General features: G+C 39.9%; 1 protein-coding gene and 2 long non-coding RNA genes across 8 annotated transcripts; 1 reads left to right on the top strand and 2 right to left on the bottom strand.

Annotated features, from left to right (window-relative positions):
- Window positions 1–101,782: 101,782 nt before the first annotated feature.
- LOC123937480 lies at window positions 101,783–104,528 on the bottom strand. The gene is made up of 4 exons (XR_006817485.1): window positions 104,454–104,528; window positions 104,232–104,360; window positions 103,660–103,819; window positions 101,783–102,062 (listed from the first exon to the last, which is right to left on the bottom strand). It is a non-coding gene; the product is annotated as an uncharacterized LOC123937480 (long non-coding RNA).
- A 190,530-nt stretch (window positions 104,529–295,058) lies between these two features.
- On the bottom strand, window positions 295,059–525,071 carry FBXW7 (F-box and WD repeat domain containing 7). 6 transcript variants are annotated; one of them, XM_045995240.1, is made up of 13 exons: window positions 524,944–525,071; window positions 456,640–456,683; window positions 390,740–391,309; window positions 325,453–325,535; window positions 322,293–322,434; window positions 312,417–312,551; window positions 307,487–307,610; window positions 304,953–305,089; window positions 303,714–303,827; window positions 302,317–302,498; window positions 300,089–300,314; window positions 298,086–298,296; window positions 295,059–297,009 (listed from the first exon to the last, which is right to left on the bottom strand). In XM_045995240.1, exons 3-13 carry the CDS (start codon window positions 391,238–391,240, stop codon window positions 296,741–296,743), a joined length of 2,124 nt encoding a protein of 707 aa, XP_045851196.1. In that variant the 5' UTR covers window positions 391,241–391,309; window positions 456,640–456,683; window positions 524,944–525,071; the 3' UTR covers window positions 295,059–296,740. The 6 variants fall into 6 exon arrangements, with proteins under 6 accessions (XP_045851196.1, XP_045851188.1, XP_045851212.1 ...); XM_045995232.1 differs by having other exon boundaries at window positions 456,640–456,687; window positions 524,944–525,070; XM_045995256.1 differs by lacking the exon at window positions 456,640–456,683 and having other exon boundaries at window positions 524,944–525,048.
- Window positions 525,072–526,271: 1,200 nt separating this feature from the next.
- Window positions 526,272–538,143, top strand: LOC123934964. Its single transcript, XR_006816857.1, has 3 exons — window positions 526,272–526,512; window positions 537,527–537,624; window positions 538,095–538,143. It is a non-coding gene; the product is annotated as an uncharacterized LOC123934964 (long non-coding RNA).
- The last annotated feature ends 38,573 nt before the right edge of the window (window positions 538,144–576,716 follow it).

Raw genomic sequence — 576,716 nt, 5'->3', positions numbered from 1 at the left:
GACATATGTTTTATGCCAGAACCATGATATACTTATGAAACTGACAAATATGAATGTATTAAAACTTATAGTCCTTCTTTCAAAGAGCTAGTAGTATGGTAGGTGTGTAGCAGAAATGAGTAGCTGTTCAGTACACTTCATGCAACCATCCACAGTATCGGATGTCACTGGGAGGTAACTGCACAACCAGGAACTTCCTTGCACCAGCTAGGGCCGTGTGACAATTTCTAGTTCCAAATGTGAGCAGAACTGTTGGATGTTTTCCAACCCTGTCCCATGACTCCCCCATTCCCCCACACATGCATATAGATACTTCTTCTTGCTATCTTCCTCTACTCTCTGGGCAGAATAAAGGTGAATCCCAGGGAAACCTTTGAAACCATGTTTTGAAAATGGCAAAACTTCCATCACTCTGGGTCCCTGAATGATTCTGTGGAGCTGTATGGTGGAAGGATAACTACTGACTTATTCACCTGCCCTATATAGTTATTATATCAAATAGAACTCTATTTCTATGATATGTGAGCCAACATCCATTTTCTATGTCTATTAATTATAGCAGCTCACCTACACTAGTACAAGGGAAGAAATAAATGTATTCACACAACAATAACTCAGCATTATGAACAGAGGAGTGGAAAAAGGCATAGAAGTAGCCAAAGTTCAAAATTAGAACAATCTGGCAGTGAAAGTCCTAGGTCAGGAACAGCATCTCAGTGTTAAACAGGCACAATGGGCAAGTACATCAAAATTGGGCAAAAACAATTCTCTTAAGTTCAAAATTGTGTTCTTCAATGTTTTAGTAAGTACTATGAGTCATATAAACTGTAATAATAGGGTAAAAGAAAGCTTTACAGCTTTCTTCCTCTCAGAAGTTCCCAGAGACTTTAATATTCCATGATGTACTGGATAAAAGCTGATTAAAACCTGTCAGTGACTACCTGTTCTAATCATAACAGCCAAAGTCCTTAGTATGGTTTATAAGACTTTCTATGATATATCTCTACCTTTCTACTGAACTTACCTCATTCCATGATTCAAGAGAGTTCAGGCATTGAATGACTTGTTCATCACCACATCCCTAGACCTTAGGACATACATTTTGGAAACATTTCCCAAACTTACTTGATGAAAGAATTCTAACTTGAAAAGTATCTTGGAAACTAGTCTAGTATTCTATGGAACACATTTTAGAAATAAGAGCTTAGAGAAAGCTCTAAATCTTGTTCTGCAACTTTGTATGGATTCAGATACACACGTAAACCCAAGAGAGAATTATAGTTCATCTGGGGGTAAAGAAGTACCCTTTGCTGTTATGCAGAAGACTTTGGGAGGAACCCGACAAACAGATTCATAAAGTGAATGGAAAATGGAAGGCTAGGCTCTCTGTGACTTCATTGCCTCTCTCCTCAACTGCCAAGAGACTGATGATGAGTGTTTTCCCAGGTCAAAGAATCCCCATTGGGTTTAGTAGCCAAGTGTCAACAGCACTTAGCTGATTTAATCTCTAGTAATTCATCAAAGATCTGACCTGCCATTTGGTTCTGAACCAATTTAGTTATTATCAGTGACTCTGTTATGGTTGAGTAGGGTATGTTCAGCTTTGGTGAGGCCCCACTTTCATTTTCTGCTTTACACAGCTTCCTCCAGCCCTCCAAAGTAGATAGGGCTTAGCTTCCATGTGTGTTATCCTGCAGGGAGTTTGGCATTTGCTGAGAAGTCAAGTGAGTTTCATCATCATCATTATCATCATCAAACATTTGCTGCTCACCTCCTCTGAGGCTCTGCATGCTACACAACGCTGCATAGCAACCCTTTGCACGAGGCTGGTTTCTTAAGGTCAAAGAAATGAAGGAACAGAGCAGTTAATCATGTGCAACTCCCATCTGTTAATAAACAGTGTAAATGGGGCAAAATTTATCATTTGCTTTTGGAGACACAAAGGTTAAGTGCTTTGTCCCACCCTACAAATCAAGAGATTGTCGGAGCTCAGAATGGAATAGGGAGCATTGACAGGGCTCTTCCCAATCCACCAACACCTTCTCTCTCCACCAAAGTGTTAGTTAGCTAAAATATCTTCATGGTGGAAATCAGCAAATGTCAGTGAAAGGAAGACTTAAAGCACCCAGAGCAACTGATGGATGTTTGGGGTAAAACTATGAGAGTCCAAGTAGAAATGTTCAGTCAACAGATTCCAATCTTCTCCACAATGAAAGGCAAGTACGATTTGCTAAATTTCATCCCATCCAGACTATAAAACAAATGAGTGCCATTTAAAGAAAGGGTTTCAAAATTCTCTAATCATATCGACTCATTTACTCCTCATTTCCAGGCTTGTTAAATAAAGCAGAATGCCATCTCATCACATCTGAAAGTAGTTTGGGCAAGATCTAAAGAAAAATATTTCCTGGACATTATTCTTTATATGATTTTTTTGGAAGTGCCAAGGGGCAGAGAGAAATAGAAAAACCAGAGAAAGAACTGACAGAGCTGGCTGTCAGTCCTCTCCCTCTTACCTACTTTAGTCTCTCCCTAAGAGATATGGTCTAGGCCAATGGGCCTCAGATGTAGAAACCTCAGGTCTCTGAGGTCAGAAAGATATTGATCTGCTCTTCCCAGACTTTGGATTTCAAGCTTCTCATTTGGGACCACTATCCTTTTCCATGTTAGGGTCCCTTCTTTCCTAGATCACTACACTAGTTTCCCAAGTCAAAGCACCAAAGGCATGTATCCATAAAGCCAAGGACAGGGGTTGATCCTTAGATGGATACATTAACTTCCCTCTTTGTTATGGGCACAGAGTGCACCATCTTGGAAATCCCATTATTTCAGAAATGATGGAGTGAGCATTTGCTGGGGAGTCAGAAAAAGTACCCTTCCTGCAAAGGCTATTTATTTTTAAAATCAAGTCCAAATCCCCGAATAGAGTTGAAAGATATACTATGATCTGGCGTTGGTCAGTATTTCCAGCTTCATCTTTACCACTCTCTCATGGACCCTGGGCTCTATCGTTGCTGATGCACTTGCAGTTGCCAGAATGTTCCATGCTCTTTCTTTCTCCTCTGACTTTTACATATGCTATTTTCAGTTTCTGGGAATTCCTCAAGGAAGCACAAATGCCCTTTCCTCTGGGAAGCACGTACCAAGCAGAGTCAAGGGCTTCTACCTTTGTGCATCTGTGGTACCTTGAAATACAGTTCTTTATACCATATCCTGTTTTATGGAATTTTGTGTTCACAACTTTCTCCTCCACTAAATTGAGGGAACTGGGTTTGGCACCATACAGGTGCTCACAAATGTTTATAAACAGAGGATTCTATTATTAGAGGTAGAAAGTTAAATGCACTTCCTAAGGATAGTGAGCTGGAAATCTTATCTTTCCTGCATAATTTTATCCATGAGCCTTAGATGTTCATGCTGTAGATCCTTCAGCTGATAATTCTGAGAGTTTTCCAATGACTCTTTGGAATGATATGGACATAGTCTTATAAATTTAATAGAGAAAAACACTGCTAAAATTTCCTACAGAAAAGTATTTCAAATTACTTTACATTTCTATATAGTAAATCATACTAGTAAATACACAATATTGATGAGATTCCATTTTGTTTCTGTCCAACAATGAGAGGTTCTGGGGGAGGGTAAAGTAAATTGATGTTACTACACATGATTTTTTTAAGCTGAATATATGGAGGAAAGAATGTTCCTAGATGTGTTATTGCATGATTTATAATCTTTTCAGTCCTAAGAAGCAAATTAAATTCTAGCAGATGGTTCTCTGAAACTCTGTAATGCAGTTTGTAGCTATATTTACATGTTTTAAGAGTTAGAAACATCTTAGTGAATTATTATTGAATTGGAGAGCTTCTCCAAGATGTGGAAAGTCTTCTCCACCCAGAAGCATTGGCCAGAGCGGATGTGTGATTCGGAGGAAGCAACCTGGCAAGTATTTTCCCAACTGCCTGAGGCTGTCCTTCCCAAGCAACTCTTGTCTTAAGGAACAAACCAGTAAGTAGTCTTTATCCCATTTGGTAAATGAGGCTTGATGTGACATAACGGACTCCCCTAGAATATGAATTCCATGAGAAGACAGGTTTTGGCCTGTTTTGTTCATAGAAATACCCAGGCCCTGGAATATAGTTTTGGTACATAGTAGGCACACAGTAACTATTTGTTGAATGAATGAATGAATAAAAGATTCTGATAGTCTGACCTCTTGGGGATGACTCTGTGTGACCATTGTGCTCCGGTAGGTTCCTCAAGCCCTGAGAAATTCCTGTCAGGAGGAATGGAATCATCAAACTCGCAGGCCTGAGTTCTAACACGTGTCCATCTGTTTTTCTTTCCTCACCCAGTGCTCAATCTGGTTCTTGCCTAGATGGTCATTCAAGTTTCATTCACCTGATGGACATCCATACATACTTTTTAGCCGCCCAAGAAAGCTATCTGCTTCACTATGACTGGAGATGGCTGCTGTTTTCTTTGTCTACTCATTGAACTTCTATATTACATACCTCCTCTGTGGGGTATAATGACAGGTCCTTGTCCTCCCTCAAAGCTCTGCCTCTGTGAATAAACAGCCATCCCTATCCAGTAAGCCCTGAGACATGATATGTTTTAAGAGAAATTATGAGCCCACTGATGCCCTGGCACTGAAGCAAATGAGGTCATGTGAGAGAATTATGGATGTGTCTATAATTGGACACTTGAGCTATAACTTCACATCCATTGGTATATTTTTTTCTGATTCAGGCTCCTTGCTTGAGACATAAAATCCCAAGCCCCAGAAGACTCCAACTTCTCTTTTTCAATGATGCTTTTCAGACAAGACCCTTTAGAGATTACCAAGGGTCATTTTAATCAAAATGAAAGACATCTCTTATTATGATGGCTTTGCTGACAAATAATTAAGATGAATTACTAGCATATACTTGTCCCAACTGCCTCATTGGTGTCCATTTTGAGTAAGCATATGAAGCTCATAGTCCATGCCTCAGCTCTTTCAAAGCAATTTATAACCTAACTCACCATCCTAACTACCTGAGAAGATTTTAATCCTAAACCTGTCACCACCCATTATTTTTGCAGGGTCTTGACAGTTCTACATTAAAACAGTTTATAAGTAAAAGTTAACAAGGCCTAGAGAGAGTGATTTATGTTTCAGTATGTGAAACAGTCAACATTCTTTCCTTGGCCAAAGATAGCCCAGAGCTCTCTGTGAACTGAAAGAAGAAAATTATCTCAGAAAGATGAATGACCCATGCCTTTGGGCAGGTGGCTGATGTGTGGTCCTGGGCCTGAGGCCCAGCCATCAAGCAAAGCTTATGAATGTTAGGAATAAAGTACAGCACTCCTCTAGCCTCCTCCCTCCTTGCACACACATTCCTTTCAGGCCTTACCGCCCTCCTGGGGCCATGTCACTTCTCAGATATTTGGCAATATGAAAGAAGTGTAAGCTTTTGTTTTTACAAAATGTTGATGACTCAGAAAGTATCCTTGGTTCATTAAAGCCAATTTTGAGGTGTCACAAAATCTTCTTGTTTGCCACTGACAAATATGAATGGTTGAGTCAGAGGAGGTAGACGTGTTTATGAAGTCGACATCCCTGTTCCCCAGAAATCTCCCCCACTTCAGGAAAGGTAGAACAACTGAGGCATTCTTCATCCTGACCTCCTTCCCCAATATATTGACTAGCACACCTTTTGAAAAGCTGTTCTTCCCGTGAAAGAATGCCTCACTCCCACCCCAGATGCGTTGGTTGGCTAGGGCTGCCATAACAAATTGCCACAGATTGGATGGCTCACATGGAAAAAATTGATTTTTTCGCAGTTCCAGAGGCTAGAAGTCCAAGATGAAGGTGTGGGCAGGTTGGGTTTCCTCTGAGGTCTCTTTCTTTGGCTTGCAGATTGTCCCCCCCCTGTCGCTATGGCCTCACATCATCTTCCCTCAGCACATACATCCCTCAGGATCTCTCTTTCCTTATAAGGATACCAGTCAGATTGGATTAGGACCCATACTAGCAGGCCCATTGTAACTTAATCACTTATTTAAAGGCACAATCTCCAAATAAAGTCACATTCTGAGCTACTGGGGGTGAGGGCTTCCAACTATGGTTTTGCGGGGAGACAATTCAGCCCAGAGTACCAGTCAATTGCAAGAGCACTCCAGCTGAAAATACCTCCAGAGGAAGTGTATCGGGGTTTCTCTAATTCTCAATATGGCCAAGATAATCCCATTTTGAGGAATAAAGGACAACTAATCTTGAGAAGAAGAAGAAGAAGAAGAAGAAGAAGAAGAAGAAGAAGAAGAAGAAGAAGAAGAAGAAAGACAGACAGAAAGAAAGAAAGAAAGAAAGAGAGAAATGCCATCTTAAGGGAGCTATCAAAGCACTTAGAAATGGTTCGGCCAAACAAACTCTTCACAAAGACATTAATTATGTTTCCTTCCTTTGATGCATCATTGATCGAATCTCTCTCTTTTCTTTTTAAAGAAGAAGGGGGCATGTCCTTTCTCATTTTATTCAAGTATATCATTAAGGCGACATCCTCTCTTTGCCACAACTGCATTCCATTTTTGGTATCCAACTTTCTAAATGTGAACAGAAACTAATTTAGAGTCGCTCTGTCTGAAGCTGGTATGGTAGGTATTTCTCCATCCATTATTTCAAGTTATAATAAGCGGGCGTGATTGGAGCTACTCCCAGGATAAGCAGGGCCATAATATTTTCACTGTCACCATGATCACAGACTGAGATAAGAGGCAAACGTGCTATTTTTACTCCCTATTTTTTACTCCTGGTGTTAAATACAAGGAGAACGAGTAAAAAATAAATAAAAAAAAAATAAAACAAACGGCTTCACAACCCTTGCAGCAGAATACCAAATACCCCACCTCTTTCTTTTCCTCAGGCTGGCCACAATATTCCTCAAGGATGACATAGATACTATTGAGGTGATCCCGTGCTGAGGAGATGCCTCTTAATTGTGTTTGCAGCTCAGAGCAGAAAGCATGCCCATGCGAGGTACTTGTTGTATCATTTTTAAATCAAGGCCATCTTTTTCTCAGTGGTAAACGTGAAATGTTTTTAAAGGCCAGACTTAGCATAAAATCTATTGGTTGCCATGGATACCACTTACCACACAGGACTGCGCTCTGTGTTCGACTGTGTGATTTTCTCTATTCAAAGGTTCAGCATTGTCAAAAAACAAATTACTTTTTCTGTTGTTTATCTCAAAGTTCATTATGGAGAAGGCAATAAATAAGAAGATATTCGCGAATGGAGGGAAGCGATGTGGGGAGTTACTTGGGTGCTATGCCTTCAAATTCAGTATTCCACAATAATTATAGCCAAATTGGCTATTGTTAGGAAATAAAATGCATTTTGATCTTTTTTTCTTTTTTTTTTTTTTTTCTGTATGTGAATATAAAGTAAAGCAGGTACTTGGAAGTCTGCTCCCAACAAAATTACATGGTAATGAGGCTTTTCACACCTACACAGCACTTAGTAACCAAGCTCTGAAAGAGCGAGATTTAGCTCTGATAGGTTTGAAACTCAGTACCTGAGGCTCGTGGCTTTCCTCTTTATGAGAGAAAATGTGGGTTCAGGACCTCGTGCTCGCTGAATTATTCATGCCATCTTTCCACCACATATCTTTAGGGTGGAAACCTGTTAGAGGTCTATTACTGAGCACGCGGGTCCAGCCCAGTACTCCCCGCACCCCCTCCGCCGGCCAAACCCCAGCGCTCTGCTAATTAGCTTGAATATTTGCAACTGGCAACTCCATCCAAGCCCCGCCCCTTCTCCCATCCTACCTCCGGTCCTCAAGGAAAAGTTGGGATGGGGGGGGGGGCGCGGAAATTAGCCCCACGAAGTATTGACAGGAGGAGCGAGAGGGAATTCCTCACATTACTGGAGGGTATTCAAAGATAATTTGGTGTCAGCAAGCTCCTATTGGCTAAAGCCTATAGAATCTCTGCTCTAACTCCCGATTAATCAAGGAATGCCCTGAACACTGACTTGTTACTTATTTAAAATGCTTTCCTGTCACCTCTCCTGCACTTTTTAGACTCCTTGATTTGGGCTATTTGCATGACAATGAAGTAAAGGGGAGACCTTAATGAAGGCATCTGTTTGTGAATGTGCTTGTTGGTATTGGATGTGTGTAATCATAGCCTGAGGGAAGATGGAATTCTCATCTGGGCTCCCCCGGAAAGCAGTACACTGATGCCCGCTAAATATGCAAATTCCAACTTGTCACCAAAAGGATGCCTTGAGCTGGTGGCGTTGTGGCGGTTGCAGAGCAACAGACAAATCACTGCCCGGGGCATCACCTACTTGCAAGATGCACTAGCAGTGAATTTATATATTGCAACCACAAAACCCAGGCAAAACAAAAGCAAGGATGCCCGTGGAGAACACAAGCCGCATTGATGATCTCCTCACCCCCAACTCGCCCTTGTGAGAAACTCTGCTGAGCTTGACTCAGAGTTCCAGGTGGCCAAGGAGCAACTGAGGGGAGAGTCCTGAAAACCAGGTTTGCTCATAGGAAATCAGAGGAGGTGGCAGTGAAGTAGAGCTCAGTGAGAGCTTGATGTATCCCAGCGCCTAGACCACTGGCTGGCATCCAGTTGGTGTGCAAGAGATCTTTGCTATTAGGTCAAACATTAGGTGGTTGATAAGAAGTAGCTGTAGCAGGTGCGTTTTTTGCAAGCAGTGACCACCAACTTTGGTTAGCCGAAGCAGACTGGGTACTTACAGCAATGGCAAGGGGAGAGGTGGAAAAGCCAGATAAGAATTAGGGCAATTCCGTAGTCCACGTGGCAGAAATCAGCCGAGGATCTCTTCAAGATGCTGCCACTGCCACTGTTGACTGGCGCCAACAGTTTCTAATCTTTTTGCCACTCTGCTCAAGATTCAAATTTCTAGGGAGAGTGTTCATGGGACCGAGGGTTCCTTACCTTAGCTTGGGTTATGTGCTCACCTTTTGCTTAGAGTATGGCTGGAACACATGGGTCCTAGCTAGAAACTCTAAATTCCAGTCACGCTTGCAGCCAAGTATAGCTAAGCGCCCAAGTTGATGCCAATGGAATATGACTTGAAGTGATATGTAGCCACTTACAGGACTGGCACTCTGTCTTTCCTTTCTGTCTCACTGGGTGGAACTGGCAAAGATTGGGGCAATGTTGGAAACCAAGCATTGAAGATGCTGGATCCTCCCTGCAAGGCTAAGTCCTTGGATGACGGTGTGGAGCAGAACCTGTTTCCTGGCTCTGGTTGTTATATGAGAGAGAAATAGCCTTGTGTTTTGTTCGAGACATTATGTTTTGGAGTCTTCGCTTTAATGCTAAGGGTGAGAAGAGCATCACTCGCTCCAAAGCACTCTGTAGGGTGACTTTCATCAGAAGAAGGAGAAATGGACACTTGGAAGCAAAGACAACAAATGCCTATTAGAATAGTAGCTATTATTGGCAATATGATGGTCATGTACCAGTTACATGCAGTACAAGTATTCACAGCTCCTGCTTATAGACCAGACTGTCTGGTTTGAAATTCCTAACCAGCAAGTGCCTCTCTCTTTGCCCCTCAAGCGCAAGACACATCCCAAGTGTACAGCTCCCCGTCACTTACTGAAATGCCAATCACAGAATTCCTTGTTTCCAGGACTGACGAGTTAAGTTCAAACCCACTACAAAGTGAAAAGAAATGAAGTTTTGTGCCTGCCATCTTGTCTCTGTAACTGCTTTTAGTTGAGGTACAGACCAATCTCTCACCCTGATTAGCACATGCCCAGCCTCAGTAAACACAATTTTGTACTAACAACCCCAAAGGAGAAGCTGTCGCCGGTGGAATAAACAATTCATTAGTCTAGGGAAAGAGTGGTCAGCAGAGGCACGGACTCCTAATTTATATTTTTATTTTGTGGTTTATTTTCAATCAATCAACAAGTACTCATTGATTACTTACTACGTGCCCACCACTGCTTTCATTTTGAGTAGAACAATGCATTGTTTTCAGCATGAGGATCGTTACAGGTGTTTAACAACAAAAAAAAGCTCCTGACTTTTATTCCTAGTTAAAATACACACACGTACACTCACACACTCACATCTGTTCATAGATTTTAACTCTTGCTACATTGTTAAGGGTAACTTTCCCATTTTACGCTACACTGAGGGTCAAAAGAAAAATGGGATTTATTTTAAATAATTCCATTCTAGAGTAAACTTTTTCTGAAGTGTGCTTGTTTCATTGGCGAGGTCTCCCTCCCACCCTCTTCCACCCTCCACCCCCACCTTCTTTCATGTCCTCGTATCTCATTCCTGGGTCAATCTGTTTGCCACATTCTGGACTGACATTCAAGATTTGAGACCTCTCATCATTAACTGTACTGGTTGTTTAACTAGTTCAGGCGTCTCCTCTTCAGATGAGAGAATTGAACTCACTGACCTCACTTGTTCACTTCCATCTCTCTCAGTGTGCACATCCTTAGATTTGGTCTTTCACGCTTTGCCCAAGAGCTTGGTTCTGATTAGCTCAGCTCTGATCATGAGTGTCTGTACGCAGAGTCTTCTAGATTGCCCACCTAGGTCCAACACTCAGATTCCTCCTTGGAGGAGGAATTCCTCCTTGGTCTGCTGGCCCCTGTGGGAGCTGGCTTGCTTCCTTGTCCCTGAAAGTCAAAGAGAATTCACTCCAGTGCTTCAGCATTCCAGCAGAGACGTGTAATTCTGATCAGAGGTGGAGAGGCGGCCCTTTGTCGTAGGGAAAACCTTTGAACAAACTTCCCTTACATAGAAATGTGTGGAGCTTCGACTAGGGAGGGACTTTAGACAAAAATAAATTGTGTTTTCTTGTGAGTATTATAAAGGAATGAGAACATGAGGAAAGGGGAATCGGGAGCTAGGAGTCAGAGACAAGTCTGGACCGGAACTTTCTGTAAGGATGGAACTGTTGGATTTCTCTGTTGTTCAGTTCAGTGGGCACTAACCATAAGTAGCTCTTGACTACTTCTAATTTTATTTAATTTTAAATTTAAATAGCCACACATATGGCTAGTGACAGTCCTACTGGACAGTGTAGGTCAAGATGGAGAAGCTCCAGCAAATTCAAGTTAATGTCTTGGAAGAAAATAGCCAGTGAGAATTTGCTCTTGTTGAGGATGACTGAAGGCTTTTGCTTTTCTGTCCTGGGTCATGACAGTCCACTATGCAGAGCTGAGGAAGGAAGCTAGGAAGACATTAGATTTGTAGGACAATGGAAGAGGAAGGCAGAAGGGTGGTGCAGCTGATGAGAGGGTAAGCAGGGAGATCTGGGCCAGACATGTCTCCCCACATCCAGTCTTCTGGGCTTGCCTCCTTTCTCCAGGCCCCTGATGCTTGGGAAGTGTCTGTGACCCATCCTGGTCTTTGGCTGGTGTGAGAACAGTTGGGCCTGGGAAAGGAGGCTGGCATCCTTGGCAGCCCACAACACACAGGCAGCAATGACAGGCTTAGGGAGAATGGAGGTTGAGCTTGATCTGCTTTTTACCCACAGCCTGAGGACTTGGCTCCTGGCTAGCCCAGTGCTGTTTGGGCAGGAGAAACAGTGGAAGAATGCAAAATTGCAGAGAACACCATCTTCACTCTGTTGTCTCTTTCTCTCCTTAGCACATGTCCCAAATAGCCACCCAAGGTGAGACTCTGTGGGTTCTACTTCCACTCATCAAATACCATCCCAATGTGAACCTTCACATTCATAAACTCCCACTGGTTCTGAAGACACAGTGAATGAAAGAAGTGACACCAGGAGGTAGGGAGGAGTTGTAAGAAACAAGATTTATTTGCAAGTAGAGAGAAAGCAGTGTCTCCAACTTTTCCCAACTTTTTGTGTCAAAACCTTTACCCTAGGCTGGGGGCAACAGATGTAGCTAAAAGTTTGTGAATCCAGATGAGGAAATAAGCATATTATTTATAGTGATGGTGGTGACCACAACAAGAATGAAAATCTCTGCTCTAGGTTGCAATGGGAAGATGGAGGAGAGAGAATGTTTCCTTTTCATTTTATATGTCTTTGTAGAGTCTGAGCCTGAATCATTTTCTCGAGAAGAGTTGAACATGTTTCCCCTAATGTTGATACTGAGGAGAGGCAACAGGCCACAAGACAATTCACTTTGGAAGGCTCTTTGGGTAAGAATAGATCATTGGAAGTCTAAGATGGCATTTCTCAGGGTATATGTCTAATAATGGGTGAGGTATAATGTGCCAATATTTTGATGAAACTGTGGATCCGAGTGTGAGGGGGGATTGGGTAACAGAGGGCTGAGCTCTGTGCTGAGAATGTTGGGGTCTTATTTAGGGACATTCTGTGTATAAGACCCCACAGAGCCACCAAATAGGGTATCAGAAGAGGTATAAGAAGAGGATCTGAGTTTTTGACAGAAAGGTCCTTTGAACCTTAGTGCCCAAAAGTGTATGACTTAGATGAAGTCAGTTCAAACAAAGGATGGGGAAAATTAGATGTGGGCCCAGTAGGGACTCTGTCCATCTGATCTACAGGTTGATGTGCACTGTTAGGCACAAGAAGTGAGACTGGGCTTGTATCCTAATGAAGTTTGTAGGACAACAGCCCCACACGCTGCAGTTCCTCTCCAAGGTTTGGAGGTTTGGAGAGAATGTGGTAGGCAGAGAGGAACTGCTGGACACCCACAGGACAAAAGGGAGCATCCCTCTCCTCGTAGCCTACTTTGGGGGCATAAATATTAACCCCTAGGTGGCAAAAGCCAGAAGTGACCCTAGAAGAGGTCAGGAGGCCTTCCCTTCAGAAGCTGCCATGCTCTGCCCTCACCCAGAAGGTTCTCCTCTCAAGCACTTTACTTTGCTTCATGTGTCCTCCTCCTCTTCCTTCCCTCCATTACATCATGAATTATTACAGAGAGGAAATGAGCAGAATCCCATAACACCTGCAGGAGGACGTTGCAGCTACCGTGGTTGCCTGATAAATGTGGAGGCCGAGCAGCGTGAGTGTCCAGTGATAAGGGACCTGAGGTCTGAATGCAGCAGAGAGCAACAAAGCCTCCCAAGGTGCCCCCGACCACTGGGCAAGCATGACTTAGTCCCTCTTCGCAGAAGGCCAAGGGCTCTCTTGAGGAGGAAGGCCTCGGCTCCTCCTCCTGTCTTGTCTGGCTCTCCACTCACTGGAGGCTGGTCCCAAAGCACCTAACAGCTTCAGTTCCTCCTGGCCCCTGCTGCCGACCACAGAGGTTTCCGTTTTCCCAGGCTGCCAGTTCCGGCCCTCTCCCAAACATTACATTGGCTTAATTATTTTAATTTAAAAAATAGGCAACTAATGATTGTAGCTCTCTCAGCCAATGCATAATGGAGCCCCAAAGCTAAAGGAGCTGAGGTCTGCTGTGAGATTTTAAAAGCTTCCTGCCTCAGAATGGCTCTCCCACTTGGCTTGGAGCAGGGGCTCCCACTCCCCTTGGGAGGGCTGGTTAACGTAGCCTGTGTCAATTCATTCCTTCTGCCTTTTGTGGAAAACCTACCCCATAGCTCTGCCCGAGTCAAAAGGGCTCTGGAGTGCCTACGATTTTGGCTCAAGAAAAAGAATAGCTTTTTTTGCATAATTCTGAGAGCAAGCACCATGACTCTTCACAACATCCCAGAAAATTCCGAGGTACACAATGCATCAAATGAATAGAGGTCCCAGCACGCAAGCCGTGATAAGGAGGTGTGTGGCATTCCACAGCCAGTTTCCGGCGTGTGAAGCGACATAAAAGCCCAGTTTGTGCTGCGTAACAGCTGTATTTTTCTTGTCTACAAACTCCAGTTGTATGAAAATGGAACGCAACAAGGAAACACCGTGTCTGCCAATAATGTAAATTGCTTGAGATTTCCGAGGAATCGGTAAACGAGAGGGGGTGGCAGAGGTAGCTTTGGGAGTTCGTGTCTTGGCTTGAGATTTTGGACACAGGTGTGTGGCTCTGAACTTTAGCAGCAGACTCAGAGAAGGGGGAGAGGAAATTTGATAGGTATGTTGGGGGGGGCTGGGGGAAGGGCATGGGACTTGAAAGTCTGTGGAGGCTAGGCTTGCAACAGGACGAGAGATGAACTGGATGGAATTTATGCCCCACCAAGTATCGGGACCCCTCGTCTCAGGTTCTCATCATGTCCGCAGTTGCCACCGCCGCGTCCTCATGAGGAGCCTCTCAATTGTTTTTCCACCTGCAGCTCTTAAACCTTCTAGATCTCTGGTCTCTAGTGAGGAGAGACACAGAGTGTGGAGTTCATAACTACCTATGAGGTGGGTGTGGGTGGGCGTTGTTACATCCAGTTTAACAGATGCAGAAATTAGGGCTTGAATGGTTTAAGTACCCATATCCTTGCAGCTGGCGCAGAATCAGCAGAACCATGTTTCAAACCTGAACCTTTTTAAATCCCTCTCATGGCACTTGATCACCTCTGTGGCTTCCTCTATAGGTGTGCTGGTTTCTGACCAACACACTCATTTAGCCCTTCACTTGCTTTGCTCTTCATTGTGTCCATCTGGCTCCTAAAATCCTGTTTGCCCCAGGCCCCGGGTCCACATGTGCTCCTCCCCTTTCTACTTACAGGAAAGGCTTCAGAGAGCTTTCTGGGATTGCTGGTTTCCAAACTCTTGACAATCACTCTGCCTGCTTTTAGACCCCAGCTTCAGTCTGCACCAGGTCTAACAGTCTCAGAGTTTTGCTCTGTCTCTGGGCTTCATTGGTCATTTTGCTAGAGGACTGTCTATGAAGCTGGGTCATGTTTGCTGGGAGCTGGGCCAGACAGCAGGTCATTAGCCAATAACCGCTCCATTGAGATGTTGGACCAGATGGGAGAGGCGAAGTCAGGGCCAGGAATTGGAGCCAAAGGTACATCAGGTGCAAGATCTGGAGAGAAGAGGTACCAGAACCCATGCAAAGGTCAGTAGGGGGGAAGCCAAAGGGAGATGCCAGGCAAAGGCAGATAGAATAAAGGTAGTTCTGGAGTTAACTCTATGACCACTTGGCATCTACTCATGGGATGTTCCTTGAAAACCCAGCCAAGCATGTTTTGCTAGTTTTTTTTTTTTTTTAAATTTAAGATTTACTTATTTATTTCAGAGACAGAGAGAGAAGTGCATGAGTGGGAGGGCCAGAGGAAGCAGACTCCCCGCTGAACTCAGAACCCAATGCGGGTCTCGATCTCACGACCCTAAGATCACCACCTGAGCTGAAACCAAGATTTGGTCACTTAACTCATGGAGCCACCCAGGCGCCCACACTAGTGTTTTAACCATATTATCTCAGGCGAGATAGAGTAAGGCCAGATGCAGACCAAGAGAGAGAAGCCAGAGCGTGTTTTCTAGTTATCCTCACAGTTTCACGGGAAGAACACAGTGCCCTATGCGGGACCGTCTGCGGAAACACCAGTGTCAGTCACAAGGCAGAGAGAGGAAGTAGAACTGTGGGAAAGAGACTTTCTTGTGACTTCTGGGGGATGGAACATGGGAAACAAGTAAAACCAACTTAGGGTTGACTAGTTGAGTAATGGGGCTCTGGGGCTTAGCACTATCCCTGATCGTGTGGTATCTGGCCTTGGGGTGATTAGCACAATTGTATAGGAGTCCGGAGTGGAGAGCCCCATAACGGAGATGGTTGGAGTTGTGGAATTAATTGTCTACTCAAGAAAGGGACCTGACCGACCTCTCCCAAGGGCCTCTGTACAAACCATTTTCCAACTATGTTGGGATGAACTTCTAAGGGGAGTCTTTGTGTATTTCTTTTGTAATTACAAAAGTCGTACATGGAGGTTGAAAATTCAACAATACACTGGAAATGGATTAAAAAGTGGGTCCCAAATATCAGAGGGAGATACATTTCATATATAAATTATGTAGCTAAGTCTAACAGATAAATATGTATTTTTCTAGAACTTTGGCTATGCCCATAGGAAATGTATGTTCATGGACATACACTTTACTCACCTATATTCACATTGTTTGCGGTTTGTACTGAAGACAAAATAGGATCATACTATAGTATAAATTTATTTTTTAAGCACAATAATATAACACGGTCCTTCTTCTATGTCAGTACATAAGAACAACACCATTCTTTTCTAACTACTGCATATTCTACAGTATAGATCAAACATAATGTATTCTAAGTCATTCTATTAATTTTCATGTTGCCTTCAGATATTTCCTAATATATTGATAAACATAATACATATTTGCATGAGTTTTCTGAGGAATAAATTCCTATAAGTGAAATTTGTGGAACAAATATTATATGAATTTTAAATTTAACTAGAAACTATTGAATTTCTCTCTGAAAATATTTCACCAGTTTATTTTTCCACAACAGTTTATGACCAGACATTCGACATTATTGGTCTTCATTTTTCCAGTCCAGTTGGTGAGAAATGTGTCTCTGTTTTGTTTTGTTTGTATCTAATCACTAGGGAGGTTTGTGGGCCTTCTTAAATATTTATTGCTGTTTGAATATCCTCATCTATAAATGAAACTTTCAGGTTTTTTTCAGATTTTAAACTTTTTTTGTATTTTAAGAATACTAACTTCTCATTATGTAGATTACATTTTTATTGGCCTATCATTTGCTTTTAATTTTGTTTATATTATTCTTTTCTATATCAAACTTTTCTGTTTTCTATAATAAATCTGCCCATATTTCTTTTCTGGTGCCTGGGTTTCTTGCCTTGCTTAAGAGGTCTTTTCCATTAAGGGTAGACCTTAAAGGGGTCTAGTCAGGGCTAGGCAATCTTTCTAGCACTAGTACACTGAGAAGGAGCTGTTTCTGCTTTCCCAGAAGCCTCCTACTAGCTAGGGAACTGGTTAGGAATGTTTAAAGCATGAGTCACTGATTAAGTGACTCTTAACTGTTCATGTGCCATATACCTCTTTGGGATTCTGACAAAAATCTACGGACCCCCACAATTTTGGCTATGATTTCAGAGGTCTTATAGACTATCTAAAGTCTATCATGGAGCCCTATTGATTATTCCTTAGATTGAGAACCATCCTCTACTGCATTTATAAATATCTGATTGAGGTAAATTTTCCAAATGATTTCTGCCATCAAATTACAGTCCTGCAAAATTTTGCCTGGGAGTCTCTCTCTATTTTTTTTTTTCCCTTCAAATTTTTATTTAAATTCTAGTTTGTTAACATATAGTATAGTATTGGTTTCAGAAGTAGAATTTAGTGATTCATCACTTGCATATAATATCCAGTGTTCATCATAAAACAAATGTCCTCCTTAAAAACAAACAAACAACCAAACAAAAAGTGTCCTCCTTAATATCCATCACCCAGTTACTCCATCCCCCACCTACCTCACTCCATCAACCCTCAGTTTGTTCTCTATCTTTAGGAGTCTCTTATGGTTTGCCTCCCTTTCTCTTTTCTCCCCCTTTTCCATGTACTCATCTGTTTTGTTTCTTAATTCCACATATGAGTGAAACCATATGGTATTTGTCTTTCTCTGACTGACTTATTTCACTTAGCATAATACTCTCTGGCTACATCCACATTGTTGCAAATGGCAAGAGTTCATTCTTTTTGGTGGCTGAGTAATATTCCCCTGTGTATATATACTACATCTTTTTTATCCATTCATCAGTCGATGGAAAATTGGGTTCTTTCCATAGTTTAGCTATTGTTGATAATGCTGCTATAAACATCAGGGTATAGGTACCCCCTTTGAATCTGTATTTTTGTATAATTTGGGCAAACACCTGTGGTGCAATTGCTGGCTCATAGGGTAGCTCTATTTTTAGCTTTCTGAGGAAACACCGCATTGTTTTCCAGGGTGGCAGCCACACTCATTTAGATTCCCACCAACAGTGTAAGAGGGTTCCCCTTTTTCTGCATCCTTGCCAACATCTGTTGTTTTCCATATTGTTGATTTTAGCCATTCGGATAGGTGTGAGGTGATGTACTTTTGATGTTCCTTATGGTGAGAGGTGTTGACAATCTTTTTGTGTGCTGTTAGCCATCTGGATGTCTTCTTTGGAGAAATGTCTATTCATGTCTTCTGCCTATTTCTTAACTGGATTATTTATTTTGGGGGTGTTGAGTTTGATGAGTTCTTTATAGATTTTGGATACTAAGCCTTTATCAGATATATTATTTACAAATATCTTCTCCCATTTTGTAGGCTACCTTTTAGTTTTGTTGACTATTTCCTTCACTGTGCAGAAGGTTTTTATCTTGATGTAGTCCAAATAGTTCATTTTTCTTTTGTTTCCATTGCCTCCGTGCCTGGGAAGCTCTTTATGCAACCCCTCATTGTCTACCCTGGATAGTCATGGCTTCTTCATGGCCCCAAATGTAACGTTGAGTGTCACCTCAGGTCAGAACCAGCAACCCAACCCTTCCTAGCAGTGCTGCCCCCCCCCCCCCACTATACCCATGTCATGTGGTCTCTTGGATAATTCTGACTTCACACCTGAGTTCAGACCCATGGAGTTGATACTGGGGTTTCTACACACTACAGTTTAGCTGAGGAGGGAAGAAGGGTTTGCAGAGAGAGATGCCAAGGGCTGCAAGAGAGTTGTCATGGACATTAGAATCTATCTATCTTCAAAAAGCCTATAGTGAAGGACAATACACTTAACACAGGATATTGCAAAGGCTCTGGAGGGGAGAAGTGAGGAACTTGGAGGTTCAAGGTCTCTTCTGAGAAAACCAATAGACTATCATTGAGGGAAAATGTTCAAGGACTTCTCCAGAGTGTTGGGTCTCCCTAAGTGCCAGAAAGAGAGGCGATCCATTATGGGGACCTCAAGTCTGTGCACACCTAAGGACTTCAAAATAGATGCAACCATCCTCTGCCATTCTCTCTCTCTCTGATAGAAAAGTCCTGGGCAAAGCTACTCAGTACTTACCCAGAAACATGAAGGGGCTCTCTCAGCTTGAGAAATGTCAGATATAAAAGGTCCTGATTGTTTTCCATAGGGCTTTAGTGGCAAAAGCCTCAGCTCAGAGCATGAAGACCAGTACATTCAACACTCGAATTTAGGAACAACCTCTAATCCCCTACCCCACCCTGCCCCCCAAAAAACCCCCAGGAATTGAAATCCCATCTGAAGCAGGCTCTAGCTCTCTAATGATCTGTTTCTCCTGGCTTTCCTTCTCCACCTTGGATTTCCATTGGTTATCTATATGCAACAAATAAAATGTATGTTTTACTATTTGTGCCTCCAAACGTACTCAGTCTTGATCATAATCCTCCAAGAGAAATAACTAGGCAAGATTCAACTCTTTGAGAAATATGGAGAGTAAGCCACCAAACCCAAAGGAATGCAGATCAATCCAATTTTAGCTATAGGCTTTGTGTCTCCCAATTGGCTATATTTGTTTAATCTTCTATTTCTCATAAAAAATTCAAGTGAAGAAGAGGACGATTACTACCCACAAAAGAGATCTAGCTGAAGTGAAGGAGTCCCAGGCATAAACAGCTGGCTGTGGGTGAGAAGAGAGAACATTTTTCTAAACCCGATTAACATCCATCCGATGCATGGTACCAGAGAAAAGCCTGAGGTGAGCATATTTCCTGTCCTCAAAGAACTTTCAGTTTAAGAAGTTCCCACTGTTAGAAATACTTGGGCAGGGCGCCTGGGTGGCTCAGTGGTTTAAGCCGCTGCCTTCGGCTCAGGTCATGATCTCAGGGTCCTGGGATCGAGTTCCACGTCGGGCTCTCTGCACTGAAGGGAGCCTGCTTCCCTCTCACTCTCTCTGCCTGCCTCTCTGCCTACTTGTGATCTCTCTCTGTCAAAATTAATAAATAAAATCTTTAAAAAAAAAAAAAGAAAAAAAGAAATACTTGGGCAATGCAATGGGAAAGTGCTATCCAACGTGCTTCTAGATAAAGCATTTGCTTTTTGCACCAATCTAACATGGAGCAGGCCCATATGCAAATAAGCCCTTTTGGGAATGTGTTCTGAAGGACTGCTGTTTTCCTATTCTCCTGCATACTAAATCTTGACGGTAATAATGAAGTAATATCTTAATCTACATACCAATAGTCAGTGCTTGAGGTGGTGGTGGTGGTTGTTTTAACTTGAGGTTTTACCCAAAGACAAAAAGACAACCCCTGAGCCCACATTCTAGAATAAGAACATTCTAGAAATATATGTTACTCCAGTGTTTATTCACATACAGCTATGTATAGCTAATGTATAGCTAATGTAAAGCTAATGTATAGCTTGAAGTATACATACCTATGTATATCTTGAAGATCTGATATCAGTCTCTGGTTATTCTTCCTCAGGGAACATATGCAGACCCGTAGCTGGTGAGTGAGAGAAAAATCTCCTCTCTGCCTACAGCCCTCTTCATGAAGATTTTGCCAGTCCCCCTTCCACACATCCTATGACAAGGTTATCTTGTAGAGATTGCAGTTGGAATATTTCTTTTGTTTGCAAGATATCTTTAGTTTCACCTTACACTCACTATCAACTAATTTTTTTAAAGGTTAATCTTTCTGAAACCTCTACAGAATGCAGTTTGTCCACAGCTCACCTCTCTTTCTCTCCCTTGCTCTGTGTCTGGATTCTCTTTTCATCCTCTGCTGTAATCAGCATTCTCCACACTGTGAAGAGGGAAGGGACATTTCACTTTTTTGTGTGTGTGTGTGGAAAAAGTAACTTCCTCTTTAGGGTATAAAATCAAAATTAATTTCCCCAAACTTCTCCCCCTCCTGGGGAAGAAACATAGATTCCTATGTAACACAATTAAACACTGTCCCCCAAAAAATAAAAAAATAAACACTGCCCCCCCAACATACACACGCAGTGCTCCGAGAATGGTTCCTCCTTAGCATTTTATATGTATTAAAAAAGCCAAAGGACAAAGTTGCCTAATGTGGACAGGATTTTTGTTAATATAGATTCCTGAGCCCAGCCTGGACCTGGATTTTGAGGGTAAGTCCCAAGAGCCCTTATATCTAGATAATTTTGGTGCTTCGCTTGGCCCAGGTGTAAAAACTAGGATAGGTTACAACAGTAAAAAGTGCACTGAGGACATTGTGTTTAGGAGAAATGCAAAGTAAGAGAAGTAGAGAAAGCCTCCTTTTCTTGAAATTGGTGAACACTTCATGGAAGAATGGATATTTCAGACCAGCCTGAACGAAGAGGGCTCATGGAGGAGTGGGGCATTTGAGGAAGAAAGGAAGCCAGGGAGGGATTCAGAGGAGAGCACCCTTTTTTCTCCTGGGACAAAGGAAGAGGTGAGACTGAATGGCTCGAGGATTTGTGATCCTTTGCTCTCCTGGGATTCTCAGCCTATGATAAGGAAGTGCTTTCCTCCCCAAAGCCGTGAACCTGGGCAGAGGGAAGGCTTTGTGATAGTGATGAAATTCCCAAGCAAACCAGGAGGGGGGACCTCCACCCTCTACCCTGGGAGATCCTCGGCTGGAGCTGCACCTCTTGCCTGGGCAGCCCACCCACCCTGTTGCACATTAAAATCACCTGGGAGCACTTACAAATACCAGGACCTGGCCCTTTCCCCAATATTCTGATTTAACTGGTCTGGAGTGGAGCCCCAGCACAGGTATTGTGAGTTCCCAGGTTACTCTAATATGTAGCCAGAGCTGAGAACCATTCAACTGACTGCTGGAACCCACAGTTGGGAAGTCCCTATTTGGCACTGTGCCCCAATTTCCTCATCCACGCTGAAGGGTGTTGCAGAGGTGATGTGGGTCTTCAGTGTGGTTACACTTCTGTGGTCCCTCACCTCTTCAGAAGCATCTGGTTCCCTCTGCAATGTGCTGTGTTGTTCCCTGGGTCGTCTCCCTCCCATCTTTTCCCTTCATAGCTTATGTTATGCTTCGGTTGCTCTGGGCCCCTGATCTCTGCTAAGTGACAAAGATTGCTAATTACTTAATCAGATGAACTAATTGCTGTTAACACTACCTGGCTTGAGCTTTCTCCAAGCCAGTTAGAATTTGTTCCCCAAGGAGCAGTCTCTACAAAGGGAATTTCAGCTGGGGCCAGTAGTAAACAATGGGGCTTCTGAGTCCCTCCAGTTCTGCCCTAGCGGGAGCAAATCTACAGGGAGAGGAAAGCACAGAACTCTGTCCTTCCTAGTTGTGGGAAACTGGGCCATTCTGTGGTCTCTCTGTGATTCAGGGGATGGCAACACTCACCTTCTAGAATCATTGTAAGGGGCCATCAAAGGGTGTGGCATTTGTAGGTGTTCTATAAATATTAGCTTCATTTTCCTTTCTGCCAAAGGCCAGATCCAATTATATCTTTTGATAGCCACATCTCACTTTCAACACTCGGAGACTAAATCTGCAGCTAAGCCAGGTCTCTTTCATCCTTCACTTGTGCAGTTCGTTTTTAGATCTAAATATTGAATTTTATGTCTTTACCTCTTAAATTGTCTCTTGTTATTTCCTGCCCAGCACTCCAGTCTTCCCAGAGCTCTGGATCCTGATTCTATCTGTTATCCTACATGGGAGCTAACTGTGCTGGTGCGTGCCATCAGGGGAGAGAGACAGAAGGCTCTCAAAGTCTTCACCTGACTCCTGGATAATATTGCTGAACAGAACAGGGCAAAGGAGAAAGCCCTTTTACACCCCACGCTCCTAGCATGATGCCAACACATTAACCAGATCTCTTTAGTTTTAATATTAGTTGCAAACCAACAAAACCATACCTTCGTTCAGTGTACATGTCCACATTTCCCCACTGCTACTATTGTGGCAGAAACTAGTTTCCTGCCCTAATACCCATCCTTCTCCTCCTCCTTAGTGACAGAACCCTATGTTTAGCTGCATTGATCCCAGCCTCTCTTGCAACTAGATAAGGCCATATGCCTCTGTTCTTTTTTTTTTTTTTTAAGATTTATTTATTTGTTTGAGAGAGAGAGAGGGAGGGAGAGAGAGCATGAGCATGGGTGGGGGTAGGGTAGAGGGAGAGAGAGAATCTCAAGCAGACTCCCTGATGAGCAGAGAGCCAGCCCAGGGCCCAATCCCATGACCCTGAGCTCATGAGCTGAGCTGAAATCAAGAGTTGGAGGCTTAACCAATTTAGTGCCTGCCTCTGTTCTGGCCAACGAATTGGAAGTCAAATTTTTTTTGTGGGACATCAGACAAACCTTCCTAAAATTGACAGCTGGGAGGAGCTAGCTCTCTCTCCTTCCTGGTGTTTGAACGTGGATGTCCAGATTGAATCACCAGCTTTCTTACTGTGATCTTCGACCATGAAGTGAACTGGAGGGTGAAAGATCCTTCAGGAGCCTGGTCTTTGCTGAATATGAAACATCATGGCAGTCCATGACTGCCTAAATATTTTCTTACAGGAGAGAGAAATTAGCTATTATTTTGTTTAAACTTTTGACTCTAATCCTGATAAATACACCTTGTTTAAATCTAAATACCCTCTTTCCCAGGAAGAAGAAAGGCGGGGAGACAGAAAGAAAGGAGAAAGAGATTCTGTGTTTTCTGATGGGAATCTGGGATTTCTCCCATGTCTGGAAGAGTTCTAGACACCCACAACCTTTTCAACCTTTGAAAAATAGCTTGGGAGGTCATTATACAAAGGAGAAAAGCAAAAAGGGAAACTTGTCAGCATGTTTTTGAGTAGATCTCCTAATGTTAGGAGCTAGAAAAGCCTTTCTTTGGAGACCTAGGCCATTTCTAACAGTTTCTTTTGAAATCACTAATTATGCTCTAAAAGAGAAGGCATCATTGGAGCCAGAACCAGCAGCCAATTACCCACAAGAAATCGCTCACTGTGTGGGCTGCCTTCTCTCTCTGTTCGCATAATTTCAAAATGTAATTTCTAGAATCATGCTAAATACTTGTAAACAGAGATTGGTTTAATTGCAAGGAGGAACAATTTCAGGGGATAAAAATGAGAGTTGTTTCTCATTTTGTCGATAACAGATCAGTCGTCTTTGGGTCAGACTTGCAGTTCCTATCTGTCTTCCCATCCGAGTCAGGTTCCTCTGTAACTCCAATGGTAGGTACTGACCTCTATGGGAGGTGGAGGTTGCTGTGGAGTAGTGGAAAGAGTCAAGCACTGAGAGTCAGAAGACATGAGTTCAAATCCCAGCTCTGGCATTTACTAGGTTGTTGTCACTAGGAAGTTATTTAGCCTTCTTGGGCCTCAGTTTCCCCATCTCAAAAATGGGACTGCCTGCCACACAGGGTAAAAAGGACAAAGTGGGCGATATGTGTGTAAACTATAAAGTGCCCTACTGGAAGGTGAGTCCTATGAGAGTTGGGGCTGTTTTATTCCACACTGTCTTCTCCAGGGTTCTCAACAGTTCCTGGAAGACTGCAGGGGTATGGATCCGTGACTGTTGCCACCAAATTGTGGCATAACAAAAATTGGAAAATTATTACCACCAACATTTATTTTTCACAGGTCTGCAGGGTCTAGCTGACCTGGGCTGGGCCTGGTTGATTTAGCCTGGGCTAAATGGCTCATGCCTCTTCACTCAGCTGGGGCAACTTAGCTGGGACACTGCCACTCCATGGGTTACTCATCTGCCTCTGGGGACTAAAGGCTAGGATATGCCCAGCTGGGCTCATCCTTCTCATGGTGATAATAGAAGCACAAGAGGGAACGAGACCTCTTTTCCTACCAACATCCCATGGGTCAATGGAAAAAGATGCATGGCTAAACACAGAATGGAAATTTCACTCATCCACAGAACAGGAGGATGCTGCAAAGTTACATGGCAAAGGACATGGACAGAGGGAGGGGAAAAAATTGGGCCATTAACGCAGTCTACCACAGGATGCAATGAACTACTTATTGCTGGCATGAATATACCCGTTTTGTGAATGAATGAAGACAGATATGAGGGAGCTAGGTTTCTTAAAGCAAGCCCCGACATTGCCCATCAAGAATCTCCCTCTCATACCTGCAGTCCTTTAACTAATGGGGAAAACGTAGTTACATGACCTGAGAAGGCCATGTAGTTAACCTGAGAAGGCCTGGAGTTCCCTTTCCCTATAGACTTTCCTGGGATCCCCTCCCAGTACCTAGCCTACTTGTTTTTAGCTCACTCTTAACTAATTGTTGCTAAGATTGTGATTGATTTCTAAGTGTTGCCTGAGATGTTGAGCCAATTTAAGAAGTACAGGGACAACCAAGGTGAAGAGGTACATCTCTGTCTCGTTTTCTCATAAGAAATGATTAGAGAGCTTCTTGAATTGAAATAAACAATATATATAATTTAACATTGTAATGACTAACAACAACAAAAAAACCCACCCCAAACTGTTAATGGTGGCTCCCTTTCAGGAGTTAGTCTAGGGGTAAATCAATGAAGAAGATATTTCCCTTATATTTTATACCTTCCTGTGTCATTGTGGAAAAACGTTTAACCACATGCATGCTATTTGTATAACCTATTTTTAAGGGATTAAATGTGCACTCTGTGAAACTCCATGTGTGTGCACTTTCAGCCCCAGGGAGACGAAGATACAAAGGTGGCAGGATAGGCATCGGCTGCAGGAAGCTAATCCTACCCCGTGGACGGTGGCTTGCCTACCCTATTCACAAGGCCTCCATTTAAAAAGAGAAAAAGAAAGCAATTCACCCTTCCTCATAATAATACATAGATGAGAGCATGAATGAAATTAACATTCTCATCTGCTCACCTAGAATAAAATGTCACTGAGTGAGTAAGAAAGCGATTACTTCCAAGGCTGAATGAGCAAACCATTTAGGCAGATGGGGGAAGTCTTGTTGTACTACAGATTTGGGGGTTATTTCCCTTGTCTTTCCATTTCTTCCTGCCTCCTCCAGGCTTCCTGTGGGCCTGCGTTTGCATAAAGAGTGTGTTTGGAGGAGCAAATCTTGGGAAGGCAATGGCCTCTTTTTGGAATTTGCAATTTGGTTTTTAAATGTTGCTGTACAGCAGGAAGGCACAGTAGGAAAAGGCTTATGAGATAAGATTGATTTTTTGGAAAATGCTGTTCACAGCTCTCATCTGGTAAGGCTTGGATGGCTCTGGTCTTAAAGTTTATTTCTGCTGCAGAAGAATACAGGTGAAGAGCAACCTGCCTAGACTTTCACTTTGCATAATGGCTAGATGGGGTCCTCGAGCTACTGAGTCCATCCCTGACATTAGGGATGATGAGAAATCTGCTCGTTTTCTCCCGAGGGTAGACTCGGTCCAGCCTCCACTGAAATGATGAGGGGGAGCAGACTTGAATTCCCAACTTCTTTATTTATGGCTGAAACACGTCGGTGTGGGTGCCCATACTTGTGAGTGAGCGCTAGGGAGGAGGGGAGTGCTTGGGAGAAGAAAATCCTGGAGCAAAATGGCCTTTCCAAAAAAGAACATCATCCACACCATACTTCTGTCATTTTGGCCACGGAGAACAGAACAAACCATAAAAATGAAAGCTCCAGCCCGCAATAAGACAAATGACCACATGCCTCAAAGTCGCTCCAACCTTGAGACCAGTAAGAACGGGCTTGGAGCGCCCAATGACCGTGAAACTCCCAGCTTGGCCAGCTTTCCGTGCAGGGAGCCCCAAGTCATCCGGTCCTGGGTTGGTTGCAAGTGGGTAAGGGTTGCCCTCCCAGACTTAGGTCCTGGAATAAGAAGAGGGTTTGGGTCAGCCCAGGTCACAGCCCCTGGGTCCTCCCTCTCTGTCCTCCCCATTTGCTCTTTGCAGAGATTTTCAGAGTCTAGCAGCATCTCCCCATTAAAGGAAAGAGTGCTTTCCCGAGAGCACATCTTCGATATTTCTGCAATTGTGCCATAGCCAGCTAATGTGTAATGCTGGAGTTTAATAGTCTATTAAAACACAGCACTGCACATTAAAATCTCTACTGTATCACTGCAGATCTACTTAACAAAGAGACGAGGTCCCCAGAAAGCACTACTCACTTGCTGAGACTTGCTGCAACCAAACAGGGGAAGTCTCTTCTGGCAGAAAAATTTAAAGGGGAAAAAGGGTGGTGAAGGGGTCAATCAACACCTCCCCTTAGGGCCCCATCCCCAGTCGAGCAGACCCTTTGCCCGTCTGGTCTGGAAGGAGGAAATCTGCTGGTGCTGTGGATTACATCTGGAAATTCTTCGAGTTTAAGAACAAATCCCTTCAGATCAAATCTCATTACTCAGATCTTTATTTGGAAGCACTTCAGTTTCCCTTCTCTCCTTCTCTGAGAGAAACAGGGTTCAGGAAAGCTGCCCCCGCTGGGAAAATGCTCAACGGGCTCCGCCCTCCAGAACAATTGCTGGGGTGGAGGAATTCTTCAAACAGCTGTAAATCCTCCCACCAACTTCTCGCTCCTTTAGAAACTACAACACAGCCCCGCATCAAAGCCGCCTGTCAGCTGCCAAGAGAAAGAATCAATAGTTGAACAGAAACAAGCAGTGTGAATGCTGGGGATGCACGCGGTGTAAACACCTGAACTGCAAATAATCCAGGTGTCACCTGAGAAACAGGGAGAAACTGGCCTCTGAGGGCCCCCTCGGCAGCGCGCCCACGAGGGAATGGTCAAAACACCAGCAGGGGCTTTGCGGCAGAGCGGGGTCAGGGGGGAAAGAAAGGGAAGATGGAAAGCCAAGGATCATAATTTGACAGTGGGATGGGCAGAGCCAAACGCCTGAGTCAAGAAACGAGGTAGAGAAAGTGAGGGAGAGACACAGACGGGAATGGGTGTCAAGAGCTCTGCCTGTCTTCACCCTCCCAGGCCTTGTGACAGCTCAAGCCAACAACCCGGGGATCTTCATCCAAATGACGAGAACAGGGAGGGAAACCAGCATATGTCATCCCCAAAGACGCCTCTTTGACGCAGAAATTATTTTGAGCTGAAGGCAATTTAAAAGCAGTAAAGGCAGAAAAAGCTCCCCCTCTTCTTCCCAAAGGCAGGAAATAAATTCTCCTTTTACTGGAGACAGACTCTTATCCGCCCTGAGAAGACACCAGATGAATCTGCAAACAAATCTTGTTAAACTCACCCTTATCTTCCTAGTTAAGAAAGGTGAAGAGGACCCAGCGGCAGTTGGACTACACCCTTCACCCTCTGCCCAGCCCAAAGCCCGCGGTCCTCCCAGTTCTTCACACGTATTGTTTTTTAGTCTTAAAGATGTAGCAGCCTCCTGCTCTGGCCATTTCTTCGGGTCTTCATTCTCTGGTGAAGGCTCCCACTGAAGTGGACAAATTCCATAAAATATGATGCTTTTCTCCTATTAGTGTCTTTTTCAGTTTAATTTTAAGACCCAGCCAGGGACCCTAAGAGGACCAAAGAAAACTTTGTCCTCCCAACAGATATTTCTGGATTTTTCCCCCCGGTTCTTCAAGTCCTTAGACTCCAAATGAGCCTTCACAGGCCCTGAAAGTGTGGGTAGGGGTGCCTGGCTTTTGTCATCTTCATTTTTGAATTCCAAGGACAATTGGGTAATCATGGTTTAATTTATCGGGATACCATGATGTCTACAGTGGTTTGACGCCACAAAGTCAGAGCTTGCTTGAATTTGTGGGAGAACTGCATTTTCCAAGCAAAGCCCCAGGTTATCTTGACTTGGTGATTTACACCACAAGTATTGGCTCCCTAGATGCCTAACTCGTGAGCCACCTCGGACAGAAGATGATCCAGAAGGCAGCCATGGTTTCATCACCTCCTAACCCTGCATGGAGACCTCTTATGGTCCCAACACACTTTTCTCCCCATGGAAGGAAGAGGATGTTGCCAAGATCGTCATTGTCAGTGGTTTTCTTTTTCAGTCCTTTCCCTGAAAGTGCCAGTTTGGACAGGGAGTAGAGGTCTGTGGGTTGTTGTCAACTCTCCAGCTCTTCCCAGAGCTGCTGACCTACCCGAGCTGCTTTTGTGTGCTGATTTCACTCCCGGCTTCCTCCTGTCCCTCTAGCTCCTCCTCTTCCTCCTGTCCTGTGTCCTCACTCCCTTACTTCAGCTCGATCCAAATGTGTATCTTACTATAGGGGCATGTGTTGATCTGCTTGAAATCTTATTGGAGGTAGAGTGGTTACAAATGCATGAATGAATAAACTGGTAACTCCCTGACCTCTTTCTGTCCCAACTGTGTGTGTGTGTGTGTGTGTGTGTGTGTGTGTAGAGGCGGGCTATGGGAAAAACGGGAAAACAGAATCACCTCGGGGACTTGGGGTGGAGAAGAGGTGAACTTTTTTACTCGGAGTTGAAGTGAAATGAAAGGAGTAACAGTAAAAAGAGGAAGTGCAGAGTCTTCAGTGTGTGTGCCTGTATGTTTTTAAGAGGAGAAACAAAGAACCACAAGGACAAAATGACTTCCAAAGTGAAGGGTGATGTCTTTGGTTTTCAATTCAGTATGAATGCACAGAGAACACACTAAAGAACCCCGTCAGGGAAGGGACCTAAGCTTCACTGGGTCCTTCAGGGGCCCAGTGACTTCCCCACGCACTATCTCATTGAGTCCTTACCATGACTCTTCCAGATTGTAATTATCCACATTTTATAGATGGAGAAACTGAGGCAGAAAGCGGTTAAGCAATGATCTCTAAAGACACACCAGCAAGGGAAAGAAACAGTATTTCAACATAGTCCCTCTGATCATCTCCTTGTATTACATCACGTTGGTCACTTAGCCCATGGAAAATCTTGGACTATAAAATAGTGAATAACCCAGTGTCTTCTCCCTCAGGCCATGTAAAATCTGGGAGATGGAGAAAGTCCAGGAATGTCTATCGTATAAAGAACGGGCGAGAAAGGACCAAACAAATGTTGTCAGGAAGATGGCAACACCCCTGCTTGTTTGAGGGACATCCATGGGAAGAAGAAGGTCAGGAAGCAGGCCCTGTTCTCTGCTCTGGGTCCACCACAGCCTCAAGTACAGGAATGACCCAGATCCTCAAAGAAGGCTTCCCTGCACCCCAGGAATCGCCCCCACCGCAGATTACCCTCTGGCCTCAGATCCTCCAGGACAGGACCTGGAAGCAGCCTGGAGGAAATGGAGGGATCCCTGTGCGAAAGAGATAAACAGGCAGGCGGGAGCTGGGCTGATTTCTCCTCCCCTCTCTCCACGCTGGAGACTGGTAATTGTACATGTTTGTCTTTGTGTGAAGGGCTCCCAAATTGAAGAAGTGAGAGTTACACTCACAAATCCAGGGGAAGGGCTTTAAGGGAGGAACCACTGCACCCTTATCTCTGCCCCCAGCTGTGAGGCTGATTGATGCTATTAAAATTCCCAGGGAGCCTTTGCCTGCAGCACTTGGTGGGGGGGTACGTTAGGAGGGAAGTATGTGGGGGTGTATGTGTGTGTGAGAGAGAGAGAGAGAGAGAGAGAGCACACGAAACAGGGAGAAGCAGCAGCCTAGGAAATGCTTGTTGATTTCCTTCTCGAAATAGTTCAGGTGGAAGGGGTGGTAAGTGAGGGCTGAAAACACCTGATAGGGAAGATTTCATGGCTGTTGCCCACGACCGTGTGGGGTAGGTGCCTTCTAAAGACCATGACCTAAAAGACTTTCCGATGCCACCTTAGATGCAGGAATTTAGAACCATGTTTTTAAATCAGAATAATCAAAATGCACAAGTCTCCTCTCTCAGGCTCCTCTTTTAGGTTTCCAACACAGGATTGAAGGAGGATTTAGGAATAAGAGATCTGGGTTCAAGTCTTTATCAGCTGTGTGACCTTGGGAACACAGAGCAGCCTCTTGGGTCTAGATAGTTCATCATCAGCTTCACGGTTTTGTTATTATAAAAAGACAAGGGAAAGTGAAGGTGAAGACACTTTGCACTCTGTGGAATGCTATACAAATCATATTACAACCAAGGTTTAGCTTTGGGAGGTCTAAAACATCACAGGCCAGGTCCAATGGATACCCCGATCCTGCCCAAGCTACCTGTCTCCCTCATAACTGACTTCACAGGGGACCAGGACATGGTCCTGGAAGCTTGCATGCCTCCAGCAGCCTTCCTGGGTCTCTGCCAGGAAAGAGCCAATGAACTAACTCCAAGAGAGCAACATGTGGCCAAAAACCTTAGGGACCCCCAAAACCTTGCCCCCAAACGAATGCTTTGACAACAAGTTCTGCTCAGGCTGGAGGCCTAGAAAAGGGGTTTCAGGGTATGCTATTGTTCCTCTGGCCAGGTAAGTGTAATGGGCCATGGGACATCTTTACAGGGGGCCCTGATTCCCTCTCTGTCGTGGAGAGGGGCCAGGTCCTGCCCTTGTCCAGGAAATAAGGACGCTCAGTTTGACATAGTCCATCCCCCCCCCCCCCCAACAGATGCATGCACAATCTATCCTTAGGATCAGCTGGAGAGACATTGAGTCAGTCCACACCATCTCTAGATCTCCTTGGGCCTTTTTGGAGGCAGGTAGAGTGGGGCATAGAGAAGCATTTCTCAACACCAGTCATTGTGATTGGTTTTATAAGCACTCTTCTCTGTGAGCAGGTGTCTGTGCGTCTCTCTGAGTACTTAGTCCTCTATGATGCTCATCCTGGCTCTATGGTTCCCTCCATCAGCCCCCTACCCCAGCTTTCTGCCCCTAGGTTATGGAGATACAAAATGCACAGGCATAACTAGCCTCACTCCTTCCATCCTTTCCCTTCTAGGGACACTAAGTATCTATATCCTTCAGACCTTTTGCTGTGAACACCCCCTCCCAGACCCTCCATTGTATTTCCCCTTCCACTTCTACTAAAACCTATTCCATGCAAAGAAAGGCATCTCACCCTTTGTACCCATCGTACTGGGACAGAGATGCAATGTTCCTTCTCTGACTTGCTAAAGCTGCTACCACTTCCTCCTTTCTTTTATATCTCCTCCTCCCCCTCCTCCTCCCTCTCTCCCTCTCAGTGCCCCACATATTCCACTTTGCCCCCCAACATTTGCAGTTGACTGAAACACCACTGTGGAAGGTGTGGCGTTTGGTTCCAAAGAGGGGGCCTGAATGGTATCATCTGGAAGTCTCGGGGAGTAGCTTCTTCTGAGGTGAGACTTGACAAATGGGAGGGGGGAGCTAGTTGGGGAGCCCTAGAGATTAATCTCTCCTTTCTGTCTCCCGGGCACCATTCTGAGGGCCCAGTTGTGTATCTTCTTATACTCTTTCCCAAGAAGTCCCTCAGGTCAAGTAAAGATCATTGTTAAGCCCATGGCTGTTTTTCTCAGCTGACATCAGCCAGAGTAGAAGCCCATCCTATGGAATCATTTCTCACGTGACCTCCCTTGACCTTCAAGAACCAGCTTGTACCCCTCACTTGTTTTGCCCCAGTCTCTGCTTTTCTAGAGGACCAGGACCAAGACAACCATTTTATTTTATTGTGAGATCAAGGCATACCTGCTTACTTCTCCTCATATGTACTTCAGACATCCCTAACTGGGGCCTTTATGTTTGTTATTCACTTAAGAAGGGATGTGAGGGAGGAGGGGAAACTCGGAGGCAGGGGAAGACAGGCAGAGGTTCCCTCGCTAGTTCCTAAAGGCCCATTCACAGACCCTCTTTTGTCCTGAAGGGGGATTCTGCTATTTGTCTATATACAAAGTCCCAAGCTTTTTCGAAACAGGGAGGCCTGGAACACAGAAACCTTAATGGGGGTGGGATTTAGAGAGAACAGTTTGACAAGCTTTTTCCAGAGTGGGAGGAGTTTGGAAAAGGCTCTTTTCTGTCCACTGACGAAAAAAAACTTGCTCAGAAAGAAGACAGACCCAGTTCAGCCACTGTGAAGGACTTCTGTTCTCTCTCTCAAGACAATATAATCAATGAAAGGATTTAGGAAAAAATGAGCTGCAGAGTGCATAAGGAGTCTTGAGATGGACTTTTTATCTGCGTTGCTTCTCTCACGATGGTTTAATTTTATTTGCCTTTTGAAAAATGGGACTGTGTCAATAGCAGCCCATCATTCCATTAGCCCGGCTGACGGGCAGAGCTCACAAAGGTGGATGGGGATGGAGCGAGGCAGTCCTTCCCCTCCTGCTCTTGGCTCTCTGGAATTCTCCATCTGGCACACATGCCTGCGGTGGGCGCCTGCGGTAGGCTCCTGAGAGGCAGTGATCGCTCTGCAGCGGGGATCTGGTAAAGAAGAACATCTCCAACGTGCAAACTGCAGAAATCGGCTTGTCCGCCTGCTCTTCTGTCAGGACGTGAGGACCGCACAGAGAGGAACACGGAATGCCTGAGGAATGTTTGTTTCTGTTTCACTGTCTCTAGGAGTTGTGTTTTGTGGATTCAGAAAAGACAGGAGGAGGGACCAGACTACAATGTCTGGCTGTTGATGCGGTCTGGCCATAAGGGACAGGGAAGGCAATTTCGGGTACTAAAAGGCAAAAATGTCACCTGCAGGCCATGTCTCTCTCTGTTGTGGGGACTTAAACCCCATCAGGCCACAGACTGAGTTCATCCTCTTCCCTCCGAGGCCTGTTCCTTCTGCGGAGGCCCTTCTGTCAGCCTGTCTAGGGCACTGTCACCTACCCGTCTCAAGCTCGCCTCAGGAATGCGAGTCATCCTTCGCACTTCTCTTCTTTATCCCCACATCCCATCACCAAATCTCTTCGGTTTCTTTCTCTAAGACTCCAAAATTATAACGTCTCTGGATCACGGCCCCCTACCCCCCATCTCCACTTTTCCATCATAGCCTCCCCTGAATGACTGCAATGGCATTGTTCTTAATACTCCTACCCATTCTCGATGCTGCAGCAAATTAAATTTTTTAGAAATACAAATCCTTTTCTCTCTCCTGCTGTACAGGCCGTAAATGTCCTCCCATCACCCTTCAAGATCTTCAGTGCCCCATAAGTTTGAGTTCGAGTCCCAAGGCCCCTCACCAAAGGCTTGCTGCCCTTCCTTGCCCATCCGGGCTCTCCTCCTCTCTCCCCGCTCCTGGGTCCTTTCATGTGCTCCACACTGGCCCCAGAGCCTTGGAACATGTTCCCTCTGCCTAGGAAGGCCTCTAGTCCCCCTTCACAGCACCCCACAAGCTCGCTCTAATTTATTCATGCAATTTTTGTATTTCTTTCTCCATACAGTGCTGTGGAAGAAGGTACCGAGGTACTGTGTCTGTTTGGGTTACCATCGAATTTTTAGCACCCAACACAGTGCCTGGCACCTAGTAGATGTTCAGAAACATTATTTATATAATTTTTACATAAAACAATACTGCAAAGCCCAGGGAATACTGGTGATTTTTATTTCTGCTTTCTAGCTCAGAACAAGCAGGATAGAATATTCTATTATCATCTGGACTTGAGTGGAACTTATTTATATCTGTGTGTTAAGGCTTCAAGGCATTTGCATCTTAAGCTTTTTTATTTATACCTGCAGAATGAAGGGATTTGTGCTTCTTTGAAGGAATTTCTGGCAATAGCCGGCAGGTGGGTTCATTAAGGAAGCAACAGAACACTCTTATCCCTATTTTTATTTCTTTTTCATAGCTTGAAAACTGAAAAACAGACAAGCAGCTGAGGCCAAGAAAGAAAGTGGGGGCTACACTCTGGCTTTGGAGTTCTTATCTCATCCTCTTGCAAAGGACTGACCAGGTTCTCCACTGAAGGAAGGTTCCCCTGCTAGGAAGGCGGGTTGGTGGAGGAGGAAAAGCAAGGGCTGTCCTCAGGCATCCTGAGTTCAAAACCTCTTTAGTTCTGAGACTGAACAGCCACTTTGTTTGTGCCTCAGTTTCTTCCTTTGTAAACCAGATTAAATTCCTGGTCTCAGAATTCTTGTGAGGATTAAAGGAGGCCAAGTATCAGAAAACACTGTCTAAGCTGCAAATATAAGGTCAAGGAATTAGGATGATACCACTACCCGAATTCCCCAAATACAAAAATAAGGTCTGGTGTTTCTCTACCATGAGCTGCCCAACCAGGGTAGCCCTGTATGTGATCTTGTGTCATCAACTCGAAGATGAATGCAACGTATTTGCCTCTCTCCCTCTTCCAGAGGTCTGTAAATTCAGAGATCTTACTTCCCTAGTGATCATCTTACCTCCCTAGTAACCAACAATGTCCAACACCCAGGGTGCTTTGAATAGACGTGTGCCCACTGAATATAAAGGTGGGAAGCAAGGAGGAGAAAGGTATGAAAGTTAGTAGGAAAGGAGTGGGCCAGATCCCTAGAGAAGTTTGCATTTTCCTAGAAGTCAGGGAGAAAAACTAGAGGAGCCAAATTAACTAGGGTATGCCCTCCTACCTCCTGTGGCTCATACCCCAAGTTCTAGAACTCTTCAGGACCTGGGCCAGCTTCAAGGATGGGGATGGGGAGGGAAGGAGGTGCTCTTTGTCTAGCTCGATTTACCTGCAGTGGCCTCTCCTCGGGGGGCCCTGCTGAGCTGCTAAGACCAGGTGAATGCCCAGATATCTAGATTCGGGAGCTTTCCAAGAGACATGTGCCCTGGCCTCATCTCTGAACAAAGCTGATAGAGCTAACATGCAAGGAAACGTGTCTTCCTGGGCCCCCCAACACGTTTCTATCCATTAAATATCTGCTAAGTCCCTGCTGTGGGCTGCACTAGGCATTGGAGCAACATAAAATGAGTCATACCCCGTGCTCGTCTCAAACAGGGGAAACACCACTTCTCTTTCAGGAAGAAAGCCCGTGGCGGAGGAATCAACGTCAGGGACCCTGGCAAGGGAAGAAGCCAGCCCTGCCACCTGGCAGACTTGGTGCTGCCACCTTCCTCCCCCTGCTCTTGTGTCTGTGGGTGCCAAAGGTGCCCGGTGCCAGGGACTCAGGGGACTCCCGGGGGCCTTCCACCTTGTACATTACCAAATAGGGTGGGAAATTGTATGTCACCAAATAGGGTGTTTGCCCTGCAGAAAGTTTTGTGCAGCAGTCTTTCCTGGAGCCAGTAAATAAGGCCATCATTCCTTTAGGCTCACAAAGTTGTGGGTTTTTTGGTTGTTTTTGTTTGTTCGTTTGTTTTTAAGGGAAGTGGTTTTCCACTGTGAACTGAAACTAAGTCTCCTCTCTGCGGGGATGAACCCATTTGTCAGTACTCCCGAGGCCTGAGAGCTGATGATCTAGGTATGTTTCTAGGGTCAGAGAAAAGTGGTCTAAGAACCCATCTTCCCCACTGGCTGCCACCCCATCCACAAGTCAGGTGGTGTGGGTGGAGACCAAGAGAGAGATAATGGCTCTTCTCGGATCACCAAGTGTCCTTTAGTCGGTAGATCACTTCCGGGGAGAAGCAGCAGCCACAGAAGGAGAAAATGGTGATTATGTAACTGGTCCTGCTCTTCAGCTTTTTCCACACACGAAGCAAGAGGCTCTTTGTCATTTGAAAAGTTTGTACCAGAACGTTGGTGTTGACGGAGGCTTCTCTGCTAGAGACATCTTCTCAACACATTTAACAAGCTGGGGCTGCCCAAGGGCCCTCGGCCAGGCTCATACAAGTCTGGGGACACCTGAGTGAGGTTTTGCCACAATTCTGGCTGAGGTCCTTAAGCTCCCATTTTTGGATGTGCTACAACTGACTAGCTTTCAGCAAGGACCGCCCCCCCTGCCCCCCACCAAAGCTGGTGCATTGGGCAGCTGGACTGAGAGGCCTTTCTTCCCAGGCCTTGAGGAAAGAACCAAAGGAAGCTGCCTCCATTCATGCCTATAGTGCTGCTGAACAAAGGGGCCTGTGTGCGCAGCAACAACAGTGTCTCTGGACCCAGAGCATGGGCACTGCTTGGAGCGTCGGCCTAGAGCACGGGCAGTGCAGCTGATGGTGTGTGTTGGAATACAGATGGCCGCCAAGCCTTTGGGGCAGTGCCCATCATGTGGCAGGGCCCAGCTTTGGCAGCCTGACATTCGGCTGTCAACAGCTTGCAGGCCTGTTTGCTGCATGGCCAACATCCTGTTTGGTGATTTGACAAGAGTCCCGGGCTCTCTTTGCATATCAGAACTCGGGTCTCGATGCACCCGGCATGGGACGACCGCATCTGGTCATTGCAGTGCTCTCTGCCATTGATCCGTCATTCACTGAGCTCAGAAAATGCACCTGGAACCTCCGTTAGAGCCTCTCCTACTGCCCCTCACCCACAGACTCTCTCTGTAATGCGGGGAATCGTTGTTCATGGAAAGACACTGGTATCTGTTACGAGACACTGTCTTGAAAAGTGGCTGAAATACTTCACCAGATTCTGATAAAGATAAAAAAGATTTATTTATTTTCTAAATAATCCCTACCCCAAGAATAATAATTTGTGACCTCACTCAGGGACCCCATCTAAAGAACCCTGACCAGGGTAAGCGAGATGCATCTTACAGTTTCCCATTTAGTCCAGCTTCGGTGCTTTCGCATGAGTAATTGGCATAAGGGAGCATGGATTCGTACCTCTGAGGGTTTGCTGTTCACTCGTATGTCACACTCAGTAAAACTGTAGGCAGGGCAAGTGTGTGCAGTCTGATCACATCTTTGAGTCCTCCCAGTGCTCTTGCATCCGTTCTCCCACTGATGCCTCCACCTTCTCCCCACTCGTCAGGCTTCTCCTGCCCTTTTTTCCTTCATCTACCAGGATCTAGTGGCTCACAGGTCTCACCAGATCTCTCAGCCCCCCTCAGCTCTGACTAAGCAAAATCTGGACTTGGAAGCCCTCACCGCCGTGGTCTTTGCTCTTTCTTTGAGACTGAACACTCCCGGGACAATGGACACTCCTGTTGAAACTGGACCACACCACGAGTTCATGGCCCCCAGCCTCCCTGGGCCCTCATGCTGCCCATGTCACCTTTTCCTCTGAAACCTCCCTTCTCTATGCCCCCAGGTGACTGCTCCAAGTCTTCCAACACTCTTACCAAGGCTCCCACCCAACCTTTATTCTCTCACACTCAGCAGATGAGCTTGCCTCTCAACTTCAAGGTCAGCAGGCTCATTCTCCTGCTACTTCCACCGACTCCCATAAACACCTCCATGTGCATGCCCATCTTCATATTCAGTCTCAGAGGTGTGCCGCTCTTCCTGGGCCTTTTACTCTCTCTCGATGCCTGTTAACACACTTGGAGAGTTATCCCCCATTTCATTCTGATAAAATCTCTTCCATCTCACTTTAAGCCTCTGAGTATACTCAAGTTTCACGCCCTTTGTCTTCCTCCAGTCACTTCTCAACTTCCCCTTCTTCCACCCTCTTCAGACTTCTTGCTGTCTACACATCCCTTCATCTTCAGCTCTTTGTCCTCTGGTTTCTGTTCCCTCCACCACAATACTGTCGCTGAGGTGGCCAACAACTTCCCTGACAGCGAACTGAAAAGACTAGTTGCAGTCCTTTTCCTTACTAGAACTTTCTGAGGCATTTAATAATATGGATGACCTTTCTTTGAAGTGTCCTGATTCCTTAACCTCCACATGTTACATTCTCTGTTCTCCACCATTCCTTGGAAAGGCCTCCTCTTTGTCCTATGCTTGTCACATTTGTATGGGTGTTCTCCAAGATTCTGTTCTGACTCATGGCTGGTCTTGCTCTGCCACACATACTCCCTGGTGAAGCTCATTCTCTCTCATGGGATATGCAGAGAACTCCCAAATCCCTCTTTCTAACCAAGATTTTACCCCTAGCATCTCTCACAGGCACCACTAGTCCAGTATTTCCAGAGTGACAATCGGAGCAATTTTTCCATTAAACCACCTCTTCCTCACCTTGCTGAAGGCACTGTGGCCTCCCTTGCAAGGGGGTTGGGGGGGTGTTGCTATTCTACTCCTCTATGTGCAGACACAGCAATCACCAAGTCCTCCCCCAGTATCCCCCAACATTATCCCCTCTTTCCCTGCTACCCCTACTAACACTCTCTCACCTGGCCCAACACCACAGCCTCCCAGATATTTGGCCCATTTGCAATCCTTACCATCTTCTACCTAGCTGCTGGAGTGACCTCTTTGAAAGGCAGAACTAGACTTGTCAAGTTCCTACTTAAAACCCTTCCATCATTTCTCTATGGTTTGGAATCTGCAGGTCATAAAGGCTCTCTGTTAGCAGAGGGGCTGGTCCTTCTCTTCAGCCTTGAGCACTCTCCTCCAGCACCATATTGCGGGCGCTGTCTCTGGTTTCCTCATGTGTCCTGTCCACATCCTCTGCCCACTCGTCTCTTCACTTGGCTGACTCTCACTCATCCTTTAAGACCGACTAAATTGCCTTCTCTTCATTCCTCCTCCACAGCTGTGTTGTATGTGTTCGCATAATGCCCAGAGCCTATTCCCACTCTTATGGGTTGAATTCTGTGCCCCAAATTGATAGCTGAAATCCTAAGCCCCCAGTTCCTCAGAATGGGATCTTATTTGTAAATAAGGTCTTTACAAAGGTATTTAGTTAAGATGAGGTTATACTAGAGTGGGGAGGGCCCTAATCCAATATCACTAGTGTACCTATAAAAAAGAAATTTGGACAAAGACACACACAGGGAGAATACTATGTGACAATGAATGCAGAGATTGGGATGATGCTTCTCAAGCCAAAGATTGGCAGCAAACCATCAGAAGCTAAGAGCGAGGCCTGGAACAGATTGTCCCTCGCAAGCCTCAGAAGGAACCACCCCCTGCTGACACCCTGATCTCACACTTAAGTTCCCAGAACAGTGAGACAATAAATTTCTGTTGTTTAAGCCACCCACTCTGTGGTACGTTGTTACAGCAAGTTACAGCAGCCCCAGGAAACAAATACACCTACCGTTGCACTATCATATTGTATTGTCATTACTTGCCTGTGTCCCTCACTCCCCACTGTAAACTTCTTAAGGGAACGAAATGTGTCTTATTCATCCTTATATCCTCAATGCCCCAAAACAGTGTCTTACAACATAAAAAGACTCCAGTATTTGATAAATGAGCTAATGAAGGTACAACGTTCCCAAAAGGTCAGATGAGCTGCAGACTAAGAAGCTTAACTGATTTGTCTCATTTCAGTTCCTTTATATATCTTTTATTCCCAGAGGATTCTTGTTGAATGTCCATGTCTTCCTGTTCTTCATGGGTGAATATGCTGGTGATTCTCTGGTCTGCCTTCCGAGGAATGTTGTGCCATTTACTGCCCATTTCATGCTGATGGCTGCAGGTCCTGCTGGGCAGCCCTCTGTCCAAAGTCCAGCTCTCAGGGGTTCTGGCCATTCTGCTCTGTTCCCTCATTCCTAAAGCCTAGAGATAGTTAGGACATATCACTCTTGCTAGTCCCAGGAACTTCATTTCTTGCTGTCCCCTTAATGCTAACCACTCCCCTGGAAAGAGTTTCTCCATTCAGCTCTGGTGAGCCTTCTGCTTCTAGCTGGGACCCTGAGGAATACCATCAGTAGACAGGCACATGAGGACTAAGGTGATAAACATGATGCAAAAATAATTGCTTGGTTTTTTAAAAAAGTAATTCTTTTTAATCTCATTGCTTAATTCCCTTCCAGTTCTGTTTTCAAAGCACCACATACCTAGCATTTTTACATAAAGCCTGCTATTTGACCTTATCTATACATTTGACTAAATATAGAAACTGTGTTTAGTTTAATTTGACATTTTATTGAATACCTGCAATTTTCTAGGCACAGTGATGGGTGTTAGAAATCCAAAGTGGAAAAAGTCCTGTTTCTACTCAAGAAGACCCAGAGATTAGTGGGGAAGACAGACGTGTCACTGACAGAGCATGGGGCTATGGGACCACCAAGGAGGACACTGTGCCTGGCATTGGGGCAAGTTCCCACATCTGCATTAATACTGAAATATGGATTATCTCCTTCCAACCGAGGCATCTTAGAGTAAACAGGTCCTTTGACCTCAGTCACTTTTCATAAAATCATATTCAATTATTTTTCATCAGAGAGATGCCTTCACATGGCCAAGTACACACAAGATGGTCATTTAACATGTTTTGGGACGAAACTTCTACCTTAAATTTTCTCTTTTCCTAACATTATAGGTCCCATGTATTGGAAAGAACTTTAAATGATCACCTGGACCAGCAATTCCCAATTCTGGATGACCATGAGAATGGCTCTTTAAAAACAGAAGTTCCTGAGCGTCATAGACATGTGCTGAAACAAGACCTCAAGGGAGGGGAGGGAGACAGGGGGAGAGGGACACCTGGAGACCAGGATTTTTTTCTCTTTGAAACGCTTGTAATGATTCTGATGTTCAGTCTCATTGGGAACCATTGTTTTGGATTAGCTCTTATTTATAGCAACTGTAAATTAGACCAAGGTTTTTCCAAATGTGATTTCTTGCCATCTGAGTGTGTGGCACAGGTATACAAATAGACATAGATATCAAAGAGATATAATTGAGAGCCCAAAAATAAGCTTTTACATTTATCATTGGTTGCTTTTCTGCAAGGATGTCAAGATCATCTAATGAGGAAAAGAACAGCTTTTTTAACAAATGATGCTGGAACAACTGGATGTCCACCTATGAAAGAATGAGGTTGGACCCTTACCTCATACCACATATGAAAGTTAAGTCAAACTGATTAATGATTTAAATATAAGAGCTAATAAAACCCTAAGAAGAAAACATAGGCACAAATCTTACTGACTTGGACAGGCATTGTGTTCTTGGATTAGATATGACATTGAATGTTTAAGAAATACAATAAAAATAGATAAATTGGACTTCATCAAAAAGTCTTACACATGGGGCGCCTGGGTGGCTCAGTGGATTAAGCCGCTGCCTTCGGCTCAGGTCATGGTCTCAGGGTCCTGGGATCGAGCCCCGCATCGGGCTCTCTGCTCCGCAGGGAGCCTGCTTCCTCCTCTCTCTCTGCCTGCCTCTCTGCCTACTTGTGATTTCTGTCTGTCAAATAAATAAATAAAATCTTTAAAAAAAAAAAAAAGTCTTACACATCAAAAGACTACCAAGAAAATGAAAAGATGACACAGAATGAGAGAAAATATTTGCAAATCATGTATCTGATAGGGATTAATATCCAGAATATATAAAGAACTACCACTTGACAACAACAAAAATATCCGAACAACCAATGAAAAAAATGAGCAAAACACTCCAATAAACTTTTTTCCAAAGAAGATATTTAAATGTTCAATAAACACATGAAAATATGTTGAACATCCGTAGTCATTAGGGAAATGAAAATCAAATCCACAAAGAGCTGTCACTTCACACTCACTAGGATAGCTATAACAAAAAAATGGAAAATAACAAGTGTTGCTGCAGTTATGGGGAAATTGGAACCCTCATACATTGCTGATGGGGAATATAAAATGGTTAAGCAGCTATGAAGAACAGTTTTGGTATTTACTCATGACCCATGAGAATTAGGAACATGTGTCCATACAACAAATTGTACACAACTGTTCATATCAACATTATTCACAATAGCCAAAGAGTGCAAACAATCCAAATGACCATCAACTGATGAATGGATAAACAAAATGTATATCATACAATGAAATATTATTCAGCCATGAAAAGGAATGATGTACAGATACATGCTACAATATAGATGAAACTTGAAAACATTATGCTAAGTGAAAGAAGCCAGTAATGAAAGATCATAGATTGTCTGATCCTTTTTATATATGAAATATTCAGAGTAGGCAAATCTATCAGATTTGTAGGCAAAAGTACCAGAAAGTAGTTTAGTGATTGCCAAGGGCTGGAGGGAGAGGTAAATGGGGGGTGATAGCTAATAAATACGGTTTTCTTTCTATGGTGATAAAAATGTTTTGGAATTGGGGCGCCTGGGTGGCTCAGTGGGTTAAGCCTCTGCCTTTGGCTCAGGTCACAATCTCAGGGTCTTAGGATCGAGTCTCGCATCGGGCTCTCTGCTTGGCAGGGAGCCTGCTTCCTCCTCTCTCTCTCTGCCTGCCTCTCTGCCTACTTGTGATCTCGCTCTGTCAAATAAATAAATAAAATCTTTAAAAAAAATGTTTGGGAATTAGATAGTGGTGATGGTTGCACAACTTTGTGAATATACTACAGAATAGCTAAACTATATAGTTTTCAAGGATGAACTTATACATATACATAGATAAATATATGTTATTAAAGTCAATTAATTAATTTAAAAAACTACCTGGGCATTTGGGGCCAGGAAATTTGCATTTGAAACAAGTCTTCAAGATGATTTTTAGGCACACTGAGATTTGAAAATCATAGTATCTCATTTGTATCATTTGTCCTCTGAAAATTTGAAGGATTTAAAATTGTTAAAAAGCAAAATAAACAAAAAGCAAAAACCAGACAACTCAGGGCATAGAAAGTGATCGTTTGTTGAACAAATATTTGTTTATTTTTTCAAAAGATTTATTTATTCATTTGTTTGACAGGCAGAGATCACAAGTAGGCAGAGAGGCAGGCAGAGAGGCAGGGAAGCAGGCTCCCTGCTGAGCAGAGAGCCCGATGTGGGGCTCCATCCCAGGACCTCTGGATCATGACCTGAGCCGAAGGCAGAGGCTTTAACCCACTGAGCCACCCAGGCGCCCCTTGTTGAACAAATATTTAGTTGCTGCTTACTGTGCATGTAACATGCTGGGCCCAACAAGTTAGTCATATAGGCGTTTAGAGTCCAGGAGGGCAGCAGATATGCAAACAGTTACAGTACAACAGGACAACTGGGATACCTGCTTTAATAGAGATTTGTGCAGAGTAGAGCAAGGTCAATAAGTAGTCCCAGAGGTGGCTTGGAGTTGTCAAAAGATGAGACAGAATTTTAGTTTGGGCTTAAGCTCTCGGTGCCCAGAAAGGTGGGAGAGATTATGAAAGAGGGACGGAAGGGCTTCCCAGGCAGAGGAATAGCATATACAAAGATATAAAGGTTTGGGGGACTTTGGTATAATAAAGCAACTGTTAACACAAAATGCCCAATAGAAGAGGCAGGAGAGAAAGCAAAGAGTTAGTTTATTGTACAGGGAGGAGCCACTGGATAATTTAGAAAAACAGGATACCAGTCCTAGTTGGAGAAGATCAATCTGATAGCAGGGTAGGAGATAGGACTGAAGGAAACAGGGGAGCTGGGAAGCAGGTGGGAGGAAGGCTTTGTCTGAAATGCTACAAGTCCAAATGAGAGCAGTAAAAGAGAGAGGCAAGAGATTAACTATACTTACTTAGGAAGGGGTACATACAGACCCTTGGGCATTGATGAAATGCCTTGAAGGATGTTTAGCAGTTACTAGATGGTAGGAGTGCCTCCCCAGTTGTGAAAGACAAAAATATCTCCATAAATTGCCTGGAAGGCAAAATCTGAGGGACCAAATCTACTCCAGTTGAAAACCACTGGTCTAGGTTAACTGAATCCTGCAATAGGGTGTAGTTGCATCTGCCTCAAGGTAAACGTTCCATGCAAGTGCCTAGATCGTAGGAAACTATTAGAGTGTCTAGGTGGTAGGAAGCTCTGGTCCTCCATGGAGCTTACACACCTGGTCACATAACCATTTTTGTGCTTGTTTGCTAATGTCTGTGTGGCAGAATCTGGTCTGAGACATACTCTGATTGTGGGATAGTTGGGGGAAAGAGACTTATAGCCCTTATCATCCTCTCTCATTTGAGAGATGCCATTAGCACAGTACAGAGTAATTGTGACCAACCAACCAGACTTCACTCAGTTTGCAACAGAGCTGTCAGAGATGGTTTTCTGTCTTCTGGTTGGTTGAGTGAATGCCATTTCCTGAAATAGAGGATCCCCAAGAGAGTGCTCATGGCTCAGGGCAAGAAAAAGGATGCAGCAGAGCTAGCTCCTGGGCCAGGAACTTTTAGAATACACAGAATGGATTTCTTCTGGGTTTCTCAAGGGATAGGTTTATAAGAATTTTAACCCCAAACTCATGGGCCTGTAATCATCACAGTGTGACCCAAGCCCGACCTTAGAGACGTCTCACCTGTCATTGTTCACAACAGTTCTATGCCTCATATCAGCTAGATCTGCATCTGTCCACATCTGTCTGCCTCTACCACCACCCTGGCACATGTCACTGTCATCTTCTACCTCATACAAGCCTTGCTTCTCCATTGAACTTCAGTAATAGTGGGCTTTTTTTGGTTTCATGGCCTTTTGGCCCTTATAGCTTTCCTATCTGAAGGCTTTAGACTTTGATGATCTTTTTTCCAGGAATGTCTTTCTCCAGGTCTTTCCATGGCTACTTCCTTTTCATCCATCAGGTTCAGCCCAGATGATGCATTCCCAGAGAGGCCTCCTTTGCCTTTTCCATCTAGAGAGGCTCCTGGTATCCCCCCACCTCACTGTGTCACATCACCTTCTTACTCCTTCGCTACCACTTTCACTGTAGTAAATTACCTTGTTAGTTGATTTCTTGCTCCTCCTTCTAAGATGCACGATCCTTGCAAGCAAGGAATTGTCCAGATCTTGGTCAGCATTTTATATCACATGGCCTGATCTGTGCCAGGTGCTCAATGGATATTCAACTGATATTTGGTAAATAGATAAGTGAACTTAATGGTTTGTGCCAGAGTAAATCCATTTGACTTGTTAGTTGCACATTGATGGCCAAAACAAGATCTCTCTGTATCTTTATCTTCACTAGAAATTGAGAACTTTGTCTTTACTGACTGGGTGAATTCCTGCTTGTCAGTGTCTAATCATTTTAGAGCACCCCATCCATTCCCCCACAGCACAAAAGAATGGAGATGTCCTTGTTTAAGGAAGTTCTTGGGACTTTCAGTTAGACTTCTCAAAATTGTTGCTCCTGTTACTGTGGTTCTTCCTTTTCTCTCCCTCTCTTCTCTCTCTCTCTCTCTCTCTCTCTCTGGCTTATTCCTGAAAATTTCTGTGTTAACTGTATAGCTTAACATAGAATCCTTCTTCCTGTTAACTTCTAAAGCAATTTCAGAAGCTTTGTGATTCAGTTCTAAAGGCTCTGATTGGCCGCATTTGAGCTCTTGGCCTCTTTGTAAAGTGATTAATGATCTGTAAACAAACACTTACATAGGCTGGTTAAAGCACTAGCTATTTAGAGGCCCCTTGTGGTGAATCCTTTTTGTAAATGGAAGAACTATCAGCTTTATCTCCTCTGTAAATATGGATTTTCCTATTTTGGAAGCTGTGTTGGCTACACCTGCCCCATTTATATGAATCCCAAACACACTGCTTCTACCTCTCTCTCCTTTTACCTGAACATTCCATCCCTTCAACATACTTTTATTGAGCACCTACTATGTGCCACAGAGATTCACAAAAAGCCTCTGTTCTCCATGATGCACCATCTGTCAGGGGAAATGGACAAGATAATGATTACAATATAGTCTGATATAAGGAAAGAGTCCCAAGTTAAGTCCCAGGAGATCAGGGAGTACTTTCATGATAATCCTTGTTTGGGGGAAGATGAGTGACAGGTAGCTAAGTAGATGGAAGGTTAGGGGCAGGTAGGACAAAGAGACATCATGGTCAAAAGCACAGAGGTGTGAGAGAGGAGTTTTTCAGACTAGCTCAAGCTGACCATGGGTATGGAACATTAAAGGGCTAAGGCTGGAAGAATAAGCAGCGCTGTGTACCCACTTAGAGGAGTTTGCTCTTAAGGTGATAAAGGACCATCAACGGGTGTACAGGGTACACATAAGACTCCATGGACCGCCCACACTGTTAAAAGATTACTTAAGCAGCTCTTGCAGAGAGTAGATCAAAAAAAGGGTAGGATTGGTGACACAGAGACCTGTCAGAGGACATTGTTTCAGTCCAGTTGGGCTACTATAGCAGAATGTCACAAATGGGATGGCTTATAGATAAACATTTATGTCTCGCAGGTCTGGAAGACAGGATGTCCAAGATCAAGGTGCCAGCAGATTCGGTGTCTGATGAAAACTTGCTCCCAAGACCACTGCCTTCTCCATGTAACCTCACATGGAGGAAGAGGTGAGCTAGCTTTCCAGAATCTCCTTCATAAGTCACTAAGCTCATTCATGTAGGCTCCGCTCTTATGACATAATCACCAACCCAAAGCTTACTTTATAATATGGTCACATTGGAAGGCAGGATTTCAACATATGCATTTTCTGTGGAGGGGTGGAGCACAAACATTCAGAGCCTAGCAGACATCACAGTTATTCAGGTAAGAAATAAGGAATCTTTAAGCCAGAGATTTTTGTCTGTGGACATAGTGACACCTGGGGAGGGAGGTCCACACTGGGCTTTGGAAAATCTAGAGACCCTTTTATGAAGAATATGATGTTTTCATGTACATTTTCCTGAGAATATGACCCATAGCTTTTACCAAATTTACAAAGGGATCTATGACATGACATGGCAGTGGGGATGGAGAAATCAAATGCAATAGGAGACTTAGGAAGGTACACTGAGAAGCATGAGTGATGGGTTGTGGGTGGAGAGAAGAGATAGGGGATGAGGCCAAAGACCAAGCTTCTGGCTTGTGCTGTGATTGGGAAAATCACGTACTTTTTACCTAGAATCCTGGAGAAAGCACAGTTTGGGGGCAGGAGGTAAGAGAGGGGGAGGAGATAAATTAGTCATTCATGCATAAATTATATATTGAGGGTTTTTTTTTGTCTCAAGTACTGTTCTAGGTGTGGGGGTTCAGCTAAATAAACTTATATGTTAGTGAATGTGGCAAACACACAATAAACATTTTCGTGTATATGGTGATAACTGCTCTGAAACAAAATAGAGCAGAGTAAGAGGATAGAGAATGATAAGGATGTTATTTTGCCAGGCTGGTAGGAGAGGCTTCTGTGAGCAGCTGGTATTTCAATAGAAACTCAAGTGAGGTGAGGAAGAGAGTTTTGTGGCTATCTGATCTGGGACAATAGCATTTCAGTCAGAGGGAGAAACCAGGACAAATGCTCTGTGATAAGTGTATCCTTGGGTTATTGGAGGAGCTTCAAGTTTGGCTTGAGCAGAATGAGTCATGAGAAAAGTCTAGATGATGGGGTAGACAAAGGAGCTAGAGGTTATGAGAATATTTAGACCTGGAAGGCCATGGTAATAATTATGGATTTTTTTTTCTAAGTAAAATGGGAAACCACTGAAGAACACCAAGTAGGAGAAAGCTCCAACTTTGGTTTGGGACATGTTGAGTTTGAAAGACTCTATAAGACATCCAAGTGAAGGGATGCAGTAGGAATTGGATATGAAGCTGCAAAGGGCTGAGAATTTAAGATATATTCATGAGAATCATCATCATACAGATGATAGTGGAAACCATGGCTGTGAATGACTTTGCCCTGGAATGTTGTAGAATGTGATGAAAGAGGGAGGAACTTGAAGACATTAGCAGTTAAGAAGTAGAGAGAAGAGAAAGAATTTATGAAGAACCTTAAAAAGGAGTGGCAAGAAAGGATGCAAAAAGCTAGGGAAGTGGGAGCCATCAAATTAATGGGGAGAGATTTTGAAGGTTGATAGTCTCAGATGCTGCAGAGAGAGTAAAATAAGTTCCAAAGAGTATGCTTTGCATTTCTCAGTCTTTTTAGCAATGCAGAGGGACTAGAAGTGGGAGGATTACAGTGGGCTGAAGAATAAATAAGCAGTCATGATTCAGTGTAGACATCAACCCCAGTTGATGGGCTTGGCTCAGACACTTTAATGTTTACACTTTCTCGGCCATGTCCACTGGGCTGATGACCGAGCTGCAGGGCTGGTTATCAGGAGGACAGAACCAAAATATCTAATGCCAAATGGTGGACTGGTAGACAGATCAGGAGGTTGTAGTCATGGAGTCTGTGTAGACTGGGGAAGATGCAAGACCAGAAAGATTCTGATAAAGAATAGTCAATGGAAAGTCAGGGTCTACAACTCCTGATTAAGCTTGAAGTGTAGGTAAAGTGGGGATGACAAGATAGGGGGCTAAAAGAACAGGGGGGCTAAGGTCCAAGGAGATACAGGAGTTACAGATTTGAAAGGTGACAAGGGGAAAAGCTGAGGGTGTGGTTTTAGGAGACTATGGAAAAAGTAAAGCAGAGATGAAGTTAATGTTTATGGAAGATGGTCTGTCTAAACAATTTAGTAGTCCCAAGGAGCATTTTTTGAATGGATTGAAAGAGAATTAAATAGAAATTACCATTCTTAATAAAACAAGAATGTTTAAAGAAACTTATGTTTTAAGTGTGTGTGTGTGTTTATTGGATCAAAATATAAAATGTATTTATTATTGTGGGTCATGTTAAAAAAAAAATTGAAGCTGAGATGATATGAGCTCCAAAGCAGAGTTTTTGCAGAAAGGTGTAAGGGTGTGGAAGATGAGATGGGAAGTCTCAGCCTGAGCTCCCTGTGGCCTGAGCCAGAGCCACATGGAGTCCAGGAGAATGGGCAGCGATCCAGAGGTAGATTTACATGAGTAGAGGTACTTGTTTAAGACATGAAAATAAAGGAAACCATCTCTCTAAGGTCTGGACTCTCTAAGAACTGAACTCTCCAGAACTAGGTGTGGTCAATACAGATGGTATTATTTGAGTTACAATATCCAGGAATCATAAGCAATCAATCAAATGCTCTCATTTTGAGAAAGACTCAAGTTCTAGCTTAAATTTAACTCTGTTAAAACACAGCAAAATCTGCTGATGCAGATCTGTGAACACTTCCTTGGTTTCTTAGAAGCTCCCTTTTAGAGTCTTGTATAAGCAGAGAGGGTGAATGTTGATTTTTCCTTCTTAGTGTAAATTTCATTTAACTTTTCCCTTTTAGAGTCTTTATTACCTGCCACTCCTCGTTTTATTCTCCTATTTTGTCCCTGTGCTATGTGAAATTTGCCTGTAGTACTATGAACCTGGGACTAAAGAACTGAATACTTGGGTGGAGTTGCAAGAATGAAAACAAGAAAGAATGAACCTTAGATTTCCCAAACATGGAATACTGGGTTGCAGGCGCCCTGTGTAGCAGGAACTGATTGCTATTCTGAAAACCCATGTCCAGTTCCTGCTGAACAGATTGTTTTCCCAGCCTCCTTTTCCGTTAGGTATGACCACGTGACTAAATTTTAGCCAATGGAGTGTGGAGGCAGAGCTGAGAGGCGTGCCTTCCTGCTTCCGCCTTCTGTAGGCTGGATGTCAGTGCCACGGCAGACTTGGGAGCCTCTTGTTGAAGATGGTAGAGGCTCAGCCAGCCTGAGTCCTGGAAGAACCCCTTTCACATCCCTCCCAACCCCAGTTTGTTGGACTTCACGGGAATAAGAAAGACACATCTTCTTCAGGGGGTTATCTGTTATAGCAGCTTGTATTACCAGAACCTGGCTCTAGAACATACTTAGATGATCAACCCTGGTCAAAAACCAGATATCCATGTTCATTTATAGTTTGCCTTTGGAGCTAAAACAAATTGGTTAGTTCATTTTCTGTCCCCACAGAGGCTTAGCCTAGTGCTTTGAAAATAAGTTTTCTTAGTTCAGTTTTCAGTTTAATTTGAGTTTTAGTTTTCTGTCATGGAAAAAGCAAGCAGTATTCCCTGCTTCCCCATGCCCACTGAAGTCCAGAGCAGATCCCCAGTAAATGTTGCTCAGCTGATGGTTGAATTTTGCTTTAAGACATGATTTTTCCTCACTTCTGGAAATCCTCAACATAATTTACCACTGAGACAAGCCAAGGGTTAGTGGAAATCCTCAGTGACTATAAATAATAATGGCAGTTACCACACATTGGGCAATGCAAGATGGCAGACACCATGCTGGACATTTTGCACCTATTATCATGAATCTCCAAACCCTGCAAGATTGCTATTAGTACATCGTTTAGTGATTTTGAAACAGAACCTGAGAATAGCTACAGGACTTACCAACGTCACACAGCCTGTGATTGTTTGGAGCCAAGATTCTGAATCAGATAGGACTCCAAAGCCCATTCTTGATGCTTTTGCTTTCCAAGTATGTGCTTTTCAGTGGCTCACCTTAAATGTCTGCTCATTCCTTTCTTCACCTTTCTTTGGATACCGATTTTCCCTGCTCTGCTCATTAGCTGGTTAACACAGTGTACCCTGAATTCAGCCAGGGCTACTTAATTTTAACAGAGGAAATAGAACTCAGGCCATTCAGTGCAGGGAGCTTCAGGTCTGCCTTGATGGGTATTAGGATATATAAATGTTTGTGTGATTCCTCTGGCAAACAGAGGAGCATCGCCTCTCGGGCTCCTCCTCTTCTGTCTGGTAAAGCAAGACTGCTGGTGTATTGAAAGTTCTTGAAGTCACATATCACATTGGAGAAGAACTTTGCACCCTCTCCTCACCTCCTGCCTTGCAAATGCCTGAAACCTGCCATGTGTTTGTTGAATGAATATTGAAGGAGTCGCCAAGCTTACATGTGATCACGGTTTCTATTAAAAATGGGGACCATGCTGAGTAAGGGCAGGGCCAAGGTGACCTGGAGACACACTTTGAGGGGAGGAAGGAGGGGCTCATTGGATGCTTCTCTCAGGTGGTCATTTCAAGGCTTACTGGATTGCTACAAAATGGCTTTGGCCATGTTTAAGGACCACGGACATCTGGCTTACAGCCGAATTCCCCTTCTTACCTCAGGCAAGTGTCTTAACTCTCCAGGAATAACATTCTGCCTGTGGTTGAGTTGGTGCTGTGAGTCCCCTCCAGTGCTAAGACTCAGGAGGGGAGAGGACCAGCTCTGAAGTCCTACCATCCAGGCTAACACCCTGGCCCAGCTGCCTTCTGGCATGAGACTCAGTCTTCTAAAGCCTCCTCTTCTTCAGCATAGACATAATTGATGCTACTACCTGTACCACAGGCTTACTTTAGGAAATGAATTGCCCCTGTAAAGCCTTTAGCATGGTGCTTGGCACCTAGGAAACACGCAGGGAATTGAGCTGCTGCTCATGCCTCTGTTTATTAAACTGGGCTTTTCATCCTGTGCCTTCACTGAAGCTTTAACTTGTCCACTGAAGGAAGGGTTCTGCACTGGCTGCTGGGATTGGCACAAAAACAAAAGGGCCATGCTTTGAGGGCTTGGAGTTGATTCAGGATTTAAATAGGAAGACCCACAAGACCTTGAGCAAGTGACTTGACCTCTTCGTTCCCAAGCTTCCACATGTGTAAGGAAAAAGTGGACAGAAAGGAATCTTCTACTCCAGCGTGTCCATGAGCCTTGACATTGGCTGGAGCTCAGTCACAGACTGAGGAAAGAAGGATTAGTCACCACTCTGGTAAACATAGGAAGGTTATCATCTTGTTTTATTAATAGACTTGGCTATGCTAGCCATAAAAATAGGGTAGCGTCAGATCTGAAGCTATTCGAATTTTAGTTTTTGTTGCATCTGGTGAAAAGTGAAAAGAAAACTGTGTTATGTATGGACTTTGTGTAATGGTCCTCTATCTCACGCTGCAAATCAATTACTTACTAGCTTTTATGGTCAAGGAAAGAAAAATATATGACCACTCATTTTAGCCTTTTCCTTATCGATTCTGAGAGCATACTATTAGTTCTTTAAGAAAAATTGTTATATTCATTCTTCTATTACAAAAGACTTCTCCACATTACAGAAAATTAAAATGAGTAAAAAGCAGAAAGAAAAGAAGCTTATCGTGCTATTCAGCCACTGTTAGTATTTAAACATTCTACTGCCATTTTTTTTCTGCATATTTTTACACCGAGTATTACAGTTTTCACGAAACACCATACAATGAGTATTTACCATTTTACTACATAAAGTTCATAATGATTTTTAATCGTGAAATAATATCCCAGGAGCTATGTCTCGGTTTATTTCACTATTTCCTATTCTTGTAAGAAGGCAGTAAAGAAGGAATATGAGATTTGGAGCCAGGGCTGGGTTGAGATGTGGCTCTGAGACTTCCTGGTGATGTGACCGTGGTCAAGACACTTAATCTCTCTGGGCCTCAATGTCCTATGAAAATACAGTCTGGTCTGGTACCAGTCTCAGTGGGTTGCTGCGTGGACGGGATGACGTCACATTTGCAGAAGGTTCACTGGGATCTGGAACGCAGTAGGGCCCACGGATGTCAGTGATTACTGCGACTTTCCCCTGAATTCCAGCCTGGTGAATGGTTTCACTTTGTAAACATCCCACAAGAAAATGCACATCAAATATCAGGCCATGTTACTTCCTCTTTCTGGGCCTGGCTCCTCATTTGCAGAGGGAAGTGGTCAGGTTATAAAGCGTGACCTCGGGGGCCCTTCTACAAGGAACGCCCCGTGGGGCTTCGTCACTACTAGAGACGTTGTAACCACGGCAGAGAAATGACCTGTGGAAATCTTCAGCCTTGCTCAAGAAGAAAGAGGCCTGCAAGGGCCTGAGGGCTTGCACACATCAGTTTCTCTCTTTGTCCAGATAAACATTTGACATTTGTTCCATGGCCTTCCTTTTAAAGGCTCCTTCTAGTTCAGTTTGTGTGCTCCTTAGAGCTCCATTTTTCAAGTGGGTTCAGCAGCCAAAGTGCTCGCCAACATTTTATTTATCCATTTCACATTTCTAATGTCGCTTCGCTGCTGTGATCATTTTCCTATGTGGTCATTTAAGGAAGATAAATTGGACTACAAATCTCGGTAGAAGGGGCATTGCTCTTAGTCCCCAAGAGACAAAGAAGATTCTCCGCGCCCCCCCCCCCCACTCTTCACACCACCTGCTTGTGCTCTCCCCATAAAAATCTCCCAAGAAGAGTTTTTAATTAAAAAAAAAAAAATTCTGACACCAGAGTAGTTGAATGGGCTCCCACCCTAGTATATGTTCTGTGAGCCCTAAAATTCAGATGGCTCTGATTTCCAAAACCAAAGGCCAGAGGGAATGGAACTCACTTCACATGCATATCAGATCTGCCACTGTAAGGAAAGAGATGTCATTAGTGTAGAGCTGCTCCCTGTCACCTCTGACATCTGGGGTCCTGGTTCTTCTGGCCATCCTGCCCACTCCCCTGCCATGCTCCCTGGGCAGGCACACAATTGCATCAGAAAGGAAACATGGGATGGAGAAGAGACCTGTCCCACATGGACACCTACTGGGAGATAGAGCATGGCACAAGGTCAAGAATGCAGGCTCCAGATCCAGACTGCCTGTGTTTGAATTTCTGCACTGTCCTTACTGTGCGACCTGAGGTAGGTTATTTAACCTCTCTGGGCCTCAATTTCCAAAATAAGAATAATAGAAGAGCTTCTCATAAGGCGGGAGGGAATTAAAAATAGTTCATGTAAAAAATGTGGAATATGCCAGCAATTTAAACCATGGGCAACCACAGACTCTGTACCTACATGAACCCGATCATCATTTTAAGATACAGTCAGTAACAGTGGAAAGTGCAAAGAGCAGGGAAAGGGGTTTTAGAGGCAGACTTGAGATTGGATTCCACTTTCAGCTTGTATTTAACTTGCAGCAAATTGCTGGACTTCTGGTATCCTTAGTGTTTCCATTGGTTAAATGGGAACGCTTTATCTTGCAGGCTGACCATATGGACTAAATGGAAGAATGTATGTTAAGTGCTTAACCCAGTGCCTGGCATGTAATCTTGATACTGTGAGCTCCTGATGTGGCCCAGCCAGATGGAAGCTAGACTCCCACCAAGGTTTTTAGAGGCAAGCACATTGTCAATTGTTCGTGGAATTGGTTTTGCTCTTGCCAGCCTAGTCTTGGCATTCCTGGAGCTTGGGTCATCAAAGCTGTTTTGAAAGTCTCTGTTTTCCTGCAGCATCTCCCTCCTGTTGGGGGAATGCCTGTCATACACAAGAGTAGCCTATGAGATTCTAGGTGGCACTGTAGTTGTCTAGTGCTTGGGCTGCTTTGTCCTTTTACAGACCAACCATCATGAGCCCTTCTGGGTAAGCCCTCATACCTTCCTTCCTGTCAGGTGCAACCTGATATCCCTCCACCACTGAGAGACACAATGTGTCTTTTTTTTTAAATTTTTTTTTAATTTTTATATTTTATTTATTTGACAGAGAGAGAGAGAGATCACAACTAGGCAGAGAGGCAGGCAGAGAGAGAGGAGGAAGCAGGCTCCCTGCGGAGCAGAGAGCCCGATGCGGGGCTCGATCCCAGGACCCTGAGATCATGACCTGAGCCGAAGGCAGAGGCTTTAACCCACTGAGCGACACAGGCGCCCCCACAATGTGTCTTGAAAGCCAACAGGGTCCTGGTTTCTAAGTCCCCTGTCTCAACTCTGTAGAAGGCTGGGATCGTGGAACACTCATTCCTTCCTGGGACTGTCTTCCACTAGCTTCTCTGCCTATTGCTATTTTGTTGCCTCCTCTTTTTTCTGTATCTGACCATTGCCCCCACCCTCCGTGCCCTCACTGTAACCTCATAACCCATTCCCACATCCTCAGGTGAGACTTCAGGGCCCAGCTAAACCTATCTTTCTCACAGAGACTTCCAGATCTCTCCAGGTGCCATGGAGTTCTCCTCTGAACTTCCAAAAGAATCACCCTGCATATTGCTCAGTGAGTCCTTGGGAGAATGGATGTTGCATGCTTCCCTATGAGTGGTGCTTCTCTAGTCCTCTGGTTTGCAAGATCCTTAAGGGCAGACCCAGTACATTTCACAAGAGTGGGGCTCTATCAATATTGGTCTTAGTTGATACACTATGAATAACACCTATTTGTTGAGTGTGACCAGGGTACGTATGTAGGTACATGCATATGTATGTATGTATGTATGTATGTATGTATTAACCTATCATTTATCTATCTCTATCTATCGTCTATCTTACTTGGTCATCCAGTATTCCCTGAAGTGGATATGACTATGTTGTTCATTTTACACTTGAAGAAATTGATGTCGAGAGAGGAAAAAAGAACTTGACCAAGGCCAAACAGCCAGAAAGGAAGGGCGCTAAGGATCAGAATTCAAGCACGTTTCCCAGGTATATACATCAAATAAGTAGTCTCTAAACTTTCTATATTGGGTATATGTATTTCTTTGTCATTTATAAATTTTATCTCTCTACCACAGCATTAATATATTATGTAAATTAGAATTTTCATAAAAGGATAATCTAACCCTAAATAAAGATTGTGGTTTTTATTTTTAAAAACTTTTTTTAAAGATTTTTTTATTTGACAGAGATCACAAGTAGGCAGAGAGGCAGCCAGAGAGAGAGGGGGAAGCAGGTGCCCCGCTGATCAGGGAGCCTGATGTGGGACTCAATCCCAGGACCCCGAGATCATGACCTGAGCTGAAGGCAAAGGCTTAACACACTAAGCCACCCAGGTGCCCCAAGATTGTGGTCTTTATATACCATTTCTCACTAAAAGGAACCGGCTCCTTGGAGAAGTCTGGGAAGTACACTTGGAACAACTTATCATACCAGAAAGCAAGGAAGCTATCAATTATTATTGGGGTCATGTCAAAACGGATCAGGAGCCAACTTGAATAGGTTTCCATTGGCCAAAAACAAACTTTGAGCAACCACAATGGGTTAAACCACATTATATATGTGCAAATTCGTGTGTTTATGACTACTTTAAAAATATCTGGTAATGACTTTTGAAGAATACTAGGTGATGAACTTATTATTTTGAAAACTGGCAAAGGAAAAGAATCATTTGTCCTGTCTTATAAGAACTGTGCCTTGAGGTTACCAGAAAGCTAATAAGAAGATCCTCCTTACAGAAATATTCCAGGTAATAAATGAGAACAGATAGAACACCACATTTTGTAATCCCTAGTGAGTTACGGGATTTTGCAATGATTATCACAGCTTGCTGATATCACACACACACAAAAAAGAGACAACCAAATATTATGTTCTCCCTATAGATAACCATAGCACCATCAACAAAGTGTCAAGATGCCAGAAATATTTAATTTGAACCTAAGGGAGCCTCTTGATTTTTCGTTTACAGGAAATACAAGGGATAAAAGCACATGATAAATGATACCATGGGAATATAATCAGTAAAATCCAACCTGTAGAAGATGAATCAGGAAAAATAATCCAAGCTCTTCAACAAAATTTTTCAAAAATATAGTAAGAGGTTGAGAGAGGGGCCAATAGATTAAAAGGGATTTGAGCGACATATTTACACAACAAAATGTATGGACTTTGTCTGGATATCATTCAAGCTATAAAAAGAATAGGACAGTTGAGGAAATGTAAGCACTAATTAGGCTTTCAATTATATAGAAGGATTATTATGGACGCAAAATATAATGGTAGTATAGTAGCTATGTTTTTAAAGAGGAAGGACTTGTTGTTTAGATTGATATGCTGAAATATTTATTTCCATAATGATGGAGTGTAAAGCAAAGCACAGAGCACCAGTTATCAATTCCAGGGAGCAGAATACTGTGTACTGGTTACCAATCCAGGGTTGGACTCCAAAATCTTCTGCCTTTTTTATTGTGGCGTTGGAATCACCAAGGAAAATATAAGGTAGAACATTTTATCATAGAGAAGAAACAAAGTAATACCAGCTTCAATGGTGGGCATTGGTCTCTCATGGCCATTGGGTCTCTCCAAGCAGCCAACACAGGGCAATAACCTATATTCAGGTCCTCTCAGAGTAGAAGGACTCCAACATCTCTCCCATGAGGTCTGAAATACTGAAGACTGGGGGCCTGAGAGCCATTGATATGCATGTTTAGCAGAGCAAAGCAACATCCACTGAACCTAAAATAGAGAAAGATATTCCTACATAAGACAATAAAACCCAGCCTGGGCAGTGTGGGCCCTTTATCTCTTGGTAAGAAAGTGTTCTGGGAGATGGTGAGGGTGTCCAGTGGCTGCATGAATACTGCCTTGCCCAACCTATAGAGAGTCATATGTTTCAAATAATGTGGGAGGAGAAAGGGGCGGAGCAATTACGTGGATGAACAATGGAAGACAGACCTGCCACAAATCCATGATTTTTGAAGTGGGATGACGGTTAGTTACATGGATACATGGGAAGTTCATTATTTTATCCTGTTCGTTATATATATTTAAACTTTTAATAGCAAAAAATGATTTGTGTTGATAACATAAAAATAAAGATAAAAAATTCAATACTTTCTTCGCTTTGAATGGATTTCTTGGGGAAGGTACCCTCTAGGTGTGACACCCCACCTTGGAGACCACTGTTCTAGTCTGCTCTGTAGTATCACTTCTCAATCCAGAGTCAACAGGGGCGTGATCCTCAAAGGATCTCTTCCCCCCAGGAACCAAGTTCTGCATTCCACATAAATGAAAGGCTCACTGACACCCACCTTGCCAAATAAGCAGTATTTAAAACCTTGTCATTAGGAATTCCTTTATTCTGTTCAACCGGAGACACTTTAATAACGATGGAAGGAATCTACTCTTCAAGATCCCTTCAGATGGAAAGATTTGCATTGTTTCAAGGGCGGGGGGGATCTGATGTTTAAGAAAAAAGAAAAGACAAAGCTCTCCTTCAAGAAGTAACAACCCTGCCCACTTACTCTGGGTGTGAAATAATGTCATTGACAATGAGATTGGTGTGTTCTGTCACAGTCTCAATAAACTTTCTCTCCCCTGGGTAGTATTTTAGAGATACTTCTTCTATATCCCATTGGCACAGGCATAATTTATTATTTGTTTATGTGTTTCATATGCTCTGCTAAGGTGGAACCTTAGCAATTCATTTTTACAGAGAGCATCGGTGTGTGCGTTTGTGATTGTGTGGAAAGATTCAAGATCGGACAAGATCTGAAAGTGGGGAACCATCTACTTTTCATAACACAAGTGGCCTCCCGAAGTTTAGAGGAGCCTCCCTGGGCTTTTGGCTTAGATCAGATATATACTATGCCCCCTTGTCCTTTCTTGTTCTCTGAGAAGGAGCAAGAGAATCCCATGAAAATGCAGGCTCACTGTGACTGTCCAAGGTCACTCCTCCCTCTGACTTAACCTTCCTCTATGAAGATTGGATTTCCTCCCATTTCTGGGCGGAGCGTGAGTTTGCATGGCACTTTCCTGGAAACAACTGTGTGAACGGAAGAAACCAGGTGTTAGGATCTGCCCAAGACCCAGCAAGGTCAAGGGTAAGTAGGAGTTCAAAGAGCCAGAGAGGACTCCAGCCCACACAAGCTCTGGTGGGACAGGACTGACCATGCTTGTCACTTACTGGCTCTCTGACCTAGGGCAGGTCGCCAGCACTCGGGTTCTTCCATGTTAAAAGATGGAAATGATAGTACTTCTTGCCACAGGATTGTTCTGAAATGCTAGATTATTTTAAATGTTCAGCAGGATGACTGCTATGCCATAAATGTGCAATAGATGTTATCAACACTTGTGATCTTTGCAAAGTATTGTTGACTGTAAAAACTCTGGGATCTGTAATAGTAACAACAACAATGATAGGTAACTCACGGAATAATAATAATAATAATAATTACAAGAAGAAGAAGAAGGGGAGGAGGAGGTGGAGGTGTTTTAGTATATACCAGGCACCCTTTGAAGTCCTTTAAATGAATTCACCCATTAATTCATCTCCACGGACCTATCTGATGGGTATTATTATTGCTTTCATGTTATGGATGAGGAATACACAGGGCTGTTAGGTTTCAGTAACTGGATAATATATTTGTCTTTCCAAAGAATTAGCCCACATTGGAAGTGCTTCCTTGCTCTGACACCTTTTTCTGTCATCCTTCAATGTGCGTGGACCTTTGCCTGCCATGGCGGTCTCCGAACTCCCCCTGGGCACCTGCTGAGAACTCTCTCCCCTCTGCGGTGTCGACTTCCCAGCTTCCACACTGTAGTGACAGAAACAGTTTCAGAGGCCAGGGTTTCTTTCGGTGAGGAAACCAAAGCTCAGAGGTGAGCGGTGACTTGCCCAAACCCATTCTATGATCTCCGAGGGTCAAAGCAGCATTCTTAGCCTCCGCCTATGTCCCTGCCAGGCCATAAGAGCAGAGGGTCCAGCTGCCAGCAGCCCAGGACTGCGGCACTGAGGGACAAAAACGTTCAGTAGGGGGCACCTGAGAGCACAGATGGCCCCTGAGCCAGGGGGAAAGGGGCCGGCTCCCCTCCTTCGGGGCCCAGCCCTCAGGGAAGGGCTTGGAATTTAATCCGCTGCATTCCATCCAGGGTTCCTGTGACATAATAAAACCCAAGGAGGGATCTCGAGTGACTTGTCAGCAGAACCCCCAGAGGGATTTTCTATAGATAGCCTGGGTGTGTCTTGAGCTCAGTCTCTCTCTGCAGGGAGGAAAGTTCTTTTATGCTTGGGCTGGGTACTGCCCCAGTGTGCAGCAGGTGGGTGGGGCAGGGGACCAGCCAGGCACTGGGCCTGGAGGACTTTGTAAGGCTAAGAGATGCCCGATAGCCAGGGGAGTAGGGGTGGGGGTTGGGGGCAGCCGAGAGGGAGGGAACCCAGGCCAGGAGAGGGAATTCCAACTATGGCGTTCTGGAGAAAACTATTCAGTTATTTGCCCTCGCTGACCTCACCCTACATTGGGACTTGGGCTGCGAAGAGATGTCCCAAATACTGGGCCTCACGCAGCCTTTGATGCTGGCTCTGAAAGATTCCATGGCATGAGCCAGGCTCTCTCTGGGGAGAGAGGCGTGTTTGGAATGTTGGTGTGCCGGTGCTAGGATTGGAGGTTTGGGGTTTCAGAGTTCCTTGATTTGCATGGCTATGCTGCAGTGTTATTACTTTCCACAATAGAGGGCTGGAATCTGAAACTCTGTTTACCTTCCAGATTCCAAACAAGCAACATTCCTATCAATAATGGCACATAAATACCAGCGTGATAGCATAGAATCCTATCATTGCTAATATTTTTTTCATCTTGTCTGCTGGTGGAGAGGAGTTCTCAGAAGCCATGCATATATTTTACATAAAATAATAGCCAAGCTGCCAAGGACTTTAACGATATAATTTCATCATGGGATTCTGGGCTCTTTGGTTTATGCTGCCATCAGAACCCCAAGACAGAATTAATTCATGTAACTGGGACAAACCCAAGCGCTGTTTTTCCATTCCCCTCATAAGTGAACTCAAACTATCTTAATTGTGCAAGCATTTGGTGGGTAGGGTATGAGATGGAGAAGATCTTATCTGATATGTCTCTTAATTTCACCATAAATTCATTGGCAGCAATATGTTGTTGTTAAAGTTATAAACATTCAGGTCAAGCAGCCTGGGTTTGAATCTCAGCTTGGTCTTAAAGCTGTAAAGCTTAAGCAAGTTCTTGGGGGCCCCTGGGTGGCCTCAGCGGTTAAGCGTCTGCCTTCAACTCCGGTCATGATCCCAGGGTCTGGGGATTGAGACCCGCACTGGGCTCCCTGCTTCTCCCTCTCTCATGCCCCCTGCTTGTACTCTTTCTCTCTCTGTCAAATAGATAAATAAAATCTTGAAAAAAAACACAAAACTTGATCAAGTTCTTGATGACCTCCAAGCCTCCGTTTTCCATCTGTTATATATGCTGGCTGATATCTACCTCTCGGGCTCCTTGAGGGGATTAAATGTTGTGGGGATGAATGGAATGGGTGCGTATAATACCTATTAAAAAGTCCTTCGTATGGTGCATGGAACACAGCAATGGTCAAAACATGACTGCTTTATTATTAGTGCCACAGCAAAAGCAAAACATCCCTGAAACTCGTTCCCGACACCACGAAGGTCCAGGAATCTAGCTGCTTCCAGCCAGGAGTTTCTCTTTTTAGCCCCTAAATTCCCCAGATGCTCCACATTTGTGAATTGTATTATTCCCAGCCAGAGAGAGCAGGGGGCAGCCCCCGCCTCGTCTGGAATCCCAGAGCACCTCGGAGACTCTGACCAAGCACAGCTGCCTGTTGCAAGTAATTTAGGAAACATGAAATAGAACATATTGTAGTTTCGCAGAAAGGTCTGAAGAGTGAACTTTCTGTGTCTGTCGCAGACTTGCTTTTTTTCTGCGGAGGAACCAAAGCAGGCCTGCTGCCTTCTTGGCCCACAAGGCAGGAAGCAGAAACTCATCAAGGACAAAAGATGGGGTTCATGATGACCCAGTTTCTCCCTATGTTCTGTTACAATGTGACTGTGCCCACAGTGTCTGGAGGGCTTCTTGGTGGATATAAACACACTTCTGACCTGTAAACAAACTTTAGCTTGGTGTTCAAAACTGATGGCTTCCAACCTTGCCTCTACTATGTAATAGCTGTGTGACCTTGGGCAAGGAATGCAATGTTTCCGAATTTGTTTATTCTTAATGTCTGCAAGAGTAAGAGAACGTTAAGCCCCTCACTGAGTGGTTCGGTAGAGTAAGTAGTTTATTACATGGAAAATGCCCAGCATAGCTCCTGGCACATAGCCGCTCCCCATGAACTTTGTTTCCCTTCCAAATAGCCAAGACCAAAAGGGAGAGGCCCACCGTGTCCTGTTCTTCATCTCAGCTGTGCCAGGCTGTCTTGGCATCTCATATCTTCGTGGGGCAGATGTATGTGTGTATGTAATTATATTTATTTTTCTGGGGCATCTGGGTGGCTAAGTTGGTTGGGTTCTGACTCTTAGTTTCAGCTCATGTCATGATCTCAGGGTCCTGAGATCAAGCCCCAAGTTGGGCTCCACGCTCAGGGCAGAGTCTGCTTGAGATTCTTTTCTCTGCTCTCTCCCTCTGCCCCTACCCTGGCTTGTGCTTTCTCTCTCAAATAAATAAAATCTTTTAAAAAATGAATTCATTTTTCTCCTATTAATCTTTTTATTACAGGGAGTCTCAGCCAAGGATAAAGAATGGTAGAGGAAACATTATTTTTGAAATTATTTTTCCTCCCCTACAATGTCACTTGCCAGCTTCCTTAGGTGGTGGGGACATGAAAGGTAGCTGAGACATGCTATCTTGCACCCTGAACCCGAGCAAGCTACAGAACCCTTGCCATCCCAAGCAGCCTAGTCATCGATACCACTCTGTTCTGAGACCTTCTCTGGTACAGCAACCTAAATGAGCTGAGGAAAAATATTTTAGAAATCTAGATACTGCTATTAATTGTCAAAATGAAAGGAAATTTAATCTGAAAAAAAAAAAAAAAAGTTTTGATCACCCTGTTTCCTAGCTGACCTCCAGAACTGAGAGTCCCAGTTCACTGGGAGTAGAGTTGAGAGTCTTTAAATATTCCCACCTACTCTCCTTGTCAAGCAGTGACAGCAGGTAGCCATAAATGGAGAAGGGGAGTGACGTGCCCCATGGGGGCAGGGTCCCACGTAGTACACATGTTGAGATTTTTCTTCATAACTGGAGGACCCTACCTCCTAAAACCCAAGAGTCTGTGTTGGATTTACACAACCTCAAGTTTTTTCTACTTGTTTTATGTAACTTTTTCTTACGTACCTCTGTTCTCTGAAAATATTTTCTTCTCACCTCTGTGAGTGAACTGGTCACAGTCATTTTTAGGAACTGTGAATGTAGTTGAATTTATTTGCAGGTCAGTTCTGCAGCTGCTGAATACCCAAAATAGATCTTTGGAGGGAAAGAACCCTAGCTACAGAGGAAAATAAATGCAGACTTGCTTATTTTCCCCTCTAAAGCAGGTACCATGCCTGGTAAGTTCTGTGTGTTTCCCCGAAGCACCTAGAATAGTTCTCACTAGCGGCTGGCATTCCATAAATAACACAGTCAAGTTTCAGGTTCAGGAGGGGACTCAGGGGCAAATGGAGTGGGGAGGGGGTGGCAGAAAATGGAGTCCCCTCCTTTTAGTGACCCGTTGTTTGTGACTGACATCACTCTACATGCTGAGGGGCTAAGTATATGGTTTATAGTAAACCTTCTGAGAAAGCATCAACATGAAAGATGCTACATAAAATTTCCACTGGACACTCTTTTAGATTATAATCAGTAAAGAGGCTGAGCCTCTGCTTGGTGTGCTTTGAATCATGCCCAGCATCCCATTACTTACAAATAAGCTCAAAAATAAATGCTATTAGAAATTGGCAGTGATGCTGGACAGCTCACTGGGCTGGGATTGCCTCCCTATTTGCAATGAACCAACATGTCTCTTTGGTAATTCTCTTGGCTCTTCCTCTCTTGCCTAACCAGATCATTTCTTCCTAAACTTTTTAATAATCAAACAAATAATTGTTTTGAACAGCCTCCCCCAGCCCTGCCACCTCATTCATTTGCGCGACGAATATTTACTGAGCACTTACTATATGCTGGACATTCTGCTAAGAGTTAGGAATACAGTTTGTGAGAAAAACAGATGCATTCTTTGCCCTCATGAAGTATATAATCCAGTGGGAGAGACTGACATAAAATCAATGGCCATGGAAAGAAAAAGACAATTAGAAATTGTGTTAAGTGCTTTAAAAGAAAGCATAGAGATCAGAGAGTGGTATGGAAACATAATTAGGAGCTGGGGGAGCGCAGAAAAGGCCTGTGATTGTATTTTAAAGTCCTTTGTGAAACTACATGATGTAAAAAGTTACTGTCCATTGAATCATGCTTTAAAATTATTTGTGTTTAAAAATAAAATAAAACTCTTTGTATTTTACTAATCACAACAGCATGTGGAAAAGGTAGTTTGTATACATGCATGTGGGACAAGGTAGTTTGTATGTCTAAGGTGGTTTGAATCCATGACTACTGTGCATGTGAATGTGTACAGGGACACCTGGCCTCCTACAAACTCTGCAGCCTCCCAGAGGACTGAGGGCCACTTAACCAGAATACCCCTCACACTTCATCCACCATTGGATCTAGTGACCATATGCAAAGCTCCTCAGGAGAGATCCTAAAGAAAAAAAGATGGTTTCCCCGTCAGGATTCACATCAATACTCAATAAAGGCCAGGTCAGTTCCTTCCCACCCAGAACCCCCAACACCCAACCACTGTTGACCCAAAGTGTGACCATGTCCCCACTGGCTGGCAAAGCTTACTTCTCTCCAGCCTGGTCTGATCTACATCAAACTCAACACTCAAAAACCACACCAAGTCCTTTCAACATTCAGGGAAGAGGCTCCCTCCCTCCAAATCCAGTCTATATTTTATTTCTCAGGGCTCAACTAGGTGATTGTATGTTACCTCCTAGGAACTTGCATTTCTTCTCTAACAGACTCATGGCTATGTTAATACATAATTCGATTTATGTTTCTAGATTATAGTCTTTAGGGCTTTCTGTCAAGCTGCCCATTGGAAGTGGAAGTTCTCAATATTCTTTTTTTTTTTTTTTGTAACTCTTTTTTTTTATTTTATTTATTTTTTCAGTGTAACAGTATTCTAATCTTTCTTGCTTAACCAAGAAGCAAGGAATGCAGATGAGAAGCTGGGTCTAATCTTTTCCAGGAGGAGGAGGGAGACAAGAGGTTTGGTGTGTGTAAGACTTAGGACTGAGCTCGGAGGCTTACCTGGAGAGATGTGTAGAAAAGGAAGGTCTTTGTAGGACTGGTAATACCTCACTTAGATCCTAAATCCCTGGATAGCAGACAGGGCACCTTGATCTTGTGGACCCAGTGGCGGCTACCCTAGTGGGCATATGGTCACTTTTGTTCAAATTCCAGCTTTCCTGTTTATCAGCCATGGGCCTGTGTGAAACAGGCTAAATCACTTAACCTGTCCAAGTTTCATTGCCTTCTCCCACTTTACTGTGCTATTTCCTTTAGTTTGCAATCCATTTTTGTATTTTTATTATATGGCAGTGAAATGTGTCTCCAGGACTTAAAGTCAAATTTTATCAGAATGCTTTATGCACATGATTAAAATATCAAATGATCCAAAAGGTTTTTTAATGTGAGGAAACAGTACCATGACCCACATCTCCTCACCCACATTCCACTTCTCAGAGACGACAGCTTTTAACCAGTTTCTGTTTTTAGTTCTGCTTGTGGTTTCTTCTGCGTCTTCAAATAATATGTTTACACTGCTCTGTCTTGATCAACAACCTCAGTAGACATTATCTATCCACTTCCTTTTAGGGCAGATAAGGTTCTAATTTGTGTTTCCCCAATCCCTGTTAAGTTTTAAAAGTTTTAGCTATTTTAGTTGCTCTGTTACTATTGTAACTATAGACGAACCTCTAATTTTTTTCCATCAACAGTCAATGATACCTTTGACTGCTCACTCAGTAAGATGAAGATAAAAGCCAAATGTCTCTTTCTCCACCTCCCTACCCCCTTCTACCTCCCAAATTCTATCTACTCTATAACCACAATTAAGTTTCTCCTGCTTTGTTTATAGGTTTATTCTATAATTGGAAACCAGAAAACTGCTTACAACATGGCTATGTAAATATTGTTTCAGAACTAAGTAGAGCGCCATGACTACATTTCTTTCCTCTGGTTCCAATGTCATGACCCCACTATCACTCAAAGAAAAGTGTTTCAAGAACAAACAGAGTCTTCTTTCTTGCACTCATTCAATTCCTCAAAATAATGCTACGTTTTAGTTTAGTTCCTATTTGTACAGTTTTTTGTATTTTTCTGAGTTTCTGATTGTCCTTTTTTCTTGTTGGTAGAAGAAACAGATACCTTCTTTATCATATTCAGCCTTTACTCACTCACCTTTTTTTCTTTCTTGGGAGGAAAGGGGGAATTCTTTCTGTTCTTCTTGAAAACATTTCTCTTAAGAGTGCATTGATACTCTTTTAATTTGGACTAATTGCTTGTGAGGTCACTGACAATTGGTATCCAGGAAGTTTTTTTTAATTGTTATTAAATTCTATTATTTCTTCTATTTAAAAACTCACCGTTTTGTGGGATTTTTGCTTTAACTTTGCTGGAGTTGTCGCACTCAAGTAACCTCCTCAGCAGGTATGTATGAGAGGAAACTTCTTTCCTTCTTGGCCTTCCCTGACAATTCAGGCCCCGAGCTTCTCCCACATTCTAGGCAGATTGAGTCTATTCTCTACTGTGAACCCCATCAAAGTTTCTTGCATGTACTTTTTGGCTCAAGAAATTTGCTAAAATCCACAGATAGTGCCCCCTCTCCATATTCTTTTCTGTTATGCGTTTGTGGGTTTTTTTCCTTTTGTGTGTGTGTGTGAGAGAGAGAGAGACAGGAAGAGAGAGAGAGAGAGAAAGAGAGAGAGAGAGCTGTCAGGTAGAAGATGCACTCAGTCCAACATCTTGAACAGATAGATAGTTGTATTTTTTAATCCTTTATAATGAGGATAATAATGCCTTTCCCACTTATTTTTTGTCAGATTTCAGATTGAACCCCACAATCCATCCTCCTTTATTTATAATAGAACCCCCATTTTTAACAGGCACATGACAACCTGGCGCAATTCTAGCTTCCCTCGCAACTTGATGTGACTAAGTTCTGGTGAAATGGGGTATAGGGGAAGCGGCCTTATAGCAGCTCTCTGGAACTGCCTTAAGAGATAGGAAGTGTCTCTGGCACTGTTGTAGCTATGAATTGATGCTACATAAAGAGCCTAGTTTCTGGCAACAAGAGCCCAGTAACTAGTCCTGGACTATTCGTCTAGACTTTTATGGACCAGAGAAATTTTGTTTTGGTGAAGGCATTGCTATTTTTAAGTTTTTTTCCTCCAACTAATACAACCTTAAAAATTATCTGTGAAGTAAAAAAAAAAAAAGATGATGATGAATGTGAAAGTGATCTGTAAATTGTAGGGGACTACTGCAATGTCAGATACTATTATTACATCTTACACTAGACTATATTTTAAACTCCTCCTCTGGACCAGTGACTTTTCAAGGGAACGCCTCCCCTTTGTCTTACTCATTTTTCTCATCAATAGCTGGCATCGAGTAGAATTCATTATCTTTATTTATTAAATAAATTATCTCCATGGTTATTAGTTCTTTAAAATAGTTTTAAAACCATAAAAACGCAAAAGTGTTGAAGTGATTTCAGCTCATTAATCTTTCAAATAAATAAAGGGTTTCTAAAAATAGAGAAGACCAAAAAACTCAATAGAAAAATGACACTGAAGACAAAATGGAAATTGTTCTGCAATATATGAAAAGATGCTCAACCTCACAGACAAGATAAATACACATGAAAAACTGAATAAAACTATCATTTCTCACCTATCAGATTAGCAAAAGTCCAAGTAAGACCCCATCCATCCTCTGTTGATGAGGCTGGAGGAAGCAGACATGTCATGCACTATTGGTGGGAAGGCAACATAGAACTACTCTGTAATGGGACATCTGTCTCGAGCTACCACAATGTAGAATTATTTATGCATTCACTCGGCAATCCTACTCCTAGAAATCTCTTCTACAGGCATGACATATATGTAAGGTTATGTATTACAACAATGAAATAATAAAATATTAGAAACAACCTGAATATTCTTTGTTGGGGAGCTGGTCAAATAAATTATGTTCCATTATACAATGGAATATTATGCAGCAATAAAAAATGAATACAGTCTATGTTTTGATATGGGAAGAATCCTGGCATGTTTTCTGAAGTGAGAAAAGCAAACAAGGAACTAATATATATATAATATTACCTTTTATGTAAGAAAAAGGCAATTCAAAATATTAATTGGTAGCATAAAGAAACATTTTAAGGATAGATAAGACACTAATAAAAATAGTTACCTAATTGAATAGAGAGAAATAAGGATAGGAGTGAGACTTTTTAAAAATTCCAGTATAGTTAACATATAGCACTGTATTAGTTACAGGTGTACAATATAGTGATTCAGTAATTCTATATTTACTCAGTGCTCGTCATGATAAGAAGTGAGTCTTCCTGGTTTTGTTTCTTTTTTTTTTTTTAAGGTTTATCTATTTGAGAGGCAGAGAGAGAGCACGTGTTGGGGAGGGCAGAGAGAGAGAGAGAGATAGAGAGACTGAATCTCAAGCAGAACACAGAGCCTGATGTTGGGCTTGATCTCACTACCTACCACGAGACCATGACCTGGGCTGAAATCAAGAGTTGGATGCTTAACCCACTAAGCCATCCAGGTGACCCTTGGTTTTGTTTTTGATTCACATAACTCAAATGTATATTTGAAAAAAAGAAAACATAATTAAAAATAAGTATGAAAGCTTTAAAAAAGTTATAATTTCTCAAAATACAGCCAGTGTCAGAAAGGACTATGGGCCCCACTAGAATTCATAGACATACAAACACATTTATTGTACTAGCTTGATTGTGAGTTTCAGACTTATACAATCAAAGACTATTAAAACTGGTAAAGACTTAGAGGTCTGCTTTTTCCAATCCTCTCATTTTGCAGATGAATAAAATGAGTCCTAGAAAGACCTAGTGACTTGACCAAGGTCACACAATTATTATAGCAGAGCCAGATTTTACTACAATTGACTGACTTCCAGCCAAGTGTCCCTTCCACTACTCTGCACTCTCTAGAATATGTAAAGGATGAGTTAACTGACACATAATTTCATACCATATTGCTTAAACCTGACCCTTATAAAACTAATTGACTTGTTCCAATATTTATCATGACCCTCTTATGCCCTAGAGCTTATGTTAGGGGCTGGAGCTACAGTCAAGTCGACAAGTCAAGGAGGCCCTGCTTCATCTGTTATCCACACTCTATCTTCCACAGAACCTGATCCTCAAATAAGATGAGGCCAGTTAGTTGCTATGTGTTCCTGTCTGAGCTACCTCTTTTAACTCCTAGGAGATGTTAAGACCTGCCTGGTCTCCAGATCCTTCAGCTTGCGGCCCTGGCCATGGTCAGCCATCCAGAGAGCAGATGCCGGAAGTCTCACACTGGGTGTGCTGGGTCAACCAGAACAGCAAGGCCAAATCCCCCAGTTTTCTAAGCCTTGAGGCAGCAGGGTGAAGAGGAACTAAAATGTGGATTCGAAGTGAGAGGCAATCAAGAAAATGGGAAAAGCAAGAGAGTGGAGAATGGAATGGGAGTGGTTTGGAGCCATTGTGGAGACAAGGTTGTATGAACTAGGACAGGTTATGGTAACAAATGATTCCCCAAATTTCCACTGCTGATGACAACAAAAGTTTATTTTTTGCTCATGAAAAATCTCTAAGTTCAAGTGACTGTCCAAATTAGCTCTCCTCTCTACAGTGACTCAGGGATCTAGGCTTTTCCATTATATCTCTAAGATTGAGGTTTTGGGTTTACATGGTTACTGGGATTGGGGGAAAGAGAGTTGGAGAAGGGGGTAACTAGCAGCCATGAAATTCTCCAGCCCAGAGTAACGGATACCACTTCTGCTCCTAGCCCATTGGCTGAACTAGTCATAGACCTCACCGGCCCTACAAGGTGGGCTGATAAGTGTGGGAGAGTTTACAGGATATTTGGTGAGCAACATTGTTGGCCACAGGAATTACCACTGTCACAATTTTGAATTGTCCCCACTGTCAGTGGGTTGCGTTATTTAAAAGTTGAGGAGCAAGACAAAAATAAGCCTGAAAGTGATTCCTCCTTTCTTTTCTAAGTACCCACACATCATTAACATCCATTTTTTAAATTTAGTTTTTATTTAGAGTTAAGCCAGGACAAATTTTGGTCCTTTAAAAATAACAAAGCAGTAGAAATTTCAGGACACTAAGAGATTTAGATCAGTGAGGAATTATTCTCTTGTCCTTTAGTCTCCAGTCCCAAACTATCTATCCATCTATCTATAGATATATATTTCTATAGATATATATCTATATCTATCCACATATACACACACACACATATATATATATGTGTGTGTATATACATATGTATGTATGGTGTGTGAGATCTATCTATCTACCTACCTACCTATAGGTATACCTATAGATATAGGTAGATAGATATATCAGATGTTACCTCCACAGTTTGGGGCTTCTCCTGGTGAGATTTTTTTTTTGGGAGGCAGACACAAAGAGTTTTGCCCCCCAAAAGGAGGATGTGTGGACACCTTTATTATACCTTCTCTGTCTGCAACAATGAGAGGCTGTGGTAAAAAGTCAATTCCATGTTCTTTAGCAGCAACGTTCAATTGTTAGTTCACGTAATTTGGATTCAGACTGTCTCATCTCTCATACTCTCTTATAAGTGCCAAGGAGTCAGAACACACAGATGCGCATGCGCACACGCACACATGTAACGACTGCATTCATCTCTCACGGTACCCACCCATAGTAGGTGCTCAGCCAGCGAGGGTGCACGAATGAGGATCTCCTAAGTGCCCAGTATGCAGGATGCACTTGTGGCCCCGTGGGCAGGAAGCTGCTCTACCTTAGTCTCTCGGCCTTTTCTGATCGCTGAAGGCCCGGGTGGTGCAGCCTGGCCACGGAGAGTAGCTCAGTGGGACCCATCTCTCCTCCAGACTGCCACTGCATTCATTGAAATGGCTTATGACATTCCCACTGTTGTGTTCATTGTGTCATTGATGTGTCACCCTTTTAATTTCTTGTATAATACCTCATTTATTCAAACCTTTTTTGTAAAAATGAGGCATTTTCATTGTTTTGAAAACATATGTACAGTTGGCTCTTGAATAACATGGGAGTTAGGGGGGCTGACCTCCCCAAACAATAGAAAGTCTACGTATAACTTTTGAGTCCCGCAAAACTTAACTACTCATAACCTACTATTGCCTGGAAGACTTACAGATAATATACGATTATAACATCAATAATAGTCAATTAACACATATTTTGTATGTTATATGTACTAAACATTGTATTCTTACAATACAGTAAGCTGGAGAAAAGAAAACATTATTTAGAAAATCTAAGAAAGGGAAAATACATTGATGATACTGTACTATATTTTCTGGAAAATTTTCATAAATAAACAGACCTGCGTAGCTCAACCTTTGTTGACGGGGTCAACTGTATTTAGTTATTTTAAAATGCATATATGAGGTACTTACTATATATACCAGGCCCTATTTTAAGCACTCCACAAATATGAACTAAATTCCCATAACAACCTTATAATGTATTAAAAAAAACAACAACACAATGAGAGCACTATTCCTATCACTGAGGCACAGAGATATTAAGTAATTTATCCAAGGTCACACAGCTAGTGAACAGCAAAGCTAAGATTTGAACCAAAGCAGTTATTCCCTAATCCCAAGTAAAATGCCTACAGCAAAGCGTTTTGATATGTAATTGTCTTTTTTTTTAAATGATCTTTTTACTTGGTTATTTCTAACCAAATAGTGACGTCAAGTCATCGGGCTGAACCACTATCCCAGACATAAACCATGTATAACCAGAAGACATTATGGCAACTGAGATTCCACTGCTATTTGTTTATGAGTTTCCCAGAGGTGAGCTCTCTGCAAAATGCGCAAAAAGTAGGTTCCAATCATGCTCACCCCTGTGCCTGGGTGGTGGGATCCACAACCACTTCAGGTTCCTGTTATCTTCCCAAACCTTTACTCACACCTCCTGCCCCATATTTTTTCAAGTGGACATTTTGCCGAATGGAGAGATTGGACCAGGAAGCTCACGATGGCCTATTGTGGTTTTCAGTGGGGGTGATGTTGTCCCTTCAGGGCATTTGGAAAGCAGAGAGCAGTTTTCTGCGTGGTCACAGGATTGAGTGACTCCCCAGCGTTGAGCGGACCACAGCCCAGGACTGCTGTCATGGTGAAGAATTAAGGTTCTACATAACTTCTTCTGTCCTGCTGGACAATGATGTGGGTGAAAAACCTGTTTTTTATCATGTGAACCTAGAAACTTACCACAAAGTTGCAAAGTTTTGGGGTTTGGGAGGGGGTTGTTTTGTGTACAGTATAATGTAAGTTTCCAAAGAATGTGATTTCTGTGCATATCAAGGAAAGACTGTTCTTTCTTTCATTTGGAACTTTATCAGAGGGCTACTGACTGTTCCAGTAAACACATCCCTGACCGTGATACCAGCCATAGTTTCCAGTAGCAGATGTCCATGTTCCTAGTCTGCATCTGTAAGCATGTGCCTGCGCATCCGTGAAGATTTCACCTGGTGCGGGAGTAGCACCTTCCCTGAGAACTAGTAGTACTCCTTTGAATGTTGAGATACACATCATTTGATTGTGAGTTATCTTCCTTATGTCATCTGGTCTATTTTCTGAGTTTGGGGGGATGCTGATGAAATTCTACACCTCTGAGTTGACTTTCTAACACAGAGATATTCCTGGTCAAACACATCATCATCATCATCATCATTACCATTATCAAACAATTTTCCCGAAGGTTTGGATATTACCACCAGGCAAGATCTTGATTTATTTGAAATTATGTGTGCATATAGGCTGGGTTATCTATGGATTTCACTTCCGGAAGAGAAGCAGGCATCATAAATGGCTTTTAAAAGCATCATCAGGACTGATGGATCCGAGAATGGCCTCTCGAGCACCCGCAGAGAAGGAGGCAGGGCCCGTGCAGCAAGCCCGCAGGACTGTAGTGAATGAGCTAAACGGGGACAAAGCCTGCCCCAATCACAGCCCGGCTTAATTACCACGTTGCAGATAATGATGAGGTTGCTGCCGTACCCTGCGAGCAGCTGCAGGAAATCAGTCTGGCTGAGGGTGCGCTTTACCCTGGGTTGCTGGAGTCAACTTGGCTTTGATTCATAAGAGCTGGCAATTGCACTGAGTATATGACAGATCAACAGAAGTCTTCCCACTTGCAAAGCACCTGGGAAAACCTCTTGATAGGCCCACTACACGATGGGCACTTAATGAATATGTAAGAGAGGCACGATTGGATTGAAGTGGGAGACTCTGGCCTCTTCTTCTGGGTTTTGGAGGAATGTTGATGGAATTCTGCACCTCTGGCTTGATTTTCTAACCATAGAGAGGCTCCTGGTCAAACACATCGTTGTCATCATCATCATCATCAACTGCTGAGTGTCTGATTACTATTCATAGCCGCAGTGCCCGGGACTGCTCATCCGGCTGCTTCTGGGTACGATCATTACGGTTTTTATTATCCAGCACACTCATTCAATGTCCAACAAATGTCTACCAGGCACCTACTCTGTGCCAGGCAGTGCCAGATGTGAACGAAACAACGTAGTTCCTGCTGTCATAGGTTCCCAGATTCGGGAGAGAAAAGGATATTAATAAATAATTATACATTTATAGCTGACTTAATTATGAAAGAAGAGAGAAATTATTTGAATACCCCACAGACACCCGAACTCATCAATCTTGGCCTCTTGCGCCCAAGCTTGCTTCTCCCTGGAAGTCCTCACCTGTTTCTCTCCAGTCAGTTCCCCCATGTCAGAAAATAGTCATCTTAGCAATTGCTTCTTTCTCACTTTGCACCCCTGACACCCAGTTAATCCCCAAGTACTGCTACTTTTACCCCACAAATGTTTTTCTAATGTGTCCCTTCTTTACTGTCCCCATGACCCTGTTTCTCATTTGTCTGGACACTTTCAACAACACTATGACAAGTTTAGGCTCATCCTGACACTAATCAGAATTCAGGTATAGTGAAAAGCATCCACTCCACCCAGTATGGGTGGAAGGTGATTGCTTCGAGGGCTTGAAAAGGCTTACAGAATTGTTGGAAAGCTGAAGAGACAGGTTGAGCATTTTTTAAAAAGATTTTATTCATTTATTTGACACAGAGAGAAAGAGAACACAAGCAGGGGTAGCAGCAGGCAGAGGAAGAGGGAGAAGCAGGATCTCCGCCGACACCGAGCAGGGAGCCCAACTCGGGGCTGGATCCCAGGACCCCAACTCGGGGCTGGATCCCAGGACCCCGGGATCATGACCTGAGCTGAAGGCAGACACTTAACTAACTGAGCCACCCAGGCGCCCCCAGGTTGAGCATTTTAAAAGTGACTCTGAAACCACATTGCAAACCTGGCTACCAAGGGGCCTACTGCCTCTTTCACAGTCAGGAAGCTGTGTGCCAACTACGGAAGCCTGTGCTTCAGCGCCAGCCCCGAGCCACACCTCCACTGCCATAATCAGCATTCCAGCACAATCAGGAAGCCATGGCAATTAGGAAACAGCCACGATTAGAAGCAGCCATGATCGGGAAACCACTTCCGAAAACCCTGGCCCCTCGATGAGTGAGCTGGCCAGTCCAACCAGCAGGGGCCCAGCCTCTGCCTCATTTCCACCTTCCAAATCCTGGGCAAATACTTCTGTGTGATAAAACCTGAGTCAGACCCAGAATCCCAGCTGCAATGGAGTCCTACAAGGGCAGTTGGAGCTTTCTAGCCAATGCAGAGGGGCAACATAGGAAGGCTCTCCAAGAGAAGTTTAGAATAAATGTGCTACGTGCACTACATTGGCCATACCTTCCTGATGGTCACCATAGTGAAGTCTCTGAAATGTAAATCTGACCACATTGCTCTTCTGCGGAAACCCTTTCAATGTTCGCCACTGCCCATAAAATGAAGCCCAAGTTCCTTGGCCTGACGTCTCTCCCATCATACCCCTCCAGCCAGTCACACTCGACTCTCTAATAGCACCAGGGTACACTCTCTGTGCTCTGGTCAGACCCCCTGTCTTTGTTCCTGCGGTCCCCTCTGTCTGGAATGTACTTCCCACTTTGCCTGGCTCACTTTCACTCATCCTTCCAGACTCAGTTCACATATACCAGGAAGCCCTTCTTGAACCTTAGTGGCTATGTACTACCATTGCAGCTTTCCTGGGCATGCCTAGATCTTGAAATTATCTGCTCCTATTTCTGCCTCTGCCATTAGATATGTGTTCTTTTGGAGCAGCAATGAATGCATTTTTGTACTTTCAGTGCCTAGCACCGTACATGGCCCTAAGTACACGCTAAATAAAAGTTGGTTGAACTAAAAGGAATGAGACTGAACTAAGCGTGTCTTCAATTGGATTCTCCAGGAACCAGACTCTGAGGCAGTGTTCACAGGCAGGCAGTTTGTTAAAAGTATGTTGAGGAATCCATCGCTGCAGGGAGCAGGAGGGTGAGTGAGAGCGTGAAGAGAGCAAGGTTGGGTAGAGGGAGGTGTTGAACTGTGGTATAGTGGTGGTAGACCTCAGTCAGCCCCACAGTGAGTGCAAGAGCTGGAAGGACGCTTTAGAGTTGTCCCACCTTGAAGCAAGAGGGCTGAGTCTTTATATCCCCCTGTTAACTAGTCCTTGGATGTGGGAGAGAGGGTATCACCTTGGTCTTAGCAACTCCCTTCACCTGAGGGCAATTCCCAGAAGGTGACTGCATCAATCGGAGTTTGATCAAGAAAGAGAACCACTATGATAAATGAGTGGATGGAAGGATGGAGGGATGGATGATAGATAGCATTTGTAGCTGATTTAATTATGAAAAAAAATAAGATATATGATATGGTATTTGCTCATTTATTGTAGGGATCTGGTTTATGCTATCCTGGGAGCTGGTTACACTGTTTCTGTGCAACTGCTCTTTCTGCATCTGGTGCTAGAGCCTGAAGTCTGTAGGACAGGTGGCCAGAATAGAAGATGGAAGTGAGGTAGGGTAGTAGGAAAAATTGGAACCTATGAGGTTAAGTTGGAACCCAAGAGAATGGGCTGGAATCCATGTCAGTCTCTTTATCCAAGCCACCATCTTTTAGCCAAAGGGTGTGGAGAGAAGCTAGCACCCTTCACAGAGAGCAGAGACCTTTCAGCTGCCAACATGGCCAGCATCAGGAGAAATGAGGACCTCAGCACTGAAACCGGGTCTTGGACAGAGAGCCACAGCAAAGCGCTGTACAAAGAACACCATTCAGCAAGATTTCTTCCCTCTTGGGCCTCGCTAACCAAGGATGACCAAATCTGCCCTGGAAAACTCGTACATCACATCTAGTCAATGTATATCAAATGAAATAAAAATTAAACCAGTCAACAAATACCTACTATCTCCTACTATGAAATTTGAGGTGAAAGAAAAGAAAAGAAGATACTTCCAAGGGCCAGAGGGACTTTTCCAAGGGTTCACAAGATTAAAGGTGAGAGTGGGAGGGAGATCATCAGAGCTGAGGGATAAGGACAAGGAAACAAGTTTATAAACATGGGTGATATGATGTAGTTTTCATGAGGGAAGTGGGGTTTGGAAGATGAAAGTCTGGGAAATATTAACAGAAAAGTAATATATTCTCCAGTTACATTTCTGCCAGGAACTCCTAAGAAATCTATTTATTCATCTCTTCTTCCAGCCCTTCCCACTCCTGGGCCATCATCTTGGTCAAGAATGACGCTGTATCATTCTTTCCCACTTCTTGCCCATGGCAGAAATCACTAATCAGTGAAGGCTTTCTTTCCTGATGTGCCCAGATGAGGTTTCAGAATTCTTCTTAGCACAGCTCTCCAGACAGCCCTACCACCTGACTGGATGGAGCTCAGCAGTCCTCCCTGTCCCTATTCCATTCTATTCATTTATATCCAGTTTACCATCTCCCCTAAGAATGCCCATGTCTCAGAGCGCCTGGGTGGCTCAGTGGGTTAAGCTTCTGCCTTCGGCTCAGGTCATGATCCCAGGACTCTGGGATCAAGCCCCGAATCAGGCTGTCTGCTCAGCGGGGACAGAGAGAGTCTCTGTCTGCCTCTCTGCCTACTTGTGATCTCTGTTTGTCAAATGAATAAATAAAATCTTAAGAAAAAAAAAAAAAGAATGCCCATGCCTCACACCATCTTTACCCGCAATGGCGGAGCTAGAAACTTACAATGCTACTTTCTGCATCCCCAGCCTTAGTGTCAGAAGGCAGAGGGGAAAGACTGGGGACCTTGAATGCAGTTTTTCTAATTTCTCCCCCACAGTGTGGTCCTCCTTCTCAGAGATGTGGATTTAGGATCAGTGGGAACAAAGGCAAATGTTGGGGATAAGCCCATCTGCTATTTTCTGAATAATTGTTCTGGAGAAGCAGAATGGGAAAGGAATTGGGGGAAAGGCAAAATAAGTTAACTATATACACAAACATAACAGGGGAACTTCGGTTTTCATTAGTAACGATTATGAAAAAGATAGATTTAGAGCTCTACCTTGCTTTTAGCAATGGATAGATGTGAATTAAATATTTAAAATCAACCTATTGGCTTGGATGATCATTTCAGAAAACTTAGTTCTGATTTATTAACTTAATATTTTAACAATGCATTCATAGTGCATTCCTCTGGCCTTACTCCCCAATTAATTTTCTGTACGCAAGCATTTAAATGTTAAAGAATGTTAAGGAATCTCTTTGTAAGGCAAATGATTCCTTTGTAGTGTAAATAACTCCCTCAGTTTATCTAATATTGATACTACCTGCTGCTATTATAGAAATTTATAGTTTTCAAAGCACTACCATGCTTGAATGTATTTGATCATCTAAATGACTGTAGGGTTAAGTGTGGGGCTGCTGTTACTCCGTTCTCTGAAGAAGAAACAGGAAGTGTATTTTAGAAGTGTTTTGCTGAACTAAGTTTACATGATTTGACATGTTAGTAGCAGTTAAGACTTGGTTCCATGTCATCTGACTTGTGGCCAAAACTGACTGTGCTTTTCATTGCAGTGTATTATGTCAAGTTACAAGTCTGCTTGTTTGTTTGTTTGTTAAGTAGGCTCCCTGCGGGGTCTGAACTCAGGATCCTGGGATCAAGACCTGAGCTGAGATCAAGAGTTGGATGCTTAACTGAGCTATCCAGATGTCCCATCTGCTTTTCTTTAAATATTTTTAAGTTTTTAAAATTTTACTTATTTATTTGACAGAGGGAGAGAGATCACAAGTAAGCAGAGAGGCAGGCAGAGAGAGAAGGGGAAGCAGACTCCCCGCTGAGCAGAGAACCCGATGCAGGGCTTGACCCAGGACCCTGAGATCATGACCGGAGCAGAAGGCAGAAGCTTAACCCACGGAGCCACCCAGGCGCCCCCGCTTGTTTATTTTTGAAAGTGACATCAGCTATATCAAGTACTCTGGATTCAAGTATATTCCAAAATGATTACCTTACAGAAGAACTGAACTATGTTCTTATTCAGTGGTTGCAATCTTTGGTCTAGAATTCCAAGCTGGATTCCCCAGAATTTTACCTTGCTTTGATTTATCTCAGATGCTCCTTTAAAATGTAGATTCTGGGGCGCCTGGGTGGCTCAGTCAGTTAAGTATCTGCCTTTGGCTCAGGTCATGATCGCAGGGTCTTGGGATCAAGCCAGGCATTAGGCTCCCTGCTCAATGGGGAATCTGTTTCTGTCTCTGCCTCTGCCCACTCCCTTTCCAAATTGTACTCTTGTGTTCCATCTCCTCTCTCTCTCAAGTAAATAAAATCTTTTAAAAGAAATAGAGGTTCTGGGTCCCACCTCAGACCCATAAAATTTGAATCTCTGGGGTGGTGGAGGGAAAATATCTGCATTTTAACAGGGTTTTTTCAGCTGATCCTAAAAGACACTAATGTTTGAGAATCACTGGTTGAATGTACCTATCTTCAGATGAGCACACACGACCATCATAATCTTTGATAACACAGTAGCCAGACTCAGAAAGCTAACGTGCAGTCATCAGCTATAGATCATACTAAATGTACCATTACACTCAGAATGTGCAGATTGATCTGGGTCTTTGTCTATAGGAATATGGTGATCAGATGGACCAAACGGATTTTTATTACAGCATTGTTTGCCACGAGAAAACCATTAAATAGCTTTTCTATCTTTTCTTAGATACATACCAAGGAAAATGATGAAATCCCCTGGGACTGTCTTGAGACCTTCCCTTGGTAGGTTTTATTAGCTTTTCAGGAAGTTCGCGGGGATCAGCTTTTGGGGAACCCAGAAGTTTAATGTGGCAGGAACAACACTTAGGGGCTCAGCAAGCCCGTTTCTCATTTTCCTGGCAGCACCAGTGTGCTGAAGTCTAGTCTCCTTGCAGGTAGGTGGGTCCATGGGACTAGTTCTCACTCTGGAATATGACAGGGCGTGTGGTGTACAGTCAGGTGGTGAGAGCGGGGTATCTTATTCACGAGACCGCTTTTTCTTCATGCTGGAGTGAAGAGCCCCTAGCCTTGGAGGTAATGCCAGAGACACAAGGTGGTGGAGCCGGGTCCCTAATGACCACCGGCAGAGAGCCTGCCACCTTCCCCCGCAAAGCCTCCAACTCACGTTGGACTATGATGTCAGTGATGCTAGAGAAAAATAACATTTGGGGCTAAGCCACCACCAAGCTTTGGGTGTTGGTCATGACAGACCGCTGGCTCTGACCAACATGGATAGCTCCTCCAGCGTTCCATCCTCCTCCCTCTTTTCCGCTTCCCAGGGGGCAGTCCCGAGACCTAAGGAGTACATGCTGACTGTCTTCTGCCCACTCTCTGTGCCTTCCTTCTTAACACTTAGAAACCAATCCCTTCCTCTTCCCCTTGCTGCTCCCTGGAACCTATGCTCATTTTCTGATCTGCAGTGAAATTTTGCCTGGAAAATGTGGACCGCGATGAACCATCAATGCAAAGCCTATTTATTTTCCATCTGTCTGCTGACATTTAAATTCAATATTTAATCAAAAGGGAAGAAAATGGGGACAGATCCCTCCAACACGAGTTTTTAAGATCTGGTTCCCCAAGATGTCTAAATGTAGAAGCCAAATAAAAGGCCACCTATTGAAGGTGACCTGTTTGATAATTGTGTCCCACGGTTGACCTGTCCTTCCCGAACCCAGCTTCAGTTTCTAGGTGGCATGCAAGGGATCTCCACGGGCCAAATATCTATCCCAATATTTATGATGGCAGAAATTGCATTTGGGAAGTTTGTTCCGATGTTAACTCCAGACATTACCTTCCCTGGAGCTCTTGGGTGTGCAGCAGCATCTTTCTGGGGTGGAAGGGAATGAGCTTGGTGAACAGAGGGGGCAGGGAGAAATGTCCCAGACCTCTATGTGACTCTGAGTGAGTTCATTAATCTTTCTGGGCCTTAGTTGTTGCACCTGCAAAACAGGGATGGCATCAGGCCTTACCTGAGAAGTCTGTTGTATGAGACCAGGACTACAAAGGGCTTAGTGTCTGGCACCTAGCAAGTGTTGAGAAGGGCCAGTGGTCGTGGCGGTAAACCTGCTTGTGATGTTCTGATCACATCTGGATTTCTTCTGCTTCTGTTTGTGGTGGCTGTCCAGCTGCTCCACAAGAAGACCTTGTCCCCAGCTACAGGTAAACTACAACTTTCTAGGTTTTTAAAGATGGAAGGGACCTTTGTGAACCCCTCATTGTGCAGGTGAGGGACCTGCGGCCCCGAGAGGTGAAGGGAGACAACTCAGTGACTTGATGACGTCAGCAGTGGAATGTGCTCTCGGCCACGCAATGCCTCCATAGGGCTTCCCCTGCAGCCCTCAGGTTCTGAAAGTGGGCTTCCTCGATTCGAATACTGCTTGGTCTATTATTAACAGTAGAGTCACAGGAAGGACGCTTCGCCTCAACGTGCCCCAACGTGTCCTTGTCTACAAAGTGTGTAGAATAATTGCTGGTATGTCACACAGTTTTGAAGAGAATTGACTGGAACAGTCTCTGGTTCATAGAAAACCCTCCATAAGGTTTAACTTTAACTGTGCTTAGCAGTCCAAGCCCGGGAGGCACAGGCAGAGCCTGCCTTCTCATCTAGAACCAGAGAACGTGAACATCCCCTAGACCATAGCTCCACAAACATCTGAGATTCCACAGGCCGAGGCTGATCTATGACCCTGACAGTCTTTAGCATTTCTAGTGAGTTTCCCCTAGCAGCTCTGCTGAGTGACACGGCCTAATCCTTCCTGCCAGTTTTACAAAATCAATCTAAAATGACTTCATGAGGATGACAGGCCAGGATTAGCAGTCATTTCTGATGGACAGGAAAATGGAGACCCAGAGAGAGTGAACCCTGTGTCTTTCCTTGTGCAAGCTGAGTCAGTGACAAAGACACAGTCAGGGCTGAGCCCTCCTGGGCCCTGCTTGGGAGCCCACGGGCTTCCTATGAGCCCCACTGTCCACATACACACACATACATCTGTCCTCTCACTTTCAACCTTGGACACCCTGACACGTGTGGGTCTAGAATTCCAAGCTGGACTCCCCAATACCTCCCCTTGCTTTGACTTGTCACAGACAAAACATGCTATAGTCAAAAAACGGCAGCAGAGTCCATAGAACTCAGTCAGCAGAGAATCCTCCCTCTGCCAGAAGCGGGGTCAATGGAGGAGAGGGGAAATGCTGCCACAAACACTTTTAAGCCCTGGTTGATAATAAGAAGAGGAAAGGCACGAGAGGTCTTTCCCCGGGACCTGAACTTGATACTTGGCGAAAACAGATTGGGTAGCCTTAGACCACTTGTCCAAATCATAAAAGTGATCATAGTGGCCACAGAGCTGGATTTTTCTAAAGCAGAAACCATAGGCCTCATTTCTCACTGCTCTTGCCTCGGGCCTCTTTCCAGGCTCCTTCTGTCCCAGCAGTGAGCGCTAGGCCAAGTCTCCACTTGTAAGTTGCGTGATCCCTTCAGGGAAGCCAGCAGGGTGGGGACGGCGGCAGCGGTTTCTAACCAGAGCCACCTAATTTCAAGCAATTCTGCTGTTCCGGGTTCTCAACACACCCCACGTCTCTCAGTTTTAGCTTTTGCAACAGGATGGGTCACCTCTTTCTGTAACTACCTGAGAGCGGTCTCTTCCTGGCCCAAGGCCCACAGTCTGCTCTCGGGGAGCAGTCAAGCACTGCCTGAGGGGACAGCCTCATCATTTCACCTTCCTTAGAGGAATTTCAGCCTCACGGAAACAGCCTCGAACTCAGCCCTGGGTTTGCTGCCTCCTGCTCTCCCCCACTCTGAAAGTGGGGCTTATTGTAGGCTGAGATTACAGGTAGCAATTTGGGGGCCCAAGGGTAGCCCTGTAAGGACAACACGGGGTACTAGACCTGACCCTGGGGACCCCCCACATCCTGGCACTCCCTCATCTCCCCTCTTCTTAATCAGTGAGCCAGGATAATGATCCTAGGGTGAAATGATGTAAAGCCACGTGGGCAGCATCTGGAAGCAGTCCCCAGGCTTCAGTGGCAGATAAAAAGCAGGCTCCAAGGAGGCCTTGTGACCTGCAGGACATGCTACTGCCCATCTCGCCCACCGCCCACATTGTGGGCCGTTTGTAAGAGACAAGGGAGAAAAGCCATGACAACGCCAGGATTGTCTCGGTTTTGTTAGCAAAGATGAGATAAGCAAAACATTCCCTCTATAAAATTCAATTAATTTTTTTTTGTTGGCTAATTCATTTAGCCTTGTTTTCACAGAGGCTGAGATGTCAGATCTTGGGGGGCTGCACTCCCTCAATGCCATGTGGAGCACAATGAAGAAACAAGCCTCCCTGACCAAGGTCACCCATCTGTCACATGGCGCCACGGTCTGCCTCAGGAGCCGCTTCTGGGGGCTGTGAGCCGTTTGCTCAGACTCCTTCCAGGCTCCTGCCAGCTCACATTCCAGGGAGCGCCCCTCGCCTGGGCCAGGCTTTCTGCGCCCTGATTCCCCTCTTTCCTCCTGCCCTCCTGCCTAGGGGAAGACCTTCCCCACCCTCTTTTTTATTAAAGGGGTTTTGCAATTGAAAAGTTATATTCTCTGTGCAGAGAATTTTCTGGAAATCTTATAGCCTGGACCCTTTTGCCCAAGGCAGCTGAATGTTAAAGAGATCAGTTAATTAAGTCTCAGAACACTGTAGTCACTGTCTATTTCCTCTCCAGGCCAAAAGACAAAAGAAAAGTTACATCCGATTGAGGCCAAAGGACGAGACAGTGGGGAAAGAAATTCCTCCTGCCCTGGGATTTAACGTCTCAAGTCTTCTAAGGAAAGACTGGATTCCAGATTTTTTAGGCATCTGAGAGCTGGGTTGCCTTGGGTGGAGGGGGCTGTGTGCTGGACTCAATTTAGAAGGCCTGAAAACAAGCCAGATTCTGCCCCTTCCAAGCTGTGTGACTTTGGGCAATATCCTCAGTCCTTTGAGCCTCGACGTCTACATGTGAAGAACAGAGCTTTAATATCTACCTCATAGGGTTACTGGAAGAATGATCTATAAGAAGGTATATGAAAGTGCTGTGGAAGTGTTTGTACCCGTTGGGTCCTGTGGGCCTCAAAGAGGCAGGTGACTTGCTGAGACTTCCCTCAGAGTCCCGGGGTACAGCCGAGAGGTAGCCCTAGAGGTCACGTGAAAACTCCAGAGTGAGCCCAGAGCTGAAATGCTCGCCTTAGAGGATGTGGCCATCTTTCAGTCCTTTCCTTTGGAAAATGACACAACACTTTTTGTGTGTCTTAAAAAAATAACTTTTTAAAGACATACTCAGGTAAATTTGTTCCTCAGATTTTAAAAGCCTAATTTCTGAAGCTGACCTCTCCGTCTGAAGTAAGCTGAACGTGCTCGAATGCCTCCTTCACGCCGCTTTGACACACCTCTGTGGAGATGCCATCCACAGTTTGCATAAACAGTCGCCTTCGAGATTATGAGCCAGGAACAGAGTGGGCTTTCAAGGTATGCTAATTGAGAAAAGTGCAATTTAGGCAAAGCATTCACGTGCTTGAATGAAGGACAGGAACTGTCAAAGCTGCTGCCGCTGACAAGAAATTGATGTCCCCATTGCTATTTACCTAGCAGAAATTAGTCCTCAAAGATCAGCCTTAGCAAAAGGGATGGAGAGGCAGGTGGTTGGGGGAAGAAAATGAATTCCACGGCAGGAGTTTTCCCATTTGTCATTTGCATCCCCCCTGGCGCATCCCTTCTAGTAGTTTGCTTTGTGGGTCTGTGCTGGTTACCTCAGGAAATCGGATTGAGCCTCAATGCAGAGCATAAAATACCAGAAGCATTCCCAAAGAGGGCAAGGGACACCCAGCAGAGACCCAGATCCCTCATGAGAAACTGAAATCTGAGAACAGCATGAATGTACCTTGAGCAGAAGGGCTTAGTGGTGACTGTTGGCAGGGCAGATCCCCTCTGCTTGCTTTAGGGCATCTGTCCCAGCCACTCTTGGCAGAGAAAGAAGCGGAATCACTAGGATTGGAGGAAAGCCCTTGGCGCAGTCCAGCAACCCCCTGCTTCTCAGAGCCCTCATCCTGGGATGTAGGAAGACCCACCAACTCAGCGAGACTGTGGGGTCCCTCTTGAGACTGACTGATGGGTCCAAACACATCTGAGATAAGGCAGGGCTGGAGGGCTCCTCATCGACCCCTCAGTCTCTCCTCAGGGAAACAGGGAAACAGACATGCTTTGCTGTGATCACTGGGCTTAAAAGGCTATTCCTCTCCTCTGTTTCAACAGCAAAAGAATGTTGAGCCATCAGTCCTGGCCTTATGGTTTCACTAGACTCTAGATCCCTCTGCAACTCTGCTCTTTTTTGATAGTGACCATTTTGGCATCAGTCCTTTACATGCCAGAAATTAGCACCCCAGCATAAGCAGATGTTTGTGACAGAAGGTGTCCCCAGTAAATTCCATATGATTGTTCAGTCATTGCAACTCCTGGGTGTGAGTTCATTCAACAGGTCTTGTCTTTTGGTGGCCGGGCCCATATTGGGTGAGGGTGTTGTTCATAAGCCCCTTTGGGAATCCGATGAGAACTAAAGATTCCAGCTACAGAAAAATGAACACACATGCTAAAATTTGTGTATAATTTCATGGGGTTCATGCATTCTTTGGACTTCAGATTAAGAATTCTAACTTCAGGGGCGCCTGGGTGGCTCAGTGGATTAAGCCGCTGCCTTCAGCTCAGGTCATGATCTCAGGGTCCTGGGATCGAGCCCCGCATCGGGCTCTCTGCTCTGCAGGGAGCCTGCTTCCTCCTCTCTCTCTGCCTTCCTCTCTGCCTACTTGTGATCTCTCTCTGTCAAATAAATAAATAAAATCTTTAAAAAAAAAAAAAAAGAATTCTAACTTCAATTGTTTTCAAACTTAGGGCGGCACCTAGATCTCTGTCACCTGTCCTTGGACCAGGAGGCCATCTGCACAGCATTTTGGTAAAGGCAATGATTATCCACACTCTCAAACCCCTCAGCTTGGGTAGGGCGAATGCCCTTGTGGATGCTTTTCTCCTTGCTCTTTAGGGAAACAGTGTTTTTACTGGTAACAGGAGCCTCACTTATAAATAAATGGATCCAGACCATGGAGTGTGCGTATGTAGGGAGGTATCGAAGAAAAAAAAAAAAAAGTCACTCCTCTCACCCACTAGATAACAATGAAATCTGATGGAAGTTGGTTTTTCTTTGGATGTAGGGCTTTAAAAATAAAAATATAAACAGTATTTTCATGAACTACTTCTTAAAATTTCTCCAAATGGTTTTCTGCCATGATTCAGCATCATCCACAACCACCCACACTGTCAAATACTTACTCTAAGACTGTGCCTTTTCCTTGAAGATTAGTTCCCAAGGGAGCCATAGAAAAACATTCATGAAATACCTGAGGGGTTGGGATTTCTAGTCTAGAGAAAGGAGTGTCCAGTGATTTCTGACCTGTCTCATTTATAGGCTTTAGCAACTCCAGTTACTTGGCTATGGAGTCAGAACTCATAGAGGTAAGGGGACTCCTGGGCTGATGGCACCGTTCTAAGGCAAAGTCTTTGGACTGAGTGCTGAGGAAGAGTGAACAGATCTGCAGAGAAAAACAGAGGCAAGTGCCAGGTGGACAGGGAGGAGAAAGAGTAGTCTCAGTGCCTGTGGCCAGCTAGGAAGAGTCCTCCCATCTTGTGTGTATATGCTGCTTTTCCCAGCATGAGGTGGGGTCTGTCTGCTCTCCCCTTGATGTCCAGTGTACCTTCTGACTTGCTTTGACCAGTAAAAGGTGTCAAGAACAATGCTGTATGACTTCCAGAAGAGGTCTTGAGAGGACTTACAGTCTCTGTTTCAAACTCTTGGAACCCCAGCACCATGAAAAGACGTTTGGACTAGGTTACTGCATGATCAAAACCCAGGAACCAGTGAGAGTTTATGTGAAGGGGAGCAGAGAGATCCCAGCCCAAGACCACAGGAAGCCCCAGACCTATGAGTGAGATTGTCCTGAATCCTCCAGCCCTGGTCCAGCCACCTCAGCTGATACCCTGAGAAGGGAGAGAGCCAGCCACCCTAGCTAGCCCACGTCTGAGCCACCCCAGCTGAAGCCCCAGACATTGTTGAACAGAGACAAACCATCCATCCTGAGCGTTGATCCAACAAAGTGGTGCTGTTTTAAAGTCACTGGGTTTGGGGTAGTTTGCTGCTACCCAATATCCCGTCCTCTCTCGTCTTTACCAGCAGGAATCAGATTGTGCTCCAGGTAGCAGTATGTCTACTTAAAAACAAAACAAAACAAAACAAAAAAAGAAAGAAAGAAAAGAAAAGAAAGAAACCCAAAAAACAAAACAAAAAAATACCAAAAATCAAAACCCTCCTTCTTCTTTCTTTCAGCTGACCTTTCTTTCACCTTCCTTTCAGGTGAACACCACTGGGTAGAAACTCTGAGAGAACTTTCCAAAAGGTTTCTTGTTACTAAAAGCCCTTTGCCCCTCTACCCCTCCCTCTTCTTCTGGACTAGGACACAGATCCTGTGCTTGGATGGGCAGCAGGCATCTTGTAGCAATGAGGACAAATGTCCCACCTCTGGATTCCTAAGGACAGGAATGACTGCCTACTATAAAACTGTTCCATGAGAAAAATAAGCCTTTTGATCGTTTAAGCCAACATTATGGTTTTACTTTTAGTTATTGTTTTGTTGGGTTTATTTTTAAGATTTTATTTATTTATTTGACAGAGAGAGATCACAAGTAGGCAGAGAAGCAGGCAAAGAAAGAGGGGGAAGCAGGCTCCCCACCGAGCAGAGCACCTGATGCAAGGCTGGATCCCAGGACTCTGAGATCATGACCTGAGCCGAAGGCAGAGGCTTAACCCACTGAGTCACCTAGGCGCCCCAATTTTGTTTTGTTGGCTTTTTGCTCTTTGTTTGTTTTGGTCACTTACAAGTTACAAATTCCTTGCCCTCATGAGACCCTGCTGCTTTTCTACCATTGGATTCTGTGAGATACCCCTGTATCTTCAAGTTTTTTATTTCCTATCTTCCCATAGCTTGTGCAGGTTTCTGTTGCCAGTAATCAAGCAATCCCTTGACAGGACAAGGATGTTTGAACCAAGGTTAAGAAGGAAGAGTTTTGCAAAGAATGTGTTCTCTTTCACTGATGACAAAGCCAAGAGACCATTTGTCAATAGTGGAAGAGTTGAGGGTTATGGATAGCGTAGGTCATGAACCACGGAAAGGTGGTTGGGGGTCTTTCACCAATCTCCTTTCTCAGAAATCATTTGAGCAAGATAGGCAGCTGCCTTTAGGGGCTGGGTTAGTTAGGTATGGCCGTCCCTGTAGACAATGGCATCAGAGCTCAAACTGTGGATGTATGTATGAGATGTGATGTCTTTGTGAAATCAAACAGTTAGGTCAAGCAAAGAGTTACAGACATCTCCTGGCCCCCTGTCTGCATTCTGGTGAGGTCTCAAAGGAGAAATCATGAAGCTGAAGGCATCCTGGACATGGCCCCTCTATTGGTTTTCTGTCCGTGGGCTCCAGTGTTTTGCTTGATGACATAGGATGGAGTTGGCCCATTAACATTTTTTAGTTCTGGTTTCTTGGAAGTATTTTCTCCACAAAATCCTCCAACTGCAGGTTTCCTCTTTTCTGTCTTATTGAAGAAGTAGGGTAAGATTTTTAGATCTGACGCTTGCCACCTGTAGGGGAGACTGATCCTGGGTAAGGTTTTGTCAACACTGCTGCAGAACATGTAGACTCCGAGGGCTCTGGGTCAGTTTTGATGTGGTTTCTAGGTAATACTAGTTCATCCCTCCTGCTATGGGCAGGAATGGGCTTCCTAAAATCCAGGGCCAAGCCCCATCCTGAGAGGCTGGTAGATCCCAAGTGTGCTGCTTCCTGTGAGGAAAGGACACTGTTCTTTGCTCTCCTCCTTTCCAATTTGGAAAAGGCCTCCAAGCAAAACAAGTATTCATTTCCTTCATGGGACTGCTGAAAGCCCCCCTCCCCTTTTCACACAACCATGAACTTCCTTCCAAAGGATCTATCAGTATTTAAATGTCATCTCAATGGTAGCAGAAATTTTTAACTTCTTCCTTATTTGAGGGGAGGATGGGGAAAGAGCAGTAGAAAATTTGATAGTTCTTTTTTAAAAAATGCCTTACGTTAAAGCATTTTCTGAAAGATGTTGGTTTGTTACTATCCAGCATTTGACCCCAAGAGAAAATTGCATCCTGATGGAAAACTGGAAATTCATTTTCAAGCACTAAATTGTAGACATTTATCTGAAAAGATGCTCAGCGTGTACTTTTAAGTGAAAAAATGTGGGTTACAAAACTGTGCATAGAATGATATTAATTTTGCCTAGAGAGAAGAAAAGGAAGGAAGAGAGAAAGAAAGAAAGAAAGGAGGGAGGGAGGGAAGGAAGGAAGGAAGGAAGACAGGCAGGGAGAAAGATAGAGAAAGAGGGACGGGAGGAAGGAAAAAGGGGAAGAAATAATTTTAAAGATGTATTTATCTATTTCCAAAGAACACTAGACATTTTGAATAGTAAAAATCACTATAGTATTTATTGAGGATGGAACTATTTGTGATTTTTTTTATTTGTTTTACTTACTTTCTCTATTTTTTAAAAGATTTTTTATTTCCTTATTTAACAGAAAGAGAGATCACAAGTAGGCAGAGAGGCAGGCAGAGAGAGAGGGCAAAACAGTCTCCCTGCTGAGCAGAGAGCCCGATGTGGGGCCCGATCCCCGGACTCTGAGATCATGACCTGAGCCGAAGGCAGAGGCTTAACCCACTGAGCCACCCAGGTGCCCCTACTTTATCTATTCTTTAGATTTTCTATAATGAACAAGTTATTTCTTTAATGTTCCTACAAGTGTTACTTTATTGGACATTAACTAATCTGTTATACAATTTCTAAAAGCCTTTTATCATTGGTTTCTTAGAGTAACAGTGTATACATGGATTGTCAGTTTATTTTCTAACTATGGCTAGTTTTGTTTTTGCTGTTATGTGGGACAAAGAATGGAACAGATAAAATCAAGAAAATCAAGAGTTCAAAATATTATCTTAGAATCCTGTCCTCCATCCTCCAAGATTTTTTGCTTCTATCACTAGTCATAGCCCTTCATTGTCCCAACAAATATTTTTGAGCCTAGGGTGAACTAGAGCAAAACTGCGGCTAGGAAATACACAGTCTCTGGAGTTTCCTCAGGGGAGATGAAAAGTTCCATCCTGAAAGCCAGCTTCCTCTTCTGGTCAAAGAACATTTCCACATGGAGGAAATGTTCTGGGATGAAGTGTGAACTCGGGGGAAGAGAGTTATCCTTGATCCACTCGTAGGATCTGCTGCAACTGTAGGTAGGAAAAATGGGATCAGGTGCACTGAAGATTGATCACAGAAACCAAAAAAGCAGTGAAAGAACAAAAGAAAAACAGCAAACAATCCGTTTAACCTATGTAAGAATCCACCTTTGCCCAAGAGAGAGCCAGCCTTTGTCCTGTCCCCACTCCAACCCTAGTGCTGCTGGGCTTCCAGTTTGCTTTTACTGTACGCCAAAAGCTGAGAGCCACGTCTGGCTAAAGTATTTGTGCGCCTCTCCCTTCTCTTCCGTATCCCCATCCAAAGGGAACCCCTTCAAAGGCAACAGTACTACTGGGACCAGAGTCCTTTTCATTCCTCTTAAGATCCGATCTGCACCTCAGATGGCATGCATGCCCACTAAAGTCTGATTTCTTTTCCATACAGAAAGCAAAGATCAAGGTCAAGTACTCCAGTTTGACAAAAATAAAATAAATCTGAAAATGCTGGAGATGTGTGGTTTGTTGGTTCCCTCTTCGACAGCCACAACCATTTACAAATCTTTTTAATGTTTTGTCAAGTTCTGGATCCCCTGCCTTGCGGTCATGCAGAGTGGCCCATAATGGTGATTTATGTGCTTGGTGAGCTTATGTCCCCCATTCCGCTAGGGTCATTTATTTCCATGGAAGGGTGATCCAGACAAGATTGGCTTCCACAAGGTGCCGCACGGACACGTTTGTCCTGCAAGAGTCTTGGGGGTTTGGGGAGGCAGACCGAGTTCAAGGGTACCCAGCTCAGGAACGGATCAGAGTTGAGCAATAGGCACTTTATTCTCCTTCCTTCAGCCACACCCTCTCCTCAAGCTGGTGTGTTGTCATCTTCGTTGTCCTGGTCTTTTTATGGACCCTTCTTAGCATCGCTTTTGTTTTGTGTTTTTAATTGTTCGCACTTTCCAGAGTGGGGTCCCGGGAGTGCCTGATTTAGAGAGGAGTTTGCCTCACCTCTGTGCTTCGTTCCCTAGCCCTCTAACACTAGCATCGGAAGCGAGAGCAAATTCGCACCGGAAGGCCCATGAGGGAATCAGCTCAGGGACCTACAGAATTTCTGGGTAAAAGTGCAAAAGCCACACAGCTCTGAAGAATCCAGACAGGGAAAAGTCTCTCCTGGTGTGGGGCTGCACCCCAGTCAAATGGATTCTACCTCAGGCAGCTTCTTTAAGAGCTGAGGGGCCTGAGGAAAAGGGAGCTACTTCTTCCACAGAGTAAATAAGTAGTGTGGGTTAATGTGTGATGGGTTGTGTGAAATCCCCAGAAGTCTCAGGGCATTCAACAGCACCGTGGATTAAATGACACCAATTACCATTATATTACCGTGAGAGAATGATTAAAGTGTAAGCCATCACAACGAATTGGAATGATCTACATGACTCAATCAGCAAAGCAACCACACCAGGAGAAGCTTTTGATGCTAATGGAGAAGCCCCCTTGCATGTCAAGTAGCAAAATGTCTAAGCTGCAATTCCTCCTGTTCCAGGAGCCACTCCACGTAAGTATATATCAATTCCTAAAAATTAACGCTACGGTATTCTAATAACTTACATTGGAATAGCTCTTTGCAGACACTCAATAGAGTAGTTTTCATTAAAAAGTTGACATATGCGATTGCAGAGCATTTCTCCTCCCATGACAATTCATTATCCAGATGGAAAACCCACAACAGAGAAATATCATGGTTATTAATAGAAATTTATTACATCCCTGCATCCCGACTGGCTGAAGAGGATAGAGATGTAGTGGAAAACTCTACCCCCACCTAAATTAAAGTCTAAATAAAGGAATATAAACAAAAATTACGCCCAAGTCTGGTGGTATGGGGTAAAAGGGGCGAGCGCGGGTTATGAGAAATCCAGCAGGCTTTCTAGCAGGTGGAGGGAGAAGGAACCAGAACGCGTACCTTCCGTTCATAATGATGGTTAACAAGAGGACATTACCCTGTTGTATGTTCTTCCCATCTTTGTCCTGTGGAAATAGAATTAGAAATGCAACAGCATATAGAATTTTCTTCCCATGTAGGCAGTTATTTCTAGGATGGTCTCTGTCGGCCAACCTGTCTTGGTGACATTTCATATGGAACTGTAAATGTCCCTGCCTCCGTAGAGATTCCTGATATTACCCAGGTGAACAGAAACACTGTGGCATCTTCATATTCCTTCCATCTTACTTTAATTCCCTCAGTCAAACACAGCTCTTGATAAAGAACCACCTATCACTCTGTCCAACTCTCTGACCTACTTTGACCAAATGAAATACCATCCATATTTGAAGTGTTTGTTGTTTTTTTTTTTCCTGACCAAGCAAATTCTCTTCACAGACGATGCTTGTCTGCACCATAGTCTTTCCATATTTTTCATGCTATAACCTGTGATCATTCTTATACATTAAGGATGATTTGGTCTAGGTGGACATACCCTCTGGGACATTTTGCCCCTTTCTGCCTGAATTTTTCCCTCCACTGCTTCAGTGCTCCTTACAGGGGAGAAGGGCTTGGTGCAGAGGATGTGAATTTTTGAAAGCCAGTTGCCTTGGGGTATAAGTTATATAAGTCGAGCTCTACCATACACCAGCTATGTGGCCTTGGGCAACTTACTTTACTTCTCTGAGTCTAGTTCTCCTCCGTGTAAAATAAACAAAATAATTCCTCTCTCAAGGGGTGGTAAGGATTACATGGGATAATACATGTCAAGTCTTGGACATGGAATTGATGACTGATTTCAATAATCAATGTGCTGCTTCTGTGGTAATTCTGGGGCTCAGGACCTGGGTGCCTCATGCTCCCTTGGCTTTATGGCAATTAATTGTTGAGGTTGTCTTTTTTGTTTGTTTGTTTTGGGGGGGTGTGGCACTTAAATTAAGAATGCAACAGTTTAAAGAATATAAAGGATATAAATAACACAAAATGTGACCCTATCACTTTCTTTCTCCATTTTAAAATATTGATATACCCTATTTAACTAGATATTAGAAAAAGTGAGTTCTAGAGTGGGCTGAGAATTTACTGACTACAACATTTCTTTTTTAACAGAAACTAATTTGGATACTGAGCCTGGGCTATAAAAATGGTATCATCTAGAAAAAAGAAAAGACTGCTTTTGATGCTGTATATATGCCCAACAGGGGGTATTTGAATGATTTTTCACAGAGATTGTCAAAGTTCAGCATACATGGGCATTACACTAATATTCCCAGTGGGTGCTGAATAGCAACTTCATTTTTGACAAGCTCACCATGTGATTCTGATGTAGGAGAACCACACTTTGATAAACACAAGCTCAAAAGCCCTTGATTAGAAAAAGCAATCAGTAACATAAAACAGGTGCCAAAAAAATATTTCTTGTCTCCTTTTCATTTACCTCCTTCCTCCTCTTCATCTTCCTCCTCATTCTATTTGTCCCTGTCTCTCTCTCAATATGACTCAGCTATGAGGCAGGAGGAGAAATGAATATGTAATTCTTTCCTTCATGTAAACAGCTGAGGTGGGAGTAGAGTGTTAGGAAGAAGTATTAGCAGCACTGCTGAATGAGAAAACCTGTGGTAATCAAAAGATTCCTTTCCTGGAAAAAAATAAAATCTGCAGCAGCAGAAAAGTTACAAAAGTTAACTACTTGCTGAAACTCCTAAAATTCCTTGAGTACCACTCAAGTGTGGCAGGTGAGCATCTAAGAGGAAGAAACCATAAGCCCTAGTCCAACCTAAAACCACAGAAAACAAGACTGGATTAAGTAATGTTTAAAAAGACTTCCATGTTAGGGGCACCTGGGTGGCTCAGTGGGTTAAAGCCTCTGCCTTCGGCTTAGGTCATGATCCCAGGGTCCTGGGATCGGCCCGCATCAGCTCAGCAGGGAGCCTGCTTCCTCCTCTCTCTCTGCCTAGATCTCTGCCTACTTGTGATCTCTGCTGTCAAATAAATAAAATCTTAAAAAAAAAAAAAGGAAAAAAGGACTTCCAAGTTAGTGAAGAGCTGTCTTAATCTGCAGCAGCATTTAGATATCTCCAAAAATAGTGGCTTTCTCACTTTCAAAAACTATGTGTATCAGTCAAGATAGACTGGGTTAGTAACAAATCAACCCTGAAATGTTAGTGGCTTAAGACAAAAAAAATTATTCTTAGCTCATGCTGAATATTTTGAACTGGCTGAAAACTCTTCTCTGTGTTATCCTCCTCATACTCATTCTGGGACCCATGCTGATACAGTAGTAGCCACTGCATTGCCAGTAACCATATGTCTCAGTCTGTGTGGGCTGCTGTAACAAAATACCACAAGCTCAGTGGTTTAAACAACAAATCTTTATTCCTCACAGTTCTGGAAGCCAGAGAGTTCAAGATCACGGTGCTGGAAGATCCAGTGTCTGAGGAGAACTCTCTCTTCCTGGTTTATAGATGGTGTCTTCTTGCCATGCCCTCACGTGGCCCTGAGCGGAGAGACGCTCTTTTCTGTCTCTTCTTATGAAAGCATCAATCCCACCATGAAGGTTCCATGCTCATGATCCAATTATCGCCCATAGGCCCCATCCCAAATAGCATCATCTTGAGGACTGGGGATTCAATATCTGAATTTTGGGAGGTCACAAATATGCAATCCATAATGGCAAAGGGAAAAGACAGAAATGGGGTGGTCTGGAGGGTCTTGCATTGGGAATTAAATGTTATAATACCCTCACTGGCCAAAATTAGTCCCATGGCTCTACCCAATCATCAGAAAGTCAAGAACTACAACTCTACCAAGTGCCTGGGCTGGAGTGGGGAGGAGAAGGGAGAATCAGAATATTTGCTGGACAACAATAATGTCACCACACTATGGAAACTTTTTTATTGAAATAAAATATCATGTAGGACCCCACAACATGAGATTTGCAACTAGAGCTGTTCTGAACAAAACTAGGGGACTAGGGTCAAAGTTCAGTCCTCCCAGACCCTTCCTCAGTGGTCCTGACATGCATCAGAGGACCCAGGATTCCTGGGGACAGTCAGAACCACTGCACAAAAAAATGCCCTACGCTGTATATCTTATTTAAATAGTTCTCTATTTAATAAATAGGTTCTCTATTTATGGACGATTGTTTTAATAAACGATTTTATTTAAATGGAAAAAGTAAAATTAAATGGAAAAGTACCACTCTGTGGCAAGCCTCAACCATTTGAACAGGGTGGTTGTAAACAAAGCATTATTTACGCATCATAAATGCAGAAAAAATGTTTATGAAAAGATAAGCATCTCTAAAAATAGTCCCCAGACTTTACTTCCAGCCTAATCAAAGGAAGCAGGCTCAAAAGTCGGTTTTGAAAACATACCCATGCTACCACACGAGTGAAACTTGAGGGCATTATGTTAAGTGAAATCAACAAGGCACAAAAAGACTCACGCTGTGACTATTCCTCATTCCACTCTATGAGGTATCTAGAGTAGCGGAGTTCACAGAAACTAAGAGTTGAATGGTGGTCACTGGAGCTGGGGGAGGGGAGAACGGAGAGCTGCTTGGATCCACAAGATGAGAAAATTCTGGAGATTGGTTGCACAACAGTGTGTCTATACTTACCATTACTGAACTGTACACTTAAAAATGGCTAAGATGGTGAATTTTATGCTATGTGACTTTCACCACAATTAAAAAAAAAATACCGATAGTTCCAAATCCATTCTTTAAAAAAAAAAAGTTTGTTTTGTTCTATCTGTTCACTAGCTAATATTTAAAACACATTTCCTTCTCCTCTACATAGCTTATCAAAATTAAATTTAATATGTAACCTCTTCATCACAACAATGAGAAATCTGCTAACAGGCCAGGCTTTATTTGCTGAACTCCTTACCCTCTGTTCAGGGTCAAAATCAAAATCCCTCATTATTCCCAGCTCTGTTTAATAGATAGCTTACCTAGGATCAGGCTACCCAAGGGGACAGTCTTTGGAAGTCTTTGGAAGTCCAAGTCTTTGGAGAATCTGCATTTTTTTTGAGCTTTTCTGGACCGAATGGGAAAGAGATGCTGCCATTTCTGGAAGTTCTGCCTGACGATAGCTGGCATCTGTGGAATTTGCTGACACACTGCAGAAGTCCTCTGCTTGAACACATGAGTGGGCAGGGGAGCAGGTGCAAGGTGAGGGCTGGCGGAGTGTTAGTCATTGTCACGGCGGTTGCACGTGTTGGGCTGAAGCACATGAGCTTTAGGGTCTGAAGGACCCTAACCCTGTGATCTCAGGCCAGTCGCTTAACCATACACTTGAGTTTCCCCACCCACAAAATGGGAGTTGTCTACAGATCTCAAAGAGTTCCTTCACTTATTCAAAAATACTTACTGAGTACCTTAAAGTGTGCCAGGTGCTGGGAATATGCCAGTAAATGAAATAGACAAAAGTCTCTATTCTTGTAGAGCTTAGATTCATCATTTGAGATGACTGACAATAAATCAGTTCAATATAGGCTATGGAGATGACATGTGTGTGAATGTGTATGTATGTGATTTTTAAATAGGGTGGCTGGGGAAGTCCTCATGGGAAAGCAGTACTTAAATAAAGAGAGACTTGAAGGAGGCAAAGGAGCAAGCCACATGGACATCTGGCAGGGAGAAAACCAAGTGCAAAGGCCCTGAGGCCAGTGTGGCTAGCTCAGAATAAGGAGGGGTAAGTGGTAGGAGATGCGGTCAGGGCAGTGACAGGGCATACACGGGGCACAGATCGCTTAGGGTATTCTAGGCCATTTGACTTGGGCTCCGAGTCAGAAGAGAGTATGCTGGAGCCGTGGGCAAGGACATGACCTGACTCACGTTTGAATAGGCTCCTTCTGGCTGCTTGGCTGAGCACAGACCAAAGGGGACAAAGACAGAGGAAAGAACATGTGTTAGGGAGCATCTGCAGTGGTCCAAGTGAGAGGTAACGGTGACTTAGAAGGAGGAGGTAGCTGTGCAGGGGGGTGAAATGAAATGCAGGTGACACAGGGAAAGCTCTCACCACTGTTTCTGGCATGTGGGAAGAGCTCTGCGGATGGTCATGTGTTTATTAACAAAGTATGTGAGGAAAAGTGTGAAATTAGGGGCAAAAAAGATACAATGTTCTATGTGCCAGTAGTTATCTGGATAAGGAGAAGGCAGAGCCAGAAACCTGGGATAACGACAGCCGGGGCATCAGGGGTAATCACAGAGGTGCTATTTTGGGACCAGGATAAAAAGATTGTTTTAGGCTTCAAAGGCACCATGCGGGTACTACAGTGAGGAATCTGTCCCCGTGCCAAAGCCTCCAGAGAGGCAGAGAATTCAGAAAAGTCAAGGTCAGCTGGATTCGGGGACAGAGAGAGACAATAGTGATAGCATTTAGTTTGTATATTTTTATGTACTGAAATACATAAAATAGAAACCTCCCCGGGAAGCTGGAGAATACAGAGCATCCCATTCCATATTTGGACACTTCTCTGAACCAATATAGAAGGAGCAAATGTAAAGCCAACCCTTGGCCTTGCAGAAACCAAATGATCCCTCATCCTTTCCATTTGGGGTGGATACTAGGACCTCTTACCAGGGCAATGCTAGAAGTGGGACCCCACTTGGGACAGTAAACGCTTTCAGAACAACATTTCTTGGAGGTATTAGAGATTGCCCCTTGACCACTGATTGGGACACATGCCTGAATTCAGGTATACACACATTTGGAACAAAGGACTATCACCAATTGCCCCCTGGACTCATTGTTGTCTATAGCTTTCTATAGTCACAAGAGAGGCTGGGGTGCCAAACAGGCAAGCCCTCAAAAAAGGAGAACCAGGGAGGGGTCACCACTGACAGCCCCTGTCACCAAGCTCCTCCTCTGAAAAGAACACTGTTTTAGAATTCTGAGAAAAGGCAGACATGCTGCAGTGCCTCTCATTGGCAACAACCCCCCGTAGGTAGAAGGCTCTAGAACAGCACTGTTGAACAACTCTTTCTGTGATGATGGACGTGTCGGACATCTGAGCTGCTTAGTGTGGGTAGTACTAGCCACATGTGGCAACTGAGCTTTTGAAGATGTGGCCAGTGAAACTGAGGAACTGGGGTTTTAACTTGATTTCCTTTGATTAACTGGGATGTAAATTTAAAGGGGAACAGGAGGCAAATGATGACCATATTTGGATTACACAGCTTTGGAAGGTGGAAAGTTCACAAACTTTTTTTTTCTTTTTTTAAAGATTGTATTTATTTATTTGAAGGAGCGAGCGAGAGAGAGCACAAGCAGGGGGAGCAGCAGGCAGAGGGAAACGCAGGCTCCCTGCTGAGCAGAGAGTCCAACGTGGGACTCAATCCCAGGACCCAGGAATCATGATCTGAGCCAAAAGCAGCTTAACAAACTGAACCACCTGGACACCCTAAGGTTCACAAACTTTAACCCCAAATCTCCTCCTTTCAACTCAGTAAGGAATATAAGTGTTTCCGGGCCTGGGGTCTCAGTTTTAGTAGGGAGGGGAAGAATGTGTCCCCTGGCTCCATGGGCATGGCAATAGACTCTCGGACCAGGCCAGGCCCTGAGGTCTCTCTGAGCCTTCGTTCTTCAGTTCCTCACTAGGAGCTGGGAGAATTGAACTACTCTAAAACTTGAAGTTTTTTGTTTTTTCCGAAGAAATTAAACAGTTTAACTTTTTTTCCCCAGGGCCTCTGGGCTTCCAATTAAATGGGAAGCTGTTTAACGATAAAGACATGTAGAGTAGTTGGTATTCTCCATTGGTTTCTAAATTCATCCCATCTTAGGCACGAAGAAAAATAAGTAGCCTTTTTTGGCCATATTCCCTATATTTACAACATGAAACCTCAAGGCCAGCCGTTAAGCCTAAGTGACAGGAGCACAGGCAGCGCCAAGCTCTGAAAATAGCTACCAGAACAGCTAATCAAAGGACCCAAAGTAGAGTGTTGTGCTGTTGTTTACATGACTTACCCTCCCAAAGAAAATCATAGGAACAGAGAATGATAACTTTATATGAGTTACATTAGCTTTAAATGGGGAGATAAATCATAACTATTTGAATCTATGTTGGGGTGCTTGGGTGGCTCAGGAGGTTAACTACCTGACTTGTGACTTTGGCTCAGGTCATGATCTCAGGGTGGTGGGATCGAGCCCTGCCTCAGGCTCTACAATGGGCATTGAGCCTGCTTAAGATTCTCTCTCTCCTCTAACCCTCCCACGCCCCTCTTAAAAGAAGATGAATCTCTGTTAAAGTGAAAATTTTGTTTCTATTACTGAAAAATGGCTGAGGCAGACCCTCAGTGGAGCAAATACAGCACCGTGGACTTCATAAACAAGGCTGGACACTGAAGCAGGAAATATGCACGTGACTCATCTGTTACCGGGCAGACCCAGGAAGGGGCTCTCATCGAGAGCCTGTCCTCTCGCATTTGATGCTTTCACCAGCCCTATGGGGTAGCACTTCTGAGATTGGTTAGGTAATAAGCCCAAGGTGACACCGATGATGTCAAGTGGTAGAGCTGAAATTCCAACCAGGCTGCCTCCACCCCAGCACCCAGTGCTTGGCTCCCAACAACAGAAGATGGCTCCCAATAGCGCCAAAGTAGTTTCTGTTTGTTTCGCTTAAGATTTGTACCCACTCACTGCCAAAGACTTGAGGCAGCCGAAAGATTGAAACACAGCAGAAGAGCAGGTATTTAAGGATAACTCTCCTGCTGAAGAAAGCAAAAGAAATAAAGAGATGCTTTCAGACATCTGAGTGGAGCAGATTCGAACACTTAGACTTTTAATTTGGTGCTAACTTTTCTGACAGCTAAGCCAAAGAGAGAAGCAAATTAGGGTGCCGAGATTTTTGTCTTCTCAACAACATATACGCCTACAAAGACAAAATGTGTTCCTGGAATTAAAGTTAGGTAGGAATTTATCATGTAGGTCCTTGGATAAAGGACGCTGAATAATACAGAGAAACTGACTCTCCTCATTTGTAAAATGAAGGGGCTGCGTTAAAGTCACCTTCAAGTGTGGGGAGTGTACAAAATCGGGCTAACTCAAGTTCCACAGCACGGAAGCACTGTTCAGCAGAGTGCTACTTTTATTGACTCTCCATAAAGACAGAAGACATAATATACTAAAGCTAGCTTGGTGAAGGAATTTCTGTAAGGAGCGGAGTAAATATGAGCTGGGGTTTTTGCTTTATGGGACCCAGCAATGCGGGGAGAGGCTGGGAGAATGCCAATGATGAAGGGGCTACCCTGTGAGCTGTCCTATATATTACATCTGGTGGCTAATGGGCATATTATGTGGGTAATGCAGAGGGCAGATCACGCTTTGGGCAGTAGGCATCTACATACTGGTTCAAGACAGAGTAAGTAAATGTATGTTAAACATATATGGTCATTCATTTAAAATAATTGAACAAAACTATGGTTCAAAACTGTGTACTTTGGAGAATAAAAGGAATAGGAAGTGTGATTTCTGCTTTCAGGATGCTTATAATCTAATGCAGGGTTTCTCAATTTTGACAGTGTTGACGTCTTGCACTGGATGGTTCTTTGCTGTGGCAGATTTTGGGGGGGCCCTGTGCATTGTGGGATGTCTATAGGAGCATCCCTGGCCTCTCCCCACCATGCCAGGGACACCCCCACAGGGTGACAACCAAGCATGTCTCCAGACATTGCCAAATGTGTCCCAGAGTAGAAATGGGGAGTCACCTCCTGGTTGAGAACCACTGATTTATTATGCAAAAGAAGGGGGGGAAATCATACGCAAAACAGAAAATTCTACTGATTCTAGTGCAATGAGTATGAATTGCTAGTGATCCAGATGCAGAGAAACCCTCTCCCAGAGAGAAAAGCAAAGATTGAAGAAAACTGAGGAGGCATTTAAGCGCAGCTTTGGTGGATTTGATTAGATTCTGGTGGGGAAGAAGAAAGTCATCTCTGGAACAAGAGCAGCCCAGAAAAGGCACGGAGGAAAGGGGTCCTGGAGTGGGTTTAGAGAATCATTTCCAATGAGCACACAATGTCCATGAAAGGGAGAGATGAAGATAAGGCTGAAACAGGAGGGCAGAAGAGGAAGGTTCTACAATATCAGGCAACAGATTTGGGACCAGGGTGAGTAGTCCAGGGGGAGCTTTGAAAGTTTTAAGTAGAGACAGAATCATCTACCCTGCCCGAAGCAAGTAACAGATGCTGCGTAAAGGCTAGGTGGGGGGAAGAGAGATGAACAACGGGGGATGAACAGAACAGATAAGAGAGCACGAGGGTAGGAAAAGCAACAAAACACAGCATCAGGGAAAAGCAAGGATAAGCAGGGACTCAAGATGTTGGGGGGGGGGGTGGGAAAAGTGCCTTCCATCAAATACACAAACACCCCCCAAAGGACTTTAGAAAGATCCCTCAGTTGCAGCCCTTAAAAGTGTGAGCTTTCCAGTGAAATCCTCTAAGGGAGGAGAGAAGAGCCATCCCTGGGGACACAGGACCTTCTGCATTTGAGATAAGCTGCTCAAGATGCAGGTTGGAGCTGCAAGGAAAGTGTGGCTATTGCCATGTGTCCGCAGCCCTGGGCTGTCTCTGTCCTCATTCACCAGGTTGCCCCAGCCGCTCTGCTTCCCGAGGGCTCCCAAGCTCTGCTGGGCTGAAGACTATTTTGCAGTGAGAGCACGGAGAAGCCCCTTTCCTCCAGCACGATTTCAAGCTTCAGTACAGAAGACATTTTATAGTCTCTCTGTTCCTTCCAGTCCACTGCTCTGGTGGGGCTGAATAAATATTGACTAGCATATAAAACATAAGGCCTTTTATTTATATGCCCTCTTGCTCTGAAGGTTGTGCCAGAGCCTAGCAGAGGACAACGTGGCATGTGTGGTGTGCTGGGGGCCACCCCTGAAGAGCAGACCGATGGCCACGGCTGTCAGAATGGGGGACTGCCTTTTCTGGGGTGCAGCCTGCAGCAGTCAGTGTGAGGGTTGAGCAGGCACCAGTGGAGGAGACAGGGGTGCTGTGCTGTTGTGGACTGGCTGTTTTCCATCAAATGGGAAGGCTTTTGGTCACAAATGACAGAATGCCCAACTACTACTAGCAGCATCAAGCAATTTATTTATTCCCATAAGAGAAGCATAGAGACCGGAGTCCAGACTGTGACGTGCCATGCAGAATCCTGGCTCTTCTTTGCTTTGCTTCTTCTTCGCTAATTCTTTGCTTGGTTGCTCTTAGCTGTTCACTTCTCATCCCTAATAGTGCCATCTCACGGTCCCAAGTTAGCTGCCGGAAGTCCAGCTAGAAGGAAAGAGTAGGGTAGTACTTGTTGCTGGCCAACGGAACGCCCCTGTGGATTTCTGCTGCATTTCTTTCTGTCGCATTGGTCAAGACCAAGTGACATGCCTGATCATGGGCGGAAGGGAGGGAGAGAAATATGGCTGGTTAGACCAGTTATGACTCATCCCTGGGCTTGGAGAAAGGGTCTACTTTGTCCCAAACCAAGAGAGCTCTGGTCTGACCCAAATCCAGGTCTCACAGGCAGGAAAGAAGCAAGACGATGGCTGTAGGGCAGGCTCGGAATAGAGTGCCACCAGCTGTCCTCAGAAGGGGAGTGGACAGGCAAAGGACTGGTCTCATTTTTTTTTTTAGCCCCAAGTGCCCACTCCCTGGAGAATGACCACCTGAGCACTGTCTTCCTTCTCTATCACAAAAGGTGAGGCAGATCTTCTTGGGGGTGCTCAGTGGTCAGGGCGAACCCTCCTCTCCCAGAGACCTGCAGCCAGACAGACATCATGGGAGAGACACTGGATAGAACAAAGGCCTAGAATCAGCTAGGCCAGTTTCTCAGTGCCCATGGTCATAAAGCAGGGTCCAGTAAGGAGAGAGGAACCACACCAGTTACATTGACTGGGATGATTTTATAAGAATTGTTAACTCTAAGTTAGGGCTGGAATTTGGAACACACAGAAGCTTGGAGGAGGGGCACCTCAGTACTGGTGGTGTGCAAACGTTGGAGGAGGGGCGCTTGTTGCTCGGTGGGTGCTGGGGTCCCAGAAGGATTGTGCCGGGGCTGGTTCCGCAACTGCTGGCAGAATTGCAAACTGAACTCATCTGCCACTGCGAGGATGAAGGGTGGCAACAGCTCGACAGAAGCAGCCAGGAAACCCTCGGGAGCACCCGGGAGGGTGCAGTCCCTCTCACCTCCCAGCCTCCCTTCAGTGCCCCCATGGCGAGAATTTACCAGGCGGCAGGTGGCAACGACGAACTAAATACAGCAGACCTAGTGCCGCTCCAGCATCACGAAGCGTGGACTGGAGGGGTGTGGGGGTGGGTCTTGAAGTCAGAGGCAACGACTTTACAATAGACACATTGTGGCCAGTACTCTGCCTGTCATAACCTAAACTCTTTAACTCTCAGTGACCGCAGCTGCAGATGGGGAAAACGTGACCCTCTGAAGATCCTCAGGGGTGCCCCTCCTCCAAGCTCCAGTGTGTTCTTAATTCCAACTCTTCCTTAGAGTTCACAATTCTTTTCACATAATCATTCCAGTCAACATAACCTGTGTGGTTCCTGTCTCCTTGAAGAGGACAAGTTTTGTCTGCTTGCTTACTTGCCACTATTTTTCTAGCTCCTAGAACACAGCAGAACCCACAGCGGGCACTCCAGAGTAATGGGAGTAATGGTCATATTATTACTAACAAACAGATTTCAAAGCCTAGAAATTAAAAAAAAAATTTTTTTTTAATTAAAAAAAAATGGGAGGACTTGCCCGAGATTACTAAGGTCAGTAAGCGATTGCTGGGGCCAGGAACGGAGCCCAGGCCTGTCCTAAACCCTGATGAGGACACGATGTGCTAGTGATGTTTTTATTCTTTAGAACAGTGATGAGAATTTTATAAAAACAATTTAGCCGTGGCAGGGATGAGGCATTATGTGCTTTTCTGTGAGGATGTTTGCTCATCAATGGCTATTACTGGCATCAGGCACTGTGTGTACTTACGCCAATGACGTGCATCCTTGAGGTCCTCAGAGGCATTTCCCCCGATGCGTGGCCTCGGTGGTCCTAAGGAAAGGATTTGTCTTCTCTGGCAGGCTCCAGGACACTGATGTACTCAGTCCAGCTCAGCTCCTCATGCTCTGTGTCCTTCATGAACTCCTGCCTACGGGCCAGCATCAACCTGCTTAGGGACCCAGGACTGGCTCCTCCCAGTGCGTAATGAGCCCTCCCAGGCTGCGATGGATCTATCCAGACTGTCTAGAAGGCTGTTGGACATTTGCTGCGTTGACGACTTTCCTTTTTGCTTTGTGAAAGGGCTTAAGGGGAGAAAAAAAAAATTGCTAGATAATTCCAGAACCCCTTCCTAGGGACCAAGCAGTGGACTTGGTTCCAGCAGCCTTCTAGAGGAGCTACATTGCAGCCGAGCTGCCACATTGCAGCTACTGAAACAGCTAGTTCTGGCTCGGGCTGCCCTGGGAACTTCGTCTCCCCGATGAGGCAGGGGAGAGCAGATCCGCTAAGCCTCTCTGTGGCTCTGGGGGAATGGCCGGGGTGGGAGTCTGACCCCCGCACACCTGGTCACATTTTCCTCCCAGTTTCAGGGGAAAGATACCCCAGCATTATCTCATTCCAACTCAGCGTGTTTCCATCCAGGCAAGAAGTCAGGACATCTGAAACTGGCAGACAGCCTTGTTTTCCTGTCTCTGTCAAAAATGCAGAGTAGAATGAAAAAAGATCAGTCGGATGCAGGAGCGATTGGGAGAAGAAATGGGGAGAGAACAAATAGGCAATGTCACCTTCTCTGACCCAGAAATGGCCTTCACCTCCTTGTGGTGATGGCGCATTGAACGTTCCAGTGAATTCCAGTCCTGGAAATAGAGAGTTACTATAAGGGCACAGGAGAAAAGGAGCTGTCACCTGGGCCATTGGCTTCCTGCACATTCTACTGGAATAAAGGTCTGGCCCAGGGCGGGACCCAAGTAGTCTCCCTGCCTGGGACTACTCTTGACTTGGGGTTCCAGAGTCTCAAGTCATCCCTCCAACCCCAAATCTCACTGGAGATACTAAATCCCCTAGGATCTTCTCTAGATCCCTAAGATTTATCACTGACTTCAGAGACACAAGCCACTTCATTTCCCACGTCTCCTCTTTTCCCAGAGCAGAGTGTGGGGCTCCTCAACCCTGCTGAGTGGGCTCAATCACATGTAACACCAAGTTTGACTTAAGGAGGCACTGTGAATGCCTTATTTGCAATGGAGCCTGGCCATGAAAGTCAAGTTCCTGATTCCAGAATCAGCTCTGTCCTAAGGTACTGCAAGGTTCCCCAGGGACTTCTCAAGTGGCACAGTGGTGGGAGTGGCCACGGGAGGAGCTCCTCCCATCCCCCTTCTCCCTCCCCACCCCCACAATTTAAAAAAGGCAGTTGCACTTTTTTTTTTCATGGTTGGTCTTCATTCGTTTCCCCAGCACGGATAACATTTTATATATGTGTACATACCCTGGAGGTCATATTCCTCCTCAAACAATTTCCCCGCATAGGCAGTATTGCAGTAGTCCATTAAGTGACCCTTGCCCCAGAGTTACCAAAAATGTGGGTAAAAAGGAGGCGGAGCAGGAGTTCTCAGACCAGTTGAGGGTTGTTCCCTAAGCCCATCTTTATCACAAGACTCTCCCAGAAGGTATCATTCCCTCTCCAGCAGCCGCTTAGACGTGGAGCACATAGATGAGTCTTTTTTCTTTTTTTTTTTTTCATGTTCATGGGCTCCCACAATATGTACTTTTCATTTGGCTGCTTTCACTCAACAAACTGTTCTGTGTATGGGTAGCTCCTTCCTTGTCTTGATGAGCGCTGTTTCAGTGTATCAATAGACTCTAGTTCTGTTTTGCATTTTCCTGACGATGGACATTCAGGGTGTTTTGAGCCTGCAGTAGTATGAATATGCTTGGCAAGAGCATTCTTCTACAAACTTTTTTTGGTAGATAGATGTTTTTATTTATATTGGATAAATGTCTCTCAGAATGAAATTCCCAGGTCATACAGTAAATGTATGTTTAATTTTATAAGAAACTGCCAAACAGCTTCCAAAAGAGTTACATTGTTTTTTTATACTCTCCCCAACAGTGTATTGAATTCCAGTTGCTCCACATCCTGGCCAACATGTGTGTCATTAGCCTTTGGTTTCAGCATTTTAGTGGGTATAAAAGGTTACCTTGCTGTGCTTTTAATTCAAGAAAAAAAATTTTTTAAAGATTTTATTTATTTATTTGACAGAGAGAAAGAGAGATCACAAGTAGGCAGAGAGACAGAGGGGCGAGGGGAAGCAGGCTCCCTGCTGAGCAGAGAGCCCGATGTGGGACTTGATCCCAGGACTCTGGGATCATGACCTGAACTGAAGGCAGAGGCTTAACCCACTGAGCCACCTGGGCGCCCTCAAAAATTTTTTGATAATTAATAATGATGGGCATCTTTTCATGTGCTAATTAACTTCTCATACATCTTTGTTAATTGCATATTCAAGTCTTTTGCCCATTTCTACCCAAGTTATTTTTTACTATTGATTTGTTAGTTTTTTTTATACAGTATGGATACAAGTTCTTTATCACATACATAAATTTTTAATTTTGATGAAGTCAATGTATCAGGTTTTACTTTTTATCAGTCCAATATATTAGTTTTTTTTTTAGTTGAAGTGTAGTTGACCTTTATGTTAGAGTGTCTCAACATTTATATAGATTATGAAGGATCAGCGTGGTATGTCTAGTTACCATCTGTCACAACACAAAGTTATTATGATATTATTGACTACATTCCCCGTGCTACTTTACATCCCCGTGACTTTCTTATTTTATAACTGGAAGTTGTACCTCACCTATTTTGTCTGCCCCGCCCCCCAATTTCGTTTATGGCATATACTGGGGATATACTCACTCATTCATTCAGCAGTTATTTATTGAATTCCTACTGTATGCCAGGCACCACGCGAGGCACCTGGGGTCTGATACAGAGGTGAAAAAGACAGACAATATGACTGCTCTCATTGAACTTTGGCCTTCATTGGGGAGACAGGACATAAGTAAACAATGAATTGTAGGTAGTGGCCCACAGGAAGGAGACCCTGAGACAGAGATTTACAGGAGTGCTCTCAGGAACAACACCTGTGAGACGTGAGGGGTTGTGCCGGGTTCTGCAGGCTGGGCAGAGGGAAAAAGTCGAGCTGTGAAGCACTGGGAGCAGAAGCCTCACCCAGTCCTACCGGAAGGTCTGGAGCTTGGCTAACAGAGTTGTCTCCATTGAGAGCAGGGGACTGAGCATTTGTACCCCTGTGGGACTAGCCATTGGATACAGGTTGCCTCCAGCGGGTGGGTATAAACGTGGGTGAGGCTGCTTCTTAGGGCAAAGACTGATGCCTGGTAAGCATCTCAGGTGTGGACTGATGGCAGCCGGTACTCTCAGCCACTAGAGCCACAAGTGCTGCTCCGTCCTGAAAGGGGCGCTGGGGGGCATACCACAGCATCCCCTAAAAAATGCCCTGGGAGTGGAGGGAGCTAATCAAGGAGCTGGAAGGCAGAAATGAGTCAGGGAGGTTCTTTTAACAAGGCGGTAAGAGAAGGCCTCTCTGAGGTATCCTTTGGGCAAAGACTCGACTGGAGACTGGCGTGAGGAAGTGAGCCATTCAAAGTCAAGGGCACCAGCGGTTCTAAGCAGGCACAACAGGGAATGCAAAGCAGAGAACAAACTTGGCACAGTTGAGGAACAACAATAAGTCCAGTGTGTCTGGAGCCAAGAGAATGAGGGGGAGAGTGGTTTAATCACTGACATACCAGGAAACCAGATGGTGGAGGGCCTTGCCGACCACAGCCAAGAGTTTGATTTTTATTCTAAGTACGATGGGAAACGTTGGAGCACTTTGAACAGGGAGATATGATCTAATCCACATTTTTTAACATAGCCCTTCACTACATAGAGAAGAAATACATAGAAGCGGAAATGGAAGCAGGGAGACCTATTGTAAGGCTATTGCAGTGATCCAGGTGAGAGGGGATAGTGGCTGGCAACATGCGTTCATGACTAGGGGGCCGGCCTGGAAGGGATGGGGTTCTAAATATATAATGTATGGGGAAGCAAGAGTTTGGGAAGAGAAGACCTAAGAATGATTTTAGGTTTTTGGCCTGAAGAGGGGGAGCAGGTGTGGAGAAAGGCAGGTCATCACGAATTCTATTTAGGGGGTACCTGGGTGGCTCAGTCAGTTAAGTGTCTCTTTCAGCTCAAGTCATCATCCCAGGATCCTGAGATCCAGTCCCACGTCTGGGAGTCTGTTCGATGGGGAGTCTGCTTCTCCCTCCCCCTCTGCCGTTCCTCTGCTCATGTGCTCTCCTTCTCTCTGTCTCTTGCTCTGCTCTCGCTCTCTCTCTCTCACATAAGTAAATACAATCTTAAAGAAAAAAAAAGAATGTTATCTGTACATCTCATATCTGATGTGCCTACTACACACCCAAGAAGAGATGTCTGGCATATGGATATGCTTATCCAGAGCTTGAGGTCCTTTGTGAGATTCTGTTTGAAAATAAAATGTGTTAGTAAAAATTTGAGAGAGAGAAATAGAGAGAGAGAGAAAACCACTGTATCATGCTGCCTGTCTATAGTTCCGCCAGAGATCCTGTGGAAAAATACTGAAGAAACCCTTGGACCACTGATTCTAAGTTTGAAAGAGGAGCTGGCTGGCTACTTCTAAGAAGCATTTCCATGCAGCAAGTTTGGGTCTTTTTGTTTGGTTTTGTTTCGTTTTTTAATTGGGGCAGTTGACTTTGTCTGTAAGCCAAGAATGGATTTCTCTCACAGGGGGAAATCACGTGATCTATGTGATCAGGCTCCCAAGAGACTGATAAAACAAAAAGTCTGTTTGTTTATTTTGAAAAAGACAGTCTTCTTACAATCAGGTAAGCCTATCATGCCTGTTCTCTCCCTACAGGTAGAAACATGGGAAACCACATTCAAATCAAAGGATTGCTTGGGGAGCTGGAATCAGAAAAAGAGAATGAATGCTTGAAACGTGTAAGTTATTTAAATATTAAAATAATTCTGGGCTGATGGAGAAACAGCTTCTGCCCTGAGCCTTTTATATGTTCCTACTCACTGCTCTTCCCACACCAAGGACCCCACAGATGTCCCAGCCATTAGAAGATAAATGTGTAAATGTTGGATATGGTAGGACCCTAGGGCCCTGTTCCAGCCATAGCTAAAGACCTTCCTGTTTGGTGGGCACCTCTGCCAAGTGGGTTGTTAGCCATGTGGACTCTCATCCCCAGTCCTGACAGCTTAAAGCTCCTCCCCATCTCTACTACACTGACGCAGGCAACAGAGGGTCCAGAGTCTTCTAATGTGTGGGCACCCTGCCCACTGCCTTGCCCTAGCCTCGTCTTGGCCAAATTTTGAATAAATCCCACTGAGCTCCCAGCCTCCCTTTGCTCCATGTCTGTGGTGCTCCATCCCATTCTGACAGGCCATTCTGCCCCTGGGCACGTTAGCGTTGTCAATCCAGACTTCTCTGGTCTGAGATCCATCCTGTCCATTTAAAGGAGACTTTGAATATATCTCCTTTGATCTGGTGCCAGCTGGTTTTATAATTTTTCCCTTACAGGGAAATTACATTTTCCATTTCCAAGTTCTAGGGGGATGCCTCACAGTCCACCCCCACAGGCTCCCAACCCTGAGGAGTTTAATTTTCGTGGAATCCAACAGAGCTCGAGCTGAAAGAGACCTTAATAATCCTTTAATTCAACCTTCTTGTTTTATGGACAAGGTAACTGAGGACCAGAGAAAGAATGGCAGGTTGAATTATTGTTTATAATGAATATAATATTTATTACCAGAACAAATCACAAAGAAGACATTAATAAACTGATCCATACCAGAAAAGCTCACTCTGCTTTTTTTATAGCAGTACAAGCCTGGTGACCTTCCTGAACAAACAGAGGCCAACGCCTCCACTGGGGGAAACACCGGGGAGCAGTCAAAGGCCAGGGAGGCACTGCGGGCAATAAAGAGTCCAGGAGTGGAAGTCTCAACACCCACTTGACAAAGAAAGGGGAGGAACTCAAGAAAGAAGTGGTAGGGAGCTTTAGTCAATGTTTAATGAAGACAGACCTAGAGGTTGCCCGGCCAACCCCCTTTTCTCAAGCAAGGAAATAAGTCATGGGACAGATGCTTGTCATTGTTTTGGGCTTCCCAACACCATTTCTTCTTTTGACAGTTGCTGATTTTCTCTTGAGGAATCACTCCCTCTGACGAGGGGTGGGTTGCAAAGCCGTGAACCCTGGTGCCCCGCTCCCATCACTGATGCCAAGGCTCTGGGTCCTTCCACCTCCCGCCCCACCCGGCAGGGAGCTGTCCCTCCTCACTCTTGAGCTCACTCTTGTCAGCACCTACACCCTGATCCAAGCATTTCCATCACAGTGCACTTTCCTGAGGCTTCTCCTTCCCATCCCCCACAGTGCCAGCCAGAGTTTCTGTCTGGTTCCCAGCCTTTCCATCATGTCAGTGTGCACTCAGTAGCGTCTTAATTCAATTCCATGTTGCTCAAGTGAGCCTGGAATGTTTCTGCCGCTGACAACCAAAACCTCCAGCTGACACACTCCCCGAAGTCACTTACCCAGAGGCTGAGTGAAACCTGAGATCCAAGTCCCCCAGTGAATTTCATACAAGGGCACTGTGATGGGCTGAATTGTGCCCCACCCCCAAATCCATATGTCGAAGTCTAACCCCCAGTATCTCAGAATGTGACTGTATTTGGAGACTGGGTCTTTACGGAGGTAATTAAGGTTAAAGGAGGTCACTGGGTGGGTTTTAATCCAATATGAGGAGGCAATCAGGACGCAGTCGTGCACAGGGGGGAAGACCACGTGAGGATACAGGGAGAAGGCAGCCACAAATAAAAGAGAGAGTCCTCAGAAGGAGCCTACCCTGCCAACACCTTGATCTTAGACTTCCAGACTCAGGATCCATGAGACAGCAAATGTTTGGTGTTGAATTCACTGAGCCCATGGCTCTTGGTTAGGGCACCTGAACGGACTCACTCCGACCCCTTCTACTGCCCTGGCACTCCCTTCATCACGCTAGTCAGCTCGGCAGAAGCTCAAATGAGCAGGCTGCTTTTAGGACCAAATTTCCTGGACAGGCTTCAAAAACCATTCTCCCTGGTGAAAGAAGACCTCTAGAACCACCCAAAAGCCCACGGCTTACAGTGGATCTCTCCCTTTCTTCGTTTCTGCAGTAATGGATAGTGCCCAGGAAAACAGGATAGATGGGTCCTTGGAGAAAATGGGATCATTTCTTAATAAATAAAGGAGAATTCAGGGCCCAAACTGACAAGGAATTTTATCTTGTTCTCCCAGCATCTGCGTGGAGGAGGGGAAGCAAGACAGACTGTTCTGATATTGGCTGGATTGGAAGGGGGAGGGTGAAGACCTGCAAGAAAGACTCCCTTTCTCCCTCTTATACTCTCCTCCATGAACACATGCTGCCCAAAGCATCGTGAGTCCCCCAGCTTCGGGCCAACAATCACAGAGGTCTCTTGGGGAGAACGGGCCTGATGTTACCTCCCGAAGGGTCAGAAGGATGCGTGGGGCGGAAGGAATGGCAGAAGGTGGAGGCCAAAGGGCTGAATATTCATGGTGGCTATCATCACCAGCTCTTAACATAATGGAAAAGCCCTTTGCAGGGCAACGCTGGGGCTGGCCTCACACAGAAACGCAATCTCCTGGAAAGCAGAGTGGGCAGTGACAAGCAGTTTATCTTCCATTACTCGGAGGCCCTAAATCATTATCAACTGAAGCCAGCAAAGGAACCAAATCACTGACTCCAATTAGGATGGGCCTTTATCTTCCTAGCAAACGTAAATAGGTACATCATTAAGGTGCATTTCTGTGGGTTGCATTGTATCACCTCCCTAAAAAGGATATGTTGAAGTCCTAACTCCCGATATTCCAGAATATAACCTTATTTGGAAAGCAGGTCTTTACAGAGGTAATCAAATTAAAATGAGGTCCTCATGGTGGACCTTAATCTAATATGACTGGGTACCCTTATAAAACAGGAAAATTGGCACATGGAGACACACACAGACAGGAACACCATGGGAACATGAAGGCAAAAATGAGTGTAAAATTTCCATGAACTAAAGAATGCCAAAGATTGCCAGCAAACACCAGAAGCTGGGGAAAGTTCTGGGCAGGTTCTCCCTCTCAGCCCGCAGAAGGAGCCAACCCTGCCGACATTTTGATCTCAGGTTTCCAGCCTCCGGACTGTGAGATAATAAATTTCTGTTGTTTAAGTCTCTCCTCTTGTGGTACCTGTTACACAGCTCTAGCAAACTAATCCCTCCAGGAAAACCCTGGCTTACTGAGGGAAGATAAATTGGTCCCACCATGAAATGCTCCACAGAAACCGGTGGAGGAGAAGGAGTCTAAGTCATTCCTTGTGTCTTGGGCTTGCCTAGATAACATTTACTCCAAGTGGAGATCGCAAATAAATGTCATCTTTCAAAGGAGCACTTCGTCTTTTGCAGAGCGTCCCCCAGCCCCATTCACAGGAGCAGCCACGCCACCTGCATTGGGGTTGTAGGTGATGACAGGAAGTGAGGAGGCTTTTTCCTAAGGTAGCAATGGACTTTCTGATACGGTTGCCAGATTTAGGGTGTGTAATCCAATTTGAATTTCAGGTGAATGATGAATAATTTTTTAGTGTATTTTCCAAATATTCGAGCTAAAAGATGCCTGTATTTTTTCCAGCAACCCTACCCTGGCCCCCTTGTTCCTCCTTCCTGTCCATTCTCTCCCTTATCCTTAGTGGAGTGGGGATGGTCCCTTGGCACAGCAATGCATGAAGGTTAAGGTGTGCGACGTGAAATATCAGCAAGAGACAAGCCCTGTTGTGTCATGCCCCGCCCCTCCCCAGAATGGCCTCCACCTCCAACTGTGGAGAAGGGTAAGACTCTTAACTTGTGAGGATCCACTGGCCAGGCTGACGAGGGCAGTCTTCTCAGCTGTCACGCTATGGGGCTCCTGCCGGGGTGGGGGGCAGTGAGCAAAGCACCAGGAGAGAAGAAAGAGACCAAGGCTGGAAGGAAGGTGGCTCCCGGGCAGCCATCCATAATTGACTCTGTCACATTCAAATAGTTCAAAACCATCTTCTTTACTCAGGAGTTCACATGATTATTTATTATTCTTAAGTTCGTGATCTTTCTGGTAAGAACTGCATTAGTGACGGGATGCCCAGACTTGCCTTTGCTTGCTCCTGGGCAGGAAGTTGGGTGCCCTGTCCGGCATGTGTGGTCCCGTGAATGGTCAGTGAAACTTTGTCCGGCAACGAAGGAACAACGGTCACCGCAAAAGAAAATCTACCCACTCTCTCCAGTTAGGAAACAAAAAGCCAGGAGGTCAACCCCAGGGGCAGGGTCTGTCTTATCCCAGGCTTGTTGGAATTGTCTGCCTGCTGAGTGCCACGAGTCTGGCTGGGAGAAGCAGAGGTTTCACTCCGTATAGGGCCATGAGTCAGAGTGTGAGCGAGGCTCAGCGTGCGAAGCTGGCCTTGTTTGTGTCAAAATCAGGTCTGCAGGGACATATCAGTGTCAGTGTAGCTGGAGGAGAGTCTGGTTGGCAAGCCCAACATCCAAGACTTTTCTCCTAGGCCAGAGAGAGTGAACTGGGGGTCTCCAGTGGAAAACGGAGCTGGGCCAACCAAGCCCCAGAGGTTTGCAATCCAAACAAACTGCCTAGGTGATTATATCTCTTTTAATATTTTAAATGTTGGACTTGGAACGATTGATCTGGCGCCTGCTGTCCATGATAGAGAATGTCATCCTGCTTCAGGTGCAGGCACATGTAGAAGGCAAGAGTTTAGAAGCTAAGGAGGAAGGAAGGAGGGAGAAAGGGAGGGGAGAGGAATGGAGGGATGGAGGGACAGAGGGAAAAAGGGAGGAAAGGGAAGTGAAAGTATTTGAATGGAAATTTAATCTGACCTGTTTCCACGTCTGGTTTCTTCCTTTTGTCATGAAGTACACTGAAGGAATAAGGAAATCAGTGCCAGCCTCTTCACACAGGCCAGTGTCCTTATAGAGGACAAAGTGCATTTGATCAGTTGCCCATTCAGTCATAAGGAGAGGGCTGGGCTGAGGAAGAGAGGAGGACGGTTGGAAGCTGGTGAAATGGGAATAACGTCCCTTCTGAGGCTCACGGTGTGCTTTGAACTCATTGTTCTCCTGTTAACAAATCCCAGCGCATCAGAAGAAGTTTTAAGTACTAAAATCCACACTGACGGGTGGATGAAGAGATTCAACAACCAACATTTCTAGAAGGCCTATTATGTGCGAGCAGGTGCCAGGCTTCTCAAGGGCAAATGTTGCAGAAAAGCTATGCTCGAGGTCCTCCCAGCCCAGCGGGGCACGTTGGCACCTTTCATAAATGGGTGTGTTGGGCTGCACCCAAGGACTGCTCCCTGGGCACGTGAAGGGGCACCAAGTAGCGCTGGGATTGAGGGGGTGGGCTGTGATACAATCTGAAGGCTTTTACTTATCAAAGAATGCACGTACCTTCACCTCTTTGGAGACCTAGTGCAGAGGCCAGTGTCATAGCAGAATGCTGACCTTTCAGGCCACGTCTGCCATTTGTCTTTCTATTCTGGTGATACCAGTGGTAAGAGGCCAGTAGTGACTATTTGATGGGTTTCCCTTTATACACCATGTTTCATACATTATAAAACCCAGTGTCCTATACATACCTGCCTGTGTGAACAAAATCTTTGATGCAGAGTTCCAATATCTCACGGTCCATTTCCTTGTTCCAGTCATTGGCGAGGGAGGTGAGATTGTTCTTCTCGTTTGTTTCTCTAAAAACCTCTAACATGTCTCCTGAAATTTCGTTCATTCATTCAATGACCTTGACCCAATGCCTGCATGGTCCAGAGTGTCAGTGCAAGAGATACAATGATGGGAAAGGTAGGTGTGAGTCTACTTCTTGGAGTTTACTAAGGCTCTTGAACTTGGCCTAGGGAATTTATTTAAAGATACAAATGCTCAGGTTGATCTTAAGGATAATTTGATTAAAATGTCCCAAACGAGGAGACAAACCAGTGCATGGCGTGAGGCTGCTAGGGTCACGCTCCTGTGTCTTCTAGCAAGGGTTGTTCGAAGATCCAGCGGTTGATTCCCAAGAGCCTGGATCTGCCAGCATGTGGGGATGGGGTGTGTGTGTGTGGGGGGGGGGGGGGTCATCGATGTCCATTCCATCGGCATGTTATCCCAGCAGAAAAGCCCAGAAGTGGAAAGAACATGAGAAAAGACGACCCCCTCTGTGAAAACTCCTCAGTACTTTTGCCTGATTATTATTCCATTTTGTCTAATTGCATTTTAAAATGCTCAGTGGGGGGAAAAATGCCAAGTCTTTTAATAAATTAAAAAGCAGGTCTGCTTTTTAACCTGCAGCAGGTTTAAAAAAAAAAAGTCCTTCTGAGGGCACACCGCTCAGAGAGATGCGGTCTTTGCAGATGAAGGTAATTAGTGAACACCTTCACCTCTGGATTTGCAGGGAATGTGAGGGCGCTGGGTTGCTGGAGTAACCTCGCCCTGATCGGAAGGCCACTGGGCATCACAAAGAATGCCTAAAGATTCAGACACTATTTTCTCTTGCAGCGAATCAGGACGCAGAGTATGGGTAGGCACTACAAGCTCATGGGACCGCGGGATGCAGCTTTTCTTGGCTCTGATCTTGAGAGATCATGTCTGATGTTTCCTCCCTGACACGCCATGATCAGGGACACTTGGATGCCCAGCAGAGCCAGATTTAGAGGCAGAAGAACTGGGCAGCTGTCCCAGTTACCAATCTATGAAAGGCGCTAAAAGATCACGGGGGAGAAAAAAAAATCAGGAACACAGAGCCAGCGAACTCAGGTTTCCAGGCATGACTCCTGATATAATGGGCAAAACCTAGATTTCAGCCGAAGTATATACCCCATCCTTGAGTAAGACCTGAAATACACTACCGGCAGTGCCAACCTGCCGGGTTCAAATCCAGGTTCTGCTGCTTGCTCATGTGTGACCCTGGGCAGGATATTTTTCCCTCCCTACGTGCCTGCTTTCTCATCTATAACACGAGGGTTAAAATAGTGCCGGTTTAGGGCATGAAATAGGAACACGGGGGGCATTTAGAACACAGCCCAGCCCTTAGCAGTCACTATTTAAGGGTTGGTTATCTCTTATAATTTCTGTTACCAGCTCAGGCAAGATGCCTCATGCTTTTTGAGTCTGCATGTTTATCTGAGACCCGCCAGTTGAATGTTCCCAAAGATGTAGCCTATCTTCCTTGAAACTCCGAAAGTCCTGTATAGGAAGGACTTATTGTGTACGAGAAATTCATTTTACTCTCTTAGAAATTCAAATCCCTGGTATGTTTTTAAAGAAACCATCTGGTTTAGAAAATACAATAGAAATCTGAGCAAAGTCAAGTATCACAGAAACGTTTGGCCCATATGAAATCCCATTCCGCTCCCCTCACCCAAAAAAGCTAAGTAAATTTTGGAGAGGATGACCAAGTCTTTGTAAGCATATCCTTCTATGTATTACTTCCATCCTAAGGTGGCAAGTAGCTGAGTTCTCCCCAGGTACAAGCGCTGGGGAATCTGTGAAAGAAAGACTGCTTTCAGTAAGCCAAAATGTTATGCTGTGTTTGGTATTTGTTAATACTCTTACCTTGAGCATAGAGGCGTAGGAGTTTTACTAGCAGAATTTCCCTACCCCTACTAAGTGGGTGTGGAACCATATTTAAGGATACACTTGGGCGGGTACCAAGTGTTGACTTGCTCAGGCCTAATCTGTCAGCTGGATCTTCAGACCCCCGACCCCTTCCTAGCTACCCTGAGCCCAGCTCCAGGCAGGACCTTGGCCGGGGCCCAGATCAAGTGCATCTGTGAGAAATTTCAACCCCAGCAAGGAATTTTCTAAAGTGGGACCAAGTCTTAGGAAGATATGTCAGCATGAGATGGGGTTGACCGGGGACAGCCAAGACCTATTACAGTTCACCCTGAGATGCTTATATCGCCTTTCAAATTACATCATTATATATTTACCTACAGTCTACTGTCTGCACTATGCTCATGGGTGGCTGGTCTACCATTATATTTTTATCGAGTAGTTAATTTTTCTGTTTTACCAGTTGCATTTTAAAATGTAGATTAATTTAAATATATTTTCACTGTAAAGGCAATACATGATGACTTTTGAGAATGTGCAAAACACAGAATTGTATAAAGATGACCAGAAAATGCGTTCACAGTCTCCCAACCCAGGGGCAACAGCAGTTAATCCTTCAGTGTATTCCCTCCCAGTCTCTTCCCACTTTCATGTATTGATAAGTTTTCTTTTCCTAAATGTATTTATTGAAGGACAGAGTTGGGATTATACTGTTTTCTAGCCCGATTCAGCCACTTCTCTTTATATTATAAGCATTTTATTTTCAATCAAAGTCCTCCGGGAAACAAGTTTCCCCCCAAACTTCCGAGGACAGGTGAAGGGAACAGGAGAGGAGCGGAACGGCAGATTGAAGAGATTTTTCCGGCTAAGCCCGCAGGGTCAGGGATGGGCTCCGACTGGACAGAGGTGTGAGGGTGGGAGGACAAGGAGAGGTGCTGCCTGTTAGAGAGAAGCGTGCCAGGAAGAGATCAAGCCAGGAATCGAGACCCTAACCTCACCCTCTTCCGGCTGTGTCTCTCACTGCACAGATTCAGAGGGGGGTCAAGGGCAGACAGCCTGGATGGGCAGAGTGGATCTGGAGAGCAACAGGAGAGGATCTGTGGTGCATATCATTTATATGCTTTAAATACACTTTAAAAAAACAAGACTGCCTAGTATTCCCTAGTATTCCTTTAGAGGAAAGTGCCATAAATTATTTAACCAAATCCCTGTGGATTCTTTTGATTTTTTTTAACACTACAACTAGCACTGCAGTAAATATTCTTATGCATACATTTTTTGGCTGCATCTCTGATTATTTTTCCTGGATAAATTCCCAGGGGTGGAATTACCAAGTCAGGAGAATCTACATTTACAAGGCTTTTGATATATATTGCCAAATAGCCCTCCAAAAGGTTATTGTACCAGTTTAAATGCCTACAAGCAATGCATATCAAGATTCTAATCTGAGGAGAACATGTTAATTAATCTGTGATGAAGTTACTAAAAAAAAAAAACACTGCCTTCTTCTAGAGACCTGGTGAGAGCTGCCTGGGTTGGAGAAGATTCTGGAAGGAGGAAGCAGTCTCTCCAGGACTGCCCTGGAGACCCAAGTGCATGAAAGGTCACACCTCCTGAGCCCTGAAAACTGACCTGTTTTCAAGACAGAAGAAAGTTTCAGAGTCGGTTCATTTGAGGGTCAGCAGGAGTGTCTGACAAAGGGAAGTGAGGTGACGGCCACTGGACTGGACTTTTGTTTCATTTGACCTCATTTACCTAAGGCCAAACGTATAGTAAACAACAGTGGATAGTCACATAAGGCTCCTTGTGAGGTTATTTCCTTCGGGAATGGTTCTGCCCAGCCAGAAAGGGTCAAAGCAGGACTGGGGTACAAATGAGAGGCCAGGGCAAGTTAGGACAGTAGGGTTAGATAAGAGGGAGGGAGGGAGGAAGAGGAAGAGGGTGCAGAGGGTGACCCCAGAGCTGTGGTTATGGGCCTGTGAAACTCCTCTCCTGTGATTATCACCCCCAATCTGTGGCCCTAAACTTAATGGACAGGGCCAAGGAGAAAGGACACTGGGGAAGGGAGCAGGGATCCCTCACGGAGGAAGCACCATGTTGGATTCTCTTTCCTTTCCTTGAAGGAAATAAACAAGTGCCCAAGGGGCCAGAGACTGCCATCTCCTTTGTGCATCCAGAAGAGACATGTTCAAAGGTCTAGGGTCCCACCAAATAAACTAAAGGATAAGTGTTATGAGTGAGTCTGCCTGTACTTGTGCTTTGGCAGATAAATTACAGGAATATTTGATTGGTGATTTAAATTCAATACAAAGAAGTAATGGGCCCAACCCAAGGAGGCACAGATCTATAGATTTATAGTGTACTATTGATCGAGGAGAGCATTCATATTAATAATAGCCAACTTTTAGAGTGTTCTCGGTGACCTTGAGGCTAAGAGCTTAACAGATACTAAGCAATTTAATCCTCTGACATCAGGAAACGAGTAAGGTAACCTATCCCACCCCGCCCAGGCCCCACATCCTAAACCTACTCCTGACTAGTCCCTTCCAGCCCTACCTGCCCCCACTGGAGGCACACTGGGAAGGCCTGCAAGGGATGTTGTGAGTGAGTCCTGTTTGCTGCTCGGCCATTCATTCATTCTCCCATTCCTCATAAACATGTATGTGTCCCAGAATGTTCTAGGCATGATGGATACCGCAGTGAACGAAACAGCCAGAATCCCTGCTCTCAGGGAGCTATACCCCGGGAGAGATAGAGAAGGGACACTTTTTTTTTCTTTTTTGCCCCAAACTCTCTGTGCTTGGAGTTCCCTTGACCTGGAAGGCTTTTTCCTCAGTGCCTTCCCCAACTGCTCTGTCTTTATATCCTCTGCTCAATGCTGCCTCCTCCAAGCTGTCTTCCTTGCCCATCTGTCTAACATAGAGCCTATTCAACTCTCTACCCTCTTATAGCACTTTCTGTTTTTCTTATCACCATCTGATGTGTGTGTGTGTGTGTGTAAATATTTGTGTTTTTTTTTTATTCTCTGTGTCTCCCACTAGAAGAGAAACATTCTAGGTTCTTGCTGGAAGGTGACTTTCACACATTGTTTGCCCCTCAGGTCCCGTTAAGCCCATTTCCAGGATCCTGTTCCTGGCTTAGCTGTTCTCTGTTGTGTTGAGGTTCTTGGCTGCAAGCAGCAGAAACCCAGTCAGACTAATTTGGGTGAAAGGCCAATTCATTGGAAGACCAAGAAGTCTGGAGGGCCAGACTGGGCCCAGGAAACATAGAAAGCAAAGGAGGGCAGGGAGCTGGAAACACAGCTCGAGGTCACTATGGGAAGAAGTGGACAGGACACCGCAATAACAGGTCACTACACAAGACACCGCTGCGGACTGTAGACCTTCAATAAATGCCAACAATTTGTAAACCAAGCCTTTCTTTCTGTCTCTAAGTTTCAGAGTCCCGTGTGACTGACTCAGCCCGAGTCACAGGCCCTCCCTCTTTCCCTCACCTCGGTTTTGGCTTCCAGAAGGGGAAGCAGCACATCGGGACCTTCTAGGATAGTACACACTGAAAAGTTGTTCCTGACTGAAAGGACTGGATGCCAGAAGGCAGAAACTCTTTATAAATAGACACAACATATATCTGTGCGAAGTGGCCTTGTTCCCAGAATAGTGGCGGAGACTCACTAACCTCCCTTGGTAACAGGTAAGTTACCCACACACGCAAAGTTTGGACTCTGGAAGTTTCTCTCTCAGCCAGCACCAGGCCAAAGCCAGGGCATATGTTTTGAAACCGTACGTGGCAGATGTAGTCACATCTTGGAGGCGTTGCTGTCATAAGGGACGGAGTGGAGCCATCTGGGATGGTGATGCTGTACTAGCCAGGGTCGCCTATGAGGAAACGGGGGACACATTTCCATCCATGGCAAGCCGTGGAGTCCCAGCTCCTCCTAAGCCAAGATCATTGGCTGCCTCCCTAGGGCACTCTCACATCATGTATGGGATTTTTTTTTCCTCTTTGGTAGCCTCTCCTGAGGAAAGATCAATGAACCTCAAGCCTGTCTTCAAAGGAAAAGACTCTTTTCTCTTCTGAGGAAGAGAAAAGAGACCCTGGAAGCTGACACATTCGTTTGTTGATTCTTCATTCCCCTCTGTCAGGGTCCTAGAGAAGGATGCTTGCTTACAGTCGCGGCAGTGGTGGGGGTGGAAGAGTGGGGGGGGGGGGTTCCCTGAAACCAAGCTCAAGAAGACTCAACACTTCCAGACTTAGAAGCCACCAAGTCAGGTCTCAGGTCCTTGGTGTCACCTGCCCCGGCCCTTGCTGAAGGAGGGGGCCTGGTCTCTGACGAACAAGTGACTCCTGGCGTACAAACTCAACCAACTCTTCTCCTGCTACCGTGAGGGGACATATCAGGTTTCTGGCTTCAGAGGGCAGGAGGCAAACACTCCCAGAGATCTCAGCTTTTGGCTCCCTGAAGCCTCTGTAGTCTGTCTCCTGGATACTAGGCAGGAGGCCCTGAAACCATCCCCAAATGATGGGCCTCAGTCCTATTTTTAAAAGCCCTCAAGGAAATACACTTGCTGCCTACACTTCCTCCCACCCACTCGCTCTTCCCAGGCTTCTGATCTGGCTTCTGCCCCACCTCGCTCCTGATGGGGCATCAGGAAGGACCCCAGGGACCTCCTCCTCAGCCACAGATCGGCAGACTGACCTCACCCTCATCCTCCCTGGCTCGGCATCGGACAGGAGATCCCCTCCACTCTTGGTCTCTGTGACAGGAAACTCCTTGATTCCTTACCTTCTTAACATGCCAGCTCTGAGCTAACCCCCTTCCCTCTCTGTGCCGCCTCCTTTGCCATCTGCCCTGCCCTGGAGCCTCACCTGGAGCCTCCATGCAGATGGTCCCACATGCTGTCTCTCCTGTCAGCACCTGCAGGGTACGGTGGGGCCTCTTGGGGACATCTGAACATCCCACACCAAAGGGGGCATTCACCGTTCCAAATCCGCTCCTCCTTCCATGTCCCCCTCTCTTCCTGGCACCACCACCTTCCCAGGATCCATTCCAAATCCAAGCGTCATCTCTGGCCTGCCCATCCGCCTCACCTCCCAGACTCAACCATTTGCCAGTTCTGTCTTTGCACCACCTACGTCACTGTCTTTCTCCCCGTCATGTTCTTCTTTTCCACTCTTCCCCAGATCTTCACGCTAATCTCCTAATGGATTCATCTTGACCCGCTCCTCCCACAGCCTTCTCCCCACAGTCTATATTCTGTGCTTCCTCAAAAGCACTCTCCTTAAAGGTCAATCGAGAAGGTATTATCTTGTCACTCCCCTGCTCTCAAACTTCCAATGGCTCCCATTGCTGAGAGGATAAATCACCAACTCATAAGCCTGACATTAAATGCTTCATAAGTCAAGGCTCTCCAGATCTACTTCTCGTCTCTTCTTTCTGTACAAATTTCTGCATTTTAGTCCCGATTCCCACTCTTCTCTGAAAACTTTGTGACATCCCATCTTGGGGCTTTTGCTCAAGCTGGATCTTATAATGCCTTTACTTTTTACTCGTTCCTTTAAAAATCCTACCTTCCCTTCAAGGCTCATCCCAGATGCCACTTCCTCCCTGAAGTCTCCTTGGATTTCCCCAGCGAGGAGCACTTTCCCTTTCTTATGCTCCCTGAGTTCACTGTGTTTCTCCCCCCACACTCATCATATATGACCTCAGATCACAGCATTAGGGTATGTGCATTATTGCCTCTGGTTGGACCCCTCGAGGAAGGGTTTCCTCCTACTAGATGAGTAATTCACACAGGGTAGATATTTGTTGAATTAAGTCATTGGGCTAGATGAGTATCTACCCATCTACTTGTTTACTTCGTGCAATTTGAAAATACATGCTCAAAGTAGGACATCATGGGGACGACATCAAAGTCCCGAAGAGGGAAATAGTTTCCTTTTGCTGCCACAAGTGCAAATCAAAAAAGTGGATCACAACCCAGCTCTTGGCTGATTCGGACCATTGCTGCATAGACCTTAATTAATCTTATGGAAGATATTCAAGGGACTTCATGAGCCTGGCAAGGAGGAGGGGGCAAGCAAGAGCCAGAGCCGCTGCTGTCAAGAAATGCTTTCTTCCTGTAACCGGATCCCCCGGGGGCCAGGCCAGCGCCTCTGCCTAATCCTCCTCTCTGTGGTCACTCAGGATATGATTACTGGCATCAGATGCAAGCACATGTTTCTGTTCCATTAATCTGAGAGAGGCTGAGAGCCTGAAAAGGGAGTCACAAGGGCATTGCCGTGTTGGTCTAGTTACCATCTCAAAGAGGAGCAGGAGAGAGGGGGAGAGGAAGGATCTGGCGGGTGGGCCAGGAGAGAGGCCTCCGGAAGCAAAGGAAGATGAGAAAACCACTCAGAGAACAAGTTCCTGTCACGGGGAGGCCGATTCCTCTCAGCTGTTACAAGATGGGGCCTGGAGGAGAGCCCTGCAAGCACACACGTGCATGTACACACACACATGCGCGCGCACGCACACAGGCACCCGCAGTGCACCCGAGAGGCACCGAGCTTCTCCACCTCTGGGTTTTGGCCATCAGCCTGACACCCCTCGGCTCCGGGTCTGCAGGAACCCACGAAACTGAATCCGTCTCACCCACAGCAGCAGCCTAAAGGCAAGGCTGCAGCCCGGTAATGAAGACGTGAACAGCTGAAACGCCATGTCAGATGGCAGTGGTGACATCTGAAAGCCATAATTTGCGGCTTAGCATATTTTTGTTCCAGGTACCAGAGCCTGCACAAATGCTCCACGCCTTGTCTCTCCTGAGCAGCATCTCCGCTCACTTGGCCGGGGGCCAGGTGATCTTGGCCTCGCCAACAGGTTTCTTCTGCGGAAGGCTTGGGAAGCTTTCCGATGTCTGTCATCGGATGGGGTGGAAATGGAAGAACCGGGGCCTTTAGATTTTTATTTATTTATTTATTTATTTGAGAGACAGAGGAGTGAGGAGGAGCCGGAGAGCTGGGTGAGGGTCAGAGGGAGAAGCAGCCTCCCGGCTGAGCAGGGAGCCTGATGTGGAACTCCATCCGGTGTCTCTGGGATCATGACCTGAGCCAAGGCAGACGGTTTTTTTTTTTGTTTTTGTTTTTTTTCCCATTTTATTTATTTTTTCAGCGCAAGGCAGACGTTTAATCTATTGAGCCACCCAGGCGCCCCTCTGGGAGCTTTGAAAGTACACCTCAGTCCTATAGCACAGGGCTCTTAAAAAATGATCTGTTCCCTTCCCTCCGATCAAGATGTCTGGGCCAAACATTGAGAAGGGTGGCTGGGAAAGGCCAAATGATTTTGGCCAAGTCAAGGCCTGGGGGCAGCTGGGAAGCCAAGAATATATACTAGAGAGTAGGGACAGACTGGATTCAGTTCTTTAGCTGTGACTCCCCTCTTATAATCTGGGACTGCTCCATCCTGTCTCTTTCTCCTCCTCGCTCACTGCCTGGAACCTCCGCAGAGCAGAGAGGCAATTGCTTAAAGTATAGGCCTTCAAATGGAAGGTTCCATTTTCAGTTCTAGCTAGTTACCTGGCAGTTACACGGAATGAATGTAAGAGTAGAAGTTCAGAAAATGCAGAGGAAGCAGGGGGAGGCTTCACCCCAAGGAAGCTGGGAAATTCAGAGTTCTGGGCACTGGGGGCCTTTTCCCCCTGCTGGGCCTCTGCTCAGCAGCCAGAGGACATCTGTTGACCCGCTGCTCTGCCTGCCTTCCTGCCAGGTTCCACCGAGGGGGCGGAGAAGATAAAGTGACTGGTAACACCAGGAGTCTTAACTCCTGGCCTGGGTCCCTGAAAGCGCAGGCTGCAGAAACAGTTTAAGCTGTCACCGAAACCTGCCCCTGGCGGCTCCACGACCCTTTCAGAGGCACAAAGCCTCTGCCTTGAGGAACGATGAGGGGAGCAACCTGAACTGGACTCCCCAGTGTGGAGACCAGTGACGGGTTCACCACTGGCACCACTCAGAGTCCCCTGTATCAGGGATACCTGCAGAAACAGGTGCGCAGGGAGCTCTGCCCCCATTGGGCATTGGTCTGAAGGCATTGGTGGGGGAAGCAGAGTCTGAGCCTAAAAAACTACCTGCCCCCCTCCCAAAGGCCTATCCTGCATCTGCTTTGTAGAGAGACTGTCTGATCCTGAGCCCTGGGGATCCCAAATCTTTTCCCACCCAGAAGACAGCCTCTGCCCTTCAGCAGATGAAGAGTCAGATCACCTGAGGCACTGGGGGAAGAGTTTGGCTTTTCACTGTTTATTATGCACATTTTAGCTTTTTTCAAATTTACATTTTAGGGGGTGTCTTGTGTGGCTCAGTGGGTTAAGCCTCTGCCTTCTGCTTAGGTCATGATCTCAGGGTCCTGGAATCAAGCCCCACATCAAGTTCTGCCCAGCAGGGAGCCTGCTCCCCCCCCACCCCCGCCTGCCTCTCTGCCTACTTGTGGTCTCTCTCTTTGTCAAATTAATGGATGAAATCTTTAAAAAAAAAAAGAAAAGAAAGAAAGAAAGAAAGAGATTTACATTTTATTGGGGTATAATTTATAAGCAGTGAAGTTACTCTTTCTAATGTATTGTCCTATCAGTTTTAACGAGCACAAATAGTCCTGTAACTCTCGTCACAATCAAGATATAAAGCATTTTCCTCAGACACCATTGCCGTCAATCCTGATGGCTCAGCCCCAGCTCCTTGGCAACCACTGATCTGGATTCTGTCCTCATGGTTTTGCCTTTTCCAGAATGTTCTAGAGTTGGACTCATATGGTACATAGCCTTATAATTGGACTGCTTTCACTTAACATGATTCAATTCAGAAATATATGTGTCGCTGCCTCTATCTGTAGCCTGTTCTTTTATATGGATGAGAACAATTCCGAGAATGGACGTACCAGCAATTCGTTTATCCATTAACCAGTTGAAGGACATTTGGATTGTTTCCGTTTTTTTGTGATTATTGATAAAGTTGCTATAAGCATTCATATGTAATTTTTTGGGTATCCATGGAGTTTTCATTTCTCTCTGGTAAATACCTAAGAGTGAGATTGTTGGCTCATCTGGTAAGTGGATGTTTAACTTTAGAAGAAACCACCCAACTGTCTTTCCAAAATAGGTGTACCATTTTATTACCATCAACAATATATGCGACTTCCATTTGTTCCATATCCACATCATTTCTTGTTGTTTTCAGGATTTATTTTATTTTATTTTAGTCATTCTAATAGATATATAGTTGTATCTCACTATGGTTTTAATTTGCATTTCCATAATGATTAATGATACTGAATATCTATTTTTTGAAAAAAAATTGTGTAATATTGGTATTTTTTTTTTCCAAATAATCTGGTACAATTTTGCAGTAAAACATTTTAGGCTCAAGTTGGTTGTTCTTTTTGTTTTTATTTTCTCTTTTTGGTTTATGTTTTTGTTTTACTATACATTCAATTTCCTTAATAAGATGTAGGATGATTCAGGTTATCTATAGGTTCTTGAATATGTATTTTAGAAAATTGCCCTTTCATCCCAGTTGTTGAATTTATAGACATAAAGTCTTTCATAATATTCCATTACTAGCCTTTTAATGTCAGTCTGATTTGTAGTGATGTTTCCTTTCTCATTCTTTATGTTGGCATTTGAAAATTTTTTTTTTGGTCAATCTGAGTGGAGGCTTATCAACTTCATTGAGCTTCCCCCACTTTTTGTTCCATTGCTTGTTTTTCTGCTTTCAATATTATTGTTTTCTCCTCCTACCTTTATTATTTCCTCTATTTTTCTGCTAATTTTAGGTTTGGTCTTCTTTTTATACTTTCTTAAGGTTTAGGTAAGGTAATAAATTCTCTCAGCTTTTGTTTTTCTAAATAAGGATCTATTTCATCTTCATTTTGAAAGGTTATCTTACTGGGTATAGAATTCTGAGTTAACCTGGGTTTTTAAGTGTTTAAGTCTATTACTTTAATATTTTTTTTTTTTAGATTTTATTTATTTATTTGATAGACGGGGATCACAAGTAGGCAGAGAGGCAGGCAGAGAGAGAGGAGGAAGCAGGCTCCCCGCTAAGTAGAGAGCCCCATACGGGGCTCAATCCCAGGACTCTGGGATCATGACCTGAGCCGAAGGCAGAGGCTTTAACCCACTGAGCCACCCAGGTGCCCCTATTACTTTAATTTTTAATTAAAAGTTTTAATTCTGGGGCACCTGGATGGATCAGACAGTTAAGCGTCTGTGTTTAGCTCAAGTCCTGATCCCGGGGTCCTGGGATCAAGCCCCGCATCACCATCGGCCTTCTTGCTCAGTGGGGAGCCTGCTTCTCCTCTCCTTCTGCCTGCAGCTCCCCCTGGTTGTGCTTTCCCTCGCTCTCTCCCTGTCAAATAAATGAATAAAATCTTTCAAAAATAAATAAATAAAATTTAAAAAGTAGAAATTTTAATGCTGTTATCTTTTAAATTGTGTAGTTTTGAAATAGAAATCAGTTGTAGTTCTTATCTTTATCTTTGGTTTTCAGGAGTTTGCATATGATATATCAGGTATATTATTTTCTCCACCTCCTTTTCTTCCTACTCCTCTTCCTCTACCCTCTCCTCCTTTTCTTTCTCCTGCTTAGGGTACTCTGACTTGCTTAGATCTGTCAGCTGATGCTGGGTTTTTTGTTTTTTTAGTTTGGTTTGGTTTGGGTTGGGTTGAGATTTTTGGTCATTTTCGTTTTTTTTTGTTTTTGTTTTTGTTTTTGTTTTTGTTTTTTTGAAAAACTCTGCCATTATCTCTTTAGGGTTTTTGTTTGTTTGTTTCTTTCTTTTCTGCCTATTCTCTTTGTTACCCTTTGGAATTTCAATTACAGTTACATCACACCATTTTATATTGCTCCACAATTCTATTCTGTTTCTCTCTCTCTTTTTCTTTTTGGTGTTTCAGTTTGGGAAATTTCTATTGACCTGTTTTCAAGTTCACTGATCCTCAGCCGTGTCAATTCTATTTTTGAGCTCTCAAAGGAATTCTTTATCTCTGTTACCTTGTTTTTTTTACTTTTGGCATTTTCATTTGACTCTTTTATATAGTTTCCATCCACTGCTCAGGTTCTCCATCTGTTCATGCATGTTGTCCATTAGCTCACCAGAGCTTCTATTTTTTATTATTATTTTTTTTAATTATTATTATTATTTTTTTTTTTTTAGGGAGAGAGAGAATGGGTGCAAGCAGGATAGGAGGAACAGAGGGAAAGGGAGAGAGAGAATCTTAAGCAGGTTTCACACTTAAAACATTGGTCTTGATCTCATGACCCTGAGATCATGACCTGAGCTGAAATTGAAAGTCAAACATTTAACTGACTGAGCCACCCAGGCGCACATCACTAGAGCTTTTAAATATTAATCATAGTTATTTTCTGCCTGGTAGTAACAACAGCCAGGTCATCTCTGAGTTTGATTCTGGTGATAATTTCCTCTCTTAAAAATGAAGTTCTTTTCCTTGCTTTTTTGGTCTCACAATTTTTTGTTTAATGCTAGACATCAGGTGTAGAGGAGTAGAGACTGAGGTAAATATTATTTATGTCTGGAAATGGGCAGACCTTTCCTTCTGCTAAGGTTTAGTGTTGAGGTTGAGTTAGTCCAGTGAGAAGGTAAGGTGATTTGAGTTTTATTCTTATGGTCACCTTTAGTGCACTACTAGCTTCAAATTTCTTAATGCAGTGATTTTCAGCCAGAGGTGATTTTGCCCCCAGAGGACATACACCAATGTCTCGAGATGTTTCTGATTGTCACAACTTGACTGAGGGGGATCATACTGGAATTTAGAAGATGGAGGCTGGGGATGTTACTAAACATCCTGCAATGCACGGAACCAACTCCTCACAATGAAGAATTCCATGGCCCCAAATGTCAATAGTGCTAAGGTTGAGAACTTTACCTTATCCTTTAGGTGTTGTGTATCTCATGTTTCAGCCTTCCTTATGTGCCTGGGCCTCAAAGAGGGTCTATTGCGTTGTTCTTCCTTCTTATCCAACAGGAGACAACTGTTGCTTGTAACTTCAGGTTTGCCACTCTGAGGGTGCATAGTGGGAGTGGGGTGGTGTCTTTGTTGTTTTGGTCCCCTCTCAGTTTTAGCCCAGCTCTATGTCCTGAGTCTCAGTTTAGGACTTTCTCAGTGATCCTGGCCCTCCTCCCTATGGCAGCCAAACTCTGCCTTGTACCTTTGGTGGGACTTGCATGGAACAGAGATTCCTGTCCTCCCCCAGCAGTAGGAGACCTCTCATGGTATTGGTGTAGGATCCTAGGCCCAGGATGCCTCCTTCCCCTTCTCCTGAGGTAGAGGTATTTTTTTCCTTACCCTTCCCTCACATCCTGTGGAGGTCAGGGTTGGTTCACCACTTTTAGGAGCTCAAGGCTGCTGTTCCATAGGAAAGAAGGCTTTGAACCTCTCCTGTGGTGACAGTAGCTCCTTCCTCCAGGCCTGCTCTCTCAGGTCTCCCACCCTGCCCACAGCCTTACCTGTGAACACCCAGAAAATTTCAAGGAGAAGAGCTTAAAAGTGGATGCAGTGTCTCATGTTTGTGGATCTCTGGGTTCCATGCTCTCACACCAGTCCACCTCATTTTTGACAATTCACAAAAATTTCAGCTACTCTTCTTACCCATGAGTACAGCATGTAACATCTCTTTCTCTCATGCTGTGCCATAAGTGACCCCCTGTTCATGCTCTTCTTTTTTAGAAAAAGCCCATCTTTCCATAGATGTTAGGCTTCTTGGCTGTTCTGCAACCTCAGCTGTCCATGGTTCAAGAAAATAATTTATCCAGATTTTTCTTCTTGTTTCTCTTTCCAGCTATCTACAGTCTAGATACCCTATTTACTGGACCTAAATTTTTTTTTATACAGTCTGCTCTGTGACATATTTCTGTAATATACATCAGCTCATAAGTGATCAGCAAGTAAGGGATGAGGTCTGTATAATGCAGAAGTCATGCTGGTTCTTATGTAATTTCCACCAGGATATTAACACTTTGAAGCAATCTGAGATAAGCCTTCTCAGCTTTAGAATTAAGGCTTACAGGGGCACCTGGGTGGCTCAGTTGGTTAAGTGTCTGACTCCTGGTTTCAGCTCAGGTCATAATCTCAGGGTTGTGAGATTGACCCCCAAATTGGGCTCCACACTCCGTGTGGAGTCTGCTGGAGATTCCCTCTCTCCCTCTCCCTCTCTGCTCCATCCCCTGCTCATACTCTACCTCACAATTAAATAAATAAATACATAAAATTCCAAAGCAAATTAAAAGTTTGCAAATGTTTGCCAAACTGCAGGAAAAAAACCGTAAAAATGTATATGCTTTGAGAAGTAATCCATATTTATCTCACAATGTATAGTGCATGTATTGCATGGTTTAGTGGCTTCCAGAACCCTATGTTTCCACTACCTTAAGTTGTTCTGGGTAAACTAAGAGTGAAAACAAAGAAGCTGCAAAGATACTATGCTCTATATTAAGACAATGAATTAATGAAGAAGACTATATCCCAAATCCAAGTTTTAATATTGGTGAAATATTCTCTATCAGAAATGAATACCCTCTTGGGGCACCTGGGGGGCTCAGTGGGTTAAAGCCTCTGCCTTCGGCTCAGGTCATGATCTCAGGGTTCTGGGATCGAGCCCTGCATTGGGTTCTCTGCTCAGCAGGGAGCCTTCTTCCTCTTCTCTCTCTCTCTGCCTGCCTCTCTGCCTACTTGTGGTCTCTGTCTGTCAAATAAATAAATAAAAACTTTTAAAAATAAAAAAAAAATTTAAAAAAAAAGAAATGAACACCCTCCAAGACATATATTTCAAAAGAGGAAGTATGAGCTTCAGGTTTCATATGTCTGTATATTTGCTTATGTCACTATTTTTATTGGAATTACTATGATTTTTATTAATATTCTGGCTTCAAACTACCATAGGTTTAAGTGATCTATCACAATCTTATTTTCCCCATAAGCTGTTATTTTTGGTACATGATTTTGCAGAAGGGGAATTTTAAGAATTCAAGTATGGTCTTAATAGAGAAAAAAACAATGCTTGTTATATGGTTGGTTTTTTTTTCTGATCATGAAAGCAATACATGCTCATTATTGAAAAGTTGGAAACTACAGAAAAGGAAAAGGAAAAAAGATTCAATAATAGCTATCTCATTCAGAGTTAATTTTCATTTCACATATACTTATTTTAAGCAAAATTGAGATCATGATGCCTCATTTTTCAAAACTAACAATGCAAACCATTTTTAAAAAAATAATTTCTGCACCAATGAGGGAGAGAATACATATGGAGAAACTTACACACACACACAAACACGCGGACACCAAAAATATCACCTTCCTACCCCAAGAAAGTAATTCTTTATGGCAGAGCATGAGTGCCTTAATACTTTAGTCCAACTGAAGTTAAAACAGATGGAATCTAGTTCATGATGATTTTTTTTAATATTTTATTTATTTGACAGAGAGAAATCACAACTAGGCAGAGAGGCAGGCAGAGAGAGAGGAGGAAACAGGCTCCCTGCAGAGCAGACAGCCCGATGTGGAGCTCGATCCCAGGACCCTGGGATCATGGCCTGAGCTGAAGGCAGAGGCTTTAACCCACTGAGCCACCCAGGTGCCCCTAGTTCATGATGAGTTTTAAGCACTTCTCAATTTTTCAAAAACCCAATGAGATTTTAGACCTTTAAACTTTAGAGGCATTTTTCTGAATCCAGGGCATAAAAACTCGTGACTCATCCAGAATTAATTAAAACTTTTTTTGGCATGTATGCTTTGAGAAGTAATCCATATTTATCTTACAGCACAGCTCCAACACTAATTGCATCATCGTGGGTTACCAGTGACCACCTCCTGGAATATGCTTGAAGAATGATCTTCTACAGTGCTTTCTCCTTTGCAGTCTCATACTTGGGAATTCTGCAAAGGACCAGGGAGAAAGGAACAGGGCAAAATATCTGGATGTGAGAACCATGTAATGGTCCAGGCACTGCAAATAAGCATTTGAAAATATTTTTTTGCCTATAGGAAAAGACCCTTCCTTCTTTCCTCCCCTAACAAAGAAAGGATTCTCACAAAACAGGAGCAAATACTCTGGCCTCCAGATAAAGGTTTAGGATAGTTCCATTTCTTGACAGCAAAACCACCTTTAGTCAATATGGTGACATGGATAGACAGACACAGGCAAACACAGTTATTCCTAGAAAAAGTAAAGCTGTTAGGGAGTGTAAAAACAAATCAACAAACTGCTAACCCATAGGTTTAAGGGAAATTCTATAGTAGTTAAGTGGACACAACTGTTGGGCTTGGAGAGTCTATTTTTGATTGCCTTCCTAATTTACTTTGATTTACTAGAACTAATTTGCAATAGTGACTGGCAGTCGGCCCTTGGAAAGGGTGCCTCTAAATTTAAAATTCAATTTTAATTCATTTCAACAAAGGCTTGTTGAGCCCTTTCTACATGCCAGGTAATATGCTAGGGCCTGGGAATAGATATGTGAACAAGACCCAGGACGGCCCTGCTCACAGCCTAGCAAGATGTCAGAATGAAGATTACCTACTGATTTCCTTCCTAATACATCAACTCCAAAACCCTTTCTGGGATTCCAACCCAGGCCTTCCACTTGGCTGGTCATCCAGGGGCTCCCTCATAGGTTCAGGGACCAGGAGTCATGCCCTCCGGCATGTAGGGTTTGCAAAAGAGTTTGCAAAAAGATGGAGGGTTTGCAAAAACATGGAGCTGCTGGCTTGGCAGTGTGGATACTGGTGGTGTGGATGGGAGGGGCCACAGCACCTGGAGCTCAGCTCTGCAGCATGACTGGGGACATCCCTGCTGAACATGCGTGCCTTACAGAGCTTCGTCTGCCCTGAGCTAAACGTACGGCTTTAGTATGTTCCTTCTCGGCTTTAGTATGACACTTCCTTCAAAGTGTCCAGATCTGTTTCTGTTGCTTGCAACTCAGAATCCTGACCGATACCCATCGTTAGACTTCTGCCCCCCAACAGGGTTCTGTTCCATTTCAAATCACAGAAGAAGACCTGGAGAAAAATAGGATTGTGTTCTCTATGACTCTTAATGTCTTTCATCAAATTAAGAAGGTCCTCTTAGCCAGTGGCTCCGAGCTGCAGTCCTAGTTCGTTCAGTAGCCACTGTAGGTCATGCATCTATAAGAACTGAAGTTTAGGGGGTTTGTTTTTCTATGAATTAAAGCAAGTTTCTGCACACCACTTCATAAATGCTGTCTTGAGTGGAAGAAAAGGAGTGGAACTCGGGGGCTGAAATTTCTTTTTTCTAAACTACAACTTCTTCTGTTTGGGCTATAGATGAAGAAGCGTCTCGGGTGTGGGTGGTGTGCGTTCAACTCCGTAGCATCTTTCCCGCGTGTTGGGGAGGGCCCGCTTGCCCACACTGAGCCAGCACCACTGCGGAGAGCCTGTCTTTGCAGGACTGGGTCCGCTCGAAAGCACACATGTTCTTCGCAGGTGCCTACTGCCAGCTTTGGTGGCCACGCTATCAAGCCGTCCATCAGCAGCCTTTCAGATTAAGTTACAGAACATATATCATGGAGACCCAATTTAACTCGAGGACGAGGAAATGTTTTAAATTCTAGAGCTGCTCCGAGCCATATGAGACCGGTCACATTGTGTAACCTTTCTTTACTATTTCTATGTGCGTTCTACATACAGCTGTTGCAAGGTATGATATTATACTTTGCCCAGACTCTGGCACCTGTTGTGGGCAATTCGAAATAACAACAAGTTGGTAGGGAACATGATAAGATATCTGAGAGCACATTTCATTCACTCGGAATACCCCGCAGACTATTCCATTTCAGTAAACTCCGCAACCATTCTTCTTTGTCATTATTTGCCAAGGGAGGGGGGGTTGGGAAATAACACATCTCTTTTTATAGAAAACAAATCAGCACTCTGCTGGTCCCAGGGCTCCAACACAGACCTCTTTTGCTTACTCTCCCGCAGCCTGTTCTCCCTCCTTTTGTTTGTGCTGGTATTTTCTCCACTCTTTCAATTTGTCACAGTTGCCTTTCCCCAAAGAGCTTTCATTTCCTCCCGTTTCTCTGTTCTGCACTCGCTTGGCCCTTGCTTTTTGTGAGAGGACACCAAGGCCCTGGCAGACCACAGAGGGAGATAAACTGATGCCACAAGCCCCTTGGGGCCGGTATGTCTGGCTCCAAGCTCCACGGACAGAGGGGAGGCCATGTAACCCCGAGGTGTCGTACTCGGGACCTCACTCATGCCCCTCCCATCTCAAACCTGTCTCCCTGACCATGAGACTGCTTAGGACTGCTTTGACAAAAAGCTCAGAGGTCAGCAGTATGTCCCAGGACCAGGAAAAGAGATTTAGTTGGTGAATGGAAATGCAACCGTGCTCTGTAATGCTGACTGCGCTCGTCTTCCTGATGCATTCACGGATGCCCAGACGGCTTTTTTTTTTTTTTTTTAATCTCTTCACTTCTGTTCTGAAAATGGGGTGCCATCGCCAAACTGACTCTCTTTACAACCTGTTCGGAGGCTAGACCGTACAAGCATGCAAAACTCAGGTTAGGACACAGAAGAGGAGCGAGGGGAGCAGATTGCATCCAACCAAAACACGGTTTAGAGAATGGGTGGGTTGGGAAGAAAAGGACCTGGATTTAGAGCTGGGTTCAAGTCCCAGCAGCTCTGCTTGGAAAGTACATGGTCTTGGGAAGTCACTGTGATTCAGCGTTCTCATCTACAGAATGTGGATCACAATAACTCCCTTTCAGGGTTATCGAATAGATCTAAATAGATAATATGTATAAGTGCTTGGTGCAGTGCCTATTAATGGCCACTCCGTGAATTACCGCCAAGTATTTTCCACAGATACAATGATGCTGGAGTCATGGCCACTGGGAGAAGTGATTCCGGCGATAATTTTTCATCTCCTGGAGCGCTGACCTCAGCCTACTGTTAAGTTATCAACTGATGAGCCTTAGCCCACGCTCTGAGTACATCAGGTCTGCATGGAGCAGGACTGTTCCTGGAGCTCTGAGACATCATTACCACAAGTGCCGTGGCGACGTCTGATAATGGAAAAGGCAGACAGGCATCGATGTGCAGGAAAGAGGGCCTTTGGGACCTCGCCTCCGCAAGCCCTTGCTCTCAGGGACCCCAACCTGACTGCAACAGCCCCTTCTCTCTGCAGGGTGCCCCCCGTTTCACCCCTCCCTGTGAGGCTTTCTCTTTCATGCTTCTCTTCAGCTAAGGCATTTGGTCTCCGTGTGCATCTTCTCCCCAGGGGAGCCAGTCTCCTCCCCACCACCTGAACTCTTGCTCACCTTCTCCACATACCCAGCTGCCACTCACTTCCGTGGAGCTTCCAGCCCATGAGCAAGGAGAAAGGGCAGCTAGCGCGGAGCCCTGCCCAGGCGCTGAGGGAGGGAGCACCTGCCTGAGCTAACTGGGAGCTGGAGTCCTTGAAACCACCAAGAGCTGCGGGTGGCACGGAGCAAAACAAAAAAGGCGAATTTTGCGTCTTCACAAGCCTGTGCTCTAGAAGCCTCATTATGCCCAAGTGTCTGGTAAATAGAAAGGACCTATTGGCATGACTTGCAGGGTTAGTGTGGAAACAGAAATCTGCAAAATAACTGTAAAATTATAAAGAAAAATTACCTTAAAGAAAGATGATTAGTGTGCCCGTATTGAAACATTTCAGTTAGAAAGGTTCAATCTTTTTTTCTCCTTGGCTTTTTTTTTTTTTACAGCTTTATTTACATAGAACGGAGGCACAATGAATTGCATGTATTTAAAGTGTAGAGTTGATGAGATTTGACACACACAGAGGCTTGTGAGACTTTCACCACAGTCAAGATTATCAATGTATCTATCACGTCCAAAAGTTTCCTGGTACTCTTTTATACATTGCCCTTCCCATGCATCGTCCTTAGGCAACCACAATACAGTTTTTCTGTCATTACAGATAAGTTCGCATTTTATCAAATTTTATAAAAATTACATCATGTGCTCTATACATCCATTTGGTCGGGCTTCTTTTACCTAACAAAATTGTTTTGAAATTCATCCATATATTTACATCCATCAAGATAATAGTTTATTTTTGTGGGAGTTGAAGAAAATTCCAGACGACTGATATACCATTTTTTTTTAAATTTACTCTTTCAAACCTCTGTTTCTAAACAGCTCCCACCTGCTCCTCTGTGAATGAATGGCAGATTTGCAATCATGAGCGTTCTTCACCCTTTTATAGATGAAATGACTCCCTTTAATGTGTTTTGTTTAAGTGGCAAAGAAGTGGGTGTCCCGTGTTCATCCAGGATTTGTCAGCAACTGGCTGGTTTTTGGGGAGTGGAGCAGTGAGTGGGGATGTGTAGGGATTTTTGTATGCAGACCCAAGGAACAGAACATGTGTTAGCCTAGAGATCTTGGAAGAACAGAAGTGGTCAGATGGAGACAGTGCTCATAAAACGTTTCCTGAAAAAAATGAAAAAAACAATAAAGCAAATTTGCCAGAGCTTTTCGTGAGTGGTTTTTAAAAAATTCTTAGATGGCTTGCATTCAGGAAATTCAAGGATTTTCATTTTTACCCTCCCACCCTTCTCTCACAATTTCCATTAGTGTTGCAGCAAACTATTAGAATTCACTTACTTTAGAACACAGTACAGGAGAATGAATACAAGTATTCAAGAATCCAATTCGAGATTTCAATTATCTTCTGGTCTAGTCCAGTCTCCTTACTGTACACTTTTCACTGTTTTCTTCATTTAAACATTAGCATTTTATTTAATTCAAGGATTAGCCCCATACTGCCCCTCTCCTTGCTTAGGGTGAATATGGCTATCTCCTTTCTAACTTAGATGGGTTGGATTCATTTACTTTCTTCCTGTGGACAAAATCTATCCAGTATCATTTTGGTGGAAGCCTGGTTATTTATGACTGTCCTTTTGTGAGGAAAGATGAATGGTCAGGTTGGGTTGTGTGGGAGGACTCTGAGGCCCTGAGCACAGGCAATGCGGAAAGGTCAGCTTTCAGAGAAACAGGTTGGGGTGGAAGAAGAGGGAAGCCAAGAAAATTTCGACTGAGGTGAGAACATTGAGGGTTCTTTCAGTCCCTATTGTCTTCCTCAGCCAGAAAACCAGTGACAGAGGAGAGCAAACTGTTGAGAGAGAGACACTCCCTCAAGCTAGACACCTGGGAACCACTGTGGGGCTTTCTTTCTCTCAATTGAATTAGACACTAATCCTGTTGACTGTGTTTCCTTAGCTTCTCACACGCCATTTCCTTTCTTCCATCCTCCTTGCTTTAGCTTAATGTCCATCGCCTGTCGGCCGTGACCCACCTGAAGGCGATGGCAAGGTGCTCTTCTGATGATGTCCCGCAGGACAAAGTCCCAGCCCTGACTCGGAGCTCCAGTTTCACCTGACCCCTGCCCGCCTCTGCAGTGTCTTATCTGCTACACCAACTCTCCAGCCAGGTCAAATCTCTCACTGTTTCCAATGATGGCAGAAATACCCAGAGAGTTTTGGGGAAAAAACACCTCATGAGGCTCTGATTCAGACCAAAGTGAGATCTATGACTCTCTTTTGTTCAAGATGCTCCCAGATGTTGGGGATGGCCAGAGGGCCAACTACATTTTGGAGTCATAGCTTCAGGATGAACGAGGTCCAGACAGGAAAGTACCTTATAAACTGTGGATCTCCATGCATAGGTCAGCCAGGGTCACTGAGAGGAGGAAGGGTGCTGAAGGGCGGGCTGAACCCTGCAGCCATTAGAGTAGGTGTGGGCTGTCACTTCCCTCCAAGCAAAACTGGTTGGCAGCAAAAATAGTCCCAAGGCCTGGTCCAGGAAGAGTTCTCAATACACCCAGAAGTTTTTCCAACGAATTTTTTTTTTTTTTAAGTGGCAAAGTAGTTTTATTAAATGACTCATATCAGGAACCCAAATCCTAGCAGATGCTGTTAATAGAGTTCCAAAAGCTGTTCTCTCCTATGTTCATGCTGGCTCAGCCCCAGGTTTCATTTAGGGTCCATATCTCCCTTCCATGATTCAGGAAAGGCCAATTATGGTGGCCCTTCTCCTTGCCATGTCTGCTATAAACAAGCTCTGTACAATGAAATGCCAGGGGAGGGCTGGTTAGTGGCTTCTGGAAAAATTACTTGCTCCTAAGAAGAGACATTTTGCCCTTTTCTCCCACTGGCATTTCCCATATGTCCATGGATGCTTGGAACTATGGCAACCATCTTGCTATCTTGAGGGGAATTAGTTCAAAGACAACACCCTGAGGAGGGCAAAACAAAAGAGAAGAGGAACCTGGTTCCTCAGTGATGTCGCTGAGCCATCAACTTGACCAACCAGAATTTCTTTTTAAGTAAGATCATAAATCCTCTTAATGCTTAAACCATTTTGATATGGGTTTTCTGTAATTTGCAGCAACAAGCATTCAGATACATTAATGTACAAAACAGATTAAAATTGACAAATTATTATGAAACATCTTTTATAGCCTTTAACATAACTTTTATGTATTAGAAGCCAGTCAAGGAAATAATGGTGAAATGAATTTCCGCAGCACACAGTTTAAAATGGCGAGACTGGGTGAACAATGAATCATGGAATGCTACATCAAAATCTAATGATGCACTGTATAGTGACTAATATAAATAAATAGATAGATAAATAAATAAATAAATAAAATGGCAAGTTAGGGATGTAAACTGATGTCATATCAGGCTAAGCACCCTAGTTATTTTAGGATTTTGTTTTGATTGTATAATAATGAGGAAGGTCTGATTCTCCCAAATGAATGGCTGCAAATGGTAAGAGTTTTCTCAAAAAAAAGTCTTTGGCTTTGCAAGCCGAAGGTTCTCCTCTGTTAATAGTGATAGCAGGAAAAGCTTTATTTCAATATCTGGGCTCATACACACGAAGGTACCTTGGCAGGCAGAAGCTAATGAGCTGATTGTTAAGAGCTGGTATATATTTCTTGTTTATAATTAAAAACATATGGTATTTCAAATTTTTAAACAGATTGTAAATAGAACATTTGTAGAATTCCCAAAATGTCTCCACAGAATCTTGGGTTCCTTGGAACAGAGTTTGAAAACCTCTGTCCCAAATGTAATTAAGTTATGTTAATTATGTATAATTAACTTAAAACCTAGGTTTCCAATATGATAGACAAGATCCTTCCCTGCCACTCTGACTCCAATTTCCAAGAGCTCAAAGCCAGACCTTGCATAATATCATTCAAGTCTGGCAATAAGACAAACACTCCCTCAGAATAATAGGAGAGGTGCTCCTGGGAGATGATGATTCATAGAGGGAAAGTGCTGACTGTGGGACCAGACCACACAGAGGGTGGTCTTCCCTCACCATCCCCTCCCTCCTAGTCCAAAGCATTCTTTACCCGCCATGCCCATCCCCAGCAGCAGAACCTCCCTGACACTAGACAAGAGAAAGCCAGAGCTGGACTGTGGGTTTGCTGGAACAAATGAGTCAAGGACCAGAATGAAAGAGAGAGAAGAAAAAAAGTATGGACTTGATCCAAGGACACTGGTCTGTGCACAGCTCCGTATTTGGCTTCCTGATGCATCTCGGAATCCAGAATTAAGGCCTCTGCCTGGGGAAAAGATGAATAAAGCGAGAAAATGCACTAATTTCCAATACTCATTGGGATGGTTTTAAAATATGCCCAGGAATTCTTTGTTATCTCTCCCTTCAGCAGGTGGACTCGAATTCCCCTCTCCTTTCCTGGGGGCTGGATGTAGTGACTTCTAACACATAGAATATGGTGGAAGGGAGGGTCTAAGACGCTTGAAATTAGACAGAAAAGGCATTGTGGCTTCTTCCTTGTTCTCGCTCGTGCCACATCACAAGGACACTCAAGAAGCCTCCTGGGAGGTCAAGCTGGGAAGAACTGAGGCCTCTTGTCAACAGCCACGTGAAGGAGTCAGGTTGCAAGTGGGTCCTCCAGCCTGAGTCAAGCCTCCAGGTGACGGCGGCCCCAGCCAACATCTTGGCCACAATCTCATGAGCTACTTAAAGCCAGAATCACCCAGCCAAGCTGCTTCCCTATCGATGATCCACAGAGACTCTGAGCTAGTAACTGTTGGTTGGTTGAAGTCCATAAGTATGGGCTAATTTGTTATGCAGGGATAGATAACTAACACACCATGAATATCAGATGTCTTTACTTCAGGAACTGAAGGAAAGGGCTCAAGGAACCTTCTCTGGGAGTTCACATGTGAGCCGGCTGGCAAGACCATTTTCCTAGCCAAGGCCACCCCCCACGTCCATAATAAGGGCTGCGCTGGGGCTGCAAAAGTCTTCTGCATAAATAATGCAATGCAGCTGCCGGAAGCCTGAAATGGAATCACGTGGGAGACTTTAAAAGTCATAATGTCTGAGTCCCTCACTCAGAGATTCTGCTGTAATAGGCCTGAAAGCAGCCTGGGCTCTGGCAGCCACGAAAGCTCTCAGGTGTGCTCCATGCTGCCAAGGGTAAGAACCTCAGGCGGGGCGTGACCTGTGCGCCCAGTGCGCCCCCTCTCCGCTGCACCTCCCCACATGTCAGCTCAGACGTTTGCCCTCACGTGGTCACGCTCCTGCTGACGGGGCTTGTACAGCCTGAAGCATTCTTCATTGGAAGGTGCCCCAGGGATGAAAAAGAACTAACCATCCCTCGTGTTTTTTTTTAAATGGAATTTTTTTTTTCCTCAGTAAAGAGCAGAAGACAATAAAGAATATAGGGAAGGAGGGAGCAGTCTGCAAAAGCCCAGCATTCCTTTTAGCAGTGGGCATTTTTTTAGACTGTCAGACAAATCAATAATCAGCAGATGGTGGGTGACGGCTGCGGCCCCTTCTTCCTCCTCAGCAAGGAAAGGCACAGGTGCCCATACCTGAGGGCCAGTGAGGAGACCCCAGATTCCAGAGGGACTCTCACCAAACACACATAGGTTTAGGTTGGGCGAAGGCGGTCAAAAGGCACAAACCTCCAGTTACCAGGCAAATAAGTCCTGGGAATGGAATGTACAGCCTGGGGACTATGGTTAATACTAAATAGTTGAGAAAGGTTGCTATGAGAGGAGGTTGTTATCACAAGAAAAAAGAAACTAACTATGTGAAATGAAGGATGTTAACTAGATTTACTGGGGCCATCATTTTGCATTATATACGTATTTTGTACGCCTAAAACTAATAGAACGTTACATGTGAATTATATGTGAAAAGAGTGGAGGAAAAAACAGGTTTGCTTGAAAATGGTGAGGTGGGTTCATATGATCAATGAGATCTCAGGTTCTGAAGTCAGACTCCCTGGATTCAGACTCCTGTTCCATTGCTTATGACCTCCATCAGCTTCTTCATCCATACCACGGGGCTAATAACCAACCGGGAGGCTGGTTCTATTACAGGATTAAACGAGATCATTGTTCCCACAGGTAGCATCCAATGACAGTGTGGGGTGCAACTGATGGCAAGGCCCTGCCTGGCTGTGTCCTTCTTGGAGAACCGTGGCTAGCACTTAGGGAGAGGAGCCTGTGAAGAGGTAGACTCACACTTGCCTAATGTACGGATCATTAAAAGGTGAATCAGCTGTATCTGCTCACTAAATCTGGTTAGTGTTTGCCTGGCTTTGCATTATTACCGGCAGCAAGCACAGAGCAAACTGGAGGGTGTCTTCCCACATGTCTTTACCTATGAGCTCCTGTTCTGTTACTGAGCCTCCCTCAACAGCCATTGTCCATGCGCCCAGGCCCCACCCTCCGTTCAGAGTCTTTCAGAAGGAGACTTTTTTTTTTTTTTTTTTTTTAACCACTGACTCTGTGAGGTGAGACACTTTCTAAGCCGTTTCCAAGAGTCCCGTGTTCAGGGGAAAGCTGTGGCTCTGTGCAAAGCCACCAAGAATGCAGCCTCCCCTGTGGAAGGAACTTGACCTCACTGCACCTGCTTTTTTGTCAAAAGGTCCCTGGGTTCCAGGAGCGTTGTCACACTCTGGGGCAACTGGATGCCCAGAGAAGATCGGCAAGCGCCATTCCACATGTGCCGCACAGGAAGACCAGGGCTGGGGTGACTGTTGTCCCTCTGAGCACCTTCTCCCAAACGGGAGCTTTTCCAACAGCCTTCAGTAAAGACGGTAAAAGGTCTTAAGGTGATGTATTGCTCTGATTGTTGTTAATAGGATAAACCAATCTCAGAGAAAGCAGTGTGAACGATGAGATAATTAGCTTAGTGGCCAGTCGTAAGACAAGTAAAAAAGTTCTCAAAAGGCAGAGCCATTGTTCTGTTAGCTCCTTCACCATCCACAAGCATGGCCTTCCCCTCTAAATTCAACCACTGACAACCTCAGCCTCCCTCCTTTTGTGGTTAAAACCTGGCTCTGCCTTCAGTTCTCCTGTGTACATTAACTGACTTTCTACCCAAACACAGCTAATAGGGCAGGTCCTCTCTGTAATTTATCCCACCTCCATCCTACTCCTACCTCCCTTCCCACTGGGCATATGATTTCCTATTTTCCAGTCTCTTCAAATGATCCCAAAAGGAAAGGTTCTGGTCTCAATATGGCTCTCAAGTTAAAAGACACCAGGGACGCCTGGGTGGCTCAGTGGGTTAAAGCCTCTGCCTTCGGCTCGGGTCATGATCCCAGGGTTCTGGGATCCAGCCCCGCATCGGGCTCTCTGCTCAGTGGGGAGCCTGCTTCCTCCTCTCTCTCTGCCTGCTTCTCTGTGATCTCCATCTGTCAAATAAATAAATAAAATCTTTAAAAAAAAAGACACCAAAACACTCTATTTTTTTATTGGATAGATGAAAGAGTAAGGTATCTATTGAGGGAAACTGAGACATTAGTCACACGTGGGAAGATGTGAGGGGAAACTGGGACGTCCTCCGGTCTGGAAAATGTGTTATACTTAAGAATTTACATCATTTTAAAGCCCTTTGGACCAGCTGAAAAGGGACAGAAAGGGCTCTAAGATGATCCATTTCCTAACCTCTAAGTTTCCCATCTTTCCACCCAGCTGTCAGGGATCCAGAAACATGAGTCACGCATACAGATGTACAGTGCACAACCTACACGGTTGTAAAGAGTGGCCCTGCCAATGCTCTTTCCACTGCGCCTTCTCAATGCTCTGTGCCATCAGTGTCACTCAGCAGGCCCCTTTAAAATGTCTACTGTGTGCCAGGCACTGTGCTAGGTATAAGACAAATCAAGATAAATAGAATTCACCCTTCAGAGTGCAGAGTCTAATGGAGAAGACAGTCACCTGGAGATAAATATGCAGGGCTAATGAAGTTATATACAAAATACTATAGAAGAAAAAAAGATTTAATGTTGCCCCCAAAAGATGAGAAAACTTCAAAGAGGAGGTTACATTTGGAACAGACTCTTGAAGGAAGAAAAGTAGAAATTTGTTAGATAAAGAACATTCTAGATATAAGGCACAGTCCAGACAAGGAAGGGTGACTTCTGCACAACAGTTTGGCTTGACTTCCACCCCCATCTCCCCACCACACCTAAAGTCGTTTATAACCTGCTCCCTCACAGCCTTTCAGGTGCCACTGCCTCCCTGCTGTTCCTTCCTCTTCAGACCTTTCCTCTCCAGAACTGGAAAGTCAGGAAAGTAGTTCCTCAAGTGTAGGCACAGCTGGAGGGCCCAATGAGAGCAGGGCCGTTGGCTTGCCCGACCGTCTGCAGCGGCGTGGATGAACAGTAAGCCCTCATCTTCTGTAACAGACTTCCTCTTAGTGTATGATAGTCCCAATCGCTCATTCAACTGACAAACACGGAGGGTCTTTGAGTCCCAGAGGCTGTGTGAGGAGATACTGGACACACAAGCAGTCACCCATAAGAAGGTTATCGGCCTGTTCCTTGGACCCACAACAGTGGCTGGCCCTACTGAATGGGGAGAATGGAAAAACCATTCTTTCCAAGCCTGAAAGCAAACTCCACCTTTTGTACCAGAGCTTTGAAACACCAAGAGCGCCCCCACAGAACTCCTGAATGGGGTTAGAGACCCCTCTGTGTTTGGGGAAAGGTAGGTGGGACACTTAGATAAAAGGAAGAGAAGGGAGGGGGCAAGAAAGGAAGTCCCATTATTTTGCATAACTTTGCCCAGTATCCAGGAAGAAAACGAAATATGGCTGCCTTGGCAAACCTAGGCCTCCATCACCACCAATGCAAAGGGCAGTGCGTGTTTACAAGCGTTGACTTTTCCTCTTGTCTAGTTCTTCATTTCTCCTCATTATGTTTTCCCTTTGACTTCAAAAAAAGTCTCTTAGGAGAGAAATATATGTCCTTACTTTGGTTCTTACAAATCACAGTTATCCAAAATTTGTATCTTATTCACAAATAACTGATGCCAGTAAGTTCTAGGACAGTTAAAAAAAAAAGAAGTTGTGATTTAGTAAAATCCAATGTTTTTAGAGTGTGCAAGGATGTCCCCTAGAAGGTAGCATGGCAAAAATCCTATAGGCTTATGGAAATTTAAGGGTTCAAGCTAGTCTCAAGTGAAACAGTATTTAAAAGTGTTCATCATTATCAGAAGGAGGAGAAGGAAGAGGGAAAAAATGGAGAAAAAACAGCAATTGCCAAGAGACAGTTGTTCAATCCAATAAAGTAATGATCTGTGCAAACTCTAATTATTGTATTTGCAAAACAATATGTGTATAATTTGTGGACATTCCCCCCTCCCCTTCTAACACAATAAAAGATCCATTTCATGAAAACCTTTTGTGTTTTCCTTAGACAATTTGGACAAAAACAATACATCTTTAATTCTGAAAACAGAATAATAGATCCTTGAAAGATTTATCTGAAATGAAATGCAGTTGTCATTCTATATCGGTAATCTTTGCTATTCATTATCATATTTAGCCCATCATTTATATGCAGATGACACTATCATTTATGGTAGTAGATTATGCTGGGAGAAAGCTTAATATTATCTTCAAGCCAATTTAAATGAGCTTTAAGATCATCTGGCACAATCTAAATTACTCTTAAATATTAATGAAACAAAGATCATGTTATTTGGCACAAAACAAAAAGTTGGGAGCACTGAGAAACTGGCAGGCAGCGTGACCTTGGGAAGAGTAGGCAAATGTCAAATATTTAAGATTGGGGATACATCCTGCCTTCGCCTGTGACTGATAATGTAACTCATGAGCAGTGAAGGAGAGGAAAATCCCAACTCCTTATTCAAGTACATATATGACTTAAAAAAAAAAAAAAGGGGGTTGTTTTTCATCTCTCCGATGTTGCAATTATGTGCCTTGGGTTTTGTCGGTTTTATTTATCTGAATGCAGCTCAACTTTTGTTAGCCAAGTTAAAGATGCTTTATCCTCTCTAGCTGGACAGATTTGCCTTGAATTATACATCTCATAAGCATTACCGTCTGTCGGCTTTTAAACAATTGGCTAAAAATTAGAAGACTCTCAACATTTTGTTGGCATAATAGCATCCCTCATGCTCTGTCCCCAACATCAGACTGCTTAACTCTTCTTTCTCAGTCATCCACACTTTCTCAGCAAAATTTCGTGAATGGAGAGAAAAGGTGATAGCTCAGAGAAGCAATCTTTTGACAGCCCATAGTATTCAAGCCCTGTGTGTGGGAGCATGCTTAAATGGGCGCACACATCTTACATTAGGGAGATGACCTTTCTAGACACGTTTTTTTCTCTCAAATGTCTCGCTAAATGGATGGGAAATCCCTCAACTGCCAACTCAACAATGGGGTTTGTGAGATGCCTCAGTTGAAGCAAGAACGTGGCCATTTCCTTGGCTGGTTTCCCTGGAGAGGAGATCGATAAACCCCAGGCCTGGGGACAGTTCAGTCCCCGGCTAGCGAGGGAACAGAACCATCTTCAAGGTAGGAACTGGGCGTGTTCAGGACAAAAATGATGGGAGTGTTCTTGGGACAGACATCTGTCTTTGTTTTTGTTACTGCTGTTGTCATTACTAATGGTTTAACTTGACTCCAACTTGCCTGACTTGAAAAATCCAACCAGTAATCAGTGTAAGGGAGATACATCTAGATGGCCTCATCAAAGCCATTAGCAACAACTGCTGCCTTTGGGAGCAGAGATGTCACTTACCAGGGACCTCCTGAAGACATTGTCTCTCAAATGGCTTGTGTGCATGGGTCTCACATCTCACGCTTTTCCTGCACTTTGCCTCTCACTTGCCCATGTTCTTCCATCTCAGCTCTCCTAAGAGAAGGAAGCTGAATCAGAAGAGGGTTGAATACGTGGAGAGGTGGCTGAATGGGTATGTAGATGGAGACTACACAGAGCAAAAAAACGAAGGGTGTGTTTTGTTGCTGGTTCCATAGACCTCTTCTCTATATCTTTAGAGGGGGGAAAAGATTAGAGTGAGGGAAGGAAGAATGTCTTGGGAGTGATAGTCCTCTCTCTAAGGCATGGTAACATGAAGAACTTCACTGGTACTAAAGAAGTGTGGAAAACCCCCTTGCCTCCTGGCAGAGCTTAGCTAGACTATGCTTGTGTGAAGTGATTATTTTTAATCTTATTTTTCAAGGCTCAGTTGGCTTGGTTATTTCATCTTATTCTTCAGGCTCAGTGAAATTTAAATTTGAATGAATTAAAATTAAAGAAGATGTAAAATACAGTGCCTCAGTTGCCCTAACCACATATCAAGCACCCAATAGCCACATGCCAATAGTGCAGAATTAGAGAACATCTCCAGACCTCAGAAAGGTGCATTGAACAGTGCTGCTCTAAACCACAAAGTCCTTGAAGACAAACCAGACCACATTTGTCTCTGATGCTAGTTCCGAGCCTATCATCACATGAAGGTAAGTAAATTAATGAAACTGCTGATTAAAGGAATGAAAAGCCGAAGAATCATCTATTCTGAAGGAACTGCTCTGATGGGGTCCTGACTCATTTTCACCCAAGTGCTTCTTGGGTTCATGCAGGTGGCAATATCTGCAGTCACCGTCACTGCGCCGCTCACTCGTCCCCAACCATCCGCTCCCTGCAGGCTGCTCCCTTCACTCCTTTTGCTCCAGGAACCCACCTTTTCCCAGCCTCACATAAAGCCTCTCAAGTCCTCTTGATTGTCTGTCTCTGAAAGATGGAGCTGCATATAAAATCATCATTGGGTCAGTGTTTGCTCCATTCCTCGGGGTAGGGTAGACACAAGAGTTGTGTCGGTGTAGACAAAGGTGTCTATGCACTGGCCAGACATGACAACATTCCAGCTTACTGTGTCAAGAGCCAGTGGCCCCACAGGGGCAGTGCCCCCACACAAGCCTGGTCTTCTGTTGCCAGATGCCCTGTCACTGAAGCCCGAGGCATTGTCCTGCCTCTCAGGGTGAGAGTGCACTTGGAATAAAGTCTGGGTGAAAGTGAAAGTCAGTTGTTGCAGTAACTTCCACAGAAGAATCCTCCTGCTCCTCTTCAGTCCAAAGCTGAGCTTTCCTGAGGTGGCCTGGGTGAATGGCTGCCCTCTCCTTCAGGCTCTTGTTTCCAGAAGGGACTCTTGTCTGTCTCCCCCAGAGAAGTCCACCTCCTCTTGATTTAATGTTCTGGGGAATATAAGGGCCTACTTAGCCAGAGCGATTCCATCTGGTTAAACAGTGATTTTGTTGTTTATGCAGTAAAACTTAAACTGACCCTGCCCCCCACTCAGGGAACTTAAAAGCAAGTCCGGGAAACCAGTCCCAGGTAACAAAGCCCAAATACAAGGGCGGGTCAGGCCAGGTGGAGACATCCAATAGGTGGGGTGCTCATACTGTCTCCCTAGTGTGGGTCCCGCCTTTTGGGCACCAATTCTGACCAAGGTGATAGGCTAGTTCAAATATCTACTAGGGTAAATTGTAATTCAATTGGCCACCCGTGTGTGACCTAGCATGACTGTGCAGCTTTCTCTGTGTGTTACAATCTCATTGGCCACCTGTGTGTGGCCAGGCCCAACCACATGGCCTTTGATCTATAATAGTTAGTCTGTAAAGCAGGGAGGGGGCGCCCTCTCTGTAAGAGGTGGCCCCAAACGGTTGGTTTGATTCTGATGCTTGGTGCAAAATAGAGCTTTGCTTGACCTTTGCTTTGTATCAGTCTCGCTCCTTTGATCACGGACCTATTATTGGGGGACCTAACAGGGAAGAGTCTCACCTGAGCTTGCTATGGCTGAAATTAGTGGTTCTCCTGCCCTCCCCACATTCCTACCACTTCCCACCTCAGTGAGGTGCGATAATTCTGCACTCAGTTCCTGTGTGTGTGTGTGTGTATGTGTGTGTGTGTGTGTGTGTGTCTAATGCACCAAGCAGTTCTCCAACACCAGCTGGATGTCCTACAATTCAACTCAATCCTGACACTGTCTACCCATAGTTAGCATAGTTAGCATAGATAGCATCAGATCGTACAGGTCAAGAGCTCAGTTCTACAAGACTGCTTCCCTATCACATGCCACACAACTGCAGGTCCAGGTTGTCAACGGTGCTTCTGACCAATCTGCTATAGATTGGAGGTTCCAAGGTCCCCCTCCTTGGGTTCAAGTAACTCTCTAGAGTGGCTTACAGAACCCAGAAACATATTTTACTTACTAGATTACTGGTTTATTATCAAAGGAAATAACTCAGAAACAGCCAGATAAAGAGATCCCTAGGGGGAACGTAGTGGGGAAAGGGCAGAGCTGCCATGCCCTCTCCAAGCACACTACTCTCCCCACATCTCCACGGTCTCGCCCACCCAGAAGCTCTCCAAATCTGTCCTTTGAGCTTTTTCTAGTATTATTATTATTGAAGGATAATTCAGTGTCCTTCAGGGGTTTTGTGGAGGCTTCATTACATGGAGATGATTGACGACCACATTGCCCATTGGCAGGCAATTGATTCAACCTCCAGCCCCTCACCCCACACCAGAGATCAGGGGCAGGACTGGAGGCACCAACCCTCTAATCCCGTGGTTGGTTCCCCTGGCAACCACCCCACCCCACCCCCAACCCCCTACCCCACCCCCCCCACCCCCCTACCCCCCACCCCCCCCCCTTGGTTAATTTAGGTCACCAAAAGTCAGCTCATTCACATAACAAAAGACACCTTTAGCACTGTTACCTTGTAGGAAATGCCAATAGTTTTAGGAGCTCTGTGCCAGGGACAGGGACAAAACCAAATATACCTTTCTTATTTTAAATCACAACATCACAAGTGCATACGCACTTAAAATAGTAACTATGTTTTAGAGGAGCAAAATCCTCTAATTTTGCTCCTCTAGCTGTTTAAAAGTCTTGGGTCAGAGGGTGGCTCACCAGAGGAGGCTGAGAAATTAAGCCCTTTGGGTTCTCGTGCCAGCTCTTTTAGACAGACCCTCACCACACCTTCTCCAGCAGAACTTCTCAGGAGTCCTTTACCCTTCACGTACACACCTCACAGACACACCCAAACGGCTTACATGGGCCGGTGGTTGCTCAGTAGACTGTGTTTTCCATTCTGACCAGTTTAAGCCACACGGACACAGACCCTAGGGTATGATTCGAATCTGAGGGGTACCCAGAGATTTACTGATCGGTTGTTTGCTCTGGGATGCCTAGAAGTTTCCCTAAGAGCTGCATGAGACCCAGGCCTCACGCAGGTCAGACAGGAAGAGGAACTGGGGAGGGTGCCATATGTGTATCACAGACACAAATCACATACGCATACACTAACGCGACTAACCCCTAGGTCTGAAGAGGCAGCTTACTAAGCCATGTTCACATGCTTGGCCTCTTAGCACCTTCACAGTGCAGCAGTTTGAGCTCTGAGTAGGAACTTTGAACCACAATGCGTCAGGTGTGAAGGAAAAGGACCTAAATTCAGACAAGCAAGGAGGGGTGTGCATGAAATGTCTGTTATGCAAAGACAGCATAAAGGAAACTGAGGTTGGGGCTCTTTGCCACTTCAAGTCCAGGCTGCACAAGCAAAAACCGAAGGGCTTCAACTAGTGACAACTGCCAAAGCACAAGGAAGTGTTTCAAGCTCTAGTTCCGGAATCAGAAAGACAGGGGTTCAACTCCAGCCACCTTGATTCATCAGCCGATGTAGGACATGTTTCTTAGATCTCTGAGTCAGTTTTCCCACCTCCTAAAGTTTAGATTATAATAATAGAATCTTTCCCTAAAAACTGCTGCAAAGATTTGAAGATACAGTGCATGTATGGTGTTTAGCACAACTCCTGACACCTTCCTAAGGGTTCAATAAACTACAGGTGTATTTCGGGATAGCTGGCTGTCTCAGTTGGTGGAGCCTGCGACTCTTGTTCTCAAGATTGTGAGCTTGAGCCCTCAGGTTGGATGTCGAGATTGCTTAAAAAAATAAAATCTTAAAAAAAGAAAGTATATTTCCTTCAAAAGACTTTCAAAAAAAAAGTCTTTTCCAAACTTGGCGTTGTCTCCCCCTCTCATTCAGAGTAAAAGTCAAAGTTCTTACCATGGCTACCACACCCATGACCTAAGATCCCCCACCTTTCCTTTTCTGATGGCTCTCCCCTCCTGCACTCTTCTGCAGCCACACTGGCTTCAGTGAATTCATTTCAATTGCTTGAATGCCTCAGGGCCTTTGCACTGGCTGCTCTAGAACGGTCTGCCTAAAACACTTCCCCCAGTATCTGCATCCTCACCCCCTTTAATCCTTTGTTCAGATGTAACCTTCTCAATGAGGTTTTACTGACCATCCTTTTTAAGATTCTAGCTTGCAGGGGCACCTGGGTGGCTCAGTAGGTTAAGATTCTGCCTTTAGCTCAGGTCATGGTCTCGGGGTCCTGGAATCAAGCCCCACATCAGGCTCAGCAAGGAGCCTGCTTCCCCGACCCCCACCTCTCTCTGCCTGCCTCTCTGCCTACTTGTGATTTCTCTCTCTCTCTGTCAAATAAATAAATAAAATCTTTAAAAAAAAGAAAAAGATTCTAGCTTGCACTTCTCCCCTGGTGGCTCCAGTTTCCCTGATTCTCATTAGCACTTACCACCTTCCAACCTAGAAATTAATCTGCATCTTTATTATGTTTAGTGTCCATCTCTCCCCTCCATCAGAATATAAGCCCAATGAGGACAGAGATTTTTGTCTGTTTTATCTACTGATACATCCCCAGTGCCTAGAACTCACGGTATCCAACATATTGTTAGTGTTCCATAAATATTTATTCAATAGAAACAATGAGCCCTGTTGTTTGCCTTTGCATCAGTCCTCCTACCCTTTCTACCTTTTTAACTTCTCTTTTTCTTTTTTTCATGGGAGTAATGGTGTTTGCTTACTACCCAAGCCAATAGCTTCTAATAACATGATTTCTGTCCAATGTCTCTTCTGGATAATCAGGAGTTCAGATCTCCATTCAATAGTGTTCCAAAAACCTAGACTGCAGTTTGGGGACCATTTTTTATGGCAAGGTTTTCTGGAATGTCAGGGTCACAGGCCAGAGTCAGACAAGTCAGACAAGCAAGAATTGGGTTGTCGTGCCCAAGTGAACAAGAAGAGAAGGGCCACGAAGAGCTGGTAGATGGGGAGGGGCAGCAGGAGGCAGATGGAGTGGGGCAGGCACTGGGGTTCTGAGCGCAGCAGGGAGGGGTGTGGCCTGAGAGCTAAGGCAGGGTGCAAAATGAATGGCATCTATCTGAGAGAAATATTTGAGTGTAGCAATGGTTTGTCTTGGACCGTATCCAAAGAGGGAGAAGTTACTGCCAAATGGACCCCATAATGAGGCTGTTTTTTTAATCAATAATGTAACGGGGTGGGGGAAGGAGGGCTGGAGCACAGGGCGCTGGTGGAAGGGAGGCTTGCTGTCACCAAGAAACAGCTCATCTCGCCACAGACTAAAAGGACCCGATTGGAACCCAGCCAGTGTGGCTGCAGCCCAGAACTTTGAAGCTGACCCTTCTTAGGTTTTCTCCTTTTCCTTCCCTTCATTTTATTTTGTTTTGTTTTCTTCCTGTTTTTTTTCGGTTTTGTTTGGTTTTGGTTTTGGTTTTTGTTCATGTGTTTGTGTGCACTGGTAGGGTTTTTGTTTTGTTTTGGTTTGGGCTTCTTTTTTTCTTGGTGTATTTTCCTTTTGATTTCCCTTATTTTTGAAGTTGATTTCCCTTTGAAAATCTGGCTTGTCTGGCTTGTGCGAAAGGGAACAAGGGAAGAGGGATTGTGGCTTTGTCAGCGTTGGACCCAAGAAAGAGAAATCCTTCGGGGCTGGGAGCGATGATGACAGGGCCTCCCTTGGGGAGTCGGTCTCCGAGGTTGGAAAACCGCGGGCTCTACCCACATGACTTTCTGCCATGAGGAGAGTCTTCTTCAGGGTTTCCATCTGTCCAAACCCTGGAGAGCTTTTGTGTCCTTCCAAAAATGCAGGCTGTTTCCCAGGACCAAACCCCGTTTAAAAATAGAGGTTTTATGATTGATTATTCAGGTATGGTCCAGATAAGTAAACAATTCTCATTGAGAAGATAGTTTGTTATACTCACAAATCCCGGGAGGTGGGGGGGATGCTATGCCTTCCAAGGAGGGGGCGCCACATGAAGAAATGCCAGGGTGGCCAGAAAGAGGGCAGAGGTCGGGGGAGGCTGGCGAGAGCATTTATTCCGGTTTCCATGGCAGAAGATGGGTGAGGCAGGGTAAACCGGTTTCAGATTGGCTAGTTTGGATCATTTTCAGCAGGCTCTGAGGCACCAGGGCTGTCCCCAGCTGCCCAGGACCTGGCCCTGCAGTACTAGGACAGGTAGAGAGTGCCACGGAGTGTGAGAGCCTGATGAAGGAGGTGGCTGGGGGTGTGGGCTCTGGATTGGTTGGTCTGCATGTGAAAGTCACAACTGTAGGCTAGTTGAGTTGTTTACTAGCTCTAGGAATTAGATAGCCCTGGGAAGTCCAGTCTCTCTGGCTCAGCAAGGCTCCAAGATGTCAAAGCATCAAAAATATGGAATAAAAAGACAGGTACAAGAAGAAGGAACACTGACCTTGGAATCAGGAGCCACCAATGTAGCATTTCATCTCTCATTCTTTCTCCTGAATAATAAAGAGCTATAGATCAGCATGAAGACCCCTTGCATCACAAATATTCCACTATCTTAATCTGAGCTAGATCAATGACCATCCAGACTGACCTGAGAAAGGAAGAGATGAAAAGAGGAAGACCAGGGGCAAAGGCAGAGAAAGCCATCTACATCATGCAGCATGAGCTGGAGGACGCAAGGGGCAAAATAAGTCAGAATTTTGGCAATTAAGGAAATCAAAATAAGGAATGAAGGGGAAGGGTGGTGAGGTGAGGTGTTTCAAGAACAGCAGCTCCCACGTCAGTCCCTTTCAACCCGCCTTTTCACACAACCTTCCAGGCCAAACCCAGGCGGACAGCCTGGAAGAGACAGCTGTGAGAGTCTTTGTGCAAGGAAAACCCAAAGTGCTTGGAAACTCATGGAACTAAGTCTTGCTAAGGTGACAGAGTCTAGATATATATTTTCTTCCAGAAGTACTTTTATTTAGAAAGAAGACACCAAGAAGAAGAGAGAAATCGTAAGGAAAGGTCAGTGTTTAACTGAACCATATTTTCTAACCCCAAGCACTATTCCTTCAAAAAATGAGTTGCTGATTACATAATATTGGGGAACTGCTAATACTTTTTGCTTGGAGCTTCGCCAACTAACATCACTACCTTAGCAGCTCAGAGATGATGTGGGGTATGAGAGCCTGTTTAACTGTTTCCCAAATGATTGTATCATGAAACCGTATCTTCAAGTAAAGACTATATGGGACTAAAGCAATGTGTCTTTAATGGTGAGATGTTAGGTACCTTCAAATAGACAAAGAGAGTCATCTACCTCCATCTGTGTACCTCCCCCACTGACACACATTTCAATACACCAAGGGAGAGCTATTGCACAGTTCTAGAATCCAAGAGAGCCCAGGTCAGGGATGAGGGAGTCAAATGTGGTTCAAGGAAGCATATAACATTGGGAGGGCCAACTGTTCAGGCCAAGGGTTCAGCTGGAAGTCCAAGGATGACAGCAGAATATAGGGGACAGGAACGGGACATGGGACTAAGATCATGAGATCCATTTTGACAGTTTGCTTACAGTCTGAAATGAGTTCTATTGTGCCCATGGGCAGAATCCCCCTGCCTTGCAGTGCCTTAAAAACACCACACAGCCTTGGGTACTGATGCCTCCCAAGGAAAACCATAAAGTCAGCCCATATATAATCATGTGTTTGGTTAGATACCCACAGTCCCAAGAATCGTAATAAGGAACTGAGTAATGGCTATCCTAACATTGCAATTTATATATAAGGGAGTACTGCACTAATTCCAATCATCCATAAAATTAAGCTCCCCGATAACAGAGGAGCTGACTTGGTCCCATGGGCTAGAGCCACATGGCTCTAGCTTAAGAGACAAAAATGCTCCTGGATGAAATGACCCCGTGTGGACCCATTCTCCCTGCCAGACTGCAAGTGTAGATGAACTATCTAACTGGTCAGGAAAGATCCAGTGTGGAATTTGGATAGCACCGACCTGTCAGGAAGAGAAAATGAGTCACCAGGAGCAGGCAGAGTAATCAGCAACATAGAGAAAGTGGATGAACGAGTTCCACAAATTTTCTGATAATAGGGACTAACACTTATTGAATGCTCACCCTGTGACAGGCGCTGGGCTAAGCACTTTACCCGGATTATCTCATTTAATCCTCACAGCAGCACCATGAATCTCGGGAAGGTTAAGAAGCTTGCCCCAGGTCAGAGTAGCTATAAGGGCTAGAACCTGCCTAAGCTCTAGCAGCCAATCCCCAGAGCCCACGTTCAAGCACTGGGTTCTTTTTGTCCTCTCATCAGGCCCACTGACCTTCCCCATGTCTCATGCCATCCACCAGGCCCTCCCTCCATCCCCACATAGCATCTTCTCCCCACGACACTAATACATCTCTTTTTGCTGACACTTATGCCCCTAAAGCAGCACTTCTTTTTTTTTTTAATATTTTATTTATTTGACAGAGAGAAATCACAACTAGGCAGAGAGGCAGGCAGAGAGAGAGGAGGAAGCAGGCTCCTCACGGAGGAGAGAGCCCAATGTGGGGCTCGATCCCAGGACCCTGGGATCATGACCTGAGCCGAAGGCAGAGGCTTTAACCCACTGAGCCACCCAGGTGCCCCTAAAGCAGCGCTTCTTGATGGATCTAACACCCAATGGGCTACAAGTAAGCCGAGATGTTGTTCTCTATCCTGGGTGGGACAGTGGGGTCAGACCCCTTGGGCCGTTAGTCCTGGGTGCCAACCGTTAAGCTATTGCCTTCAGCTTCCAAAGCCACCCTCTGTACTCTGCTCTGTGATGCTGGTGCTGGGATGCAGTAAATAGGTTTCTCCTATACAGCTGACTCCCTGGAGTGTTCACACTGCAAGGAACAGAAGAAGGAGACCAGAAGGCAAGAGGAGGAAGAGGACTGGCTCCTGCACATTTGCTGGCTGTTTGGGCCAACGATGACCCAGCACGGGCTCCTCAACTCTGCAGGGGCTGTGGCTTCCGGTTTCTGGCTTCTAGCCACTATCCCAGCATGTATCTTATTGCCCCCCTCAGAAGGACCAGCAGCACCCAGGGGCTGCCCCTTCTGGAAGTGAATTCCCAGGATGCTAGGCTCCCTTCTCCAAGTGCCATGGCTACCAGCAGCCACGGACCAGCACCCACTCCTCAGAGGACTGGTCCCTGCTGTCTAGGTCCCTCTTCCAAGCTCCAGGTCTGATAGTTCCCAGCTTCTCTTCTGGGCCCCACAATGCTTCATCTGGGTTACCTTCTCAGTTCTAGAATCTGTTTAACCAGTTCCCTGTATTCAACCCTCTATGTTACAATAACTAGAGCAGTTTCTGATTTGCCGAACTGGATCCTGATATAAATGCCTGGTTATCCCAGTGTGCCCTACAAACATCATTTTCTATGTGTATCATGACAATGAAAAGGTTTTGGAAACACTGTCCCCGAACCCCCAACCCCAGCTCAGAAAAAGTGGCCAACAGACAATACAGTTAGAGTTTACTCACTAACATACACACTCAACATTATTGGAAAATAATTCTAAAATCAGAGTGGAAAAGGGTGCTTTTAAGCATTTAAACTGTTCCAGACACATGTCTGGGTTCTCCTAGGACTGAACACATGGACACACCATGACCGTCATTAACTCTGAGTCCATAAGCATTCCTGAATGGCAGGGGGTGACTTCTCTTTCCTGCTCCAAAGTTAAGCTATTATGACACAGGAAGGTTTAAGCTCAGGCTTCTTTAAATATTAAAAAGCAAAAAGTCTGGGATTGCAGCCCTGTATTCAGCTAATCTTTCTCTATTAATCAATCACCAAGTATTTATCAAGTACCAGTAGATGCCCACCCCAAAAAGATATGCACTCACAAATGAGAGCAGGAGATAGTCTCTAGATAATGCATTTATTTCCCTTCCCAGCCCTACTGGGCTTTCAGTGACTGCTCAAGAGGCACTTTCCATAATTTCCTATTGTTGTTGGGCTATTTTTATCCCTCCCATATGAATCGAAATGTGATGCACAGTCCCCCTGTTAAAATCCTTATTCTGGCAAAGCCATTATTATTTATATGATATCTTCAAAAAAAATTTTTAAGGCTGTTCTCCCACCTCAAAATAAGGTTTAAATGATCTCATCACCAAATACCTTCTGCTGAATGGACAGAAGTGAATGACATCAGTGGTGTGGAGAATTCACAAAACCAGCAACTTAGAAAGTCAGGTCCACCTTATTCACGTGGCCTGGACTTCTGTTAGACAGGAGGTGCGGACACACTCTTCATGCCAGGCTTGGGCCAGAACTGGCCGGTTCTGTGCAAGAAACCCAGAGAGCGCCCCCCTGACAGCCTGATTCGAAATCAAACATCCGGGCAAAATGAGTCCTCAGTAGTAGCAACCTAAATAAATAAAAACAACTATAATAACATTCATAATTCTTCAGTACAACGCAATGTTCTCTACTCATGCTAACCCACTGTTATGGGCTGAACTGTGTGAACTATGTCCCCCTAAAATTCATATGTTGAAGCCCTAACACCTGATACTTCAGAATGTAAATATATTTGGAGACAGGGTCTTTAAAGAGTAATTACATTAAAATGTGGTCATCCAAGTGGGTCCTAATCCAATCTAGCTGATGTCTTTGTAAGAAGAGGAGTCTGGGACCCAGAGAGAAAGAGACCCCAGACCCATGCCCTCACAGAGAGAGGACCATATGAATACACACAGCGACAACACTGCCATCTGCAAACCGGGTACAATCCAATCATGTGTGTGCCTTGCTCTCTGTCCTCTTGTCTCCAGAACTGGGAGAAAAAGAATTTCTCTTTGTAAGCCTCTCAGTCAGTGAGAGGCAGCCCTTATGGCAGCCCTCACAGACTGACACACCCATGAGCATTCACAAAACTCCCTAACGTGAAGGGGGGTTTACTCAGGTACACATCTTTCCCCCATTTTTCAGTTGGTATTCGTGGGGCAGGAAAAGACAGGTGGACGTGGCCTGGGTCCTCCAGCCCCCCACTGCAGATGGATGAGACTAAGCCCAGCCCTCTCACTCGTCTGCTGGCCTCAGCTCCATTCTCCAGTCTGAGGGATTTGGTGAGAAAACCAATGTGAGGCAGAGATTTGCAAAGAACAATCAACTCCAGATTGTCCATTATTAATGTGAATACAGCCTACACAGAAAATTAAAATACACATATATTCCAAAACCCAATATTAGCCATTACTGTCAACCTGCTCAAACACTTCAGACTTCATCAACCCCTGCTGTTTTCCTTTGAGGAAAACCTTAGCAGTGTTATGAATTCATCTATTATCTTAAACTCTTCATAAAATATCTTGGGGTTGGAAAAGCCCAAACTTCTCTTTGATAGAAACATTCTAAAGTTTATATCTGTTCTTGTGGGAGAAATAGAATTTCTATATCCTTGACTTATTTTTAAATTGCAAATGTGAAATTAACATTTTGTAAGATGGATCTGACATGCAAAGTGGTTGGAGTAGTCTTTCATAATCCTCTGTTTTAAAGAGAAGAAGATGTATTTTCCTAGGTAAACCAACTAGAACCCACTAAAACATTATCTCAAGATCATAGTGTTTGAAGGGATCTTATACATCATCTAGTCGAATAGTTTGCTTTTACCTTTTTTCTTTTTTTTTTAAAAGCAGATGTCTCATTTCAAAAACAACCTTTTTGCAGAAGCATGGTGTATAAAAGAGATAAAAGCTGAGCTTCTCTGGTTGAAGTGGGCATGATAAATCTTGAACCTCATCCATTCAGCCTCCTTCCTGCCTCTTGATTTTCCTGGGACCTAGGAATCTGAGGAAAACGAGATGAAAACCACAGATCTGCTCTAATCCTTTCATTTTACAAATCCGGAAACTGAGGCCCAGATGGACAACATTGCTGTGGCCCAGGTTGAGCATCTGACAGTGATCTAGTCCGACCCAGCACCTAAGCCTTCTGATTCCCGCTCCATGAACTTTGCTTATATCACATTGTATTGGTCATCCTGACTTTGTTTTCTTGTTTGACACATTGGGTCCTGGGGCAGCTTCAAAGCTCTGGCCAGTTGCAGGTTTTAGTCCCAGGAACACATCTGTGTGTCCAGACATATGTCAGCATCAGTTAATTAAGCAAATCTCTTAAGCGCCCAGAATTTGTAGGCAGATTTCCAGATGTCAGTTCCCAAAACATGAAGTGAAGGTTATTTGCCTGAGGAAATATTCCTGCACTCTAATCCGGTGGTTCTTCAGCTTTAGTGTGACTTTAGAATTACCTGGGGCAGGTAAAAATATAAATGCCAGAAATTCTGATTTGGCATGTTTGGGATATGACCCCAGAATCTGTATTTTAACCACAACCCCAGGGAGCTCTGATAAAGTAGTTCCCAGACCATGCTTTGAGCCCTCCATTGTTCCTTGTAAAGCTTTTCCTGTATGACTCGAGTTCACTCATATTTCAGGAAAAATAAACGGTTCAACAAATTTCCGATCTGACAAGAGCATTATCCTCCTTCCCCAGATTCAGAGCGTCGAACCCCAGGAGGTATCTTGCTCTCCCAGTGGCATCCCAGTGAATTTCACAGCAACTGGACAAGCAGTTCAGGTGGTCACACTGGGAGAAGCAACAGGAACAGATGTAAAGCCCAAAACTCTGTTATCATGCAAATGGTTTACACAGAAAATTAAACAAGAAATAAAGACATACAAAAAGGTATTGTGTACAACAACAACAACAGCAAAGTCTCTAAAGGGATAGCTCATCTAAATCTATAGTGGTACTAGCTTTCAAAGGTCCCTCACCCAAATCTTGTGGAGGTCAGTCTAAGGAGCTGGGAAGCCAGGCAAAGGTACAGAATTGAAGGTAAAAATCAAATCTTGCCCTGAGAAGACCTTGTGTTGAGCTGTGCCAAAAACCAGATGTTTTTACTGGTAATTATTATTATGATAATTCATTTAACTAGGAATAAAATAGGGCACGATTGTTTACTGCTGCCTGTTTCCCCAGACATGCAGAGAAACGAGAAGAAAAATCTCAGAGGTTTTACTCTTGGCTAAATGGAATAATTTTCTCAATTAACCAGGAATAAACATAGCAACCAAATAATTTGCCTTTACATTATACAATAGTTGTAAATAGACTTCTTACACCTCCTTGCATGGAAAAGTCAAGGTGGAGACAGGCTGCCAAGGAATTAAAAACATCTTGAGTTTTGGTTTCCATCTGAAAAGACACAGTCCTTAGAAACCTACTCACGTTGTCAGCCTTGGCATGAGACTTTCAAATGCTATTCTTGGTTTCTCTCCTCCGTACTGAACCCATTCCAAGGCCAAGAGATTGTGGGTTGAATTGTGGTGGGATGAAAGATGCTTCTGAATGCCTGGGGGGAAGCTTGCAGGGACACAGGGGGAGAATAGAGTATGTATCTGAGAGGAAGGAGAGAGCACAGCTGAATTTTTAGGAGAATCCTTAATGTAAACCAGGACTTGGTGGTGGTCAGTAAACATTCTCATGATCATGGCAAGACACACCCTCAGGAAAGGAGTTGCACAGCTATAGCTGTGTCAAGCTGATGCCCAGGGAGGGACAGCATGTGACACCCTCAGACACATCTCAGAGGAAAAACTATTTGTAACTGTCACATTTTACATGAAATCAGCCAGATATTATACAACACAAACCACATTGTAAAGCGTATGCTACAGCCATGTTTCTTCAATAGCAGGGAGGAAACTGATTTTTCCTCTTAAAGATGCTATTTAAAAGAAAAACCTGAACATGTTTGCCGAAGAAAATCTCTTTTTAAATTATAAATAAAAACCCTTTTTCCCCACCCTGACGTTGTATCTCTTTGACACCCTCTCTCACTTTCTGTTACCACTGCCACTTCCTTGACCTCACCCAGAATTTCTAGAAGAGGCTGAACAGAAACTTTTAACCATCTCCAGGTTGTGAAATGTGACAGTGTCCCAATACGCCATGACTTTTGTGTTCAGGACCAAGGACAGTGATTCCACGGGCTCATGCTGCCAGGGTCTTTGCCCTTGTCCTCCCCACACCTCCAGCATTTTAGCCACACCCACTCCTGAGCAGAGGAATATAGGCCACATGGTTCAGATTAGAGATTCATATAACAGAGTTATATTACCATGTGGGAAAATGTCCTTTCTCCACCCAAATCCTATTTTTATCAATCAACAGACACATCCAAGTTTAGGGATAGAGCCTCTAAAATTCAAATTGTTTATTTACTATTACCTTGGTAGGTCTCCCCTGCTGATTTGTTCTGAACCTGATAATTGCATATCTGGGAGAGGGGGTGGCTGAGAACCTTTGTTTGAGCCCCATAGCCATAATGACTGCTAAGTGCTCCCGTCAGTCCTCATCCCAGTGCTGTGCCAGGCCCACTCTGCCTCAGTGTGTCTCTGAGATCATTATGGCCTTTGGGAGAAGCTTAGACCAAAACATATGGACTGAAAAACAACCTCATTGGCCAAATCTGGGCCCACCAGTGCCTTGGAATTAGAGATTCAATTCTCAAGAAGCCGTTAGTGATAGGAAACTTGCTTCTTTTTGCACCTTCTAGAATAAGGTCAGAGCACATGCATCTCCTGGAATAATGTGCTTTTGCAAGATAGAACAGAAGGTACAGAGGATATAAATACCCTACAATTCTGTTAAATACCTTTATTTATAGAGATGAAAGTTAGGAAGCAGGATTAATTGCAGCAATATGAAGAAAGTAGAAACTAATTAAAAATGAACATTCTAGCATACTATCAAAGGGCAGGGCTCCCTTTGAAGGTGCCCTTCATAAACAGAAAGAGGTTACAGCATTTCTGTTTTAGTTACAGTCTGTCTGTCTGTCTCTCTCTCTCTCACACACACACACACACATGCACACACACATCCCCCACATAGCCTCAATATATTTAGAATACCGAGGTCAGAGGAGAAAGATAAACCAATGGCAGATCCTAGCTAACCCAAGCTTACTACCTCTATTTCTCCATTTCAAGGGTGAAATGAATGATGAGGGAGTTCAAGTGAGTCTAGAACCTACATCAAACCTAACAAGGCATCCAGGTGCCAAGGATTATATTCCAGGTCTTGACAAGGTCAGAAAAAGCCAACAACAAATAGTCACTGCCCAGTGACATGTGGGGGAGAATGGCCCATTAGGAGACGCTAAGGGAAGGGAGAGACAGTCATGGCAGGCTCGGGGAGCTGCCCCAGCTGGCTAGGCACAGCCTTCCACCTGAACCTGTCTATGTTGCTTCTCAGAAAGCCTCCCAGTGAAGAACAGTGCATTTATTGTGCACCTTGACACCCAGGTTATAGCAATAAATAAGAATGGAGAAAAATAAGAAAGGAGCCAGACAAGGACAATTGCATGCTAGGATATTTTTATTTATTATTTTAACAAAGAAAACGTTCATTTGAATACCAAAAACTAAAACATTTTTACAAACAATGCCTATATCATAACTATTTTATTCATTGACAATGAAAATTGACCCATTAATTTTGCCACTGCAAAATTCTCCTCAGTAACACCTAATTGTTCTAAAATAAATATACTTCTCTGTATTCCCAGGCAACGTTATTCACAACCCCTTGGATTCTGTTCTATTGGATAAGTAATTTGGTCTCTTGAGTTGAGAAATATTGACTTTCATTTTCCTCCCAAACAGAAAACATCCCTCACATTTTTCTTATCCCCTTCCCCAAGTCTTTCACAAATCCCAAATCTCCCACTCCCACATTGGTTCTCCTCTCTGAAAAGATTACCCTCCAGCTAAACAAGACACTAAACAGTCTGCTTGGAGGAAGTTGTCAGTTCTTTGCTTTTTCTGAGACTTATTAACTTGGGCAGGACCTTAGGAAAAAAGGAGAAGGGAGTGGGGCCAGGAATGAGTATGCTCTGAGCTGTGGTGGGTCTAGAGAGGGAACCTGGCTCTTGGTTTGTATAAATCCTTGCCACTTCCACCCCTCAGAGTGTCTGTCTGAACAGAGTTGGATTTTTAGTAATATAATGCTTGCACCTGGAGTATCTTTCTGCTTGATAAGCAATCTTGCTATCAATTCCCCTAGGTACTTGGTGCATAATGTTAGTTGGATTTCAATATTGTCATGAAAAACTGTGGTCTTCTGGAAATGCTTATGTAGGTATTCCTGCCTAATGGATCTCAGTTACTCCCATAGAAGAGACCATTTTCCTCCCCTAGGATTTGCTCTGAGTAATTTCTCTCATGCTCTTTCCTTAGGAGCCCTTCTCTTAGGGATAGATTGAATCAAAGCACAACCATACTTACTTTCCCTTCCAAAGGAAGATGTCCCCCTTGGGTTGCCAAGGCACAACTACCAGGTTTATTAGACAGAGGGAAGGCTCAATTTTAGATGGGCAGTCCTTTTTCTCTCAGAAATGCCAAGCTATTTTCAGCCACCCAAGAAGTGTTGTAAATACATATACACACACGTATATACACAGTTTAAAAAGCAGGTCAGGGCAGGGCCTCTAACACATCCTTACATAACCCAATAACACTGCTGCAGGGAGTGTCACAGAGGAGCAAAAGTGACCTTCTCCTCAGAAAAAGTCCAATTCCGACCATATACAGAATCTGTTTCCTGAAAGCCTTAAAATTCCTGCATGTGCCTTGCATTTGTTCTCTGTCCTTCAAGGCCTTCTCTCTACCGCAGGCAAGTTCCCTTCACATGGAGGTAGAGATAAACCACCATCTTAGAAGAAATGATTTTCAGTTGTGCCAGCTAAGCCCACAGAGGCTGTTGGATGGAAGCCCCTCCCAATCCAGAAGGACTTAAATAAGGACGTATGGAAAAATTAAAATCATGGATGGCAGCTGTGGGGGGCTGAAATGAACCAGCCTATTACCCAGCGCCTCTCTGACGGTGAGGGTTAATTTATCACACAGAATCCAATCACATCTTATAAAACCAGTGCAGGTTTCATTTAGTTTGATGAGGCATATTGCAAGATTTCAGAAAATCAATTTTACTGAGAGCCATATTAAGCCCCAGGGAATATAACACTACATGTACCTCACATAAGTTTTTGTTATTACTCAGAGGATCACTGGGGAAATTATATACTTAGCCCGACGAAGGGTAATGGCTACCTTCATTGTCTTGGGCAGCTCCCACACTGCTTACCTCTGTGAAATAACAAATAAAAATGGTAGGTCTCCAAATTGGCACTCACCTAAGCTCTACAGAGCCAGATGCACGATCAGAATGAGCAAAAGTGACTCAATTTTCCAAAGATGTTATCCCACTGACATTATTATTGGGATATTACTAGCCATGCTAAAAACTAACAGGCATTATGGATACTGCCTCCTTTGACCAAAGCCCTGCTCTGATGGGGCCCTCCAAGTTAAGATCTCAGAGCAGTATTTGCAAGGGAAGCCACAATGGGCTGAAAATTACTTTCCACCCATCTGCCAACTTAGTATTTCCAGAGAAGTATATTTCCTAGTAAGAAACTTTTCCACTGTGGCTGAGGAACATTCCTATCTATACTCATCTGGTCACTTAGAGATTTTGTATGCAAAGCAATAAACCAAACTAGCTTTTTATGGGGCCCCCAACTTGAAGCTAGTTGCAGGGAGTGAATACTGCAGCCAACTTTTGCAATAGCTTTTTCTTCAAAGGTCATTCAAATTGACAACAGAGGTTATGGAGTATGTGTGTATTGAAGGGGTGGTTTGTGGTGCCCCAATCTTACAGGATTTCACAAATACCAGAGCTGCTCTTATTTACCCTCAGTCTAGGACTGGGCTGTCCAATATGGCAGCAATTATCCCCACGTGGCTACTTCAATTTAAATTATTTAAAATTAGATGGAATTAAAAATTCAGTCCTCCATTACACTAGCCACGTTTCAAATGCTTAGTAGCCACATGTGATTAGTGGCAACTGTAGTGGACAGAAGAGATCTAGAACATTCCCCCCACCACAGAAAGTTCTATTGGACTTGCTGGGTGGCTCTTCAGCCATTCAGTTCTGGGCACCTGGGGGCCAGTACATGGGCCTGAGAGCTTACTTCAGGTTGTAGTCATTACTCTTCTACCATAACTGTCCTCATTTTCCAGACCCTCTCGCACCAGCATAAATTGGGGCTATACATGATTCTTTATGGTCTTTAGATCACAGAAACTCTCTTCCATGGGACCAGAACCAGTCTCAGGGAAAACTCAGAACTAGTTTTGGAGATTAAGAAATGAGGATGAGGGTCACCTGGGTGGCTCAGTTGGTTAAGCATCTCCCTTGGGCTCAGGTCATAATCTCAGGGTCCCAAGATTGAGCCCGACATCGGGCTTCCTGCTCAGCAGACAGACTGCTTCTCCATATGCCCCTCACTCTACTAATCTCTCTCTTTCTCAAATAAATAAATAAATAAAATCTTTTTTTTAAAAAGGAAGAAAAAGAAATGAGTATGAGAAAAGGAAACTATTCGAAAAAGCTGCTACTTGGCAATCGGGTGGGTGGGGGGAGGTTTTCATTAGCTGAATGGATGCCCTGAACCAAAAACAAATTTCCCCACTGTTATGAGAAGAATTGTGTCCCCCAAATTCACACATTGAAGTCTTAATCCGTAGTACCTCAAATGTCACTGTTTCTGGAGATAGGATCTTTACAGAAGTAAATTAAATGAGGCCACTAGGGCAAAGCCTATGACTGGTACCCTAATAAGAAGAGGAAATTAGGACACAGGCAAGCAGAGGGAAGACTATGTGAGGACATGAGAGAGAGAGAAGACAGCCATCTGCAAGCAGCCAGAGAGGCCTCAGAAGAAACCAACCCTGCAAACACCTTGATCTCAGACTTCTGGTCTCCAGAACAGTGAGAAAATAAATTTCTCCTGTTCAAACCACTCAGTTTGTGGTACTTTGCTGTGGCAGCCCTAGCAAACGATAGCTACCGCACAGATTTTTCATGGAGCAAACAAGAGACCCTCGAGATTTCTTCAAATCAAGCTGGAGACTTCTTGAGGATACACAGCCCATCATTACAGCATCTATCTCAAGCATAACCAAGCAGCTGTTTGCCCAGAGGATTATTGTTCTCTGCCTTTGCCTGTAGGGAACTTCAGGCTCTGATGCCGATCACAGAGCCAGTGGGACAACTGGAACATCAGGAAGTGACAGACAAATTACCCATGAGAAAGAGCAGAACATTTCAGAAGAGTGTTTAAAGAATCATTTTGCCTCCACTCAGATGATGTCGGTGACATCCATTACCAATATTTTATACGTCAACTCTAAATTAGATCTTGTGTTTGTTTACACACACTGAGTGAAGTTATCCACATACACAATATATGGATTTAGCAGCTGTTCAGATAGTTGCTTTTCTTCAAGGTGTTTAGCAAAAATTAATTAATGCTACATGCAACCTACCATATGTTCAATGTAACATGCAATAACCCATGGGGAATGTGATGCAAACGTTAAAACAAAGTGAAGTCGTGATGCTAATATTTTCTGTTTGATAAGATTCCTGGGAGAATTGCTCCATAGTCGATTATTGAATGGAGATTTGAATATCTAATTAAAAGAAGGGCTTAATATTACCCAATTAGTTATCTGTATATCCTAGCTTTTATCTACAATAGAAATTTTGACCTTAATCTTTTTTTCTATTTTTTTCTGGCAATATTGTAATACTGTATTTTCAAATAACTTTCTGGCATGTTGAACAAAAGTGGTATCATAAAATCAACAGTTTGAAACAGAATATTTGCATGGCATTTTAGAATGGATCTATAAAGAAATTATGAAACTCAACACCCAAAAAACAAATAACCCAGTCAAGAAATGGGCAGAAGACATGAACAGACATTTCTTCAAAGAAGACATACAAATGGCCAACAAACACATGAAAAAATGCTTCACATCAGTTGGCACCAGGGAAATGCAAATCAAAACCACAATGAGTTAGTACCTCACACCGTGAGAATGGCTAAAATTAACAAGTCAGGAAACAACAATTGTTGGCGAGGATGCAGAGAAAGGGGAACCCTCTTACACTGTTGATGGGAATGCAAGCTGGTGCAGCCACTCTGGAAAACAGTATGGAGGTTCCTCAAGAAGTTGAAAATAGAGCTATTCTATGACCCAGAAATTACATTACTGGGTATTTACCCCAAAGATACAAATATGGTGATCTGAAGGGGCAACTGCACCCCAGTTTTTATAGCAGCAATGTCCACAATAGCCAGATTGTAGAAAGATCCAAGACGTCTACTGACAGATGAATGGATAAAGAAGAGGTGAGATAGATTACATCTATATATATATATATATATATAGAGAGAGAGAGAGAGAGGAATATTACTCAGCTATCAGAAAGGATGAATACTTACCATTTACATTGAGGCAGATGGAACTGGAGGGTATTATGCTGATTGAAATAAGTCAGAGAAAGACAATTATCGCATGGCTTCACTCATATGTGGAACATAAGAAACAGGGCAGCGGGCATAGGGGAAGGGAGGGAAAACAGAATGGGAAGTCATCAGAGAAGGAGAAAAAACATGAGAGACTCTTAACTATAGGAAACAAACTGATGGTGGCTGGAGGGAAGGTGGGTTGGAGAATAGGGTAACTGGGTGAGGGGCATTAAGGGGGGCACGTGATGTGATGAGCACTGGGTGTTATAAAAACTGATAAATTATGAACACTACATCTGAAACTGATGATGTGCTCTAAGTTGGGAAATTAAATTTAAGTAAAAAAGAAAAGAAGAAAGGAAAAAGAAAAACCAAAATGCTTTTACAACCAAATTTCTCACTTGATGCCCATTGTACTTTTTTTTTAAAATATATTTATTTATTTAACAGAGAGACAGAGAGAGCACAAATAGGCAGAGAGGCAGGTAGAGAGAGAGGAAGGGAAAGCAGGCTCCCGCTGAGCAGAGAGCCTGATTTGGGGCTCGATCCCAGGACCCTGAGATCATGCCGACCCTGAGCCGAAGGCAGAGGTTTAACCCACTGAGCCACCCAGGTGCCCCTGTACTTTTTAAGGTTAGGTTAGTAATCCCATTTTACATAGAGAGAAACAAAATATCAAAAAGCTTAACTAGACTTCCAAAACTTTCACAGCTCATTCAATACGGATCCAAGCCAAAATTTAAACTTAAAATCACAGCAGTATTCTGGAGCTGAGTTTATGATATAGTAAGGGCCTCCCATGCCCTCAGCCCCCTTCTGAAGAATGCTTGTGTCCCCAGCTTTGTAACTTTTTTTTTTTAAGAGGACCAATTCATGTTACCTGGCCACAACTGATTATACCCAGTATGGTGCACCAACTAATGCATGCTGGTCATGAGGGTGGCCAGCCATTACTGAGGTTTCTTTGCACAGACTCAGTCCAATAGAGATGTTCTGTATTGGATGGTGACAAGGTGACCCCCAATAAGACATCTCTCTTGGCAAATATGAGTGCTGGGCATGTGGGTTCAAGCTACATCCCGAGTTACTCAGATTCTTCACATTCTAGTCCTAACTGAGCTGAGACCCACATGTCTGTGGCTGAAAAGGAAGAGATGTCCTATTCTACCCCTTTCATTTGTGTCTTGGAAGTAACCCCCCAACCAGGTAAGTGTCTTCTTGACAATCTTAAGTAACCTACCTGATAGAGAAAGATTCTGGTCTCTTAGAGGTAGGTCCCAGGGACTGATAGAAATATGAGACACACAAAGATAACATCATCAGTTCACCAGACAGACACTGGCCCAAGACAATAATTATTACGTTATTCTTTCCCAAGTTTTTGTTTCTGCTTCCTGCATCATTGGGCTAAGAAAAAAAATGTACTGAATATTCTCCCCCCACACACTCCCATGGAATGTAGTTGAAAACTGTCAGAACAGATAAAGCAGAGATTATTGCTTTCTTGAAGGTCTGTTGCCTGATTTCCCTGAGGGCCCCTGCTGTGGACAGTAAGGATCTGCCTGGAAGTCAGGCGTGTGTTAATTTGCATGATTCTGTTAACTAACCATCAGCCACTCCATCCCAGCCCCAGTATAGCCTAAATTAATTCAATAGGAGCAGGTGGCTTAATTTGTACATTATTCATATTTGCTAATAAACAAGCAATTTGGGTTTTAGCTAGAATTTTCTCTTGGGGACAAAAGCCAAGGATCTCTGCTGAGGATGGGGCAGGGGAAATTCATCCGGTGTGTTCCTTTTATCCCAGACACCAACTCTGACATACCCTTCAAACTTTTCATATTGAGAAAACCTAGTTGGAATTCATCTCCAGCTCCTCTACACCTCTATTCCTCAGGATAAATCATTACTGTCAAGGTAAACAGCCCTGTCTAACTAATCCTGTTACAATTCAGGTTCACCTTTGTTACAATGGGGCCTGGTTGTGCTGTGCCATCCCTGTAAGCACTGGGGTTCCACTGCGCTGAGACCCAGAACCCTGGGTTCCCAGTTCTCAGGAAGGGTTTCTGCCTCTAATACTTCTTGGATTCTGACTATCTTCCTAGTTTGTAATTATTCTTCCCCAAATATAGCCTTTCTGGTCTGGAACTGCTAACCCCTTTTTTCTTAGGGATGGAACCCAAGGCATGTTCTCTAAATGGCGTGTGACTTGCCCATTAAGTTGGAGGATCTGGTTGTCTGATGTCAATAGAAAGACAATAACATCCTACCTCCAAGTTATTGTCATGTCTGCCTCAAATGAACTATCATCCAAGCTGACAGTTGAAACACTTAAGGGGATAATTTCTAGGATATCATTTAGTTTTCAAGAAAGGTTATATGATCTGTTTTATGCTGGTTGCTAATAAATATAGTGACGTGGGGGGATGCTAAGAAGCTCACCCACCTCAAACCACCTATAATCTATCAAAAGGAGCTCGGGAGTTGTGCTTGAACAAATTGGTCTGGGTCACCCCTCAACACATCTCCTTTGTACCACCTTCAATTTGGTCCCCGAGATTAATAAGGAATTGACTCCATCCAAGGTAGTTCTATGAACTGCCCTTCTCTCTCAGCTCCTCTTCTCTAAAAGGACACAGAGCCTCCATTTTGCAATACCGCCAGCCCTGCTCTTCACCACAGGTCCGGGGAACCAGCAATGGGCTCTTAATCCTGAGGAAAAGTCAATAATAAGGACAAGAAGGAAACGAACTATTATGAACTGAATGATTTGTCCCCCCCAAGATTCATATGCTGAAAGTTTAATCCCCAATGTGATGGTATTCAAAGATGGGCCTTTGGGATAGAGATAGGTCATGCAGGTAGAGTCCTGGTTTGATGGGATTATTGCCCTTATAAGAAGAGACACAGCGTGTCCTCTCCCTTTCCGCCCTGTGAGGACACAGACAGAAGGCAGCCATTTGCAATGCAGAAAGAGTACTCACTAGAAACTGAAATGGTCAGCACCTCGATCTTGGACATCCCAGCTTCAGAACCATGAGAAAATAAGTTTCAGCTGTTTGAGCCATCCAGCCTATGCTATTTTGCCAAGCAGACTGAGATCTGCAGGTAGGAGCAGTAGAAGAAGAGAAAACCCAGCAGTCAGCCTTAATCGAACTGTCCAACCTATTCATGAGAAGCCAGAGTTCTGCTTGTCCGCCATTCCATGACAGACTTCCTCGGGTGATTCCTACCGTACTTACAGGCAGAAGTAGTAGCAGCTTTTTGAAGGATTCTGAGGGTTGTATCCATCACACATCTCTTTGGCACAATGCCAGGGCTACCTGGCCCTTACTTGGCTGGGAATTCTCCCAGCCAAACTTGCTGATAGAGGTTTGGAGAAAAGAAGGCCCCTGAACTAGGGACCCTTTTAGCTGCCACAGGGATTCTCACTGTGCTTCTCTTTGGCTATAAGGACTTTTCTTTGGTGTCATTCAAGGAAGGTAGGAGATCATTGGTTGGCACCTGGACAAGACCACTAGGGTCTTCAGATCTTAGGGTTCAGGAGCTCAATTTTGTAAGTTCATGGAAGTTCTGGATGATTGGTTCAGGCCAATTGAACTCATGAGACTGGCTGACAGTTGCTGAGTAGATTTTTTTTTTTTCTAAAGTGGAAAGTATTTTTGAAAAATGAAATTACTAACTGAAGGCAAGGTCACAGAGCAGGGTATGGGAACATTTTTAATGGCTGGCATCATCAAACTCTAAGGAGCATCTGCCCTAATGAGAGGCACCCATCAAATGGGCCAGGAAACCTCTGGAGCCAGTCAAGTTGCCCTGGACAGAGCCAAAGACAAATGGTAACTTCAACTCATTCCTCACCTTTATTTTTTTAAAATATTCTAAGCAGAGCAACTACTCATTTCTACCATTCCTGTGGTACCATTTCCATGCTCACTATTTACCTTGGGTTGATGGCATTCAGACTGCATCTCTGAGATGCATCTGGAGCTTATCCTCAGCACACTTCAAGTCCTCTCTTCAGCAGATGGCTAATCTCCACCATGCGATGGCAGGTCTTTGGGGCTCCCATTTCAGATGGTGGCATGTCCCAACCCTGTCCCCATTTCACCCACTTTGGGTCACAGGATTGAAACAATGCAGGGTTTAATGAGTAAGAGATTGACAGGAAAGAAAATAACAATTGGAAAGGTTTCCATTGGGCTTAAGGTGGGTTCCATCCAACATCCTCTCACTCCAGTTTGGAACTGGGACTCAGACTCCCTCATCAGTCAGTGTTAAGTCTTAACTGCTGCTGAGTCCCACAGACCTACCACTAAGGTGGCCATCTTCCCCCCTGGTGGAGAGAAGCGAATGAAGCCGTCACACAGAGATCAAGCAAGAAACTCTGGGCCTTCCTCACAAACCCATGGCTGCCTCCGCAGGTGCCTCCCTGCCAGCCTGGGTGAGGTGGGGGGGGGGGGGCGTGGGGGAACAGTGTTAGCTGCTTTTACAGATGTCCTGTCACATGGGGCCACACGAGGCCCCACGGTGTTACCTGCTCTTGGAGACTATGAAATTCCCTGAATTTCCCCCTCTGTCTCCACTGTTTCCCTCTTGTCTTGAGCTAGTTTTGCTGGACTTCTTCTTCCTGGACTCAAAGGGTCTTTATCAGTACCATTCTTCTAGGTCTCAACTGTGAGCAGACCAAGAAGGCATCAATTTGGCTCATTGATACATTAGATAAGTCTAAGATCCACATGGATCCATTCACGAGACAATAAAGTTGTCTAAGGACCAGGTAAGGGCTGGGAGTCAGAGAGAACAGACCTGGAGGAAGAGTCAAGTGGTTTACAGGGAGAGACCACGTGAGGCTCAGAAACAGCACCTGAGTCAAGCTTTACATAATTCATAACGCACCTGGATACTGGTCAGGTCTCCGGGAAATGACGGTCATTAAGTGGCCTGAGAGCACTGACTATTTTCCCCTCAAAGCCTGGCAATTCCAGAAAAGGTAGGCATTTTGGAGCCTGAATTATCCAGAATGGCCCCCCGCACTGCTCACATTCTCCGTATAATTGCTCAGTACCCCCTTGCTTCACTGTACCTGTGCAGACTGCTTAAAGAGATGTTTAAACTTTTATAATTGTGCCATTTCTGTATTGAATGAGAGCCAAAGTGATTTCTCTTTCACTCCAGCCATCCTTCCCTGTAAGTGCCTGTCTGTTCTCTGAAAGTCTAAGTGGATTGAGGGATTTTTTTGCCCCACCATAACCCTAAGAAAAACTCAATATTTGTTATTCTCAGTCTTAATGCCTGCTCGTGGTGATTCTAATGCTGCTTTTTAAAACTGCTGGGGTAATTTAATAATACAACATTCTTTTTAGTATTGTTGAAACATTACATTATTCAATGTATCCAATTGCAATACATTTTTCTTTGCCCTTGTGGTGCATTATTACTGTGTACTCTTCAAAGAAGTATAATTTGGGGAGCAATTTTCTAGCAAACCATGGAAGGTGTCGCATTACAAAGTGACGTGATGGGCCTCCACTCATGGAACTGCGCTACAAGGGCCGAAAGTCTTTTTTCAGGGTAAAAGCACTGTTTTGGCGCAGTGATCCCAGGGGGACCCACGCCTCTCTGCTTGCTCACCTCTGCCATCGCCCCCTCCACCTCAGGGTGTGGACGTCCAATTCAGTCTCTGGTGCCCAAGTCGCCATGTACAATGGCTGACTGGCTGACTGCCATAAGCACATACTTCCTGAAGCTATTTTTTCTTTAAAGTTGGATTTCTCTTTGGCTAGGTCCAGTCTGTCATTCCCTTCAGCTACAGCTGGCTTTCTCTAACCCAGAGCTCACATGCTGGTGGGCAACTGATCACCTCTGACCCTCACGGTGGGTTTAAAAATTTTTTGTTCATTTTGGCATTGTAAAACCATTTCTTTTAATGGTTGTCCAAATTTAGAACTCAGGAGTTTTCACACAAATATCAGGACTTCTGGATCATGTTGGTGGTCAGCGTGGTGTTAGTCCAGGTGGCTCTCCCTCGGGAAGGCATGTCCTCCCCAATTCACCACAGAGCCCACTACTCTCTACTTACAGACTCTGGCACTTTCCCTGGGTCACCACCCCTATCTTCGTAGGCATTGGAGATTGCAACCATGCCTTCAGAGCCATGATGAGCGAAATTCTAAAATTCTCCCCACCAAAAAATTTCCACTACCTTGGGTACACAGTCCTCCCTGTACAAGAACCTCTCCTTCATGGAACAGCCCCCTCTCTGATTTATGGCAAAAGGGTTTGGCAGATGTAATCAGGGTTCCTACTCAGTTGACTTTGAGGTAATCAAAAGGGAGATTATTCTAGGTGAGCCTGGCCTAATCAGATGAGACTTTAAAGACTGCCCACACTCCCGTCTTGAAGAATCAAGATGCTGTGCTGATGTGAAAGGACCCCATGGCTAGTACCTCAGGGCAGCCTACAGGGGAGTGATCCCCAGCCTAGAGCCAGCAAGAAAACGGGGATCACAGTCTTACGACCACAGAGGTCTAAATCCTCTTCGCGCCCAAATGAGTTCAGAAGAGCATGCTGAGCCTCAGATGAGATTATTGGCCTGGCCAAACCTTGACTTCATCCAATAAGACTGAGCAAAGTGTCCAGCTAACAGGAAGCACGCTGCAGGGAATGTTCAGTTATCTCAAAAAGAAGGTGGAGGAGCAACAAACCCAAATGTCTGGAAAAATTCCTGGAGGACGAGCAGCCTGATCTACGAGAGAACCATGGAATATTCACACTATAAAATGTTCTTAGCTAACGCCTAATCCAGCTCCCATGTCTATCCTCAGATGAGGAAACGGAGGCCCAGAGAAGTAAAAAGGCTTATCCAAGGTCCTACAACTTGATTAATGCTACTTGCCTTTCCTCTAGTTTCCATAAAACCTTATGAACTCTTCACTTATCAGAAGAACCCCTGCATCTGTTGGGGGATATATAGGGGGAGATTTGAGGAGGTTGGATAAAGAATCTCACCCTTTGTTCAAAGAGTCAACATGGGAGCCGTTGACACTGAATTAAGTCAATGGCTATGAATTTCACGAAGACCCATCTCCTAAGCATTGTCAGGAGTACCAGAGAAAGCAAAGAAGTGGGATGTGCTCTGCTTTTAAGACCTTTCCAATCTTCTCCATGAGGAAGCTCACCACTTTCTATTATTTATTTATTTATTTTACCACCCTCAATTTAAACAGCACAGGGCTGAATGGCAACACAAGCAACACACATTTGACATGTACTTTCTTCTGCTCACTTTGAGCAAGACCGGGACCCCTCAGCTCTGCCCCACTGTCAAATTCCATTGGTCCCTGCAGTGCCTAAGGACCAAGCACTCATTCCTGATGTGTTGTTCTGCCACCTTGTTTTAAAATGCAGCATACAACCTAGTAATGGTCATGAAGGGGGTTGCAGCCAGAGGTTTGAGTAGCATAGATATAGAAGAGTGTATGTTGTGGATTGTGCAAAGGAGAAGGCAGCAATATGCCCCCAGTGGACGCTCTGCAGATGTCCATGGCTGGTGGTGAGAACAGTGGTGGGGGACCGCTGACGGCTAGAGAGATTCCCACCACTCACAGCCGCCAGCCTCTGCTTTGTTTTACATCAGAATGCTCAACCTTCTGTTTAAGGAGAAACAATTCCATTTAGCTCCCTGGTTTCAGGCCAAGCCATGCTCTACACCACAGTGAGAGCTGCCTCATCTATTATTAACTACCTGTAAGGATAGAGACTCTGTCTCCCTTGGCCATCTCCTCCATCTGCCACACCCAACACACTAGCTGGTCTCCTGGTTTCCCTATTTCCATCACGGTTCCACTGTTTCCTGACCTACCAATCGAACCAATTATAACCAATAACCAACTGTAATTATCTTGAACGCTGTCCCTACATCCAAACAGTGACACAGTTGGGTCATCTCCATCCTTGAATGACGCCGGTGTCTGGCCTTCTGCTCCATGGCTGTCACGGACTTACCCCCGGTGGCGGAGGCTTCCAACTCTCTCCAGCATCCTTCTCCCATTGTTCTTTTCTCTACAAGCATGAGGCTGCACCTTCTGGTGGGTCACACGGCTGGTCACATGGCTTTTCGGCTTGGGTGTGTACTTCCCTTGTGTAGCTCTGTGACTCAATCTGCATGTACGGCATAGGAGCAGAAGTGGAGTGTCCAACTCCAAGTTCACCTCCACCAGGAGACAAGCCACTTGCCCTGGATTTCCTCCTCCCCGTGACCATTATTGGGAGCAAAGATGGAGTTAAATGTTTAGAACAGCCAAGCCGACTGGTCACAAAACAGAACAGCAATTGACCCACCCACATTTGGACCATTAGGTGAATGAGAAATGAATGTCTATTTGTTTTTAACTGAGGCATAATGAACACCCCCAAAACGCACAGGTCTTAGGGGTTCCCTTCATTGAGTTTGGAGAGTTGTATGTCCCCATGTAATCATCACACCAAACAAGATGTAGAATACTGCCTCTGTATTATTTAAGCCCTGTAATTTGGGGTCTCTTTGTTACAAGAGCTAACCTGTAGCCTTACTAACCCACCTCATAAATGGTCTCTCTGCCTCCAGTCCTCCACTATTTCTTCAAAAGGTCTTCCTTAACAGCCAAGTTAGGTAGTTTGCCTCCTTGCTCAAAAGCTCAGAGACTTCCTCGTTGTCATTTTCATTAAAATCCACTCTCTTGATTTTTAACAGGGTTGTCCCTTTCTTCTCTTAGCTGGGAATTGTTGCTTCTTCTGTTGGATGGGATGGTTTCTAACTTGATCTGATCCACAGTCTGATTTGATGGAGTTCCAGGATTAATTTGGTTAATTATTATTTATATATATTATATATATATGTATTATATATATAATTCTTAATTGTAGCCTGAAAGCTACCTTGATACCACGTTTTAATTCTCTCTTAGGAAAAGACGGGAAGGTGATGGAAATAACCAATTGAAAATGTTTACTATTGTTCTGAAGTCACACCAGAACGTGTACCCTCCTATCTCTAAAAGCCAGATTTTATTTTGCTGCAGTAAATAATATATATACTATGCATAAATTTGATGTGAAAAAGTCAGAAAGTTGCTAGCTGTTAATGTTGCTACAAAGGAACAGAGTGACCTACCCACGAAACCCTTAATTAAAGTAATGGGTCGTGATTGAATGCCACACCCACTGATTATTTCTGCCCTAAAGGTGATTAAAAAGGGTCCAGTACTTGAACCCAAAGTCCCATTGTGACCAGAACCTGTGTGTGTCTCTCCCAAAAAGGAGGAAAGGGGTTAAAATGTGCAGAGACTAGGAAAACAAATTTAGTTCTTGAGTAGAGGGCTGAAACAAATAAGGTAATATTGAAATAATTTTATTATTTTGTTTTGTATAGAGAACAATGGGGCAGAAAGTCTGTTCTATATAGGTCTCTGGCCATCCTGAAATTTCTTAATTATGGTTTATTACAAAAAGAACCAAATACAAGACCTGTTCCAGAGAAGGGAGTCGCCCTTAATTTTTACAGATGCCTAACCCAGTAGGGCTATGGACCAGAGGGGTGAATGTAATCTGTCTCTCTGGTCCTATCTCAGTCCTGGCTCAAGGCTTTATCCCACACTTGCCTCTGTTGTCATACAACAAACCCCAAGACTCCACTTTGACCAGAGTAGGTAGCAGCGACATGGTCCCTGGATCACATCTATCCCAGCCTCACTTGGTGACCAGGTTGGCACACGGAAGTAGGTAGAAAGCTCGCTTCTGGCCTAGAAGGTGAAAAGGAGAGCCTAGGTTGTCTTCTCGATAGGGAGGGTCAAGCCTGGATCTGCGGTGGGCTACTTCCCGGGGCAAAACTAGATCATCTGGAGGGATGGTCCCAAGAAGCACAGCTCAGCTTAATGTGGAAGAATTTCCTATCATCTTCCTGGAAGTCTGAATGATTAAGGAATGAACAAGCCCCTTGTCACTGGACATGTGCAAGTAGATGCTACATGATCTTTTGCCAGGCGATATACAGAAGGGATTCTCACACTGTGCGGGGAAATGGATTTTAATGTCTAAAACTTCTTCTTGCTGAGAACGGCCTGCCTCTCTCACCCAGAATCCCTCCTCCTCTCAGTCTTGCAATCCCTTGACTCTCACGGAGGAGCCCACCCCAGGTTCAGTCCTGGCCCAAGCTCCAGGACAAACTCTGACCTCAGCCCAGTGGGATTTCAGGAACTTGAACCCAGCACTCAGGGACCTGGAGTGGAGAAGTCACTCTGCTAGGCCAGGCTTAACACGACAGCCTACTTGTGACACCTGGCCTGTTCCTTTTTTCTGAAATCAAGTCACCCTTGTGAACTCTGGTCCTGGACATGGAAGCCTGGTCTCACTTCTCTCGATCTCTGGGGCGGGGACGGGGATGGGGGGGGGGGGGGCGGTGGAGGTAGGCAAGGAGCCTGTGCAAAGAGAGGGGAGAGCAGGTACCTTCAACCTAACCCTATGCTATACCCCAAGGGCAGTCAAGAACCAAAACTGTATCCACACGCCACACACACACATGCACACACTCGCACACACAGAGTCCATCTGCCACATCCAGGCCTTGGGTCACCACAATCTAGAGGCATTTCTGTGACCCACCAAGACCACACGAGTCCACAGTTCGAAAATCAGACAGTCAAACCCAGCAGCCAGAAGGCTAGGGCTGGAGAGGCAGCCCAAGTAAGCTAAGTCCCAGCAGGCCCAGGTCAGCGAAGCAGTGTCATCTCAGGACCACCTTGGCTGCCGAGAAATAATTCTGAGGCCAACAGTGGCCCTGGCCTCTGGCTTGCAGCAGGCCTGCATATACCCCCCACAGGAACCTGCATGTCCCCAGCCAGTGACGGCCCAGCGGAGAGTAGATTTTTTTTCTAACCCTCCCGGGTCCCTGTTGTAACAGCCTGAGAACCTAGGCAACAGAACCAAATAGAGGACAAAGTGTTTGATCAGGGTATTCCTGATAATGGAGGGATAAAGATGCAACACTTCATATTCCATTATATACACGTGCATGGACAAAAAAAAAACTCTCCAGGCGTAACTACTACATCAGTGTGGTTATTTCTGACAGCGGGATTATGGGTGATCTTTATTTTTTGTCTGCTTTTCTGCATATTTCACATTCTCCGCAATGAATATGTATTACTGTTATAATCTGTAAAAGGTTAGTTTTAAAATTCATATGAAATTACAATTTTATGGTAGTCATTTTGCAATCAAATCTATTTTGCTTACATGTAGAATTCTTGTTTTCGCTGCTCTTCCTTTATGCTTTTCCCCATCTCCGTCTCTACTGTTCCGTTTTCAATGCGCTAAAAGGCCAGCCATCCCCTCCGGTCAGGCCCTCTGCGCATGGGCATTTAAGCGATACGTGCGTCACAGGAAACAATCCCAATAGCACGGAAGACGCAGGTGCTCTTTCCTGACCTCGCGTGCACTCTGTTCCCTGGCCTCATCATACTGTTCCCTCAGGCAGAACCAGCTTCCCCACTTAGTCTGACAAACGCACTCCTGCATTTTCTCCCATTCTCCACCAGAAATTTTGTTCCTGTGAGAAAACTTAACAGCTCAGCCCACTCATTGGTCCCGGAAAATAATGACTGAACATCTTCTACACCGCAGGTGCTGTGCTCAGGAATAGGGAGAGACAAAAAAATACCTGGCCCTGACCCTTCTCATTTAGAAGTCTCCCAAAGCGCATGCTGTGGGGGCTACAGGCAAGCCTGGGTCTCGATCCATCTGCCCTTGAGATTGGCTGCAGCAGCGTACTTGGTTGGGGAGCAGGGTTTCTGGTGTTAAGGGGGGGATACTAACAGTAATTACCCTAGCAGTAGACAAGACATGTCAGGCTCTACTATAAGGACTTATATATAATCTCATTTACCCCTGCAACAGCCCTAGCTTGTAGGTATCGTCATTAACCCATTTTGCTGATTAAAAAACAGTGTCACAGGGAGGGTAAGCAATTTACCTTAAGGTTACAAAACTAGTAGGGGCACCTGAGTGGTGCAGTTGGTTAAGCGGCTGACTCTTGGCTTCTGCTCAGGTCATGATCTCGGGGTCATGAGACTGAGCCCAGCCTTGGGCTCTGCACTCAGCACAGAGTCTGCTTAGGATTCCCCTCTCCCCGACTCGTGCTTGTGCACTCTCTCTCTCTCTCTCTCAAATAAATAAATCTATGAGGTGCCTCTGTGGCTCAGTTGATTGGGCGTCTGCCTTTGGTTCATGTCATCACCCCTGAGTCTGCCTCTCCCTCTGCCCCTCCCCCTGCTCATGCTCTCTCTTTCAAATAAATAAATCTTAAAGAAATAAAATAATCTTTTTAAAAATTTACTAAACTAGTAAATGATGGGTCTTGGTTTCAGACCCAGAGGCTCTGACCTCAGAGCTCTACTAACTTCATTGGTTTCTGATTACTGACACTGAGAATGCTCTGTGTGGACCAGGGAAAGTTCCAGAGCAGTGAGGGACTCATAGGGAGTCCTGGCCCAGTCTCAGGGAGTAAGAGGTGGCTTCCTGGAAGGGATGAAGCCTGAAACTGAAGAACTGAGTAAGCAGGGTACGGGAGCGACAGCATTGCAAGAGGAGAGAAGTTCAGCCGTGAGCTTGAGAAGAGCGAGGCTGTGTCTCAAAGAACCAGCGAGCTGGTCTGCCTGGGACCTAGGAGACAGACTTTGTGTACCAGCCTAAAGCGTGCGGGCTTTTTCTTAAGGTGAAGGGAAACACCAGAGTCAGATCTGCAGTTAGAGAACACTTCTACCACTTCAGTACGGAGAATGGGTTGGAAGGGGCAAGACTGCAGGTGCAGAGACAACAATGCCGTGTCTGTGTCCCCTAGAGAGGGGCCAAAGGCGCAGCCTGGGCAGGGGTAACGAGGACAGAGAGACAGCTCACCTTCCCTTATTTGCATGTCTCTGCAATCTTCCTCTGAGGACTCTGCCATGCTTGCTTGCATTTGCTTAAATAATGCCTGAGAGCTAGTTGTTCTCGAGTTGTTCCTGTTTATACGTCTTGTCTCAACCAGACTGTAAGCTCCACCCTGGGGATGGGGACCTCTTCTGACAAATATACCGGTTGGTGCTCAGCACAGCACTGGGCAGGGAGGTCAGCTCTTTATGCTTTGAATAAATAAATTATCATGTTCGTTATCGAGCTTACAGTCAAGGAATTTTATCATCTAAATGCATCTTGCAGAAATCGAAAATATTCCACAGCTCTTTCTTTTGGGTTTATAGGCTATCCCATGCAGAGTGAAAACTAGGTACATAATATACATAAAATGCCCAGCGCAGCAGCGCTAAAGATCACTAGGAAGAATCAATTACACACAGAGGGAGGTGCATGTGTGTGTGTGTGCACACACGTGTGCGTATACATGTGTTTGTGTGCATTGACTACACAGGGCACTATAGGATAAGTTTATTTTATCTGTATTTGCCTCAAAGCTGGATTGAGCTTCTTAAAGTCTGTTTTTCTCTTCTTTAGGCCTTCGGAAGGATTCATGCACCAAATAACTAAATTATGTCTTGGTAGCTAAACAAATTATGCAAAATTATACACCATGAATATTTTATAATTCTAAACCCTGAAGCGAGACTCCAGATAGTTTTATGTCTGCAGCAACTCTGATCATACCCAGATGAATTCAGCTCAAGACAAATGGCTTCTTCCAAAAACTTAACTTTTTTTTTTCTTGCTGCATTTCTCTTTAAGGATGTTTCGAAGGTTTTATTGTACATAGGTAATGATAGTTAATGCACTCCAGCTTCCTCTTAGCTGGCTAAAGTGAGAGATTGTGCCTCGCATAACTTAACTGTCTAAATACACACCAAGCTGATGAAGGTTCGCTGTGTCTACCCCCAGCGTGCATTGCATAGATATAATATGAATAAACAGCTGACAATTGCCCAAGGTTCAACTGGTTCCACACACTTGCTTTTGTCTTCGAATGTTGAAATTGTCTAAAAAATACATTTTTCTAAGTAATGAGGTTTTAGTCACCCAGAAATGAGAGGAGGGTTGCAGCCGTGTGATCTCAGTATTAAGGAAGATCAGAACTGCTCAGACGTTACAGTTGGTTTCTTTCTCCTTCTTTCTCAATTACCCAGGCTAGTTTTGATCTTCCACTTCTGGTTCTAAACGAAAGAGCTGCCCTACAAAGGTTTGTGGCTGTGTTCTCAGAGAGGCCGGCAGAAGAAAATGAGAAAGCTGGAAGTTAACAAGGCTCTCCTGGCCCCTCTCCTCGGCTTCCCTGGATGTGGAGTCTTGCAGGTTAATGCTTTTGACTGAGCCGTTTTCAATGGCCGTGATTCAGAGGAGGGCGGAGGGACATCAGTCTCTTCCCCACTTCCTCTGCCTGTTTTGTAGGCTCAGAGAAGAATGGAATAGAACTGGAAAAATTCACATGCTCCCAGTGAGAGTCTGATGAGGACCACGAGGACATGGAAACAGTTGATTTTGTTGGGGTCTTGTGATTCTTTTTTTAAATTATTATTTCTGTTCCTCTTATGATTTCATTCGTACAATAAACAAATAAAATTGGGTTCAAAGTATTGCTGACTCATGGTAGTACCGCAGAAGTCCTAAGCACAGTTCCTGTCTAATCAGCAGGCTGGGTTCCCAGAGATAGTGTTTCCATCTTTTATCCCAGAAAAGGGCAAAGAGAAAAAAAAAAAAGGAAACAAAACAGATTTGTTAACCCAGAGGCCACTGGGAAGATCCCTGGCTGCCCTCTGTGACAGCCTGATTCTGGGCACGATCCCCAGAATGTGTCCAGGAACAGGCTACACCGGAGGTTGGAAGGCACCCATGTTGGGGGATCATCTCTCACCTCTCCTGTCAAGCGAGCCTAAAGCTGAAGTAACAGAGTAGGGGGTGGGAGCGGTAGCTGTGGGTTGGTGGAAAGAGCACAGAGGCCAGGAATGTGAGGAGGAATCCTTAGTCCACGTCCTTAGTCTTTATGTGCCACTTATTAGCCAAAAGATCTTTAACCAGTTCTTAAGCCTGGCTGAGCCTCAGTGTTTCTAGCTTTAAAACGGGTATAAGCTCTCCTCATTTCCTGGGTGCTTAGAAGATTGAAATTAAATAGTTGCTTTAAAACACTGAATACAGTGTCCATAGTGCTGGCAATGTTCAACAGCTGAGGGGGCTTTGAAGATGAGTTCCCTCTTAGCCAATTCTCTCCCTCCCATAAGGACACCACTGTCCCCTGGCTATGAAACACACACTCACTGCCCATGTGCTCTTCTCAGGGACTTTCCACTCTCCTTCCCTCACTTTCAGAAACTGACTTGGAAAAGGATTTCATAAAAGCATTCATACTCAAGAGTAAATATCTAATAAATTTTCCCTTTTCTAGGAGTATCTCATTTTTAAAGATTTTATTTTTTATTCATTTGAGAGATACAGAAAACACAAGTCGGGGGACCTGGGTGGCTCAGTGGGTTAAAGCCTCTGCCTTCGGCTCAGGTCATGATCCCAGGGTCCTGGGATGGAGCTCCGTATGGGGCTCTCTGCTCAGCAGGGAGCCTGCTTCCCTTCCTCTCTCTCTGGCTGCCTCTCTGCCTACCTGTGATCTCTGTCTGTCAAATAAATAAATAAAATCTAAAAAAAACAAAACAAAACAAAACAAAAACACACACAAGTGGGTGGGAGAGGCAAAGGGAGAAGCAGACTCCCCACTGAGCAGGGATATCAATGCAAGACTCCATCCAAGGACCCCAAGATCATGACCTGAGCCGAAGGCAGACGTTTAATTGTCTGAGCCATGCAGGTGCCCCTAGGAGTATTACATTTTAATCAGGAATTGAAACAAGATTATTTTTAGAAGTGTGATTTCAGTCTCAGCAAGCTAATAGGGGAGGTATGTTGCTGTGGTTTGTTTGTTTCTTTGTTTGCAGAATAGGTAACAAGGAATTCTTCAGGGACTCCTCCAAATTATGCAAAGAAGTGTCTCCTTAAATGGTTGGTTGAGCCTCTAAATTTAACTACCAGTTTACAGGAAACACAGAGGAGAGAGGAACACGATGAATGTCACTAAGAGAATGCAACCTGCAAAATCCAGACTGAGAGCTTCTATTTTATGCAATACAGATAATATTTTTTAGAAATTAATTGCAAGGAAGAGAAAGAGATATTGGGGGAAACTATAAATTAAGAGATATAAAACATATACATTTTTTAAATTTAATTTTATTTTTTCAGTGTTCCAAGATTCATTGTTTATTCACCACATCCAGTGCTCCATGCAATACATGCCTTCCTTAATACCCACCACCAGGCTCACCTACACCCCCACCTCCCTCCCTTCAATTTGTTTCTCAGAGTCCACAGTCTCATGGTTCATCTCCCCATCCGATTTCCCCCAATTCACTTTTCTTTCTTTTTCCTAATGTCCTCCATGTTATTCCTTATGCTCCATAAGTAAGTGAAACCATATGATAATTGGCTTTCTCTGTTTGACTTATTTCACTCAGCATAATCTCCTCTAGTCCCATCCATTTTGATACAAAAGTTGGGTATTCATCCTTTCTGATGGAGGCTTAATATTCCATTGTATATATGGACCATATCTTCTTTATCCATTCGTCTGTTGAAGGGCATCTTGGCTCTTTCCATAGTTTGGCAATTGTGGCCATTGCTGCTATGAACATTGGGGTATGTATGAACCTTCTTTTCACTATGTCTGTATCTTTGGGGTAAATATCCAGTAGTGCAATTACAGGTCATAGGGTAGCTCTATTTTTAATTTCTTAAGGAATCTCCACACTGTTTTCCAAAGTGGCCGCACCAACTTGCATTCCCACCAACAGTGTAAGAGGGTTCCCCTATCTCCACATCCTCTCCAACACTTGTTGTTTAGTCTTGTGAATTTTGGCCATTCTAACTAGTATAAGGTGGTATCTCAATGTGGTTTTGATTTGAATCTCCCTAATGGCTAATGATTATGAACATTTTTTATATGTCTGTTAGCCATTTCTATGTCTTTTTTGGAGAAGTGTCTGCTCATGTCTTCTGCCTATTTTTTGACAGATTATCTGTTTTTTGAGTGTTTGAGTTTGTGGAATTCTTTACAGATCTTGGATATCAGCCCATTGTCTGTAGTGACAATCGCAAATATCTTCTCCCATTCCATGGGTTGCCTCTTTGTTTTGTTGACTGTTTCCTTTGCTGTGTAGAAGCTTTTTATCTTGATGAAGTCCCAAAAGTTCATTTTGCTTTTGTTTCATTTGCCTTTGGGGACACGTCTTGAAAGAAGTTGCTGTGGTTGATGTCGAAGAGGTTACTGCCTATGTTCTCCTTTAGGATTTTGATAGATTCCTGTCTCACGTTGAGGTCTTTCATCCATTTTGAGTTTATTTTTGCCTATGGTGTAAGGGAATGGTTGAGTTTCATTCTTCTATACCTAGCTGTCCGATTTTCTCAGCACCATTAATTAAAGAGACCGTCTTTTTTTCCTCTGGATATTTTTTCCTGCTTTGTTGAAGATTATTTGACCATAGAGTTGAGAGTCCATTTCTGGGATCTCTACTCTGTTCCACTGGTCTATGTGTCTGTTTTTGTGCCAGCACCATGCTGTCTTGGTGATCACAGCTTTGTAATAAAGCTTGAAATCAGAAAACGTGGTGTTTCCAGGTTTTTTTTTTTTCTTTTTCAACATTTCCTTAGCAACTTGGGGTCTTTTCTGGTTCCATATAAATTTTAGAATTGTTTGTTCCAGCTCTTTGAAAAATGTCAATGGAATTTTGTTCAGGATGGCATTGAAAGTATAGATTGCTCTAGGCAGTATGGACATTTTAACAATGTTTATTCTTCTAATCCATGAGCATGGAATGCTTTTCCATCTTTTTGTGTCTTCCTCAATTTCTTTCATGAGTGTTCTGTAGTTCCTTGAGTACAGAATCCTTTACCTCATTGGTTAGGTTTATTCCAAGGTATCTTATGGTTCTTGGTGCTATAGTAAATGGAATTGATTCTCTAATTTCCCTTTCTATATTTTCACTGTTAGTGTATAAGAAAGCAACTGATTTCTGTGCATTGATTTTGTATCCTGCCACATTACTGAATTGCTGTATGAATTCTAGTGGTTTGGGGGTGTAGTCATTTGGGTTTTCCATATAAAGTATCATGTCATCTGCAAAGAGAGTTTGACTTCTTCTTTGCCAATTTGAATACATTTTATTTCTTTTTGTTTTCTGACTGCTGTTGCTAGGACTTCTAGAACTATGTTGAACAACGGTGGTGGGAGTGGGCATCCTTGTCATGTTCCTGATCTCAAAGGGAATGCTGTCAGTTTTTCCTCACTGAGAATATTTGCTGTGGGTTTTTCATAGATAGATTTTATGAAGTTGAGGAATGTTCCCTCTATTCCTACACTTTGAAGAGTTCTAATCAGGAACAGATGTTGTACTTTGTCAAATGCTTTTCTTAGCCAATCACAAGTCTGCGACCTTGGTTGGAGCCTAACTACAGTCAACAAATTATAAAAATGAAAATTATGACATTTGTGAGACAATTGGAAAGTTAAATTTTAATTTAATTGGATGTCTGAGGATTTTAAGATAAATGTTAATTTAATTTAGTGTGATAATATTGTGGTTGTTTAAAAAAGTTCTTATTTTTTTTTAAAGAATGATTTATTTTACAGGGAGGGGGAGAGGCAGAGGGAGATGGAGAGAGAGAATCTCAAGCAGACTCCACAGAGCCTGATGCGGGGTTCGATCCCACCAAACCAAGCTCACAACCAGAGCTGAAATCAAGAGTCAGACACTTAACCAACTGAGCCACCCAAGTGCCCCAAGGAGTCCTTGTTTTTTTTTTTATACATAGTGAAATAGTTACTAATAAAATGATCTGTGATGATTAATTTTGTGTCAGCTCAGCTAAGCTATGGTGCCCAGGTGTTTGGTCAAACACCAGTCTAGATGTTGCTGTGTGGATATTTTTCAGATGCGACTAACACTTAAATCAGTAGATTTTTAGTTAAGCTTATTACCTCCCATAATGTGGGTGGGCCTTACCCAACCAGTTTTAGGCCTTGGAACTGAAGACTGAGTTTATAGACTTAGAAGCAATTCTGCCTGAGGATGCCAATATAGGAGAAACCCTCTCTGAATTTCCAGCCTGCAGAATTCAGACTCAAGTCTTCAATGTCAACTCTTACCTAAATTTCTAACCCCCACAACTGAATGAGCCAATTCCTTATAATAAATCTGGGTAGAGAGAAAAATCCATGTTTTTGTTTTTCTGGGAAACCCTGACTATTATGTTATCTCTCTCTGAGATTTGCCTCAGAATGATATGATAAATGTTGGAGAATGGATCAGTGGGTGAACAGGGAAAGACTGACCATAAGTTAATAGTTTGGGGAGGTTGACTGATGGGTACTTTTAAAAATAGGAGTAATAGCATCTAATTTTATGTCCCTTCAAAATTCTCCGTAATAGAACAACAACAAGAAAATCCTCTTCTGCCATGTAATCATTGCCAAGGGTCATTTGCAAAGTGTCAAGAGCTATGTAAAGCAGATTTTTAACCCAGCTCTGTCCAGTATTTATAAGCTCACTCCCTCTGCCTCCCATACCACAAGGCCTCCCTACAGCACTTTCCAGGATGACTTCTACCACCATAGGCAGCTAGACTTTGGCAAGATGAGGGAGAACCTCCACTCAGAGGAGGGACCTGAGAGAGACCAGGGCTCACAACAGATCAGGTCACTCAGCTCCGGAAAGAGGCCAAACTGTTTCTAGAATCTTATTCTCTGCACTCCCTTCTGAGCTGTCCCACAAACACTCTCGTTTCCCTGACACGGTATTTGATCACACAGTTCAGGGAGGAGAGAAGCCAGGGGCTCTCCTCTCCTGAGATGTTTCCTGTCACCCCATCCCACCCCCAGCAAACAGTAGCTCTGGCTCTCCTTCCCACACCTCTTCATTTGTAATGAAGGATTTTAGGCATGCTAAAGAGTATACTAATACAAATCATGGGTAATTTCCCACCCAGCAGAAAACAGTAAACACGACAGCCTCAGCCAAAGACTTTGAGCCCTTCGCAGGCTCACTTCCTCGTTCCTCCCTCCCCAGAAATAACTGCTCTCTTGAACATTAGTCATTTTTTCTTTTCTTTAAGGAAGACAAAAAAAAAAAAAAAGAGGATCAGTTGATTTTTTTTATTACCATGGATTTTTAAAATGCTCTCACTACAGATGTGCTCTCCATAAACAATCTACAGTATAATTATTAATGCTGTTCTACATTTCCACAAATGTTTTCAGGTAGTAGATAGTCACACGCATCCTGCTGTCTTTGCTCAACACTATGTCTGTGGGAAGTATCCACGGCGACCCACGAAGGTCCAGCCCATCCCTTTTCACACTGCTGAATTACCTTTCCTCGTAGGCATGTACTACAAATTATTGATCCATCTCTCGGGTGATAGATATTCAGGGTACTTTCCATTTTTCTCTTTTTCTCATTCCACCATTTCCCCTCCTCCGTTCTCTACCCTGCCAAGTTCATGGGGGCAACCCTGACCTCTCGAGGCCTGCATCCTTCCCTGGGTTAAGTATCTGCTCTCTGCCTCCCTGGCAAAGTGAGGTAGACCCCTGGGCAGTTACGTAGTGAATTCAAGCAGGCACCGGTTGATAACTGAACATTTCCTCATAGTGTCTTGCTTTAAGAACAGGTTTGGGGAACTTAGTTATCTGAATAATTGCCCTGTCTAGACTCAACGGCCACTTCCCTGAAGTTCTTGGCAGTATCCAAAAGGGGTCAGCGCTAACAGAGCACAGTTAAATATAGACATCTAGGAATAAAAGGCCTAATTAAGAACCAGGAAGTTGCTCTTGGGAAATTAAAAAAGTTTGCCAAGCCATTCTTAGCTGTGCCAAAGCCTAATTTGGCAAGGAAATGCTGATGGGAGCCCCAAGTTGGGGTTGAGGGGGAGAAGCAGATTTCTCCCCTAAATCACTAGGGCTTGCTGGCTGCCTGCTTCTCGGGTTTGCCCCTGGGTCAGACTCCCTCAGACGGGGAGGAAAGAAAGAACCACAAGGCAGTTGGATTCAATCTCCTCCACTATCAGGGTCCTTCTAATTTCTCGAAACTAATAATTTACCAGATGGAAGAATTTCAGACCCTGAGATACCTTTCCATTCCAAGTGCATTTCTACTTACCTTCATGCCATCTATAAGGAAAAAGATTGTTTCTCTCTTGGAGATAACACAGTGGAAAACCCTTTGTCATCCTGATGTGAGTAAACAAGGTAAAGCCCCATATTCTTACTTCTTAGCATTTAATGAACTTTTGCTGTATTTTACTAATACAGTTTGACAAACTCTGCATGCTAATCTGGACTGTGACCATGTTTCTAATACCTACTCAAGAGTTAAAAATCAGCCTGTGTTGGGGCACCTGGCAGGCACAGTCAGTGGAGCATGGGACTCTTGATCTCAGGGTGGTGAGTTCAAGCCCCATGTTGGGTGTAGGATTACTTTAAAAACTTTTTTTTTTTAAGTAGCTTGAGGTAAGAATGCTCAATCTTCATACAAATATAAATGATACTCCATATGGAAACTTCAGAATACAGCCTTGATGCAAAATATAAAGTTGTCATTTTTGTCTACTCACCAGCCAGCCCTGGGAGGCGGCTTCAGGCAGCACAGACCTGGTTCTGAAGCACCTCAGCTGGTGTGACCTCACCTGTAAAATGGGGTTGTCCATCTCCTAGGGTTCCTGCTTGGATCAATGAAGATAATGTACTGGAAAGCACTTTGAAAAATACGAAGTGCAATTCAAATGGCTTATTGACAGCCCTTTGTTAAGTGTTCGTTTGATTGCTGAATGTCCTTGAACACAATGAAGCATAATTTCTTATAAACCATTTTATAACTCAGACCTTTTCACTAATTCACAATGACTTTCCTCTCTCCAATCAGTTCGGCTCCTGTGGTTTTATTCCTCAGCCCAGGAAGCTGCCGCGGAGAACCTTGTAAAGGAAAGGGCTTTAGAGGTCCCATCGGGTCCTACCTCGGCCCCACCTCAGTGGGTTTCATATCTCCAACCCCCCACCCCACCCCAGGTAACCCACAGACCCTCAGATTTGACATCTCTGGTGAGGACAGCTCCCTGGGGCGTAACTCAGCTGCCCCTCCGATGACGGAAGGCGGGGTAACGAAGCGAACCCCGGGGAGTCCACATCCTTTGGCTCACCAGCCCCAGGCCAGGGATTGGCAAACCGTAGCTGATGGGGCAAATCCACCCAAAGCCTGGCTTTCACCATCTGTGAGCTAAGCATGGTGTTTACGTTTTTAAACAGTTAAAAAAAAATTTTTTTAATAGCATTTCATGACACGTGAAAATTAAGCAAAATTCAAACATCAGTATCCATACATAAAGTTTTATTGAAACACAGTACATTTGTTTTCATATGGTCTGTAGCTGCTTTCACACTACAACAGCAGAGCTGAGCCATTGCAACCAAGAGTTTATGGCCCACAAAGCCTAAGATATTTGCTATCTGCTCCTTTACAGAAAAATGTTGCCAACCCCAACTTTATGTTGGCAATCCTAACCCTTCCTTAGATGTGTGAATGTTTTCCTGCCATTGACTCATTCTACCAGTCCTTCTTAAGGGCCTCTTATGGTCCAGGTGCTGTGCTGGGCATGTTTTTAAAAAGGTAAGAGACTAGGGGCACCTGGGTGGCTCAGTGGGTTAAGCGTCTGCTTTCAGCTCAGGTCATGATCTCAGGGTCCTGGGATCGAGTCCCGCAAGGGGCTCCCTGCTCAGTGGGGAGCCTGCTTCCCCCTCTGCCTCTTCCTGCCTCTCTGCCTACTTGTGATCTCTGTCTGTCAAATAAATAAATAAAATCTTAAAAAAAAAAAGGTAAGAGACTAGATCTTAAGTGTTCTCACCACACACACACACACACACACACACACACACTACACAGAGATACCGTAGGGATTCAGTGGGAGCATTTCAGAAAGACTTCTCAAAAGGAAATTTGAGCTTGAACGGGTTAGGTTTTAGAGAGTTGGAGCAAGCAAATATCCTAGTAAAGCTACGGAGTCGGGAAAGCTCTCGATGTGTTCAGAGAACCCAGCAGTTCGTCTAATAAGTTACGGGGGCTGCCGGTGAGGTGGGACTGAGTGTACATCCCAAGATACATCAGTGAACTGAGCCACCCAGGCACTCCCATCTTGGTTTTTAAATAACAAAATTTCTGGGATTCGCAGGGGTGAAAAAAAAATCTAGATAGCTATTCATTTTGGTTTTGTTTACAAGTTGCAACTGTGTTTATTTTCCTTATTTTTGGTAATCAAAGCTCTCCAAGGGTGTGTTTCTTTAAAAAAAAAAAAAGTCCGATTACATGGTCCCTAACTGCAAGGCTCTATAATCCCCTGGAAAACAAGATGCACGCAGTGATTAAGAGCACGGACCAAGGAGCCAGACCGCCTGGGTCTTGGATCCCAGCTCCACCCTGACCAGCAGTGCCTTGTGAGCTAGGGGGCTACCTGCTCGCCTGAGCCTCCATTTCCTGATGAAATGGGGACAGTAATGGTATTGACATAGGAAGGGCTATTGTGGAGATTAAGTGAGGCGATATGTATAAAGGGCCTACAACAGTGCCGGGCTGTCAGTCAGTGTTCATGGGCATTATTATTACTATAGGCGAACAAATCAATGGGACAGATCATTGTGGAGGCAGAGATCAAAGTCTGTAAGGGAAAAACGGCAATACGGAGCGGGGAGGATTGCTTCTGTCTGACATAGAGAAGGGGTAAGTAAGGCTTTGTGGGGGCTGGAGTGTTGGAGGACGAACAGGTGCTTTCCCAGCAGATGAGTGGGATGACGGTATTTTAAGGAAAGAAAACTGCGTGAGGAAAGATGTCCCAGACCAACCTCACCTTCTCCATTCCACCCTCTCTGCTGTTCTCTCCTTCTCTCCCTCACCCCACCATCACTGCTAGCTGCTCAAGATAGATACACAGGGGTCTTCCTTGTCCCCTCCCTCCAGCTCATGCCCCAAGTGAGGCCGAGTCGACCTCCCACAAATCTTCCATGTCCGTCTTCTCCTGCACCTCTGCTCATCTCTCTATCCCTAGAACTCCCTATAGTTCTACATCCCTCTAACGGAGTCTGTCCTTACTGCTAGCATGAAATCCCACTTCCTGACCCTATGGGTAAGTCCTTTCCCGCCCCCACATCCCAGCCAGCCCAACTTTCTTTCGTATCCCCAAACACTTGCTGTTTCCTCTGTCTGGAATTCCCTCCTGCTCTGTCTCATGGAAGCACTCATCTTCCACGTGGCAGTTTTGATGCCACCTCCTCGAGGATGTGTCCCTGACTCTTGCACTTGGCTGCTACCTTCTCTGGTTACTCTGCCCTCAACACAGTCAAAATCGATCAATTACTTATGTGTATGTTGTGCATAATCTGTAAACTCCATGGAGGCAGGTAGTGTTTTAAATCTGTTTCGCATTGATACGTCACCAGTGCCCAAAGCAGTGACTGACCAATAGCTAGGCACTCAGAAAATATGTGTTGAGTGATTGATTACTTTTTCCTAACTAGCCACACAGCCTGGGCTATGTCAGCCTGACCTGCACAGAGCCTGCCAAGCGTGTGCTTGGCTTGTCCTAGACACATCACAAATATTTGTTGGACAAATGCATAAATAAGTCAGTAGCTTCAAAAATGTAGCTCCAAACGCATTCCCACATTGGTTCTGATACCCTGATTTGTGGTCTGAATAGCAAGGTGCAAAGCCGCCTTCACCTCCGGAGAGAGGTACACCATGCTTCCATTAGCATAGCCTAAAAGGGCAGGAACTCAGCCAACAGCAGCATCTCAGAAATGGAGAGTGTTTTGTGGTCAATTTCATTCACTCCCCATCTGATGTTTGAATCCTTCCCGCATCGCACCTTTTTTCAGTCTAAGCTTGAACACCTTGAGAAGCAAGAGCTCATGCTTCCTGAGGACACCAATCCCGCCTTCTGTCACTCCCGCTTGGTGGAAGTTCTTTGTGAGCCTGAAGCAAGCGCTGGCCCTTGGAGTTTCCATTGGTGGACCCTCACTCTAGTCTCTATGACATTGATTTTTAAACTATGCATTTCAACCCATTAATGAGTCAGGATATCAATTTAATGGGTTCAATAATTTTTTTTTAATGAAAAAGAATGGACTCAAATAGAATACAATAGAAAGTATTCAAGTACATTGAACGCAGGGAGGGTAATAATGCTTTCGGGAATGCTTTCTTCAGATATATGTGTGTATTTCTGTGTCTTCTGGGTGGAAATATAAAATATAATTCTTCCTATAGGTAACAGCCAAGCGAGTCTCCAAACCACTGTTCTGGAGAATTAACAGACACATGTTCCCGCGTGATGGCCCTTGCAGCGGGTCAAGACCAGTCAAGATGACCTCTAAAGTTGTCTCTTCCCAGCGAACATCGCTGGCTTCTTTCCTCCCTTGTCCCCCATCTGATGCGGTTGTCAGCTACTTTCCCTTAGAACTTTGCCCGTGTCCTGCTTCAAGAGTGGCTCCAGGAGATAGAGTTAGCAACGCTGTCTGCCACTACAAGTCTCTCCCTCACCAGCGTCAGTGCACATTTTGCAGTCCTAGTGTTTTCCTGGACGTGAAGACTGTCAAAAAGCAGCCAAGCGGAGCTCTGCCTTCTCCCTTTACTCCATTGGCATTTCTCGAGTGACTCCAAGCAGCAGACAGAGCCCTTCCCGGGTTTTCTTGTTCCAAATCTCATTTATCTATGATATTCTCTCAAGATGGACCCAAATCTAATTTAGTGGGGTGGTTTCATTTGGTCTTTTGGGGCTGCTGCATCACACTGATGTCTCAGATCACCCAAACACCTCCAAAGCCATGCCTGTTCCATCCTGTGCTTAGGTAGGACTCCTGGAGGGAAGAGGGGAGACTATACATAGTCTTCAATATACCCACTTGAGTTGCTTCTTGTTGGATTCAGTCTGTCCCTCTGACCGTGTCATTTTGGATCCCGATGATTCCATTGCATGTGTTTCCCATCTCTGCCTCCCACTTTGGCTATTTGAGCCAGTTAGCATAACTGAGAGAGCAATGGCTCTGAATCAGATGGTCTGAAGTTCAAATCCTCGGTCTCTGGCTGTGTGTCAGTGTGCCTTGGGAAAATTACTTAATCTCTCTGTAAAATAATACCTCACAGAGTTCTGTAACAATCAAATGATATTTTATATATATTACATGACACGTAGGGGTGTGTCATAAATGGTAGTCATGAGCAAAAATAACATTTGCCCCAGACAAGGTGGACTAGAGCTTTCTCCCACACCACTAGACACTCCCTGCCTGGGGTTTCTCATTATCACTGCCCTTTATAGACCTTCCGACAGTTTCCAAGTTAACTTAACTATTTGTGAATCCAACTCCCCTTCCTTTTTTCTCATTTTCAGCAACATCGCAAGAGGTTTATCATACTCTTTGTGGAGATCCAAAAACATAGCTCAGTGGACTTCTTAGGACCCTTGGCCCGAAAACACCAAAGGACAAGGAGGGAGGAGGAAGGCAGAAGTGGGATTAGCCCAATGGGGCCTAATCCTCGTCACCCAGTGCTGTGTCCTAGTGATCATCACATTCTCTTCAAGGCGCTCACAAAATAAGTCTTCTAGAACCAATTTTTGTCCAAGATGGACCACATGCTCACCTGTCTGTAGTCTATAAAATCAACTTCCTTTCTGTTTCTGAAAATGAGCAAATGGGAAAGCCAGCATTTTTTTTTCCCAACATGCATTCTTTTCTCTAAGATTCTTCTAATTTCTTTTATTTATTTTTATTTGACAGACAGAGATCACAGGCAGAGAGGCAGGCAGAGAGAGATGGGGGAAAGCAAGCTCCCTGCTGAGCAGAGAGCCTGATGCGGGGGCTTGATCCCAGGACCCTGGGATCATGACCTGAGCCAAAGGCAGAGGCTTTAACCCACTGAGCCACCAGGTGCCCCAAGAGGGTATTCATTTCTGATAGAGAATATTTCACCAATATTAAAACTTGGATTTGGGGGGCGCCTGGGTGGCTCAGTGGGTTAAAGCCTCTGCCTTTCACTCAGGTCCTGATCCCAGGGTCCTGGGATCGAGCCCCGCATCAGGCTCGCTGCTTGGCAGGGAGTCTGCTTCCTCCTCTCTCTCTCTCTGCCTGCCTCACTCCCTACTTGTGATCTCTGTCTGTCAGGTAAATAAATAAAATCTTTAAAAAAAACAAAAAAAACTTGGATTTGGGGTATAGTCTTCATTAATTCATTGTCTTGACATAAAGCATAGTATCTTCTAACTTCAATCCATCACAACTTACTGAATTTCAGTACCTCACCACCTATTATTTATTCCAGAGATCTGATTTAAATTTAAAGCGGCTACACATTTCTTAAAAGCTTGTTGGCTTCCACTGTCTCATACTCAAGCTCATCCTTTCTGCACATTCTCCTGGTCAGAGAAAACAGACAAAAGCACATCTCCCAGAACCCCGCCTTCTCCGGGCCAACTATAGTTTTGGCCACCAAGTGCAGGAGCTGGGTCCGTTCCCCCAACCCCCCACCCGGAGCTTTTCACCTAAAACCTTTCTTTCTGTGGTCTCAGGGGTTTGAGATTGCCTCAGTTGGTTCAGACTTCCACTTTTCTGATACGCTTCTTGTGATTGCTCTTGGTCGTGCGCTTGCCTTACGGTTTGAGTTTGTGTTCCACCATACCCAGGTTTTCCCTTCTTGCTCATCCAGAAAGTGGACACAGCCATTTTCTTCTTTTGGACAGACTATCGGATCTAAAGGAGTGATTCATCCTGTTGCTTCGTATCCCTTTGGGAGGCCAGTACACAAGCCATGGAGCTTATCAGAAGACTGCTGATTGCCACTGGGCAAATTGCAAAGCAGAAGTCTGACATCTTTTTTTGCTTTTCTAGAGAACTCATTAGGAGTAATAATAATAGCTGTTAAATACTACTAAGCATTATTTATTTATTTTTTGTTTATTTATGGCAAGGCTATTTTCTAAGCACTGGAAATGCATTGTTTCATTTCATCTTCCTAACAACCCTTCCGGCAGGACCTATTATTACATCCATTTTACAGGTGAGAACACTGAGGCACAGAGAGGTGAAGGCATGTGTCCATCATCAGAGAAGCAGTAAATGACAGAACCAGGATTGAAGCATGGGCCTACACAATGCCATAGTCTCCGTTCTTGCCTGCCACATCATAACAACAGATATCCCTGACCTTGTAATTAGTCCACGGGCCTTTTTCAATCTATGCTGGACTGTATATTTATCTCCTTCAAATATTATTCCTGCCCATCTCATCTAGGTCTTGGGGTATAAATGTCTTTTTGAACTTTGATTACCTATACATTCATTGGACACTTACACTTCCGTGCCAGAAACTTCTGTTCTAACTACCTCTGTTATGCTTCTTATGACCATTTGGCACTGCAATCATTTCTTTACACATCTGTGAGCTCCCTGGTATGAGGGAAGGGCTCTTACTTGTTCATTTTTGTGTCTGTTGAGTGAATGAATGAATTCTATGCTATCAATTTGAAATATGTTGAGTAGGCTGACTCTAAGGGGAAAATCATAGCACCTGTGTTCTTCCAAGAATGATGCTTTCTTTTCCTGGTGGGGTTGACCTTTCCAAGCAGGCTGCAGTGGAACGTCATAAAACTCCCTCTTCTCACAAATCCTCATACATGCCTGCAATACCACAATGACAGATTTATCCATTGGACCTATGTCTGCAGCCGTCTACACCTTAGCGCCCCCCCCCACCCCCCTTCAAAGAAGGAAGATTTCATAGAGTCATGAGGAGAAAGCATGAGGTCTGTGGACACTGAGCAGAGGAACATAGGGAACCTTCCAGAAGGGCCCAGAGCTAACCCATTATGCTGCCTGTAGAGACCCTGAGTACCAAAGCAGAAGCCCTTGAATAATTAAAAAAAAAAAGTACCCAGAAGTGTTCTAGTGACTCTCAAAACACTTTCAATTTCAATAAGATGTAGGCTCATTATTTTAAAGCGGGAAACTTAAACACAATCAGCTCCTTTAAGAATGAAAGTCTTTATCCAAGCAGTTCTTTAAGAAAATAGCCTCAAAGTCCTTGGTAAAAACCTGAGGAATTAGACCAAATGAGGTCATTTTCATACATGTTGTGCGTATCTATAAAGAAGTGAACCAAATTGAATTATACTTAGCAGCGAAGCACTGAGTCGGCGGAAGAGGCCAGCTGCACCCCAAAGTGCCCACTTCTGAGAGCCTGTCTCTGGCTTGATTTTGGCCCAATGCCCAACCCTCCTCTCAGCACATTTCTGACTTCCCCAGCTATCCTCACCCAGTGCTAGTTTAGAAAGAAAAGGCTGCTGTTATCTTAAGCGACCAATTTAGCCTTTATTTAGGCATTTCCTTAAAAAACAGGTTACATCAGCGCGCTGGGTGGCAGCATTCCATACCCCCACCCCCCGCCTGGCTTTTGCTGCTGACTCTCTCTGGGGATCTGGGGGTCAGCAATTTCGGTTCCTTCAGCCTTAGTTTCTGCAGCTAGGCTTAGGGATCAGGAGCCCGGGAACAGGAAGTGATTATTTCATCAGTAGAGTGCTTTATACTGTTTCATGACTCCACGAGCATCCTCCTTCCTTGCTCCCTAACTGGCGTATTTTGAGACTAATGAGATAATGGACTGTGAGTGGTTGGACAAACCCCTCTGAGGGAGATTGTGCCCAGGACACTAGCCTCACTTCCTCCTAAAGTAATTCTGGTTATCATCAATGCTCACCGTGGTGGGGGTGGGGGGCGGAAATCCAAGAGGTGACCTCACATGGTGGCCTCAAGCCACACATGTTGCCTCCGAGTCAATTATCACAAGAAACAATCATGTTATTTACCAGTCTCATTCTGATCCTCAAAGCAAATGGATAAAGGAAATCTATGGCAACTCTGTATGAAACCAAGAATCTCATATCGTTAAACGACAAATAGTAAATAAATACGAAACAGAAACCCATTCAATTCTGACCTGAAAGCAAAAAGTTGCATAATGTATTTGCAGTTAAGTGTGTTTGAAAAAAAAAATCCAAATTCACATTGAAAAAAAAATCCATTTATGCATAGGGTAAAATATTAGTAAGGAATGCTCATCTTCCTGTATGCCTCTGATTAAGCACACCACCATAAAGGGAGTTCACAGGGAACCGCATAACATGAAAGGAAAGGACCTGGTTCTTTAATAAGCTCATTGAGATCACCTTAATTAACTGATCGATTTGGAGTGAGGGCAGATTAGAGAATCCATTCAAGTGTCTCTTTGATGAAATTGACAGGTGAGTTTGGTGCAATAGGTGGGGAGAAATGAGAGAGAAATGAACCTCAAACAAGTAATTCCTCCCAGGTCTCTGGTTGGTGGATTTTGAGGACAGCCCCCTCTCCAGTTTCACAGCTTTGCAAAATTTAACCATTTTTCTGTGTTCTGCTGAAATACTTCATTTCAGAGTCCCTGGAAGTGATTTTGTCTTCTGTTCATTTGTATTTGGAATTTAGAGACTGACATCCAAGCGGTGCAGACTATGGGAAATCGTGTTAGAGCTATTTAGATTTCTGCTTTTCATTCTACAAATATAAAGGGAAGATTTTTAAATATTAGATGGAGGAAATAAAATATGGATAAAGAGGTAGTCACACCAGGTCTTTATGGATTAATAATTGCAAACCTTTTCTAGGACTTTCTCTTAATTATGTTTCAATTATTGAAGATGCCTCTCTCTAGTTTTTAGGGCTATGTTCACCTCTGTAGGATTATGCGAGGTAAGGAATTGTGAACACAAACATCTCCCACTATAGTTCTCAGCCCTGAGGTCCTGACAGCGAGAAAGCATGTGGCGAGTAACCCAGAGCTGAAGTTTATCAGTGATTTACCCACAGAATATAAACAGAATGTTTCAAGGTTATCACCATAAGGATACCTCTCACTTAACCAAATTCCAGTGTGATCTTACTTCCTTTTCTTCTCTTTTGGGCCACAGAGTTGAATTAATTCTACTCTTTAGTTCATAGTGCACGCCTCAATCCATAAAAAGCCTTTCTTTTATTTCATTGTGGTTTTCTCTCCTGCTTCCTGATCCTCACTCCAGCCTCCCCCCCCCCCCCCCGCCGGCTCCAGACCCCTCACTCCTTTATCTAGACATACGTGTACACTTGAAAAATACATAGTATTGCTTTGTGTGGGCGTGTTCCATTACCAAAGGCAATGTGCTATAAATCTCATTTTCTTTCCTACTTTTTTTTTTCATTCAACTCGATGCTTTTGCCATCCATCCTTGTTGTTTTATGTAAATCTAATTATTACTGCTGAAAGCCTTACATAAAACCACAGATGCTTGGCCGTTGTCCTAGGGACGGACTTCCTGATTGATTCCATTCTTTGCTACCACAACTGGTGCTACGGGAGCATGCACTGGGCTGTCCCCTCACATATTTGGGGAAGCCAAATCCCGTGTAGTCTCTGGGATCTACACGGGAGTGGGATCACTGAAGCACAGGCTATTTCAATCCCTCTAGCTGGGCCAGAGGGTTCCCATGGCCCTGAATCCCTTCCAACAAATGACACTGCTAAGATTTCTAATTTTTGACAATCTGATGATTTTAAAGTGGATTGCGCTGTAATTTAAATTTACAGGTCACTGATTACTAGTGAAGTGAGCATTTCTTCACATGCTTATTAGAATTTGAATTTCTCCTACTATGAACTGCCCATATCTTTGCCCATTTTTCTACTATTTTTCCTATGTGGGTTTCCTGTATTTTTCTTGCCAACCTGTAGGAGTTCCTTGGGGCATTAATTCCTTATTGATTTTTGGACACTGCAAACATCTTTCCACAATGCCTTCTGTCAGGTAGGTTAACTGTTTTCAACTGAAATCTTTATATTTGATATAGCCATACCCATCAGTTTGGGGTTTTATGTTGTTTGGGTCTGGCTTAAGAAATTTGCTCCATATCCCAGAGCACAAAGATATTCTTTTTTTTTTTTTTTTAAGATTTTATTTATTTATTTGACAGAGAGAGACCACAAGTAGACAGAGAGGCAGGCAGAGAGAGAGAGAGGGAAGCAGGCTCCCTGACAAGCAGAGAGCCTGATGCGGGACTCGATCCCAGGACCCTGAGATCATGACCTGAGCCGAAGGCAGCGGCTTAACCCACTGAGCCACCCAGGCGCCCCAAAGATATTCTTATAAGTATTCCTCTATAGGGTAAGTCCATATATTTCCCTTCATACTTAGGTTTTCCATCCATTTGGATTTTTTTTTTTTTTTTTTGGTATAAGTTATAAGATAGGAATCCAACATTTCTTTTTTTCTCCATAGTGAGTCAGTTTTCCCAACACTATCTACCCAATGATCCATCTTCTTCCCACTGATTTGGGAAGAAGTTTTCCTATGGACCAGTTTCCCATGGGTACATGGTTTGGTCTCTGGGCTCTTTGCTCTCTCTCTCTCATTCTGGTCAGTTCACTTGTTCCTGAACCACTCCCTCACAATTTTATTGTGATGGTTTTGAAATATGTCTTAGTCAATTTGTTTTCTTAAGTGAGAGAGAAAGTAGGGTTGGTAGATGGGAATTATACATAATTCCATAGACTCTCTTATCCTTATGCCAAGCCATGATTCACTGGGTCACCCATGGCAGGCTTTCCTATACCTAAATGTCATCTGTAATGTGTCCCAAATGGGGAAAAAAACCTAAAATGTCTAAAAGACCATCTGTTGGCCCCCCACAATTCTTTGGGATTAAAATTGCATGTCTTTTAAAATAAGAAAGGGGATCAATAATTTTTACTCTTAAACTTGAAAACCTCTAAGATGATTGATTCTTCTACAGGAATTAAAGATCTTCAAGAATGATATTCCTTGGGTCTCCAAGATTTACTGGGAGCATAATATGAATGAGGTCATCAAGGAGCAAAGTGATTAGCAATTTGCTCCGTTCCAACAGCCAATCTGTAGTGGGCCTGAAACTGGTACCCAAATCTCCTGGGCCTTCCTTGTCAACTTTACAGTCTCCTGTGTGCTAGGCATTGTCACATGGAGTGGAGAAAGGATGGTTTCTGCCCACATATGAGTCAGTCAGTGACTCACCTGAAACCTGGGTCTTTATACTCACTGATGGAAGGAGAGATCTAGTATGAAGTCGGGCAGTTTTCAGTCTGTCCTATCAGCCGGAAGCCAAACCAAATGCATTTTACACATACCAGTTGATAATCAGCTAAAAATTCTAAATAGATCTTGCCATGGTGCATTTACTGGCCAAATATAGACCTAGTCTATAACTCAGATAAGACAAAATGGCATGCCAAGAATGTCCTTCGGAAACAGGAGTTAGATAGAAGCTACAATAGAGTTTCTGGATACACACAATTGAGGAATTTCCAGATGAAGGAAAGGGTGAATATTCAAGCTCAGAAAAAAAAAGGAGGAAATGAAAGAGAAGGAAAGGTTAGATAACAATACAACATATTATTTAAAAGCTTAGAGCCAGACTGCTGGGATTTAAATCACCTCTCTTCTACTTAAATCGCTATGAGGTCTCAGGCACTATTTTTAACCTCTCCATGCTTTGGTTTCCTCACCCACAAGATGGAAATAGAAAAATTACCTACCTCATAGGATCCTTGAGATGATTCAGTGAATTTAGACATGGAAAAGCAATCTGAACAGTGTCTGTTACGTACTAAGTAGTCAATGAATGTTAGTTGTTATTATTATTAGTAGTAGTAGTAGTAGTAGTACAGTATCATCTCATGTTTCTCAAATATCTGTATAGAAAAGTCTGTGATGATAGAACACAAAATTGTAACTGTATATCTCAAGAAGGCAAGATTATAGATTCTCCTTCTTCTTTCTCCTTATCTGCATTCTTCTAACTTTTCCAACCATGAAAATATATTGATTTCCTAATACAAAGCAAGAAATTATTTTTATTTTTTGAAAAAAAGATCTATGAGATGAGTAAGGGTAGGGGAGAATGGCACACCCATACAGTCAAGAGCCCCTTGCAAATAAACAGTGTAGGAATGAAGCAACATTTATGAGTTATATCCTTAAATAAATAGGGAATTAAGGGACTGATGAGGGGAAAAAAGGAAAATGGAGAAGAGCGATATTCTCTTAATTTTTTATTTTTTGCTCAAGGTTATGGTTCAGCACAGCAGCAAAATAGGCCAAGAAATGAAGTGCTGTGAGAGGTCATAGGGACACACATCAACTGGCTCTGGAGTTTTGAAAGGCATTGGATAATTTCATGACCATTAATAACATCTGCAGTCCTGCCAGGCAGGCTAATGGCAGGGGTAATTAGAGCCTGTGCTTTAAGACAGATGACTGTTGGTTAGAACTGGGGAAAGAGTCAAAGAGTCCAGCCCTCGGGCCACAATGCCCATGGTTCCACAGGGCCAGCAGGGGGCAGGGCCTGGCCAGAAAGGACCCTACCTGATCATAGCAAAGGCATGACCTGGACTGGCCCCTGTGGGCAGACGCTTAGCTCACAAAGGAAAGAGTGTGTGGGTGCAGTTCAGGGCTCAGGTCCGGATCTAAAGCTTGTCCACCCTAAAGTCCTGTGATGAAATATTTTCATACTCACGTACCTAGAACTTAGGCTTACAAAAATACATTCAGTTCAAAGAAGTTGTGAAATCAACTAGTAGTTACCCGGCAATAATTTTGCACCAGTGGAGTGATTTTCCAGTCATTCAAAATAAGAAGTGGCCATTTCAAGACTTATTCTTTCTTCATAGACAGGAGAACAATGGATGTTTTGGTCTTTTGTCTCTAAACAGATTAAGTTTTTCAGTTCTTTAATCAAGATGACATATATCTTTTCTAAAAATTTGATTATGAGATGCAAATATGTGTTTTCAAAGTGTAGTTTTCCATCAAGACAAGTCTTGGAATACATCCTTCTATCCACGGGATGGTTCACAATGGAGAACATAAAGGAGAATACTTATCACGCTACTTAGGAATTTGTTCCAATAATTTCTCCTGGAGCAAAAACTATATTAAATGACTGTATCAACAGACTTCTGTATGAATTTCCTCTCTTGGTGATATTAGACCTAATGCAGTTCTACGCAATCTAAAAGAAAATCCTAACCAACTTCCACTTAAACATTACAGATGAAGAAAAGTTTTTATCTTGAATTTCTCTTGGAGTGTCTCTAAAATGACAGAAAAGGAATTGAAAATGTTTAAAATCACAAAACAAAAAAAAAAAAACAAACAAACAAAAAACAAAACAAAACAAAAAACCGAGGATAGGAGGTGGCAGGAGACCAGTGATGTCAATGGACCATTACAGGATAGGAAGCATAGGGATGGGGTTGGGGACTTCCTTTGCCAGCAATGTGACAGGCTAGACATTCTGACAAACTCTATTGGTAGAATACACTGAGATCTTAGTACGTACAACAAATGTGAGGAGACAAGGACATGGAAAATGTGAGGGAGAAGTTAAAAAAAATGGAAGACAAACTGAGAAGGCATGATAAAGTCCTATAAAGAGAGGCTAGAGAGAACAAAGGAAATGCAAATGTCACTAAACTGGCGAATAGCATCAATCTACTGGTCTAGCAAATAATCCATCTTAGAAGAAATTCACTGATATTGATAATCTCCTTTTTTTAGCTGGGTGATAAATGTATGGGTGTTCATTACATGATTATGCTTTTAATATACTTATATATTAAATATAGTGTTCAAACGAGATTCAAAATGACATAATTTAATAAATTAAAGTCTTTGGATAGGCACAAGCCACTTTGGCTTCACCATTCTGAACTTTGTGAAGTTTCTGCTGAAGAATGGGGAACAGGAAGCAAGTTTCTATGAACCAATCCCCTGGAAAGTCTGAAAGGCTGAAATTACCACGTATATGTGAAGGGTGAGATGAGGGAGGAGGCTGAAGACCAGAAGATATTAATAATTTAGCCCAGACTCCTTCCTCCAACAGACTCAGCCAGACTTCCTTTACGTCAGGAGACTACAGGGTCAAAATGGAGAAGCTGAGTCTAAAAGGTCTGGTCATGGGGACACTGGATTTAGCTGGGAAATGTACTTGAAGCCTGCTGTTTTAAGGGAGACCCCTGTATGGCATCCATACAGTTATTTCCCGCCCCCCCAATACATTACACCATGATCAATTTCTAGGTGGCTGCATAGTATTATAACCATCTTTCTTAATGATTTGACAAGACTTTTCAATCTGAGTCCTCCACTCAATAGCATAGATTGCCCCCTCTCATTCCCTCCCTTGTGTTGTTCTTTGTCCTGTTCTTCAGACACTCCACACCCCTGCCCAGGAACACTATCCCTCAAAATGGCTTCCTTCCCATCACCACTAGAGAATCCACTTAGACCAACTCCCCCCAAACCTTCCTTGACCCAAAACTAAAGCTGACCCCTTTTTTCACATTCTGCTCTCATCATGGTAGTTGTCACTCCCTCATTCTTTTTTATGTCTTAGTGCATGTATGTATGTATGTATGTATGGTCTGTCTACTCAATAGATTGTAAGCTCCACAAAAGCAGGAATTGTATCTGTCCTCTTTCCCGCTCCATGTCCAGCACAGCAAACAGAGCATGGCCCAGAGAAAAACCTCAGTACATATTCAGGAGTGAGTAAATAAATGAACACGTGACTGACTGACGAGTGGATGAAATGCTAGCTACTTCAGACCACAAAGAGAAATCTGAAGCTAAATGGGACTAACCAAGGGTTTGTTAAATGGTAAGCCAGGAAATTCACTTCCTACTGGCTACCAGGAACTAGGCACGTGACTTGAATAAGACACACTTAGCATCTCTGCACCTGTTTTTTCACCTGTGACATGAGAGGCTTGGGGTAAGTGACCTCCATCACCTGTTTCAACCATAAGTACTGGGATCTGCACCTTACTTTGCTGAAGATTTCTGGTGTGAGTTTTGGAGAACAGCTTTTCAGTTCTGTTTCCCAGAATGATGAATGGGTGGAAATTCGAGTCAAACAACAATATCTTTTTTTTTTCTCTATGTGACAACTAGCAATTAGTTTTAACAGTTCTTGTCCCTGTCTTTTCTCTGTGAGAGAGGGAAATAGACTCATTGATCAAGTAAATGAAGCAGCCTGAAATTGGAGAATGGCCTGACATATGGAAACTTTCTCAATAGGCAATGATCTTTTAGAGAAATATTATAGAATAGTGGCTATCTCAGTCCATTTGAGCGCCCTAACACAATACCACAGACTGGGTGGCTTATGAACAACAGAAATTTATTTCTTACAGCTCTGGAAGCTGGAAGTCCAACATTAAGGCACCAACAAATCTGGTGTCTGGTGAACCCAATTCCTGGTTCCTAGAGTCACAGATGGCCATCTTTTTGCAGTGTCCTCACGTGGCAGGAGGAAGTGAGGGAGCCCTCTAGGGCCTCTTTTATAAGGCTACTACCCCCATTCAAGAGGGTTCTACCCTCATGACCTAATTCCCTTCCAAATTCTGCCACCTCCTAGTACCATCACACTGGGGGTTAGGTTTCAACATGTGTATTTTAGGGAGGACACGAACACTCAGACCATAGCTATTGTTGAGCACATGGTCTGATGTCAGACAGACCTGGCTTCAAGTTGTGTCCATGCACAACCTTGAACAGGTTACTTAGACAGAGAGGGTATCATGCTGGAGCTAGAAACTACAGCTAGACCATAGGGGGTTGAGTCCCAGCTCTTGCCACTTACCAGATGCAAAACCACTCATGTCTTTGGATCCCATCTAACAACAGAGATAAGAAAGTCCCACCTCATGAGGTAGTGGTGAAGATCCACAAATTCCAGATTCATAAGACACGTTGGCCAGCACTCCCTGAGAACACACAGCCACCGTCGTTTGGGTCTGCTGCTGCTGTGTTGCTGTTACTCAATCTCTCCAAATCCATTTCTTCATTCATTGATTTAACGAATATTTACCAAGTACTTCTGAAGAGTCCTCATATCACTTCATTAACCTCAGATGAGGTTCCTGAGCCTCAATTACACCACCATTAGCCTATAGGACTGGGATTCCATGTGCTGATCTCTCTTACAGTAGTTCTCAAACACGGCCCCCTGGCGTGATATCTGGGGAGAATGGCCTCCTGACGGTGCTGGTCACCCATGGGAACACACTTCAGCACTAGCCTGCAGCCTCCCCCTCCCCCACTGTCCTATCAGGGGTCAGACTACCATACGCTCAATCGACTCTCCCGATTCCCATTCTAGGCCAGAACAAGCTGGGAAGATGAATGGGAAGAGGAAGTGAGGAGCAAGTCGAAGATGGCAAATACATTCAGACATCCAGGGAAAGGAAGAGATGGGTCACCAGAAGTCTCATTCTGATATAAAGGGCAATAGACACAGATGTCTTTGGGATCTTTTGTCCATCTCTACCTTCACCTTCTCGGTCATTTCCCTCATCGCCATTCCTGATCTTGTGAGAATACTTCTGGAGTAGGATTTGAATCAATGATAGTGATGGAAATATCAAAATGCTCAGAAGTAAGTAATGGCAAATTTATAAGGAAAGTATACAAGTTGCTAAGATTATATTTATTCATTTGCACATAGAAGAATTAAAAGTTTAAGTTCATAATTAAAGGAAAGTAGATTTGAGAATATAGCTATTGACTACTCTTTGGTTCAATAATTGAAATATATCATCATAGAGTATTTCTTTTTCTCCCATTCCATATTTAAGAATAATGATTCCATATTTAGGAATAACATCAGTGATTGTGTTGTGTCCAACTGCTTTAAGAAGGCTTCAAATTTCTAAGAGAACTTATAACTTTCTCCTACGAGGTCGATCTTCTTCCATGTTCCCTTTCTCTATCTAAATAAGCCATAAAACCTACAGATTATTCTTCACGCTCCTAATCCCTCATCATCTCCAAAACATCAGCAAATCCAATCAATTTGAGCCCACAGATATCCCTCAAATTGGTTGATGTTGTTCTTAGTAAAAAATAGTTATTTAGGGTGGTAAAAGGGATATTTTTTTTTTAAATCTGTAAAGAGGCACTTGGGTGGCTCAGTCGGTTAAGCATCTGCCTGCAGCTCAGGTCACAATCCCAGGGTCCTGAGATCAAGTCCCACATTGGGCTCTCTGCTCAGAGGAGAGCCTGCTTCTCCCCCTCCCTCTCCCTCTGTGCTCACTCTCTTTCTTTCTCTCTCTCAAATAAATAAAAATCTTTTTAAAAAATCTATAAAAATGAATAAGAATTCATTAAACAAAAACAAGCATACTGTAAGAATAGGTGGGTAAGCAAGACAGCCAGTTAGAAATCCCAGAAATAAAACAGTCATTACAATATAAAAAATCAGTAGAGAAGGTAACATTTAGGTTGGATGTAGTCACTAGTTAGTGAGTGGAAAAGTACTCTTAAAGAAATCATCCAGGATACAGCACAGCAAAACAAAGAAATACTGACTATAAGAAAAGAGTTAAGGGACATGGTGCAGTAGCCTTTCTCCAAAGATGGGCACCATTAATGTTTTCTCTCCCTGTGCACATAATTCCCTCCTACCAGGAGGTGGTATTTTCTCCTCTAGAATACTGTTGTCGTTGTTGCTTTATTGCTTTAGAAACACAGAGGATCTTAACCAAAATAGTAAAATGTTAACAATTTGTTAAATCTGAATGATGGGTACTTTTGTGTTTATTAAATAATTCAAATATTAACAAAACTGTTTTTTCACCAATAACTTAGGGAAATCAGCTCCATTGCTTTCCTTTAGTCACAACTCGAACACGGCTCTGCCAACGAGAGCCCATTGCTTGGTTTGGTCCTTTTGTAGAAGGAGTAAGATGTCACCACCCCCTGAACTTACTCATCTGTTTGGGTCTCTGATGTTACAGAAATAGAGCCAATCGGGCTGTGCCCCCCTTAATTTACACAAGGCAGGGAGAAGAGGGTCAAAGATATAGGACTGTGTCTGGTGAGCCAAGTTCCCAAATAAGACCAAATCGTATTTTTTTTTTTAATACAGTCCTGAGAGAAAGTTAACCTAAGGAAGGTGATCCATATTTGGAAGTTAAAGAAATATGCTGGACCAGGGGCTGAGAAAGGTGATGTCAAAGTCAATGACCAGAGATCAGGAGTAGTGGAGGAGTAGTGGAGGAACAAGGTTGACATGGAAGTGAATCTGCATCCATTGGGGCTTTTCCTAACCAGCAAGTGAACCACAGAGCTGGCTACCTGCTAGGTCAGAATGGAAGCCAAGCAGGTTGGGCTTCCTCAGCCCCCAGGGACCTGATGTCCTCTCCTAGAAGGTGGGAGCAGGCAGGCAAAACAAGGACTGATTAATAGACAAGACTAATCCACCCCAGTGACTCTCAGTACTATTTTGGGAGGGAAACCCAAGAAAAGTCTGAGCTTTCTGCTGATTTGACAGCAGAAAGCCCAGGCTTTTGGGATTTGGGTATCTGAGAGGAATGGGTATCTTATTTTGGAGACCAAGACTGATGAAGTCAAAGCTTTGGGTTATCGACTTTATCTCCACCATCCATGCACTTGGCAAAAGAAAAGCAGATGTGGAAATATTTCAGAACAGCAACAATCCCCAAACTATAGGGTGGTCAGTGAAGCCTTCCCTGTCTACCCTATTTAAAACTGGACCCCTCCAACCTAGCACTCCTTACCCCTCTACCTGATGTATTCTCCTTAGTGAAACACGTGCCTTAATTTTTTAAAGTTACTTAGTACTTTTTCTGTCTCTCCAACTAGAATACAAACTCCATGAAGTTCAAGATCTCGTTTGTTTGTTTCTGGTCCATAAGTTTTAGAGCTATGCCCAGCAGAAGACAGGAACTCAGTAAACATTTATTGAGTCATAGTATGACTAAAACATTGCTTGGTTTTAGAATGTGTCAGACCTCACACGTGCCAGAGCTTCCCCTCTTCCCCACCACCCCCAACACACACAGACCCACAGACACAGACACACACACACACACACCCCTTCCCCTATGGCCTGATTTTTTGGAAAAGAGGAAAATCCAAAGGTAGATAATGGAAATATGACCATACATAGTCATTGAAGATATTCTAGGTCAGAGTGAAAACTTACACAGAGGTCTCCCAACTGCCCATCTTCAGATGGGTCTAGAAGGCAGGGGTGACCAGAGGTCTGAGAATGGAGCACCATGTCTCTGGTTGTAATTCCCAGCTGTGACCCTGACTGAGTGGGGGTAGCAGGGCCTCACCCCCGCCACAGCCGTTCTCCAAGGATCTGAAAGGAGCCAGAGCTGAGGAAAGGCGCAGACCCCACTTTCCGGATGGTGCCCCTTAACCAGGGGCTAGGTTGAGGTAATCCTGGCTCTCCACCTGTGCCCTCCATCACCCCTGGAAGAGTGTTTTTGCCCTGCGTCCAAATCCCAAATTTCCAGTTGCTCCTATAACTCCTTCCACTAGGCTGAGGAAAAAACATTCGGGGAGGACAAGCAGAGGGGGTCCCACTGGGAGGGCGCTGTGGCCAAAAGGGCCAGTGACCAGGAGGCAGGGCTGGACTTCACCAGGGCTTTGAGGAGACAGAGTCTGAGAAAGCAAAATCCCTTTGCAGCTGGGTGAGGGACTAGGAATGGGGATTCCAGAAACAATGTCCATTGTAGATTCCTAAAACCTGGTTGGGGCCCCCACCTACTAAAAGGGTTTTGAGTCAACAGGGACAAGAATTTGGAGCAGACTTTTCGTGGGGATCCCTGGGCCACCTTATCTGGTCGCCTGACCTTGCAGAGGCCAACAAGGTCAAACTTTGGCCTTCTCTAGGCCTGCTGGTCAGGCCTCAGTTTTCACATGAAGAATCTTCAGGGTGTTGGCCTACCCACCCCTCTTGGTATTTCCTATGGTACAGGGGGCCAAAGGCCATTACAATGGAAACTCACCAGCTCTGTGTAAGCTTCTCATTCTAGTAAACAAATACGGGTTAAGAGCTTCCCTGTTTTTCTTCCTGGCCTGTGGAATTCAGCACTCACCCTGCTGCAGGGAGGCCTGCCTTTTGCTCAGGCTGGAACCATAAACTTCAGCAGCAAGTCTCCCTTTTGGGGGCCTTCTTTCTCACTCTATTTCTCTTTCCAGCTGCCTCTCCCTCCCCTTCCCTTCTTTCCACGCTACCCTCTTTCCCAAACCCATTTTATTCCTTTGAAATGACCAGAACCACATTTCCCACACCGATACTGCCGACCTGAATTATAGATTGTGGGTTTCCAGTCCACTGCCCAAACGACTCACAGTATTTATTTTATGAGCCTCTTCAAGGCAGAACAGGTAGCAAAAAGTCCTGAGTAAAAGGCAAGTTTACCACAGTGAACTCACATTTCTGCATAACTGAGTGGATGGAGATCTTCCCCAGTTGGGGGTGTTGGCCCTTGGTTCAGACCGAAACTATGGAAGAATTATGTGAGTAGCTATAACACTTGTCTTCAACAGCTTAGCTCTTTCTGATGGTACCATTTCTGTTCCTGTAGCTGGCCAGGAGGAGCAAGCAAGGCTCTTCTGTGTGGGTTTGGGCAAGCCTCTTCCCCCTGCCCCACCCCCCTCCCATCCTGGGGCCTGCATTACCTCAGCTGTAAAAAAATAGGAGTTGAGCTAAATTATTTCTGAGATCTAAGTTTAAAATTCTATGAATCTGAGATTCAATTTGACCAGTATTAATTTAAATCCACTAATGCTAATGAACCTCTAGACATCCCCACAAAGATGAGAGACACTGGTGACTTCAAGTACTTCTACTGAAAAGGGAAACATAAGAATGTAATTTACATACAAAAAGTGCACGTGAGTGTACAGTCTGATTAATTTCTCCCAAACTGGATGTACCTGTGTAACCAGCTTCCGGAGCAACAGAACATTACCAGCTCCAGCAGAAACATGTCTCTTACTCCCTTTCCAGTCTGAGCGTCTTCCTCAACGCTTCACAAATAGCAGATTTTGACTCTACACGTAATCTGCCTCCAAATGTGTTACTTAGGCAAACTCACAAATAGTTCACACCTGAGTTGTAATAAACAATAGTATCAAAACAAGTGATTTCAGGGAACTAAAAGTGATCCTTTATTATTCAAGGAAGAGGTTGTCAAACACAGAAGAGATACACAAAAGGAGAAATAAAAAGAGTAATATCTCAAAACAGGGTAATTGTGGCTGCGGTCAACTGTATTGATTGACTGAGTGTTCCTGCCTAGATGTGGCAATCAGTCCATTACTGAAAGGAAAATTAGAGCAATCAGACACATTTCCCCTAAACACACACACACACACACACACACACACGGTTCATTTTGGTTCCCAAACCTAACTCTTTCCTTTAAAGAAAAACTATTGTTTAGGGTTTCACAAGTTACAGATATTTACACAAACAACATTAAAAACACAATGTAATCTCTACAGAAATGTGTCTATAATTCCCATGTCAGTTGGTAATGAAAGTGAACCATGAAGCCCGATTCTCAGAGGTGCAAGAAAGGGGACAAGGGGACATACGTTTTCCTTGGGATTTGTGGGTTTCTCTCCTCGGGTGGGAGGGAGAACAGGAATTTTAGATCTGGAAGGGACTTTGAGAATGTGCAGTGGCCACCCTCCATATTACAGGTGAGAAAACCAGGTCCAGAAGGAGATGGGTTGGCTGGTCTCACGGATATGGCAGTTTCAAGCTCCTCCCAACTTCCTTTCTCTACACTACCTTGCTGCTCCTCGGCCTATGTCCTGCTGTGGCAGCCCCTGGTTGTTGAGTTCTCTGTACTCCCTTTCATAGCACCTGAAGTAGGGGAGACAGAAGGAGGTAGATCTGTACCCACAGTAATTCTTCCCCTGGCCAAGCCCTTGGCAAGGTGGTTTGTCGGCCAAAATCATCTCTTGCCCTTCTGCCTTCATTGGGAAAGGTAGAGCTTGGTGAGGTAGCCCTGTCCCCAGTTCAGGCTACTCCGTCATCAACCATCCATGTGGGCTCCTTCACATTGAAGTAGGGGTGGGAGGGGGAGGACGCCACCATTCCTGCCCCCACTGACATCATCTTCCTTCCTGTAGGTGCCCACCCTAATGAACTTGAAGCATACACATCCTTGAATGACTATGTCCTTGTGAGATGTGTGTTTGGCGTACGAGGTTTCTAAATTGTATCAGCGGTGTTGTGTTGCGAATTTCTTTCTGCTTCTTCTGTTGTTACTCACCCTTGGATTTTGGAGCTGGAAATACCTCAATTCGTGGCCTCTGACTGCGGCAATGTATCCATAGCTGAATGGACCACGTTTTGCTTTTGAACTCTGCTAGCAAACAACGAATTTCGGGGGAAGTCCTCCCAGCCCTCCTCCCAATGACCTCCTCTTGCTCTCTGGTCACTCAGATACTTTCTTTCCCGGGCCTTAGGCCATGCTTCAACTCTGGGCATTTCCTCACCTTTCCTCTTGATCCAACAAGGCTCCTCTTCATCAGGGGCTTGTGAGTAGAGACAAATCTGATTAATTGTGTCTCAAATATGAAGTCTGCCTCTCTTTCATTTTCATGGAGATACTGAGTCTATTCAGACATTCCCACCGCCTCCCTGGTTGGTTGAGCCTCTGTCTTCTTACTGCTGGTATTGACTAATCTCACTACCTCTGGTCTGTCCTCACTGAAGATTTGTTTAATATATCACAAGACTAGTGTTACCTAAATTTCTGCGTTCCACGTGCTTCTCCTCTGGCAAGTCACTGTTGCCCATGATAGAGAGAGAGCAATTCCCCTGACTGGCCTCTGTCTATGTTTTTATTAAGAAAATGAGCCAAAGTCAGGCTCCCTGGATGCAAAGCTTGCCTCTACCATCTACTGGCTGCGTGACCTTTGGCAAACAAGTTAAACTTTCTATGTTTTAACTCATATTTCATGAGTTAAAATGTGTCAAGCATTTAGATCAACATCTGGCATACAGTAAGCACTCAGTAAATGTTAGCTGGCTGTATTATTACCATTCACCCTACTGCATCCCCACAAAAACTCTCTGCTTTATCCCCAAGTGCAGGTGATTTTCTATGCATATTTCCAACCTTTTCACTTGGCCAGGTTAACCAACCAAACCTTGTGCATCCCTTAGTATCAAATCCCGCCTCCTCTATCAGCCCTTTCCCACTTCTAGCAGCCCTCGGTTTCTAAACCACCAGGACACACTTTGCCCAGATGGTTCATTCTTGGTTCTCGCTTGTGTCTTGCCTCGGTTTATTATGTAACCCATTTATGAAACCTAGTGCCACACATGGTCCGTTGTCAGCTCAGGGTCATGTTCAGAAAAACACAATCCAACAATTTAAGTTAATTACTACTATTCTAATTCTTTGCCCTATCTCTCTAGCAAATGTTAAAGGAAAGAGTGAATTATAAGGGCACAGCAAACATCACTGAAAATAAAATGGAACAATACTAAGCCTCCCTATTCTAGCCTCTCTCTACTTCTTCCACATGGAAGGGAAACGTTCTCCATTGGCTCTTTCTTCACATACTCCCTTGTTTTTCTCCAAACCAGAAATGACCACCAACACTTTCCTTCTGCTCAACTACCAAGCGAGGTCCCCTTAGATGAGTGGAAGAGGGACAGCTTTAATTCTCCTAGTTCTTCCTCTCTGTGAATGGACAGGCACAGAGACCCCTGGAAAATCTAATTCTATCAAATTATTTCTCTGTGGAAATCTTATGAATGTAATGCTCTGCTTTATGATGGTTATTTACCTCTGTAACAGTCTTGTGGTTTGAGTAAGATTAACTGCAGCTAGCTCCAGTCCCCTAAGCGGGCCTTAATTAGCAAAACCACTCAGCATAATCTCATCCATGAAGCCATGGTTAAGGGATGGGCTTGAGCTACTTACCCAATGGCCTTCTCTGTCCATAGTAATTGGTAGTCCAGTCCAAATGAACTCCAGAACTTGGTTTCCAGTTGGGGAGACAGGAGCCTTTCTTGCCCCAATTCATATGTTATGTGGACATGAGACCTGAGGCTGCCGCAGCCTTTTTGTTGCTATGAGGCAAGCCAGTCTGTGGAGGAAGCCAGTGCATGGGGGAAAGCAGAACGTGGAGAATCATGAAGACACAAGTATCAAAACCCAGCCAGAACTGTCCTTGAAACCTGCTGCATCTTGGAATTTACTGAATTACCTTAGCCAACAGTACTTCTTGTTTGGAACAGTTTGAGCTTCATCTGTAATTAAATTGCAACCAAAATTATTCTAAGCTCTATACACCACCGCGGTAATTAATGTCTCCTACCTCAATTTCCTCTTTCGTAAAATAGAATTAAAAAAAAAAAACCTTGCCTCACTGGGTTTTTTTTTAAATTACCTACATCTCAAAGGATTCCAGGAAATACCACATGTCAAATGTCTAACGTGATGTCCTACACATAATAAGTAAGCACTTAGTAAATGGTTTTCTTTTCCATGCCCTTTCCCCCTTAAAGGATTGGCAATTAGTAGGGAGATAAGAGCTCTGCATATGTGCTCCCATACAGAGAGAAGAAAGAAAGAGAAAGTGGAAGAGAGCTTTGTTGTATGCCAAACTCAGTGGTAGAGTTTGGCTTGTGCAAGTCTCCTGGTGAGGACCTGGCACTCTTTACCTACACCTGCGGTGAGCTCTGGCTCCCATACCTTGGTCTGACTCCCCCCAATAGGTTGTTGTGTTGGTGGGCAATTGTTCCCACTAGTGCTGGTGTGGTTGGAACAGAAAACACAGGAGAGTTACAGCTCCCACACAGATCCAGCATGGGATCCTCTGACAAGAGTGAAAATCCCTCCTTTGGACTCACTATTTTACTTGGGGAAATAGGTAGAGGATTCTTAAGTAAAGAATGTAAAAACAGCTTTCTCTTTAAAGAAAAACTTTTTGTTAATGGAAACAAATGGAAAATTTCAAATGTATGCAAAATAGATACTCTCCACTTACCTATGTTCTACATTCTTTTAAAAGCAAATCCGAAGCATGATATCATTTTATGGGGAAGTATTTCAATACATCGCTAAAAGACAAAAAAATTTTTTAAGCCTAAGTATATTGCCGTTTTCACACCAAAAAACTAACAATATAAGCACAAATATTCTGTATTTCAGTGTCCAGGCCTGATCGCCTGTACTGGCAACATATCTTAGCCATCACCAAACAAGCAGGCGGTAAATCAAAGACTGAAATGACAAGGAATTTCATTAGGTGAAAAGTAAAGGATTCATCCACAAAAAAAAATATTATTTTGGTGAATTTACTACTTCTCAAATAAAACCTTGAAGAAAATCTCATTACCAAGTCTTTAAACATGAAAAAATAATGTGTTAAAAATTGATCTGATTTAGGGGTAATGACAGTTGTTTGATAAATCATCAATGGAAGATAATATCTCTCTCCAAACAATGTATTAGAATTTTCCCCTTAAGGTACCTACCTAATAGGATATTTTCAAGGATTTAATAATAGACAAGGGCAACAGCAAGAACACGCTATCAACGTGTTACCCTCCCCACGCCCTCACACCACCCCCACGCCCTCACCCCCCCCCCCACTCCCACCCATCTTGGTGGGAGAAGCAAGTTACTTCTGGACTCAGTCTAGTGTAGCTGAAACGTGATCGAGGGTAATGCATGTTCCTCTCATTTCCCCCAGCCCTGGGCATCTGTGTTTAAAGAAACTTCATTTTGTGGTTGTATTACCATTCTCCCAGATGGGTACTTATTTTAGGGGAAGGAAAAAAATCTTTGCTTTCTTGTACCTTTTTAAAATGTAAAGTTGAAGAGCTATACTCATCTTTATTTCCTATCCCCAGGAAGCTCACTTTATAAACTTGGGGGGGTTCACATTCTTTTCTATTTAAAAGGGTATTACTTTGCCTTGAAATAATTTTCTGAGAAAAATCATTTGGGATTTTTATATAGCCATGATGTACTTCTCATTTCTTAATTTCCTTCTCGAATATGTACCTGTTTTGATCTTTGATTTCTTTTAAACTTACAGTGAGGCAAATGTATTCTCTAACCACCACCTTTGATGCATCCCAAATTATACCCCTTGGAATTGCTTTGGTATTATTCATTTCAAAATGGTTTCTCAACATTTCTTGAATTTCATTTATACAGGTAAAGTCTTTAAGCAAAAGGTTATTTTGGGGCCACTGCTCCCAGAATCCTGAGCTTATTCAGCCTCCTGAGATGATTTCCTTTGGAATCAGCCCAGGAAAGAACTCAGGTTGAGAGCTACAAAGCACAGCAGAATGAGCAGAGAATTAAATATGTATCTGAATGCATTTGCACTTAACAGAAACTGGAGTAGAATGGCTGATTTTTTCCCAAAGACCTATTAGACTGATATGTTTGTTTATTTCATAATTTAATCTTTCAATTGCAGATTTAACATCCAATTAAGTCTTCCTTTAACAAAAAAAAACCACTCCCTTCAGAGAATAATTAGCATATGAAGAAAAGAAGCTTGATCATTATTTGGGGTCTGTATAGAGCTCAAGCAACTGCAGTCAACCTCACTAAAAAGATGATTTCCAATAGCCAAGGAAATGATTGGTGAAGTAATTATGTTATTTAAGGCCCTTCTCTAGCGCTGAAAGATGAATCACATTTGCATAGGTGAAAACAAAACCTCAAATGAGAGAAAATAAACCAAAGTTGTTTTGCAGAAACAAAGAAAAATAATGCTTCAGTGGCTTGTCTTTTTGAAACATTTTCCTGTTATTGCCAAGCTATGCAGACTAGAAACCAAATCCTCAGTGGGGCAGGGCGTGTGACCCTGGAATGTCCCTGAGGCTCCAGGTCCCCACAGAGTAGCTACAACATCAGTATAATCCTAAGTAAAGGTGTGTTCAGTGATACAGGAACCAAGGGTTAAAGGACAATAAATTGTACACCCACGTTCACAGTAGCATTATTCATGATAGCTAAGACGTGGAAGCCACACGAGTAGCCATCAGCAGATGGATGGGTAAACAAAATGCAGTCTATACATACAATGAAATGTTATTCCGGGGGCACCTGTGTGGCTCAGTGCGTTAAAGCCTTTGCCTTTGACTCAGGTCATGATTCCAGCGTCCTGGGAAAAAAACCCTGCATTGGGCTCTCTGCTCAGCAGGGATCCTGCTTCCTCCTCTCTCTCTGGCTGCCTCTTTGCCTACTTGTGACCTCTGTCTGTCAAATAAATAAATAAAATCTTTTGAAAAAATTGTTATTCCACATTAAAAAGGAAGAAAATTCTGACACCTGCTACAACATGGGTGAACCTTGAAGACATGATGCCAAGTGAAATCAACCAGTCACAAAACACCGTAGGATTCCACTTCAATATGGTACATACAGTAGTAAAATTCATAAAGACAGGAAGTAGAATGGTGGCCACCAGGGGCTGGGGTGGGGAGGAGAGAATGAGGAGTTCCAGTTCAGTGGGACAGAGTTGCAGTTTCACAAGATGAAAAAATTCTGAGGATGGATGGTGGCAATGGGAGCACATCGGTGTGAATGTACTTAGTGTCACTGAATTGCACACTTCAAACTGGTTAAAATGGTAAATTTTCTTATGTGTATTTTACCATAATAAAAAATGCATGTTGAAAAAAGTCCCCCAAAAGTAGGACTTAAGCAGATGGACAACCCTTCTAAGGTATCACTGAGGGGTACCACCCATCTGCAGGGCTCCCCAGAATATCTATACCCTCATCCATTCCCTTCCAGCCGTAGCATTGACAGACATTCCCAGAGGAGATGGTCATTACTTGAGATCAGGGAGGCATCAAGGGTGTGCAAGCACTATAGTTATCCAGGGCCCCAAATTTGAGATTTGATGTTCTATGGTTGCACTCTTGATATTGGTCATTATTTTATCTTTGAGTTTGTGTTTGGTAAGTGAAATCGAATGAGACAATGAAACATGTGTTAGAGCCTGGTCTGACACATGGTCTGGTTTCCTGCTGCCCCCCTACCACCCTAGAACAGGTTGTCAACGCCCAAGACCTCCTGCCCCTGCCCAGTGACCACTACCACTCCTCTGCTCTGCCCTGCTTTGGGGGGTGATTTGTCCACCCCTGATCCAGGCACATAGCTGCACTAGAGCACTGATTGCAATACCCTTGGCAGGGGGATGGGGGGAGTCTCCTCTCCCTGTGGTGGTGGGCCTATGGGACTTTCTCCCCCCAGGCCTGGAAATGGAGCATGGGTGCAGCAGCTTGCAGGAGGGGGAACCAGGCAGATGTCAAGCCCCTTGTGCCCTGATCATGCCCCAAGCCTCCCTTGAGGGTCTGCACTTGCTTGCCTGGGCCCGCTTCATGCCTGGGAGAGTCTCTCTCTCCTTCCAGTCCTTCTGAGTTGTTCTTGTCTCCTCTGGCCAATGGAAGGCATCCTCCAGGGACAAGGCAGGAAACACAAACTATGTAATTTTAGAGATTCTGCATACAAGTTAAATGCGCTCGTGTTTACATTTAAAATAGATACTGCACAATGTAAAGAGGAAAGGTAAAATTCATGCCAATAATTTTAATTTTTAATTTTTCTTCACTTAAAATGACACTAACCAGCATGACAAATCAAGAAACTACAGAAGGGAAAAGCTTTATATTTTAGTACCTTCTTAGCACTTTTTCCCTGCTTTTTGGATGAGGGGGGTGAATTTTTATTTTGCAGGGAACCCCACAAATTATGTAGTGGGACGTTTGGGGTTTAGCATTATCTCTAGAAGACGGGTTAGGAGGCCAATGTATATCTTAGGGCAGGGTCAGCGATCTTTTCCTTAAAGGTCCAGAAATAGTATTTTAATATCTTAGGCTTTGCTGTTCATACAGTCTTCATGACAACTATTAGGGCTCTCACTGCAGCACAAAAAGCAGTCACAGACAATACAGTTATGTTCCAACAAAGTTTCAGTTACCAGTTATTCAGTTATTCAGTTAATAAGCGTGGCCCATGGGCCATAGTTTGCCAGTTCCTGTCTTAAGGACCCTATCCATGCCTTCCCTCAATCTCATTTACCAAATCAGCAAGGGGCTATCTTACAAAGCAAGCATAGAACTCTGCTGATAGGAGGCATAAAGATAGGTTCTCACTCAAAAGTCCTGCTTTGGGGCACCTGGGTGGCTTAGTCGGTTAAGCGTCTGCCTTCGACTCACGTCATGATCCAGGGGTCCTGGGATCAAGCCCCACATCAGGTTCCCTGCTCAGTGGAGAGCCTGCTTCTCCCTCTCCCTCTGCCTGCTGTTCCCCTGTTTGTGCTCTCTCTCTCTCTCTCTGTCAAATAAATAAATAAAATCTGAAGAAGAAAAAAAGTTCTGCTTTACCGAGGATAATCTGGAAAATCCTGAAAAGGGTGAGCAGATTGTAGAGCTTCCATAATTCAAACAACGTGGTATTGGCACATGAAAAGACAGAGATCAATTGTACAGAAACAAGACCAACCACAAGTGGAAATTTAATATAGGATAAAGGTGGCATCTTATATCAAGGGGAAAAAGATGGACTTTTTAATAAGTAATATTGGGTTAAATGAAAAGTCATGTGAAAAAAGATAAAACTGGGTCTTTTCTTCATCCAGACACAAGAAGATATATTTCAGATGGGTCAGAAATTTAAACATAAATGAAACCATATATATATTAGAATAAAATATAGATGAAATCTCCTGTAACATGGGAGTGGGGAAAACTCTCCTAACTATGACTCAAAATTCAGGTGCAATAATGAAAAGAATGACAAATCTGACAAATTTAGCAATTTAAAATAAAATACTTTTGTATGGCAAAAGGCATCACAGCAAAATAAAAAAGGAAGAAAAAGGAAATAAATAATAAAATGAAAAAATTGTAATGAATTCAAAGTTATATAAAATGGATTAAGTAAAAACTTTATAGATCTGAGTTTGAATTGGAAGTATCAGTTTGAACTCAAAAATGTTTTGCCTGCAAAAAATACATACTTATTCTGAAAAGACCAAGAAGTGAAAACCAATCCTCTCCCAGTGAAAATCCCTCATGCCCACATTGTGGTCTTTAGATGTCATTTCCACTAAAAAAAAAACACAAAAAAAGAAAAATCTGATTTCTGTGGGGGAAAAACTGACTCTGGAAATATACAAAATGAGAGACGAGCCTGGAACATCTTGTTATATAGACAGCAAGGAAGACATCAAAGACCACTGGAGTCAAGTCAAAAAACTCAGGAACCACCTTGAAGAAGCTCCCAGGAGCCACAGGTAGAAGAACATTATGATCATCAATAAGAATAAGAAATGCAATGGATTTGAAACACCTAAATACATTTATTTAATCCATGAGTTCTGAATAATACTTTACAAAGAAACTCACTGGGCACATTTAGTGGATGCTAGGGAAATCAACAAACAATTTTGGATCAAACATTTATCTTGACTTTCCTATATGAACTGTATCTCAGGGTAACCAAACAGTTGATGAGAAGTTAGAAGTAGACTTGTTAATAAGTGAAGAAGGAATGATAGAATTAGGATATCACCATTCTGCAATCCCTAATGTTATAATGGATCTGGACGATAATCATCAGTGACTGCTGGCATCACAAAAAGGGAGACAAAACAGACATCTTGTGTATTTTCATGGAGTACGCTGAACCTGAATCCAAGGGAGATCGGTCTACATCTAAAAACCAATTCAAAGGAAATAGAGTGGACAAAGGAGCATTGAGAATAACAACATAAAAATGTAGACAGCAAAAGCTGTAGAAAACTACAGCACAATGACCTTCTTTCTTCAAAGAATAAATTTCATGAAAAGAGAGAAGGAGGGAGTGAAAGAGGGTGAGGAGATTTTTAAAAAAAAAAGGGAGGAGGAGCTTATCAATTAAAAGCAACTTAAGAGACATGTCAACCACTATAAGGTGTTAAGCTCATTTGATATATTATTCAAATAAAGAAACTATTAAAAAGTAAGACAATTAGAGAAATTTGAACACTGATGGGATATTTATTATATTAAATAATAATTGTTATTTTAATTTAGCTGTGAAGATGATATTTTGGTTACATCACAATTTATTTTTTCTTTTAGAGATACCATAGCCATACTTTTGAAGGAAATAATACGATATCTTGGATTTGCTTCCAAATCATCATGAGACAAGAGGAGATGGGGGAATGTGTGAGTATAGAGATGAAACAAGATTGGTCCTGAGTCGATCATTCCTCATGATTCCTGAAGGCTATATGACAGTTCACTGCATTGTTCTCTCTACTATTGTGTACGTTTTGGAGTTTTCCACAATAAACAAAATGATTTAACTTTCATTTCCTTGTATGATGAATTCTGGTTAGCTCGGGTGCAGCAGAAGCATCTCAGGAAGCTTCTCACTTAATGAACACTTACTGTATACATAATGTAGTGACGTCCCCCAGCTGGAAACTGCAGTAGTCCAGGTGAGAAACAATGTGGAATTATGGTGGTGGCGTTGGAAATACGCAAAATAAAAGGACAGAAAGTTGTTTCTTTATTAGGAAAAAATGTTAGCCACTGTGAAATCTATGCAGATTCCAACAAAGGAACATTCATACATGTTTTATTTAATGTCCTTGGAAGGACTGATGAACAAGCCAATTGTCTAAAAAGATAATAGATTTCTCTATTTGAATGGAAGTTTAAGTTCTTTGAATTTCATTAGAATTAAATACCTTGAGAATTTACATCTTTTTATTCATTTATGTTCAGAAACCAAACATTCTATTACAATTTACAAGGTCTGCACTGTTATCTATAAAATAAATGGGTAACAAGATTCCTTGTAGAATAATTAACAATGCTCTATATTGTTGCTGCTACTTATCAATTCAGACCTTTATTTTACCTATTTATTCCAACCTCTGCTTTCTCGCAGCAACCCACATTGGGTTTGACGTGGTCTCTAAAGAGTGCCTGTGAAGGGTCTTTCCTCAAGTTGCCTCGAAGAACAGGGGGTCTGTGGAGATGGATAAAGCCTGCATCTGGAATTAGAAAACCATCTGGAACCAGAGCAGCACCCAGAATTCACTAGACTCTGGGTCTCTCTCCCACGGGCCCTGCTCTCTCCATGCAGAGGCTCTCATCTCCACTCCCTATGCTTTCCTCCTTTCCCTGAGTTTCTGTGCAGGCTTCACTTCAGCTTGCCCAAGATCCATGAGGATCTCCTCAGACCCAAGCTTTTACTCTCTCCCTGCCACTTTTAATTTCAATTACCAAGTGAAGAAATATGACTGTCCAAGTCCTGTTTTCCTGACCCATGGGGAAGCCAAGGGACTGCCCCTGGTCAAGGGCCTGTGCTTGTCCAGTCAGCTATGGCCCAGGCGGAAGTGGTTGAGTTACAGAGCAGAAAACATGGCTGCCTGTAACTGCACCTTGAAGGGCCTCTGGGTGGGGCAGAGCTCCTTAAAGAGAGACCTGGGAAGACTCTGCTATACAGGTTTCAAATACATTGTCAACCGTAGGTCAACTGCTGCTAATTTTGATATGAATCTCAAAACCAGTTTGTGTGTCCACTTACCAAACCCCAAATTTTAACACGACTAAGTGAAAAAGGATTCATTTAAGGTCGGACAGCCTATGCAGTATACCCCATCAGGAAACAGCCCTGGGTCCCAGGAAGTAAACCATTATCACTTCCTGCCATTCTTTCAGCTCCATAGAAGATAGAAATGAAACAAACTACTACCTTGCCAGTAGGGAAAATGCTTGGGGTGTGCTGGGGGGGTGGGGGTCAGTTTTATTCCCGATTTTTATCCGCGTTTAAGACTACCAATTATTATTTGACTAGCTGCACTTTGTTGTACATGTGTCCGACAGCCTGCCCAGGGCTTTCACACATGCCACCTCATTCGATCCTGCCGACAACAGTAGGCACTGTCTCCGTCTGACAGATGAGCAAAGTGAGGCTGAGGGAGATTGAGTTGTTTGTCTAAGGTCACACGGCTACTAAGTGGCATACCCAGAATCTGAATCTGGAACTGACTCCCGTATCAATATATTGTGTGGTCTTCTGTGCTGACGTCATTGGATTCAAAGCTGTCCCGTGACCACTTAACTCATGGGGCCTCAATCCTTCAGGGAAGAGGAGCCGTATTTTTAATCACTGAATGTTTTTCCCAACTTGTTTGGACATTGTCAGATGTCTAAGCTGCAGTGTCAGAGAGTAACCTAGCTCATTCCAGGGGCAAATGTCCCTGATTTAGCAAGCTCATTCCGCGAGTGCAACGTTTTCTGAGAAGGGGGTCTTAGCCGACACAGCATGCAAATACATTTCCAAATGAACTCATTTATGATTGCATTAAGAAAAACTCCTATGTAATGAGTTTCTGTGGCCTTGTTTATGAATAGGAACTTTAAGATTCTGCAATTACCCAAAGCAGTAAAGCAGCAAAGAAAGCCAGCATGTTAAATAATAATTGCAAATTTTATATAAATGAGAGTGGTTTGATTGAATTTATTAGATATGTGTTTCTGGCATTTTAAGATATAAAGCATTTATCACAAAACGATGATTTCTTCACTTAAGCTCATTAGGAAATCACACACCAATTCACGCATAATTACAGAGGAATTTCTGCTGCTCCCCACAAATCATTACCACGTTAGCTAAAGTTGGATTGGTTTTTACAGGATTTGGGAAGGTGAGTTCTCAACAGAAACCTATGGAGAAAGGAGTATGTCTCATGGGAGGGGCCCCATCTCCTTGAATCAGTCAGAGGAAAACATGGCCCAAGGATTCTGAGATAGGAGCCTGGGCCTAGTCCTGAAGTAAGAACCTGAGGCTTTCTGTCTTCCCATCAGCATCTTACCACACAAATCATCCTACTCCCAGTACTTAATGAGGAGTTAAGAACCGAGAGATAACTATTTGCACCAGCCAAATAATGATCACTATTTCAGAGTAAATTAGAAAGAAGAGAGAGTTATAAGAAAAACAAAAAGTAAAGGGGTGTAAATACAAGCTTAAGAAGTTTGTTGAATTCAGGCATTGATTTATAGTCAATGAGCAAGATTCAAGGCTACCAAGTGTCCGTCGGTGAACCAAGAGGAAGGACAGTCTTTTGATACAGATGCCAGGTAAAGGGCCTTTCCGGCTTCATATATCCTTTATGTAAAATAGCTACTCATTGGATATTCAAAAGTATACTTCCTTGCATGCCTGACTGCCATCATTCTTTCCTGTTCATATAAACAAGATATATAAGTAACTATATGAGAAAGTAATAGGAGAGATGGTAGGAGAGAGAGTGAGAAAGGTGATTTTTGGAGCAATAATTGATCACTAGAAGTAAAAAGGGGAGACTTTAGAGGGCATGAATCACTGATCCATTTCCTCAATATACAAAGGGCTTTTATGGATCAATAAGAAAATAATCAACAATTCAGTAGAAAAATGTGTGAATATCATGCAAAGGTAGCCAACAGGAAAATAAATACGATTGACTTTCCAACACAGGGAAGATGCTCAATCTCATTTAAAATTAAAACAACTATAAATTAAAATAGTAACAAGGTATAACTTGTAACCTATCCAATTGGCAGAGATCAAAAAGTGTGGTAATACTTCGTGTTGGTAAGGGTACTGAGAAACACTCATGTAACTGAAGTATAATGTGATACAACTCTTTTGGGAAGTAAATTTGTCCATTATAACAAGTTTTTTAAAAGAAGATTTTATTTATTTATTTGATAGAGAGAGAGATCACAAATAGGCAGAGAGGCAGGCAGAGAGAGAGGAGGAAGCAGGCTCCCCACTGAGCAGAGAACCCAATGTGGGGCTCTATCCCAGGACTCTGGGATCATGACCTGAGCCGAAGGCAGAGGCTTAACCCACTGAGTCACCCAGGCGCCCCCATTATAACAAGTTTTAAAATGCACACACCCTTTGGCCAAGCAATTTCATTTCTACAGATTTATTCCATAACTATACTTACATATGTTGACAATTTATACCTGGATATTATCATAGCTTTGTACTGGAAACCCTAACTTGACCAACAATTACGAACTAATTAAAGAATGTGATGTAACAGTTAAAAAAGAATGAGATAGGTTTATTTTTGTGTATTGATAATAAACTTTTACTATTGATTCAAATCCAAGAACTATCACAAAGTTTTAAAAAGGGCAATAAACTATGTTAACATATATATAAAAACAAAAGAATATATGCATAGGAATATAGAAAATACTCATATAGAGAATATATATGAAAACAGAAATAACCTTTTCCCCCTGAGAATGAATAACAGTTTATTTTATTATTGTCCATGCCAAACCAGCATTAAAAATTATAAAATTTCTTCACTAGAACTCTGAAGGGTTTGTTTCTTTTTTATGTGGGAAAAGCAATCTTTGAAATATAAACTCTGTGTGTGTGTGTATGTGTGTTTGTGTGAAACAATGTGGTTGTAGATAGACTATTTCTGGAAGGACACTAAAGACAGTGTCACAGCCTTTAGGGAAAGATGGGTCGGGGGACATGGAATGAATATACTTAACAGTAAATGCATTCAGAGCAGTACACTTTTTTTTTTAAAACCGAGTTCCTATGCTATGGTTTTAATTAAAAACCAGACTTAAGGAGACAGTGCCTTGTAATATACATAGAAATGGCATCTGTAAGAATGACTTAAACCAAGGAAAATCTCAATTTACATTGTTGTGAACAGGGAATCCTCAACTGGAGAAGACAGACAAGGTCAGACAGAGGGGCCACTGTGAAGTTGGACCATCACTGGACTCAAATGATTTTCAATTTCTCTGCTTCTAAAATGGCAGAGGAGAAACATAGTTTCAGCTCCTTCTACCTCGAAAGAGTTTTCAAGAGTGAAGGAACTATTATACGAAGTGTTTCCTAATGGCTTTTCTACAATATGTCTTCTCAGAAAAGATGTGGGAGATAAATGACATACATCAGTATTAAAATTCCCCTTCAGAGAGCAAACCACCCTTTGGAGGGAAATTGCTTTGGAAAGTGAATGAACCTCTTCAGGGAATTAATGCAAGTTAGAAATCTTCAACGAAAATCGCTTAATTGAAACTTCAAGACCTTTTCCTATGGGTGGTTCTTGGAGCTGAAATTTCTCTTCAACTTGCCTCGGGCCACGTAAGGCATTTAAGGCCCTCAATCCCACACTCCCACCAGCAGGGCAGAGGCAGTGGGCTAAAGAGCTGTCATTTGTCCTTGGTCCCACTGGGAAGTCACAGATAAATCCCTCTCGGCACCCCTGGATATCCTTCATTGTCCTGAAAGTATGCTCGGAATCAGGAACATCCCACTTTCGGGACTTTATCTAATTCCTAGATACCAGGACTGGAGTCTCTGTCAGACCTTCTAGACACATTCAAGATTTTGGATGCTCTTACCTCAATTCCAATGAGACCAGATGCTGACCAGAACATGCCATTTCAGAGCTCCAGGAGGCCAGTTAAGAAAACAGAACCAAAACTTTTCTAAAAAACTCTCTGTGCTGAGACCCAGGCAGCTCAATACATTTTCTCCTGTGAATGAATTTTGCAAAATGAGCTCAGTGTGCTGCCAGCCTAGGATCTGAGCTGTTCCAATCCAAAATTCGTTAGCCTGATGGCCAAGAAAAACAAACAAAAGGGGGGGAACCCCACCAAATTCTCCTTGAGGGACTAGTTGAAGAATTATACTCTGCCTTTTTCCATATTCAAATCGCCAGACAAGTTGAGAGTAGGAACAAGATTCTCTTGGTAAGAATGGAAGGGGGGGGAGAAGGGGGAATCCATCTCCTTTTCAGGTGCTGAAGGAGAAAAGCAATGAATAGAAACTTGAAATGGTTTTCCCCTTTTTGGGAAAGAATAGTTTTAACCTTCAAGTAACTGCAGAGGTTGTTGGAGCTTATACAAGGAAACTCTTCAGAAAGACAGGGACATGAATCATGGGTTGTTTTATCTCCACTTTAAAGCACTAGAACATTCAAATTCCCTAAAGAAAAGAGAGCTGGTGGTGCAAACCATCCAATCTAATGGATTTATTAATATCCCCCAAGCCCAGCCCAAGAGGATCCTAGGATTCTGTTGGTGACACCAGCAGTGTTTTTTCCTGAGTCTGAGTCACAGTTTCTCCAGTTGTGGGGTTGAGGTCACCGAGAAGGGAAGTCTGAGCCACTTAGGGTGTGCTTTTTATTTTTAATGTACTAGTGAGAAGTCGGCAGGACATGGTTACAGGAAGTCATGGGCTGGAACGTGGCTGCTTGATGCTGGGAGTTTGACAAATGTCTAAAGGATGTTCTGTTAACAATATGAAGGCTCCAGATGGCAAAGTGGGAAGGAGCAATCCAACTAAGTGCATTTCAAAGGGGTGAGTGCACGTTGCCCAGTGCAGTTCCAGGCACCTGCAGGTCAGCGAAGAAATAGGAATGGATGGGAAGTAGCTGGCTCGCCTTTCCCAGTGATATATGAAGGAGTACAGGGGCAGAAGTCTTATGATGGGAATTTATTTTCTCTGGGAAAGGGCTGATGCATTTCCTTTTCTGGCAACATACATCAGAGTCTGACATTTATTTGACATTCTCTCATCAGATATTCATGAACACATTTCCCGGAGCTGAGCGTTGTACTTGGAATGGCATGGCAGGTGTGATGGATGAGAGCCCTTCCCTCAGGAAGCTTGCAGGTTGCTCATGGGAAAGGGCCAACACGGGTAAACACGGATGCCTGGGATACACAGGAGGAGCACTTGGGGGTCAGAACAGGTGCCTCTCCGAAGAAGAGGCAATCAGATCCAGCAAGATGTGAAATAATAGAACATCTATGTATCGGCCTCTGCCCCCAGTTTCTGGTGTCAAGCTTCTGAAACTTTCGGAATTTCCTAAGTGATAAGAGCACTAGGAACAACTTTTTTTTTTTAATATTTTATTTATTTATTTGACAGAGAGAGGTCACAAGTAGGCAGAGAGGCAGGCAGAGAGAGAGGGAGAAACAGGCTCCCCACTGAGCAGAGAGCCCGATGTGGGGCTCGATCCCAGGACCCTGAGATCATGACCTGAGCCGAAGGCAGAGGCTTAAACCACTGAGCCACCCAGGCGCCCCTAGGAACAACTTTTATTCTAGAATTTGGCTTTTGACTCTGGTTCCTGACTCCTTTGGTCTTTCCTGTGTAATAATGTCTTTTATTCTAATGGGGTGACTCCTCATTAGAGGTGAGGTGGATCCTGGGTGAGGGCTGGTCACCAGAAAGACTAAGCCATGATTTTAGAAGCTTGGAATTGTCAACCCCACTGCCATCCTCCAGGAAGGGAAGAGGGTCTGGAAATTGAGTTAATGATTAATCAAGCCTCTATGATGAAATGATAAAAATCCCAAAGTACGACATTCGGAGAGCTTCTGGGTCAGTGTTCACATCTAGAGCGGGTGATAGACCCTGGGTCCACAGGGACAGAAGTTCCTGTGCTTGGGACCTTTCTGGAGTCATATGTGTCTCTTTATATGGCTGTTCGTCTGTATTCTGTATCATATCCTTTATTACATAATAAGCTGGCAAACTTAAGTGAGTGTTTCCCTAAGTTCTACGAATTTCTAACGAATACTGAAGTTGAAGGGGAGGCAGTCATGAGAACCTCCGATTTGTAGGCAAGTCAGACAGAATTTATGAGTAACCTGGGGACTTCCTACTTACAACTAGTGTCTGAAGTGGTGGGGGGGCGGGAAGGAGGTCTCGTGGGAGTGAGCCCCTAGGCTGTCAAAATTGGGTTGCATTGTAGGACCAAGCCAGTGTTGCAGAGGACATCTTGATGTGGGAAAAGCCCCACATATCTGGTGTCAGAAATGTGAAGGGTGCGGCAATTGTGTGAGAGGAAAGGAGAAACACAAGAGGAGTATAGTTTTTCTTCACACAAAACAAAGAGTGAAGTGACCCTGGTAGAGAAAGCAGGGTGGTCAAGTAGTAGTTGTAAGAGAGAGCCAACAGTGGCCCCTTCAGTCACTTGCCCACACCTCACCTCGGGTATAGTATGTAGGACCCTGGTTCGACAGCCCCAGCGGCAGGAGCTCTGGAGCCAGCCTGATGCCCCATCTCCACGTCCATCTCAGTCCTGGTTGTGGCCCTGGCTTTCTGATCTCCAGCCTCAAGGGCTACTCAAAGCTTTCTGCCTCTCCCCTCCCTTTCCTTCTTCTTCCCCTTCTCCCATTCAATGCAAAAGACAGAGAAGATTGTGAGGGACAAGTAAGTAGAAAGAAAGGAGGAGAGATGGCATCCATGAATTATTTACACCAGGAACAAAAACAAAGCCAAAAAAAAAAATCTTTCAATTAAAATCAGTTTCTCAATTCCATCTTGTCTCACCCCACCTCAAGCCCTACTGGGCGGGACCACGGAGCTGAGAGGGAGAAAATTCAGTGTGACAACTAATTTGTCTACATACTGTCAAATGTCCCTTTTGAATGACTTTTCATCAGACTGTCCAAACATCTCTGTTTTTCATTATAGATCCTTAGACACATGTCACATTTTCCCCAAAGCCCTAGTAGACTTTCCTAATGGTTTTATACCTTTACATCTTTTTATTCTTATAGTGCCTAACCTACTCAACAAATTAATTTTGAGTGGGTGAATGACTTAAATTGTCCTTGGGTTAAGTTTGAAGTTGCTCAAAGGCAAAACCCAAAAGAAAAGCTCTCTCATCCAGGCAAGGTTAATTTACTTTGTAGAAATCACAAATGGTCCCCATTACTCAGGAGATAGAAGGGTAAGTCTTAACTTTTCTAACTCAAAGCTAATCAGATCAATACCCAGCTGCTCACTATGAACAGAATACATCCAAATAATATCAGGAAAGCAAACTCTGCCCAAAGGTATTTGGTCTATTTAAACTTTCCAAGGTCTTATTTATATGTCAGAGACAGTACCACGGGATAAGCAGAGAGAAATTCTTTTTGGAGCAAATGTCTGAGCTAATGTAGAATCATCTCGAGGCTCACCCTTGCGACTTCATTCTCTCCTTCTGCCTCTGGTCTAACAGGCCATCACTTTACATGGATTTTTAAAATCAATCTACTGAATCCTTCCTCTGCCCAATTTACCATAATGTATCTTTAACAGCATTTGGATCTGGGACCTCATCCAAAATTATTACCAGAAGGACCAAAACAATCCCACCAAGACGTGTGCACCTGTGGTACAAGCCCATGACAAGTAACCCAAGTCTTCCGGTATTTGATATTTGAGACCTCAGAATCCTTTTGATTTGGGTTAACGTTGGAGAAGTATGCTTATTTGGCTGGTTGTCTTACCCTTGCAAACTTCCATACCCTTTCAGACTGAGAGACAATACAGTCAACTTGCATGTTAGAAGACTCTGGAATGCTCAAATTCAGAATCCGGTAAGTAGACAACATCAAAGCAGGCATGCCACGTGGATGCCAGGAGGCAGTGTAAGCTCACTCCCCAACACCTCAGTGACATTCGGCTTCACACCTCAGCCAAATGGCAAACCTGATGTACAGTGGCCTTGAGGTTGGAAAATAAACCAACCAACCCACTCTGAAAGTGAGAAGGTCAATCTGTGGGTACCACAATGGTGTCATGAAATAACCTCATAGATTTAGGTGTTTCCCAGTGTAGAACAACTTCACATCATTTTCCCTGATGAGAATGGGATGGAGACTGAGAAAAACATCCTGACAAATCTGAAAGAAGCAAAGGTCTCTCATGGTGTGAGCAGTTACAGAAAAAGACCAAGTCGTTATGGGCAGATGCAAAAGGAACATTCTCTTTCTGAGTTTTCTGGGGGGGAGGTCAAGGTATCTGTGTACACCAGGGTGCACCACAGAGGTGGCACCAGTGGGAAGCACCTGTCACCCTTGCTGGAGACAGAGCTAAGCTGCTCTTGCTCGTGGCTGCTTGCTGGATGCTTGGCAGTTTCCCCGTGGCCACTGAGCAGGTAGAAAGATGCTTCTGGCTGGAAGCCACAGCTGGGTCCAGAATGTGAAGAGAGAAGCCCTGGGGAGAAACTCAGCTGTTTCACCCTCGTGTTTTCCTTGTTGCCAGGAATACTCACTGCTGATGATGCCAAGCATCACCTGATCCTTAAATTAGATGAGATTTAGGGAGTGCCCCACCGCACGTGCTCCTCAGGAAGCTCGTTTCCTCCTGGGTCTGAGGCATTCCCGCTAACATGCTGACAGACTCACAGCTCTCCTCCGACGGGCCTCTGCCTCCCCCATAGAACAGGGCTCAGGCAACGTGGGGCATGTCACCATGGGCCTAAATAAGCCTAGAGCCCTGGGGGCCACAGGCCCAGGTGACCAGTGAAGTCAGGCCAACTTCCAGGAGGAGGACACCTGGCCCTCCTCCTCCGAACACCAGAGCCACAAGGAAAGGACCACAGATGTGTTCTCGCCACTGTTTGTTTGTTTGTTTTTTCCTTAGTTCATCAAGCAGCCTTTCTCCCAAATATTAGCTTCAGCAAAGGCAGCATGTCTCCTGCTCAGGACCCAGGAACAAGGCTTTCATCTGCACCAAGGAACCAGTGGCCCCAGGACCCCACTGGCAAGCTTGTGAGTAGAAATTTCCCAGCCTGGCAGCATCTCTCCTAGCCACCCTAGGTCCAGAGCAAGAGTCTCTTTGTGGAGGCAGCACACACTCTGGCTGGGGCAACAGCTGACTGATTGTTCTAGAATCCAGCTCCCCTGGACTCTGCCCCAGCTGCCAACCCAGTACTCTGAGACCATTTTCTCCCTTTCTTTTGGAATGGGGATGAGTGATCAAATGGGCCTCTGTTCTCCACGACCTGGTAAAAGGAGGGTTCTCGTTGGCTGTCCCCCTCAATGTGTCCAGGGTGTTCCATGTTTGTGCTGAAGAGAGGTGCTCCCAGAGAAGTTTCCAAGCATGGATTTCCTTCTTACCTTCATGTGCCAGCTTCTGGGAGCCTACTGGACACACTTGTGTCACAGAGAGCTGGGCTCGAGCATGAGGACCTGGGCTTTCAGGGGAAGGAGAATAAAGAAATAGGAGGTAAAAGAAAACTAAGAGAAGAAAAAAAAAACACTTAAATTGAATTATGGAGCCACACATAAATGTATGTCTATATTTGCATATGCAAATGAATCTGTAAATGTAAAGGGGAAAAAGCAAGTGGTCTGTTTGGCAGATCCATTTCCTTATTCGGCAACACTTTTTTGAGACTTATGACGTGCCAGACCCTTCTCTGATGATCCCCCATGCCCAAAGATACCAGACTGTGGAAACTAGAGTTCTGTGGGTGTCTCTGGGGTGCTTTTGTGATTTTGGCTCACACAGTAACCTCCTCCCTCTGCCCTGAGACCTTTAGAGGAGAAATTCCACCGCAATCCCTGGGTGGAGGCTCACTCTCTCTTACAAATTGGATAGGAGAGGGACCCATGACGGGCCAGAGGCTGGGGACAAGTTTGTGACAGTTTCCTTAGTTCCCCTTCTGGCTCTAGGCCATCTGCTCCTTGTTTCCTTCATGTGGTTCATCAAATGCTCTTGAATCAACAAACCAGACAGAAAGAATCCATTCCAACCCAGAGCCTTACCAAGGGGGTAACATACAGCAGTATTGTGAAGACAGCTGAAGTATAGGAGAGCTTGTGCAGAGAAAAAAATGAAGAGATTTAATAACTCAATAGTATTTTCTGACATATTAAGGTATTTTTATAGGCCTGTCTGTTCCCTTAACCATAAAGAATATTAACTGACTTTATAGATATTTGAAAAGTAGACGTAAAACAACCATTAACCACCATTGTATTTTATTAACAAAAATAAAATAAGATTCCGTGGGTACAGGGAATTATATTTAGTTTTCATAGACGTACCTGCCTCTTTTGATTCCAGACCGCCCCATTTAGCTATGCAGAACTTACAGACAGATCTCAGAGGAGCTCTCTGTAGGGTGACTTGGGTCAGGCAGAAACCTTCCCTCTTAGTGAAGAACGAGGAGGATGAGGAGGATGGTAGAAGTGGTCATGATGGCGCTGATCATGGTGGAAGGTCATGGTGGTATTGGTGGAGGTGGTGTGATGGAAGGATGGAAGGTAAATCATTAAACAGTTGGCTCTTTCAATATTTTAAAACAATATCCTATACTTTAAAGCACTCCATGAAAGACTAAACCAGCCAGCCTCTGCCCCTGTAAATTTTTTTGCTTTGTTACACCTAGAGGATAACCAATCTCTCAAGGGCCAAACCATAAAAGTAAATTATTTTGTATCTCCAGATGCCAGGATCATTTCAGGATTTAAACTAAGACTCTACTCCAAGCAGAGATCACGCTTTTCTTTAAGGCTTCACCAAGGAAAACAAGTTCTAACTTACTTATAAGCCTCCTATATACTTGTTCAAGACACTCTTCAAATGATCTGGTCATCTCTCCCTTTTTTCCGGCCCCCAAGATTGTCACCAAGACCCAAAACAAATCAACTACATGCAAAAAAGGAAAGGGATAAATGAAGTCAAAAGGTGAGTCTAGGAATTAAGCCTTTGTTCCTTTGCAACTTTGTTAAGAAAGCTTCCACAATATCTGTTCCTTCATTCCTCATTAATTCAACAGGTATTTAGTTCCAGCACCATGGGCTAAGCCCTGGAGAAAAATGGGAAATAAAAGATTCCCATCCTTCCTTCAGGATCTTAGACTAGAGAAGATACATTAAAGATAATATTCCATTTTGAAAGAACAGCAAAGGCTGGGAGGACTCTAGAATCTCAAGGAATATGGGAAATAAAGATGAAGCAATTTTTGAACTTCCCTGTAACAATCCTTTTAAGATTTCCCTCTGGAACTACAGGACTCACAACAACGAAGAAGCTAGAAGGATATATATCCAGCTGGTCCATGGACTAATGGCATTATAATCACTAAGCACTTGCTAAAAAAGTGGGTTCTGAGATTTCACTGCAGGTCTAAATCAGAATTTCAGAGGACAGGATCAGGGTACCTGCCTTATGAACATGCCCTATAGTGATTCTGATGTACATGAGGTCACCAAACAAAATATTAAGGTAAGAGAGTGAAAATAGGGATTAGGAAGGGCCTTTTATGACCAAGGCATGAAAATAAGATGGCAGGGAACAGTTAAATATAGATTTCTTTTGAAGAGCAGAACATATGAGAAACTGTTTGGACTGGAAACCAAGAGACCTTGATAGTACTGACAAGCTAAATAGTCTTCATTGCATTTCTTTCCCTTTAGGACTCAACCCCTCCATCAATAAACTAAAGGACATGATCTAGCTCTGCACGGTCCAATACAGTAGTCACTGGCCATATGAGAATGTTGAGCACTTAAAATGTGGCTATTTGGAGTTGAGATTTGCCGCAGTGGGAAATACACACAGGGTTTGAAAGACTTTATGTGAAATAAGAATGTAAGATGTCCCCAAATGTTTTTATGTAGAATAAACATTGAAATGATAGTATTTTGGATATACTGGCTCAAATAAAATTAAGTTAAAATAAAATTAATTCTATCTGTTTTCAGTGCCTGGATGGCTCAGTTGGTTAAGCATCTGCCTTCAGCTCAGGTCATGATCTCAGGTTTATGGAATGAAGCCCCGCATAGGGCACCCTTATCAGCAAGGAGTCTTCTCCCTCTCCCTCTGCTTGCCATTCCCCCTGCTTGTGTTTTTTCCTCTCTCTCTATCAAATAAATAAATAAAAATATTTTTAAAAAATAATTTTACCAGTTTCTTTTACCTTTTTAATGTGGCTACTATGAAATTTAAATTATGTATGTGACTTGTAAATATGACTTGTTGGATATTTTGACATGATATACAACATGCTGTTGGACTGTGCTGGTCTAGATGATCTCTAATCCAGCATTGATACTCTGTGCAAGTTAGATGGATCAATAAAGAATGACAGGAAATACAACCTGAATTGGTCCTGGCTCAAGGGTTTCGTCCTTAGTCAGAAGGCCACCGACTTCTAGCAAGAAGTTCTACCCGCCCAGAGTAGGAGGAAGCAGAGAGAGGAGGTAAACTCTGAAGAGCTGGACCATAGCACAACATCAGATACTTTCTATAACACATTTGGTGGTGTTTAGTTGTTTTTTCATCTTTTTTGTCATTTACCATCCCTATAGTGTTTGTTAGATCTCTGGTGTCTGGCAAGGATATGTTTACTGAAGGTTTTCTGGACAATGAGACATTTCTGAAAAGCCACTTTTTTGTTGTTTGTTTTTGTTTGTTTTTGTTTTTCACCTTATATTTTTAATAATTTTAAGATGATAGAAAATATGTAGATACAGTGTTCAAGCAATGAGCTAGTTTTGAAGCAATGTTAGTAAATAAGACAGCTAGTAAAGTTAGATGAAAGAAATTATAGTGGTGATATGTAACTTCTCAACTTACATATAAATTTCTAATTTAATTATATGTAGATATCTATAAGATTATTATTTAAAGTAAAACTTTGGGTAAACAAATAGTCATCTCCATAGAATATTTTAGTGAAATTAATGAATATAATACAATTAATTGGTTGCTTCTAAGTGCACTGGAGAACTTGGAGAAAGAAGAACATGAAAAGCCACTTTTCAAATGAGTTTTCTTTGTGTGTGTGTGCAGACTTTATCTTGGAGACCAAATTTGACAATATTGCATATTGGAAATCTTTTTGATTTGTTGATAATGAAAATAAATTTTACTTTCCCCTCTTCTATAGGAGTAAAAATAAAATACTTTAAAGTTCAGCTCTATGTTTGTTAATCGTACTGTGTTAAGTATGCCTAAGACAAATACATCAGCTTCCTAAAGGTTCTCATACACTCCTAAGTCTCTGTGATTTTGCCTTTTATTTCCAGTCCTGGTACTTGTCAGCACCCCTACCCCCATTTGTCTTGGCACTTTCCCCCCTCCTCAGAGGCCTTAGTTATTACCTCACTCAGTTTTCCTGTGACTCTATTGGCTGCTCCTTCTCAGTCCTTTGTTGAGTCCTCCTTCTTTCCCCAACATCCTATTATTGGGTGCTCTAAGATTCAGAACAAGCCTCTCCTCTTCTGTGTCTACATTCACACCCTAAGTGATCTCCTACAGTCTAAGGGGCTCATAGTACACCTGTGTGTAAATGACACCAAATTCTCACATACAGCATGCCCTTTCCCCTTCACTCCACGTTTGTATCTCCCACTGCCCACTCACCAGTGACACATGCCTATGAGTACCTCAAGTTCTAGAGCCTTCCTCTCTCATCATGTTAACTCAATCCTTCCAGTTGTTTAGACCAAACTCTCTGGAGTCATATTTGATTCCTTTCTCTCATAGATCCTAAATCCTATCCATTAGCAAAACCTGTTGGCTATCCAACCAAATATATAAAGATACTTACAATTTTCAACTGCCTTCAAGTCACCATCATCTCTTATCTAAAGGCAGTAGCCTCCTGACTGGTCTCTTGCATTCATCCTTGCCCCTTACAAACTATGCTCAACACAGCACTAGAGTGAGCCTTTTAAAATCTAAGTAAGATCAGACCACTCCTCTGCTCACTTAGTAACACTTCACAGGGACCTAAGATGTCCTATGTGATTTGGCTTTTTGGTCTCCCCAAAAAAAACATGTACCAAAATTTAACATAGTAAATATTTCTTCGTTGCCTGTTTCTTCCCACTAGAATATAAGGGTCTTGAAGGCAGTGACTTTGTTTTGTTCAAGCTGAGTTCTCAACAGCTAGGACAGCGAAAGTAGTTTTGAAAAACTAATGAATAAGTGTTCCATAAGGGGATCCAAAAGATGAGTGAATGATGAAACTAATTAGTGTATGTATGCTGGAGTTGTATTTACAACATTGAGGACCTAAAACTTACCATCTTTGCCTGGGCTAATGTGGAAGAGAGGAAGCATTTATGGAAATACAGTGTGAGCGTTCTCTCTCTCCTTTTCTCTCATCTCATGCATGTATTCACTCAACTGGCATTCACTGATTCATAGTCTTCATTCATTCATTCATTCATAGTCTTCATCTGTCATGCTAGATATGGGGCATCACTCATGGCCCTCCATGAGTTATTGTACCTAGACAACATGCAAGCATATCACCTTAGAAAAGAGGTAGGCAGTGGTGTAGAGCTGTGTCTGAGGAGAGGTGAAGTCCATATAAGAAAGTTATGGGAGGGCGCCTGGGTGGTTCAGTGGGTTAACCCTCTGCCTTCAGCTCGGGTCATGATCTCAGGGTCCTGGGATCGAGCCCCACATCGGGCTCTCTGCTCAGCAGGGAGCCTGCTTCCCCTCTCTCTCTCTGCCTGCCTCTCTGCCTACTTGTGATCTCTCTCTCGCAAATAAATTTAAAAAATCTTAAAAAAAAAAAGAAAGTTATGGGAGAGCAGGAAAGGTTTCTCCAAGGGGAGAGATGAAAAAGAATTCTTCATATGGACATGGATAAAAGAATTCAAGCAATCAGCATTCTGGGAAATTGGAACAAAAAACAGAAGACAGAGTGGCGCTTTGAGGAACTACAAAGTGTTGCTGGATATGACCACAGTCCAGATCAAGTATTGGAAAATTACAAGACCCAGCGCAAGAGAGGTCAGCAAGGGTATATCATGAAGGCCTTGTTCCTACATGGGACTTCATTCTCCAAATACTGTGAAAGTTAGTTAAGCAGCAAGTTAACATGACAAGGGAAGAAAACAGTAACACATTATAACCCCATAAGTGCAAAATTTGAACTACCCATTGAGTTCTATGGGCACACAGGGAGTGGGAGCAGTGCCCTTGTCAGCAGTTTAGAGGATTGGGGCAGGAAGGAAGAAGGAAATGACAAAGCATCCCCCGGGAAGGGACACTAAGGCAGTTCTTAAAGAACAAGGAGGAGTAAACCAGGCAGGCAGGAAGGACAAGGGCTTTCCCAGGAGATGAACAGGCAGTTTCAAACACAGTGTGAAAGAGCATGAGGCACAGCTGAACGCCTACATTAATACCCACTCCTTTAAACCTAAAAGGGTCGCCTAAATCCTTTTATAGTTCACAGATTGCTTAATCCTCCTTCTCCTTGATCTTCGTCATAAAACCAAAGAATCATAACACTAAAGAGCTGGAGGGCATCTTAGAGCACATCTAATTCAGGGCTTCTCAACCTTCTTTACTCAAGTACCCTGAATAATAGGGGAAAACACATGAACCAGGTTTTTTGACTTTGCCTCTTATATCCTTTTTTAAAAATTAAATTTTGCATCCTAAGTTAAGATGTTTGTATTTGTGTTAATATAAGATTAACTTTTTTTTCCCTCAAAACTCTTCTGAGAAAGGTTGATCTTTGACAGGAAGTTGCATCATCCTTGCTCACAGACACCTTCTCACTATACCCCTTAGTGTGTGTGTCTCCTTGGGAAATCCCTCTTTTATAGATGAGGACATGGAGGCCAAGAGAGATTACATCATCTGCCAGAGGTCACACAGTGGGGTAGGTATAGAATGAAGCCTGGAACAAGCACCAAAGCTCTCCTGGACCCTCTTTCCACACAGGCCCTGCATTTGACACTGGGAGCCCTCTTCTTTCCTGACACTAGCCTTTTTTCCTCTTTCCATGTTTCACCGACTACTTCTTTATCCCATCTTGCCCCTGCCCAGCCCTATTATAGCTCCAGAGACCTCAGAGGGGAGAGTGGAGAGTGGAGAGATGGAGCCCCACCAGGAAGGGAAGACACAAAAAACTGCACTGAACAGCCCTGGACTGATTGGGCCTTGACAGCTACAGCTTCTTGTTCCTCCAGGATCAAAGGTTCATGAGGGCACTTTTGGCTGTTCTTCATTAAGTATACCTTTACTTCCTGGAGACACTTAGAACATAGTTCTGAGAGTTGGCTTAGAGCATAAAAGGGGAAACTAACAGTACCTGTGTCTGACCCAGGAATCCTCCCATTGTTCATTTTTACCTGTGTTGAAAGTTTCATGAATATCTTTAGCAGGTCCCTTGGGTGGACAGTGCCCAGACTTCCCTTCCACATAGGCAAAGAGTTGTTATTTGGAAGAAGCCTGAGTCACTCCGCAGTCCTTGAGTCAGCCAGTGCAAGAGAAAAACACTAACCAGGAAGCTTGTGTGGTTTCTCTTCAAAACACTGATTTAATTTGGTTGCTCCCTCTGCTTTAATCATGTTAGCAGCTCTCACCGTTTTCAGGATAAGGACACCTCCTTGATGTGGCCTATCAGGGCCTGAGTCTGTCCCTTCCTCATCATTCTGGACTCTACCTAAATCCTCTTTTTCTTCTCTCTACTCCAGCCACACTAATGCCCTTTGCACCCCCATTTACTCCAGTGTCCCTCCCACAGGCTTTGTACCTGCCATTTCCTGCCACAGAGCCTTTGTTCTTATCATTTCCTCGACCTGAAGGGATCTTTTACCCATTCTTGACCTAATTTATTCCTTGTCATTTTTTTTAGCCATCAACTCAAATTTTTCTTCCTCAGACTGACCTCCTGACAGTCAAACCTCCTATTATAGGCTCTTGGAGCACCAGGTGTCTTTCTTCATAGCACTTAACCACAATCACAGATTTATAGTTATTTGAGTGATTGATTAGTAATGAGTGATTACTATTTTTTCTCCCATAAGGCCACATGATCCACAAGGGTGGAGTCCATGTAAGGACTTTTTCATTTTCATATCTTCATCACCTAACATTATGGCTATCAAATGGTAGATGTTTTAAAAGTCCACTTAAATGACAAATTAAATAAGGAAGAGATAAATGAATACTCGATTTGATAAGTTCAAAAATGAATTGGTGAGTGAACACCTGAGATTGTTTATAAAGGTCTTGGGGACCCAGAATTTAAATTCTTTTTTTTTTTAATATTTTATTTATTTGACAGAGAGAAATCACAACTAGGCAGAGAGGCAGGCAGAGAGAGAGGAGGAAGCAGGCTCCCTATGGAGCAGAGAGCCCGATGCGGGACTCGATCCCAGGACCCTGGGATCATGACCTGAGCTGAAGGCAGAGGCTTTAACCCACTGAGCCACCCAGGCGCCCTGGGGACCCAGAATTTAATCCTTGAACCTACATGTCTGTTTGGGAGAATTTATTATAATTAGCAACACTACCCCTCATTGCTTCCCATTGCACCATCTGTAAGTTTCTTTTATGTGTAAGTTATGGGGGAGTACTCTGCTAGAAACTTTCTTGGCTTCCCTCATTAGCACCCTCTATTCCAGTCATCAGCAAACCCTGCCAACTGCATTCCAAGATATATCAAATTCCATCAGACATATAAAAGCTGAGAGAGTTTATTACCAACAAAGTCACATGAAAAGAACTTTAAAAAAATATACTTTTGGAAGAAAGAAAATTATCTCTGAGGGAAAATCTAAGATGCAAGAAGCAATATAAGTTAAGAATAGGCAAACATGCAAATAAATCTGAAGAAATAGTTACTGTATAGCACTAAAAAATAGCACATAATTTAGGGATTTTTAAAAAGCAGTCAACAGTAAGTGTAAGATGTGAGTGAGTGGTCAGATTTCAATGTGCTGAAAGTTTAAGAAAAGAGTAAGAGATACTGAGTAACTTTTGCCTTTGTTAACACAATTAACTTTTAAGGGTAACCACTAAAATAATGAAAATGCAGTTTATAATTTCCAAAAAGTAATAGAAAAAACGTTTTATAAAAAAAATCCTTACTTAAAACAAAGCACAAAATAAAGGAAAAGATATTCAAATAAATCAAATAAATAGCACAAGATGGAAATAGTAAGTTCACATATATCAACAATTATAATAAATATAAATGGGCTAAAGTTGCCAATTAAAGATAGAGGTCATCAAATATATATTAAGTATCTAGCTATATGCTATTTTGAGATATCTAGGAGTGCCTGGGTTACTCAGTCAGTTAACTATCTGAATCTTGATTTTTCACTCAGGTCATGAGAATGCTGAATGAATGAGCCATTCAGCAAGGAGTCTGCTTGAGATTCTTTCCTTCTGCTCTTCCCTCCAACTCTTGTGTCTTCTCTTTTTCTCTCAAAGTAAAAAAATAAATTTTTTTAAAAAATGAGACATATCTAAAACATAAAAAAGGAAAGACTGAAAGTAACCTATCAAAGAGGAATATTAGATAAATATTAACCTAAAGAAATTATATATAGTTATATTAATATAGATAAGATATACTTTAAGCCTCTTAAATATTAGAATGTTATTTATAATAATAAAATGTTGAATTCACTAGAAAAAGTAAGTTTTAATCTTGTATGACTAATACAAGTGTCAAATATGGCATCAAATATACAAGTTAAATTTGATAGGAGGTAAGTGAAATGTGTGAAGGGGATCAAAAGACACAGAATTTCAGTTATAAAATACATAAGTCATGGTGATGTAACACACAGCATAGTGACCATAGTTAATAATACTGCATTATATTTTTGAAAGCTGGTAAGAGAGTAGATCTTAAAATTCTCACCACAAGAAAAAAATTTTTAGGTAACTATATATGGTGATAGAAGTTAACTATGTTTGTATGGTGATAATTTTGCAATATATACAAATATGGAACAGTTACACTGTACACTAGAAAATAACATAATGTTATATGCCAATTATACCTCAATACAAATAAATAAATAAATAAATGAAATAAATAGTTTTTAAAAATAAAATTTGATAGAATGATAAGGAGTAATGACAAATCCAGAAACCAATTGGGACATTTTAACATACCTCTCTTAGAAACTGATATATCAAGCTGACGAAAAATTAATAAAGGTATAGGAGATGTAATAACACATCCAATCTGATTTCATGGACATATATTGAACCCTGGATTGAAAATCAAACAACACATGTCTGAAATTTATTTTAGAACATATGTGAAATGGTACACGTGTAAAATTGACCTCAAAATCAAGGTCAGTAAACAAGCCTTGACATATTTCAAAGAATCCGTATATTTACAGATCATATTTTGTAATGAAATGAAATTGGCTTAAAAATAAATAATAAAAGATAAACTTTTTTAAACATTCACTTTAAAATCTCCAGATTATTCATGTGTCAAGAATGAAATAATCATGAAACTATAATAAAATCATTATGAACCATAATGATAGTAGTACATGTTAAGACGTAGAGAATGTGGACAGTGGTACTTAGAGGGAATTTCGTAGCCCGCAGGGCTCACTGAAGCTTTCCTTCATTTCTCCAATTACGCAGTTCATTGATTTATATATTCATTCAATAAATGCTTAATCTGGCATTGTGAAATTACACGGATGGAGGCTGCAGAGCCCTTGGCTCCTGCAAACAGCTGTAATCACTAAAAGCTCCAAAATGGAAATCCTAGGTTAGTCTAGTCCATTCTCTAGTTGCTGATCTGTAAGAGCTGCCTGGAATTTAGATTCTCTTGTAACAGAGACACCAAAGGTAATATAAATTTCCTAGGATTATTCTGTTCATGGTCAGAGGCACTGACCATAGTCTCATGCTCAGAGGGACAACAGATACTGGAATTCTCCTAGCTGAAAGGTGATACAGAACATTCCTGGGTTATTTTTTGTCTTCTTGACTTTCTGCCCTCATAGATGGTATTTCCCATTCTCTGTCTGACAGGAAAGCTTTCCTCCATATTCTCTCCACTCTAAAGTGAAAAATATCATAGGACTAAAGGATAGCTATTTCTGCTTGTCTAGAAGCTATCTCAGAGATTGTGTAGGAGACATAAGAGGAAAGCAAAAGCATCTACAGGTTTCCCTGGAGCAAATTTCAAGTGGAAATAAAAGGACAGCAGCCGGCAGAGTTTCTTCATGTTTACAGTGACACAATAACATGGTGAAATTAAGGATGGTAATGATGTTGATTTTTAAGAGCTAAGCAGAGTATATTTGTTTCTATCGCTGATACAGCATTATTTTTTAAAAACCGTTATCAGATCCCACAGTAGAATCAGGATAGGTTCATTTTCTGGCCGCTTTCTTTTTGTCTTTCCAGGTGGTCCCAGGTTACTGGTTCTTGTCAAGTACATTGCGTTCTGTATTTCTCACCATCGGTTGTCTCAGTCCAGTGTTGGGAAGGTGGTCCCTAATCTTGTTTTCTCTGATAGCAAAGGCTGTTACTCATTTCTCAATTGCAGGACAAGTTTTGAGGCTATGTAGTAGTAGCTGGATTTTTAAGGCAACCCAAATCCCAGTATTTGTTTGTTCTGAAACATAATCCTTGCTGTACTTTATTTATTAGATTTCCTCATTATACAGGACATTTTAATTACAGGGCTATCATAGATTACATTAGATATGGCCTCTTCTTATAGTTAAAAATAGTGCACATGTAGCAGCTGAATTTAGAGATGCTGGATCTGGGCGGGTAATACTGAGTGTGTCACTGTAAAAGCAAACTAGGAAAGATAAACACTACTGCTAATCATTGGAGCCTGCTGTGTTAGCTATTATAGTGTGACTGTTCAAGTTAAAACAGTGGCTATGAATCAGACTGTTCCTCCCCCCAGGCTTCAGAAAACTCGGGTCTCTAACCATGAGGGGTTTACCCATAAGCCCGTGTGTGATGAGGGTGCTCCAAATGCCTGATCTGGGGCCAGGGTCCAAGATGGGGTATTGGAAAGCAGGAGGATAGAAGCAAAAGCAGGGTCCACAAGTTCTGCTCCTTGAGAACCTCCTCTCCCCAAAGCTCTGCTGCTGTTTATTTTTAAAAAGCTGAGATTCCACAGGTTGGTCTTCATCCCTGAGCAAACTTGATAGACGACTGGCCTCAAGCAACACACAATTTATGGATATGGGCTGCATCTACATGCTAGCTTTCTATAGATGGGCTTGAGGACATGCGTGCAATGCTTGGGTGATGTGCAAACCAGCATTAATAAATCTCTGCAGAAAAGACACCACCTACCTCTTTCTTTTGAGATTAAATTAAAAGCAACTTTTTAAATGCCTACTTTGAAGACAGGGACTGCACACTTCATATTAGTTTCCGTTTGGTTGTCTCTAATGGCAGATGCCCTGAACTAAGCTTTAATCTAAATTCCAGATACAAAGTCTTGACTAGAAGAAACCAAAGGGACAATTTCTCAAAATAGCACTTACTACCTTTTTTTCCAGATTACAAAAGTAATAAATGTTCATTGTAGAAATATTGTTAAAAACAGAAAAGCAGGAAGAGAAAATAAAAGTCATCTAGGATCTTCTCCCTGAGAAATTACTCACTGTATCTTTTCAGGTTTTCTTTTTTTTTTTTTTTTAAAGATTTTATTTATTTATTCGACAGAGAGAGATCACAAGTAGGCAGAGAGGCAGGCAGAGAGAGTGAGAGGGAAGCAGGCTCCCTGCCAAGCAGAGAGCCCGATGCGGGACTCGATCCCAGGACCCCGAGATCATGACCTGAGCCGAAGGCAGCGGCTTAAACCACTGAGCCACCCAGGTGCCCTCTTTTTTTTTTTTTTTTTTTTTTTTTTTGTAGGCACACAGAGTTTTATAAGATTAGATCATGATATATGTTTATGCAAATAGATAATATGACTTGCAAGTTTTCACCTAATGTATCATAATCACTTTTTCAGATTATTAAGTATTATCCTAAAATGTGCTTTTTTTGGTAGCTATATGGATTACATCATATGAATGTACCCTAATTTTTTGGACCAGGCCCCTATTGTTGAACATAGAGTTTTCAGTTATTCACCATTATAAGTCCTAAAATCATGAACATTCCAGTATATAAGAAAAATATTTACATTCTTGGCTGTGCATATTAATTATTTAATATAGTAGTATTAAATTAAATTCCCAGCACTGTATTTTATTTAGAAGTTTTGTATCTATTAATAGGCTGTTACTAAAACCTTTGAGAAATGCATACCAAAAAAATCCTTGTGTCCCATGTTTCCGGGAGAATTGTCTTGGGCAAGGAGGTCAGAACAGGTGGTAGCTGATACTGTATGGGAAGAGTCTGGGTGCCACACCTATTTAACACTGTCTTTGCAACAAGTCCTCTGAAGAATGCAAAGCCAAAATCATTCAATTTGCATTGGTATGAGAGCAACTGTCCTATTATTGTATGCAAACTCCTTCTATAAATAACCTGACAGTATCCATCTGCATGGGATGCAGAAAAATAAGAAACATGCAAAGTAAAGACCAAAATAGACCCGGGGTCCATCTGGTGCATCCTCTCCAAGGGGCCCCAAACAGATGGTACAAATTCCCAAGATATACCTGCCTAATGGTATTGTCCTGTCTCGGGAAGGCGGGGGGATTCCTTCCAGCAAGTGGCCCAGCCAAAAAGGAAAGAGAAATGAGCCACTGAGATTCATCCTTTCATCCAACAAATAAATCCGTGAACACAGAAAGTTTCATTGTTCTAGATCCTAGGAACAAAATAATGAATAAAAAAGAAAAAAAGACAAAATAATGAAAAAAAAAAAAAAGATCATGAGCTCATGATCTGATTACAGTTACTATTTTCCAACCCCTTTTGCCAGATTTTCCTTCTCTCTCTCTCCACCTGGCTTTCTTCTCTTCTCCCGGTTGGATTACCACTTAGGTTTCTTTCTCTAGGCCACTTTGCAATAGCAGGTAAAAGTTCAGCAATCTGCAGTGTCTTCAGATCGATTTCTTATTCACTTGACTTGTTAGCCAGTCCTGGAGGTCAGAGGCTATGACCTGCTTATCTTTGAACCTCTGGCCCAGCATAGTGCCCAGCATCTAAAAAGTGCTCAAGAAATAATAAACTTAAGAAACTTTTAGCCTTTCAAGGAAAATGTTTAGCCTCTTATAAGCAGAGACCCACCACTTCTGAAGAAGGCCTCCAGAAATGGCACAGTCTTCACTCCCTGATCTCAGAGGACTAGAAAAGATACTAACATCCTCCTAAGGAGGGGTGGTGGTAGGCCTAACATGGGTCACTTCGGATATATAACGAAGCGTACTTACTGCGCATTAAACCTGAAGGGGCTCTTTCTTTATGGGTCTCACTAGCATTTGTCAACTCTGAGCATAGAAGTGTGTGTGTGTATATATATATATATATATATAGACAGACAGGTAGATATATATAGATAGGCTGCTAGATAGAGATGGATGGATGACAGAGGAAGTGGAAACTGGCAGGGAACACCATGTGTCGCCCGCAGGAAATAGATGAAAGATGAAAAGTAAGACTGATTATAGCCCAAAGCACCAAAGCTCTGAGTGATCCACAAAGAGGTAAGAATCAATGGGAGACTCACGAATTAGCACTTTCCACGAGAGAGTGGCAGAGTTTGAAAGGTTTTTTAAAAGCAAGGCCTCCTCACTTTTACTTCTTGCAGCCAGAGGGAAAAAAGAAAGGACAGTCTATGAACGTGTTCAGCAAAGGGAAGTGAAGACACGTACCCATATGCACGGGTCTGAGAGGTATATGTACCCAAAAGTAAAGGGATGATTTCAGGTCATCCATTTCCTACCAAATCCAAGCCCTGGATAGATCTCAGGATATGTGCCTTTCAACAAAGTTTTCCTCAATGCCTGGAGGGAGAGACAGCAGATCTGGGATCCTTCCAGAGTCTGGGTCCTGGGGTTCTACCAGGCAGGTTTAGAAAATAGCGACTTTGAAAACAAGGGGCTCTGCCCTTACTTATCCTCTGTCTGAGTGGTGCTTTTCCCTAAGGGCCCTGCAATGAGATGTGCTACTGGTGGGGCTGGAGCTACCACATGGCCTCCAAAAAGGTAAGCTGATAAGAAAGGGAGGGCAGACCCAACAGTCCATGCGCTTGGCTCAGCATCTCTGAGCTTCCTTGCAAGCCATGACTCATGGGCAGTTAAGCCAAGTCACAGAGAATAAACTCAAGTCTGAATGTGGTCCTTAATCTAACCCAACCATCAGTGCCAAGAAGGATAAAATCAAGTGGAAAAACTTCCCACTTGACCAAACAAACAAACAAAAAAAAACCCATTGCAAGAAACATCCAGTTAAACTTGCCCTCTTGTAAAAAGTCCTGGTGTGGGCTCTCAGGCTACTACTTCTGCTCCTCCATCCTACTTTTAGGAAGTCCACCTCCAAACATTCTGGGCCAAGTGTGGTGTAATTAAGAGTCAGGAATATGTAGAATCGAATTCATTCCCCAGACTTACCCAGTCATTTTTATTTCTAGGAAACTCTCTGGCCAGTCACTGGATCCACGGAAAAGCTCAAGGCAAGGGGGAGAAAAGCTCCTCTGTGGAGGCTGAGTACTCCTCAATTCCCCCCCTTTCTCTCCCTAAGATTAACAGGAGCCAGGTCCTGATATCAAGAGAAGGGTAAGCTACTAAACGAGCCCAGAGAGACAGGTATAAAATGGTTATTAAATGGGACCCATCGTCCGCATGTACAGAAGATGTCAGAACCCATTTCCATTCACCTCCCTTCACGAACACTATTTCAGTGGCCTTATTGTGGGGAATCAGCCCAAGTGTCAATCCTGCTAGTCCACCTCTGAAATTAACAAGGCTTTGTGGAGGCTGCCTCCCCTCACCTGTCAAAACTAGAGCTCTGTGGAGCGCTGTGGGGGAAAAGCCCTTCACAGGTGGGCAAGTGCTGATGTCAGACCCAGGCCCCATCTCTCAGCAAACATTTGGATTTGCTGTCGGGTCTAAATATATCCTTTTAAGAAAAGAGCTTAGGCCTTTCCTTGGCAAGTAGATGTTGGCCTATATTTTTAATCCATGTGGGGGTGTGTATAGATCACATTTAGGCAGTCATTTTCTCGCTTACAGATGAACCTGCTGGCAGGGAGACTCTGCCCAGTGTAAATGCAGAATTTGCCGTGTCCCTTGGCCTGTTCCACATGGAGTTTTGAGGGTGCTCTCATACAGGCAATGGTGGCTGGGATCTCATGGCATATGTGGGCACAAACTACGCCCTCTGAGATTGAATTGGTGGCTTTCAATCAATTCCTGCCTGCTAGTATCTCACTTACTCACAGAGTATGAGGAAAGAGAATACAGATACTACCCACAGGGTGAGATGAGGATGACTTCCCTGGAGGGAATGATAAATTGTACTATGTCCTACAAGACTCATGAATGGGCTTAAAGATTTATTGACTGAACGCTGGATGTAGTCACAGAGTGTCTCATTTATTCCTCACATGGCAAACCTGGGAAGTAGGAATAGCAAGTCCCGTCTTTGTAGATGGGAGAACTCAAGGTCGGTGAGGTTACACGCCTTGTTCAGTCACCCACAGAGTACTTGGCATAGCTGGGATTTAAACCCGGGATTCTAAAGCTCCTAATCCCATTCTTACCACTCCTGGTCATCAATTAATGCACAGTCCCAGGCACACAGTGGTCCCAGATCTTTAGCTGGTAAGGAGAAACACAAGCCAAGTTCAAGCATGGGGAAAGCAAGGGTCATTGGCTGGAGGAAACCAACTAAGATAACTGGTAAATCCCCTTTCCTTAAAAAGAAACCAGCAGTCCCTTACACTGAATCCTGTCTAGGTCCTCAAAATGTGCAAGGTAGCTGGCACAGAGGGCAGTGTGAGGATTTCTAGACAGTGGTGATTCTCCAGAACAAGAGGGTTCTGGATCATCTTCCAGGCAGTCCAGTCAAGCTGAACACAAAAGAGAGCAGAAGTCAAGGAAAGCTCCGGGAAAGGATATGTAAGAACAATATTAGAGGATGGGCTTCCTAGTCGGGGCTGGGATGCACACCAGTGTACCTCTCCAAGGGAAGGTGAAGGAAGAACAAGTCTTTGTTGAATTAAGCCCGGGGTCTGAATTTGAGCGTGCTGTCACTCAGGCAGCAGTGACTGGGCTCTCATGGAATATATGGGTCCAAACGAGTCACTTTGAGAATGACTTCGTGAGTTTCAGTCCATTTCTGCTTGCAAGTAGCTCACCTGTTCACAGGGAATGATGAAGAGAGAATGTGTTCTTTCCCAGGCACATCCAAACTCCCCTGTGACCCAAAGAAGCAGCCAACAACAGGAACAGCTCCAGGCAACTGTTCCTGATGACACCCTAGAGCATCTCACCCACTGCTCCCTGCATTACCCCCTGAATTCCCAACTCAGTTGGCTTCCTTGGACCCCTCTATCCCAGAACCCAGTGGACTTGCCTCTTCTACTTCTTGGACCTTAGATTTCCCAGCCTGATTTCTTGCTGCTCTCTAGCTCCTGACCTCTGCCTCCTGTTGTAATTGTCCTTTTTCAAGCTGGTATCATTTGGAAACAAAAATGGGAAAGAAGGAAATTAGTCTTTCAGCCTGATAAAAATATTACTAAAACTGCTGGCAGTGGGAATATCTGTGGTCCTGTGTCCACTGGGAAATTCACTGGAATTGTCTGCTGGGATTTGGTAATTATTGTGAGAGTTCTTCTAATAGGTTTAAATGTTTAAGAGGATGGAGTTAGGTATTATAACTTATAATGCATGTTCCAACGTCAGGGACAAAGTAAAAGTGATGTGGTAGGTGTATTCTTGTAGTGAGTTCAATCAAATTTGATTTAATGAAGTTTGAGGCAAAAGAACTAGGTGTTAAACACCAATTGATGGCTCAAAAATGAGTTATTTCAATGTATGATTGCCTAGTGTTTTCCATTGTTCATTCTGACTCCTTGTGTTGAGACTGCAGTAAGTCAATGGAGCCAGATGTATCAAAGAGAGCTGGGGACATCCTCCTCAAAACTGGGATGGTCTTATTTACAGATCTACTGGGCAAGAAGCCTGGAAGAGCTGCAGAAGTCAACAGACCCTCTTGAAGACATCCCAGAGAACCAAGGTACAGAATCTCCCTCCCCAAGAGATGCTGCTCTAGAAGGCTCTATAAGGAGGCCATGGTCAAGGAAACAATAAGCAGAAGCAGTACAATGGGGGGACAGATACTGTCAGACTAGCCATTGGAGAGGGGCCTTGTGAACTCCAGGTGCATCCTGTCCAGGTCCCAGACTGTGAATGTTTCATCACAATAGCCATGTCAGTGCCAAACTCTGAAAGACCATTCATAAGCCTACCTTGTCCCTGTCTATGCTGAGCTCTCACTGCTTTCTGGAATACAAGACTAGACAGAGATTTATTAGTCCTGGGACTTTCTGCCTGTCCTGCTATCTTCAAGCACCCACCCCTCTACAGAACTCAGCTGGCATAGGGTGCTAAGCCATGCTGTGTGTGAGAGACTACTTGGACAGAAAGAAGAAGAGACAGGATGTTCATAGTTTATTTTTCCAGAACTTTCTTTTATAGACCTTTCCATCCAAAATCATTTCACAACATTTCCCCCAGTAATACCGTGAGGATTTCAGTTGACTTTACAGTTAAGTCTGCATTATTTTGGGCAGAAGGACAACTGTACAATACGTAGCTGTTCCTTGTTCCACCTAGGAACAAGGCACCTGGCCACAACTTCTTAAGTTGTCGTTGATCTTTTGTAAAGTATGTCATGTTTCTTCATATAGGGTACACACATTTCTCTAAAGAGAGATTCTTCTAAGTAATATTCTGTTTTGTTCATTCTTTAATTCATTTGACAGTATTATGCAAGGCACTAAGGCTAGTAGTGAGAAAGACCTCCTCTATCCTACCTTCAGGATACAGTCTAGTAGAAAAGACACTTGAGCGATAATTGGTAATTCTACGGACTAAAGTAAGCATGGAGTGCTCTGAAAACGCACTACAGGGGGTACCTCATCAGTCTAGAGGATCTGGGAAGCCCTTCCTGAGGACATAATGTACAGTTACAGCTGGTCAATAGGTAGGAGGAGCCTGATTAAATCCCATAGAGAAGGAAGCTTGCTCCAAGTGAACACTTTTTTGTTTGCCTCTTGTATTTTTCTGACTGAATATTCCAAGTAATGCAGGAATGTTATTGATTTCTTCTTTTAACTAAGGTTTAGAAGAAATTGTTTTGTTTTAATTGCTTTTTAGTTCATTTCCTTGGGTTTTCCTGGCAAACGATTGTACTATATGCAAATCTAATCTTTTAAAGGCTACTTATAACTTTAATTTTTTTCCACCTCTTGGGATAAGGAATTTTGAAAGTTGATTTTCTGCTGGATAATGTGGTACTTCCTTCTATTTGTCCTAAGTGTAGAAACCTCTCTTGTTACCCATTAGTTCTGGTACTCTCAAATGTGGTGAGCAGGCTCATGTTCGCCCTACTTCTACCTTTCATGAAATAAGCAATTCATTCACAGACCAAAAGCACCACTACAGGCAGTGAAACCCTCCCCCCTCTTTCATCAGGGGAATCCAAAAGAATATAATCCGAGCGGGTGCCTTCCCTCCTGGGTACCACAGAGAGAGCCATTTTATTGTCAGTGTGTGGCCCTTGTAATGTAATACAATAGCAGATTCAAGAAAAAAGCCAAATGCTTTTGAGTACAATAATGGCAGGGGCTAATGTTATGGAAAGGCCAAGAACAAAGCTTTCCTAATAGGAGCAACGCTAGTCCTTTACACAAGTGAAGATTGTGTAGCTCCGAGCAAGTTAAATTTGGCCTGCATTCCTGTGCAGGAGCTTACCTCTCAGGAGCACTAGAGAAGAAGTACGGAATTAGGATCAACACACCTCTGCTGTCACACACAGCTGGGATACTAGAAGCCAGTCTCACCCCTGGTGTGGCCAGCAAGACATAGGAAGGAGTGAGAGTGGAACCTCTTGTTCTACAAGAAGTCACAGGCTCTTCCAGAGAAGTGAAGCTAGTGGACCAAAGGACTTGAAGAGGGGACTTCAAGTGCCAGGGGTTATGAAAGAGAGAGAGAGAGACTGGAAGGAATATCACAGTAGACCTCCTTTTCCCAAGAGTTGGGTCTGGAAGGGCCTTCCCTTATGTTGGATAAGGGTGTTGACCAGGTTGATGAAGGTTCTAACTACCGGCCCTCACACTGTTTACTAATCTGAGAACTTCCTGACTCTTCAGGAGAGAACTTCTTTTACCTCCTTGGTCTTGTGAGATGATGAGGCATGGTGGCTCCAAGACGGCATGGGCTTCACCCACATTGTTCTTCCTGTGAAATGTAAAACAGATTCAACACCGGAATCAGAATAAGCCCAGAAAGCACCATTTGTTAGCTGGAGACACCCTTTACAATGGAAAACAAGGACACCTGTCCATACTGCAGTTACATGATTCATAAACATCTTAGAAAAAGTAAAAGCTAGACTACAGGAGGCCCACCTGGAGGACTGGCCTAGGCCAGCCATATGTCTGGTGGGAGCATTCCGGCACAAAATTCCATCATTAGTGGAAGCCTGAGTCTTTGGCCTCTGGGGACTGAATGGGAAGCATACCCATATTTACCAACCAGCCTCCTTTGAAGAAGTTGTCAGCTCCCTTTCCTGATAACACTCTGTCCACAACAGAAAGGTTGGGAACGAACACTTATTATTCATCTCTTTGAATCCCCACAACAGGAATATTAAGGTAGGTGTTTATAAACGAGTTTTACAGATGAAGAAATAGTCTCAAAGACATTGTAGCAGGTACTATTGGTTGCCAACCCAACAACCACTCACCCATCATCCTCCTTTCTAAGAGGGTCCTGGTTTTGCTTAGGCATCCAGACTTTCTATACAGCCAGGTGCTCTGGGGGTCCCATTATCAGCTTCGGAGGGAGGAGAAGGTAACTATAATTTCTCTGAGCTAATCATAATTATTCCATACCCTTAGCCAGTGATTGGTTCAGAGGTGGGCACGTGACACATTCCTGGCCAACAGGATGTGACGCTGGGTCTACTGGAGAGCTTCCAGGAGCCGCTTCCTTTCCGATAAAAGAGACAGACCTGCTGCTGCTCTACTTGCTGGGTCGGTGTGGGATTCTCGGAATTGAAGCTGCCATTTTACAATCCCAAGTCTAGGTTAGGCACCCGGGCCAATCCATGAAGATGGCAAAGGACAATACTGGAAAGAATCTGGCCTCTTCATTTACATTGATGAGCAGCTGAATTCAGTATCCCTGGAGTTACCTTAAACCAGAACTTCTTATTCTAGGATATTAAACAATTTCTGTAATTATGGAGTCATTTTGGGCTGGGATTTTTCTTGTTTGCAGTCAAAAGCCCCCTGCTAGATACGGAAAGTAAGTGACTTTCTGAAGTCCCACAGCTAGTAAGCCGGAGGGCTCAGATCAAATTCCGGGTATGGGAGATTACAAATAGCACACACTTTTTACGCTGCTGGGGTGAAGAGTAATTTCATAGGATTCGTTAGAATCCTTCCCCACACAAGGATCTCTCTGTTAGTCAGGGATCTGTCAGCTATCTACACTAAAAAAAAGTCTCCATGAAAATGATTTAAAAAAAAAAACACAACATACAAAACAAACCTCCTTCTCTCTCCTCACAGTGTTTTTCCTTTCGGAATCATCACACAGCTTCTTGTTCTGCCCATACTGTCAAGATAACAGGATTTAATTACCAAATTTATACACCAGCAGCATGGCATAAATGCATTGGCCTGAACTAAAATGAGTGCAGTTATGAAAAAAAAAGAAAGAAAGAAAGAAAAGAAAAGAAACACTGCATCAACACAGTGACAGCAGACCCAGAGACGACAGTTTTATTTACTTTATCTCCTGGCAGGAAGCAGTTAAGCCATTTCAAAGAGATTATTGGGTTTTAATGATCCAGGACATTAAAAGAAATTTCTCCCAGCAACACTGACACCGCACCTCAGGTAAAGAAGGCAATAAATTCAAGAAATAATGACCTGTTTTGGCAGCCCCTCTTGACTCATGCGTGATGGACCCCACGGCAGCCATTCTCCAGTTAGCGTGGGCCACTGTCTGGGGATGTCACTGAAGAATGTTGTTTAGTGTCTTCTCAGTACGCCTGGGAGAGCTCTCTAGATGAAGACTTAACAGCAGCTTTAGGCTCCACAGTGAAAACCACAACTGGTGCTGGGCCCTGCCTCCAGAAGCCAGGAGGAGAAGGAAAAAAGGAGCAGGGATGGGTGGGAGAAAGGGTGAGAAGGAGGCAAGGAGAGAGGCCACCAAGCATGGCACCCAAAAATTCTATCTGCTCTCCAGCTCCCTCCCCTCTGTAGGGGGACGTCCAAATTACACGGACTAAGTTCAGGTTCCAAGAACCAGATTCACCTTTGGTTCCCCTGGGCCTGACAAGCATCTAGAGATCAAGTAGGGAGTGGTTCCCAAACTGACCTGTCCTACAGCAATAGGGACTCCCAACCCCTCCCAGAGAATTCAGCAAAACCGACTGACTTTTCCCTTGTGTTATACTTTGGACTTTCAAACAAGGGTTTTTGGTTTTGTTTTGTTTTTCGAAGAGAAACGACCACAATTTTATAAGTTTGGAAACTGAGGCTCTAGGCCAACCTCGGCCATTCTAGGCAAGTCTATTCTGCAGAGACTAAGAACCATGAGAGGAAGTTAAACTCTGGAGGCACTTGAACAGAGAAAAAGAGCTGGAACAAGGTCTCCTTAATTCCAGGGTGCTCCCAGATCCCTCCTCATGGGATATGGTTGGCACTTGAAGGGGTGATTTTTGAACTTCCAATCTTCCCACCAGAAAACTCACTAGCCAGGAGCTATGCTCTATCTAGGGAAATAAGAATGTGAATAAGTAGCCTCCTCTTCCCAGGTGCTCTCTCTTGGATTTACAAAATAATACTTCGGTCACTCACTGGATATTCCCATAGAGTCGGAATCCGCCCAGCCTCCTAGTACTTCACAGGCTCCTGAAGTTGTCAAGGAAAGCCCTATTCCAGAGCTGTTTTCCTGAAAATGTAAAGAACAGAGCAACTTTATTAACCATTTCCCTAATGATAGCCCCCCACCCTAATCATGTTGGTGCATGGCTGGGTTTTATAGAGATTTCTGGACTTTTCTGATGAGGTTAACAAGAATACAACATTTAGATGCAGTTTCCAATAAGATCATGGTTACCAGAGGTTATTTCCAAGCTTCAGTGGGGCCTTGGCTCTTCGTCCTGGGGGAAACTCACAGACCACCTAGCCTAGAAAGTCCTCCAGAAACTGTGTATTTTCTGAGAAGTCAGGGCCCCAGCATCTGGGCCGCTGAAAGTGCTCAGCCCACAATGGTCTTGAGAGGAGCATGTGTGAACAGGTTTCATGATAATAATGTAGAGGGAGAAAAAGAAATCTGGGTTGGAGCTTGCGACTCGGAAGAACTTGGTGCCCTTGTCACAGAGATGCCAAGTCGCCCGGGCGAAAGGGGGACACTGAGGGAATCAGCAGAAAAGAGAGGCCAGATTAGGCATCCCTACAGATAAGGGACCCCCAAGGACAATTCAAGGCCTCAGATCTATAAGGGAAGCCAAAAGAAACAAAGACCATTGCTTGTTACATACTTAATTGCTTACAGTGCAAATATGGAGACAAGCAGATTCTATAAGGATTCATATGTTGTGTCATTCAAAACACAACTGGAGCCAGCCAGCCTGTGTAGGGGAACCAGGCTCCCCAGTGAAAAAGCTGAGCCATTTGAGGCAAACTCTTAAGCATCTCGAAGCCTCAGTTGTCACAGCTGTGAAATGGGGATACGAATGGTATCTACCTCTTGGAGCAATTGTGAAGGCTAAGAGAGAGCAAGGTGCTGGAAAACTCCAAAGAGGACTCTTTCAGGCTAATCAGAGGCCCACAGAGACCACTCTGGGGGGCCACCATGCTCTGGGGCAACATCAAGTTCTAAGAAGCTTGAGAAGAAGAAGCATAGGAAGGGAGCACAACCTGAAATCTCTCACAGGCTCTCAGACAGAAGAAGAATTACAGGCTGCGTTGCTTCAGAAAACAGACTTGAGTCCACTAGTAGGACAGAGCCAGGAGGCAGCCCAAAGAAGCCTTTTCTCATAATGAGAGCTGATCAAGAACAGAAGGTGCTGCCTGGAAAGGCTCTGAGCTCGGTTCTCCCAAGTTCCTTTAATGTGGTTATAATGGGTGTGGCCTAAAGAACCCTCGGAAGAACAGAACTGGTGAGATTTTGCCTCAGGAAGTGTTTGAGCAGAAGCTGGACGATCCAGTGGTGACACGGGGCACCCTGCATGGTACTGTGACCAGGGGACCCATACCTGGGGGCCCGAAGATCTACAGCTAACCTGCGTGAAGCACCGTCTCCATGCCAGGCAGGCACTATGCGTGACTCCATTTTCCAGAAGAGAACCTGAGGCACATGGATAGTAAGTTACTTGCCCAAGTTGCACAGTTTCTAGAATACGGAGCCAGGATCAAATCCAGACACACAGTCAGTCTCAGAGCCTGTGGTGTTCCAACTGAGACCGGGGGGCGGGGGGGGGGGGGGACTCATCCCCCCACCCCATCTGCAGCCTGCCTGTGGCAGGGGCCATTGGTGAGGAAGAGGATGGAAGCAGAGAAACCTGAGCAGTGGGAGGGGCCAGAGCAGGCCGACCAGAGGTCACTGTCAGCAGTTACTGACACTGTGTTGGGACCCAGACCATAGATCCCTACACTACAGGGAGAGAAAAGACCTTGCCTGGGGCCGGGAGGACCGGGCAATTTCCTCTAGCCACAAGGGCTGGACTGTGGCTTTACATGCCTATTGTTTCTGTGTGTAGGAGCTACCTGATCCCCCACATCTGCCAACCCCCCTCTGTGCTCTCCTCCCTGGAGGCCCCAGACAGAGGTATATGGCCCCGATGCTGGGGTCTGCCCTTTTTCTACCCTGATCCCCCACTTCCCCTCCCTGGCCACCTGGAGATCATGGTCATTGACAACTAGGGGGCAAGAAGAAACAGAGGAGCCAGAATGGAGATATAAAAACCCGAAGGGCGACAACAATTAATATTTAACTTGAAAATTGCCTGGGAACAGAAAGTGTAGGTTATTCATGTGCAAATCACATGCAAATCATATGCAAACAGTCTCCACACCAGGGCCCCTATCATTATCCTGTAAACCTGCCTGGCCAGCTCCAAGGAGTAGCTTGAGCCCACCACGCAACCCCCCAGTTCTGCTCCAGCTGCATAGCTCCCCATGCCAGGGGTGGAGGGGGCCCACCAGGTGACATTGGCTTCCCCCACCCCGCCCCGACTCCAGCTTGCCCAGGACCCCTCAGGTCAACGTCCCTTCCAACTCTGAAGTAGTGCTGCTCAGCTAGATAGAATTCCCAGCCAGACATTTTAGCTCCTCTCACCACTCCCCCCGAAGTGCCTTCCTGGAGGTTGTCTGGGCCTCCAGGTGCCTCAGCTCCATCATCCATGTCCAGGCCTGCCCTGGCACTGCTGATGCCTGAACAAGCTTCTCTATGACACTGCCCATCCCCCAACCTCTTCCCTACACTCTGGCTACCCTTCTCTGGCCCTGGTGGGATTAACTCCAGGATAGGGGGAGCCTAAGTAGGCCTCTTGTCCACACTTCTCAGCCCCTCGCAGCTAGGGGATGGGCAGGACTGGGTCAACTCCTGAGGATATGGGATGGGGCTGGGCCCTGCCTGCTTCTATTGTTCTCCATGTAGCCAGAAAACAATTCAGTCTCCCCTCTCTCCCCGGGTCAGCCAGGGTCAGCCTATCCTGGAGCATCAGGGTCACCTGCAGGGTCAGGTGACCGAGGCCTTCAGGGCCTGAGACCACAGGCTGAAGACAGGCCTGTGAGGAGGTGCCTTTCCCTTTTCCCTCACAGTTGGGAGCTCTGGAGCAGGAAGCAGCCCCTCAGGCCTGAGCTCACCATTGCCCTGATTCTAAAGGGCATCTCTCCAAACTGCAGCAAAGATGGCAAGGAGGGGAGTCTTAGGCAAAGGATGAGGGGGCTGGGCAGTTCCAGCCCGCCCCACCCCTGCAGAAGAACACTCCACAGGCGCATTTGCTTCCACATCCGGAGGCTTCCCTCACCCTGATGTCTCAGGTTCTAAGAGGGTCTGGTCTGTGGTGTATCCCCGGCAGCCAGCATGTGGTAAAACCTGATTCACGTGGTTGGAGAGAAGGGCCACCAGCCAGCCCCCATTCAGCATTCATCAGTGGGGACTGCCCTTGACACTAAAGTTTAGGACGTCTTGTCCTCCACTGCATTCCAGAGCCCAGGGCGGTGTGCATGGAGGCAGAGGCCAGAATCATGGCTGTCACCATGTTCAGAGCAGGATGTAAAAAGCAGATAATGGGGGAACGAGCTCCCGACGATGTGCCCTGCTGCACCACCAGGAAAAGTTACCAAGTGGCCCCAAAAAGAAACTGATGGTCCACCTGGTGAGCTCCACAATGACTAGCCATTCCTGAGGGGGGCGGTAAGGGGATTGAGGCAGGAGTGATGTTAATGCATTGAAGGGTTTCTCTGAGAAAGCCCTCAGAGGATAGGGTGGTTCAGTTGGTTAAACATCTGTCTTCAGCTCAGGTCATTATCCTGGAGTCGCTGGATCAAGTCCCACACGAGGCTCCCCAGGGAATGTGCTTCTCCCTCTGCCTCTGCCCTGCTCATGCCCTCTCTTTTGCTCACTCTCTCTCTCAAATAAATAAATAAAATCTTTTAAAAAAGAAAGAAAGGATGGAAGGAAGAAAGAAAGAAAGAAAGAAGAAAAGAAAAGGCCCCCAGAGGAGGAAGAGCTAGAGCCAAGATTCAAAAGTTGGAGTGGGAGTTTAAAATGAAGGAACAAAGGAGAGAACACACTCAGGGTTTGGTAACAGCTGGGCCAAAAGAAGGATGTGGCTGTGGAAAGGTTCAGAGAAGGACAACTGGGACTTGGGACCTGTGTCCTGGGGCTGCTCATCCATCTGCTCCTCTATGATTATCCTGATTCAGTGACACCCGTGACTGCCTGGGTCACTCATTTCACTAAGTATTTACTGAGCACCTGCGTGCCCAGCACTGAACAGGCACCAGCACCAGGCCCTTCTCCTACAGAGCTTCCGTACCAATGGAAGAGGGTGGTCCTAAAACAGCCTTGATCAACCAGCAGCTCTGAGAGGAAAAAATAAGACATTTACCACCATCCAGGAAGCTCGAGCGAAAAGAATCCAGGGCGACATTATAACATTTAAAAGCAAGATACACATCCGAGTCCTTCAGGAACTGTGCCAGGCACTGCAATGTCACTGGAAAAGGCAGTAGCCACCTTCTCCAAGATGCCACACCTCAGCCTCTGCCTCACTGCGTGTTTGCCTCACGCGCCTTTCTCTGCCCGGTACTAGACGTCTCTGTTCCGGCTGGCTGGGGCTCTGACCTTTGGGCTATGACATTTGGGTCCCCCACTGCTCGCCCTCAGGGTGTTCATTCCAAATTCCTGGGAGAGAACTTCAGTCAGGTCAGGGCAGTATCTTGGATATTGGTTTGACAGCTGCAGCAGGGAGACCCCAAAAGGACCGTCGCCTTAAACCAAAGTGTGCGTTTCTCTCGTGAAAGGCTATGAGGTCGTGGCTGCTCTTCCCTGTCCAGTCGTAAGAGCTCAAGGCTCTTCCCATCTCGCTGCTCTGCCATTCCCAGGGTGACAGCTTTGCCCAAAGGATCCAAGATGGCTCACCACCAGGCCCGGGACAGGACAGAGGGAAGGCGTGGCACTGCACACGTCCCCTCCACTCCCAAGGCCAGGATTTGTCTGCGTAACTAAGCCTCACTTTAAGGTTGCCTAGGAAATAGCTCCGTGCTAGGTAGTCACGCAGCTCCCCAGGACAGTGGTAGAGAAGATTCTTTGAGATAAAGGATATAAAGCACAGGGGTGTGTCAGGCATATAGTAAAGAAAAGCGGGGAAGTATTTTTAGGTTCGAGGGTCCAGAAGTGAGAGCCCAGATCTCTATAAACTACTTAGTCCAGATGCTCAGGCATTCTTACTTCCCCTTTCCTGGCTCTTGGAACCCCAGTTCTAGGGTGCATAAAATATGCACCCTAGAGTTTAGGATTTCGGTAGGCTTTGGGTGGCCCCAGGAATCTGCATTTTCATGCCAGGATATTCAGGGCAGGCAGCTGAAGGGCTGAACCTGGAGAAATTCCCTTTGTAGTCTTGCACAATGACCCACGACACGGTGGTCTCGGCTCCTCTGGCCACTTTTCTGGTGGCATTCCTGATATCCTATCTGGGGGATAGATGGGGGTTTGGGGAGAGAGAGCCAGGCAATGACAAAGGCTTATTCAGTCATAAAAACCTTATGTGGGGCCTTCATTGCCCAAAAATGGCCTCTGCCCTCAAATATCCATGAAAAACTAACGCTGGGGCAGCGTCTGTGGTTGTCTGGGAACCAGAATGTGCTGACCGATTGTGAGGCCAAGCTCAGGAAGTGCAAAATGCTTCTTTGGGGAGCTGACAAATCCTTTGAGAGCCCAAGACACCTCAGACTTGAACTGAGTCCTCTTGGCTAACACCTTAGCGCGGTGACCTCTGGTGCCCTGGCTGGGGCGGGGCCTGGCCACAGCTGAGCCAAGCGCAGCCCTCCCTGAGGTCACGCCTTCTTCAACACCAGACACAGAGCAGGCCGTCAGTTCTCTACAATATAAAATGTATTGCATTTTTTTTCTCTGATGATAGAAGAAATAGGCAATTATCATAAGAAGTGTTTTTGGAGATACAGAAAGGCACAAAAGAAAAATAACAGCTACCTGTAATCCTATCATCCAGAAATAACCATTAACATTTCAGAGTAACACACTACTAGTTTTTCCTATGCATATATTTGCATAAAATTGCATACATCAAATTCGGATTTTTTTCTTTTTACTAACTCCCCTGCTCTGTAACCTTCTTGCTTCACTTAACCATATATAATAATTTCCCACACCATCAAATGTTCTCTGACCATCTCATTTTTAATAGCTCATCACATTCTAGCATATGGGTGCATGGCAATTTCATTTGGACATTTGGGGGTTTGGGTTGTTGGGTTTTATTTTGCTATTATACATTTTATTGCATGTCAGGTATGTTTTTCTTAGGATTCATTATGAGAAACTAAATTCTTAGATCAACTTTTTTTCTCTTAAGTTGGAGATACACACCACCAAACTAGATATTCAAGCAACGCTTCACGAAGGCATGATGAAGGCCAGGGCCCACATCCGGCTTTGGGGTGTGGAAGAGGCAGAGCCAACTGAGGACTGTCTAACCCCAGCTCAATGTCTGACACCACAGAGGGGCATTTGGTCAAGCCTGGAATGTTCAGAGGATTCCTCCTCCTTTATCTCCCATCAAAGAACCCCCTAAGAGTCCCTTAATGGTCTACCAGAAGGTTTCTCTTCTATGATTACACTCAACCCATTTTAGGGATTCTGTGCAAATCTTGATCTGGCCTACAGCAATTATTTCTGAAAACCAGACTTCTGACAGAAGTACACTTAACTTTTTTAAGAATAACATTTTTTAGTGCATGCTATTATGATCGTTACTTACTCAAATGTGCTGATGGGGGAGTAGGTGGAAGGGTGATGCTTGCATTGGCATAGCAACCAGTGACTAACCGAGGCCCCTTCACAGCCCATGATGGCTTCTTTGACTTACCCGGGGCTGGATTTGGAGTTCTTTTCCCTCATATGTCATTGGCTTATGGTTGAGAAAATGTTACTCATTCATGATCTAACCGTTTTCTATTCTATTTATATTTTCATCTTGTGCCGCTTTGGGGGCTAATATAAGTGTAGCGAGTTTACTTCCCACCCTGTGAACTAAGCTTTTCTTTGATCTATAGTTACCTCTTTTAGGTGGTACAGCATGCTCCCTAACTATTATAATAGCTAATATTTATTGACTCTTTACTATGGTACCAAGCACTCTACAAAGTGTTTCTTTTAATCCTTAAAGAAACCCTATGATGTGGGGACTATTACGGTCATCCCTTCTTATACTGGTGAGAAGCCGAGTGGAGGTCAGGTGGTACACTGAAGGATATCGAGCTCACAAGGTCTTGAACCTGAGAAGGTGAACTCCAGAGGCTGAGGTTCCACCCTGGCCACCTAGGGTAGAGGGGGGTCTCCTTCTGTTGTTGGGATCTGAGATTGGAAGAACCTGTCCATGGTCAAACACAAGCTTTTCTTTCATGTTATAGTCCTTGAAGTTATCCTTTCTCAGACCTTCTGGGCTATAAACACATCCGTCTATCCTTAGGTAAAAATTCATTCTTTTGTTTTCCTGGTCTAAACAAACTCTAGAAACCAAGATTTTGCTCTCCCTTCTTTGGGTCAAACAATTAGTCCCTGAACCTTGTAAACTCTCACTGTCTTCTTCTCTAGAAAATGTAAAAGCTAAGAGCTGGCTCCCACGAGGATTGTGAAGATGACGAGAGAGGGCTTTGGCAAAAACCCTTCATGCAGCATGCAGTAGGTGCTCAATCATGCAGTAGGCACTCCGTAAGGCTGACTTCTCTCCATCCTTTGTTGGACCACCAGGGGTAGTCTGTCTCCATTGTTAAGCCTCTTGATTGTGGCCATTTCCAACATCTCTGTGCTCCCCCTGAGTAGAACTGAGTAGAACTGAGTACTGAGTAGAACTGACACTCCTCTTTTGAGGGCTCCCACTCAGGCCCCATTGGGACCCATGGTGGTTTGTGTCCTGGCCTGGTTCTCTGGTGAGTCACCTTGATGGAGTTGCCAGGCAGACAGAAGGGAGCCTTGGCTCTGGAGGGCAATGGAGGCAGGGCCTGCGTCAGCATAAGAATCTCTTTGGATTCGATGGAAAGAGCAACTCTATAACTCATGGGCAAGGCTCTATCAGTGGCTGACTTGTAATTTAGGCCTCAAAACAAAGAACATTAGTGACAAAGCCCTGGTGAAAGTCTCGGTGAAGACTGTACAAACAAGGACAGAAAATGATTAGACGAGAACAGTTAAGAATAAAAGGAAGCTAAGAGTTCTAGAAGAAGCACAAGCTGGATGTGTGCCCTACGCCACTCTATCAGAACTGTGGGCCACATGGAACAGGAAGGATATATACCCACATTTTGGGTGTTTAGATTATGGGTTGGTTCTTATTTTTGTGTTTGCAATAAAATTTTCTACAGTAAACATTTTCTTATTTTGTAATCAGGAAAAAAAAATAAGCATAGTTGGTAAAGATCACCATCATTTTACTGGGATGGTACAGCTGGAAAGATCATTTTTTTCACTTGAGTTCGTAAATTAGGTTCTGTCAAGAATACTGGGCTTTTTAGTCAACAGATTCACTGATCGCTTGTACCTGTCAGGCACTGTTCCAGGCCCAGTTCTGGACTCTGCGGTAGGAGGGACATGAACAAGTTGTGACAGTTCAAGGGTAGCGTTGCTGGAGAAGCAAAGAAGGTTTATAGTTCAAGATGGACCAGGTCAGTGCGACTCAGCGCAGCCTTCAGATAAGCCGCATCAGCACAGCCAGTTAGAGAAGCAAATTCTTACATCCTACCCCACAAGGACTGAAGCAGAGTCTCTGGGGCAGGGCCTGGCAACTGGCGTGTTAACAAGCTCTTCAGATGATCCTGAAGCAAGCTAGAGTCTGAAAAGCACTGGCCTGGGTTACCGTACAGTAAGAGTCCTCTAATACCTCAGGCTCACAGTGACACAGATTGCTTTCTTACTCATAGTCCATGCCCACTGTGCGCTGGCTGTGCTCTCCTCCAGGACCCAGGCTGACCCACCCAGCCACCTCCATCTAGAGCATTGCCACTCATCCTGGCAGAGGGCAATGAGAACATGGCAAACTGTGACCTGGCTCTTAAGGGTTCTGCTCAGCATTGTCATGGCTCATTTCATTGGCCAACACCCGCCATTGATAGAGTTGGGAAATACACATTTTTCTCAGGATGGGGCAATAGATGTCTTTAAATCATTTTATGTTAAGGGGCGCCTGGGTGGCTCAGTGGGTTAAAGCCTCTGCCTTCGGCTCAGGTCGTGATCCCGGGGTCCTGGGATCGAGCCCCACATCGGGCTTTCTGTTCAGCGGGGAGCCTGCTTCCCTTCTTCTCTCTCTGCCTGCCTCTCTGCCTACTTGTGATGTCTGTCTGTCAAATAAATAAAATCTTTAAAAAAAATTTTAAATCATTTTATCTTAATTATTGGATCACACGCATTATAAAAAATAATGCAAAGAGAGTCAGTGTACCCTTCACCCAACTTCCCCCAATGGTAACGTCTTGCACAATTATAGACCAATACCCCAACCAGGAAATTGCCATTGGTAGAATCCGCCAGCCTTATTCTGATCTCACCAGTTTTATACACACTCATTTGCATGTATGTCTGCGTTTAGAGCTAAGCGATTTATTTTATCACACAGAAAACATTTTCAAGACTAATCCAGTCAACCACACCAGGTAAAGGGCTGGGACAGATTACTGAGGGACGTAAGGCTATTCTCACCTCTTAAAAGGATTCTTATCTTTGAAAAATTGGTTTGTGGAGAATAATATGACTAACTGGGAGAAAGCAAGCGTTTTGAGATTTATCCTGAGGGACCTGTGAATGTAGTGGGCATATGTATATTTGGTTCATTATCATCCATGCAACCTTCTGGGGACAGAACATGTATTTAGCTTTAGGAAACGATTACCTCTCTATTCTCAGACCACATGTGCTACTGGGTCAACCCCGTTCTGAGTTTTGAGGATGGGCACCTGGTTCAGGTCTGGCCTTATCACATGTTCTCTCCTCCTGGCTATAGTCACTGGTTTGGAGATGGACACATGAACCAACTGGCCCTAGGGCTTTTTACTAAATTTGTTGATAAAGACATAAGCTGGTTGTTATAAGCTCAGATCTTCCGGGAGTGAGATAAAGAAAGTCTGGCTGAGAACAAAAACCAACACTAAGATAGAGAAAGGAGACCAAACTTTGATGACACCTTGTGATTCCCTGGATCTAGCCATTCCTGAAGCTTCACTACTTTTGGACTCTCCAGCTAAATGAGAGAAAGAAATCTTTGTTGTTGTTGTTGTTGCTTAAACTGATTTGAGTCGGGTTTCCTGACACTTGTTCCTAAGTTTTTGAGTCCAGACTTACCTCAGTTCCCAGTGCTAGACAGAATAACCAAAAGAGGGTAATGATAGTTCTCCTCTTCCTGAAGGTTTACGTAAAAATAAGTACATAGAGAGGGACACATGCACATACATATATTTTTTCCCCATTTACCTGTTCAGAAACTGCCTACCTAACAATGTTTTATTAAGCACCAGAAAATGGAATAGATTCTCTTCTTGCCCTCTCCTTTGTCTGGGGTTTTCCATACTTGAGAAAACGGCCAGAGCTTAAAAAAATTTAAAAAAAAAATTGTGTTGAAACTCTTCATCGCTGAATGTTTATAATTGTAAGACTTGTTTTACCAGGTCAATTTTGAACTTAGTAACTAGGAAGGCTGTCGAGAAAGCTGTAAAAAGAACACTATTCTCAGGCGTTCACAATGTTATTTTGACCCTCAGGTCAACATTAGAACCCCTTCTCAGTGTCCACATGGTCATGCAGGCAAATGTCAGCAATTTGATGCATTTCCCTTCTTGAAAGAAAACCATGAATAAATAAAATATTTTTTAAAACAGGGCAGAGTGGGGAGAGGACGCCTGGGTGGATCAGACGGTTAAGCATCTGCCTTTGGCTCCGCTTTTGATTTCCAGGTCCTAGGATCAAGCCCCATGTTGAGCTCCCTGCTAAGTGGGGAGTCTGCTTCTCCCTCTCCCTATGCCTCTCCCCTTGCTGGTGCTCGCTCTCTCTTTCTCTCTCTTTCTCTCTCTCAAATGAACAAATAAAATGTTAAAAAAAAAAAGAAAGAAAGAAAAAAGAAAACACGTGTGCGCGTGTGATCAATAAAATATGCAAATGAAGCCTGAAACATCGGAGCACATAAATGCGGGTATTTTCATTTCCCTGGATACAGACACATACAGCCACAAGATGTTTCTTTGGGAGTTCTATCATCTGCCATTTACAGAAAGTGGGAAGTTGTGCAGCCATTAGTCAAGGAGAGAGAAGCATTATCCCCCAGCCTGTGAAGAGCTCTCGGCACAGTTCAGAGAGGCCACAAAGTACTAGGATGTGTGAGCACCAGCCACCCCCAAAATGCACAGATCTTCCAGGAAAACTACTTGAAAACTGTAAAAAGTGAGTTCTAAATTGTGAAATGACACTTTGTTCTTCTGCTTGCTCCAAAGAGCCATCATTTGGCTGCTATTGTGTTTTTGAAACTCACTGTAAGGAACATTTATGCCACCGGAAACTTAATTGTGGCCTGTTTCGAAGACCAGTCTTTTTGTGGAAAATTACAGTTGAGTTTTCTGAGCCCTGTTTTCCATGGTCTGTCTCTTCCACCGGGCCTTCCTCCCCAAGTGAGCTGCTGGAGCCAAGGCAGCTGGGCTGCCTCGGTCATGGTGAGAGGCCAGGGGTCCAAGGACACCTGCACCCAGCCTGGCTCTGCCATTTATATATATACTCGTGTATAATCATGACCCGTTGCATATCCTTTCTGAACCTTGGTTTTCTTATGTGTAAAAATTAATACTAATATCTATTTCATAGCTTTGTGATTAAAAACAGATCATAGATTCATGATCCCTTTGTAAACAAAAAAAGCACCATAGACACACGGGATATGATTCTCCAGACTCTATAGTCCTTTTTAGAAGACACACACACACACACACACACACACACACACACACACACCATAAAACCAGCCATATGTGGGGAGAATGTGATTTTCTGCAATGGAATAAGTTTAGTAAAAATACAATGGGTAGACTTAAACACTTAAGTTCAAGTGGCTTAGCCACTGAAAACAATCAGAAGGGATCCAATTTGGAGGTAGAGTAAGGAGGCAAAAGATTTTAAGTCCCTCAAAATGCTGAAAAGGACAAGAAAGTTCCTGGACCTTGGTATTGGGTAAGCATAGAATAAGAGCGAGCACATGAATTTTGGAATGAGAACAAGCCAAGTTGGACTCAATGCCTATGTGGCCTCATGGACTTTTCCTCCCTTGGTGCCTCCGAGCCATCTTCTCGTCTGTTACCCTGGAATTCAAATACATCCCAGAGAAAGCTAGCATGAGGATCAAACAAGATTATGCAGGGAAAGCTTGTAGCCCCATGCCTGGTGAGAAGTGAACGCCAAGAATGGCTATTATTTGAGCAAACTTGGGATTCCAGGAGAGTTAAAGAAAGGTATTTTTTTCCCAAGGCAGGGCAGAAAATAGAGACATAAAAACTATTCAAGGTTTGTCAGCAGATTAGGCTCTATCTTTTCTGCTTTCCAGGTACTGACGATTTTCTCTTTCATTGTCACCTCAACGGCGTGTTGCTCTGATTTTCTAAAAACCCTGGATCCCAACAGGGAAACCCTGTGGAAATGAAACACTTAATGATATTTCCAACTTTCGGAAAGATTTCAGTAAGGGCAGTCGTTCTCTGGGTGATGTTTTGCGTTAATCCAATGAATGAAGCGTCTATTTGCAGCATTGAGATGGTTAGAGGGAAGGTTTGAACAGAGAGGCAGGTGAGGGAAACTGGATGGATTCCCAGACCCAACCGAGTCAAGTCTTTCCAGTTCTGCTTCATCGTGTTGTTTGAAATAAATTCCCAGAACATAAGATTCTGCCATATTCAAAGAAAAGCTCCAAAGCCCCATGTAGATGTTATTTGGGCTGATCAACTTCTTGAAGACAGTCAAAGCTGTTTTCCTCACCATGAGTATAAATAATCAAGAGCTAACACGGGCTAAAGGGGGGAATATTTTAGAAATACCATATGTAGCATTTCTGGCATTCTATCATACCTCATCTCCGGATGGCCAACTACCACCTCACTTGCTTGCTTTCTCACTCCAAGTATGCGTTACAAATCATAGTCACACAGGGAAATGATGGCTCTCCTCATCGGTTTGAAGGAGAAATGAGGATGCTGCCTTATCCAACTCTGTGGGCACCCAGCACAGTTGCTGAAATGGACAATGATCAGAACGAGCAGATATACGGAAGAAGTGCTGAGAGAATGGTTCTGTCTTCAACAAAAGTACTAACGAGTTAGAAAGAGTCATGCACAGGTAAGCCCATGGCGATGACTAGCACGAGAATGCACAGCCTCCATAAATCGTTACTGAGAGCCCACGAAGTGCTGTGCACTGTGCTCAGGACCGGGGTGGGGGACGGGAAGGCAAAGACAAGCATGGGATAGTTTCTGACTTCACAAGCTGCGGTCTGGTTGGAAAAAGGCAGGTACGGGTCACAGTTCTTGGCTGCAGACGATATGATCCACTCTAGCTAGTTTAAACTGGAAGGAGTTAATTAAGTTTACAGAATCATTGGGGAGAAATAGGTTCTAGGCTGGGCTTCCGGGACTCCACCAAAATAGTCTACCAAAAGACAAGCAGGCATGGCCATGGACAGGCATGTGCGGACGGTGGCCATCGTCCCCTCCGCTGGCTCCAGACATAACCACACCACAGAGGCCACTACCAAAGCCAGCAGTGGAAACCAATGGCCCATGCCCGGCTTCTTTTCCCATGAAACTTACATCCGCATCCATGGCCTGCCTGAGTGTATATAAATCCGAATCTGCACTCCAGCGCAAGAGGCTGGGAATGGTTAGCATTCTTGGATGGGAATTTGAGATTTATATCATGGGGAACTATCAGAACATGCAGAAACTATTCAAAAGATTTCAGGCTGCTGGAAATGGCGATTGTTCCTGCCAAGCTTGACTGAAGAGCTGCAGTATGAAGTGAGGGTGCTGGGACGGATGCAGACCCCGAATGCTCTGGAAGTTAATCTCCGGGTTCGGCCCTTGCCTGAGTAGGATTTAGCCCGGCAAGGGAGTGCCGAGAGAAAATATTTCAGCGACACTCAGTATTCCAAAAACTATTCAGATTCATGTGAACCAATTGGCTTTGTCTTCTGTACTGAAGAGACAGACAGCTGTGAGCAAAAAGACCCCGTTTCTTGCCTTGGTGGAACAAACAGTTCAGGGCAGCAGGAGAAAAGCTGCAAGCGTTGTCTGCAGGCAGATTGTCCCTGACTAGTACTTGATATGGTGCTGGGCCTCAGGAAGATACCCCAGATGGTCTTTCTCCTGACCTCAGCCATGGGTGTCTGAGTTGGCAGAGCAACAACTTTCCCAAACAGACGACGGTGACCAGCTGCTAAAATCTGATTCTCTTTCTATGGATTGAATCGAGAGCATGGGGGCTGGGGCAGGGTGGAAGGTGGGGGATGTAGGATGAGATAATTCATTCGTTGATGAATGGGACCCGAAGCAGAAAAGACTCACCTGCGCCTCACACAGAGGAGCTAAACAGGCCAAGGGTAAACCCAAGTTACATGGACATAGAAGACACAGAATGTACGAGATACAGGAGTGATGTCCTGGCCAGAGGAGGCAGGAGTTCGCTGGAAAGGCAGGAAGGAGAAGTCGAGGCGGATTGGGGCTGGGTCTCAGTAATGGCGGAAGATCAATAAACTCCTTCCTAGGAGGAACCAGTTCCAGGAGCTGTGCTAGATCCTTCCATTTCCTGGACTCTGCTTCAATCTTTGCGAGGCGGACTATGCGCCTGGCCCTCTGCTCCTGGGAAGTCCTGCCTTTTTCATCCCCACCTGCAGCCTCCCCCAGCCATCCTGTGAGCTAGCTTCCCAGCATGCCTGTTCCTTGCATCAGCAACCACAGTGGAAGTTGAAAGGTCTGGAACTGGGCCCAACCAATGTGGAAACACCAAAATATTTTTCTCCAAAGGAACAAGCAAACCAGAATCTAACAGTCATTGATAACCATTCAAATTTAGACGTAATTATATTTATACCTCTATGCTTCATTTCCTACTAAAGTGCTATATCATTATTGACTTGAGGTGCTATGAAAATGTTATGAACATCGAGTAAAATAGCACGTGCTGTGATCGCCTCTTCCCACGCCAATATCCTCTGACCTCCTGGCTCCCTTCCTGGAGATGGAGTTGGAGAGCATAAGGGGCCTGGGTCACCAGTAAAGCAAAAAGCAGGAATGCGTGCCTTATTTTATCATTGTAAAGGAAACCTACTTGATATTCAAAGCAAGGCAGTCCTTCTTTCTTGGCCCCAGCATGTAGTAAAATGCTAAACACCTATCTGGTACTCTTAAATGCACATTGATTGATAATGTTTAAAATCAAAGGATGTTCAAATAAAAGTTTTTGCTTCTGTGTGAAGTTAGATTGGAGAAAGAAAGGCTCTAGGTTACCGTCCTAAACAGGGCAGCTATATCTCATTGCTGGAACTTTTCCCTTAGCAGAGGGAGTTTTATTGGTCGCCTGCCCAGCGAGCCTCAGCTTCCACTGCTCCTGCTGAGGGAGGGGTGGGCAGCTCCAGGTGGGAGGCTGGGGGGTGTGGCTGGGCAACCAGGAGAGAAGAGAGACCCTCATCCCGGAGGACCCAGAGTCCCAGAGACAAGCAAGAGCCACATCAAGTAGTGGACCAGCAGAAGTTGGAGATACAGATGTGGAAACATGACTAGAACTGGACCAGGGTCATTTTGGCATGTATGCATTCATTCATTCATTCATTCATTCATTCATTCATTCAGCAAATATTTATTGAGAGTAAAGATACAAACCTAGAAGACACAGTCCCTGTTACAAACCAGGAGTCCCACACTCAGGGTGATCTAGATGGGATACTCAGGTGCTTAGGGGAAAAGTCCGGCCTCCAGAAACTGTCTGGGATGACTCCCCAGTGGGAGCTGGGTTCCCGTATGGGCTTCAATGCCATCCAGTGGGAGCCTGTTAGGTGACAGCAAACTACAGCAAAACACAAGTGCCAGGGATCCCAGGAGAAGGTCAGTTAGGAAGTCTGCTATAGTCATTATAATTATTAGCCAAGCACTATCTTTTATTGGGTGCTTATTAAGTGTCAGACACAATGCTAAGCACTCTCCCTCCTTCTCTTCTTCAATCCTCACAACCTCCTTTGAGGTGAGGATTTTCCAGGAGAGTCTACACTAGGCCATGTGCAGCTCAGCTCCGGTCTCACAGCTGGGCAGGGCTAGGCGGGGATCCAATCCACAATGGCTCCCACTGGCTGTTCTCACAGACCTCAGGGCTCTGCTCACATCTTGGTGCATGGGCATCTAGGAGCATAGCTGGTCCTGACCCCACTGGTTCTGGTGGAAATGACTGGAATTTGAATGGCTGTTTTCACATAGCTTAAGGTCAAAGGCAGCTGTGACTGGGCTGGGATAGGAAGAAGGGGCCAGTTCTCCCATCTGAAGAGAGGTGAAGAGACTCTCTGAGGGGGCGCCTGGGTGGCTCAGTGGGTTGGGCCTCTGCCTTCGGCTCAGGTCATGATCTCAGGGTCCTGGGATTGAGCCCTGCATTGGGCTCTCTGCTCAGCGGGGAGCCTGCTCCCCCCCCCCCCCCCGCCTACTTGTGATCTCTCTATATATATCAGATAAATAAAATCTTTAAAAAAAAAAAAAGAGAGAGAGATTCTCTGAGGTCTCGCCTCCCACCAATAGTCCGTGCAAGATGTTATGGACCTTTGGGTGTTGAACTAAGTTCGGTGGATCGACACAAAATGGGGGTGGGGGGTTGAGGCGGAAGCTAGAACAACAAAGGTCATTCTAGATTCCAGGGATCCAGAGTTTGCCTGTCAGTAGTTACGTTCCTGAAATGAGAGGTGCAAAAGTCAGAGAAGGCTGGGGAGATCAGGGTGAACTGTGCCCGAATGGAGCATGGTCAGGTGGTAGAAAATTAAAGAACTCATGGTTAATCATACAAACGAGCAACCCAGGCCAGTAGCAAAAAGGAACATAGGGATGGATGGACGTCTTTGAGATGAGAGAAGTAAGTCTTGCAGAGATAGTTTTATGGACGCAGTTAGTTTTACCTTTAGTGATTTCCCATCTTCATTGAGACTTTATTCTTTTTCTCCTAGTATTCTGTTCCATAGGGACATTTTACTGAATGCCCATTGTGAAGAAATAGGCTCATTTAAATAAAATTTAACATTAATGTGATAATCAATCTTTAAACTGGAAACGAGGGGGCCAATTTGTCTTGGTCGATCATGTCACCATTTAGATGCTGATTTATTTCTGTGGCTTTTCATCCTCCTTCACTCAGAGTCCTCCCCACCACTCTTCGCTGTGATTTCTTACTCACTGTTCATGGTGGGCTCAGGGGGTTCTCCTTCCTTCTGGAGGAGGCATTAGGGGAGTGACAGAGGGGACTGCCACTCAGAGCTTGCTGTCCTGAAGCTCCAAGGGCTTCAGCATCATTTGGACGGAATGCCATGGGAGTTCAGTCAAGGGAGCAAGGCTTTCCATGGGGGAGAATCAAGGTAGGCTTCATGGAGGGGGTGGCTAGTCCCTGAAAGGAGGCATTCTTTAGTGTGGAGGGGACATCTAAGGGCAAGGAAAGAAAATTTAAGGGTGGGAAGAGAGGGATGGGAGTGAGGGTGGGAAACTGGGAGAGAGGGGCATGGAGCAAGAGCAGGGGGGAGGCTGAGTTTGTGTTAGAAAGGTGAGCTCCTAAAGCTGCCGCCCGTCCTCCACTGTATTCTGATTGTACACTTGGGTCCCTGCGGCGGGTGTGAGCAAGGTCTTTCTTCCGAGCCTTCCCAAAATGAAGCTCCATCAGAATGGACTTTGCTTGCAGCCCTCATGGTCACCTCTCCATGGGTGTGGTCTAAACAACGGCCCTGTTGGTTTTGGGGGGGAAGGGAGTCCATAACTTGATGTCTGTCCAGCTGATCCTGCCATCTGGGACCGTGCTTCAGGAACCACCACTCTAAAGTATTCTTCAGGGACGCAAAGGACCAGCAAAGGGTCTGAGAAGAAACCACCTTTGTTTTTGTTAGGGTAACACCTTTATTGTCCTTTTTAAAGTGATATTATCCAATTAGATGAGCCAACTGCTGTTCTAGAACTCCCTCCAAAGATCTTCTGGGCTTTTCAGTGACTGAGTTCCACCCAGAGCTTATCCTCCTGAGTAGGAAATACATGTTGGCAGGACTCCTCGGGCCATGTGGGGTCAGGAAGTGGGGTTCTCTAGTCTACAGCAGTTATTCATTGCCCACGATGCCTGGGGCTCCCCCATCCGTCCCGAGGGCACCCTCAGTAAACTCGCACTTAACTACATCGGTGGCCAGGCAGGGAAACCTAAGAAGCTACCAGAATAAATGCTGCATCTGGGTTCCAAGGCTCAGGAAACCAGGCAGCAAATCAGGCCTCCTGAGGCCGTCTAGAAACTTCCCTGCATGCTTCTGGCAGAGGGGGGACCCATTCTCCCAGCAACCGCTCAGCCTCAGGACTAACACAGCTGGGATCTTATTTTCCATTTATGATTGTTAAAGAAAAGAAAGAAAGACTCTCTTTCACAATAACTTCCTCGAAGCTTAGGAAGCCAGGGCCATCTGACAGGTCATATTTGTACAAAAGAAAAATCTTTGAAGTGTGTGGTGAGGTAGTAATTTCCTTCATGCTCATCACAGGGAATGTCTACAGCAGTAAGCTCGCTCTCTCTCTCCAATAAACTTCTGAGTCTGTGGCGCCCCATTTATTTGGAGCAAATGGGAAAAGGAGAGGTCTGAGGAGGACTTGGGAAGAAGATTCCTTCAGAAATCGCATTTTGAAAAGATTATGTATCTGTCCATGCCAACGAAAACTACTAGATGGTGGAATATCATGTTAACAGTCATTCCTCTGGTGGTAGAAGCAGTTTGTATTTATTCTCTGTTTTTGTGTGGGTTTTGCCTGAGAGCCACAGGGACAGGCCAACGAAAGAGAAAGTGTCAAACAGGAAAAGAAGGTTCGCAGGCCAGCCAGAGAAGTCTAGGAAAGGTGGGGGTTTGGCTCGTCCCTGTGGGATCTGTTCTGCAGGCTAAAGACGAAAAACAAACAAACAAAACCCATTTAATTTTATTCCCCAAATGAGAGAACCAGCATTTCATCTAAAGAAGCATTCTCAGGTGGCGCCTGGGTGGTTAAGTGGGTTAAGCATCTGTCTTCACCTCGGGTCATGATCCCAGGGCCCTGGGATCCAGTCCAGTTCGGGCTCCCTGCTTGGTGGGGAGACTGCTTCTCCCTCAGCTTGCTGATTCCCCTGCTTGTACCCACACATGTGATCTCTTTCTCAAATAAATAAATGAAAATCTAAGGAAAAAAAAAAGCAGCAGCAGCAGCAGCATCCTCAGTTCTGGGTAGGCAAGGCAGCCCCAACCCAGGGCACGAAGCCCTCCCCTTCCTCCAGAACACCTCTGAGATGGGGTGAAGAGCCTCAACAACCAGTCTAACGACTTGGCTGAAGCAAGTCCTGGCTGGCATCTTCTGGGCCTTCCCCCCACTCCGCTCCCCAACTGGAAAGGATCTGAGTTTCTTTTCCTTTTCCTCTTTCCCCTCCCATGTCTCCCTGGAAAGAGGAATTTACCTGGTGCTGCTGGGTCTTGTATAGCACCCCCCATCCCCCACCTCTGCACCCTGCTCTTTTCTCTTAGGTGCTTTCCTTCCACATCCCAGCCTGGTCTCCAGACCCCTGGGAGACCACGCACCTGCCTGCCTCCCTGACTCCCCCCTCAGCCCACAGGGTGCCCCGCACCGCCACTACCACTGGCCCCTCCTGAGCAAGTACTCTTCAACAGCTGCTTGCACGTGTGACATGGGATACCTGCTCCTTTCCACCCTACTACCCTGACCCAGAGGGCTGTGGTCTAGAAGATTAAGACAAAGATCAGCTTTCCCCAAACAAGATTTTTTTTTCTTTCTAACTGTAGGTGAAAGAGAACCCAAACCCAACAGGCAAAGGTATGTAATCAGCTAATAACCCAAAGTCAGGGCTGGTCTCAGTTGAGAAACCACCATTGAATGGTGACATTCAATAATGTCACCAAGGACCAGTTTCTTTGTGGGGCAGTTATTTATCTCTCCCTATGGTTTTCCTTGTGAATGGCCTCTGAGCTGGTCATTGACAGGGATCATTGCCATTTTTTTTTAACCCTCTACTAGAAGTTTCTCATTTCATGATCCCCTCCAGGTGGGGGAGGGTACAGAGGCTTTCTTCTCTGTACTCCAGGGAGCCAGTGGCATACTTGGGTTTATTTTCACTGTACAGCATCTCCAATTCCATTTTTACCATGCATCTTCTGGAGAAGAGAGAAAATGTTTGGTAGTTTTTGTGCAAGCTCTAGAATCAGTGTTCTCCTTTGCCCAAATTCTATCATGGGACCCTCCCTGACCCAGTGAATTCAAGGGGACAATGCCCCAACTGGCTAGAGCCAGGTCATGAGAAGTGGAAGAAGGAATCCACACAGAAAGAGAACCCAGGCAATAAATATGGGAGATATTAAATAAAGTTACTCAGATCCTTCCCAGCTTCAAATATGCTAACGTACACTGTACCCCACCAAAAAAGAGGTGTGAAGAGGAAGGATATAATATATAGCATAGAGCACACTTTAGAAAATGCTAGAATAAATTGAAGGAAGATTGGTGGCTTCTAAGTGGAGTGACTATGCATCCTAGTCTGTCTAGAATAGTCTCGGTTTATACCTTGGTCGTTCCCCCTTAACTACAATTAGCCTTCATGTCACTCTCAAAAAAGTCAGTTTGAATGACAAAGTATATAGTCATTTCCATTGACCTGGACTGAGGATTCCATGGTGCTCCATGTTGGATGTGAATCACTGACCCAGTCAGATCTTTTCTTAGAAGTCTGTAAATGTAAGACTTAGAAAAAGAAAGACATCAGAAAGAAATATAAAAAGACCAGCAGAAACAGTAACAACATAGACAGAGAAAGGCTAAGTCTTGAGTCTGGTGGGTCACCAGAGTAGTAGCAGCATGGGAATGCTTCTCCAAGAATGGCAACAGTGGGAGGGGAGGGGACATGCTTGAGGGAGATCTGAAAAAGGAGCGTTTAGGATATTAAGACGGTCAGAACACCTATACTCCCTGCCACAGGTTTTTGCTTTATAAGAAAAAATATTTCAAAAAGTTTTGAAACTCATTTTCAAAAAACTGATTTGCTCTAGATGATGAGACTACAGCATGTTTTAATATTGTTTCTTTTTGTTGTCATATATTTTTTAAAACTTCTGCAGTGAACAAATATATCTTCACAACAAGAAAAAAATAGTTATTAAAACACAAGGAAGTAGAGATAAACCCTTACATTTATGGTCAGTTGGTCATCAACAAGCCTGGCAAGGTAATTCAATAGGAAAAAGAATAGTTCTTTCAACCAATGATGCTGAGACAACTAGATATTTACATACAAATGGATGAATTTCAATCCCTACCTCACATCATACACAAAAATTGCCTTAAAAGGATTATAGATCCAAATGCAGGATCTAAAACTATAAAACTCTTAGTAGAATACATAAGAATAAATCTTTATGACCTTGAGTTAAGCATGGTTTCTTAGATATAACACCAATAGCATGAGGTTAAAAAAGAAATAAATGGATCTCATCGAAATGAAAAACTTTTGTTCTCAAAGTAGACCATTTAAAGAGTGAAAAAAAGAAAAACTACAGAATTGGAAAGAATATTTGCAAATTGTATATATAATTAGTACCTGTATCCAGAATACATCAAGAACTCTTATAACTCAAAAATAAAAAAGCAAAAAAATCCAATTTTAAAAATGAAAAAGGATTTCAATAGACATTTCTAAAAGGAAGATACACGAATAGCTAGTAAACACATGAAAAGGTGCTTAACATCTGGCATGATGGATATGTTAATTGTCTTGATTGTGGTGATTATTTCATATATATGCACACATCAAAACATCAATATGTATACCTTAAATATCAACAACTTTTGTTTTTCAATTACACTACAATAAACCTGGAAAAATAAGAGAAAATGTGCTCAATATTACTATTATGGAAATGCATATCAATATCACAATTGAGACACCTGACTTCACACGCACTAGGATGTCTACAGTAAAAAAGACAGACAATAACAAGTGTTGGCAAGGAGAAATTGGAAGGTTAATACATTCTTGGTGGGATTATAAATTGGTGTATCATTTGGAAAACAGTTTGGCAGTTCCTCAAAAAGTTAAACACAGAGTTACCATATGACCCAATAATTCCACTCCTAGGTATCTACTCAAGAGAAAAAAAACATATGTCCACACAAACTTGTACATTAATGCTCATAGTAACATTATTTATAATAACCCCAAAATGGGAACAACCTGAATGTTCATCAACTGATGAATGAATACACACAATGTGGTATATCCATACAATGGGAAATTATTTGGCCATAAAAAGGAATGGAGTACTGATACATAATAAACATGAGTGGATCTTGAAAACTTTTTACTAAGTGAAAGAAGCCAGTCACAAAAAATCATATAATGTGTGAGTTTGTGTATATGAAATGTTCAGAATAGTCAAATCCATAGAGCCAGAAAGTAGATTAATAGTTGCCCAAGAGTTGGGGTTGAAGGGAGTGACTGCTAACAGGTATGGGATTTCTTTTGGGAGTGATGAAAATGTTTTGGAATTAGGTAGTGGTGATGGTTGTACCACTCTATGAGTACATTATGTACAACCGACTAGCACATTTTATAAGCGAACTTTTTGGTATGTGAATTATATCACAATAAAGCTGTTATTAAAAAACAAACCAAAAATCACTTTCCCTCCTGGGGTGCCTGGGTGGCTCAGTCAGTTAAGTGTCTGACTCTTGATCTCAGCTCAGGTCTTGATCTGAGGGCCATGAGTTTGCGCCCCGTATTGAGCTCTGTGTTTGGTGTGGGACCTACTTAAAAACAACAAGGATCAAGTAAGTCAGTGGTAGGATTGTGGGAGTGAACCAAGGGCATTTCCAGAGATGCTGAAGTTGGAAGTGTGGGAAGAGCTGGAAATGAATAAAAATGAGTGGAGGTGAGAGGATGGGGGTCCCCATCCTGCCTCATTTGGTCCACTGGTCCACTGATCTGAATTCCTTTAACTGTCATAGTGTTCTGGGACATATTTTAAAATAAAAATATAATTGAGAGGGCAGTTTTGTCTTGCTAATGTATTTGTTCCTATTTTTTTTTAAATACACTTTATTTTTTTAGAGCCTAAAATCATGGAACTAGTACAGAGAGTTCCCACATAGCCCACACCCAGTTTCCTCTATTAGCAACATTTTATGTCAGTATCATATAGTACAGTATAGTACATTTGTCACACTCCATTCAGGTTTCCTTAACTAATGTCATGTTTCTGTTCCAGGATCCCATCCAGGATACCATGTTTCGATTAGTCATCAAGTCTCCTGAGGCTCCTCTGGGCTGGGACAGTTTCACTGACTTTTCTTGGTTTCCATGACCTTGATGGTTTTGAAGAACACTGGTCTTCGTTTTGAATAATGACCTTCTACAGAGACTTGTCTGGTAGCTTTCTCATAATTAGACTGTGGTTATAGGAATTTGAGGGAAGATCACAGAGGTCAAGTGGCATTTCTATCATATATCAAAGGAACATGTTATCAACATGACCTCCCATTATTGATGTTGACCTTGATCACCATCAGGCAGAGGTAATATTTGCCAAGTTTCTCCACTTGTAGGGGTACTCCATCCCCCTCCTTTCCCAGAGTCTTTGGAAGGAAGTCTACGTGGGGCACAACACACACTGTTACATTCCATCTTGGGGGTAGAGTATACATAAATACAAATTATTTGGAATTCTTCTGCACAGAAGATTTCCCTCCTCTCCCCAATTTACTGATTTATACAATCATTCTTTAATATCAATATGCACTTAACAAATGTTTACTTTATACTTTGGCTATATTTAATGCTACTTTTATTGTTATTGTTGTTTAAATTGGTCCAACTTCGGCCATTGAGAAGTCTTTCATTTGGCCTGCTCCCATAATCTTAGGGTTTTTTATTTGTTTGGTTTGGTTTGGTTTGGTTTTTGAGTCCTTCTTTACTTTCTACAGTAGGAGATCCCATATTTTTTTTATTATAAAAATATCTCATTGAAACAGAAAAGTAAAGAGAATAGTATAAACCTCATATACTCATGAGATTTAAAACTCAGATTTAACTGATTTAACTAATTTTAACTTATTTAAATGTAATCAATTTAGCTCAGATTTAACAACTGTTAGCATTTTCTGACATATCTGCCTCGTTTTTTGCTTTCGTTTTTGTTTTTCTATCTTACAGATTCTTTACAAACAGCCGTAGTATCACTATCACACCCAACGAAATGAATGCCAGTGCCTGCACATCACCTGTCACAAGCCATCACTCAATTCTCCCTACTCAAAAAGAGCCATTTTTGCAGTTGGTTTGTTCAAATCAGGTTTCCATTGGATTTGGCTAATTGTTATCCTCAAGGTGCCATATCAAATATTCATCAATCATCAAAATATTTCTTATAAATAAGAGTTATACTATGGAGTATTATGCCTCCATCAGAAAGGATAAATACGCAACTTTTGTATTAACATGGACATGACTGGAAGAGATTATGCTGAGTGAAATAAGTCAAACAGAGAGAGTCAAGTATCATATGGTCTCACTTATTTGTGGAGCATAACAAATAACACGGAGGACATGGGAGATGGAGAGGAGAAGGGAGTTGAGGGAAATTGGAAGGGGAGATGAACCATGAGAGACTATGGACTCTGAAAAACAACCTGAGGGTTTTGAAGGGATGGGGGGTGGGAGGTTGGGGGAGCCAGGTGGTGGGTATTATGGAGGGCACGCATTGCATGGAGCACTGGGTATGATACAAAAACAATGAATTCTGTTACTCTGAAAAGAAAAAAAAGAAGAAAATAATGAAATGTACTAGATGTAGGTTTTTCTTAATACATATTCTTCAATTTAAAAAAAAAGAATTATACCTAGGAGCTTGATTGCAGTGCCCCCAAAGTTAAGAATATCCAATAAGGCAGCCTACACCAGGGCTCGAACTTCCAATTTAGACAGCACTTATCTCCAGGGTAAGCAAGGCCCTTGAGGACCCACGTTTAGAAGGAGAAGGGGGGAGGTGAAGGCTGTGAAGAATTCACAGCCGGTGATGCCAAGTGCAAATACCAGGAGACATATAACCAGGCTCCTATTTTATTAGGGTTGTGATTGTTTTTGCTAGTACTCTGGTTACCAAGTTCCACAGATCTTTATGGACTGTCCTGGCTCTATTTTTCCCATAAGCCCTATTATTTTTTAGCATGCTATTGTAGAACTCAGACTTTTTAGCAATGTGTATATGACGTTAGAGCAGAAATGAATGGAAAAGAATGATAGGGAGTCGGGACAGTTCTGAAATCTCAGAACGGTTGATATCTGGATGCCTGGGGCCCCATTTCTAGCTCTGCGAGCTCCTAGTCATCTTCTTGAGGGGACTACTGGGTCAGTTGGCTTCCTTTGTGTCCCCCAGGAGGGCTCCAGGCTGGAGACTTACCTTGAGTCCTTTCTGGCACCGGGGCGGGGGGGGGGGGCACCTTTCTGGTGCCTTTGTTCTTGGCCTCTATTGATGCTCCTGGGGCTGCCCTGTTACTCCCACAGGTCCCAGATCCTTCACGACAGCAGCGAAACTGTTTCTTTACAGAGTATCAGGGATCAGCGCCTGACAGCCCAGACAGCATGCCAAACGCCCTCAGCTATCCCCATGGAAGGGCCTTCTGGAACTGGTCACCGATGAGGAGGAGGCCAGACCCTGGCAGACCGACCAAACCCAGGAAATGCCCGTGCATGGCAGGTATTGCTGCTCCCAAGCAAAGCAGCAGATCTGGGACTGCTTGGGGAGTTTTTTAATGATTCATTTACAGCACTGGCAGAAAGGACTTTTTAAATTTTTTAATTTATTTTTTATTATTATTTTTAAATTTAATTCAATTTTTTTCAGTGTTCCAAGATTCATTGTTTATGCGTCACAGCCAGTGCTCCATGCAATACGTGCCTCCTTAATACCCACCACCAGGCTCACCAACCCCCCACCCCACTCCCCTCCAAAACCCTCAGTTTGTTTCTCAGAGTCCACAGTGTCTCATGGTTTGTCTCCCCCTCCGATTTCCCCCAACTCCCTTCTCCTCTCCATCTCCCAATGTCCTCTGTCTTATTCCTTATGCTCCACCAGTAAATGAAACCATATGATAATTGATTCTCTCTGCTTGACTTATTTCACTCACCATCATCTCCTCCAACCCTGTCCATGTTGACACAAAAGTTGGGTATTCATCCTTTCTGATGGAGGCATAATACTCCATTGTATATATGGACCATATCTTCTTTATCCATTCATCCGTTGAAGGGCAACTCAGCTCTTTCCACGGTTTGGCGACTGTGGCCCTTGCTGCTATGAACACTGGGGTACAGATGGCCCTTCTTTTTTACAAAATTTTCTCTATTTCCCTCTTACATTCCTTCTCCCTCCCCCCACCAATGATTCAACAAATGAGGGTCCAAAGTCTTGGTGCATGTACCTTAAAAGCCATTAAAAAAAATTAAACTTAAAATGTACACTTTATAAAACAAACAACGCACTACAATGTTCTCAGGAAGAAGGCACTGGGTGAAAGACAGATGTGAAATCAAACTGCCATTAGCTGACAGAGCTCTAGAAAGAAGAGCTTTGTGTGATCTGGATTTGGGGGCCCATCTCTCCCTCTTCCAAAGGCCAGTAAGGCCCCACCAGCAGCCTCCTTTGGAACAGGGATTTAAGTAAACAGAGACTGGGTGTCAAGACTGCTCCCTACAGCTCTGAGTGTCCCCAAGGAGTGTTCTGAGCTATCCTCTGGGCAGGGGAAACTGGGGATTGGGGTATCAGGCTGCAACTGGGGTTTTGTCACTTGGTCAGTAGTTGCCCCATATTCCATGATGGGAAGGACTCTCTGGAGTGGTCTGTCCCTCCAGGTTCCGGGCTGGCTATGGTTCCCACACTCAAAGTTCCAGGAAGTTTCCTAGGTTCTTGACACAAACAAAATGGGGACAGAAGTGGAGAACCTCACTGCTCACTGCCCAGAACTTATGGCCATGAACTCCCTTTTATTCCTAACACCCTCTTTCCTTGGAACCCTTTTTTCTTTTCATTTCTCCCCTGTTCTCCCATATCTCCACTTCCTCCATTTTTTAGGACATGCCACTCCCTCCCTCAGAAAGAACACCCCAAGTTTTTTCTTGTGTCTTACACATTTCCAAGCTTCCAGAATGTTCTGGAGGGCAGAGAGGGAGGTCAGCATTAGTTTCCTGTGTGGAGGCTAATCTCCAATCTCCACCACCATCTGTTTAGGTGACTTTGGGCAAATGGCAGACTTGCACTTAGTTTCTGATTGCTCGTTGGTAAAACAGGGATAAAACTCATCCACTTCACAGACTCATTAAAAATGGGCTCTCTGGGAGGTAACTATTATTATTGTCATTATTTAGCTTCCAAAGCAGTGTTCCCAGCCCACTGAGCTACAACAGCCAGCTTTGCTTCAAAGCCAGACCTCCCAGCTGCAGATGGAAGACAGGCTGGGTGTAACATATCTACTGAGCACCAACCTCCCAGATAGCTGTTGGGTTTCTCCTCAGCAGCCCCAGGAAGCCACCATGTTGCTTCTCCTCATCAAGGATCCATCTGGCTTCTTGTTGTATCCACTGCTTTTCCCTTCAGGCCAGACCCAAGGGGGCCTTTGCCCAGAGAATTGGGGTCTCAGTCAACAGCCTTCTCACTGACCTTGATGATGGTCTACCATTGTCCTCCAGATCCAGGGAGGGTCTCTGCCAAGCTCTTTCCAAGTTGGCCCCAAATTTCAAATCACAATGTCTACAGAAGGATTGTCAAAGGGGACACGGGGTAGGGCATGTGGTAGTTCTAGAATTCAAAGATGCTTCCACTGTATTTCTAGTTCAGCTGTCCACCAGTAAAGTGCGACAGGGTTGGGGGAAGAACTTGCATCTCATTTCTCCCAAGCTCCTCTTGGAGCTGCAGGATTGGTGCAACAATACACCTCATGGATTTACCTTGCTCTGGGAGCTCAGTTCCTTTGTCTGTCTCCCTAAAGTTGGGCCTGGAAGCCAGGCCAGGTCAGGCAGCCCCCAGTGTGTGTCAGAACCTGACAGAACCACATGACTTCAGGGCAGTCGGATTTGGGGGACAGGGAGCAGTGGGTTTTTGTTTTGTTTTTGTTTTCTTTTCCTCCAAATCAGTGTCTCTGTACATGGAGTGCCCTCCTATCCGCTCAGCTCCCTGGAAGCTTCTATCATGTGTGGTGGCCCAACGGCCATTTGGTAAGGATAGCTTTTTTATTTATTGACTGGCAAAATACTCTATTTACCAAACCATTCTGGGTTCCTCTAAAGAGAAAATGGAGGTAAACCCAAAAGGAAAATTAACACTTTAATGCCGTCTTACAGACTTCTGCTTCATTTCATTGGAAATCGAGTGGGATAAAACCCAGCATTGGCAGCCTGCGTAAAGCAGCTGTATAATTTCCTTTTGTGCAAGGAACTAATTCTCAAGCATAAGACTTCTCACCTAAGAGAAGTCTAACGATGGTGGATGGCTCCTGTACGCTAATTATGTCTTCCTTTATATCTTTGGCTTGAGCTCTAATTTGCTTACAGTTTAATGAACATCAGTTCTCGCTGCGAAATATCTAAGTACCTGGGAGATTGAATCCTTAGGCAGTCAAACGCGCTCACTCTGAACACTAATCTCCAAACCTTCTGCATTCTGAACCAACTTCCAAAGGAGAGTGGCTCTTTAAAGGCTTGTGAATCACTTTTTGAGCAGTAACTGCGCACTTAAATTAAAAGCCATGATCTGGCAGGAGACTCGGCTTGTGCTGAAAATAATAATAATAGTAATTTTTATAAAAAGGCTTTTCTGGTTTCAGTACTAGGCACGACTTGCCAGCTTCCATCACGGCCTGATGTGAAAGCTGCATGTTTCCCTGACTTTGGTTTTCCCAATGGTTTCCCCGGAAAGTCTCTGACTTTCGTCAGGTGTTTTCTCTTCATCTCTGAGAATTTGGGAAATGAGCAACAGTGGCGACAAGGGAGGGGTTTCCAACCCTGGCCTTGCAGCTCATTTCCAAGGTACCCACCCCCACCCCCCTTTTAACCCTTTACTCCCGGAACAGTGATGCTGAATTTACTTTGAGTAGATAATCTCAACTGATAAAATTACAACTAAGAAACGATCACGTGTTCTCTTTACTATGGCTTCTCCAACGTCAGTATTTATAATGATGGACCATGCAGGTGAATGACCTGGAGGACGAAACACAGATTTGTTCTGGCGAGTCTGGGATGGTACCTGGGAGTCTGCATTTCAGAGAAGGCTGCTCGCCAGGTGGGCCCAAGGACCACACTTTGAGCTGCTTTCCCTGGATTATCTGATTTTGCTCCCATTACAACCTATGAGGTTGATACCCTTTTCCGGATGAGGCCGTTGAAGGGCAAGGGTCGTAAATAACACACCTGAGGTCACCTGCTGTAAGGAGCAGAGTCTGACTACGCAACCTCAACCCATGACTTCCTCTGCCCTGCCCAGCGGGTGCTCTTGTGAAAAGTAGATACAAAATGAATTTAATACATATATCTTAATCTAGAGAGTTCTGTGGTTAGTCCTGGACGAAGCTAATGAGCCATCTCTTCATTTATCCATGTTGTCAGAGTTTGCATCCATCCAGGCATGGCTGTGTCACCGTGAGGAGAGACCATCCTCCGTGAGCACTGGTTGGGGGCCTCACCCAGGCCAGCCCAGAACTCCTGATGAGACAACAGGAGAGTCAGCCTCTGTCTCAGTCAGAGACAGAGATCTCTGGTCACAGCCTATCACACTTCTAGCAGCCTCCACAGGAACCAATATTGTTTCCAACTCCTCGGATGTGAGGGCAGGCAGAAGAGGTAATATTGGCCCCTCACTTGAAGATCTCTAATGGCACAATATAACTTTTGGTGTTGCCTCTCCGGTCTGTGAAATAACCCATTGTCCCCTAACACTGTGCCCAAAGGGACCCAACAGGAGAAAACAACAGCATCTCATAGGTAAGTGTATGGACTCTGGAGCCAGACTGCCTGGGTTCGAATTCTGACTTACTTAGTTGTTACTGGCTTAGGCAATTCACACAAACTCTCTGTGCCTCAGTTTCCTCACTTGTAAAAGAGAGATGACAAAGATGAAAGCATCTGCCTTGTAGGCTTAGAGAGAAAATTACATGAGTGGATTCACGTGAGGTGCTTGCCATACAATAATCCCCCAAAAGATAGAAACTACAAGTTTTAACAGGCAGCTGAAACAGCCTTGCTGAGGCTATCCCCTAAAAATGTAGCTGATTTTTTTTTTCTGTATTTAAGGCCAAGTAGCTGATTTGTCTGATTCCTCCCAAAGGAGAATAATGAGAAAAGATCGGTCACTTGACACTCTCTGGGCCACATCATCTGGAAAGAACTGACAACAGAAATCGTCCAAAGCAGAGAGAGAGAATAAAGTATAGGTGGATGTCAGCACTTTAATGAGTTACGCTTCTGTTTATACACCAAGTCTTGAGCTATTTAAATCCCTCCTTTGATTATAGCTGTGTGTATGGGAGGTGTTTGCTGGACCCAGTTCCTGTGGTATCAAAGCAGGACTGAACAGCAAACATACTTGTGAAGTGGAAACACACTTTCATTTCCTAAGGGTCCCATCATCAAGGCAAAAGCTATTACTTGATCACATAATTAACCTTAGGAAGAGAAGTGTAAACAGCACAATTCATGAATTTGTTAATTGGTCTTCCTGCTACTGGTATTAGCCCAAGTTGATCTGTTGTTCTCCTCTGTTGATCATCGTAAATGGGAAGTTTTCCAATTTGGATTTCTCCCGGGTCAGCAATGGAAAAGAGGGAAGGAAGAGCTTTTTAACAATTCAAGAATACGCTGTAGGTAAGTGTTTTCTTCTTAGGGGAGGATGCAACTTGAAGGAAGAAACTCTTGCAGCGGGGTGGGAACCCTCTCCAGACCTCTGCTCTGTGGACCGATTCACCAGATTGCTGGTGACTGATGTGGGAGCCCCCCCGCCCCACCAGGCAGCAGAGACATAAAACAACTAGTAATGCTTATCGGCAGTCATGCTTCCAGAACTGTGAAGCTCAGTCTAATTTAGTTCTAATTTATTTCCCCCATTGCAATGACTCCTTAGCTGAGGGGAAATGAACAGAAACCCTCGATGGGTGTAGGCTCAGGCCCTGCAGACAAAGGGGGCTGTGTGGTCAGGGGCAGGAAGGCCCTGGGAGACAAGGACCAGAGTCCCTCTCCTAGGAGTCTTAAAGAACTCTACTCCCCAAAGCTCTTAGAATTGCATTCTAAGAGAAGAGGAAACGTCCCAGCATTTCTCTCCTTCCAACATGGCACACCTGGGTGGGAATTCAGGCTGATTTCCGGAAGCAGCAAATCAATACTCAAGAGAGTCTTCTATTGAAGCCTTGGTTATGAAGCAGAATAGTTTAATTAAATTAGATCCCGAGCCTCTGATGGTTGCTTTAATTAAAAAAAGAAAAGAAAAGAAAAGAAAAGAAAACAAATGCCCCGAGGCAGGGTGATTCTAGGCCTGATCTGTTCACAGGAACTTAAAATTTGAGGATACACGTCTTATGAATAGTCACTGAGGACCGGCAAAATGAAGAAACCACCCACTTCAACAGAGAGCTGATTCTGTTTGATAAAGGGATGGTTAAATAGCTCTCCAAAAAAGAAACACTTGCTAACAGCCTCCCCAGTGGCTTCGAAACCTTCAGGAATCTCACTGGGTAAGAGTCTGGACTGCCAACCAAAGCCACAGTGGAATGAGTAGCCCACACTACTGAACACCACAAACTGCCAAGGGCAGATGCAGAATGTCTGAGGTCTGGGGGTTTTCTGGCAACCTAGAAGGTGTTCGAAAGGATCCGGTCGCTGCAGTCGGTCTGTCGTTTAGACCTTAGGAGTCAGCCTGGACAACTGAGCTGGTTGTGGCAAGCCTCCTCCAATCACCGAGTCCTCCTGAGCCTGTGGGCTCCAAGGTTCCCCCCGGTTCTAGAGCCTTTGAGGAGAGCCGCCAGGGCACATGGTGATGTTGGTTCTAGGAAGGTTTGGAAGGTCAGGAGTAACCCACAGTGACAGCACACCCCATCATGGCCACTCCAGGTACCAAGAGGCACTGCAAGCTTCCCAGGTATGACAAACCCTTTGACATCCAGGGAATCACACTCGCACCCTCGGGATTCCATTTAGCAGGACCTCACGCAGCACAAAGGATGTTCTTCCGACTCATTGCTCCTATTCTTCCACTTGCCCCACTCTGGCCTTTTTGAGATTTTGGCCTAGAATTTCAAGGGAAATACTGTTTCCAAAAGAGCTATCCTGAACATCACTTTATAAAAACTTCAGTGATTTTCATTGGCTAAGAAGTATTTCTAAGTGGGGCGCCTGGGTGGCTCAGTGGGTTAAAGCCTCTGCCTTCTGCTCAGATCATGATCCCAGGGTCCTGGGATGGAGCCCCGCATCGGGCTCTCTGCTCAGCAGGGAGCCTGCTTCCCTTCCTCTCTCTCTGGCTGCCTCTCTGCCTACCTGTGATCTCTGTCTGTCAAATAAACAAAATCTTAAAAAAAAAAAAAAAGAAGAAGTATTTCTAAGTAAAGAAAATGCTTCAAGTACCTGGTGGGAGAAACTGGAAGTAAAACCCAGCACCAGTTAGAAAGCCATGCTGGAAAGGCAGGTTGGGGAGGGGAGGGGGACTCTATCCTCGGGGCTCCAGAGGGGCTCCTGCTCTTGTTCCTGCATACACAGGGCTACAACTCAGTCTGTCCATCTCCACATGCTCCCGTCAGAACCTGAAGTCAAGAGCTCTGGATCCTGGTAGTTCCAGATCTTAGTAAGTTGTCTTCACTCTGGGACTGAGGGATGGTGGTAAAAATAAAGTACACTTTATTAAGAACTCATTAGCCAGGGATGGTGTTAAGCATATTACATGGCTCATCTATTCAGTCCTCCAATGGCCTAATGAGGAGGGATTGCTATCAGATGCCTTATACAGATGAAAAAAAAAGCAAAAAACAAAAAACAAAGACAAGGAGAACCCGGTAAGTTGCCCCCACACAACTGTCATCTATGCCTCCACTTTGCTGTGGAACTCTTGCAGAAGGAGTGCCCCTGAGCCCCTCTTGGTCTCAGTAACTTCTGGTGACTAGCTAGATTGGAACCTTGTCAAGAAGGACGCTGACTTGCCTGGGCAAAGAAATGTCATTATTTCTGAAATCTTCCACACCAACTTTTTGATCTTGCTTTAAAAATAAAGTTTTAGCCCAGGAATGCAAAAAAGGAAAGCATGTCAATTGCTGCATCCTCTCCTTTGCCCAGCTACAGAGGCAGACATTTGTTACTAATTCATCCATGTGTCTATCTTTCTATAACATGTGCTTATCCTCTATTTTGATTTTTCATTTTAGACACCGATAACTTCTAATTAGGGTAGATGAGGATTTAACTCTCTTTCCCTCTACCCCACTTCCCTCCCTTCCCCAGCAGCATACATTTTAGCAAAATCTTTCATCAGTATTTATGTTTTTATGGCTAGATGAACATGATTTACTACAGGGCTAAATAGTACACTATACTTATGTCTTTTCACATACTATTTTGAATTAATAATGGTTTCATTTTTATCCGTTGCATTGCTTTTAATATACAGAAACTTTAAAAAATATTTCTAACTTTATCATCAGATGTCCTGAATACTGAGGTGTTTTTTTAAATGATCCATCATGATAATGAGATGGTGTTTATCACTTTCTTTTATATTCCTGGGGAACTTTCTCATAAGGGCCTCCCCGCTCACATCTCAACTAGTAGTTCCCGAATCCCAGTGCTTATTATCATCCTAGAAATCCTCTCCTGCACTGAAACCCTTATCTTCTGCCATGTTTTCCTCTTTCATGGCATTTTTCATTGTTTTGTTGGACCATATTTTCCACAAGCTTCTTAAGACCAAGTTTGTGAGAGGTAATGTTTGCTATCCTTGTATGTCTGGAAATATCTTTATTCTGCCTCTCACTTGATCAATTTGGCTGGGTGTGCAATCCTAACTTGAGCATAATTGGCCTGTAGAGTTTTGCAGAACTTTGTCTTCTGGCAGCAGATGTTGCTGCTGAGAAGTCTAAAATTGCAATTCTCATTTTTCTCCCCTGAGTTTTCTTTCCACAAGTTTTGAGGGGTTTTTTAGCCCAAGTGTTCCAAAATTTTGTAATGATGAGTCATTATGGGTTTTTTTTTCACTCATTTATTCAAAGGACACTGAGCAGGCCCTTTCAATCCAAGAGTTTTCTGTCTTTCAATTCTGTTAATTTTTCCTGTATTTATTTTTGAATAATTTACTCTATGCTATTTTATTTGAAACTGCTATTATGTAGAAGTTACAGGTCCCAGACTGATCCTCTATTTTTTTCCCTACATTTTCTCTACCAATTTCCATCTCTGTTTACTTTTGTTTGATTTCCCCAATTTTTATTTTCCATTGAAGGTTTTTTTTACTTTTAAAATTTCCACATTTTACTTTCTATGGAGCCTATTAAAAATTGTATCCCATTCCTGTATTATAAAAAGCGGTATTTTATTTTTCTGAGGTTGTCATTTTAGTTCTTTTTCAAAGTTTATGTCACAGATTTTTTTTTTTTTTGCTTATGCAATTTCGAGGTCTTTCTCAGATACTTGGTGATTCTTAACTATTCATATTTAAGAAATAGACACCGAAAGATAGATAGAAAGCTCTCCATTTGTGGTTGCAGCTCACCAAGTGAGGCATTTCTCCTTTGATTGGGTGGGGAGCCAAGTTTTACTAGAGCCAAGTTTCATTCGCCTCTCTGCCCAATGCCAGTAAATGGAGACTTTTTTTCTCAGGTTGTTCACCTCACCGGGGAAGAATCTTCTGGTAGATGCCAGACTGTTGGCATTCTGGTAGAGAGTAGACTGTGGAGAGAACTACAAACTGTAATTTAATCTCCATCATCATTTCTGAGCCTCACCCCTGCTCCCTTCTATGGCTGTATACTCAGTTTGGATCACATCCCCTTCATAGTTCTTGTAAATGGCATGTGTGAGGGGGGTTTGGGGAGCTCACAAGGTAGTCTGCTGTATGCAAGAAGATGAGGAAGGGAGGTAGGCTGTGTGCTCTTACTTCAATCATCTTCCTAGTTCTCACCCCCACATCATGCCCTTGCCTTCTGCAAAAAGAGGAATTAGCTCAGTTCTCGTTGTTATTGCCCTCTCCATGGACACTTCAGATGATATTTTCTCTAATCTACTCATCTAAAGACAACTTCTTCATCTGCCTTCCTTCATCTAAAGTTGTTGAAATCGTTTGTTTACTTGATTCCCCTTGTTTTTTTCCTCTTTTGGGGTTATGCCTTTTTAATTTCCCACTATTATCTAAGTAGGTTTTTGGAGACAAAACGGTAATTTGTCATTTTAAACTGGATTGTATATTACTTTCTACAGGGGAGATTGTTCTCAGGTTCCTGGCACATTTTGGAAGGTGGTTTGGGCATTGTGTCCTGAAAGTCTTACAGATCTCCTCTTCCGGATTAAGTTTGCAATGATGGCCTGAGACATGGTCACCAATACTATCATTGGCAGTAGCAACAGTACTAAAGATGGCTACCATTCATTGAGTAGGTAACCAGCAAACCAGCACTGTACCGGATGCTTCATGTTATTTCATGGGACATTCACAAGCTACTTTCTCTTTTACAGATGATGAATTAGGTTGAGAAAGATTTTTATATTCTCCTAGTCACACAAATGGCTGAGATAGAATTTGACCATTTACTGTCTTTCTAATTGCTGCTGCTGCTGCTGCTGCTGCTACCAGCTGATTAACACTTTCTGAGGATTTACTGTGTATTTGTCTAACTTCCGCAAGGCCCTGCTTCTCCTCATGGCTGTAATAAAATGCAAAGCGTACTCCTTATTAGCCTATTGTCTGAGACACAAGTGCATCGATGGTGACTTAAAAAGAAAAGAATTGAGGGCGTGGCACCTGGGTGGTTCAATTGGCTAAGCATCTGACTCCTAATTTCAGCTCAAGTCTTGATCTCAGGGTTGTAAGTTCAAGCTGGGTCTATGCTCAGCGCAGAGTCTACTTGAGATTCTCTCTCTTCCTCTCCCTCTTCTCCTTGTCCCACTCACATGCACGCCCACTCTCTAAATGGATAAATAAAATCTTTAAAAAAGAAAAAATTTTTCTTACATAACTAAAATATCCTTTTTTTTTTTTTTTGTAGAAATAGCATATTTTCACCCCTGAATGATCTGGAAACCACCTTTCTTTTAATAATACATTATTTTACCCACCTTGCCTATATTCTCATTACTATGTGAACCTCTTACAGTAAGTCCTTGCTATATAGGTAACTCACCCACTTTTGACTGCAATTGGAAAAAGTGAGAGGGGATTCAGTGCAGCCAAGCCCTGCCCAGAATTGTTACACATGTTCTTCAAGCATCCATAGCTGAAATCCAGGACCTGGTCTCCATTATGGCTCTGTGGCAGCTTCCACGTTGACAGGTTGGGACTGAGGACTATATCACTTTCTGCTATGACCCAAGACACAATACAAGTTCCCATGCTTGCAAGGCAGTTGTGAGTCAATAATATCATTTAGTACTTAAGAGCCGGGGCTCTGGAGTCATAATGCCTAGGCCTGAATCCCCATTTTTCCAAGTTTTTTCCCCCTTAACTGTGTGGCCTTGAGCAAGTTCCTTGACATCTCTGGATCTATTTCCTCATCTGTAAAATGGGATTAATAATAATACATCATGAGACAGTTGACATTAAATGAATAAGACATGATTTTAAAATACTTATAACCATAGGGATGTCTGAGTCACTCAGTCCATTGAATCTCCAATTCTTGATCTTGGCTCAGATCTTGATCTTAGGGTCATGAGTTCAAGCCCTGCACTGGAGCCTACTTAAGTAAATAAATAAAAATAAAATGCTTATAACCATGCTGAGTTTTAGAAAGTGCACAAAAAAAGTGTACAATGGCAGCTAGCTACCACACTTCATTACTGGTAATAAACACAAACCGTTAATGAATACTTACTACAGACAGGCACTCTGTACATGCTTGACATACAACATCTCATGGAATCCCCGTAACGTATTACCCAATTTACAGATGAGGGAATTGAAACTGAGAGAGGTAGAGGTGGATGTTCCTTGAAACAACGACGCTAAGCTTCAGGGTCCGTCATTTAAAAGATCCCTATGAGAGTTAGGGTGGCTGGGAGTCGTAGATGGGTGGGAAAGAGAAGGAAGGCTGCTCTTAAATAATTCTGGCAATTGCCTAAAGAGATCACAGAAAGGAGGAATCTGCAGTATCATGAGTATCATGGCTCCTGAAATTCGTTATAATCTTTATTATTCTAAATGCTCGCTTTTGGATCTAATTATGTGGGGTCTTTTCTTTATGAAGTTCCTTAAGTTTATAAGCTTCAGTTCCCCCAAACCCACATCTGTCTCTTACCAGAAGACGTGCATATGGCTTTACTTTTAACCTCTGTACTTTACTGTGTCCTTGCTGGATTTATTTAAGCTGGTCACACTCACTTCACAGAGATAGAAAGCATCCTCAAATTGAAAGGCCTGTGGTAGCAGGGGATTATACTGTCTTGCTGATTGCATTTAGCAAGGCATAAGGGTTCGGTAAAGTCTTAATAGACTTCATCAATATACGTTTAAGATGTCTGGCAAGTAACCTACCTTTGATGGTGAGTAGTGGTTTGACGTCTCTTTTATAATCCCTGAGACTCCTAGAAGAAGGGTAAATTGGTAATATATTTTTGTGGTCTATTATATTTGAACCTTTGATTTGCAAGTGTGATTTCAACGTATTTTTTTCTTTTGCAGACCATAACTGCTAAAGCAAAACAAAACCCAAAGATAAACAGCTTTCATAGGTTCTACCACAATAGATTTTTCAAAGCAAGGAATGAAACATCAAAACGTCCACTCAGTGGTTCCTTGTCCTTAAAAATCCTGGGGAGAATCAGATCATCTGAAATAGAAACTCTGCTATTTTTATACCCAATTGCAAATCGGGACGTTGCCAGGCTTTCTTCTCAGCAACAAGTCTTCCTAGGAACTGGATCTAGAATTTATTTATACTTTACACTTTGGGGAAAGGTACATTCTGAGTGCTTTCAGTTTTTGGTGTTCCCTTTCCCTGAAGAACCTTTGAAATTACCTTTTATATTTTTTGGTCTCCTCTATCCAGAAAGAGAAGGTGGCGGAAAGACGAAGCTGGAGAAACCCTCACTTATTTGGGCACCACTAGTATTAACCGAATGGATAATGAAACACGTTGCCTAGTGAACGATAACAACGTTATTTCTGTTTGCAATTCAAATCAATGACTAGGCACTCCCAGTGAAAGGCTGGGTGCAGCCACTTTGAATCTAACTCAAAAATCCATCTCATGGGGCATGAGAAAATGTCCACATCAAAAATTAGGGATCAGGGGCACCTGGGTGGCTCAGTGGGTTAAAGCCTCTGCCTTCGGCTCAGGTCATGATCCCAGGATCCTGGGATCGAGCCCCGCATTGGGCTCTCTGCTCAACAGGGAGCCTGCTTCCCGCCCCCCTCTGCCTGCCTCTCTGCCTGCTTGTGATCTCTGCCAAATAAATAAATGAAATCTTAAAAAAAAAAAATAGGGATCAACTTTTCAAATTACCATACGGTTGCTTAATGGAGGACTCCCGGAACATTGTGTGAACACACACAGATCCTCTTCAGCCACTGATCTATCCTGGAAAAAACTTGGGAAATCTGCTCTTGGCTACCAACTCCTCTTCCCTTTATATGGCCCATTGTTTTTTTCATGAACGAAAAGGGAAAAGACTTGTGGGAAGTGATGTTATTTTGACTGAGAACATGCGGTTTATTCAGTGTTTCCAGTATATTCGTGTGTGTGTGTGTGTGTGTGTGTGTGTGTGTGAGAGAGAGAGGAGAGAGAGAGAGAGAGAGAGAGAGATCTTCAAAATGTAGTAAGGCAGGGAACATAAAACCACCTGTGCCAGAAGCATTTATTCAAATTAATTCATCATCAACACTAAACCCCTTTTACCATCAGTAGAATGGCTCTACAAACAAGGTTCTCGTAGAGCTGCTGAAGGTACAAGGCTGAATCCTTTACTGACGGCTGAATCTGATGGACTATAGGTTATAATCCTGACCAATTTTTATGGGGGCAGAGGACGGGTAATAGAAGGAAAATGAATAAAGCTGTGTCCGGATTCAGGAAAAAATGTCATGTGAACCACAAATGCCATGCAGACCTGCTGGTACCTGGTTTAAAAATCTGGAATGGGAGGAGTTACAGGGGGCAGGATGGGGTCAGGCAGGTTTCTTCCAGGTGTCTGCTCTCCTCTGCCTCTGTCTCACCAAGTGCAGTGAGCGTGTCAGGGACAAGTGTGCCAAAAGCAAGACACAGCCTGGGTCTGGGGAGGCTGCCCTTGATTTCCTGTTTCACTTGGGGAGGAGAAAAGCAATCATTTTTGGTGTTTGATTGTAGCTTCCGATCAATTTGGATAAATAGAAAGGAGACTTTAAAACAGACTAGCTCAAAAGGCATAGAAAAAGTGTCTTAAAAACAGTACATACAATTGAATGTCAATTACTTTTTGAAATTAAACAAATAGGTGAGCTGGAACATTTACTTAACCATTTGGTATGCACTGGTTGTTGTTCATTGATGAAATAGCGGTGGTTACTGAATATCAGGAAGGGAGTTTCAAAGCATCAAAATTATAAACAATTCCAAAAATAATAATTTGAAAAAAGACAGTAAGTTGCCTTTGCTCAATTCAACGAGTATTTACTGAGCATCTGTTATGGGGCTTTATGGGCTACTTCTGTGTCCTAATTTTAGCTTTAGTTTCAGGCAGTGTTTCATCTTTAGGAACTTGTAACACCTAAATGTGGGAACTGCCGGTATTCTGGTGTGAAGATTTAAAACTTCAGTTACATAAGGTGGTGAACTTCTCTACTGAGGAGGCCACAAAGCAGGGTTCCCTTCGTGACCTTTCTTACCATGCTGACAATAAGTTAATTCCTATAGAACAAGCTTAACATATTCCCTTTCAGGAACAAATCCACTGCAAGAAAAGATTATTCATTTACTCATAAAATAGTATTTAGTGAACACCGAAGTGTGTACAAAATCACTAGGTGCCCCATACCAGCCTACCTTACAGGGTTTCTGTAGGCCTCAAGTGAGAAGTCTATGGGACTCCACTTAAAAAAATGTAAATTGCTAGATAGAGAGAAACGCTATTTTTATTACGTACCTGAATGAGTCACGAAGACATTCAATTGTTCCCAAATATAGAAAGTTCAGTTATCTGGGTCTCTTTTCCTAAAGTTTGAGTGGTAGCTACCATGTATTGAGCTTGAAGTGCCACCAGATGTCACATACTTTATCTCAATTCTTTTCGTCCCTCCAATAATCTTAGCAGGTGGGTATTGTCTACATACTAAAAGATGGGAAGAGGAGGTCAAGAAATCTGGTGAAATTCCTGTAACTAGACAGTATTACAAAACTGGGATTTGAATTTCCACCTATTTGTCTGCAAATCCTGTAAGCCCAATTCTATTCTACAGTGTACATTTATTGCTGAAGATGATGTTCTCCTTTCATTATAATACAGGTAAGCCACATTTGTATTATGAAAAATCAAGCAGTTTTCAAGATTACCGAATAGAATTACAACTTCTTGATCATTTGGGGTTGTTGAAGTGAACAGTAGTAATGGCTCTGGGCTATGCCCTGGTTTATTCTAAAGCAGGCAGGGCCACTCGTCCCTCACTCAAGACCTAATGTGATTTCTGCCTGTTTACTCATGTGGTTTTTTCTGCCATTTCCTTTAATCTGTCACTTCTCCCTCATGGTCCTGTGCCTGTTAACGTGCTGGGGACTAATAAACCAAATGGGCAATGGTAGGGATCTGAGGCGGTGGTTCTAAGCTGTGAACATGACTCACTGGGCAAACTAGTTTAAATGCAGATTCTTGGGCCCCATTCCCTGAGGTTCGGCTTTAGCAGCTCTGGGAACTTAAGGCCCAAGAATTGCTGCTCTAGGAGTAAACAACACACACGTTATGATTGTGGGAACTGTATTCTCTAAGCAGCATCTGTTGTTATTAAGTTTTCGATTTTCATCTATGGCCTGGGGACTAAATGTAGGGATTAAATAAACTGTTAAAAATACAGACAAGGTGAGCGGGAGACAGAACCTGCTATCTGAGAGGCTACATAATTTGAATAATTCAACTTCATTTTTTCACTCATATTATATTAGATTTATTGACTAAAACAGCAAAAGAAGAGCCTGAAAGCACCACCAGAAGGATTTATTTTTTTTTGAAACTCTCTGCTCTTGAAAAGTCTGTCAAAATTCTAGGTCTCTTTCTCCTTAAAGAGCATGGGTGTGAATGTTGACTCTCAGCGAGGGATCTGACCGCTGACAAATCACCTAACCAGTCTGAGTCAGTTCCGCTCTCACCTTTCAAGGACAGAACAGCGCCTACTTCTCAGGGAGGGTGGGCCTTCAGAAATGCCGTGCGGAACATTCCTGGTTAAGTACTCAATATGTGGTCACATTTTTAAAAAATGAACTTTTTTTAAAAATAGGAATTCCAGTTGTAACCATCACAAAAGTTTTGTGACTCTTTGAGGGACCCATATTTTGTATTTATACATTCAGTGTTATCCAGAGTAATGGACAGTGGAGTGTCCTCCTTTGTAGTCTAAGGCTATGAACCCAATTTACATTCTAGGCATATTATTCTAACTTTAGCTGTATGAAACAGGCCTGAAAGTATTGATCTCTATGTCACACTACAGGGAATGCAAAGAAACTAAGACTTTGAGATTTTAAAGATTAGAGACAAACCCTAAATATTTATAATGAAGTATTATTTACTTCAGTGGAAGAAACAGGCATACTAACATGAAAAAACACATTTTATTGCACTTAAGTTATAAGAAAATAAAATTTCTAAGTGAATCAAACCATAGACACAATCCCTTTAAAGGTTGTTTTCCTCCATCATGTCAGGTTGTTACATAACTAAAATTAACCAACTTGAATCTGATTGTTTTAAATCAGACTATAAATAAAACAAAAAAAAATAAACAGGAGGAGGAAAAAAAGATCACCTAGGATACAGTGTTAAACCACTTTCACAGTTCAGCTTGAGTTGTGGCTCTTGGAGAATGAGGCAAACCATTTGACTTTTTCATTCGTTTCGTTTGTTTGCATGTGACGCCTTTACTACAAAAACTGTATAGTTTCTGCTTTGTCAGTTTCTCAGAGCAATAAAACTGTAACAGTTGTTTTCCCAAATACTGTAAAACACTAAGACTGACCAGCAACTTTATTTGTTTTATATATTTTTAAAATATTTTGTCAGTTTTACTATGTACGTTCATCCATTCACCACAGCCCTCAAAAAGAAAAGTTTCTCCACAGAACAGGCGGCAACAGCTCTGTTCCAAGGAATGTGTTTTAATTTTTGCCCAGATAAAAGAAAATAAGCTTTGCACACACTCTCAATTCTTTACTTGCAGGCAAACTTCACTCTTTATTATCTGAAACTCTCCCATTCTCAGCCTCTTAGAGGCACAGATGGTTCAAGTTTCAGTGGCAAAAAGTCTTTTTTCTGTAACCAAACTAGAGCAAATTTGGAATTCAGTCTGGGACTAAAACGTCACAGCAGAAAAAAAATAAAAAAAAATAATTTGCTTTTTTCTTTCTTTCATTTAGCAGCATAAATAAGTTTGGCCACTGGGAGTACAGTACAGGGGTGGGACAACAATCCCATATTTGAAGACCTACTTCTAGCACCAGCATCAAGAATTAAATCCATCTCAGGACTCACAGAACCCAGGACAACTTGCCACCTTTGAGCAACATATGCGTTGAAGAGTGTATGTGGAAGCGACAGTAAATAGATTAACAGAGGCTAATACTGTGATTGATTGACATTGGCAATGGTTGGCAAAAAAAAAAAAAAAAAAAAAAGCTTTTCATGATAACTGTACAAAAACAATTCACAGTAATTTTTTTTTTTTTTTTTTTTAGCTTTTCCACTCCAGAAAAATGACTTTTTGTTGCAGATGCTCTCTATTGAGAAAGTCAGCCAGTCCTTGTTTGGGTGTTATTGCAGCCCCTTCCTAGGTCTCAGTGGTAAAAGGACAGGCTAACAGAATCTGTAACGAAGCTTCAGCGTTAACGCTGCCCAGTGACCACTGGAGAAGAAAATAAAGAAATAATTGCACCTGGTTTGATTTAGAAGTCTCATTTTGCAAAGCTGCCCTCAGTCAAAAGTGAAGCCTTTTATGTGATGAGACAGCAGACGCCTCTTGTCAGTTACGGTTTGTCATGTCTTCCTCTTTTCCTTCTTAGTCTGTAGATCTTTTCACTCTGTTGCCCCAAGCCAACATCCTGCACCACTGAGAACAAGGGATTTTTTTCTTTTTCTTTTTTCTTTCTTTTTTTTTTTTTTTTCTTTTTTCTTCTGTTGTTTTTTTGTTTTGTTTTGTTTTCTGTTTTTTGTTTGTTTTTCAGGGGGAAGGGCAGGGAGTATATCGTCTACACATTTGGACAAATTTGTCTTTTCTGCTCTTCACTTCATGTCCACATCGAAGTCCAGCACCAGCAGCTTGGTTTCCTCAGTTCCATTCCGACTCCCAACTGCACACACCAGCTTTGTGTTTGAGGCTCTGATCCGCCACACAACTCCCCCACTCCCCCCACTCTCCAATGTGACTAGGTTTCGAATAAATTCACCCGTTTTCAAGTCCCACAGTTTTACAGTTCCATCATCTGAGCTGGTAATTACAAAGTTCTTGTTGAACTGTAAACAGGTCACAGCACTCTGATGCTTGTTAGGACCTAGGCAAAACCAAAGGAATTAAATTACTGGTTAGAAATCATGGGTATGGGTAAGTTACACTGTAATTGTAGCCTACTACATTAGAACATACAATAAATGAAATATTTAAAATGCTGCATATTTAGAAACTGTGAGTATTTTAGGATCAGCAGGGTTGCAAGAAAATCTGGTAGCTATTTGTAACTGAAGCATTAACTTTCAAGAGTTCTGTCTTCCAGGAAGCTTGGTTAGCTACTGGGTACGCATTTTGTTTTCTGGCTGTGTAAATAAGAGCTTTCTTCGTGGTGATGGAGATAGATCAGTTTCATGGAGTCTGCTGATGGATGAATGGCAGGAAATCCACCACCCTCACCACTTGGAACTGATCACTCAAAGGCAAAGGGTGAATGACCACAATTCCAAAACTCTGAGGAACAGACACAACCAATGAGTAAAAAGTTGCAGTGCAGGCCCACCAGATGGCCTCACTGAAAAAAACACTTTTCAGGGCTATGACCAATAAAAAGAAGTTAATCATGATATAAAATGTTAACACTGCTGTGCCTCATTTAGTATTAGTGGTTTGCACATGTTTCTTTCTTCATTTTACTGGGTGCTATTATTCCTTCCATCCTAGTTAAGCAGATGGTTAAAGGGTCTAAGTTGAGGCCGAAGCAATTTTCTATCAGAGATGCTCCCCCGCCCCCCCCACCCCCAGTAAGGTAGAGCTTTAATTTAAAATTGGACTACAAATTAAAAAAAAAAAAAAAAGAAATCACTCAAAAAGAAAAAAAAAAAAAAGAGTCTGTTGCTTCTATGACATAGCCTAGATCTTTCTTCACATCGTTCTTTAAGGTTAGGTAGAGTTAACTGTACATGTAGGAAGTATTAAAGTATTAAAAACATAATTTAAAACAATTTCTCAAGGGTAACCTAGTTCTGTCACATCAGAGTGAAAATACTCAGAAACTTATCCAAAACAAGCATTTTTATTTTGTATGAGGTTAATTCTTTTTGTGACATAAAAGCTCCTTATTTCTCTTCTAACAATCCCATTTTTAATGAACACAACTAAAGCTGAGTAGCCAAGACTTACCTTGCAATGTTTGTAAACACTGTCCTGTTTTGATATCCCAGATTTTAACTGTAGAATCTGCATTCCCAGAGACAAGAATATTGTCTTTGAGTTCCATTCCACTTGTTAACGACTGGTGTCCCGTTAACGTGTGAATGCAATTCCCCGTCTCCACATCCCACACTCGGATTGATGTATCAAGAGATCCACTGACCACATGGATGCCATCAAACTACAATAGACACAGCTTATTAGACTAGAAGTGCGATATTCTTGATATTATTTATTGACCTTAATCCTACAGGGAAGAAAAATAAAGCAGGGAAACAGGTAATGCCAGGAACAAAATGAAGTAACAAGGTAAAGTGCAGGTAATCAAGCAAACCTACAGTTTATGTTCTCAGAAGCTTCTATCAGAATTGCTAATTTAAAAAAAAAGATTTATTTATGTATTTTTGAGAGGCAGGGGAGGGACAGAGGGATAGGAGAGAGAGAATCTCCTCCGAGACTACCCTCTGAGCATGGAGCCCAAGGCAGGGCTCAATTCTATGACCCTGAGATCATGACTGGAGCAGAAATCAAGAGTCAGAAGCTCAACTGACTGAGCCATCCAGGTGCCCTCAGAATTGCTAATTTTTTTTATGGTCAATGGCTTCAAACTAGATGCAGGAACAATTAAAAGAAAACAAAACATGTAAAATGAACATGTTACTTTTAGATCATCTGGCCACAGATGACCAGCTAAATATCATGGATCATTCAATAAGGATTGCCATTTGAGTCTTACTTCCCAACAGAAAGTTGAAACTACTGACATAGACCATGATAAATGCTGTGTTTGTTAACAAACCTATGGCATGAAAAGACTAGAGATAACTCTCATGATGTTTAGAAGTAAGTTCCATTAAAACTGTATGTAAAATAAAATTTCATTTACAAGAACCAAGTATTAATTAGGAAATGCACCAATAGGTAATTACATCTGGAATTACAAGAAGTGGCATTTTGATAACAAAAGCAAGCTATATAGCCTCTCTTGTCCTGGAGTCAATAAATATCAATTCCTAGAAGATCTGGAATAATATTGCTACCTCTTTTCTCAATCTATTGGTTTACTTAAATGAGATTATATTTATTAAGGTACTGAACATATCACAAAACATAAAAAACAACTTCAGCCAATTCCCTCTCCTCCAAATTCACAACCTTTTCTAAGTTAATATACCTTTATTATATATCGATATTTTGTGACACAGACACAGTATTCCATGAATTAAGAAACAAATATTCCAAGAACAGAGAACTGTCAGCACTGTGACTATGTACTAATCTTGCTGATCACTAATGAGTAGTAACTGGTAAATAAATTACATAAGTAATAGAAAAATTGAAAATGCTGTCTTTCCGAAAATAAAACAAGACCCATTTTCTAAATTTGCTATTACTCAAGCTATTTCAAAATATTACAATTCATTCCAAAATATCATGTTCAAATGTAAAAAATAAAAAATCAGTTTAGTCAAATTTACTTCATATGACTACACATCAGTAGCCCTTTGATGGTGAAGGAGCCTGATGCAGAAAGCTCCACTTCCACTTTGAATGGGAATGGATCACAATTACACAGTCCATCAACTTTCAGCTATCAAGGCAAAGGGGCAGCTTTTGGCCAAATTAATCCTCTGCTAAGGAGTTTATTAAAATCCAGGTTATTTTCCTATGAGACTATCTACCCACTAACTAATATAGTAAAACATAGAGCTCCAAAGTTTCAGGTTCCAAGACTAATATTTGTATTTTAGAGGAAAAACAGATCACAGAAAAAAATGAAACAAATTATTTAAGTAAGTTAAAAATTTAAGCTTTTCCATGCCAATTTGAAACCATATGTAAACAACAGGATAATTTGATTTGTCTTTTTTGGATTGTATTGAGTCAGCAATTTGACAGTGATTATCTAAGTAAAACAATCTCATGATTCATCAGTAAAGCATCTAAGGGGTAGGAGAGATATGACCTCTTACCTGTAATGAATAGACTCTATTAGTATGCCCCTGCAACGTGTGTAGACAGGTCTCCGTCTCTGGATCCCACACCTTCACCATAAAATCATATGCTCCACTAACAACCCTCCTGCCATCATATTGAACACAGCGGACTGCTGCTACATGACCCATCAAAACATGTAAACACTGGCCTGTCTCGATATCCCAAACCCTAAGAGTGGCATCTCGAGAACCGCTAACAACTCTGTAGGGGGAAAACAAACAAACAAAAAAAGTATTAGAATTTTTAATAGCATGAGAAAATGTGACATATAAAGTCAGTGGTTACTGAACTTTTTCTATTCTTAAGCAGGAACACCCGTTTTCAAAGAAATCCTATATAAAATTTTGATCTATAAACATACAAAAGTCAAGTTATTCTGGCTGGGATGGGAAGTTGGGAAGCCCAGAATTCCACCTGCTTGGTTTCCACATTTATAAACAGCCGTGTAGCACTCGGGGTTCTGTGGGACGGTTTGAAGACTGCTGTACTGCATTTGAAGCAGAAGCAACGGCAGCAACAGCAGCAGCTGCCAGCTCCAAATACATACAAAAGATCTTGATTTTAGAAATAAAAAGCTAATGTGGGCACCATATCTAAAATCTTAATGGGAAAACTCTGGTGGTAGTATTTTGAAAAATTTTGTATTTCTTCTTTATTCTTTCTGCCATTTCCCAAAATTTTAATGATAAACATACATTCTCTTTGTGACTAGGGAAAAAATTTAATAAATGTTATTCAACAAAATAAATCTGAAATTGGAATTTAAACAGTTAAAAAATGTGCTTTATGCCATTATATACCATTATATGGCCTTATACTATTATAATTCTCGTAATGAACTAGTTTTAGAATATCTTCAAACAAAGGCTGCTTATGCTTATAATTATACTCGATAGGTTATGGAGGTATTAAGATATGCAAATTTTGGAGAAGACACACATGGGGAGGCAATAGAAATCCCTTAAAAATTTGGGCCAACATTATTAAAGCTATGCTCTTCTGAAGACTGGAGTGATACAAACATCTCAATCACCTTTGGATTATGAAGGAGAGCTCCAAACTCAGGTATCTGCATGTCATTTTTAAGAGATAAAGATAGGCCACAGTTTTTACATTTGGAAGAGTAGAAAGGAACATCGAGAGATTTAAGGCAGAATATAATGGAAGCTGAAATACAAGTCTCTTAATATCAACTCCCCCAAATTTTAATAGTAGAGCACACTGTTTAAAGTAGATTCAAATTACAAATGAAAAGGTACTTTTATTCACATATTATAAATCTAGCGTGAAATCTACTTAATGTAATGGTTCTCACAAAGATGATGTGGACAGAATTAAAGGTAAGGACTGGAGCGGATTCATGGTAAGGACTGCCAGAGAGACCTTTTTTGACAAACGAAGTCGAAATCACATTTGTTTAACAAGGTATTGTGAAGACATGCCAATAGAAGATCGAAAGGACTTTAATAGAAGGGCTTTGTAGGAGGAGATCAAAGCAACAGCAAAGGCACTGAAAAGAAAAAAAGGCAAGCAGTCTGGATTGGCTGAAACTATTTTGAAAACTGGATTGAGGATTTCTTCCTCGATTTGATAGACAACAGAAGGCTCTCAAAAGGCGGTGATACTATCATAATTAGAAAAGGATTCTCTGTCAGTTGTGTAACAGGTGAGAAAACCAAGTGTGAAAGCTATGTTACTAGTTCAGGTGATCGGTAATGAGAGACTCAACAAAACCCCACAGACCTCAGCTTTTGTCTCTATATAAGGGGACAGGATGGAGTGGGGGCAGGGCTCAGAAGCTGAAGACTCAGAAGCTTGAAGCCTGAATAACTGAATGTGTCCCGCTAGCAGAGATATAAATATTAAAGAGAGAGAGGGAGAGAAAGAGAGAGCGAGAGAGAAAGATTTTTTTTGGAAATGATGAGTCATCAAAGATACAGAACAATAAAGTGCCACCCGAGAGTAGAGAAGAGAGTTTCAAGCAGGAAGCCAACAATGCCATTAAATGAAGAAGGAAATTTTAAGGCAATACACTACTGCTTTGTTAGTATAGAAACATCTTAAGTCTAATAATTAAGGTCTAATTTAAGAGCACACTATCACTATCTCTCTAATAAACACTGTAATATACAACACAAAAAAACCCCTCAAATTCAGAAGTAACAGAGGAAGAATTCCCTACCATCACAGGATTTTCCCTTACCTTTTTTCATGGAGATGCATACAGCGGACAGTGGAAGTATGCCCATATAAGGTATGTATACATTCTCCAGTCTCTGCATTCCACACTTTTAGAGTCCGATCTGTAGATCCACTAATGATGATATTGTCTCTCATCTGTGATGACCATACTCCACCTGTGTGTCCCACTAATGTTCTCAGACACTGGAAAAACACTTAAGATGATTACTTTCGGGTAGAAAGAAAAACGATTTACATAACATTTCAGTAGCTCATTAAAATCTGGGGTAAAGTTATTCACAGAATTTGTCTGGCACATCAGAAAACAATTTTTCACATCAGTATAACATGATACCATCACTATTGATCACTTTGCTTATTCAGTAGCATTATATATTAAACACGGATACAACTGAGGAACAAGTATGTAGAAAGTAAAACACTTCTCATTAAAGGATGACAGCCCCAGCCTGGTCTCTCTGATGAAATAATGCTAAAATTGCAACTTGGCTTCTTCCATAGGAATGGATTCAATGAAAGAATGCCAACCGTGTTAGGTGTGGCTACATACCACATTTCATCTGAATCTGCCCCAAGGCAGTAGTTAGGAGCCAGGCAAGGTACTTCTAGACAAGTAAAGACAGATATTAAAACTCTGAAATAAATCCAAAACTAATATTACACTATGGAAATATGAAGCTGCCTTAAAAAAATGTTAACATCTGACTTGGAATATTTAGAAGGTTCTTGCCCAAGAATCAGCATGCTGTAAGACATTTTAAAGACAGGTTTTCTCCCCCTCACATTTTCCTGTTTTTTTAGCTGGTCAATTACTTAATTTATGAAAACATTCTCCAGTGGACAGATAAAAATAAGTATTCACCACAGAACCATTAACGTGTAATATTGCATGCAGTGAAACTGATTGCTTGGACTGCTTTTTTCTTCAAACTCCTACTTAAATACTGTAGCTGCCTTACTTTTTCATCTCACCCGGCTTAAGATAGTCTAAATTAACATGATTTATTTAACTTCTAAACTATAGGTAAGTTATCAACAACGAAGTCTACAAAGAAAAACAATTACCCCTCAATCATAGTTTTGAAGAAGTTTAAATAGGACACTATAACTGAGATGGCTAGTAAAAGTGGGAAAAATAAAGCCAAGAAAAAGATAAAGCACCTCTGTAAATATCATACAATAATGAAGTCACAAAGATAGACAAACTATTTACAGGAAAAAACTAATGACATCCCTATCCTGAGGAACATTATCTTTGTTGCCAGGGAAAAAACTAAATTAGAAGCTCTGATATTTGTTATCGAAATAAGCTGCGGTCAAAAATGAACCCATGTTTTCCCTGGTTGATCTTTGCAAAGACATATACAAACAGTGAAGTGTAGAGAGAAGTAAGCTTACTTTGCCTGTGACTGCTGACCAGACTTTTAAAGTGTTGTCATCAGAACCACTAACTATTCGGTTACCACAAAACTGCAAGCATGTGATCACATGATCATCATGTCCTTTCAGAACCTACAAGATAAATGTACAGATTTGAAATGTTATTAAATTATGTTTTTTAAAATACTAGTGAAAAGAAAAGCCATAAATAGGAACAGCAATCTACAGTCTATTTCTAAAATTATAATTTATATAAAACACAAAGTATCATCCTTCCTGAATGATAAATCAAGTATTAAACATTTTATTTTTTCCAATTCTATGATTTATATGAGCGATACCAACTATTAAAATTGAGTGAGTCAAGACATCATAAAGATGGTTCAAACACAAATCTATAATAATTTATCTGTTCAAACAAAAAAATATGCATCTCTGTTTTGCAATTTTCACACACAAAAACAGAAGCACCTACAAACTAGAAAGACAAGAGTAATAATAATTATCAACTTATTCAAATTAAAACACAAAAGGCCTGGGGCTCCTGGATGGCTCAGTCAGTTAAGGGTCTGACTCTTGATTTTGGCTCAGGTCATGTGATTGAGCCCCCAATAGGGCTCCATGCTGGGTGTGGACCCTGCTAAAGATTCTCTCTGTCTCTCCTCCCTCTGCCCTTCTCCCCCCACCCACTCGCACCGGCTCACTCTCTCAAAAAACAATGCTTGTCATAATCTATACATATTTATCTATACATATTAACAGTATCTTCCCTAATTGTTTTCCAATTGTATAAATACATCTAAGAATTTCAAGCATTTTGCCACTATTTATATACTTGCAGTAAGACAGAAAATCAGTAATATGCTTAAATTTATAAAAATAAAACTCACAAGAAACACCCAAAACACAAATAGGCACTCCTCAAAAAATCATGTTCTAACTACATGGTCAGAGAGCAAGCAAATTCTCAGGTAAACATATATGACACAAAATTCAACAGGATATTCAGAAATTTTCATTTACCTAAGGTAGAATGACATGCACTTCAACTCATCTTTTATTCAAGTACAGTTAATTGTCAGACTGGAGAAATTAGCAATAGAGAACTATCATCCATTACACGTTCAGTTATTTAAAAATACACTGTTTTCTTTCTACAGGATATAGATGTCAAGTTACACTGCTGGCCAAGAAGAGCATACTAGGTACCAACACTGATCAGTGGTTGCTGTTAATGTTATGCCAGAGTTCAGTTACCTTAGGAGATCTGAGTTCTCCTCGCCTCCAGTTAGTATCAATTCTGTGCTGCCGGATGTATGCACTTTTCCATGGACTGTGTATGAAACCTGGTTTTATTACTTTTCTTCTCTTGATGTGCAATGGTTCGTCGATACCTAGAGTTTTAAAGAGTGAGAGTATAACTGCTGTCGGTAATAAAAATTACACATTTTATAATATATCTAATTTCCTCCCATGCTCAAAACCACTCAAATACAGGATGCTGCCCAATTTCTAAGAGTTATTATAAAACAATAATATAAAGTTTGCATTCTCTATGGCATGTTTCCATATTGACTTTTTCATTTCTTTTTCTAAATAATCCTATGAATTGGATTCATAGGTTTATTGAATTGGTGAGGATGTGCAGAAATCTGAGCCCTTATGCAATGTTTGTGGGAATATAAAATGGCATAGCAGCTATGGAAAATAGTATGGTGGTTCATCATAAAAATTAAACATAGAATTACCATATCATCCAGCCATTCTAATTCTGGATATACGCCCTAAATAATTAAAAGCAGAAACTTGAACAGGTATCTGTACACCCATGTTCAGAGGTGCAATCATTCATAATAGCTGAAAGGTGGAAGAAACCCAAGCGCCCATCAATGGATGAATGAAGAGGCAAAATGTGTGTACACACACACACACACACACACAATGGAATATTTATTCAGACTTAAATAGAAGGGAATTCTGACACATGCCACCACATGGATAAATCTTCAAAACAAGTATACAAAATGAAATAAGCCAGTCACAAAAAAAAACAAATACCATAAGATTCCACTCTATATGAGGCATCCAGAGTAGTCAAACTTATAGAGATAGAAAACAGAAGGGTGGTCTCCGGGGGCTGCAGGGAGGAGGACTAAGGAGTTACTATTAAATAGGGATGGGCTTTCAGGCAATATAGATAAAAAAGTTCTGGAGATGGACTGTATAACAACACAAATGTACTTACTGCTACTGAACTGTACACTTAAAAATGGTTAGAAGAAATTCTGTCTTAGGTATATGTTAGCATAATTTTTTTTAAAAGTCATTAAAAAATGATTGTATGAGAGAAGGTAAGGCAGGGATGATTAATCCCATTTCGTATAATATAGATTCTTGAGAAGAGCCTTCTCTTCACTAATTAGTCCAAGTTACGGACAGGGCAGAGGCAGGATTAGAAACCAACTGTCTTAGATCTTAACCTTTCACTCACCTGTAACTTCCTTGAAGGGGAGGATAACCTACAGAGTATCTGTCTCATGCTCTATGATTGTTTCTAAAAATTTTTGCTTATCAGAGATAAATCATATCTTTATTTTTTTTTCAAAAATAAAATTTTTTGTATGCCTGCTGGAAAAAAAGATTCTTTCTTCAGTAAATATGGATGATACCTTCTCTTCTACTAAAGAAGGGAGATTTTTTTCTTTTTTTTGATTTTTCTTTCCACAGTTTTCAAGAACATAAGCTCCATGATGGGAAGATAATGGGAGTTCATTATTATATCCCCAGCATTTAAGAATGTCTAGCCCATAGGAGGTGTTCAATAAATATTTATGGAAGGAAAGAATAGAATATGGAATATTTGTCAATATAATTTTGGGGTTTCCCTTATTTTATTCTATTCTGTTCTATTTTGTGAGTGAGTGAGCGAGTGAATAGTCACTCATTCCTGTGGATTCCAGTCAGTGAGTATGTCTCCCAAGGACAGCTGCAATTATAACCTTATCTCTAATTGTAAATACTGGAGAGGCAGGACACCTTTCTCATCCATAAAATCACTGGTAGAAATTCATATATATCTTATTTTAAGCAAAAGTTTATATTTAGGTCTTTTGTCTTTTATTTTAATTGAGGTATAACTGATATACTATATTAATAACAGGTGTACAGCATAGTGATTCGATATTTATATACATTGCAAAATGGTCACCATAATGAATCTAGTTATCCTCTGTCAATTCACAAAGTTACTACAATATTATTGACTATATTTCCCATGCTTTCATTTTATCTCCATGACATACTTATTTCATAACTGGAAATTGGTAGTTCTTAATCCCCTTACATCATTTTGCCACCCTCCCTCCTCCACCCCAGCAACCCTCCCCTTGGGCCACCATCAGTTTGCTTTCTGTATCTATGGGTCTGTGTTTTGTTTTTCAGGTTTCCTTTAAATCATCCTCATCTTGATCTTTTCATTGGTTATTAATTTTACTAGAGACTGGGAAGCAAATCAGATCTATTTCCTATTAGTTACTAGTGCTCAATAAAGGGGTTAGCTCCAAGATTTGGCTCATCTGAATGTGTGGAATAACCTGTGAATTACTAGGTGAATGTAAATAAAGACTCATTCTTGATTCTTTGATAGGCTGCCAAAGTTCTTTTCTCAGTTATCCACTACTTTAGTCTACACACACATATAACTTCTAATTTTTACTTTTTCTATTTGTTTTCTAAATCATTTTGCTTTTTCAAAGTATAAAGATCTTTCTCTTTGTAATTTTGAACCTTACCCTCTTCTTTGCATTTCTCTCTCCAGAGAAGGTTGTCTTCAGCCAAAATTCTCCAGTAGCGACAGGTCTGAGCCGCTTGTAGCAGGTCTTTGGGTTCCAGGAATGAAAGCACATAAAGTGCCAGCTATGGAAAGGAAAAAGCATAATATACCCATGTTTTAAATATATATGTGTGTGCATGTGTGTGTGTGTATATATATATTTAACATATAAATAATTAACTTATCTAGAACAATCTTCTATAGAATGAAGTACTTCTAGATAAATGTAATATAATTCTACATTCTATTTTCTTTAATTACAAAAGGGAGTACTTTCTAATAGTCAATCTTAAATATATACCAGACTTAAAAAACTTACTGTATTTTTTATGAACCTTATTCCACCAACTTCACCTCTTCAAGGAATACTTATTAAGCCTCTCTGTCTCTGCTTTTGTCTTTGTTCTGTGAGCCTCAACCCGAGAATTCTACCATTTATGTATATAGGTATACTTTACTAGTTGTTTAGATTCTGTGCTTTTCTCTCCCCATGACCATGTAAATTCACTGAAGACAGGACTTAAATTAAGAAATGAGATTTCGGGGCGCCTGGGTGGCTCAGTGGGTTAAAGCCTCTATCTTCAGCTCAGGTCATGGTCTCAGGGTCCTGGGATCGAGCCCTCCGTCGGGCTCTCTGCTCGGCGGGAAGCCTGCTTCCTCCCTCTCTCTCTGCCTGCCTCTTTGCCTACTTGTGATCTTTGTCTTAAATAAATAAATAAAATCTTTAAAAAAAATGAGATTTCTAGATATTCTGTGTGATATGATGTCAGATCACTCCTGATATAATTAATAGTTCTTTACCACAAAAGTATTTATTATCACAATAATGAACTTTTCAAACATTTATACCCTTTACCAACAATTAATAAACTGCTCCACAGGCATATAAAAGTAATTAGGTTCTAATTACTTTACATTGTTTATGGGGGTTTTCTCGATGGGCCAGATAGATTTTTTAGGTTTGAAATAGCTCTTTAGTATATCACTGATTTTAAAATTTGGTTTCCAATATTTCCAAACCATCAACTTTTTTTTCAGCATGTATAGTCAATTCAAGTAAATAAGGGCAGAAGAGAGGAGAAAGAAGGGAACTGTAGCTTCTGAGTATGCTTATCCAATTAGCCTCACTAATCACATAAAAATTTAAGTTATGATATTAGAATCAAAATGAGCTAAACACAGCAATAAAGTTTAGTTTTCATAGAAATTAAATTGTAAGTATTAAAACAAACTATCATTCAAATGGCTAAAGGCCATATGGGGAGTAAAAGCACAGTTTGAATTGTTTTCTGATACTAAACAGTAATTACATGACATAAATTGTGCTTACCCAAGAACTTTGCATATAGAGAGTTCATCATTAATCACATATTTATTGAGTACATTTCATATAGGAAGTACTCCAACCAGTCAGTATTCAATTTAATACTACTACTACTATTTGACAGTAAAAATATTTCTGTGGCATAATCAGTTTTGGTCTATCAGAGAAGCTCATTTAGTCGGAGTCATTTTAAATAAAAAGGCATGACTATATATTCAACAAGCTACATATATGTATGTATGTATACACATATACAAATACACAAACACGTATATATCTCAACACTGTACTTCTTTAGTGGATACTCCATAAGTCACTTAATTTTGAAATTATTCAATCTATCAAAGCCCGGACAAGTTTCCTCAGTGTCAGTATACCAGTAATGGAATGACACCATATTCTTTTTCTTCTATGTGAAACTGATATCTAACATAAAAATTATCAGGCACAAAGTTATACTGGTGGAAAAGAGATGCTATTTAGTGCCCAAGATATTTAATATGGTCACATGAAAAAGGGTCTTCTTTGCTTTAGTTATCCAGCTGAAGCAGAAATCAGGTAATTCACAGAAACAGTCACTGGATCTTAAAGGTTAGAAAGCAAATCCAGAGCACCTTAAATTTCAAAGGTACACCCCAAATCATCAGTTCCAGTATCCTTCATTACTGGTGACTGTGAGATCATCTAGTCTAGGGTCTGCCTGCTTTATAGAGTAAAGAAACACTTAAGAATGTTGAAGCGCTAACCCCACAGGTAACTGGCACACTTTCCTTTAAAATAGCAAAGACCCTAACTCAACCATGAACTTCAACTTATTCTATTTAAATCTAATCAGTTCTATTCAAAATATCTAAGTATTTCACAAAACACACAGAGCAAAATAAAAAATATGAAAAAGAAAATCAGAACCAGTAAAAATATAAATCAGAAAAGAAGGTTTAAACCAGGGGAAAGTAGAATACAAATATACTGGCAACAGTATCTTACATGGTTTTTTAATTAAACTGCCAAGCAAAAAGGGAATGGCAATTAGTTATACAATTCTTAGTGTTTATTATGGAAGAAGTATACCAGGTCCTCAAAGGAAGCAAGATTTTGTCAAGTGGGGTTCTTTACAGGGGCCAGAGAGTGGGCACTGTCCTGAACTACATCCTTAGAACACCAAAGCAGGGAATTACAGGTTTCTTCCAGCCAACTAAAATGGTCTGGCTAATGCAGTTTTCTATTCATTTGTCCTAAAGGTAAAATCTAGATAGTAATTCCTCCTAAGGACTTCCACTAGACAGAAGCTCTTAAGTTGAAAATCTGTTTCATATATTTAACTTTTCTTTGACCAAACTTGAAATTTCAGTGAGAGTCCCTCTTTTTTTGTTCTTCTCTTATATAACCTACATTAGAGACCACTATGTCATACTTGAGAAGTAGATAATACTTTCCCAGAACTGCTATATTTCCATGGATTGAACTAAGCTGAAAGAGGGAGGGAAAAGAATAAAGAAAATGCTGGCTGATCCTATATTAAGAATTTAAGTTTTACTCTAGGCCATCTACTATATCACTATGCTTTTCTTGGTATTTACTTACAAAATAAGGATAATGCTGTTTATCACAAGCCTCCCATGTGAGACTAGTGAGATTTTTATCAAGGTTTTAAGATTAATATGTGTTGGTAAAGAGCTTTGAGATCTGTTGAAAGGAATTATATGAAAATTATTTTAAGTCCATCCTGACATGAAGGTAATGATGTTTTTATTTATTTATTTATTTATTTATTTATTTATTTATTTATTCTGGGTAATGATGTTTTAAATAATAATAGTACATAGTCTCTGATAAGATAATAGTTTCCTTAAAGATTTAGACCTATACCATTATTTCTCCACATATAAAAAAAAAAGCATTTTTTTTCCCCAAAATGGGAAATGCTTCCTACTAGTTGAAAAAAAGGAAAACATAGATGATCTGCAGAGTCAGGGCCCTCTCTCATTCTTCTATCTACGCTTCCTTCTATTTCCTCAGGCAATCTTTTAAAGGAGAGTAATCTAAGAAAATCTTTATTGCATTTGTATCAGTTATCAATAATTTGTGCTTAATTCTTAGACTCTTAGAAATATTTCATATTCTCCTGACTTTGAATCACATTTTTGAGTGTTCAAAAGTAACTATGCAAATACAAATAAATAAAACAAAATAATCACCCTTCATAGAGATAAGGGGACAAACAAGACTAAGCAGAAGTCTGTATATTAAAAAAATACTACCTTCTAAAATAAGGAGGACAGCCAAGGAAACCATGAATAATAATATCAGAGGTGACTAACTTTACTTTCAGTCAAATACTTATAAAAGTGCTACCTATTATGAATGTTCTTCTGGAAGCAAAGAGAGTTTATATCATTTCCTAAGCCAATTCCATTCAAAGGGTTCAGTTTTAGAATGAGCCAGCAAGAATAAAAAAATTCTTTCTATGACAATGCAACTTTTTTTTAACCATTAAAAAAAATTATTCCAAAGCAATAACAATTCAGTTTTGTTTTTTTCCTGGAGTAATGCTTAGTTCTTCATACATTAAATATGATAAGACTAGTTTACTCATATCCGATGTGAAATTATTTTTGAGACGATGTTTAATGTCCATAAGATATTTAGAATGGTTATCTAAAAGAGTTGACTCTTTTCATATTTGAAGTTTCCAGATCATTTTCAGTGGTATATTACTGTTTTATATATTGTCTTCTTAGCTGACATATAATTAGTGGCACATATATAATTTGTGAAAATATAAACCATGGTGACATTGATTATTTAATTTTACATTATTTGTTTGCAGACAGAAATGAAACTGTGAAGCATATAACATCAGTAAAAGAACTACATCAAAGCTATAAAAACAAATAAGCATAAATGATTCCAAAAGAAATGCTATAAGGATATAATCAATGCAGGAAATCTATGATTGTGTATGTGTGTGTGTGTGAGAGAGAGAGAGAGAGACAAAGATGGGGGCAAGAAGAGGAATGATCAGTAGAAAAAGATATACATGTGAAATTCCATATTTTTCAAAATAATTACACAATATAAGTTAACAGAACTTTAATTTATAGAATCACAAAACTGTTAAGGACTATTAGGGACTTTGGATAAATAAACAACAAAATAAGAAAAAAAACACTGCTGTTTTAATAAAATCAGAATTTCTAGAAAATCTACTACTATATATAATAAATGTACCATGACAACTAAAGGCTGGACTTTAAATAACCTGGGGGAAAAAAACTGAGATAAAGAAATAATCAAATTAATGGAACTCAATTGCTTACTCTATATATGATTTACAGCAATGGTGGAAAGAAGTCACCTAATAAGTCCATAAATATACTTTAATCTGAAAATGATATTATTAAGTCATGGCAGCTTATCATTTACAACTCTCTTTAACACTAATTAAGAGTGTTAAACCGACAATACTGAATACCATAATTAGCATGACCATGTTTAAAGATGGTTGCTGTTGAATTATATTTTCAAATAGCACCCAATGAAGAACGTAATTGATAACCCTTACCTCTTTAGGGAGCAAGGAAATGAAGTCTCGTTGAAACTGGGGTTCTATCACTTGCATCATATGTTTTACTTGAGTTGGTTCACAACTATCAATAAGCTCATCTAAAGCAAGCAATTTCTCTGGTCCACTCCAGCTCTATAAAAAGGGAAGCAGAAATTTTTATTATTTTAATAGATATCTCAAATTACAAGCTCATAAAGGAAAACCATATTTACACATAACATAAAAGGTGGCTACTTACAGTGAAATTTTCTCCAGAAGTTATTGATGTGATAATCAATTAGTCTCATCAAATTTACTAGCTACCTTTATTTTTTTTAATTTAAAAAAGCCATGGTTTTGACAAATATTTTTGCACTACATTATTTATTACAAATATTATATGTTCATGTACCATCAAGATATTGGCTGAGAAACCAAAGTTTTATCTGGAAACATCAGTTTGGCTACTGAGTAAATAGGGTATTTTGAAAGATGATCTTCCTTTCTCTGTATTCTTTCTAGTGGGCACCATAAAATTTTTGATGGTGTTAATAAGGCACTCATCTGAGAGTTAAGAAACTGGCAGCATCATTTAGAGAAAAATTAATAACTGTATATACTGCACATCTGACAAGTGCCTTCCACAAAATAAAAGAGCTTTGATTTATTATGTGAAAATAATTTCAGATAAAAAGTAGCAAAAATATGAAACAGTAACTAACTTAGTAATAAAATTAGAGTATGAACAAAAGGATCAGAAACAAAGTACTACATTATGGAAAAACAAAAACACATCATAATACTTTTAAAAATATGAGCTACTTTAAACTAGACTAGGAGATTATTTAAAACATCTTTTTTTTTTTTTTTTTTTTTGGCCAGTGAGGATCATCTGCACAGAAGAGCCGTGACTCTTAAAAGGAAAAATTAAAAAGCTATGTGAATAACTTAAAATGTTAGAATTCCCCCCTCACAATAATCATGTAAAACATTTACTTTATTTTTCTTTAAAATTTTTATTTATTTATTTGCCAGAAAGAGAGAGAGAGTACGCACAAGCAGGGGGAGCGGCAGGCAGAGAGAGAAGCAGACTTCCTGCTCAGCAGGGAGACCAATGTGGGGCTCAATCCCAGGACCCTGTAATCATGACCTGAGCTGAACGCAGACGCTTAACTGACTGAGCCACCCAGGCGCCCCACATAAAACATTTAAATAGCCTTTTGATATTTAAGTGAAAGAACATCCTTGAGTAGGATGATTTAGGTACATTTGTGAATTATGATGTCCATTTTGGAAGCAGGTGAAGAGAGAACAATATTTGGGGTTTGGAGCTACAAGGATCTGGATTTTAACATTCCATTTCTTGCTCAAATTAGGCACCTGGATCTTATAACATGTGAAATAGATAACAACCGAAAACTGAGATATACTGAGGATACAGGAAGCCTTCTTTAGAATATTTTTTAAAGTATGTAAAAAATGTTTTACCCCCTTAAAATCTACAATGAATTTCATTTCTTCTTTTTTATCATAAAGTATAGATTATGTTAATACTATCAAACATTTCAGCCGTATTCCTCCCATAGTACTTACCACAAATATTACCTTATTTAATCAAAAAATTCTGGGAAACATTCGCATTTTACCCCCAAATATGAGGAAACACAGGCTCTAATAAATCATATTGTTTCATTTCTACATATACACGCACCTAGAACCTTCACCCTTTTTAATTAGGGTGAGGACTGACACACAGAAATAAAAAATACTCATATGCATGTATCTGCATACACATGACCAATTAAAAGCAGTTAATTTCAAGTTTGATCGTCTTGTTCAGTTTTCCTCACACAGATTTAAATCTCTTTGACAAAACTTACACTGATCAATCTCCACTCATCTCTGATCATTTAGTATTAATACTATAAACTCTGATTTGCTGATTTACATTCATTCCTCTCAGGACTAAAGGTGGGCTTTTATAACATGTTGTGCCTCTGCATCTATATAAGGATTCACGGACACAACTATACGGACATGCCAATGTGGGTGATGAACAACTTATGCTAACTAGATTAAAATGCAGCTTTAAATAACTCTATAGCATAATAATTTTTTAAAGATTTCATTTACTTATTTGAGACAGAGCAAGAGAGAGAAAAAGCAGGAGGGGGGTGGTCAGAGGGAGAAGCTGACTCCCAGCTGAGCAGAGAGCCTGACGTGGGACTTTATCTGGGGACTCTGGGATCATGACCCGAGCTGAAGACATATGCTTAACTGACTCAGCCATCTCAGCCATCCAGGAGCCCCTTAATGCAAACTTTTAAAACCCCTTTGCATATATGAATGCCTGACCTAGAAATAGTTTTTGGAAGTGTTTATGGTTAAATTTTGATATGAAAATAAGGATATCGTAGGTAATCTTTTACAGTGAAAAGTGAAAATCTTTTGACATATTACTACTCTATATACTTTACATAGATTAATGACATTAATAGCTACTATGAATATTTCTACTTCAAGGTAATATACATATTTGATGTTTCCTTTTTTAAATTAATGTATGTTACTGTTTTCTTAAGAAAAAGGAATAGAAAAACATTATCGATACATGATATATAAGTGCATCTTTCATCAAGGATTTTAGGAGATAGGGTGAAGAATGAAAAAAGAACAGAAGACAAATAACTGATTCCTACCTTAAACATTAAAAACTATGTTAGAAATTTCTACATACTTAAAGTAAAGTCCATGACAAAAACTATGCCTGCATAAATGATTTTTTAAGATTTTAATTACTTATTTGAGAGCGAGAGCGCATCAAGCAGGGGAAGTCACTGGGGGAGAAGGAGAAACAGGCTCCCTGCTGATCAGGGAGCCTGATGTGGGGCTTGATTCTAGAACCCTGAAATCCCGACCTGAGCTGAAGGCAGATACTTAACCGACTGAGCCACCCAAGCACCCCAACAATGTTTTTGTTTTAAACACTATTTGGGGGCACCTGAGTGGCTCAGTCAGTTAAGAGGCTGCCTTCAGCTCAGGTCATGATCCCAGGGTCCTGGGACCAAGCACCGCATCGGGCTCCCTGTTCAGCAGAGAGCCTGCTTCTCCCTCTCCCTCTGCCTGCCTCTGCCTACTTGTGTTCTCTACCTACTTGTCAAATAAATTTAAAAAAAAAACAAACTTAAAAAAAATAAAAATAAACACTAGTTGGTTTAACAAGTCAAATAAAAAGCATCTCTTGATTTAAATTATATATACATTCAGCATAGGGTACTTTGTGACATTTTATTGAAAAGTACACCACAGACAAGGATTAGCAACATAGGCTGTAAACTAGATGGTAAATGAGACTGTTTCCACAAGCACACATATTCAACAGTCTCATTGTTCATTAAAATCACATCTCTTCAATGGTTCAAACAAGGGTATGAGCCATACAGATACTTTCTTCTCTCTAGCCTGGATTTCTTTCTTAACTCCAGACTACTATATAAAATTGCTTACTCGAAATGTATTCTAAGATATGTAATAGAAACAGCATTTCCATGATCCTTCTCTTCAAATATGCACATCCACAATCCTCCCTATTTCAGTAAAATGTAACTCCATTCTATTAGTTGCTCAGACCAAAAACACTGGAGTCATCCCTCACTCTCCCATTCTCATCACTGTTAGATGATACCTGTCCATCAACAAATTTAAAAGTCTTTTTTTTTTTAAGATTTTATTTAACAAATTTAAAAGTCTTAAACTTCAAAATATATCAGAATCTGACCATTAACTAAATTCATCTAGTTACTTTTATCTCTCACCTGGATTATTCCTATAACCTCTTACTCAGTCTCTCAGCTTCCCACCTTTGCTCTCCTCATTCAGTTCTCCACAAAACAGCGATAATCTACTTAAAACCCTCTAGTGGCTTCCCACTTCAAAGCAAAAACCAAAATCTTTAGGTTGGCCTATAAGGTTCTAATTTCCTACTCCTACCCCTCTTGTTTCCTCGCGTTAGCCATAAACACATCAAGCATTCTCTGCTCAGAGCCTTTTCACGTGCTATTCCTGCAACATTCTTGCCCTTGATATCCACATGGCTTGTTTCCTTACCTACTCTGGACAACCTTTCTAAAATTGCAAACCAGTTCCAACACCCCCCTCCCCATTCCACTCCCCTCCTGACTATAAGTTCTGTGAAAAAAAAGGGTATTGGTCTGTCTTGTTTACTACTGTATCCCAAATCCAAAGGAGAACCTAGCACCTGACAGGAGCTCAGTAATGATTTGCTGAATAAATAAATGAATCCCCAAAGAATCAGGAAAAACCACACCACCACAATCTCAAAATTCTCTCGAGAGTATTTCTAGTATTTATATTTGACAGTATTACTAGAACTTACTTGTTTAGTCTGGTTCCAAGACTGGTTCCAAATTTTGTATACATTCATGATTTACCAGCAAGGAAGTATGTATTAATTTGAAAACCCAGCATTTAATGACTATATTAAAACAAGTAACAACAACCCACACCAATCTTTAATTAGGAATAATGGAAAGAGCACTGAATTGGGGCTCAGAAAATCCAACTTCTGGAGAACATACTGCCACTAATTAGATTACAGTTTAACCTCTGTGGGCCTTAGTTTCTTTATCTGCAAAAGTGTTGCGTAATTCTGATAATGTTTTTATTTCTGTTCTAAAAACAGTTGTCCTGGATAAAAGCATCTACCCTTGGTTTTTCATAGTAAAGTTATCTGAGAACATATTTAAGAGGATAGGAAAAACATTCCAAATTCGAAGAGGATCAAGAGAAACAAAGCTTACTTTGTGGACAAGATTGCAAATGCAAACTTGAAAATTCTCCATGTAAGTGCTATTTTATTTCAGATAATTAGAAATTATCTGAAAAGAATATAAGGAGCACTGAACTGTAATCAGAAGCTTGGGTTTCACCAGTAAATTCACTATGCAACCATATGAAAGTCCCTTAATTAATCTCAGAGACCCCACCTGTATAATAAGGGGCTTGGTCAAGGCCAGGGTGACCTAAATGCTGGTTGGGGAGTGTTAAGGGTCAGAGTCCTATGACTCGCCATTAGAGAATCTGATTCAGTGGTCAAGGTGGGGCTGAGGACATTTTATGTTTTAAATAAACAACTCATCCAGTACTGATGCAAGTGATTAATAAACCAGTAGTGGTTACTATGTTAGACGATCCCTATAACCCATTCACACAAACATTTTATGATTTTGGGCAGTACTGTGCCTGAATTTCACATAGTCTCAAGAACTCACTTCTTAAGACTTTTTTAAACTCTTCCTCATACAAGGTTTCTTGCTCATACTGCCTCAAATACAATTGCAAAGTAATACTAAATTCATTTTCTTTTGGCATTATCCTGTTTTAATATTTTGTTGACTAGTAAATAAAAAAGACTTAAATAAAATAAGCTAGAGAACATGTACAATTTCTAAGCGTTAACATGGAACTTAATTAAATCTTTCAAGAGAGTATTTTTATTTCACTTTTTTTTTTTTTAAAGATTTATTTATTTGACAGATAGAGATTACAAGTAGGCAGAGAGGCAGGCAGAGAGAGAGGAGGAAGCAGGCTCCCAGCCAAGCAGAGAGCCCGATGCGGGGCTCGATCCCAGGACCCCGGGATCATGACCTGAGCCGAAGGCAGAGGCTTTAACCCGCTGAGCCACCCAGGCGCCCCTTTATTTCACTTTTAATTTCAAAACACATAAGTATTTTCTACTTTATCATTTAAAAAATATTTTGGGTGCAAGTATTTTCAAAGTACTTTCAGAGTTTTAATGCAAATTTGTTTTGATTAAAATAATGTTAATAATGTTAAGCTAGTAACATTTGTATGAAGCTGTTTTTAAAAGCCCCTTTTTAGACCTCAGAAAAACTAAGGCTTGCAAAGTCTATTTCTTGACCAAGAGAGGAAACTAATATTTATAGAATCTCCACTATATTTCCAAATGTAGCTTTAAGTACATTTATATGTTGTCTCCTGTTTGACAACTTTTTAGTGTTATACCTGTTTTAACAGAGGATTAAAATAAGGCAAGAGTGGTTATATAATACCAACAAAATTCCCTAGTATTAGGAGGCAAAGCTAAAATTTTTACTAAGATCTTTTTCTTCTAAGCCGTATGTGTTTCTCATTATAACAGGATACCTCTAAATATAAATTTCAATGTAAGATAATGCTAATGTTATTGGTGCCTTTACTTACTCTAAAATTTTCAAGTAACAAACCCATGTATTAACACCCAAATGCACAAGCAAACAAATGACCAATCCTCTGCCCCGAAATTAACAACCTGAAACATCAATCTGGCTGCCAAAAAAAGCAGGATCGATGGCTACTAAATATTTCAACAGTACAAAATTTCTGGTTTTTTTGTTTTGTTTTGAATTTCCACTTCTATATTGCAGTGGTATTTTGTTTCAATTTCCCATTATCCAAAATGGTGTATCATTTGTTCTCATTCAATTTATAAATTGAGTACAGAGTACTTTGTCAGAATAGATGGAGCTGGACCAAAACAATGCTGTATCACCGCCTTAGGAGCAATAGCAGAACAGTAAGGGGACAAGTGCTCCCATTTTGCTTGTTATGCAACGGAAAAGTCCTCATTAAATACCCCCACAGCACCTCTGTAGAAATCATGCCAGTTTAATTATCCCTCAACATAGCACATAGGTCAACTCATGACTCCCCCACTTTACTATGAAATTATATCTCTCTACATGTTAGGCATGAAAGCATTGTAAGCTTTGAGGCAATGATTCATCTCTAGTTCCTTTGGTGCCAGCCCTGAAAATAAAGGGCAATGCCCAACAATGAGGCCCTGGGTCAGAGATGGATATGGTACTCAAAGGATGAAGGTCCTGATATACCTGTCTAGTTGGCCTTTTGTTGTTAGTAGATTTCTTTGCTGCAGAATATTTACCTGAAAAAATACATATAGTACTACACCTGCAGGGATAATTCTACCTATTATTCCTATTAGCTAAGAACAAGTTGTCTTCACCGCATTTACTTGTCATATGAAAAGCAATCAAATGGGCTTTTTAAAAAAAAAAAAAAAAAAAAAAACAGAACAAAAGCTAACCTAATATTCTTTAGTTTAATGAATCTTACTAATTCTAAGAAATGATTTTTTTTAAACAAAAACATTTCTGAAGATAGAATGTTTCTAAAAAACCTATGGTCTCTCTGACTTGAGACACAGAGTATGTGGGAACATGTGGACATTTCATCAAGAAAAGTATGAGTTAGGGATGCCTGGATGGCTCAGCTGGTTAAGCATTTGCTTTCAGCTCAGGTCATGATCCAAGATCCTGGGGTAAAGCCCTTCATCAGACTCCCTGCTTGATGGGAAGCCTGTTTCTTCTTCTCCCTCTGCCATTGCCGCTTCCTGTGTTCTCTCTTGCTCTCAAATAAATAAATAAAATCTTAAAAAAAAAAAAAAGAAAGAAAAAGCATGAGCTAGCTAAATAGGCAAGCATTATACAAAGACCTTCCTAAAATATCCTCACTGCAAAATAAAGCACACAGGGTCCTGGGATCAAGCCCTGAGTTTCAGTCTAGGTTCCCTGCTCAGCAAGGGGCCTGACTTTGACTCTCCCTCTGCCCCTCCCCTGCGCATGCTCTAAATAAATAAATAAAGTCTTTAAAAAATGCTATGAAATCAGCTTCTGCATTACTCTCAAGTGCTGTGCTGCTCTCACTGTATGCATGTGCAAGCATGACAACACACATCTACATTTCCATCTCCTTGGCTTAATCAAAGATGACAAAAATCTTTAAAGTATTTCTTTAAAAGTGTGGATGTCTGAGTCCTATTTTGACCTCTTACTGATGGATAAATTTCTTATCAAAAGGATATGGTAAAAAAAAAAAATTTAAATTCTGAGTGCATGCATAGGAAAAAATTAATTAAAAATTTTTAAAAATCAGGAACCTAAGGCAAAGGAACCGGGAGGAGGAGAGGGAATAATCCTTGGGGAAAGGTGAGTTTAATCAATTTGTGACTATGAAAACAGAAAAAAAATTCTTTGTAATTTTAGTTGTTCATAACATCACAATAAGAATAATACACAACTTTCATTCTTCTAACCCACAGATTCTCAGTCTCACACTGGTGACATTTTGGGCCCGAGAACAGTTTGCTACAGGAGGCTGTCCTTTACATTGCCCCTACCCACTAGATGCCAGCAGTGTCCTGCCCTCCACCCCATCAGCTGTAACAACCAGAAATGTTTCAACAGAGGGAAAAATCTGCCCCCTGTTGAGAACCACTGCTCTAACCTTTCAGTTACCAACTGAAAAAAAAGGTTATCCTAGTTTCTCTGAAATCACCTGAAGGACAGAAAACAATTTTAAAAACCCATTTAAAAGCAACATTGATTCAAGTGAGTTTTCTAGCTATAGAAGAAAAAGATTAGGACATTTATTTAGTTTTTGCCCAGGAATTTAATACATAAGGATTTACACAATGGAACCTTAAAAATCTGAAATATCAAATAAAGTATCTCCTTTTTCCCTTATGCATTTTTATTCCCTATACATTCATAAAATACCACCAATCAAGCAGCTGGAGGTAAGGAAATATACTCATTTTTACATTAGTGCCATCTAATATCAGAGATAGCTTCACTTTACATAATTTATATTTTTTAGTATTTACAAAGAATAATTAAGCAAATGTTTAATCTAGGTCAACAATTTTGCTAAATACTTGATTTATATGCATTATCTCATTGGAAGAAGAAACAAATTAATTTACTATCACTCTCATAAGTTATAAAATTCCTAACAGAGGTTTGCTTGTTACCAATCTTCCCAGTAAACTTTCAAAGACTTTACATGCCAGTAAAACACAGTAATCAAAATTTGAACACAATAAGCCACACACAAGCATGGCACAGATGAAAAGAAGCTGTATCAACTCTTGGAGACTACTAGGGTAACACTGATGGGTAAGTCACCACCTGTGACTACTAATTAGCAGAGTTCCTACATTACTCCTAAATGCCTAATTTCCACGCACTACATTTTATTTATTTTTAAAAACATTTATTTATTTGAGAAAGTGTGTCCATGCACACATGAGTGACGGGAGGGGCCAAGGGAGAAGGAGACAGAATTCTCAAGAAGACTCCCTGCTGAGCATGGAGACTGACAAGGTGCTCAATCCCAGGCCCTGAGATCATGACCTGAGCAGAAACCAAGGATTGGCTGCTTACTGAACCGAGCCACCTGGGCAACCCCCAAGCAATAAATTTTTAGAAAACAAGTACATTCAGCAACCCCAGAAACCCAAACATAAAGGAGAAAAGGGATAAAGGTCTTATTATCTAAAAAGCAATAAAAAATGCAAATGCACACTAATACAAAATAAGCATTAGATTCTCTTAATTGATATACACTTAAAAATTTATTTTCAATAGCATTTTTTATTGACAAACACTTCACATAACATAAAACTCACCATTTAAAATGTACACTTAAATGATTTCCAGTACACCTATCTTGCTGGGCAACCATCATCACTAATGACTCCAGAATAGTTCCATCACCCCAAAAAGAGATCCCATACTCATTAGCAGTTAGTCCCAATATCCCCTCACCAATTTCATTGCAATTACTAATCTATGTTCTGTCTCTATGGATTTGCCTGTTCTGGATATTTCATGTAAATATGATAATGCAATATGTGGCCTTTCGTGTCTGGCTTCTTTCACTTAACATAATGCTTTCAAGGTTCATCCATGGTGTAGCATGTTAACAGCTCCTTCTCATGGCTGATGAATAAATCCCTTATTTTTTTGCAGCAATTAAGTGAAGCATTTCAAGTACTGTGTTTAGACATGTCACCTGAAACATTTTCAGCCATTCCTGGAGGCCTGTAGGTGGTTGGACAGATGTAATTCGGCGTCGTTGTTGCCCTTGGCCATTGGCTGCTCTCAGGTCTCCAAAAGTTGTTGGTGTTGCTGAACATGGTACAAGACCAGTGGTACTACAAAAAAAAAAAAAAAAAAGAAAGAAAAAAAAACCCACAAGAGAGGAAACAAAGATAGGCATTTATTAACAATAATGGGCTTTAATTTAATAAGAATATGATCTGGCATATTTCGAACATCAATAAAATTATTACTTTTATTTGCTTATTCCCAGAGAGCAAGGATACACAAAATCTAGTCTGCTATTCTTAGAGTAGGTTTCCTGCCTCCTACATAGCCACCTGTTATTATCCCAGCAATGCTAATTGCAACCAAATGACAGAATCTCTATGGCAAAACTGCAACTTGTTGATACATAAAAGTAATGTTAAAATATATCCTTAGAAGATACAGTTCCCACCTCTCTTATGACCACTCCTTAGTGACTTAATTAAAGAAAAGTTTTAAGTTTCCCTAATAAAAAGACCTGTAAAGCTTACTAATGTTTTAAAAAATTCATATGTAGAAGCAGTATGCTCAAATATTTTGGACATTTCACTAGATATGTTCTAAATTATTTATAATATTATTTCTCTCCAACTTTCCACTGTTGTAAAGCTTACCTAGATGACATTTGACAGGAACAAGCCTTGATTAGACATAGATTTACTCAAAACAGTTAAATATTGAAAACTTACTATGTTATATGTAAAAATAAATAAAATGAGATGATGTAAATACTTTAATCCAGTAATTTAAATTCTGAGACATTAAAGGAAAAAAAAAAACTGTGAAACTGAATTCTGCCACTAGTAAAATGAAAGTTAAGACTAGATGATCTATCTCTAAAAGTTAAGACTAGATGATCTATCTCTGATCTGTCCAACTTTCCTAAAAATGACTAATAGCAGAACAAGTATAGTTATAACCAAGTTATTAATATCTTAAGCTTTACTTTCTAATTTCAATAATAATTAAATCATTTAATCTTCAGGTAAATACTGAGTATCTCTATTTTAGAAACATTTGGAAAAAAAGTGTGGGAAGATTCATAATTACATTTGTAAAATAATCTTCAATTTATTGAGCTATGATAATAAAGTGTTTTAAATCCAAAGAACATATAAATTGTATCCTAATAGTTCAGTATTTAGCCCTGATAAGTTACTAATGAAATAAATCCCCAATTCTTTACTATCCAACATATCTCATTATTTTGTTAAAAAATCTATCTTAGTAACCAGATTTTACAGAAAAATCTACAGATCTACCACATTTAAATCTTTTAACATTATACATCTATGATAATCTCTAAAATACAACAATTAAATCTATCTTCCTGTCTATCAAATTTCAAAAGTAAGCTCATTTTCTTCTCCAAAATGAAACAGAATGTGATCATAACTTAAATTTTCTAATAAAGAAGATAGAAAATCAGTTTCATTCTTATTATTAGAAAATCTGTCAAAAAATTAAAAAACACCAAACATATACTGACAAAGTGTCCAAAAAGACATGGAAACCAATATGCTGTTTGGTTTGCTTTGATAAGATTATGTTAAAAGTGTTAAAAGGCTGAAAACAGAACTTGCACCTTTTCAGGTGCTTTCTCAATATAAAAAATAAGCAACTAAAGGCAAAATTTTATTAAAATGTGTTCTTTAGTAAAAATTCAGCATTTATTTACAAGTGGCCTAAAAACAACCGAAAATTTTAATACCTTTGTCCTGGTATCAGCCATATTAATAAAAGGCCAAATGATACGGCTGACTGGAATCTACACATTAAAAGTAGTACATTTTTAACCTTAAACTCAACTTACTCATCTAAGAAATACTTAACAAGACTAGAAGAAAAAAGCAAAAATGAAGTGAAGAGTTTCACTTGTCTCTCTTATCACTCCACACCCTCTGGTGGAGGTGCCTAAACACAGTGAAACTGTCAAAAGGCAAAGGGCAAGTAAGAGAGCGGGGGACAGGACAATCAACATGGGGAAATCACACAGAAAGCATTTCTTGAATAAACAGGAGATAGTTTTATTTTTCTCTTTGTATCATCTCTGCATTTTTTGCATATAAAACTAATTATTATGATTTCTAAATTTCATAGAAGGGCATTTGAAAAAAATTTGTCTACAACTGAATGAAATAAAAATATAAACTCTTTGGGGGAAAATAGAGATGCAATCTCTAACAATATCCAATCACAGAAACTTAAGTCTGAGCAGTGTTAATTTTATTGCATCTTATATAATAATCGTAACTTTAAACCAAAATATTTAGGGGAAAAAAATGTCACCATCACGAAGTTCTTATTGCTTCTAGAGCTAACTTTTATTAAGTAATTTGAAGAAGTGACAATTATCCAAAGAAAAGCAAAAAAAGCTCTGAAGATACTTTGTCATTTAAATTTTAGAATACCACATTCTGAATGACATCCAAAGCCGTTTTTAATTGGCTGGGTAATAGATATTGTGCTTAAGTTAGCCTAATTAGCATGAGAGAGGGAAAAGTTTTATATTGATGCAAAATCCAAAAATGATGGAAGGTGCACAAAACAAGACTACAATTGTATGTAGTTGTTATGGAAACTATTTTAATGGTGTGGAAATGTATGTGTTAAAAACATAAGATTTACCAAGCAAATAAAAGGGGATTTCTAACACAGTAAGATTTCTTTAGTAACTGTGAGGTTTATTTCCCTGCTAATAAATGTATCTTCAACTTTGCATATATAAATATCTATCCTAGAATAGCTGTTGCTATAGTAACAAGATATATTTGCTCATATTCACATTTTAGAATTTACTTTTCAGAATTCCTTAAAATCTGTGATTTAAAAATTTTGTTCATAACAGAAATTCCGCTCGTGTCTTATTTCAAAGTATTAGTAAGAAAACACAGGCTATAGTGATAGTCATTCTTCTTACTTAAAATTATTTCTCAATTTTTAGTGATCTCAAAATGTTGTTAGAGTCAACAGTACTAGTGACATTATAATTCTTTAAGAATAAACTGGAAGAAATGTTTTTAGAATCATCATCTCTTTAAAGAAACAAAAATCATGAGAGAATCAATTATTACACTTAATATTACCTTGTATATTCTGAGACTTTGCATGGTTTCTTTCCCAAAGAAAAAGAGCGGACCTCAGAACCATGGTCTAATTTTCTTTTCATCTATAAGGTAAAGCAAATGAGATAGATTTAAGAAAAAAATCACCTGTCCCAACTATCAAATCTTAACATTAGCACTGGCAATAGTGAAAAAAATTCTTAAATTTTCATATGCCTAAATTTTCATTATTTAGGCATAGTTAATGTACGTAAAAAATAAATGCTTCATGGTTTCTTCTACTAGTTCTACTTTGTTTTACTCTTTAAAGACTAGAAAGGTGAATTTCCCCTTCTCCAATATTTTATCCAGAAGAATAGCATATGGTGATTTAAAAATTGAGATTCATCATACATAGTCCTTGAGAGTGATATGCCTTTCACATTTTCCAGTTTAAGAAACAACATGGGGGAAAATGTCATGTTAATACACATATTACAGAACCATATTTACCATGTCTCTCTTAGTGATCATCATTTTCCTTTAAAAACATATTTTCAAGATAAAAGGGACAACAAAATTCAAAATTTCAAAACCTGAATGGAAGTAACTGTAATTGAATTTAAAACACACAGGTTATTACAAAAGTGTAAAGAGAACGATGTAAATAAAATGATCTTGAAAAGTAATTATATAAGGCAAAAGCAATGAATATGGGTAATGAGGGGAGTAAAAAAGTAAATCTATAACAGGAGAGAAGTCTGGAGTTGGTATAATAAAGGTGGGAAAAAAGCCATCAATTGATATTTACAGAGAATATAACTTCACTGACAGATGCTCACTCAGGACAAAATATTCTAACTTGAAAAGCAACAAGAAGATTTTAAAAGAATGAGTTAAATATCTTCGTAAGGTATATCCAACATCTATAGTTTTTAAGTATTTCCTTATACTATGTATGTGTAATACTGTAAATACATTCAGAATTGCATTTTGTCAAGATCAAAATTGAAATATTTATTTTTTATATTTCACCATCCGTAGCTGAGGTCATCTAACTATAGATCTGTTATAAAACTAGAAAATAAGATCAGTTAAGATTCAACTTTTTCTACTTCAACAACCCCTCAAGATTTGTGTCTTCTAATTAATTACTGTACCACTGAAAACTATGGGGAAGGGGGGGAGACCCAATGCGTGATAGACAGCTATCCTCATTTTTTAATAATAAGGTGAAAAATCTTGCTTTGCAGCAGACTTCTTTTCTTACCTACTGCCTCACATGGGAACATCATAACACAGCATGCTACATTATAAATACTAAAAAGAACCAACGAGACTCAAAAAATTTTGGACCACACTCTGGATAATAAAGACTATGTTTTTTTTATCATCATGAAAAAGTCTTCCAAAATACAGGGACCATCTTATGGTATCAGGGGCTAGAGTGAGGGTACAACAAGCTCATCCACAATTTTTACCTTAGTTCAAGATATACCTACTGGAAAGAAATGGAATTGGTCTTATTTCAACCCTTCGGAAGTTTCTGTACTCATTACATCGTTTTAAAGTGATACCTCTCAAAAACCATTATTTTCTTTCTCCAAACAATTTTAGTAAAAAGGAAAAATAAATATATAAGCTTTAATATACAGATAGCCACGTGCTTCCATGTATATCAATTATAGACACAGACACATACACGCAAATGTATCAGGAAGGTCAGTCAGTACAGATCACCTTAAAAATCTAGTTTTTTCCATAACTTCCACAGATTCTTATTTTCAAAATTAACATGAGAAACTTTGATATTCATTCTAATTAAGTTGTAATACTGGTTTTCAGAACTTCCCTGGGTATCTTGTAAATACACATTGGTGCAAATGCTATTTGCCACCAAAAGCAAACTTTATTTCCATCTTAGAAACCCTTCAATGAATAAAAATACCCAAAAGACATATTGAGGGAACCATTTAGAAAGGATTTTTTATCTTCAGAATATTTTACTAAATAAAGCACTTTCTGTAGGACTACAGAAGTCTCTTAAATACTATACTGTTTACTGAAAATCCTGACTTTAGAAACAAAAATTAATTCTGCAATTTTTTAAGGGGCATAGAAAGTAAATACGACCTTTTAAAATATAAGTCCTAAATATTCTAGTGATTCTAGACTTTAAAAGAGTCAGCTAAAGAAAAAAGAAAAGAAATATATATGTATATAAGGTATAGAAAAATTAAAGGCAGAAGATTCACTAAAAGCCAACTAAGGGTAGAGTATTTCCAGGTCAGCATTTAACGGAGTCACATTTCCAAAGTCTAAATATATTTTTAGTGAAAAATTTCCAGATTAAAATATTCATTTTACTTTAAATTTAAAGCTGTTTACAGCTTACGTTGTCTTTGCATTATTTTCTTACATTCACGTTATAAAACAGAATACCAGCCATCCAGCCACCCACCAAAATTAGAGGATACTGCAGCCATCTCTGATGATACAGATTTTCCTTCTCAGGCAGGCACACACACACACAATCACACAACACAGAAAGAAAACAGATTACTTACTTTGTAAAAAATCATTTTTAGTGTGCCGTAGAAACCCATATTTTCTGTATTTTTCCCCTTCAGTGATTCTGTGCCCCCGTGTGTCCGGCTGCTTGGCAGTCTCTGACAATATAAACCTTTTTCAGGTAGGTATGTCACAGATTCTAATGTGGACATGCTCAGGCACGTCAGAAAGGGAAGATTAGGGAGCAGAACCGGCAACAAAACTCCACAGTAAAGGCAAATGCAGCTCAGTATCAAACAGCTTCTCGGGACACACATACATACATGCAGCTTGACTGAGGAGAACTCGAGGGAATAATGAGAGAGAACCGAGAAGATTATTGGAGGAGACTATGCCCTGTCAAAGCCTTGACTGAACAGATTCCTCCCTCAGCAGCAGAGGGATCAGATTACATCTTCCCTTGAACACAGAATGGTGCAGTCCAGGATTCAGCAATGCAGACTGCACATCAATTATATGGTGATCCGCTCCAGGGAACCCGTAAGCACACAACGCACTGAACAGAGGGAGGATGTGGGCAGCGAATGAGACCGCCCCCATACAACAACCCCCTTCCCCTTGCGAACTTTCAGGAGATTATTTTGTATTTTGGAAAACCTGCATTTCGGCAGAGTTTTAAATGGCAAGCCTCCTTTCCACAAATAAGTGCTTTCAGAAACATTCTGAAAATGGAATATATTTTCCATACAGTCTTCCCAACAGAAGCAAAGCAGGCTATTTCCACTAACTGTTATCCTATTGCAGTCCTGGCACAGACTGATCACATTTTTCAAGTAGCTTAGATGATAGAAAATGAGCAATCCCAAAGGGAGAAATTAAATAGTCTTTGGGGGTATTTACAATAAAGTAGACCAGTTTGGAACACATAACATTTACAGAAATTATGTAATAAGTTAGATTCCAACTTGCATATTTCTTATATTAACACTTAATGAAAATATTCCCTATGTTTTTCCATTTCACTCATTTAAAAACATATCAAGAAAATTACCACACACTTCATCAATTCTTAGTAATCATGACAATTTATTTTTAAGACTATCAGGTTGGTATTAAGCGTATATAAAGTTTGGCCAAAAGGTTCTATTTCTCCAAAGAAGCAAAAACTGGGCTCATTGGAGAGTCTTAACCTTATTTGTGAATTAAATCTTGAGTAAACAAGAAGCACTGGACCTCTACCTCCAAAATTATTTTGAGACGAAGATATATTGCTATCTTTAAAAAGGCATTTTACATAATAATAAAAAAATACCAAAGTTTGCCCGAAGGCAACCTTTTTCTCAGAACAACTACTTCACAAATCTAGATATTTTATCTCGCAACTTGCTACACAACTAGCTTCAGAGGCAATTATAAGATTCCTTGGACTAGAAAGGCCCATTATTAAGGGTCTAGTTAATTAACTCCTACCCTCCCCATTAACATTCTTTATTACAAGTAAACTGTGTGCCTATAGTTATTTAAGTACTTAAAAAGTTTGCTCAGAAAAAAAAGAAATACTATTTGGACTTACTACATTTTACTACTCTCTGCTATGGTTAACAAATGACTTTCATTAGATAAATGATTTTAAATGCTGTATAAAGTAGTTATGGTAATTTTAAAAATAAATATGTTTACCTTTATAACTAAGACATTAAGTCAGTGTAATGTCTTTTACTTTAAAACATAAATGAAATAAGATAATCTAAAATTTTATGAAGATCTATATCTTGGGTCTTCTGGAAATTACATTCTCTGTATAATCTTTTTTAAAAATCTGACTCTTAAATTCTTACCCTCAGAAACAGTATGTACATGTACCCAGCAAAAAGTTAGTTTTCTAAATAAACAATAAGCTTACTCAAAGGAAAGTTCTTTTTAGAAAAAAAAAATCCAATTGTTAGGAATGGACCCATAAACCCTTTTGTTAGAAGATTCAGAGCACTCAAAGATTTAAAAAATAATAATAATGCAAAGTTTTAAAAAAAAGTTTAAAAAAAAGTAATTTCCCATTCACCACCTGCCTCAATTCTGGGCTATATCAAGAAACTAATTATAAAATGAACACCTGAAATTTTCTCTAAAATTTTTCAGTGGTAACTAGCTTATTAGAGGACAATGTATATCTTGACTTCAATTGAAATCATGTCCTCTCTCTAAATGAAGTAACTTTTCCAAATTAAGTCCACTCAATTGAGGACAAAGACCAACTTTAATAAACCATGGTCACTCTCAAAATCTAGGGTATTTAAAGAAGAAAATAACTTAATTTTGTATATTCAAAGGAATGCTCTTACGGTTACAAAGTTCCTTTGTATGGGATGAAGTTATGGGAAAACCTGATGCTCACAAATGTATATTTTTATGTAGGTATATATATTCATGTTTTATTTTTGAATGGGCAAAATATTTACATGATTCAAAACTAGAAATGATAATCAAAAAGTATATACTGAAAAGACTTTCTACCACCTGACATCCCCATCTTCCGTGGGTCCCATTTGATAATAATCTTTATTAGTTTGTCCTTTAAGTGAGAATTTGTATGTTTATAAGTACTCATGAAGACTTTATTTTCCCAAATATTTCAACAACTCTCCCTACTATTTTGTTTACAATGTTAATTTGAACTGTGAAGAAAGAATTTGGCAAGCAAAACTAGTCAACCAAACCTCTAATCAGATTTCAAAAAATTGAATAAAAATAATTTTCAATGTTCTCTGAAGTACTATTAACCAAAGTTGTGATCTATTAATTTCATCATAATCTATATATGAACAATGCAAATGAAACCATTCTCCATTCCTATTTCTCAGTGTCTTGGCTAAAATACAGATGTTTAAAACTTTATTCAAAGATTTAAGTTTTTTAGTAGTACAAATGAAAAGGCCTTTCTTGTATGTTAGCTATAGCTATCTCTTTTTTATCCTTGGGGGGTATACAGAAACATTTCAAAATTGACATCAGTCCATAATCTATGCCAGTAAGTCTCAGGAAAAAAAGTATTTTATGCTCTATGCTAGAATGTTAACTAGTAAGTTCAATGAAAAAAGATTAGATAGTCAACTATTACAGCTAGACAATACCTGTGTTTCAAATTTTTAGAATCACTATCTCAGCGTATTAAGTATATTTTCAATACAATAAAGTACATTTTCATGTAATTTCAGCTAAGCTATAAATTTCCCATCCTATAAGCCTTACTGGAATCTATTAGTAAGGGGAGTGTCTGCTAATTCAGACCCAATGCTCATCTCTATCACAACTCCATTGAACTAGATGTATGAGAAGAATGGGTGAGAGCAGTTACTTAAGAAACAAAGAAAGATATGAAAATGTACTGCCCCAGAGTCTAGGACTCTGGAAATAAGGCAGTAGAATGATTAACCTATGAACTAGCATAAAAGAAATAGCTCCTTCTGAAAAATTAGTTGGGAGGACTAAGTTTTTAGAAGGGCAAGTTGTAGTTATGGGCATAAACCAAAAGTATCTACATGTGAATAGTGAGAAAAATATAAACAGTAAAGCAGTCTTCACTGAATCATGCATCTTCAGAGATATATCTTTATACATGGTGTCAACAGGGGAAGCAGTAATAATTTTCCCACCTTGACTATGATTTCATTATTTTCATTTTAAATAATTATTTTATTATTATGCTTAACATACCTTATTGTCATTATTTTAATACATCTTTTTCCATTACCATCTACTCCTTGAAGGTTCCCATCTTATTCTAAGCCACAGTAGAAAAATGATACATAATAAATAATGTTTTTTAATAAGTGGTCATATTAGCAAACAGTAGCAAGCATATAAGCAAAAGTAGCAACCAAGGCATCATTTTTCTAAAGCATAAATATGTTATAGTTAGTACTAAAAAGTCTATCGTATTAGAATTGATATTATAATATTATTGCTTCTTTTCATTATCTTGTTAACATTTTCTTTTAGGCAGGCTCCACACCCAGCACAGAGCCCAAGGTGGGGCTTGAACTCACAACCCTGAAATCAAGACCTGAGCTGAGATCAAGAGATGGATGTTTGACTGAGCCCCCAGGTGCCCCATATTGCTAATATTTAAAGACTTACTTTCATTTTATAATAAAAGAATGCGTTTATAGTCTTATGTCAATGATTTTATTATTATCACGACAACATTCTTTACTCTGATATTACACTAAAAAAACTACCTACCATAATTAGCTGTCTTGCCGCAGCATAGAATATAGATTAGAGACAGCTCAAAACTTCAACATCAAAGAAAGGAATGTCAAGCATGCTAAAGCTGGAAAAACTTTTTGAAATCTCACTAACCCACTGTCATTAACTTTCTGGGATGTGAGTTCTTTTTTTTTTTTTTTTTTAAGATTTTATTTATTTATATGAGAGAGAAAAGAGAGAGAGAGAAAGCACAAAGGGAGAGTAAGAGGGAGAAGCAGACTCCTCACTGAGCAGGGAGCCCTGCATGGGACTTGGTCCTAGGACCCTGGGATCATGACCTGAGCTGAAGGCAGACACTTAACTGACTGAGCCACCCAGGCGTCCCTGGGATATGAGTTCTTATTAAAAGGTTCACAACTGAAATTGGAAAGTTAATAGCCTATTCTATCACAGGTATTATGAATTAAAATAGCATGTATGCCCAGCATCTACATTTTCCCTAGACAAGCAGGTGGCAGTATTGATCAATGAGCTATTTCCCACTCTTATTAATTAAGCATTTATTTAGCATCTAGGATTTGTCAGGCACAGGATAGTATATAATTAAGAAAACTTTTTTTTCCCTCCATTGAATTTATGACACAGAATAGGGTCATCTATACACATCTGGCTTTTAGAACTCAAACTGAAATTACTTCTCAATTAGTTTCTTGAGAATATGTAAAATAAAACAAGGTGAGCCAGATTTAGTTTGAAATTACCATCCAGGTAAACAAATACTGGGTGAGATATTACTGCATTAGAAAAAAAATCACAAACTATATATAACTTTAAAATAGACTTGTTTTGGTAGGGGGTAGTATTTATAATAATAATATACAAAATCCTAACCTCAGTAAATCAAAATGCAAATCACAACACAGCTCAGACTGGTTTGAAGAATTTTTAAGATAATTATAATTGTAGGAGTAGTACTTTCATAAATTTTTCTTTTTCTTGAAGTTTAAGGTATTTATAACTGTAATTATAAAAATGTAGCTCAAAGATTTGATACAAATAAACTGTAACATTAATTCAAAAACATTAAGAGTTTCTTCATCCCTTCTAATTAGACCAATCAGTTATCAGATAAACATATGCATATGTATATATCTACCTATATATATATGTATATATATATATACACAAACATGTAGAGTTTGACACAATAATGTAAGTTGATTTTTACTTATCCCAGCCACAGAAGAAAACAACGAAGATGGAAGTTTTGCTTATTTGCTCTTCTGAAATTCATATTGTTATAGAGCTATCAGACTTAATACATGTACCAAAACATTCCTTACAATACTTCTGTAAAGACAAGCAACACCTGCAATAATTTGACAAAGTTAGTAAGTCACTCCAGAGTACATCCTGATTTATTTAGAAATCAATTAATCTTTATATCTCATGCTTCAAATCCAAAATAAACTCTCAGGAAGCATCTCAAATTCATATGTGAACGTTTCCTCTCAAAATTTTGTTATAAATTTTTATAGTAATCACCTCAATAAAGTAAGGAAAATATAAAAATAAGGTTGACTTCAAGAAAAATGAAGCAGCAAATACGACCCAGGAAAGAAGTTACACATGAAGAAAGAATGAAATCCATTTTCCATCAATATAAGACCTAAAACCCTATTTACTCCAGTACTTTCTTTATCTAGTTCCATATTTATTGGGACTGGTTGTAATGTTCAAATATATTTACCTGATTTCAGAAAATTTTTCTATAGGTGTGGTATATCAATCTTACATTTTGTACTAAAATAACCTTCGAGGCACCTGGGTAGCCTAGTTAAGCCTCTGCCTTCAGCTCAGGTCGTGGTCTTGGGGTCCTGAGATAGAGCCCTGCATCCAGCTCTCTACTTAGCAGGGAGCCTGCTTCTCCCCCACTCTCTGCCTGCCTCTCTGCCTACTTGTGATCTCTCTGTGTCAAGTAAATAAATAAAATCTTTAAAAAAAATAAAGTAAAGTAAAATAACCTTCCACTTTAAGGTGTGTTTAAAATTCTGGACTTAAATTTATTACATTAGTCATGACTTAATTTAGTCATGACCAAAAAGTTCTGAAAAAAGGACTAAAGGCTAAGAAGTAAAAAAAAGTCATATATACTGGATCAATAACAAAAAAAAATTAATATCAGGAAACCATACATTTAGAACTAAAAGGGAACTTGGAAGTCATCTAATCTAATTCCCCTTCATTTGTGAAATGAACATGAGCATTGGAATTGGAGAAACCTGAATTTAAATACCAGATTTGCCATTATTAGAGTGCAACCCTGGTAGGGGTTATTTGACCTTTATGAGTTCTGGTTTTTGTAATGGTAATTACCATCTACTTTACCAACCTAACCCACAGTCATTATGAGGACCTAGGAGATGTCCAGGGTATAACAAATATCCTATAAAATAATAACTGTTATTAACAGGAGAGAAAAGTGAGGTAGAGAATTAAGTGTCTTGCTTAAGGTTATGTAGCTATATTAGAACCTTAGACTCTGGTCCCAAGTTCACTACTTTTAACTGATTTCTATTAGATATGTGACAGCTCAAGTTAAGCTAAAAAAAAAAAAAAATTCAGACATTGCTAAAGAAGGGGAAAAATTACATTTTGCAAACAGCAATTACATATGCAAACTATAAATCTTGATTATTCAGTTCATGGAATAATTATCTGGGTCCATATGACTATGCTTCTGCCTCATGTGGGAAATCTGAAGCAAAAACATGGTAGTGATTGAGGAAAAGGTGACAGAACCTGAAAGATTTAAGTTAAAAATAATTAAGAAATTACCACCTGTATCCCAATATCTGTAAAATGCTACTGAGCACAAATAAAAACATTACAGTAATAACCTTTCTCTCCCCAAGATACTTAAAATCCAGCTTGTAAGACAAGAAACTAATAGAAAACAATATCTATCAAGTGCCAAATTGAGTAGTTTAGGAGGTCAGAAAATAAAAAATCATTCCAACAGTCTGAAAGTATTTCATATAAAATGCTTTTGTTTCTAAGCTTGAAAGACAGAAGTTTGGTAGATGTTGAGGAGAAAAAGGGAAATCATCCCTTGTGGGCCAAAGATATATGTGGAACTACCACTGTCATTAGCTTGAAGAATTAACATCATCTGTAAGTCTTCTAGTAGTCAGTCATCAGGGCATAACCTAGTTAGCAATATATCTCCATATACAAACATTAAATATTATAGTTAAAATATCCTTTAACTTACTAGTAATGGTTTCTTCAAAAGTACTTTCTGCCATGACTCATTCTCCCATTTTAGGGATAATATGTGTCTTTTTGTACATGAAGAACTTTACTGGGTGGGTGTAAAGACTGTTGACTTTTTATTTAGTTATAAACACTGACTAATAGGGGGTCCTTCTGTTTCAATAGGCACTTATACAAGATCATACATACAAGCAGCTTGTACTCAAGGGGGGACTAGTGCAGAAAGAAGAGATTTCTTAAATAAATATTCATTCAAACCTTACAATCTCTCCCAAACTTGATGAAAAAAACAATAAAAAATGTAATTCAGGGCAGTAGGGTATATAATTCATTGACTTTCACCAGTACGTTGGAAAAGGACCTCTGATGTTAAAAAAAAAAAAAAACAAAAAAAATGCATGACTTGCTTGGAAAATTAAACATCTTGTTCTACATCCAGCCCTTTCTCTTCATGGCCTGCCCCTCTATCCCCCAAACTCAAAGCCTCCTTTTAAGGAAAATTCTTCATTGTAAAAAATTTTCATTTATAGAAACTGTTCATCATGTCCAGAACTAGGGAAAGGGCTACTGTAAAGTAGAAGGTACGTAAGATTCAAACACATGATATAAAGTATGGTACTTTGTAGAATAAATATGCAAATATTAAGTGTATGTGTATGTATGCCTAGAGAAAAGCCTATGTAAATACATAAATATATTCACAGTGGTCATCTAAGTGCCTTAATAAAAAGAGCTTTTTCCTCTTTTTTCTTACATGCCAATAAACAAATTTACTTGCATAACCTTTGAGCACCTACTCTGCTAATAACTGTTCTAGGCTCTAGGTATAAGATGGCAAACAATGCAGATGAGCTTTCTACATAGTTTACATTCTAGGAGAGGGGGAAGACACATAATAAGTAGAGAATACATGAGTAAGATAATTTCATATAATGCTTAGTTTTAAGAGATAAATAAAACAGGATGCTATGAAAGATGTAGGTACTAAGGATAGTAGAGAAGTGTGGCTAATTTTGAATGGCATCACCCAGGAAACAACTGTTAAGTCAAAATGAAAGAGTAGCGCCTAGGATCAGCAAGAATAAGGCCAGTCTGGCTAGGATGGTGTGACTGGCACAAGATGATGTCAGACAGATAACCAAGGGCCAGATCATGTAGGAATCTTGCAAGTCATGGTCAAGAGTTCGGATTTAACTCTAAGTGCAATGTGACCTCATTAGAGGATTTCTAGAATGAGAGTAAACACAGAAGAACTTCTCTATACATTTTTGCCTATATTATTTTTTATACTTCCAAAAATGCATATAAAATTAAAGATTGCTCACAAGATAATCCTCACTTGCTGAAATTAGAAATACAGAGAAAATATATAGCTGTATTTTAACTCTTTCAACTCTTTCATCCAGAAATTACTCTTCCATTTTCCTCATACTTACTCTCCAACTGAGCACCTATCCCAAAAGATTCCTAAACTTAGGAAAGAGAATTGGAATAGCAGGTAAGACTTAGTCTGCACCATGTGCCAAGCACTATCCTAAATCTTTATAGCTAGTAACTCAATTCTATAAGAATGGAGGAGTATCTACTATATCATATCTCTATTTCCTTGCTCTTCTACTTTCTATGTTCTGGTTTTATCTTTACATTTGATAATTTACTCTTTTCGAGAAAGACAGAGATGTTGGGCTCAGATCTCCGTAGATGGATCTGCAAGCCTTCTTTTAGCAAATGTCTACAATGGTGAAAGACATGGTTACCTTTAGTTATTAGAGACAAAAGGATTTTACCCAAGGTATACTTTTTACTTCTCTGTGATCATAAAAAATTCCAGAAAATAATCACAGAATCTCAAAGTTGGAAAAAGACTTCCAAAGGCTTCGTACAGCCTCATGTACAACCCTACTTAGGTACACCCTTATTAGCATGTAGTCATCCAAGATCTGCTTAATCTAAAATATATGCTTTCTCAATTCAGTAATCTTTTATTGGTTTGCTTCCCAATTCTGATAATTATGTCCAATTATAAAATTTGACTAGCAGATACATAAAGTCCAGATTCAAACTTATTATACTTTTTAAAATATAGCCTCTCTTCTCATCTCAGTCATCTTACAAAATTTCCAGAAGAATTTAAAATGAGAAGGGATAACTTTAACCATTTTTTTTAAAACTCTAGCTATGAATCAAAGTCTGTGGACTAGGACTTATTTCACTTATTCAAAAACACTTAATAATTCCATATTGGTGGTAGGCCACTAAGAAACATAAATCACCCCAAGTTCTTGCTCTGGAAAGTGTGCATTATGGTGAGCTTTAATCAATTCTTTACTTACTTTAGAGTAGCTTGCCTACTCTTTAAGTATCTGTGTTTGATACAGCTGTCAAGTACGGAGGGAAGAACCTAGTAATCATGCCCCACTACATTTAAAAAGTAGGATTCTAAAGATTCATTTTAGAAACATCAATTTACATTTTAAAGCAATTACTGTATATATAATTTAACAAACTGCATTCTTTGCTTTGAAAGAATCAAGAATTATCTGACTAGCATAATGCCTGCATGATCCCCTACCTTTTTAGGAACTTCCAACAGACTATAAATGTTCAGTACATAAAAACAGAGTACAAAAAAAAGGCTGCTCGAAATTAGATGGGTCATAAGTGTGATTTGACATAATTTTGCCTGTCATGGAAATAATTTCAAAATAACTATTCATCTGAAAAGGTACATGATCTATAGTAGTTTCTTATTCACAAAGAACTGTAAGATAAATGGTCAGGAACACTTTGACATTTTGGCAAAACCACTATAATAGAAATGTTTTATTTATAAGTTATTTTCTTTAAGAACGCATTTATCTGTAAACACTCAAGGCCTCCAAATGTTTAAAAATTAACTTTGAAAGTCTGCCATACTTGATACATGATTCTAAAAAGTTCTTTCTGCAGGATGGATATCGTGAGTTTCCTTCCAGCTGTGTGAACTCGTGGTATATAATGATGGCACAATGACTACCAAACAAATGTGTACTATAATTTAAAAACTTCTCTGTGCATATAGCTGTTCCACTGAGAACCGTTACATGGTGATTTGAGAACACTCCTGAAAAACTGAATCTTCAATTCTTTTTAATTGAGTCAATACATGTTCAAACTCTTACAACATGAAAAAAAAAATCCTATGAGGAATAGCTTAACTGTACTAAAGCATATAAAGTCAAAGCTAGCAAAAAGATGTTGAACTATGGAATATTCTTAAAGTTGTAATATTTTGTCAGCTCTTGGGATAAAGACACACACACACACACACACACACACACACACACACCACTCTCTTCATTTTCAGCCTTTCCTTTAAAGTTATTCTATTAAGAGACAAAACAGTATATTAAGAACATATTTTTCAAGAGTTAAATGAAGACATGGTAATCATCATGACCACAATGTAAAGAGATTAAAATTAAATGGTATTTTAAAGATATTTTTATTCAACTAGCTTTTGCAAAAAGACAGATTTTGTTAGACCAAGATGTAATTTATTCCCCACCAATTCATTTATTTCAAAGACTTCAACTTTGTGAAATGTATTACACTTGTTTTTCCACATAGGTAGTGTAGGAGAAGGAAATTACTGTGAGAAAAACTTATGGTGAGCCTCTAAACCCAAATTCCCCTATTATTAATTTCATCCAAATGAATCCTGCCCCATATAATGGTTCCCTGTTTTCTAAACAATGAAACAAGATGGAAGAAAGAAAACTAAACAGTGATTCAAACATTTTATGTTGATATATCTACATCTGCTACATTCAAGAAATATTTAGCCAGGGTTCTTGAAAGCCAGGCACTAAGCAAAAAGTAGCAAAACTGAGCAAGATGTCATATCTATCCTGGAAAAACTACTAATTTGAGTGGAAGGACAGTCAAATCAATTTTTAAAAAAGGACAAATCAATGTAATTGGTAAATGAAATTGCTCAATTTATATGACAATGCATAGAGCTAGAGAGAGGAAGAAAGATTTCCAAGAAAAACAAGGTAATATTTTAAACCTAAAGAAAAAGAGAAAATAAACACTACACTTAATTTGAGTGTTCCTTTACTGCCCACCATTAAACATATCATAAACTAAAAAAAATCATAAACTATTCAAGCTTAAATAAGCAACTGTTTAAAAAAATAAAGTTCTCTTAAGAAAATGAAGTATACAGCAAAAAGAATGAATACTGTTACGCTGAAAAAATAAATAAAATGGGAAAAAAAAAAAGAAAATGAAGTATACAGAGAAGAGAAATGACAGGCACTCTTCTAGATGCTTACATAAAATTCACTGAAGCTATCTAATGACCTCATGAAGTAGGTACAATCTTTCAGATGAGGAAACAGGCGCCGAGAGCTTAAGTGACTTCCCCAAGGGCATACAACTATTATAGGGTGGCTGGGATTTGAAGACAGGCAAATCTTGGTCTCCAGTTTATAGAAAATGATAATAGGGTTTTCTACCTACATAGCAATAAGTATTGGTAGTTAATAAATCTCTATGATGTTTCCCAAGCAATTTCAGTATGCAGATGTATGATGTGTGCACGAAATCTATGTTAGAGTCACAGCAGACACAGAGAAAGAAGAGACAAACTAGATAGCTAATTGTTTACTCTGATACACTTTACTGCTGGGAATTTATCAAGAGCAGCTTGACAAAGAATTAATATGCTACTGCCAGTGCCTCCTTGGTGAAGGCTTGCTCCCATTATCTTTGACATTATATTGAGGGTAGGTAGCCATTAGTAGGCAGAATGAAAGAAAATCTATCTGATGAAAGGTGCTTACAGTAATACATGCATTTTGCTTCCTTTTCTAACTGCCCCCCATAAGAACTATTTTTACCCTCACTCCCTCATGCCTTTTTCTTTATATCTCTAAAACATGAAATAATGAAAAAAGAGTTGAGAACAGAATACAGCAAAGTATCTCATTGGAGCCTCCTTTTGAAAGGGATAGTAGGTCTTTCTCCCTTACCCAAGTTATCTGAACACTATAGAAAACTGGCAAAAGTTATGTATCCCAATACTAAAGAAATGTTTTAAATGTTCTCACTGGTTATTGCAACCCCAAAACATTTAACAGGGAATTATGACTTCCACTTGGTTTTGACTTTTTTAGTTTAGTAGACAGCCTAAAATATGTGACTTGTTAACTAAGTAATAGTGTGGGGGGTATTTTTCGGGGTATATATACAACATATGCTTCAATATGTAGTTATCACTTTGGTCCTGTTTCTTAATTTCATCACACAGATCTTTTTGTAAGGACCAATCCATCTTTAAAAAATGTGAATTTGATCCATGTGTGGTTATTACTTCCTAGGTATAAACATCAGTCCCGATACATGCATATCTCTGTGATTCTATGCTATACTGTTTCAACTAATTATGTGTATTCTACCTGGGATACATAATTACAACAAATGTAGGTTTAAATGGTTATTTTAATTTCCTGCAAACACTCATTCAGTGGTATTTATTTGGATGCCTATGATACACAAGTTAAGGACAGTCTCAGCTTCATGGCTGTGATAGGAGCTTTTATAGTGTGGTAGGAGAGGAAGATAATGAAATAAAACAAAGTAGAGATAAAATTGTGGTAAATGCTGCAGTGTTAGGAAAATGCATTATGTTAAGGTTTTTACCTAGTCTGGGGGTTCAGAGAAGACTTCTCTGAAGGAATGACTAAAGTGTGTTGTGGTGGGGGAAGGGCACCCCTATGACTGTAGAATAGAGGTTCTATGGCAAGTACAAAATGAGGCTAGAGGAGTAGACAGGGGCTAGATTATGCAAGACCTCATAAAGAATTTTGGTCTTTACCACAGGAGTAATGAAAAGCTTATGCTGGATTTTGGTCAGGGGAAGGAGATAATCAGATATGCCTCTTGAAAAATCATTCTAAATGTAATATTAAAACCAGAATGGAAGTGAGAGTGGATGTGGCAGAGATTATGTGAGGAAGTTATTCCACGAGACCAGACAAGAGAGAACAGTTGCTTAGACTAGCTAGGTGCAACAAAGATCAATAGAAGTGAATATTTAAGAGATACTTAGGGCATAAAATGAATAGCATTTGGTGACAGATTGATTAGTTGTGAAGAATAAAGGAGGAGGAATTATCAAGGATGAGACCCAAATTTCTTATGCAACAGGATGGGACATGAGAGAGGATACTAGACAAGAGTCAGACACTAGACAAGTTTGCTTGCTTTTGTTTTCTGGGGTTGGGAGGATTACAAAGTCCATGTTTGGTCATATTTGGTTTGGTCATATCTAGGTGAGGAAATCATGCTCCAGGTAGCTCTGGGAACTCAGAACAAAGGTCTAGATAAAAACAAGGGAATCATCTGTGTATAGGCCTTCTCCAATTTCCTTCTCAGAGCTACCTTCTCCCCGTTCTAAAGCTGTTAATCACAGTACTTGAAACAATGCCTTGTCACAGTGTAGACACATTAATTATTTGCCCATCTTCCCCATTAAACCCTAAGCTCCATGAATGCACTGACCACTTTCATTTTGGTTCTTTTACCTTAGCTGCTTATGTAGTCCTTACACTTATCAGGGTATCAATAAATAGTATTTACATGAGATAATGAACAATGTAACACGCACCTTAATCAATAATGACAGAATTACAGAAATAATAATTGGAAATTATTAATGTTCAGTGTGACTTGAAAAACTCATAATTTTCAGTATAAGGAAAGGTGATATAGGTGAACACATTTTATAAATTTATTATTCATTTAGTGCTATGTTATATATAATATTATTTGTAATATCTTATATAGCTATATACATATATTTCCCCTTCAGGGAAAAGTAATAAAATTTTCTAGATAGTTACCAATTACCAATTAAAGCGTAAACCAAACTGGAAGAAAATATAGTTTGATATACAACAAAAATGCAATTATCTTTGTTATTAAAAGTCAACCTGGCTTAGGACTTCCTGTACCTTTAAAAATGCCCAACAGAATACAAATTTTTACTATTCAAAGGGCCATACACACTTTTAACATTAATTTGTACACCATTTCCCACAAATCTCAGTTAAAGTATTTTATTTATTCATTGGTATTAACTCAACAGATAGCATTTTTGTATCTCCATTTTACTGATAAGAAATCTGAAGCATGAGGGGCACCTGGGTTAGAGCCTCTGCCTTCAGCTCAGGTCATGGTCCCAGGGTCCTGGGATAGTGCCCCACGTCTGGACTCTCTGCTCAGCAAGGGGCCTGCTTCCTCTCTCTCTGCCTGCCTCTCTGCCCACTTGTGATCTCTGTCTGTCAAATAAATAAATAAAATCTTAAAAAAAAAAAAAAGAAATCTGAAGCATGAAAGTTTTTGAGAGTTACCAAAAGCACAATATTTGCTAAAAAAAGGGGGAAAAAATCTTTGGCAGTACATATTTTACTCTCTATGAACAAAATAACAGGCTAAGTGCCATTTCCATTAAAATTAAATTGGATACTGCATATTTTACATGTGATTGGCTATTTTCATTTTGCTTTAGCTGCTTTTTATCACAATCTCCCACTGAAACAGGATCTACCAAGAAACACTACAGTTAATGAAAAGGGTCAAAAGGATTAAGATCTCACTGAAATACCTTTTTAAGCTACTGATAATTATTTCATTACTACTTCATTTAGTTTTGTGAATATGAAAAGCATGTAAGTAATAATTTTAACAAGAGATTCATTCTGGGGCATACCATTCACTTCTAACTTTGAATGGAGATAGAACATAATTCATCTTAAACTTCACTGGAGTCAACAATACAAAAAGAGGCATTTCTAAATCCTCTTTTGTTTTCATCTTCTAAGAAATATTTAAACATTTATATATTAAATCTGAAAACGTATTACATTGCTCAGAGTTTATATACTTTTGTATATAATCATAGTATGGGAATTTTAAGTAAATATATTGAAGAGTACAAAATACAGTGCAAGACGATGACAGACACTAGCAAGCAGTTTCAATGCTTTTTAAATTACATTTAAAATCCTAAAATGAAAAAGGAAAAACTGATAAAAAATATTTTTAGAAGAGGCTGTGGTTGGCCATTTATTACTTTTTTGTATTAGAGTTAATTAATATTCTAAAAAGGTCTACAAAACGCCAAACAACCTCTCAAGCTTTGAATTCATGGCACTGACCTTAGGACTTTCTCAGAATGATTTTTAATGCACCCTGTTATTAGTAAAACCTGTTCAAACACATGCCCCATCTGCCAACACCCCATCTGCAAAAGAGCTTCTTATTCTTGTAGACAGTACAACTTCTGCTTGCTTCCTTCTCTTCTCTACATACCAGCTGTATGGTAATGAGTATGAGCAGCTGAAAATACTGCACGATAACAAAGCTAATATGAAAACGGCAGAACACCACTTCCCCTCAATGCAGCAGTTGCAGCATGAACTCTGCAGATAAGCTACTATACAGAGGTCAGGGGGGTGAGAATTTCGTTTGTGTGTATTGGGGGGATTGGGGGGGGCAGAGAATACACGTTTGTGTGTGTGTGCATGCTCGTCCACACACGTGTGTGTTAAATATGGGGTTCCCACATAATTAAAAAATAAAGAGAACTAAGAGCAGCACAGGGTACCAAAGGAAGATCTAAATTTCTAAGCACTTTTGTTAAGACTTGTGAATCAATTCTTTAAATGTTTTAAGTCTCAATTCTTATGTAGTAATGATATTCCAGGGGCCATTTTGACAAGCTAGTTTTCAAATATGTTAACAAGCATGTTCCATTTCCTAATTAACTTATTTTGGGGCCTCTAGGGAAAGAAATGGAGTAAGAGCTTAAGATCATAATGGAAACTATTTGCTAGACATTTTAGCAACCAACATGTGAATCGATAAATTCTATTTTTTAATTCTTATATAGCAATTTAAATTGTTTTAATATAATGGCACTTAAAGCCAACATATATATTCTAAACATCTGAGAGACTCCAAACAAAATACTAAGAGAGCACATGTTACCTTAATTTAGTAAGACATAATGGGGTTAACTTTTATACATATGATAGTCACACTGAATGAATCTACATAATGTAAGTAGAACCAAATCACATTAACTTTTTATGTGCAGTAGCTTTCCATTTAGAGATTAACAGTCACTCAGGAAACTATTTAAGAAAAATGACTGTTCAAAATTGGTGCTATGCATTTTTGAAGAAACTAAAAATGAAAAAATATTCAAAACACTAACCATTAGTAAAAGAAATATGTATTATCATGTCAGGAGAATAAATTGTCATTTTTATCAACATATCTAAAAAAATGTCTTGTGAACTTCACAACAGTTTTTAAGTTCTTCTTGCAGAACCATACTTTCTATAGGTTATTACAATAATCCTATGAAGTAGGTACTTCTATCTCCATTTTACAGATGAGGCTTAGTAAGTGGTGAAGCTAAGAATGTAATCCCAAGTCTAAATGATTCTATCATCTATGCTGTTAAGCATTCTGCTATTCTGCTATAAACTTCGTAAGGGTGAAGATTTAAGTCTGTGCCATTTACCATTGTACTCCAAATGCCTAATGCAGTACTGGACTCACAGAAGTTATAGATTGAATAAGTGGAAAAGAAAACTACTCAGTTGTTTCTGAGTGTAAATCAATTTTAATGGAAAAAAAACTATCCATTTTGTAATAATCCTAATCGTTCTGATACTGAAAAAAAAATACCACTTAAAGAATCTTAAAATAAGATTGTTTAGTAATCCAAGTTTTGTTCACTTGTCAGATTGAAAAATTAAGACCTTATTAAAAAATTCTCATAGTTAAACATCCATTTTTGAAAAGGTTGGTACAGACAGAATGAGAGCAAAATTGCACTAATTTCAGCATTTTGTCTATTTTTGCAAATCCACTTACATGTCCTCATTTTTACTGTCTAACAATAAAAGTACATTTTTTTAATTAACTAGCTTAACATATTCCTTGACTTCGAATATAAATCAAGGCTATGAGTTTCCATAATATAAAAGCTTCTGTGTAATATATATAAGAACCTATATTAAAAGAATAGTTCAAACTTAAACAGTACTATTCATCCTTTAAAATGTAAGACATACAGCTAGCTATATTTCTGCAAAGAACAAACTTTTAACACCACTTATTGATTCAAAAATTCCACAAATTCAGACAAGATTTACAAAAACAGTATTATACTGCCCCTACATGTTCAAACTAGTAGCAACAATGACATTTTAAAATCCAAAGTGATAATGCAGAGATTTCTGTGGATTATTGAAAAGCTGTTTAAGTTTAAATTGCTCCCAAGTGAACTATATGAAATCACTCACACATAAAAATGTAATTAAATATAGGAATAACCCACAAGTTTCCATTTTCATTTTCAATACTAGCAAGGAGAAAATATTTAAGTGAATTACATCCAATATTATATTTTTTCTCTCAAAAGCGATTTCTCTATTATTACATGTAAATATCACAGAATAACAATAAACAAATAGCTATCCATGTGATTTCAGAGTCAGTATTAATTTGATAATGTTTGAGAAATACTTGCTCCTACTTGCTTTTCCTCTAGACCTACATAATTGTCAACAAAGTTTATAAATATATGAACATTTATATAAAGACTACCAAAGTCACAAGACAAAACTTGATTAATCTCGGATTTACTATTTTAAAAAAATCTATATTCTCACAATTTAGGAATAAAATGCTACATGTGCAAATAAAGATATGTGCTGCACCAAGAGGTAAATGGAATGTAAATTGAAATAACTGAACTGTAACTCCTAACATTTAGAATGTTGTTGACTTTACCACAAATGGCAGTCCTTTCTGCCATTACTTCTAGGGTGAAATTTCTATCACATTAAAAAAATCTTGGGGTGCCTGGATGGCTCAGTTGGTTAAGCGACTGCCTTAGACTCAGGTCATGATCCTGGAGTCCCAGGATCGAGTCCCGCATCAGGCTCCCAGCTCCACAGGGAGTCTGCTTCTCCAGCTGAACTCTCTCCTCTCATGTTCTCTCTCTCTCATTCTCATTCTCTCTCTCTCAAATAAATAAATAAAATCTTAAAAAAAAAAATCTTAGGGGCATCTGGGTGGCTTGGTCAGGTTAAGCATCTGCCTTCAGCTTGGGTCGTAATCCCAGGGTCCTGGGACTGAGGCCTGCATCGGGCTTCCTGCTCAGTGGGGAGGCTGCTTCTCCCTCTCCCACTCCCACCACAGGCATTCCCTCTCTCGCTGGCTCTCTGTCAAATTAGTGAATAAAATCTTTAAATTATCCCTATCATTATTTATACCTACCATAAACATATCTACTAAAAATTATATCTACCATTATTTAACTGATTTATATGTGAAACACACATTAATTTATGCAGCTTTCCACAAGTCAGAAATAGGGCCAAGTACTCTATTCTGACCCAGGGACAATCCAGAAAGAAATCACTAGGTGAGCCTGGTAGGATATTATTGAAGTTTTCTTCCAAGAATATGAAAAAATGAAATAAAACAAAATCATATTTAACCTTTCAGAACCTCAAAATACTATTCTGTGCTAGATACTACCTAAAAGTATTTGAAAACCAGTAGATTATACATATCAGTAAAGTCACCAAGTCAGAGAAAGTGTGCGTCTATGTATGCATGCATATGTATGTAGGTACCCACATATACATACGGAGACACTATAAGACAAATTACCACCAGATGATTTAGAAAAATGTACCACAGAATGAAGAAGTCTGGTGACACAATGTATACTGGAACAGACCAAACATGTTGTCCAATCCGAGGCAGAATTCTCAGGGTCACTAAAATGTTAACTTATATAAAAGGTTGGACTTTTTCTGCTTTGTTCACTAATATATCTGAAGTGCCCAGAACTATGCCTGGCAATTAATGGATACTTATCTGTTGAATACGTTAATTAATCCATGTTCCTCTGATTTTGATGTGACTACAAAATGGGGACAATGAGATACATCTCTCAGAGACAGAATAGCATCTGTAGCCTCCTTAAAGGAAGGAAGGTCTCTGCCTTACTCATCTCTGTTATACTAGCAACACATACAGGGAGTATGCCTAATACATATTAGCAGAATAAAAACTAATTTAGTAGTATTAATTTTCCATGAAGTAAAAAAGTGACAGAGGTTCTCATTCCTCATTTAATGAATATGTCTGCTAACGAGAGTTACATTTCTCACTGAAGAAAAATAATATTTAGGCTCTGAACTACCATATTATATGGAGCTCCCTATAACTAGGTTAATAAAATTTAGGTATTCATTTATATAATGTATGTTTTAAAGGATTTAAATATGCATGCACTCAGAGACTTAAGGCTTTGACTCCTTTGACATTTCAAAGTGTATTCCATTTTTTGTATGTGGGTGACAGCTATAAAACTCAAAGGTCTGTGGAGTTAGTTCCACAATTTTAGAGAAAGCTGTGTTGCTGACTTCAGAACTTTTTGAAGAGTTTAGAGAAGTAATATGGTGCATGTATATCACTGAACACTTCCAGTATATTATACATTAATATTTTTGCAGAAAGTTCACGAGTATTCAAATAATAAAACTGATTATCTTAAGTTACTTAGAGTTAGGTTTGGCTAACTTAAAAAAAATTCTTAGCTCTCAGGGCTTGCTGGACATCTGGTCTGCAGACAAGGGACAGTGGGCAGCAAGTTTATTTTTTAGCATATTTTTCATCTGTCTCCCATACTACATCTTAATAGCCTTTGCCCTGTGATGTTAAAGTAACTAAACTATTTGAACAGATTGTTATCTATCAACAACAGGGATAACAATTCATGGCAGTTATTTCTACAATGTAGTTGTAGACTTACACATCACATTATAATTTGTTTTACATTCATATCTGACAATTGAGGTACATGTAATATGAGGACATCACTTGATGACAAAAACATCTAGAAAGCAATGTTGTCAGTAATAAGATACTGAGGCCATCCTGAGTTGTGGGAACAAAGTAAGAATTACATATTTTAAAACCAAGGATTACACAGCAAAAGTTACCCCTTACAACACATGGAAACTAAGGATCTGTTCACTCAACAACCTTGCCAAGGTCAGTTTACCACAGTGTTTGTGATGCTAGAGCCAGATGCCTGACATAGAATCTCTGCTCTATCACTTATTAGCTCTAGGGCACATTACTTACCTTCACTATGCCTCAGACTCCTCATCTGTAAAATAGGGATACTATAATACAACACCCACTTTACAAGGTTATCTTAAGGGTTATATGAGTTCATATGTGGAAAGTATAGTGCTTATCCTCCATCCCAAGTTAGACTCTATACTATTAACCCTATTTTACTGTCATCAAAACACTAACATTAGTGACTATTTTCTGTTTCCATAAAGTAAGCTCCATGAGGACATGGCCTCTATCTAGTTCACTGTTATAGCCATAGGTTCTAGAAAATTTTCCAGCTCTGTTCTAAGTGCTCAATACATATTTTCTGGCTGATAGTAATACTGATAAATGTCATGTCAAGATATAAGCAATAATTTGCAGCAGTATAAATGTGACATGTGAAAAGACGAGATGTAAGCACAAGCAATAATACAAGTTCCTTCTGCCCATTACTTCTCTGATCATCTGCTTACTAGCAAACACCATATTTTAATTCAAAGTTACTGTGAAGCCTTTCCTGAGTCATTTCCTTTGAGTATTTTGTACTCATAGTACTTTGTACATGGGTGCATTCAAGCAAAATTATACTTTTACTATAAAGGTTTAAGGTTTTTACCACTAGACTATCTAAGATACATAAAGGATTGTAACTTTTGACTTTTGTATATCCACAGGTACAGGGGATGAAGAATCATCACTTTTATTTATAGCTAGTACCCTGCACAATACAGAGAATAAGACCGCAAGAAAACTTAAAATTTAAATTTATAAATAAATTATATAATTTATAATTTATATTGTTTACTCAAGTTTATGCATGACATATGAAACATTCTTAAGAAAAAAAGGCCTGATAGGATTTAAAATATGATATGTGATATGTGGTAACTAATTCTTTTATTGACTAAAAAAAAGTAGTGACAATAAACCATATCAGATCAATTGAAAATGCTTGAATTTTTCAAGTTGAAAATTTTCCCAGTTCCAGTGGAATATGTGTGTAAGGCAAATAACCAAAGGAAGTCACATTTTAGTTTACTCAAAAAAAAAAAAAAAAAAAAGAATCAGGTACCCTATTAAAATTTCCCTCCAAACTTGCTCATATCACCACCCTGTTCTTTCTTCTCTCCAAAGTACTGTAATTTTTTCCCCTTTATTTCAGCATTTTCTGACATTTTTTGGCTACTGTAGAATCACAAAAGTGCCACTGAAATGACTTTACCCTACGTTTGTTTCTCCTTCGTTTTCAAAATTGGTAAGTAGTAATTACTTTTAAAATTAAATGTCAAATTGTATCTGAGTTTATTTAAATTGTATCTGAGTTTATTTAAATTTAGAAAATGAAATATTCAAATCACAGCTGCACAGTCATTTGAAACATTTAGTAAACAAAAACATGCCATATTCTTTCTTTTTTTTTTTTTTTTTGCACTGTTTCCCTTTTTATTTATTTTTTTTTCAGCGTAACAGTATTCATTCTTTTTGCACAACACCCAGTGCTCCATGCAAAACGTGCCCTCCCCATCACCCACCACCTGTTCCCCCAACCTCCCACCCCTGACCCTTCAAAACCCTCAGGTTGTTTTTCAGAGTCCATAGTCTCTTATGGTTCGCCTCCCCTCCCCAATGTCCATAGCCCGCTCCCCCTCTCCCAATCCCACCTCCCCCCAGAAGATGTGGTATATATACACAATGGAATACTATGCAGCCATCAAAAGAAATGAAATCTTGCCATTTGCGACGACGTGGATGGAACTAGAGCGTATCATGCTTAGTGAAATAAGTCAATCGGAGAAAAACATGCCATATTCTTAACAGAACAAAAACTCCTTCAGAATCTTCCAAGTTTAACACATACTTCAACGAATTAGTCACAAGAATATTTATACTAACTTTCTCCTGCATATCGCAAGGAGCATAAAAAGACATGAAGGATAATTTCTGAACTCTAAGAGTTTATAGCCTAACTGGGGAGACAAGATAACTAAATGGATAACATCACCGCGCAGTATATATTTGCCTAAGGGCCAAAGGTAATGGCAACAATTACAGTATGTTCCACTGATGGATGAGGACAACAGTGGATGTAATCAGTGCCAGGAGAAAGGTTCCAACCAGAGAGGGAAGCTAGACTGTGAGGTCCTGGAAAGAATCTAGAAAGAAAGAGGCACAAAACAGACTAGTCTGGGGGAAAGATGGGAGGATGTTGGCTTTTTAAAGGTTTTATATTTCTGTATCTGGGGAAATATCCATCTATTTCTAATTGGCTAAGAATTCCATGAAATGGATATTGAGGGGTGCCTGGGTGGCTTTGTGGGTTACGCCTCTGCCTTCTGCTCAGTTCATGATCTCAGGGTCCTGGGATCGAACCCCGCATTGGGCTCTCTGCTCAGCGGGAAGCCTGCTTCCTCCCTCTCTCTCTGCCTACTTGTGATCTCTGTCTGTCAAATAAATAAATAAAAATCTTTAAAAAAATAAAAATAAAAATAAAAATAAAAATAAATGGATATTGAGTTTCATGAAATGACTTTCAGGAATCAAGACATTTTAAAAGAGCAGACTTGCAACAACTACTTTCAGTAAGAATTAATAATGGCTGGACTAGATTTAAAAAAAAAAAAAGGTAAACCTGCATTGGGGCTAAAGGTAAAACTATGCCAGAAATGTAAAACTAAGTAGTAGTGCTATAAGGAATAGGCAAATATTTCTGGCAGCTGCTCTTGTTAGTATGAGAAGTACTCTTGTCGTAATATTATTAATAGCAATATACTTTGGGAGGGGCTGTCATTTATACTATGCAAATATTACCCTAAAATTCAGAAATATAAAAGGATAAACTAAGGTGATGCAAAAACTGAAATAACCCTAAGACTTACAGTAAAGAAATGTAATAAATCATAAAACTATACATGTGGATCATCTGTCTAGATAAAAACACAGATTATATAGTTCTAAAACTATAGGAGGAGTAGAAAAAAATTGTAGTTGAAAATAATATAGGTGACAGGTCCATGACAAATATTTTCCAGAAAGAATAAAAAATAAAATCACACGAGCAACAAATAATTTCTTGATTTACATAGATCATTCATTTATATGTAATGTATAACTGTAAGTATAAGTGTAATGTATAGCTGTAAGTATAAGTGTAAGCTGTAAGTATAAGCCTATCTCATTATTTTTTCAAAAGGAAAAAAATTCCCTATGATAAAAAATCTAGATTGATACAATTAGAAATACAATGACATAGTATTAACTAAGCAAAATCCACAAAACTTTATCACATAGGGACAAATTTCCTTACAATATGATTTCTTACTCTTTAAACAACAATAGAAATCCCTCATGCTGGTTTTTAATTGGTATTGCTTTCTGGAAAACAATTTAATAGTATTTCTCAAGAATCTAAAGAAGTTCATACTCCTTGACCCAATAATTCTACTTCTAGAAATCTGTGGATAGAGATGTTTAGGATTCATGTATAAAAAAGTTCAAAGCAGGTCACTGTCTAAATCAACAATATGAGGAAAATTTTGGAACAGCAGATTTTTTATATATATATATATATATATATATATATTTTAAGATTTTATTTATTTATTTGACAGACAGAGATTTCAAGTAGGCAGAGAGGCAGGCAGAGAGAGAGAGGAGGAAGCAGGCTGCCTGCTGAGCAGAGAACCCGATGCGGGGCTCAATCCCAGGACCCTGGGATCATGACCTGAGCTGAAGGTAGAGGCTTTAACCCATTGAGCCACCCAGGCGCCCCGCAGATTATATATTTTTAAGCAACTACAATTATGGGAAACCACCAACAATATATTAACAATGAATTAAAGTACCAATATTCCTAAAAAATTATTTACTTAAAGTTGTTATTGTAGTTATTTTTCAGCAGTGGAACTACTGGTAATTTAGTAAATTGTAAAGGAAAATATTTTTTCTAAATTTTATGTATTGAGTATGTCTTATTTCTATAAAGAGAACTAAAAGGTATTAATTATTGGAAGAAAGTTAAAATTCCCTGTCCACCATTCAGTTTGGAGGATTTGGGAGATTATTAAATTCAGAAGGGTAGTAATTCACAAGCTGGCTTTAGCAAAAGAGTTTATGATGGCCTACTTTGGGGGTACATACAAAATCTTCCCACAAATGGAACTTACCATTGGGTAAGTAATTAGACACCTTGTTTTTTTAAAACAAAGGTAATACAACTATTTGACAAAACTGGCAGACCTTTGCTGAAGAGGTACTAAAAGACTGGTCAATAGCCTATGAAAGGAGCATAAGAGATTAGCATTACATACTCCTTAAACTAACTGAGTATTATACATACGAAAAATAGGTAATTAGATTATGCCTGAATGAGGTTAAATTTTTGAATATAGGTTAATCTAGTATCATTGATAACTCAACAATGAAGAAAAAACTGAAACTCAAGACAGCACTGAAGCTAAGAGAGGTAAAATGCTATTTAAATTTTTGTCCTCACTGTCAAAAGTACTGGTTGAGCAAACTGATGACAATGACACTGCACTGCAGTTGGAGGACGCTTTATCTGTCCAGACAAGCTGCTCTCAGTTGTTGTCTGCCAACCACAGACCCTGAACTATGACAAAGATTCTCTTCTTGACCAAACTCTGGATAGGCTCTGCTGAGCTCTTTTTCAGCTAGGCCCTGTCCTTGGGCACATTGTCAACAGCAAGAATCCTACTCAGTTTAACCAGACTCCTCCCAATCTTGGTATCTGACCACCTTCCATAACTGCTGGGTTCCTCATCTTCTATCATCCCCCACTTGATGTCTGACCACTGGTTTAGCCAGAATCCCCCCCACCCCCCCGGTGTTTCCTCTTAGTAATTTTCTCCTCACTGACCCCTCCAAACTCTTCCTTGGCTATAAACTCTCACTTTTCTTTGCTGTATTTGGAGTTGAGCCCAATCTCGCTCCCCTACTACAAAGCCCCTTTGTAGTAGTTCCTATATCTATAACACCACAGTACCCCTAATAAAGTCTATCTTACCATTTGAACAAGTGTCATAAATAATTTTTTAACAGGTATCGTCACTCAGCTTACAAAGACAACAGACAAACATGCCTACTGTTCAAATATCTCCAGGTTTTTATTACTATAATTATTGTGTTATCTGCAGGGTAATTTCATAAGTGAAACATCTTAAAAGAGATTATACCAAAAACCCTGTATCTACAAATGCTTTATCATATCAAAGTTATTTGTAAGTGACTTGTTTTAATCTTTGAATCTATTTTCTCACAGAAACAAGGTCAACAATGATAGCCTCCCAGGCTTACCCTACAAAATACTAAGAGTAGTTGAAAAGTGTTAAGTTCACATAAAAACAAAATGTATAAAGAGAATGGCTACTGCTATTAGCTGCAGCATTCATGCACTCTGCAGCTAAATGCAGCTTTACTACTCACCAAGAAAACTGGGGAAGATTAGCTGATTTGAGCCTCCGTTTTCTAGTCTACTGAATTGGAGAGAATACCTAATTTAAAGTACTTAACAAACATTTAAGTCATTTAAGCACTCAGTGGGTTAAAATATACAAAACAACTAAAACAGTGCCTAGAATACATAGTGGGCTTTTCTAAAAAAAGATAGCAATTATTAATAGCTTTATTATACTAATACTGTATATTAAGAAGAGAATAAGCAGTGTGTTGAAATTCTAGCAGATAGCCACACAAAGATTCTTTTCTACAAAATTACAAAAGAATTAGAAGAGAAGATGATGGTTTTAAAGGAAATGTAAGACTTACAGCTTTAACTAACAATCTCATTCTAAAAATTTACCATGAGCTGAAACATATATAAGCAAAAAGATACATGCACAAGATTTACTGTAGTATCGTTATACATCACACAAGCCTAGACTTTACTCTTTTTTGAGTAAAGATTTATTAAAACACAGTCGTGTCCATTTACCCATTCATTTAAGTATTGTCTATAGCTGCTTTTGTGCTCCAGTGGCACAGAAGAGTAGTTCTAATAGTGACTAGAGGGTCCACAAAGTCTAAAATATTTACTGGCCCTTTGAAGAAAGTTTAACTTAAGTGAACCTGGAATGATAAAAAATACACAGGAGTGATATTCACATTTTCTCAAATGACACGAATATTCTACTTTAATTTCTACTTTTACTTTGAAGAAAAATTATTTTAAATGTGATGTTTTGAATAGAATTTGATATGGGACATAATTCCTACAAAACTGTTTTCAACTATCAGAAATCCCAGTCATGTATTTCATTATTGCTTGAGCTCTTTTGTCTCAGGAGAACAAGCCCTTGTCCCATACTGACCCCACCTCACCACCCTACCACCCCACCAGCAGTTCTCCACACTCTTCACTTTGTTGCCAATGCTTATGTGGCACAATCAGTGCATAGTTCAAGTCCAGGAATATACAGGAAACTCTCAAAACAATATTTTGTCTGTAAGTCAGCAAAGTCCGATAGCTTTAAAAGCCCTATATAAACCACTGCCATTTGCATGCCATCTAGAAATTTCTATCAAAATAATAACAATGAAGATTAACTTTATGAGAATATTGTAAATGTTTAAAAAGCTCCCAAACAAAATGAGTTAAGAAATGAAATTTAAGCACTTAAGTACATTTTCTTAGTATTATTAGTTGTAAGATATTCTTTCTCTTATCACTAAAAAGAAAAAAAATGCTGCCAGATAAGCTATAAAATTCCATCAAAATGTATCTCAGGTACATTATTTTTTTGTATTTTAAACATTTCTTAGGTATGTTCAAAATGCGAAAAAATAATGTACCTTAGAGGGCGGGGGTGAGAGGTTGGGGGAACCAGGTGGTGGGTAATAGGGAGGGCACGTATTGCATGGAGCACTGGGTGTTGTGCAAAAACAATGAATACTGTTACGCTGAAAAAAATAAATTTAAAGTAATGCTCAAAAAAAAAATAATAATGTACCTTAGAATTTAAGAAACAGCGTATTACCATAATTAGGCATTCTAATTTCAAAGAAAATTAAAAATTTCCAGTGATTTTATAGTTTAAATAAGCTTTTCCTAGAAAATTCCTCTTCTACTAAAAGACAATTCTTTTAGAATACTCAAATAGTACTCTCAAATGATCCTGATCCAATTACCTATAGGGCTTTTAAAAACATAGATAGATCCCTAAACCTTAATCCAGATCTCATACATAAGACTATCCAAAAGAGTTGGTAACACAGAATTCTATGTTTTTTAAGATTCACTGATTTGGAGTGTGAGCAACCAGTGGGAGGAGCAGAAGGAGAGGAAGAAAGAGAACCCTAGAGTGTGGAGCCTGATAGGGACTCAATCCCACAACCCTGAGATCAGGATCTGAGCCCAAATCAAGAGTTGGATGCTTAACGGACTGAGCTACCCAGGTTCCCCATGAGTCTACATTTTTAACAAGTTCCAAGTGTAACTTAGTACCAAGAATGCCTAAGCAATCGTAAATAAATAATGAGGACCTTAATACTAAAAATATTTTCATTTATAGTAACTGAGTAATAGCTAGATTGCTATTTCTTTACTGTTGTTAGTATTAAGTCCAAAGTACCTCTGAGAAGAGACCAGAATAATTTATATAATATTAAATTTGACTACCAATACCAATATTACACTTAATAGTAGGTCAATAAATTTTCTGAAAATATTTCAAGAGATATAAATTGAGGTTGTAGTTATAGCAACTAAAAGATTGTTTCACAATTTTTGAAGTTATTTTATTGTGCAAACATTAAATGGATCAACATCTATGAGGGATGGAGGGACAATAAAATATCATGTTTTTCAAATTTTAATAGGTCAAGACTGTTACAAGTCTTATTAAGAGGTCACTCTAGTGCACATTAGCTCACTCCCTAGAAGAAAAAAATGGCCTACAAAATACAGAAATCCACCTGCTTTGTGTACTCTGGCATCAATGTAGAACAATCTGCTTGAAAGCAAAATATGCCCAGTGTAAGAGATATACTAGATGTTACACACAAAATTATTAATTAATATAATTATTAATTATATACCATATCAAAAGTCTTCCTTAAATCTTTGATAAAGAAAAACAATATTTTTAAAATGTTTATTGTCAATTTACCAAAGTTAATAAATTAAATAACAAAGAACATGCAAGCCAATTAAAAACTATCTTAATTAACCAGTCATGAAAGGGGGGGGGATATATTACACGATCCCTCTAGTATTTCTAGTACTCAGAGTCAATGAGTTATGCAATAGTAAGTTACTAGCAGGTAGGCAGTCCGAAACTGAATGTGTTTTTTAGTTATCTTCCAAAAAAACTTTCTCATATGAATTTTATTTTTCAAATCTAGTTCTCTTCTGCTGTTACAAATGCAAGGCTATAAATTAACATAACATAGTAACCCAGAAAAGTCAAGCTGCATAGTGACCCTAGGAAGCCCTCAGGGAAAGCCTTGAAGTTCTCTATTAATTTTATAGAATCTACTCCCGAGCCTTTTAAGTTTCATGTACATGTTAGAAAATAATGGTAGAAAACATACATTGTGATATAATGAAATAATCTGCCATATACTGTACCTAAGAATTTATTAGAAATACTCAACAAAGAACAAGATTATCTTGATTGTTAATATCTTAATCCTTTCATTTAAAAAAACACACTTCTTTCCCTCCATTTAAAAATTTACTTGGGTTGGTATTTTCTTTTATAGAAGTGTTAAAATAATAAATTAGTTTATTAATGACTTTAAAGCTATTAAAGGTCTCTGTGTAAATGCTTAAATCAGAACAGTGACCTCATTCAGAAGTTATAAAAGTGACAAAGCAAAAGACAAAATAAACAGTTTCTGACAACACAGTAAAGAAGAAAATAAGAGGGTGATGGAGATATTTGTATTCCATGTTCAATGTTGAAACTGTATTATTTAAACTTCACTCAAAATATTTTCAACATGGCTAACACTTGTTTCGAGTAGAAGTGGAAACTACTTAAAAGGAGTTAAGATAATTAGAAAACACATTTTTACAAAGGTTAAGTCCCAGCAAATAAAAGACTGTTTTTACTAAGGAGAAAAAAATACTTTTCAGGTGTTGTGTGTTGATCTTCTTGTTTAGTAGAATATTTCCCCTTCGTTTTTTTTTTTACTTCTTAAAAAAGGGAACTAAAACATTAATAGCATTGTTACATGTAAATACCCATTTAATCTCAGGTTTTTGTGGGGATTTTTGGTATACTGTGTTCAGGATCATAAACATATTTTAGATCTAAAAATATATCACTCTAGTTAATAATTCAAACTAGCAATACCAAGTTAACTCAAAAAATACAATAAAACTGCTAATATTAACAGGGTCAGAACTTGGTGAGGGAAAGGAGAATGTTATCCTGAAAAACATCCAATAAATCACAACTTGATTATACGTTAGCACAAGTTCCACAAAATGTTTGTTAGTTCAGGATTGTCTATATATAAACTCTATCGTAACTGCCACACAATAGCATGCTATTTTTATTTTATATAACAGCAAAAAGTAAAGTCCCTATTACATTAAGTTTGAATTAAAGAAACAGCACTTTAAAATAATACAGCTCTAAGGGCCAGATAAATCTAGGGAACCTGGAGTATTCCTTATAAAGAGCTAATGTTGTAATTCCCACGTGTAAGAAGAATGCCACCAGCTTCTTGCTTTTCCCACAGAATAAAAACTACCAATTTGGGGTTGCAGTATTTGCCAACATATTTTAAAACACAGTTTTTACATTTACCATTTTTAAATAAATTTAAAGGATTCTAATATCATGAAAAATAAATGAGAAAGGGAACAAAAGGTGGACTGGGTAACCTTGCCCTCCAGGCTTCTCATCATACTATTATAACAACCACTTATTTAAGTTTTATCTGGCTACATAATGCACTGATAATTTTATTTATAAATATCAATTGAAAGCCCAAGCATTTCTTCACTAAAGGAAAAAGAAGTACTTCATTTAAATAAATATTCCTATTTTTCAAATGCAAGACTTACCCGTCTTCGACAAAAGGGGAGGCCTTGGGCAATGATGCTAATGCTAAATATCTTCATCACAGTTTGATGTGGCAGAGGCTCTTTTGCACTTTTAAGATCAACAGGAACCAAGCCATGGTTTAAAGTAGCTTTTCCTGGTTTTGACATTTTAAAACTCCTCTTGGTTGATGAATACCTTCTACATGTAATACAGGCACATTACTAAAAATTCTAACCACCAAATTAAAATATAATTTGCTAATTAAAAAACAAAAACAAAAAAAAAGGCTGAGAACCCAAAGCCTGCTGCTTTTGTCTTTCAACCTTCTCCTACCAAATGTCCTGACCTGTCTGAGGCTTGGTGAAGTGCAAACTATCCTAGAATAGCCAGGAATTATAAACTAGTGAAGTGAAAGCTCCTGCTCCTGCCAGTCAAACAGCTGGTGAACCTCCCATACAAAGTCAGTAATGTGAATACAGCCAAAGCAGGGCAATGCTGTAGGGTCTCTTTTAAACTTCTCCAACTACTAACCCAGGTATTCCCTAGAAAGTGAAAGTAAAGTTTTCTTTACAAAAATCCTGTATTTTCTCTTAAATACCTTGAGTCTTCCTTACCCAAATATCAGCATTAATATTTTAGGAATGTTTTGAAATGTGCTTCAAATTTAAGGACAGCATTTATGCATGCTCTCAAAAAATACAAACACGTGTGTTCTTAGATATATTCAGAATGAACACTATATTTTCAACTGTTTGTCTTAAGCATGCTCTCTTTTCCTTTTTCATACAACCATTCTTTATTTCATACTAAGACATTAAATCAACTTCTATCTCTCTAAAGCTACTAATAGGCACTTCACATTAATCTTATAAGTAGATATTTTAGTTGTTTGCAAATGTCAGTTCAAATTCTCAAAAACGCAGTGATTCCACTTAAAAGTATGTCATGTGATTAAAGATATTCTTTTGAAAAACCCAAGTATTTATAAATGTAGCTTATGATGGGAAACATTTATAGTAAAATAATTACTAACCAGTTCATCACAAATCCTTAGTGCCTAACTTCTCCAACATACCATGGTCAGAAGTATCTTCCTAAAATGCATAGAGAGAATATGGTGTACAATCCACTCCTCAAAAACTTTCCCCATTTGTTCCCCAATGCCTAAGATACAATATGGAGATGAAGACTCTCCTCAGGGTGGCTCCAAACTAATCTTTCCAGCATTACCTCAAATATTTTCCGAAATTAAGCACTTATGCCAATGTTAATTAATACTACACTTCATATTCAAACCCATGAACTAGACTGTCATGAAGATGGTAAGAAAAAAGTTCAGTGTAAGAATTACCAGAGAGTAGTTTTGATAGATGGTAAGTAATGGATGTGAACCATCTATTCACAATGTTTGGTTAACTAGTTGTTCTCTCCTTCCGTTCTATTGTCCTCTTTCAAAAGCCAGTCATCTTACTTACCTCTCCTTCCAATAGCTTTTATTGATCTCTATAAGGAGAACTTAGAATTTGATTATGGAGGGAATGAAAAACGAGAATCAGAGATGAATGATTTCTTTCTTAACTTCGGAAAGATATGTCTTACTAAATATAAAGTAGGCTACTGGGGAAGCCAATCCATACACTAGAAATACTCCCAGTCCCACCAAGATGCTACTTTCCTTTTATGCCATAATTTAAAATGTAGTTAGGGACACCTGGGTGGCTCAGTCAGTTAAACTGCTGCCTTCGACTCAGGTCATGATCCCAGGGTCCTGGGATTGAGTCCCACATCCTTGCTCAGCAGGGAGCCTGCTTCTCTCTCCGCCTATGCCTGCCATTCTGCCTGCTTGTGCGTGGGCACACACTCTCTCTCTCTGATAAATAAATAAATAAATAAAATCTTTTTAAAAATAAAATGTAGTTAAAAATTCAAAATCAGGGGCACCTGGGTAGCTCAGTGGGTTAAGCCTCTGCCTTCAGCTCAGGTCATGATCCCAGAGTCCTGGGATGGAGCCCCATATCGGGCTCTCTGCTTGGCAGGGAGCCTGCTTCCTCCTCTCTCTCTGCCTGCCTCTTTGCCTACTTGTGATCTCTCTCTGTCAAATAAATAAATAAAATCTTAAAAAAAAATTCAAAATCATTGGGGTGCCTAGGTGGCTCGGTCGGTTAAGCATCCAACTCTTGATCTCAGCTTGTCTTAATCTCAGGGTCGTGAATTTAAGCCCCGTGAGTTCAAGCCACTTAGAGAAAAACAAACAAACAACAAAAAAGGCAAAATCATTTTCAGAGGTGACATTTTTAATTGCACCAAAGTAAACAACCAAATTTCTCCAAGGAAAATATACAAATGACCAATAAGTATATGTCAAGATGCTCAATATCACTAATTAGGGAACTGTAAATCAAAACCAGAATGAACTAACAATGCAGACCCATTAGGATAGCTATTATTTAAAAACAAAACAAGTAAAAATAAAGCAAACACAAACACACACAAATACACACAAGAACAAGTGTTAGCAATGATGTGGAAAAACTGGAACACTTGCGCATCGTTGGCAGGAATGTAAAATGTAGGTAGCTACTGCGGCAAATAGTATGGTGGATCCTCAAAAAATTACCACATGATCCAGCAATTGTACTTTGAGGTATACACTTCCCAAAAAAGAACTGAAAGCGGTGATTCAGATATTCATACATCCATGTTCACAGCAACATATTCACAACAGCCAAGAGAAGGAAGCAGCCCAAGTAACCACTGACAGATAAATGGGCAAACAAACTGCGGTACATACATACAAGAGAATACTATGTAGACTTAAAAAGGAAGGAAATTCTGACACATGCTACAACATGGATGAACTCTGAAGACATAATGGTTAAGTGAAATAAGTCAGTCAAAAAAGGACAAATGTTGTATGATCCTACCCCTACACGACATACCTAGCATAGTTAAATTTATGGAGAAGAAATCTGAATGGTGGTTGCCAGCAGCAACTGGGAGAAAGGACTAGAAAGTTAGTGTTTAATGGAATGAGTCTCTGCTGGAAAAGATGAAAATGTTCTGGAGATGGATAGTGGTGATGGTTGTACAACACTGTGATTGTATTTAAAGCCAATGATTTATACACTTAAAATATAGTTAAAATGATAAATTTGGGGTGCCTGGGTGGCTCAGTGGGTTAAAGCCTCTGCCTTCAGCTCAGGTCATGATCTCAGGGTGCTCGGATCATGCCCCGCAGTGGGCTCTCTGCTCAGCAGGAAGCCTGCTTCCCCCCTTCTCTCTCTGCCTGCCTCTCTGCCTACTTGTGATCTCTCTCTCTCTCTGTCAAATAAATAAATACAATCTTTAAAAAAAATGATAAATTTTATGCTATGGATATTTTAGCCACAAAATTATTTCAATAAAAAAAGTAAACAATTACAAACCATAAACACCAAAAAACCAAACCAAAACAAAAACACACAACAGAGATCTAGGGATAAAAGAGAGAATACTGGAAATCTTTAATTTGATAAATTAAAAAAAAAAAAGATGAGGCTGTTATCTAAGATCACAATGTGTACAGCCCCAGTAAGGGGGTAGGTGAATGTCTCCAGCTTCATTCCAGTCTCAGCTCCTCTTCTGATGCTCACTTTATTTCTTAAAACTTTTTCTCAAATCACACTGTCTTTACTCCTTATTAGAAAAATCCCTTTGTTGTAGTAGCTCTGGAATGCCCCTTCCCCAAGCAACGATTAGTATCTACTTTGTTAATATTACATATAGTTTTATGTAGACCAACATTCTTTATTCTCAAAAAAATTCTCAGTGGTATCTTTGAAATCAGTTAATTAAACCTTCAAAATTCCTTTCTCTGAACCACAAAGAAGATATAATTTAAACTATGTGGTATTTCAATGCAGAAATATTAGAGGAATATACTATATTTCACAAGTTTAACATATTCATTCTGCACTGAAAAATAAATGAAACAGATCAACTCCAAACTTAACTTTCACTTAATCCAATAATAAGGATAACATACTGAAAATTATAATTTTATATCTTAAAGTCCTCAAAGAACTTTATAGTTACATGTATTTACATGCAGATAGTTTAAAGATGAGGAAGATATGAAGCTCTCTAATCAACTTGGAGTCTGATCTTAAGGAAGGGAAAAAAAAAGATTTGGGACTAAAAAATAAATAATTTGAACTGAGAAAATTAAAACTAAAATGAACCATGTTCTTTCCCCTGTTTATAAGACGGCATAAAATATCATGAAGTAGAATTACTTTTTCATTTTCAAGAAATCATCATTGATGACAACAGGAGTAAAAACTAGGGCTATTTGGAGATAACCAAGTTCTGGTAAACACATAGTGACATTCTAATTTAAGTCATTTTTTTTTTAATCAGTAAATAACTGCCCTCAACTGGATAATACAGAGCATTGCAACTCCAGCAAACCTAACGCTAAATCTGATTCTGTGGCTGTAACACTATATTTCTTTAAAAGACATTACTAGTGATTGAACAAAAAGAGTACTGATTTCCAAAAGTGTGTACTACCAAGTTTCACATTTTGAAGGATTTAAGTTAACAGTACTTCTAAAGCAATGTTCTCAATCAGCATAAAAACATTCAAAATACCAAAATTTCAAATACTAAAGAAAATTCCAGTCAATGAGGGAAATGAAATCATAGACAATGCACAGAACCCTAATTGTTAACTTTAAAATGCACCTAGCTCCATGTGCTCAAGAAAGAATAAAGTCTTAGTATCAATCATATTTTTAAAAACATTTAAGACACCCTTATTAACCCCCTCTCCCAAGCTGCAACTCTGCAAAACAGATGAACAAACTCCTTTTAAGATGACACTAACAAATATTAATGAAGTGTAATATAAGTCAGTACGAGCATCAATGCTAGTACCAAAATGCCTTCGTGCAAAGCATGGTTCTACTACTTATTTGTAGTATGACCTTAAATTAATGCCTCTACACCTCAATTTCATCTGTACAAAACCTCCTCACAGGGCTTTTATGAGTATTAAATTAGTTAATGCAAGTGAAACACATAGAATAATGCTTCCCATCTAGTAAGTGTCCAGTAGTATTAGCTGTCCTTACTACTACTATTGCTGCTGCTGCTACATTAAGATAAAAAATTGCATACAGCTTTGTAATACGTATCAGTTTTACAAGTCACTGGGAAAGCAAGCAGAGATTCTAAAATCCATCTGTAATAACTTTAAAATATTTTAAAACATAATCATCTACAAGTTTTATAAAGGCTTCCATAATTCTGTCAAAATTTTACCTAAAATTTAATTTGTAATATCTTAACAGCAGTGTCTTTTAAGATTCCAGATGTCATTGACTTATCTATCCAACAACTGAACATTAGGGAGCTTGTGGTAAAGAGAAGATCTCTATAAGGCATTTTGCCCACTAACCACTTACTGATTTTCTTTCTTCTAAAAGTTTGTACTAGTCAAAGATGACTATAGATAAATGCTAATGCACCAAATACCCATAATTTGGTATTTCTAAATGTATTATAGTCCCACACATTCAAATTCTCTTATGACGACAAAAAGATTTACAGCTGTATATTCTGGACATCTATCTACCCTTTCTTTCATTCATTATTATACAGAAGGCTAGTATTTAACTGTTCTTGGCCAAAGGTCACAGCATATAAGCAGCATAAAGATTTTCCATTTTCATAAACTACTCCTGATTCAGCTGAAACAATCACTTGGAAGATAAATTTACCTACAAGTATGAATGATTTTATACCAAGAGTTTTCAAAGTCTCGTACCAAATACTTCTGACAGGGAGAATATCAGCCTATGTCATTTTAAACACAGTATTATTCACTACTTCTATGAATTTAAGCAAACAAGTGACTTGACTACTTAGGTAGAAACAAACAAAAAAAAAATTCCAGATGCTTAAAATTGGACTACTACTAAAGCAAAATAAGTCAAAATCAATATTCTTTTGAGACAAGAATTCAGTATTATAGAGTATACTCATTTATTCACGAATACAGAGTGAGAAAGATCATTGTTTCTCAGTCATTCTTTTCCATCTTTCCTAACACCTTAGATACCAGAATATTAAAGATCTTCCAAGCCTAAGCAATCCATGTACAAAGATAGAGCAATTTAAACAGGGGAAAACAATGATAAATCAAGAAATTAAGTTTCTTGGCTTAATGATAAATGGTGAAGCTTGTATTAGTTAAAACTGCAAAAAAATATAATAAATACAAACAAGATTGTTGGTCAACTGTAGAAACAAAAATATCATCAGATTTAGTAAGAAAGAAAAATATAAATATATGGCATTGCTTTTAAAATGTTATTATCCAAAAAACACATAGAGCAAACAAAAGAAACATTTTATTAAAATTAAAAGCATTCAAAATGATTAAAAATGATTCCTTAAAAAGTTTTATGAAGTTTTTTTTTTTTTTAAAGGGAGGGAAAGGGTAGTGGTACAGGGAAAGGGAGAGAGAGAATATTAAGCAAGCTCCATGCTGGGCTGACCTCACAACGTGAGGTCACCACCTGAGCCAAAATCAAGTCGGAAGCTTAACCGAGTCACCCAGATGCCCCTCTAAAAGACATTTAAATACTCAAAAGTGTGAACTAAGAAAGATTATAACTTCCAACTATAATGAACACGAGATATTATATTCATATATACATTTAACAGGTCAAAACATATTATTGTACAGTAAATAGTCCCTTCCTTACCCACCATTTCAGTTAACCATGCTCAACTGAGGAGGCAGATGATCTGGACATACTGCCGGAAGGTCAAGAGTACTTAATGTTCCATCACAGAGCCTACGACATTTAACTCACTTCATCTCCTCATGTAGGTTTTTTTATCTTCTTACAACATCACAAGAAGGGTGAGTTCAGAACAATAAGATATTTAGAGAGAGAGACCATTTTCACATAACTTTGGTTATAGTATCGTCATAATTGTTCATATTTTATTATTATCGCTGGTAATTTCTTACTGTGCATAATTTATAAATCAAACTGTATCATATGGATGTTTGTATAGGAAAAAACGTAGTACTTATAAGATTCAGTACTATCCAGGATTTTAGGCTTCCACCGGGGGGTCTTGGAACAGAACGTAATTCCTCCACAGATAAAGGGAGACTGATAATGTTCTTTAGTTGGGCACCAAGGGCAGCCCCTTCGTACTTAAGAGAAACTAGCTTGGGTTCTGAAATAGCACATACAGTCTATACAAGTGTTATAAAAATGTGAGCTGGTAATTGGCACTTGTGAGTTAAAGCATTATGTATAAATATCAATGTATGTATTTTTTACACTGTAAAGTGAAAATGCTACAATAGTGGGTTACATAAAGTACTGTAACTGCTTTGATTTACAGAGCCATTGTCTAATTGCTGGACATCTAGGTTCTTTCTGAATTCTGCTGGAATTTTCCAGTTATTTCTAAAAAAAAAAATTGACCAAAAATAAAGTTATAAAAACTAAGAGAAAATCCAACCAAACAAGTCCTTCAAAATGATGACAAAACTACTCCATGGTACACCAGAAATTTTATAATTCAAAAATCCCAACTACTTACTAACTTATTTACAACTAAATTTGTTTACAACTACATTATTCTTGACTAAACTGTTACCTCAATCAACTCTCAGCAAATTAACTGGAGTTCATACTCCAGGTAAATTTATCATCATATGAAAAATTCTGAGTGAATTTTAAGTTCTAGGTTCAGCTCTACCACTAACCAGTGTCCCTAAATAAGTCTCTTGTCTCTGATTTCAGATTTCCAGAATGAGGAGACCAAACTAGATGACTGAGAATGAAGTCTCTTGCAGCTGTAAGAGTATATGTCAGCTCCAGTAGTACCAAGTATAGAGCCTTCTTGCAATAGTCTTGGACTGTCAATTTGGTGAGCCTTCCTTTATTACAGTTTGGTGAATAGTATAGTTACGGTTTTATAAAACATGTAAAAAGAAATTCACTACTTCATTTGTGTATACCTTTTAAAAATAGACATTTATCCCTTTGCTATAAATATATATATATATACACATATATATACACATATATATATACACACATACACACACACACTACTGTTATGTAACAATAAGAAAATATTTTCACTGGAAAAAAGTTTTAGGCATAAATTATTTTTTTAAATGATTCAAGAAACATATCTCAGGATTTTTCTGATTCCATACTATACTATAATAATTTGTTTGTATTTTTTCTTTCCTACTTACCATAGTGGCCAAACAGTGACATCAGAATATATTTTATAATTTTTTTTATATTTTTTTATTTTAAATTTTTATAATGAGAAAACATTGGATTTTACTCCCATATTTGTGTCTTAGAACTTTGTTATATTACAATGATACTTCTCTTCATTCTTTCATTAAACACTTAAAGAAATATCTGAGATTAAAAAAAAAATCCAACTACTGGATTAAATTTTTTAAATATTTCAGAAATGCCCAGTATGAACTCCTTAATGACTTTAACATGCCTTGCCTCATGATTAAGTTTAAGTCTTACAGTCTGTGTTGAGTTAACCCCAGCTGTTAAACTGGTCTTACACAGCTGCTCACCAAGAATTTAGTTGATGATTATTATAGTTTACCTTGAAGTCAACTATGACAAAAATTACCCAGTAATTACAGGTATTTCAGTCATGCAAAAACCTCATCAGATGACAAAATAAGGATTTAAAGCAACTTCATTTTTCACAATCCTCAAAATAAAATTAGGTTTAAGAAAGGAGACAAAACTTCCTTTATATTAGTTTTTTAAGGTCCATCATTTAAGTTACTTTTCTGAACAAGCTTAAGCATTAAAGACTCATTAACCTTTCAGTTAAAGTCAGTATTACTTATTAATTTATGTTTCCTACAAAAATTCTAAGTGTGAGCTAGGGAGTCATAAATAAGGACACAATACTAAAAAGTCCTTTAACAATAATGATGATAATAATGTCATGCAGGTGGTTTTTCAATATAGTTTAAAACAAATTGAACTGAGCTACAATGCAGGAAGTTCACCAAATTAATGGTTTAAAATATTATAAGAACTTATCCTATGAAAAATAAAAAGCTGAACCTATGGAAATATAAGATATTTGACAATGTTGACAATTTAAAAAGTAAAATGGAGGAGATAATTATGTTTACTATACTCTTGAGTTTTGACATAATTATAAACAATTATTTTGAGTGAAATGAACATAGTTCCATAACTTCACTTATATAATTCTCAGTAACATGCTATGAGAACATGTGAGATTTATCAATATTCTTGAATACTCATAAATTGCAATTTTTTGCAAATATTGATAAAGTATTCATTGGTATTCATTTATCAATATTTATTTCAGCATCAAATTTAAGCAAGGAATTATTCATTAAGCACAGCAAATACTTTTAGAATTAAGCTATCAAAAAGACACATACAGGATTTCATTCTTGCATGGGCTGACAGTTGATACCCCTGGCCTTTTACACTGTCAAAATTATACATTCAACAAAAGACACCAGTAAACATCAACATTAATTTTACAGCAGAAGTTAAACAAGAAACTAACTGGTTATTAAGAAAATAAGACTCAATACCTCAATTCTTGATTATGCCTGAAACAGAAAGATCTCAGGATGGAAGCAGGAAGTCCAGGGATGCTAAGAGACTATCAGAGACCAATAGGAGATGTAAAGCAAGTTTGCAGCTCTAGGGCTTAGAAAAAAACGATGCATTACTTCAGATTGGTACAGTGATATGGGGGAAGGATTAAACACTGACAGAGTTCCTAGTAGATCATGCTTTATTTTACTTAAATATCATGAAAAGACTGGGAGGTATCAGTATCCTACATTTTACAGACAAGGAAATTGAGGTTCAGAAGGGTTTTAAAAATTGCTCAAGGCAGCAGAGCTGTGAGGCAGTGAATAAGATTTTTTACCCCAGTATGTCTAATTTCTAAACTCATACTTTGTATTAGAACATCTATTCTATTCTGTAAATTCTATTCTATAAGTTAAACTTAACTCAGTGGTGTTGCTTTCTAATCTCCTTTGGAGATTTACTTTTTATTATATGTTTCAGGTATGTAAGTTTGCCAGATAACTGAGTTCTAGATAACAGAAATACAGTATTCTGTAAAACACATATATTATATGGAATCGATTTTAATGAGCCTGAATTTTATGAAGTCCAAATAAAAAGAAAAAAAGAGTTATTAGAGCAAAGATATTATAATCTCCTGTGTTTTTCAAAGATGGTCATAAACAGTATCCCTCATCTTTTTTTTTTTTTAAAGATTTTACGTATTTATTTGATAGAGATTACAAGTAGTCAGAGAGGCAGGCATGGAGGGAGGGAGGAGGAAGCAGACTCCCCGCTGAGCAGATAGCCTGATGTGGGGCTCAATCCCTGGACCCCGAGACCATGACCTGAACCAAGGGTAGAGACTTTAACCCATTGAGCCACCCAGGTGCCCCAGTATCCCTCATCTTACATGCTCTTTTTACAATGTACTCTGATACTCCTTCCACTGACAAGTAGAATATGTTTCAAACAAAAAAGACCGTTTAAGTTACATAATGTAACTTCCTAGGATAGGCATAAAAAGGAGATTCAGCTTTCACCTTACCTACTGAAATATTCAAATGGTAGCCCTATTTTAAGTAGTCCAATATTCCCTGAGACCACCATGCTGTGAAGAAATTCAAACTAGCCCAAGTAGAAAGACCACATATGTAGAAATCCCGAGACTATATGAAGAAAAAAAGATTCTTGTCCAGCCCCGATTCGTTCTAAAGCCCTGCTATTTCACCTCTATAGCCATCATCTGACTGAAACCCTGAATTAGCAATGCCCAAATGAGTCCCTCCTAAATTCATAACCTACAATAACAATGAGAAATAATAAAATACTTATTTGTTATAATCTATGAACCTTTGGAGTGACTGGTTAGGTGGCAATAGATAACTGAAATATCTTACAAGACAAGGAGCTCTAAGAACACTTGTTTACTTTTGTGAGATGATAAATGGTCATCCTAAGTAGAGTGTAAACGTCAAAACTTAGTAAGAATAGAAAGGAGAACAGGAGATCCAAGATGAAAATCTGGGTATTTGGGGGTGGCAAAGTTTTGGAGACAAATTCTCACCTTGATAATATCCATTTGAAGTGAGGTATTAAACAAATCTCTGGCTATTTAAATAATAAACTTAATAAACTGTTACGTAATATGCTGATGTGAATTTATATCCAAACTAGCTTGATATGTGATAAATGAAAACTTATTTTTGGATTTCCTACAACCATGCTTGTCTTTCCAAGCAAACTCAAATGACTAGAGAAGCAGGCAGGGATAATGAAGATAAACAGGGCAGGTTTAAGACCTGGAACACCCATTTAAAAGGCACAAATGATTGTTGTTTTGTAAGCACATGAGACAAGTAAAGCCAGATACAACACGCTTCCAAAAGAAAAAAAGTCAGTATTTTATGGGAACTCTTCTCCAGATTTTTAAATATTGGCAACAAATTTAAATGTGTTTAAAAAAAATACTATATAAGAAACCAGTTTGCAATCATCTGTTATGGAGTGAAAAAGCATAAAAATTAAATATAAGATTACTGATATCTAAGTGTTACACAATAATGAGTCTCTCTTAAAACTTTAATCTTCATTTCCATACTGGTTAACAGAGTGAAAGAGTAATAAGAAATACACCTGAAACTGTGAGTGATGAACATTACAGACGTACCTCGGCATATTTAAAGTTTTCACTCATTAGACCATAAGACAGATGGCAGCATATTGGTAAAGTACAAACAATTCATTCTTGAAAACTAAATTTATAAGGTAGACATATAAAACCAACATCTGTAGCGAAACAAATGAATAACTCTTGGCACTTACTTCCCAAATTCCCAAGTACTTTCTTTATACTTCATTCCTCATTTGCATCTAATTTCAATAACCACAAATTTTCACTTAAGACCAACCAAAAACAGAAAATTAAAGCATTTTCACTTTGAAAGTAAAGCAGCCTCTACAAGCAACAATAAGCGGAGAACATCAGCAAGACCAAATAAGAACATCAGCAAAGACCAAATGAACGAAGGACATGGTACATTTGAACTAAGCAAATCCTTTCATGAAAAAAAAAAAAAAAACCTTATACATTATTTTTAGCCCTGGTGACCTATGAAAACAATTAGCATTCTTCTATTTACATTTTACATAATTAGAAATTAAAGTTTACATGCAAGATGGTACCCTGACGATTCTTACTACTAGGAGGAATCAAGTTAGCATTCTATATCAGATACAGCTAGTAGCAATACCAACATTTTACAAAATGTGTTCTCTAAAATGCATCCTAAGTAGAGATAATAAAAAGTCAACCTGACTTCACTTCCATTCATAATGACTACTTTCATTTGTTTATAATCATCTCTTAACTGTGAGAAATTTAGGTATTCTTGTAGTATTAAAGCAGTAAGTCTAGGATTGCTATAGAAGCACTAAAGAGAATCTTCCTTTATATTTACTCTAGTTCTAGCTATTCAGTTCAAGGGCACGTATCATTATAGAACTAGCATTTCCATCTTTTCTGTACATTTTCACATGAGGACTCAAAGTCCAACACTACCAAAATTCCTTTAGGTTCTCTTTCAAACTCCTTCTAGGCTTAGCACTAACAACAATTAGAAGGAAAAAAAAAAAAAACCTGTCAGAATTACGGAAGTGTTCCATGGTTGGCAGTGATGAAAATCACACCACCAAACAGATGGACTCTATGTTAAAGGTTACAGTGTTTTAGACAAAAATCAGTGTAATAGTTTCAACCTAAGACAGCAGGTATCTTTGGAACTAAAGATATTTTGCATAGCATATTATATAGACTGGAATGGTTAGGTAAGCTAGTTTTAGTACAATCTTACAACATTATGACGATAAATCTTACAAAAAATGACAACTAATACTTATTAAGGACTTACTGTCACTTTTCTAACTACTTTACAAATATTATCTCATTGAATCCTCTCAATAACACTATTGATGATACTAATACCATCCTTATGATCGAGAGAGGTTAATAGTTTGCCTGAGGTTAAGATGCCATGAAGTAACAGCTAATATTTGAAAACTTCACAGTATGACTACAGAGATCACAGTCTCTACTTACTTCATAATTATTTGCATTTGTTATAGTTATTGAGGGCACAGACTACTCAATCATTCATGAAGCCCCATGTGAGAAATTCCCTTTAAGGTGTGTGTGTGTGTGTGTGTGTCTGTGTGTATGTCTGACGTTTTCTCTTCCCCAGAGAGGACTTAGCATATCCCCTTAATTTTATCACAAGGGAACAGAGAGACAAAGTAATACGTCAACGTTCTGCAAACTTTAATCTATATTAGAATCACGTGGGAGTTTATTACAAATGCACATCCTAACCCTGGTGATTCGATTAAGTAGTTTTGAAATGTAACCCAGCAATTTGCATTGTTAATAAGCACTCCAGATGTTTCTGACACATCTAGTCTAGGGTTATACTTTAAATACAGGTATAGACCCCTATGAATGGTCGACCTTATCCTATTAACAGCTTACGCCATCTCATCATAATTCAGTCCTTATCTTTTCTCCTGGCTTTGTCTTCATAGTCTACTCCAATATTTTCCCTGGTACCAATTTTCATGTACATTTGATCATTTTATTCTGTTTCTCCTACATGTAGGCCAACTCAAATTCCTTGTGGAAGTTAGGACACACATTTCTTTAAAATGAAGCCAATTCATTTGGCAGTTTAACACCCAAACCCAGTATAGGTCACCAATTAAAGGCATCAATTAAAGGCATTAATGTGCTATGTAAATGTCACACTTTTACTCCAAACAACTCCATGCCCTTCATGGATCTGCACTGGATGCAAACTATTTGCATATACAATGAGTGATGAACAGCACACTCTTATTCCCTGTATCATGTCTCATGAGAATGCGTGGTTCACAGGTTAAACCAGCCTACAGAAATGCTTCTGAAAAACTTGGACACCAACATACAAAATATTGAAAAATTCCAGAATTCCAGTGACTTTTCAGCAATTGGAAAATATGGCAGTATCAGGATTGCAATTTCCACAATAACCCCCTTTAGAGATGCTCTGGATCTTATGTTTAGTCAATTACATTCATTTAAATTACTTTTCTGACTCTTATTATCTCTCAAATTTGTGTCTCCTATAAACTGTGATATGGGGACGTGAGCTTAAGAAAGTTTTCTGGTTGAAAATCATTTCAGTATGGTCAAGGAGTCACTGATGGAAACTAGTTTTAATACAGGTGAATGATAGTCTAGAAATGTTTCTAGTATTCATACTAACCTGATTTTTCCAAACCCTCTGACTTTTGAGGGAATCAAAGTGATATTTTACCTTTGTAAAATACCACATACACTCAATTCTGTACTTGCCCCTCCTGCATTAACCTTTTAGAAATGAGATGCCCTTACAGTGGATGTAGGTATCTAGCATAGCAATGCTACATGCAACACCTTCCTCCCTTCCACTCCCATAAAAGTCAGTATTAAATTGTGGTACATCTTAGAAGGAAAATGGCAATTCTTTCGGTGCAATCATAACTGCTAAACTTAGTAAGACAATGCTTTCTCCAGATACATGTTAAAAAGACAATACTTTCATGTCTTCATCAACAGCATCTAACATTTCTCTTTCTCAATGAAGAAGCAGTTCAGATGTCTCTCACCACAACCAGATACTATTTCTTTTTTTATTTGTTTTAAACTCTTGACCACATAACATTTGCCAAGTAGATTATGCCATGAGTAGCTAATTTCATTACCCGAACAAAAAGATCAGAATTCAATTTCAGTGTTTAATATGTAAGCTCATGTCAATCTGTCAAAATTCAGGAATAAACCTTTTCAGAAAACTAGACAGACACAAAAAAACAACAAACACAAAGAAAATATAATTTTATCACAGTTAAAGAATACCTTTACATAGCAATGATTTTTAAACTGAAAAGAAACTCATCACTACTCAACAGGACTACATCCTCAGTAAAAGTCAGAGCTAAAGACCACAGTTCTATCACTTCATTATAGTACTAATTTGAGGCAATGATTTAAGATATTAAAATTAGCAAATCTAAGGAAGACTCAAAAGGTAAAGTTCTTTTAAGTCTTTAAATGTAGTATTGCCCTGTCTGTCATATGATCTTCTTACAGGCTCTTCTCTAAGTATAAACAATGTGTTTCCCCTGAGTTTAACCTAATCCTACTTCACAAAAAGAACAGTAAAAATAGTAAAGAGAAAACATCCTTATTTTCTGCCCTGAAACATAATATAAAAATTATTAACAAGTTCTCTCTAAAGTGTATCAAGGGGAGAAATAAAAATTTAACCAAGGTTCTACTTAAGACATTGAACTTCTTGGGGCACCTGGGTGGCTCAGTGGGTTAAAGCCTCTGCCTTTGACTCAGGTCATGATCCCAGGGTCCTGGGATCAAGCCCCACATCGGGCTCTCTGCTCAACAGGGAGCCTGCTTCCTCCTCTCTCTCTGCCTCCCTCTCTGCCTACTTGTAATTTCTCTCTGTCAAATAAATAAATAAAATCTTTAAAAAAAAAAAAAAAAGACACTGAACTTCTTTATAAGGCATCTAAGATCAGTATGTAAATTATAATTGAATAAAAAAAGAAGACAAAAAGATCAGTAGTAGTCTATAAGTTAAATGTAACTCAAAGCCAGTTTTTTGGAGCCTGCACAATGTTTTTCCTTTTTTAAATGAATATTAACACTTTTGGGGGAAGATGCACATGTGTACATGCACATAAACATACCCCACAGTTCATAAGAGCCTAAACAATCTTACTGGCTCTTATTACATGACTTTCTTCACACTCATTCATCCTATCTATTTGGACCCTGTAGATTATATTTTTCATTTCCTCACTCAAGCAACCAAAAGAAATTGAGGAAGAACAATCATCTTTTAGCCCAGGATGCTGAGGTAGTTACACCATGCAAAATAACCTTCAATGCTCACACAATGGGAAATTTGGATAAGACAGCTTGGAAGGATCATTCTTTTCTCAGGTATATGCTGAGGAATCCACAAGCAGTTAACAAGGACAAGGCTTTTGGTTTTTATTGCATTTATATGCAGATACTTGAGAAATTTCCTAAAAGCATTCTTGTATACTCAAAGCACAGTAAGTTTGTGCACACATATACATTTATCCCAACACACACTCTTTCTTCACTTTTCATTGTCATTGTTTATTTACAACAGCAAAATGAAGAAAAGTGTGTAAGTACACTTACTAGTTGCTGGTTTAAAAACAAAGGTATCTCACATATCAATGCAGAGATAACCACACTAAATATTAGTTTCAAATTTTGAGCAAGAAATGGTATACCAGAACACAAGTAGAAGAGAGACCAGCAATTATTAAATATATTTAAATATGTTAAAAGCAGCTTTATCAATAACAATAAGGTACTATATGGCCCTCTAGTGTTCAATGAAGAAACAGATGAATTCTTAATTAATTCTTACATGTCATAGTAAAAAATACTTTCTCTGATTTACTAAATATGCTAAACATACTCATGTGCGACTTCTGCAAAAACCTAAATAAGTTCTATCTCTGGTGGCTTTACTTCTCTGTGCCTTCTTTTCAACTACTACCCATTTTCAGAGTATTTACTGAAAGAATTCTGAGATGCTTTTGACCGTTTTCTCATTTAAAAAAAAAATTCCAACACTAAGAAGAAAAAATAAAACAAAACCCTAGCATTTCTCAATTAAAACTTAACAGTATTGAATTTATGGCAATTTTCAATGAAGAAACAAAAAAAATAGTGTCATGACTACAAATTTGGTATTTAAAACACACCTAATTTATATTCTCTAACCATACTGCTTTTTCTATGTTCTACTTCTATAATTCAACCTACCTGGCTTTCTCTTTATTATAGTTTATAGATAAGAGATTCATTATAGCAACCAAAGCAAAGAAATGGAGTGAAAACTGTGTTGCGCAGAAGAGAGATCAAAGATGGGGCTGAAATTTTAGGTAAGAGTCAAAGTAAAGAGTAGACTTATAAGCAGGAAAGAATCTTGTTAATAAGATTCTTAAGACTGTAATCACTGGGGCACCTGGGTGGTTCAGTCGTTAAGCGTCTGCCTTTGGCTCAGGTCATGATTCCAGGGTCCTGGGATCAAGCCTGGCTCCATGCTCTGCAGGAAGCCTGCTTCCCCCCTCCTCCTCCCCCTGCTTGTGCTTCCACTCTCCCTGTCTCTCTCTGTCAAATAAATAAATAAAATCTTAAAATTAAAAAAAAAAGGATTGTAATCACTGATGAAAGGTTTTAAAATCATATTACTGTCTAAATTAAAGTTGGTGAAACTCTAATTTCAAAATGGGCCCACGTTTACTACAGATTCTTAAAATATTTTTAAGATTTATATTGTCCTATATACTAGAGTTTGTGGGAGGACATAACAGGGGGCGACAAATGGTATTTGAGCAAAATCTACATTAAACTCCTTGCTCTGTCATTCACTTCATGTAACATTAAGGAAATATTTCCAAGTTAAAACTTCACAAACTATAGGAAGATATTGTGAAGTTCCTGTACTTGGCATCAAGATTAATCCTCTAACTGGCAAGGAAAGATTAAGTTGCCTATGACACGGAAACTCTGGAAATACCCCTCTAACGTTTCAATCAGCTACTGGTAAACCATTAAGAAACAATATAAACAAAGAAAATGTGAATAAATTTGCTCAATATAAACTCACATAGATACCTGCAATATATTCAAATAGTCACCTAGCAAGGTTCTCTATACTTATTTCTAAAAATTCTGCCACTATTAATGAGCACTAGGTATTACATGTAACTGAATTACATGTAACTAAATTCTACCCCAGAAACTATTACTATACTATATACAAACTAACTTGAATTTAAATAAAATTTTGAAAGAACAAAAATTCTGCCACTATTCAAAGTTATGACTCCTTATTTTCATTTCTTTACAGCCTCCCACAAAATTATCTAATGCCTACCTACCCCTTCAGTCTCAACCTAGCCTTCATTTCCTCACTGAAGATATCACTGATTTAATTATTTGGATGTAGATACAAACACACTGAGAACTACAAACCTGAGAGGGACAAAGAAAATGCTAGAAGAGACAGTCTTAATACAAAATAATCTTGATAAGGAGGAACCTTGTAAAGGAGACAAAATGAAAACTGGTGAGAATGGAGGCCCAATGGAAAACAGCAAACTAGAAAATCTAAAAGGGACAAATATAAAGTTTTATACTTAGGTTCAAAAACCTATAAATGTTCACAGTAAGTGAAACGGGATTAAACCAGTGTTTGCAAAAATACATCAAGGTTTTGTTTTCTTTAAGCTCAATTCAATTTTTAAGCTTTTCTATATGCAAAGTACACAGTCCTCTAAGACAGAAGAGAAACTTAGAGAATCATGTCTATCAACAATCTAAATACATATAAATTTTAGAAAAAAAGCTGACTATAATTACCACAATATAAGAACAGAGAGTTAATGGAGATACAGATTTTGCTCAGAGTTCTGCGAAATATTTTTTTTTTTAAGATTTTATTTATTTTACAGACAGAGATCACAAGTAGGCAGAGAGGTAGGCCACAGGGGGTGGGGGGGGGGGAGCAGGACCCTGCTGAGCAGAGAGCTGGATCCCAGGACCCCAAGATCATGATGTGCAAAGGCAGAGGCTTAACCCACTGAGCCACCCAGGCGCCCCATCTGTGAAATATTCTTAAAGCACATGAGCTTTGAAATGGATCCTAAAGAGGAGAGAAATTTGCAAGAGGCTAAAGAGTGAAAAAGACATTTAAAGGATGAGGAAAATAAGGACTCTTAATCATAGGAAAAAACTGAGGGTTGCTGGAGGGGAGAGGGTTGGGGGGATGGGGTAACTGGGTGACGGACATTAAGGAGGGCACATGATGTAATGAGTATTGGGTATTATATAAGACAGATGAATACTCTACCTCTGAGACTAATAATACATTATACATTAATCAACTGAATTTAAGTAAAAATAAATAAATAAAAATTTAAAATGAAGAAAAAGCTTAAGCAAAGAAAAAGCTTAATCAAAGTAACCTAAATTCCTCTATGCCCAGAAATATCAAATAAACCTCTCTTGCCAAGGTAGAGTAGGGTTGAAACAAGATGAAGGAAATGAGAAAGCTTTTGAATTTTATATATATAGATATCATACATATAATAATTGTCTTTAAAAGAATAAAAGAAGGGCTTTCACCAAACTAGAAATTGAGGGAAAATTCCCCAACTGGATAAACATCTACAAAAACCCGACAGCTAGTACTACCCTTAATGTTAAGAAACTTTCCTACTAAGATCAGGAATGAGGCAAGGTTGTTCTTTATCACTACGACTTTTCAACATCGTACGGAAGTCCTAATTACTGCAGTAAAACAAGAGAAGGAAATAAAGGGTATGCAGATTATGAAGGAAGAAATAAAACTGCCTTTATTCATATATGACAGAGCCATCTATGTTGAAAATCAAAAAGAATCAAGAAAGAAACTCTTGGAACTAATAAGCAATTACAGTAAGGATATAGGATACAGAGTAATATACAAAAGTCAATCACTTTCCTATACAACAGCAATGAACCAGCAAATTTGAAATTAAAAATACTTTACCTTTTATATTAGAACCCCCCTCAAAATGAAATACTTTTAAACAAAATATGTACAAAAGCTGTATGAGGGAAACTACAAAATTCTAATAAAAGATATCAAAGAGGAGCTAATTACATAAAGAGACAGTCCATGTTCTTGGATAGGAAGACTTACTATTGTCCAGATGTCAGTTCTTCCCAATCTGTAGATCAGGTTGATCTGATCTACAGATTCAATATAATCCCAATCAAAATCCCAGCAAGTTATTTTGTGGATATTGACAAGATGATTCTAAAATTTATATGGAGAGGCCGATGACCCAGAAGGGCCAACTCAATATTAAAGGAGAAGAACAAAGTAAGAAGACTGACAGCACCTAATTTCAAGATTGCTAAAAGCTACAGTAAGCAAGACAGAGTGGTACTGGTAGGAGAACAGACAGATCAAGGGAACAAAATATCCTCATTTTCCTTTCCAAATTTGCTTTCTTAAGCATTGCTCCATGATAAGTAGATCTTGAAATCTGCAATAATGAAGTTATCCACACGTAGGTTCACCTCTTATCATTTTGGAAGGAATCCCTCACTGATCACAAGGACAAAAATGCATGTCTTGACTGGAAAAAAAGAAACCCTATCAATAAATGAGTAAGAAAAAATACACAAAGAACAACATTGGATAAATCTCCGCCTCGATTATCGTCATGTCACCCAACATGGAGATAAAGACAATAAAAATGATCACATATGTTTGCATAGCTTTTTAAAATCTGCAAAGCATATCACTTTTATCACCTCATTTAAACTTCCATACAACACTTTGCAGTAAGAACAGTTACTCTATTCCTGTTTAATGGTGAAGAAACTGAGGCTCAAGGAGGTTAGTGGATGAGCCCAAGAACTATGCCTAGTGAGAGAGAAAGAGCAGATAGACAGTTTTTATTACCCCCTGTTCTTTTCAGCACACACTTTGCTTAATATCACCTACCCACACTATACACTAGGGTTGTGATTCAACAGAGAATAGCTACCCAAAGATGACTTCCACAAGTCACCCCGGAAAAATGTTATGGATACAAGAAACAAACAAACAAACAAGGATAGCCCCAAACTAACCTACATAAATAAACTCAATAGCCCCAATAGCTATAATAGCCCCAAAACTAACAATAGCCCCAAAACTGATCTACATAAATAAACTCAACTAATCTTTGACACAGAAGCAAAGGCAATACAATGGGGCAAGATCATCTGTTCAACAAATGGTGCCATTACAACTGGACATACACATGTAAAAGTTAATTGAAAATGGATCACAGACCTAAAGGTAAAACACAAACTAGAAAACTCCTAGAAGATAACACAGAAGAAAATGTAGATGAGGCTTTGGCAGGTGGGTTGGGCCGCTGCCTTCGGCTCAGGTCATGGTCTCGGGGTCCTGGGATCGAGTCCCGCATCGGGCTCTCTGCTTGACAGGGAAGCCTGCTTTCCCCTCTCTCTCTGCCTGCCTCTCTGTCTACTTGTGATCTCTCTCTGTCAAATAAATAAAATCTTTAAAAAAAAAAAAAAAAAAAAAAACAAATAAATGCACAATCTATGAAAGAAATTACTGATAACCTGGACTTCATTAAAGTTAAAAACTTCCATTCTGTGAAAGATAATGTCAAGAGAATGAGAACATGAGCCATTGACTAGGAGAAAATATTTGCAAGAAACAATATGATAGAGGCCTGCTAACCAAAATATATGAAGAACTCTTAAAATTCAACAATAAATAAATGATCAACCCAATTAAAAGATGGGCAAAAAAAGATCTAAACAGACACCTCAACAGAGATGGCAAAAGCATATGAAAAGATATTGATCATATGTCATTACAAAATTTCAAATTAAAATTACAATGAGATATCACTACACACCTATCAGAATGGCCACAATCCAAAACACTGACAACAAAAGCTGGCAACAGGAGCTTTCACTTATTGCTGGTAGAAAAGCAAAATGGTATAGCCACTCTGAAAGACAGTTCCGCAGTTTCTAACAAAATTATACATACCCTTACCATATGATCCAGCAATCATCACGCTTGCTGGTATTTACCCAAAGGAGCTGAAAACTTGTGGCTACACAAAAACCTGCACATAAATGTTGCAAGAAGCAGGAATACAAAACAGTGTATACATTGACCATTGTTATGCAAAATATGTATCCATGTGGTCAAGATAAGTAATATGTAAAAATTTATTCACTGATTATTTACTGACAAATTATTAGGTATTGGGGCATCTTATACATGATAAATATTATTAGGCAAGATAAGTAAGAAATCAAAGAACTTGCATAGGAGGGAGGCAGCAAGCAATTTTAATACAGTATGCCATGGGAGTAGAAGTTAACTTTTGGTAGCATGAAAACAGATGTTAGAGTGTGGCTTTATGAGTTATTTGATGGCCTACTTCCCCCCAAAATTATTGTTTCACTGACCTTTCAAATTTTAATGAAACTGCAACCTGGATCCAGAATGAGATCTGGGTTCAAATCCTAGTTCCACTACTACTAATCAGCTGACTGACCATTGATGAATTACTTTACCGCTCTATTCACTTGTTTCTCATCTCTGATACAGGGAAATCAGAACTTACAGATCAGGACTATTAAGATTAAATGAGATTATGTATGGAAAGAAGTCAGCACAGTGTCCTAGCACACAGTAAATAGTGTTCAATAAATGGTTTATTATCATTATCAATACTATTGTCAACTGTATTGGTGAGGTTCAGAATAAGAATAGCTGACAGTCTGGCTCTACAGCATGCCAGCAGTACCACACTGACTATGGGACAGGACAGTTCAAGAGTTAACTTGTCCTGAGAAGAGCAAAAAGGATGGTGACCCTAGAAAACTCATTGAAGGGATTCACTCTGGAGAAAAGATTATGGATGAATATGATGGCAGTCTTCTTTTATAAGAAGGGCTGTCAACTGCTCTAGATAGAACAAGGACCAAAGAAAAGTAATAGATGTCAACATAAAGAACTGTCTAAAAATGTTAATTCACGCTGTAGGTTTTTTTCCATGATGACTTCATTTTTAAACCCAAGACTATTGATAAAGCCACTGGCACAGGTTTGGACTTGGTGATCTCAAATGTTCCCTCCAATTCAGATTCTATTTCAGGAGACTTAAAATTGGGATGGGAAACCTAAGCAGTTTATATTCATTACTTAGTTTGAAGAAATAGGGGTTGGGAACAGAGGAGGGGAGGGAAAGCACTGGTGACTTCCTGGTAAAGCACTCTGGAAATGCGTTTTAAAAGACTGAAATTGCTCACACAAAGATTTTGAAATAGATGATTTTCCTCTTTAATGGACAGCCAAAGTGCTTTCAAGGCTACTCTAAGTGACTCTATAAAGAAGCTACCTAGTAAATAAATGTCTTAAAAACAAGAAAAGATGCCATCATACTAATTGTTACTCTTATAACAATGTGGGAAGTTGACCTTAGAAAACTGCCAGGGTGGCACCTGAGTTCTGGAGATATGAAGAACTGGTTACCCAAAGAACTCTTCTTAAAGAGTTCATTGTCTTTTCCTCTATATTAAGTTGCATTTTCATAAAGAGATCACTATATAATGCTCTTCCTTATAAGGGATCCTTTCTGTCCAATCCTCAATTGGAGCATCATCATTATGGAAGTTTTCCAAAAAGACTAAATAAAGTAAGAATTGGTTTCCAGGTGATACAGTTTTTTTATTAAGAAATCACAGTAATATATGCTTGTTGTAGCAGGTTTAGGAAATTCTGAAAAGTATATAATATGTAGTAGAAATAACTCAACTGGGGTGCCTGGGTGACTCAGTGGGTTAAAGCCTCTGCCTTCAGCTCAGGTCATGATCCCAGGGTCCTGGGATCAAGCCCTGCATCGGGCTCTCTGCTCAGCAGGGGGAGCCCATTTCCTCCTCTCTCCTCTCTCTGCCTGCCTCTCTGCCTACCTGTGATCTCTGTCAAATAAATAAACAAAATCTTTAAAAAATTAAAAAAAAAAAGAAAAGAAATAACTTAACCATATTCAGAGAGAATTCCTAATATTTGGTTTCTTTCTGGTCTTCTTCCATGTATATACAGGTTAATGTGTATTTCTTATAACCAGGATCATACTATATACACAGTTTTGAGTCCTACATTTTTAGTAAACATTTTATTTTTAAGCATTTTCCGGCTGTTAAATTGTCTTCAAAAAGATGACTGTTAATGGTAATAGACTAATTTCTGCATCATTAGCAACATGGTTCTTAAATTGGGATTTTAACTTCTCAGGAGAGTCTTACTCTAGAATGGCTACTTGTATTATTAATATTCCTCCGTGTAACTATCTTTATATTGAATATTTGAATTTTAATCCAAACTTAAATGGCATTCCTATTTATTACTTATAGGCTAGCCTGGGTCCATCTTAAGAGGTGAAATGAGAATTGTTCACATTAAAATTTGCTAACTGTAACTCTCAATCTAAGTCAGCACTGGAGACAAATACATCAAATTTCTACTGTTCAAAAAATATAAAAGCAATAAATGTCAATTCAAGACAAAACCTACCCAGAAAGTCACAAGGCAATACCAATTGAACTGTACATTAAACCAACAACTGATTTAATGACTTTCCTAACTTTAAGAAGCTATAAAAATAGAGATGCAATCTGACCTGGGTTTTGAAGGCTCTGGCTAGCTGCAGAGAAGCAGGGATCATTAAAAAGCAAGTGGAGGCATGGAAATGAAATCAAGTAGAAAAACACCATAGTAAGAGTATGAAAGACTTCAAATGTCCATGTACGGATTTGACTTCATTAGTGGAACACTGGCCACAAGATATTTACTTATTTCTATGGAGCTAAAAAATTCGTTTTTAAAAATTTCATCCAGTCATTCATACTACTTTATTCATTGTCAAGCACATGGCATTACAGGCTGGTACAAACAGAAACCTAAGCAAAGATCCTGTTAACATTTTTTTTTAAAGATTTTATTTATTTATTTGACAGACAGAGATCACAAGTAGGCAGAGAGGCAGGCAGAGAGAGAGGGAGAAGCAGGCTCCCTGCTGAGCAGAGAGCCAGATCCCAGGGTCCTAGGATCATGACCTGAGCCAAAGGCAGAGGCTTTAACCCACTGAGCCACCCAGGCACCCCTGCTGTTAACATTTTTAAACATTTACTCTCCAATTTGGATCTTATAAGCAAGCACCTAGGGGTAAATAAAAGGAAGATCAAGTATTCTACTCTGTTAAACTCTTCCACAGACCAGTAGGCTTAGATGATAAGAAAGTCAAACCCTTTTTCCACCAAATGACTACACGATCAGGATATTAACAGAGACTAGAAAATCCAGGGAGGAACATAAAAAATTGGTATGAAGAAAGAAACAGTAATTTTAGCTTTCAGTGGATCACTGAGCCCAAGAGACAGCTGGAAATGGAGAGATGAGGCTTGGGGGAAGGATGAGAGCTTAAGACATAATTTTGGAATTATCTGCCAAAATGAAAACAGAATCCATTATACTCTTTTATCCTCTTCATACCATCTTCCCCATCACCAACAAGCACAATATTAACATAGATCAGGTCATCGTAATTATACACATATGAAACAATTTACATCAGGAACATTTTGAGGATAATGATTTGTGGAGACTTCAGAGAAATTTATCATCTGCATAAGGCAAAAACCAATGGAACACTATTAAATTTTTTTTTAATTCTCCATTCTACAGGAAGACTGCTTTTTTTTTCTTGGTGTAGAATGAAAATCCATAATTAAAATAATATTTAGTTACTTGGCAGTGCAGATACAGATTTAAACATGATGAACATTTAGAACTATTATGGTTTAAAATAATGTCAACAAATATTTTTAAAACTGCACTAACAGGAATTAATTAGAAATTGGTAAACTAAAATTCACTTTAGCATCCAATTACAAGATTCACAAAGCATTTAAATATACTGATGTTTTAAAAGAACAAAGTTCCGAGAAACTTGGCAAATTCTATTTAAAGGAAATGGTACATACCTATCAACTGGGAAGATCTGTGAAAGCATCCCCTTGGAAATTTATGGCATATTTTTAGCGTTAGTTTTAGTTTGATTAGAGATGGGCTTGGCTTATTCAGTATGTTCCCAATCCACAAGTGTACTCTTTAAAGTATTTCTCTATTTCTCTGTTTCTATTTATTTCCACTAGAGGGTGATATGATGACTGAACTCTAAAGATCATTAAAAAATACAGATTGTATCTGCTGTGAGGAATGAAGTGTATTCTGTGAGATTAGGAGTGGGAATGTTTAAAAATGTTAATAGCATCTCTGCTTAGGTTTCTGTTTGTACCAGGCTATAATGTCATGTGCTTGACAATGAGTAAAGCAGTATGAATGATCGGATGAATTTTTTAAAAATGGATTTTTTTTAGCTCCATAGAAATGACTGCCTTACATAGCACTTGCTCTCTGGATGTGTTTATACCTAACAGAATTTGAATTTAAGTTCTTTGTCTTAACAAGAACAAGACAAGGTGAAGGATTGCTGAAGCAGCCACCACTCACTAAAACTCTACCTACAACAGAGTAGAATTTAGAGCCTGTTAGATTTCAGGTGTTAGCCACATTGTCCTACGAAGTTTCCCATGAGCTCTGGTTCAAAGGAGTGGTTGGAAGGTGAAGGACTGGAAATGTAATTATTATTCTGATCCCCTGATCAGCTGGTGATCCTTGTGCCTAATTTCTCTATTATTTAGAACCTAGAAACAAGAAAAAGCCTCAGACTTTTGTCTATTTTAATAGACATTTTTAATCTGACTCAAAAAAGATTAAAAAAAAAAAGCTGTTTAGTTGCCAGGGGAAATCGAACAATCGGGATAGGGAAAAAAATGGACTGCTTTGAGGTAAGAAATGAAACTATGTGAGAAGGCAACAAAAGAGACATGGAAAAAGGAGAAATTGGTGCTCAAACATAGTTCTCTTCCTGAAAATTTCAGAAGGCTACAAGACTTGGCCTAATAGTAATTTTATCTGCTTTTCATTTTAGCAGAAAATGAGTTGCCACTCCACATTAAACATAAAAGGATTCTTTTTTTTTAAGACACTTGACATTTTTTTAAAGATTTTATTTATTTATTTGACAGACAGAGATCACAAGTAGGCAGAGAATGGGGTGTGGGGGGGCGGGAAGCAGGTGCCCTGCTGAGCAGAGAGCCTGATGCAGGGCTTAATCCCAGGACCCTAAGATCATGACCTGAGCTGAAGGCAGAGGCTTTAACCCACTAAGCCACCCAGGCGCCTCACATAAAAGGATTCTTAAGTATGGGCTGGGCATCTCTTTAGAAAACAAGGTCTTTTTTAATATGATAAGGCTGTAGAGAGGGAATTAAGAATGAAAAGATGGGCATTCCTATCTGAGGAACCCAGTGGACTTTTTAATTTGTAGGCAGACTAGTCAAATTTACAGAAATAGCCAGCACACAACTCCTGGTTAAGAAGCAAGTTTGATGTACTCTTGAAAAGGTTGTATCTGTTCTCCGATCAAATTTCACTGTCATTTCTTATTACAATTTTAGCCTTGAACCTTCATATCTTCAATAATCTTTGTTAGATACCACGAAGAAAAGCACTTAACTGAGCCCTCCATATCCCTTCCAAAGGGTAGCTCTGATGATTTAAAATGTGACATAGTATTAGAAAGCCATCATACTCCAGGGTCTAGAACCCAAACAGACATAGAGTTCTCCTGAAAATCTTACGTAGTAATGTTTTGCCAACTTCCTTCCCTATGGTAGAATTTGGAAAGAAAGGGCTTGGATTTTTTTTTGTTTTGCTTTGTTTTGTTTGAAATTAGGCAGATCTGGATTAAAATCTCTGGTCACTTACAGTGTGATTTTGGGGTGAATCATTTGGCCTCTCTGTACCTTCTATTTACTTATCTATCATAGGGACTTGCAAACAGTATGGACTTAATAAATAAGCTTGACTTGACTTGACTGCCAGTACCCTTGACTTTTAACATTAAGATGGTCTGAAATTTCTAATGCATATTATTGCATAGCCTCCTATATGAACAAATCTTTGGTGACTAGAGGGAAAAAAAAAGATTGTCCTAAGAATTTCGATAATTTCAATTGCTTTCAAATAAAAGACCAATGCAAGGAAGGACCAAAAATGCTTTTTCTCATTAATATCATATTTGAGAAGCAGCATGTTCAGGAATGACAATAAATAAGTATAGCTGTCCAAAGGGAATGTTTAAGAAACTGTTGGGTAAACTATGGTTAATCCCATATTAACATGAAATAAAAGGGAATATTTTTTTTTAATATTTTATTTATTTATTTGACAGGCAGAGATCACAAGTAGGCTGAGAGGCAGGCAGAGAGAGGGGAAGAAACAGGCTCCCTGCTGAGCAGAGAGCCTGATGTGGGGCTTGATCCCAGCACCCTGGGATCAGACCTGAGCCAAAGGCAGAGGCTTTAACCCACTGAGCCACCCAGGCACCCCAAAAGGAGTATTTTTAAATGATTCTTATGCCTCTACTATTCTCAAAAGTCACAGTTTAAGAAGGCTTAAACTGTGGCCTAGGGTAACATCTGTAGAAGTGTTTTATGTTTATAATGATAAAGAATTTAAAGCTGCTCCAAAATAAAGTCTTTGAAATAATGAGAGCTCTTCCTTATTTTCTTTATTTAGAAGATTTATATAGTTGGATGACTGACATTTTCTTTATAAGCAATGAAGTAATAGATGACATCTTTAAAGTGTTGGTGAAAAAATAAAGTACTCTGGGAATAATCCTAAAGAAGAGCCTCAGGAAGAGAGAAAAGGGAAAATGGGCCAATTTCAACCTGAAATACTACTTTGTAGAAGGGCATCGTATCTGTGCAGGAAAATGGCCTCAAGATAAACAATATATCAAGTGTGTGCACAAGAATACATACGTACATACATACATAAACACTTACACACATACATACATCTCTTCCTCCTGTCACTAGTACTCAGTCTACTTCTTTGGCCTTGTATGTACAACACAATAATTTGCATTCATTGCAAATGAATTTTACAAGAGACACTAGAAAAAACTGATTTAAAATTGTTATTCTGGGGGCGCCTGGGTGGCTCAGTGGATTAAGCCGCTGCCTTCGGCTCAGGTCATGATCTCAGGGTCCTGGGATCGAGCCCCGCATCGGGCTCTCTGCTCTGCAGGGGGCCTGCTTCCTCCTCTCTCTCTGCCTGCCTCTCTGCCTACTTGTGATCTCTCTCTCTGTCAAATAAATAAATAAAATCTTTAAAAAAAAAAATTGTTACTCTGTTTTTAAGGAGGTAACCAGATAACTGTATAAGACATATCTAAAAGTTCTGTTAACAGGTTCATCTTGAATGGGGGAAAAAAAACAAAACGATAAAGCATCTGTCAAACCTGTATACTTATAGTTTTCCTACAGAACAATCTGATGACTTCTCCTTTTGGAAAAAGATATGTTCTATCTAGCTGGCTTTCTTGTTTTTAATTATACAGCAGAACTCACTGATAGCTTTGCATTGCTCAACAAGGCTTAGTTTTGATAAAACTTCTTTCTTAAAGAAGATAATGCAATAAAATGCTAAACCCCATTCCCCAACCTGAACGCTCAGAAAAAAAAGAGACACAAACCCCATCTTTTGATGTAGTAACCTTGACAGAGAGAGATCAAGAGATCTGGGGGATAAAATTTGAGTGGACTGCGTTATAAAAGATCTTAGCCTTACCAACAAAGCAGGGCTAACTATTAGTGGTAGAGCCATCTGGATGAGATTCAAAGCATTACTTCAACACCTTGAGACAGAAATGGCAGAATGAATATAAACCACTACAGAAGTTAGCTTCTACTTAGATCAAACCAATTAAGTAAAATCTAAACTTGCAGAAAGGCTAGGGAAACTAAGGATAAACATGCTTTAGAAAGAGTTTTAAGTTTCACAACCTTAAGCAAAAACGATACAGCAATTCAAATATTAAACCTAGCATCTGAGATTTTTTATTCCAGGTCAGGTTACATTAAAGGAGATGATATTACATCTGTTTGTATATTGTTATTGGGCTAAATCGATAATTCACTGTAAATTTAAAAATAAGCAAATAAGGGGCGCCTGGATGGCTCAGTGGTTTAAGCCTCTGCCTTCAGCTCAGGTCATGATCTCAGGGTCCTGGGATCGAGCCCCATATCGGGCTCTCTGCTCAGTGGGGAGCCTGTTTCTCCCTCTCTCTGCCTGCCTCTCTGCCTACTTGTGACCTCTCTCTCTGTCAAATAAAATAAATAAAATATTAAAAAAAAAAAAGCAAATAAGAGTAAAAGGACACACTACTATGGACATTATTTTAATATCTATAAAATAAGCTATTATTTAAATTAAAATATTCCATTCCAAAGAACTGTTTAACTTGTAAGTCTACTCTACATGGATAGTCATGATTTTTATCTAATTTTAAAATGATAAAGAACCAAAAAGCATGCAAACAAAGATCTATGAGCATAGAAGCCTGAGGGGGGTGGAAAAAGGATAAAAGTTGAGCTACATACCTCATTCATTCTGAGTATAATTCTTTTTACTTTTCCTCCTCTTTAAATAGACCAGTAGATAGCAACACTGCCTAAAATATTGATTAAAATAAATTCTAACTCCAGCAAAAGTACATGATGTTTTATTGAATTTCCTGTAATTTCAACGGCACCAAAATACAAAGAAAATAAAATTCAATGTAGAGAAGTCAGCACTTTCTTGACTTAATTAGGATCTAGTCAACAAGACCGAGGTATATAAAGAAAACTATTTCCAACCTTATCATTTTCTGGGGACCATATGTGTAGATTCATATTCTTTATAACTTAAAAATGTTTCAATTATGGAACATTTTAAACATACTTTAAAAACCACACAGAAAAATACCCATGAACCATCCCATCTCTGCAATCCAGCTTCAATAATCAGCAACTCATGGCCAATCTATACCCTCTTTCCTTTTCTCCCCTTCAGGATTATTTTGAAGCAAAGCCCAGGTACTAAATCATTTCATTTTGACTATAATTTGATGGGGGAGGAGCGGCAGGAAGAATACAATAGAAAGACTGGGGAGTGAGAGAAATAATGGTCCTTCTTTTTCTCCACAATCCCTGCCTCTCATCATAACCATAATTTTAAGGGATATAACATTCAAGAATATTTTGAAGAAAGAAGCTCTCATGCCATCCCAAAAAAGGCAATTCAAATTTACTGCAGTTGCCCAATCACTTCCTCCTTCCATCTCAGACAGACTTCAACATTTCAGGACCTCCCAGCCTATCTAGTAGCAAAGACAATACTGGGAAGCAGTCGTAGCATATGCCAGTCCTTATTCTTTGGTATAGCCTCAAAGGACTACATCCAATAGAATTTTTTCTCAGCACCAGATCAATCACCAGTTGATAAGATGTCTCTGGTTTACATAAGAGTCTAATTATCCACCTTTTAAAACAGGCCTATGGCTAAGGGGCGCCTAGGTGGCTCATTCAGTTAAGCATCCAATTCAGTCAGTTAAGCATCCAGCTCAGTCCGGTAAGCATCAACTCTTGATTGAGCTCAGGTCATGATCTCAGGGTCGTGGGATTGAGCCCTGGTGTTGGGCTCCATGCTGGGCAAAGAACTAGCTTAAGATTCCCTTTCTTCCTCTCCTTCTACCCCTCCCCCCAACACCCAGCTGTGCATCCACGTACTCTCTCTCTCTAAAAACAAAAACAAAATACATATCTATGGCTAACTCCATGGGCTACCACTAGCTGAATGAGATAAGGAGGCACATACAACAGAAAGGTCTTCTAAGATAGGAAGGAAAATGAAAACTGCAAATAAGGGAAGTAGTGGCAGAAATTTGACAGTAACTTTTGCCTTGGAGTAATACCTGTGAATACACAGCCCACCCCAACCTCCTGCATTCTGTAAATAAGAAAAGATTCTTTGCTACTTGATTACACAAATCATATTTCACTCCAACCCTCTCTACTACACAGAAACTACTAACCCATCACAGGGACAAAATTTATAATAAAATTCGGTATTAATGATTTTCACAGTAATAAAATCAATTACCTCCCCTCTATCTGTAATAAGATTCTCCCATTATCAATACTTCTATTTCTAATACCTTCCATAAAACAAAACTTAGTTCATTTTATTATTACACGTCTGAAGATTAATTTTGTGGCAATAACAAAGACTGTGAGGAAAGTTTCATTACAATTAACATGGATAGGTAAATGTTTTACAACGGCAGACTAAATATACTCACTTTTGTTGTCTTTGTATAGAATGGGGAGGAGAGTTGGTGAATAGGCAGGTCCACGATACTAGTGGAGTTTGTGACACTGTTACTATGTGTATGTTCATCTTCCCTGCTACTGTCATCAGATTGATCAAAATCATCACTCTCCTGGTCCATTTCCTCTTCCTCTTCCTCCTCCTCATCTTGTTCACCAGCATGTTCTTCATCTTCTTCTTGCTCTTCTTGGTTCCCTGAGGAGTCCTCATCTACTGAAATGAATCGATTATTGTTCTCTTCCAGTTGTCCTTGCTGGGAATCATTTTGGTCTCCAGGTCTAGGTTCTGCTCCAAGGATTTCACCATTCCTTGCAGTGTGCTCCTCCTCTTGTCTTAGCTGTTGCTGCTGCTGTTCCTCCTCAACCACACGATTCATCTGTTCCTCATCTGCCTGGCTTGAGGAAGGGTTACCTCTCAGAGAACCTCCAGTTCGTCGTCTTTTGCTGCCCACAGAGAGCAGTTCCTGATTCATTTCCAAAAGCCAGCTTGCTACTTCTTGGACCTTGGCTAGACTATCAGAAGATGCAAAGGATTTCACATTCTGTAGGGAAAAATGGGGGGGAGAAGAAAGGTTTGTACAGTCTATGTTATCTCCCACTTTTATGTTCTATGGCTATATTCCAAATTTCATTAAAGACTGTAAAAAGTATTTGATGCTATTGAGATATTAAGATGTTCTTTAGGAATCAGTAGAAAGTTTAAAATGTTAAAATCGAGACTTTATAAAGACATACACAAAAATCACAGAGTACACAGCTTTATTTTAATCTTCAAAAAAATAATTTTAGGGGGCGCCTGGGTGGCTCAGTGGTTTAAGCTGCTGCCTTTGGCTCAGGTCATGATCTCAGGGTCCTGGGATCGAGTCCCACATCGGGCTCTCTGATCAGCAGGGAGCCTGCTTCCCTCTCACTCTCTCTGACTGCCTCTCTGCCTACTTATGATCTCTCTCTGTCAAATAAATAAATAAAATCTTAAAAAAAAATAATAATAATAATTTTAGAATTAACCTTCATAATTTAGTTGTTTTTACCAATAAAACATAATTTAACCATTAAAATGATTTTTAATTTTAGATCAGTTCATAAACTATAACTTTTATAAAACTTTCAGAAAATTTTATGAAGTGTATCATTAAAAACTACTCAATTGTTTTGGAAATACTGAGATAAACCAAGATAAAGAGGCTTATTTATGTAGGAATTTCCCGAACTTCTCTGATCATAGAACTCTGCCTTAAGACATGTTTTTTTGACAGGTACCAAGTATAATCATTATGATTTTCATTTTGCACAATGAATATAAATCAACTGGAGAACAAATAAAAAAAAATTTATTTTTTTTTTTAAAGGAAAAAAGTTCGTAAGTTCATACCCTCTGACCCAGTAACTCCACTTCTGGCAATCTATCCTAAGGAAGTAATCCTAAAACAGAAAAAAAAATTATGCAAAGGATGCTCACTGCAGCTTTATCCAAAAAAGCAAAAAATAAAAATAAATGTAAATAAAAATAATCAAAACCCAAATGTTCAAGACAAAGGAATCCATGAGATGGGATATATACAGTGTAATTCCTAAACATGATGTGCATTTTAAAAAATTGTGAGAACATGGATGTTTGTATTACGCTAAGGGCAAAATACAGGTAATTATAGGATCACAGCATTATTAAACTGCATAAAGACTAGAAGACAAGATTTCAAAATATAAACTACATTTAGGTAGTAGTATTGTAAGAGCCTTAAACTTACTTTTTAACCGTATTTCTCAAATGTTATGTATCAAATACATTTGCTTTTATGTTTTATAGACTCTAAAACTTGATTTGATATAGAATCTTTTCATAATGTTCATTCTTGAATTTCATCTTTTGCAGTCATCTATATGGACATGATTGAGGCTACATAAAATAATGCCAACACACTGGCCAAGTTCATATAGAATTCCTTTTTAAAAATATCTTTAAGGTTGGGGTGCCTGGGTGGCTCAGTGGGTTAAAGCCTCTGCTTTCAGCTCAGGTCATGATACCAGCATCCTGGGATCAAGCCCCACATCGGGCTCTCTGCTCAGCAGGGAGCCTGCTTCCCCCTCTCTATCTGCCTGCCTGACGGTCTGTTATTTAAATAAATATTAAATAAAATATTTTAAAAATATATCTTTAAGGTTTATGAGATATAAGAAATATAATACCCATCTTCTATCATGCTCTAAGAATAAGTACATTGTATTATATATCACAATGGTCTTCAGATAAAACAGCCTTATTTACTTTTCAAACCCTTGCCACTGGAGGTGAATCCGCCAAAGGGCCATTGCAAGTTATGAAATGGGGTCTGAAAGTCCGAAAGATAGTTTTAGAATAGCAGTATTTCATTTTATTTTCTATCATCTACACTTTATAAGAAAAAAGCTGTAGTGTGGGGGGAAATTCTTTGATTCTAATTACAAGTAGAAGTACAGTACAGAAAGAAGTGTTCCAATAACTGAACTGTGAGACACTTCAACATTCTGAGTGAAAGAGTAACCAACAAAGATGACTAACAAGGAGAACTGGGAATGACTGACATTCTTGAGGCCCTGACGTAAAGAAAGCATACCCAGGAAGAGAAAGTATAAAATGACAATGGTTGTTGATAGTTCAAGTAGGATGACGAGAAAGAACTGACCACTGGATTCAGTAACATGAAAGTCACTAGTAACAGGAGTTTTATTAGTTGAAATCTGATTAAAGTAGATTTAAGAACTAGGAAGAGAGAATAGAGATGATGGGTACAAACAAGTTAGTAGTTTGTTGCAAAAAAAGAACAAGCAAAAGGGAGTGATAACTGGTAAGGAAAACAGAGTCAAGAGAAAATGTTTTTTTCTTTAAGACTAGAGAACTAGCAGTATATCAGTATACTGACAAGAATGATCCCGTACAAAACAAAGTTGATAATGTAATCAAGAAAAGGGGGAAATGGTGAAGTGATGTTTGTCAGTAATTAAATGGGGATGATGAGAATGATTTCAAAAATTGGAAGGACTAGTTTCAGTTAAAAAAAAATGGAATGGATACTTCATTTATGATAAAAGATGGGAAAGAAGACTGGTATTATAGGTACTTTATATTTATTTCCTTTTTACCATATTTCTCAATGTGTAAATAGTTGGAAACAGGTAAATTTTTATAAGTGGCAGGAGTCTTGGGAAATTCCCTACTCGTTCCTTCAATTATTTTCCTTTTCTTTTTAAAGTAGGAAGCAATGTTGCCATTATCATCAGAGTGATCTTGGGAGAAGAGGTTGTTAGAAATTTAAAGAAAGGGGTTTGAAATAGTCCTTTAGGGAGAAGGAAGGAAACTTTCCAACGTGCATGATATTTTGATGATCAAATATAATCAATAAATCATGATGTAATATATATCAAATGTGGTTTATAAAAGTCAAGTGGTTCCAATAATCAAACTATGGAAAGAACCTAGATGTCCATCAACAGATGAATGGATAAAGAAGATGTCGTATATATAGACAATGGAATACTATGCAGCCATCAAAAGAAATGAAATCTTGCCATTTGCAATGACATGGATGGAACTAGAGGGTATTATGCTGAGCGAAATAAGTCAATCAGAGAAAGACAATTATCATATGATCTCCCCGATATGAGGAATTTGAGAGGCAAAGTGGGGGGTTAGGGGGTAGGGAAGGAAAAAAATGAAACAAGATGGGATCAGGAGGGAGACAAACTATAAGAGACTCTTAATCTCACAAAACAAACTGAGGGTTGCTGGGGGGAGGGGGGTATGGAGAGGGTGGTTGGGCTATGGACATTGGGGATGGTATGTGCTATGATGAGTGCTGTGACGTGTGTAAGCCTAATGATTCACAGACCTGTACTCCGGGGCAAATAATACATTATATGTTAATTTTTTAAAAATTAATTAAAAATTTTAAAAAATAAAAAAATCAAGTGGTCCTTCTTTACAATTCAGATAAGCACAATAACAAAATTTCTATATGAGGTAGAAAGTAGGGTTTTAAAAAAAAGCACATTAAATACATCTGTTTTCTACAAAAAATAAAATAATAATAAACTAAAGAAAATAAAGGTCATCAAAATCTTACTGGCTCATATATGTAAAAGACAAACTACAAAAACATCACAGAAAAGCAGGTTAAAAATAACAGACTGAAAAACACTGACCTATGCAAATGAATATATATAGCATCCCAGCATATATCAAGGTAAACCTACTATTCATAGGCTTCCTTCAAAGAATTAAAATCTTGCTTTAGTAACTGCCTCTAAAGTCTAATTCCCCTAAAACTAACAGGAACATTTTTCCATTTGTATGATTATGCATAGAACAGCATGAAATCAGGGTCATTCATTGCCTGGAATAAGCCAGACCCCAAGCAAACTGCCCTATATATGCCAACCAAAGAAGCATATTTTTAAGAGACTGAAACGGGTTAAATGACATATTAAGAGCAACTTACAACATGAAAAAGATGAAAGAACAAAGGTCATAAAACTAATCATAAAGAGTATGTGCAAAGTAGGGAGGAGACTGTTGGTAAATAGCCTATCAACAAACAGAAAGTTTATGACTGGCATTTCTAAAATAGTACTTGCACTGATCATCAGTGAACACTTCCGTTACTAATTAGGAAAAATAAAAAGTCAAATCACTATCATTGTGTAACTTTAGTGTTATATTGGGAGGAACAGAGAAAAAAGTGTCTTTAATTTAAGCCAATAAAGTCAATTGACTCATATTTACAACCATAGCATATAGATAGCTTTCAAAATAACACAGATTCTTACAGATAGACCTGATCAAAAACGGTAAACCCAAGTAGAAGAATTAGATTTAAAGCACAGCCAATATAAAATATACAATGACAAAGTTAAAAGTCAGATTTTAGGAATCCCAGAATATTTGAAGAGGCTGAAAATATCTGACAGACTTACATAAAAATTTGTCCAAGCAGAATATATATTGGATTGGATCTCTCTGACCCATTTTGGGAATGGAGAGTGGAAAAGAAAATTTCATATTCTGCTGGTATTCATAAACTCAAATTTAAACAAACCAAAAAACCCCAGCATTTTTAGGAAATTAGTTTTTTTCTAACAATGATCTATTAAGTAAGCTAATGACCTGATTAAAATAATAAACATTTCTCCAATAAGTAATAGGAAATCAGAATCAACTAAACACTCTTATAAGGGAGGGAACCTTTTATTTTTTTATTAATCTATAATGTATTATTTGTTTCAGGGGTACAGGTCTATGATCCATCAGTCTTACACCAATTCACAACACTCACCATAGCAATACCCTCCCCAATGTCCATCACCCAGCGACCCTATCCCTCCTACCCTGCTCCACTCCAGCAACCCTCAGTTTGTTTCCTGAAATTAATAGTCTCTTATGGTTTTTCTCCCTCTCTGGTTTTGTCTTGCGGGGGGTGGGGGGACCTTTTTAAAAAGAGTTTATAAAGTCCCACATTTAAAAAAAATTGATCTAAAACTTGAAACTATTATATAGGAAAAGTTAATAAAATATTAACCCCCAAAATGCACACTTTCTTTTTTTTTTAAGATTTTATTAATTTATTTGAGAGAGAGAAAGCATGTGCAAATATGCGTGAGCAGGGTGAGGGGCAGATTATGACTTCTTTTCTAAAACCAGAATCTGTACAATGCTCAAAGATAATTACTATAAAACAAATATTTACTGAACGCTCAATATGATCAGGCACATTTTAATTTTCTGGAGAATAACATTTAGAAATTCTTCTTTACAAGTTGATCAATGACTTTTAACCTGACCAGAACCCATGGTAAAATCAGATTTTACATTATAACTAACTCTGGATGTATGTATTTAAACAGACCGAAAACATAGGTTTAGAGAGAGGGAATTATAAAATATTTCAGATAACTGAAGTCTCTATAAATCATCACCCTTAACTAAACATAGTCCATTCTCATTATTTGTAGTAATTGTATTCTATAAAGTTACCACAAATACTGAACCACTGCCCCTAGGGGAAACACAGGGTTAACTTCCTGAAAGCCTTGGTCACAACATTTTGGCCAACTCATCGATATATAGTCTTCATGTGTATGTTTCTATTTAAAGACATGTACTTAATACATATTGTTGATTCATTAACATTGAACTCACAGCCTACAGCACTGAACAAAGCTTATCTAACAACTCTCTGCTCTCTGTAAGACACATTACGACACTAGACAGTGCCTTGCCACTATGCTTGGGAGCCATTTTCAAAAGCCAAATATTTCACTAAATAGACCATGAAAGGACACTTGTTACAGTATGAGAGCTGGACCAGGAAGGCAGAGTGTCACTTTGTTTGACCTCAGATGGGAATGTGCATGCCAAGTGATTTTTTGCCACTCTGTGCATGCTCATATCTACAAATGACTGTGAAAGCATCATGAATATTGATTTTTGGTGTCACAAACTGTAGTGAGTAGGCAAATTCGCAAACACAAAATCTATAAATAATGAAGGTGGATGGTACCTACTTTATCTAAATCCTCTAGAAAGAGCACTATTTGCAATGCAAGATTCACACAGTATTTTGAGATACCAGCAAAGAAGCCACAGCATTACCTATTGGCTGCTCCTGGAAATATAACCAAGGATAAAAGGATCAAAGAAATTGAAAGTTCTAATAGACATTCACCAGTAAATTTTTCAAATAAATCAGAAGTTCAGATAGCCCATATAGAAAGGGGGAGAGAAAGGCATCACTTTTCCCTTTGTAAGTGACCAGAACAGGGTTCTTCTGGCAGCATCATTCATTATTGTGACAGTTCTGAACCTACGGATGCCTAGAAGAGATGCCTACAGTCTCCTCTATCCTAGGATGAAGAAATATTATAATAATTTTGCTCTTCAAAAAATTTCAGAAATAAGGTTACTATGATAGAAAGGAATTACTCCAGGGCTTCACCAAGTCCTAGAAAATACTGGGTAACATTTAGTCACTATACCTTGTTGATTTAGTGACACTTCAGACCTAATTTCCATGCTTTTTAAAAACTAGTTTCTCAGAAACTTTTTAACTAGTTTCTCAGGAACCTTGCTTTTCAAAATACCTCGGATTAATCAACACCATCTGAACTTATTTTAGGATGTTTAAAGGAATCAGTATGAGCAAGTACGCATTAAAAAAACTGAGCTCTGAAAGCCTATCTCAGAGTGAACTAGAGCTAGTTCCATGGCAAACACTAACCTTGAAATGACCTTGAAATCTACGTAACTGGGGAACACTAGTTATACTAATAAAACAAGGGGTGACTTAAGCAAACATCCAAAGCCTCCAAACGACTGTGCATTTTTTAGACAGTTTTAGAATTATATGGCAGGATACAATCCATCGGACATGAGCAACAAAGTCATTTAAGCTTTAAGATGTAGATGGCAGGAACATAAACCAAACTGTACTGATCACTGGGAAGGATAACTGAAAGCCTAGAATCACCTTCTGCAAGCAGTTTAGAATCTTCCCTGAATGATAAAGGAAGCTCCCTAATCATCAGGAGCCCTCTTGTGGCCCCACCACTTACTAACACTCCAAGTTCATGTTACGAACTTTCTATATTCCAAGTTATTTATTAATTATTATAGACAAACTGATTAATAGTATCTGGAATAAACAATAAAGTAAGTCACATCATGACTAAGTGATAACTCAGTGACTCAAAATCCCCCAAGGGTTTTACATTTCACTCATAATGAAAGTCAATTTTTTTGGCTGCCTGTTGGTCTCTGTATAATAATCTACTCATACCCCCACCTCTCTGAGTTTATATTCTATTCTCTCTTTTTCACTTTGTTTCACTCTAATGCTGTTCTTTCTTGACGAAGAAAATATGCTGCTATCTCAGAGCCTTTGCATTGGCCATTCCTGCTGCCTGAATGCTTTCCTCATATACTCACATAGTTCTTCCCATTACTTTCTTCAGGACTCAGTTCAAATGTCCCCCAAGCAGTGACAATTTCCCTAATCATCTTATTTAAAATAATAACTCCCTTGCATCATAGTCCCTTTCCCCCTTTCCCTGTTTTACTCTTCTCCAAGCAATGTATAAAAGCACTAGACTGGTGTCTGCAATACAGTAAATGCCTATCTATCTATGCATTCATCTATTCATTTGTTATCTGTATTATCTTCTCACTAGAATTTAAGTGCCCTAAGGAAAAAGACTTCCCTTTATCACCACCACTATCTTCAGCACCTACTCAAAGCCAAAAATGCTCAACTTATTCTTCAAAACACCTTTTAGTGAGTAAATATTAAATCTTTTTAAAGCCAACTATGTACTTTCTTTACCAAAGAACTTCAAGCCACGTCACAAACACAGTATTAATAACTTTAACCATATTTTTAAAAGTTGTACTGAACACATTCTGTGCAGTATTTTTAAAACCGGGTATAAATCTAGCCTTAATATTTATCACTTTTCTCCTTTTATCAAAGTTCTTGTTACTTTAACACAAGCTATAAAAAAACAAGTATGTGACTTAAAAGATTGATACTTCAAAAAAAAAAAAAAAGATTGATACTTCAAAAGCACATAGCTTGGGACGCCTGGGTGGCTCAGTTGGTTAAGCGGCTGCCTTCGGCTCAGGTCATGATCCCAGCGTTCTGGGATCGAGTCCCGCATCCAGCTCCTTGTTCGGCAGGGACCCTGCTTCGCCCTCTGCCTCTGCCTGTGCTTGCTCTCTCTCTCTCTCTAATAACTAAATAAAAAAATCTTTAAAAAAAAAAAAAAAAGCACATAGCTTGTTGAATAATTCTACGTCCAAATCGCTTATACTGTGGTTAACTGGGAAACCACAGATGTAACTTAAGGTGAAAATCTTCCAAGGACTACAAAATTGGCTGAATAGGTCCTTAATAATGGAGATTAACAAAAGCAACACAAAATGAGTATGAGGAGCATGATGCAAGTATTCATGTAAGCAGCAAATGTTCATTAAGGTTTATAGTTTTGAACATTTTAAATCCACACAGTACCTCAGTCATATATATTTTTATTATAAATGATACAGAAGGGGCGCCTGGATGGCTCAGTGGGTTAAGCCTCTGCCTTCGGCTCAGGTCATGATCCCAGGGTCCTGGGATCGGGCCCGCATCGGGCTCTCTGCTCAGCAGGGAGCCTGCCTCCCCCTCTCTCTCTGCCTCCTTGTGATCTCTCTCTCTATCAAATAAATAAGTAAAATCTTTAAAAAAAAATAAATGATACAGGACACTATTTCTCAGTTCACATGACAACGCCTATTTTTTTTTTATGTTTTTTTAACTGATTATTTTTGTTTGGGCTAAATTTAATTCTTCATTCCATTTAACTCTACTACCTCTGCAATCTGTGTTTACTCCGTTAAAACTAAATTTTAAACTGGCTGCTAGGGGAATCCAGGAGGCTCAGTTGGTTAAGAGTCTGCCTTCAGCAGTTCTGAAGCAGACGCTTCAGGGTTCTGGAGTGGAGTCCCGCGTCAGGCTCCCTAGCTCAGCCAGGAGTCTGCTTCTTCCTCTCCCTCTGCCTTCCCATGCCACGCTCGCCCCCCCACCCCCCCACCTCCTGCTCCTGCTGGCTCTCATTCTCTCCTAAATAAATAAATAAATAATCTTTGGGGGGGGGGCGGCAACTGGTTGCTAAATCCCACTGGATCTTTTACCATTTCTGTAGCTTTTTACATTATTGAACATGCACTCCCTCTTCTTTACAACTCTCTTGTCCTTCAGTTTCCCTTGGTATCATCCTTTTCTTGGTATCACTCCTTAGGTGGCACTGTTGTTCTCTGTTGTTAGCTCCTTCCTGCTCTGCAGCTTCTCTCAAACCTAGGGTTTTAACTATCACATAGAAACTACTGACAACCAATCCTATTATCGCCAGCCAAACTCCTCTATTGAGCCTACTAGTTTCACTATATTGTCTCACAATCACTCCAAATCCATTATCTTAAAATCTAAACTCCTGTTCTCTCTCTCTCTCTCTCTCTCTCTCTCACACACACACACACACAGACACACACACACACACACACACACATACACGGCCCAAATTAGTTCTTAAATGCTCCTACTATTTTCTCTATCTCAGTGAATGGAGCCATATTCTAGCCAACTGCCTATTTAAGAAAACTGGTGGCTCTTCCTCTTCCTTCTACTATCCCTTCCCTCAACAATTTAGTCCTAAAGTCATTTGGTGGAGCCAAGCAAGTAAGGTGTATGTGCAGGAGGCAGGGGAGCAGTACAACAGGGGGGATCAATTTAAGCAGAGTGAGGAGGGCCCCCTTGTGTGTGGGGTATGGTAGGAGAAAAGAAAGTGGACCAACACGGGTGTCAAAGCCTGAATGAGAAGGGTGAGGAGTGATCTAACAGTGGAAAAGCCCAGCAGGTCAAAGGCAGAGCAAAATGAGAACATCCGTTTGGGTGAGAGTAGCAAACATGAGCAGGGTAAAAAAGGCATCCACATGGAAGGATGGTGTCAAAGTTCAGATGGGTTAAGGAGAGTACAGTGACCACAATGATGCCCTGCTCAGATATCCCTTCAACAGAACCTGCTCCATTATCTTGGAATTCACTGCAACATTTACACCTGGCCATAATGCGTCTATGCTTCTCCCAGCAAATGACTGTATGATGGGAATGCTCCAACAGCCAATTCTGATGGGGGGCTTCCTGCCCATCACATACTTTGTCTTGATATCCGTTTCTCTGGGGACATGCATTAAACCAGAAGGTATCTATGTACTAGTGTCAAAAACTCTTGAGACAAAATAAGTAAGTGTGGAAGATACTATAAAATGGCTAACTTCATTAAACAAAGATTATTTCACTCCAGAATGCTGAAGGACATTTTCTACTACATAAAGAAATCCAGTGGTTCAGCAGAGGAAAATTCTCAACAAGGTATCTTAGCTAAAAGGAGTCCTTTTAAGACAACAGAAGGCTAGATTTCATTGATTACTTTGAAGATGAAGAATAGCTGCAGAAACTAGCCAATGTAGCACTAACTCCTCAGTCTCTGTAAGACATGAAGAAAAGCTTTGACTTCAAGGGACAAGATTGTTGGATTTAAAAGAAAAATGCACTTTTGGAAAACACCACATTACAAAAAGGAGATTATGAAATGTTTCCAGTGCTGCTTGGGCTTAACTAAAAAAGGATATAATCAAGTCTCAAGTCTTACTGGAAACCACCTGAAGAAGCTATAGAACAAAAGTGAGTTGATTTTCTTCCCTTTCAAGGGAAGAAGTGATCACAAATGATCACTGGGCAGAACTCTTTTTCTGAATCTCCTGATTATGAGAATTTGCCATGAGAAAAAGGAAGAGCTGCAGTCTTATGCAAGATGAGTTTTACTAATCTGCCCCAGATGTGTTCTGGGTTTCTGTGGAGAAAAGAATATCCTCCTATTCATAAGAAACCAATGAACATTATGCTTCAGTTTTCATCATGCATTCAAACAACCTTTTTCTTACTCAATGAACATCAAGAGTAAGCTAAGAAACAGTCTCATTTCAGCTGAAAAAGTAATCTGTAGGTGTCGGCTTATTTCCTGTTTGACCCTGAATTGATATTTGTGGAGCATAAAACAAGCACACGAAGTAAATATAATTATTACATTAAAGAGGTAAATTCACAGTAAAGAAGTCAAAATAATTTTTTAGATTCAAAAGTCACACTTTTATGCATAGATGAGCCTTGTGAAGGAAATACTTTTCTAGGGCCTACATTTGAACATGATCATATCACCGAGTAAGGAAATGTTCTCTCTAAGTCTTGTATAAAAGAGTGTCTAGGCAATATTTTTATTCATATTGCTTTGGTTTATGGTTTTAGTAGCTTTACTATTCAATACTGTCAAAAAAATTTTCATGTTGTAAATAATATTAAAATCAGTTTATGTTTATTTAAATTAAATCTGCTGAGCCTACATTAAGAAAAATTAAGTCCCATTTTGGTTTAAGCTGGTTATGTGAAATTTACTACGTTTCCTTAATGAGTTTGCAAGATTTATGCAAAGATAAATGAGATTTATCCCAAGGAAAGTAAGCTAAGCTTAATTATCAGGGGGTTGTATTTTCCCCCAAGAAAAGGTGGCCAAAATGTCATATTTAGCTGTAAATATGAAGGGATAACGTATTTCTATATATACTCTACACATACATATCTAATTTGGATCTCATATAGAAGTTTATGGTAAGGCTTACTTGAATAAGGTAAAACAGATAAAGTAGTAATGTAAAAGAAAAAAATTAGAATCTCCTCTAACACTAACTGTGTTAGCACATGTCTAATTATCTCGTGTTTGACCCTGAATTGATATTTGTGGAGCGTAAAACAAGCACACGGAGTAAATATAAATTTTGCATTGAAGAGGTAAAATTCACAGTAAAGAAGTAAAAATAATTTTGAGAATACCTTGTGGGAAGAAGGAACCACACAAAAAGAAGGGACTAATGAACTTGCCAATATAAACAGATCCACAGAAAAAAACATTGTTTACTCAAAAGAGCACTGAAAATTACCAATAAATAATTATATCTACAACTTACTGATCAAGCTGTTATACTGATCACTGTTATACTGTGAGCTGGAGCTATAGTCATCTTTATGTGATTCCAAAGTTAAGATTATTTTAAGTGTATACTCAATGTAAAAAGATGAAGAAAGGCTGACGTGAACATCAGTAATGAGGCAAACTGATATTATGTTTACCTCAATAGGAAGTAATGAGAGTAGTAACACAGCATCACTTTTTTGAAATTCTTGCCAACGATGCATAACCTGAATCCATTAACAAGGTAACACTAGACAAACCCAAATTAAGGGTCCTTGTTCAAAATGACTGTCCTATAATCTTTAAAAGTGTTAAAGGAATGAAAGTAAAGATCAGGGGCACCTGGATGGCTCAGTGGGTTGGACCTCTGCCTTCGGCTCAGGTCATAATCTCAGGGTCCTGGGATCGAGCCCCGCATCGGGATCTCTGCTCAGTGGGGAGCCTGCTTCCTCCTCTTTCTCTCTCTGCCTGCCTCTCCACCTACTTGAGATCTCTGTCTGTCAAATAAATAATATGTTTTAAAAAAAAAAGTAAAGATCAAAGCATTGTTCCAGATACATGATAACTAAATGTAGTCCATGATTTTGAACAGAATCTTTCTATTATATGAGATAGTTATCTGAAAAACCAGTGAAACTCAAATGGAGTCTGAGGAATAGAAAATCTAAAATATTGATGCCAATATCCTGGTTTTAATGGTTATATTGTGATTATGTTGGAGAATGTCCTTGTTTATAAGAAATACTCATACTCAAGAGTTTAGGGGTGATAGTGAATTCTGTAGGCAACTTTATCAAATAGTTCTGGGGCTAAGTAAGCTCTTAATACTATAGTTGAAACTATTATGAAAGTTAAAAAGGGAGGGGGATCTCGACATCAATCTGGATCCCATATCTGCTACAAACTACCTTTGCCTTGTCCTAACACTTTCGTCACCCACTCACATCATAAGTCCTAAGTGTACCTCTGCAGTAGATCTACAATGGATTCCACTTCTCTAGGGCCGTTTAATAAGCAGATACTATATGCCTCTTGTCCAAACTATTTGAATAGCATCCCTAATGATCTTCCCATCTTTTTGTGCATCATGCTTCTCACCTACCCTCTATACTGCTGCCAGAATGTGAAATGTCATCACCTCAGTGGCAGTTTCCAAGCTTTTTACATCCTGAAGCCTTTGTTCAAATGAAGGCAAGATATTAAACAGGTAAAGAAAGAACTTGTGAGGAACAACTGGAGAAGGGGAGAAAACAGTGTTCACAGAAAGAATGAGCAACCCCTGAGTGAATCCAAAATTTTCTGCAACTACTATTCTATAAAATAAAATCTGAACTCCTAAGTATGGTATACAAGATGTTCCTAATCTAGTCCTATTCCCAACCATCTTCAATACAAACTGGTTTGTCTTAAACTGTGCATTACCCAACAATATTGATCTACTTGTATTCTCCTTATACACTATATGTTCTCCTACATCTGTATCTTTGTAAAGATGTCTTCCTTCTCTCTGACACATTTCTTTGCCCACATTTTACTAACCCTGTCTAGCAATGGTAAGTCACATTCCTACTTCTTCCATTCTTCTAGCCATAGAACCTGCTGAAATTGGCAAACATAGGCCTTGAATATAAGGACCTCCTCTTTCTACTTGCAAAAAGAAAATAGTGGTAGAACATTGCGGAAAACGTTCAGAACATAGACTTGCAATAAAAGAAATGCCATAACTAACAGGTTGATAAAGGGATAAAGCTTAAGTAAAGAGGATGGTAGGCTAGAGAAGTGAACATGTTTGCTATTTCAAGTATCTCACCTTCCAATTCCATGAAGAAAACGAACTACTTTTGCTTTTTCTTCTCTACTGATACTAACTGATACCAAATATCAAGTATATGTTCCAATGCTAACCTTTAAAATGCAGGGATACACCGATGATCATACACAGACTATATAGACTTTTTTTCACATTTAGGAAGTGATAATCAACTGTACAAATAACTTTATTACAATCCATATAATTTATTACTTCCTATAATTTCTAAAACTGTTAACCAACAATGAACAAATACAAACAAAATCCATAGAGTAATTTTTCCACTTCCCAGAGTATATTCAATAGCTTCTCATAGGTTGTAAAATAAAAAACATGGGGAATACAGATTTTAAAATATGAAAATATAAGTGTCCATCTTACACTGTTACCAGATACTTCTATGTGTGGTAGTTCAAGACTGAAATCCACTTCTGAAAAACACACCCATCACTAAACAAACAGATGCCTCCTATAGGGTTTTTAGGTAGAGAGGTGTTAGCATCAGGACTGGGAGCGGGAGGGGTGTCAGGTTTACAATAAATGCTGAAATCTGTGTGATAAAAGTCAACAATCCACTGGGTGTTGTGCAAAAAGAATGAATACTGTTACGCTGAAAAAATAAATAAAATGAGAAAAAAAAAAAAAAAAGTCAACAATCACAGAAGTCATTCATGTACTAACTAGTTTTGTATCATTCAAATATTAAATGAAAAAATGGGTGAGACACACAGGGTCCTGGGATCGAGCCCCGCATCGGGCTCTCCGCTCCGCGGGGAGCCTGCTTCCTCCTCTCTCTCTGCCTACTTGTGATCTCTCTCTCTGTCAAATAAATAAATAAATAAATAAAATCTTTAAAAAAAAAAATAAATAAAAAAAAATAAAAGGATTGATAAACATATGAAAAGGCACTCTGTAAAACTAGCCATCAAGTAAATACAAATTAAAACCACATGCAATACAACTTCCCATCTGTAAGAATTGCTCTTTTAAGACCAACCACCACCAAACGGTAAAAATAGGAAACTAAAACTCTCATACATCGCTAGTGGGATTGTAAAATGTTACTACCACTGTAGAAAACCATTTGGCAGTTACTTATAAAAACACACACCCTGTAAGCTAGCACATATTCACCTACGTACTCCTACCCAACAGAAATGTCCACAAATAGGCTGGTACAAGAATGCTTATAACAGCTTTATTCAGAATAGCCAAATCTGAGCCCAACTCAAATATTCATCGACAGAAAAATGTATAAATAAATTGAGATATACTCATACAATGGAATGGGTACACAAAAATGAGAATGCGCTTCGGACACATGAACCAAAATGGACATCAAAAACAGTGCACTGAGTAAAGAAGCTAGGGAAAAAAAAAAAAAAAGAAAGGCAACATTAAAGAATTCCATTTATATGATGTTTAAGAATACAAAAAACTATCTACAGTAATAGTAATCAGAATAGTTGTTGCCTAAGTTTGGATTGAATGGAATGGAGCATGAGGAAATTTGGGGAGTGACAAAAATTATTCTAGATCTTGACTAAGGTGTTGTTACATAGGTATACATACTGTCAAAACTCATCTATGGATTGCACTTAATATAAAAAGCACTTCGATTAAAAATGTGTATATTAATTGAGGACAAGGCAAAAATTTCTCTGCCTTCTTTGACTCTCCCATTGTGAGCCTGTTAAATGCTGAAAAAGGCTTTGGACTTCTTTGCTCTGAGCCCATTAGTTGGGTCTTCTCTACACTAATACCAGATACGATTATATCAGAGAGCAAGGATAAAAGCCCAGAATACTGATTTTTCCACTTCAACAGGCAAGGTGGCAGTTTTCCCAGTACCCGCAACTCCTGGCATTGAAGAGTCAGCACATCATTCACTGTGAAGCACTCTATAGCAGGTAGAGGGAACTTTGAATGAAGAATGTGCAAGAGCTGGGGCGCCTGGGTGGCTCAGTGGGTTAAGCCGCTGCCTTCAGCTCAGGTCATGATCTCAGGTCCTGGGATCGAGTCCCGCATCAGGCTCTCTGCTCAGCAGGGAGCCTGCTTCCCTCTCTCTCTCTCTCTCTACCTGTGATCTCTCTCTCTGTCAAATAAATAAATAAAATCTTTACAAAAAAAAAAAAAAAAAGAATGTGCAAGAGCTAAAACAGCAATTGTACTAGAAGGAAAACCAATCTTGAAGTCACTACCCTAAGGACCCAATGATCACAGAACAAAGAGAAGAAGGACCTGCTAGATTTCAGAAATAACTCAGCATATTTAAGGAAAACAATACTACCACAATGAGCAAACACTGATTCAACAACTCCTTTTAGGTGTGGCCTCTATTCTGCCTCACTATCATTTTACAATAAGGTTTTGAACTTCAGAAAAAGCACACCACTATAATATAGAAAATTTATTGTCCATAGAAAACTAATGAGTCTGTTTTTTTAATAGAGTTCCCATCTTAGCATAGTTTTAGCACGGCAATTAATGTGGACCACAAAGGAAAAGAATGTCTTCTTGCTATCTGCTTTTTAAATTTGGAATTCTATTTTGATTTGCTACTGCTTGATGCCCCTTTGCCTGGGTTTTTGAGGGGTTTTAGTAGGTATGTCAGAACTCAGGTAACTGCTGCCCGGATTTCTTTTTTTGCTCACTGAGGAAAAACAATTACCTCATTTAGATGATTATGTCAGAGAATCACTATTCACAGACAGACTCTAAGAAACATTGTTCCATCCTCGTCTTCAAATTCTTGTCAGGAAGGTTGAGTAGGTGTATCGGGTGGAAACAATGCCTGACCACACTGCACACAAAACGCATATTTGAACTGGAAAACAAAAATATTGAAACTCTGAAATGAGCTAGGTACTGGTGATAAAATGCTGACCAAAGACATAAACTCTGAATCCAAAAAAAGAAAAAAGAAAAAAGGTGTAATGGCTATAAAATAAAATTACTGTTTTTAAAAAATTATGAAAAAAAAAATATACCCAAGGTAGACCTTTGTAAGACAAATGAACAATAAAAATTTCTAAAAGTTGTGTAACTACAGTGAAACCAAATAAAATAAACTTCGTTCTAGCCTGACTCCATCACTGCCCACCAACGTCCTTATCTGTCAATACTACGGTAACTGAAAAAGCAAGAAAAAGTAAAAACCATCACCACCACCAAGAAAATAAAAAAACTAAAACATCTAAAAAATTAACTCAAATAACAAGAAACATTTAAAATCCATTTAAAACTATTCTTTTTCCCTTCCTTTTTAAAAAGTAAAGACTGAGAGCTATTATTTTCTAAATGGTAAGAACTATCATTATTTTCTTACAAAGATCTTCTCTATTTATGTAGAAATAAAGCAATTCTGTCATAATGATTAAATTAATAAACTAGATCCCTTACATAATGATCTATAATTTTCAGACAAGAAATTTTTAAAATTTTTCAGGTTATAGAACAGTATTTCTGGACAAACCTACAAGGCAGCGGTTGTAAAACACTCTCAAACTTCCAAACACCCTCAATCTCAGTACAATGCTATGTTGTACACTCAATCTAAAACTAAGAGAAAGCATTGTGGGTTGGTCCCAACTCAAATTCCTTATTACAATGAGGACTGCCTAAGGATTTTACCACTAAACTCAGCCATTCAAATAACTAGGAAGACTCTCTAGATCACTGCTCTCCAAAGCTAGTGATTTTCAGATTTGTTAGGAAGAATATTTCTTAGAACTTCCAGATTCTTATAGGATTCCTCCACTCTGAAGTTATTCTTTCCACTAGACAAAATTAGATCACTTAACTCAAAAGAGTAATAATAATTGAAAGCCATAAAAATATGGCTCTACAGTTTTGTCTACTGCAGCAATTCACCTACTCCAGATAGAGAAATGAAAATATTAGGAAGAAATCCTGTAAGTTAAGAAGTCTGTTTTATATTCGGGTTAGAAAAGATGTTTCCACTGCACTCATGTAATCAAAAAACATTTACAGAGAGCCCACTACGAACTAACACTATGTTAGGTACAGCTTATTCACCTAATTGAGAACCCTGAGATCATTATTCCCATTTTACAAAATAGGAAACAAGCTAAGATTAAGGTCACTTGTCCAAGATTTACAGTCAGTAAGATTCAGCAAACATGTTTAAAATTGTGAACGAATGCCTGAACCAAGGCTTATGTTCATTCCACTAGGCCAACCTGTCTTCCAACAAGGCATAATTAAGGATCTTACAGCAGCAAGAGAAACAAAAGACACATGTGAAGTAGCAGGACACCATTACAACTATCTCTTTGATATAAGAGCACCTTCTTAAGACAGAGGCCATCCTTCTTCCTCAGATGCCCAAACACCACCTTCCTTCCAGTCGGGGCCATGGACCATGGGTCCAGACCCTATCCAAAAAAAGAGGAAAAAAGTCTTTTAGACTGCACCCAGCAAAGTAAAATAAATCATATGAGATTTTTTCCCTAGGCCCCTTTAAGGAAAAAGAAGTCACCCCATATCACCCCCATACCCCAAAATTCATGCACACAATCTAATTGCTTTTGCCCATTAGTTACAAAGTACTCTTTAAAACTGTATTTGAGGGGCGCCTGGGTGGCTCAGTGGGTTAAGCCGCTGCCTTCGGCTCAGGTCATGATCTCAGGGTCCTGGGATCGAGCCCCGCATCGGGCTCTCTGCTCAGCAGGAAGCCTGCTTCCTCCTCTCTCTCTCTGCCTGCCTCTCTGCCTACTTATGATCTCTCTCTGTGTGTCAAATAAATAAATAAAATCTTTAAAAAAAAAAAAAAAAAAAAAAAACTGTATTTGAATCTGTAGCTCTATAGTTACATACGAATACAAGTATTTTGACAGTTTAAATTGATAAGATTTTAAGGAAAACAATGAAATCAAATTCTAGACTATAACCCGAAGTTACTATCCAACTTTGGAATCTCATTTCCTTATCAATTCTCAACACAGCTGCAAAATAAATATTATCTATTAGTGAATCTTACTTTGTGCCAGTCTTCACTAAATGTTTTACATATGAAACCTGATTTCATTGTTAAAAAAAAATTATGATGTAGATTCTATTTTTTTTTAAGATTTTATTTATAGATTTTATTTATTTATTTATTTGTCAGAGAGAGAGAGAGAGAGAGAGAGCACACAAGCATGTAGAGTGGCAGGAAGAGGCAGAGAGAGAAGCAGGCTCCTAGCCGAGCAAGGAGTCCAACGCAGAACTTGATCCCAGGATGACAGGACCATGACCTGAGCCGAAGGCCACAGCTTAACCAACTGAGACACCCAGGCATCCCGAGATTCTATTTTAAAGATGAGGAAATGAGGTTCAGAAACCATGCTACACTGCCTCTCAAGCACTACCCATCTGATATATAATTTCTCTGAACACTCAGAATCATACTCCAAGGGCAGTGGAAATCACATAGTCCTGTGATCAAAACAACAGAGTTTTTCATTTGCAGTAAATATAAGGATCAACAAAGAACATTAAGAAATAGATCATTTCAGCACAAAGTCAAAGCCAACTTGACAACAAAACAGCTGCATAAATTTGACACAATAGTTCAATAGTTAGACTACACAAATTCTAAATCTACTACAACTTAGCTATGTAATCTTGAGAAAATTTACTTAAAGTCTTTAAATCTCACTTACCTCATCTGCAAAAGGGGATTTTAAACGGTACCCCCAATTCTATAGGATTATGTAAGGATTACAGAGATAATGCATGTTAAATGTTTAAAGATACATCTGACATCTCTGAGTACTCAAAGTATTATTCTTATTAGCTATTAAACAACTTTGTTATCAATTTTAAGAAGGCTTAATTAGGCTAACTTCATCATGAGTTTAGTATAACAAAAGAAAGGAGATCAGCAATCATTAAAGACACTCAAATTCAAATCTTTACTCAATTTGAGTTAGAGTACTCACAGGTTAAACTATCTTTCAAACCAAAACATACCGAAGGCTGGTTACATGAAGAAAGATGCATTTCCACCTCTTTTTCAGTGCCAAGAAAACCATTCTCTAACTTCTCAAAGGACAGGAAGAGGGCCAGTAGTATTTAAAGTGTGGCAGCTGGACCCCTGAGAGTTGCTGAGACTTTTCAGATCTTTGAGGTCAAATCTACTTTCATTAATACCAAGAGGTTATTGGTTTTTTAATTCATTCACTTCCCAATGTATTTAACTTTTGACTATATAACTTGTGATGATGCCATTATTTCAATGGCTGATACAACTATGTTTATGCCATAAACATAGCAGTTTTAATTTTAAAATTTCTCAGTTTTAATTTCTTTTTTAAAAAAATACTGGATTTTTTTAAACCTTTTATTTATTTGAGAGAGAGAGAGCGCACAAGCAGGGAGAAGGAATGAGGGAGAGGGAGAAGCAGACACCGCTTTGGGCAGGGAGCCCAATGCAAGGCTTGGTCTCAGAACTCTGTGATCATGACCTGAGCAGAAGGCAGACACTTAATCAACTGAGCAACTCAGGTGCCCCTCAGTTTTAATTTCTAATGCAATAAATATCAATAAATAGAATTTATATAACAAAAACTATTTGACGTCTTTTTTCAAGAGTGTAAAGGGATGCTAAGACCAAAATCTGAAAACTGCTGCTCTAAGTGGTCAGAAAAGTTATGAGCCATGGAAAAAAAAAACAAAAAAACAGATTCAACCAGAAAGCTTCAGAGGCATTCTTTTCTAATCCCCTTATTTTAGAGCTTCAGAAACTGATTCTAGAAATGTAGGCACCTGCCCAACATCTAAGGAAGGGAAGAGCTGAATTAGAAGGGAGATCTTAAGACTCCCAGATTCTCTTTAATAAGTCATAAGCATGGCATATGAAAAACGTGCCTCAAAGGGTATTGTAAATATTTATTAACACTGGTCAATGCTTATATTAGCACCTGACACCCAGCAATTACTCAATAAATACTAGTAGTACTGATGACAGAGGACCAAACCTCTGCTTAAATTACCTTTAGAGATTGGCAGCCTTCACCACCTAGACAACATGCTGCACTTCTTGATCAATTTTATATTTGCTTCTTCCCTTACTGAAGTTGAAATTCTCCCTCCTTGAATTTCTACCCAGTATGGCCTCTCTGACTGCTACACAAATGAAATTTAATCCTAATGCTATGTAGCTTATTTCTCAAGCATAGCCACCCTGATTTCATTAAATCATTCCTGATATGGCATGACTTGAACTCCCTCACCATCCTAAGAGATCCAACTGGTGGCTACTCTCAAAGTGTAACGCTCAAAACTGAACAGTACAGTCTTCCACATGTCATCTCAGCATACTTTAGATCTCTGGTTTTCCTTCCTCTGGATACTGTTGGTCTATTAAAGTAAACAGTCTTTCTAATTTTACAGAGCTCCCTGTTCTACTGTATAGAGTGTTTAAAAAAAAACAAGCAGCTTGCTTTCTGAGATGTCTTCGCTCTATTCTCCCCAACTTTCATTCAACTTTCTCCCTCTCTTTCCTTTGTCCCTAATTCCATGCAATTTTGATACCATTCCCACAGTTTCTCCTTTAGTGTAAAGAGACCCTCCTTTGAAAGAGCCCTGGTAGGTCAGTTTTGAGAGTTCCCAGGGATTAAACTACCCTTGCCTTTATAGCCCTCACTGAGGGCCCTGCACTCATTCATTGTTGGAGTAAGCAAAAGACCTATCAGTTTCATCCGTTAACTGGCCAGCTGGCTTTTCCAGTTAACTATTTGAGGGATCGCCTGTTGCCAAGTTTGACCCCACTGTTTCACTTTTGCTTTTTCCTACTAAATAACACTGATATATTCAGGTCTTGGGTTTATTGGTGTTTTGCCCTTACCCAGTTGTATTTTAGGGTTCAGGGAATACAATGTCATGGGTAAATGCTGCCCACGGGTTCTTTGTTCTGGTACTTTATCCACTTATATGTAAATTCAGAAAGACACAAACACTGGATTGCTGTTTTCTTCCCAGATTTTTCTGTTTTAAGTTAACTTAAAGTTTCAAGCTAACATTTTAAGCAGCTATCTTATAAAACAGTAAGTAATATTAAAAAGTTTTAAATAATATAATAATGTTACTATTACATAGATATGATGTTTGATAAAGGAAACTACAATTCTTTATGAATACGAAGATACTTTTTAAACTTTTTGAATGTCAAATGTTGAAAATCTAAGTCTACTGTTAACAGCAAATTAAACAATATAAATGGAAGCACTTTCCAAAGAGAAAACTTCTGTCAATTATACAGGTATTATCATTCTTTGGCCCTGGTAACCCACAATGAAGGTGAGATTCTTCCCTTTGGTATGAAAGGCAGTAATTACTTAAAGGGCCTGCCAGTTGTCCGTACTGTTACATTAAAAGCAAATACAGATCATCCTGGGAATATATTACTATCACAATTTTTTCCCCCCTGAAAAGGTTTCTGCTTTTCACTCTTTCTTGAAAGACTGCTTCACTGGGTATGGATATATGACTGACAGTTTTCTTTCAGCAAACTGAAGATATTACTCCACTGTCTTCTGGCTTCCACTGTTGCTATCAAAATTCAACCAAATGCCAAACTGCTGTTCCTTTTTAATTAAACTGTCTTTCCTCTGTAGTTGTTTTTAAAATATTTTCTTTACCCTGGCTGTTCTATGTATTCTACACTATGATGCATCTACATGTGAATTCATTTTTATTTCTCCTGTTTAAGATCCACTAAGTTTCCTGAATGAGCTTCAATGGTTCTAGAAAATTCATAGCTATTATCTTTTGAAATATTTATTCTCCATTCTTTTTATCATCTCTTTTTGAAATTCCAATTAAATGTGCTAGACTTTTACCTTCTTTTTTCTACATCTCAACCTTTCTTTTTTTAATTCATCTACTTGCCTCTCAAGCTGCATTCTTCCTTGGAACTTTATCTGTAGAATTCTCTGAGCCTCAGGTTAAATTTACATTGCTCCAGAGAAAACTCTGGTTTTTTAAGCTAGTTGCTCAGAAACACTACCACCTCTGATTACCAATTCAAGTTCATTGCTTGAGGATTTCAGAGCTACATAGAGCTCTCTATGTGATAAGCTACTTACGTTTACAAATTCAGGAGATGGGGGAGGATCCTGCCTCTCCTTTATCCAAAACTAAAATTGAGACTGAAAGGTCCCTCACTGTACATTTTTGTGTGGTATTTTCTGTTCATCCTTACAGAACCTTTGAGGTTCCCACTTTATATGTGGGTCTCATATTAGATGCCCATCTTATGGGGCCTTCTTTCTAATCTGTCTCCTTGCCCAGCACTTAAGGCAGCCCTTAAATTAGAAGCCCAAGGTCTCCACCTTCCAAAAAACTCCCAGGGCAAAAACTGGCTTTACCCTACTCTTAGCTCCCAGGGTCTCTTGTTTTAGCCACTGTGGATTTATTTTTTGTCATGTAAGCACTATGTTGAATCAGTAAATTTATCAACCTATCTATATCTTTACTTTATCTGGCACTTTGGTTGCTTCATTTGAGACAGTTTTCACTATACCTATTTAGTGGTATTCGCACATTACTGCCAGGAACAGAAGTCATAATCAATCCCTTACAGGGAGACCTTATATGATTTTACAAAGAATATAATATTTAAAGTGAGTACTAAAGTACTATTAGGTGGAACTCTGGGATGGAGAAGGAAAAACATATTACAAAAGTAGCTAAATAAAGAAATAAAGATGTGTGAGATGTTTGGTTTTGCTGGGCTTAAAACCAAACTGTAGGGTACAGAATTACTAGAAATGAAAGTGATGGACTAGTGAGGCTGAAGACACATGGGATCCAACTCCTGAGACTCTATACGCCATGATAAGGAAGATAAACTTGAGACTGGCAGTCACCGAAGGGCTATAAGCAGAGAGCTAACACTGTCATATCTATGCAACAAAAAGATTATTCTGACAAAAATGAAAGAGAGCAAATGGAAGAGACAAAGTAGAGCCTTGCTATTCAAAATCTGGTCTTCCACCAGCAGTGTACTGTCATCACCTGTGAGCTTGTTAGAAATGTAAAATCTCATGCCCACTCCAGATCTACCTAATTAGAATCTACATTTTTAACAAGAACCCTAGCGATACATCTGTAAAGTCAACTGATGTCAAAACAATGATCTGCAAAGCAAGTGAACATTAGCTTTATTTTAAATTTCAAGAAAAAAGTCTTCATTAGTCTGAGTGATGTGACATTCATTTGATGTTCAGTGTTGCTTTATTTGCCTAATAAGCTATTAATATCATAGATCCTTAATAGGTTTAAATTTGTTGGGTTTATATTTGAGGTTTTGACACTACTGACTTATGATATGTAGTGATCAGTTATTTAGTTGTGACATAAATTTGAACCCATTAATATGTTGCTGTCTAAGAACAAAACATTTAGTGAAGAGCAGCAGACTATTCAATCAAGTAAAATAATAAAAAGTCTAGCTTTTTTTTTTCCACTCATTGTTATCATGCAGTAACTCTATAGGAGGATTATTGTTTTTAAAAAGTAGAGGGGGTGGGAAGAACCCTTCTGTTTAGTGATGGAAGTAAAAGGGTCTAAGAATCTGATGCTTTTAATTAAAAAATTATCGTAAGAAATTGAGAGAGTTCTAAGCTATAAAGCTATTCTGCATTTTAGATGTTTCATTTAACATCTCTAGCTATATTCCTATTTAATGTCAAGTGCATAATATATTTGAACCACTTTATTAAATTTAATAAATAATATACTAGTTCAAATTTTAGAAGAATGCTTTTTTAAAGAAATCTTACTCTCAAAGTAAGCTGCATCAAAATCACGAGTTCAGGGCGGGGGTAAGGGGTGAGGGGGACTTAATGCAGAAACTTGAGACCTCATCTAGATCCACTGAATCCCAGACTTCATTTTTAATAAGCAGCTTCCCAGTAATTCTGTGGGCATACAAGTTATTTTTTCCCAAATCCAGGAACCATAATTATTCATTTACTGACCCTTTTATTTGAATGTATGACTTATACTAAAAACTGCCAGTACCGATCAAAAAATAGAACGTTCTGATAAACCCCCTCTAGTGACTCTATGGAGAAAGGACACTCTCTTCACTTAAATGGTGCTGGGAAAACTGAATAGCCAAATGCGAAAGAATCAAACTAGAAGCCTATCTTACACGATACACAAAAATCAATTCAAATGGATTAAAGACTTAAATGTAAATCTGAAACCATAAAATTCCTAGAAGAAAACACAGAGAGTAAGCTCTCTGACATAGATCTTGACAATATTTTTGGACTTGACAACAAAAGCAAAGGCAACAAAATAAAAAATAAACAAGTGGGGCAGCATCAAACTGAAAAGCTTCTGCACAGCAAAGGAAATCATCAACAAAGGAAAAGGCAACATATGAAATGAGAGAAAATATTTGCAAATTACATATATCTGATAAGGACTTATACTATCTAAAATATATAAAGAAGTCATACAACACAATAGCAAAAAAAAAATGATCATAATATGGGAAGGTAACAGAACTTCAAAAGAAGACAAATGGCCAACAGGTAAGTGAAAAGGTGCTCTACATCATAATCATCAGGGCAATGCAAATCACAACCACAATGAGATACCGCCTCACACCTGTTAGAATGGCTATCATCAAAGATAAGTGCTATCATCAAAGACAAGTGACAACGACTGTTTAGGAGGATATGGAAAAAAGGAACCATCATGCACTATTGGTAGAAATGCAAACTGGCACAGCCACTATGGAAAACAGTATGGAGGTTCCTCAAAATATTAAAAATGGAATTACTATATGACTTGACAATACCACTTGTGGGTATATAACCAAAGGAAATGAAAACAGGGTATCAAAAAGATATGTGCACTCCCATATTCACAGCAGCATTATTCACAATAGCCAAGATATAAAAACAACTTCGTGTCCATCAATGTATGAACACACACTTGTATGTGCAAGCACACATACGTGCGAGGACACACGTGTGTTCTCTCTCAGACATATACAAAAGAAGAGAAGTATGTGGGGTTATGGATGTGTTAATTATCTTTCACAATGTATACATATATAAAATCACCTCTCACAATGTATGCATATATAAAATCACAATGTATACTTTAAATATCCTACAATTTTATATGTTGATTATACCTTAATAAAGTTGAAATAAAAGAACATTCTGATACCCCAGAACACCCTCTAGTGACTACTTCCAGAAACTAGCTCTTGACCCACAATAGTAACCACCATAACTTTTTTTTTTAAGGTTTTATTTATTTATTTATTTGACAGGCAGAGATTACAAGTAGGCAGAGAGGCAAGCAGAGAGGGGGCGGGGGAAGCAGGCTCCCCGCTGAGCAGACAGCCTGATTGCCATTCGGGGCTTGATCCCAGGATCCTGAGATCACTACCTGAGCTGAAGGCAGAGGCTTTAACCCACTGAGCCACCCAAGCGCCCCAACCACCATCACTTTTAACATCATGGATCAATTTTGCCTACTTCTGAACTCTATACAAAAGAAATAATGAGTTTATACTCTATTTGGAGGTCTGTCTGCTCAGCATTGTGTCTTTAATTTGTTTACATTATTTATCTCTAATTGACTCATTTTCACTCTCCCTCCTGTAATAGTTTTTAAAATACCAAGAGTAAAAAATACCATTTAGGGGCGCGTGGGTGGCTCAGTGGATTAAGCCTCTGCCTTCAGCTCAGGTCATGATCTCAGGGTCCTGGGATCAAGCCCTGCATCAGGCTCTCTGCTCAGTGGGGAACCTGCTTCCTTCTTTCTCTCTCCCTGCCTCTCTGCCTACTTGTGATCTCTTTCTGTCAAATAAATAAATAAAATCGTTAAAAAATAAAAATAAAAAAAATACCATTTATATGCTCTACCTCTGATGGGCATTTGTATACCATCACATCTGTATGTAAACCATAATGCTATTATGCATTAGTTAGAAAAATCAGGGCACCTGGGTGGCTCAGTTGGTTAAACGTCTACTTTCGGCTCAGGTTAAGATCCTGGGGTCCTAGGATCAAGGCCCATGTTATAGGGCTCCCTGCTCAGTGGGGAGTTTGCTTCTCCCTCTCCCTCTGACTTCCTCCCCACTAGGCCTCAATCTCTCTCAAATAAATAAATAAAATCTTTAAAAAAAAAAGAAGGGGGAGGAAGAAAGGAAGGAAGGCAGGCCAGCCAACCAGAAGGAAGGTCTGTACCCTTGATATATTTGAAAAGTTTTTGTTTTTCCAATCTAAATTTTCAAAAATTACCATTGCTTAATTACCACTGACAATCTATAGGGTTTCAGCTTTCAAATACAGTTCTAAAAGTTCAATTAGAGTATTTTGGAGTAGTAGAGCATTACTCCTTTTCCTAAATGAACTAGAGCACTAAGAAATCAAATGACAAGGAGAAGCATTTCTTTATAAAATCATTTGTTAGTAAATGAAAAAGAAATGAGAGAATCAAACTATATCATTTTGCAACTGTTAGTAAGTGAATGGGTGGAAGTACCTAATACCAGAAGCTGCTAACATCGCAAAAGGAGGGATGCCAGACGCTAGGTGACTTCTAATGAAATAACATAATACCCACTAGACTGAGGGGTCAAACCAAGTCTAATAAAGCCTCTAGATCCAACTGACTGCTTGAGGAAATAAAGAAGACAGATGAATGTGTTGATGAACTGCACTATATGTATATAATCAGTCAAATCTAGACTATGAAAAACAAGCCAAACATATTTTAAGAGAAAAAAAGTATGGAAAAATAAATCTGTAGATTAAAAAGAGCTTAAAAGAAACAGCAACTGTTTTTAAAATGGTCAAGACTAAACAGTATCCAGGGAGACATAATTGGGTGAGAAAATTATAAACACAAGGAAATGATTACTGTTAAGAGTAATTTAGAGGAAAGGAGTTCCTTTAAGAAGGAATATTATTGCCTCAGGGTACACAGGGAAGCATCTGGCATAGAAGGCAAATTTCTACGCATTGAGAGCTGTGTGGTAGTTACAAGAATGTATTATCTTAATACACCAAGGTTTATGTTTATTTTATAGAGTTTATTACACCTGTATTTGACAATCTTAAAAAGTTGAGATTATAGATAAAATCTGCTAATCCAGTAAGAACTCCCCTATAGAATCATCAGGAATGGGCTGGTGTCACCTGGATTATTTCCAACAATCATTTTCATTCCAAATTGTCACAGTCAGTAGGATCTCAAAATAAAGCAGAAGGAAAATTTGATGAAGTATCTCAAATGCCTGGCTTGATGATTCTAATAGAAACTATTCAGAAGAGTATTCAGACTCACTGGTCCTGCTGCAACATAATAGCTTCCAAATTTCACAAACTCAACAAATTTGGGACTGCAACACATAGTTTGAACCCTATTTATTTACCTTAAGAAACCTCTTCACTCCATTATTCCACAAGCAGCGTGCTAAACAGTAATTCACTTGTGCAGTTGACAAATAAATAAGCCACAGCTGCCAGATCACTTGGTTTTTCTGGATTTCTTCTAATGTCAAAGAGGCCATAAAAACTCAAACTATAAGGTACCAGGATATCACTTTTACTATATAAATATAAGACTTTAATTTCTCTTTAAAAATTAAGTACATGTGTGTGAAAAAATATGAAGCCATAATCACCTTATTTCTTAAAAAGTCACCTCAATTTCAATGAGCAATCTGAAGAAATTTTTGGTGTCTCATTTTACAGTTACAAAGTCCAATCACATTTTTCCAAAATTTGAAACTCCTGATTATATTAAAACATAGTTAAATAGACACTCGTTTGAGGTATATGCTCTACTTCTTTCTCCTACCATTCTAAACAAAATTTAATCAAGAAATTACGATGAATTACCAACTATATGCTAGGCAATGAAGCAGATGCACCACATGTACAAAAACAACAATCACACCCTTAAGAAAGCTTGAAATTCAGTTGATACAAGTTAGTACTTTGTATTACCAAAAAATTACTTGATTTTGTGTTATGCTCTGGATACATGACAGAAGTTCCAAGAAGGAAGTCTTATGTAACCAGAAACAGAATACAGCTCTGCACATGAAAGACATTCAATACATACTAATGGAAGGAACAAACAAATGAACAAGACAACTGCTGCAGAATTTAAGTAGGGTCCTCAACAACTAGCAACACAAAATTTGTTTCTTGCCAAAAGAAGAATCCTAAAATCTGAATACTCACCTACAATATTTCATACATTCTAACAGGCACACATTTTCTTCATATTTTAGCTTCTCAGAAATTGATGGCATGTCATCATTTAAATAGCAGTTTTTTCTTTTCTAGTAGTTAAAATAATTATGTACCCCAAGTTTCTCAGATTTGATCAAACGTATCTACTAAGCAGAAATATGTCTTAGTATATAAAATGATTCCAAAAGTAATCACTTACTACATGCAAATTTGGATACCTAATCTCAAGTTTTATAAGTAACTGTTCAAAAACTTAATGAAAGCCAGACACCTTGCAATGTCAAATCTTGAGTTCTGATTCTTAAAATTTCAAAACATAAAAGAACACAATTACAACCCAATACAAACTCAGACAACACATCTTCCATAAAATCCCATGCACAGTCTCCAACATTACTGTAAAACTTAGTGTGAGGAAAAAAAAAAAAAACTTAGTGTGAGGTAAAAAACAGAAGGTAATATAAATTAATCTCAGACACAGAAATATTGAAGATAGTCTTCCTTTCTTACACAGAGATAGGAAGCTGGGAAAAAGAAAGTAATCTGTTGCTGTATTTCTATCTGTAAACAGGAGGATAATATAATAATCTCTGAAAAATTAGAAGTTTTACTGAAAAACAAATAGAAAGGGATTAATTTTGTATTAACCAAGTTAATTTCATCTTTCTTTATAAACTATGCTAAAGAAAAACTAATATGGTCAACATAATGCAGTAGTACAAAACAGGCAACCTGGTATATTTTATTTTGACTGGAGGAGATGCCATTTTTTTAATAAACTAAACAATGAATTTGCCAATGCCTAAATACTATCACTTAGCTGGGGAAATGTTTTATCATCTGCTAGAAAAGTGCAAACCGGCACAAATTAAACTGCTGACACAACCTTAAGTAAAGCACCCTTCGCTCAAAAGCAGCACGACTCTAATTAGAGCAAAAACTTACATTGAGTAAAGAGCTTCCCTACCAGTGTTTTATTCATCACTATATCAATATCTAAATAGAAAAGAATATGAACAAGTGAAACATATTAATCGATTAAGGGAAGAACAAACCTTAAATAAACCTTTAAAGGAGAATCTGTATGTGTGTTTGTGCCCATGAGTATGGGTATATATCTTCACAGCTCTATTTCTGAACATATAAATGGGTTTTGTTTTACTTTTGCTTTTCTCCACATAAAACTAAAGGTTGGAATTATGGTATTCAGTGAATCTGACTTTTGCTACATACAGAGATAACCTTGGGCAAGTCACTTAATCTTGCAGTCTCAAGTCTCATTATTAATAAAGGAAATAATATTTGCTAAGTATCACCTATGTGCCAATCACTGCACTAGATGTTTTATATACATCTCTTAATCTTCAAAAGAATCCTACCAGATAATTAGTATTAGTCTCACATAACCAAAACTCAGTCCCCTAAATTTGATTCAACCACAAGTCTGCTTCACTCCAAAGTTCCCTTTCTTTACTACATGGTAATAATAATGCCTAAGTTAATACCTAAGCTATTCGGAATAGAGCATAAATTCTAACAAAAAGATGACATCATCTCCATGGCCTATTTTAAAACAAAAAGCTATACAAATGTAAGGGCCAAATAGTACTCTAATGATAAAGCTATTCTATCACATCACTCCCCTCCCCATGTGGGAGAAACGCTTTGCACTTACTAATAGCACAAGGAAAAAATATAAACATGTATATAAGTATAAATTCAATACAGGAAGTATTAATGACAAATCAATGGGGCAAGAGACTACAGTCTACTTTTCTACAAAACACATTTCTGTAGTGGAAATTCGTTCATTGGTTCATCATTAAGGGATGAGGTCAGTATAATGTGAAAGTCACATTTGTCCACAAAGAATTTTCTCTAACAGAGTAATGTTTTGTTTTTTTTTTTCAAATATTTTATTTATTTGACAGAGAGAGAGGTCACAAGTAGGCAGAGAGACAGGCAGAGAGAGAGGGAGAAACAGGCTCCCGGCTTGAGCAGAGAGCCCGATGCGGGGCTTGATCCCAGGACCCTGAGATCATGACCTGAGCCGAAGGCAGAGGCTTAAAACACTGAGCCACCCAGGCGCCCCCAGAGTAATGTTTTAAAGTCATTAGGGACGAGCCTTCTCACACAGAGAGCGTTAGCAATATATGATGACCTTAAGAAAAAAAACAAAAACAAAACAAAACAAACAAACAAACAAAACAAAAAACTAAATTCCCGTAGAAAAGGGCAAGTAGAGGCTGGCTAATGGCTTCAAGAACTGCAAGGCTTTCCACAATGCTCAACTATCTGATGGAGTTAGGAGTACAAATAACAGAAGCCATGAAAGTATTTCCCCCATTTTTTTCCCCTTGGCGGGGCGGGGGGGCGGGGGGGGCAGTAAAGAGGACTAAATAAAAACGTCTGACATCCTGGGTCAGAATTTTTAATTTTGACCATTTATCTTAAGTGGAACTGGACCTGTATCTCATGGACCTATATCTCAAAGGAGAAGGCATAAATTCTAGAATTAAGTAACTGATGTCAGGTAAATCTTCAACTGTATTATTATAAGAATTGTTACCAGTTTTGTTAGTACACAGATTGTATACTAACAAAGTTGCATAGGTTTCTGAAAGACTTGTCCCTATTTTTAGGGTTAATTTTGCACAAGCTTAGTTTTTTTTTCCAGAGGTACATATATTGCTTTGTAACAGAACTGCCTGTATTATGGATACATAAAGAATCCCAATTTCACCACTTGCTTTATTTAGACCAAGCCTAACTTCTATTTGCTGTTATGGGTTAAAATCAATCTGCACTGATAGGTTACACTTTATTGCTACTAAACAATTTAAGAATTACTTTGTCAGATCAAAATATTGCCCATTTTTATTTCTGCTTTAAGTAACACTAATAAAGAGTTGGAGTTGAATATCTGAAATGAATACAAATTAGTAATAACATAAAACACAGATTATATTAACAAAGGTAGAAGACCTCAAAAATTACGTTAAGTTAAATTAAAATTCTAGTACATACTATGCATTAATAATAATATTTTGAGTCAATTTTTTCAGTTTTATAATAATGTCACAAAGAGGATGGCATTCATTATAATAATAATATATGTTTTTCCCTTAGGAGTGATCTTTTTAGTTTACAGCACAGCACACCACTTGAATTATTATCTTTATGAAATTTTTAAAGTATTAAAGAAAAAACAATATTTACCCACTTTGTTGATCAAAGAGAATACATTTCTTTACTAAGACATACAACAACAAAAACTGACTTTAGCACTTAAATATCTGTCTGCAACATGTGTCTAAAACATTTCTAACAATTTAAGAATGCCAAATCCTAACCAAAATTTAATTCTGGTAATAAAAGTTATTAAAAATTAAAATTTATTTTTATTTTTTAAAGTTATTAAAAATTAAAATTTTAAAAATTAATTTTTACCTTAAGTTGTTTGATATTAAGAATATTTTTAAAATTTTATTTTAATTCCAGTGTAGTTAACATATAGTATTACAGTTTCAGATATACAATAAAATGACTCAACAATTCCATACATTGCTCCGTGCTCACAAGATAAGCATACTCTTAATCCCCTTCACCTATTTTACCCATCCTCCCACCTACCTCCAGTTTGTTCTCTATAGTTAAGATTCTGGTTTTTTTCTGCCCCTTTTATTTTGTTCATTTGTTTTCTTTCTTAAATTCTACATATGAAGGAAATCACATAATATTTGTCTTTCTCTGATTTATTTCACTTGCAAATGGCAAGACCCCATTCTTTATTACAGCTGAGTAATATTCCATTATATAAATATACCATCTCCTTTATCCATTCATCTATCAATGGACACTTCGTACATTAGGAATTTCAATGTATACTTTATGATGCTCTGAAACAGACACATGCTGAAGTATCAAATCACTTAAGTCAGAAATAGAACATGTTCACCACTTGAAAAACAGGAGGAAAAGGTGTAAGAGTTAATGGAAAGGGGGAAAAAATGGTATCTTGAACAGAACAAGTATACCAATCTGGTAAACCAATGCAATCTGGGCATCCCCCCACCACCCTAAATCATATCCTATCTACTTTATACTAAATGTCAGTTGGACCTTGACCATTCATACCACCTTCTAGTCTTTCTGTTCATTTCATATTTATTGCTATAACACTCTGAATCAAATTCAGGCTCGGGGATTATCAAAAGGTCAATAACTGCTCCTAGTTTAGATGACTTGCTTCAAAAACTTTCACTATGGAACATGTTCCTCTATGTAAAATTTTTAAGATAAAAGTAGCAAAATCATCTTTCCTATTGAAAGAAATAAAATAAAAATACAAACCAAGAACATTTCCACTGTGATCAAAAAGAGGTATCAAAACTAAGCTATCCTGGGGTGCCTGGGTGGCTCAGTGGGTTAAAGCCTCTGCCTTCACCTCAGGTCATGATCCCAGGATCATGGGATCGAGCCCTGCATGGGGCTCTCTGCTCAGCAGGGACCCTGCTTCCTCCTCTCTCTCTGCCTGCCTCTCTGCCTACTTGTGATCTCAGTCTGTCAAATAAATAAATAAAATCTTTAAAAAAAAAAAACAAAACTAAGCTGTCCTACATAAAATAAAATGTTTACTAAACAACTAGAATTTATACTGCTAAATGAGTATTTTACTATCCCTATTGAGAGGACTGAAGTTTTCAGACCTGTGCTCTGGTCTATTTTCAATATCTTATGCCCAAAGGTTTTATTCCCTTGCCCCTTTCTTCCCTTCTGTCTCTAAAGGGAGGGAGGGGGTCCCTATCATTTTCAAGACGAATACAACCAGTCCTTCTGATTTTGTCTAATCCTACACTTCCTCCAGAAACTTGCTCATCCCCTTCCAGCTTAAAGATTTAATTTCTTTAATCTCATCTTTGCTTCCCCTTCCATGAACAATCACAGTATATGGATTAGTTTTTGGATGCAAAACAATGTACATAAGTGAAGTCTTATAAATAGGAAGGGAGTCACTTCAACTATATAGATTTGAAAAATAATAAAATTCAGTTTTCTTTTTTTTTTAAAGATTATATTATTTATTTGACAGCCAGAGATCACAAGTAGGCAGAGAGGCAGGCAGAGAGAGAGGAAGGGAAGCAGGCTCTCTGCCGAGCAGAGACCCCGACATGAGGCTCAATTCCAGGACCCTGGGATCATGACCTGACCGAAGGCAGAGGCTTTAACTCACTGAGCCACCCAGGTGCCCCTAAAATTCAGTTTTCTTTTCAATTCACTCTTCAATAGCTCCAGTCATAGAATGAAAATAAAGGAGGAAACAAAAGTCAATATCATAAGATATGTAATGAGCAAAAGTAAGTGGCAGTGATTTCTCATCTTTATCTCTCAATAACCAAGGATTTCTTGGATATGCCAAATTGTATGTAAAAATTATCCCAGATATTATTCTAAGAAATGAATTTTAAACAGCACTCTTGGGGCACCTGGTTGGCTCCGTCACCTGAGCGTCAGACTCTTGATTCAGGCTCAGGTCTCAGGGTCGTGAGGTCGAGCCCTATATAAGGCTCCAATGCTCAGCAGGGAATGTGCTTGAGATTCTCTCCCTTTGTCCCTCCACCCCCAACCCTGTGCATGCATGCACTCTCTCTCTCTCAAATAATAAATCTTTTCTAAAAAGGCACTCTTTATAAGATGAACTGCTATGGCTTTCAACAACCAGTCAACTCCAAAATTTAGGGAATTAATTTCTTTCTTATATAGAGACATAGAACATGATGGAAACCTTTTGCTTACATACGTTTAGTTTTTCATTTAGAAATTAATCTGTGCTCGCTTTGGCAGTACATACACTAAAATTAGAAATGAGGCTAATCTGTTTCTCTCTTTTTATTGACAAAGAGGAAGAGTGTGCACATGCGCAGCAGGGGCAGAGGGAGAAGGAGAGACAATCTTAAGCAGGCTCATCTCCCAGTGCAGAGCTCAACAGGGAGTTCCATTTCATGACCCTGAGATCATAACCTGAGCCAAAATAAAGAGTCCTACACTTAACCAACTGAGCCACCCAGGCATCCCCTAAACTAATTTTTTTCTTAAACATTATCTTCAAAAGGTTAACACTGTGATTTTAAATCTCAGGGTAAAGAATAACATTTTCTTCCTACATAGTGTAATCTCAATCAGAATTCTGAAACTCTTCCTCCAAAGTTTGTGATTTTATATGGTTACATCTTAAACATACTGATTTAAAAAAAACTATAAATTAAGAAACTTATAAATGTGGAAGCATGAAAGAAACAGAAAGGATATACTTGTAACTCATAACTTTTGTATCACTTTCTTCTTTCAGCTTGAAATAACTTCTGTTATTTTCTTGATTATTTTCACAAAATCTAAGTCACGTCCAGTCTTATCCCTAGACACTAAAAGGTATCACTTATTATATATAAATTATAACTGTTATAGAAATCTAGTCTAAGAGCATCTTGATCCAATGACAATGCTGCATTATAGATTACTTTCTACAACCCCTATAGGGGCCAGACCATAATTACTCATGTCAATTTGTACACACACTGTAGTTCTGATTTAAAGAGACAGGACACAATTTACTATAAAGCCCAGAGTAATGATTTTACCTGGCAACGAACATGGAGATAAGTTCTAGGAAATCCAGGATAAAATCCACGGTCTTTTTGACCCAATTCACTTTTACAACCTGTTTTTCCTTTGATGCATTCGCCTTCCAATTCCTACTTTCCTTTTCTGGGATCTTTCACTGCCTAATTCATATATGCAATTTAGTAATATGAAACTCTCCTTCTCTCAGGCCTTACCCTTTCTTTGCTAAAATGCTACTGCTTTCAGGTTTCTGACTTCTCCTTTCTCATTCTATATACTTTCCTCAAGCTACTACTATATGTATTCTCATTGCTTCAACTGCCACCTACAAGTGACGGTTCTCAAATTTCAATGTGATTAAAGAACACTTCAGGGGCAAAAGTGCTTATTAATATTAATATGCACATTCCCAGGACCTATGATAAGAATAAAATCTATGGATCCTTCTAAACTCACTTCTTCTAAGGTAGGTTCCCAAGTACCTCTTACCACTAATCTCAAACAGAATTAACAACTTTATGATCCAACAGCTTTTATTCCATACCTATGTTCTGAAATACCTTATTAAATTCTTTTGTTGTCTGCCTTTCCCATTAGAACTATAAACTCCCAGAAGGCAATTTTGGGCTTTTCCTTCTTAGGATTTCCAGTGATCTGTACAAGAAACTAGCTATTAGTAGGCTATTCGTAAATGCCAGAAATCACACATTACTATCCAGATTAGAGGATAAAAGTTACTGAATAACAAAACAATAAATAAATTGAGTAACAAAAACAATAAATACTTATTCATTATCTATTTTGCTCCACTCTTTGACAGTATGAATTACAAAGGATTATACCACAGTTTTCCTTGTTTTCCATTTATGAACACATATATACATTTCATAAGGACCTGGATAATACCAAAGATCAAGGGTTTTGAAGTATGAATTACCGCAGTAAAAACCCAGATCTACCTGCCACTTAATATGATCTCAGGTAAGCTTATAATGATCTCAATTCTAAAATGAAGCTTATACGTAATGAACAGGTTTCAGGTAACAATTAAAAGAGGTAACAAAGATAAATCATTCAATATTTGTCATCTGATAATCAAAACATGGTAGATATTATTCTTATTAAGCCATAATCTTAAAAGCAAACCATTGGGGCGCGTAGGTGGTGGAGTCAGTTAATCACCTGACTCTTGGTTTCGGCTCAGGTCATGATCTCAGGGTAGTGAGATCCAGCCCTGCGATGGGCTCCATGTTCAGTGTGGAGTCTGCTTGGAAGACTCTCTCTCTCCCTTCTTCCCTCAACTAAATAAATAAATAAATATTTTTTTAAAAAAAAAAGGCAAACCATTAAAGCAAATGAGAGTGGAGATGAATATCTCCCTTTCAGATAAATACAAAAACTTTTTAAAACTAAAGATAATATAAAGATTACTAACTTTTTTTTAAAAAAATCTACTCAGTTGTATCAATTAGTTAAAATCACATTAATTTGTAATAGCTTAATTCAAAAATTTGGTGATTTTAATTAATTTAAAATGTTAAGCCAAAAACCAAAACAGAGCATTTTCTTTTTCTTAAAGTGGCTACTCAACCAACTCCTGCATATAGATAGTGGTCTTTAAGCTCACTGACAAGAAAAACTGGCAAACTTGATATTTTTCTTCCCTTTAAAAAGAGTATACTTTTCCATTGCAGATTTAAATCCAATTAAAATTTGTTAGGTAGATATAGGTGTATATATATGCACATTTGCATAAAAATACTCAAGAGCAAATGAAAGACATAAGAGAATCAGTATAGCTGAGGTCCTTACACTTGCTTAAAAGAAATTTACAGAAGTTTTACTTGATGTTTTCCACAGAAGGTTAGCAATCATTTCCAATAACTGGTTTTGTTAGCAACTTATTTTGCTCTATTATAAAGGTGGGGGTTTGGGGGGCAACTGGTGTAACAAACTTTTTACTTATTACCTATTGAATATAAGATTATAAATGCTAGTGTTTGAGTTATATTAGTCTTCTTCCATAATTAATGCTTTAAGTATCCGAATTCAGAATAAAGTACAGAATGATTGTGGTAATATCTACATCTTTCAAGAAATACTAAGGGTAAGTATTTAAGTACATGAGAAGGAAAAGCTCTCTCCACATGATGGTTTGAAAATCATATATAATGCCAACTTTATGCTAAATTCCTTCTATAGCAAGTTATTAACATCACTTAATCGGGTGTGACTGAAAGAAAAAGTATTTCTATCATGGCAAGAACATAAACATGGTTAAAGAACATAAATTAGAGAATAGAGAACTCAGTGTTTTTATATGTCATGTTCTGTACAAAACACTTTATGTACTAGACAGAAGAGGTAGAGGAGTTGGTGAGAAAGGGAGAGAGGGGAGATCATTTTCTTTCCTATGCAAAACCCAAAGCCAAACTTTAAAGGAGGCAAAGCCTTGGGTACCTGAGTCTCACTGGTCTTGCCGCAATAGCAGTTCCATTCTGCTTTAAGCTTTAGTCCTATATTTCTATATTTTTAATGAAGTATTTGTTTAAAAGGTATAGAAAAAAGATGAAAACAATTACTAAAATGCAATCATTGAAAATTCATAATCTTGGAAGTTTTTCATTTGCTATATTCATAAACATTACTTTAAAAAGCTAACTATATGTTTTCTTCAATATCCTTTAAAATTGACTCAACTCAGACTTCCGAAAGTATTGTTACACCTATGAAACCACTAAAAGAGAAGACCAAAAAGGATACATAACAACTCTAAGACAACTCACTAGTATAAGAATTTACTATAATACAACTATATGTAGTTATAGCTAGAGTTTGAAACTGAGAAAATTTACAAACATTAAGCATATTATTTCATTTAGATGACACAGAATAGTTAACATAAATGCTATATTTTAGAGATGCTCTCATGATCAATACCAGAGTATGTTGATATATATGGTGATGCTGAGCTAGGCATAGGGAGCAGAGAGTTTACATTTCCTTATACTCAAGACTACTAATACCAACGAACTTTTTATAAACTGATGAATAAAATAACATATAATCTCTAAAATAGCATGGGGGGGGCACTCAAATTAACTATTAAATTACTGAGGCTGCCCAAAGAAAATCTTCTAAAACTTACTATTCTAATTTAAAAAATAAGCACTGCTGCTTTAAGTGGCCAGCAGCCTCACATCAACTCCAGGCTACAATCACAACATCCATTAGAGTGCTCCACAGCTCAGAGCAAGCAAGCAAGTGGTTGTCAGTGCAGCTAGTAAATCACCTGATCCTATTACAAAATCAATTACTGCAGTGCATTTCCATTGCTACACAATCTGATGATGACAAAATGATATTGGATAGCTACTGCAAGGTCAAGAAAACTGCTAAGAACACCTTTAATTGGTCTTTTATTTTTAATCATTTGGTCCTAATTATAAGCCATCCATTTAATTGTATATTTTTATTTGAAATAAATCTATGTAGTTACCTTTGGTTGCCTGGGACATTCGATGGATAATCTCTGCAACTGGTCTGAGGTATGGCTACAAGAGAACAGCTCGGAGCAGCAGGTCGAACGGCTCAACCTCTTCATTAAAGAAAAAATAATGCTGCAGCCACAGCCACACATTGACTTGTTCGTTAGATGAGAACTTAACTTAAAAAATCAGAACTGGTAATGCCCCATATATACTCAAAATTGGCTAACTGCCTCATTCTGCAGCTCTCTGGCTGAAAGAAACACTGTTAAAAAAGAAGAAAACATCAGCTTCCCTCCAGAAGATACCAGACACAAACTCCTCGCCAAGAAAAAGTCGATACTAAAAACAGAAGTCTCCCAGTTACTCTTTAAAAATAAGGTAAGATGCTTTAATATTTCAAACTGTTTTATATTAAAGCCCAAGTATTTAACAAAGGAGCAAACTCGAGATATTATACCCCAAAATTATACTAACCACTCTTTCTGTCCTCCATCAGTTTAGATCTGTTTGCCTACTCCTTCAGCTCAGCCTATCCAACCTGTTCCCTCCGTAAATGCACACCATTTCAACAACCAACTGGAATGAGCCCCACCCCTCCCTGTCCCCACATACACTGTTCAAGAACCGCTCAATATCTGGAAAAGAACGGCTGCTGCATTGCTTTGAGAAACAACAGGGAGCAAATTACTGGACGGATTCTTTAACTTACCAATCAGAACTGCTGACCTTTTATGACTCCTCGATTCAAGAAGCCTGCCAAACACTCACAGTAAGAATAATCTACTGATTTTACTTCTATGCTATAGATTTACAGAATTATTTTCTTATTATTCAATCTAAAATACAAAAACATAGGCATATGTATTTTTTAAAACAAAATTTAGACCGTAACTGATTAAAAAAATCTTTGACTATTGCTGGGAGAGGGAAGGGTGGTGTTGATGTGCAAAGTAAAAAATTCCCTCTGAATACTGTACTTAAACTTGAGAAATAATGGAAAGGAAAAAAATTCTACAGCAAAAATAGGGGTGTAGGTAATGATGGAATAAATAAGCAAAGTAACCGAAGGAGACCCTGCTATCATAAATGTTCTAAGAGTTTTAATAAGAAAAGGGCATGTGCTTACAAACAGGTATGGACAATATGGGGGTGGAGGGAAATCTGTCAAAAACCCGATTGTTTTGAAACTCGGTCTCCTCTCACTGGGTTATCTGCATCTCATTAAATAAATGCAAAAACCAGAAACTACCCTGATAACATAAGCAGTTGTCTTAAGTATGTCTGTCAGCCACACTATAGCATCTTTTATACTTAAGCATTCTTTTTTGCCAGTAATGTGTAAAGGTATTTATTTATACCATGTAATTATAATCCACATTATAATTTCCAGGACAAAAAAAGGTCACATTGATACAAATACTTTACAGTCTTCCCAAATCATCATACTTCAAAAATAACATAACTTAATGAACATTCACAGATCAATGATTACCAGTCTCTATTAGTGCTTTTGAGGATGATAGTCTAAAAATTAAATGTAATAAGAAACACCTTGAATGAAAATGTGTATTTTTAAAACTTCCTGTTTCCTGTGGCATTGAAAGGTTCCGTATTTGTGTATGCCTCATGCTCAATTTCCTTCTTGATTTAAAGCTAAAAAGAGCCAGTAGCCAGTATTGCATTGCCTCTTCCTTCACCTTGCACTGCCCTTTAATATTCATGTTATACTTAAATCAATTTCCAAAATGTCTAAAAACAGGCATGCATTTCACACTGAATTTTTTTAAAAATCTTTTGTAGATAAAGACTATGGAAACAAACAAGCAAAGTAATGCAGTAACCTTTTACTCGCCTGCTGGAGGTACTGTCTGCTGCACAGAATTTTAAATCCTCATCTGCAGATGCAATTGAGCTGGTATTGCCAAGAACTCTGCTTTTCCTGTGCTGCTGCTATACAGCTATTCATCAAAAGAACACATTATGTGAAAAATGTGAAGTACTACCAGTTTAAGTTTCTTATATGATTTAACAGAAGAACTTCTAAAATCTAGGTAAAGCTCTGCTCTATTACATTTTCAGATGCATGTCAGACACGTTGGGGAAAAAGATCTTATTGCTGCTGATGTACTCCTCCCTAGCAAATGTGTGAGACTGGGAAGCTAAGAGAGGTACAAAAAAATTAAAACATCAACCTAACATAAAAACAATGTACCAAGCATTAAAACTGCATACAGTGTACATTGTCAACAAGTATAACATGCCCAAAATAACTCAAGATTTTTATCAGCTTTATAACTAACAAAGGCCTATAAGTAAATCACCGTGGCTAAGATTACAGACAAGCATCAATAAAAATCCCTACCAAATGTATACTATTAATGAAAGTAAGGTATTTTACTCGGTACTCAGCATTAATGTTATTTTTCTTAAAAAACATGAAATACAAGAGCCAAAAGTAAAGCTTACTTGTGAAATAACTTGAGGTGTAATGTTTCATCCCCCCACCAATACCCTCTGAATCTAATATTATTACTTATAACTAAAATAGAATGTAAGCAATAAGGGCTGTTTTCATTATCTATTATTTTTCCTTCCATGTCAGCTGATTTCATGTACTATTGATTCCTAGGTTGTATATAGATGGAGGGAGAAAGCAAATCAACAAAGATATATAAAGCTTCAAAAACTATCAGAAAGAGAAACATAAGAGTATTGAGATAAAAACAGTATCTTTCATTGTCTAGCTATAGATATGCATAATAGGCAGTAGAAATAGTAAAATTTGCTCACTAATGACAATTAAGCATCATGATGGTTTTCAACAAACTAACGGAATTTTAAAGTGTGCTTTCCCCTTTAACGGCAAGTAACTCTAAATATCAAAAGCTTTAATTTTAAACATTTTAACCTTTCTACTGAATTTCTACTTCTCTAAAAAATAAGGTGACTGTTCTAATTACATGGTAGTCTGAAAGACATGAACTCCACAAATACAGGCCTGTAGGTCAGGGGATCATTTCTTATAAACATTTCATATATACATACATATATATATATACGTATGTACATATGAAAAGCACAAGCTAACTTCAATAATTCCCTTAAAGTAAAATGTATCAAACAGAAACTTATTAAATTGACACTATTAAATTATTTAAAACTACTCCTTCATTTACTACACTGTACTGCCACATATAGCATCCCAGTGAAAAGTGTTTCCAGCAGTTCTTAAAATATTGACGTTGGGGGTTCCTGAGACCTTTACATGGAGTCTGTGGGATTAAAATTATTTTCATAATACTAAGATAATATTTGTATTTTTCAATCTCAATCTCTCATGAGTTTACAATGAAGTTTTCCTCAGACCACATGGCAGGTAGTACCATAAGACTGAATGCAGAAGCAAATATGAGAATCCAACTGTCTTCCATTAAACTAAACTTTATTTAAAGTAATGTAAAACAGTATCAGCTTTTCCATTAATTTTTTGTTTCAAAAAATATGGCTATTTCCCCAAAAACAGGTTAACTGTATGAACATGTAATTAAGCTGTTATTTTTTAAGTGAGTTTAATAAATGGTTTCAAAACTTCTCAGTTTTACTTTCTAACAGGGTAAATGCTGAAAAATCAAAGCTCTTCGAGAGCTCCAATAATTTTTAAGAGTGTAAATAGGTACCAAGACCAGAAAAAAATTGAGACTCACTAGAGTTTTTGCTTATATTTTCCCTTAAATCAAGACTTGCAGTTTTTCGTTATAAAAATGACCTCAGTAATTTTAAAAGCAGTGTTTCTAAAAACATTCATTTTAGGAAACCAAATATAAAATGCTTTGAATTTTTACTAATGTCACTTTTAATACTTAACTTTCAGTCAACTTAATTATCAGATTTAATTATTATTGGCTATACAATACTATTAAAAACTTTTTCTTTAAGTAGTGGATAACTGATGATGATGTCTATGCAATAAGATACTAAAATCTAGCTTTACTAGCTAGATTAGTATATAGTAATATATAGATTAGTATTAGTATTAGATTAGTATATACTAAATGTATATACATTGAAAAAGAGATAAAAATCAGTTGTTAGGAAAATGGAAATGTGAGATTTTGTATTTTTTACTATAAAAAGAAACTCTAAGAAATTTCTAAAATTCATCATGCCTGTATAAAACCACTAGTTGTAAGCAATTTTTTTTCCTGAGAAGAAATATCTAAACTTGAAATAAAATACATCTCAAGAAGGAGCTACCATTCAGTAATAAAAAGATGATCGTGAGGGAAAGCCTCTCAAGACTATATGAAAGACAATTAGAGAAATTACACTACAATATCTTAATTACTTTAGAGTAATTCCTATTGCTGAGAATAGTTTAATATTTGCTACAGTAAGGCTTTAGAGTCAAACAGGGAAGAGAAGGCTTCTTACCGCCCCCCCCCACAAATTTTTGTGGGCTAGCCCACATTTCCCCCTATAAATCCCACAGGGCTAATTTTGAAAGAAGTTCTCCTTGCCCAAACCCCATGTCCTTATTTGCCTTCAAGAGTTCTGGTTCCCATTCACACAATCATTCAACTACGTACTAAGCACCTACTATGTGCTAGGCAGGAATAAGTAAATGAAAACAAAGCAATGCATAAAAGAGATAAAAAGCCTTCCAGCCTTCTTGACAATACCACACCAGACAGTAATAACTGTAAAGAAGAAGTGGTATTGGGGGGGATGAAATGTTCAAGAAAAGACTCATTCTCTTATTAGAAATACAAATTTCTTAAAGATTTAAGAATATTTTCAAAATGTTGGAAGAGGAATAATGGCAACAGAAATATGTGGTCAGTGGACACAAAAACTTAAAGTTTTAATGAAAAATTTCAATTATATATAAAAGTGGAGAGAAAAGCATAATGGCTTCCTATATATTTACTCATAACCCATATTCAACAATTATTCAAGATATTACCAATACTGCTGCCTTTTTCTTTTTTCAGGTATTTTAAAGTAAATCCTGGACATAATGGCACTCCCTCTCCCACCTACCCACATCATATATATTTAAATAATTTATCCATTGCTTTATAGAATCATAAAATCACTAAATCATACTCATCGAATTAAGTTTCCAGTCAACATTTAAATGTCCAGTATCAACTCAAAGATGTCTTTTCTAGGTAATTTGATTTTAAAAGAATCCAGGGGCATCTGGGTGGCTCAGTCTTTTAAGTATCTGACTTTGGCTTGGGTCATAATCCCAGGGTCCTGGGAATGGAGCCTAATTGTCAGGCTCCCTACTCAGCAGGGAGTCTGCTTCTCCCTCTCCCTCTGCCCCTCCCCAAGCTCTTTCTTTCCCTCTCTTTCTCTCTCTCTCTCTCTCATTCAAATACAAAAATTTTAAAAAATAAAATAAAATAAAGAATCCAAACAAGAACCATTCTTTGTATGTGGTTTTTATGTTTCTTACATCTCTTTTACTTGGTAATAACTCCCCATGTCCCTCTTTTTCATGCTACTGACGTGGAGAAACCACCTTAGCTGTCCTATATTCTGAAACTGTCTGTATGTTTCTTCACTCTGTCACTTACTTTGTAACCCAATCTCTCCTATTTTCCACCAATAACTTCTCATATTGCCTATTCCAAATTCCAATCCCAACAGAGATACAGGTAGCCGACGTAAGAGTCCTTCAAACTCCCAAGAATCAAACAGCAATTTAAGTCTACTGGTAATTTTTTAACATCTGTTGAAATTAATTTGAAAAATTTAATATGGTGCAATAGCTCTGAAAAGACAGAAGAGGGAACTATACAATTAAGAATTCTACACTTAAATAGCACTTGTTTTAAATAGCATTTGTTTTAACTTTAATCCCTGATTTTCAAATTTACAATATTTAAAAATATAGTAATCATAACCACTTTATATATCCTCCTCCCAATAAACAAACAAAAAGTCCTAGAACCTAAAAAAAAGATGTGGGAAAACAGGGTAAAAACTGAATGCCCAGATATGGTTAAGTTCTAGCACACTAATAAATAAACATTAGTCAAAGTTACCCATTCAATTATTCTAAGAAACAAAGCACTGCCACTTTCTAAATAATTTTCTTAAATAAAAAGCATATCTAAATAAAACCAACATATGTGTTCTTAATAACCATTTAGTTCAAAATATTAAGTGCAAAATATGTTTCCAAAAAGTTTTTTTAAAGGAAAATCCAGAAATAAAGATTTTACAGCATATTACTTTTACATATCCATTTATTCAAAGGAAAACTTCAAAAATACTTTAGTAATCATGATATCTTAAGAATAAGTATATACAGTCTATGATGTTTCCTGGTCAGAAGGTAAAGGAAAAGGTTAATGGTATGCAGTTTCCAATGGATATCTCTACCACTCTAGTCACCCTCAACCAAGAGAGAGAGAAAGCTCAAGAAACTTTTATAATCTGATGTTTAAAATAAACTTTCTAAGATGATACAATGATCAAAAATAAACTTCACGAGGCGCCTGGGTGGCTCAATGGCTTAAGCCTCTGCCTCCAGCTCAGGTCATGATCCCAGGGTCCTGGTATCAAGCCCCACATCAGGCTCTCTGCTCAGCAGGGAGCCTGCTTCCCCCTCTCTCTGCCTGCTGCTCTGCCTACTTGTGATCTCTCTGTCAAATAAATAAATAAAATCTTTAAAAAAAAATAAAATAAACTTCACTAGTGAAAAGGCACATTTACTTTCACCTTCTAAAAGAGTATCTAATAGATTCAGTAATTTATTACCTTTTGACATTTTAACTTTCAAAAGGTAAAAGAAATCTATCAACTTAGTCAACTAAAAAGAATGATCCAGATGTGTATGATCCAACATAACAGAGATACTTTTAGGAAATCAACACATCTGAGCTCCAGATCAGACAATTCTCAGTAGGCAATACTATCTTAAGCACGTCATCATCTCATAAACATCCATTTGTTCATTAAAAATGGCTGCATAATAATCTCATGATGACTTGCTTCCAGAGTCCCATCTCTTTGCAAACCAGCTCCATTAAGAATGAACTTACTTATAACTGAAGAAAGCCACTCATCATGTAAAAAAGGGGAGAGAGAGAAGGGGAGGGGAAGGAAAAGGTAAGGGAAGGGAAAGGGAGGATGGAGGAAGGAAGGAGGGGTGTAATTAGGAACCACCTAGTTCAGGTTGCTATGTCAGCTTCTGTGTAACACAAAAAAGGTTCAGCATGTGTTTGGAGATAGATAAGCAATTCAATCTGCCCAGTTTGTAGCTTAGCTGAAAGCAAAACCAATACAGCCTTAACGTAGCTAGAAAACCACAATTAAAATATTCCCCAACTGGTGTGATCTAACTTATAGAAATTAAGGTCTAGTTACTTCCTCTCTGCATATTTACACTAAGGTGCAGTGAAATGGTCCCAAAAGAGAAGTGAGGAATTCTGTCTAGAAAAGTGGTATTCTCCCTAAATTACTATCAAAATGGAAAGCCAGTTCAGATTACAACACAACTTCCCTAGGTAAAAGGGCAATCTACCACTAATGCTGTAAGAAAAACAGTCAAGCCAGAGGCACACTTCAGAATCATATTTTCAAAACCATTAGCACTTCTACTTTTTCCAATTAAGCTGACTCTATAGTACAACAAAAAGCCCATTTTTACACTAGCTTCTGCCTAATAAGCAAGATGGTGTCATTACTCCATCTCTTTAAAGCAAGTAGAGAACTATAGTATCCCAGCAAATTAACTGCAAGAGCAGCCAAATCATGCAAAGAGCAAACACAACAGTCATTCCCAAAATTGTTTTTACAGAGAGCAGTTTAGTCAGTCAACTCTGGTGATCAATGATGAGTTATATCAAAAGCAGACTGCCCTTATAGTCATAAAGCAGTGCTTCCAAACCAGATGGAGGGGCAGGGTTTTAAAAAGTTATAGTCGGGGCACCTGGGTGGCTCAGTGGGTTAAAGCCTCTGCCTTCCGCTCAGGTCATGATCCCAGGGTCCTGGGATCGAGCCCCACATCGGGTTCTCCGCTCTGCGGGGAGCCTGCTTCCTCCTCTCTTTCTGCCTGCCTCTCTGCCTAGTTGTGATTTCTGTCAAATAAATAAAACATAAAAAAAAAATTTTTTTTAAGTATAGTCAATTCTACAATAAATACACTAATATTCTTCATACTACAAACTATAGAAAGTAATGCTTTATATATACATGTCCAATAACGCCTCCGGTTTGTGGATAATAATAGGTATGGGTGGGGAAAGACAGAACCTTCTTCCCTATTTATAAAATGGAGGGTAATAATGGTTTCAAAAGGCATTACGGAATGTGAGAAAGAAGGGAATTGGAGGAAAATGGCCAAAGATGCTGACCTATTTCTAAAAGTCAGGTATGAGTTAAGCTATAAACTCTCTATAATAGCATGACTTTAAAATAACTGAGATTCCACCTGGAAACCCTAAATTATCCCAAAATAAAACTATGGTCATAATATGCTACCTTTTAAAAAGAAAGTATACATTATTAGAATAGTTTTATCAAAAAATATTTTAAATTATTTCACTCTCCAGAACATACTCTATGAAATTTATATTTTATCATAAGGCTTTTAATCACTTTGGAGCTAGAATCGCTAATTTCTATAACAAATGGACTCAGAGAAGTCAGAAACCCTCAAGAGTACATCTGCAGATGTACTATACATAAATATATATTATTATTATATATAGCTAAGAGAGATCTTCAACAATTTTCCCCAACTGAACCCTTTCCAAAAAAAATCTTATATTTAAAACATATGAACCATGTTATTAGTGTAAAATTTTTATGAGTTACAGAGTTCATGAGTTATATTTATTTATATAAAGAAAATTAATAACGCAAAATAAGGCTATCTAATAAATATAAAAACATGTCATCGTTGAGTTTTTATCAGTTTCAGCAACTTATTTCTATATTGTTTTGGTTACACTCTATCAAGAAAATCCTGATGCATGAAGATAAGTAGTTGAATGAGAAATTTCTAAAAAATGTATTGGAACTTTTCGATCCAAAGCTAAATCACTAATAATTTCCAAAAACTGTTAACTTATTATAAATGCATGACGCTAAAAACATTCCAAACTTAAAATGAGTACTAATATCACATGTAATAAAATATGCTCAAGATAAGACATATTTACTGATTCATTAACTACACAAATGACCATTAACATTACGGACACCATGCTTGGCATTTTCACCACCATGTACAGCAAAGACGCATGGCAAAACTACTAGAACTGACAACGTGTTGATTCATGGCAATATTGCATAAATAACTGATTTGATTTTATTGACCACACCCAGTCACTTATCTTCAAAGTCTTTCACTTATAGCATTATTGTTTTTTTTTTGCTTGTTGATTCATCTCCTCATTCAGCATCACACCTTTTTTTCCCTACTAAAACTTCCTCCTTCATTAAAAGAGGTATCAGTTTCTAAATACTAAGATGCATATTTGTAACTGAGCTTTGTACTGTGTTGTGAAAGCACAACTGGTGTTGTATGCTCTTAGAGTAATGTCACAAATCCACTGACAGATATTCCAAAGTTCTTTGGGAAATGTGGGTTCAAAACTCTGCACTCTTGCATAGACCATCATGAGAGCTAAGATTTACATAATGTAAAAATGAGAATACCACATCAAGGGAGAAATGAAACCCAACCTTTTCATAGGTATAATAATAGTACTGTGCTTATATATGAAAAAAAAATCTTATTCTTACATCATTCATGCTTAGTATTTAGCAGTTAAGTGGCAGGAAATACAAATGTTAGTTGTTCAATGTGTAACTGAAAGAAGTTTATGTTGTATATGTAAATGTAGATATGAATATAAAGAGAAATATAGATATATAAGGTGAAAAAGTGGCAAAATAGTAACAAAATGTTAACAACTGGTGAGACTAAGAGTACACAAGTGTTCATTGCACTATTTTCTCAACTGTAGATTTAAAAATTTTTAAACAAAAAGGAGAAAATAAAAAATAAACATCAAATGTTTTTAAAAAATAGTTTATAAAATTTGTATAGTATTTGCTGCCACAGAATAGTTTGGAAACCAGTACCATAAAGTTAAGGATATCAAAATTTTTCATTTCTATATTGAAACAATACAGGAACATATACAATACAAAAAAATTTTTGGCTGACAACAAACTAGGAAAATATTTTTGAAATAGACATAAGACTCAAAGGATTAAAATAATAGCCAGATGTGTTCGAAAAAAATTTCAAGAGAAAAAAATGGTAATATATAAACAATTCATAGAAATGATTGCTTTCAAAAACTTACAAAAAGATGTTCAGCCTCACCAATAATAAAGGAAATGCAAATCAAAACAATGAGAATACATTTTTCAGTTAAAAGGTGATCAAAAACAACATCGAGTATTAATAAAGGGGGTAGTGAAATGAATAATATACTTATCCACTGATGATGAAAGTAACACCTAAAGGGCAATTTCACAGTATTTAGTCCATTTTTTAAAAATGCTTATACCCTATTATGCAGCAATTACACATTTTGTTAGCCACCCTAACATTGAAGGAGGTATAACAAGGTTGCCTGTCACAACCTTGCTTCTGACACCAAGGACTTCAAAAAAAAAATTTTTTTTAAAGATTTTATTTATTTATTTGACAGAGAGAGATCACAAGTAGACAGAGAGGCAGGCAGAGAGAGACAGAGGGAAGCAGGCTCCCCTCTGAGCAGAGAGCCCAACGCGGGACCCGATCCCAGGACCCCGAGACTGTGACCTAAGCCGAAGGCAGCGGCTCAACCCACTGAGCCACCCAGGCGCCTCAGGACTTCAAAATTAATCTAGCAATAAGAGAACTGTTAAACATTAAACCATAGTACAACCTTAAAATGGAACACTAAGTTATAATAAATCAGATCTTGGGCCCTAATACGTAAGTATTACTGCGGCAGTGACACCAAATTTCCTAACCAAAATTCATTCTCACCCTCCACAGTTAACAGCATTGTAGCTGGGCTTGTGGCTTCCTTGCAATTACATGTAACTAAATTTTCACCAAAGGAAAATGACTTTTAAAAGTAATGAGTACCCTTCTGTGTTGGGTATTTTAAGAGGGCAAGTATGCAGATTATTTCTCCTTCTTGATATAGCTAGAACTTGAGAATAAAGCACAGCAGGATGATGGACCTAAAAGATGAAAGAAGCCTGAGTCTCCAAATGAGCACATCAAAGAGTTTCACTGACAGTCTGAAAATGTGACAAATTCTCCAATGGTAACCCATTACAACTAGAACTAAAATCTAAATTCCTCAAATTCCTATCCAGGTCATATATAATTTGGTCCTTGCCTTCCTTTTCAAACTCATCTCCAACCCCTGGTTCATGACCTCACTGCCTCCTTTTAATGAGTGTACCAGACTTATTCCTGCAATAGGGCCTTTAAATTTCCAGGAATCCTACTTGAATTGTTCTTTCCCACAAACATTCATAAGGTTCTCTCCATGCCTTTAATCAGATCTTTGTTCAAGTGCCACCTCTTCAGAAAGACAGTTCCTCTAAACCATTCCCCACCAATCCCATCAGAGATCCCACTTGTATCCATACTCAATCCCCTTAATAGGGGCAAATCTAGTCTTGAGGGACCTAAAGTTTCTAAAAATTGGAGGATTTAAAAGGACAAATACAAATTAGAAATGAAAGTGAATACATATTTGAAATGAAAAAAAATCAAAAGAATACTAACAAATACCATGAATATCACACAATCCAGAAAAATAGCATTTATTTTAATTAAATGTCTGAAACACTTCTATTATACAATATTTCCTATATGTTTTGGTTGAGTACTCTTTGCTTGGCTTTTCATATGACAAGATTTTATTAGATTCGCTATACAGAGACCAGGAGGATAATTTAGTCTTTACTCTAGCACAGTTGTTCAAAATTTGTAGAAAATGTGAACTTCAAAACCTATTATCAGAAATGTCATGTAAGTTTTCTAAAGAGTTGACAAATGTGAGGAATCTCTATCAAGCTTCTTTCATATAGAAACTTGAGTTCAAGTTTTCTTGTGCAATAACTAACCCTGTATCTTAAATTTAAGATATTTATTAACCAATCATCAATGCTATTGTTGGTGTGTTATGAGATTTTGTTTTGTTTCGCTAGTTAGAGAATTCGGTTTCAAATACGTAAGTCACTCAGATATCTTTCCAGCATTTTTATACAATTCATTCTTTTTCACTAATTAGATTATCAAAAAACCAAGAGCCTATTCATTATTTCTATTTATAATTTATTTTCCCCCTTAAATGAACTATTGCTTTTGTGTACCAGAACAATTTTATGTCACAATTCACTTCACAACATCAAAATAATTTCTAATTATTCATGGCACTTCTTTAATCATTTTGTTTCATATTCCACTGGTTTTTATGTGAATTTTCTCTTGATTAATAAATGTAACACAGTATGTCCTTAACATACATCCAAATCAGAAGTCTATCATTTCTTATTTGTTTTACTTAAGTGTTCCAATAAGCAGATGAAATTACATATTTTAATTTTATCAAATACAGTATTTCCATTAACATAGAAAAAATATTTGGTGTGTGTACAATTATATATATTATACCATCAGTTATTTTCTACACAGGAGCATTGACATTTTCGAATAAGTGGGATGAAAGCTGAATCTTACAGTTTTAAATATCTGAAAGTGTTTCCACAAACTTGGTTCTGACTCTACATTTCAAACCTAGTTTCTCCTACTCTACTTGCAGTGGCCTCGTACTTCTTGTAATGGCCATTATAGGACACATTCACAGTATAATACTCCCTCTAGCCTTACACATTCCTGTCATGATACCTAGAGACACAAGCCATTACTAGAACACACTCCTACAGTGGGAAGGCTACCAATGATTTAACTATACATGGTAATGATAGATTTCTATCTCAATATACACCCCTACACCCAAATTAAGTGAAATATATTCCCAATTCAGCTTATTTTCGCCAGAACCAAACAAATTACCCGCTAATTATACAAGACCTTCAAATCTGTGTTAAAACATCTTTTCAGACATTTGCCTGGCAATATTCCATAAATGAATAAGAGAAAAATTGGCAAAATCAAAAGAATTATCCACTATTACCAAATAGAATTGTTTTCCGGGAATCTTACATACCATTAAGAGAAGGGGGGGAGACCACTACCAACAAATTTTGGAAAGTGTAAAAGAACATTAGAAATGGATCTCTAATAAAGTACAGAGAATATAATGAGAAAACACCTAAATTCACAATGAGAAGAGTATGTAACAGAAGTAGGATCTGAACCTGCCCAACATCAAAATTTAAGCTCTAATCATTCTGGTTGTCTCAAAAACTGCACAGTAACCTAGACTCACTTTCCTATTACTAAAGGTCTTAAAAGAATGATCCAATGCAGAGCAGACTTAAATAAATGATATATTTAAAGATTTACACTTTTAAAAAACCAGGCTATCCAATTTCATAGTAAGCAATAACGGGACTTTTTTTAAACTTACAGATCACATATTAAGTAACCATTTTTTAAATGTCCCGAATATTTTTCAAATTTGTCTACTGTTAAGACTGTGATTTAAGTTAAAACTATTATAGAGCAAAATTACATACCACAGTTAAGGACAAAAATTTGTTTTTATTATATATAAGGTTGTGTTGAGGTAGTAGTAAATTTATATGAGGATAAGATGGCTTCCACCGGACTTTAAGCTAAACAAAACAAGTTTTCCCTGCCAATGCTATCCTACAACATAGGGCTACAAACACACATGCTATTATAAGAATCCCATAGTACACAACTACAAGAAACTATAGTTTCCTTTAGCATCCAAACAAAAATAATGAAATAAGAAAGAAAAAGAAGTTCAAAACCTAGGTGACATATGGGTGAACAGAAGACTATTATATTAATTTATATATACATTTTTTTAATCACTGTAAAAGAGGATGTATCTCTCCTCATTAATATAACTAACCCAAGACAACTAAATGAAGAATAAAGCTATTATTTTAAAAGAGAAAAAAATCTAATCTAATAACCAGATTACATAAAAGAAATATGGGTTAACCTTTAAGCAGCAATTACTATAAGCAAACCAAAAAAATTTCAGGAAGAATAAAAAAGATTGAACACTATTATCCAACACGACTTAATGGGCAACATTTGCAAAATCCCATAACCTAATCTGCAGAATAAACGCTGTCCATAAACATGTCTTCATAAGTTTTGAAGAACTGATATGACAGTTTATCTTACGACTACAACAAAGTTTAAATTAGAAATCACTAATAAAAGATATAGAGACACAGACCTGTATCCCTGGGGCAAATAATACATTATATGCTAATAAAAATAATTTTTAAAAAAAGATAAAGAGAAAACACAAAATATCTGGGCATTATGCAACAGACTTTTTTTTTTTTTTTAAAGATTTTACTTATTCATCCGAGAGAGAAAGAGAGAGAGAGAGAATGAGCAGGGGAGGGGAAGTGGACAGAGCCAGAGGGAGAAACAGACTTCCTGCTCAGCAGGGAGCGATGCAGGGCTTGATCCCAGAACTCTGGGATTATGACCTGAGCCAAAGGCAGACACTTAACCAACTGAGACCACCAGGTGCCCTAACACACTTTTAAATAACTCACTGGTCAAAGAAGAAATCTAAGAAAAATAAGAATATAAGAATATATTTTTAAACTGAATGATATGAAAATGTAACATTTCAACATTCCTGAGATGCAGCTAAAGAGGTACAAAAAGGGAAATCTATGGTTTTAGCCACTTATCCTAGAAGACAAGAGTGAAATAAGCGTCCCAATTTAAGAAGCTAAAAGGAAGAGAGATTAAATCAAAACTTAGAAGGAAATAAAAAATGAGAATCAATTAAACAGAAAACAAATGAGAGAGAAAATAATTATCTCCAAGAGTTGGTTCTTTGCAAATATAAAGAAATGAATAAGCACCCAGCAAAAAGAAGAAAATAAATTGTTAGCATCAAGAATCAAAGAGTTAATATCACCACCGATCCTACAGCATTAAAAACTAGTAAGCATCTTTTTCTTTTTTAAAGATTTTATTTATTTATTTGACAGAGAGAGATCACAAGCAGGCAGAGAGGCAGGCAGAGAGAGAGGAAGAAGCAGGCTCCCTGCCGAGCAGAGAGCCTGATGTGGGACTCGATCCCAGGACCCTGAGATCGAGTCCCACATCAGGCTCTCTGCCCAGGACCTGAGCCAAAGGCAGCGGCTTAACCCACTGAGCCACCCAGGCACCCAAAAAACTAGTAAGCATCTTATGAAGAACTTTGTGCCAAGAAATTCAACAAAATAAATGAAATAGAAAAGTATTGTGAAAAATGCAAAAATAACAATACTACCAAAGGAAAAACCTGAATTAGCAAATCCAAAACCTTGCTTCAAGAAAATTTTCACTAGTGAAATCTACCAAATATTTAAGAAAACCATATGCCAAGTTTTATATAAACTTTACGTCTGGCATACAAACATAGGCCAGTATTATACAAAACAGAGGAAAAGAGGACACTTTCAGCTTTGACAAAATTTTAGCAAATCAAATCTAGTGATATATAAAAACAATTTGTGCTAGTATGGTACTGGCATAAAACCAGACACATAGATCAATGGAACAGAATAGAGAGCCCAGAAATAGACCCTCAACTCTATGGTCAACTAATCTTCGACAAAGCAGAAAAGAATGTTCAATGGAAAAAAGACATCCTCTTCAATAAATGGTGTTGGGAAAATTGGACAGCCACGTGCAGAAAAATGAAATTGGACCATTTCCTTACACCACACATGAAAATAGACTCGAAATGGATGAAGGACCTCAATGTGAGAAAGGAATCCATCAAAATCCTTGAGAAGAACACAGGCAGCAACCTCTTTGACCTCAGCCACAGCAACTTCTTACTAGGGAACAACGCCAAAGGCAAGGGAAGCAAGGGCAAAAATGAACTAGTGGGATTTCATCAAGATCAAAAGCTTTTGCACAGCAAAGGAAAGAGTTAACAAAACCGAAAGACAACTGACAGAATGGGAGAAGGTATTTGCAAACAACATGTCAGATAAAGGGCTAGTATCCAAAATCTATAAGGAACTTAGCAAACTCAACACCCAAAGAACAAACAATCCAATCAAGAAATGGGCAGAGGACATGAACAGACATTTCTGCAAAGAAGACATCCAGATGGCCAACAGACACATGAAAAAGTGCTCCACATCACTGGGCATCAGGGAGATACAAATCAAAACCACAATGAGATACCACCTCACACCAGTCAGAAAGGCTAAAATTAACAAGTCAGGAAATGACAGATCCTGGTGAGGATGTGGAGAAAGGGGAACCCTCCTACACTGCTGGTGGGAATGCAAGCTGGTGCAACCACTCTGGAAAACAGTATGGAGCTTCCTCAAAAAGTTGAAAATAGAGCTACCTTATGACCCAGCAATTGCACTACTGGGTATTTACCCTAAAGATACAAACGTAGTGATCCGAAGGGGCACATGCACCCAAATGTTTATAGCAGCAATGTCCACAAGAGCCAAACTATGGAAAGAACCTAGATGTCCATCAACAGACGAATGGATAAAGAAAATGTGGTATTATAGACAATGGAATACTATGCAGCCATCAAAAGAAATGAAATCTTGCCATTTGCGATGACGTGGATGGAACTAGAGGGTATTATGCTTAGCGAAATAAGTCAATCGGAGAAAGACAACTATCCTATGATCTCCCTGATATGAGGAAGTGGAGATGCAACGGGGAGGGGGGTTAAGGGGGTAGGAAAAGAATAAACGAAACAGGGTGGTATCGGGAGGGAGACAAACCAAAAGAGACTCTTAGTGTCACAAAACAAACTGAGGGTGGCCAGGGGGAAAGGTATAGGGAGAGGGTGGTGGGGTTATGGACATTGGGGAGGGTATGTGCTATGGTGAGTGCTGTGAAGTGTGTAAACCTGGCGATTCACAGACCTGTACCCCTGGGGCTAATAATACATTATATGTTTATAAAAAAATTAAAAAATAAAAAAAAAACAATGTGTCCTAACAAAGCAGAGTTTACCTAAGAATGTAGAATTAACATGAAAAATACTTAGCGTAATTCAGAGTGATAGCTTAAAAGAAAAAAACTAAATATTAATGGCAATAAATGTACAGCAGCCAGTGACAAAAATCAAATACCATTAACGATTAAGAACAGACAAACAAAACCACTCAGTAAAGAACTTCCTCAACCAAATGAGGGTATCTATGAAAGTCCTATGGCTAGTAACAGATTTAAGAGTGAAATATTGTCTCCCTAAGTTTGGGAACATGGCAATAACGCTGTTCTCATTATTTATACTCCTTATTATACTGCAGAAATTTAACATAAAAAGGTAAGAGAAAGAAGATCAAAAAAAGGTAAAACTGTTTCTGTTCATATGATTGTTTAAGTAGGAAATCCTAAGAAATCTAACCCCAAAAGGTACTATAAACAGGAAATAACAAGCGTTGGTGAGGATATAAAGAAACTGAAACCCCTGTAAACTAGTGGTAGTAAAACACAATGGTGAAGCCACTCTGGAGAACAGTCTGGCAGTTTCTCAAAAAGCTAAACATAGAATTCTACCACATGACCCAGTAATTCTATTTCTTTTTTTTTTTTTAATTTAAGATTTTATTTATTTATTTATTTGTCAGAGAGAGAGAGAGAGAGAAAAAGAGAGAGAGAGAGAGGCAGAGCAGACAAGCAGGCAGAGCGGCAGGCAGAGACAGAGAGAGAAGCAGGCTCCCTGCTGAGCAAGGAGCCCAATACGGGACTCGATCCCAGGACCCTGGGATCATGACCTGAGCCAAAGGCAGCGGCTTAAACTGAGCCACCCAGGCATCCCCCATTTCTACATACATACCCAGAAGAATGGAAAAGAGGACTTGGATACGTGTACACCAATGTTCATCGCAGCGTTATTCACAAAAGCCAAAAGGGGAAGCAACTATTAAAACATTTCCCCCAAAAGGGGGAAACAACCATTAAACACTTTGTTTAAATAAACAAAATGTGGAATATTATCCAGCCATAGCAAGATATTAAATTCTGATACATGCTACAACACAGATGAACTTTGAAAGCTTTATGCCAAGTGAAAAGCCAGACATGAAAGGACAAATACTGGATGATTCCTCTTATATGAAATGTCTAGAACAGACCAAGTCATATAGGTAGAAAGTAGATGAGATATTACCAGGGCCTGGGAGAGGGGCAAGTGAGGAATTATGGCTTAATTAGTATAGAGTTCAGTATTTCTTACCACTTTACAAAAATAAAAACTGCCATATAGGGCGCCTGGGTGGCTCAGTGGGTTAAGCCGCTGCCTTCGGCTCAGGTCATGATCTCAGGGTCCTGGGATCGAGTCCCACATCGGGCTCTCTGCTCGGCGGGGAGCCTGCTTCCCTCTCTCTCTCTCTGCCTGCCTCTCTGCCTACTTGTGATCTCCTGTCTCTCGCTGTCAAATAAATAAATAAAAATAAAAAAATAAAAAAAAAAACTGCCATATATTACCAAAAACAATTATAACCTAAAAAAGATAACCTAAATAAAAGATAAACCATATTCATAAGCCTGAATATTAAATATTAATGTCAATTTGTCATGTCTTATTATGACATGCTATCCTGAATATTATATAATAGGTCAATTCTCAAAATCGTGAGAAGACACCAAAGAAGACTCTCAAATTGCCAACACACAAAAAAATGCTCAATATTAACATCAGAGAAATATAAATTGAGCCAGAAATACCCCAACTTTGGGCTATTATTTTCATATATGTTTTAAACTGAACAATACACAGTTTTTGCTTTAATCATAGGTAATTTTTTAATTAATAAAAGTGTGTACAGTTTTTATAACTACCTACATATTCACCTTTTTTAATGTTGACTCCTTACTGTACATGGCCTTCGTAATCTGGTGCCATTTCCCTCAAACTAATGAACTTCCTTTAGAACTGCTTGTAATGCCAAAAAAATTCCATCAGTTTTTACCTCTTCAATGGTTCTCTTGCTTCTAGAATTTCCCTCAGTATACTCTAGTATATAGCTTGGCTAGCCCTAATTTCTATCCTCTGCCACTGAACTGCAAGAGGCTGGGATGCACCCAAAGCCAAGAAAGCTACACAGTGCAGTTGCAGGCTTATCTGGCTTCTGCCTCATTTTGGTCATTTTCTGCTGCTTTCAAACAGTTGGAAGTTTTTCTTTCAATATTTACCCAGATTTTATAACTGTTATCTGAAGGATGATTCACTCAACTACTTCAGTGGTATTACTGCATCATAACCAGATGTCAGAATCTCAAAATTCTATCAGTGTTTAGTGAAAAACTTCTCACAACCTTGATTTTCTTTCCTACCTCAAAATTAGAACATTCGTTTAATCATGTAAGAATTTGAAGTACTCCTACCTTCTTCTAGTCTTTTTTCCCTTAACTCACATAGTACACAGACAGTAATTTCTTATCCATCATACTGCTTTTATCACTAGAAACAATGTTTTCTGTGAAAACCAGGAAACGTGTAATCAGGAGCCTAATTTTAATTTTCAACTCCACCACAATCTGTGAAACCATAAGCAAATCACAATCTCTGTGATCCCTATTTCTACCATCTACAAATGAGAATATCATCTACCTCATTAGTTAAACTTAGGGTAAAAATATTATAATTAAAAATATATATATAATCATTAATGTTAACAAGTATAGACAAGAACTGGTCAAAAGGGGCGCCTGGGTGGCTCAGTGGGTTAAAGCCTCTGCCTTCGGCTCAGGTCATGATCTCGGGGTCCTGGTATCAAGCCCCACGTCGGGCTCTCTGCTCAGCGGGGAGCCTGCTTTCTCCTCTCTCTCTCTGCCTGACTCTCTGCCTACTTGTGATCTCTGTCTGTCAAATAAATAAATAAAATATTTTTAAAAAGAAAAGAAAAAAAAAGAACTGGTCAAAGATGTTATAGACTCTGTGACATGAGAATAGGTGAATGGTTAAAATCATTATATTAAAAAAAAACAGACTGGGACACTCAGATAATGAGCTCATTCACTAAGTCAAAAAAGCATTTACTAAGTTCTAACCATATATCAAACATTTTCAAGGCAAATTTTTCAGTATGAGAAATAATAATTTTGACATAATAACTGAGGCAAAACAGGTAATGAAGAAATACATGGCCTTCGTGAGTCATTACAAATCTGTGATAATTTATATAACAAAAACAGAGACCATCTCCTAGCAAGGATATGTAATACGGAGGAGCAAGGAGCAAAGCTTCAACCCAGTTTATGCTTAAGAGGTATATAAAAGAAAAAACCAGTAACAAAAAACATAATAATAATGTAGTCGGAGATATCACAGAAAAACCATAAAGTACAAAAACAAAAAAAAACAAAAAAACAAAAAAAAACCATAAAGTACAGTATTACAGAAGACAAAGGAGAAGAGAATGTTAAAAAGAAGCAAAATACCAAGTACTGAAAAGGAGTAGGATAGATTACAGATTTAGCAACTGGAACTGCCTTAACCTGGGGATAATATGAAGCACGTTTTGAAAGATTTTATTTACTTGAGAGAGAGACAGACAGAGACAGCAACAGAGAGCACAAACAGGGAGTAAAGGGAGAAACAGGCTCCCCACCGAGCAGGGAACCTGATGATGCAGGGCTAGATCCCAGGACCCTGGGATCAGGACCTGAGCCAAAGGCAGATGTTTAACCTACTGAGCCACCCAGGTGCCCGAACATAACGCATTTTAACATCAGCCTAACTAATGTCTATCTACCTGGTAAGGTAAGAAAAGAAGATTACTTTTACTTGAGGAAACAGAATGCTAGTAGAAACAACAGTCAAACTGCAGAAGGTAGTTGAAAAAGAATTGATAAACTGGACACCTAGAGTCAATATGAATCAAATAAGCTCAGTGATAATGGGAAAGCCAGGGAAAAAGTATAAGTGACTATAAGACAGAGAACCCAGCATGGAACAAAGTAAAGAGAGAAACAGAAAACAGCAAGGCTCAAGTGAAAGAAAGAAGGGATAAAATTAAGAATATAGATGTTAGCCTTTGAAATAAATGAAAATATTGTGTTCTTTGAATAAAGACAGACTGAGGAAAGAAAGTATAAAATATGAAATGAGAAAAGAATGAGGAAAACAGAAATACGACTCGTCTTTTGAGGACAGTGGAAAGGTTCCAAATAACGAATACGTAAAATGAAACAGAAGATCAAAATGAGAAAAGGATTATCAGAAAGCACTGAGGCTAAAGCTAGGGGAAAAGTATTGATTTATACCAGAAAGCTGCAAACACAGTAATAGGGTAGAACTCTAGCAAATCAAGGTAGTCCATGAACAGGGAACAAAACAAAAGAAATGAATGGTTGCAATTATTTCAGGTAATACACTGGGAAATTTGTGAAGAAAGGCCAGGAGAATGGAAACCTTGTATTCATAAGAATATAACTGAGATGACGATTAGATTAAAGGTGGATTACTCTGGATCAAGTTTTTCATTTAAAAAGAGGTAAATTCCAAAGGAAAAAGCTTTTAGGAAAACTTCCTTGTATAATGTTACTACATAAATTGTACTGGGAGAAAAGGGAGTCAAATACTACTATGTAATGGTTTTCAGAAATTTGTACAAAAATAACCTGCCATTTAGAATAATCCAAGTCCATTTCAGCTTTCCTCAGTAGTATTAGTAAATAGTGAAAGACCCTTCTGATAAAGAATAATTTAATTCTTCTATCCATACAACCCTACCCAAGGTGTATTATGAATTACATCAGCAGAATAGCAAACTCTAAGACATGGGCTGAGAATCTGCTACCGATAAAATAAAGTAGCCCCCACTGACTTTAGTGACAAATTAGTGGTTTAACTAATTTACCCAATTACCCAATCCTTAGGATTACCCAATCCTTACTCTTGTAAGAGAAAGGGGTCTCTACTAATATTAAATCCCCAATTCAAATACAAATACTTAAAGAATATATATACTTTGGGGCGCCTGCGTGGCTCAGTGGGTTAAAGCCTCTGCCTTTCGCTCAGGTCATGATCCTAGGGTCCTGGGATCGAGCCCCGCATTGGGCTCTCTGCTTGGCAGGGAGCCTGCTTCCTCCTCTCTCTCTCTCTATGCCTGCCTCTCTCCCTACTTGTGATCTCTATCTGTCAAATAAATAAATAAAATCTTTTAAAAAAAAAAAAAAAAGAATATATATTCTTTTATGTTAGTAAGCATATAGCTTAAGAGAAGGAACATATACTGCATGAAAACCATTTTACCTTAATTCAGCCATAAATAGGTTATCAAAATCATCTTAATTACCACATTCAACATATACAGTAGAAGGAAGTAACTCTCAACTAAATCTTTTCATTTTTTATTACAACAGAAAATATAACACCATCAGGAATGAGGTATGTCAGTTTTTACTTCCTTTTGCATTACAAAATGTCCATGGATGGTATAACAAAAACCATAAAAATATCAACGTGAAATATATTACCCACCCAATGGACACTTGATTGTTAACAAATGGTTTAAAATGATTTAAAAACAAATATAAAGATGAATATCAATAACCTTAGCTCTATAAAATTTCATAAAAATAGACTTTAGATTATCTGAAGTTAATACAAAAGTATTAGATAATATGAATAATAAAAACTAAACTAAATTTCTCTAAAAAAATATATACTTATTATAGCGTATCATAATCCCTTGTCCTTAACACAGAAAACCAAGGCTACTAAGAGTGGTGATATTCCATTGTTAAATGACATTTCTCTATAAACCTACATTAGACAAGACTATAGAACAATTCATTCTGAAATATGCCTTCAATTGATAAAAGCTGCACAATGATAAAAAATAAGGAACTAAAACTGTCCATAAAAATCAAGAAGACAGGGGTGCCTAGGTGGCTCAGTGGGTTAAAGCCTCTGCTTTCAGCTCAGGTCATGATCCCAGGGTCCTGAGAGCCTGCTTCCCCCTCTCGCTCTGCCTGCCTCTCTGCCTATTTGTGATCTCTGTCTGTCAAATAAATAAATAAAATTTTAAAAAAAATCAAGAAGACACATATCTAAGTAAAGCAGAGGAGAAAAATATACATATTTCACATGTAAGTTTACACATACATCAAAATACTACTGCCTGCAAATACCCTGCACAAGACTAAAACCAGTAAGAGTCTCAAAATCTATTCTCTCTTCACAGAAAGATAAAAAGAACTCTAATACTGTTAACCTAGAAGGCAATGGTTTATTAAGCTTTGACATCAAATACACATTAAGTGCCATGATAAACTAAAGTATTACCCAAGCCAAAAAACTAAACATGAATTCACAAGACTAATATCAATGAATATATCACACACAGTTAACATTTTCACAGTAACACATGGAATCAAAATAAAACATTTTGCTTTAAAAAACTAGATAAGGAATTGAAGCACAAATAAAAGATAATTGCTTCCTTTGGGCTTTAGCTGTCAAACATAAAAAATGCCAATACTTCACAGTCCTGCGATAATTAAAATTTTGTCACAGACTTACACTAATTTAAAAATATATTTGCGGGGTGCCTGGGTGGCTCAGTAGGTTAAGCATCTGCCTTCACCTCAGGTCATGATCCCAGAGTCCTGGGTTGGAGCCCCACATCTGGCTCCCTGCTCAACGGAGAGTCTGCTTCTCCCTCTGCCCTTTACTCTGCTCATGCTCTCCCTCTCTCTCATTCTCTCCCTCTCAAATAACTAAAATCTTTTTTTAAAATACATTTGCAATATGACACTAACAGCACAAGCAACCACGACAACAACAAATATAGATGATTGAACATCATCAAAATTAAGAACATTTTTGCTTCAAAAGACATCAGAAATAAAGTGAATAGACAATCCACATAATGGGAGGAAATAGTTACAAATCATGTATCTCATAAGGGAACAGTCTTCAGAATATATAAAGAATGCTTACAATTCAGCAATAAAAAGATAACCTGATTAAAAAATGGGCAAAAGATTTGAACAAACACTTCTCCAAAGAACATCCGTAAATGGTTAATAAGCACATGAAGTAATGTTCATCTTTAGTCATTATAGAAATGAAAATCAAAACCACAATGAAATACCACTTTACACGCATTAGTATAACTAAAACACAAAAAAGCCTAACAATAACAAGAGTCTGCAAAGATGCGGGTAAGCTGGAACCCTCATCTCCTGTTGGTAGGATTATAAAATAGTGCACCCACTTTGACAGTTCCTCAGAGTTAAACAGAAAGGTATCACATTACCCTGCAATCCCACGCCTATAAGCATATATCTAAAAGAAAAACAAAAATCCACACAAAAACTTAAGCAAAAATGTTCACTGCAGAAGCATTCCTAATAGTCAAAAAGTAGATACAACCCATCAACTGATGAATGGATACACAAAATGTGGTATATAATGGAATGTTTTTTCCATAAAAATGAATAATACAGGCTATAACATGGATGAACCTTATGTTACGTGAAAGCAGCCACATATAATGCTTCCATATATATGAAATGCCCAGAATAGACAAATCCACAGAAATCGAAAATATATTGGTGGTTGCCTGGAGGCAAAGCAGGGGGTGGGGAAGGTCAGGGAATTTTGTTTAAAGGGAAATTTGTTTAAAGGGAATTAGGGAGAGACTGCTAGTGGACAAAAGGGTGGATGGAAGTATCCTAAAATTAGATGATAGTGACAGTTGTACATCTCTGAGTATACTAAAAACCATTAAATTGTACATTTCGGGATGAATTTTCTGGTATGTAAAGTGCATTCCAATAAGGCAAATTCTTTTTAGCAAATTCTTTTTAGTAAAATTGAAATATATGACATAAGCTTGTACAATGCAAAGATGACTGCTTCCCTCAAACTAATTCAAATATATGCATCAATGGGGGAAAAATTATGTAAAAAATTAATATATCTCCAGAAATCAGTTACCATGTTTTAAGATAGTAAAATTTGAGATTTTTTCACATCATTTGCTTCTTAAAATGTTACATTTATTATAGATATACAGTAAGCTGAATAGTTATAATTGTTCAATATTTAAACATCAACTGTGATTATTACAGAACTTTAGAAACACAATTTGGTTAAATATTTATTTTTCAAACACATCAAAAAGCATAATAAAAGAAATCAATGTTCATTATTAAATATTTCTTCATGTATGTATGAAATTCCATTAGCTAATCAAATAAATGTATTCATCCTTAATATTTCACTAACTACATTAAAACAATTAAAAAACTATGTCACTTGATAAACCAATGTTTTTACACTGCTGAAGTATATTTAATAATTTTTCAATCTATCACTATTAATTATTAATCTATACAGTCACCACAGTCTAAAATACAATGTAGTTAAAGTAAAACACATTCTAGGATTAACTGTCTACTTTCCAGTCAAAATTTAAAAGTAAAAGCTTTATCTAATGAAAGCATAAGTTTATGAAATTCTTCATATTATGTTATTACAAAGAAAACGGAGGAACACAAATAGAAAATATCTTAGGGCCTTACCAGAGTACTGGTCTTCATGTTGACTTACTGTGGTGAACAGGACCTAATGTAAGGAGGAGTCAAGTAATGGATGGCTAAAGAAATCTACTATTAACAACTAATAGAAAACTGCTACAAAAATCTTACATGAGGATAATTCTGTTTCATTTACCAAAGTATTAGCATTCCTGCCCACTAAAACTACTACTTTCTTTTTTAGTCTTTTAATACTTATATTGCACACAGAAAGAATTTTCTAAATATGATGTGTACAAAGAATCAGAAGGGGATCAGAATAAGTTCAAAGAAATTCCAGTACCAGGTAAAAATTAAAAGAAATATGAATCATATTTGTAATTTACACAGGCTCTTGTAAACAACATTAAAGTAACATACATGCAAACTTAAATAACATGTAAAATACTTAACACTGAGAGTATGTACTTACCTAATACTTAGATAGCCCTTTGAAAATCCCCCTGGTGGTTGAGACTACCTAAATAAGAAAAAAAAAAAAAAAAGAAGAAGAAGAAATAGTTTTTCCACTTCAGAAGTTACTCCTACTCTATAAAATATACCCAAGAATCCAACTTATATGAGAATAATTTGGTTTTTCTACAACACTCACATGTTTTCTACAACAAATCACATGCTGAAACTTTGGTACATGATAAATATAAAACATTTTTTCTTAATCTGACAAATAATTTAAATTTCATATGTAATACATAGAAAAGCTAATGAATTATCAAGATATTGGTAGAGTTTACTAGACTACAAAGAATGAGCTCTATAACAAATCAAATTTTAAAAATTATAGACCATGACAACAGCAAACTAACAACATTTCAGAGAAGCACTCATATGTTAAATTCTTCCTAACTATCAACATAAAATGTCATATACTACATTCTAGTATCTGTAGTTACCACCTTGGAAGTAGTACCTAAACAATCTAACTACAGAGTTAAAGTACTAGACACTGAAGTGGAAAAATTCTTTACAAAGTATTCATTCTATTATTTTTTAAAGATTTTATTTATTTATTGTCAGAGAGAGAGAGAGAACACGCGTGAGCACAATGCGGGGAGCGGCAAGCAGAGGGAGAAGCAGGCTCCCCTTGCTGAGCAAGAAGCCCAATGTGGGACTTGATCCCAGAACCCTGGGATGACCTGAACCAAAGGCAGATGTTTAACCAACTGAGCCATCCAGGCTCCCCTCATTCTATTTTTTTTTTTAATTAACATAAGAAGCATTTTAAAATCAACTTAAGGTTAGTAGAAAAAAATTAAAATGTTTTATCAAGGGGCACCTGGGTGACTCAGTGGGTTAAAGCCTCTGCCTTCGGCTCAGGTCATGATCCCAGGATCCTGGGATCGAGCCCCACATCGGGCTCTCTGCTCAGCAGAGAGCTTGCTTTCCCCTCTCTCTCTGTCTGTTGCTTTGCCTATTTGTGGTCTCTCTCTGTCAAATGAATAAATAAAAAAAAAATATTTAAAATGTTTTATCCATAATAAAAGCAAATATATAAACTAATTTTACCATTTACAAAAGTTATTTGTAAATAATTTTATAATAAATATAGTATATACCCTTTCAGTCAAGTGTCAAGTCAAAAGAGCCTTCAAAACAAAGTTCAAAAATGCAAGAAAAAAAGCACTAAATATTATAGAGCTACTATTGTTTGCCAGGCACATTGCTCAGGGCTTGAAAAAACTTAAAACACACTTTTCTTTAATAACCTCATTTATTCCCCATTTTACAGATCAAAGAAAAAAAAAACAAGCCTTGTAGAAATTAAGTTGCCTACTCAGAGATATAGCAGCTGCCTTTGCACAAACCAATGTCTTTAAGGCATGGTACTATGACTCTTCAAAAACTAAACAAAACTGGGGCACCTACCTGGCTCAGTTGGTAGAGAATGCAACTCTTGATCTCAGAGTTGCAAGTTCAAGCCCCACATTAAGTGTGGAGCCTACTTTGGGTGGGGGGGAGACAAGATATAGTATTACATAAAACTAGGGGCATCTGGCTGGCTCAGTCAGTTAAGTGTCTGCCTTCAGCGCAGGTCATGATCCCAGGGTCCTGAAACCCAGCCTTGCATCAGCTCCATGCCTGATGGGGAGTCTGCTTGTCCCGTTCCCTCTGCCCCTCACCCACTGCTCGTGCTCATATTCTTGCTTTCTCTCTCAAATAAATAAAACCTTTAAAATATATTTAGATATATAATATAAACTTAGACTGCTTCCTTTAGAGTGAGGGAAAGTGTCAAAGAGACAGAAAGAACAGCAGAGGGAATACAGTCAGTAAGACTGTAATAGATTTTGTATGGTAAAAGATGGTAACCACATTTATCATGGACAACATCTCATAACATATAATTGTCAAATTGTGATCTTGTACACCTAAAACTAATATAATATGTCAGCTATACTTCAATTAAAAATAAAAAATTGGGGGGACAGCAGCTGGCTCAATTGGTAGACCATGCAACTGTTGATCTTGGGGTTGTAAGTTCAAGCTTACATAGAGCTTTCTTAAAGAAAATAAATTAATTAAAATAAAAAATAAAACGTGGAGTTATTTTTAGATTTTTTTAATAAATAACTTCTAAAAATTTTAAAGCCAATAACATTTTGAAGAAAAGCCTTACAAATAAATATTTCTACATAGCTAAAAAATTTTAGGTTGAGGGGCGCCTGGGTGGCTCAGTGGGTTAAGCCTCTGCCTTCGGCTTAGGTCATGATCTCAGGGTCCTGGGATCAAGCCCCGCATCAGGCTCTCTGCTCAGCAGGGAGCCTGCTTCCCCCTCTCTCTCTGCCTGCCTCTGCCTACTTCTGATCTCTCTCTCTCTGTCAAATAAATAAAATCTTTAAAAAAAAAAAAAAAATTTTAGGTTGAAATTTACAATGGTACCTTTCTTATTCAAAATATTAACAGTCCTATCTCTCATCCATTTCTCCATTGTATTTACCTAATTAATTTAATCTAACCAACTTCTACTCCTCTCTTTAAATATCATTATTTGATCAAATTTGAAAATTTTTATCTTGATGGAAACCCACTTTATCAGTCACAACAACCTATTTGTCTTGAGCAGCTGCATTTTTGTTGGTGTATGAGTCTTTAAGACAATGTTCAAAGGAATAGAATGGTACAGGCTCCAAAAGTTCAGTTTCTTGAACAATTCCCAGAGGCAGAGCTTCCTTTGGACAAACTTAACTTTAGATGACTCCTCAAAACCCTACAATAACCTTTCTCAGTCTTGCGTTTTTATTCCCTAGTGGACTCCTCCAAGCCTCCAATCAATCAGAAATTATCATCAGGTTTCTACTAGAAGGTAGCTGGCCATGCAGGTACAGTTCTGAGACATAAGGTGCACAGGGAATCTTTTCACAAAACTGATTTTTTTTTACATCAGTCTAACCATCTACCCAGCCCCAAGCCAGACACCTGCTTCTTCTAATCCAGGTACTTAGCTTTCTAAATGGTATTCACCAGGTCAGTCACCAAGAATAATGTAAAACTAACCATTACCACTTTGGGAAACTTTTATATAAACAAAACTGTTAATTTGAGAGGAACCTTAGAACTAAAAGAGGCGGGGAAAAGGTTCCCTCAAGAGATGTTTGCCTTATTTTCCTAAGAAAGAAAGATCAACTTAGTAAATATAAGGGAGCTCTCTCCAGAAGTCACACATTTCAACAAAACAAGATAAATACTAGGAGAAAGACAAGAATCACAGATACAGTTCACCTCGAAACTGAAAACCAACAGATCCCATCCAACATCTAAAGAACTTGCAGAATTAGAAATGGGTTTATTAGAAAAATTACCTAACTTCATGATTTCTGGTAACATAAAGGATTCCAGAAAGGATAAGGACGTAAGCAGAACAGTCTCTCCCTAAAATAAAAGATGCAGGATGAATTCAGTAACTACACACTATTCACTCAGCAATAAATTTTAAAAAGAATGCTCATGTACTATAACCATGTAAATATTCATATTTGAAAATCTAGCATCTTTAAATAGTGCTAATGATATATTTCCCTAGGATACTGTTATTTTTTATTGTTTTCTATTTTAATTTTGTCGGTGGAAAAGCTGGAGCTACACTAGTGACAAATATTTTAAAAGCAATGCCATAGCTAGTCAAGAGTTGTAAGTAGTTAGACATCAGATCTTGAACTACCTGGAACAAAGCATTACAAATCATTTCTCCAATTACCCCACACTCATTCAATTGGGCCTAATTACAATATTTCACAAATCAACCCAGTGCAAATCAATAGTCTACCTCTACCTTATAGAAAGTGAATCCTAGGTAGCCTTTAAATGTCTTCAAAAAATTTCACACCATCACATTTATTACAAAAGATGTAAATTTGTATTTTAAAAGTCTCATGTTGCATTTCTACTTCCTTAACAAAGAAGGCACAGCACCCAGTATTTATCCTCCCAAGCTCTTGCCTGATTGCTTCAAAACTGCAAAGCAACACCTATACAACACCTCAAAGAGTTTGACAGGAATCCCTCAACATTCTGATGACACTATCATAATCTAAAAAGTAAATTCCTGGTACCTTTGAGATATCTGATTTGCCCCACCCATTACAACACTACAAAATGTAAGTTTTGATATAACTTATCTGCATTTTTATAATCCTTTTCACTACACAGATATACCTTTATAAAGTTAAGCTCCAACTATTTTCAACATTCCCACAAACCTTAAAAGTATTTCTAAATTCCTCACAGTTCCTGTAAATTCCCAACTTTTACAATGTACTTCTTATGAAGCTTGTGCTTCAAAATAAAATAAAAATACAACATATCAAAATTAGTATGATACAGTGTGGTGTTTAGAAGGAAATTTATAGAATTAAATGCCTATATTAGAAATGAAAAAGAAGAAAAGTTTTAAATTGATAAGATTCCACCTTAAGAAAATGGACAAAGAAGAGCAAGATAAAGCTCAAAGTAAGCAGTAGAAAGGTAATGATAAAGAGCAGAAATCAATGGATATTAATGGAGTTAAAAACAGAAAAATAGAATAAAAATAGAGAAAAATAAATGGATTACAAAAGCTGGTTCTTTAAAAAGTCCAATAAAATTAATAAATCTCAATCTAGACTAATCAAGGAAAAAAAGGAGAAAGATAATACAAATTATGAACATGAGGATCTCATTATAGACTTGAGACATAAAAAGAATAATTACAGAATAGGGGTGCCTGGTGGCTCAGTGGGTTAAGCCTCTGCCTTCCACTCAGGTCATGATCTCAGGGTCCTGGCATCCAGGCCAGCATCAGGCTCTCTGCTCAGCGGGGAGCCTGCTTCCTCCTCTCTCTCTGCCTGCCTCTCTACCCACTTGTGATCTCTGTCAAATAAATAAATAAAATCTTATTAAAAGAAAAAAAAGAATAATTCCAGGATACTTACAATAACTAAGGAGTACAAATTAATGTCTACAAATTCAGCAACTAAGATGAAATGGATCATTTCATCCTGAAAGAGAAAAACTGCCACAACTCATTAAAGAAAAAGTATCCTGAATTTTCTGGTATATATTAAATAAAATAAATTTGTAGTTAAAATTCTGCCAAAAATGCTCTGCTTGTTTCATAACAAATGCTATAAAACATGTAGGAAGAATAATGTCAATTAAACACAATTTACTCTAGAAAATAGGAGGCAATACTTTCCAACTCAAAATATCAAACCAAGACAAAGATAGTGTAAGAAAACAACAGAAACATCTTTCATGAAGGATACAGAAATCCTCAAAAAACAGAAGAAACAACATCCTTCATGAGGATACAAAAATCCTCAACAAAATAAGCAAATTCAACCTAGCAATACAAAAATTAATAAAAGCTCATAAGCAAATAGGGTTTACGTCAAGACTACAAAGCTGGTTCAGTATTTGAAAATCAAACAAGGAATTAGATTACATTAATGAAGTAAGCAAGAAAACACACATGATCATTTTAATCGCTAAAAAAGAGGCACTAGACAAATCCAGCATCCGTTTCTCATTAAAAAGAATGAAAATAAAACAAAGTAGGAATAAAAGGGAATTTCCTTCAACTATGAAAGACCATCTACATAAACGTACAGCTAATTCTATATTTAAAAATAAACAACTAATAAAAGACCAGGAACAAGGCAAAGAGGTTTGTTCTAGTCAGCATCTTTACTGGAAGTCCTAGCAAGTACAGTCAGGAAAAAAGTAAGACTAAAGGCATACAAACCGGAAATTAAGAAATGAAAATCGGTCTTTATTTGTACGCATGACTATCTACATAGAAAATGCAGACAAAGGCTACAGAAAAACTCCTACAACTAATAAAAGATTTTGACAACTCACGGGATATGGGGACCTGATTGGATACAGAATAAACATACTAGGCACGAAGACTCCAAAGGTCGTAAATAATTCTGTGTTATAGATCACAGCAAGAAATATATCCTCTGTTTGAACCACTTGGTTCAAGTGGCGGCTTACAGATCTTCCTTTCTGTAAAGTCACGTTTTCCCCTTTGTGACAGTAAGTGATACATGGGGTAATAACTTGGTATTAGGTCTATATCCTGTTTCCAGCAGTTCTTCCCCAAAGGTTTTGGCACTCACTGTTTTATCTGTCCTAAACTGTTTCACTGGGGTTTTCAGTATAATTTTCTAGTTCTAACACTGCTTCAAAATGTGTTAACTTCTTTCTTCCCTAAATAAGGCTTCCCTTTTCCTTTATCCCTCTTCTTATCACTCTCAACTCATAAATTATTTTTTCAATTTAAGGTTTTATATTTACAAACATTCTTTGTTAAAACTTTGCTACAAGTTGTAAATATTTTCTACTATACTGGTCTGATCTTGTTGTAATATCTTTTCTTAGAGAAGTCTAGTTCTCTAAGAAGTCAAATCTGTTCCCTTTTCAAATACACGGTTTTCATAGCATTTCAATACGTTTTGGGTTTTTTTTTTAACATTTTGTTTATTTACTTGACAGACAGAGATCACAAGTAGGCAGAGACGCAGGCAGAGAGAGAGAGGGGGAAGCAGGCTCCCCGCTGAGCAGAGAGCCCGATGCGGGGCTAGATCCCAGGACCCTGAGATCATGACCCGAGCTGAAGGCAGCGGCTTAACGCACTGAGCCACCCAGGCGCCCTCAATACGTTTTTTATTTAAAAAAAAAAAAAACTTTGTGCTTTGTGTGTGTGTGTACAATTTTCTCATTTTTCATTTATTTGGAGTCTTTCTGGCTCTTCCTGCATCACTATCAATGTTTTAATTACTACAGCTTTATAGTATAGCAAGCAATATCATAAAAGACCTGTCAGATTTTTAGTTTTAAAACTTCTGTTGGATATTATCATTCATATACTCTATATATTTGAGAATCAAGTTGTCAAGTTTCCCCCAACTCTTCAAAAAGAAAAAATAAGTTGTGATTTTGATGGAACTGCATTAGTCTGATGGATAAAACTTTGAACAAGTCTGTATTTTACAACTCTGGGCTATTCATTCTGAAAAACAGTAGGTCTCTTCATTTATCTGACCCCAGAATAAAATGTTATTTCCTTCATACAAATCCTATTTCTTTCTTATTAAATTTATTCCCACATATTTTACAGTTTACAGTTTTGTGAATGGGTTCTAACATGTATTCTACATAAATTTCTAAAACAAATATGGAGTAGTTTTTCTTAAAATGATAAATATCAGGTACATGAAACAAAAAAATCAAGATTCCCATTAAAGAAAAAATAAGAACCATCTTTAAAGAACTATCTTTAAAAGAGAAATAAAACAAGGATGCCCTCCTTTTTGCAGTTCAAATGCAAAGTACCATTTATAGAATATGGCAAAGAGCACCCTTTTCTGTAATTACTTATCTATACATACGGCAGAGAACAAATAAAAATACTGGCAACACTGTAAAAGCACCACAAAAAGGAAGTCAACTGCAATATAATTTACCCGTGACGTACTATTCATATAAAATAAATCCACTCACAATAGTTAATTTGTTTAATTATTAAACACTCTGATACAAATTTCCTCATGACACAAGATTTATGCAAAGAAAAATATAAGGCCCAGCTGAATATAAAGAAAGAAAATGTGAATGTAGTTAACAAAATTAAACAATAATGACAACAAAACACCAAAAAGATTGAAACGAAGACCCAAGATCAAAATTCTACAGATATAGAGAAAAAACAAAGAGGTATTCCATCAGGAAGCCTCTAATTATTAAACTACCAACCCATAAATAGGCCTTATACATCATAAGCAGATTCTGTCAAATTAATTTCCTAGGTAGGTATCCTAGACACCAAAAAGGTATCTAAAGTCACCTGAAGAGTCAAGCGTAAGTACCTTAAAACAATACTTCTCACAACATTCCAGTTTAGCGTCCCTACCAAAATACCACCAAAGGTTAAAGTAATCAACATATAACTCTCTCATCTCACCCTATTCTCAGTTCCATCTAACCTATGACAATCAGAGTACAGACTATATATATATAGATATATATAGAGAGAGAGAAAGTAGTGTACATGAAAGCCAAAATATTTGGAATGCCTGTCTTATGTTAAAAATTAACACACATTTTGCATTCAACTTTGTACTATTTGTGAATTCATTCTACTATAAAAATAATCTTCTGATTACCTAATAGTTAAATTGCTTAATACTTTTTTTTTCGGGATTCAGAAGTCTTTTTTATTTTTATTGTTGAAGTATAGCTGACATAGAGTGTTATATTAGCTTCAGTTGTACAACATAGCAATCCAACATTTCTATACATTACTCAGTGCTCATCATGATAAGTAAAGTTAGCTCAATGTTTCTCTTCTCCAACTCTTTAAGTCTGCTTGACAAAGTGTTTACCCTATGGGTACACCATGCTCCCTACACACAGGCCAGACCAGATTATACCACACAACCAACCGCTAAAGAAGTATACCTAAAAAGCAAGACCTTACAAAATCAAGAACAAGGCAATATAAACAAAATAGACAGTAATATATACCCCAATTGACAAATACTTTCGTTAGAGCAGTCAAATATCTAAATTTCCTATTTAAATCAGGTATAAAGGTAAGACCAAACAAATTCTTTTTGAAATTAAGGAAACAATTAAGAGCAAGGTTAGAAGTAAAATCAAATGATACTAAGTCATAAGGTATATTGTTTCTTTAATGTTAATTTCATAATGACAAAATATAAGTTCATAATGGCATGAAGTAAATACATACAAACATATATAGATGTGTTTTTTATATATGTAGTTCTTTCAACAAAATCTGTCAAAATAATAGCTTTTAAACTAGGAACTAAAAGTAGTGTTTGGCCTTCCTTTAAATATAAATATTAAATATGACTACAATGGACATTTGTGGTAACTATTAAACAATTATGTAATTTCCATTCATAACTGAATGAATTATAGCAATGATCTTTTAAACCTATCATTTAATTCATCTTTCATGGCGATTTTACAAGAGTTTTGAACATCAAGACCCCTATCTTCTATTTTAAGAATAATCCTTCAAATGAGTAAAATTTGGAAACAAAGATTTTCTCTGGTGCCAAAACCTGATTCTAACAAACTGCCTAGCACTTAGGAGAAATAATATACACTAATATGCATAATCTTGGCATAAGTTTATGTATTTAAGAAAATATATAGCATATTCTAAACTTTCCAACTGAATAACCCTATTAGGTGACTGGAAAGTTTTCCAAATGTAAATACTTGAAAATATGGCCAGAAAAACAAAACTTGGCTGGACATCCCTGTATTGAAAGAGTTCTGAGTGGAGTGGAGACTCCCACACCTCCTATCTTCGATTACTTCCATGTGGAAAATATTCAAGTAACATTCAGGTCTTGCCTACTGCTTTTAAAAAGAAACAGCAAATAAGCATTTATTACAGCAAATAACCTGAATTACATAATCAAGCTTTCAAGTATAAATGAATTACTTCACAAAAGAGAAATCCGTATATGTAGTCCAAGCTTATCATCATCCTCCTTTAAGTCTTTTTCTTAGAATAGATGAACTCTAAAGTAGAACATACTATGTTATCAGCAGAAACTCCCCAGCCCCACAGTAGGCCATCACATATGATTTCATGGCAAAGTTAGCAAGAGATCATTTTTCTCTAAACAAGGCTACATAAACAAACATCTTAATATAGATGCCGTCCATCGTGCAGTATCACTAAGATCCATCCAAAAAGGTTCACTTTTAATAAACTATTTACCAAAATGTGGTATCTTAAAAAGATCTGCTTTACAATACGGCACAACCAACTACATAAAATTTTGTTATGTGTATAAAAAGGAACAATCACGAGTCATGTATTTATGATTGAAATGTGTAGTGTAGTAACAAAAATTATATGCCAAGAAACTATGAAGTAAGTAGATATGAATTAAAATATTTTTGTAGACAGGAGAATCAATTATGCGGGTGACTTGAAACCTTTTGTCTATCTTGCAAATTCTAGTTAGTATGTTTCTTAACCATTTAAAATACATGTAACAAACAAAATAACCAAGCAATTCTACATCTTACATCTATCAAGGATCACTACGTCTTTTTAAAAATCTCTGTATTAGAAAAAAAATCTCTATATTAGTACCAGTGGTTTGTTGTTGTTGTTGTTTTTAAGATTTTATTTCTTTATTTGACAGAGAGAGAGCACAAGCAGGGGAAGTGACAGGCAGAGGGAGAGGGAGCCAGGTGCAGGACTTGATCTCAGAAACCTGGGATCATGACCTGAGCTGAAGGCAGTTGCTAAATCAACTATGCCAACCAGGTGCCCTAGTACCTGGTACCTAGTACCAGTTTTATTCATCACTCCAGCTCTAGCACATGGGAGTAGTACATATAGTAGGCACTCAATATTTATGGAATAAAATTATTTAACTTTTCTAAGTTTTAGTTTCTTCAAAGTAAAACAGAGTAATACCCATGTTACAATTGCTTAAGATTAAATAACGTAATACGTGCACAAAGTAGGTGATAAAATGTTAGGTTAATCCCTTGTTTCAGGAAATACAAATAACTGTTGCTACTGCTTTAGTTCACAGCTAAAAACAAGACCAAATAATTCTCGAAGTTTATATGGGACTTACATTAGCAGAAAATTTTAGCATAAAAGAAAGGAAGCTTACCAACCAGTTATGAAGATTTACTATATATCTATATTGGTGAAAACTACAGTATTAGGTCAAAAAAGCCAATGTAACAGAACACAGAGACCAAATTCAAATCTGTGTATATATATAGAAATTTGATATATAACAAAGGTAGTATTAAAATAAGTGAGAAAAATGATTATTTAATGAATGATTCGGGGACAATTAATCATCCACTTAAAAAGTAAGGTAAAATTAACCTAGTTCAGATGAAATTTTCTAGGTGTTATGTTTTACCAATACATGAAAATCAAAACTAAAACTTTCAAAAGACAATATAGGATAACCTTACATTCAAAGTGAGTCAACATTGTATCATCTTTATTAAGAAATCCAAGGAAGCAGGGCACATGGATGACTCAGTTGGTTGGGGGTTTGACTCCTGATTTTGGCTCAGGTCCTAAACTCAGTGCGGTGAGATCCCGCCCAGCAAAGGGCTCCAACCTCAGAAGGGAGTCTGCTTGGGATTCTCTCCCACTCCCTCTGCTCCTTCCTGCACTTGTGCTCTCACACTCTCCCTCTCACTAACAAATCTTAAAAAAAAAAAAAAAAAGAAAGAACAGAAAGAAATCCAAGGAAGCAAAGTGTAAACCAAGGATTTCATATCCAGTCAGGTGTCCTTTTTTATCAAGGCTATTAAAGAAACAGATTTAAACATGCAAGAACTCAGGAATATTATGCATAGCCCATTATAAGCAATCTATAGAAGAATGAATTTCATCCCATCAAAAAAAGACAGAGGAAACTTAGGCAAAACCTTTATTAAAAATGGGTTAAATATTGAATGTATTTAATTTTAGATGTATTAGGATAAAAACAGAGAAGGAGGCAAACCATAAGAGACTGACTCTTCACTATAGAGAACTGAGGGTTGCTGAAGGGGTGGTGGGTAGGGGGATGGGCTAAATAAGTGATGGGTATTAAGGAGGGCACTTGTGATTAGCACTGAGTTCTATAGGTAAATCACTAAATTCTACTCCCAAAACCAATACTACACCATATATTAACTAACTAGAACTTAAATAAAAATTTGGAAGAAAAAAATTTAAATATATTACTAACACAAAGGTATGGACAAGAACAGAAGAATGATATTTAAATATTATACTCTCTCACTAAATTATAATGGAAATTTAAAATGTGAAATAAAGGGTGATTTAAAAAAAAAAAGAGAATAATCACGGGTCTTAAACAGGTAATATGTGAATGTCCAAGGATATTCATTTAATACAGACAAACCAACCCCCAGCAGTCTAAGTCCATTGCTTAAAGTTAGCCATTACAACAAAAATACCAATCTTCCTTAATTAAGAAAATAATTATCAAAGAATAGAGAAACAGCCCAAGTGTGAGAGGAATAAAACAGCAGTAAATACAACACATCAATTAGAAAAACACATATCATATCAAGATAATGTAAGTTTAACTCTCTATTAAAAGGAAAAAACTCAAATTGCTTATTTGACTGAAAAGAAAACAGTATTTACAAAAGCAACAAAAAAGATAAAAATATTTAGGAACAAACTTAAATGTATAAAACCTCTATAAAGAAAACTTTAAAAACACTCTGAACCATATAAAAGTAAACTTGATTGGAAGGGGAGGCGAACCATAAGAGACTATGGACTCTGAAAAACAACCTGAGGGTTTTGAAGGGTCAGGGGTGGGAGGTTGGGGGAACAGGTGGTGGGTAATAGGGAGGGCACGTTTTGTATGGAGCACTGGGTGTTGTGCAATTTAAATAAAAATTAAAAAAAAAAAAAGTAAACTTGAACAGACACCTGCTATTCTCTTGCAAAGGTGACTTATTATCATAAAGATGTTGATTTCCCCAAATTAATGAGTAATAAAATTATTCAAATAAAAATACTAGCAAATGTTTTCCTAGAACTCCATAAGCTAATGCTCAAATTCATTCATAAAGAATAAGCACATGTAATTTTATTTGTATAAAAAATGAATAATACATACAAACATAAATGCATGCACACACAAAACAGATTTATTTTTATAAAAGGAAATACAAGGAGGACAAACCAGAAACTAATGAAACTGATTAGCTACAAAATGTGTGAAAATGGAAACAATGACTGAGAAGGAAGACCTCTGAGAATGCTTTTAAAATGTTAAAATAAAATCAACAATGGGGCTAAAACTGAATACAAACAAACAAAAAAAATGAACTGAGTGCTTACCAAGATGACATGAAAAACATAATTAATTAGAATAACTTAGGAGCATAGCACTCTGACTATACCTCCACTGGAATATATTGTATGAACAAAAAACTGCATAGAAAACTTAAGCTTTACTTACTGGGTTTATAGTTGGCAGCAGTATTGGTATGGCAATTTCAATATTATGTCGTGTATATATCGTAGGACAGAACAAATGAATAAATGTACATTGATGTTATTGTTAGTATTCTCACAGTGGGAGAAGAGATATCCAAATATGAAACAAGAGAAAAACCCTATGGTAGTAGGTTGGAATTACAAATATTAGTGGTTTTTTAAACCTCACTTGCTCTGTCTAATGAAAAGAGATCCTAAAAACTATAATACACAGTAATACAGAACATACCCAGTGCTCACGAGGTAGCCTATAAATAGCCACTAAGAGGAAAGAGGGTCCAAGGAGAAATAGCCATTTCCAGGTTTATGGTAGAAAAAGCATAAAGGTAAGAATGGAACATTCTGTTGTGCCAGAAACCAACTCAGTGCTCTAAAAATGATGGGACATATCACAGAAACACAAAAACAAGCCGTTCCCGCAGCTAAATTTTAACAATTTGAACCTTCAAAAGAAATATAACAAATAATGGATTTTAATTCACTGAATAAAAGAAGAATCCATAAGCCCACAGTGATAATGTAAAAAGGAGAGTAGAAACTTCCTTACAGAAGAACACCAATAATAAATGTGGAAAGAATAGAACTAAAAAATCATCATTTTGCAAGCATCAATGCAATCAATGATTCAAGCAAAAATCAACTATGAATGTTAAAATCATTGGGTGAAAAGTTGTTGAGAAGCAATGTTTATTCAGCCTCCAGGCAGGGATTAAGTACCAAAAAGAAAAAGCTATCTTTACAAAGGAGAAATCTGGCAGCACTAGCTAAACCAAATAATCCAGTTTAACATCACAAATAATGGAACAAATTAATAATACAGAAGTTAAAATAAACTTTAAGTACATACATACATCAACATGGATAATTTTGATATGAACAAAGTGAAAAAAGCAATGTGCTAAACAATATTTACACTTTAAAACTAAATCAATACTATTAATATTTTACACAAATGCGTGCATAAACAATGCACAACTTCAGAGTCGTAATTGCCTCTTACGAGAAAGATGAGAAGAGTAAGATTAATTTACTTCAACTATACTTTTATTTAAAAAGTTCTGAAACAGGGGCGCCTGGGTGGCTCAGTGCGTTAAAGCCTCTGCCTTTGGCTCAGGTCATGATCCCAGTGTCCTGAGATCCAGCCCCACATCTGGCTCTCTGCTCACCAGGGGGCCTGCTTCCTCCTCTCTCTGCCTACTTGTGATCTCTGTCAAATAAATAAATAAAATCTTAAAAAAAAAAAAAGTTCTGAAACAATGATAGCAAAATGTAAATATCTGTCAATTTTGGCAGTTTGAATACATGAGCATTCTAAATTCCTTCTTCTATTTTTTATATTTTTAAATATCTCATAATTTGGAAATTTAATATTGTAAATGAACTGCTGTTATACAAATCTTAGTTCTACACAACTATACAATACTTAGCTCTGCAATTCCTGGTGTTTAAAACTACTGTTTTGAAGAACTTTGATTTAGAAGAGCCCCCCCCCGCTTTCTACTTTTAATCTCTGATGTAAATTAATAGAAGGAAATCAGCACTCTGAAATGATCCTAATAAGCAAAATGCATTTCATTTACTTAAATAAAAGATAACTTGGAAGGTATGCCATCCGTGTGGTATTATACCTTCTATAAAATTTAATACCATCTGTATCTCATATGGCACTTAATATGTATCATCATTTGGAGAACTGAAAAGTTTATCCATTCTCATAATTCAGTTTTTTCAATCATTTGACCTACCTCTACAAAAAACATCCTATTAAAGTTATTATTTTAAATACCAATCAATTAAGTCTATTTTCAAAAATCTACTGTTGTAAAACTGGTGCAGAAAAAATTTTTTAAACTCAAAAATTTTAAGTGACTTTCTAAGTTAGTTCTACATCATATTCCTTATAATGCTCTAATCTATTTGTAAAAACTTTCTATTTTCTGATTAAGAGAAGGTCAATGGCTTTCACTTCACTACCCTAACATAATCATGAATTGAAATAAGATCTCTTAGCTCTTTGGACCGACAAAGCTACCAGTATGCCTATGCCAATAAAGCAATTCGTTCATTAATGCTGCTAATAAAGCAATCTTTTGTTAGTCTATGAAACATCAGAAACCTCAGAGACTCTTAACTTTGCAATTTTTCCCTTTTTTTGCCATATTAACTTAAAAGTTCTCTTATATGCCATTTACTTTAACAACTAAAACATAATCATCTAGAAATCTGACTTTCCACTCAAGGTAATTTAATGACAACATATGAGTTACAGCTTCAGAAAACTATTCCTAGAGGAAACTACTTATATTTAATTATTCTCTTCCATTTTCCTACAGAGCCAATCTTGTAGAAATCTGTGCCATCCTCTAATACTAACACCTTAAAGAACAACCCCTGTAATAGTCTCAAAATGAAAAACAAAAATGTTCATTTACCCAATAAGCATTAATTGATCAACTACATTAAACAACACATGAAAGATGCCACACACGATCTATGTCCTCAAACAACAGAATTTAAGAAATTAAACAAGCATCTAGAAAAATTACTGTAGGCAGCTTACAATAATATTAACTGTTAAATGTAACAGCATGAAGAATATAATTAATTGCGCTTAGACAAAATAAATCTTAAATAAGGAGACTTTTGAGGCAAAATAAAGGAAAGTATATTTAGGCTTAAGTGAAAAACTTATATACAAAAACAGGTACATAAAACACACAGTAAATGTGGAAATTTTTAATTAACTTAGTAAGGCTAGAATGTATCATGCATCTAAGGAATTAGCAGGAAATGTTCTTTTTTTTATTGACATATAATGTATTATTGGTTTCTGGGGTACACATCTGTGATCCATCAGTGTTATATAATACCCAGTGCTCATTACATCCCATACCTTCCTTAATGTCCATCACCCAGTAACCCCCAACCCTCCAGCCCACCCCTCCAGCAACACTGTTTGTTTCCTATGATTAAGAGTCTCTTACGGTTAATCTTCCTCTCTGGTTCCATCTTGTGTTATTTTTTTCCTCTCTTCCCCTATGAGCCTCTGTTTTGTTTCTTAAATTCCACATATCACTGAGATGTGATAATTGTCTTTCTCTGATTGGCTTATTTCACTTAGCATTAATACCCTCTAGTTACAAGCAGGAAATGTTCTTAAAGAACTTTTGGATTTGGACTTTTTTCCATGCAATGGACAGACCTTAAAGGGTTATAAGAGAAGGCAGATGGTATTCAGATCTTTTTGTTTGTTTGTTTAAATAGGTCACTGCTGAGGTATCCTGAATGCCCAAAAGCTTTATGTATTATGAAGTTCCTGAAAATACAAGCTTTGGGGCATTAGGTGCCTCAGGAGTACATGAATACTAGATTTTCAAATGTGATTCATGGTTGGTACAATTATATATCTATTATGAAGCTCCTAATTAACTTTTAGCATTGTCTAAGTAATTGCTAATCAAAGAGAAATATCAATTAAGTAAAATATTGATTCCAGTAATAGGCATTTTAAACCACTTCAAAATATTAGAAAAACATCAGTTTTCATGAATCGTAAAGTCATACTGATGACCAATTTTAAGAGTTTCAGATAAAATCAAGAGACTACAATTAGCATTTGTAGAATAAATTATAAAACCTATCTCACTATAATCCTTACATCCACGGTACTCTCTGCCTTACACCCTTGCTTTCTCCCAAGCACTATCTCTTATCCCTACTACCCTCCTCTCAGGAGCTACCTTGGGAACTCAATGTCCTTAAGTGAGCCTGGGCTACAGTGAATCAATCCAACTGGATTCAGCCACACTAAGAGAGTCTTATTAATGTTTTAACTTAAGACTCAAAAATTAACCAGAATCTCTCCAAGGCTGATGTTCTAGGCTAAGAAATTCCGGGGTGCCGGGCTAGCTCAGTCGGCAGAGCACGCAACTCTTGATATCAGATCGTGAGTTAAGCCCTATGCTGGGCAGAGAGATTATGCAAATAAATAAATAAATAAACAAATAAATAAATAAATAAATAAAATCTGATTAAAAAAATTCAGACTGGCTCTTTACACAAGTTTCACATCATCTGAAAAGAGCCAGTCTGCGCTGAAAAACATGAAAGGAAATAAAATGATTTAATAAAATTATATGATTCTGTTTATTTTGTGTATGTTTAAAATTTTTGATACAAAAATTTTTTTTTAATCAGAAAGTTATGAAAACACATAAACAGCATCAACATTCTCACCAGTGGCTAATAAACTGTACCAATATAATTCTTTTCTCTTGTGAACCATACCCTAATTCCACACACTCTTCCCCCACCAACCACTATTCTGAATCCCTCTTCACTTTTAAACATTCTCCAAATATCAATCTAAAGGTCACTTCCTTGGGGGAAAAGTCTTTCTGTCTCAAAACACTACTAGGCTAAGTGCCCCTGCTATATGCTTTCATGGGTTTTATCGTAATTGTGATTTATGTTTGATTATTTCATATCAATCTCTCCAGCAGACTTACAGCTTCCATGAATTCAAGAAAATCCCTGTTCAATCATTAGCTGACAACTAAGCTGAGTGGAGAATTTAGTAGTCTCACATAACGAAGAATTCAGATTTGATAAAATTGGTTGAGAACAATCACTTAAAAAACAATAACAATAAAAACAAATCTTGGAAGGGGAAAGAATCTATGCCATGAAATTTAAATTGTCCATATTCTGAAATTTAAAAGGTCTGGTTTCCAGCAAAAAATTACAAGACTTGAAAGAAACTGACTTGAAATTTCAAGTCTTAAAAAAGACTTGAAAGTATAGTTCATACAGAGGGGGGGAAACACAATCAATAAAAACCATCTTTGAAGAAGCCCAGACAATGTACTTACCAGACTTTAAATCAGCTATTTTTAATATGTTCAAAAAACAAAAAGAAACCACGACAAAGAACTAAAGGTATGATAATGGTATCTCACCAAATAGAGAAGACCAATAAAGAGGAAGAAATTTTTTTAAAAAATAAAGAAATTCTAAAATTGAAAAACACAGTAGCAAAATGAAAAACTCACTAGAGGGGTTCCATAGCAAAACTGAGAAGGTAAAGAAATAATCGGCAAATTTGACGACAGTTCATCTAAGATTAACCAGTATGATGAACAGAAAGGAGAAAAGGAAAATGAAAGGTCTCAGAGAACCTCTGGGATACCCATGTCTCTTCTCATCAACCTGAAGTAATGTAACAGTTATAAAACACTACACCCAAAAGCAACAGAATACACATCCTCCTCAAGTGCTGCTAAAACATTCTCCTGGAAGAACCAGATGTTAGGCCACAAAACAACTCTCAAAAAATTCAAAGAGACTGAAATCATATGAAGTATATTCTCCAATCACAAGAGAATAAAGATAAAAATTGGAGGGGCAATTTTTATTGCTGTGCAATGCATGCTACAATACAAATGAACCTTGAAACCATTATGCCATCTGAAATAAGCCAGTCATAAGAGGACAAATACTATATGATTCCTCTTATACGTGATACCCTGAATGTCACATTCACAGAAACAGAGAGGTTACCAGAAACCATGGGGAGAAAGGACGATGAAGAGGTATTGTTTAATGGGCACAGCTTGTTTGGAATGATGAAAGAGTTCCAGAAATGGATAGTGGTAACAGCTACACAATACTATGAATGTTCTTAATTCCACTGAATTGTACCACTTTAAATGGTGAAAATGGTAAATTTCATATTATGTGCATTTTATGACAATTTTAAAAAAAAACCTTAGAGAAAAAAGCATTATTTATTAGGCTCCAGAGAACCCAAATAGTAATAAATATCCAATATTTACTATGTATCATGCACTGTACACACTACTCATACAATCTCCACAATACTGTCAAATACTGTTATTATCTCTGTTTTAACGACGAGGAAACTGAGGCACAAATAGTTAAGTCACTTGGTCAGTCACGCAGCAAGGAAATAGTGAAACCAGGCCTCACACCCTGGTAATCTGACTCTTCAGAGTTCACACTCAAACCATACAATATGCTGCCTCCCAAGGAGCAGCAAGAGTTTAAAAAAAAAAAAAAAATCAGAGCAGAAATTTAGCTATTTTGTTAAACTACTGAAGTACTTCATGGAAATACAGAATAGCAAAAAGCAAAACACAATCCCTCCCCTTTGATACTTTAAATGTACATTTGCATTAAAGATAACATTTTTTTAAAAGATAATGTGTTTAATTGTATAACTATTCCCAAAACATTTTTATAAAACTTTATTATTCATTATTTCATACCAGTGAAGCATATCAAAGTCTAAAATATACACTACAATTTAAAAATTTAATGTTTTATTAAATATTTATAAAAAATTTTTTTAAAAACAAGCCCTTAAAGATCATCATCCCTGATAAACACCAAACTAATAGGCAAAGGAGAAAGCACATTAGAGAAAAGAGGTATTTAGAAAAATCTTTGTAAATAGGAAAGAAGTCTTACTTACTGACATGTTTCCAAGTCAGAAAATACAACATAATAAAGCTCAAGAGTATTTGGGGAACCAAGTGGCAGACCTTTTGGACATGGTTCCAAATCTAAGTACACAGTATTATTGCTCCTTTTTTTTAATCAGTGCCAATAAAATGAGAAAGTATTACCACCTATCAAGCATTTGCTCACATTCCTAACTTTTTTTAACATACTAATCCAACAATCAAGGTAAGGAATAATAGAATAGCTCTTCAATTTTCATATTATCTTTAATTTAAAAAAGAAAAAACTATACCAACACAGTCATTCAGAAAAATTATTATGCTAGGCACTAAGACAACAAGAATAGAAATACCCTGCCCTGTGAAAACTTAGTCTACTAGAGAGATTGATATGAAGTAATCAAGCAAATAAATCACCATTATGATGAAAGCATATAGCAAGGGCACTTAACTTGGTGAGTGTTTTGAATCAGGAAAGACTCCTCCCCTCCACCCCTCTGCCCTGCCCAAAGGAAGTGACCTTTAGATTGATATTTGGAGAATGTTTAAAAGTGGAGAGGGATACAGGACAGTGGTCCATGAGGGGAAGGGGACATGTAATCAGGGCATGGTTCACAAGAGAAAAGAATTATACTGGTATAGTTTTATTTATTAAGCCAGTGGTAAGAATATAGGAGCGTGCATGTCTTCATAACTTTTGGATTTCCAAAACAAAACACAAAATTATTTTCATGTGGAAAATTTTAAACATACACAAAATAAACAGAACAGTATAATAAACTCCTATGTATCCATTACCCAACTTCGGCAACCATCAACATCGTGCCATTCTTGTTTCATCTATACCCTCCACTCCCTGGCACTCAACTTGTTGTTATTATTATATTTTTAGGTAAAATTTATATAGACGGAAATAGATATTTATCTATACAACTCCGACAAAGAAACTTGTGTAACCCACACCTCTATTAGATACTAAACATTTGCATCACTTCAGGAAACACTTATGTCCCTTCCCAGTTGAGTACTATACTCCCCGCAACCAAAACAATGCAACCGTTGTTCAATATTTTAAATTTTTTCACCATAGATTGGCTTTGCTTGCTCTAGAACTTAATGTAAATGGAATCACACTGTAGTGTATCCAGCATCTTTCTCTGTTTTTGTGAGATTCCTCCATGTTATTTTGCATATATTCTTTCCATCTTATTACTGAGTAGTACTCTCCTGTATGAATACACCAAAACTGTTCAATCCATTATCCATCCTAGCGACTGACATCTGCATTGTTCCCAGCTGTTATAAATAAATTATAAATTATTATAACTATTACAAGTAAATCTACTAAAAATATTCTTGAAAAAGGCTTTTTATAGACATATGTTTTCATTTATCTTGGGAAAATACCCAGAAGAACTGTTGGAGCCAAAAGGTAGATGTATGCTTAAACTTATATAAAAATGCCAAATGGTTTTCCAAAGTGGTTCTACCAGTATATACACACACCAGCAATTTATAGGAGTTCCAGCAGTCTTAGTGGAAAATTTGTTATCATAGTCTTTTTAATTTTAGCCCTTATAGTTGGTTTTAATAGTTATGTCATGGTTTCAATTTGCATTTTCCTAATAACTAATATTCATAGCTTTGATACATATTAAAAATTGGTGGTTTTTAAAGGTGAGGAGCATACCAACACAAGAAATAACAAGAGCAAAGGTTCTGAAGGAAATGATACAGATATTTGGACCAAGAAGCCCGTGTGGCTATATAGCAAGGAGTAAAAAAGAATGTGCATGAGATAAGGCTATATAAGTAGACTAGGGTCAAATCACATGGAGGGAGATTATCCTAAATTCAGATGCAGACTCATTTAGACTCCTCTGGGACAGCTAAGTAGAGTTATGAAATAGGACTGGAACTTAAGTAAGTAAGGGCTAGAGTAATTCTCTCCATAAGTGGAAATCAAAGTGGTGAGACTGCCTGGTGAGAAAAAAACAAAGAGGCAAAAGAAAGCACCCTAGGACCAAGACTCAAGAACTTAGAGTTTAAATAACCAAAAAGAAGAGAAACCTATAAAAGAGGCTGAAGAATAATATACCAAAGGGTTTGAAGGAGTTTTCAACAAGGCTAAAAGCTGCTAAGAGGTTGTTCAAAGTTGAATTGTGTTCCCCTAAAGTTCCATTGTTGAAGCTCTAACCTCTAGCACACCTCAGAACATGACTGCAGTTGAGAACAGGGCCTACTGTAGGGGTGATTATGTTATTATCTAAGTCCTAACGCAATCTGACTGGTGTCCTTACAAGAGGAAATGTGAACACAGATGCTAAGGATGTACATGCACAGAGGAAAGGTGGTAGACACAGCAAGAAGATAGTTATCTGCAAGCCAAGGAGAGATGCCTCAGAAGAAACCAAACCTGCAGACACCGTGACTTCTAACCTGCAGAACTGTGAGAAAATATACTTTTGTTGCTTAAGCCACCCAGTCTGTGGTATTTCATTATGACAGCCTGAGGAAACTAATACAGAGGTCAAATAAAAGCAAGTCTAAAAATACCCACATAATTTATTGAAACAGAGGTCACTGGTATCATTAGCAAATACTGTTTGGTGGAGTGAATAAATTGAGATGAGACAAAGGTGAGAAATGGAAACAAACATAAATAATGATTTCAAGCATTTGGCTAGGAAAGAGAATAAAAGATCAGTAATATAGTGCTCATAAAGCCTTATTGTTTCATTTTGCTTTTTTAGTGACAAATGGTATGTTTAAATACTGATGAGAAGAACCTAGTGTAAAAACAAAACAAAAAAAAAAACAACTGAATATACAAAAGAAGAGATAGTCAAGAGTGTAGGGTACCCCAAAGGGAGAGAAGGCAAGAGAGAGAGCCTTAGTTTATCTGCTTTTTTAAGCAGTATTGCCCCTACTTTAATATTAAGGAGGAAGAAAAAAACAGTATAGATAATGGGCAACTAAGGGTTATCATGTAGTACTCGTATTTCATTGGAAAGTAATAGAAAAAGCTTTCTCTACAAAGAGAAGGGTCATGTTGGAAGTCTGAGAAGAGTGATTAACTGAAACAGTTAAGGTGGAAATGAAGAAGCCAGCTGCCAAGAGGAAGGCAATAGATTTCCAAATAGTAGCAGGGTCCACTAGATGATCATGAATTTATAATGTAAAAAGAGTATGTTCCTTAAGGTGATTTTCTACTGCAGTATTCATATGGTACAGAAATGGAGGAAGCAGATCATTGGATTAACTCAGCACTGGGATTTTGTAAGACAGCTGGGACAAATATATATAAGGAAGAGGAATCTAGGATATGGACAAGAAGTAGACAACAAATCCTCAGTTAACAAGAAATGTGAAAAATGGAGAAGGCTGATAACTGGAAGAATGAGAAGCCAAAAGACTGGAAGTATAAATGAGTTGGTAGTATGGTAGTATAATTAAAATGGCTAATCAACAATTATATGATTAATCAAACAACTCTGAAGGCACAAGGTACTTATTAATAATTTGTTAGGTGGAACAATTAAACTAATAATCCCCAAGGGAGTGAGTAACAGGATAGACTGGAGAACAAAGTCACTGGATTTGGAGAGGTCAGGGAAATGAGACTCAGTACGTTGGTGCCTCATCCATGTGGATGCTGAAATCATCCAAGATCACTGTAGGACCTAAAACATACAAGATTATGAGCAATGTGTCCTTATCTTATAAGAATCTACTAAGAAGGCAGTAAATAGCAGCTAAAAGGTAGCTGACACTGTTGTAAATACTTTGTATGTATGAATTTGTATGTATGAATTTAATGTAAATACTGATACTGTTGTAAATACTTTGTATGTATGAATTTAATGCTCACAAATAATCTGAGGTAAGAAATGATACTATTACTACTACTACTAATGTAGAAACAAATGCAGACAAATTTTAAGAGACTTAACCAAGTTTACTCTTTAAATCACTATGCTACAGAATGCTGAAAGATATCAAAAACCAGCATGAGTGGGGTACTCCAAATGGAGTGAAATTTCAATTAAGGAAATTTATACAGTACAGGCTATACTTCTAGTTCCAACAATATATCAGATCAGATAACCTGAAAAGCCTTCCCACAGAAAGTTCATCCAGAAGGGATAAATCAAAATCATGCTTTAAGTGAACTTTTTAGCTACCACGAAGGAACAATCTTTAAATTCCAGTAACACAGAAAAAAACTAATTAAGACTAAAAGTTGACACTGCTTCTGCCCAGGATGCATTACTAGTCCTAAGCTATACCTTTGCCTTTAACTCATATAAGCCTTTTGGACCTTGATAAGAGACTTTAGAACTGAGGTCCCTCTTCCTTCTCCACAGAGTAATACGCATATAAAGCCAAAACCCAGGAAGCGCTATATTTTAGTAAAGGAGCGAGATAGCTCAGTAAGACAAGAACAGTAAAGAGGCTTAGGCTGGGAAAGTAACAAAACAATCATTACTCCCTTATTATATGATGAACTACATAGGGTATCCAAGACAATCCACTGTTAGAATGAGAGTTCAGCAAGGTTGCTGAACAATATACAAATACAATATACAAACAGCAATCTGTTTCCCATACTAACTGGTTACTGATGGTGAAAGAATGTATAAAAATTTATCATTCACAATAACGAAAACCATAAAGAATCTAAGAAAAATTCTAATAAAAGACCTATGAAAATAATAAAACTGCACTGAAAAACATTAAAGAATATTGAAATATATACCGCAGTCATCCAATAAGACAATTATCCCCACTATACCTTGTAAATTCAATGAAATTCCAAACACAATCCCAACATGGTTTAGCATTTGTTTTTGTTGGATTTTCTTTGAGATGGGGAAAAAAATCTGACAAGCTGACCTAAAATTCAGTAAGAGAAGATTTCACCTTATCAGACTTCAAGAAATATTGAAACTATTATAATTAACACAGTATGATAATGACATGAAAGCAAGCAAATCACGTAAGACTATGGTACAGAATGGACTCTAGAAATAAACCCATTTAATAAATTTAAAATTTTAAAACAAAATCAAAAACAACCCACTGATAGAACAAGTGTTGATGGGCTTGTAGAGAAAAAGGAACCTTCGCGCATTACTAGTGTGGCCACTGTGGAAAACAGTATGGAGTTTCAAAAAGTTAAAAATAGAACTGCCCTACGACCCAGTAATCGTGCTATTGGGTATTTACCCAAAAAATTCAAAAACACTAATTTAAAAGGATACATACACCCCTATGTTTATAAAGCAGCATTATTTACAACAACCAAATTATGGAAGCCGCCCCAGGATCAATAAAAAAGAATAAAATCTTGCCATTTACAATGATATGAATTGAGCTAGAGTATAATGCTAAGTGAAATAAAGGAAGACAAATATCCTATGATTTCACTCATAAGTGGAATTTAAGAAAGAAAACAAATAAGCAAAGGGGAAAAAAAAAAAAGGACATGCCAGGAAAACACTCTTAACTACTGAGCACAAACCAATGGTTATCAGAGGAGAAATGTGTGGGGGGATGGGTGAAATGGGAGATGAAAATTAAACAGTGAACTTGTCATGATAGGCACTGGGTGATGCATAGAATTGCTGAACTGCTATATTATATACCTGAAACTAATATAACACTGTATGTTAACTATACTGGAATTAAAATTTAAAAAAATAAATGTAAATTTAAAAACCCTACAGAAAAGATATTTGCAATGCTAATACCAAAACATTAATATACTGATTATAAAAAGAATAGCCATAAATCAATATAAAAGTCAATACCTGGCAGGAAAAAAAAATTAGCAAAGGACACAGAGAAAAGACTCATATAATAGGAAATCAGAATGAACAAGACCCATGCAAATATGTTCAACTTTACTAGAAATCAAAGTAATAAAAAGAGTTTATCTTTCAGAGAGGCAAGAATCAGTGGCTAGATTAAACAAAATCTTCATTTAAAAAAATGGGGAAGCATGCTGATGGGCACAAAATAGTACCTTTTCTTTGGATTTGACTCAACATACTTCATAAAATGTAGTAGCACCTACATCTTGTGATCTCGCAATTCTACTCTTGTGTGTCTGTGCTAGATAAAGTTACATGTTCACTAGGCACTTATTTACAAAGCTAATCATTTGCCAAAGGTAGGACCTCATCATCTCTTAGTATAAAACTGAGTTTTATTCAACACAGAATACCAAACAGCAGGTAGAAAGAATGAACTAAACCTACACGTCAGTAAGAATACATCTAGAAAACAATGTTGTATGAAAAATTTTCAAGTCATCTTGTATGTAAATATTTTATATGTACCAAAGAATAGAGGAATGAGGCACAAGAACTTCAGGATGAGTACCTCTGAAGGAGGGAGGAAAGGATAGGGGGCACAGAATTTTAAAAGAAGAGAAACGGCAAAGAAGCAAAATGTTATTTGACCTTCAGGCTGCGTGCATTGGGTTTACTGCACTACTTTCCGTAAGTTTTTTTCTTGTTATTCAAAATATTTCATAATTTACACAAATTTTTAAAAGAAACTGAAAAAGTAAGGTTGCTGATTATGAACAACAATTCTAGAGGGTACAATAAAAGTAACTAGAAAGTAAGGGTGAAATAGAAGGCTTTCATCAAGGTAAAAAATTATAAAACATTAGGAAGATGTTAATTCAGAAGATGGTGCACCTGCTGATTAAAACAGGTAAGAGAAGCAAATCTCAGACTTCTTGAGAAAAAGAGAAATTGGGCCTCCTGGCCAGACTATTTTTGTCTCAGTAGGACCAAGATAAAGTAAATCCAATTAGTTTGTTAGCTCACTTGGCTTGGCACATTATGATCCTCATCCCCTCTAATAACTACACATTATGAAAGTGAATATACTGAACTTTGAATCTAATAATTTCAAGGCATTCTGCTACATAATGCAAGAAACTGAAAGAGCTAGATTACCAGTCCTCGTGATGCATACCATTTAGTGTGAGAGCTAAGATGTGCACAGAAAGAAACTTTTCTAAAAACCTAGCACTTAACACCTAAACAAATGCTACTAGAACTCAGAGGAAGAAAAGAATCCATCAGGTTGCTGGGATGTACAAGAAAGGCTTCATCACAGCAGTGGAACTAAAGCTGAGTACTGAAGGACAGGAAGCAATTCAAATGTTATAAAAATTAGCATTCTAGGTAGAAAAAAAAAAGTGGCAGAGAAATGTAGATCCCTGAGGACACAAAAATAAAGTGTAAATGCTTGGCAACTTTTGGATTTTAATTAGAAAAATAAAACACTCTGAAGCACCTAGATGGCTCAGTTGGTTGAGCATCTGAATCATGATTTCAGCTTAGGTCATGATCTCATCCATCTCCATGGGCTGGAGCGCTATGGCAGGCTCCACACTCAGTGGGGAGGGAGTCTGCTTCTCTCCCTCTCCTTCTGTCCCTCTCCAACTCTTGCACACACACACACTCTCTATATATATCCTCTCTCAAATAAATAAATACATCTTTAAAAAAAGGAAAGAAAAAGAAAATATTCTGACAATAAACAATCTTTAAATTAGATCAATCGGGGTTCTTAGTTGCAAACAATAGAACCTATTTCAGGAACAGTCAACAGAAAAATAATTAATTAAAATATATTACATGACTCAAAGAATTCCCCCTAAAAAGCTGTAGAACCAGCTGGGTGGTATGCAGCCAGGAAAAATACCTAAGTCTCCCCACCAAACTGTTCCCACCCTTTAAGACCTGGTACCCTGAAAGCAGAATCTCAGACAATAAGGCTCACTTGGATGTCCACCACTGATACCTATTAAAGTTTGATGTCTCACCACCTAACATCCATATTAGGAAGCAATTCCAAGCAAGAGCTATTACCTTGCAATTTTCTCTTATGAATCCATGTATTCCACAGTTGCTTCTGATCAATAGAAGCTAGGTCACATGCCTGTTCCTAGCTGCAAGGGATGCTAGAAAATTGAGTTCTGCCTTCTACTGGGCTCCTAATATAAAAATTTCTCTAACATTAGGAAGTTATTTGAAATGAGACCAAATACAGACCAAAAGAGAATAAAACTCTTTCTGTTCCTTGGGCGCCAGGGTGGCTCAGTTGGTTAAGCATCTGTCTTTGGCTCAGGTCACAATCCCAGGGTCCTGGGATGGAGTCCCACATCCGCCTCCCTACTCAGTGGGGAGTCTGCTTCTCCCTCTGCCCTGCCCCACCCCATTCATGCCCTTGCTCTTTTTCACAAAAAAAAAAAAAAACACTGTTTCTGTTCCTCCACAGGAGATAAAAACCAGTGTCTTATCAGTTGTTGCACACTGCTCCAATATCAAAATCTCTAGGTGATGTCTCCTTCCCTTCTGGTTTCTTCTATAACCTACGGACTAAACTGTAAAGGGGAGTAAGAATGGAAAAACAAGTGAAAATATTTTTTTAAATGCATAAAGAAAGAAGGAAAACTTACCAGGTTCTACAGACCTAATAAAAGTCTAGGAACTGTGTGAAGAATTACAACTTACTCTCATGATAGTTCAAGTCAAACCTTCACTTGTAAATCCTAAAATTTTTGGTTATAGAGATCAAGTAAGACCTTAATGGACCACCCATCTATTTTAGACCTAGGGATCCCATCATCCTTTAGCTACAGACAAAAAGAAGCAATCAAGTCAGTGCATCTCTGATCACCACGCCTGTCATGCAAACTAATGGAAATGGTGTGGGTCTATGAAAGTTAGAGTCAGACAAGAATCCCACCACTTGAAATTAGAAAGACATTTCAATGGCACTAAGTACACCTACCTACAGACAACAGCATTATATTGTTCTTCATAGATGCTGGCATGTCCTCAGAGTACTTCTCATTACCCCAGGGAATAAAGTATTTTCTGGACCTCTTAGTGGATAATGGTGAAGAAGAAATAAGGGAGATGGGTGAATGGTCACAGTGAAAAATCCACTCTATCAGTCCTATTAAAATTAAGTCCTTTAATCTTCTGACTTCTTCCTCCATATTAACCATAAATTTGTAGGCATTCAACTTCATTTAGTATAGGCCAATGCTGAAACCAATGAAAGGATTACAACCAATTACAACATCTTCTAGTTGCTTGAGCTAGAATCCTGAATACAGAATCTCTGGTAGTTGCAGCACCATGCTAATAAACAGAGCCAAATGCAAAAGCTAATACAATGAGCCAAAAGCAAATGTTTCCCTCTCACCATCAGAACCCATTTCTACACACAGTACTGAAGTTCTTGTTGATGTTAGCAAAAATTTTTTCTTATAATGTGAAAACATAATTTTTTTCTTCCCATTTTGACTATGAAAAGGTACAACATGCTACAATCTGACTCCAGTTACAGATCTGAAAACAATGAAACTTGTAGAAGGAGTATAAGGAAACTGACTTCTCCTTAAATGATATCCAACATAAGTTAGATTCTTTGAGGTCCTCAAGGAAGACAAGGAAAGATGGCTTCTGCCAGCAAGACAGACTTCATGAAAATTGGAGACTTCAAGTACTATGTGTCCATAATCCCCCATATAAAGAAAATTTATTTAAAAGATTATTAGCAGCCATAAATTTGTCCTATGTCCAATTAAGGGGAGAGAGGGTATTTACTATTGCTAATCCACCTCAAAAATGTTCCTTAAATTAACAATATAAGATTTTTCTAACTGGCTGTTCTGTTATGCATTTAGTATTAATTGTTAATAACTTCTACACACTAAGATGAGGCAGCATTATGGTACTCAAATTCAAGAGCAACTGAATTTACGCCTCTAGAGGGCAGCATTTCTCACAGGATAGAGGTTTGACTTTAAAAAGTAATTTCATTGTCCAAAAAGTTTCTAAAAAATGCAGGATAAACAAGATTTAGCAAGTTTCTTTCTTGTAAGATGTCTTAGAGTCTTTATTATATTACTCTGTATTGTAAATTTTCAATAGATCAGCATTATGGTATATGGTGTTTCTCTGAACTTATTAATTTCAGAACTCTTTATTCAAGGGCCATCTCTAGTGACTACTACAGAAAGCACTTTGGAAACAATCTCGTGGACAATTCTCTGAAGACAAGTTTCACTTCCTTCTTTATTCATAAACTAACTCTTGATTTTTAAAATAGGTCTCGAGATGTCTCCCTATTTTCACAGATCATGACTGAGAATGGAATAAAGACTGGCAACAGCATTTTTATGAAAATCAAAATCATTAGCTTACTGCTTGGCTTGCTCAAAGAACAACAGAAAAAAAATTATGGTACTATTATGAGTTAAGCTATGGCCCCTTTTAGCTCTAAAAACCACAAAGGAGGGGCGCCTGGGTGACTCAGTTGGTTAAAGGGCTGCTTCTGCTCAGGTCCTGACTTCAGGGTCCTGGGATCAAGCCCCCTAACGGCTCCCTGCCCAGCAGGGAGTGCACTTCTCCCTCTCTCTCTGCCGCTCCCCACCTCATTGTGCTCTCTTACCTTACTCTCGCTCAAATAAATGAATCAATACTTTAAACACACACACACACACAGGAGTTGAAATACACTTAAAAAAACACTTTACTGGGGCACCTGGGTGGCTCAGTGGGTTAAGCCTCGGCCTTCAGCTCAGGTCATCATCTCAGGGTCCTGGGATCCAGCCCCACATTGGGCTCTCTGCTAAGCAGGGAGCCTGCTTCCTCCTCTCTCTGCCTGCCTCTCTGCTACTTGTGATCTCTCTCTCTGTCAAATAAATTAAAAATTTAGAAAAAAAACTTTACTTATCCAAACTCAGAATATTAAATATTTGAACTCCATTAATAATCTTCCCACAATCCATGTCAACTGAAATTGGGTTTCCTAACTAAATATCTGTTGTAAACCTGATGAGACCTCTATAAATCTCTACAGATGAATATTTTTATCCTTTTGTGAGAGAACATTCAAACAAAACTACTTTTTAAAATTTTGGTATTTCACCCAAATGATGAAATTGTTTTCAGGACACAGACAGTTTTCCACTCTTCAAGTATTCTATCAAAAGGGGAGTGAGTGAGCCATGGTTTCAAAGAAAGTATGTGTATCCAAATACTTTAAGCTTTAAGTCCAGTAGAGTTAACACCGTATTCTATTTAGTCTCAGCTGTACAATATAATTATTCAACAGTTCTATATACCACTCAGTGAGTGCTCATCAAGGTAAATACACTCTGGAGTCCCCTTCACTTATTTCACCCACCTTCCAAATACTCTTTTAAATACGAAATATACTTTTATCCATAAACAATGTTTGAAATGTTTTCTTTTTAATCTATCTTGAACTATGAGGCATGCCACAAGGAAACTGCAAGTCCTTCAAAAACCTTGAACCCCAGTCTCAAACCACCAAAATACTTCAAGCAAGTATATGACCAACTCTCAAAGTTTTAATTTCCAGACCTGAAACTAAAATATAAAACCAAAGGTTTAATTTCCAATATATTGGCCATTAGTTGCATGTAACTAATGAACACAAGAAAAGTGACTAGTGTTATCAGGGGATTAAGTTTTTATTAATTATAATTAATTTTATCTAAATTTAAAAGCTAAAGCAGTATGAAATATCCTTCTACTAAATTAAATGTTATTGCTTTGATAGTACATTTTACTGTAACCACTGCACTGTATATTATACTGAGCACTATAATCAGTCAGTTCTAGTATTACATATAAAAATAAAATTGATCTAGACAGTATCAATTAACTATTAAACTGGTATGATTTTAAAAAGCGCAAAGGTTTTTTCCTACACATATTATAAAATAATATTGTAATGCATTTATATGAATTTTTTTTGCAAATAACACAAGTTGCAGTGATCCCTATGTAAATCGTAATTGGTAACTAAATGGAGATATGTCTTCATTTTTACCTTAATTTTTTAATTTTAATGTATTTTGAATACAGTTATTTTAACTTTAAAAGCAAATGGATAAAAGGAAGAACAGGGTATGGATAAAATTTTTAAGTTAAAACAAAGGCACACAGAATTAAATGAAGATATAGAAGTCAGTACTACCACAGAAACAGTAAAGTGAGACTGGAAGAAGGTTCTCCACAAAGTTTACTATGAATAAGTTACAATCAGCTATGGCAGGGCAAAATAAAAAAGCTGTTTCTGATGTTTAAAAAAAAAACTTTTTTTCAAATAAAAAAGTGGACAATATTAGGATTGTGAATTTTATAAAAAGTTTCCTCTCTACAGAAGAGAAGCAAAAAAATTTGTCACCTGATACCAGAATTAAATGTCTAACAAAGGTTTTTAAATGATTTTTTAATAAATGATTCTGGCCAGATAGAAAATGGTCCATTACTCTGCCCAACTCCAAAAAGGCTTGAATTCTTGCATCAAAAAAAGGAAACCATATTTAGATGGAGAGATGGTAAAGAAATTATTTTTTTTTAATTTATTTGACAGAGAGATCACAAGTAGACACAGAGGCAGGCAGAGAGAGAGAGACAGGGAAGCAGGCTCCCTGCTGAGCAGAGAGCCCGACGTGGGACTCCATCCCAGGACCCCGAGATCACGACCTGAGCCAAAGGCAGCGGCTTAACCCACTGAGCCACTCAGGCGCCCAAGAAATTATTTTAGTTATAGAAATTCTGTTAGAGAATTATGAGGAATACTAAGGAGAATATTTTGCAAAGAATGGAAGTTCTTTTTTTTTTTTTTTTAAAGGCTTTATTTATTTATTTGTCAGAGATAGAAAAAGCACAAGCAGGGGGAGCAGCAGATAGGAGAAGCAGGCTCCTCAATGAGCAAAGAGCCCTCTGCAGGACTCGATCACAGGAAACTGGGATCATGACCTGAGTGGAAGGCACTCAGTTCACCAACTGAGCAACCCAGGCATTCCCCCAAAGAGTGAAAGTTCTTAAAGAGAGGCACTAAACAACTGCCTATCATATGGAAGTCTTTTCTAACGATATCAAAATCAATAGATTCAAAATTTGAGAAATTACTATTTTAGCTTTAGATGACCCAAGTAATACAAAACACACTGCCAAATTAAAACTTTAGGCACATTTTGTTTGAAAAAAAAACTTCCAAATTTAAGAAGAAATATCAACATGTAGCTTTTTAAAAAAAACAAAATTGCAGCATATTTTCAATCTTTTACAGTTTTCAAAGAATTTCAGCTATATATTTAAAAATTAGTTTCTATCACAGTAGACAGCTCTAGCTATGCTAAGTCAAAAGTCCATACTTATTGGAATTTTAAAAGAAGAAACTGAAGTTTCTCTTCATTGTTTTGTTCCACTGTATGATACACACTGAAAATAGCTGTGCTCAGCTTTCTAAAGCAGACTTGAAAAGTGTCATGGATTAAATTGTTAAAACTGTTAAGTATGTAACATGCAAATGGAAGGTATACTAGCCAGTTTATGAAACTGCTGGAAAAAAACAGATGACAATACCTTTAATAACTTGTGTTCTTTGCTCATTGGTTGAGTACAGGAAGAATTTCACAAAGATTTACCAAACTGTTAACTCTCATTAAGAAAGGATTGCTTTTCGACATTCAATAGTCAAAGACAAAAATGGCAATATTCTTTACAAAAACACACTGGTATCTTACTATGTATAAACAAGCTTAATCTGAAGAATCAAAGAAAGGAAACGTTTATGACCTAGCTACACCTATAACTAAACCTAACCTACCTAAACTAAACGTTTATGACCTAGATGTGAAAATTTATGTTAAAATTCAAAGTTTTCATAATACAAATCAATAATGAAGATGTTATACTTTTCGCAAATATGAATCAATATATGGGAGATTTTAATTACAATGTATGCAAACTGGCTGCAAAAATGACAAGAAATAGTTGAAGAACATCTTGTTGATATTGATTAAATTTAGACTTGCTTTTCAACTCATACAATACCCTTTGGAATTTTATGTTAATAGTACTAAGTTTAGGGAAGCCTGGGTGGGATCATGACCTGAGCCTAGGGCAGCAGCTTAACCCACTGAGCCACCCAGGCATCCCTGGAGAATGGTTTTGACACAGAAGCCAAGACAGAAAATAGCTTGTGCTTGCTAATGGTACTGAGTTTAACTCAAGAACAGATGAATTTCCTTCATCTGAGTAGTAGAGTTTTGAAGTGTATACGCTTTTGCTTCAATATCTAATGAATTCTACTAAAAAAAAAATGTATGGATAAATTTTATCAATTTGGATGCAAATATTAAAAGAAAATTACTTTTTGGTACCTAATTCAGACATTGAAAAATATTAAGTATATGTGAAACAATTTAAGTGTGTAAACCTACTTTTTCAACCATAAATTCTATGAAACTAAATGAAGATCAAATATTTCTGAAGAAAATTTAGTGGCCAAATTGAGATATAAAATACCTACCAGGTTTTGAAGTATTTGTACAAAAAAAGAAATGTGAAATTTCCCAATATATTTAAATTGATTATATGTTAAGATGTTATGATATATCAGATTAAGTAAAATTAATTTAGCCTTTTTTTTAACTTTTCTTAATGAAGCTACCAGAAATTTTCAAATTACATATATGACTCAAATTATATTCCTATTACACAGTGCCATTCTAGACAAGATTAGCTAAAGATAACATTCTTGCAAGAATTTTTTTTTTTTAAATAATGGAAAGTTATTTTTTTTTCTTTTGGGGGGGCAGGGGAAAGGAAGAGAGAACCTTAAGCAGGCTCCAACCCATCCATCCCGTGTGGAGCTCACGTGAGGCTAGATCTCAGAACCCCCACAGGTAACAACCTGAGCAGAAATCAAGAGTCAGATGCTTAACCCCCTGAGCCACCCCAGATACCCCAAAAAGAATATTCGTCAGAATATCACTCTCAACTACCTAAAACATTACCCTGGAAGTTCACATTATAGTATTCCCTCACCTTATATGCAGAACACACAGAAAACAAGTCTCAGCATCAGAATATAAATCTGCCCAAGGAAAATTTAGTGATACACTATGTTTTACGGCATTTATAGATGGACGGGTAATATATAGAAGATAATAAACAGGAGGTAATCTTCACTGCTACAGTAGCCTAAATAGTCTTTTATAAAAACTAAAACAGGAAAGACCCAGTCTCTAGGAAACTAGTTACAGAATATAACAGCAGCAAATTATATAAAGATAAGGAGAGCAGTAAACTTGGGTGCTTATTAAGAGTAAAGACACAGGGGCGCCTGGGTGGCTCAGTGGGTTAAAGCCTCTGCCTTCGGCTCAGGTCATGATCCCAGGGTACTGGGATCAAGCCCCGCATCGGGCTCTCTGCTCAGCGGGGAGCCTGCTTCCTTCTCTCTCTCTCTGCCTGCCTCTCTGCCTACTTGTGATCTCTGTCTGTCAAAGAAATAAATAAAGTCTTTTTACAAAAAAAAAAAGAGTAAAGACACAAAACTATACAAAAGCAAAGAATGGAATACTATCATATCTAAACATTCCAATTTTGCTGCCAAGAGGGACAGGCATCCTCGGGAAGTATGTGTAGGCATATCCTATACATACTCTCTGAGGACATCTTAATGTTGGGCTCACACAAAAAACAGAATCTCAAAGCCAAAGGATAGTACTTTTTAAGTTAGCGAATTGAATTTTAAGTTAGTAAAGAACAAGAACAAGTCTTACGCTCCCTCCTGCTTTCCACAGAGGCCCAGGAGAATATCCATCACATGATACTATATTTATTTCTTTAGAATTTACAAGTGTAGTATTTTAATCAAAGTTACTGATAATTTTAGTTTTCTAAGAAGATAAAGTAATGCAGTTAAGTTGCCCAGAGAATTTTTATTTTTGAAGTAAAAAATCAACATGAGAAATTTATATTCTAAACATTGTAAAACATAAGAGTATATATACACCAGTGGACATAATTTAGAATCCAGACATTAAACCAGATCTACGGCCAACTGATTTTCAAGAATACCAAGCCCATTCAGTAGAAAAAGAATGGCTGGGTCTCCGTGGCAAATAGTACTGGGACAACTGGATTTCCACAAGCAGAAGAATGAAGTTGACCCCTGCCTCATAATAAAAGTTAGGTCAAAATGGATCAGTGATCTAAATATAAGAGCTAAAATCCCAAAACACACAAAAGTATCAGGATAAATGTTAATGATCTTGGACTGCCATGGTCATGGCAATGAAGTCTTAGATAGGACAGGAAGGTATGAGTAATAAAAGAAAAAATAGATAAGTTGGACTTCAAATTAAAAAATTTTGTGCATCAAAATATACTATCAACAAAGTAAAAAGGCACCTACCATACGAGTGAAAATATCTGTAAACCACATATTTTGTAAGGGATTGCTATCCAGAACAAGATAACAGAAAGAGAAACAACCTAATTAAAAAATAGGCAAAGGACATGAATGGACATTTCCCCAAGGAATATATACAAAGGCTAATAAGAATATGAAAAAGTATCCTACATCACTAGTCATTAGGGAAATGAAAATCAAAACCACAATTAGATACCACTTCACACTTACTGGAAAGGCTATAATCTTTTAATATTTAAGTAAAAGATTTTTTAAATAAAAACAATGAGCACTGGAAGGATGTAGAGAAACTGGAATCCTCATACATTGTTGGTTGGAATGTATAATTGTCCAGCAACTATATAAAACATTTTGACAGATCCTCAAAAAGCTAAACACAAAATTATCATATGACCCTGCAATTCCATCCCTAGGTATAAAACCAAGAGTTGAAAAAAGAGACTCAAACAGATACTGATACACCAATGTTCACTGCAGCCTTATTCACAATAGTTAAAAGGTCAAAGAAAGTAACTCAGGTAGCCATCAACAAATTAATGGATAAACAAACAATGTACTATTATTCACCCACAAACAGGAATGAAATTCTGAGACATGCTACAACACGGAGGGACCCTGAAAACATGTTAAGTGAATTAAGTCAGAAACAAAAGGACAAATATAATATGAATTCACTTATAGGAAATATGTATAATGAACAAATTCATAGAGATAGAAAGTAAGTTAGAGGTTATCAGCAGCTGGGGGGAGGAGAGCATTGAGCATTATTACTTAATGGGTACAGAGTTCTGCTGGTGAATGGAAAAGTTTGAGAAATACATAGTAGTGATGGTTGTACAATACTGTAAATATAATTAATTCAGGGAACTGTATATACTTAATATATGGCTACCAGAAGTTGTTTTGACAAATGGCCTAATACATCAACTTTTTTCAAATTCAAAATCAACTAACACTAATTAAAGTATTATGTCCATTAAGATACTATAAAATACTTCAGATTTTTGGGGGAGGGTAAGTGCTATCGTGAGTGCTGTGAAGTGTGTAAACCTGGCGATTCACAGACCTGTACCCCTGGGGATAAAAATACATTATATGTTTATTTAAAAAAAAAAAAAAAAAAAACTTCAGATTTTTCACAGAGCTTCATTTACAAACACATTTCTTCAAAATATCTCAGTATTCCTAGAGCTAGGTAAAGAGGTAATATAACATAGCAGATAAAGTGGCACTCTTATTCCCTGCCTCCCCCAACAATCTGAAACAATTTATAGGAAATGTATACAGCAATGTTTCCCAAATAAGTGCATCAGGATCACCTGGAAGGCTTGTTAAAACAGTCAGCTTCCTCTGGGTGGGTCCTGAGAAGTTTGTATTTCTAACCAGTTCCAAGGTAAGACTGACACTACTGCTGAGAGGGCACCACACTTTAAGAACCACTGGTGAATATAAGTTACAGACAAATTCAAGATTTGGATTTGGTCATTCTCTGGAATAGTTAGTATGAATGAATTCTGTGGCACTAAAACAATATAGTCTAAGAACATGGGGTTACAATGCCACAGTTAAAGCTCAAATATGTGGGAACTTCCGGCTTATAAATAATGCTTCACAATTTTTCCCTTCTCCAACCTCCTAGAGACTGCGAATTTGAAGTTGAATCCTGTGACAAGGATCTAATGTATACTGTTGTATTCATTAAGATCAAATACATGCTTTAAAAACTAAATGAGCAGAGAAGACTGAAATCTTTTGTACATGCTGTAAAGTCTAATCAAACATGCTCTCTGGATACACAGCCAACCCACCTCCCACATGGAAGTGAGCCAACAGGTACTTAAGACAAAGTCAAGATTTTTCTTAAGGAAAAATTCCAAAGGGGCACCTGGATAGCTTAGTCGGTTGTCTGCCTTCAGCTCAGTTCATGATCCTAAGGTCATAGGATCAAGTCCTTGCTTAGCAGGGAACCTACTTCTTCTCCCTCTGCCCACAGCTACTACTGCTTGCGTGCTCTGACAAATGGATGAATAAAATCTTAAAAAAAAAAAAAAAAGGAAGAAAAAAATTCTGAAACTACTAAATAAATTAATAAATAAGGGATATAAACATTTCTGTAACATAAACATTGTAAGGAAGCTCTTAGAAAAGGTTTTTTATCACTATCAAATACCCAACAAAACCAAAGAAAATTTTCAATCCTGTTTCTATGAATTTGGTACAATGTATGAAGAAATCCTCTGGTTTTAATTACACAAAATGAGTCTCTTGAGAACTAAACAGTCTGCTACAAAGAGAATTACTGAATATAAACTAATTTCTGTACAGCAGGGTTATGGTCCCAAATCATCGAAAGTGATGATTTTAAGCCAGAAAAATTTTTAAAAGATGGTGAGATACAAGTACTAGGGGAAAAAAGCATAGAGAAACCCCAATCTCAAATAAAGAAATATTCCTTGGTGAAATCACTAATTCCAGGGCTAGGGCAAGAAAAGTACAAGATGAACCTGAAATATCTATGGTGCTAGAAAATGAGTCAGTCCTCAAAAATGATGGAAGAGGAGCCTCCTTGAAAAGGTTCCCGAAGTCCAAATCTGAGATAATTAGATGGTGACAGATTAAATCCACAGAATAAGAATCATTGAGTCCCTTTGATATCAGTAGAATAAAAATTTGCAAGTCTATTCTGATATAAATAAAGTGAATACATACATAATAAGGGAAAGCCTTTCTCTAAAGGAGAATTCCAACCAATAAATGTAGAAGGAATGATGAAGACAGCGAATGACCATTTTGGCAAACACCATAATAATAATAATGTCAGGTAACAATCATCAATGAAAGTAAAATTAGAGAGCAAGAGTATGATAAGCAATAAGATAACCACCTGGTCACAAAGCATCTTCCACTAGGATACTTATTAATTACAAAGGAAAAGTACAACTACAGCAGACAAACCCAACTAATACCACCCTAACCAAGTAAAGAAAGTTGGTATCACTGGTAAGAGTATATGCAAATCAGTATCATATGCCTCTTAATAAGATTCATGGTATCACTTGTATAGTAGCCTTAACAAAAAATTCCTAACATTAATTGAATCATGAGGAAACCACACAAATCCAAATTTCGGACATTCTACAAAATTAGTGACTAGTATTCTTCAAAGAATAACGGTCATGAAAGACAAAGAAAAATTAAAAAACTGTTTCAGATTAAAAAAATTAAGAGGCCATGAAAACTAAAATATAATATGTGATCCTGTACTGACTCCTACAGCAGTGTAAGAACATTCGTGAGACAACTGGTGAAATCAAAATAAAATCTGGAGACCAGAAAATAATATCATAACAATGTTAATTTCCTGATTTTGATAACTACATGATCACTGTGTAAGAGGTTAACATTTGGGGAACCAGTATGAAGAGTATATGGGAATGCTTTGTATTATTTTTACATCTATATTCTGAGTTTGGGGGGAAAAAACAGTAAAATTACCAATTAAATAAAGCTGATAAGTACAAATACAGTCTTGTTATTGTATCATAACAAAGTATTAATGCATCTGCGAAGAAACTAATGCTTTGACCCAAACTTTCACAGGGATAATAAACAAAATGACCTGTTCTAGAGTAGGTATTTAATTTAAGTAACTTGAATGACCATTGTTCCCTGCTGATAAAGAGTTAAGTGAGGAGAAGCCAATAAAAATCACAAATAATCTGCCAACATTTTTTACAATAGTAGCTTTCAATTGGGCATACAATACCCCTAAAAAGTGTTGGAAGTTGCTTTTTGAATCAGTAGTTATTCACAATTGTGACATGATGACATCACAATGGAGGACGGGACCAGGAAAGCAAAGGATGACCTTCACCAATGGATTGTCTTATCCAAAATACCAATAGCACCAGGATGGTGAAGAATGTGATAGTGGTCAACAAGAGAAGAGTTCCATTTTGTTACTGCTATAAAATGTCAGCCTGTGAGGGCCAGAGCTACAGAACCTCCTGTTCAGGAAGGTTAAAAGGCCTGTTTTAAGCCACACACCCATTTAGGCAATAATACATTTAGCTGTAATTTCAACTGAGGTCTCCTGTACTCCCTGAAGTATGAGAGGAGGGGAAAAAAAGGTAAAGCAGAAGACTTTACAAAACAGAGCCATAAAACCATTCTCCATGCTCATGAAATGGGTAGCATATACACAAAGATGTACATTTTTCCTAATACTTACAAAACAACCAGGAACAATTTAAACATCCAGTAGTTAAATTACAACATAACTCACCATTTTGCTGAACAAGTTGTAATAAGTTTTACAGCTCTCTTGTTAATAGACACTAAATTATTTAAAAAAAAAAAAAAAGGATAAATTAGGGCACCTTGGGTGGCCTGGTTGAGCATCGACTCTGTTTCAGCTCAGGTCATATTCTCATGGGTAGTGGGATTAAACACATGTGGGGCTTCAAGCTCAGTGGGGAGACTGTTTGAGATTCTCTCTGTCTGTCCCTCCCCCTGCACACACATACACTCTCTCTCTAAAATAAAAAAATAAATCTTTTTTAAAAAATAAATAAAAATGAGTATAAGCCTTGCTGAATTTCTATCAAAACAAAGAACTTTCATCTCTTAAGGACTCACCTTTCAGGTACTAAATTCCCGAAAGTATAACTGCCAATTCAAAGGATATATGCACTTTATTTTCATAGATATTGTCAAAATGCTCTTCCAAAAAGCTGCATTAATAGGCCCAAAGACACCTCCAGATTTAAAGTGAGGTGGGTAGAAAACAATTTACCATACTACTGGATAGCAAAAGAAAGCTGGGGTGGCAATCCTTTTATCAGACAAATTAGATTTTAAACCAAAGACTGTAATAAGAGACGAGGAAGGACACTATATCATAATTAAAGGGTCTATCCAACAAGAAAATCTAACAATTGTAAATATTTATGCCGCTAACATGGGAACAGCCAGTTATAGAAGCCAATTAATAAGAAAATTAAGGAAACACATCGGTAGTAATACAATAGTAGCAGGGGACTATAATACCCCACTCACTGCAATGGACAGATCATTTAAGCAGAAGATCAACAAGGAAACAGGGCTTTGCATGACACAAAGGACAAAATGGACTTCACAAATAAATTCAGAGAATTCCATCCTAAAGCAACAGAATACATATTCTTCTCGAGTGTGCATTGAACATTCTCCAGAACAGATCACATATTGGGTCACAAATCTGGTCTCAACTGGAATGAAAAGACTGGGATCATTCCCTGAATATTTTTGGACCATAGAAACTTGAACTCAATCACAAGAGGAAATCTGGAAAGAATTCAAATACATAGAGGCTAAAGAGCATCTTAGTAAAGAATGAACAAGTCGGGGCGCCTGGGTGGCTCAGTGGGTTAAAGCCTCTGCCTTCGGCTCAGGTCATGATCCCAGGGTCCTGGGGTCAAGCCCCACATCGGGCTTCTGCTCAGCAGAGAGCCTGTTTCCTCCTCTCTCTCTGCCTGCCTCTCTGCTTCTTGTGATCTGTCTGTCAAATAAATAAATAAAATATTTAAAAAAAAAAAAAAAAAGAATGAACGGGTCAACCAGGAAATTAAAGAAGAATTTCTAAGAATTCATGGAAAGAAAGAAAACTGAAAACACAACTATTCAAAACCTTTGGGATTCAGCAAAGGCAGTCCTAAGAGGGAAGTACATAGCAATGCAAGACTTTCTCAAGAAACAAGAAAGGTCTCAAATATACAACCTAACCTTATACCTAAAGGAACTGAAGAAAGAACAGCAAATAAAACTGAATCCCAAGAGAAGAGAAATAATAAAGATTAGAGCAGAAATCAATGAAATGGAAACCAAAAGAACAACAGAAAGACCAATGAACCTAGGATCTGGTTCTTTGAAAGAATTAATAAGATTGATAAACCCCTGGCCAGACTTATCAAAAAGAAAAGAGAAAGGACCCAAATAAATAAAATAATGACTGAAAGAGGAGAGGTCACAACCAATACCAAAGAAATACAATTATAAGAACATACTATAAGCAATTAAGTGTCAACAAATTATGCAATCTGGAAGAAATGGATGCATCCTAGAGACGTATAAACTACCCAAACTGAAATAGGAAGAAATAGAAAACTTGAGCAGACTAATAACCAGCAAGAAAACTGAAGCAGTAATTAAAAATCTCCCAAAAAACAAGAGTCCAGGGCCAGAGAACTCTCCAGGGGAATTCTACCAAACATTTAAAGAAGAATTAATACCTAGTCTTCTGAAGCTGTTTCAAAAGATAGAAATGGAAAGAAAATTTCCAAACTCTTTCTATGAAGCCAGTGTTACCCTGATCCCCAAACCAAAGATCCACCAAAAAGCAAAATTACAGACCAATATCCCTGATGAACATGATGCAAAAATTCTCACCAAAATACTAGCCAATAGGATCTAACAGTATAACTACTGAACTATTCACCATGATCAAGTGGAATTTATTCCTGGGCTAAAAGGTTGGTTCAACATCCGCAAATCAATCGATGTGATATACAACATAAATAAAAGAAAGGGCAAGAATCATATGATCCTCTCAACAGATGCAGAAAAAGCATTTGACAAAATACAGCATCCTTTCTGGGTTAAAACTCTTTACGGTGTAGGGATAGAGGGAATATACCTCAATATCATAAAAGCCATAGACGAAAAGCCCACAGAAAATACCATTCTCAATGGGCAAAAACAGAGCTTTTTTCACAGATTGGGAACATAGCAGGGATGTCCACTAATACCACTGCTGTTCAATACAATATTAGAAGTCCTAGCCTCACCAATCAGACAAGTGAAAGAAATAAAAGGCATCAGAATCAGCAAAGAAGTCAAACTCTCTTTGCAGATGACATGATACTCTATTTGAAAACCCAAAAGATTCCACCCCAACATTGCTAGAACACATACAGGAACTCAGCAAAGTGGCAGGATATGAAATCAATGCACAGAAATCAGTTGCATTTATATACATTAACACTGAGACAGAAGAAAGAGAAATTAAAGAGTCCATCTCATTTACAATTGCACCAAAACCACTGGATACCTAGGAATAAGTCTAACCAATGAAGCAAAGAATCTGTATCCAGAAAACTATAGAACACTCATGAAACAAACTGAGGAAGGCACAAAGAAATGGAAAAACGTTCCATGCTTGAAAAAATATTGTTAAAATGTCTATACTACCTAAAGCAATCTACACATTCAATGCAATCCCTATCAAAGTACCATCAGCTTTTTTCACAGAGCTGGACAAACAATCCTAAAATTTGTATGGAACCAGAAAAGACCCCAAATAGCCAAAGGAATGTTGAAAAAGAAAACCAAAGCTGGAGGCATCTCAATTCCAGACTTCAAGCTCTATTACAAAGTTGTAATCATTAAGACAGTATGGTACTGGCACAAAAACAGACACACAGATCAATGGAACAGAATAGAGAACCGAGAAATGAACCCTCAACAAGGGAGCAAAGAATATCCAATGGGAAAAAGACAATCTCTTCAACAAACAGTGTTGGGAAAACTGGACAACTACATGCACAAGAATGAAATTGGTCCATTTCCTTATACCATACACAAAAATAGACTCAAAATGGATGAAAGACCTAAATATGAGACAGGAACCCATCCATATCCTAGGGGAGAACATAGGCAGCAACCTCTGTGACCTTGGCCACAGCAACTTCTTGCTAGACAAGTCTCTAAGGCAAGGGAAACAAAGGCAAAAATTAACTATTGGGACTTCGTCAGGATAAAAAAGCACAGCAAGGGAAACAGTTGACAAAACCAAAAGACAACCAACAGAATGGAAGAAGATATTTACAAATGTATTATCAGCTAGTATACAAAATCTATAAAGAACTTACCAACTTAACACCCAAAGAACAAATAATCCAATCAAGAAATGGGCAGACAACATGAAGAGACATTTCTCCAAAGGAGACATCCAAATGGCCAACAGACCCATGAAAAAAATGCTCAACATCACTTAGCATCAGGGAAATACAAATCAAAACCACAATGAGATACCACCTCACACCAGTCAGAATGCTAAAATTAACAAGTCAGGAAATGACAGATGTTGGCAAGGATGAGGAGAAAGGGGAAACCTCTTACACTGTTTGTGGGAATACAAGCTGGAAGAGCCATTCTGGAAAACAGTATGGAGGTTCCTCAAAAATTGAAAATGGAGCTACCCTACGACCCAGCAATCATACTACTGGGTATTTACCACAAAGATACAAATGTAGTGATCCAAAGGGGCACTTCTACTTCAATGTTTATAGCAGCAATGTCCATAATAGCCAAACTATGGAAACTATGGAACCATGTCCATCGAAAGATGAATGGATAAAGAAGATGTGGTATATATACACAATGGACTGCTACTGAGCCATCAAAAAAAAAAATGAAATCTTACCATTTGCAACAATATGGATGAACTAGAGGGTATTATGGTAAGCAAAATAAGTAAGTCAATCAAAGAAAGACAATTATCATATGATCTCAATCATATGTGGAATTTAAGAAAAAAAACACGATCACAGGGGAAGAGAGGAAAAAATAAAACAAGATGAAATTAGAGAGAGAGACGAATCCTAAGAGACTGTATAGGAAACAAACCAAGGGTTGCTAGAGGGGAAGGGTGTAGGAGGATGGGATAACTGGGTGCTCGACAATAAGGAAGGCACATGATGTAATGAGAAGTGGATATTAAATAAGACTGATGAATCACCGACCTCTAACGCTGAAATCAATAATACATTATATGTTAATTAATTAAATTTTTTTAAAAAAATTTTAAATGGCCACATAAATTTATATACCTAATGAGGGGTAAGGAGTGTGAAAGAGTACTACAGATCTCTCCAGCGATAGGTCAAGCCCTTCTAAAGAGTAGAATTATTCTTCCTGCAACTAAAGAAATATTGGAAAATCTAGGAGATTGGCCCAAGATGATGTCTAAGGGGCAATTAAGGAAACTTCAAAAAACAATGACTGTGGAAAAATAAAATAAAATTTTCATGACTGTACTCACTGAGTTCAGTCTGTTTAATAAAAAGGCTAACCTTACAGAGTCCTTTTATAGCATCCTTTGTTTTAATATTTAAATTATCTTTTGTATAAAAAGTAAAGCAATGAACAGTTCATTTATTTTCCAAATGATTAGAAAGTTGTTGCAACAAAACACAAATCATCCATCTTTTTCCCACCAATGTGAAATACTGCCTTTGATAAATACCTACATATATTGGGATCTCTAAGTACTTTATTCAAATCATCCTTGTGTGTTTTTATTTACTGCCATTTTGTGATACTTTTTAATATCAGAAATGGTTCTTCTGAAAATTGTAAAGCAGACTAGAGGCTTCTTAAACTACTGATCTAGAAAATAAATCCTAGAATTCTATTATTTCTCTCCAAAAAAGAAGCTAGCATGACTTCTTTCTCCTTTTGCTCATCAAATGCAATACAAATATAACAGGAAAGACAGGAGTTTATTTAAAATCAGAAACACCTAGATTAACATCCTGATCTCTGCATTGGTTGCATGACCATAACCAATTATTTAAAAAATTTTTTTAAATATTTTATTTATTTATTTGACAGGGAGAGATCACAAGTAGATAGAGAGGCAGGCAGAGAGAGAGAGAGGGAAGCAGGCTCCCTGCTGAGCAGAGAGCCCGATGCAGGACTCGATCCCAGGACCCTGAGATCATGACCTGAGCCAAAGGCAGCGGCTTAACTCACTGAGCCACACAGGCGCCCCCCAATTATTTAAAATTTTGATCCTTTATTTTTTCATCTATAAACAATGTTCAAAAAAATACAGTTTCCAGGGCGCCTGGGTGGCTCAGTTGTTGAGCATCTGCCTTCCGCTCAGGTCATAAGCCCAGGGTCCTGGGATTAAGTCCCACATCAGGCTCCTTCCTCAGTGGGAAGCCTGCTTCTCCCTTTCCCCCTCCCACTCCTCCTGCTTGTGTTCCCTCTCTCAGTGTCTCTGTCAAATAAATAAATAAAATCTTTAAAAAAAAAAAAGTTTCCTTTTTCCCATTTATATTCCCTTACCTCTTTTCTATGCTTAAAAGTACTGGTAACAAAATTTCAAGTGGGTATACCTTTTGACCCAGTAATTTCACTTTGGAGAAATTATTCTGCAGGAAAAAAAAAATGATAAAGTTTTCAATGTACTATTATGAAAAGATCTCTAAGACATGCTGTGAAATAAAAAAAGAAAGTAGGAGACGTGTGTGGGTGGCTCAGTCAGTTAAGCATCCCACTCTCAATTTCAGCTCAGGTCATGATCTTAGGGTGGCTGAGATGGAGTTGGGCTGAGTGCGCTAGGTGTGGAGACTGCTTAAGATTCTCTCTCTCCCTCTCCCATCCTCTGAATGAAAGAAAAAAGAAAGAGAAAGAGAGAGAAAAAGAGAGAATGCTTCCTCTCCACTCCTGATGTTTCTTCTCAGGTGGAAGGACATCCCACCATGTTCTCTTTCAGTAAAATGGGAAAGAATACCACCATGTCTATTTGTGTGTGTATGTGTATGTGTGCACGTGTGCACGCACATCCATAAAGACATTCTGGAAATATTTAAGTGTAAGTAAAAATATTTCATTTTACTATTTCAGAAATGTCAAAAGGAGAAAAAAGCAGAGTCTATCTTGATAAGGAAAAGAAAACAAACAATAACAAAAAACTGAGGCCCTAGACAAAACAAGATGCTAATATTGTTAACCAGAAAACAACTAATTTGAATGAGTTCCATGTATCAAGGGCTGATTCAAATGAGGTGTTTTCCTATTATAGAAAATGAATATATTTCTGTTTGACATTATGGATAAATCCAGGGAAAAAAAATTTCTTACTATTATGTTTCTTTCTATTCTATACTGGCTTTCCTAAAATTCCCCATACTCTCTCTCTCTATATAAGTATACTTATATTTGTATATATGTTTATAAATTTTTAATATATAATATATAAAATATAATGTATTATATTAGCATATTATACACATACATATTTATAAATATATATTTATATATATCCAAATATATAGTTATATATAATATAGTTTGTTAACATGAATTTTCATTCTTAAAAATTTAAGTAATTTTTGTCTTTTTTTAGATTTCACAGATTTAAGTATTTAAAGTAATTTTACTTTTTTTAGATTAAAGTAATTTTTTTAAGATTTTATTTATTTATTTGAGAGAAAGAGAAGAGAACGATGGCACAAGCAGGGGGAGGGGCAGAGGGAGAGAAAGAAACAGACTCCCCACTGAGCAGGGATCCTGACATGGGACTTGATCCCAGGACTCTGAGATCATCATCATGAGCTAAAGGCAGATGCTTAACTAACTGAACCACCTAGGTGCCCAAAATTTTAAGTAATTTTTAAATGAATTCTATATATCTATCAATACCGTCTACATAATCTATCACTCATATGTAATACATATTTAGAAACAGTAAAGAATACCACAATGGAAAAGAAGAATGTAAAGGAAACTAGCTTGCGGCCACACTTTGTAAGACTTTCAAGTATTTTATGTTATATAAGCAACAGGGAGCCATTAACAGAATGAGGGATCAAGTGAAGAAAGTAATGTTCTTTTGTCCTCAAAAGATCTCAAAAGCTGGGTGATTTCCTCATAAGAGCCAAAAACTGGAAACACAAATGTCCATCAACTGATGAATGGATAAACAAAATGTATTATAGCTCCATATAATGGAATACTATTCAGCCATTAAAAAAACAATAAAGTACTGATACATGTTACAACACAGAAGAACCTTGAAAACATTATGCTAAATGAAAGAAGGCCATAAACTGTATGATTCTATTTATGATATTTCCAAAACAGACAAATCCACAGAGACAGAAAGTAGATTCCTGGTTGCCAGGGAACTGAGGGAGGGGGAAATGGAAAGTTACTGCTAATGGGCATAGGGTTTCTTTTTGGGGTGATGAAAATGCTACAGAATTAGATAGTCAAGTGGATACAAAGCTTGGTGAATACACTAAAACCCACTAAATCATATACTTTCTTAAAAAGGGTAAATTTTTTGGTATGTAAATTATATTTCAACAACAAAAAAAGTTGGGGGTATGTGTAAAAGACTGCAGGCAGGAAAAACGAAAGCGACTATACTAGTTTAGGAATGAGTATATTAAAGCCTTTAGGGTTTGTATTGTTAACCCCAATCCAGGGAACACCATTCAGATTACTGCGTTCCAGAGAGCACTACTCACAGCGACCCTGTAATAGGATATAGCGTGGGAAATAGAATGAATAAATTTAAGCAAACAGGCAAAGGACCGTCAATAATACTTAATAACTGTCTTAATATGAAAAAGAAAGAATTAAGATGCAAAAGGAATACATTCTCTCTTTGATATAAAATGAAACATTCACAAAGAGGAAATTAAATAAATGTTTAACATTTGTAGTCCTTAGACTGAGGAAGAAAGGGCAATTTGTAGTCTCATATCCAGACTTTTCCAAATTTTCAACAATGACATTACTTGTATAACGAGGAAAATGTTTAAAAATGTTTCTATCTTTATAAAAACTTTTATATCTCAACCATAGAAACCATCCTGAAACATTAAAGCCCTAACTTATTAAACATTACTAAAGCCAATTTCTTGTGGAGTCCACATGCTATTGCCTCAAATAGAAAAAATAAAAGAGAACAAAAACCTTCATAATCTACATCTGCATTGTCCCATATGGTAGCCATTAGTGAGCACTTGAAATGTGGATAAGTCCTCATTAAGATGTGCTGGAAGTATAAAATAAAACATACACCAGATCTCAAAGAGTTAGTAGTAAAATAAGAATCTAGAATACCTCATTAAGAAGTTTTCATATCGATTACATATTGAAATAATAGTATGCTGGAAATATTATGCTAAATAAAACACTATTAAAATTAATGTCACCAGTTTCTTTTTAGTTTTTAATGTAGCTACTAGATAATTTAAAGTTAGAAAAAAATTTAAAAACAAATTTAGATATCTAGCTTGCATTATATTTCCACTAAACAATGTTGTATTAGATGATAGCTAAATGAGCTTCTGAGAGCTTCATTTGAGTTCTCCCTCAGTTCCCTCTTTCTTGTGCTCCAGGAACGGGACTTTTCCCAGAGTGCTTCCTGCACTGGAAAACACTTCATACGCTAAGCAACATGAAACTAGCAATAACCGTAAGAAGTGACTATGAGAGAAATCTTCTACATTTCCTAAAATTCAAACTGTACTATGAATCTTAACAAAAAAGAATTGAAACGAGTATACTTTGAGATTCTCTTGGGGTGTTAGAACAATCTTAATAAGTGAAAAGCCTCAGACAGTAACAATGTGAAATTTTTAGGGGCTTGAAATTTCTAGTTGAAAATTACTTTTGTTTTTGGCGTAAGTAGAAAGTGGATGGGGAACCAATGCAAGCACACATGTGGTTTAGGAAAGCCCACCCTGAGTAGGGTGAGAAAAAGATATGTAGACAGTAGAGGTTAATAACATACAAACACTATGCAGAAAACTTCAAGGAGGATCATTTTACCCCCAACAGTGAAAGAATAAACCTGAGACCTAATAAAGAAACAGGAATTTCTCCAAGAATAAGATCTGAAGAAAACACAAAAATTAAGAATATTCTGCCTCCATATCCTTTTTTTTTTCCCTCTCATTACTTAATAATAACAGAAAATGCTAACTAATCTGTACTAACCAAATTCGTATCAGTGGCTGCCTGGCCCTAAAGGACTGCCAGGATCACAAGGAATCTTCTGAGAGTGATGAAAATGTCTGGACTATGGTAGTGGTTTCATAGGTATTTATACTTATCAGAACTCATCAAATCACATACTTTAAATGGATGCAGTTTACTGTATAAATTATACCTCAATACATAAATAATAAATATAACAATTATATATAATAAATTACATCTCAATATATAAATAATAAAAAACAATAAAGCTAATTAAAAATAAACAGGAAACAAAAAAAAGCAATCCATTTGTCCTATGCCGGTCTAGCTGGAGTGTGTGAATTTAGTCATGGCAGTTTATATCACCATAAGTTTTATTGAGGTATGTGTACTTTTGGTACACACATGTCAAGTATACTTCTCAATTTTAAGTGTCCTCTAAAAGATTACGCTATGGGGGTACCTGGCTGACTCAGTCAGAAGAGCAGGACTCTTAATCTCAGGGTAGCTGGTTTGAGCCTCATGCTGCGTGTAGAGATTACTTAAATAAATAAATAAACTTTAGAAAGAAAAGATTACACTATGATTCATCATTGAAACAAAAAATTATACTTTCAAAAAACCACAGCAACACAGCAGTGGGGAATAAATCTGATACTCATGAAGCAAATATTTGTGCTTGGAAGAATAACCACAATTTCATTTTTTTTTTTCAGAAGGCAACATCCCAGTACGAATAACACATTGTATCATACTTTAATACAGCATTTTTCTTCCTAGTAATACAGAAAATAATGACTTATCTTATAATTGATCATGTGGTAGGCAGAATTCTAAGACAGCCCCAAGATTCTAACACCTTGGTACACAGACATCTTCAACCAAACATTAATCTGGGTGCTGCTATGAAGGGATATTACATACATAATTAAAATCCCCGATCAGTTGACTTAAATTAGGGTGATTCTTGATGAGGCCCAACCTAAAGATATCAGTTCTTAAAAGAAGGCAGAGAGATTCCAAGGGAGAGAGATTCTCCCACTGTCTTTTTCAATAACCATATTGTGAACTGCCCACAAAGAGAACCACATGGGAAAAACCTAAGGGTGGCCTGTAGGAGCCTTGAAGAGAATGGTCCCTCACACAGCCAGCAAGAAAAAGGAATGCCATGCCTACGAACACAAGAACTGAATTCTACCAACCACTGGTGCGCCTGGAAGAGGACTCTGAACCTCAGATGAAACTGCAGCCCTGGCTGACACCTTGATTTCAGCCTGGAGAACCCTGAGGACAGGACGCAGCTAAGCCATGTCCAGATTTCTGGACTACAGAAACTGTGAGACTGGCTGCTAAAATTGAGGTAATCTGCAATGCAGCAATGGAAAACTAATACAGATGACTCCTTTGATTTGAGGAACTATGGCTTCTATTATTTCTCTTAAAGCCTGTTAATCTTTATTCTCTCATCAAAACAATTTCTAATACTTCACATTATTATGAGTGATAAGATTCAATTTCACAAGTCAGCAGGATACTACCACTCTCAAAACTTTATAGGTAAAAAGAAAAAAGTTGTACAATGCCTAAGAATTTACTTCCTCTATCAACTGGGCATGAACACACTACTATAAACTTAGCCCATTTATTTCTGCCTTTCAAAATCAATGACATACAAAAATAAACAAACTAACCCCAGTTCCTATCCATTTCTAACAGAATAAAAGTAAAATTGAACGTGTGGTGAGAAAAGTGAATTTTGAGATCCAGCATGGCCTATAGGTTTGAGCAATAATCTAGTTTCTAAGAACCTCAGGGAACTCAGCTATTTTTAAAAAAGGGAATAAAAAATCTGGAGTCTAATTAATATAAGAAAATATACATACATACGTAAACGGATAATAATGCATACTTTCCCAGCCTTATAGATTATCTAATTAAATGCCATTGAAAAGAGCCTGTACTTCTATGGACCTTATTATGTGCCAGGCACTGTTCTGTAACTACTATGTAAGAAAAAATTTTACAAATGATAAATATAGTACAAAATAGTGATCGAGGTTCCAGGCTCTAGAACCAGACTGCATGAATACAATCCCAGTTCCACTACTAACTAAAGGTGAGGTCCTGAGCATGTGTAACTTCTCTGCACCAAATTTTCAACTATAAAATAGGGACATTAACAACACTTAGCTTAGAGAGCTATGGTAAAAGGATGAAGAAGAGTGCCTGGCACACATTAAGCACTCAAATGTTGATATCAGTATTACTTTTATAATAGTGTCATATTAACATTCATTTCTAAGAAAGGCAACCTGTGGTGGATAACATAAAAAAACACTAATGAGCTTAAGCGTTAGAACCCTAAAATCTTGACAAGATTATCTAATTCCCTGCGTCCCAACTCCTAAATTAAAAAATTATCTAAATTTCATTTAGGCATTTTTAATCTTTAATAGAATACCATTCAACCTACTGCTCTTAGTGTTTGCAAGTAACTTTTGATAAAATTTTATAAAAACAAAGAATTAAAATTCTGGAAAGGGCAAAATTTAAATGTATATAACTAAAGTTACAAATACAGTATTTAAAATCAAGAGAAAGAGAAATATTTTAGGAAACATTTTAGATTTTAAATAAAATTATGGAAACTATAAATCTCCTGTGAACAAATAAACATAATACATTCTCAACATATTTATTAAATATAAAACACCTATAAATAAACTAATTGGGTAAAAAATAACCCTGTACAAAGTATGAAAAAACAGGAAAAAAAATTTTTAAATGACAAAAATAGTTTAAGAACTCCCATAAGGGAAACATGCAATATATACTCATTGATGAAATTGCTTATACCTTACTAACAAGTGTTGATTCTCAAATTTTCTTCTACACCTTCCAAGCATGCCACATTATAGGTTTTCAAATCCTAAATAAGAGATTTCTGTGACTCATTCTCAACAAGAATGTCTTTTAAAACACCACAAAACACATTTTAAACACAGAAAAGATTATATAAAAATCACTTTGCTCCATGATCTTTTAGACAGATTTGCCTAGACTGATTTCTTCAACTGCTGAAGATGTATGTGGGTCCTGATGGTCGTAGCAAGAGTAAGACTAAATTAATGAAAAATGCAGGTTAGTGCAAGTCAATTCAAATTACAGGCTTAAACTTCACAATTATTTTGTAGAAGGCCAGAAACCTGAGAATTGCTTCTCCATGAGTCTGTTAATTGTCTTTCTTCTGACAAACACATACAGGATGAAGTCCTATTACTTTCTTCTCCTATCTCAGTACACCTGATGACTTCTCATTTTCAATACAAAACTCCTCCATGAAATTTAAGAGGCAGTATGCATGCATGGTGATTAAAATGGACCACAGAGACAGATGGATCTGGATTTAAATCCCAGGTCTGAGTTCAAATTCCTAGCTATATGTTCTTGGAAAACCCTCTGAATCTATTTCTTCTGTCATAAGACAGGTTTATTAATACCTATTTCACAGGGACGGCTATGAGGAATAAATTAACACAAAAATCCTTAGCATAGTGCCCAACATACAGTAAACATTCAGTAAGTGGTAATAAGGATGATCGATACAGTAATTATCAAATTACTTATTCATCAAATTATCAAATGTCTATCTTACCCTCTAGAGTCACACCCCTCTCTCTTCTAGCTAATTCTTTATAAATCAATGGGGGCAGCTCTGAGGTAAAAACCCATGATCATCAAAATAAAAAGAGACCTAGTAGGCAACTTCCTCACCTCCAATTACCTTTTTTCCTCTCTCATGCCTCAGTCATTATCCATACTCGACAGAAAATACATAATCACTCTGTCTGGGACCAAATGTACACAGGAGAACAGAGGTCTTTTACTTAAAGATAGCTCATCCATGATTTAGCATTAATACTACACATTCACCTTTTCAGCAAGTTCAGTACTAGAATGGGTCAACAGGTGAAAAAGAAATCAACTAAAAGCATCTTTCAGAAAGTATTTGTTGTACCAAAAGTTTCATTACTAAGTCAGGAAAAGAAAAATCGACTTAATGCAGCAGATGTACCAAATATCTAGGCTGTTTTACTTTTAGGATATGATTCCCAGAATGCAGATGAAGAAGGTTCACACAAAGTCTCCATCAACTATTGGAACTGGCTTCCAGGTCATTCAATAAATATTTGTTGAACACCTATGGACAGGTGTTACAGTAAGCACTTTGAAACAAAGTGACATGATAATGTCCTCCTCTTATAGAGCCTATTAAAAAATCTTTCCAATCATTTTTTTCTCTTTCGTTATTTAGCAAACTACATGCCTAGTAAGTAGCAGGAAATATTAGGCACTTTCGGGGAGGAGATATTAACTGCAAGATAAGACATAACACTTGCCCTCAAAGATCAAGAGACCAGGAAAAGAGAAAAATGCAAACAATGTTAAGTGCTATAAAAGCCACACAGAGGCTATGGATAACCAGGAGAAAAAACAACTCCATTTACATTAATGAGAACAGGTTTCCTAGAGAAGATGATATTTAAGTAGGGTCTTAAGAGATAAATGTTTTGCAGATCAAAGGAAAAGAATACTACAGGCAGAAGAAATAGAGACACAGAGACAAATATATGTGAAACTATATACATGTACACAGACACACACACACACAAATACGCATTAAAGTGTATATATACTTTATACGTGTATATATGGATATACAACCACTGTTAAGATACAAGTGAAGGAAGTCATTTGAACTACAAATGACTACAAATCTCAAAGATGATACATTAACTAAAACCATGTATAAGAGAAAAGTTAGTTCATTCCAATTTAAGCCTTAGGGAATTAGCACTTAATTTTCTCCCAGAAATAAAGGGATGGTGCTAGGAGGTCTGAACAGTAGTCTGAATCCAGACTAGAAAGGCTCCCCCTAGAGCAGTGTCAATTCAGGCAGGAATATAAAGGGCAGTAGCAAAGAAATCAATTTAGAAGCTCCTGAAATAGACAGGGAATGGTAAGCATAAAATTTTAGACAGAAAAAAAAAAAAGAAAGAAAGAAAGAAAAAGAGAGAGAGATAAAGAGAGAGCAAGAGAAAGAGAGAAAGAAGTCCTAAGTTAAATAGCCCTCAACTTAGTAAGTAATAAAACAAGAGAAAAATTAGATGTGATCCAAGGTTTCTCCCAACAGACCATTCCATTAACCTTGATACTTGCTTTTTCCATTAGTGTATATTTGATTCTATGACTAATTTACGCAATATGGCATTCACATCTCATAAGCCCCCTATTCTTTTTTTTTTAAAGACTTATCCATTTCTTTGAGAGAGAGAGAGAATACATGTGCACACCTGAGCAGTGGTGGGAGGCAGAATGGGAGAGAAAGAGAATCTCAACCAGACTCCCCTCTGAGCACAGAGCCCCACAAGGGACTTGATCTCTCCACCCTGAGATCACAACCTGAGCTGAAACCAAGAGTCAGATGCTTAATCAACTAAGTCACCAAGGCACCCATAAGCTCCTACTCTTGATACACTTGTACATGAATAGCTTGCCATTTAAAAAAAAAAAAACAAATCAGGGGCGCCTGGGTGGCTCAGTGGGTTAAAGTCTCTGCCTTCGGCTCAGGTCATGATCCCAGGGTCCTAGTATCGAGCCCCACATCGGGCTCTCTGCTCAGCAGGGAGCCTGCTTCCTCCTCTCTCTCTCTGCCTGCCTCTCTGCCTACTTGAAATCTCTGTCTGTCAAATAAATAAATTAATTAATTAATAAAAAAGAAAAGAAAAAACAAATCAATAAAATCCACTTGGAAATCTTTCCTAGTATCTAAATAATAAATGGAAGCACTTTTAGATTACTTTTAAAGTAAATGCCCTACAATCTTAAAAAAAAAAAAAAAAAAAAAAAGGAGGGGCGCCTGGGTGGCTCAGTAGGTTAAAGCCTCTGCCTTCGGCTCAGGTCATGATCTCAGGATCCTGGGATCAAGCCCCGCATCGGGCTCTCTGCTCAGCGGGGAGCCTGCTTCCTCCTCTCTCTCTCTCTGCCTGTCTCTCTGCCTACTTGTGATCTCTGTCTGTCAAATAAATAAATAAAACTTTAAAAAAAAAAAAAGGAAATCTATTAATTTTCCTTTATATCAATGTTTTAAAATGAATGTTAAATGAGGTCCATGTCTGTGCCTTATCTTTATCAGTAATCAGTATCTATACAGAATATAACTGGCAAAGTGAGTACCTTATATGAAGAAAATATCCAAATGAGAAACAGAGGACTTTTTATAGAGCAGGGTTTCCCAACCTTAGCACAACTGATATTTTGGACCAAATAATCCTTTCTTGTGGGGTGCTGTGCTGTACCTTGTTTATACTTGGCCTCTACCCAGGAGCTACTAGTAGCAAACATACCAACCTCTCCCTAGCTGCAACCATCAAAAACACCTCCAGATATTACTGCCAATGCTCCCTGGGGCCATTGTTATGCACCAGGCACTGTTCTGTGCTTCCTATTTATTATCTCACTTAATCTAACAACATAGAATCCATGAGTTGGTTATCATTTTCCCCATCTTACAAATAAAGAAACTGAAGCCAACAGAATTAAACAACTTGCCAAAAGTCACATGACCAGTAAGTGTATTAATCTGTATTTGAACCCACATGATGGTGGCTTCAGTCCCTGCTCCTAATCACTGTTATGCCATCTCATATTAACGTCTCAGCCTTTATCACCTGATATTTGAAAAGTAATCTCTTGAATCTCATCTGGAAGTAAAAACTAAAATTATCCACACAAGTGGAAGTTAAATTAAAATACTCCCAACCTCAATTCAGAATAACTTAAATATTTTTTTAAACACTAACTATATGCCAAGCAGCAAGCTTAGGAACTAGAGTGGTTAAAAGAAAAAGTGTCATTTACTAAGGGTTTAGCTCAGGACGTTTTTCACACATTATCTCTCTAAATTTCTCACAACTTCCCTGTGAGGTAAGTAGTTATCTTTTTTTCAAGTGAGGCTGCTAAGCTTCAGAATAGAGAAGTGGTCCCTAACCTAAAAAGGCTTACGATCTAACTGAACAGACAAGAAAAATATTTTTTTTTTAAAGACAGAGAATAAACTCGTTAAATATCTCAGTTAGCAATACACAGAGGGTGGGAAATACAAAACAGATGAAGGAAAATTATACCGTTAGATCAGTCACAGAATATTTTTCTTTAAAAAGGTTTCTAATATCCCTTCTCCTAAGAAGTGACATGGATGAGCAAAATGTAATGACTGAGCTGGGGAGGAGCATCTCTTCTGTAAACAATGTGAAACCGAAATTTGGGGACAGAAAGGTAAGTCTGTGACAGCCAATTTAAGTACCAAGTCCAGGAAATGAAGAGTGTAAGACTGCCTTGCAATTAAGATTAAGCCATAGCTGAAAACAATGAGAACACTTCCATGCTTTTAGGGTGCTCCTGCCACCAAACACTCTCAAGCACAGGAGGAGAAACAAACAAAACAAGATCTAATGGTGAAGACTGATTAGACTGGTTAACACTGGCTTAGATATATTAAGTCAAACACCAATTTTCATAAGATAAGTGATAGGTCATCTATTTTGCTTTGTGTATTTTGTTTCCTCAAACAGAATATAAGTTTCAAGAGGGCAGCGTTTTCATGTTTTGTTCACTCAGATCAATGCCTGAAACAGCAGGTATTCAGTAAATAGCTGATAGTGACCTATACAGAAGATCACAAATACGTCTGACATTCTAAAACCCAGCAACCTCACAGAGACAACAATAACTTAATCTAATATCAATACTTATTACTGCAACAACTAACATTACTGGGCACTCTGAGCCAGACCTCGTGATGCATTAATTTACATAATCCTCTTGACTACCCTATGAGAGAGGCAGGTACTACTCATATTCCCAGTTTTACAAGGAACATACACAGACTAGATAACTTGCCCAAGTTCACAAATTAAAGCTACCGGAACCTGGGTCTATCATCTCCAAAGCTTGCTTCTCAACTACTATGTCACATAAACAGAATTACAAGCATCCCTCTTAGGCAAAGCTAGGGAAATGTGGCCAAAGAAGGAAAAACAAAATTAAACAAAACAAAAAAGAAACCCCAGTGTAGTTGAAAACCCTTTGTCTGTCCCTTCTCCAAGCAGGTACTACAGATATTTTCCCACCCTAGGATACATTGATTATCCCAGACAGATTAAAACTTCAATAGCTTAAAGAATCCAGATGTTGAAAAGCTAGGGACTAATCTAATCAACATTTCAAAGGATGGTAGATAACATGTGGTAACACCCCACATCCACAACCCAAAGAAATAACAGGGTGTGACCTCTGACTAAGACTGACCTCAAAACTTCCGGTGCCATTCTCCCTGGTACCTGCCCTCCCCTCCCTCCTTGGCTCTCTCTCCCACCCTCTGTACATCCCAACTCTCCTACTAAATGCCTGGCCTTAAAAAATAATCTGAAGTTTTGGGGAGACAAAGCATGAGAGACTGTGGACTCTGAAAAAAAAACTTGAGGGTTTTTTTAGGAGGGGAGATGGGTGAGTCTGGTGGTGGGTATTAAGGAGAGCACGTATTGCATGGAGCACTGGGTATAGTGCATAAACACTGAATCCTGGAACACTGGAAAAACAAAATTAAATTTTTAAAAAACCTGAAGTTTCCTGTTTCCTGCCTTAAATTTCTAATCTAATAAATTAAAATTTTTATATTTCTCTAATGAAAAGAAATCTGCCTATGTTATACTCAATAGAAAAAGGCTCCTCACCACTCATTACAATAGCAGTCCAAAGCTGACAGTCCCAAATTCACAGGGCTGTCAATTAAGAGACCACCAATCATGCAAAAGAAAACTGATAATCCACACATCTATTTATATAACCTTCTGGTATTACATGCAAAATAAATGGACAGGAATAAATTAAAGTTACTAGAGAGACTATGTTCTTCTCCCATCTACCCAATAAATAGCCTAGTCATTATCATAAAATCCTTCTTTGAAAAATCTCTGAAATGGAAAGAAGCATAAGTCCAACTGCTACCAACAAAGAAAAATATTTTAAATGCCTTATTTTTTAAATGAGAATAGTATTATATTAACCACATGCTTACAGATCTATTAATATATAAGCCAATCTAACTTCTGCATTTACACCAAAATCTAAAGCAAACTTGCCTTAAAATAAGTTAGAGAAAGAGGACGAGAGGCAAGATAATCATTACTAAGAAATATATCTCAGTGTTTTCTGCCTTTCGATTTTTTTCATATACTTATCTTAAATATGCAATTATATTAAGTAAACAGACTATGAAGACATAGCCAAATTTCTCTCAAAATAGAAATACTTTCCAAATATAAAAACGATCAAGAAGCATTTGTGTCTTATACTGGCCAACAGAACACTGATTATGCCAAGCTTAAAGGAAAAGTTATTTCTGAAAATTGATTTGTACTTAATAAAAACAAAGCATGAAAACAGAGTATCAAACACATATACTAATCATTTTAAGAAAGGGGAAAACTAAAATTTAATTAAAACTGAATCACATAAAATTCCTTTGATCAATTTGAAATGTAATGATACAGGAATGCCTGAGTAGCTCAGTCAGTTAAGCGTCTGCCTTTGGCTCAGGTCATGATCCCGGGTCCTGGAATAAAGTCCCAGGTTGGGCTCTTTGCTCAGTGGGGAGCCTGCTTCTCCACTTCCTTCTATTGCTCCCCTGCTTGTGCTCATTCTCTCTCTTTCTCTCTCTCTCTGACAAATAAATGAATAAAATCTTTAAAAATAAAAAATAAAGAAAAAAGAAATATAATGATACAAATAAAACTTGTTAAACTTCTTCATAATTTTTTAAAGCTTTTTGTTCCTAAGCACTAAAGAGATGGACAGTTAAGAGACTTGGTAGCTGAATTACAACCTGATATTTCTAAATAAACAATTTAAACCACAGTCACTTTCAAATATAATCAATGAATTATTCAAAAAAGAGTCCTTTCTGATCTAAATATTTCTGAGTTCTTTAGAGATGATTTCAAAATCTAATATGTTCAAATTGGTCCTTCTTTCCTATAAATAATAAGCACAGCAGTCTATCACTTCTCCAGTTTTTAAGATTTTTTTAAAACATTAATGAATCATACACTAGTTCAGATACTTTGAAAACACTGCAGAATTACTTCGGTATAATTTGTCAAACTCAAGGGCTGAATTTAAATGCTAGACAATATAAGGCCTGACTTTAGCCCTTTGTCTATATCACACCTTAAAAGATCTTTAAATTAATACTATCAGGAATGGGTCACATTACTTCATGTCAACCACCCAAAAAAAGTCTAAGAAGATACACACATTCTTCCAAAAACAAACCAGCAATTTGCCTTCAGACTTCACAAGTGACACTAACATATATTAATGGGTTCACTCAAGATGCTGTAGGATGAAAGAGCCAGAAAACATAGGATCTTATCCAATGGTGATCCTCTCCACTAAAAACATTTTGTATTCTATCTTTCAATATTTCCTAAACCCAAGAGCACTCATGCAGAAAGGAGCACCTAACACAATACACTAAGTATATGTACAGACACACAGACACACACAGTACATGCTACCTCCTTCCAAAAACCATCCAGATTTCTCGTAGCTCTAAAAAAAAGGGGGGGGGGGAGACAGCACAGCATAGCAACAGAAACTGCACAATATGTGACTGATCCACTTAGGTGATGGAGAAAGAGCAAAAGATACACAAGCAATGAGGTCTCTTGTGCACGTCTGTTATTTTTCAAACTACATGCATTGCAGGATAATGCAACATACACAGGATCTCAGATTTTCCTGTACTAGCTAACTGCTTTAGAGAAATCAACTGTAAACTCAAAAATTTTGAAGGATTATTTCAGAGAAATTGTTATGTATTAGTCATTCAAAATCCAGATCAAGTACAGATGTTCCCTCAAATATTTCACAATTTTGAAGGTGGAATAGGAGGAAATTTTAAATATACTTGTGTATAGTAGTACAATTCTTAGAAAATATATATCCTACAGTTTCCAGGAAATGTCCTAAACATTTAGAAAATAAGCTCTACACATACTATGAAAGGTATCATGAGAAAGTGACAATGAGGTCTAAAGAGAAGGTAGCAAAAATCTAAAAGTACATTAAGACATAAGACAGACTTTTGTTTTTTTTTATTTTATTTATTTGACAGAGAGAAATCACAACTAGGCAGAGAGGCAGGCAGAGAGAGAGGAGGAAGCAGGCTCCCCGCGGAGCAGAGAGCCCGACGCGGGGCTCGTTCCCAGGACCCCGGGATCATGACCCGAGCCGAAGGCAGAGGCTTTAACCAACTGAGTCACCCAGGCGCCCCCAGACTGGTTTTATACTTAGTGGAAAAAGTCTGCAAGTAGAAAGGTTTAACACCAAAAGTTCCTTATTTACCCAAAATATGCTACCAAGCTGGACAAAGGCAGCTTTCAGCCAAATTGTACGGTAAAAGAAATTTTGTTTAGCACGCTTTACTTCTTCCTTAACTCTCTTCTTCTGCAAGGGCATCCTTTCAGGAATTCAGAGCAGTTGGCCCACCTATTTCCTGATCAAAACCTGCTCTTAGAGAGGAACCTGGGTGGCTCAGTCAGTTAAGTGTCCAGTTCTTGACTGCAGCTCAGGTCATGATCTTAGGGCCATGAGATGGAGCCCAGCGCTGAGCTCTGAACTCAGGAGGGAGTCTGCTCCTCACCCTCTGTCCCTTCCCCTGCATGCGGGTACATACTTTCTCCCTGTCTCTCTCAAATAAATAAATCTTCAAAGAAAAAAAAAATGTGCTCTTAGAAAAAGATCATATAATTTACATTAGAGACAGCTGTGTAAAACCCATTCCTGTGTAAAAGAAACAACTATACAGCTATTGTCAATAAAATAAGAAATAACAAGTGCTGGCAAGGACTGAAGGGAGGGGAACTCCCGTGCACTGTTAATGGGAATGTAAACTGGTACAACCAGTGTGGAAAACAGTGTGGAGGTTCCTCAGAAAATTAAAAACAGAACTATCGTATGAGCCAGCAATTCCACTTATAGGTATACATCTGAAGAAAATGAAAATACTATTGCAAAAACATATATACCACTTCTATGTTCATCATAGCATTACTTACAATATCCAAGATTTGGAAACAATCTAAATGTCCATCAACAGATGAATAAAGATGTGGTATATATACACACGGTGGAATATCAGTTAGCCATAAAAATGAATTAAATCTTGCCATTTGCGACACGGATGCACCTAGAGGGTATTATGCTAAGTAAAATAAGTAAGACAGAGATAGACAAATACCATATGATTTCACTTATGTATGGAAACTAAAAAACAAAACAAAACAGAAAAAGACTCATAGATACAAAGAATAAACTGATGGTTGTCAGAAAGGGGATATGGGGCAGGAGACTGAGGAGATGGATAAAATAGATGGTGATGGGAATAAGGAGATACAATCTTCAAATCACAAAATATTTAAAATGTGGGGTATAATGTACAGCACAGGGAATATACTGTAACAACTTCACACATGGTGACAAGATGTTACACTTACTATGGTGACCATTTTGTAATGTATATAAATATCTAATTACTATGTGGTATACCTGGAACTAATACAATATTGTATGTCAATTATTCTTCAATAAAAATATTCTTTTAAAAAAAGAGTTTGTTATTTAAAAGCAACTTTACTCACCTGTTTGTAATGACAATTCAGCTAAGCTTTATTTAAAAAAAAAAGGAAAAAATAATACACCACTCTTTTCCCTGGCCCTCTAAAAGTGTCACTAATACAGAATATTTCTATTTGTAATATTTTCAGATATGAGATTAACACCTTGTATCTTTTAAATCACCACCTATCCTTAAGCTTAGGACAATGATAAAATTACTGAAAAGACAAAAACTTAAAAATGTTTAGAAGAACAAGAATCCTTCCCTAATAAATAGGAAAACAACGTTATAATGACTTCTAAAAAGTACACTAAAATTGTCAGATTGTATAGACTTTTTTAAAGAGAAAGGAAATGAAGTACCATTACATGCGTAGAAATACTATGAAAAATAAAAACAGGTTTGAAACTAACTAAAAAGTTACCATTATTGCCAAGGGTCACCTCCTCCCCTGCCATAAATAGGGGAATCACGAAATAAAAAAAATTTATGAAGCCAGGGTAAAAATACACCATCATTGGGTGCCTGGGTGGCTCAGTTAGTTAAGCATCTGACTTCGGCTCAGGTCATGATCTCAGGGTCCTGGGACTGCTCCCTATTTTGGGCTCTCTGCTCAGTGGGGAGTCTGCTTGTCCTGCTGCCCCCGTCCCAGCTTATGTGCACAACCTCTCTCTCTCTCAAATAAATAAATAAAATCTTTTAAAAAGAAAAATACACCACCATCCAATGCAGGTATCTTTTGACATATGAAACAAATGTTTTGATATTAGCTATAATGTAAAATTGCACAGTGAATTATTCTTTCTAAACAAAACATTTAAGATAGATTCACCTAAGAAATTAAACCACGCTACATTTACCATTAAGAATATGCAAGATTTTTGGATATTCTTAACAGCAAAGATTTTTTAAAGTACACACTTAAGTTACCTAGAGGATTTGTTAAGATAGAATACTTAACAAAACAAAAATTGTGCATCCAATAATTCTACACACTTTATTGACTACTGTAACAGTAATATTTTAAGAAACAGAAGTAACAAATCTTAATGTTCTTATAATTTGGCTACTATTTTCATCTGATTTCATAAAAACTTTTAATTTTACATCTAAAGTAAATGCTTTACAATTATTTACAATTTGTTTGCAGAACCATTCAAAATTACACCCTTAAGTTTCTTCAAAGATACTTTCCAGCTATGATACATAAACAGGACATCACTTCATGCAAATTATTTATCTTTGAATAAAAAATGCAAATAGTTCCTACTTTTTAGCGGCTATAGACAGCACTGTCCCTTGTTCCTCAAGTTCCCACAGTATTCATTACTCTGCAGGCAAAAGTATTTTGAACTACAGACTTTACACAGAATCACTTTAAGACAGCACCCAAAGAACATATCTCAGAAAACGGAGAACACCTAAAATAGCCAGTCTAAGTTTTGTAAAGGAGGAATGAAGCTCATACTCATACTGAATGTTAGTCTACTTGGCTAACTACACTAGTGTTCCATAAACTACGTAGCTTATACATAGTCGACCCTTGAATAACAAGGGTTTGAACTGCACTTACACATGAGCTTTTTTCAATAAATACAATATAGTATTGTCAGTGTATTTTCTTTTCCTTACAATTTTCTTAATAAGATCTTTTCTCTAGCTTACTTTATTATAAGAATGTGGTATATAATACAAATAACCTATAAAATATATATTAGACTATGTTACCAGTAAAGCTCCCAAAGTGGGCTATCAATAGTTCAGTTTTGGATGAGTTAAAAATCAGACAGATTTTCAACTGTACAGGGGTTGGTACCTCTCCATTGTTTGAGGGTCAACTGTATAAGATTTTACTGGAACACAGTCACGCTCATTTGCTTACATACTGTCTATGGCTACCACAAGAGCAAAACTCAATTGTTGCTCCAGACATAGTCCACAAAATCTAAAATATTTAATAACTGGCCCTCTACAAAAAAAAAAAAAAAAAAAAAAAAAAATCACCACTTTTTTACTCCTCCACACAATGAGGAGGCAACATATGACATCTCCAAGAACCCTCTCTAAAGTACACGAATTGAGGGGCGCCTGGGTGGCTCAGTGGGTTAAAGTACACGAATTGAGCATCTGTCAGCCTAGGTGTAGGCTTTTGGGTCATCTGATGCTAAAACACAAATGCACTCCCAAGGCCCATCAATCATCCCGTATCAATCCCAAAGTTTCCAAGGCAAAGCACAAAAGGTTTTCACTCCCTCCTACCAGAGTCATACCGTTCCCACTACCTTCACTAGTAAATCATGTCAACCCAAAAAGACCGTCCTTTAAGTCCATCTAAACATGGCTTCACCCGCATAAAATATGTTGTTGAAAGTAGAGGATGGAGAAGGCACCCATATGGCATATATTCCAGTCCCATACCCTTATCCTAGAATCACCTGAGATCCAGCTCCCTACCTAAACATCTCTTCCCCAGAGAGTTCTTCCATTTGAATTAAATTCTTAAGAAGGGACCAAAGAAGCTACTAGGAAGGCAGTGAACTGAATGAACTAATGAACACGAAAAGTATGGATATGTATATATTCCCTATCTTAAAATCCTTAATTTTGTTAGAGTCAACACTAAAAGCAAGCCCCACTAGCTGCAGGTTTCACCACAAACAAAAGTCTTCCATGTCTCATGCTTCAAAGACAGCTGATTCTTTTTAAATGCCAAGTTGTTTTTTGTTTATTTGTTTTTTAATAAAAAGGTTAAAAAAAAAAAAAAAGCATTTTCAGCACTGCTGTGCCAACACAGGGATATCCCCTCCATTGTATGGGACACAAAAACACACATCAACTGCAAGCAAGGGAAGCAGCCTTCTCTGCCAGCTATTTTTAGCCCTACTTCATCAGATTAAAGACCAAACTTGGGATAATAATCCTGGGCAAACTTTAAAAACATGAATTTTTATGAAAACAAATCTGTCCTTTTATGTTTAAGTTCCTTAACAGTGAAATCCTATATATCCTTCTGACTTTAAATCAAGGGACCTATATACTCTACAAAAAGCTTGTTAGCTCCTTCAAAAATATAGATGCACATGTCCTAAGAACTGGTAGCCATGTTAAAGACTGTTCCTCCCTTTGAACTTCAAATCTTATCCACTTTTAAAACATTTTTTAGGGAGAGTCTCATTCATTTTCTACTCTTACCATACCATTGCTAACTTTAACAGATTCCCTTCCCCCAAAGTAAAAAGACACATTTTTCAGCTCTGTTACTCTGCAAGAAAACTTAACACTGTGAAACTGACTCCTAACTCTTCATTTTCAGCATATCACTCATTAGCTTAACTATTTTTCTGTCTTCAGATTGCAACAGCATCAACTTTTTACCCTAAAATTTAATGTCAAAAACAAAGTTCACTGCCCCATTTCTGAATTATTTTCTGTAAGAAACCACTAGTACCAATCTAAACTACTGGGAGCATCTTTCTCACCCCTCCTGTTGTATAGCTCTTCAAAGACCATGGTATGAAAATGTTGGTTCCCTAAAAAAACAAAATCCTTCTCCAGGTAAAATGCTTCCCGGCCTAGAATACAATTTCTCCTTAATCATCTAAAAGTACCTTCTCAGCAACATTGTTCTCAGTTGATTCTCTGGGCTGTACACATGTAAATGCACAAACACAAACTGACTTCAAGCCTCCTCAACAACTTTCATCCATATTCCCAACAAGCTAACTTCCCAATTACATTTGTCCCTCATTCCCTCCAATTCCAAAAGTCTTAAACACTTTATCTCCACCAGCACCTTTCTTCCCAAAAGAAACGTTATTTCCCAGATTTGGTTCAGACACTCCAATTAGTTTTGTATAGTCCAACACCTACACTTCTATAGATACATATACATTTATATCTATAAGGCACCAAACACAGTAGTGTGAGAGTGTCATACATACAGTAGTATGACATATAGTGTCATATACACCCCTTTCCTACAATTTTGTGCAATTAATGTTTCGTTGCCTATGCCGTAAGTAAAAGCACCTCAAAGGCATCTCAAATACTTTGCTGTTTCTTTGCTACCCAAAATGCAATAAAACATTACCATGCTTTTTAACCAACGTATAGTGAAAATAATAAAAATAAGTCTTAATGTTAGTAAGCAACTTTGATTAAGAGTACAAATCTACCCTCAAATTATAGTTTGCTGGTTTGTCTTCCTTTTCTCCCTGAAAAATTGCCTATACCAAGACTAGATTTCTCTTTCTCTCATCTTTGTAAAACATGGGATACATAACTTCCTCAAGGTCTCAAAAGAAGGTAACAGATCCAGAGACATTTGCTTTTGATTTGACATCTAACATTATGCCTACTAATCAGTATTTCCATGTCATTACCTATTTAAAATAGAACTTAAGGCTCCTTACAAAAGTGTAACAGCACAAATATATAAAGAGAAACAAAAAAGCTGGAGAAGTTCCAGAGGAGGCAAAATGATCAAGGGATCAAAGTAATCATTCTAAGACTGACAGTAAGAGTCAGGAAAGACAATGGTAAAGAAGAAGAATCAAAATATATAAAACCAAGGAAAGATGACCTCCAGCTTGTCGTAGCATTTCTCAAAACAAAACCTTTGGATGTGTTTTGGAACTTTACAGAGACAGATTGGGACAAATAAATGAAATGTGAAATAATTCAGGGGCTAATAAACTTGTAGAACTCACTATCTCAAAAGAGAAAAAGTACACATGAAAACACTATTTGAGAAAGCTTTAAGTAAATTTAACTGAGATCCTGAATGGAGAAGTTAGCACAAACAACACCAGGCTTACACTCATTACCACAAAGCAGTGGCTTCAGAGGGAGTGAGCCCACACTGTTGCCTGGAGCAGCCACAATTCTCAGTACTGTAGTACTGCCTATGTTCTGTTAAATAAAATTCCACCTTATGCTTAACCCTTAAGGTCTGTATAAATATATGAAATGATAATTACTTTCTTGCACCTCAATTTGGCACTGTTGAGAGGATACCTAAAATGCATTTCAAAGATTTTATAAACTCACCTTAAAATAATGGAAGGGAAAAGAAAACTTTCATCTTTCAAAGAATATCAAAAAATTTCTCTTCGTTTGATAGTGAAGTAAAGATAACTCAAACAAGCAAAGTCTCAAGTCATTCTGCCAAATAAAAAAAGTGCTAGCAATCAGGACATACGCTACTTAAAAAAAAAATTTTTTTTAAAGCAGTTGGATAGGGGGAAAAAAATGCAAAAACTTTTATAAACTGTTTAAGGTACTCGATGCTCTTCCCCAAGTAAGTCATGATTCATAAGAACTCAGAACCTTCTGGGTAATTGAAATCTGTTATAGCTTCCTGACACCTAGAAATTGGACCCAGGAAATGAGAAGGTAAAAAACTCCTGTACCATCTCTCAAGGAAGAACTGCAAAACAAGACAGGAATTTCAGTTTCGGGGGTTTACAGGGTAAAAGGTTCCCTCTTGAGAACCCTAATAAGAGCTGCCCCGAAACAAAAACCACAGCACTGTTTCACACCCGGTGTACCAGGAAAAGGTGTATTACAGAGATGTCCTTTGTGTGCACATATGATTTGGCTTCCTCAATTTCCTTTGCCAGTTACCAGGCAGAAAGGTGTAAGTGTCCACTCTGGATAAAGACAGAGCTCCTCTAACAGAAACCTGTAAGCTTGCATATTACCCGTAAGGAGCTAAAATATCATGAAACACAAGACTACCCGACACCTCTTCCTCGCTGTAAAAATAAAGATGCACCCTCTGGTCTATACACTCCCAACACTCCTGCAAAACATCAGCAAAACTCCGAGGGGACGAACCGACTGGTATCCTCCCACTTTCTACCCCCTCGATTCCCTTTCCCGGGCACTCACACTTTAGGGAAGAGCTGTGGCGCTGAGAAAGTGGGCTGGTTCCCTTCCTCCTTCGCTTTGAGGCGGCAGCTGCGGAAGGCTCCGGCGCGTTACTGAGGAAGAAGCGGTGCTTGTGTCTCTAAGCCAGGCAGTCACCCCGGGTCTCTTCCGCGCCGCCGGAGCAAAGGAGGCGGCAGCGGCCCCGCTTACCCCCTCTTTTCCTCTTCCTGGATCTCTTCAGGCTGTGTCTTCTGCCCGCCCTGAGCCACTTCTCCGGGGAGAGTCACGTCTGGGAGGCTCCAGATTTTGCTCTTACAAAGTTTTCCTCTGGGCTGAGGCTGCAGCCGGCCCCCCGGATCCCCCCCGGCCCCGCCGCCCTCGGGGCTGGGGCGGGGGAGGGGGCTCTAAGAACTCCTCCCGGAGTCCTGCCGAGGGGCCGGGGGGCCGGCGACTGGCCAAGAGAGAAGACCCCCCCCCCCCCCCGCGAGGGGGCTCAGGAGAGAAGGAAGGTAAGGAAAGGACGGCGGCGCCTGTCCTGCTCTCCCCGCCGCCCGGGCCGCCGCTTCACATCGGGGTCCCCGCCCCCCCGGCCGGGGGGTGGTTGCTGAGCTTGGGTCCCCCGCTCATACACTCTGAGGCAAGATGCTACGGCTCCGGGCGGGTGGAAGAGGCAGCGGCGTGGTGGGGGACCCGGCCGGCTCCGCTCGGCGCCGCCCCCGCTCCCGGCTCCCGCATGTGTCGCTGCGGCTGGGACCCCCTCCCTACACGTTGGGGGTCCCTCGCCCCGCGCCCCGGGACGAGACAGAAGCTCCGGCCCTTCCTCAGCGTCTTCTCACCGCAGAGCAGCTGACTAGTCCCGGCCCGAGGTAGCCGCCTCCCTGCCCCCCAGCCGCCGGCTCCGGCTCGGGCTCCGGCGTGTACAGCCGCCGCTGCCGGCCGGGAAGGTGAGGGGGGGAGAAAAGGGGTGGCCGCGGCTCCCGCTGATCCAGGTCAGGACGAAGGTCTCGGCCGTGGCCAGTGCACGGGGGCTGGGTCTCTCGGATGCTCCCTCGCTCTCACGCTCTCCGCTGTGGTGGCGGTAGCGCCCGGAGCTCAGCTCGCTGTCTCGCTCGCTCTGTGCGGGGCTCTCGCCTCACTCCAGAGAGGGGCGGGAGGAAAGCGGCGCAGGAGGATGACGCAAGTCACCTAGCAACCTCTCCCGTCACCCCTCCCTTTTCTGTCCGCCAGGACGTTTCCTCCGCTGGCCTTTTTTTTCCCCCTTTCTAACCACCCCGCCCTGGGTGACTCTGGCGCGCTCTGATGACGATCAAAGGAAAGAGGAAGTCGGGGCCCAGCGAGCGGGTGGGTGCGCCTCGGGCCCCGGGACTAGCCGCCGCTGCCGCCGCCTCTACGGCCGCGTCAGAATTGAAGAGAGGAAGGGGAGGAGCCGAGTGGAGCCTTAGCTGCCGCCTGATCTTAGCCCTGACCCCACGGCGGCGGGCAGAGCTTGCTCTGTAGCGGTTTCATTCAGGGCAGGTGGTGGCTGCTCCTTTCGGAGCAAGGAGGAAGGCCCAGGCCGCGCGGCCGTGGTCGGGCACGCACCACCCGAAGGTGAGGCATTTAGCCCCAAATGGGCCTTCGAAAAAGCCAGGTTGAGCGAGAACTTGCCCTACAGCCTGAGCCGCAGCACCTGCTCCAGGGAGCGAGCGCCCCACCCTTCCCGTGGTGTGGGGCGAGACCTAGCGCCCGATAACGTGTGGTCGGGCCGAGCAAGTGTTTGATGAATGAATGAATGCCTCCCTCCGAGGCACTCGCGGAGTTCAGAGTTGACGGAAGTGCAAGCGTTTTGTAAGCTACGTGGTATTGTAAAGATGAGAGTGGTAATACGTCCCTTCTTCCCCCTCCCACCTCTACGAAAGGAAAGAGGGGTGCAGTTTGCGTACGGAGGCACAATCTGAGTGTGTAAAGTGGGGGCGAATTGCCGAGACGAAGGAAGAGAGCCATCCTCCCGGAGACTGTGGGAAGATTTTTTACTTTTTCAGGAGGAGATGTGAGATGTTAATGGTGTCTCAATTTTAGGAACCATTCTTGCTTGTATGAAACTTTGGAGAGCTGATCTTGGTTGATGGTAAGTGTCCATAACCATCACCTGGAAATGTTGGCCCGTGTTGCAGGTCTGACTCAAAGGCTCTTTCCTTTCTAAAATAAATATTATTATTATTATGCAGCTTTTCCTACAGATTTATCCTGGAAAGTAAATTCAAATAAAAACTCATGAAGTTGAAAGTGTAGTTCTCTTGGAAAAGAAATTTTGAGATGAAAGTCTCAGAATCTGCCTTGAACCTGTCCAGGTGAATAGGGTGAGACTGAGATGAAAGCAGCAATGATGAAAGCAAGCAGATTCCAGAGTTCTTTTGCTGGACCCTGGCACACCCTACCTGCTCTGGAAACAGCATTAATGAATATTACAAGTCTTTCCACTTCAGAGAATAAGGAGCAAGTTTTATAGGCAGACTTTCGAAGCTCAGGGTTTCTACCACCACCATATGCAAACAGTAGACCAAGGAAACTTCATTTTTATTAAAATGCTGCAGAAAAATTGATGGGCGTGGGAAGTGGATGTTGCAGAAGCAAGAAGAGACTCACAAAGCAGCACTTGCCTAAGTGTCCTTGTTGAGAAGTTCCAAGAGCCAGGTTAACTATCCTGCTTAAGCTACTGTGGGTTTGACTGCCTTGTCATGATCGATGCCCTATCATGTCCTTCCAAAAAAGACTCACAGGGAATCTGGCCTCCAAGTGGTAGCCCCACATGGCTACAAAATAAATCTCTATCTGGTTTTGCCCCCTCCCTAATTTCCTGGTAGAAATTGAATGAGTAAAATTCCCAGATTTAGGAGATTTTGTGAAGCTGAGCACCTCAGGTTTTAAGTCCTGTGGGGTGTGGATAAAAAGAATGCAAAAATCCTGTGGTGTGGGGCAAGACTTAGCACCCAGTTTTGGTCGGGCTGAGCAAATGTTTAATGAATGAATAAACTTCTGCAGCCCAGCAGAGGACACCTCCAGAAAAGTGTGTACTGTGCCACATGGGGTTTTTCAGCAGCCTGATCTGTTTTGTCAGTGGCTCCACTTTTGAACCTTAGTACTGAGAGACAGAAAAGCACTCAGGAGATGCCTCATGCACCTACTTACGAAGTAATATCAGTACTAAACTTACTGGGCAAAATCCACCCACCTCACCACACAGTACTGGAAGAAACTGGAGAAAAACATCTGGAACTGGCATCTAAAGAGGAGGAAGTTCATACATTTCCAACTTGGTCTGCGTCTCCTTAGTTCTTTTACTTATTAATCCAGAGGAAAAAAACAGCTAGATTGCAAAAAATTCCAAAAAAAATCTGAAATTTCAGGTAACAGTTCTTTCCCTGCTTTATCAGTTTGTTTGTGATAAAGATCTGCATACTATGCTAAAATATAACAAAGGGATATTTGTAGAGGGTTCTTTTCTCCTGCACTTGAAAGTGTGCTCTTATGAGAAGCTATTTTGTCAGTGTACTCTCATGCCACATCAGTGGTTTTTACTGTCAGGGATTTCATAAGCTAAATTATCTGGTAAAATTTCTAAGAATGCCATCTAAAAAGTCTTCAATTACTTTTGCATTTTTATTGTGAGATATACATTAAATGTATACAGCAGTTATTTGGTTTAATAAGTTGTTATAAAAGAAACCTGCCTGTGACCAACTAGGTCAACAAATGGAACATAGCCAGCATCCTAGAAGCCCCCCTAGTGACCTTCCTGAGCACAGCTCTTTCCCTCTCTTTTAGAAGTAGCCATTATTCTAACTTTTGTGATAATCATTTCCTCACTTTTCTCTATTGTTTTTTTTTTCATAAGCATGCACCCCTAAACAATATGTTGTTTCATTTTGCCCTTTCTGTTGAACTTTATTAAATGGAACGACATAATGTGTAATCTGTTTGCTTGCTGCTTTTGCACTACGTCAAAATCCGTATTTTGTTCAGGTTGTTCATATAGTTGTAATCTGTTCATTTTTAATTGAAGTGTTCCATTATGGCAGTATGCTATAATTTATTTAGCCATTTTATTCTTGATGGACATCTGGACTGCTTCCAGTTTGGGACTGTTAAAAGTGCTGCTGTGACTATTCTTCGTATGTGTATTCCATCACATTTATATCAGTTTCTGTATGGTATATACCTGGGAGCTGTTTCTAGATTGTTATACTCAGGCCAGCCATGTATGTGAGTCCCATTACCCCCCACCCTCAACCCCGCTCAGTATTGTCAATCCTTTTGCCAGTCTGGTGGATGTATAGTTAGTTGTACGTCATTATGGTTTTAACTTGTTTTCTCTGATTGCTGATGTTATTGAGTCCTTTCCACATATCTACTAGCCATTTGGATTCCCTCTTGTGGAGTGGTTACTACCTTTTTCATGCCCAGTGTCTGAGATGCCAGATTTCCCAAGATCCTTTTATAGTCCACATTTGAACAATTTATTTCAGGTAAGGTAATGCTACCAAATGAGTTATATTTGGGACAAGTTCTTTCCAAAATACAGCTTACTTAATTATCTTCTATGAATTGGCTTATATAAACTTCTTAAAAATAGACTCAGGGCACCTGGTTGGCTCAGCTGGTTAAGCATCTGCCTTCAGCTCAGGCAGGTCATGATCCCGGAGTCCAGGGGCTGAGTCTCCTTTACCCTCTGCCATGCCACCTGCTTGTGCTCTCTCTCTTTCTCTCTCAAATAAATAAATAAAATCTTTAAAAATATATATGTGACAAGACTATTTTTTAATTTTACTTTTTGCCTTCCAAAATAATCCCATGCTTTCAACTTTCATTGCTGGAATTTCTCATGGTTGTTTTGGGTTTTGTTGTGATTTAGTTTCCCTCAAGTATGTAAAAGAGATTTCTAGTCTCTTAAATCTATGTAACTGATTCCTGTTCTTTGTCACTTTGTATGTTATAGGCAACTATGTAACAAATTATTTCCCCAGCACAGATTTCTTTTTCATTTCCCAGTTTCATTCATTTTATAAAAGTCACAGTGACTTTTTCTTTATTTCTGAAGTCCCTGCTAAAATAAGGGTTTGTTGGGGGTTGTTTTTTTAATTTCACTCAGTAATATCAAATACATACCATTCATGTCTCTACCTGGCAAATTTCCCCAATGTATTCTCTTTGGTTGTCTTTATCATTTTCATATCTGCCAGTTCTTTTTGTAGAATCAGCGATATTTTCTGATTTCTCAGCTTAAGATGAGACCCAGAGAAATTATTTTACATAGGATCAAAAAAGCAAGAAAATAGAATGCCTGGACTCCACCCAAGTCTTCCAATAGTATGCTTGCCATTATATCACACTGACTCAGTCTTCTGGAGCGGTAAATAAGTTCATTCCAGTGATCTATAAAATACTGTTCACTTCCACATGGCAAACCTCTTATTCTATCATTGTATAAGATTGTTTCATTAAATAAGATTGTTTCATTTTTAAGCCTAACAGCTTTAGGATCAGATTAAGGGTGATATAAATAAAAATAAATACAATTATTAAAGATTATTAGAAATAATTTCTAAAAAGGAATTACAAGGATACTTGTTTTAGTATCTTTTTTTAAAGATTTTCTTTATTTGAAAGACAACGAACAGTGGGAAGGGCAGAGGGAGAGAGAGAGAGAAGGAAGTAGATGCCCTGCTGAGCAGGAAGCCTGATGCAGGCAGGGCTCCATGCTGCATCCCAGGACCCAGAGATCCCGACCTGAGCCAAAGGCAAATGCTTAATTGACTGAGCTACCCAGGGGCCCCTGGATATGTGGTTTAAAAAATAAGGTTTCTCCACTTTTTCCTTCACTAAACCCGCATCACCTCTCCAGAGAACCACTGTGCTTCCTTAATGCCTGAGAAAATTATTACACAAAGGAAAGCAATGGTTAGTAGTGTAAAATAATTAAGGAAACACCCTTGATTTGGTGATCAGCTCCCTAATAATTTCATAATGCTGTTAAAAATGTTAAATGTCAGAACATAATGACATTTGTAAATCCAAGAACAAATCAACCTAGAAAACCTACCAGCTGCTTGATGAGATCACCCCTGTGTTTGCCTTTACCATAAACTGGACTTGCAAAAAGATTGACTGTAAAAATGAATTACAGATGACCACTAGTTTTTTGTTGTTGTTGTTTGTTTTTTTAAAGATTTTGTTTATTTTTATTTATTTGACAGAGAGAGATCACAAGTAGGCAGAGAAGCAGGCAGAGAGAGTGAGAGGGAAGCAGGCTCCCTGCAGAGCAGAGAGCCCGATGTGGGACTCCATCCCAGGACCCTGAGATCATGACCTGAGCCGAAGGCAGCGGCTTAAACCACTGAGCCACCCAGGCGCCCCAACCACTAGTTTTAATAGAAAATAAATTAATTAAATCACTTATAATCTTTGATAGTTTAAACTGAGTTTCAGAAAAACCCTTCCTTTGATTTTGTCATTAATAATCACAAAGTATTTTTACCTAATAAAATCCTACCAAGATAGCATTGGTTGTAACTTAATCCTGGAGAGCGAAGGCTTTTAAATGTTCTGGCTTGAAATTCAAGGTTGAGTTACTGAATTAATAGTAGGGAGTTGCCAAGGGTACCAGACAATTTCCAAAACGCAGTGATATATAGAAAGTGTGAAACTCCCAGAAACTGCACATGATTTCCTTTACCAAAACCCTTTCACTAGGAATCCTTTACATCCAAACCTAGCTGATTCCAAAGAAGGGGCATAATATTTGTCATGAACTTAGCAGTGTGGTTATTCGATCTTCACAAAACTCTGCAAAGTAGGTGTGAGATGCCCACATTCCTTATTCCTCTCCCTGACCACATAGGAAGACTGTTTCCCAGCTCCCCTTGCTATTAGGCTAGGACCATGTAATTGGTCTGCCCAGGAGATGTGGGCAAAAGTAAAGTGGGTCATTCCCAGGCTTGATTCTAAAGTCTCCTGAGAGACAATCGGCTCATAACTTCTCCCTTGTCTACAATGCTTAAAAGCAAAGGATGTTAAGATACTGGATTACATGTATCATAGGACTTTAGATTCTTTAGTTGCTGCATAGAAGAGTTCTAGCTCAATCAGACAGTGAACTGAGCAGAATGTAAAGTTGTATTAAGTTTCTGAGTTTAATACCAAGTTAGCATTTAGAAACAATAGCAAGTCATCGTGTTAATATTCTAGTCTAGTGAGGTTGGGTTATATAAGCTTTTACAACCTAAGAATACAACCTGCCTTTGTTAAACTGTTTTTACAGAAATGTGAGTTCTGAGTTCCAATCCCAACTATAAGAGAACTTTTAGAGAAAAGAAAACAGAAACTCTAGGGATTGTTGCTTCTGTGAAAGAAGTACCGCATATTAGAACACCAGTACCCTTCAGGTATTTGTTTAACCCTGCCTTTTCGACAAATAGGCTGCCATTTCAAAGATGAAGAAATCCTCAGGTTCTCCAGCCTTTTATTCCAGGGTTGACATTTCTTTTAATAACCAAATAAAATGTCATGACCTACCATCTTATATGCTAAGAAAAGTTTCAAACCAGCTCTCTGCACTGTGGCTGGCTTGTTCAAATTATTTCAGTGCTGTGCCCAGCGCTGGACACTACTGTTTAAGTTCATCAACATGAGACTGTTCTATGTAGTGGACTTTTAATCTGAAGGGTAACAAGTGGTTATCATAGTATAAGAACCAACTTGTAGTACAGGAAACAACTTCAAAAGCAATGTCAGATATAACTTTCCCTAAAACTGTTGGCCAAATGCAACCTGAAGGATTTCTTTCATTGATTATGTCTTTCCTTGGATCTCTCCTAACTCCTATACTATATAAGGGTACAAATCCCATTCATGAGGCCTACACCCTCATGACTTCATCTACTCCTAATTACCCCGCAAAGGCCTCACCTCTTAGAACCATCACATGACTGCACAGCAATGAGGTGTGAGGATGGTGCGGGGTGAATATATCAACGTGAACATTCAGTCCGTAACACTCTTAGAGCTGTTTTTCTTAAAAAGACCATCCATGTCCTCCAGAGAGGAAATGCCACTCTCTAAACCCCAGAAATAGCTACCATTTGTTTTTTCCTTTGAAATAGCAATTTTCCTTAATGTTTTGCATACAAATATCAGTAATATGTAGAATTCTCTTTTGCTTCTTGTAGCTTAAAAATTCTAGCAATTTAATTTCAAGAGCATTTTTAAATAAATGAATTTGTGATCTCCAGATGGTTGGCTTTTAGTCTCTTACATCATCATTGCAAAAGACATCGTATTAGTGGCATTTTAAGCTCTTTTTTTAGATCAATGTCTCAGAATGATTAAATTTTCATTTCCCTATTAAAACCCAAAATAAGGGGCGCCTGGGTGGTTCAGTGGATTAAGCTGCTGCCTTCGGCTCAGGTCATGATCTCAGGGTCCTGGGATCGAGCCCCGCATCGGGCTCTCTGCTCCGCGGGGAGCCTGCTTCCTCCTCTCTCTCTGCCTGCCTCTCTGCCTACTTGTGATCTCTCTCTCTGTCAAATAAATAAATAAAATCTTTTAAAAAAAAAAACCCAAAATAACCACTTTTATTTATTTTCAAACCATCTGAAACTTACAGGAAAGTGGTAAGCACAGTCTAGAGAACTTTTTTGTCTTAAGCCTCTTGGGAATAAATTGCCAACTGGATGTCCCATCTCGCCCAAATACTTAAGTGGGTATATACAGGACATTCTCTTACATAATCACAGTGCAGCCATCAGAATCAGGACGTTAACAGTGATGATTCCTGCCACCTGATCCTGGGACCCCTCCCCCCCCATTAAATTTCGTCATGTGTCCCAGTAATAACCTTGATAGCAAAACAGAGGATACACTTCACAATGTGTGTTGTGTTCAATTGTCACATCTCTTTAATCTCCTGAAGTCTGAAATGTTTCCTCAGTCTTTCTCTGGCTTTCACAACTTTGATACTTTTAAAGATTACAGGTAGTTCTTTTGTAGACTCTATTTCATTAAGGGGCCACTCAATTTGTTTAATCACTCGATTAAAATGATGTTGCTGGGCTTCTCCACAGTATAGTTACTATTTTTTCCATTTGGAATTAATAACTATTAATTTTGTGAGGATACTTTTATGGAGATACTTTAGCTCTAAATAAATATCTTATTCCTCATCAAACTTTCATTTTACCATTTTATTTATATCCTTATAGGCTCTTGGTTCTCTCTCGTTTAATAAGTTATAACCTGTTACTATTATTGTTTATTTTGATGGTTAAGTTGTCCTATATTTGGCCAGTGAGAACCCTTCCAAAGTGGCTTCTATGTCATTTTTCCCATCATTCCTTTAGTATTTTTTTTTCCTAGCCCAACAAAATGTTCCAGACTCATGTTGTACTTTTTTTGCCCTAGTGTTGGATGTGACCCTTTCTCCAAAGAAAAAGGATCACCAAGTAAAATAAAGGTTAATCAGTTAAGTTTGAATTTCAGATAAATAATGAATAGATATTTGGCATAGGTGTGTTCCATGTAATAATTTCTTATTTGCTAAATATCTGCTATATTTTTAGATGATAAATCTGTCACCCTACCAAGGAGCCTAGGTCCCTTTAAGTGGTAAATGGTATTTAGAAGCCACAATTTGGGTGGATCTGCTGGTTGCAATTTGAGTCCACAGCTCTCAGACTCTCTTGATGGGCAGAGCTAGGGAATATGTATACAGACACAAAGACATTTACATCTGTATTTATATATCACCATTGATGCCGTATAAATATGGATACAGTATAATCCATAATAATATCTAATTCCAATCCAACACTCAGGGTTTATTCCAGTTTTTTCCTTTTCCATATTTATGACTTCATTCTACTAGGGTGAGAAACCTGACTTGCATTATCCTTAAAATACTTACTTATTTGATCCATCCTTTGGTTTATAACCAAATTCACACCACAGCCGCTGCGCCCTGGGCTCTGACCCCTCACCACAGACTGCCCCACAGCACGGGATGCCCTCTTCACCTTGCTTGGGATCTGCCCCTCCCCTTCTCATGGTATGCCACGTCTCTGCATGGATCTTCTCCTCCCCCACCCAGGCTTTGCCACCACATACCGTGCGGAAGTCCTCTTCGGCCAGCTCAGAATTTTATGCCACACAGGTCCTTCTCCCCATGTGCTCACCCTCCTCACCTGGCTTTATGCATGAATGTCTTTAAAAATAAGTGATACTTGAGTATGAAATACCATATTCCTCTTATTACTCAAAACACAAGCTGAGGTTTTTCGATATAAAAGAGACTTTGACAGACACACCTAGAAAAATACTTCCTCACAGATATTTGTAGTCATTTGCGTTGAACCGATACTAGCTGTGACATATTGACTAATAGCAAAAATCCGAGAAAAGGCAACATTAGAAATGTAAAGGACTGTTGAAAACACATATTTCTTCTCTATTCCCTCTCAAAGCCCCCTAAAATAATAGCAAAGGAATAAAAAGTTATAAAAAAGAGTACAAAGAGCACAGGACATAAGATAATAGGAGCAAAAAGATGTCAGGAAATTCTAGAAAATCGTGGATAGGCAGGAGCAACTCACTTCAAGAAAAGAAAGCTAAAACCTAAGTTTCTGCAGCAGAGTGGCCTGCAATAACCAGCCAATTCCTGATAGGGAACCCTAGAAAATGGCAAAATTGAAGTCATTAGTTGCCTCTGAGGGCACAAACAGGAAACAGGCTTTTTCTTACAGATGAATGGCAAGCGAAGGATCACCCCAACATTTGAGGAAAGTCTAATGTGAAAGTAAAGGAAATTAAAGAAAAGAAAGAAAATTAACGTGGAGGAAAATGAGATAATACAGAAGAAGAAAACTATCATAGACTGTGATAAAACTTTTTTTATAATAATTTTTTTAAGATTTTATTTATTTATTTGTCAGAGAGAGAGAGCGAACTCAGGCAGACAGAGTGGCAGGCAGAGGCAGAGGGAGAAACAGGCTTCCTGCCAAGCTAGGAGCCCGATGTGGGACTCAATCCCAGGACACTGGGATCATGACCTGAACCGAAGGCAGCAACTGAGCCACCCAGGCTTCCCTGTGATAAAACTTTTTAAAGACAAAGGACATTACCCAATAGTGTGTGTCTGTGTCTGTGTGTGTTGAGATCATTAAAGACTCATCTTTAATAATAGGAACTTAATAGATGACATCTTGATTTGAAAAATCATGACACATCTGTATGAACATGTTATCTGGTTGCAAATACTATGAGGAAAAAGCACCTGAAGAGTAGGGACGCCTGGGTGGCTCAGTGGGTTAACCTCTAACTTCGGCTTAGGTCATGATCCCAGAGTCTTGGGATCGAGCCCCGCATCGGGCTCTCTGCTCAGCAGGGAGACTGCTTCTCCCTCTCTCTCTCTCTCTCTGCCTGATGCTCTACATACTTGTGATCTCTTTATCTCTCTCCAATAAATAAATAAAATCTTAAAAAAAAAAAAAGGCACCTGAAGAGTTGAGATTACTTGTCTCTAAGAAAGCCACATTAGATGAGGGAAAAAGCAGGGACCGTTTATTTTTGTTTGTTTGGTTTTATTTTATTTTATTTTATTTTATGTATTTGAGAGAGAGAGAGCACCAGCAGGAAGAGGGGCAGAAGAAGAGGGAGAAGCAGGCTCCCCACTGAGCAGGGACTCCATCCCAGGCCCCTGAGATCATGACCTGAGCCAAAAGAAGATGCTTAACCGACTGAGCCACCCAGGCACCCCCTTGTTTATTTTTGTTATTGTTTTTTATGAGTCCATATACTACTTGGATAAAAATAAGAATTTAATTTAAAGATTGTATGTACATATTGAAATATCTCAATATAGCACAATTTGAAAAGAAGCAGACTATGGTGGAAAGAACCAGAATTCGATACCTAGATTCAAGGATAATTCTGCCCTTTCATTGCTTATGTAAATCTGTGAGAATCTTAAGCCTTGAGACTCAGTTATACATTTATAACTTGGGTATAATAATACTTGCCCTACTGTGTTAGTTTATAAAACCTGCCATAACCAAATACCACAGACCAAGTGGCTTAAACATCAATTTTATTTTCCCACAGCTCTGGAGGCTGAAAATCCATGATCAAGGGGTCAACAGGGTTGGTTTCCCCTTGAAGCCTCTCTCCTTGTCTCTCAGACAGCTATCTCCTCGCTGTATCCTCAGATGGCCTTTCCTCTGTGGGAGCTCATCCTTAGGATCCCTTCTTCTTCTTCTGAGGATACTAGTCATGGTGGAACGGCCACATCTTAATTTAATCATCTCTTAAAAGACCTTATCTCCAAATACAGTTACATCTGAGCTACTGGAGATTGGGATTTCTATATGTGAATTTTGGGGAAACGCGATTCAGCCCATTACACCTACATTCTACATCCATTCATTTGCTGGGATTTACTGGGGCTCCTACATGTTCCATCGTGTGCTAGCCAATGAGGACTGAATGAGAGGATCAAATGAGATAATGGTCTTTGAAATGAAAAAAAGTGTTTTTAAATTAAGGCACAGCCCATCTGACATAATTCTTTGCTTAACAGGAAATAATTAAATTGGAACTAAATCAAATGAAGAAGATGGAAAATCTCTAAAAAGGAAGAAAACAGGAAGCGTGGACTAATTTATTAAATCGCACCTGGTATGTGCCAGGCACCGATTATAAAATTTATATAAATTATCTCATTTAATCCTTACCTCTACCCTGCTGGAAAGACATTATCAAAATCATTTTCCTGGTGAGAAACCTATCACTCAGAGACTCAATAAGTTCCTTAACTAAGCTTGTACAGCCAACCTGACTTGAGTTTGCATCTATCCAATGCTTCTGCTCTCTACTGCGAGTCACAACAGAAAGGAATTATGGTTAGGCTTTATTTCTTTAGATTATTTTTGTTAAATATTGAATGCATTTAACATGCGTAATTTATCTGTATAGAGTATAACAATAAAATGAGCACCTGTGTACTTACAACCTGACTTGAGATAGAAAATATTATCAATACCATAGAAATTCTGTTATATATCTCTCCCCCTCCCGATTTTTCTCTCTTCCTTTCATAACCGTTATTCTAGTTTCTTTCTAAAGTTTTTTTTATCTGTTATTTTTAGGTGGCGGGAAGGGACAGAAGGAGGAGAGAGAGAATCTGGAGCAAACTCCCCACTGAATGAGGAGCCCGACTTGGGGTCAATCCCACAACCCTGAGATCATGACCCAAGCCAAAATCAAGAGTCAGACACTTAACCGATGAGCCACCCAGGCACCCCTATGCTAGTTTTGAGTTTACTAACCTGTCTCTCTCTCTCTCTCTCTCTCTCTCTCACACACACACACACACACACACACACACTTACATTTTCATTTTGCATGTTTTTAAAATCCAATCAATTCATGTGTTCTTCTGGAACTCACCTACCTCCCATCAAAGTTAGGTTCCTAAAATTAATTCATGTTGATGCATGTGACCATAATTACATCCCATTGCTCTTGATGGTGTAATGCTGCCAACTTGGCCTCAAGAATCCTGTTATGTCCATTGACGTTGAGGCATCTCTTACCATCAATCTTGATCTAGAGGTCAAGCAATTCTGAACTTCACAGAATGTACTTGTACAATCTTACCACTTTAGTGAAGGGAGTGTCCTCTGAGCCCTCCCAGGGAATGTTGCTAGCTGGCAGGTTCTCTAGTATTACATAATAAATGCATACTTAATTCTAACCTATGATTTTTTTTTTTACTCCTTCCTCATCTTTCCTCTAAGAAATCCCAGCATCTTCATCTCATCATTGTTTTCAAGTTTCAAAGAGCCACTTTTGCAATGTACTAGGTATAGTTTTAGGTATTCTACCAGGACATAAAGTCGTGAATCACTGTATTAGGCACCCTTACTGAGAAACTCTCCCCATCCAGCCTTATGATCCTCCCTGATCCAGCACCTTTAAGTTCCATTTCCAGGCCAATTCTCCCAGTTCCTGCTGGTACATATCTGCTAGGCGCTGCAGTGCTCTTGGTGAATAATCCCTTTCTTCACGTAGCAGTATTTCTCTGCTTGGCTCATAATGAGACTTCTAATTATTGGTCTAGAGCAATAGAGACAAGGAAAGATCTTGCAGACAAGTGTCATCTTGCAAGGCATCTGCCCTACGTAACGCCTTTGCACAATCTCCAGGCAATCAGACACTGGTTTCCTCTAGCAAGAGGAAGGGCTCCAGAGAATTCTGGCCCAGAGTATCCAAAGGAATCTGAAGTCTTTAATCCCATCCATCCAACCATTCCCACCAGAGGTCACAGGGCTCCTCTTCTTTCCTTTCAAGTCCCTAACGTTAGCCTAAGAAACCTTCAGGGCAGTGAATTCAATCTCCTGCTATACCGAAGATCAAATGTGAGGTCTTTTTTTTCAGCTTAGTCTACTCTGTCCACAGGAGATGAGACTACCTTTAAAAGACATGAGGGAAGATTTCTGGCCTTCTTTCAAACTGTGTTCTAAATTAATGGTTACCTGATTTGAGCCTGTTATTTTCCTCCTTCATGGCTCCTCCGACAGCTAACAACAAATCAACTTCAAAATTCTAATAATTACTATTGTCCCCCCCATAGATTGCAGCTCAAGAGCTAGTCTATAGGTTGGTGCATTTTCTTACACTTGTACACTATCCTGATTCATCACAGGTCAGACTCTTAGTAATAATAATGCGAGGGCATGCCAGAGATTATCAGCAGCAACCGGGTCTTCGTTACCCTCTAACCAGCAAATGATCCAATTCTAGAACCTTATTCTGATGGTCCCCTTCCTTGCATCACTTCTGTGAACACACTGACTTGGGCAGGGTTCCTCCAAAACCAAGGATCTGAGTACAGGTGGCATGTTTGAAAGGTAAAATGTGATTTCGGGAAGTGCTGGCAGAGGAATGGAGAAGTGAGACAGGGAAGGAAAGAGTACAGAGCAATTTATTGCACAAGGTGCTGCTGAGGACAACTGGAAATCAATCCCATAGGGGATCTCTGGGAAACGTGGGGAATGCACATCAAAGTGGTCCCACCCAAGGAGTCAGAGAAGCTAGGATGTTTGTCCTTCACCTTCCATTGCCATTGGCTGAGGTCTGTTCCCTGACCATGGGCCTGCCCCACATTCAGATAAAGAGAAGCCACAGACAATCACAAGTACTTCCAGTGAGGTTGGCTTGTACTGGATTATTCCAGAGTACCTAGAGGTTGTGGGTGAGGCACCAGTGTCTGTCAGCTATACCTTCTCTGACTTGCTTTCTAAAATAACACACACTCCTGCAATGGAATATTACTCAGCCATAAAAAAGAATGAACTCTTGCCATTTGCGACAACATGGATGGACCTAGAGGATATTATCTGGAGTGAAGTAAGTCAGACAGAGACAGACAAATACAATATGATTTCACTTACATGTGGAATCTGAAAAACAAAACAAATGAGCAAACAAAACAACACAGAAACAGATTCATAAATATAGAGAACAATCTGGAGATTGCCAGAGGGGAGGCAGATGGGAGAATGAGCAATACAGGGGCAGGGGATTAAAAGGCACAAACTTCCAGTTTTAAAGTCATGGGGATAGAACAAACAGCATAGAGAATATAGTAAATATATTAATATAATTATAATATATTAATATAATTAATTGTAACAACTTTGTATGGTGACAGATGATAGCTTGATTTATCATGGAAATTACTTCATAATGTAAATAAATGCCAAAGCACTATTTTGATACCCGAAACTAATACATTATTATCAATTACCATTCAAAATAAATTAATTAATTAATAAAATAAAATAAAATAAACATCATCACCCTTTACTCTTTCACTGCTTTTTAAAAAATTATTCACAGCAATATTTCTACCTGGAATTCTATTATATTTATTTGTTGCCTCCTTCTACCATGTACACATTCAGTAATATGTAAGCCAGAGACTTCATCTGATTTATTCACTGCTATATGCTCCATGCCTAGGACAGTGCCTAAAACATGGCATGCACAGAATAAATATTTTTGAGTGAATGAATGAAAAGAAGTAGTAGTTGCAATGTGGCTTGAAAACACTCGACCTCTGTGGTTATGGAGTCAGGAAGAAGGAGGTCAGTGTTTCAGAAGAGGGTCTTTTGAGCAGAGCCATGAAGGATGAGCTGTTTTGCAAATATTTTCTCCCATCTTGTGGCTTGTCTTTCTCATTCTTTTGACATTGTCTTTCACAAAGCAGTTTTTTGTTTTGATGAAGTCCAGCTTATGAATTATTTCTTTCACCGATTGTGCCTTTGATGCTATATCTAAAAAGTTATCACCGTAGCCAAGATTATGTAGGTTTTCTCCACTATTATTATTCTGCAGACACCCCCCCCATATCAATAATTTATTCTTTTTCATTGCTGAATTCTATTGTGTGGGCATATCATTATTTGTTTATTTACCCACTGATGGAGACTTGAGCCATCACATTTCTTTTAGGTCATTATCTAATGGTTAAATGATGGGTCATTTGGTTGGTACACATTGAATTTTTAAGAACTGGTTCAGCTGTTCTCCAAAGTGGTTCTATCATTTTGCATTCCCACTAGTAGTACATGAGAATTCCAGTGACTCCACATTCTCCCAAACACTTGGTATCATTAGTCTTTTTAATCTTACCCATTCTATCAGCTCTATAGTAGTATCTCATTGTGGTTTTAATTTAAATTTTAATTTTTATGAAATCTAATTTATTGATTTTTTTCATTTATAGTTTATGTGTTTTGCATGTGTTCAAGAGATCTGTGCCAAACCCTAGGCCACTACAATTTTCTCCTCTGTTTTTTCTTTTACAGAAAGTTTATAGTTTTAGCTCTTACATTTAGGTCTCTAATCAAATTCAAGTTAGTTTTTATATATGATCTGAGGTGAAGGTTGAAATTTATTGTTGCTCACAGTTAAGATGTATACTTTTTCTAAATCAGGTGTGGGTGGTAAAATTGAATATAGTATGGATAGCAGTGAAAGATTTAGAAGTAGAAAAAAGACTTGGTGATTGACTATAGCCTAGGTTTTCTTCAGGAGAGTCTTGATTTTTCATTTTCTGTCCTTTCCCCTCTCCCCAGCTATTATTATTAAAAGAAGTTCAGATATACAGGGAAATTGAGAAGAACTTTTATAAACCCACTTATACCTACCATGTAGATTCAGTAGTTGTTAAAGTATTTCCATATTGCTTGATTTAATTGTCTTTCTGAACCACTTGAATGTAAATTGCTAAAAAGCAAGACACTTTATACACCTAGTGCTTTAACACACAATGCTAGTATAATCTTCTACATAAAAGATTATGTAAATAATCATAAAATATTACCATAAAATATTACCATTTTCACACCCAAGAGAATTAATAGTTATTCCCTATTGTCATGTAGTACCCAGTGTGGTCTAGTGTGGTCTCTAGTGTTTTCAAACCAGAATCCAATCAAGTTGCATCTATTGCATTTGGCTGTTAGGTCTCTTTAGTCTTTTTATTTTATTTTTTTTAAAGATTTTATTTATTTATGTGACAGATAGAGATTACAAGTAGGCAGAGAGGCAGGCAGAGAGAGAGGGGGAAGCAGGCTCCCCGCAGAGCAGAGAGCCCGATGCGGGGCTCGATCCCAGGACCCTGGGATCATGACCTGAGCTGAAAGCAGAGGCTTTAACCCACTGAGCCACCCAGGTGCCCCTCTTTAGTCTTTTTAAATCTAGAACTTTCCTCCACTATTTTAAAACATGTCTTCTAGAATGTACTATATCCAGGAGATATTATGTAATTCCATTTATGTGAAATTCGGAAAAATGAAAACCAATCGATGATGACAGAAAGCAATTAATGGTCACCTGGGGATGGGAGCAGAAAATGAGAAGGAGGGATGAATTGCAAAGGACCTGAGCAAACACTTAGGGTGATGATATATGCATTATTGATTGTGGTGATGGTTTCACAGTTGACAACATGTGTCAAAACTGATCAAAGTGTATATTTTAAACGTGCCATTTATTGTACACCAATTACAACTTAACAAAGCTGTAAAAAGTTGGCGAGGGGCAGAATGTACAAATGAAAATAATAGGACAGAAAGTTTTAAATTGAGACTGTGCTGGGAAATCCAGGCTCTATAAGAATTGTGCTTATTATCAATAAACAAGTCTTCATCTTACTCCTGAATTTCTCTCCAATATCCTATTTTCACTCCTATCACTTTTCAGTGGATTTAGAAGAGGCATATAGCAAAAATACATTTTAAGTTTTAAACTACTTCTATGTAAGTACTTGAAAATAAATTAAGAAAACATCAAAAATGCACTATTAATTTAAAAAAGCAAAGGACACCTGGGTGGCTCAGTCCGTTAAGTCTCTGCTTTAGGCTCAGGTCATGATTCCTGATGGAGCCCCACCTCCCTCTGCCCCCCCAACCCACTTGTGCTCTCACTCTCTCTCGCTCTCTCAAATAAGTAAATAAAATCTTTTTTTAAAAGATTTTTATTTATTTATTTGACAGACAGAGATCACAAGTAGGCAGGGAGACAGGCATAGAGAGAGGAGGAAGCAGGTTCCCCGCCGAGCAGAGAGCCCGATGTGGGGCTCGATCCCAGGACCCTGGGATCATAACCTGAGCTGAAGGCAGAGGCTTTAACCCACTGAGCCACCCAGGTGCCCCACCAAATAAATAAGTAAAATCTTTAAAAAAACCACAAAAGAACAAATCTTCAGTAACCCCCCTATTGCCTTCTGATTCAAACAGGCAGGTCACAGAAGGATCTAAATCTTCTTTTCTGCTTCTGCTCCCATTACTACCTACACATATTCCATCTGCAGATTGATGGGCTTGCCTGCAGCTTCCAGACCTCATGCCTGCCCTGCTGATGCCCTTGCCCGCATTGTTCTTTCTGCTTGAGGTGCCTGCATTTCCCGGTGCTCTCCTCCTCCTTCAGTTGTCTGACAGGCAGAAATCCTCCTCATCCTTTAAGGCTTTTTACAGAAACTGTTGATTCTCCGCCTAACCAGACTGCATCTTCCTCTCCCTCGGACCACGGCCCTTTACTCTGCCCCCATTGTCCTTTCTAGCTATGGGATCAGGGTGAAGCCAGAGAGGCACCCACCCGAGATACAAATTTTAAGGGAGCAGCAAAAAAACTCTGTAATCAAGTATTTTTCAAATCAGTACCTCATCACATTTCACTCTCCATTTGGTTGTCATCTCTTCAGTCTTTTTTCATCTCAAACATTTTCACCAGTTTTTTAAAAATAGGACAATGTACCATATCTCGCATGCCTTATAATCTTTGTATTATATATTTATGTGATATTATAAACATTTTATAATATTTATATAATAGTTTATATAAACTTTTTCTTTTAGTTTTAAATTAGTGCAAGATGTAGATGATGATATTTGCTAATACAGAAATTTTAAATGAAGACAGGATCAGGATGACTGGTTTCTCCTCAGCCTCAGGTTCCAGAATGGCTCTGAGAGGCACTGGCTCATTCCCACAGTCCTGAATGGAAGGACTGATTCATCCTATATCCCCCGCAGCTCCCATCCTAAGGCCTGGCAGGTCATGCATACCCATTCACCTGACCACAGTTTTCTGCATCTTCCATATAAAACTTCCCTTGCAAAGGAAGGAAAGAAAACAGCAGCTGTGATTAGATGTCTAAGGATAGAAAACTAATGAAGGAAAAAGGGATGAAAACAGGTTTGTAAGCTAAGAGAATACAGATTATCTCCAAGACAAAGAACTTCAGCTGTCCCTACATATAAAGGAAAGGAAAGGAAAAAACAAGCTATTACCTTGAACATTTCTCATTTTCAAATGCTCTTTTTTTATATACCAATAACAATCATCCTGAATAAATGAAATCGTCATGCCCCCTTCTTATCCTCAGTATAGAATATTTTGTCATACACAGATGCATATTCTTCATATAAATTTAATAAATAAAACCTCTTCCCAGAGTTTATCTTTCAGTTGTAGATTTCTTTCTTGCAGTAGGGTTGAAAAGAATTGTCTGTTGGTGGGTGTCCCATTTTCTGGGATTTAATAACCATTTTGACAGTCCTCTTTTGTGGGCCTAAGACTTCAAAATAAAATCTGCGAAAGTATTTGCTGACAAGTAAGGAATCTCAGTATTCCCATTGTGTTTGTGTATTAATCACAGATTTAATTATTCATTTCTTCAGGCATTATGATATCATCATATGTAGTCTCTTTTCTAATCTGGTTGAAACCAGTTTGGTTCTCATGACTGTAAATACACCACATAGTACAGAAAACCTCAAGGCTTAAAGAGAAAGAAAACAAAAAAGAAAAAAACCTTACTGTAACTTGCTGCTCTGTTGAACATTTTCATGTTCTTAGCAGTATTATTTCTAATTATATATGTAATACTGCTTTGTTTGGTAATGTATCTTATTTCTAACATTGGTCTTATCAGAATATAAATACCTGTTTTTAGGGTAAATTATACCCTACATTCATGGAAAACTTAAAACTACTATTAACTATAATGGAGATGCATCATTCTAGTTCTGTCTTAAGAGTGAATAACAATAAACAAACAAGCTAAAAAAAAAATCCCCTTAAGATGTGAAGTATTTTTAAAAGAAGTATGCCTGATTTGAGGTTGGGACTAGATTCCTCATTTTATTCATCTAATGACATCTAGCACATACGGGATTCATCTTGCCAATTTGGGGGGGAAGAAACCAATGAAGGAGTTAGAGGATGTCTTGTATTTTCATTTGCAACTGTATTACCAGTGATCCATAAATCATCTTTTGAAATTTCAGCTACAACTTTAGATTTTATTACTGACTATAGGCAGAAATAAATTTCTATATGTTAGTCGTTAGGTAGGAAGGAAGATCTAGATATACTCCAGGCTGAGAAAACAGGCAGAACCATCTTTTGGGGCAGTTGCTTTCCTCTTGCTTCATCAAATTTCATAGTCAAAATTTGATTGGGATCTACACTGTGAGCCAGAAGAGCTCATTCCTTTTACATTAAGAAGGGGGAACTGATAAGTCTGGAACATGGTAAATCACTTGTGGGTACCATTGGTCTCCTCAAGGTGTTGACATAAGCAAACAATTTCCTCAGGGAAGAACAAGAAGACCTTCAATACAATAAGTAGTGTTCTTGTTGCTTTGGAAAATCTGTTGTTGGTGACTGAATATCTGACAGTTCTCAAGCTGAGATCAAGGGCAACAATCCTGCTTGTCTTGTCTACTGCAGTACACTCAACACCTGTCACTGTGCCTAGCATGCAGCAGGTGCTTAATACATATTGCTGATGAATTGTTAAAAGTCTATAGATCAAAAATACATAAGGGACACTTAAATGCACATTTCTAAGTGAAAGAGGCCAGATTGAAAATAGTATATATTGCTTCATTCCAACTATACAACATTCTGGAAAGGGAAAACCACAGAGACAGTAAAAGATCAATTGTTGCCAGAGGTTCTGGGAAGGAGGGAGAGATGAACAGATGGAACACAGAGAATTTTTAGGGCAGTGAAACTAGTCTGCATGGTACTCGAATAGTGAATATATGCCATTATATATTTTCCCAAACCCATGGAATGTAAAATGCAAAGATCGAACCCTAATGTTGTAATGTAATGGAACTTAGTTAATAATAATGTATCCATATTGGCTCATCGATTGCATCAAATGCATCCCACTAATGCAAGATGTTAATAATAGAGGAAACTGGGGAAAGTAAGGGAGTATATGGGAACTTTTTGTACTTTCTGCTCATTTTCTGTGAATCTAAAACTGCTGTAAAAAATAAAATCCATTAATTAAAAAAAAATCTTTGAAGCTTTATTGTGCCCTTTCCTTACACCCCAGGACAATATAAAAGAAATTACAGAAACTAGATGAATGAATGCGTGTGGCATTTGAATGAATGTGGTATTGGGTATTGAATGAATTTGATATTCGTTAGAATCTATTTTGAGTAAATAAATAGCTATTGAGTGCCAACCAAAACCCTGCTAGGCAGCGTACAGAAAAAACAAAACAAAACAAAACAAAACAAAAAAAAACTTCTCCTTATTCTGAGAACTACAAAGAAGAGCTTTTCATTCTCTTGAATACAAGATTCTTCAGGAGAAGAAAATGTTTGCCTGCCAAAAGAGAAAAACTAAAATCTTTAGGAAGTGTGACAATTAAGTAGGAATTTAAATAAAGTTAACCAGAACAAAAACAAAGAATCAAAGACTAGGAAAATGTGCAAAGACAGGAAAAGCATCCCAGTAAACGCGAAGGTGAAACAATCCATGTTGCCTATAAATGTATGCAAAAATTATGATCTCCTGAAGCAGAAAGCTTGCGTACGGTTCTGTATAGTGTATTGGAGATACATTATAGTCAAAGACACACACACACACACACACACACACACAAACACACACACACTGTACTCTTCTAGAGTTCTAGAAAGTTGAACACAGCTATGGGAGGTGGGGGAGAAGGAAGTATCTTATCTGATGCTTCCACAAAGCAGTGCAAAATACAGGCTTATACAATTAGGACATGTTTTCATCATCAAAAATACAGAGAGGTAGTACAACCCCTTCTGGCTTCCATACCCAGTCCTCTGGCTGAGCTTTTGTGATGTCCTTCATCCTTCAGATCTGGTGATTTTAAGCTGGTTTTACCTGTATACCAATTACAATCCATCAAGTGGTAAAGAAGGGTGATAAAAGCAAAGCAATAGGGTTTACCCTAAATCCTACGCCACAGAGGAGAGCTTCAACTTGACCCTAGCGTTTGGGAACTACAGCCTACTCGAGATAGATATAAACACACACACACACACACACACACACACACACACACACACACACACCCTCCTTTTCTTCCCCCAACTCATCTTCATCCATGTTCCTCTTGATCATTTACTCTGCACACATTGACCACTTTTCTGTTCCTCAAAGTTCATTCCCATCCTGTTTCCTTGTCCTCGTTGCCTCATGTGTGAGAAGGATCTGGCTCAGACAGTCACAAGGCTGATTCTTTCTTATTGATCAGGTTCTATCTCAAGTGACATTTTTGTGAGACCTTTCCTGACTACTCATTCTACATCTGTCTCCTTTATTTAGGATTTAGGATGAAACCTTACATGCATACTGAGATTGCAACTAGGGAACAATAAACACATGAGAAAATATATCAGATTTGTAACATGAAGGTCATGGGGATTGATTATATCTGATTTCTTTCACTTTTTTTTTTTGATTTCCCAAATTTTCTGTAGTATATATGTTGTTTGAGTAATTAAGACACAGGTAGAAAGAAGCCATATGCTTCTTCCTAGAATTTTTATGAATAATTTCAATTACCCTAGTCTTAATTTTCAGAAACTATAATGACAGGTTTTGCTAACAGCTAGCCTCAGAAAATCTCTCAGTTAAAAAGAGAAAGAAATTAAAAGGAGCATTAGGCATGACAGTGCTCCTAATCGTAAAAGATACATTTGCACTGTAAAAGCTGCCAAAGCATAAAATAGAACCGTGATATTTTCTATATATACACATAAGCTCACATCAAGACACATCAAAGATCAGATATAATAGTAAGAGTTGTTAGAATCATTTGTCCCATGCCATAGCCAAGTACATAATGAAAAGGGTCCCTTATTTATTAGCTGTATCATGGGAGTAGTTAATTGGGAATCCATAGGCAAAGGCCTAGGAACTCTACAATTTTTATTTTTAAGGTGCTATTGGGCACCTGGGTGGCTCAGTCTTTAAGCGTCTGCCTTCTGATCCCGGAGTCCTGGGATTGAGCCCCGAATTGGGCTCTCTGCTCAGTGGGAAGCCTGCTTCTCCCTCTCCTACTCCCCCTGCTTGTGTTCCCTCTCTCACTGTCTCTCTGTCAAATAAATAAATTAAAAAAAATAAAGTGGTATTTACAGTTTTTAAGACTTTAACCCTCCATGAAAGTATTCCCAAAGATAATCACATCTCTTTCTCAATCCCCACAATGACCTTCTCCTTAAAATCACATTTCTTTTCTTTTCTTTTCTTTCCTTTTTTTTTTTTTTAAGATTTTATTTGTCAGACAGAGAGAGAGAGGAAGAGCACAAGCAGAGGGAGTCACAGGCAGAGGGAGAAGCAGACTCCCCACTGAGCAGGGAGCCCAGTGCAGGACTCAGTCCCAGGACCCTGAGATCATGACCTGAGCTGAAGGTAGAGACCTAACTGACTGAGCCACCGAGGTGTCCCTGAGATCACATTTCTTTTTGTTCACAGTGCTCTTCTGGCTCTTTGGTACACATGGACCTTGGGGACTGTGCCCTTCTAGAGATCCCACAATCACCCTCACTGGTTTATTTGAGAGTCTCATCTGTTGATTTCAACCATCCAGTCTCAACATGATGGATAACTTCATTCACTGTTCCCACAAATAGTTACAGAGTGCCTCTATGTAGTAGCTCCTGGGTGGAAACAAAGCATTCCCCTCTTCTTAAAATTTACAGTATACTGGGAAAAACAAGTGAGCAAAAACAAACGAAAAAAAAATACAAAACTGGTTAGGCTTTAGGGAGGAAATAAATAGCATTTTACTCCTAAGATGGTCAAGAAAGGCCCCCCGGAAGGGTAAGTTGAGATCTGAAGCATGAAGAGGAATCTACCTGGGGCAGAAAAAAGCAAGTTTATTTAAAGGTGAAGGTGGCTGGGACATCATGAGCACGGGACTAAATGTCATGAAATAAGATGAGCATGTTTAGAAGATGCCACATCAAGCATGGCCTTATAGATCGGCTTTTATTTAAAATGCAATTTAAAACAGTTGGGAGGTTTTAATCTGTGAAGAGACCTATCCAATTTACTTTTATTCTAGCTTTATTCTTTCCCTTTATTTAGTGGTTTTCAAAATAATGAGTGAGTTTTTCAGTACCAAAATGATATAAACTTTGCAATTGACATTGATATTGCTAAAATAACTGGCTGAGGTTTTGACTGGGATTGTGTTGACTCTATAGATAGGTTGGGAAGAACTGACATGTTGACAATATTGAGGCTACCTGTCCATGAACAGGAAACATCTCTCCATTTATTTAGATCTTTGATTTCTTTCAGCAGGGTTTTATGGTTGTATGTGTCTAGAACATGAACATAGTTTGTTAGATTTATACTTAAGTATTTCTTTTGGTGCTAATGTAGATGGCATTGTGTTTTGATTTCAGATTCACTGCTGACATATAAGAAAGCAATTGGCTATCATATATTAACTTGTGTCCTGACATCCTGCTATCATCACGATTCAGTTCTAGGATTTTTATAAAAATTATTCTTTGGGATTTTCAATTTAATGACTTAGTATTCTTCAAAGCTTTTACATATGTTTGTTAATGATATGAATTTATGGATCTAAATGCCTTAATCTGGGTCAATCTCTTGTGATTATTATTTTTATCAATATATAATTATCTCATACAGGGTCAGTGGAAGTCTCTGCAGGCTGATTTCCTCAGTCCTTTGGACAGGCAGCTTGTAGTCGCGGATTGCTTCACTTTTCTCTGGTATGGTAAAACGTTCCAGGCTAGTCTTTCACATTTCTTGTGCCAGACCTGTAATCAGTTTACCCTTCAAGGAGCCCTGACTCCTCTTACTGGTAGTCCAGATGGACGACCACACCATCTTCTAATCCATTTCTCAAATTCCACTCAGCTTGCTTTTATTCCGTTCTCCATATAAAAGTAAGGATGATTTTAAAATCACACCCAGAACTGTAACTCCCAAATACTATTGCCCAGTAAAAGGTCCTCTAGAGAAAAGACAGACTCAAGAACAACTTTCCAGTTTGGGGTGAAGACTGATGGGGGGCTATCAATATCAGAATAATGAACCCTCTGAGGAAAATGTGAAGTGGGATATTAAATCCCTGCTTCAGAATGTCAGAGGTCTAAATTTCAAAGATATTGTATAAACAAAGTTTCCGCAACCCTCATGCCCTTAGTAACTGTTTACATTACTTTGTATACTTTTCCAATCCTTGTTGACTAAGTCTACAGTTTAAAAGTTGCAAGCAATGTATTCATTCTGCTTTCTCGCCTGCATCTTTCCGTGTAGATAATATTTAATCATGTTAACTTACACTAATTGACTTACTTTCTTATTTGGGGTACGTTGCTTCTGATTTTTTTTCTTATTGTGTGTCAGTTAAGACTTTGGTTATAAGCAACAAAAAAGTGATTCAAGTTACTTTAAGTTAAGAGGGTAATTTATTACAAAGACAAAGGGGTGTGTCACAGAGTCAAAGGGTAGAAATGTAGTTTGGGTGTCTGGAAGGAGCCAGAAAGTTGACAGTCCATTCTTTGTTTATCTCTGTTTTTCTTGGTGAATCTGCTTCATTCTTCTTTCCTTTACCCTGATTAGAGTTACCTCATAGTTTATTGTGTCACTCTGACCACATACAGAGATTAACCTGAAATTTTCCGTCCCAGTTCCACATCCTGGTTTGCATTAGATCCAACCCTGGTTGAGTTGGAGACCATAGGGGAATTGCCCATTACAAACATGGATGCCAGGGCCCCATCTCTGGGGAACGGAGTGGGGAAGGGGTTCCTACAGAAGAGGGGCTGGCTCACGGGCTGGACTGACCCCTAAAAAGACGTCACTACAATTTGAATAACACCACTATGAACAAGTTTGTGTAAGTTACTTTTGTTCTTTGTCCTTGGAGTATGTTCTTCAAAGAGGAATTAGTGGGTCTCAGAGTAGGAACAGTTCATGACTTATCCTTAGACAATGTGAACTGGGCCACGTTGACGACAGGAGAGGAAATAAGGGTGTTAGGAAATACTGGTCTGGCAACTCTCAAGAGACTCTTCCTTATCTCCATGATATGCCTTTTAAGTCATTGCCTGTTCCACCCTCAGAAAGCACTAGACTGAACACACTCTCTTCACATTCCTTCGGCTTTTTGTCTTTTGTCCCTTCAGGAGTATTTTTTGAACAGAAGCTATGAGAGGACAATAAAATCCAATGCTCCTGGAGTAACATCACATTCTTAAAGGGAGTTACGAACTTGCAAATTAATTTCTTCTCACAAGTAAATACCCCACATTCTTTCACCTTTCTCTTGGTCCCCTTTTCCAATCCTTTTCACATTTTTCTGGCCCTTGCCACCCTCTGTCTCCTTTCTCCCCTCAGACTGAAGATCTGAACCATGTCCCTCCAGCATAAAGTACTGAGAAAAAACCCACAACCTAAGAGATTAATTTCTCAGGCAAATGATCACTTTCAAGGATACTGACTACCTGAGTACTTTATATTTGCCACATTTGAAACAAAATTACATTATTCTTTTTTAGGTGAGGCCAGAATTTTAATGTATCTTTGGATTCCTTAATTCACAAATTTGGGAACCACATAGGCAGGAAGTTGGGGGCAGGGAGGAGGATAGGCTAGAGAGAACCAGGACAGAGGATATCCCAGGTCAGCACTGCTGGTTGGTCGGCAAAAACCACATACAGGAGGGAAGGGAGTGAGGTCAGCCAGTAAGATGGGAGGCAGGTCACTGACCTGGAAGCAATGATGAAGTGTGGCCCCGAGCAGGGAAGCTAGCTATAGAAACTAAAGTTTCTGAGTGGGCAAGAAGGCAAGATAAACTTGAGGCCCAAGTATCCAGATAGAGGGTCCAAGACGTGGACAAAAAACAAAAACAAAAACAAAAAAACATGTCCAGATCTAGGGGATACCCAGAGATGTTTGTCTCTATATATCATACATATAATAATGTATGTTTTCAATACATTCTAATTCCCCCAAATTGCCTTTTTTCTTCATTTTATTGCAATGTTCCCATATTGCTTATTTTAAATGGTACCATTCACAATGGTGCTGTCAGAACTAGTCTCTGGTTCTAAGTCAGAAGTCTCATGCTCTGTCTTATTTTTAAGTGCAAGTGACAAAGGTTGGCACGGCCTGGCAGGTGTGTTCTCGTCCACAGTAAGATGGCACTTTGAGATGTCACTGGCTGGATGGCAGCCCAGGCAAGGGGCAGTGACCCCTGGAGGATCCCTCTGCTCCTAAAGGAGTTCTTCCATAGGTACAATGGGACAGGTAGGAGCCCTTTCCTGTATCATTCATTGTTTGACATACCCCCGCCTAATTTTGAGGGTATAAAGGGAATGGCAGCTGGTTCTGAGTTTGCAGAGAAAAGCACTAAAATTCACAAATTTGGGATTTATAGTTGGGAAATAGTCTTGGAGTTCATGGAGTGAAAAAGGCACTAATGTGTAATAGAGGAGCTTTTAACTGTTCTGGGAACATTCTACCTGTGTGTTAGAGAAATGGTTGGCTATTGGTTTTGTTTTGGTTTGGTTTTTTGTTTTTTAATTAAAGAACAGCAAAAGTCTCTAGTAGTTTTTGAGCGAATGCTGTGGGCAAGTGACACAATGGGGGGGCGGGCACATGAGCACCATTAAGCGGCTGTCTGTTAGGGAACATTTAATTTAAAATAAGATAAGCACCCATTGTACTGTAAAACAAATATTTTTGCAACATTTCCATCCCTGCCTCCTTACCCTGCTGTTTTCAGACTTTGCTAGAATGTAGGATGGAAAAACAATGTGAAGCTCGCATAGACTATGGCTTGATCCCATTCATCAGTACGGAGGGAAGTATTTGGCATGTGTTTTCAATATATTATAATTCCCCCAAATTGCCTCTTTTCTTTACTCTATTGTAATTTCCCCTATGTTGCCTTATTTAAAATTGTACAATTCATAAAAGATTAATGCTTGCTCCAATGAATATGCTCAAATTTCTCACTTCACACAGAATTACATGTGCTTCTGTCTTTGTTAGTAACTAACCCCCTTTGGGTACTTAATTTTTAGTAAATATTAAGTGATGTATTTGCTTTTATGTTCTTGGCTAGAAATTACATGACCATGCATATTCTCAGATTGTGCACCTTTTGGGATAATGTGCTTTTGTAGTAATGAATCAAAACAGATTTGTATTAAATGCTTCCATGAGTTCAACAGAGAGAGAAAGTCTAGGATCTTTAAGACACCAGGGAACTGTGACTTTACAATGGAATTGAGTCAAATGAAACCTCTAGGACAAACCGAAGAATGTTTTCTTAACCATTAATTCTGGAAGTAAAAGGAGAATTTTTTTTAAAAAAGGACTATCTCAAAAGAGATATTATTAATTATAACAATTATTTCAACCATTCCAGGTTATGTATCATAGATGAATCCATCAAAATGAACATAATGGACTCTGATTTAACTAGATTGGACCACAGTTTTTCAAAGCAGTAAACTCCAACTCGTATTTAGTAAGATTTTTTTTTTTTTTTACTATGCTGCTGACCTACTTTCAGATGTGGACTCACAAATCCCAGGCCCCTTAGGAGAGTAGGAAGAAAAGTTACTTGCTTATATTCTGCAATCTACTACACCAATTTATGGTCCTTCAAGTCTGGGCAGGGGATGGGCTGTTCTTGTTTTATAGAAGAACCTTTTTGTCCTTTGTTGGGGATGTTTCCAGCAATTTAACAATCGACTCTAATAGAATCTTATGAATAAAACTAATGAAAACATGAAGAAATGAACTCTGGAGACCAAACATACAGTAGCTTATTGTTCACTCTCTGGAGAATAGAAATACCTTCTCTAACAAGGTACAATGGTGCAAACAGGAACTAACACTCGAGTTTCAACGAATAAGGCATTCAGGGTCGGGAGAGGGCCAATATTGCTGACCTTGATCTGGTCAGTAAAAATAAACTCCATAAAGGGGTATGAGCTCAGGTAAATGATTCAGCTTTGGGCTGTGTTCAGATGATTATTAAAATTGTTCCAAGAGAGAAACAAATTACAAAATCCAGTTCTTTGTCCTTTGACTCATCTCCACATTTTTTTTGAAGGGGCTATATATAATATGTAGTGTTTTCTCATTCACTAAGGCTAATCCTTTTTTTGCCTACTCACTTGGATTCTGGGGAGTATATGGGAAATGTGAAAAGGAAGAATTGGTGCTATTGAAATTCCTAGATTTTTTTCAAGGTTTTATTTATTTATTTGAAAGGAAGAGAGAGAGAGAGAGAGAGCATGAGCTCAGAGTCTGATGCAGGGCTCCATCTCATGACCCTGAGATCATGTCCTGAGCAGAAATCAAGAAATGCTTAACTGGTTGAGCCACCTAGGTGCCCCCCTAGATGGTTTTTAATTACCAAATTCTTATATCAAGCCTTTTATTGGAATTACAGTCACAGACTGGGAAATCACTTCAGTTCTTCGGGTCTCAGTGTCCTCATCTGTAAAATAGAGGGGCATATGTGATCAGTGTTCACTTAAGTGTGTGACCCCCCCCCATGCTACTCATAGTGCATGAGATGATTTTAGATGAAAAAGTTATCTAAATGCTTTAAGTTATGAACTTATTTTACTAGACTTTCAAACCTGTGATGTTCATGAATATTACTGCTTGGAAGTAAATGAAGTTTTATGTTGTTTTTTTTTTTTTTTTTTAAGACAGTTGACCTAAAGAAAAATACTAAGTAAGTGACAGAGGAATATGACAAAATAGTGCCATGTTGTATTTGCATGGGCCTCATCTAGAATATGCTAGCCTGGATATAACCCCTGAGCTATGTTTTAGCTCTAAGTCTAAACTGTCTATAATTTTTAAGCCTTTGTTCCAAATCTTACTCACGTTAACCATAATAGGGAAGACAACATTACATAAAACAGAGGTTAAACAACGAAATTGGAAAGGAAGAAAACCAAAATTCTTGAATAATCTTAGGCTTGATCCTCACACGAGAATTAAAAACTGGATGCATTTCCTTTGTTCTTGCCATAGAATTTGAACTTACCTGCCTCAGCTGCTTCATGTAACACTTTCATAAAAGCTTTTAAAAAGACCCCCATCTTGAATTACAAATTCTGTAAATCTGCCCCAAATGTTTATATTGTGATCAACACCAGTGTTTTAAAGGGGTTGTAAATTCTGTTTTGGTTGTCCTTTCACTGCTGGTTGGACCAGAAAGATCATAACATACATACTAACTTCATTTACTGAGAGCCCGGGCACGGCCTTGCACTTTATAAACTTTGTCTTATGAAATCCTCACAACAACCCTACAAAAGAGGTATTATTTTCCTTATTTTCAGGGCAAGAGACTGTAGTTCTTTGAGATTCCTAACTTGTTAACTATCTTACCCAAGGGCTCACAGCAAGTCTGTGGTGAGCATCTAAAATAATGCTACTCACGTCTGTCCCCCTTCTAAGCACATGCTTTTTCCACGACATGGAAGTTTTAGGTGAGAGTTTGAAAGAAACATTTCTTTGTCTCTACATGTGAAATAAAGAGCCCTTTGGCTTTGACTGAGAAAAGCTTTCGGAGGAACTCAAATTCCCAGTTCGGACACCTCAGCTGAAGTTGTAACGACAGGTGGGTCATTTGAAAGAAATCAGTGGTTTGTTCTGGAGATCTGCCATCTCTCTTGATAGCTTGTGCCTCATCCTGGAGTCCCTGATTGCATCTTCCTCTGCCTCCACAGAGAACCACCCACCTCTCACCAAGGTGAAAGCAGGCCTCTTCCATTACTGCTTTACTAGTCTTTCTTCCATGGCAGTTTACCCATCTGGGTCCCCAGCCCAGAGCCAATTCTCTGACTCCCTCTCTACCGACTTAACTCAGCAAAAAGGGACCCCACAGTTTGCCAAACGTGTACATCCTCCACCCCCACCCCGTTAACCTTTCCACCCTGTTTATCATCAAGGAGTCCTCTCTGGAATGTTCTAAGTACTGGAAGGAAGACCAGCTATTCATTCCTCTTGCCCTGGAGAATTCTCTCTGTCATCCAAAATCGATGTGGAAAGATCTGAAGTTAGAAATTATATCTGCAAATAAAATGATCAACCTCTTGATCCTTCCCCTCAAAAAGTTTTCATATAAATTAATTTTTTAACCACCATAAAAGAAGTATCTTATTAAGTGGGAGAAATAAAACTCAAAACATTGACAGTATTTGGAAAGCAGTTTTAGTAAAAGCACAAAGGACAGAAGAATGCTCCCTCTAAGCATACCTTGTTTAAGACAATGGCCTCAGTTACAGACAGCTGAGAGGCACCCAGAGCAGTCCCTCAAGGGCAAAGAGCCCAACAAGGAAAATAGGGATGTAAGCCCTTGGTTTAATCTCACTCCCAATTTTCCCCGTTATCAGCACCTTTCTCACTCACAAGTCAACTCCTAAATGAGGCTGTGCCATCAGGGGATCTCTCCACAGCTGGGCCAACCCACCTCTTAATTTTAATAAAGGACATTGCCATTTTGCAGGTTAAAAAATCGGTGCCAAATAGCACCGATTCCAACCTGTGTATTTCCTTCCCAACAAAGGAAGGTAATACCCTTGCCTTGTACTTGGTCTCTGTTTCATTCATTTTCAAGGATCAACTCTTCTAGATTGAAACTTTGCAGGCCAGCCCCCCATTCAGACACCATCTTTAGTGCAGATGGATCCCTGGGCTTTAGCTTGGGTAGGAGCTCAGCTCTGCAACCGATGTCCCTGCCCAACTATCTTGGGAGAAGGTTGTAACTTTACAGGACCATATCCTAAGAAAAGTCAGGGACGGTATTCCTCAGGAAATTCCCACCACTGAACAGGCTCTGGGCTCCAGAGGCCCTTTGGTGCACACATACACTCCCAAACACAGACAACCTCATCCCTGCTATGGACAATGCACATGGACATTTTCTATTATCTCATTTAAAATTGCCCATGGGTACCCACTAAATTTATTTTGTGACCCAAGAAGGGGCCATAACTTACTGTTTGAAAGTAAGTCATAACTTACTGTTTGAAAAATACTTCTTAGAGACCTTCTGGATAAAATCTTTGAATACAAGTAAAAACTAACAAATACCCCCCTCCCCTGGAGACTTGCTTTCGGGGTGCCTCGACTAGTCCTTCTAGCCCTGCCTCAATCCTTTTGTCACTCTGGATCAGGGTTTCCTCATTGAGGGGACTCGACAACTGCTTTGGGAATCTTGCCCTTGCCTTTCTTAGGTGCCTCCTTAGGTCTACCCCCGGCTTCCTGGTTTCTTGCCCTTTCAAAATGTAGGCATGGCCATGATATGAAGTTGTAGCTTCAAGGATTCATCAGTTTGCTATGTTAGTTATTCCATGTTTTAATCCGATCTTGCAAATTTGAGATGTATTTGACACAGTTTATCTTCACAGAGAGTGCCACACACGAACAAGTGAACCCAAGTACTAACATCATAACTATTAATTATGAAAGACACTGAGATTGAAAAATGGCAAAATTATACTTCTCAAGTATTTTTTTTCAATGTCTGTTCTATTTTCCAAGAGTTAAAAAAAGTCAGAATTTTCTTTCTTATAGATTATAATATTTATTTGTGGTTATTTGGTCAATCACAATCTCCTCTCCACTAGATCCAAGTTCCGTGAGATCAGAAACTCGTTTGATCACTCCCTGGCACCTAGCACAAATGCTCGGGATGTAGTAGGTTTCAGTAACAATTTGCTGAGTGACTAAATGAATGTGTCTTTTGAGAAGACTTCAGCAAGATTGCTTTTTTCCACAAAGGCTTTGAACTTTCTCTTGTGTCTTATAAACTAGAATACTGAATGTGAATTTGTCACTGAATCAAAAAATACATATACAGACCTATAGGTCTGAATTATTTTTAGGGGCCCACTGGGTTATATTCCCCCCGTAGAGTAAACACATGAGCACCTAACCCCAATTGTACTTCCTCATGATAACAGCTGCCGTCCCCCATTATGCAGAAGAGGAAATTGAGGCTCAGAAGGGCTTAACCAAGGCCTCTGGATTCCATGCCATTTTGCCTTTATTCTACCCTTTAATGAAGCATCTTGTCATCTTTTTTAAAAATGGTGTTTTTTTCTCTCATTCCTTCAGAGAATCTTTTATTCTTAATTTTTAAAATGATTTTATTTATTTCTTTGCAAGAAAGTCAGAGAGAGAAAGAGAGAACACAGAGGGAGAGGGAGAAGAGAGAAGTAGACTCCCCACTGAGCAGGGAGCCCCAAGCAGGGCTCCATCCCAGGACCACAAGATCATGACCGGAGCTGAAGGCAAATGCTTAACCAACTGAGCCACCCAGGTGTTCCCATCCTTCTGAGAACCTTTTGCACAAAGAGAACGTTAAGAAATGTCACGGAAGAAGGCTTCTGCCTGGTTTAATCAGTTACGTGTCCGACTCTTGATTTGGGCTCAGATCATGATCATGATCTCAGGGTCATGAGATCGAGCCCGGTGTCAGACTCACTGGGTGTGGAGCCTGCCTAAGATTCTCTCTCCCTCTTCCTCTGCCCCTCTCTCCCCACTCTTTTTCCTACTCTTAAAAAAAAAAAAAAAAAGTCATGGAAGAAGAATGAGCTTCACAATCACATTATTCCTAAAGAGAATGTGCAACATCATCATTGAGCAGCTCCTTAAAGATGTTTACACAGGTTTTGAACATGCCATTTAAAAAAATACGTCTTTTCTCAATGCAAGTAAATGATCAGTCTTTCAAATAGGGTCACTACTGCCTGATCTTAGGTTATGTTCTTTCCAAGATAAATGGATGTCACAGTAACCAAGAGGAGAAGTAGCTGGTACTAAAATAAAACATTTAAAATGAAGAAGAATAAATAATAATTTGTAGTTAAAAAACAGTATTCTAAACAGTTTTTTTTTTTTTTTTTTAATTTAAGAGAGGGAGATTTGTTCATGTATAATTCTATGAAGAATTTCTACCTTGGAGCATGGAAAGAGTTCTTGGGATACATTTTAATCTGCAAGCTCTACATCTTTCTTCCTGCCAGTTCCCTCTATTTGAGTGGCTGGAGTGTGCAAACGGTGTTAAATGCGGCTCAGAGGAGCAGGGGCTGAGTCCTCTGATTTTTACAAAAGCAGTGGCAATTTATATTTCTTTTCTCAGAGTTATTTGCATTTCAAAAGGACACACATCCCAGTATCGTTTTGTCTCTCCTAATTGATCCTCACGCTGAGGTGCTTTAAGAATTGGGGCAGCAAACACGCAGACCACCCGAAGCACTCAATAAAGGCTTAGAGAGTAAAAACTGATGTTAAGATCGACCTCAGCAATCACCAGCCTGAGAGGTTGGTGAAGATCAAGCCGCATTGCTTTTGCTCCTTGCTTCTCTTGCCCAACCTAGCCTTTGACCTCGGGAACTACATCAAGATTCTGCTGGTTCAGGGTAGGAAGGTGCCAAAAAATAGTACAAAAGTATTCGCTGATAACATTAAGGCAACGGCTTTCCCCCTTCCCCACCCTGCTCCCATCCTTGATTTCCGCCTCTAGTCAGTCCAGCTGGGGCCTGGACAGCAGCCAGGAAAACCATGGTGGTCCAGCCCCTCCAACCATCCGGAGAAACAAACCCACAGATTCATGTTTAGGTGTACACATCAAAGTGGGAAATCATGCAGATAAACAATGCTGCTTTGATAGCTAACTCTAATCTTGTCCCAAAGCAGAAGTTAGGGAATCAGATGAAAACTAGATTTTAGAGTTTCAGGGGTTGTTCATTTTGTGATACTAAAAGAGCACTGGAAACAAAAATATGCATACCGATGGGGAAGACGGGTTGGAGTTCCTCCCACACTGCCTCACTATAGGGTCTGGGGTCATTTCTTACCTGCCTGGTCTCGAAAGTTCCCGTCACCCCAAAAATGGATACCTGTCTAGCAGAAACCATAAAAACCTCAGTTCCTTCCTTTTCACGTCATGGGAAATCGATCGTTTTCCTTCTTTAGGAAAAGATAATATAGTAGCAATATAAACATCATTTTCTTAAGCCATAAGAAAACTTCTAACAAAAGTTTAACAAAATTTCATTTTTGCATGTTACCTCCCACATAGTTCAAATATGGTTGCCTTCGTAGTGTACATATATTTTATGCAAGAATATTTAACAATAAATAAATCCACCCACTTGAACAACAACAACAACAACAAAAAACCCTGTTCTTTGATTTGTTTACTGAAATATTCTGTATGCGTTGCCAGACCTTTCATGTGACAAGTTCTGCGTGAGTTTTTTTATTTCTCTTTTTTTCTAGGAATGAAGGATCCTGCAGGACATTTGACATTTTGCTTGACTTTTGGACTTCCATTGTCAGTGGGATTTTAGTTTGTAAACTAAACTTTATACACTGTTGGATGAAACAGGCATTTAAAACCACCATGACCTTTGGGTACTCCCAAGTTTCTTTATGGCTTCGGCTTCTGCCATGCTATTGAAATTCTTCCTCCTGAAATGAGGGACCACCTCCGCCTTTTGAATACACTCTCCTGCCTGCCTGTATGACCTCCCCCCCAACCCCTTAACTCTCCTGGTACCTCTCCTACTTCTTCAGCCACTCCTCAGGCTTCTTTGCTGACTTGTCTTCCTCAACCCCATCTTTAAATGCTGAAGTTTGGGCGGTTCAATCCGGAGGCCCAATTTCTTCTCTTGAATATTCTTTCCCTTCTTTTCCCTTCTTTCATCTATACCCATCAATACCCATGGTTTTAAATACTTCACAACCAAGACTTCCCCTCTAAGCTCATATACATAATATATTCAATCTACTTAACAAACTGCCTCTCTCTGCCGTTTCCCCAGATTCACTGATGTTTGAAGACGCTGATGGAAATAGTCACAAAAGCATCTTAGAGGGTGATGATCCTTAAGAATATAGAACTTTCCTAACAGGCACCTCAAAGTCAATATCCTCCAAATGAAACTCTTGATCCAACCCAATCCCTACTCCAAAACATTCCCTCCCCTTGTTTTCTTCCATCTCATTGAGTGGTACCATCTTCCGTCCAGTTGCAAAATCCAAAAGGCCCTGCCATGCTGGGTTCCTCCCTCCCTCTTTTCTCTTACTTTCAATAGATCTTGCCTTTTCTACTTCCTTGAATATTTTTCATCTTCCAACAGTCTCTCTCCAGCTGTAATCCATTCTCTACTTCCCCCCCAATCACTGCAATAGTGGCCTGACTTCCCTGTTCCCACCAAAAGAGAGCCACAGTTATCTTTTTAAAATATGAACTGAGTAATTACACAGCATGATTCGACAACCTTAAACATATTTTGCTTCCAGTAAAATCTGAACTTCTTTCCTGGCCCACGTGATCTGGCCTTTTCCCCTTTCCTGTCTTGACCCGCCAGTTCCTTGCTCTGCACGTCTCCGCCTCACTGAAATCCTTTCTCCAACTGAATACACCAACATCTTCGCTTCTTCGAGGCCTTGTACTTACTGTTCCTTCTTGTTGGGACCCTGCTCCCTTTCTCTTTGTCTACCTCCTGTTTTCAGGCCTTGGTTTCAGTGTGACCTCCTCCAAGAGGCCTCTCTCTATCTAACAACAAACATACTCACGCCACATACTCACCATTAATATCCACTACATCTTTTTATTTAGAACATCTATCAAGTATTTAATCATGCATTTTTTTCTTTGTTTATTGACCATTGACTGCTTCTGCCATTATCTTATCATTAGTTAATAGTATATGAATTTTTGTTGAATGAATAATTTACAAAACACGAACACAAAATAACTGACCTTTATTTAGTTTTTTACAGATTTATTTATTTAAGATTTTTAAAATTGTATTTATTTGGCAGACAGTGATCACAAGTAGGCAGAAAGGCAGGCAGAGAGAGAGAGAGAGGAGGAAGCAGGCTCCCTGCTGAGCAGAGAGCCTGATGCGAGGCTCTATCCCAGAACCCTGGGATCATGACCTGAGCCGAAGGCAGAGGCTTTAACCCACTAAGCCACCCAGGTGCCCCTAGATTTTATTTATTTTTTTGACAGATAGAGATCATAAGTAGGCAGAGAGGGAGGGGAAAGCAGGCTTCCGGCTGAACAGAGAGCCTGATGCGGGACTTGATCCCAGGACCCTGAGACCATGACCTGAACCGAAGGCAGAGGCTTTAACCCACTGAACCACCCAGGCACCCCAATAACTGATCTTTAAAAAAGAGAGGGTAAACAATTTAAACTTAAAAAAATTAAGTATTTCCTTTGCTTGGAAGTCTTCAGGTTTATAATCATTTGAAATATAAGCCAAAAAAATAATTTTAAGCAACGGTGTGTTCTGTGAACTGGCCTATAAGAAAAGAAAGGCAGTATTTCTGTATTTGTCGGGAATGTGAAACTCAAGACTGAAGAAGTTGGTAGAAGTAATTATAGAAGAGTCATAGAGCAGGACCTTTCTTAGTAATTCAGAATTTTCTTCTACTGGTGTTTATGGAAAGAGGTAATGTCAATGATGGTGTCAGCCAAGGCTGCTCTTGTGCAATTACCAGTCACAATAGAGAAATCATTTGATCTGACAAATCAATGACAAGAGGGTTTTACCATCCCAGTTGAGATAAAACATCCAAACATCTGGGATTCTTTCAGAGTTTAGTATCTTTTCCTGGTTTATGAAGAATGCATTTTTTAAAAGCATCTGGTCTGGACTTGTTCCAATTTGGTAAACAGTTGAAAATATCCCATAGTGTGAATTAGCCAATCTAGTCAATAGCTTGAGGGAAAGGAATCTGCAATGAGTGATATTATGGAATTAGAAAGTGCGCTAATTTTATACTCTTCTTTGATTTAATAAAAATAAGTGTGCAAATTTTTGATTATCCACCGTGATGGTACAGATGGATAGGAATATTTCTTACTTGAATTAAATAGGCATCTCTGGTTTTTTTTAAGGATTTTATTTATTTATTTGACAGAGAGAGACACAGTGAGAGAGGGAACACAAGCAGGAAGAGTGGGAGAGGGAGAGGCAGGCTTCCCACTGAGCAGGGAGTCCAATGCGGGGCTCGATCCCAGGACCCTGGCATCATGATCTGAGCCAAACGTAAACACTTAAGGACAGAGCCACCCATGTGCCCCACTCTCTGGTTTTATTATTGTATGAGCTTGCATCTATTGATCAAGGAAAGAAATAGTTCAGATGCAAAAGCAGGACTAAGGAGAGCCAGGAAGAGAGGTCAAGTGAGGCTTCCCAGAACCTCTCCGCCTTTCCTTTAAATGGTATAAGCCACGCCCTCGCCCAGCAGAGGTAGCACGTGTGCCCAAGTGTGTGCCTGCCTGTAAGCTTGCCGCTGCAGGGAGCCACGTGGCCCACAGTAAGAATGAGGGCGGAGCAGAGTCTAACAGAGAAAGGGGGAACAGCCAAACCGGAGTGTTTATGTCAACCAATGACTTCTGAGCCGGACAGAGATTTTTTTAAAGTTAATACTCAAACAAGAAGTTATAAACATCCTCTTTACTTCTCTGAGAGCTTACAGGCACAGCTCTGACACAGAGCAAAGAATCAATAAAGAGGGGTGGGGGGGTGGGGGGAGAATTTCCTGGATAACAGGTGGCTGCTTGCCCTGCTGAGGAAGGAAACACTTGCCTTCTGCTCCACGTGCGTTCCTCTCTGGCCTGTGACAGAAACACGCTTGATGAAGAGTCTCTTCTTAAACTGAGCACTTTGGGCCACTGTATGGAGTGGAGAAAGAAAATGAAAAGCCTTCATGTGAGGAAGAGACCATTTCGATGACAAGCGTGGATGAGGAAGAGCATGAAGCCTCACAGGGGATTACCTCATAAAAACATCCCGGGAAAGAAAAGGAAAAGATCCTGACAGGCCAACACAGATACAATGACCTCAGTGAAATCTGGTTAAGAATCACCTCAGATGCTCAGTGAGGAGAGAATAAAAGTTAACACCAGAATTCTTCCATGAGTTTTTATATATAATTTTTGACTGGGTCAGCTATTCGCTTAAGTCTAAATTATTAGTTGCCAAAGTATGGACTCAATCCATCTCAACTTTTTTTTTTTTTGAAATAAATTCCTGGATTAAAAATCTAGGGGGGTTGGTTGAAGAAAGAAACCTACCCTTCACAAATCCACCTGCTAGTTGCAGTCAGGGTTCCAGAGTGGGCAGACCCCTTACAGAACAGGAGTACAAGGGGCAGGAATGGTTGTTAATGGAATATGATCCTATGATGAGAAGTTGAACAAAGTTGGTGTTTTTCCACTAGACCACAGCCTCCCAAGGCCACCAGAGGCCGGTGACACGGATGACACAGAATGTGTTATGACAGTCATTCCAGGGACAGATGACAGAGCTGAGAGTTAAGAAAGTTGGATTTGAGAACAGAATCTGTACCAGCAGCCAACTGCTCAATGCCCCTGCTCCTTTGTCATTGTTGACAACATTCTCCCCACGGTCCCAGAACCTTTTCTGGCTTGACTCCACCTACCCTCACTCTCCTCGGCTCATGGATTCCTCAACTCTTCCCAGAGAAGCTCTCAGAGGTTTTGACCCATAAACTCACCTGGACTGGGACCTCTTGCCAAGAGCCTCTCTGCCTATGCCTCCATCCTCACTCCCCCCATACCTACCTATCAAAGTCCAATGCCTTCAAAGTCAAGTCAGATCCTGAGTTCACCAAGAAATGTCCTCAAGTCTTCTCAGAATATTTCCCCTGCCCTCCAGAATTATTTATGCATCTGTCTCCCTTCTGCTGCTCCTTGATTGTGGGTTCCTCCAAGAAGAGATCAGTTTTTCTTTGCTACAGGTCCTAGCATTTGCTTTGTTTAATCTGTTTACTTTTGAAAAGACAAAATGAGGAGCCTGATCATCTTTTCTCATGGTCAAACACGATGGCGCCTGGAGCCAGCCTGCCCGGGTTCAACCCTCACCTCTTCTATCTAGAGCTGTGTGAACTTGGGCAAGTTTGTGACCTTCTCTTTGACTCGGTTTCCTCATGTGTAGCATGAGCGTAATAGCAGTAGTTGCTGCATAGGATTCTTGGCGAGGATTAGATGAGGTAATCGATACAAAGCCCTCGGAACAGCGCCTGGCACACAACAAGTGTTTCCTATTATTATTGGCCCCTGCTAGCTGGGAGCGTCTGGCCCACATGGTTAATAAAGCCACAAAAGGAAATGCAGAAGAGCTCACTTATTCCACGTAAAGGTGCTGGGGAACATAGTTGGATTTTCTGAAAGTGCCTTTTTAAACGGTACTGTTGGTTTCTGATTCACATTTGGGAAGAAAAGCAGAACAGAAGGTGATAAATTCCTTTATGGGTGAGCTTGGCAGGAAAGGCAGATGCGACTGCAAAATTAATTGGTGAATGGGAGGTGGGACCCCTGGGCAAAGGCAGACCCGACGGCAAGAACATGTTCTTCCCTCTCCTGCCCCGGTTTGTGGTGATTAATTCATTAGGGATTCTGAAAGGCCATTCTTGGGTGGCTGCTGGTCCTGTCTTTGCCCAGACGGGAATGATGTCAGCATATCATTTGTGGAGTTTTATGGAGTTTATGGACTTCTGCAGACCTCTGGAGGATTCCAGGAGCTATAGATCGTCTCCAGGCTGCTGGCCAGCTCTCTGATCACTGAATCCCACTTGAACCTTGCATCTTGCAACTTACTTGTCTCCATCATGATTTCTGTTGTGGTCGTTGTTCTTTGTCCAAGCACAGGGGCATGAGAAAACCACCAAATTCCTTACATAAGACTCAGTTTTCTAGCCCTGCGGGCTTGAATGTCTCTGAGAATTCAGCTCCGTTTGTCATGGAATGAGATAACACACCGGACACTCACCAAGTTTAAGATGCAGAATTTAAGACTGTAAAATGTATCATTAAGAAAGAAATACCTGCTAATTAGACTCTAACACAAGCTTTAAAAAAGAAAAGTTTGAAAATACTCCTTTGGACTGACTTAGACCGATTTTTTAAAATTTAAAATTTAAAATCACACACCACTCTCACATAAATACATACATACATAAAAAGGAAAATATCAGGTTAAGCTTTTCCTAAAACTTTTTTGCATACAGAGCCTGAGTGTTCTGAATCACTTTTTAAACCCTCATACCTCTGTTCCTTCACATAATAATATCATTCTCTGCTGTTAGGGGCAATGAACATGCAGAACGTCAACATCAACATCATCAAATTGTGATGTAAATTTCTGAAGTCATTGTGGATGGCCTTAGGGCTCAGCACAGGTGGTGACAACCGCGCCACTCCCAACCGAAGTGCCCTATGACAGGTTTGGGGCTGTGTCAGAAATGACAACTCTTTCATAACTACCACCAGGCCAGCATCAATAAAAAGATGCATCCCAAATGAAGACACATTAAATACAGGGGGAAAAAAATCTGTGTCTTGAATCCAGGAATTGGTAATAAACGTTTACACTTGTTTTTTTCAGAGGATGGGTTTAATTCTCAGGCAACCTTTCAAAGATTGTTGAAAAGCTGTACCCCATCCTGTTAGAAGATACGCAGCAAAGTTTTGGCCTTTTCCAAGAACTTGACAGTTCCTCCCATCAGGGTCTGCTAGAGGACAGGAAAGATCCCAGAGGCAAGAGCCAGCCTCGGGAGAGGAGAGCTGCTGGGAAGACAACGACGTTGTTTTTTTCTCTGTTAACATACAAATACCCTTAAAAAGGTCATCCAGCGTCACCCTCTGATTAACGATTTCTCCCTTCCAGAGTGGATTTTGCCAGAAGCTTATTTAAAGGAGCCAACCTTTTAAAGTACAATTTTTAAAAAATATATTTTATTTATTTGACAGACAGAGATCACAAGTAGGCAGAGAGGCAGGCAGAGAGAGAGGAGGAATAACTGATTCAGCCAGGTGTCCCTCTAAAGAGCCAACCTTTCCAAAAGAAAGATCTTGAAATGTTTTAATAGCATAAAGCTTAGATCAGAAAAGACCATATATTGTATGAGTCCATTTACATAAAATGTCCAGAATGGACAAATATCTAGAGACAGAAAGTAGATTAGTGTTTGCCAGGGACTGAGGGGAGGCTGATGGGGGTGACTGGTATTGGGTTCAGGGTTTCTTTCTGGAGAGGCTAAACTGTTCTAAAATTAGATTGTGGTAATGGTTGCACAAACCTGTGGATATACTAAAAACATTGAGTTGTACACTCTTCACTGGGTAAATTGTATAATATGTGAATTATATCTCAACAAGGGAGTTTAAAAAAAATGCTTGTCAGATGTGTTGTGTGTGTATAAAATAACCCAACCAGTTCTTTTGCACTTATCCTGGTGATATTTATTCAATAAAAACTTGGAATTATTTTGTTCAAAGCAATAAGTGAGCTCTTCTGCATTTCCTATTGTGGCTTTATTAACCATGTGGGCCAGACGCTCCCAGCTAGCAGGGGCCAATAATAATAGGAAACACTTGTTGTGTGCCAGGCGCTGTTCCGAGGGCTTTGTATCGATTACCTCATCTAATCCTCGCCAAGAATCCTATGCAGCAACTACTGCTATTACGCTCATGCTACACATGAGGAAACCGAGTCAAAGAGAAGGTCACAAACTTGCCCAAGTTCACACAGCTCTAGACAGAAGAGGTGAGGGTTGAACCCGGGCAGGCTGGCTCCAGGCGCCATCGTGTTTGACCATGAGAAAAGATGATCAGGCTCCTCATTTTGCCTTTTCATAAGTAAAGAACAAGAAGGTTAGCTCGTCTTGTGCTTTGCACAGCTTTAAAAATCAGTCTACCTTAGAATTTGACATATATAAAGCCTCCAAGTTTGACATGGAAGCCAGGTACCTGAGGTACCCTGTTTGGCTTTCCTCCAAACCCCTGAGGTAGTCTTGGGCATTTCCCCGGGGACCCTGGGAACTTCTGGACAACCTCTGCCTTAATGCCTCTTCTTCTGAACAAGTTAGCTGAGAGCTCAGAGAAGCGGTCATCTCCCCAGGCTGCAGGAAAAGAGAGCCCAGCTCCCAACCCCCTGGCCCTGCCCCAGCACATTGCCTCTGCATGTCGCGGCACTTAATGAGGACAAACAAATGTGCTCATCGCATTGAGTTCAAGTGTGAATGATGTGATCATTCTGCCCCTGCTTAGCCATCCTTTTTCTGGGAAGCTCGAGGACAGATGCTGCAAAGCTTTGAACATAAGCTCCCAGATAACAGCAGCATGCTTAGAGGGAAGTCCTAGAATCAGAACCAAAGGGTAGCTCCGTTCATGAATCAATCTCCATTAGTCTCATCTTCAAGGGAGTTTCTTTTGCAGCTATTACTATTATCTCGTCCCAGATATTGTTTGGAAGTCTGTCCTTCTAACCTATCTGTAGTAAGGTAGGGGACAGAAATCCTGAACCCACTGAGAAATTTCGAAGCATTCATTCAAGTTGGTAATACCTCTTTCTGGGAGGGTAAGTCACTAACTTCGTCTGTCTGGATCACTTGGGATCTGCAGAGAGGCCGCAAAGAGTCATCGTTTGGAAAGCACTGTGGCTTAAAAATGAATCCGGCATAGCAGGTGCTATCAAGACCTTCTGTGAGGGCTCAACCCAGAGGGATGGAACAATTGGCCATGAAATAATAGTAACATACAATTACCACTCTGTATGTCTAAGCTAATAAAGAAACGATCTTTCCATTACAACACTTTCCTTTGTGTTAACTGAACGTTTACTACCTGACACGGTAGTTTGACAACTTTTTCAGAACTCTGGTCACATGTACAAAAAATGGAGGCAGCCTTGCCTCCCTTTCTGGCCTTGTCTGAGGCTGTTTTGATGACTTCATTACTGTGTTACATTTATATAGGATAGAAGAGGGGAAAAGAGGGGCCCCTGGGTGGCTCAGTCATTAAGTGTCTGCTTTTAGCTCAGGTTGTGGTCCCAGGATCCTGGGATCGAGCCCCACATGGGGCTCCCTGCCTGCTTCTCCCTCTCTCACTCCCCCTGCTTGTGTTCTCTCTCTTGCTATCTCTCTCTGTCAAATAAATAAATAAAATCTTTTTTTAAAGGGGGGGGGTAAGAATTATCCAATACTGATTAAAAAAAAAAAAAGGCATTTTCTCCTCCCCTCTGAATAGATGCATAGTTAGAGTCAAATGCAGCCATGCTGTTATGTTCTCTTCAGATCTGTCTGCTTTCACCCATCAGACCCTTGGCCAAGTTATTTATTCTCACACTTAATTTCTCTCTAGAAATAATGCTATGAGAGTCATTAACAAATATGAATTCCCTCTTGCTCTGGCTTGAGATCAGGAACTCTGAGCCATAACTTGGAAAATTGTGGGGAAAATGAGCTGCTCAGTTAGGAAAGACGTTACTAAGAGAGGTGGAGAATCCTTCCGCTTTCAAGTTAAGAGGGCTGTCCGCTTGGGGCTCATGCCAATCAGAGTCAGTAGTCAGGGGCAAGACTAACCACTGGGTAAACATCTTCTTGTCTGGATGCAACTAAATCTAAAGGAAAATCATATGCCATCCTTCGGGAAATATTCTACTACCAATGAAGGCCATTAGCATTGCCTCATTTCTCCCAGTAGTTCTTCGAATGCAATGTCTCTTAAGGGAAGCATTTTCAAGGTTCAAGTCTCTGGGGATGCGACCCAAACAGCAGTTTGAAAAGGCTTCACAAGTTTTTTGTTGTGTCTACCTTGACTAAGAACGATTTCTCTCAATGGCTCATTTTTGTAGTCTAATTTTTAAAATTGGAAGTGCTCTCGTAACTTTTTGTGATGTTTTATTACCAACTTCACTGATGGCAAAATTAATTTCGCTGGTTAAAACCTTGTGATGCTGAAAGACCGTTTGCAAGGTCAAGTTCGCAGCAAATGATACTCCGGTGAAGGCAGACAGGAGAAAAAGCCTGGAGACTTCACCAAGTTGCAGTTTGAAGGAAGCACAGTCTGTGTGGGTTAAAAACTCTTACCATCCACTGAGTTGATGCAATGACTCAGTGTCAAGCCAGCAGCAGACAGGTGCCCCTGTACCATCAAATACTGACTTGGCCGTCATGGCCAGTAGGTTGTCTGAAGTGTAGAGACTCAGCACTGAGCAGACCAGCAGGGTCTTTGGCCTATGTCAGGACACCTGAAGTCTTGGGGAGAACTGGGCAGAACATCCACGGGTCAGGCCTCCCACAGCTGTTATTCCTAAGCAGCACTCAATTCCTTCTAGAAGCCCACATTTCTGCACAGAGCTGGCTTTTGCTGACGGAGCAGGTCAGGAGTGTGAGTGGGGTGAGGCTGAGAAGCAGTTAAACAATGTATCAAAGGCCAGAGAGTACCAAGTTCAGGTTCATATACTGTAGTTTCATAGGTCTCTGTCATCATTTCACCAAAGAGCATTTTCTCTTGGGTAAGGCGACCCCCTTTCAAAACGGCAAAGCGCGAAACAAGAGGGAATCACAATGGGTTGAATCTTCTCCAAGCAATGGTTTTCACTGCGCAGATGCCCTTCGTGAGTAGCTTGTAAAATCACCCACTGTGACCGCTCATGCATAGGCTCTGCTGATTTTACAAATACAGAGTAACGCAGCCGCCTCTCCAAGGGCAGGCTCCAGCCTGACGATTGCACAGCCAGCAGAAATCATTTCTTGCAGGAGATAGAATTTCATCGTTTAGCGATATTTCATCAAAGGAAGCTGCCCCCTCAGCCACACACGCTGTCTGTTTCAGAGGCAGTGGCTGCCCTCCCCTGGCTGCTTCCCTTCAAATTAATAGGCAGCCAGCAGGTAATCAATGCCTTTTAGGGAGGCTGGCAGAGAAGACTCTGTAGGTCACTGTGTTGGGAATATTTCTCTGCGAGGCAGACACGAGGCTTTAAAAAATAATGGGTTGTTTTCTCTTGGTTATCAGAGTAAATCATGTTCAACACAGAAATGCTGAAAAATAAGAAAGCTTGAAAGAGGGGGGAAAGTCATTCTTAATCCAATCATTTGAAGATAAGCTTTCTAATGTGTTAGCATAGTTTGCAGCCTCTTACACAATTGGCATTGCACGTACACTCTCTCTGCTGCCTGCTTTCCCACTTAATATATTGTGCACGCCAGACATTTCATCGCTTCTCTTTTGTGATTATAAATACTGTTTCAGGGATTCTCTGTGTAAGTCATTTTTCGGCTGCATTTCTGATTGTTTCCCTAGGGTGGTCTCTGGCAGTGGGATTTCTGGATCAAAAGATATGAATGAATATCATGGCATGTAAACAGAGAATTTCTGGGTTAATTTGAAAACATAGCGCCGTGTTTACTGGTTGTATACGGTTGTTTCTGGGGAAGGGGAAAACACCTGCCACTAGCTTTTCTCATTCCAGTGCTTTTTTGATGTTGTTCTGATGGTAGGTTTGATGCTTCCTCTAGAGAGCAGATAACTGAGTGACGGGACCCAGGCTATCCAGCTGCCTTTGTCTCTTCAGATCTTCTCTTCTCCACCCTATTTTGTGCCCTGCATTGCTGATCTTCATGAACTACATCAATGGGCCCCCTTGCTCTGTGCATCCCAGTTTGGCCCAACTAGTAAGGATTGGGGGGTGGTGGGTGGAAGAACAAAGAAGCTGGACCTGCTCCTTAAGGAATTGCTATGTTGACTGAATCCTGTTTTGTTTTTTGTGTTTTTTTTTCCTATCTGCACTTAAAATTTTTTTATAAAATATACATAACATTTACCATTTTAACTATGTTTAGGTACACGATTCAGGGGTGTTAAGCACACTTATTTTTTTTTTTTAAAGATTTTATTTATTTATTTGACAGAGAGAGAGATCACAAGTAGGCAGAGAGGCAGGCAGAGAGAGAAAGAGGAGGAAGCAGGCTCCCCGTGGAGCAGAGAGCCCGATGCGGGGCTCGATCCCAGGACCCTGAGATCATGACCTGAGCCGAAGGCAGCGGCTTAATCCACTGAGCCACCCAGGCGCCCCAGCACACTTATTATTGTACAACTATCACCACTAATCCATTTCAAGAACCGTTTCATCACCCCAAACAGAAATTCCATACCCATTAAATAATAACTATTACTCCTTCCCCTTATCCCTTAGCAACCTCTATTCTACTCTCTGTATCTATGAATTTGCCTTCTCCAGATACCTCTTACAGTATTGTCCTTTTGTGTCTGGCTTGTGTCACTTAGCAAAATGTGTTCAAGTTTCATCCACAGTGTCATGTGTCAGAATTTTTTTAATTAATTAATTAATTTATTTTTAAGACTCTATTTATTTATTTGTCAGAGAAAGACAGCGTAAGCACAAACGGGGGGAGCTGCGAGGGAGAGGAAGAAGTCGGCTCCCTCCTGAGCAGGGAGCCCTATGTGGGGCTCAATTCCAGGACCCTGGGATTGTGACCTGAACCTCAGCCGCTTCACTGACTGAGCTCCACAGGAGCTCCAAGAATTTTATTTTTTTAAGACTGAATACTATTTCACTGCATATATCATATTTTGTTTATTCATTCATCTGCTGATGGACAGTTGGATTATTTCCACTTTCTGGCTATTGTGAAGAATGCTGCTAAGAACGTTGACATCCAACAGCCGCATCCTTTTATAAGGCCACAAATTCTGTCAGGTGATCCTCTCCCTACGGCGACAGTCTGTTCCAATAACCACTCTCTTTCTTTGGCTCTTCAGGCTTAGGGTGGTAGTGACTCTCTACATTGCTAGTCTTGGGGTGCTATACCATCCTTTGTGGATTTCCGTACCCTGTCCATGCCTTTGTAATCCTCCCCTTTATTTATCTTCCTTCACATTACCTGATTCGAATGTGTCATCTATTCCCTGCCAGGATTCTGACTCACACTGAGCTTTTGCTGTAAACCATCTTCTCTATAGGCCTGAAACAACAGAGTACCTCTCTAAGAGTTCCCCAGGCTGATGGCCAATGCATCCCACCAGTAGATACTGACAAACATTTGGAAATCTAAAATCATACACATGCCCAGGCCCCATTCCACTTCAGTTGATTTAAAATATCTAGTGGTAGGACCTAGAAGATCTTCATCTCAAAAAAGTTTCCCTGTCACTCTAATGCTGTTGGCCTGGGTCTCGCATGAACCCCTGGCACTGGGCTCTTGTCTGTAGCACTGAACCAAGATATAGTTCTAGATCTGCTTTAAGATTTTAAGTCAACATTTTTGGGGATGCCTGACTCGCTCAGTCAGCGGAGCACACGATACTTGATCTTTAGGTTGTGAGTTCGAGTCCCACATTGGACATAAACATCATGTAAATAAATAAATGGGTAAAGTCATTACCTATTAAGAGAAGAAAGAAAAAGAAAAAGAAAAAGAAGGTATGTCAACATTTTTTTTAACTGAAATAGCCAAAATATATTGAAAGGAAGGTATCTGAAAATTAATCATGTTCTATTCACTTTCTAAGTTAACTTTGTTTCATATCAGGTTGCCTTCTAAATGATCAAGTTTTTAGGAATGGAGAATAGAGAATGATGTTCATCCCAAAGGCTGTCTCCTCAGCTGCCAACATCTCTTCCATTTTCCTCTAGGTGTTGTCTCATTGTCCCATAATCTTTTTATGTTCAAGGTTCTGTAGTAGTAGCAAAAGGCTAACACTGAGAAGCATGCTACCTTCGTATTTCTAGAACTTACCTAATTACCCGTGCTTTTTGTAGTCTATTTTCTGATGTATAACAAACGCAGATGTCCTTCAGTGTAAAATCAAAAACTGCATTAGACAGGTTACGATTGCTTTACCGGTTTCTCTTGGCAAACAATGGCTCCAAATATTTGGACTTAGAGAGTAGTAGGGAACTGAAAGGCAAGAAAACAGTCTTTATCTACCTCAACATTTTGCCAAAGACAATTATGAATTTGGAGTATTAAGTAAGTTATTAAAATATCCTTTGCTTATTACCACATATTTATTCTCAATCCTGAGAGGTGGCAGTTTTAAGCATTCGTAATGAATTCTTCCCTAATGAATGCTTCCCTAATCTTCAATTTCTTCATCTGAAAAAAAAGGGAGAGAAAATATTTTGTTCTACTAAAAAGCATCTAAGATCTCATCAAATTGAAGGTTCTTTGGTTCATCAGTTCCACATTACAAACGACGAAGTGAGGTACAGAGGACATTAAAGGGCGCATCTAAGTCCAGCCTCCTGTGTAATAGTGAGAGTAAGCTTCGCATCCAGGCCTCCTGGTCTTAGTTTCATAGAGAGGCCAAGACACAGCCAGTCAGAAGGTTAGGAGGAACATAATCAGCAATAAAGTAAACAAAAACAAAAAAGAAAGCAAAAACACACAAACAAGAGCTACTGCTACTAACACCAGACTTTCCCCACCACTGGTGAGACTGAGCTGGAGTGTGGTCACCATGGTTAACGCAACCAGTCAGCTCCGATGTTCAAAAAAAAACAAAAACAAGCAAACAAACAAACAACTTGCAAAAGATGTGAAATATCCCCAACCTTAAGTGAGCCGGACAGGAGCTAAGCACAAGGGAGGTGTTAAGAACGATGAAGAGGCTGGTTGGCTGTGGTGTTCCGTTCAGGTCAGCCACTAGAAATAACCCATGGCTGTGTGTCTAGCACTGGCCACGGAGAGACCAGACGTGAACACCTTACAGGGCAGAAAAGCCTACCTTCTGCAGCTGATACATTTGTTCAAACTTATCTACAAACGTCCTTTTTCCCTGTCATCTTTAAGATAAGAAGCTGAATCACTAAGTTTTCTTCTTGCTCCTTAACTTAAAAAAAAAAATCAATAATCTTTATTTTCTAAGCATCTTTCTAGATCCTGCTGGAAGCTGCTCTGTGGTTGACTCAATTGCTTTCATAATAGCCCAGACTATGAACTGTTGGTAAATTGAGCTTTTAATGTTTAATATTTCAACATAATTACATTTGGGATGATCTTATTTATCTTTTGAAGAACTTGACCCTAAACCGCTATCATAATCACCATAGCAAGTTGCTGTTTTGAATCAGAAATTGTTTTTTAAAAATAGATAACTTCATTTTCAGCCCATGACATACAGCTTATATTTATTTCCAAATCAGAAATGGCGTTCTACTGGGGGCGAGGCAGGAGGGACCCTCTCTTTCTCAACCAGCAGTGGTACAAGACAGCGTGCTGCAGATTGTCCAAAAGCAAAAACCATCCTTCCGTTTCTGCAGTGTATGCAGCCTTTGCCCAGCCCTTAAATGTCAATTTGAAATCATTTTCTAACACACCACGCCCTAGCTTTGAGCTAACTGTTGGAGCCATTGGCACCGGCAGAATCAGAAGCCAGTGTCTGCAAACCCTAATGTTAGGGGCAAGAGGGACCAGATAAGAGAAAGCATGTAGGCTCAGGACAGCTTCCTGGAAGCCAGGTGGTAACTTCTACTGCTGTGTCATTGTCATGTTCGTTTTCTATGAGTTGCAGGCTAATTGATTAACTCTGTGAGTCAGCTGTGCTTACATCACCTTCATACTGCAACGAACGTGTGAAGTAAAAACCCAAATGTTTCTTTTACTGAGTAAATTCTGTTCCTTTTTTCTTATTCACTTCTTTGATGGAATGTCTTTTTTATTAGACCAAGGAGGAAATGGCTACTAGAGCTAAGAATGAGACTACGTTGTCAAGCTACAGGGGGATAAGATGACTCTTCGTGTGACTGGAGACTGCCCCCTCCATCACGGAGACGATAATATAATGGATGTTCCCTCTTTTAGCTCCTGGACCTGCAGGCCTCAGGGTGTGATACCAGGTTTATGGTGTTGTATTAGGATGTGGAGGTCCTGTTGAGAGGAGGGGAGAGGACCACCTCCACATGGGGCAAGGGAGGGATTTTCCCGATGGGAAGTGTATGTGATCACTCCAGGCTGGACCTCAGTTGGGAAGCAGAAGTGGGCAGGCAAGGCAGGCATGCAGAAAGAGCAATCCTTTCTCCTGATAGCAT

This window comes from Meles meles, chromosome 2 (genome assembly GCF_922984935.1).
Source record: "Meles meles chromosome 2, mMelMel3.1 paternal haplotype, whole genome shotgun sequence".
Lineage (NCBI taxonomy): Eukaryota > Metazoa > Chordata > Mammalia > Carnivora > Mustelidae > Meles > Meles meles.
This window is presented reverse-complemented; position numbering and strand designations above follow the sequence as displayed.

What these genes read in the sequence shown, in the direction of transcription:
- FBXW7 (XM_045995223.1), bottom strand. An exon ending in AATGGCTGAAAATGTTTCAG is followed by an intron (nt 312,552 to 322,292) that starts GTGACATGTCTA and finishes CCCTTTTTATAG; the next exon opens with AGCTGGAGTGGACCAGAGAA. An exon ending in ATAGAGTCTATTCATTACAG is followed by an intron (nt 298,297 to 300,088) that starts GTAAGAGGTCAT and finishes TGTCTATTGTAG; the next exon opens with TTTGATGGCATCCATGTGGT.